At 42.7% G+C, this 537,701-nt stretch overlaps 3 protein-coding genes and 2 long non-coding RNA genes across 7 annotated transcripts in view; 4 read left to right on the top strand and 1 right to left on the bottom strand.

Moving 5' to 3' along the window:
• Nucleotides 1-25,704, top strand: part of LOC117875561 — a 28,895-nt gene extending 3,191 nt beyond the window's left edge. Inside the window, exons 2-3 of the long non-coding RNA XR_004645277.1 lie at nucleotides 25,322-25,399; nucleotides 25,658-25,704. This is a non-coding gene — a long non-coding RNA (uncharacterized LOC117875561). The remainder of the gene's footprint in view (nucleotides 1-25,321; nucleotides 25,400-25,657) is intronic.
• Nucleotides 25,705-33,416: 7,712 nt separating this feature from the next.
• IYD (iodotyrosine deiodinase) lies at nucleotides 33,417-62,728 on the top strand. Its single transcript, XM_034765429.1, has 5 exons — nucleotides 33,417-33,765; nucleotides 47,068-47,262; nucleotides 49,795-49,954; nucleotides 51,571-51,727; nucleotides 60,100-62,728. The coding sequence occupies exons 1-5, from the start codon at nucleotides 33,579-33,581 to the stop codon at nucleotides 60,280-60,282; spliced, it is 882 nt and encodes a 293-aa protein (XP_034621320.1). The 5' UTR covers nucleotides 33,417-33,578; the 3' UTR covers nucleotides 60,283-62,728.
• Nucleotides 62,729-121,392: 58,664 nt separating this feature from the next.
• LOC117874843 lies at nucleotides 121,393-179,881 on the bottom strand. The gene is made up of 3 exons (XR_004645095.1): nucleotides 179,476-179,881; nucleotides 160,835-160,958; nucleotides 121,393-121,892 (listed from the first exon to the last, which is right to left on the bottom strand). It is a non-coding gene; the product is annotated as an uncharacterized LOC117874843 (long non-coding RNA).
• PLEKHG1 (pleckstrin homology and RhoGEF domain containing G1) lies at nucleotides 178,592-401,166 on the top strand. The gene is made up of 19 exons (XM_034765428.1): nucleotides 178,592-178,990; nucleotides 245,516-245,590; nucleotides 324,064-324,602; nucleotides 352,319-352,419; nucleotides 360,669-360,738; nucleotides 371,419-371,465; nucleotides 371,905-372,055; nucleotides 375,630-375,761; nucleotides 378,917-379,099; nucleotides 379,196-379,291; nucleotides 379,512-379,598; nucleotides 381,787-381,820; nucleotides 383,211-383,306; nucleotides 385,576-385,614; nucleotides 386,724-386,746; nucleotides 387,758-387,976; nucleotides 389,786-389,902; nucleotides 391,180-392,866; nucleotides 395,214-401,166. Exons 2-19 carry the CDS (start codon nucleotides 245,542-245,544, stop codon nucleotides 396,317-396,319), a joined length of 4,776 nt encoding a protein of 1,591 aa, XP_034621319.1. The 5' UTR covers nucleotides 178,592-178,990; nucleotides 245,516-245,541; the 3' UTR covers nucleotides 396,320-401,166.
• Nucleotides 401,167-413,475: 12,309 nt separating this feature from the next.
• The window catches only part of MTHFD1L (methylenetetrahydrofolate dehydrogenase (NADP+ dependent) 1 like), a 248,969-nt gene continuing 124,743 nt past the window's right edge, over nucleotides 413,476-537,701 (top strand). Inside the window, exons 1-20 of one of the 3 annotated variants that reach the window (XM_034765427.1) lie at nucleotides 413,476-413,685; nucleotides 415,060-415,144; nucleotides 416,356-416,406; nucleotides 416,491-416,544; nucleotides 419,859-419,983; nucleotides 420,990-421,090; nucleotides 422,078-422,217; nucleotides 443,718-443,829; nucleotides 457,048-457,136; nucleotides 460,339-460,436; nucleotides 465,730-465,903; nucleotides 477,410-477,546; nucleotides 479,112-479,158; nucleotides 481,475-481,582; nucleotides 482,476-482,550; nucleotides 485,317-485,419; nucleotides 489,829-489,905; nucleotides 506,586-506,726; nucleotides 518,340-518,408; nucleotides 532,399-532,510. In XM_034765427.1, coding sequence (XP_034621318.1) covers nucleotides 413,537-413,685; nucleotides 415,060-415,144; nucleotides 416,356-416,406; nucleotides 416,491-416,544; nucleotides 419,859-419,983; nucleotides 420,990-421,090; nucleotides 422,078-422,217; nucleotides 443,718-443,829; nucleotides 457,048-457,136; nucleotides 460,339-460,436; nucleotides 465,730-465,903; nucleotides 477,410-477,546; nucleotides 479,112-479,158; nucleotides 481,475-481,582; nucleotides 482,476-482,550; nucleotides 485,317-485,419; nucleotides 489,829-489,905; nucleotides 506,586-506,726; nucleotides 518,340-518,408; nucleotides 532,399-532,510 — 2,047 coding nt within the window. In that variant the 5' untranslated portion in view covers nucleotides 413,476-413,536. The remainder of the gene's footprint in view (nucleotides 413,686-415,059; nucleotides 415,145-416,355; nucleotides 416,407-416,490; nucleotides 416,545-419,858; nucleotides 419,984-420,989; nucleotides 421,091-422,077; nucleotides 422,218-443,717; nucleotides 443,830-457,047; nucleotides 457,137-460,338; nucleotides 460,437-465,729; nucleotides 465,904-477,409; nucleotides 477,547-479,111; nucleotides 479,159-481,474; nucleotides 481,583-482,475; nucleotides 482,551-485,316; nucleotides 485,420-489,828; nucleotides 489,906-506,585; nucleotides 506,727-518,339; nucleotides 518,409-532,398; nucleotides 532,511-537,701) is intronic. The other 2 variants (XM_034765426.1, XM_034765425.1) reach the window with 2 other exon arrangements.

Genomic DNA, 537,701 nt, shown 5'->3' with positions numbered 1-537,701 from the left:
ACCCGGAAGTGCTCGCCGTCGACTGCGGTACTCCAGCTCGCCGAGAGGAGTACCGCGGAGTCGACGGCGAGCACTTCCGGGTTCGACTTATCGCGTCCAGACTAGACGCGATAAGTCGAACCCAGAAGTTCGATTTCCAGCTGTCGAACTAGCGGGTAAGTGTAGCCAAGGCCCTAGTGAAACAGTGTTTCCTAATATCCAGCCTAGACCTCCCCCACTGCAACTGAGACCATTGCTCCTTGTTCTGTCATCTGCCATCACTGAGAACAGCCGAGCTCCATCCTCTTTGGAACCCCCCTTCAGGTAGTTGAAAGCAGCTATCAAATCCCCCCTCATTCTTCTCTTCTGGAGACTAAACAATCCCAGTTCCCTTAGCCTCTCCTCATAAGTCATGTGCTCCAGACTCCTAATCATTTTTGTTGCCCTCCGCTGGACTCTTTCCAAATTTTCCACAATGCAGTAAGCCATGGAACTCGTTGCCATGGGATGATGTGAAGGGCAAATGCACAACTGGGTTCAAAAAAGAATTGGATAAATTCACAGAGGATAGGTCCAGCAATGAGGATTACCCTAGATGGTCAGGGATACAGGCCCTGTGCTTTGGGTGTTCCTAAACTTCTGACTGCCAGAAGCTATGACTGGATGACAGAAGATGGGTCATTCAATAATTGCTCTGTTCTGTTCATTCCCTCTGAAGCATCTGGGACTGGCCACTGCCAGAAGACAGGATACTGGACTAGGTGGACCATTGGTCTGACCCAGTATGGCTGTTCTTATGTTCAAGGCCTAGTACAAACCAGACAGACAGGGCTAAACAGTTACTGACACAGATTTTTCAAATATAAAATATAATGGGGCTGCTGGATTATAAAGATTTATGAATAACTAAACAGACATCTAATTTCACTTGCAAATACAAATATTTTTCAGCAGGTGGTGCTTGATAGCAAAACAACAATTGAAGGGCTAATGGCCAGAGACAAATCTTGGCAACCCTTCTGAGGACTAATCTGTTTATAGGAGCATCTAACAACATGCTTTCATCAACATTATATGGGCAGCCAAGCCTAATTAGTGCATTTGCTCAAATAACTAACTAAATCAAATTGCCCTGGATTAGATTAGATTTTGAAATTGTTTAAAAATTATTGAAACATATCTATTAGAGAGGGAGAGACACAAGAAGGTATTTTTACCCCGCTAATGGGTATATAGGCAAAATGGTGATTAACTCTATCAAGAGACCGTTTCTGAAATATTAAGTTTGAAAAACATACTGTGCAGAGGTCCAAATCCTACTTGGTTTACCCTTACTAACAGTTCCCTGAGAATCAATGCAACAGCTCTGTCATGAGTAAAGCAAGTTGGACTTGACTCTCCCTTTATACATATTTGCAAACAGTGAGAGGGAATATGTGTCCATATTTAAGGTCATTAATATTTCAGCAATAGTAAAAACAATTTTGTACTGTTTTTTCTATTTTTACATGTGCAGTCAAGTTGTTTACCTTTTTTAAAGACATTGCATAATTGGATGTGCAATTAAGCACATGATGTGCATGCAAAAAATTCATATTTCCAATTGCAGGACTCATTTAAAGGAACCTGTTTCCATTTATTTATGTCTTCAGTCATAGATTTGGTGTGTACTTAGAGTATTCTCTGAAAATTTAGGGCATGATTTTCAGAGGTGCAGAGCCACTGCCACTCCCACTGGCTTCCCTTGGATTTGTGAGTGCTCAACATCTCTGAAATCCAGGTGTCTTGCCCTTAGAATTGTGGTGAAATTCAGTTTTAGTGACATCATTTAGCCATATAGATCAAATCTTACTTTCCAGATGCTATTTTTGATTGTGCTGATGTTGGCCCCTTAAATTAGAAGTTATCTTTTTGATTTTCTGTGTTTTCAAAGGTAAGAATTTCAGACTTCTGAGTGTTACTGGGCTGTAGGTTAACAAGCTTGCCGTTTTCAAGAGTGCCATTTATAATCTGGCTTCCAGCCATAGCACAATGGCCTTGTCTGCACCAGGAAGATTCTTTGTCATTCACCATTGTGCAGCTCCTTCGGTTGTGGCACTGATGGAGATGGAAGTGTAATCGGGACTTGGGTATTTTTACCACCATGTTGTCTAACTCCGTTTTGAGCAGCGGTATTGAATTATGGTTGAACATAGGGAGGGATAGCTCAGTGGTTTGAGCATTGGCCTGCTAAGCCCAGGGTTGAGTTCAATCCTTGAGGGGGCCATTTAGGGATCTGGGGCAAAATCAGTACTTGGTCCTGCTAGTGAAGGCAGGGGGCTGGACTCAATGACCTTTCAGGGTCCCTTCCAGTCCTATGAGATAGGTATATCTCCATATATTATATTATTTTGCTAGTATAAAAGCCTGGCAGAACTCTGTGGTAATCCTGGCATGATGACAATTTTATGTCTATAGATGTGTCTGTTCTAGAAAGTGGTTGTGGATCTAGATAGTGTGATCATTCAATTATAACGATAAAAAATGGGGGCTGCTAAATTGATCTATGTAGCAGAAATCCACTGTACTAAAAAAAAGTATTTCACTTTGGCATGAGTGCTCAGCTAACGCCAGGTGTTGAGTATTCAGTTAAGTTGTAGTGCCATTTAGAGGCTTGACAGCCAAACTCTAATCATATGACATAACTTCAGCCAATCAGAGCTGCAAATGAAGGGCTCTGGGGTCTGGGAAGGACACGGGGCCTGCGGCAGGCGAGACATCAGCCAGCAGAAGGTGCTCCAGAGCTGGAAAAGAGCTAATTCCCTGGACAACCAACAGGAGGCGCCGCACCAGTGAGTCATCGCCCCGCCACAAAGGCTAATGTGTGATACAATATTTTTAGAAAAACAGCTTCTGTTTTTTACAGCCTTGTAAAGGGAGGACAGAAATTTGCACAAATAACTGACACTCAACACCAAAATCTTGGTTATCCTTCATACAAAATATTACTAAGACCTGCTCCTGCTCCCACTGAAATCAATGGGAGGCTTGTCACTAAACACGTTGTGATGATGCTAGTGCTGGTTGAGGTGTAAGTCTGACATCTTTGGCATATAAAAATAATCGTTTTGCCAGTTAGGCTCTGTATCTCCATATTAATCACTTTCATTATTCTCGTTGACCTCTTCCCTTTAGTCTGTAACCAGAAAAGTAAGACCAGAGAAGGGAAGAGGAATCCTTTAGAGCTGCAGTAACTTCTCTGGTTTCAGTCGGGCTTGATGGTGACAGAGAGGTTGACGATCAGTGTGTTGGTGCAGATTGGGGGATTCATTAGCAAGGGCTCTCATTTTCTCTGCCTTTCCAGCACATGCTGTATGCTAACAGATGGCAAAGTGGCTGTAGATTCACTCTACCCACCTTACATTCCAGGCCTGACCATCATCAGGATTGGGCAGTTGAGTGCGGTGCTCATTCATGTGGCAAAATGGAGCTACTACACCCTTAAATGTGACATGACTGTGTATCAAAACCTGACGCAAAAGAAATAATAAAGAAGCAGAAAAGGGACAGAGTGCACTAGTCACTGCTGAAGGCAAACTTTGGTCTTAGACTGAAGTACAAAGTAGCAGATAAAAGTCTAGGAGGTGAAGAAAACCTAGAATGGCAATATTCCTCCCTCTAGCTAATTGCAATAAAGGTTTGCGGGGAAATAACTGTCTTTCAAAATAGGTCACACATTTAGCCAGGGAACGAAGGTATATGCTCTTGAGGAAAAGGTATTTGAAGAATTTTATGTGAATTCAAAACCACATCAGAAGGGGACTCAGTTTTGCCTATTGGCCAAATCCTGCAAACTTAACTCAGGCAAAACAGCAGGTGACTGAACTGAGATTTGCAGTGATGTTACTTCGGCTAATGGCATTTAGGTGCAGTTATGACTGGAAAACTGACCATTTCAAAAAAGTCACTGGCTCCTGATCTCTGACCAGGACTCTAGGCATACCATGATACAAATACAATAATGCTTAGCTCTTACATTATTATTGTTTGCCTATGCTAGCTACAATTCCTATTTTCATATATATATGCAAAATCCAGCTCTGAATCCAGAGTAGGGCCAAAGATAAACCCAACATATTTTACAATAGTCCAATCTAAGTTAAGCAAGCAAATTTGGTCATGCTATTTCACAAAGGCTTCTATCCTGCAATGAGAATCGGTTCATATAAAACAAGAATCTTCACTCTCTGCCCCAAACTCCTATTCCAATAGCGCCGTTCTTCTACAGCCTGTGTTTGCTCAGCAGTTTATGATCCTTCAGTGTGTCAGGTTTCTTAGCAAACAGTTAGAATAAGCAAGCTAACTAAACAAATGTCCCCATGATATTCTGATTGTGTCCAGAAGCTGTTTGTAATCCATTTTTCAGACATTTCTTTTGATGGACCAAATGTAATTCTGCAATAGTCCTTGTACAAAAGCTGAAGAGTAGAGTCCTTATTCATTCTGCATTGCTGTCTATAAAGCCATGTAACGGTATGCAAACAAAGTTTTGGTTTGAATCAAACACCTCTAATTGGTCTGCTTTGAGAAGATGACAGTTCTTTTCTTTTCCAAGCAAAGGGCAATACAACAAAAAGAAGAATCCCACATATGTAAACCGTTTTTTCATGGAATAAGGTGTATCTGCATGTGTTCAGCATGCTGCTGTGATAGTTTATGTAGCAGAGCAAGTCAGGCAGAAAAGTGAAGCTGAAGGGATCATTTAAAAATTCTGTTCAGTGGAAATATGAAGATATTGACAGGCTCCAAGGGCAATAGCAGTAAAATATAGCCCATGTTAAAATAATTCCTGAGACTGTTTTCTTCACTTTCTATGATCTCCATAAATCTACTCCCACCTATATTTTCATCCTCATTTCCTCCTACGCCTCATATACTTTGCCCTTCTCTAACTCCAGCAGCTCACTCAAGGGTTTATATCTTCCTTCATGCTGATCCACATACTTGTTCCCAGTTAATATATTCCTTGTGTCATCCTTCTTCTTTTTCAAAGAACCCCTGAAAACCCACCTCTCCTGAGTAACGTTCTACCTAGAATGACCATATGCTATAGAACCAATGCAGAATGGTGTAGCTGCTCTGCCTTTACGCTGAAAGCTATTTGGATGAAGGATCTGCTATTTAGTTGACAAACTTATCCAATTGGACAGCATTGTGTACACTCACAGTTCCATATTCATAATAATAATAATTAATTATAACTTTTATTTGGTCTCTCTGGCACTGACTGGAGAATCTACATCTCTGACTGTTGTCATAGTTGCATTTCAAGCAGGGCGAACAGCTTGCTACCACATAACTGTCCGGATTATTCTTGACCTGTATGTAACTTCACATGTTCATTTTTTACATCTTCTGTAACGTTTTTTTGAAGACTGTGCAACACCACAATTTTAGATCCTTTGAAACAATAACCAGTCTTTTCCTCTTTGTGTCTATCTTGCTGCTACATGTGTCAGTGACTTAGATGAATATGCTATAGGTTGCCAGCAGTCTTCAGACTCTTTCCAAATTACCACACCCAAAATAAGAATGTGAGGTATCTGCTGAGATTGCCATAAGCAGTTAATAGGACTTGAAATACTAGTTCTTGTATGACAGCATCTTAAAAACCTGTCCAAGTGTTCATTTGCTTGGGACTCCATTGCTATGTTCTGGCATCTTTGTCAAGGCCAATATTTATGTACAAACACTGGGTGTATAAACATTTCCACTACTAAAAACAGGGTCAATTATTTGCTTGAGGTTGTGACATTAATTCATTTATTGAGACTTTTCTTCCTTTAGTTTCAAAGTCTCAGACATGACTTTTTTTTTTAAATTGCCTCATGGAGTCATGTTTTTTGTGTCTCTTTAATTCCAAGTCAGGTTTGCTCAGATTCTAGCTACCAGCATAGCCAACTCAGAACTTAATCAGACACTACACAGACAAACTGCGATGTGCTTTAATCTATTTACTTTGTAAGATCAACAGATAAGACCCTGAACACTCACAGGAAGCAGAGCTATTGAATAAGAAGATGTGCTATACACAGACATCATGCAAAGACAATCCCTGCCCCAAAGAGCTGACAATCTCACCTGTGGATCTCAAAGTGTTTTACAAAAGATTGGAAATAGCGAGAGTTGGATGAAACCTTTTCCACTGAAAAATGTGGTTTTGTGGAAACTGAAATATTTCTCAAACATACTGGTTTTGATGAAAAATTTGTCAGGAAGATTTGAGAGAGGGGGGACTAGGGCAATCTGGAAGGTCTGGCTGGATCAAGATCAAAGCTGCTATGAATTTCTGTTTCAGATTATCAAGAGCAGCCTGTGCTTTTGGGGACCATGAAAACTGGGCTCCTTTCACAGCAAGGTTGTAAGAGGATTGGCCAAAGCAGAGAATCTTGGGATGAATTGTCTATAAAAACTAGCAAAACCCCTGGAACTGTTGGTGGCCTGCCATATGCTCTGTGTAGGTCCTGTGACCTCTTCTGCCTGGACCAAGACCTTCTGTTCAAGACAAATGGGTTTCCTTCAGTTCTTACCCACCCTACCTCAGCCTTGGGCCATTGTTTCCATGGACTTTATTGTGGAATTGCCACCTCCCCAAGGCCACCCATTCTAGTGGTGGTTGATCATTTGACCAAGATGGCATATATTTTTATTCCATATTGAATGCTTCCCTCTGTTCAGGAGACAGCCCATCTCTTTGTGAGCAACATCTTTCATCTCCATGGCTTGCCTACAGGCGTGGTGTCTGACCAAGGATCCCAGTTTATTTCCTACTTCTGGAGAGAATTTCTAAACTTCCTAAGTAGCGAGACCCTAACCTCAACAACCCCATACTAATGGGCAGGTGGAGTGGGTCAGTCAGGTTCTTGAACAGTACCTATGTTGCTTCCTAAACTATCATCAAGATGATTGGTTGTCCCTGATCCCTCATGCTGAGTTTGTGTACAACACTACCAAACATGCCCCCACCAAGCAGACTCCCTTCTTTGCTAACTGGTTTCCATCTTCGTGCTCATCCATGGATCTTCTCCAAATCATCTATGCCCACTGCTGTCAAACTCACAATCCACATCCAATAGGCACACCAAGAATTCCAGAGGCAGTTAGAAATTGCCAAGACTACCTACAAATGGCATGCTGACTGATCCCACCAGCCAACACCTGTCTTTGGGGTAGGGAATAAGGGGTGGTTGTCTGCCCAGAATCTGCGAATGACTCACCCCTCTTTGAAGCTGGAACCTGGGGCCTTTCCAGATCACAAAATAGATTAACCCAGTGACTTTCAAGTTATAGTTATCAGCTTCCCTCAAGATTCATCCCCGTCCATGTCTCCATGTCTCCCTTCAAAAATCATTAGTCAAGAACCCTTTCCCACTCCGTACTCTCTCTCTCCTCCACCTATAACCATTCACGGCCAAGAAGAATATGTGGTTTGGCAGATTCTAGACTCTCGGTGAGTCCAATGAAAACTACAATATTTAATTGACTGGGAGGGGTATGGCCCAGAAGAACGTTCATGGGAACCTGCAGAATCATCCATGCCCCATATCTCCTGCATACCGCACTATGTTTACCCTGAGGGTACATATACAAAAGCAAAGCAAAACATAGCCCATGCCACTCAACTTGGGCTCACAGGGCTGGGGCAGTGAGGCTGTTTCATTGCTGTGTAGACTTCTGAGCTCAGGCTGGAGCCTGGACTCTAGGACCATATTGGGTGGGAAATTCCCAGAGCTAAAGCTCCAGCCCAAGCCCAGAAGTCTACATAGCAATGAAACAGCCCTACAGCCCAAGCGCCGCGAGCCCAAGTTGGCTGTCATGAGCCAACCATGGGTTTTTCTTTGCTGTGTGGTCATACCCAAAGAAACCTAGATGCTTCCCTCAAAGAAGGGGAATACTATCAAGAATCAGGGCCTGAAGCAGCACCAGCTCACTGGTTTCTCAATGCTCAAACCCACCACTGTGCCTGCTCCTGTCCTGCCTGGGTGCAAGGCAGGAGTACCCCTCCTTGCCTGATATCCTGCTCACTCCAGTTCCTGATCTGTGGTTTGACGCTTGGCTTTGGCTCCTGATTACTGCCTGTGGCTCTGATCCTGACTGCTAGGCCTGACGCCCACTTCGGTCACTAGGCTAGACCACCTTTGTTCTGGCCAGCTGGCAGCCATTGGCTATTCTGGAGTGGGTTGGTCTCTTATTATTTTGCAAAAAAAAGTTTAAAAGGTTTCATATTCATTCTGCTTTGGAACAAAACAAATTTCAAAACCTCATTTTTTCATGAAATGGAATTGTTATTTTCCAGACATCCCTGTAAATCGCATTATCCCCATTTTAGTGAAGGTGAAACTGAGACACAGAAAGTTGAAATGACTTGGCCAGCAGGTCATTGGCAGAGGTGAAAATAGAACTCGGACCTGCTAACTCTCAGAGCAATTCCCTAAAGTGGTAAAACCAAAATTCTACAAATTATTCCTTCCCCTATTTAGACATCTGTACCCATAGAGCTAATAATTATCTCTTCGAAGTACTATATCTACATTATGTAGCATCATATTATGTATTATTTATAATATGCCAAGGGTGTGTTTAGCCTTTATTGTAGGACATCATCAGAAAATTTATTTGATATAAGCAAAATGAAATAATAAAAGTAATATATAAATGAGTGATGGAGTCAGGGCATCACATTTTCAAGCTGCATATATGGGGTTGGGACTGGTGGTCTATTTTCTGTGGAATTCTGATCTATGCATTACAGTAAATGATTTCATGTTCCCTTGTTCTTGCAAACCAAAGCATATGGTGTACATTATTTTCCGGCTATCCAGCATGATTTCACATAGTCAAACCCTTTACGTGAACAGTTGCTCTAAGAGCACAGTGCCCGGTTAGACATTAATCGGAGTCAATGAATCTTGATAGATTTACTGACCAGGGAATATTTGATGCTTAAGATCATAAAGTATTATGAGAATGACCATTTAGTTTTACTGTCTGATGTCTGGAAGGGAAGTGGATTCTAGTTAAATAAAACTACAGCTTGTTTTTCTGTATTATAAAAATGTAGTAACATTGTGTAGCTAATTTAAACTGACGAAAGCAATGAAAGGTAAGGCATACCCTGCTGTGACAGAAGAGATTGCAACACATTTAGGTATGAAACAGTACTGTTTTGAGACCCCTGCAGAACATTGGCACAAGGAGTTGAATTAAGAACAGAGGGACAAATTCTGTTCTCAGTTAGACTGGCATGACAGCAGAATAATCCCGTGGCTCCAGATTAACACTAATATAGGAGAATTTCGCCCTTAGTCTCTCTAGCCTCACTCTGAATTTCATTGTCTATTCTAGGCAACTAAAAATTAGGCATTGCATTGTCTGTCCTTTTGTGGATCTAAGACCTGAGTGCATAGATTTTCACTTAATATTTAATAATCCTGATGATGTTGCAATCTGTACACAATGTGCTTTGCTCCTGCCTGAGTCTTCCCTACCTCCAGGGACACGGGAGAGGAATTAACAGGGGAAGCTTTGGAAGAGCTACTTACAATCTAAGTAAAAGCTTATAATATAAACTGGGTGATGGATCTGTTATTGGCATCTTGTTAATATTTAATAATAATAAGGCCTGATACTATTACAATCTGACCCCTTCATGCTGCTCTGGTGGAGCCACTGAAGAATACCCTTAGCTAGTGGCTTCCCCAGATGATTAACTACATGCCCACCACCCTTGTAGCCCCTGCATAAAGAAGGGCCCAGCCAGGGGAGAGGGAAGTGACCAGCATACTGCTTATGTGCTACCTATTCTTGGCTGCCAGACAGGCCCCAGGAGCAATTGGCAGCTGGCTGTTAGTAAGAGCAGCCCAAAGGCTACTCGAACCAGGGATTGGACAGAGTCCTCAGTATTAAAGCTGCCTTTGTCTCCTCTCAACATCTCTTTCCTGCACTGAGCAAAGCTTGACTAGAATGGAGAATCAGGCCCTTAATCTTCAATGGCTCACAGGAAAAATACCAAAGGGGAATCATTTCAGTGTGCGTGTGTCAGAATTTCCGATCATCTCACAGGGAGCCGAGAAGTGAAAACAATTATCTACTCTCTGTTCTGCAGATGACCGGAAATTCTGACACACGCACACTGAAATGATTGCCCTTTGGTATTTTTCCTGTGGGCCACTGAAGATTAAGGGCTATACCATAACATCAGGTAAGGAGGGAGAGGAGTCCATCGGAGAAAAATCCAGTGCATAATTAATCAGTTTTATTAATTTTGGATTGTCATTCATGCTGAGCAGCACATAGACCTGGTCAATAGTGGAAAAATTAACTAAAGTATAGTTTCAGCTGCAGAAGACATTCCAGCATTGATTACCAATAACTGACGGCAGTGGTCTGCTTGCAAGGCAAGAGAGGATTGATCACTGAAGGGAAGACATGGGTCTCAGAGTAGTGCTTTGGTAATCTGTAGAAGCAGCAGCAGCAGCAAGAGAGAGCTGTCCCAAACGTAACTTAACACAATACAAATAAAAATCCCATTGCTACTGAAAAATTGTCAGAACATCACAAAACTGCAGCACAGCTTGGCACAAATCAGTCCAAGTGAGAGAGGCCCAAGACTGGAATAGTAAAGTCAGGATTAATATGCACTGGCAGAACTGGGGGGTGGAGGGTTTGCACAGCATCTGCCCACACAATCTCTGACTTTAGCCAGTGCTGTCACTTCTTCTTCACACATTTTAAAATATCAAAATCTATGGGCCTGAATCTCTTCCTGCTGTTATCCCAGTGGAACTCTGCTGACTTGAGAGGAGTTACCAGCTGGTTTACATTGGGTATGTGGAGAAGAGAATCAGGTCCATAAAGTGTAGGAATGCAGTTGTCATTTCATATTTGTCTGGACTATACACTGATTAAAGGATGGCTGCTATAAATAGAGAAAAGGCAGATGCTAAGCAATGGTGCTGTGAAGACTGTAAATATTTTCTGATTCCCTGACAGATTGTGCAGCTCCATTGCTCAGTGATGCTAGGTATGCTGCCCTCTCGAAATCACTTTCCAACAGAATACTGTGGCAAATGGCAAAATGATTTCTTTGCTGTTCACTGATGCATTCGCTCCTAAGTACTGCATAAAACTTTTCTTTGCCGTGTTTTTTTAAAATAAAAAACGGGGAAGAAAGCACAGCCCCCAAAGACTCATCCTTTCTATTTCAAAATTGTTTGGAATGAGTGTGATGCGAGCTCTGTAAAAACGTATGTTAATCACACAAACCTATGGTCCCCATTAACCCAGGATCTGAGCGCCTGAAAATCTTTTAGCATATCTAGGGTGACCAGACATCCCATTTTTAAAGGGACAGTAATTTCAGCCCTCCTACAGGTGTCCCGACTTTTTCTTAAAAACGGGCAAATTGTCCCATATTTTCTGCCTCCCCCTCATCAGTACTGGCGGGTCGTGCTGCTGGCCAGATCCCTTCTTGCCAGCTGCCTGCCAACCAGAGGTGAGGGCGGGGGATCCAATGGCCAATGATGGGAGTGGGTGTGCAAGGCTAGTGGTGGGGAAAAGATGCAGCATGCAGGGCTGGCCGCTCCTCCTGCTGGTCTGTCAGCACAGTCCCTGCTGTGTGCTCTCTCTCGGCCAGCAGAGCTCCACCCCCACTCCCCTTCCCCCATCACATTTCTGGCCGGTGCTGGCTGCACACTGCAAGCTGCAGTGGCTGGTGAGTGTGGGCAGATGCAAGGCAGCGTTCAGTTATGTGTCGCTTCTATTGCCCACCCATCGGCCCTTTACCTGCGCCACCTCTTGCTGTCCTCTCCTTGCTTTGCCCCTTCACCCCTCCCCACCCAACCCCACTGCTCCTCCATATCCCCCCAGCGGTCGGAGCGCTAAGCTCACCAACAGCCTGTCCAGCAGGCTCCTTCCTTCCCCCACTGCCTCTGGCTGACCGGCACCCTGGAAAAGCCCAAGACCCTCCAGCCCAGGACACTGGCTGGGAGGAGCCCCGCACAACGCGGGCACAGGGAAGCCTCTTTGCCCCTCAGCTAAACTCTGGAGTGGCATGGGGTGGGGGGAGTGATTTCCAGCCTGTTCATACCCCAGCCCTGCAGGCTCCACAGCAGCCCCCCAGACAGGGTTTAGCACCCTCTTCACCTGTGCCCCCCCCGCCCTGGGTCCTACCCGCAGGGAGCGCGGGCTGCTCTGTCCCCTGCTGAGCCACCTCTCTGGCCGGGTTGGCTGAAGCTCCTGAAGTCAGGTTTCCCGGTGTACAATGCATCCTTAGGGCTTAACCCCTTTCTTCCTGTGCTGTAGCAGAGGGACAGGAGGCAGCTGGGTTATGTTGGTGGCCAGCAGCAGCCTGGAGGTGTTAGCTGCCTTTCAACACTGTGCCGCCGGCAAGCTGCTTCCAGCCATGGAGGTGGGGCTGGAGAGGGAGGGGAAGAGATGAACTCTGCAAAGACATGGGCCAGGTCATCCCTTCCCCCTCCTTCTCCTCCTCCCCAGCGGCTGGAAGAATGTTCCCATCCCTGCCCTCCTGCACAGTGCCAAAAGGCTGCCGCTGGCCACATTCTGGTGTTAACCGTGGCAGAAATCTGGAGAAGGGTGGCATATGACCCTGCATGCCTCCCCCCCGCCCTCCCCTCTTTGCTTCAGGAAGACGTAGCACCAGGTATGGATCTGTCCCGGGGGCCCATCCAGGCAGAGAGTATCGGGCAGGGAGGGTCAGGTTGGTCAGTCACCCTCCCTGTGTGAGAGAGGTGTATGGGAGTTTGTTTGTGTCACCCCTCCAGATGTGAACCCTAAAGTCTTACAGCTAAGAAAGTAAATAAAAAGAATCCAACTACGCAGTATTTCTTTTTAACGGGCTCAGTCAACTTGATGTTAATTTGAACGTTTGTACTGCATAGTTCTGATTGATAGCTGTTGAACTCGCTTGAATACGAGTAATGTTACCAGGTGTCCCGTATTCAGCATACAGAAATATGGTCACCCTAAGTGTATCTATTCTCACAACACCCCAAGAAGTAGGGAAGTAGTATTATCCCTATTTTACAGATGGGAACAAAGAGCAAAGTGACTTGTCCACAGTCACACCAGAAGCCTGTGAGGAGCAGGGAATTGAATGCAAGCCTCTAAATCTTAGGCTAGCATCCTAATGATTGGACCATCCTTTCTCTCGCCACCCTCCAAGATCCTTGTTCCATTTCTATTACCGAAGAAAAGGAAGAATATTTTTCTCATTCCAGAACTAAAATGCCTGAGAAAATTTTGTTTCAAGTTCTCTGGATCAGGGCATTTATATTCTTATCGAGTTAGGGTCAGATTTTCAAGAGAGCTCAGAGCCAAGGTTTCAGATGCTCAGCTCACACAGTTTTCAAAAGATCTCAACCCTCAGCTGAGCACCTAAATAAAACGCAGATTTCCCAAAGTGCTCAGCACCCAGCCTCTCCAGTTGTGATATTTAGGGCCAGGTTTTCAAAAGAGCTCTGCACCCATGGGCTCTGTACTGAGCTCTTTTTATAATTTGGCTGGTCACTTATTTAGATAGCCAAATTGGAACTGAGCCCATCTGCAAACTTGGGCCTAAATCAATATCTGGCAGAGTAGCTAGTTCTGAACAGTCCACTTGGCACTTCATAATTATTTTTTTTCAATCAGGCTGCTACAATCCAATTACAGAGAGCACTTATCTGTGGCAAAGGTGTTCCAACAGCCTGGGATGGGGAGCCAGCATTTTGCTTTTGAGGTTAGTGCTATGTGAGGACTCCAGCCATACAACTCTCTTTCAGACAAGCATAGTGCAGGTTATAATCGTTCTGTCCTGGAGGCAAGGTGCAGCCTGTAAAATGTTCTAATGCCCCCTAGTGACTAGTCATGAAGTGGCACTACAGTTGCTGGGCACTACTCTAATGACTGCAGGGTGGCTGCTGTGGAGGGTTGTGAAAGAGGAGATTATATATGGGGGGAAAGTAGCCCAATCTAAAGAAATGGGTGAAAGCTTCTGGACCGGGTTATTAACTCAGGGAAAGAAAGCTTCCCTTGCTGGGCTGATAGGAAAAGAGAAAAGTCTTCACTCTAGGGTGATCAGATGAGAGGAAGAAAATATCGGGACACATGTGTGGGGGTCGGCAGCAGAGGGGAAAAAAATGGAGTGCCACTGGCAGAGCAAAAAAAAAAATTTAAAAAACCGCAGTGGGAAATATCGGGACAAGTTGCATCCCGACCAATCATTGGTCGGGACACGGGACAAGCACCTAAATATCGTGACAGTCCCGATTTTATCGGGACATCTGGTCACTCTACTTCACTCAGATTCTGTCATGTTGCTGCTCTAGATTGCCAGTGTGCTGGGAATCATGGTTGAAAAGAATACGCCACGATTTCAAGAGTGACTGGTGGTTTTGACTGCCTCCATTTTTTGCTGCACAACTCACAAGCCTCTAAAGGGGCCTGTAGTTCAGAATGTGCTGAGCACCTGGCTCCCTCATATTGAGACGCTTAACATTACTGGTCTCTTTTGAAAAGCTTGGCTGTGGTGGCTGACCATCTCCCTTGTATACCTGACTTTGAGGCAAACTGAGTGTGCAGGCTATTGGCTCTGTTGTTTGACGGGGAGGGAAGGTGTATGAAGTACTTCAGTCTACTTCAGTTTTCATCTCCCAAGTAAGAAATAGTTGGGACAAATTAGTCCCTGGTGTGACTGTATTGAAGTAATTTTGGTTATTAATGTTTTAGACATCATTTACCTAACAGTCTGGAAGGATTCGTTGCGGGAAGGCCTTACTGAGATGCCACAGAGGGACCCTTTAGGACAAACAAGGAAGGGCAACTGCTCATCACTAGCTTTTGGTGATCAGTATTGGTGAGTGAAACTGTACAGAGGCAGATTCAGACCCATACGAAGAGGAATCTCAGAGGGAAGTGACACAAGGAAAGGCAGCCCCACCTTGTAGGCTAGGGGAGGGCAAGAGTGATAACTCTGTTTAGTTCAGCATTTTAGAGGTGCTCAGACACCGTAGTGATGGGCGCTGTAGCTCAACTTAGGCCGAAAAGGGAGTCCTGGGCCTGTCCCTGAAACTAAAAGGAGTCTAGAGGGAGGTGAAACGATCATGCTAAGCATTACAAAAAAACTGAACATTGTTGCTGTTTAGAAATTCATATGTAATAAGGCATCCATTAGCTTAGCCTTAGTGTCTAGGAACTAATCTTCCCAGTTGAGGTTTTACCAGATCCAGGATGATGCAGCTAAGGAACTCTACGTAGCGGGGAACATGGGCGGCAGGAATCGAAAGCCAGGGCAGGCTAAGCCTCCCCCTGACCGGGCTGTGGCCCTGCTCACTCTCCACCCCGAGGCCCTGTTCTCCCTCCCCTTAAGCTGGCCAGGGTGCTAGGCCATGGCTGGGGTTGGGTCGGGCCAGCAGCCTGGGGCGGTGTTAGGGTTGGCAGCCTGGGGCAGTGATGGGGACGGCCCAGCGCTTGGGGGTGGGGCTGGTGGTTTGGCAGGGCACAGTGGCCATCCTGGTGCTTGGTGGGGAGGAGGTGGGGGGCTCTGGCATATGGGGAGGCAGGGCCTTGGGCAGAAGGGGGAGGGCTGGCTGGCTAGCCTCCTCAAAGCGGGGGTTCAGCCACTGCCCATGGTGAGGAAGGAGCGCTAATAACTGATGACATCAAGTGTCCGAAGTGTTTAATGCCTATTTTGCTTCCACAGGTTAATTGTGACTAAATGCTTAGTACAATTATTATTAAAAACAAGGAGGAAGGAATGCGAGCCAAATTAGAGAAAGAATGGGTTAAAGAATATTTAGATAAGTTAGATAGATTCAAGTTAGCAGGATCTGATGAAATTCACTCTAGGGCATTTAAAGAACTGGCTGACGCAAACTTGGAGCCATTAACAATTATGTTTGAGAATGCATGAGGTCGCAGAGGACTAGAGCTGGGCAAATACAGTACTTATTTTTAGAAAGGTGAACAAAGAGGGCATGGGGAATTATAAACCAGTCAACCTAATTTCCAAGTACCAACTGATAACACTGCTCTACAGCCAAAATGCTTCTGAAATAAATGTAGTCAAACTTTACTAATTCTGGGTCACTGAGAACGAAAATGATGCTTAAAATTGTTGATTGGCTCTAGTTTTCAAGATATGCTATTGGGTCAGTATATACGACCCTTGACTTGGGAATGGCGGAGGATAAGTGAGTAATAAAGTGAAGGGATCTCAATTTAAACCAGAAATGACTAAAATACATCTTTGACAGGATCTATGAATAAATCTGACTGGGTTTGGACAGTACTTGCTTTTTAGGCAAAACAATGAATGATGCAATCTGAAGCTGGTATTGCGTCATATATGATCTGAATTGCATCATGTTATTCCTAGAAGTCATGGATGATGCAATCATAACGAAGCTTACATCACTCTGCTGAACAAATTGCCCTATATCAGCTCTAGAAATCATACAGTGTCGTGCTCTCTTATTTGTCAGTGTTTGATTTTGCAAAGGGACACATTTCTGTTTAGCCAAAGTGAGCAGAGATGCCTCGTACTTGCGTGAACAGTGCAGATAACTTCTGCTATGTTTGTGGTGAAGTGACTTTTGCATCACAAAAGCGCAGTATAACCACTACGGTTAAGAAAGCCTATCCCCTTTATTTTGGCTGCAAAATTGGAGATCAGGACAAGAGATGGGCCCCACACATATGCTGCAACACTTGTGCAACAAATCTTCGCCACTGGTTGAACAGGAAAAGGAAATCTATGCCTTTTTCAGTGCCAATGATTTGGAGAGAGAGCCAACAAATCATACCAGCAATCGTTACTTCTGCATGGTGCCTCCAGTTGGGAAAGGTGTGTCAAAGAAGAAAAAGTGGACTGTGCATTATCCAAACATTCCATCAGCTCTACGCCCAGTACCCCACGGAGAAGGACTGCCGGTTCCTGATGCACCAGAATCATTCTCACTTGAGTCAGAGGAGGAAGAGGATGAAACTTCTGGTCCTGAACCATCTATGTCACAGGACCCACATTTTCTCCCATCCTCCTCCTCTGAACTACTCCTCATAACACAAAGTGAACTGAATGACCTTGTCAGGGATTTGGAGCTACCCAAGAGTAAGGCAGAGCTGTTGGGCTCCAGACTGCAGCAATGGAATCTCCTGGCAGGTGATGTTAGGGTTTCCATGTTCCGTGACTGTCAAAAGGATCTTGTCCCATTCTTCCTCATGGAAGGTGATCTTGTAGCCTGCAACAACGTCGATGGTGTGATGGCAGCCTTCAACATTGTTCACGATCCAGATGAGTGGAGACTGTTCATTGATTCATCGAAGACAAGTCTTAAAGCTGTTTTACTGCATAATGGCAATGTTTTGCCATCAATTCCAGTTGGTCATGCAGACCATATGAAGGAAACCTATGACAACATGAAACAACTTTTGAGGTGCATAAACTATGACCAACTTCAGTGGCAGCTTTGTGGTGATTTGAAGGTTGTTGCTCTCTTGTTTGGTCTGCAGACTGGATACACAAAGTACTGCAGTTTTCTCTGCGAATGGGATAGTCGTGCAAGATTCCCACTACATCAAGAAAGATTGGCCACTCTGACAGTCATTGGAGCCTGGGAGGAAAAGTGTTCAGCATCCACCACTTGTTGAATCAAGGAAGATTTTGTTACCACCCTTACACATCAAGCTGGGTCTGATGAAGAACTTTGTCAAGGCCATTGACAAAACACAAGCAGCTTTCAAGTATCTCCGTGGAAAATTTCCAAGGTTAAGTGAAGCTAAGATAAAGGAAGGTGTCTTTGTTGGTCCTCAGATTTGTGAGCTTCTTTGAGATGATGCATTTGACCATGCACTGCGTGGCAAGGAAAATACGGCCTGGAAAGCCTTCCAGTTAGTGGCAATAAATTTTCTCGGAAACAACAAGGCAGAAAACTACAGGTTGTTGGTGGAAAACCTCCTCAAGGCATACAAAAGCCTTGGTTAGCAACTGTCTCGAAAGATACATTTTTTGCACTCTCATCTAGATTTTTTTTCCACCGAACTGCGGAGCAGTGAGTGACAAGCATGGCGAGCGATTTCTCCAGGACATTGCAACAATGGAGAAATGCTATCAGGGCAAATGGAGCCCGTCAATACTTGCAGACTAGTGCTGGACAGTGACAAGAGATGCTCCATTTAATGAATACAAGAGACAAGCCAAGAAGCGCTGAGTAGACACTGAATAGGACTAAACTATGTACATAATAGTTTTTTGCCTTTTGTTTCATAATAAATTTTATTTATATAACCCTTTGCTGATTTTTAAAGTGTTACATAAACAGGACAGGTGAAATATTATCCTGTAAAGCAACCATAAACCCATGAAAAGACCTAGGTTTACAATTTATGATTAAAACTCTATCTAGACAATATATATAGACATAAAATGTAAAAACTTAAATATCTTAGAAACAGTAGCCAATCAGTTGTTTTCATTGTCATATTTGATTTCAGCACATCAAAATACATAATAAATAGCACATTTTATCTCTGAAGCAGATGACTTCTCAAAAATTGTAGACCAGTGTAATAGGGTGAGCAGTAATAACCAATGGATTTGTCAAGAACAAATCATGCCAGACCAACCTAATTTCCTTCTTTGACAGGGTTAATGGATCGGGAGAAACTGTAGACATATCTTGATTTTAGTAGGACTTTGATACAGTCCCACATGACATTCTCATAAGCAAACTAGCGAAATGTAGTATAGATGAAATTACTATAAAGTTGGTGCACAACTGGTTGAAGACCTTACTTTAAATAGTAGTTAAGAATTGTTTGCTGTCAGATTGGGGGGAGGGGCGTAACTAATGGGGTACTGAGAGGGGTCTGTCCTGGGTCCGGCACTGTTCGACATTTTAATTAATAACTTGGATAATGGAGTGGAGAGTTTGCCTATAAAATCTGTGGATAACTCCAAGCTGGGAGGGGTTACAAGCACTTTGGAGGATTAGAATTCAAAATGACCTTGACAAATTGGAGAATTTGTCTGAAATTAGTAAAATGAAATTCAGTAAAGACAAGTAAGAAGTATTGCATTTATGAATGAAAAATCAAATGCACAACTGCAAAATGGGGACTAACTGGCTAAGCTGTAGCACTGTTGAAAAGGACCTGGGGGGTATCGTGGGTCACAAATTAAGTATGAGTCAACAATGTGATGCAGTTGCAAAAAAGGCTAATATCATGCTGGAATGTATTAACAGGACACAGGAGTGTTAAATGTCAGGTAATCACCCTGCTCTACTCATCATTGGTGATGCCTCAGCTAAGTATTGTGTCCATTTCTGGACTCCACACTTTAAAAAAGATGTGAACAAATTGGAGAATGTCCAGAGGAGAGCAACACAAATGGAAAACCTGCCTATGAGGAAAAGTTAAAAAAAAATGGACCTGTTTAGTCTTGAGACAAGATAACTGAAGGATGCAAGGGGGAAAAAAACCTGATAACACTCTTCAACTATGTTAAGGCTGTTATGAAGAGAACGGTTACCAAGTGTTCTCAATGTCACTGAAGGAAGGACAAGTAGTAATGGGCTTAAGCTGCAGCAAAGGAAATTTAGGTTGGATACTAGGAAAAACTTTATAACAATAGGGATATTTAAGCTCTGGAACAGGCTTCCAAGGGAAGTTGTGGAATTCTCATCACTGGAGGTTTAAGAACAGGTTAGACAAACCCCTGTCAGGGATGATCTAGGTTTACATGGTCCTGCCCCAGTGCAGGGGACTGGACTAGATGATCTCTCAATGTTCCTTTCAGTCCTATATTTCTGTGACTCTATGAGATGCTCAAAGAAAACGGGGTGCCTGAGTTATTGCAGGCTGTGACGTATCCAAGAATAGTTCTGACTTTGACATGCTGATTAAAATATTGTATAATATGTTGTTCCACAGCCCTGTCACAACAGTATTGAATGAAATGCTGTTTCCCTGGGTTTAAGCACAGAAAAAAATATCTAAGGACAACAGAAATAGAAACTGCTCTCTGATAAGTTATATCATCTTTTTTGCTTAAAAATGAAATAAAGCCAGTGGCAATACACACTAAGCTGAATATTCTGTTACCACTTTATTTATCCCTAGTAATGTGACATCCTATAACTGTTTTCAAAGTCCACTCATTTAGTGCTAGATTGTGGCTTTGCCACCAGTAGACTGACCAGATAGCAAGTATGAAAAATCAGGACAGGAGGTGTGGGGGGGGGAATAGGAGTCTATATAAGAAAAAGCCCCAAATATCGGGACTGTCCCTATAAAATCAGGACATCTGGTCACCCTAGCCACCAGCCTTGCTTAAGGGGCAGCATGTACATGGTCTGCCCCAGGAGCAGACCAGGGAGAAGAGAGTCACAGGCTGGTCCTTTATTCCCCTCTATTTCTGGGGGAAAGGATTATCAGTAATGGCTTTATAGCTGGCACAGATTATATTTCCCATCCATGCTGACTCAGCATGTTGGGGGTGAGCGGTAGGACCAAGGCTCCACCCATCTGCATTCGAGAGGTTATAGCAACCCCAAACAGGCTGCTGTCTCCCTCATACAGTCACCTGCAATAAAGGTGTCCTGCACATAGGTGTAAGGGGGTGCCATATCCCCTTTCTGCCCCTGTGTGGACATGTCAAGCAGATCACAATCTGGCCCTTAACAAGAGTAATCTAATAGTATTCAGACAAGAAAATGGATTTACTTTAATAGTTTAGTGTGGTTCTTCTGTCCCTAAAAGTTACTATGTAAAAACAGCATCACGTCACTCCATATTTAGTCTATTCATATTCTCCAAGTAGTTTGGCCAAATAGCCCATAATAGCCTGAAAGTTATTTGTGACCTGTTCACTTTGACCACTTGCAATTTGTGTTCTGTTGTTCCTGTTCAATGTCATGTGATATTTTTCTTCTTCTTGATTGGCTAACTGTAACTTTTTAAAGGCCTGATCCTGAACACATTTACTCATGTAAGCAACTTCACTTACCCGAGCAGTCCTGCTGTCTTCAATAGGACTATTCAGATGCAAAAAGTTATTCACATGCATATATGTTGGCAATGCTGTTACCTAATTAGCAAATAACACATTCCTGGTATGAATTACTGGGCCAATTATCTCTTGTACTAAAACTTGTGTAATTTTCTGGAATCTCAAACATTTTTGACAGATACCTTCCTATTGTCCTAGTATTCATAATAAATAGTATGTCCCCACAAAACCTAACTAAGTGATGTCTTTATTTGACATGATGTTTGTCAATAATTTTGTTTACTATAGGATAGAAGAGCTGACCCTGTAATATGGACATAAAGAGCCACATGAAATTGAAGGGCTGCACATTTAGAACAAATGAAAGGAAATGCTATTGTATATCGTATATAGCTGTCTTGTGGAATTCAGTTCCATAGGATGTAATTGAGTTACATGCTGCATTGTTAGATTTTAAGAGTTAGTTTATAACCACTAATAACATTTGTGGCTATGTGAGCTCAGATAATGAAAAAGATAATCAAATATCATGCTTTAGGGCATAAGCAGATATCTCCAGGGGTCATGGGGAGATTTCTCCCAGGTGTGGGATTGGGTAACTGGTTGGCATGTATGTGGGTGGATGGTATGGGGAAGGGTATGGCAGGAGGGTAGGATTACCTTTGCTCAGAAACAGCTTGCTTTGGCATCCTGCTGGAGACAGGAGAATGGACTGGGTAAGCTTATTAAAATAATATTTTTAGTAATCCTAATGCCTAATAAATGGCAGATTTCAATTCTTCTCAGTCATTTGTCTTTCTACATTGACTGGCCAGAGAACTAGATTATTACCGTTCACATGAACCCCTGTCTGCTCCTCAATGGATAAGAGCTTAGTTGGTGATGTACATAGATGGATTTTGCCTTCTACACCTTTTGAATAACCTTCCTTTACTTTTCACTGTGCATTAACCTTTACACTCCCATTCTCTCTTTCTAAAATAAAATATTGATATATATTTAACCCATTGACAGGGTCAAACGGTCAAAGGATCTTATCTCAGTTGCAAATTGTGTGGGTAACAAACTGTGCATGCAAGCATTTACATGCACATTTTTGAGCATATCACCTGCTTGTTATGGCACCTGTACAGGCAGGTGACAGAAGTAATGTGCACAAATTCCATTTTGTGCTTAGCTAATAATGCTCAAAAAATGTGGACACAACTACATGAACAAATGAAAGTTGGCCCTTAACGTTTTTCCTCACATACACCTCTACCCCGATATAATGCTGTCCTCGGGAGCCAAAAAATCTTACCACCTTATAGGTGAAACCACGTTATATCGAATTTGCTTTGATCCGCCGGAGTGCACAGCCCCGCCCCTCCCGTAGCACTGCTTTTCCGCTTTCTATCCGAATTCGTGTTATATCAGGTGGTGTTATAGCGGGGTAGAGGTGTACTTCAATTACCTTTTAATGGCTTATTATCAAGCTATCCCTTTCACTGTAGGCTGTCCTCTCTTCCACACACACACACACACACACACCATTACCTCTTCATCTCTAAATTCTCCTACTATTATTTACCAGCTCTCCTTTTTCAGCTAAAGCTTTTGGCTAGGAGTATGCATGACACAGATGGGTTTAGGTTCTTCCTGGACACACACAATCTCCTAGCCTTCTACCCCTTTTTGTTACCCCTTCTTCACACAGCCAATCTTTCTCTACCTGGATAACCAGTTCACTGATATCTTTCACACTTTGGGGGCTTTCCTGTCAGACATGTCCCAGTGTGTACTGTATGTCAGATGGGAAAGACCCAGAGGTATGTATGATTTTTAAAAATGGGAAGTCAAGCCCTACTGAGGAAAATAAGAAGAAGCATAAACTCTGGCAAGTCAAGTATAATTAGGCAGGCCAAAAAAGAATTAAGAGCAACTAGCAGAGGGAGGAAGCCTACCAAACAATCAGTCAGGCCACTAGATGACTGAGGTGCTCAAGGAGCAATCAAGGTAGACCATGCCATTGTGGAGAAGTTAATTCTTTGCAGCTGTCTACATTGCAGAGGATCAGAGGGAGATTCCCATATCTGACCCATTCTTTTTGAGGTGACAAATCTGAGGAACTGTCCCAGATTGAGGTGTCAGTAGAAGAGGTTTGTAACAAATTGATACATTAAACACAATAAGTCACCAGGACCAGACAGTATTCACTCAAGAGTTCTGGAGGAGCTCAAATATGAAGTTGCAGAACTACTAATTGTGGTATGTAATCTATCACTTAAATCAGCCTCTGTAGTAGAGGACTGCAGGATGGCTAATGTGATGCTGATTTTTAAAAAACACTCCAGAGGTGATCCTGGCAATTACAGGCTGATCCAGGCAATTACTAACTTCAGGACCAGACAAATTGGTTGAAACTATAGGAAAGAACAGAATTATCAGACACATAGATGATCACAATATGTTAGGAAAGAGTCAACAAGGTTTTAGTAAAAGGGGGTCAACAAACATGTGGACAAGGGTGATCCAGTTATTATAGAGTATTTGGACTTTCAGAAGGCCTTTGCCAAAGTCCCTCACCAAAGGCTCTTAAATGAAGTAAGCTGTCATGGGATAAGAGGGAAGGTCATCTCATGGCTCATTAACAGGTTGAAATATAGGAAACAAAGGGTAGAAATAAACAGTCAGTTTTCACAGTGGTGAGAGATTACCAGCAGTGCCCCCAAGGATCTATACTGGGACCAGTGTTGTTCAACATATTCATAAATGATCTGGAAAAAAGGGTAAACAGTGAGGTGGCAGTTTGCAGATGGTACAAAATTACTCAAGATTGTTAAGTCCAATGCACATTGTGAAGAATTACAAAGGATCTCACGAAAGTGGGTGACTGGGCAAGAAAATTGTAGATGAAATTCAATGTTGATAAATGCAAAGTATGCACATTGGAAACATAATCCCAACTATGCGTACAAAATGATGGGATTTAAATTAGCTGTTACCACTTAAGAAACAGATCTTGGAGTCATCATGACTATTTCTCTGAAAACATCTGCTCAATGTACAGCAGCAGTCCAAAAGATAATAGAATGTTTAGAACCATTAGGAAAGGAATAGATGATAAAACAGAAAATATCATAATGCCACTACAGACGCTCCCTGGGTTACGCAAGACCCGACTTACACAAATTCGACCTTCCACAAAAAGTTCCATAGGGCATACATAAAATTTTTAAGTTGCGGAAAATATTGTGTAGCATATGGGAACGCAAAGTACTGTAGTGCGGTGTGCGGAGGAATACAGCAGTAGCATCTCCTACAAGGGAAGGCTTTGCACTCTCACAGCCTTTCAGTCTTGTGTTATTTCAGTGATACTGTATTTCTGTTATTTCACCCGATTATTTCATTCAAATCATTCCTGTCTCCTCCTCTCCTTCCTCATCTACAAATTAAGTCCATTGTCATCCACCACCAAAATGCAGCCTTCAGTGTGCAAGGATAACAACAGGATTAAGGTAAATGCAGTATTTTTGTTTTGTTTTTTCTGTTTTCTGTTAGCACAATATACGTTTCTGACTTACGTAAAATTCAAGTTACGCAAGGCTTTCCAGAACGGAATGATTGCGTAAGTTGGGGAGCATCTGTATTTAAATCCATCGTACGCCCACACCTTGAATGCTGCATGCAGTTCTGGTCACCCCATCTAAAAAAAAAATGTATTAGAATTGGAAAAAGTACAGAGAAAAGCAACAAAAATGATGAGGGGTGTGGAACAGCTTCCATATGAGATTAAAATGACTGGGACTGTTCAGCTTGGAAAAGAGACGACTGAGGAGAGATATGACAGAGGTCTATATAATCATGAATGGTATGGAGAAAGTGAATAAGGAAATGTTATTTACCCCTCCCCGTAACACAAGAACTAGGAATTACCCAATGAAATGATTAGGCAGCAGGTTTAAAACAAACATAAGTAAGTACTTCTTCACACAATGCACAGTCAACCTGTGGAACTTATTGCCATGGAATATTGTGAAGGCCAAAAGTATAACTGGGTTCAAAAAAGAATTAGATGAATTTATGAGGATAGGTCCATTGATGGCTATTAGCCAAGATGGTCAGGGATGCATACTCTGGGTGTTCCTAAACCTGTGACTGCCAGAAGCTGGGACTGGATGACAGGGGATGGATCATTCAATAATTGCCCTGTCTGTTCATTCCCTCTGGAGCATCTGGCACTGGCCACTGTTGAAAGACTACTGGGCAAGATGGACTATTGGTCTGACCTAGTATGGTCATTCTTATGTTCAACAGATTTGACTGGGCTTAGCTGTGAGATGGAGACTTCGATTCTACTATGAAGCTTTCTAAAGGAAGTGGAATCATTAATGGGTGAGTGAGAAGAAAGATGAGAGGCCATGCTTAGCTCATGAAGAAGGTAGAGATGCGGGGCATGTTGAAGAGTTACAGCTGGGAGAGATGTGCATAATTTTAGACCCCTGGGCTGGGTGCTGAAAGAGTGCTCTGCTTTCACTAGGAGCCTGTAAATGGCCATTGCTCATTACACATATTTAAAACATTTTTGAAATACATCTTTGAAATTAAAGGCCATATCTGGCTAACTAAACTTTTGTTTTCTTTTCATAACAGAAAAATGAGCAAAGAATTCAATAAGAAACAGAAAAGAAATCACTCCTGGCAAGTGCTTGCAATATGAAGGTCAGTAGGTATCCAACCAGGTTCTTACATGGTCTCCATGATAAGAGAAGTATCTGAGCACTTCTTGGGTGTTTCAAAATAGAAAATTATAATAAGTCTTTCATCCTTACCAGCCTGAGGGAAAACCAGCTTGATTAGTTTTTAGTTGTGTGTGGAACGTTGTTTCTCCAGAGTGATTTTTTGTTTTATAGTTTGACTGGTTTAAAAAAAAAAATCAGTAGTAGAAATTCAGGGTTTAGAACATAAATGGTAACCATAACCATAACAATGTTGGTACTGCCTCTCCTGATAGTAATTGTTAAGTTTTAGATAATGTTTAGATTGAAGAAAACCCCAATAGCGTGCTCTGAAAGATGCTATGAAAATCCAAATTGTGTTTTAAATTGACTGTTGTCACCCCCCACCCAGTCCCCGAGTGCACTTCTGCGTTTATAGTTTGAATGTTTGTGTGTGGAGTTAATGAAACTAAATCAGATTTTAATCAACCAGGGTATTGTGGGAATTCTGTGAGACTGACTATGGAGTCTGCCTAAATTAACACTGAAGGGGATTTAATGCAATATGTGCTGTATTTTTCTGGTTTGCAAGGGAATAATAAATAATCCATCACCTCTGAGAATGTCAAAATTGTTCCAAAAGAAAGATGATGACAAGATTTCTCAGTATCAAAAAAGTAATTCTTAAAAACACTGCCATTCAACAGGTTGTACTGCCTCTTTTCTTTACCATTAAACCTTTCCTTAGAATGCTTTCTCAGCTGCAGAACACACAAAAAATTGTTCTACTTGTGTGTCTGCATGCGTGTGAATATTCAAAGCTATCAAGAATAGGTTCCTTAGGGGAGAAATCTCATAAATCCTTTCTCCTTACACCAGTGTACAGGAGTTGACGGGGGCTCGACCTGCTGCGGGACGGCGGGGGGGGGCACACCGACTCACTACCTGCTGGCGCTTGAGTGCTTTGTCTGGCTGTCGGGTCTCACCCGGCAGCCTTTGCAGTCCTGAAAGATACAGGAAGCCCGACCCCGGCTCAGGGCACCAGCGTTGGGTCAGGGCTCAGACCCTTAGTCAGGGTTGAGCAACAGTAAACAAAGTATTTAAGCCCAGGCCCTAGGTCAGGGTGGGCCAACAAACGCTGAGGCAGAGCTCAAGCCCTCAGGTAGGGCTGAGCCACAGGAATAGGTTTGAGCCTCGACAGGCCTGGGAGAGGGGGAGACTGCCACCCACAGGTTGGGTGGCAGGGGGGACGTAGGCCCACCCACTCCACTGCATCCCAGGCCGGGGCCCTAGCAGCGGCAGAAGACCCACTGCTTTGTCAGTGGGGATCCTGGCCGCAACACACTGACATCGGCTCTGGCAGTGCTGCAGCCAGACTGGGGTCGGCTGCCCCCGGGCTACTTCCAGACTCCCCCTCTGGGCCTACCTGGTTACTGGTGTTGGCCTCAGGGGGATCCTGGACCATGGGTTCATCTGGCCAGGGATCGTTTGGCAAGTCTGGGAGCTCCTCCGGATAGGAGGCGCCAGGCAGGCCCGGCGGCTCCTCTGGGTAGCGGGCGCTGGGCAGGCCCGGCGGCTCCTGGCGGTCACTCCAGTCCGCAGAGGTTTCCCAGCCCTGAGCTAGGCTGGAGACGTCTGGTCTCTCTGGCTGCTGGGGCCAGACTGAGTTCTGAGGGCCCAGCTTTATACTTCCGGGTCGCCGCCTGACCCTCTGAGGGGCGGGCTCAGAACTCCCTAGCTCCGCCCACTCCTGCTTCCAGATGGGCTCTTCCCCTTCCGGGGTGGCGGGGAGCCACACCGCCTCACTACAATCACCAATAATAATTTAGGGCTTTTTTCATCAGTAGATCTCAAAATGCTTTACTGACCACATAGGAGGTCCAGTATCACTATCTCCCTTTTTGGAGATGGGGAAACTGAGACACCAAGAGGTGAAGTGACTTGCTTAAGGTCTCCCAGCAGCCCAATGCTAGATCTAGGAGTAAAACTCAGATCTCCTGAGTCCCCATCCAGTGGTCTGTCCACTAGGCTACACTGCCTCCCCTAAGGACAACACTGAAGTATTTGTCCTGATGCTAATCCTGCGAACAGTCATACATGTGTGTAACTTTGTTTACATGACTATTCCAGGGATTACTCACATGAGGAAAGTTATGCACTGTACAAGATTGGGGACCGATCTCATAGCGCTGGACCTCCTGCTAGACCAGGTTTTGCCCCTGCTTAGGCAGCTCATTCCTTGGGGTAATTCTGTGTGAGCTCTCTTAAGGAATCCAGTGAAGCAGTTTCCAGCAGGGTTAGCTCTTTTATTTTAAGCCTTCTTAACAAAACAAATCAAAACCTTCCAGACTCTTCCCTCAAAGTCTGTGCAGGCCGAGTAGTTCCTTCCCCAAGTCTGTTCTTCATACCAGTAATTTCAGTAACCCAAAACTTCCTGGCTCTTAACTCAGAGCTTCAGCAATAACTCTCCCTTCTGTCCATTTGGTTTCTGGGGCAATTCCTCTCTGTAGTAGCTCCAATAGAAGTCCTTTGGGAGCATGGCCCCTGGTCCCTCAGCTTTCTGGAAGGTGTTGCAGTCCCCACTTTAGTTCCTGCTGCCCTCTTTTATAAGAATGGGACAAAGTGGGAATTTTTGTAATATTTTCATGAATGCTGTTTGTGCCTCAGTTTCCTTCATATTTCACAAGGCCGGGAGAAGGACTGTTTGCTCTCAGGGCAGGCTAAAAGACATACATATGAATGTGGTCTAGCTGACTGAGCTTGAACAGGTCACTGAAAAAAGACTGGCTGAGACCGACCTCATATCAGTGGAGAGTTCAAGAAGACAATGGCAAATCCAATCACCAGGACTTTGATAATAGCAACCCACTACCCAGAGGGAGATGGATTTCCCCATCTCTCAGCAGGAAAGCTGAGCAAAATCCCTCAGCTTGAGAACCAAGGACTGGAGAAGTGTGAGGTGGAAGAATAAGAGATTGCTGCAAGAAAAGTTGGGGCTCTCACAAAGGAGTTCAGACTGAGAGACAGAAAGAGCTTGGACAATGGGGTTCACTACAGCTTGGCTGGACTCTGGGCTAACCAGAATGGACAATGCTTTAAACTTCAGTTCTCGATGCTAACCTAAGGACTTCCTAGACTATGTTCCAGTTGACTAATAAACCCTTCTGTTTTGAGAATGCTGTGTGAGTGTCAGTACAAGTGCATTAATCCCTGAAGAGTGTGAAAATCTCTACCAGGAGTCTATCCCAGCTGAATTCACTGAACAGAGCTCACAGTGTGAACAGGAGTGTTGAAGTCCCAGACGCACAGTCTAAGGAGGTGATGAGGCTGCATGGCCTACCCTGTGCAAAAAGAGAGAGACCCCTTTCTGGCACACTGAAGAGGTTCCTCCTAGAGACTGTTCTAAAGCTGGAGGTATAGCACCAAGTATTTTCTGGAACAGGTTCAGAGTTCCTTTGGACAATCTGCCTCTAAGGAAGATCCGATTCCATTACTGGTGAGACCAGGTCAGGATTTAGAGAGAACCTGTGTGGCAACACTAAGCACCAGTGGCTATAACACTACCCTGGAGGTTGAGGGTACACAGCAAAAACAGTCCTGCAACAGCAGGTCTCAGAGCCTGAGTCTATAGATTTGGGCTTGCAGAACTCATGGTATGGCGCTAAAAATAGCTATATAGTCATGCAGAATCTTGAAGCTGGGGGAGGGGAATGTTTCAGAGCCCAATCACCAGCCTGAGCCAGAACATCTACACAGTCATTTTCAGCTGTAGACATGGCAGGCTTTTTTTTTTTTAACCATGTAGACATGCCCTTAGGGCACTTAAGAGTCATAGAACTTAAGGTCAGAAGGGACCACTAGATCATCTAGTCTGACCTCCTGTATATTGAAGGCCATCAACACCAGCTAGCACTCATGCACTAAACCCAACAATGGAACTGAGACCCACAGGAGACTGGACTATTATGTGCCACAGGCAGAGAATAGAAGGGACTGAGGTGCACCACTAGGTCCCATTCTGTGTTCAGCCACACAGAAAATGAGACAGACTAAATATCAGGTACATCCAGCTCAAATGCTACCAGAAAAAATAAGGGAATACCTACAATCAGCTATATTTGCTGAGAAGAAGGGGAAAGAAGAGGAAAAGGCTTTTAAATGGAAGGAATCAGACTTGCTCAACTGTGAATTATGGGTGATCTGCTGCTGTTAATGAAGGCTCTGCTTTAGCTCAGGTAGTAGGGTCGTGTTTTTTATAGTAGGAGGTTCTATCCCTGTTGCCATTGTGATGTCCTACATGGCCACATTGAGCAGCCTAGCAACAATCATGGAGCCCTCGGCAGCCAGAGATTCATTACAATAGTTTGCACTTCTCTAGCATCTTCCATTTAAGGATCTCAACATACTTCACAAAAATGGATTAATTTAGATTCACAGCATCCCTGTGAGGTAGGTAAGTACCATCTTCCTTTTAAAGATAGGGAAACTGAGTTATAGCCAGACCACCCAGTGGCCCTCACAGTGAGGGCAAGGCAGAACTAGGAAGATAACTTGAGAGTCCTGGGTCCCAGTCTCATGTTCCGGCCTCAAGATCATTTTATAACCCTCACAAAGACAAAAAAGAAAATAGTGAACAAAAGCCATTTTCCCTACCTCAGCATATTCCTTTGAAGTAGCCAGGTAGCTGCAACCTGCACAGGACATTTTCACATATTTGCAGATATTAAAATCAGAAGGAACTATTATGGAACCATAGAATTTCACCCAGTAATTCTTGTATCAAGCCAATAATTGCTGGTTGAACTAGAGCTTATCTTTTAGGGTACATCTACACAGCAGCTGGAAGCATGCTTCCCAACTTGGACAGACAGACTTGCACTAGCTCTGGTCAAGTAATGGAGCTAAAAATAGCTGTGTAGTTGGGGTGTAGCACTGGAAGCAGCTCGGGCAACCTGCCCAAGAACGTACCCATGGGGGTTCGGCAGGTTTGTGCTGAGGTGATTCATTCATTCAAGCCACCACCAGTGCTACCCCTGGCTACACTGCTATATTTAGCATGGTAGCTCAAGCAGAGCTAGTGTGTGTTTGTCTCCCACAGTGCAGCCATACTCATAGCCAGTTTTGGTTTAAAGACTTCAAGTGACAGAGTATCCAACACATCCTTTGGTAAATTGCTTCAATGGTTAGTTATCCTCACTGTTAAAAAAGTGCACCTTTTTTCAGTCTGAATTTGTCTACTTTCAAATTCCAGCCATTGAATCTTATGTCTTTTTGTACCTGATTAAAAAACATTCTATCAGAAATCTCCTCATATAGGTACTTGCAGACTATTGTCAAACTTCTCTTAACTTTCTCCTTTTTAAGTGAAAGAAATTGAGTTTGAAAAGTTTTTCATTGTAAGGTAGATTTTTCCAGACCTCACATCATTCTTGTACTTTTCTGAATTCTTTCCAGTTTTCCAATATCCTTATTTGAAGTGTAGACACCAGGACTAGACACAGTATGCCAATGATGGTCTCATTAATGCCATATGCAGAGGTAATGCTACCCCTCTACTTCTGATGTACATTTCCTTATTTATACATCCAATAATCACACTGGGATCTCATGTTTAATTGATTATCTCCCATGACCCTAAGTCATTTTCAGAGTCACTGCTTTCCCGGATATAGACTACCATACTTAATCTTTTTAATTATTAATTTTTAATCATTAGCCATTTTAAATAGACATCATCAACTTTCAAAATCACATTTCCATCTGACAACTTTGGAGCTAATCTTGTTACAAGTAGCTCTAAGATTAATGTAACTGAAAGAAATTAACAAGAGCGATCGAGAATATATTTCTCTTTTTTCCAGTCGGTTTTTGTTTTTTTGTAGTTAACAGCACATTGTGTGTAGTCAGTGTCGCTGTTTTGTTAATGGTACACGGCTTTTCCCAGGACTTGGAAGAGAATGCTTACCACTAATAGCACCAGCAGAGTTGAAAATGAAGTGGCATTAGGCAGAAAGAGAAGGTGGAGGAGGGACTTGAGGGGTAGAGACACTGAAGCATGTTTGAGTGGTGTTCTCTGGCCCATTCAAAAGATCCTTCTATATATCACAAGGGGAGAAGAACAATACTTAGCATTTTTTTAAAAAAGGAATTAAAAATAAATAGAAACCTTAAAAATCTATTTTCTGGTGATTTACCTTTTAGACAGTAAGTTGACAGTGTCCCTTTAAGAGTGGTAAACTGCTGCAAAAAAATCTGGAAGTAGAACTGGGAGAAATTTTTGGGGGGCAAATAATTTCTGCGCTGAAAAATGCAGTTTGGGTTGACCTGAAACTATTCACAAATGAGACATGATTTCGCCAAATAGATTCAGTCCCCAAAATCTTTGGGGGACTTAGGTGCCATTCACAGAAGGCAGAGGTTGCTTTCTTTGAGTTTTAGCCCAGTGGTTAGGGAGCTTACATGGGACACAGGGGCTCCAGGTTCAGTTCCCTGCTCTGCTTAAATAGAGAAGGACATTGGAGAGGGTTCAGAGAAGAACCACAAGAATGATTAGAAAACATGTCTTAGAGTGATAGACTCAAGTAGCTCAGTCTATTTAGTTTAATGAAGAGAAGATTAAGGCATGACATGATTACAGTCTACATAAGTACATACAAAGGGAATAAATATTTGATAATGGGCTCTTCTTCTAGCAGAGAAAGGTATAACATGATCCAATGGCTGGAAGTTGAAGCTAGACAAATCAGACTGGAAATAAGGCATAACTTTTTAACAGTGAGAGCAATTTATTGGGACAATTTATTAAGGGTCATGGTGGATTCTCCATCACTGACTGCTTTTAAATCAGGATCTGCTCTAGAAGTTATTTTGGGGAAATTCTATAGCCTGTGTTATACAGGAGGTCAGACTAGAGGATTACAATGGTTACTTCCAACCTCAGAATCTATGAATCTGTGGGGGGGAAGAGGGCGCGGAGAAGTAAGCTTCTAGCCCTCAGGGTTGCAGAGAAAAGCTTGAGATGCTGAAAACTAAACCCTCAGAAAGCAAATAAAAAACCTACAGGTTTTTTTTTTTTAAATCTCGTGATTTTTTGGGAGTGGGGGCTGACTCATAATTTTTTGAATGCTTGGGGATGGTAATGCTGCAATAAAGAAACAAAATAAACAGAAGACAAGACCATAACATGGGTGTAGACAACTAGGACTGACAGAGGGGCGGGGACGGAGATGGGGGGATATAGCTGTCTTCCGAGCAATGTAGGGATTGCATTTATAAATAAAGGAAAAACAGTATTTGGAACAGAAACTCATTTACCTCACTTCATTAGAAGTGGACAAATTTAGTCATGGTATACAACTACTCATTAAATTGATATTCAGCGGTTTAACTCCAATTTAACTCTACCCCTCCCATATTAAATAAATGGATAAAAAAAATGAAGTTGGCTCTGCCCCGGCACAAAAACAGAAGAAAGGCAATAGAAAACAAAATAAGAAAGTGCAATTGTGGCAGCCCCAGGACTCCCACAATTCCCTAACTATGATGCAGACACTGAAAAGACATTGCGAATATCCCTGGGAGAGAGATCCAGCATTGTGAAAACTGCCCGATTGTGTCAGATTTTAAAGAGGATGCCAGCAAATGAGGTATGCTGCAGAGCTGCAGCCATAAGGAATGTTTGCCTGAGTCTGGGAAAACAACAGAACCAGAGTATTGAACTTTCCTCTTTCTCACTACACGTTTTGTTCCAGCCCTTTTTACATATCACCCTCCAATCAGCTCCCATTTTATTTCTTTTTGGGAAAGGAACGGTCACTGTAAGAGAAGGTGCACCCTTCTAAATTAAACTCCAGGTCATGGAACTCTTTTCTTCCCTGACCCCAGTCTTCATAGCAATTATATGTGTTTTGATTGGGATAATCCTGAAAAGCAACAGGAAAAGCAGCAAGAAAGGGAAGAGTGAGACTAAAAATAAGTCTGAATCTCGCCCATGGGTGGATGACGACCTCAGAGACAGCACTGACCTTCACGTAGAGGAAGAAGGTAAGGAAAACAGAACTCTACTTAGCATTTTTGTGTCTAATTTTCATCTGTTGGTATGATGAAAGGGAGATATGATCCCATAGAGTTAGTCTGTGCACACAGCTTTGCAGCTACAATGCACTGTAGTACTTTCAATAGTACAGAGATCACAAATTCTACCTCTGGCAGAACAAGTCAGACCATCCCAAAGTAGGAAGTAGTGGGCAACATGATTAGCGTAAATAAAGTAATTGATTGCGGGTCAGATTGCCTGCTCCTGTAGAAAAAAAAATTGTGGGGTGGGGGGCTAAAGAAGAGGAAATTGCCTCTCATTATGTTAGGAATGTAGGACTGGGATCTGCTTGGAAGTACGCTGAGGGTCAGATTTTTCAAGAAATAGGTAGGCAGAGAATTTGAACCCAAAAATGTGGCATTGATTTTGTACTGGGAACTGCTAGCCAAGGCCTCCATACTTATTTGGCGTCCCTGGCCTATGCTAGTAGATCCTGATGCAGAATTGGTACATAAGTGTGTATGTGCACAAAATGTACAATTCCTCCTTTTTACTCTTTGAATATACTTTCTAAGTTCTCTGTTTCTTCTTAAACTAATGTTGCAGATTTCCCCCCCTGTAATTTGTAGAGCTCTTCTAAAAACTCTCATTTAATGTAAACAACTGTTTCAGCCACTGTGGTTTTAAAGTTTTATATTTAGGTTTTTATCTCATAATGATACATGCTCTCCCAGAGCACGTCTCTAACTCTTCAAACTTCAACCAGTTTTCTGCTCCTCTGTCTGTTGCTAATAAACATTATCTATCTATTTCACAAGCCTTTTCAAGTTTCATTTACTAGTATGTATATCCAAAATCTCAATAATGGAACCTCATTAAGTTGTTGACACTAAATTATCTATAACTTTTTACAATAGTCACTTCATCTACCATACCCTCCTTACACAATGTAAAAACTAATGCCCTACAAAATTAACAAAGTCCTCTCCCTTTATCACGTTATGCTTGAATTTTCTAATTAAACTGTGGCAAATTAAAATCCCTATGGCTAATTAAAGTGATGATCTGTGAATTCTCAGTGTGGCACTTTGACTATGAATGTCTCCATCAGTTTAAAACATACATTTTCTAAACAAGGAAAAAAGATTTAAGTTCTTCAAAAGGGACCTTAGTGCCAAAGGGTCATATTTAAAATGTTTTACATTTTTTCTTTTACACTTTTATATGCTTCTTTTTTCTTTTTTTTAAATGCCAGTCACTTAAAATGGGCCAACTTAAAATTTTGTTCAAAATATTCACAGTCAAATTAAATTTAACTTTTATATGCAAACAGATATTTTTTTCCTGTTAGAAAAAGAGATTTTTAGACAATCTTCCTCCATTTACTGTAACTATAACACAAGAAACATCCCCCCGGTACAGTAGGATTTTTTCACTTTTGAACAACAAGCAATAATCCCTCCTCCATGTGCTGTGAGGCTTAAAGTCCAACGTCTCTGCAAAGCAAGCACCTCTTTTTATCTCTAGAGAAGTTAAAAGAGCAAAGCTGCAACATGGTCTGAGCAAATTCTGCTCTGCTTCACAAAGGATATCCCAAAGACTTATGTACAACTGAGATCAGAATATGGCCCTCCCTGTAGTGATTTATTGAGCTAGTAATGCCTTAATTAAAGGCCAGATCATACTCCCTTTGAAATCTGTAGTAAAAATTTCATTGACTTCAGTGGGTGCAGGAACAGAGTCCGTGGTTATTAACAGAGTTTCCATTATAAACTATATTTTATTTAAATAGCTTCACTCACTTTCTTAGGGTCATTTCTACCTGAAATGTCTCATGTTTGACCCGTAGTTAGAGGAGAAGTTGTTCTGTGGAAAGTTTCAGTTGAATGGAACCATGTAGTTTTAAGATGTCAACACTAGAAATTGTCCTGCTATAACTATACTGGTATAGTTAAAGCAGTACAAACTCCCTAGCGTGGATGCAATTGTATCAGTATAAAAGTGCCTTATATCTGTATAGCTGCTTTCACACTAGTGCCCTGCCTACATTGCAAATGCTTTGCTGGTATAGCTATGCTGATATAGCAATACTGGCAGAGCCCCCTCATGTAGATGCAGCTTATGCTGACAGGAGTTCTGTCAGCATAATAACACCACCTCCTGAAATGACGCTAGCTAAGCTGACAGAAGCTTTCTTTCATCGACATAGCTGCAACTACACTGGGGGCTGTGCTGGTTACCTGTGTTGGCTATGGGGTGTGGGTTATTTCAGACTTCTGACCAACATAGCTATGCCAACAAAATCATAGTGTAGACCTGGCCTACAACTATTTATTGTAAAAATAAATCCCACCTCTAACCAAAATTGTTATGCTGGTAAAACTTCCAAGCAGAGACCAGGTCTAAGATAAGGGACTTGGAAAATTAAAGTCTTTCAGTTTTGAAAAAAATTAATTCTGCTTCTTGTACAACCATATTTGAGAAGCAGCTTGGTGTAAAAGTGCACTGAGAAAACAGACCAGCAATTCTCTACCAGTGTAGCAATGAAGGAGGCTGTAGTACAAACAGGACTCAAGTGTTACCTTCCCCACTGCCCAGGGTGGGCCCTGTCTGTCATTGTACTGGTTGTGAATTACAGGTCTTAATTTTCCTAGTGAGGTAGAACACAGCGTATTTTATTTTATGATTTTTTTAAACCGGCTGGAATATTTTTGATTTATCTGCTACAAACCCTCAACTCTCCGAGAGAGATGTCTGGTGTTTTCTGTGGCACGGACCCCTGTTCACTAGCAACTGGCTTGAGATCTCCTATCCAGTTCACACCGACCAAAAGCCAGCAGATGGGAGTGAATTTTGGTGCAAATACCAACTTAGGTATAGAAAGACAATAAGATGTTACAATTTTGCAGCCAGAGGGCATCTCGAATCACTATCCCCACTTTGTGTGAAAAAATATGATTACAATAACTCTGTTTTCCTAATTACAATTATTGCTTGTTTATTGTCTAAGAGATTAAACTAAATCAAATTAAGGCCATTTTAATTCTGAACAAGAGAGTGCACACGGAGGTTTAATGCAGTTTAACTAATCCACTTTAAAAATCACGTTAGTTAATTCGGATAAACTTTCCTGAGCATCCTTGTGTAGACAAGCCATAAGTTTCATTTTTCTTCCTTGTTCTTGGAAGAAGCTACCCAACCCCACTGAGGCTGCTTTACTGTGTTATGAGCAAGAGACCACACTTGTTGAAAAAGGAAGAAGGGAAAATAGTATTGTGCTAGTTTGATGGACAAGTGACAGCTGCTATCTAGTACACAGCAAGGCAGAAGAAGGAGACTGTCTTCTTCTGTGAACCAAGAAGTAAAATAGATGTGGGGCCATACAGTTCAATACAGTCCAAGCTTGGTCTATACTGGACCATGACTCTCACTTTTTTAACCAACTGGGGGTAAGTTGTCTGGACATAAAGCAAACCACACGTAGGTAATGATTTTATTGAATCAGCACGCCATAAGAATCAAATGACATTCTTTATATCCATTAGGCTAGCACTAACACTTGCTTAACCAGCCAGCCAGTCAGCGAGCCTAAAAATGGTGCAATGCTCTGAAAATGACATACCTTTGAGCAGTAACACACTAGGTACAGTTAGTTTTACTGCTTGGCTGGACTCACCAGAGCTGCTTAATGGAATTAAATTGCAGAGCGTGAAAAGGTTAGATGCTACAGAGCTTTTTTTTGTTGTTCTTTCTCCGGCTTAAGAGGAGAATATTGCTTGGAGCTGTCCGAATACCAATCATTTGCTAAGTGGAAGGCATACAGTACATTCCTTTAGTGTCACGAATGTCAGCACAGCAGATCTGTTTGCTCTTCTATTTCTATCCCCCTAGAAATTTCCTCATTTATGTGGCCCGGCATGTGAGATTTTCTTCTTCTGTAGATCTACAATGGCTATTTGCATCCGTCACAGCCATGTTCCAAGGCACTGTACTGTTACCAAAATAGGACTATAAGCACTTCAGTATTGTTGAAAGCTATGGTAAACATGTTTCTTTAATCTTGCCATGAACAGTGAAAGAGACTGAGCACCTCTTATACCAATAAACGGTGAATTTCATAACTGCAGTACATAGTAACAAAAGCCCAGATTTTTTAAGGTATTTAGACATTGCTGCACAGAGTGTTTCAACTCCTAACTGATTTAGGAGACTAAATCTCATTTTCAAAAGGGATTTAGACACTTTTGAGCCTAAATCCAATTGCCAATCAATGAGATTTAGGCTCCCAAGTGTCTAAATCCTTTTTGAAAATGAGATTTAGCCTCCTAAATCAGTTAGGTGTTACAACTACTAAATACCTTTAAAAATCTGGGCCAAAATGCTTTGCCTCCAACTCCTTGAGATTTATACAGTTATTCCATTCAGATCTAGACTGTTGCTGAGAAAAGTTCAGTCAGACTAGTGAGTCCACCATTAACTGTTAAAAGTCCAGGATCTTAATATACAGATCACGTCTGAAATGTCTTCATAATCTTTGTACGCAGTGTTGTTGTGGGTGTGTTGGTCCCAGGATATTAGAGAGACAAGATGGAGGAGGTAATATCTTCTTCAGGCCTGAAGAAGAGCTTTGTGTAAACTCGAACATTTGTCTCTCTGACCAACAAAAGTTGGTCTAATAAAAGATATTACCTTGCCCACCTTGTCTCTTCATAATCTTTCCCAGTTAATTGTTGCCATATTCCACTGAATTCCACAAGTTGGGAAGAAATGCAAGTCTCTTTCTGGAGCAGATGTTAAGATCAGTGGAGATTTGTGATAATGGAAAGTAAGCAAGTGAAATTGATTTGTAAAGATGCACATAAAGCCAATTTACAGTAACAGACAAGGATCATTCAAAACAAGGTGAGCTGTTCTTACCCTGGTTGCCCTAAGAATCATCCACTGAGATAATTAGCACTGGCAAGGGTGTGCTACAGTTATATAGAAGGTCCTATTTTAGTGAAGCCTGAGCCTGGCAATATACTCTCATTAAATGCACTTACCATTTCTTCTAAAAGTGTAATGCATGTATACAGTGTAATTTATAAGACCTCTAAAAAGGAATCTCTCCACCTCTCAAATGCTGCGTCTGCTCCCATGAGGATGGTAGTGTTCAGAGGTTGTCTCTTCATGTCAGTACATCGCCTCTTAATATTATGATATTAGCTGTTGTGAATTATACAGTAATAAACTTCAGCATATGAAGAATACAAAATGTTCACATTAATTCCACATCATTTGACACACCTCTTTTATTAATGGCTGTGTTTGTGCCTTGTAATATCTTACACATTAGAGTAGTTATCCCATTTTTTTTACTGGTTTTGCAATAGGTTTACAAAGAGTGCTGACAAAGCAGGGCATTCTGTTCATTGATCTGCTTAGGAGCCAAGGTCAGACCAGTGGGTCTCCTCCAACAATTGGCCTATTTGAAAGTGCAGTACATTTCATGGATGAGGTTTCTTTAATTCTGAATGCCAACTAACCCTCACTGTAAGGAGGTAACTAATGAGAGAGAATGGGGCCTACCATTTTCTAGAGCCCTCTTCATTTGGATATGTCAGGGTATTCTCTCCAAACACCTTTCATTTTACAAAAACTCACTACTGCCAAATTGATAGGAATGATGTCAATGTCTCTATGTTGCTTTAGATGTAGTATTAGGAATCAATACAGTCTGTCTTGTTACTTCCACAAATCCACCAGTCTGACACACAGAGTTTGAAACCAAATATCAATTGTGAGCCAAATTCTGTCTTCAGATATGTGCACAACTCCCATTGACTTCATTAGGAGTTGTGTGTAGCACATGTAAATGAGGGCAGAATTTGGCCCTTTTAGTTTTGGGAATGTGTCTGATCAGGATAACTGATTTCTTTTACAGAAGTACCAGGGGTATGCTAAAGATGCGAATGTGCAGTTGATCAGATATGGAGACAGCAAAGGACACTGGTCAGTTAGAAGCAGCGGTGTGCTGAAATCTGATTCACAGTGGCGTCCTTAACTGCTGTCATTTTATGTCTCTGTGGACTGATTACATATTGTTTTTATGAAGTGCTTTGGGTCGGGGTTACCAGAAGATGGTTCCACAATGGTGTCATGTAAACCCAATTTCTTGTGTGCCAGGTCCAAGGAGGAAAGGGAGCCCTCAGCCCTGCCCATCTCTTCTCTCCTCTCCTCTCCTTCCGCCTCTCCCCCCACCCTCCCCCACCATCTCCCAAGTTTCACAGCCCAGTGTGTGGTGCTCCTGCTGCTACTTTGGTGGTGACATCAGCCCAACTTTACAATGTTTGTATTAGTTAGTATTTTGGCATGCTGCCAACATATTCCTGAGGAATGAAAAGTGAGAGAAAGAAAATCACCATTTTTTAACAGTTTGTAACTCAGCAAAAGCTGAAGGGAATTTCATGGGACAAAGAAGAGTCAAGACATGCTCCAAACACTGGAGATGTGAGAGCTTTTGAAGCAAAAGTCATCAGGATCCTTTAAAATGGAAAGTGTTAGGCCACCTAAATATCGGGGTTGCTCTCAGCTCCCCTATAACACAGTTTGCATAAGATGCATAATAGCTACCTTGGAAGGATATGCATTCTCCTTGACATACAGGTTTTCTTTTTCATGTTGGAGATCAGTAATGTTCCAGCAAAAATGTTAGTCTATTACTTCTTACTCTTGTCCCTGTGCCAGCTCCTTGCAAACAGTGTATGCACATGGTAAACAAAAATGAAAGGTTACAAGGGACAAATACTGCAATGATTTCTTTTTATGTAGAATGAAATCCATATGGTCTAAAGTCCAGAATCTTTTTGGATTCTAAGTATGAAATTGGATAGGCTGCAATGCCTCCCACCTGCTAAGCCATCCTTGGAAACATTTTTAAACCTGTTTATAGAATGAGCAAATACATTGTATGGGGTCCCCCCCAAAAAAGCATAGATTAAAATTGAGAGATAATTTTTGTTTGAACCTGTTCAAGACCATACAGCTATCCTCTTGGGACTGTGTAATATCCCCTTTATTTTGGAATAATAGCCAAATGACAATCAATAAGATCATAGAAGAAAATATTCCAATTTTTTCAACTCTCTATCTTGGCAGATGATGTATTATTGAATGTCCATTATGAAAAGGCTAAATGGGTTTCACTAAATTTAATAGTTGAAAAAAAATAAAACAAGTTTTATCCTAAGAACTCATATGCTTGAGGAATGTCGAAGGGGAGGAATGGATCTCCAAGCCAACAAAAATCTCATCTTATGGGGGGGGGGGGAAAAAGGCAAGATTTCAGTGAAACGTAAGAATAGTTTTTAGGTTTTAAGAACGGGAAAGAGGTAGAGGCCGGCAATACATGAACTGATGTACTCAGTCATGCACACAGAAAAACATTATAAGAAAATTACCACTGTGTCTTCTTTTCTGTGTTTTTGTTCAGCTTAGAAAAAACATCATTTGTTAAAAATTCCAATTTTTTTTTTAAAGTCACACTTTCTACTTTCTGGATCCATTAGGGATGAGACTAAAAGGCCTGGTCTACACTAGACGTTTATGTCGAAGTTAGCGCCGTTACATCGAATTAACCCTGCACCCGTCCACACCGCGAAGGTATTTAGTTCGACATAGAGGTCTCTTTAATTCGACTTCTGTACTCCTCCCCGACGAGGGGAGTAGCGCTAAATTCGACATGGCCATGTCGAATTAGGCTAGGTGTGGATGGAAATCGACGCTAATAGCTCCAGGAGCTATCCCACAGTGCACCACTCTGTTGACGCTCTGGACAGCAGTAAGAGCTCGGATGTTCTGAACTGCCACACAGGAAAAGCCCCGGGAAAATTTGAATTGGAATTCCTTTTCCTGTCTGGCCAGTTTGAATCTCATTTCCTGTCTGGACATCGTGGCGAGCTCAGCAGCACTGGCAACGATGCAGAGCTCTCCAGCACTGATGGCAGTGCAATCTCAGAATAGAAAGAGGGCCCCAGCATGGACTGATCGGGAAGTCTTGGATCTCATCGCTGTGTGGGGCGATGAGTCCGTGCTTTCCGAGCTGCGATCCAAAAGACGGAATGCAAAGATCTATGAGAAGATCTCTAAAGACATGGCAGAGAGAGGATACAGCCGGGATGTAACGCAGTGCCGCGTGAAAATCAAGGAGCTGAGGCAAGGCTACCAGAAGACCAAAGAGGCAAACGGACGCTCCGGATCCCATCCCCAGACATCCCGTTTCTACGAGGCACTGCATTCCATCCTCGGTGCGGCCGCCACCACTACCCCACCACTGACTGTGGACTCTGAGGATGGGATAGTGTCCACGGCCGGATCCTCGGACATGTTAGCGGACGGGGAAGATGAGGAAGGAGATGAGGAGGACGAGGCAGTCGACAGCGCTCACAACGCTGATTTCCCCGACAGCCAGGATCTCTTCATCACCCTTACAGAGATCCCCTACCAACCCTCCCCAGCCGTTACCCCGGACACAGAATCTGGTGAAGGATCATCCAGTAAGTGTTGTAAACATCTAAACATTTATTTGTAACAGAACATGATTATTAACAATTTAAAAAATGGGTTTCTCATGATTAGTTTGATTAACTTAACGGTTCAGTCATGGGCAGTGCAACTATTTGAAAAAAATCTAGCAATGTCCGGTTTTGCATGATTGTCCTGCCCAAGCCGCTCTACTGTTTAGTCCCTGCTACTGCAGCTACAGTAAGATGCGGTCTATATGTCCGGGGATGGAGCAGAAATCCTCCGGGGACATCTCAAGGAAGCTCTCCTGCAGGTAATTTGAAATCCGCTGCATTAGGTTCTTGGGGAGAGCGGCCTTATTGGGTCCTCCGTTGTAGGACACGTTGCCGCGCCACGAGACTAGCAAGTACTCCGGAATCATTGCTTGGCACAGCATGGCGGCATACGGCCCTGGTCTTTGAAGGCTTTCCCGGAGCATTCTCTGTCTGTCGCTCTCAGAGATCCTCATGAGGGTGATGTCGCTCATGACGACCTGCTTTGAATGAGGTAGGGGAATGTTAGTGTTGGGACTGCTTTACCGTTCCTTTACAGAACTGTAACCGCTGGTTTGCAGCCACGCGGTGGAGGCGGGAGAGGGTCAGCCGAAAGGGATCGTTCCCGGGGACAGCCGCGAGGGTGTGGGACAGGAGCAGACTTCCTGCTTGCCGGATTGCTGGCAGCAGGGACCGACATTGATTTCAATGTGAAATGAGGCCATTGCTAATATTAAAGTTTTAAGCTGCCACGAATCTACGGCTTACCATGTCTGCGTGCAAGAGCAATTCCGTTGTCCTGACAGGGTTCTCGAAAGTGCTCTGCAAAACCCCAGACACTGAATGCGAAGGCCGAGAATTCGACCTTGTGCTGAGTGCGCATGTGATAGGTGCTGTGCATGGTCCTGTTCACAGAGAAAGACTATGTTCTTTGTTCACAAGTACATTTAGCTTTCTGAGGAATTCACTCCCTTTTTCCCATTCCCACAGCCCCATCTGCGACTGTCTCACAACCTAGCCTGTCATCACACTCCCAGAGGCTAGGGAGGATTAGGCATAAGAAGAAGAGGACACGGGAGGACATGTTCTCAGAGCTTATAGCCTGCTCCCGAGCCCAGGCAGCACAGCAGACCCAGTGGCGGGAAAACTTGACCCGAATGCACCAAGCAAACATGGATCGGGAGGAGAGGTGGCGTCAGGAAGACCAGCAGGCGACTCAAACCCTGCTTGGACTACTGAGGGAGCAAACGGACACGCTCCGGCGCCTTGTGGATGTTCTGCAGGAACGGAGGCAGGAGGACAGAGCCCCGCTGCAGTCCATCTCTAACCGCCCTCCCCCGCCACCAAGTCCCATACTCCCTTCACCCAAAGTGCACAGAAGGAGAGGCGGCAGAGTCCCTGCTAACTCTCACTCTACCCCTGCAGAGAGCTCGAGCAGCAGAAGGCTCTCATTCCCCAAAGTTTGACAAGTACTTTCCTTCCCGCCTGACACAAGCCCCCGTCCAAGTTTCACTTCCCAGTCCCATGTGTAGTTGATAATAAAAAATATGTTTCTGTTAACTACTGTTTCCATCATGTTCTTTTGGAGGAGGGGGGGAAAGGGGGTTGGTAATTGGACAGGACAGTCACCTTTGGCAGGGTACATAGTCGGGGGCAGGCACAGCAGCAAGGCACATACATAGTGCAGTGATGCAGTGACTACTTACCCTGGTTAGTCTGGGAGGTTCTTTTCATGTTATGTGGTGGGGGGTGGGTTGCTCTGTGACTTTGTGGCAGGGGAGGGCAGTTAGAGATCTTAAGCGGCGGTCCTTAGGCAGGATCACAGAGCCACACAGCAGGGGATCTGTAACCGTCCCCCCCCTGCCACAAAGTCACATAGACCCCCCATACACACAGTCCCTATCAGGAGGGGTGACAGGCTCCGTTGAAAGAACCATCCCACCGCAGCGGAGCCTGTCAGTCCTTGAGTTTAGAAGCTGCATTCGCGCGACTACACTACACCCGCTCCGCACCACAGTCTGCGTCCCAGTTTTTAAAAATTCCCGCGAAAACAGTATTAAAGAAAACGGTGTGCTTTAACAAAGTTGAACTATTTTTATTTTGAAACGTGTGTTGGAAGTGGGGTGAAGGCTTCTCTGTACACAAAATTAGAAAGTCACAGGTTACCCTGCTCACTCAGGAACTTTGCTTTCAAAGCCTCCCGGATGCACAGCGCTTCCCGCTGGTCTCTTCTAATCGCCCGGCTGTCTGGCTGTGAGTAATCAGCAGCCAGGCTAATTTCCTCAACCTCCCACCCCGCCATAAAGGTCTCCCCCTTGCTCTCACAGAGATTGTGGAGCACACAGCAAGCTGCTATAACAATGGGGATATTGGTTTCGCTGAGATCACAGCGAGTCAGCAAGCTTCTCCATCTCCCCTTGAGACGTCCAAAAGCACACTCCACCACCATTCTGCACTTGCTCAGCCGGTAGTTGAAGAGTTCTTTTTCAGTGTCCAGGGCACCTGTATAGGGCTTCATGAGCCAGGGCATTAGCGGGTAGGCTGGGTCCCCGAGGATGACTATAGGCATCTCCACATCCCCAACAGTTATTTTGTGGTCCGGGAAGTAAATACCTTGCTGCAGCCGTCTAAACAGACCAGAGTTCCTGAAAACACGAGCGTCATGAACCTTGCCCGGCCATCCCACGTAGATGTTGGTAAAACGTCCCCTGTGGTCCACCAGTGCTTGCAGCACCATGGAAAAGTAGCCCTTTCTGTTAATGTACTGGCTGGCCTGGTGGTCCGGTGCCAGGATAGGGATGTGAGTTCCATCTATGGCCCCACCGCAGTTTGGGAATCCCATCGCTGCGAAGCCATCTATGATCGCCTCCAAGTTTCCCAGGGTCACTACCTTTGGCAGCAGTACATCAACGATTGCCTTGGCTACTTGCATCACAACAACCCCCACGGTAGATTTGCCCACCCCAAACTGGCTCGCGACTGACCGGTAGCAGTCAGGCGTTGCAAGCTTCCAGAGGGCTATGGCCACTCGCTTCTGGACAGTCAGGGCTGGTCGCATCCGGGTGTCATTGCGCTTCAGGGCAGGGGACAGCAACTCACAAAGTTCAAGGAAAGTTCCCTTCCGCATGCGGAAGTTTCGCAGCCACTGTGATTCATCCCAGACCTGCAGCACTATGCGGTCCCACCACTCAGTGCTTGTTTCCCGTGCCCAGAATCGCCGTTCCACGGCATCAACATGACCCATTGCCACCGTGATGTCCTCGGCGCTGGGTCCCCTGCTTTCTGAGAGGTCTGTGCTACTCTCAGACTTCAGGCCATCACCGCGTTGACGTAGCCTCCTCGCCTGACTTTTCTGCATCTGCCTCAGGGCAACCTGTATGATAAGCTGCGAGGCGTTGAGAGCGGCCACAACTGCAGCGATGGTTGCAGCGGGCTCCATGCTCACAGTGCTGTGGCGTCCGCGCTGTCAATGACTTGAAAAGTGCGCGAAATGATTTCCCGCCGGCGCTTTCAGGGAGGGAGGGAGGGCGGGAGTGAGTGATGGATGGATGACGACAGTTACCCAAAAGCACCCTCGACACATTTTTTTACCCAGAAGGCATTGGTGGCTCGACCCAGAATTCCAATGGGCAGCGGGGACTGCGGGAACTGTGGGATAGCTGCCCACAGTGCACCGCTTCCAATGTCGACGCTTTCCCCGTTAGTGTGGACTCACAAAGTCGAATTACTGTCCTTAGTGTGGACACACACGTTCGACTTTGCAATATCGATTCCAAATATTCGATTTAAGTAAAATCGAACTACTCTCGTAGTGTAGACAAGGCCCAAGTTAGTGGAATTGTTATTAACACTCTTTAAGCACAGTTTGCTTGGCTGATTTGGGACAGGCCCAGGCTAAAATTGATATGATTAGTTCCCATCAGTCAAACAAACTGGACCTGATCCTCCTCTCACCTACAAGTGCAAATTAGGAATAAATTCACTGAAGAAGTCAATAAAGTTATGTCTGTGTAAACAGATGTGAGTAGAGAGTCAGGCCAGCTGTGTGTTAATGCATGTTAGCAGGAAGCATTTTAAAGTAATGTTTTATCTCCAGTTTAATATGGGTTTGTCACAAGTGTAGATGCCTCTCTTTCCCCTCTCCCAATGATGTCACACAGACAAAGCATTGTGAAACCATAGACCTTAACCACAAAGTCACATTTGAACTGAGCTCTGCATTATAGCACCTTTAGTATGTGACTGACCATGGAGAGAGGCTGGCATTCAGCCCCAAAAGGAAATTTCACGTGTTTGTAATGAGCCCTTTCTTGACTTTGTTAATTTGAATGACCTTTTAGGGGTATGCTTTGGGGAAAAAACATGTGGCACTCACATTTTATTTTTGTTCATTTAGCTGAATCTTAGCTGTAATGTAGCATCTCTTTCACAGCAAGGTCTTATTCTTTAACCCAGTTTTCTGGATGCATTGACTGAAGCACAACAGGTCATGACTTGATGATGGGTCACACAAGGAGTCAATGGCTATAGCATGATTAGAATGCTCCTGGTCATTTGTTTTAAACAGCCTCTTTATTCAGTGGATTTTACAACTAGTGCTGGAGATTAATGCTGTCTGTCATCTGGCAGTTATGAATTCTGGTTCTCCAGTGAGGTACAGGTACAAATTTAGGTTAAAACATATTATGGTGATTATTGTGAAATATATTTATGGCTTCCTCCAGCAAGAAGAAAATCCTTACCACAGCATGCATGCATTCTGCTCCTTCTTTACAGATGCTGATGGCGACTGGCAGGGATTAGATGAAAACATTGCACATGTCTCCTTCTCTGCTGAGCGTTACTCTGAGGGTGAAATGATTAAAAGGTCAAAGGAATTTTATGAGCTTCTAAATAAGAGACGGTCGGTCAGATTTATAAGCGATGAGCCAGTCCCCAGGGAGGTCATTAATAATGTCATCAAAGCAGCAGGTATGGTACTGAATGAATGAATTTCCTGAGAGTGACAGAAGCACTGGTCTCCTGCTCCTCAAATGCATAAGATAAGGGTGATATGGAAAAACATAGGGAATTAAAACTTAGAAGATGCCAACCATGCTCCTACTTTTAAATGCAGGCCTATTGAATCAGCACTGAATGAGTATTCAGAAACACTTGAACAGCCACTGAGTCAGTGGATACTGACCCCTGCAATGTGACTACCATGGTAACCTTTGGAATCCCGACCAAGGTCACGTGACTGGGATTGGGAAATACATTTTAGTTCTTTGTCAGAACTCCTGTGTGTCAGTCTCTTACTGCAGGGCCAGACTCAACTCCGCTGTAATCCCATTGACTTCAGTCAGGGATGAATTTGACCCCCATTATTTATCTTGTCCTAGAATTTGGCTGCTGTTAGTAAAGCCTAAAATTGTAAAAAGGATTAGAGTAGGTTTCAGCAGCCTCTAGCAGGATTACTAATACAGAGATCCCAGCCACTATTTGAAGAGGATTGTTTTCGTGTTTAAAAATCTGTGAGCTGTTTTGTTACTGTACTTGGATGTAAGAAGATGGCGATGTATTTCAATTAGTGGTAATCATTAAAAAACTGAACATGTTCTAGCACATGCAACAAAATGAACAAGCCTGCAGCACAGATGAAGTGCTCTGAAAGCTTTGAGGAGTGGAGAAAGGGGAAAAAACAAACACCATCAGTTCTTGTCCGACTCTCAGGAGAAACAAAGTAATTGATAAGCCTCATTTAATTTAAGAGTGAGAGTGGTATCTTTAAATAGTTTGTTCATGGTGCATCTCAAACTTAAGCAGGGCTTTGGTTAGCAAATGGTCGTTTGTTTCTAAGACCTACAAACAGTTAAAAGTGTTTAAAAGAGGGGCGGGGGAGCACAGTCCATTCAGTCAATATGAAGAGCTGATCAGGCTCTTTTATACCCACTTTACTTCTTTTAGGCATTTAAGTTTTGCAAAATGTGTGTATTCTATTGCTTTGATTTTATTCCTTTTCAACCAGTTAAATACTCTTTCCACTGTATTTGCACATGGCAATTAGGACTGAGTGAACAAGTTCAGATTTCATACACACCTACATGCACCAGATGCCTTTGGGTCTGTCAAATCAAACCTGTATGCTCTTTGGCAGATGTTTGCATCACAATATTCCTATTCTGTGTGTAAATTGGAAACTCGTTCCTTTTGGCTGCTAAGATGGTTTGCCTGAAGGCCATCAGCTTCTGCCCTGAAGCCAAAGCCTTTGGTTTTAATTGGCTATATATTCAGGCTGGTTGATGCTTTACTTTGATTTTAATATATTGCATTAGTATTACTGTATGGCACTTAGATGCCTGGTGACAGGCATCTTACATGTATGAAATTAAAAAAATCTAAATTCTCTCTTCTCAATTAAAGACAGTAATTGTAACAGACATTCAATAGGAACTAACCAGTGGATTTAATACATCTGACATTGATCAGAACTGTGATGGCGTAGTCTCCTCTTAAAGGCAGCATTGCCTAGTGGTCAGTCTATCCCACCACCTGGCGTGGCTCTTCAAGAGTTAAAAGGTCCAGTTATAGATACAAGGAACTCGGCAATACTGAGAGAAAAGAAGTGGTCCTGGGAGTACGAATGCTTTAGAGTGAAACCTTGTTTTTTAGGGATCTGGGCCGGGAGCCTGGCAGAGAGGGTGGTGCAAAGCTTCCCTCTCTCCTAGCCAATGGAGGATGAGCTGGGAAAAGGTGACCAGTATAAATGCTGCCTCCTTCCTCATAGCAGTACAGGTGCCTGCAGATACTGAAGGGAATAAGAAGGCTCCTCAGTTAGTAGGGAACAGACACCAGCAGCAGAAGACTGCCAAACCCTCTGAGCCTGAGGATTAAGTGGGGTCAGCTAAGGTATAACAACTGCTTGAATTACCCAGCTCCTATGGAGAAAAATAAAGATTGAGAAAAACAACAAGGAGTCTGGTGGCACCTTAAAGACTAACAGATTTATTTGGGCATAAGCTTTCATGAGTAAAAACCTCACTTCTTCGGATTGAGAGTAACCCTGGGAACAGAATTTTGGGGGCAGGCTTCAGAGGAACTTTGGAAACCAGAAGCACCTTTTGAGACTATTTGGAACTTTTTGTTATGGATCCTTTTGTAGGAGGTTTTGTAATAAACAAGCCCAGGGCGGATATAATTTAAGACAAGCATCAGGAGTGCCTGAAGTGGACTTATTGGCTTCCTGAGGATGCAGAGTGAGGCAGTACTACACTGATGCTGCAGGGGGCACTACAGCACAGGCATGCCCTACAACAGGAACTTTAGACTTTTCTCCATGAAGAGAATGAGTTGAGACCATCAACACCAACGAGAATGAATGCATTATTTCCCCTTTGGTCAGCTTGCTTTCTTGTTGCTCTGTAATTCAGTCCTGTATCACCCAGAAGGATGATCTGACTCTTCATTTTTTTCCCCTAGCATTTTGTTGGTTGATTTTTAATGTTTGCATTTATTTGCATAAAGGAACTTCTCCAAGTGGAGCACACACTGAGCCTTGGACCTTTGTGGTAGTGCAGGATCCTGAACTAAAACATAGGATTCGGGAGATCATCGAAGAGGAGGAGGAAATAAACTACAAGAAAAGAATGGGAGACCGATGGGTTAATGACCTGAAGAGACTGAGGTACAAAAATCAAGGCAAATAACGGGCCAAGATTTTTCAAAAGTGACTAGGGAGTTTTAAGTGCCTTACTTGAGACATCTTGAAAGAACCTGAGATTTTTATAAAAGGATGAGCACCCACCTTGTGAAAACTGGCCTATTAAGTGTCTCAAGATGAACACCTGAATATTGAGGCACCCAAAATCGTTAGTCAGTTTTAAAAATCTTGGGCAAGGTAAATAAATAAATCTAACTTGTAAGTGAGAAAGACAAAGGAAAAGACTTGTTAGGGGATTTTATTCACACTAGCACCGCTTGTTTTTTCTTCAAGGAAAAACAGAATTATTCAGCTCAGATTAAAATCCTATTTTTTTAGACTTTTTGAGCATCCTGGGGGTTATAATGGATCACAAATTGAATAGGAGCTAATAATGTGATGCAGTTGCAAAAAAGGCTGATACAATTCTGGGATGTACTAATAGGAGTGTTGTATGTCAGACACAGGAGATAATTGTCCCACTCTTCTTGGCACTGGGGAGGCCTCAGCTGGAGTACTGTGTCCAATTGTGGGCACCATACCTTAAGAAAGATGTGGTCACTTTGGAGAGAGTCCAGAAGACAGCAACAAAAATGATAAAATGAGGAAAGGTTTTTTAAAAAGCATGTTTAGTTTAGAGGAAAAGAAGACTGAGGAGGCACCTGATAAGTCTTCAGATCATAGAATCCTAGACTTTAAGGTCAGAAGGGACCATTATGGTCAACTAGTCTGACCTCCTGCACAATGCAGGCCACAGAATCTCACCCAGCTACGCCTGTATCAAATCTGTGTCTGAGCCATTGAAGTCCTCAGTACGTTAGGGGCTGTTATAAAGTGGGTGGGGATCAATTGTTCTTCATGTACACTTATTTATTTATTACAATGGTAATTATTATGCTGGTGCAAGACCAAACTACATGTGTACTATGTACATAATTAAAATATATCTCTTTCCATAATTAGATGAGATATCACACATGAAAATAGGAGGAAGTAGCTCTTTTATATAGGCTATCATTTCATAAATTTCTATAACAACATATCTGGAACCAGTGACTGAAGCCCAAAAGGGATGACCTACATAAGGATAGGTCAATGATCTATAGATGGATATGTACTACATAAAATAGCTTTAAAACTTATCCAAAGTTCCCAATTCAGTGGCCCTCCAGTAAGCACCACTGACTACAGTGGGAGCTATAGGAACCCCAAAATTCTGAAAATCATGCCACTGTCTTAGTTCCCGATGCCTGAGAGTGAGTGCTCATGAGATCTGTCCTCAGGTAGGAGGGGATATATCTGCACCATATTCTCATGCAACTGTACACTACAGAGCTGGCAAGTAAAATCTTTCTCTCATCCATCCATAGACTGAGTGTGCTGGGACCCAGGGTTCTCATTCAGGCCTGTTTCTAGGAAAACATCCAACAAACTTCATTTAAATGTTGTTTAAGATCAATAACTAAGCAGTAGCTTTAAAAAAGCCTGTTATAGCTGTTGTACATCAGTACCAATCTTTTATAGCCAACACATATATTATATATAATCGTTAAAACAATGAGACAGCACAATAAATGTCTTCTAAAATCACTCTTTTGCAGAACAAACTGGATAAAAGAATACCTGGATACAGCTCCCTATCTGATCCTCATTTTTAAGCAGGTGTATGGGATGCTTCCAAATGGCCAAAAGAAGACCCATTACTACAATGAGATCAGTGTTTCTATTGCCTGTGGTATTCTCCTTGCTGCACTGCAGGTACGCTGACAGCATGCTGTACAGTCAGAGTCGATATAAAGTAGGGTTGGGTTGGGCTGGGTAAGAACAGAACTGAACCTTTGCCCCAAACTTGGATTAAACCCAAATCTAATTTTTGAGGTTTGAAAAAGTTTAACTTGCCATTTTAAAAAAAGAAGAACTTAATTTAAGCAATGTGCTTCGTGTTATTTGCACCTCCTTTTAAACAGTAAATTCAGGCGCATACCGGTTTAATACTGTCTTATTAATAGAGCTGCTGTAGAATCCAACTTAAGCACTCATAACTCTTGTACTACACTAATAATGATGCTAGGGGTCTCAGGTTACCAGTATGTCGTCTTAAAATGATATGCCATTACTCTAACACAACTTCCTTTCATGAATCCCCAGGACATGTCTGGCTTTAAGATCAGTTTCAGTGTTGTTATGCGCATTACTTGGGGGAGGGGGGAGCGGGTATATGTTTTGTTTAACAGTCAATGCAGTTTCAGTTGTTTTGTTCAAGACATTTCTAAAGATGAATTTATTTCTAACGAGTTTAGAGCTCTGAACTTTATACACTGGTCAATCAGATTGTTTGATTAGTCTCTCAACATTTAATTCTAGTCCTTTTATCTAATGCATGCAAAAATGTTTAAATAGTGATTTTTTTTTTAAACTGTTAAATCATTAATGGAGCACAATTACAGCAGACCAATGCATTACCAGACTCTTCTCTTTTAGTCTAAATTTTTCTGAATCCTTCATTCTGAAGGAAAATCTCCACAGCAGGAAATCTGAGGAGGGAGCAGTGCGCGAAATTTAATTGTAACACTGGTATGTTGCACCTCTGCAACTGTGTATGGGTACTGTATGTCTATACTGCAATGTAAGCCCAGGCTCAGACTCAGGCTTGAGACCAAAACCCCTTCTGTCTACACACAAATCTCTCAGACTCTGGCTTGGACCTAGGGTCCTAGGACCCTGCAAGGGTGGAGGGTCTGAGCCCATGACAAGCCATGACCCAGGGTTCAAGCCCTATTGTTTTGCAGGGTAGATGCAGCCTCACTTGACTCAGGTCCTGGGAGACTGCCAAAAGTATCCAACAATCTCATGGACCAACTTCCTTTATCCTAAGAATCTCCAATTGACTCAATTGAAAACGGAAGCCATCCTTCTTGGTGCACTGCAGCAGCTCAGTGAGTCAGTGTTAACCTTTCCATTGTCTTCACCAAGCTGCAAACACACCATCTGAGAGCCTTCTGTGTTTGCAATAGAGACTGAACAGAACAAGCCTTTTCCAAAGTGCGCTGCTTCGTGGTGAGGGGACCACAGCCAGCTTTGGTGAATCTCTGGTGCGAGGCCAGGAAAACTGTGGTAAAACTTTAGTAAAAGTACCAAGAGTGACCAGCATGCATACCAGCAAACTGCAAAGAAACTGGCAGCTTTGCCAATTTACTGGACTGGTGACCAGTGCAGGGAGCAGATTAAGCAGCTCAAGAGCAAATGTCAGAAAACGAGGGACCAGATCCACGCCTCAAGCAACTTGCTGGCACCCTGCCTGTTTTATGAGGTGTTGGACTGGCACTGCACCCAGGACTGAGCCAACTGTGGTGTATAATGACCTGGTCAGCTCGGATGTGCCCTGCCAGCCGCAGAATCTAGCATGGGGAGTGATGGGAGCCGGCAGCAGACACGGAGTGAGGACCATGAAGTCACTCTGTTGCTGAGGCGGGTCCTAGAGCACACTTTGGAACAGGATCAGCGGCAACTTCTGGGTCCATACTCAGAGGAGCTGTTTGATGCCCCCTCGAGGAACAGCCCGCTGCTGAGCCTGCAGCAGACATGGATGGGACAGAAGCCGCCCCTGAGGCTGGTAAGTTTCTGGCTCCAATTTAATATTTATTGCTACAGTAGTGGGAGGGATTTCCACTGTATGGATCAATGCAAAAGTTCTGAGAAGCTCAGGCTAGCAGCTTGTAGCTGCTAAAGGCAGATTGCATCACAGTGCCTTGGCGCACCCCTCCCACTCGCATGGAGTTCAAAATGGTGACTGGGAAATGCAAACAGTAAAGAACCGCTCAGTATTTTTACTGGAAAGGCACAGATTTTTGCTATGGCCACTCCTGTTTTTTAAAAATAACCTTACATTGTCACGCCTTTGTTTGCTGCTCTGTAATCAATCAATGGCCTAGGGACCTTCCTGGAAACTGTGTATATGTGTGTTTGGGAAAATGTGATCCATTTTCAAAACTAATCCATTTCAGTTAGAGGAAGTCCATGCCGTCCATAAGTGACTAACATTTATCCCAAGTCTGACTGGGGTTTGAATTTTTGCCAAGAAATGTGAGCGCAGGGAGGAGGAAGGCTGTGGAGTTCTGTGTGGTCCCATGCAGCCATAACTGGGTAAGCCCTGTGGAAGCTAATGCAGCATCCTGTTGATTTCCTCATGAATTCTGACCCAATCCCAGGTGCTGATAGCTGCAAACATTTCCTGAAGCAGGAACCCCAGATAGGCATATTTTCCAAGACCACTTTAGTAGCTAATTAGGCCACTCTATTCACAGGGTCAGATTTACACCTTACACACCCATAAGGTGCATCTTCAGCACCCCTACCTCCTGCCTACAGCTGACCTTTGTGTTTGCCAGAAAAAATGAAACTTTTAACCTTAGGCGCCGCATGAATGCCGGCACCCGTAGGCACGTGTCTACTGTGCCTACTTGGAAATCCGGCAGTGTCTACTCATAGATGTGCTACTCAGTCACTATATATTTGAATACTTCAGCTGCCTACACTGCAGGTTTCCTACCAGCAGCTTTGCCAATATGCCACCACAAGATGGCCTCCAAAATGTGAAGTCCTGAAATGATAGGAAAAGTCTTTTGTAGCAAGGTCACTGACTCCTCCGTACCCCAACATAAGTAGTTCTCAGAGTAGCAGCTGTGTTGGTCTGTATCTGCAAAAAGAACAGGAGTACTTGCGGCACCTTAGAGACTAACAAAGAAAGCTTATGCTCAAATAAATCTGTTAGTCTCTAACGTGCCACGTACTTCTGTTCTTTTTATAAGTAGTTCTGCAATTTTTGTAAAACAAAAACAGCTTAAAATTTTTAACTTACCATTGTCTCTGCATTACTTTAACTAGGCCGTGTCCAGGGAGATTCTGTGGACTGAAACATCTTTCACAATATATCCCTCCACAGCTTGACCCCTGACAGCGCAGGACAAGCCTGGCCCAGCATACCTTCTGGACTGTTCCAAGAGAAAGCATTTCTGTGATGAACTTATGGTTTAACAAGCAGGGCCAGTACCCGAAACAGAGGGACTTATGACGTGAGAAAAAGTGTGCCAAGAGGCAGGAGGAAGACTGAGGCTTTCTGCACAGCTAGAGGTCAGTGTTTCAGCGTGGGACCAGGCAGTTGCTACGCAGTTCCTGGTGTTTTGGAAATGTTCTTTTGTAACTGTTTGGATATTGCAAGGGCAGTTGCCTGCATGGCAATGGGTGACTGTTGTATTGTTTCAACATATTTATAAATAAAGCCTTTTATCTCATCCAAGTTTATTGCTATCAATGCATCTTGAAATAATAAAGCTAAACACATGATTGGAAACAATTAGGAATTAATAAACAAACACTATTCCTCCATACAGTTAGGTACAGCAATCCACTCTTCAATCACTTCCTTATATGAATACATATTGTGACTCATCCCCCACCCCCATTTTGTAAGTGGTCATGTCATTAGTAAGTACATTGTGTGGCAATCAAGCACTGAACTCCTCCAAGCACTGAACCCACCCCAAAGCAATTAGCCCAGTCCCTCCCCCGCAACAAGCACATTCATAGAGTACTATTCCCTCTCTTCCATGGGGCCATGCAAGTCCATAATGTGGGAGCACAAAGCATCCCTGACTTCTGATGCCTGGGTGCACCCAGGGCCAGCTGTGCTAGGTGCACTTTCTGGCTGAGGGCACTGATTCAGCGGCCTCTCACTGTCATAGGTCCATTCAGGGGGAAATGGCTCACCTCTGGCTCCACAAAGATTGTGAAGAGCACAGCAAGGTACACTAATGCAGACAGCATTGATGACACTGGCATCCAAACACGTCTGTAGACATCTCCAGTGGGATTGCAATCTGCCAAAAGCACATTCAAACAACCATTCTACACCTGCTCATCACGTAATTAAATCATCTTTTGTCAAGGCCTCTGAAATCAGGGCATGATTCATATGCCAAGGCAAAAGGGAGCACATAGGGTCCCCCAGAATAATGGTAGGGACATTTATAACCATGTCATTTGGTGGGAATAGTGTCCCAGCCTGTCCATGAATGTAGACTCCTGATTGGTGAGAAACCCTGGCATTGTGAATTTTCCCAGTGAAGCCTACATTGACATTCATAAATTGATCTTTGTGGTCCACGAGGGCCTCCATAACAATGAAGTAGTCCCCTTTGTACTTTATGTACTCATATGGTCCTTGAGGAGGATAAACTATGGACACACGACTCCTATCAATGGCCTTGGCACAGTTTGGAAACCCCATTCTCTCAAAGCCAGCTATTACCCCAGGAATAGTTTTGTATGCCTGCCATCTTGGAGTTAACCAAACGCCTGATTGCCTCAGAAACCTCTGCCACTGCTGTACCCACTGTCAACTTTCCAACACCAAACTGGTTGACCACATTCTGGTAGCAGTCTGGGGTAGCCAGTTCCAGACAGCAACCTGTTTCTGAGCAGGCAAAGGTACCCTCATGCCTTTATGTTGAAGCGTTGGGGCAAGCTGCTCACAAAGCTCCAGAAATGTAGCGAAAGGTCTGAACCCACTGCTGGTCATCCCAGGTCCCTATGACAATGTGATCTCACCAGTCTGTGCTTATGGCCCAGCACCAGTCTTGGTAGGAGGCATCAGTGGCTATGCTGAGTGTAACAAGCAGCATCAGCTAGTGTGAGTCTGCCATGCCAGGTTACTCTTCTTCTTCCTGCTGCTCCATCCAAAGCTCTGTTACGCTCCTTTGGTGTGTCAGAAAACGCTGCCAAAATGTCCACCAGTGCCTCATGGAAGCTCTGCCTGTTTCCTGACACCGGAGTGAAAGTGCAAGCAAGAAAACTTTTTGAAAAGGGGTCTCCTCCGTGTTTCTTGGCAGGCTGTGTTGGCTGGTTATAACTTCCTGTGACATGCAGGGTGGGCAGTACAGTTTTCCTACAGTGCACCAGTCAAAGGGCTAGAGCGACCACATTTCGGGAGAGTGCTAGGAGCCTGGGATATGGTTGGTTTGACTCGGGTCTGCATGCTGCACTGTGGAAGCCAGAGCCCCAGGTTAGAAAATTGTTAACGTAGGGTTAAGAATCAGTGTAGATGCTCAGGCCCTGGGTTCTCGAACAAAGGTCAGCTGATTTGAATCTCTCTCTAACCCTGGTCTTACATTGCAATGTAGACATACCCTATGTGATTCTCCACTCCCCCTCCACGTAACTGCGTATAAAGGGGATGCAATGAGGATGTGGCTAAAGGAAAAAGGGCAGAACCAGCATTTTATGTCCCCAGATGCATAGGTGCCAACTTCTTCTGGTGCCGGTGGGTGCTCGACCCCAGCCCTGGCCCTGCCCCGACTCCACCCCTGCCCCACCCCCATTCAAACCCCTTCCCCAAAGTCCCCACCCCAACTCCACCCCCTCCCTGCCCCTATTGGACTCCTTCCCCAAATCTCTGCCCCGCCTCTTCCCCACCTCCTCCCCTGAGCATGCTGCGTTCCTGCTCCTCTCCCGCCCCACCTAGCTTGTTATGCCGTGAAACAGCTGTTTTGCAATGGCAAGTGCTGGGAGGAGAAGCGGGGATGCGGCGTGCTCAGGGGAGGAGGTGGAGGTGAGGTGAGCTGGGGCGGGGAGCTTGGCTGCCAGTGGGTGCAGAGCACCCACCAATTTTTCTCCATGGGTGCTCCAGCCCCGGGGCACCCATGGAGTTGGTGTCTATGCCCAGATGGCATGGTGCTCCAAACATCCTGCTCTTAAGTTACTCTAAGTGTCTGTACAGTTAGTCAGTCAGCCATCATCCCCAGCTACAGAGACTTGTATTGCACACATTGCTCCCTTTCCCAGTCAGAATTAGTGGGTGTGATCAGGCCCCATATTTTCTCCAGTACCACCTTAGCCAATGCCTCATTCAGCCTGACTCTTGATGCTCCCTGCCAGCTCAACAGTGGCCCTGCTCCTCATGGTCACTTGCCCAGCTCAGAGGCAGATTAAGGTTTCCTGGGGCCCTGGGCCAGAACAAGTGAGGGCCCCTCCCCACCCCTTCCATCTGAAGCCCCGTCCACAGCCCCACCGCTTTCTGCACCTTTCCCGGGGCCCATTCCTATTCCACCCAGGGTCCCCTCCATTCTCCCCCCCCCGCCCCACTGCAGCCCCAAAGCCCATTTTGCTCCTTTCTGCCCCCCACACTGCAGCCCCAAGACCAGAGAAGTTCTGTCCCTGGGCCCCCCCTGGGGTGCAGTGGGGAGTGAGAGCTCCTCCAGTCCCAGGGCTGCAGCAGGGGGGCAGAGCATGGGGGCTTCCCCTGCCACCCCATGGCTTCTGCCAGGGACAGGTGGGGGGCACTGGGGCTTCCCTCACCCGTGGGCTTCTGCCAGGGATGGGATTGGGTCCACTGTGGGGGGAGCTTCCCCTTCCCCACCCGGCACTGCTGCCGCAGAGCAAGGTCAGGGTGCGGGAGTTTCCCCCGCCCCCCCCCCCCCACCCAGCGACTGGTGCTCTGGGCTTCTGCCACCCGGCAGCAGATTTTTTCCAGGGCCTCCCAGTTGAACGGGGCCCCTGGCATGGGCCCCGTCGGCCCAGTGGCTAATCTGGCATGGCCCAGCTTCTAGAAATTATTTTATACTCTTTCAGAAGAGAGCCAGCCCTATGACTCCATAATACTTAGCACTACTGCAGCTAGCACTCTGCCTCTTCAGAGCACTAGAGCAGCTATTTCAACATGGGAGGTGGAACCTGTGAAAATGTCATAAAACTGGCTCTCCTTTAAACTTAGTATATGCCCTTTCATTCTAAAGCACTCCCAAAATGCTTAACCAATTAAGCATTGGGCCATGTTCTGCAGTCAACTTCTGGAACTCCTTGCCTGAGGAGGTTGTGAAGGCTAGCACTATAACAACGTTTAAAAGAGAACTGGATAAATTCATGGAGGTTAAGTCCGTTAATGGCTATTAGCCAGGATGGGTAAGGAATGGTGTCCCGAGCCTCTGTTTGTCAGAGGGTGGAGATGGATGGCAGGAGAGAGCTCACTTGATCATTGCCTGTTAGGTTTATTCCCTCTGGGACACCTGGCATTGGTCACTGTCGGTAGCCAGGATATTGGGCTAGATGACCTTTGGTCTGACGAACGGTATGGCCGTTCTTATGTTCTTAACTCCACGTGCAAACTACTATTGAATCAATGAGAGCTGTATGCTCATGTCATGTCTAGTATCTGATCTTACAACAACAACCTCCCCCCACCGCACCCCACCCACACACTTTCATAGAAGATTACAGGCTAATCCTGTGTGGCACCTACTGAGAGGCACAGCACTAAAGGTGTAAACCCTGGGGAAAGGGGAAAAGCCCCGGGTGTAAGTTTGAGCAGCCCACAGGATTGATCTAACTTCCAACAGCCTCCTCCTTTGGCCTTGGCTACACTGGCGCTGTACAGCGCTGCAGCTTGCTGCGCTCAGGGGTCTGAAACGCCCCCCCCCAAGCGCAGCGAGTGCAGCGCTGTAAAGCGCCAGTGTAATCAGCGCCTGCGGTGCTGCACGCTCGCTCGCAGCGCTGCAAGCTATTCCCCTCGGAGAGGTGGAGCACATACAGCGCTGCGAGAGAGCGCTGTGCTGTGAATCCCCACCAAGTGTAGCCAAGGCCTTTGATCAGAATCCCAATAACTCTGAGCACTAAGGTTAGGTCCCCTCTCAGCCCATCTACCTTGAGGCCTGTGAGACAATAGGCTGCATAGGATTGCTTAGGCTAGCCTATGGTACTCCCGCAGTGGAGGAGTTCCTTTTGATTCCTTCACTGCCCTCTAGGCTGCTGGAACTATGTGCAGGGGCTGGAGTGAGAATTGGCCTCTGAATATCGGTGGGGGTGGGGGTGGGGAAGGAGGGGAGTGGAATGTGCCATTTGCCCAGCAGCCCAGTGTGTTTTATTTATAAGTAGGGTAGGAAATCACCTTTGCTCCTGGTAAGGATACAAATACGTTAGAGATGAGCTTTAAAGGTTCAAAGCGTGTGAGCATGTTTGGACTGTACAGTAGGAAGATGGGCATGGAAGGTCATCTACAAACTCGGAGGACTGAATTTTATGTCATTCAGTTTAAACTGCACCTTGCTTCTGTTTGTCTATCTCTCTCTCTCTTGTTCTAGAACGTGGGTCTGGTCACAGTGACCTCAACACCTCTGAACTGTGGTCCTCGCCTCAGGGTGCTGCTCCAACGCCCCAAAAATGAGAAGTTACTCTTGCTGCTCCCTGTTGGGTACCCCAGCAAAGATGCCACTGTGCCTGATTTGACACGAAAGCCACTGGATAACATTAGGGTGGTTATGTGAGCATGGAACAACCAAAGAAAGAAACTACTAAAATGCTCACTGTAAAGCAACAGCCCACTATCTGCTGCTTTTCTGTCTATTATACACAGCTTCTTTGTCCTCTTAAATGTACCTGTGGGTCTGGCGGTTTATACCCATATGCCTTCTTAGCACTAGTAATTGCAGTGGCTGCATCCAGTAATAGCAGCAAGCAATCAAGCTCTGTGAATCTGACAGCTGCTATTATTGATGAGGTTGGTTGATTGTTCCAGGGGATATGCACAATAGCACTTCAATTGCTTTTATCTCTTCAGTTTCCTCTCCCCGTTAGGGAGCGACTCTTTCCCTGAATTGGAAAGAACCTCCTCATCCTGATATCTTTTGATTGTCACTTGCACAGTTATCTTCACTTCGGGGGTTTCAGCAGAGCAAGGCAGCAGAGAGGTTAGCAGAGAGTAAGCCATTTGTACATTGCTTGATGTACACCAGTCAAAGATCCCCTGCCCACCAGCTGCATTATCCTTTGCAGAGGAAGAGGATATCTTCACATATGTTAGTACTACTTCTGCTTGACTGAGCTACTTGGAGGCCTTGTCTAAGCTAGACGTTTTCTCTAAACTTCCTTCCTTTGCTGCCACTGGTGCAAGTCCCCATTAGGGGAAATCTAGGGCAGACATGATACCCACGATGTTCTAACTGGTGTCATCTACATGTGCTCTGGCCAGTTAGGTGGCATGACAGTGAAAATGCTGGTTCCCTGTCTATGCTAGTGCTCCCATCATTGCTGCCCCTAGTGAAGCAAATAGAGGGCATGTCTACACTGCAATTAATAACCCATGACTGGCCCACACCAGCTGACCTGGATTCGGGCCAAGGGGCTGTTTAATTGCAGTTTAGATATTCAGGCTTGGGCTGGAGCCCAGGCTCCAGGACTCAGCAAGGTGGGAGGGTCCCATAGAGTAAACCACAATACTGACTTTGGATCGGTCTGCACACAGAGGTGCTCCAGCTTAACTGAAGTTGTCATTTTTAACTGATTTTGTTAAACACATGCAAAAGACTATGTGTGTGGACAGTCTCATTTTGAAACCTTTTACTAAGGCAAAGTTACAATGAAATGTTAACATACTACATTGTACATCATTTCTTCGGGATCTGGTTAATATTCAAAGAACCTGGCTAAAAATTCTGGCTGGGTAGCCTACCTCCTCTTACACTAAAAAGGGTGAGCATATTTCTAAACACCCATCCTCTTTTTGGAATTTATCTTGTTTATGTATTGATATGAAAGCTTTTCATTACAAGGACAGTCCATATTTTACTATATCAGAGTTCTGTAGGAGGAGGTCACATTTTCCCAATAAAATGCAATACAAAGTCTAACAGTAAAAAAAAAAAAAAAAAAATTTTTTTTTTTTACTTGTCATTCTACTTACAGTGCAGATGCTTTACTGGAGAGTTAAGTAAGCAGGTCAGGGGACCTCTAGGAAGCCAGCATGTTGTTTAAGATAAAGCTCTTTAATAATTTCCTTACAAAACCATCTAATTCCTGCACATAACCACCACATGTGCAAGTATGTTCCCTTTTCTCCACAACCACTGCAACAGAGCACCTCTCTAGCAGCAAAAATATTGCTCTTAACTGGAGTCAAATGCCATCTATGTGGTCATTCATAAACAATTTCTATGAGCTACTCTCTTGTTTTGGTCTAAACCAGACTTACTGTGGTTTAGCTTAAGTTTATTAGGAAGAGGTTTAATCTATACAAAACTAAGGCCTTGTCTATAGGGAAAAGTTGTACTGGTGTGACTTCAATTAGTTTTTAAAGGAGTATAGTTAATTTGGCGCAAAGCTGTGTATGGACACACATTTCGGTTTAGCTTACACCTGTTCCCAGTTGACTTAAGATAAACCAAAGTTCCTTTTAAACTGAAATAAGTGGGCCCACCTACGGGTTTCGACTTGTTTAACTGAACCAGTTTAATTAAACCAGTGTGTGTGAGCAAGGTTCTATATTATAGGATGGTGGTTAAAACAGAAAACACAAAATGAACTGTCAAAAAACAAAAACTGTTCTCTTTTTTCCATTCGTTGACTCTGGAAATTAACATTAACACATCAAAAAGAAAATGAGCCTGTAAATTGTTCATCAGTTGTATGGAACTGACTCTGGTGAAGATTCCATCCAGCAAAGAACCTTTGACACTGCAAAGCACATGTAAAAAACAGAAAAATATCAATCCAAATACAAACATCTTGATAGTATTACAACTGTTGATGACGCTGTATGAGAGAACCTTTTCAATCATGTTTAATGCTGCTGTTATGTCAAGCCTGCTTAGATCTGCCAATATTCTACAATTGTGCTATCATTTTTAAAACAGAAGTGAAATTAGAAGATAAGAAATTTTGCTCTTGTGTTTTCCTGCAGGACTTTCTCAAATAAAATGAAACATTCCATCTACAGTGGTTATTCTCTTATTAATTAAAGGCTTTTAACTTGTTTGGTTCTAATAACTAATATGGGCAGAGACTAGCATGGTGGAAATGTCTCCCGGGCATTTTGTGAGGGGTTTCATTTTATATTCAGCCACCCATTAAAAATTTGAACCACGGTAAACCAGAGGTTCCATATTTTCTGAAGAGCTCAGCACCCAGCAGCTCACCTTGTGACACTTATGGCCAGGTTTTCAAAATGGCTCAGAACCCAGACTACAGAGCTTGTGAAAATCTGGTACTGAGTGAGCAATACACGAAAGCCTGGGAAATCAAAGGTGTAAATGGAAAACACAAAGCTCTTAAATCATCTAGTCCATCTCCCTGCTAATTCAGGGTTGTTCCCTACAAGACACTTTCTAATGTTTTCATTATTCAGTTTCTTACTGTGCTTAGTTACAGCTCAGAAGTTTTTGATTCTTAACCCCCTTCTGAATCTCACCCAGTAGAAAGCTTGGCCTTTGAGAAGCTGTTAGCATGGAATAAGGATGATAAACTCAACTTTCTGATACCCCAGAAAGCTCTAACGGCTGGCCTCATATTTCAATAGAGTATGATTTTTTCCCCACTGAAATAGTTATACTAGTATAAAGGTGCCTTATACCATGATAGCTTATTCCCCTTCCTGTGTGGGAATAACTGTGCCAGTCGGCAATGCAAGTAGGGCAGTCCAGTCCAGTACGCCATACCAGCAAGATATTTATAGTTGATATGGCGTACCGGAAAGACACAGGAGGAGCAGAACATGGGGCCACCGGGCGGCCCCACACCGGCAGCTCCTCCAGTGTGGCTGTACCGCCCCCAATCCTGCTGCTGTACAGACGGAGGAGACCCTGCATGGAAGGGCTGGGGCGGTAGAGCGGCTCCACATTCTGCTCCTTTCGCCACTGCGGTTCTGAAGTCTCCAGTGCAGTGGGAGGAGGAGAAAGCCCCCCCCCCCCAGACACCGGTAAGGGGGGTAGATCATGGGAAGGGGCTGGGGAGAGCATGGAGACCTCGGGCTGGGAGGGTCATGTGAGGTGGTCACCTGCCCCCCCCCCCTCTCGTTAGCTGCTTCCCCATCCCGTACCAGTAAGAAATGGAGTGCACTTGCACCACTGGTACCAGTTAAAGCAGTACAATTTCTGTGTGCAGAGAAGCCCCAAGAATCAAATCCAGACCCGAGCTGGGTCCTAAGTAGCCAGCATGGGCAGCGCAAGAGGGGATTGAATCCTTAATGCCTGATTGTGGATCTACTCTGCATAAGCCACTTCAGCTCAAAAATGAAGGAGCAAAAGTTAAATAAAGAAGCAGAACAGCATATAAAAAAAAGAGGTAGGCCAAAGCTGAGTGCTGCTTTCACTGAAGTCCATGGAAAAATTTCAGTGAGGGAAGAGGTAGGCCATCACTGTCCTTTCAAAAATCCCACCCACCTTGTATGACTTAGCCACCTCACTATTGTGGGGCTTATCCTATATTCAGTCATGACTCAGACTTGACAGGGTCTTTTCATTGTTCCTCTGCCTCTCTTACATATTACTTGTTCCACATACTGGAGAGATCTGTAACATCCTTGCTTCTCAGTCAAAAATGTGACTGGGATGGCTGGGGCACACACAGGCTTGCTGAAAAAATAAGGAGAAGCCTTAAAGGTATGAAGAGTGAATATCACTTGTGCTTCCAAAGTTAGGAAGAAGGGGCATGCTTGAATCTTGAATTTGCAATGCAGCACGTGCTGTCTACCCGCTGAAGATCACATCTTTTGAGCAAAAAGACAGAGGATCTCTCCCTTTGACTAGATTTGCTGTGTTCACAAGTAAAACACAAACCAGGAAGAGTCTTAAGAGCCAGGGGCAGCAGCCTTATTGTCCTGTTGTGGTTACTGGAAGATGATGGGCCTGGCCCACCAAACCTAAAGGCCTAGTCCCTCAACATAGGGGAGGAGCTGTTGAACCCAGGCCACAAGTCAATTCTGGGGACAACAAATGAAAATACAGGAACAGGAGTGAGGACCAAAGGTTAAAAATCAGGGAAGCAGAAGGGGACACCCAGTAGAGAGTTCCTGACAGCGCCCACTGCTCCTTAAAGGCACCTAAGGAGTCAGTGGTCATGCCCAGAGGAACTCTGAGCAGAGGCATGACTTAACAAGGGATCAGAGATAAGCCCCTCACAGAGCACTCTCCTTCCTCCTCCTCCAGCTACCAGCCTTTTTATTTGTGACCGGAGTAAAAGCCTGCTCTAGCTGAACCTTTGCTTATGTATTTATTAAGTTACACACAGTGCCACTGTCTGAATTGCATACAGAATAGAGAGTGGGATTAATAGTGGGGGGTCAGTTTGCATTTCAGGCAATCATGATACCAGCTGAGCAGAGAGAATCCATCCAATCATTCTACTATAGTCAAAGGGACATTAGTACAAGTCTTGGCTTCATTTTCTGATGTAAGTGTGAATTCCAGATGCACATAGGGAATGCAGCAAGGATGACCAGAGTTAAGGCAGGGATTGTGTCCTGGGTAGAGTCTAGGGAAGAAACTCATTACAGCACCCTTTTAAAAGCCTTTAAAAACAAGGAGTGGTTTGCAAAGCTCCTCACACACCAGCCACTTCAGAAAAGGATTGCTAGCGAATGATTAAGGCTGTTGCTGTGGTTGGAAGGCAGAGACAAGAGTTCACAGGCTAGGTTGGTTGTTCATTTTTTCTCCTAAAATGACTAGAGCTGTCCCAGACAGCAACCCCATTTAAAAACACTTGCTACACAGTACTTTTATTTATAAAAGAGTGAATGCAGATGCTAAAAAAAAAAAATTGATAGTCATAAACGTATGCATTAAATGTAGGGTCTGCATTAATCAGCTGATTGATTACACATTGTCCAGGTGCAACTCCATAGCAGTGATCCCCCAGCTACTTGTCAGACTCCAGTGCTACTTTTGTGACATTCTCATGCCCTATGCTGTGAATTGCCCAAACCTCACCAGGCTTAGTGTTTTTCAAACTATCCAACTAGCTCAAACCCATAAATATAACAATTTTCAGCTTGCAATAGAAATTTGTATAACCCGTTGTAGTTGGGACTAGGGCTAGCTCACTCACCCTGCCCCCTCTACTTTGTTTCATAAAAGAGGCATGTTCCCCACCAGCTCACTCCTAAAGACACCCTGCAGCTGAACAGCAGCATTGCCAGTTGGAATGGTGTAAAGGAAAAAAAGAAAAGATAAAAAAATATCTTGGGATAGCAGCTACTTCTCCCAGTGATACAAGGTAAGTCCTAGAGACTGCTTCCAGGGCCTACCCCTTTCCTACCTTCACTATTTATCTGGGTCTGGTTTCAAGCCCAATTCTTTCTCTCTGTAGAAATCTTCACTGGCTTTATTGGTTACAGCCTGAGCCACCTCTTGTCTAGCCTTGACCATGTACATAAAATCAAGAATACTGTAAACTAGCAGCAGGAAAAAGAAACAATCTCTTCCAGTATTTAAGCTACAGCTGCTCTCTACCACAAGCTCACATGTCCTGGTAGAATCTCAAGGACTAACCAAGGTTAATAATATACAGCACCTGCTGACTCAGGTTAATGAGGGCCTGAACTTAAGTGTGAAAATGTGTTCTGGAAAGAGGTGAATTCAGTGGTGTTGCAAGGTTTTAGTTGGTCAGTTTTCTGGCCCATAAGATAAATTAGCAGTATTTTGTACTTATATGTACTCTCCCCCCCCAGAGGATCTCAATATGCTTTACGTAAGAATGGAACCTCAGTGTCCTGGTGAGTTAAGCAAATGGTTATTCATGCTTTATCAATGAGTAAACTGAAGCACGAAGAGTCAGGGAGTAGCTAGTCCCTGAGCAGCCTTGCAAGGGGAGGAATGGGTTGAAGATGAAAGGAACTTTCTTGCACCTTCACCAGAGTGGCAGGAGATGCATTTTATAAACGGGGGGGAAAGGGGTGTGTGGTTTTTTTTTCTAGAGAGTCCACTTTGCTACTTCATATGACTTTCTCAGATAAATAGGATCCACCTGAAACATCTTTCTTCCTCCCTCTATCCAGTTATATGCTTGGACACCCTAACATATGAGAATTGACTCTAACATTTCAGCAGGAGGGTACTATGAAACTACTAAAAATGTATGCAATTCAAAATGATTAAGTAGTAGAGCCATACTGACAAGCAATGATTGGGAATGGCTGATAGGGGATGGGTCACTCAATATTTGTCTGTTCTGTTCATTCCCTCTGAAGCACCTGGCTCTGGCTACGATCTGAAGACAGGATACTGGGCTAGATGGACCATTGGTCTGACCCAGTATGGCCATTCTTATCTTATGCCTTATTTAGCTACTACCAGTCTGAACTATTATGATGCAACTTTTATTTTGTATAGAGAAGCGTTTCTCAAACTGGGGTCCCCGAGGGTACTCCAGTTAGTCCGTGGGCCCCTCTGATCAACTCCTCCCTGTCTCTCCCAGCATGTCTTGCAATCAGGCGGGATCTCCTGGAGGCTATTGAAGCCAAATTGGGAGATTTTAGGTGCTAAAAGTCCAGCGGGGGCTAAGGCAGGCTCTCTACCTGCCCTGGCTCCACACCGCTCCCAGAAGTGGCTGGCACATTCCTGCAGCCCCTGTGAGAGGGCAGGGGGTCTCTGTGCACTGCCTCCACCCCGAGCACTGACTCCACAGCTCCCATTGGCCAGGAACTGCAGCCAATGGGAGCTGCAGGGGTGATGCCTGTGGGCAGGGGCAGCATACGGAGAACTCCTAACCTGCCTGCTAAGGAGCCACTGCCAGAGGGTTGTGCCAGTTGCTTTCAGGAGCTGCCTGAGGTAAGCCCCGCCGAGCTGGAGCCTTCACCCCTCACCCTCTCCCGCACCGCAACACCCTCCCCCAGCCCAGAGCCTGCACCTAAACTCCCTCCTAGAGCCCTCCCCCCTTCCTGCACCCAAACTCCCTCCCAGAGCCTGTACCCAAACTCCCTCCCCAAGCCTGCACCCTGCACCTCCTCCTGCACCACAACCCCTGCCCCAGCCTGGTGAAAGTGAATGAGGGTGTGGGAGAATGAGCGATGGAGGGAGGGGGGGAATGGAGTGAGTGGGGGCAGGGCCTCAGAGAAGGAGCGGGGCAGGGGCATGGCCTCTGGGAAGGGGGTGGGACAAGGGCTGAATGGGGGAGCTCGGGGATCCCTGAAAAACTTTAAATCAAAATGGGGGGTCCTCGGGTTGCTAAAATTTGAGAACCACTGGTATAGAGTCTCTCATACAAGCTATATCCTCAAATGCTTTGCAGAGATCATTCAATAGCAGATTCAGAGAGATGTTTTATTTCAATTTTTTTGTTTTCTGTGTAATGTTACTGTACAGGTGATGTATATAGAAAACCTACTTCATCCATAATTGCAATGCAGACAAAGATAAATGTTGATCAAATGCATAATATAAATAGATAATTGAAAAATAATACAAGACTTTCTTATGCATTGAAAATTGTCAGCTATAGCTTGTAGAGTTTCATAAGAGTATAAAGAATAGCAGTAGCAGCTATGTTTTAATCCAGGGTGAATTGTCAATTAACTTGGGCAGTGGCTGGCAGACTTCAAAACAAAGAATTTAAATATTTATTATTGTAAGATGTATTTAGAAAACAAAGTCACTAGAAATACTGACTACCAGCTGGAATTGTCAGAGGAACTGAGGAGTTGGGTGACTGACTATGCTCTTTTGAATATCCCAGCAAGAATGTGCAATTGGAATAATTTTAAAGCCATGTAGGATTCATTTTATACCAAGAATGTGTTTAAATAAAAGCATATTTCAATCTTTCCCTGAAACAATCTGTAGTGTTTCCAAAATGTACTGCTATGCCAGGATGTCAGCCCAGGATTTGAGCATCACGATGCTGTTCTAATTTATAACCTTAAAGGCCCACTATGAGATAGGCCTGCTATAGAATCATAGGACTGGAAGGGACCTCAAGAGGTCATCTAGTCCAGTCCCGTGCACTCATGGACTAAGTGTTATTTAGACCATTCCTGACAGGTGTTTGTCTAACCTGCTCTTAAAAATCTTCTATGATGGAGATTCCACAACCTCCTGAGGCAATTTATTGCAGTGCTTAACCACTTTGACAGTTAGGAAGTTTTTCCTAATGTCCAACCTAAACCTCCCTTGCTGCAATTTAAGCCCATTGTTTCTTGTCCTATCCTCAGAGGTTAAGAAAAACAATTTTTCTCCCTCCTCTTTGTAACAACCCTTTATGTACTAGAACACTGTCATCATGTCCCCTCTCAGTCTTCTCTTTTCCAGACTAAACAAATCCAATTTTTTCAATCTTCCCTCATAGGTCATGTTTTCTAGACCTTTAATCATTTTTGTTGCTCTTCTCTGGACTCTCTCTAATTTGTCCACTTCCTTCCTGAAATGTGGTGCCTAGAACTGGACACAATACTTCAGCTGAGGTCTAATCAACGCAGAGTAGACCAGAAGAATTACTTCTCATGTCTTGCTTACAACACTCTTGCTAATACATCCAGAATGTTTGCTTTTTTTGCAACAGCGTTACACTGTTGACTCATATTTAGCTTGTGGTCCACTCTGACCCCCAGATCCCTTTCCGCAGTACTCCTTCCTAGGCAGTCATTTCGCATTTTGTATGTGTTCCTTCCTAAATGGAGTACTTTGCATAGCAGAATTATATCTGACTGGTATCTGAATGGTCAGTCATCTACAAGAGGTTTCAAGCACTCCCCTAGAAAGGAAGAGCTCTGACTTTCTTAGGGAGACATCAGATATCACTGTTCTTGGAAGACAGAATCACTTGAGGGGGAAAAAAGCCCCAAGGGAAGAAGAAATCTTTTGCAGACTCCTCTCTCTCCTGCCAGCCAACTTTTTGGATTAACTGCTGGTGAGGTAGAGAAAGACTACTGAGCTTTGAAGGGAGGGCGGTTGACCCACTCTGATAATAACTCCTACCCTATCAAGTTAAACAGTAATTAGGTGAAACGGATACTATAGCTTAGGTAACGGCCAGACACCACAAGGAACCCAATAGCCCTAGCAGAGTATCAGCAAGTAATCATATGAATATCTTCCTCAGAGCCATTCATAAACTCTACCTAGCATCCCAATCAATGGCGTAGCCAGGCTCTAAGAGCAGAGGGAGCAAACATTAAAAAGGCACCCCCCCCTTGGCTCCTCCTCTGGCCACGCCCCCTTGGCTCCTCCTCCAGCCGTGCCATGCCGCCCCCGCGGTCCTCCCCCGCCCATGGCTCCTCCGGCCGTGCCATGTGCTCCTCCCCCCCCAGGATCCTCCGGCCGTGTCGCCCCACCCCATGGCTCCTCCAGCAGTGCTGCCCCCCCTTGCCTTCAGGAGCCCAGCGCCAGCTCAGTAGGCCAAGCTTCAGAGCGGAGCGTGGGCCCTGCCCGCTGGCGCCATGGTAACCCCTAACTAAGGTGCCGGAAGCGGCTGCTTCCCCTGCACCCCCCTAGCTATGCTACTGTTCCCAATGTGTTGTTCCATTAGTAGTAAATGGCATGGAAGACCCTCCCTGAACTGCTTAATAAAATCACCTCCTTCTTCTTCAAATCTCTCCTTCAGACCTACCTCTACTGTGATGCCTACAAGTAATTAGCCAATTACTAATGGCTAAGTGAGACGGACAGGCAATGTATATATTTTTTAACTGTGCATATTTTGTCCCTCTTTTCCACCCTGCATTTCTCACTTGTCTTTTTAAGTTGTAAGCTTCTCAGGGCAGGGATTGGGTCTTGCTAAATGTATGAACAGAAAGTAGTGTCTTGTCCCCCCCTTCTTGCCCCCTTTTTACAGAAAGACAAAACATTGCTTTCAAGAATATAGGTGTCATTATATGCCTGCTACCCTAAGAGAACAGTTCAGTACAGTTATGTCTACACTGCAGTTAAAAACCCACAGCTGGCCCCAGGGCCGGCTCCAGCTTTGTTGCCGCCCCAAGCGGCAAACCAAAAAAAAAAAAAAAAAAAGCCAATCGGCGGCACTTCGGCAGCAGCTCAATCGCACCGCTTCATTCTTCTGCGGCAATTTGGCGGCGGGTCCTTCGCTCCCTCTCTTCCTCTTCGATGGCACTTCAGCGGCAAAGAGGAGAGAGGGACTGAGGGACCTGCCGCCGAAGACCCAGACGTGCCGCCCCTTTCCATTGGCCACCCCAAGCACCTGCTTCCTTTAGCTGGCTCGGGCAAAGGGGCTGTTTAACTGGTGTAGCCATTTGGGCTTGGGCTGCAGCCTGAGCTCTAGGACCCTCCCACCTCCATGCTGGAGACTTACAGAGGAGATGTGAGTCACCCGTTGCAGTGGCTCAGACAGCAGACATAGCTCCCAGCTGCTGCTTGTTATGTAACGCTGCTTGTCACTTTGGATCCCATCACCTTCTGTTAACAGACAGGCTGAGTTGTCCCTTCTTAAACCTGTTTTGGCACAAAGCCAAGAGTAAATGATAAGCAATAAATCACCAACACTAAGAAAATCTTTTATTAAAAAACTGAGAGAGATCCCCCCCCACCTTTTAAAAAAAATTCTATTCTCACTATTGAACTTGTTCTCTACCCCCACCTTGGGCTGCTTCCTTTCCATTCCAAAGTTTGTTTATGGCCATTGATAACTTTCTGTACAAAGTTGAGCTTTCCCACCAATGCTTTATCTATTAGATCTATTTCTATTTACCTGTTCCGTCAAATAGAACCAGAACTATGAACATCTTTGTAAGTCTAAATTTTGCAGGATGCTTCTCCTCTCTTTTAAACGTCAAGATGCCTATGTTAGGTAGCACTGGGTTAGGAGAAGAACCTTACTTCACAAGGGTTAGAAGGTAAAATCTTATTGGGCTAACTTGATTGCTAACAATACAACTACAATTATTATTATTTTTTTTTTATCTTTATAATGGAACAAGTTCTAGATAAACTTAGGACCAAAGAAGGCTATTTTGGAAGGATCTTTGTGAGAAGATTTGAAAAGTCAAACCCCTCTGGTGTCACATTTCCATGTAACAGTAAAAAAAATTGAATAATCCTCTTAAATAACAGGCTTACTGAACATGAAATGAATGTAGAGGTGCTGGTCTAAGGAGAACTACGATATTTGTTTTCCTCTGGATTTACAGCTGGAGTAACAAGCCATGAGCGATCTTAATAAGATCAAGTGGGGCTATCAAGTTGTAGGAGCTTTAGGCTGATGTCACAGATAAATGGGTCACTCTCCTCATGCTAAATCATACTAACATATGAAAATCTCTGCATTTCTTATAAATACAAAGATGTTTATCTTTAAATGCCATGCTTTGGGTTTAGAAGCAGTGTTCCTATAATTGATCATCCAAACTAGACTGTCCTGTAGAAGCAATTTGGAAATACACAATTGTTTTTTAAACAATGGGAGGAAATAGCCTGTAGACATATCCCAAAGAGCTAAATTACTCTCATGTCCACAATAGATGGTGGTGACTGTTTCCTACTTATGGTTAGGAGCTCAGCCTACAAAACTCTGGAAGGCAAGAGTTTCCCTGTGCAAACTATTTCCATTTAAAGAATACGTGTCTGATAGCTAAGAGGTTTTGAATAAAACAATTGTTAATCAAAATTCACAAGAAATCCTGTGCATGTAAAGTATAGCTGATTGCACAATAGTGAGATCTTCAAACTATATAGAGACTGTCTCTTACTAACATAGTATGAGATGTAAACAACAAGGAGTCTGGTGGCACCTTAAAGACTAACAGATTTATTTGGGCATAAGCTTTCGTGGGTAAAAACCTCACTTCTACAAGTTCTTCATCTGAAGAAGTGAGGTTTTTACCCATGAAAGCTTATGCCCAAATAAATCTGTTAGTCTTTAAGGTGCCACCAGACTTCTTGTTGTTTTTGTAGATACAGACTAACACAGCTGCCCCCGATACTTGATAGTATGAGATGGTATAACACAGAGATGGTCCCTGCCCAAAAGAGCTTACAATTGAAGCTTAAGACAAGATACAGCACCTTGATACAATAAACAATCAGGAAAAGTACGAAGTAGCAGCGAGACAGTTATGAGCCGTGTAATAAGGAAGGGTCACAGCAAACCATCTGCCCATCAATTGTCAACTTTAAGTGCCTGCCGTGAATTTTCATCATGAAACCATCCTCCTCTCCTCTGAATAGAACTGCGTAACTTATCTGGTGAGTATTGCCTTCCGATTTGTGTTGGTAAATGGTCTGGGAATTGGCTGTGAAATTCATGAATTTAGTCATTACTCAGAATTAATTGTGAATTTCTTAACACATAATTGATGTTCTATGGATCATTTGAATTGCAACTGAACATACAATTTGCCATTCATGCTGTAATTAGATAACACAGTGTCCCTGGTAAATTTGATTGCAATATTCTAACCTTGTGCTACGCTGGTTAGTTGCAAGTCATCCAATCAGTGTAGAAAAGCAATACTTCATGACCTCTGTAACTAATCCAGAGTGAATTTTCAGATTTTTATGACCAAAGAGCTAAACACTAGTTTTTCATGTGTATTTGTACTAGTAAAGGTGGAATGCTTGAATGTTTGTAGAAAACAAATGTGAAAGAGTTGCAAATGTTATTGAATCGAAATTCACTTCAGAATTCAGACACATTAGTGCTGACCTACTAGTATTCATGCTTTCAAACCCTATTGGATGTGGGAGGTGAAGTGGATAAAGGCCCAAAGTCTATGGGATTTTCCCTGCAGAACTCAAGATCACCTCCTGGTTGAAGGGTCATCACACTTCCTACCTACTCCGTGATTGTGAAACTGTACCTCTTTCACCCCAACCTATCGGTTTCAAGTTGCAAAGATCCCACGGCATCAAGTAGTTGGGTTGGGGGAGGGGGGGGGAATATCCCTCCAGTGGGTTATTCTGTGTGATGCAGCCTTTATAATAATGGATTGTACTCTACATGACTGTAATTTTTTAACTGAAACTACCTTTCCATAAGCAATGGCAATTAAAATATATAAATGGATCTTTTCTCCATGCATCTTAGATTCTGAACATCAAAGCTGTTTAAGAATGTTTTGTTGTGCTTTTTAAGAACTGGAACGCTATTTAAATGTTGGAAGAAGTTGCTTGATTTTAATTAGTTATTTTCTAGATTTTCTAATTTATTTTCCTAAATAAAGCCTTGGCACTTATCGGTTAACTGTTCCTTTGTGTAGCTTTAATGATTTTCCATCTCTATCTGCTTCTAACTGTCAACAAGGAAATGTGCAACAAGGAAATAGCAAGAATTGAATTAATTGTTGTTACCTTGCGACCACTAGATGGCATAATTACACTACGTGAAACATGGGCTCTTGGGTGCAGGGTCAAAAAGGGTTTGCACACTAATTAAAAATTTGGCATATTGCTAAATCACTTGAGATTTCATTTTCCTGTAACTAAAAGTCCTTATAATTTCATTTTAACTTTATGCTTGATAGATAAACTATAGATGTGCTTCGAGTTAGTCACTCAAACAGACTGTCACATAGATGATGTTGCTTTAATAAATGTTTGTTGTCCCTCTGTCCTGACCAAGAAAGGGCCCCATTATTCTTTTGTATATTTCCCATTTATTTTCACTCATCTCCTTAATGCCCACTTACACCTCTATACTCCTGCTCAAATCTCCACAGGCCTATCCGACTTGCAGTTAGATCATAACAGCTGGCCAATTTCTTCATACAAACTTTTCCAATGCTAGCTAATACATTTACAAGTGAAGTCTTTTGAAAGTCATAAACCATTTCAGCCTTGATGTGCCATGGCTGGTGATGACTCATGAGAGTCCCATGTTACAGTTCTGCTACGTGACTGAAAGATCTTTGGGAGTGATTTCCCTACTTGTGATGGCGTTCACCTCTCTTTGGCTACTGCTACGGCAGTTAATTAATTATGGAAAACAACATTATCTGCAGTTGAACATTTTCTCCACTGTTCTACTACTACTAATCAGTGCAAACTCACCTACACTAAAGAGCAATGTTATGCCACTCTGGCAACAGAAAGGGGCTTTAGAGTGGGCAATATGGTATATTTACACTCATTTAAGACTTTTCCACTGCCAGAAAGAGTGTAAATCAACCTTAGTGTAAATGAGAATCAGGCCTATAAGTAAATAGTTTAATACACAACTTCCTTTATGTTACAAACTTCAGTGGTCTTAATCATAGAATAGCAGGATTGGAAGGGACTCAGGAGGTCATCTAGTCCAACCTCCTGCTCGAAGCAGGACCACTCCCCAGACAGATTTTTGCCCCAGATCCCTAAATGACCCCTGCAAGGATTGAACTCAACAACCCTGGGTTTAGCAGGCCAATGCGCGCGCGCACGCACACACACACACACTCTCTCTCTCTCATGGAGATATACCTATCTCCTAGAACTGGAAGGGTCCCTGAAAGGTCATTGAGTCTAGCCCCCTGCCTTCACTAGCAGGACCAAGTACTGATTTTGCCCCATATCCCTAAGTGCCCCCTCAAGGATTGAGCTCATAACCCTTGGTTTAGCAGGCCAATGCTCAAACCACTGAGCTATTCCTCCCCTCCCTTAAGAACTAGAACAGAGCAGCTTTCTGTGTGAAGAAAGCCTAAAATGGGAGGCAGCCAGGGGTGAAATGCAGTTTGTGTGTACAGATACGAGACATGCAAACTAGCTTTAACATAATGTTAAAGTTGAGAAATTAAGTACTCCGTGTGTGTTGGCTGGAATTTTGAAAGGGGCTTAAGGGCGCTAGTACCCAACTCTCACTGAAAGTCAATGTGAGCTGGTTGCCTAGCTGCCCTCTGTGCCTTTGAAAAGGTTCTGCCCCCCCCCCAAGCCACCCCCCCCTTAAGAGCTAAGGAATTCTACATGAATTCCTATTACACATTCTGTACATTTTAATGGTAGACAGTAGATGTAATACGCAAAGTACAAGAGTATTTGTGGTAGGAAGATAGCCTGGTGGTTAAAGCCCAGGACTTGGAGCCAAGAGATCTATTCCTGACCCCTCTGTGACCTTGAGCAAATCATTTAACACCTTTGTGCCTCTCTTTATCCTTCTGTATATGGTTACTGGAAAGCATGTTTGAGTGTAAAGAGTAGTCCACATAGGAAACTCAGGAGAAAAAAATAACAAAGCAGTCCTTGAAACACAGATGATCTTCTGATAACCCGCTCTCACTTTTGCTGAACACATCGTTTTTCCAGATTTCATATCTGTGTTGTATGTGCCTAAGCCTTGTCTTTGTCTGCTCATTAATCATGCACATGTTCTTCCCGTAAAAGTCATACATACTGAAAGAATACTGGAAATGTAGGAGGCCAACAAGGAGTGGATAAACACTTCAGAAATATTTTAACGTCATGCACACTCTGTCAGCAATGAACTCTGTGCACTGAGGGGAACAAAATGTGTAGGTGGGAACATAAAATCCTTGTTGACTGCTATTTTCTCTGCACTTTGATTCTTTCCAGTGGTGATTTCAGATTTCTATTTAATACAAAATGGTAAATAATCCTCATCTATAGTCTGTGTTGTCCTGCTTTTCATGAAGAGGAAAGTAATGTATTAGTATGAGACAGCCACTGGCTAGAACAGTACAGTAAAAGGCATCATCCATTAATAGGGCAAAAGGACACTTAGAATACTGCGTGAATGATGCTTAGGTAGGTATGATCTTTGTAAGTTACTTGTATTGTACTTTGATTAGCTGATTCTTGCATGCTTTGCTTGGTTGCCACTATGGGCCGTGCAGACAACCAAGGGAAAAATGTTTGCAGGCTTGTGAGGAAAGTAGAACTCATTTTTTCATTCTTCCAGTGAAATAGTTGCTAAAGAGGAGTCTGTCTGGGAAGTCTGAGCACTGTAAATTGATAAAGAAAAGGACAAATTCATGAAAATTCATGGCTTTGTGTGGAAGGGAGAAGTAGGAGAGAGGCGATCAATTTGATTCCCCAAGCTAATTAACAGACCTGAAAGACCCTATGGCAATAATACTGCAGTAATCTTCCTACATACTGTAGTGGCATTGTTGTAAGCTAAAATCCCATTCAAGATGCCAGAGAGATCAGATAACGTTTTTTTTCTAGGGGAAATGGGGGAGGGCTTAGTGAAAGGAGGAAACCATTGTTAAGAGCAGACTAACATTCTCCTCCAGCACTTTCCTTCCCATCACACCTGCATCCTGATATGATTGAAAAAGAAGTGTGTGTGTGTGTGTGTGTGTGTGTGTGTGTGTGTGTGTGTGTGTGTGTGAGAGAGAGAGAGAGAGGTTTTTTGTGAGGATGGGTGGCTACAGGCGGGAGAGCTGTACTGAGGATGATGAAGAGTTAACTGTTAACACTGAATTAATTCATCCTTTTACCCTACTACACTCATTTCTCTCAGAGCAGGGGAATGTCTGCTCAGGTAGGGCCTGTGCTGATCACTGTCACCTTGTCCAATTGGTCCATCAACCCTCACAGAGATAGCACTGATTTGTATTGTTCTAGCCAGTCCTTCAGCCACCTGCTGGCCAGGCTTTCAGTGGCACCAGACACCTGATTGGCTTATCACAGTGCAGCCCAGAACCCATAAGCTCAAGCGATCTGCCAAGTTTAGCCTCCCAACCTCCCTAGGATGACAGGTGCGCACCACGAAGCCCAACATATTGATCACTGTATCCTTATAAAACTAAGAAGAAAAGGTGGCTAATTGGTGGGGTGAGGTACTATTCAAAGCAAGTAAGGGGTGATGGAAATAGGCACCAATCCACAAAGCTATTTAGGGACCTAAGTCCCAGTTTTAAGGTCCACTGTGATCCACAAAACACCAGCTCAGCTGCCACCTGTCAGCGTCTAAAATCAAAAGGTACCTAATTTTACTCCTGGAGAAATTCTGCAACAAAAATTTTAAAATTCTGTGCACAATATTTTAAAATTCTACATATATAATTTTTCAAAATAACTCAATATAATCACTCCAGTTTCAATTATTTTGGTAATTTATTTCAAAATACCTGTCAACAAGTTAGTCAACAATACAGACCACAGCAAAAAAGATTCCCCACAGGACTAGAGAGTTTAAAAAAACCTACAACAACCCAGTTCCAGTTGTTGGGTGCTGGATGGGGCTGTGTGGGGCCCCCAGAGCCCACTCACCTGCAATCCCTTCCCCTCCCCCCAGACTCCAGCTGTGGGATGCCCCCAGTTCCCCCAGAGCTGTTACTCCCCCAGCTTCTTTACTGTCCCGCTGGGGGACGTGGTGTGGTGCAGACCTGTCCTTCCTCACCCTTTGCCAGAGCTGGGCCTCCCAGGCCCTCTCCCGTCCCGGGAGAATGAGGCTCAAAGAGCGAGCAGCCTCTAGCCCCACCAGAACTGAGCTCTGCAGAGTCCAGCAGCCCCTAGTGGCAGCCAAAAATTCTGCGGGAGAAGCAGAGAATTCTGCGAAATTGTGCAGTGGCGCAGAATTCCCCCAGGAGTATAAGTTGTCAAGGTAAAAGTTTCTTAGGCACCTACGTTTCTGCTTCTGGGAATGCCAAATGCTGCCACCCTCTAGGCATCTACCTTCCCCGTTGCCTGCCTAAGGCCCGGAGCAATCCAAGAACCAAGGAAAGATAGGTGTTTGCCTCCCTAAGTCACATATGAGGCCCAATTGTAGGCATACTCAGAGGCTGCCTACTAGATTGGGCCTTGTTCAAAATCTGGCCTCCACTGAAGAGGTGGGGGTGCCCATCATATAACTTTTAGCCCAGTGGAGAGAGCACTTCCCTGGAATGTGGAAAACCCAGGTTCAGTTCTCCCCCTCCCCAAATTGCCTGAAAGGCAAGAGGATTTGAACAGGGATCTCCTACCTCTCAGGAGCTTTAACCACTGGGCTATGGGATATTCTGATGTGGGGCTTCCTCCATCTCTCGTGCTGAAGCTATTCCACTTGGATAAATAATTTGAGTGACTGGACCCAGAGGCTCCCACTTCCCAGGCGGGTACCCTGACCACTAGGCTACAGAATCATTCTCTTACTTGTTTTCTGGCCCAGCAGTGATAGGGGGAACAACTCTTTATGGAGATTGCCTCCCCCTAAATCCTTTCCTATAGGTTTTTACCATAGTAGTGTGTGTGTGTGTGGGGGGGGGGGGATCCAGGCCATTATTTTGGGACTGGTCAGACAAGCACTGGTACAGCCTAGCATTTCTCACTCTCGGTCAGGGTTGAGTTTGCACACATTGAACACATTGTCAACTGATTAATTGTATTGTTAGACAGTAACTGACTATTTGGGATTGGCTGCATAGTCTGTGATACTGGTGTCAGGATGTTTAGAATAAATATCCTGTGTTGTTCCTACCTCTTGGCATTTCACATTAGAGAAATAAGAAGGTATTTAGAGATCACCATTCAGCGCTGATGCATGCTGTGTGCACTTGCAATGACTTCATTTGGAAATGCCCAATCGTATCTGAGGGGGAGCTGTAAAGCGCACGTTACAATGACAACATCTTTTGTCAATAGTACAGGATTTCCTGGGATTATGTTCGATTTCTTGACGATTGTGGGGGGGAACATTGTGGTCCCTTCAGTATTACGTAATTTTACAAGGTCACTGGGCATTATTCCAACCAGCAGCTTCCTTGTAATGATTCTGAGTTGTATGTAGTCCTGTTGGATGATATTTAAAATCCACAACTTCAGTGCAATCTGCATTTTGGTACTTTCTTATGGCTCATGTCTATGTTCCTTGAAGAGTTAAATATTGTGAACATACGTGTACTTGTAGCAATGGATCCTTAGTGTCAGTTTGCCATATAGACTATGGTTATGTCTACACTACAGCTTATGTCAGCTTAACTTGTGTCACTCAGGGATGTGAACAAACCCACCCTCCTGAGCAACATAAACTACACCGGCAAGCGCTTGTTCACACAGTGCTATATTGGCGGGCGAGCTTCTCCAACCAACATAGCTTCTGCCATTCGCTGAGGTGGTTTTATTATGCCAGTGGGAGAGCTCTCTCCTGTCGGCATAGAGTGTCTTCACCAGATGTGCTACAGCAGCACAGCTGCATTGGTATGGCTGAGCCACTGCAGCGCTGTATGTGTAGACGTACCCTGAGTGGCTTTTGCCAATAGCACCGAGACTGACAGGTTATATCATCTCCCTGAAATTTTCTCCCTTTGGGTTTTCAACTCTCTCACCTTCTGATCCGAGCTGAACAAACAATTTGAAATGAATTATTTAATGAAGGTAGCTGCTTGTGCAAACAAATTCTAATTTCCTTGAATTTAATCATTATTTGAGTTTATTCAATTTTTGTGTTTGAATTTTTTCACTCTGTATATTGAGGGCAAACAGATCACTGCAAACATTCAATACTTAATCTTCAAGCTATTTTGCTTAGCTATAATTAGGCAAGTAAACCTGATTTTTTTTTCTTCTGTTCCCTGGTTGGTGAGCACATCACCATGTTTAACACAAATTTAAAAATTAATTTCTTCAAACATGCATTCAGCTTTGAAATTTGTTTTTGTGAACATTCATGCCATTAAGTTTGACAGAGTGAATGTTCATGGAATGTGAATATGCAACTGGCACAAGTGGCCACTCAACTTTATTAAATTAACTTGCTTTCAGTATTTGCAGAAACATGTTTGCAGTATTTGTCTTGCTCTGAATCCATTAACTGTGACAACTCATGGATTGTTTCACCAATAGTCAGGGCCAATGTACCTGGCCTCTGACAGCTCAAATCATGAGTTTAGAGAAAGGGAATGCTGGTGCCATTTGAAAGGCACACAGCACTCACCCCAGCCATCGCTGAACATTCATTTTTGCATCTGAGTCATGGGGTTTTGGTACATCTCTCCAAAGCAAATGCCAATATAGGTGCTTAGTGGTACTCTGATCAACACCTAGGATATAACTCATTCTATAACATAACTAGAGAACCCTCTTTTCCCATCCACATTAGCAAATATAATGTTGTCCAACACTAACTGTGCAGCCAGTTTTCTAAAATATAGTTATATTTGTAGAGTAGATGGGCTCTTAGTGGTTATTTGACTTGCCAAATGATTCCAGGAATATGTTTTGATGTGATGGGGTGCCTGCCCCACACTGGGCTCTAAGGGGTTAATAGCATCCTAGGGTGGCTGCATGAAGGGCAGCCAATCAAAGAAGGGCTGAGAGGAGCAGACAATCATGGCCTGGCAGGCCTATATAAGAAGAACTGCAGGGCAGAGCAGCTTCAGTGGCTGCCTGGAGCTTGAGGAGGGAAGATCAGGCTCCTAGCAGGAGGAAGGAGTGCCAACACTCTGGGCAGAGCAGTGCTGCCAGCAGGGACTGAGGAAGCTAGAGAGAGCTCCTGGCTAGTAGCTAAGAATGGCAGACTTAAGCCCTGAGGTAAAGGCGAAGAAGGTGCTGAGGGCTGCAGGGAAGTGGCCCAGGGAAATGAACTGGGAAGTTGGAGGGGATGCAGTAAGTGGAAGCCATCAACAGGGTCCCTGGCCTGGGACCCAGAGTAGCGGGCAGGCCTCCCCCTCTCCCCCCCTTCCCACCAAGAAGTGGCCAGACAATTGGCTGCAGTTCCCATTGGGGGAAGTGGCTGGACAGTGGACTGCAGGTCCCCTGGAAGTGGGAAGAACAGAGCGTGACACAGCCAGAGGGCCGTGTTACTGAAGAGGATACCACAGCCCTGAGTGTAATGTGGGTCCTGGAGCAGAAGTGATAGCAGCGAGATACCACTAGAAGACAGCACACTGGCTAGCAGAGCTAATCCCCAAGACAGCCCGCCGGAGATGTCGCTGTGGTAAGACATACCCCGACATATTTGGTCACATGATTCTTCATTTTCAGGATCCACCAGTTATCAGCTCAGCTAAGAGGTACTAGATAGCTGGCTTTCTTTTATCTTTCCCTTTTGGTTTCTCCTATAGCTAGTATTTGATGTTGGGAATGGGGTCTGGAATGCACTTCCTTCCTGATGGCAATGGGAGGAAATATTTCTTGGTCAAACAGTATGACCAGGAGCTTGATAATTCTGCAGGAAGTACACCGCCTGTTGTGGGTGCTTTATTTGTGTTAAGCCAGAAACCATCACTTTTGCTCGGTGCAGCTGGTTGCATTGGTACATCACACACTGCACCTACACACATTTTGGTGCACTGGATCATTTTCAGAGTGTTTGTCCTCACATTCTTTCTTCTCAAAATGGATAGTCAGCCTGTGCTTTCTCTCTCTTAGGCAGCTGCATGTTACCATTTTTGAAAATGTAGCCCTTAACCTTTCCTGGTGCTGAGTGGTTGATCCTGACAGAGATCTGCCCCTGGTTTCTTCTATTTACATTTGGTGGAAGGCAAACACAAAGGGTCCAGGCTAGATTCCAACTCCCAACGTATCTGATCCCCATCCTTCCCTAGCCATTGACCCAATGAAGACATTCTGTCATTTAAAACTTGTAAAGCTTTCACGGAAGTAGCAGCAATCTGTGCAGAGATGACCTTGCAGGTAAATCCTGCGGGAAAAGTCTCTAGTTATCAGCAGGTTTTCTTATACATCAACCATGTCACATTAATGCTTGTTTCTGAGTCAGCAGTGATTACCAGGCAACATGAAACTGGCAAACGTCCATGCTTTCTACTCCTGCCTGGGAACTGCTGATGTCACTGCAAAGGGAAGAGTCTGCATTCAGGTGCCTGGTGTACCCTTATCATTATTTCACATAGATTCTAGGCCAGATCTTCTGGCCAATATCAGGTCTGCAGAGGATCCCCATTCCCAGTTCTTATGTGGAGTGGGGCAGGATTAGTCAACCCCAATGCACTGTTACCTCTGTTTGGAAATTGTGGAAAAGCTAGCAGGGAATTAATGCAGCCTTGGGCTGTCTTAACTTTTCCATGGCTCCCTCCAACCTGGGGAAACTCAACGTGATGCAGGTGGGGAGAAACTTGGTGGCATGGGAACCATGCTGTCAGGGAGTTGCAGGTGCATGGGGTCCCCTGGAATCAGATGCAGAAGGTATTAGCATTCTCAGGATCTTTGTGGTTTAGGAAAGTTCCTAAGAAAACCCTAAGGCATTGTCTGCCTGCCCTCCCACCCGCCCACCAGTAGAGCACCCTCTCATGAGAGGAGGTGATTCAGGGCATTGTGGTGAATTTAGGAACACTCTAAAAATAATAATGGGACTTTTCAGTTCTATAGAGCTTCCCATCTGAGGATCTCACAATGCTAAGTTACCATTAGTGAATGAACCGCTGGGAGGGAAGGAGGTGGTATTATCCTTGTCTTCCAGAAAGACAAACAGAAGTCTAGATCAGTTGAGTGACTTGCACTGGGTCATAAGTTAACCAGTTGCAAAGTTGGGAGAGAACCCAGATCTTTACTCTCCTAGTCCTGTCCTTTAGGCACAACTCCTCATTCAATTTGTGTAAAAAATGATTCTGCTTTCATATCTCACAAACCCATCTTAAGGTAGGGAGCAAAGGAGCAAGATCTGCTAGAGAGGGTGGCAGGGGATGAGAAGAGATAACAAATTGGTCCCATAGTGATAGACTCTTATCTGTTAATTGGAAGCTGGTGACATCTGAAAGTGGGTAGGAAAGCCTGTCATCTCCTAATCCACCCTGGCTGCAGATTCATGTGGAGCAGACTGAGGGAAGCTATTGGCGAACCACTTGAGTGGGAGGGAAAGAGAAGTCTGTTTCCTTTTTCTCTCTCCTATCCCCCTTCCTGTGCTCTGAACTGCCGGAACCTGAACTTTTCAAAATTGGGCCAGGCTTTGTAATGTGTATATAGCCTGCTCTGGTTGTATTCTGCCTAGATGACTACTTGTTGGCTGTAACATGTTATTTGTGCTAGCTGTGTAATGAAGGAGTTTTGTTTGTGCTTGAGGACCTTTGTCATCAAGACACTTCAGCATATGCACAAGTTCCTTGAATTTCAATGTTGCTGTAGCCATGTTGGTCCCAGGATATGAAAGAGACAAGGTGAGTGACAGGGCCGGCTCTAACTCTTTTGCTGCCCCAAGCAAAGCGCTGCCCCACCAAGCCCCACCCCCCACCGAGTGCCGCACCGCTGGAACTCCCCCCCCGTGCGCTGTGCCCCGTGCCCCCCCCCCCCCGCGCCCCCCGCGGCTGGGGCCCGCCCCCCCCCCCCCACCGAGCACCACGCCGCCGGAACCCCCCCCCATGAGCGCCGCGCCCCGCGCTGCCCCCCCACCGCGCATTGCGCCGCCGGAGTGCCCCCCGTGGAATGCCGTGCCACGCTGCCCCCCACCACCCCAAGATTGGCCGCCCCTTACCAGGTGCCGCCCCAAGCATGTGCTTGGTTGCCTGGTGCCTGGAGCCGGCCCTGGTGAGTGACATAATAGCTTTTATTGGACCAACTTCCGTTGGTGAAAAGGACAAGCTTTTGAGCTCCAGAGGGCTCTTCTTACCTGAACAAGAGTCCTGTGGAGCTCAAAAGCTTGTCTTTTTCACCAACAGAAGTTGGTCTAATAAAAGCTATTGCCTCACCCATCTCGTCTCTCTTGAATTTCAATGGGACTTAAACCTGGGCTTAAGTGCTTTGCTGCACTGGGGCTTTGATGAAGAAATGCAACAAGTTAAAATCTTTATAAAAGCATCTTTTACTAAGTTGAGGATCCATCCCAAAAGAATGGGTGTTTTAGTTTCTTCGGCAGGCATTTTCAGTCACTCAGCCAAGAGGTCTCTAAAATCTCCCCTCTCTTTCAGTACTAGGGTTTCCAACTGGTTCAGTGTTTTCCACACTGCTACAGGTTGGTGGATGAGTGCTGGATACTCTTTGGCATCATGTGAGGATGGGGGAGAAGAGGTTTTGAGATGACAGCTGCTTGGCAAGGTATGAAACAATGCACAAAATGTTTAATATCCCCAGAGTCACACAGGAACTGAAAGCTGTGGTCTTTTTCTAAAAGGTATATGGGCAAGAGGAGGCCACACTGCAATAAAAGAAAATAGTTCTTATTTCCTCTCCAAACACGTCTGGAGGTCTTCACTTTCAAATGGACCAATTTTAATAAATGTCTTTGACCTTCTTAGGATGTAAAAGAGGCATTTGCCAATATTTTATAATGTTACTCATGAATGGCCCTACAGTATGAATAGGACTATGTCTCCTTGTATAGTTTTAGACTGGAAATATGTCCTTTGGGGGAAGGCAGATTGCTGGACTATAAAACAGTGAATAGTCCTGTTCAGCAAAAGGAACTCTTTCTATGTTTTTTTTTTTTCACTTTTCCTGTATATTTTTTAAAGCTGTAATTTCCCCCTTACTTCCATTTCCCCCCTTCCCCTTTGAATTTTTTTAAACACTTCAGTCTTCCTTAGTGCAACATTGCTTTGGAACAGCTGAATCGTGTGTACAGTTTCCATAGTGAATAATAGAAGCATGAGGTAGAGAACAGACCCATTTGGTGACCGAGTCCAGGGGTTCTCAAACTTCATTGCGCTCTGACCACTTTCTGGCAACAAAAAATACTACAAGACCCCAGGAGCGGGGACCGAAGCCCAAGCCTGCCTGAGCCCCACTGCCCTGAGCGGGCCAAAGCCTGAGTCCCTCTGCCTCGAGTGGGGGGGACCTCCCCCAAAGTCAAAGCCTAAGGGCTTCAGCCGCAGGTTTCGGGGGAGGGGGAGCTGTAACCTGAGCCTTGCCACCCAGGGATGAAGCCCTCAGGCTTCGGCTTTGACCCCAGGCGGTGAGGCTTGGGATTGGCCCTGGGCAGTGGGGCTCGGGCTTCGGCCCCAGGCCCCAGTAAGTCCAACGCCAGCCCTGCAACCCCATTAAAACAGAGCTGCAACCCACTTTGGGGTCCCAACCCACAGTTTGAGAACCGCTGACCTAGTCTATCCCTTGGCTAGTGAATGGTTGTTTCCGACATTGTTGTTGTTTTTTTTTTTTCCCCCCAAGTGCTTTGCCCAGTGCAGTTCTAAACTCAGTTGTAACAGACGGGTGGAAGAATGAATACAACTTCTCACCATGAGCCTGATCTAATACCTATTGATGACAATGGGAGCTTCCCATCAGTGTTAGAATAGGCTCCGTGCAGACAGCCTTTTTTTAAGGAACTAGGGCACAGCTCCAGTTCCATGTTTCATTTTCGTCTCTCTAGCACTGCCAGCATGGCGGTTTTCTACAAATAACTAATGACATCAATATTTTTTCCCTCCCACATCAAAGCATGTAAACAAACTTGTGCACACATACAACTGCGGACATTTAATCTTTTGACAAGTTCTTAGATGCCAGATCCAATGGAGGTTTGCTCTTATTGCAGCCACTGTGCCTGATGCTTCTCAAGCTTCTGTTACCCAAGCATTCGATGATGAAGGAGCTGAGCCTAAAAGCTCAGGATTCCAGCGGACTCTAAAGCAAACCCTAAAGTTTTGAGTGTGGCACCTGGTAACATAGAAGTTATAATGATAAGTCCAGGGTAAATATACTAAGTTGGGTGTCTGTATTGTTCTGTTAGATTTCAGAATGGGAATAATGGAGAGAAACTAATTATTTGGCAGGCAGTACAGCTACAGCACAAACCTGTGTATTTGAATGGCTGAAAGATCTAAGGTTCTGACTTCGTTATTGAAACATAATCAAATGACTCATCAAGGGATAAGGAAAGTGTTATTCCAGCTGATTAAAATGAGTCACTGTGATATACTGTATATTGTTGTTGTTAAAGTATCTACCGCTTTTGAAATCCTAGTAGGAGTTGTCACCCGGAAAGACACAGGGCATAAAATTGCATTGATACCACACAGTTTTCTTATGAAGCACCAGATTACATTGTGTATACTGCTATAAATAAACCTCCATATAAACTAGAGAGTCTGAGAAGCTGCTTGTAAAGACTGAAGTTCTATATGGCCTGTAGATCCACCTTGAGATTGCTAGTGACTTGGGAGTGACTGGGGAGATTTCATCACCTTATTACTTTCTGAAGACAACAACAATTGTTAATGAAGAACGTCATGCCAGAAACTTGCTTTCCTAGTGGTTGTCATAAAGCTACAGATATACCTGTCAGCATGGAGGTAATGAGCTATAACTGCAAGGTCCCCATGCTGCTGCTCTGAATAAAACAAGGTCTGTTGTACCACAATGTAGTCTTCATTTTTCCTTAAGGAGTTTGAAATATTTCCTCCTAGAATGCTGAACATTTTTATTTATTTGTAGTTAATGAAATTCTGAAAACTGACACTAAAGGTATTTTGTCCAGACACGGCTATTAATACCCATGGCTTCTCCGGCCCCTCTTTCCTTCCCCCAACACTCCTTCACCGTGAAATATATATTTGGGTAGCAAGTGGATGAAGTGCCAGCAACCTAGGGTTTAATAGATGCAGAAAGCTTTGTTTGTAAATGACAGCCACTCTTGCTTTGCACTCTCCAGATGCCACAATTTAGTGCTTGTACACTGATAACTCCATGGTGCACTTTGGAAAATGTTGCATCCAGCTGTTTCTGTCATTGTCATCAAGGGAGTTGTTTATACAATAGCATAAGTTCCTTGGGCCCATCTGGTGACTGTGCTATACTTCCTAGGATAATTGGGTATCAAATTATTTATATCTATCAATTTCATATTTGTGTCTGAAAATGAAAGAAATGTACATCTTTTCAACTTGATTTATGCAGCGTTGAGTGAATAAATGTGAATGAACTGAATGAACTCAGCTTTATTTGCTGCTTGATTATATGAGCAGATCATGATTTCTTTGAGTGTATTTGTTGTTCATGTTTGTTCAGACATCTTTTAAAATATTTTAACTTATGAATTGTTTGCAAACACTTGAAAATCAAGACATTGTGGTTAGCTGTGATTGCTCAGAGAAGTTACATATTTGGGGGGATGGAGGGCCTGTTGCATGACTGGATGAGTATACAAGCACTTCCAACATGAATACTTGGGTGCGCAACATTAACATTTTGATTCTATGAATATTCACATGTGACTCTCTGAAATTTGTTTCCACAAACATTTGTGTCTGTAAAACTTAGTCATTTCACAGTTCATGGTTGGCACACACAAAAGGGGCATGTTTATAGCACCAGAAAGTTGATTATAAAAAAAATCAAATGAATTTTAATAGAAAACTTTTTTGCATTATTCATCCAGGTTTGTTAATATGTCTGAGAAGAGGGTAAGATCATCCTCAGATACTATGGGGCGGGCGTCATACAGAAACTTACATGAGCAATTAAAGGAATGTTTTTACATACCATGTGAAAGGAAACTTTTTTAAAGCTATTTTTGTGTTTTATCTATCTATCTATATCTATATATATTTGTGTGTGTGTGTGTGTGTGTGTAGATAATGCCTTCTATTAGCCTGCTGTAGTCCTTCACTGCTGCTAGTGACCACCTCATGTTGTGCACTTGGCAAATTCTGAAGTTAAACAGGGTCAGGTTAGATCATTACCTGGACAGGAAATCCCAGGTGCTGTAGGAAGTGGAAGTGATAGTTCAGTATAGACTCTCTTTTTCAGATGTTGACTGAGTCCTGTGTGAGTAAGGGGACATAGTATCTTTAGAGAAGCCTGTGTTCTTTCATATATTTTTCTTTTTAGATCATAGAAGATCAGAGTTGGAAGGGACTCCAAGAGGTCATCTAGTCCAACCCCATGCTTAAAGCAGGACCAATCTCCAGACAGATTTTTTGCCCCAGATCCCTCAATGGCCCCCTTAAGGATTGAACTCACAACCCTGGGTTTAGCAGGCTAATGCTCAAACCACTGAGCGATCCCTCCCCCTAGTCACTTGTAAATAGTGGTACCACTTGTTGGCTTCATCAAGCCATCTTGACCTATTGAAAATCTGTAATCTAATATTTTAGCAAAATTTTCTCATGGAATGCTTACCATATGATGCACTCAGAAGCACAGTGATGTAGTTAAGTTACCTTACATTAGATACAGGGGTGTGGACTTGGTGAGTGACCTCTGAGGTGCATATATTTTCAGATGCTGCAGTCAGAGGTAATAAATCTCTGAAATATAAAAATATAATATGGTGTGTAATATTTATTCTCTCTCAGTGAGTTTCTAACAAGTGTACTCATTTTCCAAGTGAAAAGATAATTTTTTCTAGTTGCCAACATTGCAAACTTAGTGGGATTTGAAAATCTAATTATATTCTTTCTGACTCTTAAAATTATTCATAATAATTTTGCAGTCAGAAATTAGGAGACAATATCTTATTGATAATGCACAAATGATGACAATCCAGCTCACTCGTCTATATATGCATGGGCTGTGCAGTAAAAGTGGGTTGTTGTTTTTTTTTTTAAGTTGTACCTCATTAGTATGATAGCTGGTTCTGTAACATTTGTAGAGCACGCATCCTTACTGCTGCTCAAGGGGAGCAGAGCTCAGAACTCCAAGATGATGCCAGCTGTTGTCAAAGAGATAAAGGCTGGAGGGAGTCCATCAAGCCACTGACATCATATGCACTTCCTAGCTGAAATGTAATCGATCTGCTCAAAAAACAGAAACAAATTTGTTTCACAACCCAATGGTCCTACTGTAGGACAGCAGACCAGACTCAGCTTCATTAGACTGGTGTAAATCTGGAGTAACTCCACTGGCTGACTGCACAACTTGGCCTGCTACCTCTGTATGTATGAACTGCTTTCCCTGTTCAGAGTTCTTCACTAATCTCCCTTTGAATTTAAAACTGAAGCATTATGCTAAGGGGAGCTCTCACTACAGTGATGACCACGCCCCAAACTGCACTGCAGCCTGGTCTACACTAGGAGTTTATCTCGAATTTAGCAGCGTTAAACCAAATTAACCCTGCACCCGTCCACACAACGAAGCCCTTTACTTCTATATAAAGGCTCTTAATATCGATATCTGTACTCCTCCCCAACGAGGGAGCCTCCAGGAACTATCCCACAGTGCACCATTGTGACCTCTCTGGACAGCAATCTGAACTTGGATGCACTGGCCAGGTAGACAGGAAAAGCCCCGCAAACTTTTGAATTACATTTCCTGTTTGCCCAGCGTGCAGAGCACAGGTGACCATGCAGAGCTCATCAGCACAGGTAACCATGCAGTACGAGAATCGAAAAAGAGCACCAGCATGGACCGTACGGGAGGTACTGGATCTGATTGCTATATGGGGAGAGGATTCAGTGCTAGCTGAACTACGTTCCAAACGACGAAATGCCAAAACATTTGAAAAAATCTCCAAAGACATGATGGAGAGAGGTCACAATAGGGACTCATATCAGTGCTGCGTGAAAGTTAAGGAGCTCAGACAAACCTATCAAAAAACAAAGGAGGCAAACGGTTGCTCCGAGTCAGAGCTGCAGACATGCTGCTTCTACGCTGAGCTGCATGCAATTCTAGGGGGGGGGCCGCCACCACTACCCCACCTCTGACCGTGGATTCTGAGGCGGGGGTAATCTCAGCCATGCCTGAGGATTCTGTGGATGGGGAAGAGGAGGAGGAGGAGGAGGAGGAGGATGACGACGAGCTTGCAGAGAGCACACAGAACTCCGTTTTCCCCAATAGTCAGGATCTTTTTCTCAGACTGACTGAAGCACCCTCCCAAACCCCAGACAATGAGGCCATGGAAGGGACCTCCGGTGAGTGTACCTTTGTAAATATAAAACATGGTTTAAAAGCAAGCGTTTTTTAATGATTACTTTGCCCTGAGGACTTGGGATGCATTCGCGGCCAGTGCAGCTACTGGAAAAGTCTGTTAACGTGTCTGGGGATGGAGCGGAAATCTTCCAGGGACCTCTCCATGAAGCTGTCCTGGAGGTACTCCAAAAGCCTTTCCACAAGGTTTCTTGGCAGTGCAAGAAACTTATTCCATCCTCCATGGTAGGACACTTGACCACGCCATGCTAGTAGCAAGTAATCTGGTATCATTGCATGACAAAGCCTGGCAGCATATGGCCCGGTGTTTGCTGGCATTCAAGCAACATCCGTTCTTTATCTTGCTGTGTTATCCTCAGGAGAGTGAGATTGTTCATGGTAACCTGGTTGAAATATGGGAATTTAATTAAGGGGACAGAGGTGGCCGTTCCTACTGGGCTGTTTGCCTGTGGCTGAAAAGAAATCTTTCCCTGCAGTTAGCCAAGCTGGGGGAGAGGGGTGGGATCTTCCCTGATACCAGCCACGAGGGGGGGGGAGGGATAAAGTGATCATCCCAGAGAATTGGATGGGTGGGGAGTTAGTTTGGTTTCTGCTGCTGCACGTTAATAGGAAAACCGCAGCACTCAACGGGCTTTGCTTGGTATGTGGGAAAGGAGGGCGCTGCTTGTAGGAAAGTTGCAGAAGCCGAAAGACAATGGCTTACCATGGCCGCATGCAAGCCAAATTCTGATGCCCGGACCGGCGTCTGTGCTCGCTAACACCAAAGCCGCAAGCACTCAATATTAAGATGCAAAATGTGACCTTGTACCGAAATCACATGTGCTATGTAATGTGAATAGTGTTGTTCACCGTGAAAGAGTATAAGCATTGTTCTGTAAAATGTATCTTTTTAAATACTTCTCTCCCTTTTTTCCCTCCCTCCCGCAGCTGCAAATTTTTCAAGCCTCCCTCCTTCATCCTGAAGGCTATCTCAGATAAGGCATAGAAAAAAGAGGACGCGAGATGAAATGTTCTCTGAAATCATGGAATCCACCTGCAATGAAAGAGTTCATCTGAATGAGTGGAAGGACACGGTATCAAAGTACAGGAAAGATGCCAGTGAACGTGAGGACAGGAGGGATGCTCGAGATGAGAGGTGGCAGGCTGCAATGCTGGGGCTGCTGCGTGATCAAACGGACATGCTCCGGCGTCTGGTGGAGCTTCAGGAATGGCAGCAGGAGCACAGAGTGCCTCTGCAGCCGCTGTATCACCTCCCTCCCCCGTCACCATGTTCCATAGCCTCCTCACCCAGACATGTAAGAACACAGGGGGAGGAGGGAGGCTCCGTGCACCCTCCCACTCCAGTGGACAGCCCAAGCAAAAGGCTGTCATTACTTTGAACATTTTTAGTAGTCTTTTCCTTCCCTCCTATCCTCCTCCTAAACCCCACCTGGGCTACGTTTGTTAGTTCTCTCCCTCTTTTTATAATCAATTAATAAAGAATGCATGATTTTTAAATGATAGTGACTTTATTTCCTTTGAAAGCAAGCTGGGATCGAAGGGGGAGGGTGGGTTGCTTACAGAGAATGAGTCAATCAAGGGGGTGGGTTTTCATCAAGGAGAAACAAACAGAACTTTCACACAGTAGCCTGGCCAGTCATGAAACTGGTTTTCAAAGTTTCTCTGATGCTCAGCGCTTCCTGGTGTGCTCTTCTAATCGCCCTCGTGTCTGGTTGCGTGTAATCAGCGGCCAGGCAATTTGCCTCAGTCTCCCACCCCGCCATAAAGGTCTCCCCCTTACTCTCACAGAGATTGTGGAGCACACAGCAAGCAGCAATAACAATGGGAATATTGGTTTGGCTGAGCTCTGAGCGAGTCAGTAAAGTGCGCCAGCAACCTTTTAAACATCCAAATGCACATTCTACCACCATTCTGCACTTGCTCAGCCTGTAGTTGAACAGGTCCTGACTACTGTCCAGGCTGCCTGTGTATGGCTTCATGAGCCATGGCATTAAGGGGTAGGCTGGGTCCCCAAGGATAACTATAGGCATTTCAACATCCCCAACGGTTATTTTCTGGTCTGGGAATTAAATCCCTTGCTGCAGCCATTTAAACAGATTAGTGTTCCTGAAGATGCGAGCATCATGAACCCTTCCCAGCCATCCCACGTTGATGTTGGTGAAAGGTCCCTTGTGATCCACCAGTGCTTGCAGCACCATTGAAAAGTACCCCTTGCAGTTTACGTACTGGCTGCCCTGGTGTTCCGGTGCCAAGATAGGGATATGGGTTCCATCTATCGCCCCACCACAGTTAGGGAATCCCATCCACTATGACCTGCACATTTCCCAGAGTCACTACCCTTGGTAGCAGCAGCTCAGTGATTGCTTTGGCTGCTTGCATCAATGCAGCCCCCACAGTAGATTTGCCCACTCCAAATTGATTCCCGACTGACCGGTAGCTGTCTGGCATTGCAAGCTTCCACAGGTCTATCGCCACTCGCTTCTCAACTGTGAGGGCTGCTCTCATCTTGGTATTCTGGTACTTCAGGGCAGGGGAAAGCAAGTCACAAAGTTCCATGAAAGTGCCCTTATGCATGCGAAAGTTTCACAGCCACTGGAAATCGTCCCACACCTGCAACTCTATGCAATCCCACCAGTCTGTGCTTGTTTCCCGGGCCCAGAATCGGAGTTCCATGGCATGAACCTGCCCCATTAACAGCATGAGCTCCAAAGCACCGGGGCCCGCAGTTTGATAGAAGTCCCAGTCCATGTCCTCATCACTCTCGTCGCCGTGCTGCCATAATCTACTCCTTGTCACCTGGTTTTGCAGATTCTGGTTCAGCATAAACTGCACGATAACGCGCGAGGTGTTTACAATGTTCATCACTGCTGTCTTGAGCTGAGCGGGCTCCATGCTTGCCGCGGTATGGCTTCTGCACTGTTCACCCAGGAAAAAGGTGCGATACGGTTGTCTGCCATTGCTTTCCCGGAGGGAGGGGGAGGATGTACCCAGAACCACCCGCGACAATGTTTTTGGCCCCATCAGGCATTGGGATCTCAACCCAGAATTCCAATGGGTGGAGGAGACTGCGGGAACTATGGGATAGCTACCCACAGTGCAACGCTCCGGAAATCGACACTAGCCCCGGTACATGGATACACACCGCCGAATTAATGTGCTTAGTTTGGCCGCATACATTCAACTTTATACAATCTGTTGCCAAAAACCAGTTTCTGTACAATCGGAATAATCCCGTAGTGTAGACATACCCATCTATCTTCAGCATTTGTGAACCAGGACCCCTTATTGCCAGTTGGCATGGGGTACAGAGGGAGGCAGAGAGGTTACAGGGAGCTCCTGCGTCTGGTATGTATATTCTAGTTCACCAAAGAATGTCGTGAGGTCTCAAATAAAAGCTGATGTCACACAAAATCATTGTGAAACGGATGTTGTGTGAGGAGTGATGTATATACACCAAAAATATGTTTTTAGAGTCTCTGGCTAGGAACTGGTCATCAGCAATGGTGAAAAACAGGTTTTCTGTCAGACAAGAGATGTTTGTTCATCTATCTATCTATCTTCTACTTAGTAGTGTAAGTATAGATTTATGTGCCTAACTAGGCTTCCACTTGTGGTTTTGGTTTACTTTCCATTGTCCCGCTATATTCAGGCTCCTGGTAAAGCAGTTGAATGATTATGAAATATTTAGCCCATAGACACTAAGGTAATGCTGTGATGCTCCCCAGAAGTAACCAGGGTTGGGAAACGCCTCACCACCACCCATAGGCGCTGACTTTTCTTTTGCCCAGTGAGTGCTCCACCACTGCTCTGTGCCAAGGCCCTACCCTCATTCCACCTCTTCACACCCCCGCTCTGCCCCCTCCCTGAGAGCCCCCCACCTGCTGTTCACTCCCCTTTGCTCCCTCTATCCCCAGCACCTCCCGCCAGCGCCAGCTGAACAGCTAATCAGTGGCCAGCCCTCAGGCTGCAGAATCATTGTGGCTGGTGGGTGGTGAGCACCTCCTATTTTTTTTTGTGGGTGTTTAAGCCACGGAGCACCCAGGGAGTTGGCACCTATGCCACCACCGTCCCTAGTGTGAAGCAATCATGTCTGTGCCTGCTGTGGATCAGCTCCCTGAAACTACAGCCTCTGGCAGCACAAGCACAGGCCTTGATCTCTTTGTACAGCAACAGGAGGCATAGAGCAAACCTCGACTCCTCAGGTGGTCACTTAATCATCTTCTGAACCAGATGGCAGGAGGGAAACTGGCCAGCAGGAGGCTAGAGCCTTTAGGCCCAAGCCACAGGAGACCCAACTATTGGAGACTGGACAGGTAGGAGGGGCATAATCAGAGAAAGGTTGGGGTCTTTAGGCCTAAGCTGCACAAGGGACCCAACCACTGGAAAACTGAGGTCTTCGGACCAAACCATGGAGGGGAGATTGGGCAGGTAGTAACCTGGCCAGCAGTGGGAAACAGAATGGTAGGAGGCTAGGTCCTTTGCCAGCAGGGGGAGACGGAAGACCAGACATGTTGTGGGGGTGAACATCCTGGCATAGTGGGCCAACTGGGAATAGGCAGCCTTGCTGGTGACTGGACCAGTAGAAGATGTCTAGGGACAGGAATGTGCAGATTCTTTTATAGCATGTAATTTTTTTCATTATTTCCCTTACTTCTCCCTTTCCCTCACTCTCAGGAAATATCTTCACTATCAGAAAATATACTATTTTATATTTACATTATTACTGTTCCTTTAAATTGCAGAGAGGGCTGTAGCTGGGCAGGGGCTGTGAACTGGGGCATCTGTGTGTTTTGTCTTGCACAGTAGGCTTAGTTCTTGAGCTAGTAGGTGTTGGCCACATTTTTAAGTGCTTGTAAGCAAATCTGTGCGTGGGAATGGGTCTGTTCTGTTCATTCCCTCCGGGGCACCTGGCATTGGCCACTGTCAGAAGACAGGATACTGGGCTGGATAGATCTTTAGTCTGACCCAGTGTGGCCGATCTGATGTTCTTATGTCTTTGGTAACGAATTATTGTGACCAGATTCTATGGGGCTGATTATCTGTTGCACTAAGGACTTTTAACAAATTCTGGAGGTGTAAAGGAGGCAGAATTAGGCCCCAGAGAATATCTTCATGTGATGTGGTATGCCAACCACACATTGGGCCTGAAGGGGTTAATAAGAGCCTGTGGGCACAATCAACCTCACCCTGCTATGCCTCTAATAGGTGTCAAGCATGGAGGGAGGAGTTAAAAAGGCTAAACCTGGATCAGTCAGGCCTTGACCAGGAAGGAGAGCAGTTCTCAGTCAGTGAGAGAAGCCAGGCTGGAGTCAGGGAGCTGAGTTTCGCTGCTGGCAGACAGAGCCTCTCTGAAAAAAGATAGACCTTCAACAGAGCGCACAAGGCACTTGGGAAGGAAAGTGGGTGGAGTAGGGTTACCATTCGTCCGGATTTACCCGGACATGTTCTCCTTTTTGTGCTAAAAATAGCGTCCGGGGGGAATTTGTAAATCACTCAAAATGTCCGGGATTTCCCCCCTCCCCGGCAGAGCAGAGTGAGCGGCTGGGAGGGCTGCAGGAAAGTCACGGGCTGGACTCCGGAGCAGCTGTAGAGGAGCTCCTCCTCCCCCCCCCTCCCTCCCTCCCTGCATTCTGAGCCGGCAGCTCCTCCTCCCCTGCAGCCCAGTGTCCCGGTCCGGCAGCACTGTGCAGGGCCAGGGACCGGGTTGTGTGTTGTCCTGGGGAGCGCAGCCACATGTCCGGCTCGCACAGAGCCCAACACCCTGTTCTGAGCAGCAGGGTAAGGGGGCCAGGGGGCAGGAGAAGGGGCAGGGAGGTTCTGGAGGGGGCAGTCAAGAAACGGGGGGGGTCAGGAGTTCGGGGAGGGCTTTTTGGGGGGAGTGGAGAAAGTTTTGGGCAGTCAGGGTACAGGTAGGGGGTAGGGTCCTGGGGGGCAGTTGGGGGGGTCTTAGGAGGGGGCAGTTAGGGGACAAGGAACAGGGAGTCTTAGGTAGGGGGTGGGGTTCTGGAGGGCAGTTAGGAGCAGGGGTCCCAGGAGGGGGCAGTCAGGGGACAAGGAGCTGGGGGGTGGGGGGCTGGGAGTTCTGGGGGGGAGCTGTCAGGGGGCAGGAGTGGGGAGAGGGATCGGAGCAGTCAGGGGACAGGGAGCAGAGGGGTTTAGATGGGTTGGGAGTTCTGGGGGGGGGCTGTCAGGGGGTGGGGAGTGGTTGGGTGGGGCGTGGGAGTCCCAGGGGTCTGTCTGGGAGTGGGGGTGTGGATAAGGGTTGGGGCAGTCAGGGGACAAGAGGCAGGGAGGCTTAGATAGGGGGTGGAGTCCTGGGGGGCAGTTAGGGGCAGGGGTCCCAGCAGGGGGCAGTCAGGGGACAAGGAACGGGGGGAGGGTTAGGGGTTCTGGGGGGGCGGGAAGTGGGAGGGGCTAGGGCGGGGCTCCTCCCATCCTCTTTTTTGCTTGCTGAAATATGGTAACTCTAGGGTGGAGTGAGTCTACCCAGGGTTTGCTTGCTGGTGAAGAGGTCTGTAGGGAGCAGGAAGACTCCTGATGAGTCAGAGACTACCCTGGCAAGGGAGTGGAGAAAACTCTCTTCCAGGAGAACCATATGGATAGGAGAAGGTGCTAAGAAGCTCTGCAGTGAGCAAGGGGAAGAGGATTACAGATAACAGAGCTGGTGGGAGCCTGGGAAGAGGCTGAGGCAAAGGACCAGGACCAGGGCAAGGTAGGAAGTGGTTCAGGAAGGCAGCAAGTGTTTCTGTAATGTGGCCTTGACTACCTATTCAAGGCTCTCTTCCCTTGGACAGGAACCCTGTGAACGGGGAGCACTTGGGTTCCCCTACCAACCCACCGTCCACCGAGGAAGGTGGAACAGAATCTCTCGACTACAGGTAAGGACTATTGAAGCCCTTTGTTACCAGGGGTAAGGACTAGTGAGTCCAGACTCTGACTGAAGGTCCAAAGTGAAGTTGATGGACTATTATTTGTTGGACTGTTGGATTTCCTGGAAGAGATGGGACTCTATGACCCAGCCAGAGGGCTAAGTTGTAAGAAGAATCAGACCACTAGAGAGCCGGAGGGGCTGTCAGCGGGAGGTAGAGTGTGTGTGTGTGTGTGTGTGTGTGTGTGTGTGTGTGTGTGTGTGTGTAAAGGAAGCAAGCCTGCTGTACCATGCCCAGCCATCAGGGGTTGTACCAGCCAGTGGGTCTCATGCTTTGCATAAGAAATCTCCACTGCCACCATAGAACTGCAAGAACAGCCTTATGGCAACCTTACTCCCAACCGTTGGCAGGTACAGGAAGGGGTTGTGCCTGGATTGCACTGTATTATGGCTATACTATGTTTCCCATGGACCAGGGGACCATGAAAAGCATAATGTTAATTAGAGCAGCCACGAGGCTGCTCTAAATGACACTAGAGATCATCCCGCTCTGAATGGCCCCAAGATATGGGGAGTGCGAATGTGCTTAAAGTGACCTTTGCCTGCATCCCCTCCATTTGCAGACTCCACACAACAGTGTGATAAATGAGAATGGGGTCATTCTAACTGAGGAAGGAAGATACAGCTTGTGAATATCTGAGTTGTCTAGCCACCTAGTGAGGCCACTAGCCTCATCTATTGGCAGTGGAAGAGTTCTCTTTAATCTCATAGGACTGGTAACATCTCCTCAGATTATCTCTCATAGGCAAAGTATAAAATGTTCCCTTGTGGCTGCATGTTCATGATCTCAGTTGTTATATGTTTTTCCTTGGAGGCTAGGGAATCTGTCTCTGCCGAGTTTGCCCTGGGATGGGGAGGTAGGACTCTTAGCAAAGAACAGCAATGAAGGAAGGAAACAATGTGTCATTGTATCTCAGTGGGTGGAGGTAGCACAGGCACTGCTGACTCAGGAGGAAGAACTATCTGGCACGAATCCTGAAGCAGCTAGATTAAGGCCACACCCTCCTTACTCAGCAGGTATCACAGCAACAAGATTGCCGGTAATGTGTTAAAGATAAAGCTAAAAAATAAAGCAATTGTTCTCCATGATTCTGCTTCTGGATTCTCTTAATAAGGTAGGTGTTGTCAGCTTGGTATGATACAATAAAAGACTACCTTTCCTCCTCATTCACTGAGTCACATTATTTGGGGGCAAGAAACATAAAGCAGTTCAAATAAAATAAGGACCAATCTGAAAACTCAAAGCAAACCCCAATTTTTTCTGGTGCTTGAAAGAATTTTGTTTAGCACTGTCCCTAGAGATGAGCCTGAGCTGCAAAGCTCAGCTCCTACAGCCATGTCAACACTACAAAATTATATTGACCTAATTTATGTCAGCATACAGCCACCGCAGTTATGAAATCATTGTGCATGTTCACACTTGGCTCCTTGTGTTGGCAGTGCGCATCCTCACCAGGAGTGCTTGTATCAATTATATGGGGCATTGTGGGATGGCTCCTGAAAGCCAGTAACAGTCAATGTAAGCAACACAGTGTCAACTTATTACATCGACCATGATTCCACTCTGCTTGGGAAGGTAATGTTACTCAATCAGCGTAGACAGGCACTTTGTCGGCAGGAACCACATTGAAGTGAAGACACTTCCACAGCTAGGTCAACACAAGGCCAGTGAGTCTAGTAAAGCCTGAGATTGTTCTTAATGTCTAGTTTGGCCATAAATTGGTTAAGCCAGAAGCACTCTGAGGGAAATGTACTGATTCAACGCCTTAGTTTATTTTCCACTATTCTTCTTGTCTGCTCATTTTTTTTACCTTCTTCCTGTGCTGGCAGTGCATACTTTAATTTAATTTATTTATTTATTTATTTGTAAAAAGCTGGATGTGAAATTAGAAAACACTTTATTTGGTTCACCATATGTTAAGGAAGTGGAAACAGCTGGGAGGTGGGGAAAGAGGCAAGGGCAGGTTGTTGTCTAATACAGAGTCTTTCTGTACAGAGATGACACTCTGAGGCCAGAATTTTTCCCCATGAATCCTATTAATCCCTCTGCCTTGGAGTATTTTCTTAGTGGTGATTCAACTGCCAGCCTGCTCATTCACTGTGATCCATTACACAACAGCATCTTACTTCTTCCTTTCCTCCCGTCTTTTCTTCTGCCTCTCCTTTTGTACCGCTGGTGCCTTTGTTGCATACCCCAGAGACACAATAGCTGTAAAGGCGAGAGAAATTGGCGCAGGCCCTGGCTTTGTCTGCTGCCTCCCAAGCTATTTCAGCATGCTATAAATCAGAAGGCGCTTGAGCATAGGACAAAAGCTGGTCAGAAGTGCAGGAGAGAAGCATCTGGGCCATCCAATCTGTGCCAGATTCAGAAAAGCAACTCAAGCATGAATTCAGATAAGAATAGTGAATTGTTAAGAGTGGGGGGAGGGAAGATGATGTCAAAGGTGCTTCAGAGAATAGCCTCACTCAGGGGACTTCCTTGGAGTAAAAGTGTATTGATGGGTCCGAATTAAAAGCTCTATTTTCATGAGATCTGGAGTGGTAGGGAGGGAGCGAGGGAAGAGAAATCCCACAGGCACCTACAGAGGATTGTTTGAGGAATCACTTAAGTGTTTTTATTCCATTAAGAACAAAGGATTGATTGAAAATAAATGGTGATGTAGAAAGTGTAAAAACTAGGCACATGGCAGAACAATCCAATGTACAGATCTGTTTCTTCACGTTGGATCTGTCACCAAGGCAAAGAAGAAAGTGCTCTTTTCCCCCCTTCTACTTTCCAGCATGCTTTAAGAGTTGACTTCAAAACAGTTACCGCTAATTTCCGGTAATGAACTAAGCCAAGCAGATGGACGCACTGTTGCCTGTCAAGTAGAAATACCACATAATGTAGGTCAAGCAAACAGATATCCCTGGCCCTAATTACAGCTGGCACACAGGAGCCCTTCCATGTGCATTGTTCTCAGCATTTTTATTCAAACACCAAACCCTGGTTTGCTAAGGAAAGCAACTTTGCTGAAAAACTGTCACCATTTTATTACTATTGTGTGCTAACCCTTTCAAATTCCAAAGAGTTGAAAAACATTTCCAAATGAAACACAACTTTGATTCTTGCCTTTTGTGTGCGTTTTGTAGCTTCATCATTTCTATGTCAAAGATCACACTAGACTTGTTACCCAGGGATTTATGAGAGTCAGCATGGGCAAGTTTGAAATTTATTGCACTATTAGCAATGAAATTTGAGTTCAAGAGCTTGTGAAGAGAGAAGAGACGAAGAAAGAGATTACTAAATGCTAAAGAGATTCTATTGCAATGAGACTTTTGAAAACAACTTTAATTTTGACCCACATAGCTTACAAAAAATCTTTCAGCATCTAAATCATTAAAACATATGATCAACTATGCAAAATACACAATTAGGGGTGTATATACTGTAATAATTTTTAAGTATGTCTTGTGGGTCAGAGTTAAGGTTGTTTTCACAAGTCTCATAGCAATAGAATCTCTTTAGCAATTCCATCTTTCTTCATTTCTCACATGACAAGATCTTGAAGCATGTAGTTTTTACTAGTAAGCCTTAGCATTACATGAATGCATGAGCTATAAAGCCAATAGAATATTTAAGTAAAATATCTTAACCGGTCCTTTCTAGCACTTTCAACCCTTTGTGATGTGACAAATGTTTAATACCAATGCTTATTTTCACTTGTGCCATAATCATAATACATAACTGAATATAAGGTTGCTAATGGGGGGGGGGAAATGAGCATGTTAAACCACTTCCTAACTCACCCAAACTATTATCAATTAGTTTTAACTGTTTCATTAACTGGAACAAGTCATCGCCATGGAACAAGGCTATGTGCTTTGTAGCAAGTTTCTATTTAAGGATTCTAGGAAGCAGACATACTTTTGTTAGTAATATAAAATACTGTTGATTGATGCCAACTAATTGCTCCATTCCTACATTCAGATGTTTCCCATTTTAGAATTCTAGTTTAGTCTTTGGTTTTCTATCTGCCAAGTTGTGTGTGCGGGGGGGGGGGGAGGGAATTCTGGACTTCTAAAATAAACAATCTATTAAAAGTCTGGCAATGCAATTTTTTCTTTTAGTTCAAAGGGGTGAATTATCCGTAGACTCTGAAACTAAAAAACATGCAAGTCCTCAAAACTGAATATGTCAGGAAATATTGGCTGATCTACTTCTGAGTCAGAACTTCCTGTCTTGGTGCATAACACTGACCATTCTGACTTTGAACATGTGTGACAGATGCACTCTGACTTTTACAGGAACACGTAGCCCAAATGGAAAAGAGCCATGATACCATTGACTGCAGAGCAAGACTTTCGTTTGCTATTTAAAATCTCTGCAAGCTACTGAGGTGCCGTGGACTCAGATGCCAGCAGTCTGAGCATGACACCCAACTTTTGTCTCAACTTTGCATTAAGGCTAAAGAGTATCATCGCCCATTTGCCCAAATCTCTGAGGAACCTCAGTGAGTAAATTAAGAGCAGTTGAAACTGACAGACTGGGAGAAGGAAGTACTTCAAAGAGATTGCCATCCTCCCTTCGGGTGTTCAGGCCTCAGATTGTTAAAATGTATTCTGCCCCTAGGTCCTTAAAGGCAATGGATACACAAATAGCTGTGATTGGGGGAAAAGACTTTCATCTATGCCTGGCTAATAGACTTGGACCTGTGAATGGTGAACCACACATCCATGACCTCTGGACTTGATTGTTGCAATGTAGTTTGCCTAGGAGTGAAATCTCTGTCCTCAAAAAGACCCCAATTGGTCCAAAATACAGCAGCCTATCTTTTTAACAACACAGTCCATGGAGACCTTTTATTTCAGTCCTCTCACTAGCTCCCTTCAGAATAGTGTCAGTTCCAAGGCTTTGGAAGAAACGGTTTGGCCCCACCTCCCTGACTGGACCAAGTTTGTGTGAGTGGCATTGTGACCTGGCTCATGGGGTTGCAGGGCCACTCATTCAAATTTGTCCTACCCGGACTCTTGTCATCATGATGGCTGGGCCAAACCTGGGTGGTGCTGGGACCCCAGAGGTTGCAGTGCCTGGAGCAGAGAGACGAGCCCAGCAAGCCTCATGGGACAGGAGCTGCCACGCAACCCTTTTTAAACTTTCTGGCAACCCAATTTTGGGTTTCAACACACGGGTTGAGAAACGCTGGTATAAACAACTAGATAATTTTTTTGAATGATTAAAGTACAGCAAATGTGGAAATATATACTGGTTTCAATAACAAGCTTACAGAATTCCTAATACAGCAGGATAGTGGTTATGAATGTGTTATTACCTTGGATGATAACTTTAAGGGAATAGAAACTGCTTGGGGTGAGCCTGTGATTCAAGACCTTTAGCTAGGGTGACATTGGGTTATTCAAATCCACAGTCAGAGTCGGGGTATCAGAAGATATCACTCTTTGTAGATGTTCAGGGCAACTGCTGGCAAATATCGAAGAAGAAATGCAGATGGCCAAAGCTTCCTCTTCCAATAATCTAAAAAGAGACTTCAAACAACTAAGAAGCTGGTATCAGAACCTTCTTCTGAAGTGTGCATTTGCTTCTCTAACATTATGAGTGACGGTTCTTGTTTTCTTGTTGTTTCCTGTGGCATAAACACTTATTTTAAGTATCTTGGGTCATCTGTGTAGATTTTGTCTGGAGGAAACATGCTGTCCTGTGACACACTTCCTGTCCTGCTGCTGTTTTTCTGGCCTCAAAGGCAATTGCAGGATATTCCTCTTCCAGTTCCTCCAATGCTTCTCCGCAGTCGAATATCCTTAAACAATTAAGTAGGACTGATGTCAGACTTTTCTTAAGCACCCGTGCAATTGCATAAATAAAATATTTCATCTCCTAGGATAGCCTGTCCCTGATTTTTTTTTTTTTCATAAAAGGACTGAAATAGTCTTAAGGCTTACATTTTGTTCATAAAAGGGACTGGAAACTTATGTAAGTAAAGCACTGTATTGAAATGTAATTTGGTAAGAATAAGATTGGAGAGAAGTGGGGATGAATGGACCAACCTTTGGGTTAGGAACCAGCCTCACAAACTACATATACAGTTGAAGGCTACACACGGGGATGAGGGCTGCAGTACTAACATTTAGTAGCTGTCAGAACTGATAGGCAATGCCAAGGTAATCAGTTGCCCTAACCCAGGGGTCGGCAACCTTTGAGAAGTGGAGTGCCGAATCTTCATTTATTCACTCTAATTTAAGGTTTCACGTGCCAGTAATATATTTTAATCTTTTTAGATGGTCTCTTTCTATAAGTCTATAATATATAACTAAACTATTGTTATATGTAAAGTAAATAAGGTTTCAAAATGTTTCAGAAGCTTCATTTAAAATTAAATTAAAATGAAGAGCCCCCCGGACCGGTGGCCAGGACCCGGGCAGTGTGAGTGCCACTGAAAATCAGCTCGCGTGCCATAGGTTGCCTACCCCTGCCCTAACTACATAGAGGTATGATTAAACCTCATTCCTTTTTCAGTCCCTGATCCCCCATCATACTGCTGCTGTCCAAGGAACTTACCCTTTCCCCCCAACATATATGTATAAGGTGGATTTTGCAAATATTTTCAGGACCTAGCATTCCTTATGTTCATGTCCTGTTTGTGACTGGTTTCTATAAATGTTTCTGAGAACAAGTCTTTCTAGCAAAAGTGTTTATGGTACTGGTATTTATGGATACTCATTTTAAAACTTGCACAGATGAGTATTCCTGCTGGAAGTGCTTACCCAATCAAGGAACAGAAACAATTCCATATGACCTTTCTGACCTATCACAGCTAGGCAACAACTCAATTTTTTTTTTAATTTGCAACCAGTCCATAGAGTAAATTTTTTAAAAATATTTGAATAACAAACATATATACAAGGAAACGACTATGTGCTTGAGGACATTATAAAATCAGAAAAGGTGATTGAACTAGTCAAACAGCTTTAGATCTGGTTGACCTTTGTCATAACATGGGTTTGGAAACAGGGTCTACGTGTCTGAGTAACATTCAGAGGGATCAACATTGCAAATTCTTTGTCCTGGAAATATCTGCAAAATCCACCTTCTAAGTATTTGTTGGGGGGGAAAGGTTAACTTTCTTGGACAGCAGCAGTATGATGGGAGATCAGGGACTGAAAAAGGAATGAGGTTTAATCTTAATTTGAAGCAATGAGCAGGGATAATTGCTCAGAATTAGATGGATATATCCCAGACAATCAATTTCCTGGCATTAATTGACCTTGGCCTTTCCTTTCTCCATCTATTTTTTCTTTGTAATATTCCCTTTCTGTAATGTTGTGTTATACTGGTTTATTCTAGACTTTGGTGGAACAGAGAGGCTGAGAGGTCATGTTGTGGAAGGTGGTAATGTAAGAAATGTATTGAAAAGAGAAGGTAACAAGTGGAAAATAGACAGGCCAGTATTTAGCTGTGCACATAGTAATCAATAGGGATACAATATAGAGACGGCAGAATATTAGTCATTCTTGATAACTAAACAAACTAACCCTTTTAAATCAATGGACAGACAGAATGCTAGATCTTTACCTTTATTTCATTTTCCCTTCAGCCACTTGTACAACAACTTACATGTTGAACAGAAACAAATGCAACCTTCAGAAAAATAACTGATGAGTTTTATTTTATTTGTTTTCGCTGCTGGTATCTTCTGACTGTTTACTCCATTAGACAATAGCCAAGTGATCAGGAGGAAATATTTATCTGACTCTAGTCGGTGTTTTGTACACATGTCAATTAAGATAAGGGTAATAGCTTTAGGTTTCAGCAAACCAAAGGTCTGGATGATATCTGGAAAATGTTTGTTTATTCTAGGGAACCCTGGCTTTGTTTCCCAAGGCAGATGGTCTTTATTTAGGAAAGAAGAAAGAAGAAGGAGAGGGGGGAAAGTATTCTCAGGTCATAATCTTGCACTCCAAACTTCAAATGGAACCTTTAGTTTTTTCTGTCTTTATGGAGTGAGAGGACTTTGCTTCTGGGAGCATTAATAGTATCCACCAGAGTGTTTTTCTGCATCAGTGTTACTTGGGCCAGAGCTACACACAGTTTTTGTACTGATTTAAGTGTTTCTATTAGGGGTGTGATGTATTTTACTGAAATAGTTAAATTGGTCCAACCTCTAATGTGGATACACACATTCTGGCAAAAAGGTGTGGCTGGTTCCCCAAAATTGACAGGAATTAATGTTACTGGTCTGAGAAGCTTTATATCAGTGTATAACTGCCTCCACATTAGAAAGATGTATTGCTTAAATTTACTGGTTTCAAAATGAAATAGTTAAAGCAATATTAAAAACTGTATCTAGACAATCCCTAAGGGTATGTCTAGAACTGCAGCTGGGATTGTGCTTCCCAGCCCGGGTAGATAGACTCACACTAGTTCGACTTGCTAAAAATTGGTCGGGTGCGTTTGAGAGTCCAACCCAGTGCCCAAGGAGTTGGGTCTGAGCTAGAGTGGCTAGCCACGTCTCCGCCAGAGCAGCAGCATCCACACTGCTATTTTTAGCATGCTAGCTCAAGCTGATCTAGTGTGAGTCTGTCTACTTAGTCTAGGAGTCTTGCTCCCAGCTGCAACGTAGACATAGCCTAAGTGTTGGAGCCTATGATTAAGGCCTCATCTAAACACAGTTTATATCTTGGTTAGAGGTGTGATTTTGTTTTTGTCATTTTCCTACTGAAATAGTTAAATCTTCATAAGCCTTCATGTGAACACAGTTGTATTCATATAAAGGGTTCTTTATACTGGCCTAGTTTATTCCCCTTCCCTACAGGAATAGTTGTAAAAACCAGGATAAAGCACATTTTTACTCATATAACTGCATCTACAGAGGGGAGAGGGGTGTGAACTGCTTAACTATACCAGTATATTAAAGAGGTACAATATTTGTATGTAGACAAGACCTAAAAGGACATGTTCAGAACTTTGAGAAACTTCTCCCTTTGTAGCAAATAGAGTGAGTGTAAATATAGCAACAGTCTAGATCTGTAGTGATTGCATCCTATAATCCTGTAATCTTAAAGGAAAACTGAAATGTAATAATAGGAAAGACTTTCTAATCACAAAGTTTCATTTTTATAGTCCATATAATGAAAGATAATTAACATTGAAACAGAACGCTGCCATTTTGATAATCTAATGAGAGATTCTGAGACCCAAGAAATATTGCTTAGCATTTGAAGACAGACTTTCAAAGCTATTATAAAGCAAGTTCTGTCATTTTATAGATTTCTATTATGTTAATTTCATAGCATTTAAGGAAAAGCTGAAATGAATTTCCTGTGTATTTAATTTATCCATCAGAATGAACTTCCTACTAGTGAATAGCGTTAGTATTGCAGCTGCCTTCAGGGCCAGTCTCAGCTAGTGACAGTGAAAGTGACAGGTTTCAGAGTAGCAGCCGTGTTAGTCTGTATCCGCAAAAAGAACAGGAGTACTTGTGGCACCTTAGAGACTAACAAATTTATTTCAGCATAAGCTTTCGTGGGCTACAGCCCACTTCTTCGGATGCATAGAGTGAAAAACCTAAAGTGACAGATACGTCTAAAAAGCGACTGGAAAATTCCTTTTCCTGATGGAAGGTGCTAATGGCCCACACAGTGGGGCTGTTGAGGTAGAAGCACCCAAGAGGAAGTTCCTCAGAGAGCTAAAGGAGCCATGCTGTAACAGCACTCAAGAGTCATTAAGGGCTAAAGTGTGTGGAAGCAGAGAAAGAACTGACAGGAACGGGATGCAATGCATGACAGTTCGTTAGCAAGAGTTAGGCTAACTGTAACCCTAATAACGCGAGATTTGTAGAAGCAAGGAATGTGTGAGGCGAGTGAGAAAGAACTGTGTGAGAAGTTGTTGCGACCTTGTGTAGATAATATGGAATGTAGTCTACATTAGTGAGCAAAACAAGATATCAGAATGACCTATGTATAAACAAAATGCAACTGTTGCTCATTATTGTCTGTAACAAAAGGTATAAATGCTTGCTGTAATTGTTTACCTGTTGAGAGACCTGCTTAGCTCTCTCCCTCTGCGCAATTGTGAGAGTTAATAAAGCATCTGACTTGCTGTACCTAAACAAATAGTGAGAACTCTGTTTTTCTCCGACAAGTGCTTGCCTTCCTTTGGCAGTTGAAGGTGTGTGAGGTTCCTTTGTGTTGCAGAGTAACTGTACAAAAGGAGAGTAAAAAGAACGAGGAGTCCTTGTGGCACTTTAGGCCTTGGCTACACTTGCAGCTGTACAGCGCTGTGAGTGAAACCTGTCTTCGTACAGCTGAGTAGGGAAAGCGCTGCAGTCTGTCCACATTGATAGCTGCCAGCGCACTGTCGTGGCCACATTTGCAGCAATTGCAGCGCCATTGGGAGCGGTGCATTATGGGCAGCTATCCCACAGAGCACCTCTTCCCATTGTCGGAGAATAACAGAGTTCTCACTTTTTGGTTGGGCACAGCAAGTTAAATACTTTATTTTTTCTAACAATTGCCTAAAGGGAAAGAGCTAAACAGGTCTTTTTACAGGTAAACAATTACAGCAAACCTTTATACCTTTCATTACAAACAATAATAAGCAACAGCTGCATTTTGTTTATACATAGGCCATCTTAATATCTTATTTTTTTCACTTGTTTTAACTTTTTAGTCTACATACAATATTTTCTACACATTATTTATACAAGGTCGCAACAACTTTTTACACAGTTCTTTTTCACTTGCCTTACACAATTCTCGTTTTTACAAATGTCACGTTATTAGGGTTACAGTTAGCCTAACTCTTGCTAACACACTGTCATGCATTGCATTCCCTTCCTGTCAGTTTTTTCTTTGCTTCCACACCATTCTGGCGCCATAGGTTGTGGGAAGGGGGCATGGGTGCAGGGCATTCTGGGTCCTGTCCCAACACCCCGTGATGCATCGTTTCCCATCCCAGAAATCCCTTTGTTTCCGTCCACCTTTGGCACCATCTTTCAATGGTTTCTGTGCAGCGTGATCTGTCTGTGGGAAAGGGAGTCCAAACTGCTGAGGCGTATGCTGACGAGTCTCGCCAGCACGTCATGTTTGGCTGTTGAACTATTCCTTAAGATCCAAAGTGAGAGTGAGGAGTCAGACGATGCTATCGAGCCGCGTAACGCGTATGGCACGAAATTGTGGCATTCACGGACATGCTCAGCACCGTAGAACACAGCTTGTGGGCTCAGGAAACAAGCACTGAGTGGTGGGATCGCATTGTCATGGAAGTCTGGAATGATGAGCAGTGGCTGCAGAACTTTTGGATGAGAAAAGCCAATTTCATGGGACTGTGTGAGGAGCTCGCCCCCACCCTGCGGCGCAAGGACACGAGATTGAGAGCTGCCCTGCCAGTGGTGAAGCAGGTGGCTATTGCAATCAAGAAGCTGGCAACTCCAGACAGCTACCGGTTGGTCGCAAACCAGTTTGGAGTGGGAAAGTCAACCGTTGGAATTGTGTTGATGCAAGTTTGCAAGGCCATTAATTGCATCCTACTCAGAAGAACCATGACTCTGGGTAACCTGCAGGACATAGTGGATAGCTTTGCACAAATGGGTTTCCCTAACTGTGGAGGGGTAATAGATGGGACGCACATTCCTATTCTGACACCACCCCACCTAGCATCCGAGTACGTTAATCGGAAGGAGTATTTCTCTATGGTTCTCCAGGCGCTTGTGGATTGCTGTGGGAGTTTCATTGACATTAACACAGGCTGGCCAGGAAAGGTGCATGACGCACGCCTTTTTTGGAACACTTGGCTGTTCAGGAAGCTTCAGGCCAGGACTTTTTTCCCCGGAGGGGAAGATCACAGTAGGGGAAGTTGAAATGCCCATTGTGATCCTTGGAGATCCTGCTTACCCGTTAATGCCGTGGCTCATGAAACCCTACACAGGGAGCCTTAACAGCAGCAAGGAACGGTTCAACTACAGGCTGAGCCGGTGCCAAATGACTGTGGAGTGTGCCTTTGGCCGTTTAAAGGGTCGCTGGCGATCTCTGTATGGGAAGCTGGACTTGGCCGAACACAGCATCCCCGCGGTTATATCCATCTGCTGTACCCTCCATAATATTTGTGAGGGGAAGGGTGAAAGCTTCACTCAGGCACGGACCTCCGAGGTTGAACACCTGGAGGCTGAATTTGCACAGCCAGAGAGCAGGGCTATTACAGGGGCCCAGCCTGGGGCTGCAAGGATTAGGGATGCCTTGAGGGAGCAATTTGAGGCTGAAAACCAGCAGTGATGTCTGGTGCCCTGCACGGCAGTGAAGTGCAGTAGTTCCAGTCTTTAGGAATCCGTGTTTGCTAAGCAGACTTGTAGTGCATGTTTATTTCCTGGGCTAAGGAATCTTTTACTTTATCCAATAATAAAGAATGTTTTCAAAGCCAAAAAATCCATTTATTGAAAAGAAAATTTATTTATTGAAAAGAAACAACTGCTTGGGAATCAGAAAGGGCAAGGGGGTAGAGTGGGGAACGGTACAATCACAGATTCGCGTATGTCCTGTCTGGTGTGCTGTGCAGTGAGTGCTGCACTTCAGGATAGCTATACTGCATGGTGATGGGGGTTGAGTGCAGAGGATAAGGGTCGTGGTTTTCAGGGCTGGGTGGTGAAGATACTGGTGTTGGAGGTAGCTGGTGACATGAAGAACCCAGAAGTTGGGGAAAGTGGGTTGGAGGTGACAGTGGGGCACAAGGGAAAAAGTTTTGGGACAAGGACTGTGGGGGGGGGGAAGCGTTTGCGTTACTGCTCCTTCTGCATGGCTACGAGCTCCTGGATAGCATCTGCTTGGCGCTCCAGGATGCTTATGCGCTGATCCGTGCTTTGCTGACGGTGCTCCGCGCTTTGCCACTGGTGTGCTGCGTTTTCCTGGAGGATCCTGCTTTCTCTCTCCCTCCAGTTCTGTTCTTTTTCATTCTCTTTAATAGATTGCCGCATCACTTCTTGCAGCATGTCTTCTTTGGTTTTTCGCGGTCTCTTCCTGAGTCTTTGCAGTCTCTGAGCAGGCGATAAGAGGGACGGCTGAGGTCTCAAGGTTGTTGCAGCTGTATAGCCAAAATGCAACATTTAACAGAGGCAGCATTGTTTATACCAGACAGAGTAATGATTTCCCCCGCACTTAAGGAGGGACACACAGGGTCTACACAATAGCATAATTTTCCCATCCCAAACAGAGCACACACAACCCACGGGAGCCTCAAAATGGTGAGTAAGGGGGACTGATTATTTCAGGGCTGTACTGTCCTCTGGGTTTCTGTGCCTTGGGGAAAGCCAACAGCTTCAGGGGGCACCTACACTGAACACTGTCCCAACATTTTCCACAGGAGTTCGTCCTGGACGATATCTTGCTGCTGAGGGTGACCTGGGAAGCAAGGGAGGCTCTTCTACTGCAATGCGGCTTCCGCCTTGGCCCATATGCAGCTTGCCTGTGTGCAGCAATGGTCCCCCCGTGGCACAGTGGCATGGACACGTTAGCCTGGCTGGGACAAGGACCACGGTGGCTCTGCCAATAAACCTGCGCAAGCACATTGCACGCGTTCTGGATGAGACATTCGAAGAGATTACCGAGGCCGATTACCGCGATGTGATAAACCACATCAATGCACTATTCCGCATCTAGGCATGCATGCCTAACCCTCCTCTCCCAAAGAGCCCGCACTGAAAAAATTCCTTCCCAGAAAAAAAAAACCGCTTACCGGGAACCTGCTCTTCTGTTTGTCCTCCACCAAGTACCGGCCGCTGCGACTGGCTACCTTCCTCCTGGCTCGAGAAGAGCTCCTGGCTGCATGCCTCCAGGGATTCCAGGCTGTTTCCATCCATCCCACCACCCTCACTCCCGTTTTCCTCCTCCTTCTCCTCCTCCCCCCATCCCAGCTCTGAAGTGTCCATGGTGGTGCTCGGAGTGGAGGTGCGGTTAACCCCAACTATCACATCCAGCTCTTTGTAGAATTGGCAGGTTGCGGGGGGAGCGCCCGAGTGGCCGTTTGCATCGCGGGCTTTGCGGTAGGCACTCCGCAGCACCTTCACTTTAATCCTGCACTGGCTGTTCATGGCCCCTTTCCATCATGTCCTTTGATACCTTCCCGAAGGTATCATAATTCCTACGGCTGGAGCGCAGCTGGGACTGGACAGCTTCCTCCCCCTAAACACTGATGAGGTCCAGCAACTCGCCATTGCTCCATGCTTGAGCTCGCTTGGAGGCATGGTCACCTGGAAAGATTCGCTGATAGCACTCCATGCTGAGCAAACAGGAAGGGGATTTTTAAAATTCCTGGGGAATGTCAAGGGCGGATCACATCGGTGGTTACCTGAGGGCAGTAGAGTTTGAACTGATGACCACAGTGGCTAGAACAGGCATTGTGGGATACTGCCAAATACTTCTGGAGGCCAGTCACAGCGCATTGGGTGGCCACACTGGCGCCACAGCGGCGGTGCAATACACAGTATTCCTCTCAGGAAGGTGGAGTACATGCAGCGCTGTAGCCACGGAGATACAGCGCTGTATGTGCCTTGCCAGTGTGGACGGGGAGTGAGTTACAGTGCTGGGGGAGGCTTTATTGCGCTGTAACTCACAAGTGTAGCCAAGGCCTTAGAGACTAACAAATTTATTTGAGCATAAGCTTTCGTGGGCTAAAACCCACTTCATTGAGGTTTAGCTTTCTAGGTCAGGTGGTTTCAGTAAGCAGGTTTGGATTAGGGGTTTCCCCTATGACACACTAGGACAGTGGTTCTCAACCTTTCCAGACTACTGTACCCCTTTCAGGGGTCTGATTTGTCTTGTGTACACCCACGTTACACTTCACTTTAAAACTACTTGCTTACAAAATCAGACATAAAAATAAAAAAGTGTCATAGCACACTATCACTGAAAAAGTGCTTACTTTCTCATTTCCCCCATACAAATCAATTGGAATAGAAATATTGTACTTTTCAGTTTATAGTATATAGAGCAGTATAAACAAGTCATTGTATGAAATTTTAGTTTGTACTGACTTCACTAGTGCTTTTTATGTAGCCTGTTGTAAAACTAGGCAAATATCTAGATGAGTTGATGTACCCCCTGGAAAACTTCTGCATCTTCCCAGGCGTACACATGCCCCTGGTTGAGAACCACTGCACTGGGGGACTGGGAGACTATTAAACCATGAGACTGCAGCGAGGCACTGGGGAGGGGAGGGGGGAGAGAGAGTTGTATGACAGCTGCTTCTGTGAACAAGACAGGTGCAGGCCTGAAGGTTCTGCAAGAAGGGAGTGCCTGTGTGCCGTTTGTTACCACTGTTTGAGCAAACAGGGCTTATACATTTTGTAAATGAACAAATTTCCCTAAAGAAATACTGGACTCCAGGCCACTGATTTCTGTTCCAAATAGTAAACGGACCCACAAAGCCTCAAAAATGTTACCACTTAGCAAAGGGGTAGCACTATTTTTATTTAGTAAACATTTCTTTAGCTATCGAAGATATTGTCATAGCAGGAAAGAAACCTCGATATACCTCTTCCGTGGAATGGAAGCCTTAAGGCGGAATAGTAGGCATTCACCTAAAGCTCTATATTTCTGTGAGCAAAGAAAACATGTTCAACTGTCAGACTTAATGTGCTGCTCATCCTGTGTTCATGTAAAAAGTTAAACCGAAAAAAATCAGAGGTCAACAAAAATCAGGAAAAAAAAGAGTCTTCACAACATTCTTAAACAACATTATTTTTCCTGTAACTTGGTCCTGCCATATTGTTAGGGTAAAAGAAAACATCATCGTGCCAAATTTTTTAAAATAATTAAATTTTGGGCAGCAGGGTAGCACACTTTACCTTGGTAATGTGAAGGTGTGTCCCCTCCCTCTCCCCCTCCCCCTCCCAGATAGAGCCCTAAGGATCTCATTTATCAGAACACGTTCATTTCTAATAGCACCCAAGCAAAACATTCCTCCAATATGTTGGGTATCGCTGATGTTCTTTGGCAAGTTACTTAAACTGTGCCTCTGTCTTAGGCCAGGTCTACACTATGGACTTATATTGGTATAACTATGTTGCTCAGAGATGTGAAAAATCCACACCCCAGAGCAATGTAGTTATACCAACTGGTGTAGTCTGTGCATGTCAACGGGAGGACTTCTCCCATTGCCTTAGGCTCTGATCAGCCTCCAGAAGTGTCCCACAATGCCTGTTTTAGCCCCTCTGGTCATCACTTTGAACTCTACTGCCCTGCCCTCAAGTGACCAACAGTCAGATCCGCCCTTTAAATTCTCTGGGAATTTTGAAAATCCCCTTCCTGTTTGCTCAGCCAGGCATGGAGTGCCATCAGTGAATCTTTCCAGGTGACCATGCCTCCACCCGCCAGGCGATCCCCAGTATGAAGTAAGGGCGAGATGCTGGACCTCAGTGTTTGCGGGGGGGAGGAAGCTGTCCAGTCCCAGCTGCGCTCCAGCCATAGGAATTACGATACTTTTGGGCAGCTATCAAGGGACATGATGGAAAGGCACCATGACCGGGTTGCTCTGCAGTGCAAGGTTAAAGTGAAGGAGCTGTGGAATGTCTACCACGAAGCCCGCAAGGCAAACAGCCACTCCGGTGCTGACCCTGTGACCACCGTTTCTACAAAGAGCTGGACGCGATACTTGGGGGTCACCCCACCTCCACACCGAGTACCACCATGGACACTTCAGAGCCCAGTCCAACAAGGCAGGAGGAGGAGCAAAGCAGGAGCGAGGGTGCTGAGGCGGAGCAAGACACCCCGGCATCCTTAGATGCATGCAGCCAGGAGCTGTTCTCAAGTCAGGAGGAAGGTAGCCAGTTGTGGAGGCCAGTGCTTGGGGAAGGACAAACACCAGAGGAGGTTCCCGCTAAGCGGCTTTTGTTTTGGGAAGGAAGTTATTCGGTGCGGGCTCTTAGGGCAAGGAGGGTTAGGGTTGCATGCATGCCTAGATGCAGATTAGGACATTGATGTGCTCTCACATTGCGGTAATTGGCCTCAATTTTTTCAAAGGTTTCAGCCAGAACTTGGGCAATGCACTTGCGCAGGTTTCCTGGGAGAGCCACTGTAGTCCTTGTCCCAGTCAGGCTAACATGTCCATGCCACTGCGCCGTGAGGGGCCGGGGGGGACCATTGCTGCACACAGGCAAACTGCATATGGTCCAGGGCAGAAGCCGCATTGCAGTAGCAGACCCTCCCTTGCTTCCCAAATCACCCTCAGCAGCAGGACGAACTCCCGTGGAAAATGTGGGGACAGTGTTCAGTATAGGGGCCCCTTGCAGCTGTTAGCTCTCCCCAAGGCACAGAAACCCAGAGGACAGTCCAGCCATGAAAGAATCAGTCCCCCTTAACTCTGTGCTTACTCACCATTTTGGAGCTCCCATGGGTTATGTGCTCTCGCTTTGGGATGGGCAAATTATGCTATTGTGTAGACTGTGCTTGCCCAGTACAGGGGAATCATTGCTCTGTCTGGTGTGAACAATGCTGCTCTGTTAAGTGTTGCATTTTGCCTTTACAGATGCAACGTTGAGATCTCAGCCGTCCGTGTTATCACCGGCCGAGAGGCTGCAAAGAATCAGGAAGAGGCCTTGTAGAAGCAAAAAGGACATGCTGCATGAAGTCATGCAGCACTCCCTTAATGAAAATCAAGAAGTGCAGGAGTGGCAGGAGAGTGAAAGGAGGGTCCACCAGCAGAATGGGGAGCACTGGCACCAAAGCACGGGCGCTGATAAGCCTGATGGAGCACCAAGTGGACTCAATCCAGGCGCTCATAGCTATGCAGGCAGAGCACTACCATGCTCGTCCCCCTCTTCCGCCTCAGCCCTTGTCCCAAAACTTTCCCTTGTGCCCCCATGTCACCTCCAACCCACTTTCCCCAACATGTGGGTTCTTATCTCCACCAGCTGCCTCCAACACCTTTAGCTTCACTACCCAGCCCTGAAAACGACGACCCTTCCCCTTTGCATTCAACCCTCATCACCATGCAGTATAGCCATCCTGAAGTGCAGCACTCATTACACAGCACTCCAGACAGGAAAGCTGAGTAGGATAACAGGACATACGCAAATATGTGATTGTACCATTCCCCACCCCACCCCACCCCCTTGCCCTTTCTGTTTCCCAAGCAGTTGTGTTACTTTTCAATAAGTAAATTTTCTTTTCAATAAATGGATTTTTTTGCTGTGAAAACATTCTTTATTATTGCATAAAGTAAAAGATACCTTAGCAAGCAAGCGTAGCCAACACAGATACATTGGAACCACTGCACTTCACTCCCGTGCAGGGCACCAGACATTACTGGTGGCTTTCAGCCTCAAATTGCTCCCTCAAGGCATCCCTAATCCTTGCAGCCCCACGCTGGGCCCCTCTAATAGCCTCCAGGTGTTGAACCTCCGAGGTCCATGCCTGAGTGAAGCTTTCACCCTTCCCTTCACAAACGTTATGGAGGGTACAGCACGCGGATATAACCATGGGGATGCTGTCATCGGCCAGTTCCAGCTTCCCCTACAGAGAGCACCAGTGGCCCTTTAAATGGCCAAAAGCACACTCCACAGTCATTCTGCACTGGCTCAGCCTGTTGTTGAACCACTCCTTGCTGCTGTCAAGGCTCCCTGTGTAGGGTTTCATGAGCCACAGCATTAAAGGATAGGCGGGGTCTCCAAGGATCACAATGGGCATTTCAACTTCCCCTACTGTGATCTTCTGGTCTGGGGAAAGAGTCCCAGCTTGCAGCTTCCTGAACAGGCCAGTGTTCCGAAAGATGCGTGCGTCATGCACCTTTCCGGGCCAGCCTGCGTTAATGTCCATGAAATGACCATGGTGATCCACAAGCGCCTGGAGATCCATAGAGAAATACCCCTTCCGATTAATGTACCCGGAGGCTAGGTGGGCTGGTGCCAGAATTGGAATATGCGTCCCATCTGATTTAGGTCAGCAAGGGATGGCTTCTGAAAGGCAGCCAGAGGCGATGTAAGTGATGCAGTGTCGTCGACCTAACTACATTAACCTAAGCGGTATGCCTCTTGTGGAGATTAAGTTAAATCGGTGTAGTGGGTGAGTTACATTGATGGGAGCTACATTATAGTGGAGACACTTATAGAGTTAAGTCAATGTAAGCTTCCTTACATTGACCTAACTCTGTAGCATAGACCAGACTTGAGTGACGGAAGGTGCTACCTGCAGTTATAAATCTCCAGGGCTTGAAGTACAGTGCATCATTCTGCACTGAACTGCTCTCTCAAATGAGCTGCTGTATATAGTTTCTATATTTAGCTTGTAGAAGTCTCCTTAACAGGAAACCCGGTCATACATGTGGCATCTGATCCTAGGATTTTATATAATAAGGAATTAGAGGTGGTTGCATTCTCCCCCCCCCCACTAGCGACTAGGCACGTACATTTAGAAAAGCCTCAGCACTTCTCATTCCCCTCTGCCAATTACTTCATTAACACTGTGGCAGATTTGCTTTGCAAGTGGATGCTTCCCCTCTAGTCTGACAAGTTATTTGATAATGACTTTCTATTTGGATCTAGTCCGCAGTCTGAATGATAGTCAGAAGATAGGGACGCAGACTGACACTAAGGCATAGAAAATCTATCCCACCACAGCTGTGATTGACAGAGGTTAAGACAATCAGTTGCTCCAGGTAAACTAAGCCTCCTCTGTAACAACTCCTTTTCAACAACCCATAGCGGTCTGAAACAAGGCTGATTTTTATCCAGTCTGCTCTGCGGTTGGCCTGCCTGACCCTCTTCATTCTGCTGTCTAGCACTGAGGACTCCTTGCTGGGGTATCCTGCTGGCTCATCTACTCCAAACCCACTCCTCCTCTGCTGGGCTGGCTCGCTCCTTTTCCCTCCCCATTTTGCCTTTCTCAGATGAATAGTCCCCTTGATTTGTATGGAACTACTCAGGCAAATTGAGGCAGTAGGATTGGACCCCGTATATAGTAGGCATTTCTGTGTGGCCCTGATCTGCTTCTGTCCCCCAAAAGACTTTCTGCCAGGGCTGGCTTCCTGTTAACCCTAGCTTCCTTCACTATAGGGCAAATGAAAGCTTGTAGAAAATGTGATTAGCCAGACATAGTTTTAAGCACTGCATTTCTGTGAGGGATCAGTTACAGGAGCTCTTTAATGTCTCCCCCCCCCACCCCACCCCAGCCCACCTCCAAATTCCATCATTGCCCATACGGGAAATGAAATAGAAAGTGCTAAAAACATATACCATTTTGTTACCACATCTTAAATTGTGAGCTTCAAATCCTGTTCCTATTAAAATGGATGGGACTTTTCCAACAGGATAGGGTCCTATGTGAGTAAAGTGACACAGTTACAAGTCTAGATTTAATCTGACTGGGAGACACAGTGGGTGTTAACCTCTTTCTTCCCAGCTTCCTCCAAGATAATAATAGTGGAGCTTCTCAGGACAGGCAGTTTCTTGAAGAAAAATCTGTGTGGCAGTAGCTAACTAGTTATTCCTCCCTTAGGCCTGGTCTACACTAACCCCCCCCAATTCGAACTAAGGTACGCAACTTCAGCTACGTGAATAACGTAGCTGAAGTTCGAAGTACCTTAGTTCGAACTTACCTCCGTCCAGATGCAGAAGGCAGGCTCCCCCGTCGACTTCGCGGTACTCCTCTCGCCGAGCTGGAGTACCACAGTTGACAGCAAGCACTTCCGGGTTCGACTTATCTCGTCCAGACAAGACGCAATAAGTCGAACCCAGAAGTTCGATTTGCTTGCCGCCGAACTACCAGGTAGCGTAGACCTACCCTTAGTCTTTCACCAGAAAGCTCCAAACATTGTGACAAAGCTCTGTCCTTATCTCCAGGGGTCCTGCATTTCCTGACAGATTTAGCTAGCCTCAGAGGCTCACTGTGACCCTCCACTTAACCCTTCTCTCTAGAGAAGAGGGTCACAGTCTATATTTTCATCATAAGCCAGCAAGGGAGGGGAGGAGAGGCTATTCTCCCTTGCACAGTCTCTGTTGTCTCATTGATTAATCAGGGGGGCAAAGGGGAGAAGCCCAGGCCTGCCCTCTACTCCAGGCTCCAGCCCAGGGACCCAGATAGTGTGAGCTATGGTAGTTGACCTTTTAGGAACAGGACACATACAATTCCCTGGCTTACTTCCCCACAGCAGCCCCCACTTCCTCAAGCTCCACTTCACCCTTACTTCAGGGCTTCCTTCCTTGTACCTAGTATGATGTGTACAGCTCAGTCTCTCAAACAGCATAACTTCTCACAGCTCCTGACATGCACACCCACCTGACTAACTAGGAGACTTTTAACTAGTTTCAGCCATCCCCTGATTGGCTTCAGGTGTCCCAATCAACCTAGCATCCTCCCTGCCTTCTGGAAAGCTATTAATTGGCCCCAGGTGTCTTAATGGACCTGGAGCAGCTGCCATTTAGTTATCCTGGTACCAGGGATTTGTTTAACCTGGGGTTAATATATCTATCTCCCACTACTTTTCTATAGCCATCTGGCCTTGCCCCATCACAATGTGTATAAGGTAACATCCTAGTCAGTTTGTGTAAATGCATTCACAGACCCAATATGACGAGCTGTATTATGTTTAAGATTTTTGCTTGGGGTGTATCTACTTTGTCCCAAAAGCCTCTGACTGAAGGGCAATGTCCTTCTTCCTGGAAGTATTCCACTCTATTGTGTTCATATTTCTGATTTACCTGAGGTATTTATGTTAACTTTGAAATATTTATGGGTGCTCACTGTGCTGCTGAAGGTGATACAAAACTAAGGTCCTGACTATAAGTAATGATTAAAGAACCAATGACACTATTCACAACAGTTGGAATGTCAGCCCACCATATCCCACTCAATGCCAACTGGCTAACTACAGTCTTCCTGGCTAAAGTTTCATCTTCTGTAATCTGATATGATTTTACTTTTTATTTTCTCTCCTTGTGTAATGCTGCTGTGTACTATGGAAATAGCTTCTACACTCCACCTCTGGGATGGCTGCATTTCAATGGTAATCAGAGTGGTGTGTGTGTGTGTGTGTGTGGTGTATACACAAACACCTATGGCACTATATGTAAACGTTAAATCTCTTATAAATTCTTTGGAATACTGCAGGATGAAAGATATTGTATACATAACAGTATTACTGTATTTTGAGGGTTGCTCTTTTGCCATTGGGAATCACAGGAGACACACATTTCTGGTTTTTTTGTGGGGGGGCAGCATTGTGATTTGTTGTTGGTGGTAAATAGTAAATTCACCAAAAATGCATTTTTTTTTATGTATGTATGTATGTTTAGGGCACAAATATTTTTCACTGGAAAAAAAAAAAGAAAAAGAAAATAGAAACATTTTGAAAACCTCAAAAGGGTTAGTTTTGACACTTTCAAAATGAGCCCTTTCAACATTTCATTTCAAAATGCCATTTTCTAAAAGAAATGTAATTTCAAATTGACGTGTGAAATTTCATTCAGCCCAAACAATTTTCCAGGGTGGGGAGGTTGTCATTTTGGTGAGGGGATCTTTCTGTTCAGACACTGAACTGAAAAAACATTTGTTCACTCAGTTGTAGTCATTATTTCTTCCTGATGTCCCGGGAAGAATTCCACAGATCCTGAAGTCAGGAGAGAAAATTTTGCCAAAAAAAATTAATAATAATTATTAATACTGGATCGGTCACAAATCTGGAACTTATCAAATTGCTGTGAATGATTTTTCTTGAAAAAATTGCTATGGCAAAACAGGGCTGCTATTCATTATCAATATGTAAAATAAATAATCTCTGGCTCCAAAACCCTGCTTTGAGAAGGTGAAGCAGGCATTGAGGAACATGCTTAGAACCCCAAGTTATTTTAAGCCAGACTTAATGCCAGATATGACATTTTCAGAGCAAGCTTTTAAAAGCTATTTAGGTGTTGATCCACTCAGCATTGCAATGCTTAACTGACTAGGCATTACAAACTGACTGTTGCAAAGCCTAATTTTTTTAAAAAAATCTGGGCCTAAGGTACTAGCTTTCTAGCAGCAATGAAGATGTAATAAAAGACCAGTGATATTTCATTTGGGCGCTTGGCCATCATTTAAAAGGAAGAAATCAGTTTACAGCAACTGTGAAGAGTTATTCATGTCTGGAGCCTGATCAATTTAACTGTGGAAACATGCTAGTGCAGTCACGGGATCAGAATTTTAACACATTTATCCAGTTAAGCTTTCAGGCCATCAAGGTAAATAGCTGACCACAGCTGCTCAGTTTGCTTGAATTAAGTGTCATTCATTATTCACTTGAGACAAACTGATAAGCCCCTCACTGTCCTAAAATACCAGTTCTTTCTAAGCAAGCATGTGGCGTAAAGACAGTGTGGATCAGAAGAAGCTCTTCCCAACCACATGCAGGATAAAGAATGTTCTTGAGACTCCGTTCTATTGTGTGATGCTTCAAACAATTTCAAATTAGGTTACTAGTCATGGGCTGTGTAAGATCCTAGTCAATCTGCTGCCAGAACTGTTTTACAGTATGTGGTTTGGGAATCTGGAAGTTTCTCTTTAGAAGTTAGCTGATGGAAAACACAGTCAGTGCTTTCATGTGGGCTCCTGATAGGAGGCCATAACTTTAGAGAACATGTACAATTGTTGGCTTATTTATGAGGAAGGGGGGAAAATAACTGTTGTGGGAAATGGACATATCATTGTTCCTATGTTGCTCTTTACACTATTTTTTATTTTACTGCCAGTGAGATAGCACATACACACTAGTGACAAACTCCCCTGGTGATTACCAAGCCCTCTTTTGATCTTAGCTTGAAACCTAAAAGGAGGGAGTAGTTCCGATTTGTGACTCTGTTTCTATTACTGCATTGCTCATGGTATGTTTTACTTCTGCTACTGATCTATTATTACAGGAACATTTTCTGATACAAAACACAGCAATAGGAATGTAATAACCAGCATCAGAGCTTATAGTCTATCCTCCTAGCTTTGGTGGATGGTATAGGATCATAGAACCTTTGGGCAGTAAGACAGGTAAGAATATCGTAGCCATCTCTTTCACGTCTGACTTTGTCTCTTCTGGTGTTTGGAATAACATTGAACAATCATATCAGACTCAAAATCAAAAGTGTTTCTCTTTTTCTTTAAGAAGAGATACATTTATTTGTGTGAGCACAGGAATGCAAAATCAGTTGCTGGCTCCTTTGCTCAGATTTCTGGGGATTATTTTACTTTTTCAAATGGTTTCATTCCCTATAGGTGTGTCCTGGCCTCCACTGTAGTACTTAGTCTTGATGACTCCACTAACGCCCACTGCTAAAGGCAGAATGATCTATTTCAGACTCCCCTGCTGATTGAACTTAGCCAACAATCCACTCATGACTCCAGCAGATGTTTCTGCTTTCTTCTCTTTTCCAGCCAGTGAAAACTTTATAAATCTTCCCACCGTCATTCCAGAAATGTGAGATGTTTTCCTCTTGACACCAAAAACATCTCATTGACCTTATCTGCATGTGACAGAACATATGTTTGTGGATGACCCAGACACGCAAGTTTAAACTAACACAAAACAATAGTTAACCCTTGTAAATGATGGATCTAAATTTGAATAGTGTCTACAAAAATCATAGGATTTTCATTTCTGCAGTGATGGTTAATTCTGCTGCTCCTGCACCTAAAAATGGATTAAAAGAAAAACTTGATTACCATATAGTAATAAATCAAAATACTTAATCTTCTCAGTATAGTTGCTCCTAGTACTTTTATTACACTAGTACCTTATGTACATAGGATCCAATCCAACAACCAGTGATGTCAATGGGAGACCTTCCATTTACTTCAATGGGCATTGGATGAGGCTTAAAAAAAAAAATCCTCTAAACCAAACTGAGGCCTTAATGTACACTCATTACAGTCCTTCCATTGTCTGAGGCAGGAGATGACTATGCTCTTCTTTGTCTGATTTCCCACAGGCACACACAAGAGGAACAGACAGATCAAAGGTGGTTCCACAAACCTCCATTTCAAATTTTGTCCCTTTAGGATACTGGATCAAGTCTTGCCCTGCTTGGCCGTGACTAGAAGTCACTACCACATAACAATATGAGGTGAGTTAGTTGTCTGAGTCAGGTTCCCTGGAGACTAGAGGCAGTGTATTTTTTGGTGCTAACTAGTCACCTCTTCAGTTTCCATGCCCAGTTAATCTTTGGCCTCTTTGAACAGTGCTCTCACACTATAATTTGCTCACATAACCTTAGACTGTCAGGAGCTTTCAGGAGGCTGGATAGTTATGACATGGCAGGATGTGGCTGTATAGGAATTACATACATTTTAAAAATCTCATTAATATGAAAAAATAGAGTTCTGCATTCCAGGAAGAAATACTTCAAACTTCCTCATGGCAAATAAAGACTGCATTATGGCATAAGTCTCGGGGTTTTTTCCCCCCAGAGCAGCAGTAAGTGACTTGAACTTGTTATAGCTCATTTGTTCTATGACGACATCTGTAATTCTGGGTCCTGTGGCACCTTTAAGACTAACAGAAGTATTGGGAGCATAAGCTTTCGTGGGTAACAACCTCACTTCTTCAGATGCAAGAAGTGAGGGTCTTACCCACGAAAGCTTATGCTCCCAATACTTCTGTTAGTCTTAAAGGTGCCACAGGGACCCTCTGTTGCTTTTTACAGATTCAGACTAACACGGCTACCCCTCTGATATCTCTAACTCTGACAACTATAGAAATGTAGGGCTGGAAAGGACCTCAAGAGATCCTCAAGTTTGGACCCCTACATTGACCTGATCATCAATAGGAAAGCAAGTTCCTGACAGGATATTCTTCACTAACAATTGTCATTGTCTTCATTGAGTAATAAGGTGATGATATCTCCTCCATTACGGCCATCTTGGGAGCATTCTTTCAATTAAGCAAACAAATTGTATTCTTTGCACTAAGTTACAGTTTATTTCTTGGCTGCATCTCAGACTTAGCTGGATATTGTGTGTTCTGTAATCAATATTTTTCAAACTGGGGAATGTTCACAAACTCTAGATTAGCAAAGGGAAATTGATATTATTGAATCTATAGAACAAATTCACTCAGGGTCTGTACTGGCAAGTGAGGGAACCCCTTTCTTGGAAAATCTACCTAGAAAGAGGTGGTTGCAACAAAAATGAGAGAGCTAATTAGCATAGCCACTAAAAAAGATGTAGTGGAAGATGTCATGGTCAGGACACCGGTGTTTCTTCCCCACTGCCTCCTTTGGAAGGGCATCATGGTGGAGATAAAAAATGGCCTCCCACAGCATAAGCCTTCCACCTGCAAGTATATTTCCATACACAAGAACATTATGGTAGAAAATATATTTTAATACTGTATCTTTGATGCATTGAGTGTATGGCTATAGAGGAGCAGACTCACCCCTGTGGTGCCTCCTGCTGGTGACTTCCGGGAATTAGCTCTTCCAGCATCCTGGAGCACCCTCTGCAGGCCAGTGGTCCGCCTGTCCTCTGGCCCCCCCGTGTCCCTCCCTGGACCCCGCTACAATGGCCAACAAATTTTACCAAACTTGCAATCAAATGTTAATGATCATTTCTTAACATATGATTTAATAATGCCTATTACAGTTAAGGCACGGGACTGTGAGCCAGTAGATATGGGGTCTTGGCTCTGCCACAGATTTCACGGACAAGTCACTTTGGCGAAAGTACCCTCTAATTTTGGGTGCCTCACATGACACATCTGGGGCCTGATTTTTCAGAGGTCATCAAGTCAGACACCAAAATCAGAGATTACTTTGGAAGGTTTTGGCCTGTATCCCAGTTCACCTATCTATGGTGGGAATGGCAATATTTCATAGGATTGTTGAATCCTAACTTATTTGTCTGTAAAATGCTATAAATGGAGGCCACCAGAGAAGCACAAAGTATTTTCATTTATTTAATGTGGGTTTACACTGAAAAGTGCCTGAATAAAATGGCCTTGTGGGGTTCCAGGTTAATTGTCTCAGTGATTTCCTCATCAAATGTGTTAATTTTACAAATCAAAATATATATATTTTTAAATTGCCAGCCCTTCAAATAACCTGAGAGCTGAGAGTCAAGCCGGAGTTCTCATCTTCTTATATATCATTACTAATGAGACAGGTTCTGCAGGTCAGTTTAGGCACTGAGTGACACCTGTGCAACCAGTTACCTTCAAATTACACACCCTGTTACATCTGCATAACACCCATGGCCTTCAAATTATCCCCTCAGTGACATCTGTACAACCTGTAAATAGCAACAGAGGGTCCTGTGGCACCTTTAAGACTAACAGAAGTATTGGAGCATAAGCTTTCGTGGGTGAATGCCCACTTCATCAGACGCAAGTAATGGAAATTTCCAGAGGCAGGTATAAATCACTATGGAGATAACGAGGTTAGTTCAATTAGGGAGGGTGAGGTGCTCTGCTAGCAGTTGAGGTGTGAACACCAAGGGAGGAGAAACTGCTTCTGTAGTTGGATAGCCATTCACAGTCTTTGTTTAATCCTGATCTGATGGTGTCAAATTTGCAAATGAACTGGAGCTCAGCAGTTTCTCTTTGGAGTCTGGTCCTGAAGTTTTTTTGCTGTAAGATGGCTACCTTTACATCTGCTAGTGTGTGGCCAGGGAGGTTAAAGTGTTCTCCTACAGGTTTTTGTATATTGCCATTCCTGATATCTGACTTGTGTCCATTTATCCTCTTGCATAGTGACTGTCCAGTTTGGCCAATGTACATAGCAGAGGGGCATTGCTGGCACATGATGGCATATATAACATAGGTGGACGTGCAGATGAATGAGTCGGTGATGCTGTAGTTGATCTGGTTAGGTCCTGTGATGGTGTTGCTGGTGTAGATATGTGGGCAGAGTTGGCATCGAAGTTTGTTGCATGGGTTGGTTCCTGAGTTAGAGTTGTTATGGCGCGGTGCGTGGTTGCTGGTGAGAATATGCTTAAGGTTGGCGGGTTGTCTGTAGGTGAGGACTGGCCTGCCTCCCAAGGTCTGTTAAAGCGAGAGATCATTGTCCAGGATGGGTTGTAGATCACTGATGATGCGTTGGAGAGGTTTAAGCTGCGGCCTGTAGATGATGGCCAATGGAGTTCTGTTGGTTTCTTTTTTGGGCCTGTCTTGTAGTAGGAGGCTTCTGGGTACATGTCTGGCTCTGTTGATTTGTTTCTTTCCTTGTGTGGGTATCGTAGTTTTGAGAATGCTTGGTGAAGATCTTGTAGGTGTTGGTCTCTGTCTGAGGGGTTGGAGCAGATGCGGTTGTACCTCAGCGCTTGGCTGTAGACGATGGATCGCGTGGTGTGTCCAGGGTGGAAGCTGGAGGCATGAAGGTAGGCGTAGCGGTCGGTGGGTTTTCGATATAGGGTGGTATTAACGTGGCCATCGCCTTTTACAGATTCAGACTAACACGGCTACCCCTCTGTTACTGTACAGCCTGATTGCCTTTGATGGGTTTGCACACTGGTGGCTGACTGAATTTTAGTAAATCATGCCCTTTAGTAAATCATGCCCTGCACCGAATCAATGGGAGCTTCGCCACTAACACCAGTGGGAGTAGGACTGAGTCTTTTTTAATGTGCAAGGAATTGAATCTAGACTTCACTTAGTTGTGTTGACTCCACAGAGCTAATAGGAGTGAAAATCTGTAAAAGCTTGGGGGGAGGGGGGGGTCATTAAAATCTCTGTGTGTGCTCTGAATGCACACAGGAAGCAGGACTGTTGACCAAGAAGGTGCCAGTTCTGCCTAATCACTCTGCTGAGTATGCCAGCTCTTTAACGTTTCGTAATTAGAAATGACTTGTCTCAAAAGAGAAGTATTATCTCTGTCTTAGTAATCAACTGAGTTTTAGATTTACAGCCTGTGAGTTTCTGCACTGGAGCATCCCAAACTGGGCACATTTCTGTGTCCATCTGGGGCCCAGATCTAAATCCCTGGTTGTGATGGATTCTATTGTTAATATTGTCACTGTAATCCTGTCATATTAGCCCAGATTTTACACAGTTTTGTTCCTGCTAATGTGTTTCTGGGATTTTGGCTTTGGATAGCGCTGCACTCTCAACAGAGGGATGACTCATGCATCTGGATTTTGCATCAAAAGTACACATTCTCATTTGTATGGAACTCATTCAGAAAATTGCCTGAACTGTTTTTCAAGAAAGAGCTGGTTTATTTTGATGCCAAAGGATATACATTAATTTGTCCTTATTTTGGGTTGCAGGAAAATACATTGATACAAAGCACATGTTAAATCCCCTCTGTGAAATGAAGAAAATATTTTGACTACACTGAGTTTTTAAACTAATCTATTGAACTTGCAAATACTATCGTGCATGGGCTACAGGCTAAAGTGATGGATTCTCAGCAGGTTAAGGAACACATTATGTTCCTTTAAAGGAAATGTGGTGTGGAGATATAGCCTTCTCTATTTTCTTATTTTTGTAAGAATCAGGCTATGTCCTTATGTATCTGGTGGCAAATTCATGAAAGAAAACTCTGCAAGGGAATAGAGATGGGCCTAATTATCTAATTTAAAGCCTGACTCTACAGACCTATATTGCTGGGGAGAAATCGTGGCTCCACTGAAGTCAGTTGAATACGCCTACTAAATTCAATGGGCCAAGATTTCACCCCAGATGTTTTGCTACCATTGTAATCATTTAAATCCACTGCACAGAAAGCAGTGGGGTTTAAATGCAAGAATTGTTAGTCAGGTCTGTGGTTTTCAAACTATAACCTAAGGGAGAATCTCAACTAATTAATTGAATTAATATTTTTAAAATAGGAGTCTACATCCAGTGCTCTGCAGCCCTGAGGGGTTCTGACCAGATGGTTTGGGCGCATCACCGAGACCCTTTGCTGTCCAATAATCACAGCTAGAAGAAAAAAAGCTGAATCTGGATCTGGGGTGGGAATGGGGAGCTAAGAAATTCAATGGGAATTGAACATGTAAATCCTTTAGATCTCCGAAAATCCCAGTCTAAAAGCTAAAATATGTACTTTTGGGTTTGTTTGTTTTTTTTAATTTAAGAATGAATTTTACATTTTTAAGGGCTGATAAATGGCTTTTAAAGTTAAACTTTTTTGCTCTAGTTATGGGGCACTTTGCCAATTCTAGGAAGAACCAAATCTCCCTCACAGCTGTGGAACTCTTCTCTCCCCCCCCCTTTTTTTTTTTTAATTCAAAGGTGTAATTTTATAATAAATTCATCTAGTCCATCATATTGCTTCTTCCAAAGCAGGCTTGTCCCAACAGGGCATTGCATATTTGAGTAACAGTTTACAGTAGAGTTGCTGGGTGTTTTCCATGTGGAAAGTTTTACTGCCAAAAAATACAGTTTAATCAATCAGATTTTTTTTGCTGTGAAAATGTCGATTCTGATGACAAAAAAATTGGGGTTTTTTTGTTTTGTTTTTTGTTTGTTTTTACCATGGAAAATTTTCAATCCAAAGGGTTTGGTTTGAATTGACATACCAACTTAAAATGTTGTTTGGTTTAGTTCGAGGGAAGAGGGTGTTTAACCAGAGAACTGTAAGAAAATTACATTTTAAGTCTGAAATGAAAATTTTTAATTTTGTTTCAAAATACTGATTTGAAACAATTTTTTAAAAGTCAGTTTGAGTTAAAATTAGGGCTTTTTAAAATTCTACTATTAGTGTGGAGCAGCTGGCTCTTATTGACAGATCTGATTCTACTAGAGTTTGATTCATAATAATCCTGCTGACTTTCCACCTCAGTTACAGTGAATTAATCTATTTGTTCTTCTTGGCTTTTTTAATTATCTCTTGTCTCGGATAGGTTAGGTTGAGCTGCTTTCTCTTCACGTCTTTCTTTTAAATGTATCAGTTAAAAGGAATTAATTTAAATGGCAATTCTACCCGGAAGTACAATAGATTGAATGTTAAATAGCACCAGACAAAACAAGGGAATATTATGAAAGATCAATGGGGTCGTTTAGGCTCAAAGGATTCTATTTAATTCAAACCACATAACACACAGTTGTGATATCATTAAAACAAATACTCCAAAAGAGCTGTCCCTCACCCTCCCATATCAAAGGGCTGACATCATTTCTGCACATTGTATTGATAGAATTTTCCATATTCTGTACAAAGGTCAAATGTGTTAGTAATGAAATCCAGCCTGGAAGCGAGCTGTGTTCCAAGACACCACACCAAGTCCCAGCATGATCTTTTTGCTTTGCACAGAGGGTCGTAGAAAGAAAGTGGTCTTTTTTTTTTTTTAATCAGCCATTTTGTCCACCTGTCTTTACTGTAGCTGTATGGGCCTATTCCTTTTTTCTGATCAAATTCACAATATTCTTTTCATCTTATCCTGAAAAAAAAAAAGGGAAGGCAGAGAATGCACATCAGATGATTTTGCTCACAGACTGCTGTCTAGGTATTTATACTGCACTCATCTTTGTGGTGTCTGAGCACCTTCCAGAGATTACATATACTAAACATGTTTCAGTGGAGCCGTGTTAGTCTGTATCAGCAAAAAAGACGACGATTCCTTGTGGCACCTTAGAGACTAACAAATTTATTTGGGCATAAGCTTTCGTGGGCTAGAATCCACTTCATCAGATATTTGACTAAAAAAAATCAGGAGCAGGTATAAATACATGAAAGGATGGGGGTGCTTTACCAAGTGTTAGGTCAGTCTAACAAGATAAATCAATTAACAGCAGGAAACTAAGGAAGGAAAAATAACTTTTGAAGTGGTAAGAGAGTGGCCCATTACAGACAGTTGACAAGAAGGTGTGAGTAACAGTAGGGAGAAATTAGTATTGGGGAAATTATGTTTAGGTTTTGTAATGACCAACCACTCCCGGTCTTTATTCAGGCCTAATCTGATGGTATCTAGTTTGCAAATTAATTACAGTTCTGCAGATTCACGTTGGAATCTGTTTTTGAAGTTTTTTTGTTGAAGAATTGCCACTTTGAGGTCTGTTATTGAGTGACCAGAGAGATTGAAGTATTCTCCTACTGGTTTTTGAATGTTATGATTCCTGATGTCAGATTTGTGTCCATTTATTCTTTTGCGTAGAGACTGTCCGGTTTGGCCAATGTACATGGTAGATGGGCATTGCTGGCATATGATGGCATACATCACATTGGTAGATGTGCAGGTGAATGAGCCCCAGATGGTGTGGCTGATGTGGTTAGGTCCTATGATGGTGACCCTTGAATAGATATGTGGACAGAGTTGACATGGGGTTTGTAGCAGGGTTTGGTTCCTGGGTTGGTATTTTTGTTGTGTGGTGTGTGGTTGACGGTGAGTATTTGCTTCAGGTTGGGGGGCTGTCTGTCCTCCTTCCACTGCTCTGTATTTTAGAGGCTCCAGGCTTTTTTTGACCATTGGGGATATTGCTGGCACTGCTCTCCTCTCCAGCCTGCTATCTGGAGAAGGACAATTTCTTATAAGCGGTGGAATAGTACAGTGGTGGATTAGCCACTGGGCCAAGGGGGCTCATGCCCAGGGGCCCTGGCCAATTGGGGACCCTGGTGCCCTCACCCGCTCTGACTGCCTGGTGTTCTTGCTGGGGAGCAGGGTCAGGGCATGGAGGACTTGCCCAGCTCTGCTCGCCTGGTGCTCCTGCCTGGGAGCAGAGGAAGCCCCCACCCCCACTCCCCAGCAAGAATGCCAGGCTGGGGAAGCCCCCACGCCTCAACCCCATTTCCTGAGCAGGAGCACTGGGGGATGGAGCCAGGGGGACTGCAGGTGGAAGGAGTGGGGAGGGGCCCCCATTTGCTCTGGCCCAGGGCCCTGCAAAACTAATCTGCCTCAGGAAGTGTACCAAAGCAGTACTTTAAAAACTGTGCCATTACAAAAATAGCCCTGCTAAGAACAGAACATGGGCTTTAGTTTGCTATTGAACAGCAGAGCCAGGAAGCTGATGAGCAGCTGGAAAACCATATGGAGAGAGAGATTTTTTTCTTTATAGCATCCTATGCAGGTTTGTGCTGAAATGTTTTCATGTATACGTGGTTGTGGGGTTTGGTTTTTGGGGGGGTGGGGATTTGGTTATGGCACATGTTACAGAAACCTGTTTATCAAACAGTACACAAAAGTTCAGGGAAATGCTATTAACTGTTGTAATACTATCAGCAAAATGCAGATGATGTTTGCAATATTATCCTTAAACTAATCTGTGCAGATTCAGGTTTGCAATGCCTGTCAGATACAGAAAGTTGTCTTTATGGTGTAATCAATTAGTTTCCATTTCCATTTAGAGATTAATTTGCTTACTGACTGAATGAAACCAGAGGCTTCACTCTGAGTTGCATTAGTAGGCACAGTCCTAGAGAGGTGAGGTTTTTCTCACCAAAACGTTTTTCTATGAAAACGCAGATTTGGCTAAGCCAAAATATGTCACAGATTAGTTGACTTTAAAAAAACTCAAACCATTTTGTTTAAAAAATGTTGTAATGAAATGTCTGATTTTTTTTTTATTCAAAACAAAACAATTTCTTGTTTTCAAATTTCCTCTAATTTTTTAAAATATTGAAAAATGCTCACAATCAAAACAAAATGTTTCATTTCAGATCAAATGAAATGTTTTTCAATCCCCAACTTTTTTCCTGACTTTTGATTTGAAAAAAATTCACTTTCAATTCAACTCAAAAGAATATTTTTTTAAATTGCTGGTGAACCAAAAAATCAATTATTTGCCCAACTCTACATGGTATCTCATACAGCAGGCAGCCCTTGTAGTATTTCTAGAAATCCCAGTTATTTAGAGGGATAAACTAATTTGTTGCATCTATTTCTTTCTGTCTTTAGTGTATTTCTTTACTGGTGAAGCACTGGAAAACAATTCTTGGGATTTCTAGACACTGTAAACATTACTGATCTATGAAGTACCCCACTACTGTGTGCCAGTGCTACACATTTAAACCTAAATAACATGGTGTCCAGGTAAACGAAATAGGAGAAAATATCCCTGTATTTGTTTTTCAGAGGCCATTTTTGCCTTATGGAGCCATTTATGAGCCCTTCTTGTAATGGTATTTCCACCATTCAGGAGCTGAAATGTTACAAGAAGTTCAGCTCTCTCATTATTTCAACCCTATAATTGGCTCCCTGAGTCGTTATATGTATTTCCTTTTCTGATGGGCTTAAAACACACACATAAGATGTGTAAATATCTCAGTTTACAAACACACCTATTATATGCTTATGGTAGAAGGCTAATCCTAGTTTTCTTAGTTACATGTAACTGCTGAACAAACAAATATTAAACACTAAACCAACAGCTGTCCCAGAGTTGACTCCTGTTCAATGCAGGGTGTATTTCTGAAGGATCCACAATAAGTTTACAAAGTACACTAGGGACCCATTCATTTTATGCCCTCCATATGTGGATCTCCTTTTGATTTCAGTGGGAGATCTGTATGCAGATGGGTTTTGTAGAATGAGGACTCAAGCATGTAATTTATTACTGAGCATTATTTTCTTTACTACCTGCAAATTGCCTTGGGTTGAATGGATCCTGAATACATAGTGTTCTAACCCACTCACAACTTCTTGCTCTTTTTTAAAACAGTAAATCTTTTAAACATCTATAATGGATATCAGAAGTCAACTGTCCATTCTCTTTATATAAATCTAAGCTAAAAACAAGTTTGTGGGTTTTGGCAGCAAGTAATGGTCCACTTTTGTAATGTGCAGAGATAGGAACGGACAAACCTTGTGGAGTTTGAGGGTTTGCAACCTGTTTTTTTTTTTATTTGCAAAATTAGTGTGAATTCATGAACTACATGTTCCTGTGATTTAAATTCCTGAGGGAGAGTCACAGTTTCTAAATGGAAGCCTACATCCTACAGTAGGAATAGAAGAACTCCCTGCCCGCCCCCAACCTAGCCTGGTGCAAGAATGAATTTTATAGTATGTACTTTTTTCTTCAATAGAAGCTTTCCTCACCACCTGTTTCTTTTTAGTTTTTTTGCACTGTAAGCTATTTTTTAATATATTTTCCTCTTTTTTCTTAGCAGAACATGAACCCGATACCATTAAAGTTCAAGCTGAACTTTTGAACCCATGATCTTTGAGGGTTCAAAATTAGACTAAATGAATTTGCCTAACCCGACTAAAAGTGCATTTGTTAATATCCACATTAATAGCATCAGGACTAAAATAGATTGGAGAAGGTTTTAGTCTGTGGAATACATTAAGTCTAAAAAGCACAGTGAAACATCTGGAAACAAATAACACTTTCAGGCAAGAGGAGTATCTGTCATGTCATTTTTATTACTGTTCAGTTGGCAGTGTGTAAGCTCAGCCATAAAGACTTCCCTTTCATTTATACCTAGTTTCAGAGCCAAGTAGTTACAAGGCAAATTTATTCTCAATACACAGGCTTTGAAACAGAATGATCATATTATTGAATGAATCGGATGCGATCAAAATGTCAAGATACTCGTAAAAAATCATTCACTCATTTGGATTATTGTATCTTGGTCAGGGGTTTTGATGCTTCAGTAAATGGAGGGTGAGGGGGAAAGAAGTTATTTGTAGTCACCTTCCATTTCATACTGAAACCAGTAACTGTCCTGTAGGGTGACCAGATGTCCTGATTTTATAGGAACAGTCCCGATATTTGGGGCTTTTTCCTATATAGGCTTCTGTTACCCCCCACTCACTGTCCCGATTTTTCACACTTGCTATCTGGTCACCCTACTGTCCTGACAGCAGTACTGCTGGTCACTGGAGAAAAAACATAGATGTCTTCACCTTGAAAATGCATACATGTCACTATGGCTCATGTCATGGTATCTGCTGCTGGCCCCTGGAGCCTGGAAGATTCTTCACTGTGTTAATTGCTCTGCACTGCCTTTATAATTTACATTTTAAAAACTAAGTAATGTTGAATTCTACTTAAGGAGTGTATGAACACAGGCCTGGCTGCCAGGAACTCCTCAAGGCTAATTCAGATACTAATGATACTGACACTCTCTATGGCCTTGAGAGAGTCATTTCAGACTAAATTTTCAAAAGTGTCCAGTAATATTGGGTGCCCAGATACTCAAAGCCTGAGCTTCAGAAATGCTGAGCAGTCACAGCTCCCAAAGTTCAGAGGTACTGAGCACCCAAGAACTGAGAACCAAAATTTCTGAATGTTTTAGAAAATTTAGGACTTTACCTTTCTGTCTCATTTTCTACATCTCTCTATTTCACAGGGGCATTATGTGGATTAATCAATGTGGGCAGTGCTTTGAAATTCAACAGTACTAAATGCTAATTAGAACATAAGACTGGCCATACTGGGTTAGACCAATCATCCGTCTAGCCCAGCAGTCTGTCTTCTGACAGTGGCCAACGCTAAATGCTTCAAAGGCAATGAACAGAACAGGGCAATTATCAAGCGATCCAGTCCCCATTGTCCAGTCCCATCATCTGGCAGTCCATGGTTTGGACACCCAGAGCATGGGGTTGCATTCCTGACCATCTTGGCTAATAGCCATTGATGGACCTATCCTCCATGGACTCATCTAATTCTTTTTTGAACCCTGCGACACTTCTGGCCTTCACAACATTCCCTACCAACAAGTTCCAGAGGCTGACTGTGCGTTGTGTGAAGAAGTACTTCCTTTTGTTTGTTTTAAACCTGCTTCCTATTAATTTCATTGGATAGCCCCTTGTGTTACGTGACAAGGTAAATAACACTTTTTCTCAACACCATTCATGACTTTTTAGATCTCTATCATTGCCCCTCTTAGTCATCTCTTTTCCATGCTGAACAGTCCCTGTTTTTTTAATCTCTCCTCATAATCATTTTTTGTCCTTTTCTATGCCTTTTTCCATTTCTAATATATTTTTAGAGATGGAGGTGACCAGAACTGCATGCAGTGTTCAAGATTATTATCAGCACTGAATGGTCCTTATTCTCATATTGTATATACAGTCATTTTTCATTCCTCTGCGATACTCATATGGGCTGCAGATGCTCGTTACAATTGTAATATAATGGAGGTCCTCTGAATTCTGGGCAATTTGGGTGGTCTTCAAAATCCAACCACAGAAATAGGAGTTCCTGAGGCCTCAGTAGAATGCACTCTCCTCAGATAGTTTCTTTTCAGTAAAGCATAATGAAAGCAGATACCTATTGTTGTTTGTTTCTCCACTGAAATCTACACAAAGTAATTCGAAAATATATTGTGTTAAAGTCATATAATGACTGTTGCTTCTAGTTTGGAATCAAGTATTTACTGATCCAGATCAGTGTCCTAAACTCAAAGTGAACTTCTTTTAAAATTTGAAAGAGTTCCACATTTTTAATTTCTAATAATTAATTAGTGCATCTCTGAAGTTCTGGGTTCCATCCAAGATCAGAAGCAGAAGTGTTAAAATGCCTTGAGAGTTTGTTCTTACTTTATTTGTAGTTTGAGCAGCAGTAGGAATCACCAATGGATAATAGCAACTTGAAATAAATAGCCCTTAAAGGATTCATATATTCAGTTCAGATAAAAGCCTAAGAATCTGAATGCTAACATGAATATTAACAGGGAATAACCTGTTCTTATCAGATCTCAGGCCAAATTGTTCCAGGTTTAAAAGATCCTTTTAATGTTGGCATTCAGATTTGTAGGTGATTATCTGAACAGAACATCTGAATCCTTTGAGTGCTCCTCAACTCTAGTTACTTCATGATTCTGTGATTCTTAGATGGGTCTGAGTATCACAGATCAGATCCAGACCAAAGTTTCTCCAAGTTCTGGGTATATGTGACAATTTGGGGAATCAGTACATATAACTTATGAATTTTGGTTGATATTATGAAGTTGTTAGGAAATTGTTGTATCATGGAATGCTTCTCTGACTTTGTGCATGGGCTGACAGAACCTAGCATGTACCCAGCAGGCTAGAGACAATGAAAAGTATTTAACTTTAATGACTATGCTGTGACCGGACAATAGGTATGCTAAGGAGGTTGCCTAAGCAAGGTTTGACCAAAATTCTCTGCAGGGCTCTGGTGAAGAGAGTGGAAATGCCCAAAGCAGGAGTTTTAAAAGAACTCATGAGGGAAGACTCAGAGCCACACAGACAGTTTTGGGCAGAAGAGGGGAAGGGCAGGGAAAGGTAAGGGAAGATGAGCTGGACACAGAAGGTCTATGTTTCATAACATGGGATAGTTTTCCCAATCTGGACTTCAGATGGGTTGTAACCAAGCAACGAATCACCTGAGAAGGGATTTGAAGCCACTCAATGGTGGGGGGGGGGGAACTAGAACTTTATAAAAGGACAAGGTCTGCTCTTTGGCTTTCCTTTACTAACCAGAACAAGGAGGCAAGACTTCGAAGGAGGAGAGGAGAGTCCTGAGACCTTGAAAGAACACTGAAAGGCTCTGAATGGTGAGGACATGCTAGTATGCAAGGTCTTGGAAAAAATTTTGAAGGAGAAAGTCGTTAAGGACATTGAGGTCAATGGTAATTGGGACAAAATGCAACATGGTTTTAAGGTAGAGCGTGCCAAACCAACCTGATCTCCTTCTTTGAGAAGGTAACAGATTTTTTAGACAAAGGAAACGCAGTGTATCTAATTTACTTCGATTTCAGTAAGGTATTGATATGGTTCCACATGGGGAATTATTAGCTAAATTGGAAAAGTTGGGGATCAATATGAAAATTGAAAAGTGGATAAGGAACTGGTTAAAGGGGAGACTACAGCAGGTCATACTGAAAGGTGAACTGTCAGGAGGTTACTAGTGGAGTTCCTCAGGGATCGTTTTTGGAACCAATCTTATTTAATCTTTTTATTACTGACCTTGGCACAAAAAGTGGGAGTGTGCTAATAAAGTTTGCAGAGGACACGAAGCTGGGAGGTATTGCCAATAGAGAGGGACTGGGATATCCTACAGGAAGATCTGGATGAGCTTTGTGGCAAATTGCCGGCACTACTGTGATGGGTCCCATGCTTTCTCCTCGTGTGGGAGGGTTTCAGGGCGCCGTTTCTTGCCCCTGATCTGGGGTATCAACTGTCCCACTAGTGTCCCAGAGAAGGGGAGTGGAGAGGGAGGGACCCAGCCTCGCCCTCTACTCCAGGTGCCAGCCCAGGGGCCCTAGGGATAGCGGCAAACCACTTGAACTAGCGATTCTTTCCCCTGGGCCACTTCCCTCTCCAGCCCTTCAGCTTGTGGGGCATCCTGCCCTCTCTCTGCTTGGGCCAAGTTTCTTCCAATCCCTTGTCTCTGTGGAGTCCCTCTGCTCTGCACAAACTGGGTTTTCCTTTACCTAGGGTCTTGGTCTTCTGGCCCACCACAGCGCTTCTCCAAACTGCTCTCTGCTCCAACACCAAACCATTCCGCTTCAACTCCCTTTTTTGTCTGATTGAAGCATGGAATTTTTACCAGGTGACTGGCTTCTGGTGCTCTAATTGGCTTCAGGTGCTCTAATTAATCTATAGCAACCTCTCTTCCCTCTACAGGGAATAAGGCTCTCATCATCCTGGGGTTTACATATCTCACCTCTATCACTCTCCTGCTGCCCTCTGGCCATGCTGTATCACACCTTGTAAACTGGAGTAATAGTAATAGGATGAAATTTAATAGTGAAAAGTGCAAGGTCATGCATTTTATTAATAAAATTAATTAATAACAAGAATTTTTGTTAAAAACTGGGGACGCATCACTTGGAAGTGACAGAGGAGGAGAAGGACCTCAGAGTATTGGTTGATCACAGGAGAACTATGAGCCGCCAATGTGATATGGCTGTGAAAAAAGCTCATGCGGTCTTGGGATGCATCAGGTGAGGTATTTCCAGTAGAGATAAGGAGGTGTTAGCAGGGCCAGTGCTACCATTAAGGCAAACTAGGCAGATGCCTAGGGCGCCAAGATTTGGGGGCACCAAAAAGCGGTGCCTCCCAATTTTTTTTTTTACAGTGTTCCTCCCCGAGCGCACGGTCACTGCTCCACTTCTCCCGCCACCCAGGCTTGCAGCGCCAATCAGCTGTTTGGCGCCGCAAACCTAGGAGGAGAATTAGAGTGGGGGCGGCGTGCTCAGGGAGGAGGCAGAGCAGAGGTGAGCTGGGGTGGGGTGGTGCCGCACAGCTCCCCGGGCCGGGGGGTATGGAGCTGCCGCGGGGGTGCCTCAGGGCGGGGGGGGGGGGGGAGCTGCCGTAGGGTTCCCCACCCCAGCTCACCTCTGCTACGCCCCCTCCTAGAGCACGCCATCGCTGCTCCACTTCTCCCGCCTCCCAGGCTTGCGGTGCCAATCAGATGTTTGGCGCCACAAGCTTGGGAGAGGAGGAGAATTAGAGCAGGGGCAGCGTGCTCGGGGAGGAGACAGAGCAGAGGTGAGCTGGGGTGGGGAGCTGCCGCACAGCTCCCCACGGGGGAGCTGCCACGGGGGGGCACCTCAGGGCAGGGAGGGCACCTCAGGGTGGAGGGGGGGCAGGGAGCTGCGCAGGGCGGGGGGGGGGCGCAAGGTGGAAGTTTTGCATAGGGTGTGAAACTTTCTTGCACTGGCCCTGGGTGTTAGTACTGTTTTAGAAGGCACTGGTGAGACCTCATCTGGAATATTGTGTGCAGTTCTGGTCTCCCATGGTTAAGAAGGATGAATTCAAAAGACTGGCTTCAAGACTAAGCTTGATAAGTTTATGGAAGGGATGGTATGAGGGATAGCCTAATTTTGGCAATTAATTGATCTTTGACTATTAGCGGTAAATATGCCCAATGGCCTGTGATGGGACACTAGATAGGGTGGGATCTGAGTTACTACAGAGAATTATTTCCTCGGTGTCTGGCTGGTGAATCTTGCCCACATGCTCAAGGTTTAGCTGCTCGCCATATTTGGAGTCAGGAAGGAATTTTCCTCCAGGGCAGATTGGCAGAGGCTCTGGGGGGTTTTCACCTTCCTCTGCAGCATGGAGCATGGGTCACTTGCTGGAGGATTCTCTGCACCTTGAAGTCTTTAAACCACAAGTTGAGGACTTTAATAGCTCAGACATAGGTCAGGGGTTTGTTACAGGAGTGGGTGAGTGAGATTCTGTGGCCTGCGTTGAGTCTATGAGCCTATGAGACATGGGCGAAGGTGTTACATGTAGATTCTTGTTTTTCCTATAGCTCCCTATATCTCTTGTGCTTTGTCTAAGAGTAAAGTGTGCGTGGTTAAGAAATTCCTCTGCAAAGTCTGTGAGTCCCTTGCTTTTAACTGTCACATAGTCTACAAAGAATGAAACATTAACTCAGAGGACCCACAGCTTCAGTGGAACTTAAGGGAGCATGCAATAACTACAGGGGAGGGTTAGGAGAACTAGCACTAGTTTCAGGGCCTAGGCAGTGGATTATGGAGTCGTATATTTCAGTAAGGGGAGATAGCTAGATGATCTTCACTCTGATAATGTTCCTAGAAGCCTAGAGCTTGTGACAGTGACTGGAGCTGTTCAGACCCAGACAGCCTAAGAGCATGTGGAATTCAAGGTTTGAATCTATTGCCTTGCAGCCTGGTGAGTGACCTGAAAGTGGAGCTCATCCAGGGTTGTAACAAGCATAGAGAAAAATGACAATAGACCATGGGAGCTGGGAAGGAGAGGCAGGGAAGAAAGGAGATAACAGAAAACAAGAGGCACTCTTGGGAGAGCATTATTTACAAAAGGCCAGACTGCCTATGAGACATAGCCATAAGTTAGGGGTAATGCAACATGGCCTGCCCCACAAAAAGCACAATTAAAAAAAAGGCAGAAATAAACCAGAGTGAAATCTTCCTGCCCCTTACAAAAAGCCTTGGGACTGGTAGAGGAGTAGGAAGCACCTGTCTCTGCTGTTCCTCCTTGAAGAACTGCCAAATTCCATCCCCTATCTGTAACCTAGAGTAACTTCTGTTTGCTACGTGGCTGTGGGAGGAAACTATGGAGTAAGGATCCAGAATGGAAGAGGACAGAACACAGTAAGGGAAGAGTTCATTTTCACAAATTCTCCCGCACTGGCTTCACATCTTGCAGTTCTGGAACAATTTTTGTTGTTTTGGGTCTGCAGATATTTCTAGTGGGGCTGGGCTATCTATCTAACTTACACCATTAAGGGAAAAAAATAAAGAGTGAGATCCTTATCTGTAATCTTCTGAGAAGTTTATAGTTCCTATCATAGTTACATAGTCTTAATGTAATTTATAGAGCTTTAAATCTGGCATGCATTGGTTTGAATGTAACAGACTTTCCAACAGGCCTCAGTTGATATCTCTTTTACTAGTGATTCACATAAAAGATTCCATGACTCCTTCTGCAAACAGAGTGCACACAGGTGTTCTTATTCTGTTCAGAAGACACATCTCACCCACCCACATAATATAGTCCAAACTATATAAGAACTCTGGGAAACAAGCAGGGAGAACTGGAAGTCCTGGCACAGTGAAGGAATTATGATGTGATTGGAATAACAGAGACCTGGTGGGATAACTCACATGACTGGAGTATTGTTATGGATGGATATAAACTGTTCAGGAAGGACAGGCAGGCCAGAAAAGGTTGGGGAGTTGCCTTGTATGTAAGAGAGCAGTATGACTGCTCAGAGCTCCAGTATGAAACTGCAGAAAAACCTGAGAGTCTCTGGATTAAGTTTAGAAGTGTGAGCAACAAGGGTGATGTCATGGTGGGAGTCTGCTATAGACCACCAGACCAGGGGGATGAGGTGGACGAGGCTTTCTTCAGGCAACTAACAGAAGTTACTAGATCACAGGCCCTGGTTCTCATGGGGGACTTCAATCACCCCGATATCTGCTGGGAGAACAATACAGTAGTGCACAGACAATCCAGGAAGTTTTTGGAAAGTGTAGGGGACAATTTCCTAATGCAAGTGCTGGAGAACCAACTAGGGGCAGAGCTCTTCTTGACCTGCTGCTCACAAACAGGGAAGAATTAGTAGGGGAAGCAAAAGTGGATGGGAACGTGGGAGGCAGTGACCATGAGATGATCAAGTTCAGGATCCTGACACAAGGAAGAAAGGAGAGCAGCAAAACACGGACCCTGGACTTTGGACTTTGACTCCCTCAGGGAACTGATGGGAAGGATCCTCTGGGAGAATAACAAGAGGGGGAAAGGAGTCCAGGAGAGCTGGCTGTATTTTAAAGAATCTTTACTGAGGGTGCAGGGACAAACCACCCCAATGTGTAGAAAGAATAGTAAATATGGCAGGGGACAGGTTGGCTTAACAGTGAAATCCTTGCTGATCTTAAACACAAAAAGGAAGCTTACAAGAAGTGGAAGATTGGACAAATGACCAGGGAGGAGTATAAAAATATTGCTCAGGCATGCAGGAGTGAAATCAGGAAGGCCAAATCGCACTTGGAGTTGCAGCTGGCAAGGAATGTTAAGAGTAACAAGAAGGGTTTCTACAGATCTTATCAACAAGAAGAAGGTCAGGTAAAGTGTGGACCCCTTACTGAATGGGTGAGGCAACCTAGTGACAGAGGATGTGGGAAAAGCTAATGTACTCAATGCTTTTTTGCCTCTGACTTCACAAACAAGGTCAGCTCCCAGACTGCTGCACTGGGCAGCACAGTATGGGGAGGAGGTGACCAGCCCTCTGTGGAGAAGGAAGTGGTTCAGGACTATTTAGAAAAGCTGGACGTGCACAAGTCCATGGGGCCAGATGCACTGTATCCAAGGGTACTAAAGGAGATAGTGGATGTGATTGCAGAGCCATTGGCCATTATCGTTGAAAACTCATGGCAATCGGGGGAGGTCCCGGATGACTGGAAAAAGGCAAATGTAGTGTCCATCTTTAAAAAAGGGAAGGAGGAGGATCCGGGGAACTACAGGCCAGTCAGCCTCGCCTCAGTCCCTGGAAAAATCATGGAGCAGGTCCCCAACGAATCAATTCTGAAGCACTTAGAGGAGAGGAAAGTGATCAGGAACAGTCAGCCTGGATTCACCAAAGACAAGTCATGCCTGACTAACCTAATTGCCTTCTATGAGGAGATAACTGGGTCTGTGGATGAGGGGAAAGCAGTGGACATGTTATTCCTTGACTTTAGCAAAGCTTTTGATACGGTCTCCCACAGTATTCTTGCAAGCAAGTTAAAAAAGTATGGGCTGGATGAATGAACTATAAGGTGGATAGAAAGCTGGCTAAATCATCAGGCTCAACGGGTAGTGATCAATGGCTCCATGTCTAGTTGGCAGCACTCTAGTGGAGTACTCCAAGGGTCGGTCCTGGAGCCAGTTTTGTTCAATATCTTCATTAATGATCTGGATGATGGCGTAGATTTCACCCTCAGCAAGTTTGCAGATGACACTAACTGGGAGGAGTGGAAGATATGCTGAAGGGTAGGGATAGGTTACAGAGGGACCTAGACAAATTAGAGGACTGGGCCAAAAGAAATCTGATGAGGTTCAACAAGGACAAGTGCAGAGTCCTGTACTTAGGACGGAAGAATCCCATGCACTGCTACTGACTAGGGACTGAGTGGGTAGGCAGCAGTTCTGCAGAAAAGGACCTAGCGGTTACAGTGGACGAGAAGCTGGATATGAGTCAACAGAGTACTCTTGTTGCCAAGAAGGTTAACAGCATTTTGGGCTGTATTAGTAAGAGCATTACCAGCAGATCGAGGGACGTGATCATTCCCCTCTATTCGACATTGGTGAGGCCTCATCTGGAGTACTGTGTCCAGTTTTGGGCTCCACACTACAAGAAGGATGTGGAAAAATTGGAAAGGGTCCAGTGGAGGGCAACAAAAATGATTAGGGTGCTGGAGTACATGACTTGTGAGGAGAGGCTGAGGGAACTGGGATTGTTTAGTCTGCAGAAGAGAAGAATGAGGGGGGATTTGATAGCTGCTTTCAACTACCTGAAGCGGGGTTCCAAAGAGGATGGATCTAGACTGTTCTCAGTGGTAGCAGATGACAGAACAAGGAGTAATGGTCTCAAGTTGCAGTGGGGGAGGTTTAGGTTGGATATTAGGAAAAACGTTTTCCACTAGGAGGGTGGTGAAGCACTAGAATGGGTTACCTAGGGAGGTGGTGGAATCTCCTTCCTTAAGGGTTTTTAAGGTCGGGCTTGACAGAGCCCTGGCTGGGATGATTTAGTTGGGGATTGGTCCTGCTTTGAGCAGGGGGTTGGACTAAATGACCTCCTGAGGTCCCTTCCATCCCTGATATTCTATTCTGTTCTATTCTATGATAGGAGAAATGGTGTGGTCTAATGGCTAGACCAAGGGATGGGGACTCGGGGGCCTGGATTCTATTTCCAGATCTTCCACCGACTTGAAATGTAACCTTGGACAAGTCATATCATCTCTATGTGCCTTTGTTTTATCTCCCATCCTTTGTCTGTCCTGTCTATTTACAGTGTATGCTATTTGGGAAAGGAGCTGTCTCTCATGATGTATTTGTACAATGCCTGAAACATTGGGACCCCCACCTTGGCTGGAGTTTCCACCTACTGCAATACAAATGATAATTGTCCCCATTACTGGGCGTTTGCCTTTTTTTAATTTAAACACCAATAACCTGCCCACTTTCTAGTTTCCTCTATTCCAAAGAAATATTTCAAACCTCCTTGCATCCTGGTAAGAAGATCTAAACAACAGCATGAGTCAGCACCTAAGGTTAGAGTTAAGGCTGCTGGAAAACAAGAATTTTAGTTTGTGAGAAATTTTAAAATTTGTTTCTCTTCCAATGCAGAATGAAACCAAAACGTTTTGATTTTTTTTTCCAAAATACCATGAGAATGAGAGACTTCCCACCACCAACTCCATGCTAAAATAGTCAAAAGCCTGGTAGTTAGGGCACTCACCTGGCATTAGGAGACAGAGGTTCAAGTCCCCAGTCTGCCTGACTCAAAGTAGGGACTTAAACCTAGGTCACTCACATTCCAAGTAAGTTTGCTAAGCACTGGCCTATAAAGTCAGTATCTCTTTCATGCTCTCTCCTGTTGGAGTTGTTCCACAATAAGTACATAATTAAATATTCACTGGGCCAGAAAGGTGGTCTGACTCTGTAGCCTAGTGGTTAGGGCACTGGAAAAAATGTTTTGACCAGTGCTAGTTAAAATGACTTCAAGACACCATGGATGATGGTGAACCTGCCACACTGTTACATGGAGGTTTTTAAAACCCAAAAATCTTGGCTAAATTCCAACTTGAATTATTGCATTCTGCCCACCTAAAGCTTAAATTGGAGACATTATTTTTTACTTGCTGCCTCCTCCTCTTCCCCTCCCCCCAAAATCTGTGTAACATTGCTGGTGAAGATAATTAGATGTTTCACACCTGGGGTGAGTGTGTTTCAGCTGGCAGAGAGTCATTACTATAGGCTAAATTGTGGCTATGTCGTGAGCCTAGAGTAAGGGGCTGCCTGAGACTACATTTGCACGAGGAGCTTGGGGTGTGATACCCAACTTACATAGACAAACTCACACTAGCTCTCCTGAGCTAGCATACTAAAATAATAGGGCAGCACAGGCAGTGGCCAGTGGTGACACAGGCTAGCCATGCTGATTACAAACGTGCATGAACCCCCTGGGTACATACATGGGGTGGCTAGCCCATGCCACCATTTGCCGCTGTCCCTGCTACCTCAGCTACATTACTATTTTTAGCATGTTAGCTCGAGGAGAGCTAGTGTTAATTTGTCTGTGCAGGCCGGGAATAACACCCCTAGCTCCACCTGTAGGCATGGCCTGAGAGGGGGACTGTGACTCAGACAGAGGGAGCAAACTGTGATGCGCCATACCATGGCCCTATGGCCCATGTGATGAACCATACCATGTTCAGCATACATTCCACGCACGCGGCTGACAAACAGGACTCTGCCCCATCCCAAGGCCCTATGGCCCATCTGCATGAGGGGAAATGTAGCTGCTGTGCCCTACTGCATCACTACGCATCATACAGTTAACAAGATCAGGACCACAAGGGCAGGGCCGGCTCCAGGCACCAGCTTAACAAGCAGGTGCTTGGGGCGGCTGAGGGAGAGGGGCGGCACCTGCGGCAATTTGGGGGCGGGAGGTCCCTCGCTCCCTCTACGAGCGAAGGATCTGCCGCTGAACTGCCACTGCCGATCGCGGCTTCTTTTTTTTTTTTTTTTCCCCAATTGCCGCCGATCGCGATTTTTTTTTTTTTTTTTTTTTTTTGCGTGGGGCGGCAGAAATGCTGGAGCCGGCCCTGCACAAGGGCCCCTTGTGCTAGCCAGGCCACAGTTTAGCTCTCTACATAAGGCCCAGTTCTTCAGATCTCATAAAAGTTGTTACTGAGGCAAAATTCTCGTTATCCCAGAGTAAAATCTGCATGTGCATTTCATTATTTGCCTACAAAGCTCAATACTTCAGGATGGCTTCATCTTGATGTGAATAATAGACTAACTGCAAAATGTAAATTGTTGTAATAAATTATTGCAAGAAACTGATTTATGCAGCTGAAGTATCAGCCTGTTCTTTCTTTATGCTCACTGTGTTTCAGTAATACACACAGCATCTCCCTATGGGATGGAATTTTAACTTTGCCAACCAAAATATGTATTTAACAGCTGTTCTTGTTAGGAAGGATTTAATTATGAAAAAAAAAAACTAATATTTGATTTAACTTTATTATTGAGGATTGCAACCCTGCAGCTAAGAGAGGAAAAGTCGCAAATTATCATATTACCATCCATCCCCTGAAAATGGTTAGTGTTTCACAAGCTGCCTCTAAGTGCAGTTATTGCTCCATAATCCAACGAGTTCTAGAAAGTACAGGTTACAAGAATCTGTACGCACACTGACGCTATACCGGTCTGTGTTCTTTTTCTGGAGGATTGAATCTTATTGAATCATAGTGCACATCTTGTCTTACAAAATACAGGAAATTGTGAGTGTTGATAACTGAATTGCAAGGATGTGTTAAGAGGAAACCATTTCAGGACCTTATCCAGGAAGACTCCACCCAAGTCCTTGATGTATGGGAATTTCACTAGAGCCTATTTAATAAAAATGAAGTTAAATATTCTGAAGGATCTGCGTGGTGTTTTCTTTTTAAATAACCTTACTTCTCATTATCAGCAATTAACAAAGGACTTGTCTGCACACAAACTTGTACCAGTTTAATTCAACTGGTGCAAACTTCTGTGTGGACACTTAATTTGGTTTGAGCAATTTAATCCTGGTTGGGAGTGATTAAAGCTAACTCAAAATAAACTGCTCAAACTGAAATAAGGGTGCCACACCAGCATATATAGTGGTTCAATTAAATCAGTTTAAATTCACGTTTTTAGATCTTCTTTCATATGTGTCACAAATCTACACCTAGACTGTTCAGCCATTTAACTGCTGCATCATCGAGGGTAGTAAGGTGTTGCAGTCCACCCTCCAGTCGTCTGATTGTGCACTCCTCCACCTCATGGCTGATCATCTGCATTGCTGCTCTGCAGTCAAACCGTAACACCTGGGCTGAGCCAAATCTCTGCATTGTGGCAATCACTCTGGCCATTCCAGTCAGCAGCCTGTCCAAGATCTGTGTCCCAGGTTGCAAACAGGTAGATGTAAATGAGGGTTTGTCAGTATGCCTGTCTCTCTAACCCAGAGTTGCTGCTGCAATGTGAGGATGTAGCTGTCAGCCCTGATGTGCCATTATTCACCTGCTGGGCCTGTAGCACTGGATGTAATTGCAAAACGTCCACTACAAATGGATGTTGCAAAGTCATAGGTCAGTAGGAACAGCAGGTGTGGGCGTTTCCATCTGGAGGCGGGCAGATCTTCATGTAGGAAGTACGCACTGCTTATTTATATCTATTGGACTCGTCAGCCTTGTGTGAAGGAGATTGTTTTCATCCATCATAGCTCTCCATGCAATTTTAAGGGTAATGGCATCTCATCAAAGTTTTGGGGAAGCTATATGAGCCAACACATAAATTAGATGTTCATGTGGCTAAAGCAACCACTAATGATATGGTTGGCTGTGTTCTGCTCTGCATCAGGAGATGTGTTTGCTGATTTCTGCCCCAAATTGCTGCATGATATTCCACTGGAGTGGCTACCAGTGCCAGGACTGAAGTTTTTAAAACATTTGCCGCTGTCTAATAGCTTCCTCTGAGCTTCTGGATCAAGGCAGTGCGGGAGCTGATCTTTTTTTAAAATGTGCTAGGTGGAATCAGTATGTTAGACTGCAGTCCAGTTTGACACCTACATAAGTGAATACAGACTACAAAGGGAGGGGATGATCCTCAGCACAGACTGGAAGGGATTGATTGGCCAGGTGATTGTTCAGGTGGATGGTTGTGGCTGCCATTTTAGACTCACTATGGGGCTGCCTGCCAAGTTGTTGCAGACTATTCCCTGTAAACATGTTGTGGTTCAACATGGAAATGATAACGGATCAGAGCTTTATCTTGCAAGCTGAAGACAAAGTCAACCAGCTTAGGTATCTCGGTATCTGACTCCCATGAGAACCCATTCTAGCTTTTCTCCTTTTCAATATACATACTTATGACCTACCCACAACTAAGGTTGATAAGGATGTACAGATTACATCTTTCTCACTGATGTGAATAACGATCTACATGATAGCAAAGGCTCACAGTCAGAACATGAATGCTCTGGCCACTTATCTGTGCCAGTGGAGACATACAACTTTCATTAAATCAGTGCCACTGTCCCTGTAGACAAGCCCTTACAAGCAGCAAATACACTGAGCGCTAAATAGCGTGTACTGCTGTAAATAAGCTAGTATTTCCAGCACCTATGAGGAAATATTAATCTTTGTGAAAAGACAGTGCACTGAAGAACTCTTGTGCTCTTCAAGTATTATGTTTTTTGTCTGCTTGCTTTTACATAAGAAAAAATCAATTATTCAACAATCTAACAAACTGAGAGTCTGGAGTATTTATATCCTTACAGATCTTCAAAGGAAGAATAGTGGCTTCCACTCTACAGGATGAGACCCTCTCTGTTACCTCTTCTGGTGGAGAAAGGACCCATATGCTTCTCACTAACCTATGTCTGTCTGTTTTGTAGATATCAGGTTTAAAAATGAGGGTCAGGTTGTTATTAAGCTCTGTGGAACAAACACACTGCATGGGAGGAGGAGGAAATGGAGGTTCCCCTCTACTCAGCGTACAGTTGGCAGGGGCTGCTTACCATTGTTTCAAATCATATCCAGTTTTGGTTCTTAAACAAAGTAATTTTTCTGAGCCTTATTTACAGTACAGGCTCTTTTTAGAAGCTGTGTTACATACATCATGCACCCAGTTCAGCATGGCCCGCAGGCGTACAAGGAAAACTTCTGGGAGGTCCCAGGATCATGGTGGCCTGAGGCCTCTCAGCAGTTGAAAATAGGGGCGAAATCACTCTCAGGGCCATCTGCACCACATCTCTGAGAGTCAAAGCTGCCATCTCCATTACATCTGACAGCTGCAACAGTCAGTGCTCTGTCATGGGTGTAACTGACAGCAGCTACTGCCTTATATGTGTAGGTCTTTTGCACTGTTTAAGATATTTCACTCCTGGTGCACATTTGAAGTCATGTTACAAAAGCACTTGCATACCAGGCTGATTTGTTAATCCTGGTTAGCCAGGATAAACAGGAAAGTGTTTGAAATGTAGCCCCAGAGCCTAAAAGTTTCCCTTGTTTTCAAGGGTCAAATATACCAGGGAGTCTGCATTACTGTGATGTTAATCCAGGCCTCCAATAAATGTTTGAGATTCTCCTAAGAGGGAGAGCACTGACTGGATGTGGGGTTGAGGCCTCTAGAAGAGGGTTGAAAGGAGCTGTAAGAATTTTATTAAATGATTTCATTGATTCCAGATAGTTGAAGACTTGCATGGCCTGGACAAAAAGACAGCAGAGCTGAGCACAAGTGAGCATACAGGCCAGCTCCCCTAATTAACTGAGCATCTGTTATTCAAAGATTTCATTGTTGTCTCGTGTTCACCCACCTGTATGTATCCACTTGTTGTCTTATATTTTGATTGTAATTTCTTTTGGGGCAGGGACTGTCTTTTGTTCTGTGTTTGTACAGCCCTTAACACAGAGGTCGCCAAACTGTGGGGTACGCCCCCATAGGGGAGCTCAGAGAAACATTGTGGAAGGGAGGCCTGACAGGGTTCAGGTCAGCCCCTACGGGGGGCAGGGAGGAAGCACCACCCAGCCCCACTCTGCTCCCAGCTCTGCTCCAGCCCTACTCCCGGCCCTGCAATCCGCGTCGGCCCCACCCCCAGCCTCAGGCCCTAGCTCTGTTCCCAGACCGGCCTTGCTCCTGGCCCCAGACCCACCCCCAGCCTTGGACCCTTTACCCTTGTCCATGCCCCTTCTCCCCCGGGAGTCACAGCCCTGCTCCCGGCCTCAGCTCTTGGGGCAGGGAGGGCAGTATAGGGGTAAGGAGAGGGTACTGTTGAGTCTGAACTTTTGATGAGCTTAAACTTAACCCAGACTTGATATCTCTGTCTGAACTTTTAATCAAAGCTCTGACCTGTGAACTACTCATGACACACCCCTCCCCTTATGTAGCCATCTCCCCTTTTCTCTTTTTGAATTTACATTTTAACCTGTTTTATCCTGTAGAATCTTGATTGATTATACATGACCATTATGATCTGTTAATCACTTTGTTTACTTCTGTGTATAAATATTGATGCTCACCCCTAATAAACTTGCCACACTTACTCTGAAGCTTTTCAAGCTAAGGATAGTGTGAGCCCGTTGATCAACGAATTGGTGTCTGGTCTCTGACAGATTGTGAGCCCCATACCAACTCCGCACGAACTCGGGTGCTGGAGAGGTGAGTGAGGACTTGCTTTTTTACCTAACAGTACGACCCTGAAAAGTTTGGGGACCACTACCCAAGCATGATGGGGTCCTGATCCATGACTGGGGCTACTCAGCACTACCACAATAATAGTTATTGTTATATTAATAACAGAGATTTGGCTGTATTTATCAAAAACTATCAATTAATAGAGGACAGCTACCTCCTTATTTTATGGAATGCTAATAAAGACAGCTTCCATTTGATTTCTGTTTCCTAATTTCAGACTCCCTTTTCAAAGATAATGGGAAGCTGGGGTTGTGCTAGGGGGAAGCAGAGATAACAGATAAGATGGCAGTCAAACCTAAATATATATTTAGAAAGTATTTTGTGTATGAATGTAATTGTCAGCAGCTTTCATTGGTTTCAATGACTGATCTTGTCCTCTCAAATCTGTGCAACACCCGTTCATTGACCCTATGATGTCTGGGTCATGAAGCTGAATCCCTCAGCATTACTAGGCAGCCTGACCTGTGCAACAAGTCAGCTTACTTTCTAGAAGTCAGTCATGTCATTCCATGTTGACAATGACTCTAGCAGATCAGGGACCAGCATTGTTTGAGGGCAGCAAAACTACTTTGTAATCTATATAAGACGGACTGACTGCTAAATAAACACAGCCTAGGGAAAGGACACAAATCATGGATCCTAGCAAATCATTTATGACTCTTTCAGCTATTCCAGTCCCTACTCTGTAACAAGAGATCAGCCAAGCGTATACAGGTGGTATACGTTAATCTGGTTTCCGTAATCCACACTGTAACCTTCAGTACACTGCTTTCTTCACCACCTTCATCCCAAAACCTGACATCAGCAATATGTTATGTCATGCAAGTCAGTTACCGGGGAGAAAGGATAGTCTTGTGATTAAAACAGAGGGCTGGCAGTTAGGAGGCCTGTGTTCTAGTCCAGTGGTTCTCAACCAGGGGTACGTTTAACCCTGGGGATACACAGAGATCTTCCAGGGGGCACATCAACTCATCTAGATATTTGCCTAGTTTTACAACAGGCTACATAAAAAGCACTAGCGAAGTCAGTACAGACTAAAATTTTGTACAGACAATGACTTGTTTATATTGCTCTATATACTATACACTGAAATGTAAGTACAATATTTATATTCCAATTGATTTATTTTATAATTCTATAGTAAAAATGAGAAAGTAAGCAATTTTAAAGTAATAGCGTGTTGTGACACTTTTATATTTTTATGTCTGATTTTGTAAGCAAGTAGTTTTTAAGTGAGGTGTAACTTGCGGGTATGCAAGACAAATCAGGCTCTCGAAAGGGGTATGGTAGTCTGGAAAGGTTGAGAGTCACTGTTCTAGTCCCATCTTTACTACCATTAATGGACTTGTTTATAATATGAAGTTTAGGACTCATAATTCACTATCATTGTATTTCCATAGGTGGCAGGAACTGAATTGTAGATGGGGCTCAAACATTCTTACCACAGAGTCATCTACCCCTTTTAGGAGTAAAGTTAGACAACATGATGGTGTTACAGTGCCTAGAGTGGGTCACAGCTGAAAATGCTAAACTCAGGACAGACTGACAGAAAATAGGGCAGATACACCCACACTGGTGGTATATTCTACAATTAAATTTAACCAAACCAGCAACAAATGAGTACTCCTGTATTGCTATACCAGCTTAACATGGAATCACAGTCTCTTCTTAGGGTATCCAGCCCCTGGTTTACCACCCAGACAAACTGGACTTCTGTGATAAATGATTATTAAAACAAGAAATCACATATATTAGGTTCTTCCAACTCCAAGGAATCAGCCACGTACCTCAGGTCAAAATATACTTCAGGATCTCACCAAATACCATGCTGCAGCCAATCTTTTAGTAAACTAACTAAATCTTTATTAATTAAAAAAAGAGTTATTATATTGTTAAAGTGAATCATATACATTACAGTTCATTTCAGAGTCTGTAGATCAGGATGAAAGCAGTGATATTAACTCTGCTAATTTGCAATTAGTTTCTGTGGTACATCCAGAAGATTAGAGTACAAATGGTAGCGTAGACATAGTCTATTAGAGACTTTCCCTGAATCTTTCAGGGCATCCCAAGTAATTACTCAGGGATCTCCATCCAATGGCTCAAACTTTACTTGTTTAAAGTTCAGCACATCAGAGTTGGCAGGATCACAGGTTTTTCTTTTATGGTTGAAACAGGCTGCCAAGTGCTTTTGAGCACAGCATGTGTTTGGAGATCCCTTTTTGTTGAGCCCACAACAACCCATCCTTTGAAATTAACATTCTACTTCCTATGCATACACTACTTCCTATGCATACCCAGCTATACTGATTTACATAAAGCAATTGCCAGTAATTCATTATAACAGGAATAGATAAGATGAAGACAATTATAGGTAATATTCATTTGATTCCACTGCATGCATCCGATGAAGTGGGTTTTAGCCCACAAAAGCTTATGCTCAAATAAATGTGTTAGTCTCTAAGGTGCCACAAGTACTCCTTATTCTTTTTGATTCATTCAGTATATACACCACCAAAAGGCTAAATACAGGCTTTGATCTAATGACAATTGAGTATAGCTGCATATTTAATGTAAAGGTAATTACAGTGACAAGATATAGACAGACAAACATACACACAGCATCTTCCTTGATTTCTTATCAACACAAATGAATGGACCTAGTCTATTAACCCCTTTTAACATCTCTTTGGTACCCACACACAAGTGAATTGTCCTGATTACAATTGCAATTCCTCTTGTCAAGCCTTTAAGGTTCATACACAGGTTACTTGGCCTGCTGAGCCTAACCTGAGCTGGTTTGCCAGCATTACAGGTGATAACAACATCCGAGTCCTGTCTATACTTCAGCCTCCACTAGTGGGCCTGCAACTATGGTAAACTATGGGTCCTAAATTTGCCAGTGTAGATGTCGTCTTAGGCTGAATCTAACCTAAAGAATGGTCTTGTTACAGCTGTCACCAGTTTGATTGCATCAGCGCAAACTGCAGTGGTGCAGACTGTCCAGATTTGGCATCCAGTTTTCAGTGCATCATTGTGCACCATGTCCATACACAACACCAAGCATTTCACCATCTTGGAGTACTGCACCTATCCCCAAATGCCCATCACAGTTCCTTTCCTCAGGTGCATGTCTATGGTATATACTATCTGTTGGCACCTACTCACATGTTTTTTGTTCCAGTGGATGATTTGAACAGGTCTCTCCTGCATGAGGAGCCACCCATGTCACAAAGAGCAGGGGCTATGCCCCGCTACATAAGTGCACATGCCATGGAAGAAAGTCAGCAGCTTCCTCTGCATTCACTTCTGGACCAACTCTGGAAGTAGAAGCCAAGAGCTTGTTGTACTGAAGATTACCTCTTTGGATGTCAATGATCACTACAGTAAGGAGCTTGATTGTGCCCTCATCAATTGCTTCAATAAACTGGCATTTTTAATTTTGTTTTGTCTCTCTTATTATTGGGCGATGGGGGGAGGATTTGCTTTGCTTTATTTGTGGACTGTTTCTTTCTCTCTTGTGTTTTCCTCTAGGATCCAAAGACTGGCATGATCCATACCTGGACTCCTCTCCCCACTGTCCAGCCAGATCTTCCCACTCACTACAGCAGAGACCCAGGTAGGTGCATTATTCTTGCATGGTGGGTGTCAGAGGGGCAAGTGGGTACTTGAGCAGCCCTGCTTAGATTAGAGTTTTGGTCATGCTGTAATTCTGATGGCCTGCCTTACCATTTACAATTGTACTAACTCAAATACATTGGTAATCAATTAACTAGAGTTACAATATGACCAAAAACTCTAGTCCAGACCAGGTCATAGTGAAGTAAGTGACTTTTGGCCCAGTATCTACTGGTGATGTGGAACAAAGCAGCCAAAATCTCACTTATCTGCTCTGTATTCTGAGGCCCCTTTGCCAACCAACAGCCAGGAAACTAAGCTACAGATTACAGGGAAAAAATGCTGAAGAGAATTTTCAACTCCTGTCCAAACTTTAAGGAGGTTGTGCAGCTCACAGTTGAAAGGAATATGTGAGAAATATTTCCAATTAATGGAGAAAAACTCAGTCATTCAGGTTAGAATTACACAAATCTTGACTAGTCACCTACACTGCATGAGAGCAATAAATTGGAAACCAGGTTTGTGTGCCAACCTTTGAAAAGTGTATCCCACCTTATATCACAGTGCAGGGCATCTGCACCTCTAATTACCCCTCATGGTCCAGCAGGGCACCCACTTTAGACTCCCAGCTCCTTAGCCACTATCTCTCCTGGCTGGAGACCTGTCTCTCTCTCCCTCCTGACTAGGTTTCAGAGTAGCAGCCGTGTTAGTCTGTATCCGCAAAAAGAACAGGAGTACTTGTGGCACCTTAGAGACTAACAAATTTATTAGAGCATAAGCTTTCGTGGACTACAGCCCACTTCTTCGGATGCAGTGGGCTGTAGTCCACGAAAGCTTATGCTCTAATAAATTTGTTAGTCTCTAAGGTGCCACAAGTACTCCTGTTCCTCCTGACTAGGGTTTTTCCAGGCTGTATAGTTACCTTCCTGGAGCTCCTCAGCAAGTCAGGCTGTCTATGCGGCCTGCTTTGCTTTCTCCTCAGAGGATATCAACAGTGTAATTTCCCACAGTTGAAAGTTATTACACAGCTCTTTCTAAGCAAGCACATTTATTTTTAAGGTAAAAGCATTAGAGACAACATATTAAAAACAATAAAAGAACCTACACACATGCTAGGAAGCTTACCAGAGATAACCCCCAGGTTCAGCAAGGGCTCTGGCAAGTGACCAGCCCTTCAAACCCCACCAAGGTTCTTTTTTTTTTTTTTTTTGTGGTTACACATTCATAACAACTGTTAGCTCAGAACAAGCACCACCATGAATATGTGAGTCCCTCCTTTATACAGCTTGGGGCTCTGAGCTTCAGATGACAGGAACAGGTAATCTGCAGACAATGGGTTTCTCCTCAGGCTATAGCTTCAAAAAGTTTGATTTGGAGATGGAAATTTGCATTCACATCCTACCAAGTATTTCCTAGGAAACCCACTTATTTTTGTTTGTCCCAAAGGTTCCTTCTTGCCTGGCACATTGTTTAAAATTGTCCTTTGAAGCTCATACCACTTCCCATGATTTACATTGGTCACATCTCTCTGATAGAGAAATTACATACAATTCCACAATAATACATAAACTTTGAATTTTTAATACAATGGACTCCGAACAGGGCCATCCTTAGGATTTATGGGGCCCTACGCAGTATTATTAAATTGGTGCCCCTATGCCTGAAGGCAGCCCTGCTCGCAGCCCAGGGGGGAGAGCGGGAGGGACGAGGCAGCAAAGGATACTGAGCCACACAGCCTGCCTCACAGTGGCCAAGAGTCACAGTTCCCCGCAGAGACCCCCGTACCCTCTCCCACACACAGAATGTGTGGTGCCGGCGAATACGGCGCCTAAAGACTGCAGCACGTGCTGAGTTGGCTGGAGCCGACTCATTCTTACCTGCTGTCATGGGCGGTGGGTGAAGCTGCCACTTGGGGAGGCTAGCTCCCCAGCCCACGTCTTCTGCCTGTGGCCCCGCCGATACTCCACTCCTGCTCTGCCCCAGGCCCTGCCCTCTCCCCCCGTCTCCCTTCTCTCTTCATTCCCCCTCTCTTCTCACCCCCTTCCAGCCAAATCCCTGAATTCAAATTATGCAAATGACATTTGAAAACACCACTTTTCTGCAATTTCTTTCTAAAGAAAATGGAGCATGTTTTCCACTGCATGCTAGATGGTGAAGACTGGACATACAAAAGGTACCTAATTAAAAGCACTAAACTTGGGAATAAAAAATGTCAGTCACAGGCTTTTTTATATACCTTGAAGTTTGTTAGAGGTTTATTTGCAAAAACTTTGTAGTAAGGGCAAGTCAGCTGTCTTGCTAAATACAACATTAAATATTATGGAATACATGACGCAGCTCTTCTGTTTTACATTTTCTTAATCAGTATTTCTAAGCTGATTTTATATTTTAAATGTACTCTTAAGCCGTCATAAAGTAATCATTCCAGATTACTACATATTTAACTCACTGAAACAAATACATTATTTTAAATTAATCAGTCACAGAGGTTTAGTGTGTTCATAACAATGTTCATTGCTTTTAGAAAAAGGGAACACTAATTTATTTTGTGTGATCTCCATGTAGACATGTTTATGAAATTTCACCAACTTTAAAATATATGACCGGTTTCAGAGTAGCAGCCGTGTTAGTCTGTATCCGCAAAAAGAACAGGAGTACTTGTGGCACCTTAGAGACTAACAAATTTATTAGAGCATAAGCTTTTGTGGGCTACAGCCCACTTCTCCGGATGCATAGGAAGAAGTGGGCTGTAGCCCACGAAAGCTTATGCTCTAATAAATTTGTTAGTCTCTAAGGTGCCACAAGTACTCCTGTTCTTTTTAAAATATATGTTTCCAAAGATAGGCACAACAAAGGATTTTATATCTTACTAAGGTACTGATTTTGCTGGAGGGTTCTCTTAAAACTAGTTCATCAAATCGTCAGAAGTAAAGAAAGGAAAACTCGTTTTTCCAGCTATCTGGCAGGAAAGGGGTGTTGTCCCTTTAAGGGCTCTCTTCAACGGGGCGGGGGGGGCGGGGTGTGTGTGTGAAGGGACAAAGGGATAGACAGAAAGGACAGAAAGACTTTGGAAGCAAGTTTTTTGTACTATAGTAATTAAAATTAAAATGTGTATTTTAGATAAGGGTGGTCTGTTGAAAGATTTATTTAAAAACACTATATGTCTGAAGATCCAAGCATTTAAGGCTAAAGATGAATACTCAGATTGTGCATCTAAAAATCTATGCAAGGATTTTTTAGAGATGTGATTTTTATAATTTCACCAACTCACTAATGACATATTTTTAAAGCAAATTTTAAACTCAGGTCCTGTAGACTAACATGTTCTTAGTAAATATTACAGTAATGCACAACTGCTTTTGTCAATAAATTCAGAAACTGACAGTATATACCTGGGGGTTGGCAAATGCCTGTTAAATGGCTTCATTATCACTTGAATGGCTCTTTAACAGTTTCAATGTTGTGCTAATAGGTCTGGAAGGCTTTTTCATTTTTAAGTTATTAGATCCCCTCTGGAGGAACACTCACCAGGCTGCAGCAGCTAGCTTTGGGAGCCTGCAGGAAGGGTCAGAACAGGCAGGGCTCCGCCCAGAGGATTCAGGGGGCCTGGGGCAAAGCAATTTCAGGGGCCCCTTCCATAAAAAAAAGTTGCAATACTATAGTAACATGTATTTGGAAATGTAAAAAATAACCAGTGAAATACATTCAAAAATTAATTTTTAATAATTTGAAAATACACTAAATACATTATTTAAAAACATTAAATGTTTTAATGGTATGTATACATTTGCAATTACATAATGGGCTGTCGCTGGGTGATGGTGATGGTTAGTTCCAATGGGCTCTTGCTGCCTGGGGGTGGCGCTACTGTTGCCCAGGGCTGGTTGGGGAGCTGGGCTCTGGGTCGGGGGAGTGCCCGGCTCAGAGGGGCTGGGCTCGGAGCTAGGGGTCAGGACTGCGGGGGAATAGGGTCAGGGGGGCGCCCGGCTCAGAGGGGCTGGGCTCGGAGCTGGGGGTCAGGGCAGGATGTCTGGTTCAGAGGGGCTGGGGGTCAGGGCTGGGGGGGGGGGATGGGGTTGGGGGGTGCCTGGCTCAGAGGAGCTTACCATGCTGCCTCCCTCTCTCCCAGAGCCTCAGCGAGCCATGTCCAGGAGCTCCTGCCACTCGGCCTGCCGGAGCTTGCAGCCCCACCCCCTTACCATGTGGCTCCAAGCGGGAGGAACTCAGGCCCAGCCCGAGCCATGCAATGCCACTGCAGCACTGTCCAGGGCTGCTCCTGGATGCAGCGCGCTGAAGCGCCAGGGGATGGGGGAAGGCGAAGTCGGAGGCGGGGGGGCTTGGGGCAAATTGCCCCACTTGCCCCCCCCAGGTGGCCCTGAGAACAGGGATAGGAAGAGGCGGGAGGGTGGACACTAAGACCTAGGGGTACCCCAAATTTTCAGGTGCCCTACGCAGCTGCGTATGCGGTGTATGCCCTGACTCCAAACTTAATTCAATATGTTTTTTTGCAAGGATAGTGCAGGAAACTGACATACCTGTCACACCCCACACATAAAATGTCAGCAGTGCCAGGGTCCCACTACTTCATATGTGAATGGGCCAAGGGCTCCTGTGGGAGAAGACCAACTGTGATGGGTCTATCAGGCCTTCTTTGCTCCCTGTCAGAGGTGTCAGTGCTCTGACATGCCCCTCCTTACTCAAGGAAAATTCACTCCGACCAGGTTACCAAAAAGACATAGGCCTCTTCTATAGGCCTAGAAGGGTCAGGAGGAGACATTGACTAATCAGGAGACAACAGACTAGTTAAGAAGGCTTGCCAGCTTCTTCTCAGGGCAGTGTGGGGTGAGACTAGGACAGAAGAGGAGCTTCTCAGTGATAGTTAGCCCCAAAACCCCAGGGACAGATCAGCGCCTTGCCCTCAAGTACACAGATAGGTGTTTGCCTTTGAGGTTTGTTTAAAGCTGCAGACAGCCAAAGTTTGAGTTGGTTATTTTTACAGACACCAAACTTACAGTACAAGCCACCCTGCCCCATGTAAGTGGTCACAACTGGTGGTCTAAGACAGGGAGTATCTGCAATACCACCTATGGCCCCACAAGAGGCACTACGGAGCAGCCCCACCTGTGACACCCACTCTTATGATTTTATAACTAGTCTCATGATATCCAGTATTTTTCTTAAGATGTTGGACTCATGAGACTGCATGAGCATCTCAGCTTTAATTTAATAAAACAACAACATTCAGTGCACCCTGAAGGCTCAGAAACTAGAAGGCAAAGAAGTAGAATGGAAAATGAATTATTTAAACAGAATCTCGTGACTTTTGGGGAGGGGGCTGACTCCTGATTTTTGAATGCTTAGGGTTGGCAATATTGATGTGTGTGTAATAACAGTAAGGTGCAATAACCGGTAAGCGCATTCCCTGTGCATAAACTGTAAGATGATTCAGGCAATATACAGTGACTGTCATCCACTCTTACCTTAATTAAGCACTATTGTAAAAGTAAAATAAGAAATATCACTGAGGCTCCAACTAACCCTCATAAACCTGCCAAGTCAAAATCAATTTTCACTGGGACTCTGAAAGGCATTTCTCCGCCTTAATGGTTATCTTCATGCCAAATTCTAACTTCCGACCGTCATTTGCTTTGGCAGAGCTATCCAAAATATTTTTTTAATTGGGAAAATGTGTGGTTTTTCCCTCCTATTAGCCTAATTAATATGCTGTAATAGAGAGTTGACCTGTAAGTGCAGGTGCAACCTGCCCATTTATTATGGGGACATTTCCCCTTTAAGCCTGTAGGTTGTAGTCTCCAGACAGAGCACATGATGAAGAAAGCTCAGTTGATTAAATGTCATATGACTGACTGATGGAGTCTTTACATAGAAAATTGTGTGCAGTGTGGTGTCTCATTAGTATTTTTGATTTTATAAATACATGCTGCTATGTATTATTAGAGAATGCAGGTCAAAAGTGCATCTTGCACTTGGCGTGAAAAGTGGTAAGGTTTATGGTGGTCCTTAGTTCTTCTTGACATTTGTTCCATGCTCTTGGACCAGCCCCCTGGAAGGCTGTGTTTCTTGTACAGATGAGCTTTGCCCTGAGGCTAGAAAGTTCCAGTGTGCCAAAGGAGCTGAGTTATTGACTATGGTCATCATCCTGAAGCTTTAGGTGATTATTTAGGTATGCTGGAGCCATGCTATTGAGCACATAGAAAATAAGACCTTGAAGATGATTCAACATTCTATGGGAAATGTAGAGAGCAGAGGACAGGTTTCATTTGCTCACAGTAGCCCGTGTTGCAGAGGAAACATACTGCAATGTTCTGTAATAGCTGGTGTTTCCTAGGGCTAATGGTTTCACAACTGGATATGCTGCATTGCTATAGTCCAGAGAGGAGGTGACAAAAGCATGTGTAACTGAGGCCAAGTCATCATCCGCCACAAAGAGACGGACATTTTCCAAGGCACAAAAGTCTGGTGCCTAACTCCCATTGACTTTCAATGGGTGTTGAGCTCCTAAGTCCATGTCTCCCCAACTTCCCATTCCCTCCTTAAGAAAGCTGGTGAGCCCTTTCTACCTTGCATGTTCGTGCATTTGTGATCATTAACTTTCTACATTGACAAGTTTTGTTTCCAGACCCTTCAACATCTGCTTAAAGCATTTCATTCTGCTATTAACCTGAAGCTGGTAGCCTGCTGTCTATGCATTTCACACTTCATTTCAAGTGGAAAATAGTCAAGCTGGTAACGGCAAACTGAAGTCAATTGCTTATAGGCAAACCTTTGCAAAGATCAGTAAGTAAACATAGGTTACAGGATTCAAATCACTGTTAGGTTGGCTACTGGTGGAAAACTTTCTTAACTTCCAAAGAAAAATCTCGCCACAATTTATTAACTGTGATGGAATAGCTGTGGCTGTAGTTGACCAATTAGGTATTGATACAGAGTTTAAAAGTATGGGGGTGGGGTGGGGAAAGGGGAAGGTTGAATAGTTAAGGAGATTTAGTGATAGGAGACAAGGCCTTCCCTCTCAGGTTGCCAACTCAAACCCATGCCTGGTCTGGAGCAGCTGATTCATAAAAAGCTACTGACTATTAATTTGTTTTGTGGAAGTATCTATGGGCCTTGTAACACTTCCCAGGATTACCCAGGATTGTGAGGTACTTTGCCACCATTTGCCCTTAGCATGAAGAAATCTTGTCTGTGCCTGCTGTGGCCACGGGCCTTTGGCAACACAAACACTGCCTTCTAGGCCTCCATGGACCTTACTCTCTCTGTACAGGTTGGAGATAGGCACACATCAACCTCCCAGACCCCTAAGTGTCCCTCTGGAGTGCTCAGCCCCTGTTCCACTGAACACTCACAGAATTCTCATATTTCATAGACTCATAGGACTGGAAGCAACCTTGAGAGGTTATCTAGTCCAGTCCCCTGCATTCATGGCAAGACTAAGTATTATCTAGACCAGGGGTTCTCAAACTTCATTGCACCACAATCCCCTTCTGACAACAAAAATTATTACATGACCCAGGAGGGGGGCCCGAAGCCTGAGCCCGCTCGAGTCCTGCAGCTTCAGGTGGGAGGGCCAGAGCCTAAGCCTGAGCCATGCTGCCCCGGGCACGGGGGCCAGAGCCAAAGCCCAAGGGCTTCAGCCCCAGCTGGGGGCCTATAACCTGAGCCCTGGCATCCAGGGCTTTGGCCCCGGGCCCCAGCAAGTCTAATGCCAGTTTTTTCCCAGTGTTTTCAGTCAGGTTGGCTGAGATCCTTTCTCACAAGATCAACCCCTTGCTTCAGGGAAACAATTTTGGTTATTCCTATGTGTCAGGAGAACATGTAACAAACTGATGAATGGTAAAGTAGGTCTTTATTCTATGGGTAAAACTTGTTTTAGGGGCTTATCAGGCTCACTTGGATCTTTTGCCTAGTTATATTGGACCAAGAACCAAGTACCCTTCCTGGCTATTCCTACACTCTGGGACCCAGCCACCCAGGGCTTCCTCCAGCCTTGCAGAAAAAGAAGCTCTGTCCAGAAGGAGCCTGGACTGACTAACGGTTTTCTCCTTTCATTTCCTGTTGTTTGTTAGGTACATCTGGGCAGTCTTCCCTCCAGGAAAGGCAAGCTGGCAGTTGATGGGTTACAAGACTTATCTACTTCCTTGGGCATGGTACAATCTCTTACTGCCATACCTGGATAGGATAGGAAAGCGTTTGGGGCAAACCATTAGTGACCTATAGGTGAAATAGTTCACTCACAATAGGTATTTGTGTCCACATCACAGACGGTGCCCTTGTTGACAGCTTCAACAGACAGACCAGACTGAATCGGCTCTAGATATTCTGCTACATCCTCACTTCCCTGAGGTGGTCTGGAAAAATCCTGTAGAATGTAATAGGGATGAAACCAATAAGTTTCTTTAGAAAATTAATGACTTTTAATAGGAATTGCTCTAAAGAGCTGTAGAATTTAATAGAGATGAATCCTAAGTATTTTTTTAAATCAGCCAACTGAATTATATAGCAGAGATATAATTCTCTTAGGATGGTTTGAAAAATGCAGAGAATTGTTATTGTTAAATTATGTAGGTTTTTCCTTAAGGGTTTAGGTCAAGTTGAGTCATTTATTTAGACTATTAATTCTTTGTATATTTGTACAATGTCTAGTACATTAGGTGCAGTACTTAAAGTGGTCTGAAAAAAATGGAGATCTATCATAATCTGAGAGCAGCAGCTTTGGTAAAACAGGGTTTAAAGTGCGCCACTTAATGACCTGGTTTGATTTTCAATTTTTTAAAGTTGTTGGGGTTTATTTGGTTTTTTGGCTGGGTCTGTGATCACTTGTGACTCCCATTTCCCCACTTAAGCACTGGTGTCCTGATCCCCTACAGAGTCCTTTAAGCACTACTGCCATATAAATAATTGGCAGGAGGACATCTGCTGCCAACCATATTGTCCTTGTTCTGTGTACAAATAAAGGACATTAGAGCTAGCATTCAATTTATCACCTTTCAGCACTAATGTCACTGCAACTCTTAAACACCCCCCCCCTCAAAAACTGACACACCGTGAGGCACACTGTGCAATTTTGACTAACATTTCAATACCAGGGATAATTGGGACATTACCATTTGAAATGGAGCACTCCAAAGTGCCAACCATGTGCCATTTTGAGGCCCTTTTTGCCTCACAAAGGTTCAAATGAATATTTGTTACCCTAGAACACTATAGAAATCTTTAGGGTTTTGGCAAGACTTGGAATGAATAGCTTCTATAGATTTCCTAATGTTAGCTTGGCATTGAGGGAGGCTTATGCAGCCTCTCACTCTGTATATAGATGGCATAAGATTTGCAAAAGTACAGAAGTGACTTAAGAGCCTTCAAAAATTTTACCCTGTATGTCATTGTCTGAACTCTAGAAAACAAAATATGTGGAAATTGTGGACATCAGTTGTGGTAGTCCAGAGACTTTGGACTACACATTTCAAAAATGGTCTTGGAGTAGAGATACTGGCTAAACATTATGCCTTTGCCATAGCTGACTTAACTTGTATGGCTTTATCTGTGAAGAGATCAAGGATTTCACAGAGGATGTGCTAGTTCAGCTGAACACAATTACAATCATTTATTCAATTAGTTGGTCCTGAAATGACTCATAGTGCAGCTGCTCAGATTTACATGCAGCTAATGGATTTAAGGGGTTGTTGGCCCCTTTGTCAAGTCAAACTGGTGAAGTGGGACACTTTGCTGAGTTTGATGTATCACAATATTGAAAGAATCAGTAAGATATCAGAGGGCAGGGAAGGAGGATTTGGATCTCAAGCCTGAGGAAGTGGCGCAGATCCACTCTCTTTCTTGCATCAGTCATATCTTTTAGGTTTAGAGCAAGAAGGTTGTAAGAGAATTTAACCTGAAATTTCATGGGATAGTCAGTTCTCACAGTAAACTGGTAATCATATCCAGTATAAATTGGGTACCCTTGCTGCCAAAATGTAATGTCTCTTTGGAAATAGCAGATTAAAGACTCCAGAAGGCTGCATTCTTGGAAATGACTTGATTCTGAGCCTCTTGCATGTACAGTACACTGTCAGCCACTCACTAAACTAGTGGAATTCTACTTGGAAAAAAAAAAAGATTAAAAATTATACAAAATGATCCCTAAGAAATAGCGGAAAATATCATCATTGCTCTACTTTCTTCCAGACCTCACCCTCGCTTAAAAATACTGAACTTGTTTCTGAACAAACAAGAAATGTTCTAATCAGACCACCAAGCATAAAGAGAGGTTTACATGGTGTTGGTATCATGATCCTTCTTAAAAAAAACAAAAATCCAAAACTTATTTTTTTAGAATCATTCCAACATTGACCCATGATACTACTCTAAACTACACAAAAGGAACTAACAGGACATACTATGCCAAACCTGCAAACATTAAATCTTTGGGTGTATTTTCTCCCCCTGGTCTAATGTCATTATGCTCCCATGTTCTGTCTTATACTCAACTTCCTAGACCAATGGTCTCCAAACTTTTTTGATCGCGCATCCCTATCAGTAAAAAAATTTTGAGCACGTACCCCCTGCCGCACCGGTTTGCCGAAGCAAACAAACAAACAAAAAAGCCGCTTGGACTCCTGCCTGAACTGACAAAGCAAAAAAAAAAAAAAGCGCTCCTCCTGCCGCGCACCCCCAAGGATCCTCTTGCGCACCCCCTGGGGTGTGTGCACTCCATTTTGGAGACCGCTGTCCTAGACTAAGTTTTTGCATCCTATTTTTCTCTGTTTAAAATACGATGCACACCTATTGTGCTATATACAATTCTTAAATTATCAAAAACATTTGTCTTTGCTGGAATTTGAAACTAGGACCCTAGGAATGAAAAGAGCTCCTATGTCACTTTAGCAAGAGAAAAAATGTCATTAGCAGTAGCAGTGCTCATATCCTCTTCCTGGATATCCAGCTGCTAAATCATGAGATCACTGCAAGTTATCATTTGGCAAGTAATAATCCTGAGTGATCATTATAATAATGCCTGCAATTAGTCTTGGGGCCTGATTCTCCACTACCTTGCACTTCAGAGTCACCTATATATATGTGTGTGTGTGTAAATGAGTCCAAAATGGGTATAAATTACCATTCAGATTTGGTGGCATTCAAAATATCTTTCTGCTCCTGCCACCCTGGGCTGGCTGAGTGCCAATCATGCAGTGTAATTTACAGCAGCCTCAGGACTGATTTAAAGTGTGCCAGCTCCTAGCAACCTGAATGGGCTATTACAGCAGCAGGGGGTCACCAGAATGCAGGCAAGCTTTGGCCAGTCCATGCCCCCTACACTAGCAGGAGGGTGGAGTGGCATAGGAACCACTCTGCTGGCTCCTAGCCATGCAGGCTAATCTTCCAGGAATACCTATTCAACTTGAGGGTCATCTTGTGCTGGAAGCATAGCACAAAGCAGCCTGAATGCAGGGGAGAATTTAGGTCTATTGGGATATGTCTACACTGCAATTAAACATCCACAGCTTGCCGATGTCAACTGATATGGGCTCATGGGGCTCAGGCTACACTAGTCTATGATTTTTGAGAAGTCGTCTGCTTCAGAGATAAAATGTGCTATTTATTATGTATTTTGATGTGCTGAATTCAAATATGACAATTAAAACAACTGATTGGCTACTGTTTCTAAGATATTTAAGTTTTTACATTTTATATCTATGTATATTGTGTAGATAGTAGAGTTTTAATCAAATTGTAAACCTAGGTCTTTTCATGTGTTTATGGTTGCTTTACATGATAATATTTCACCTGTCCTGTTTATGTAACACTTTAAAAATCAGCAAAAGGGTTATATAAATAAAATTTATTATGAAACAAAAGGCAAAAAACTATTATGTACATAGTTTAGTCCTATTCAGTGTCTACTCGGCGCTTCTTGGCTTGTCTCTTGTATTCATTAAATGGAGCATCTCTTGTCACTGTCCAGCAATAGTCTGCAAGCATTGATGGGCTCCATTTGCCCTGATAGCGTTTCTCCATTGTTGCAATGTCCTGGTGAAATCACTCGCCGTGCTCGTCGCTCACTGCTCCGCAGTTTGGTGGAAAAAAATCTAGATGAGAGTGCAAAAAAATGTATCTTTAGTGACATGTTGCAACCAAGGCTTTTGTATGCCTTGAGGAGGTTTTCCACCAACAACCTGTAGTTGTCTGCCTTGTTGTTTCCGAGAAAATTTATTGCCACTAACTGGAAGGCTTTCAATGCTGTCTTTTCCTTGCCACGCAGTGCATGGTCAAATGCATCATCTCGAAGAAGTTCACGAATTTGAGGACCAACAAAGACACCTTCCTTTATCTTAGTTTCACTTAACCTTGGAAATTTTCCACGGAGGTACTTGAAAGCTGCTTGTGTTTTGTCAATGGCCTTGACAAAGTTCTTCATCAGACCCAGCTTGATGTGTAAGGGTGGTAACTAAATGTTCCTTGATTCAACAAAGGGTGGATGCTGAACACTTTTCCTCCCAGGCTCCAATGACTGTCGGAGTGGCCAATCTTTCTTGATGTAGTGGGAATCTCTTGCACGACTATCTCATTCGCAGAGAAAACGGCAGTACTTTGTGTATCCAGTCTGCAGACCAAGCAAGAGAGCAACAACCTTCAAATCGCCACAAAGCTGCCACTGAAGTTGGTCATAGTTTATGCACCTCAAAAGTTGTTTCATGTTGTCATAGGTTTCTTTCATATGGACTGCACGACCAACTGGAATTGATGGCAAAACATTGCCATTATGCAGTAAAACAGCTTTAAGACTCGTCTTCGATGAATCAATGAACAGTCTCCACTCATCTGGATCGTGAACGATGTTGAGGGCTGCCATCACACCATCGATGTTGTTGCAGGCTACCAGATCACCTTCCATGAAGAAGAATGGGACAAGATCCTTTTGACGGTCACGGAACATGGAAACCCTAACATCACCTGCCAGGAGATTCCACTGCTGTAGTCTGGAGCCCAACAGCTCTGCCTTACTCTTGGGTAGTTCCAAATCCCTGACAAGGTCATTCAGTTCACCTTGTGTTATGAGGTGTGGTTCAGAGGAGAAGGATGGGAGAAAATGTGGGTCCTGTGACATTGATGGTTCAGGACCAGAAGTTTCATCCTCTTTCTCTTCCTCGTCTGACTCAAGTGAGAATGATTCTGTTGCATCAGGAACCGGCAGTCCTTCTCCGTGGGGTACTGGGCGTATAGCTGATGGAATGTTTGGATAAGGCACAGTCCACTTTTTCTTCTTTGACACACCTTTCCCAACTGGAGGCACCATGCAGAAGTAAGAATTGCTGGTATGATCTGTTGGCTCTCTCCAAATCATTGGCACAGCAAAAGGCATAGATTTCCTTTTCCTGTTCAATCACTGGCGAAGATTTGTTGCACAAGTGTTGCAGCATATGTGTGGGGCCCACCTCTTGTCCTGATCTCCAATTTTGCAGCCAAAATAAAGGTGATAGGCTTTCTTAACCATAGTGGTTATACTGCGCTTTTGTGATACAAAAGTCACTTCACCACAAACCTAGCAGAAGTTATCTGCATTGTTCACACAAGTACGAGGCATCTCTGCTCACTTTGGCTAAACAGAAATGTGTCCCTTTGCAAAATCAAACACTGACAAATAAGAGAGCACGACACTGTATGATTTCTAGAGCTGATATAGGGCAATTTGTTCAGCAGAGTGATGTAAGCTTCGTTATGATTGCATCATCCATGACTTCTAGGAATAACATGATGCAATTCATATCATGTATGATGCAATACCAGCTTCAGATTGCATCATTCATTGTTTTGCCTAAAAAAGTACTGTCCAAACCCAGTCATAGATTTATTCATAGATCCAGTCAAGGATGTATTTTAGTCATTTCTGATTTAAATTGAGATCCCTTCCCTTTATAACTCACTTATCCTCCGCCATTCCCAAGTCAAGGGTCGTATATACTGACCCAATAGGATATCTTGAAAACTAGAGCCAATCAACAGTTTTAAGGATCATTTTCATTCTCAGTGACCCAGCGTTAGTAAAGTTTGACTACATTTATTTCAGAAGCATTTTGGCTGTAGAGCAGTACTATGGGGATGTTTAATTGTGGTGTAGATGTTCAGTTTTGGGCTCAGGCTTGGGCTTGGTCCCAGTGTCTGAACCCAAACATCTACACAATTAAACAGCCCCATAGCCCAAGCCCTGTGAGCTCGAGTCAGCTGACATGGGCCAGCTGCGGGTGTTTAGTTGCAGTGTAGACATACTCTTGGTGTCCACAGAAACTAGCACTTTGGTAAATACACTGGAATTACACCAGTGATGACTCTGACTCGTGAAGTCAGTGGAGTTAGGCCAGGATTTAATTTAGTCTATTGCCTTTTTACCATGGTTCTTACTCCTTATTCACATGGTATTTTAAAACAATTAGTCTAATTATACTGGAAGATTACAGTTTATGAGGTACAGCTTGAAAGTACAGACCCACAAGCTTTTCATTTAAATGGTAAAAAAAAAAATTAATAGCTTTGATGAGCAAGGACAGACCTGTGGTTGTATATTTTAAGATGTTCCCTTTACATTACAATGGACCCCTATCATCAGGCTAATTGTTCTAAACTACCATGCAAGTAATCTGTATTAACAGCGATGAAAGGTAACTCATAATTGCATTTAAAAAAAAACCACTGCGTTTTCTTAAAAATTCAGGCTTGATCCTGCTATCTTTCTTTTAATGTGTGGGACTCTCAACAAAGTCTATGGGAATATTCAGTGGGTAGCAATGATGGGGTGAGCCCTATCATAGGGCACAATTCTGAAAGTCTTAATAAGGCAAAATTCCAAATTAAGTCAATTAAAAGTTTTGGTTTTTCTTCTCTCAATAATGACTACAGGATACAGCCCATGAGTGCATGTAACTCAGCTCCTTTGTGTATATCAAGGCATATGGTGGATGATTCATTATAGATGGTCTAATGTAGCTGTAGAGGGGAGCATTCAAGAGTAATTACTGCCTGTGAACTTGGGAAAATGTTTGTATTATTAATTATTATTATTGTATATATGCTTTTGTTCAATTTCATATTCTTACCTACCTGAATGCATAGTCCAATCAAATGAGGCTGTTAAGGAACCCAGGAAGGGTAAAACAAGGACACAGATAAGATAGCCATTCATGTATCTGCTTCAAAGGAGTCAAGATAACAGTGGCTGGGCCATCATTGGGGAAAGAACCTACCTGGCTGGCACCATTCGGATTAAAATGTTTTTCTCTTCCCAAGGCTAGAGCTAAGGTTAAAAGACCCTGAGGGGTTAAAAAGATGCCCCCAGAAGAAAAGGAGGGGGAAAGTGATCAGCTCAGCAGGAAGCTGACCTGGATATAGACTCAGCATGCAGTGAGAATGACAGGCAGACTTGAGAGACAGGGTCTCCAACTGGCTAGAGAGAACCGAGGACACCAAGGCTAAGTCATATCTACCTAGGGGCTTGAGGAGAATGCCAAGCAGAGGTAAGACGATATAGGTATAGGTCACTTTGTTATTTTTAAGGCCTCTTCACACAGCTTTCTCTACCAAATCATACTTGGTTTTGCAGAAATTGCTTCTGTGTAACTGCATACTATTACATACTGACTACAGGAACTTGAAGGAGAAATCTGGCAGGGTCCAAGCCCAGTTGAACCTGCTCGGTAACATGGTTGGCAGCCATTGAGGGGTAACCCAGAGACCCAGTCAGGAAATATTTAGATTGTGGGATTCCAGCCCAAAGAGAAGTAGAAACATGGGCCTGTCACTTGAAAGGGGTGCACTCAGGGGACTAGAAAAGGGTCTCAGAAGAGGCAGCCTACCCAGAGATCATGACACCTGCCCCACCCGATGCATAACTGAGTTAGGGCTTCTTGAATCATGGCTGAGATACGGGGAGGGGGCAGAGGGAGAGAACATAGGTGGTATGTCCAATACCTGCCCATTGTGAGCAAGTGAGTGGGGAGTAGGGAGGGCAGGGAATGTGTGGAGCCATGGTTCTACCTCTCCATACATGCTGGGAAGCACAGCTGGTCAAGCATGAATCATGGAAATGTAGGGCTGGAACAGACCTTGAGGTCATCCAGTCCATCCCCATGTGCTGAGGCAGGATTACATATATCTAGAGTCTAGACCATCCCTGAAAGGTGTTTTCCTAATCTGTTCTTAAATACCTCCAAGGGCAGGAATTCTACAACCGCCTTAGGTAACCTGTTCCCATGAAGGGGGAAGCAAGCTGCATCCTGAAAAGGGAAAGGGGATGAACTAGTTTACCATTTATCCCCCATATTCTCTGCAGTGGAGAGTAACACAAGAGGAATTGTGATTTCCTGAGTCACAATTTTTTCCTGGAACACTTTGTCGGGCAACACAGGTACGTGCTTTCCCCTTCCGCAGGATTGAGTCTAAAGGCTCTTGTAGCCCAACATTTCTCAAATGTGGCCACCGGAGCCACATGCGGCCACCAAAGAGTTTTCCTGTGGCCACGACAGCCTCCTGGGTAGAAATGGGGGAGGGGGCAAAGCAGTGTCCCTTCCCTGCAGCCCTCTGCCCCCAGCTTCAGCTGCGGGACTCCGGTGGCTAGCATCAGCACAGGGCAGCAGGGTTTCAGGAGGGCTGGCCTTACTGGGTGCTGTGGTCCAGAGGCAAGGAGCAGGATGCCTGGGGTGTGAGGCTGCAGAAGGGAGCTTAGGGCAAGCAATAGGAGGCCCGGGAGCAATAGGGAGTCTGGGGACGTTAGCAGGGAGTAGAGGCGATGGGAGGAGGATGGAGGAGGAGGGGCCAGAAGCGTCAAAATACAACTGTACGGGATTTTTATTGAGACTGTAAAAGGCACCCTACATAAATCAATTACAATGATTTGGATGTGTCTGTGCATATTTGTTTGGTTTTCCTAGTTAAGTATTTTAGGAAAATTTGTCAGAGCGGCCACCAGCAAGAGTTGGTGACTGTACTCTGAGGCCACCAAAATTTTTGTTATGAGAACCCCATACCATTCAAATTGATTATTCCATTGGAAAATATTTACTCTTGCATAAGTTTTGTATAACTTTAACAATCTTGGTTTGTTCTTTTTTAAGTGTGTGGATGGACATGTTTTCTGAAATGCCAGATGAAAACCTTTTGTTACCCCTCTGTAGAACAGAAGTATCCTGTCAAAAAACAGGAGTCTATTATCTACTGAGAAGTGGAACATAAAATAAGGAAGTGAAGGATCAAGGCTCCTGTGGAATTATAGACTTGGGCTGACAACAAAGTAGTGTGTCTGACCTTGATCTTTCCATGGATTATTTGAACCTGAAGTTAATTTTATAAAATGTATAACAGGACTGACTGTGTTTCATTGTGGAACATGTATGTTTTTGTGAAGGTTTCAAGCAATTCTGTATATTGAGAAGACATGAAATATTAAAGAAGGCTTACTCGTATAGAGAAATGGCCCCTGATAAATACAGTATAAGGCCTTGATTCAGCAAAGTCTTAAGCATGTTTGTAATCTTACTCACATGAGTTTTGCAGTAATTTCAGCATGTTTAAACATTTGCAGGATTTTAACACAAGCCAGTGGTGATCACATTTTACTTTTCATGCTCAAATTATTAATAAAATCAATCTAATTACATAAAGTGATCACAACTAGAATAAATGAAGAGTTGATAGTCTGCTTCTTAAAGGCCATGATTCTCTTTGAAATGACTATTGATGCTACTTGCATCTCTTGCCTTATTGCAGATCTCAGTGACTGATACAACAGACCAAAATTGTCAGACAAATCATTCAAGCAGCGCAATGAGACTCCAAAAACTTATAGTGCTAGATGAGGGATAAATATACTTTTGGAATGTAGTTTGATGACTGTATATGCAAAAGTCTGGCAACTCCTATCTACCTCTCAACAATTATTTTATGAAAATATTGTTATTCACTTTGTCAATTTGGGAAAAAAGTAATGTTGATGTTTAATTAACCTAAAAGGACCAAAAGGTGCAGTCACCGTTCCCTGCTGACATTTAAAGTTTGTGTATCCTAGAGCTAAGTATAACCACTAAATATAAACAAAGTTTGTAAATTTAAATGAAATAAAGCCCCTTTTGATATCGGATTTCTCTTGACCAGCATATGACACTACAACCATCCTAAACACAACAGCCTCAACTCAGGAGAACATGAATTACTTTTGTACTGGTGAATTAACATAAGGGCAATATTTAGCTAAACAACTATTAATTTAATTATTGGAAATCTGAAACCTTTAAGGACTGATTTTGAAAATCTCCCTCTTTTTGTACAAAACTGAGCCCACAACTAATTACAGATGCAAACACTGTTATTTTGGCATCTGAATATCTATGCCACCATATATTAATGGTAGTATTTGTACACACAATTAATTGCAGATATAATTATGGATACATAACTGTGCCTTCAGCTATAGAAGACTCGTTGGTTTTTAAGCTTTGCCATTCAACCTTAATGTCTTAAATACAATTCTTGAAATACAAACCCACGTTTTTATCCTGCAACACCTGAACAGTTCCATTGAACTCCAAAACAATTAATAATGTGCACAAGTGTTACAGGATTGAGGCTTTAATGATCTAAAGTATGACCTGCAACCATTATAGTGTAATCTTTCTATGTGCAGAGTCAATAATTTAAAACATAGCAAATCAATCAAAAATCAACTTTGGCCACGTCTTCCCAAGTCTTTAACTCAGTTTAACAAATGTTTTTATAAATAGTTTAAAATTCAACTGTGGCTGAAAATGGCTTTAGTGTGTTTTCACTGAGTGTGGATAGCATCTATTTTTGTTATAACTAAATTCATGAACTAAAGCATGAAGGCCAGATAGCCAAAACGCAATGGAACTTGTTTCAACTACGGCTATGTTTTAAGACTGCTCCTGTACTGTTATCAAATTATTTTGAGAGTTCTTCATACGGCAACAATCTTAGTATATTTTCCCAGGGCTATGGAATATTTTTCCACAAACTGTCAAAATACTGACACCTGCCTTTATCACAAATTAACTAATGTATTTGTTCCTATGCTCATACCCCACTCTACATTAACTTTTGCAATATTAAGTGTAGGTGTAATTCCAAAAACCTGCTTAACAATTAGTCTTGCAAAGCGGATAAGTGTCCTCATGCCTGACAATGAATCTGTCTCAGAGGTGGAGTTGTTTACTTTGATGCTATGAAGAAAATACATCACAGGGTTTGTCAATACAGCATAGCTGGTGAGTGCCCATGTTTACACAACATCTATTTTCCTAAGCCGCACCCTTACTCACAGAACACATGCAGTTCTTTGTTTCTGCAGACTTTTTTTTCCCCACAAGCAGAATTGTGGTGCATTTCTTCTTCTGCTTTTTTGGTGTATAGTGGTTTTCTGCTATCAAAAGATGGCACATTTCTAACTTTTGTGTGTACATTTATATTCATTTGGATCTCCTAAGAGCATTTGTTCCACAGACCCTGATTCAGCAAAACATTGAACCATATGTTTATCTTTTGGCACAGCAAAGCTGAGCAGGGTGAATCTATGTAATGGGCTTACAGATAAGTGCATACCTAGGACTAAGTCTACTTTAGAACCGCTTTACCAGTATAGGAATACTATATCAGCAAAATTCTTCTAGTGTGGACACGGTTATACCAACAAAGTTGTGCACCCCTATGAGCAAAATAAGCTATCCCAGAAAAAGCAGTTTTGCCAGTACTGTACACTTGTAACTTCTACACTAGGCCCTTTTGTTGGCAGTGATGTCCGTCAGAGATCACAATAGCTATGCTGCCAGAAGTCTGTAGTATAGACATGCGCTAAGTGTTTTGCTGAACCAAGGCTCTAATGAGGAAGGTCAGGTGATAACACAATGATTACGCTAGTGCAGTACTGTTATTATATTGAAATAATGTACATAGTTTTGATAAAGCTGGCCTCATAGATATACACAGTCCTGCCATACTCTGTGCAGTTGATGTGAATGGACATTCATGTAGAAAGGAAAATACAGTATTGACAAAAGAAATGTTGTTATACAGAGATACCACATCAAGGTAAGAGGAATCAAAGAGCCTCCTGTCCAGAAATTCTTCACTACCAATACTCAATGCTCTGAAAGTTTTGATGATAATACCATGGATTGGTTTATTACAGGAGAGGGTGGGTAAGGTACTGTGGCCTGCAATGTCCAGGAGGTCAGACTAGATCAGGGGCAGGCAACCTATGGCACACGTGCCGAAGGCAGCACGCAAGCTGATTTTCAGTGTCACTCACACTGCCTGGGTCCTGGCCACTGGTCCGGAGGGCTCTGCATTTTAATTTAATTTTAAATGAAGCTTCTTAAACATTTTAAAAACCTTATTTACTTTACATACAACAATAGTTTAGTTATATATTATAGACTTATAAAAAGAGAACTTCTAAAAATGTTAAAATGTATTATTGGCACGCAAAACCTTAAATTAGAGTGAATAAATGAAGACTCGGCACACCACTTCTGAAAGGTTGCCGAACCCTGGACTAGATGATCATGATGGTCTCTTCTGGCCTTAAAATCTATGAGTCTATGATTACAGTATGATTAGCTGAGGAATTCACAATTTATCCCATACATTCCACTTTGGAAAATGTTATATTGCTTGATTCTTACACCTCTGTAATTCTGTCTGCAACAATGATCATATTCTATTGGCCACTCATCATCTGGAGAGAGTTGGATACTTCAACAGAAGGTCAGATATTTTTGATACAAGCTAATAGAAATTAGAGTAATTCATATCCAGGACTTAGGAGGGAAACACTCTTCTTGGAGATTTTCCTTAATAGACAAAGTTTGAGTCTGAAGAGAATTCCACACGGAACAGACCCAGTAGTGCCTTCAATATACATTTCCAGAAACTGTACAATTTCTAACTGCTCCAAAAGACATGGGATAACATGACTCTTTTGCCTGCATATCTCTAGCACTGAGATGTATGTAACATCATTCATTTTAATTTGCCCTGAATCAACCAAAAATTGTATGCAAATTAAAATGCACCAAGCTGTACTTTGGTACAAAGAATATACAGATCTGTCTCATCTTATGCTCAGGTTACGTTCTGCGGTCAGCGCGTAAAGCAAAAACTGCATATAGTCAAAATTACATTGAGTGTAATGGCAGGCGGAATTGCCCGCACTACAGGAACAGTATTTAAATTGTTATTTTTCTCTCTCTTTTTTTTTTTTGCTGACCGCGTAAAGCTGAATTCGCACATGTTAAATGCGCGTAAGATGCAACAGATCTGTAATTTTTGAAAGATGAATTTTTTCCCCCAATGGCAGAGAAAATTCCCTAATTCTACCTTCCAAAAAAAAAAAGACCAGAACATCTATTAGAGGTATTTTTCCTCATTCAGCAATGTAAAGGGCCAAATTCTTTGGGACTGAAAATTGAATCCTTTTTTCCAAGCATAAATTCAGGGCATGGAGCAGCCACACAATGCAGGGATTTATTGGCTAGGGGATCAGTATTGTTTGCAGACTCCCTCAACACACCCTGGCCTTATCTCTGTACCAATCCATGCTGCTGCAGTGAGAACATGTGTAGACTACTAGAGCACTTTTCCATAGCACTAATTGCAGAGTGCAGCCTCTCTATGATCTGTCCTTCTCATGTGCAAGAACAGTGACAGTTCAGTAAGAAGGGGATTCATTTCAAGCATAGAAACCTAACTAGAATATACCAGATATAGTCAAGGAGGTACTTGGAACCCATTTGAGGATTATCTATATTAAAAATAGTCATGTTCTTCTGATAGTGAGGTTATAGCACAAACTAGGATTTAACTGCAAATCTGAGGAATTTATCTTTCAAATGACACATGGGACAACCTTGAACTAGGCTTTCTAGTGACAGAGGATGTGGAAAAAGCTAATGTACTCAATGCTTTTTTTGCCTCTGTCTTCACAAACAAGGTCAGCATCCAGACTGCTGCACTGGGCAGCACAGTATGGGGAGGAGGTGACCAGCCCTTTGTGGAGAAAGAAGTGGTTTGGGACTATTTAGAAAAACTGGACGAGCACAAGTCCATGAGGCCAGATGTGCTGCATCCAAGGGTGCTGAAGGAGTTGGCGGATGTGATTGTAGAGCCATTGGCCATTATTCTTGAAAATTCATGGTGATTGGGGGAGGTCCCGGATGACTGGAAAAAGGCTAATGTAGTACCCATTTTTAAAAAAGGAAAGAAGGAAAATCCAGGGAACTACAGGCCAGTCAGCCTCACCTCAGTCCCTGGAAAAATCATGGAGCAGGTCCCCAACGAATCAATTCTGAAGCACTTAGAGGAGAGGAAAGTGATCAGGAACAGTCAGCATGGATTCACCAAGGGCAAGTCATGCCTGACTAACCTAATTGCCTTCTATGAGGAGATAACTGGGTCTGTGGATGAGGGGAAAGCAGTGGATGTGTTATTACTTGACTTTAGTAAAGCTTTTGATACGGTCTCCCACAGTAGTCATGCCAGCAAGTTAAAGAAGTATGGGCTGGATGACTGGACTATAAGGTGGATAGAAAGCTGGCTAGAACGTCAGGCTCAACAGGTAGTGATCAATGGCTCCATGTCTAGTTGGCAGCCAGTATCAAGCGGAGTGCCCCAAAGGTCGGTCCTGGGGCCGGTTTTGTTCAATATTTTCATTTATAATCTGGAGGATGGCGTGGATTGCACCCTCAGCAAGTTTGCAGATGACACTAAACTGGGAGGAGTGGTAGATACGCTGGAGGGTAGGGATTGGATACAGAGGGACCTAGACAAATTAGAGGATTGGGCCAAAAGAAACCTGATGAAGTTCAACAAGGACAAGCGCAGAATCCTACACTTAGAATGGAAGAATCCCATTCACTGTTACAGACTAGGGACTGAGTGGGTAGGCAGCAGTTCTGCAGAAAAGGACCCAGGGGTTACAGTGGACAAGAAGCTGGATATAAGTCAACAGTGTTCCCTTGTTGGCAAGAAGGCTAATGGCATTTTGGGCTGTATAAGTAGGGGCATTGCCAGCAGATCGAGGGATGTGATCATTTTCCTCTATTTGACATTGGTGAGGCCTCATCTGGAGTACTGTGTCCAGTTTTGGACTCCACACTAGAAGAAGGATGTGGGAAAATTGGAAAGAGTCCAGCAGAGGGCAACAGAAATGATTAGGGTGCTGGAGCACATGACTTATGAGGAGAGGCTGAGGGAACTGGGATTGTTTAGTCTGCAGAAGAGAAGAATGAGGGGGGATTTGATAGCTGCTTTCAACTACCTAAAAGGGGGTTCCAAAGAGGATGGATCTACACTGTTCTCAGTGGTAGCAGATGACACAAGGAGTAATGGTCTCAAGTTGTAGTGAGAGAGGTTTAGATTGGATATTAGGAAAAACTTTTTCACCAGGAGGGTGGTGAAGCACTGGAATGGGTTACCTAGGGAGGTGCTGGAATCTCCTTCCTTAGAGGTTTTTAAGGTCAGGCTTGACAAAGCTCTGGCTGGGATGATTTAGTTGGGAATTGGTCCTGCTTTGAGCAGGGGGTTGGACTAGATGACCTCCTGAGGTCCCGTCCAACCCTGATATTCTATGATTCTATGATTGGGGGATGGAGCAGGGACTTACCCATAAGTGAGAACCAGTTGTAACCCTGTTATATAAAGAAATGTTATTTATAGGAGTGGTTATCATTAAGGAAATTTCCTGGGGAGATTTACTTTTTTTTTTCTAGATTGAAAAGACGATGTATCTCCATTATGGGCTAAATGCAAAACTTTGTTTTCAAACAGTGCCAATGTGGATTTATAAGAAAATATTGGCCTTTTTAATTATTAAATTCACTCCTCATTTGAGACAGTATATGCTATATGTAAGTTTTGGGGGAGTTTTTAACACTTTAAAAATGGTGCATTAAGAGATCTGGACAAACCATTAGTTATTTTCAGAATTCTAGCAAGAATAGTTAAGATTTGGTGAATATTGAAACTAACTAACTAGTCACATTACTGTTCTGTCTATATATTTGAACATCCTAAATGGCTAAAATCACTCACATACCATATGCCATATATTTAGCATAAGCACAGGGAGAATCTGTAGCATACCACAAAAATGAAAGACCTCTTCTTTGATGAGAATTATGGAGGGAAGTTTTATATGCAAAGGGGTTTTGTTAGCGGGAGAATGTGAAATGTTGGTGGAAAGCGAGGAAATGCTACTGAATATATTTTAATTTAAAAACCCCCTTTAGTTTAATTGGAAGTAAGAATAATTATAATATGCATTCACATTGTATTTGTGCTTTCTATTGCATTTATGTTCTCTGCTTTTCTTACTTGAAACACATTGAAAGCAAATTGTTTTGCATGGACATGGTATGGGGGAACAACTTGCAGGATTGGAGACTTAGGCCTTAATTAGAAAAGCACCCTATTCAGGAAGGGTGCGTAAGCACATGTTAAGGTTAAGCATTTGCTTACACGCTCTCTTGAATTGGGATTTTATATACCACAGAGATGGAAATTGCAGAAGACACTAAGGCTACACGACAGAGCTTTCAGCTGCACTGCTGTAGTGCTGCTAGTGCAGATGCTCTAAGCCGCTGGGACTCCTGTCGATTTAATTACTCTAGCTCCCATGAGCAGCGATAGCTATGTCAGCAGGAGAAGCTCTCCCACCAACATAGCACTGTCCACACTGGCACTTAGGTCAGTGTAATTTACTTCAGTGCTTGAAAATATGAATCTTAAAAGCTGAAAAACCAGAAGAAAATAGAAATAAGACAAATTATTATTTTTAAAAATTTCATAAATGTTAAGTCACTTGGGTTTTTGACTCAAGATTTTTGAACCCTTGATGTTGGCAAGGCTGAGAAATCTGATAGCAAAATTGACTAGCTAAGAGTTACAAAAAGTGAACCAGGCTGGTATTCAAGTAGGCCACTTCAGAACTGAAACTGACTAATTGTCCAAGCTGAGAGAGACACAAAGAGTAAACAAATAGCACAGGTGGAAAGTATATCACCTTTCAGCCTTAAAATTATTTACCTGCTATGTTTATAATACCTAAAATAGTATAAATGGAAAACAATTTGAAGAAAATAAATCTCTCTCTACTTATTTCATTTAATTAACTTTGTGCATTTGATTGCAATGGTGCATAGTCAGTTTCAATTTTTTCTTGGTATGATCAGTTAGGCCCTGATCCTGCATCAGGATGTTCTGACAGCTTGATCCCTGTGTCCCATTGCCTTCAGTGAGACTGCTTGGCCACAGAGTCTCATTGTGATGTAGGACTGGGGCTTTATGTTACACTTTTGTTAGGCAGTTTCCTTTGTTTGAGTGGATCTTTCACAAAGCAACAGAAAACAGAAAAAAACATGTTTAAAATAGGAAAATGTGATTGTAAAGCCACAAAACTACCAAGGAGACTTGGGACAGGTGTAGTATGCAAAGGCACTTTGAACTTTTTTTAAAATTGACTAGATTTAAAGTTGACAGTATCCCTTTCCCCTGTTAATAGCCTAAACTAAATGACAAGAGACGCAATTACTCCTTTAATCACCGTCTTATAATTTTTTAAAGGGACAAGGTCTGGTTTATCATCATGCAACATCAAAGGGTGTGTCTCCACTCTCCAGTATGTGAGTTTCCTCTTGGGATGCAGACACTAGTAGCGTGATTTAAAGTGTAAGAAGCTAGTCACTCTCCATGGGGGTGGGGGGCGTTTAAAAGGAAAAAAAACCCACAAGGGAAAGGCTGTAAGTTTAGCCCAGGCCAGGAAGGAAGCCCCCGGAAAGTAGTGGAGTGCTTGCTTTGTGTGTGTGTGTGAAAACAGTAGCTGAGTTTTTTTTCCAGCGGGCTGTAATTTGACTGTTCTCTTTGGCTTCGCTCCAGAACCAAGTCCAAGTGGTTAATCTCCCTCCCCCCCTTTCGGGGGGAAGTCAGCTGCAGCCGGAGGCCGAGCCGGGCCTCCCTGGGGAGGGGCCGAGCCCGCGGGCAGAGCTGCGGCTGGAGGAGGGGAAGGGGGAGTTTTACGAGCCGCCCCGGCCGCACGGGAGGAGCAGGAAGTTTGGAGAATAAGCTGCTGCCCCAGAGCCTGAGCGGAGCGGCAGGAGCCGCCAGAGGACGAGGCGCTGCGGCTTGGACACCTAACGCCGGCGAGCCTCAGCGCGACTACAGGAGACCAGCGCGCTCCGATCCCCGTCCCCGGATTTAAACACTCAGGGGGTGTGCGGGGCTGACTGGGGGACGCCAGTCAGGAGCGGCTGGGAGCTGCCGCCGGCATCCCGGGGAGAGCGAGCGAGCGAGCGAGCGCTTTGTCCTGCGGAGCAGGTTTCCTCCTCCACTGATGCGAACCCTCAGGTAGCGCCTTCTCCTGCCCATGCCCGGGGCTGCCGCGGAGCTCCGGCTTCTCCCGCTCTCCCCGGGGAGCCCCGAGGCAGTGCAAATGGGTGTCCTCTCCCCGAGGACGCAGGGGAGAAGCGGGGCTGCAGGGAACCGGCTGGGTCCCCCTATCCCAGCAGCGGCGGCTGCTACTGGGGACCATTGTCAGGCTGCTTCGGAGCAGGCAGCGGTGGGGCTGGGTTGGGGGCAGAGGCGGCGGGGAAGAAGGGCGGCCTGATTCCGCGGGGGCGGAAAGCGGCGTGTGTGGGAACCGCTGCGCACCCGCCCGGGTACCGCAGGGCTAAACCACCGCCCGCGGGGTTACTTGCCCTGCCGGACGGGGGGGGGGTGGATGCCTCTCTTGGGCGCTTGGAGACAGACACGGGCGCCGCCTCAGAAGCGAGGCTGCTCCCCTCCCCTGCGCGTGGCTCAAGATCCCGGGGGATTCGTTTCGCGTTTGTTACCTGAAGAGAGGCGGGGCAGCCGCGCTGTGACTGGGCTGGGGGGCTCGTTGCACGGATAGTCTCAAATCCTCTTGTGTCCCAGCCGGCACGCCTCTGTTGCGGGGCCGGTGTGGCCCGCAGTCCTGTGCGCGCTCTTGGTGGTGTGTCACTCGTGTGGAAAGGGGGACGCGGTTCCTTTGCACGGCTGCGAGTTTTGCTGGTGAGCACGAGCCTTTAGGTTGTAACATAGGGGACTGCAGCAAGCGGGGCTGGGGCTGGAGGGAAACATCTGGCGTTTCAACTTCGTTAAACTCCGGCATCTGAGGCAGGGGACAAACTATTGCTTTAATCGTACTAGCTTTCCTAAGCAGGTAGCTACTGCCACTCTTCTACCTAGGTATTCACTGAGAAGTGTAAGCCAGTGGAAGAGTTATTGTGCCGATAACATTTCAGAAACGGGGATTTTTTTTTTAAACTCTAGCCCATCCCTTCAGTTATGTTTGCTTTTAATGAGGAAAATCCATCAATTTAGAAGTTGTTTGGACTATCCTCCTTCTTTATGTGGCCCCTCTCTTTCTACTCCAGCACTGCAAAAAATCTGAAGTGTAAATAATGCACTGCAGGCATATCACATCAGGTAGTAAAGCATCCTGTGTGTAATATATTTATGAAGTGTACAAACAATGTTCAGCTATTTTTGTCCACAAAAGTATTTTGTTTGGCTACAATTAAGTGTGATCTTAAATCTGAGCAAAGGAGATATTTTGTACACACAGCACCAGAAGTAGTTTTCATTAACATTTAACATACTGCATTATCAAATATCTGAAAATTTAATACAGGTTGCATAATGCCTCTGTTTTGGACCACATGTTATTAAAGCCCAAATGCTTGGTGTTAATTATTTGGAATTAAACTCCACAAATTCTAATGTATTTTTATTAAACCTGGCTCTTTTAAAATATATATAGTTAGTGTCAATTTGGTTCTGGTGTCTGTTCCCTAAAGCATTTAAAAATGTGACCAATTGTATTGGTGTATATATATATATATATATATATATATATACATATATTCTCTCTTGGGTGAGGTGCTAGTCTTCCTGTTTCCCTTTTGGAGCCCTGACAATTTCCCTGTTCCCTGTCCTTGGTTTCTTTTCCTGACTCTGAAGGCCTTATGTCACAGCTGTTGTCCTTCTGGAAGGATAGAATGGGAGCCCTTCAGAACCCATCAACTCCAATCCTTAAATCAGCCAAAGGGTCATTGTTGAATAAGATGATTCACTTCATTTCTCCTTTTCTTTGCAAGGCCACAGCACTCCCAGCATGAGGAGCAAAGGGCCTGGAACAAAATACAATTTTACATTGGGCTGGTTCCTGGTATGTTTTTTCCCCTTTAACTGTTAATTAGGATACTGATACAGTTGGGATTTAACTTATTTCTTGCCCTTACAAACAACATTAGGAGTGGATCAAAAGTGTGAGCAAATAATGACATGAAACTGCCTACATAAATCACAATGAATAGGTGATTTAAAAATAATAATTAATACTAACTCTATATTAGTAGTAGTCTTCTTTGCCTGTTTCCTGCTTGGAGGGAACTGCCTAACACTTGTGGTTCAGATTTCTACAAATGTTTGTTGCTCAAGCCTCTAGCTAAATTTATAAAGGAATCCTGTTAGCTTGTACAAAGCTAAATTTGGCTGTAGCAGCTACTGGATGTATAACTTATTGTGGTTAGAAAGGTACACATGTAACTGTCTTAAGCTTTATTTTTAAACTTCTGATTTTTGTGGCATGCAGTTGTCTTAATTCTGAGAATTTTTAAAGATGCACATGGATGCTTTGGCTGAAAATATACACAAAATATGAATACAGTTAAATCTCATTAACTTCACAGATGCTTCTTTTAGAATAGTGGGGGGAGGGGGAGGAAGCTGAAGTTCTTGCCCCTAGAAGGCACTAAATGGTTCCCTTATACATCCAAATATTCACTTTTTTAACTTTAGCTTCCCTCTCCCTGACAAAGTTGACAAACTGGAAACTATGCACAATGCTCTGAGAATGTTTCAGTAGCTTCAATATTAAATGTTTGTCATATTACCATGGTATTAACATATTATCGGATATTTCTAAAAGTTTAAACAATGTACAGTGGGACGTTGGTGAATTTATATATGTTATAATGTTTAGGACTTCTGTAACTAAATTTGTTAGTCTCTAAGGTGCCACAAGTACTCCTCGTTGTTATAACTTCTCTGTCATTAATATACTAGTGTTTGTTCTTTCTGATATTTACCATAATTCTTTGGTCTTTCCAAAGAGGGAAAGCTCTGTTAGAATTATACAGAATATACCTTTCAAACTGCCTTAAGTTTGGGGTCAAATATTTCTCCTTTTGAAAATCCTGTGCAACTCTTTGAAAGCTTGCCACAAATTGTCCTTATTTTAATAGATGGTGAAACAAGATTTCTTAACTAGAATGCCTTTTAATTGTTAGAATCGCATTTAGAGAGGGAAGTTTAGAAATGTAGCTTCTAAAGGGTTAATCTCTGTCCAGATTGTTAGTGCTTTGTGGAACAGAGGGAGAGGATTTATTTAACTTGCATATTTATGTGCACCTTTGAAGTGAAGCCCAGGTAAAAGATAATTTAATACATGGCTTTTGAGATCTTTTCAGTAGAGGACCTCTGCTTCCATTATTTATGGAAATCACAAAGAAGTAACCTTACTTGCTGTGAGTCATCTTCATCTTTTTACTTTCCTTGAACAGGATGTAAGAGTAGGATCCATGAAAGGATTTAGGCCTCGTCTACACTAAAAAGTTAAGTGGACCCATCTACATTGCTTGAGGATGTGAAAAAATCCATGGGGGGGAAAGAATTCTTCCATCAACCTAGCTACCGCCTCTTGGGGAGGTGGATTACCTACACTGATGGGAGAAGTCCTCCCATTGGCAAAGGTAGTGTTTTACATTAAAGTGGTACAGTGGCACAGCTGCAGTGTAGTGTTTTGAGTGTAGACAAGGCCTTATGTGTTGCATTGCTGCTCATCATAGCACCTAGAAAATCACAGGAACAATGCTAAAATTCACAAAGCTGACTTAGGCACCTAGGATCCCTATATGATAAATGGGGAAAGATAAGTACCTAAGAATGTGATGCACAAAAGCCAGCATGCTAGGCAAAGAGCTAGCTAAGCTAGCCAACAGGAGATGCTGATGAGAGGCGTGTGTCTTAAGCCCTGCCCCTCTCACAGAGGTAGATGCCTTCCAGGAGCCTGGAATTAGGCCAGCGTTTCTCAAATGTGGCCACCAGGGACTTTTCTTGCGGCCACAGCCTCCCTGGGTGCTGATTGTGGGAGGGGCAAAGCGGCGGTCCCTCCCTCAGGGCCGCCAGCAAATGCTGATCCATGCCTACTTCTGGAGCCACAAACGCTGTAGGAATAGGCGACCAGTGTGAGTTTCCCACTTTCCCGGGGGTGGTGATGCTTGGGTGTCAGCCCTGGGGTGCTGGGTGGCAGGCTCTGGCTGTGCGGCGGCAGACTCCAGCCCCCAGCCAGAGGGCTTCGGGCTTTGGCCCCGGAGATCTATTCCCAGGCTTCCCCCCCCCAACATGTCACCGCTGACCTCTCCAGTCCCCCCACCTCTCTACCTAACTCCCCATCCAGGGCTTACTTTGTCGCCCAGCTTGCTGGGGCTGAGTAAGTATGCTGTGAAAACTGATATTAACAAATATAATTTTTCACAGTAGCAAACTTACTAACTAGCAAGTCTAAGAAAAAATCAAGCGAAACATGCAAAACACCTTATTTGTATTTCTCTTCTGTTTAGGTCCAGTAAAGAATAGAGACAACTGTACATTATTTTTATTATTGAGTCTGCAATGAATACATTACAATGATTTGGACACACATACATATGCATATTTATTTGTTTTTCCTAAAGTTAATTAAATATTTTAGGAAAAATTGTCAGAGTGGCCACCAGCAAGAGTTGGTGGCCGCACTCTGAGGTCACCAAAAAATTTGTTGTGAGAACCCCTGACTTAGGCGCCTATCTCTGCTAAGCAGTCCATGGACAAGAACCCATCACCTGGAGTCAGGCATCTAAGGTGTTTCTTGCAGGAATGAGTTAGGCACCTGCTTTGCTCCACGCAAAATGGCAGAGGAGGAGGTGGTGCCAGCACCCATCTTATGACTTTTAGCCCAATGGTTAGAGTACTTGCTTGCCACAGGGGGAGAAAGGATGTGAATGTGGATCTCCCACCTCTCAGGAGAATGCTCTAAGCACTGGGCTGTGGGATATTCTGATGTTAGGCTCCCTTAGTCTCTCCTGTTGAAGCTGTTCCATGGTGGATAAATAATCAAAGAGTGATCGTAGCAGGGAAGGAGTGGACATGGGGTCTCCCACAATTCATTCTCTCTCTCTCTGGCTGTTCCACTGTGGATGAATACTTATGTAGTCATTGGGAGAGAGAGAGAGTGTGACTCTGTATCCCAGTGGTTAGGGCACCCACCTGTTGGGTGGGAGATGCCTATTCAGGAAGGATGTTTAAGTCCTAGTGAAATAAATTAGATATCATATAAGCATGTTTTCCTGATTTCAGGCTTTAGACGGTAAACACTCCAGTGCAAGGATATTGTCTTTTCTGTATTTGTACAGTACTCAGCATAACAGGGCTCTGATCCTGATTGAGGTCTTCAGATGCTATCATAATATGTACTACTATGACTAATGTTCTGAATGGAATCAGATGAGACAGTGGTAAAAATGCTGGTACCCTGCCTATAGTAGCTCACCCACCATCAGCATTACGTGGGTCTGCATCAGTGTAGACACAGCCTCTATCTATATAATGGCTTCATCTGCAACCTATGGTTAGGAAAACTGTTGAAGTGTAACCAAAGATATCATAAACTTGGGGGGACAAATATAAACTCTTATTAGTGTTTTAAAAGAATACTGTCATAGATTAACCACAGCACTCCAAAAACGCCAAATTGAAATTAGTTTGTATATTGAATTTCTCTCTCTTTGTGCAATTCATAGATGTCAGATCTCTAAGATTTAAATGTGCAGCACTGGATTTTGTGTTTTTAAAAAACAAACAAAACATTCAGAATGGGTGTTATAAAATGTGTAATAAACTCCAACTGATTAACACAACTTTAAAAAATAACCTGAAATATGGAATTCATGTTTTCTTTTTTTTAGACTCAAATCAAAGCATTTGATATGATAAAGGAAACATTTACAGAATTCCTCCTATGAAAGTAAATCTGAGAAACAATCTAAAAATCAACATTTACAATTCTAAGTTAGTTTAAAGGAATTTGTCCTCTGCATACAAAGCAAAATATAAACAGGAACCTACAACAGAATAATTTTCTAGGTGAGTATTAGAGGAATACATTTTATCTGCATACAGTTGCTAAGCAAACTAATTATTACTGCAGTAGAAATTAAATTGCCTTAGGCTTCTTGGAAATGCATTAATAAAAATACATTACAAATATGTAAAATAGCAACAATCATTCATGTACTGTAAACATGAGACACATTTGAAGCATGGTATTACTCTGAAAAGTAATGGTAGAATATGGCACTCAGTTATGCAACAGATCTACTCCCTGACTCTTTTCAGAGTCTTCATACTTGCTGATGTTGGTAACAAAATACCATTTTACTATTTTTTTTATTCCCACCATATGTTCTGCAATTTTAAGAGAAGGTGAGTGGGAGTCACTTCAGCTCTCTACCAAATTTGAAGAAAATAGGACTGTAGGAGTGTCACTGAATACTTATTTTGGCACAAAGAACCTATGGTGGTGATGAACATGGACTGAATTTGCAGGGCTGCTAATTGGAAAAGATACTGTTTTACTTGCAGAGTGAGAACATCTGACATGGAAATCACTGATAGAGGACAAACATGGATCCCTATAATAATATTAAACTTATTTTCTTACAAAGATGTTTTTCAGAGAAGAACTAGACTTCAAACAGACTTTTTTTTTATCGAGTCTTTTGTTCTGGGGGCCCAGAGAAACTAGCCAAGCTCCTTTGTGTAGCTGTAACAGTATCGCCAACTGAAAACATTAAAAAAAAAAATAAAATAAAAAAAAATCACAGATCAGGCTCATGGCTTAAAAATTGTGAGGTTTCCCCCCCCCCCTTTTGGTTTTTGAGCCTTGGGGGTGGGTGGTGTCCTATTTTCCAGCTTTTTTCTGTAATTATGATTGATGGGATTTTTTTTTTTTTTTAAAAAAAAAGCTTAGATTCCCATGTAGTAATAACATGATACCAGGACTTGGGGCTTTAGGAAAAACATCAGATATCATTAAAGTTGGTAGAGCTGCAAGACTGATAGCAAAAGGGATCACACACCAATAAATATGTTGCACTGGACAGCAGCTTTGGTGGTAACAAGTAAAATATCAGCATTTGAGCTTGGAAGTATTGTGAGCTTTATATGTAGATAGAGTGTGAGAGGTGGACAAGAGTAATTTAGGCCCTACCTACACTTTAATTTATTTTATTTAATTTAAACTAGTTCATGTTAATTCAGTTTCAAGAGGGTATGCTTGACTAAATCTGTTGTTGCTAAGTCATAACCCCATTCTAGCTTTTTTTAAGGACCTAGTTAGAACTCCTTTTTCAGACATTCTGTTGTGGTTTAGACTTGACAAGCTAGCTGGTCAAACCAAATTTAAATGGAGTTAGCCTAAATTGGTGTTGATCTGTGACTTTAAATGGTTCAGTTTATATTGGTAAAAGGTCTGTGGGGTAAAACTGCTGCTGCTAATTCAGGAGGCCTGAAAGAATCTTATTAACTGTGCAGGCAAGGGTTAATCCATGTCTATGACATGCTCTGTTGCTGAGTCAATCTCTTTTTGAGGCACTTGTAAGGCACTCGGGATACCACAGTTGTCCGTGTAATACAAATACCTAGAAAATGTGGATTGTCTTCCACCCGACTGGCAGCTGTTTTGCAGATAAGCCTACCTCTGAAACTGGGTGCTGCTTAAAGGCTCGATCCTACAAGGTTCTGGGTGCCCACACTCCTACGTGGTCTCTGATTACATTTAATGCTTCACATCCAAACAACTCCATTCATAATATTTGGTAGGTACTTCACATTCCATGAAAAACTTTGTATTATCTCCTAACCCAAGGTCTTAAAAGTAATTTAATAAATACAAACATTGAAGTAATTGGATTTGCAGAATTTCAGACTTTGCAAGACTGAGCCCAACGTGCTATTGTTGTAGAGCTGAAGTCGGTGCTGAGGGATTGCATCCATCTGATGAAGGTACTGAGCACAGCTCAGAAGTGGGTTACTGCAGGACCTGTTGAATTAGCTGCACAGGTGTCCAGTCATAACTGCTGTAGATTTGAAATCTTTTGATAGCTACAGCTAGGAAGAGGAAGTGCAGCTTGTTGTTTGTTTAGTTTATCCTCCTGACATGGACAACTTTCTCTGAGGGAGTGTGGTTCTGGGGCTAGCACAAAGGACTGGGAGTCAGGAGAGCTGAGTAGCCATTACTATACTGCTAACCACGTGTGTGACCTTAGATAAGTCACTTTTCTCTGTTCCTCAGTTTCCTGTGTCTGAAATGGAATAGCGATACACACCTACAGGGCTGCCCAGAGGGGGGGAAAGTGGGACACTTTGCCCCGGGCCCCGCAGGTGCCCTGCGGCAGTCCAGGTCTTCAGCGGCATTTCGGTGGTGGGTCCTTGGTGCCGCCGAAGATGCGGAGCAACTGAAGGGCCCCCCGCCACCGAAGACCCGGACCACCACTGGGTGAGCACAAGTGCCGCAGCTCCCCGCTTTGCCCCAAATCCTCTGGGCGGCCCTGCACTTCTACCCCGATATAACGCAACCCGATATAACATGAATTCGGATATAACATGGTAAAGCAGTGATCCGGGGGAGGGGGCGGGGCTGCGCGCTTCGGCGAATCAAAGCAAATTCGATATAACGCGGTTTCACCTATAACGCGGTAAGATTTTTTGGCTCCTGAGGACAGCCTTATATCGAGGTAGAGGTGTACTTGTCTCCCATTGTAAAGCAACTGAGACTAGCATTCTGCAACATGTTAGTATTTATGAAATTGAATACCACAGTTTACTTGTCTGTTCATTAGTGTATCTGATTTGTGATATTTCTAAGGCTACTATTACACCTCTGTATCTACATTACAATGTCATGGACATTCACTCAGGTTTTTCAACCTTTGACCTGTTGCTGTGCCTTTAGAGGTGTGAATTATGCTGCATTACTTAAATATGAGAGACAAGGTGGATGAGGTAATATCTTTTATTGGACCAACTTCTGTTGGTGAAAGAGACAAGCTTTTGAGTTACACAGAGCTGTGGAGCTCGAAAGCTTATCTCACTCACCTCATCACTCTCATATCCTGGGAACAACATCATTGCAAAAGTTAGTAAAATATATCACTTCAACAGTAACAAAGATATTAAAACAATGTTTCTTCAGCTGACTTGAGCTTGCGGGGCTCAGGCTGTGGGGCGGCTTCATTGCAATGTAGACTTCTTGGCTGGGCCATCCCACCTCGTAGGGTCCTAGAGACCAGGCTCCAGCCTAAGCCCGAAAGTCTACACAGCAATGAAACAGCCCAAGCCCTGTGAGCTTGAATCGGATGGCACAGGCCAACCATAGGTGTCTAGTTGCTGTGTAGATGTACCCTAGAAATCTTCAGAAAAACTTGCTGTTAGCTAATTTCATTAATCAGTTACAAGGTCTGATGCAGATTTCCAGGAGCTTGACCCCATCACAACTGGCAGCTGCTGAAGACTTCTTGGTGTTGGCCTTCAGGGCTAAGTTACCAGTGCACAACCTTTTTGGCACTTATTTGTGTTGGTCAAGAGTGTGAGGTGACAATATGTTTGGGATTGAAAGTCTAGAAAAAAGAGGACTTCTGTTTTTAATGGTACTCCAATATTTGACTCTGTCAGGCTTGTCAGTGTCTCTTTATTACTGTATTGCTTTGTATAAGGTAACCTAAACTCTAGTACATTTTTATAATGTGCTATTAACGGTCACTACATGTGAATTTTTACTTTAGCGCTCAATGCAAATTAATGAGCCTGCATTGTTGTTCTCTGTCTGGCTAATGTCAGTTCACACTTATGTAAGTAACACTGGGGTATTTAAAATATCAATGTACACAAATTGTCTTAATAAAATACTAATATTTTTCCTAAATTATTTAAAAAAAACCCATTGCATTAGATTCTTCCACCAAGGTTTTTTGTGGAGTGCGCAAATGAACCAAACATTGTGCTCTGTGTTGTCTGGATATGAGACTTAGTTGGGGATCATATGGGAGTATGGGTTAACAGGCTGATTTGATGGACTGGCATCCCATTTGTAGGAGTGTTTTGAAATCTGAATAAATTATTTGTAAGACTGTGGAATACCATTTATATTGGGGTCAAAAGTGAGACAGGTGGTCTCGGTTTGGGTTCCGCTTTTGTTAACCACAGCAGAGTAGAGAGAGATCTCTGCTTTTAAAATACATTTATTGTGTTGACAACTTGTATGCTTTGGGAAAATCTTTTGAGAACATCCAATATTTCACTAGCGCCATAATTCTGGCCCATTTGTGTGCTCCAATGATGAGTTAAGTGCAACTTCACAATGCTGACATAGGCAAATTTTGAAATGAGGATGATTTCAAAGACTACTGTGAGAGTAGTATATAGCACCTGTCGGCTTAATACTGGAAATCATTTTGGCTGACTTCCATCCAGAATATGTTTTGGAAAGAAAACTTCGTCCTGACATGTTTTTGAGAATAGTTTTCAAATTTGTATGTGTTTTTTTTTATGAAGTCCTCCAAGCTGCCAAAATGTTTTACATAGAAGAACGTTGTCATTACTAGCTAAGGTTTAGTTAACTTATATATAAGTTTTATAAAGCTAAAGAAATTTAACTTTCTTTAGAGGGGTTTGTTTAACTTGGTCCTGTATAAGGCTTCTCTTTAGGTCTGAAATACTCCTACGGGATACTCATGCATTCTAGAGATATCTGTTGTTAATGTCTTCTAAATGCTGTATGTTTTCTAAGAGTAAGTTTAGTTTGCAGTGAATTTCCAGAATAACTATTTTATAAATGTGCATAACTACACATTTTACTGATCTATAAACCACAGTATCAAAGCCTGATGTACTAGATAGCTAACTGGTTTAAGAAGACAACCTGCCTTCTAAATTTTCTGCACAATAGCGAAGAATGGCTTTTATATTAGTGTATGAGAAGAACTTTATACCAGTTGATAACCTAGCTACTGCTAGGATGCCTGAACAATCTCATTCCTCTAGAATTTAAAGAGTCCCTTGTTTACTGGAAGTCTTGAGAACAAAAGAAACATATGAACTAAAGGGAAAAATAGGAGAGAAAGTGTACAGACCGTTTCTCATCTTGGTTTTACTTTAATTACAGTCATAATGCAACCAGGTACCTGGACACTTGAAAGATTGCAATTAGAATATAATCAAAGAGTAAACCTTGTGAAGTTACTTCTACTTAATTGTTTCCAAACTCTGAGAAACTTTATTGGCTGTTGTTCAACGTATTTAAATAGAGTAGAAAGCCGACTCAAAGTCTTCAGGAATAAATTAAAAGAATATATTTTTTCTCTTCAGGTAATTTTTACTGAGAAAAATATGGAAACAGACTGCTTTCTTGAGTGACGTGAACAGTGAAGTCTGTTCTGAAGGGCTATTATAGTTTTCAGCATTATGTTACGCTGTAAGTTTAGTAATTATGTGGGGAATATTTTTTTTTTATTAGCTCCTCATAATTAATGTATCTAAGATGTTGGTGTAGTTTGGTGGCTTTTTTGTTTTGTTTTTGCTTAAATAGAGAATCTGTTTTGATGGGCATCATATCTATTTGGTAAGAGTGAATATAAAACAATACTGTATAATACTATTCAAGTCAGGTATAGTAATTTTTTTAAAGATGTAGACCTTTGCCTGTTTATGGTTTGGTTCCCCCAAAACCAAAGTAGCTTGGAAACTCAGCAGGGATTCTATTTATTCTGGCATAGGAATAAGCATCAGGCAGAGCTTTCTGGTCTCAAGGAGTGGTAATGGTAGGAGGCCTCTGTAATATTGCCAGCCAGCTAAATGCCTGCAGTATTTTGCCATACAGGAAATCAATTGCAGCTGAATGTTTTCCACTCCAAGTATATAAACATACCTTCCAGTGATTTTTTTTTAAATCTGTTTTTTATCTAGAGTCTTAACTTTAATAGTTACTTGAAAGTTCAGAGTCAGAACACTTGATATTTTGTTTCCAAGGAATCTACCCACTCTCTGGTATCTTGGCATTAGATCATGGTGGGATAGAAGTATGAAACAAAAAATACAAATACTTATTAAGGAGGGATGCTATCCCTGGATCACGAAATCCTGAAAAGCAGGTAAACCTCAACCAGTGACTTACTGAGACTGCATTAATAAAGGAGGTACATTTACTGTTCGGTTCCTAATTGCATAACTGCCTGAAATATGATACTCTGAAGATGGGCAAAGAAGGAAGGAGTTGCTGAATATGGATATACTTGAAGAACTGCTATTATTGGAGAATCTGTTTTCTCCAGGAAGTCCACAGTTCTACACTCTTGGGGGTCAGTGGTCAGTTAAGCAAAGTTTGTTAGAATACGCTGCAGCACCATTCTACCAAAATAGACACCTATTCTGGCTTCTGACAACAAACCAGAGTGTGTTGGTATTGATGTGCACCTTACTTTGAGTGGCTCCCTTAAAATATCCAGCTTAGATGTGGTTACCCGTTAGAACAAGTCTTTGAATCCAGTGTGGCTCTAGTAGCTTTGAGGCCTTTTTGAACACATAGCTGCTTATATCAAGAACAGATGTGTGGACTATCCATTTTGGATAGATGCTGATTCCCTTCAGACTTGTCTCCATAGGTGACAAAAATATCTAGAGTCATAGAGAGGAAGGATGGTCCAGCAGTTAAGGTGATAGCCTGGAACTCAGGAGACCAGCTTCAATTTCTTGCTCCACCGCAGGCATAGTGTGTGACCTAGGGTAAGTTATTTAGGGCCAGTTTTTTTTAAAGGTATTTAGGTACTGAAAGATTCAAGAAGTGTCTGTGTGCCTAGTTCCTGTTGCTTACAATGGGAGTTAGGCACCTAGGCATTTTTGAAAATCCCACTAGGTGCCAATTGCATCTTTAGGTGCCAAATATCTATCTATCTATCTATCTATCTATACTTTTTTTTTTAATTGGCTCTTGATGGGGTGGGAGGGCAGAGATACTATCTAGAAATAGTGGTACTTTCCAGCCTTACAGGGTAAATACTTTAAAGATGGTGAGGAGATAGGGAATTACAGCAATGGCAGGCATATAGCTATCTAAAGATAATGGCTATGGATACACTAGAGAGCTTACAGTGACACAGCTGCACTGATGCAGCTGTGCTCCTGGAAGCTCTCTAGTGTGGCCACTCTAAACTGATGGGAGAGAGCTCTCCCATTGACTTAATTAATTCACCCCCAATGAGCGGTAGCAGCTACGTCAGCAGGAGAAGCTCTCCTGCCTACACAGCACTCTCCACACCGGCAATCTAGGTTGGTGAACTCAGGGATTGGCACCCTTTGGCACGCGGCCCATCAGGGAAATCCGCTGGCGGGCCGGGACACTTCGTTTACCTGCAGCGTCCGCCGGTTCGGCTGATCGCCACTCCGAGTGGCTGCGGTTCGCTGTTCCAGGCCAGTGGGGGCTGCAGGAAGCAGTGTGGGCGGAGGGATGTGCTGGCCGCCGCTTCCCGCAGCGCCCATTGGCCTGGAACAGTGAACCGCAGCCAGTGGGAGCTGCGATCAGCCGAACCTGCGAACGCTGCAGGTAAACAAATCGTCCCGGCCTGCCAGCGGATTTCCCTGATGAGCTATGTGCCAAGGTTGCTGATCCCTGGTGTACATTATGTCATTCGGGGGTGGCTTATTCACACCCCTGAGCGACATAAATTATACCAATATAAATGGTAGTGTAGACGTAGCCAATGTAACATCCGAAGGGCTAATGTGTTAGGACACTATTTGTTAGGCCATGCCCACTCTAGGACAATAATTAATTGCAACAACAGGCACTGTTGCCAACCCCAAACATTCAAATATCATAGTACCACTTCCCATCCTCCTTCCTCCCCCCCCCCCAAAAAAAAAAATCATGAGGCAAGTTTAAAAATCTAAAACAAAAAGAACTCTAAATGGGCTTTGTTTTTATGTGCCTTCTGGGTCTTGAGCCTTTAGGGAGCATTCAAGTAACGTCTTTTGAGGTTTTTTTTCCTCCTGATCCATGAGGATAGCTAGTAGCTTAGCTTAAGAAAAGAGCTAGAATCTTTAGATGAGATCTTTAGCTTTTTTTTTTCCTTAAGTTTTGACATGGCACCAGAAGTTTTTAAGAAACACCAGTATAACAAGAGTTGGCAACACTGCAACCTTTTTGGTATGAAGTTTGGTTGGACAGTGTGAATGGGGCCAAACTACATTTTAAGCAGGTTAAAAAACACATGATGTTGGTCACACCAATACTCATCGGTGCACCAAAATGTGATGTAACCTAGTTGAGTCACAACAGAGCTTAACCACCGTTGTTAAACTAAGCTGCCTTCCTGTGCAGATAGGACCGGGGTGATCATATGTATTCTGATTGATCAGAGTTGAGCTCAGAGAGATACACCAAGAAAGATTTCAAGCATAGATAGTGTGATTGAATCTGATCAGGAGGAAATGATGAATATGTGCCTAATGCAAAAATGTGTGTTTACTGATGTTATTATGCAATTATTTGCATATTTCTCTGTGTCTTAGAAATATAACAGATAAAAACAGAGTGAAGAGGAAGTGCATTTTCTTACCAAGGAAGAATAGTCTTGTGTTCCTAGCTCTGCCTGAGATTTCCTGTGTGAACGTCTTACCATTTCAAGAACAAACTGGTAGTTTCCCTCCAAGCTTACGTTGTCATAGACCTAGAGGTTCTATATCTCGTGATAGAATCTTGATTATCTGAAGATCTTGGGACACTGTAGAGGCAAAATATTTGGAGAAACCCAGTTACTTGCAAATAACCTGATTTTATTCCTTCCAGATGGGGTTTCTAACGCTGAAACCAATGTGGTGTGTATGTATGTATAACTTTAATAGCACACCCTGTTTGTAATGCAGAGTTCTGAAAATCAGAGTTGCAAATTAAAAAAAAAAATAGTTAACTAAGATGGTGGTGTTAGAACATTAATTTTAATAATATCTTTCATTACCAGCTGATGCCAGGTTTATAACATATTTCTGTGCTTTACCTTAGCAATACAAATGCATTTGAGAGCGTAACCAATTCTCGGTGAGCAGCATTTCCTGGCAGAGCTAGTATATTGAAGAGGAAACGAGAATCTGCTGTGTTTTTGATTGTATAGTATTTAATTAAAATGAAATTCTTTCCGTAACTTGCATCTGATGGGAATGAGAGGGTTATTCTTCTGATCCAACAGAGCATAAGGCCTATCACTTTAATTAACAAAATATTTCATGGAGGCCCAAGAAGAAGTAACAGAAATTCTTTGTCAATATTTTACTAAAATAGCAATGCTGTATGATGCATTTTTTAATATACATTTAAAAAATGTTATGGTCTAAATTGAATACATTTGTTGCTATGTTATTTGCTAAAAGTCAATTGCAAAGAGATTTATTTGACCACAAATATTGGGTATGTACATTTATAAACTGTACAAAATAAAGCATTTTATCGGGGTTCAGTATGACATACACTCATGCAAAAATGCACATTGAGCTTTTGATCTGGAAAGCTATTGATTTTCATAAATTGTTCATCAACTCAAAGTACCCATTCCAATTCAAAACTGCTACTTAAATCTAACCTTTTCAAATTTTGGTGAGTTTAATATGTTCCGATGATGAACAAGGAATAAAACTGGCTAAAACACTAACAAGGGCTCTTAGGTATTCCCATCTTCACTGCCTGCTGAAATAGCAGTGCTCAAAGAAGCAAAAGGATTTCTAGAGTTCTTTGGGAAATATGACAGCGAATTATGCAGGTTGTTAATGAAGCACATCGTCAAGCATTGTATTGAAAAACCTGGAGTGTAGGAATATGCCTTAGAACAGGCTGTAAAGCAGACAGACGGGGAAATATGAAGTTTAAAAATCTAAAAAAGAATTCGTGTCTTGTGAATGTGGGAGGCGAGAGCTGAAATATGATGCACTGATCTTGCTTTTCTGTAAAAGCTCAGTTCAGTGGTTGGGTCTGATATTGGCCCTTTGTGGCTCTACTTTTAATTCTATATAGAGCTACCAAATAACTGCTAGGAAATGTGCCACACATATAATTCTGATGTTTCTGATGACCTTTCCTCTGCAAAAGATTTTGACCGGGGGGTGGGGGGTGGGGTGGAAGGATGACGGTGTGAAGCTTATTTGTTCTGAGACATCCTAATTCAACTATTACATCAGCATTGTGGGGGGTTTTTTCTTTTTCTGATTGGTTTCTATGCTTGATTCCTTTAAAAATAACATTGTCACAGTGGGCCTGATTTTTTGAGCAGAATTAATGGAAGCTGCTGGTACTCAGCACCTCTGAAAATCATGCCCTCTGTGTAATGGAGAAGAAGATGTCAGATCTCTGCAATTGCTCCAGGAATTCAGAGACTGTATTTAATATGCAATGTGTGTTTTCTTAAAAGTCCAATGCACTTTTAAAAAAATGTTCACTGCTCATCTGTGCATCATTGTATTCTTTGTGTGGGCCAAATCTAAGCTTTGTTTCTCATGCCCTAAAATCATATGCAAAAGAACTAGAAAGCTGCATGGGAAGGGAAGGGAACTGTACAGGTATATGGAAGTTCGTTCCTTAAAGAGCTGTTCTGTCATTAGTGTGTGGGGAAAGCACATAGAATGAGCAAAAAGGGTTCCAGCTGTGGTGGTGTCATTTTGTGATGTGGAGACTTTTTTTTTTTTTTTTTTTTAAACTGGGACCCTAATCTGGCAACGCACATACTTAATTTTTTTAAGCACACAAGTAGTTCCACTGATAGCCATGAGAATATTTGTGCCTAAATTTAGGCACAGTGCTCAAGTATTTTGCTCGATTGGGGCCTAGGAACTTGGCTAAGGCCACCAACTAATTGTAAATAGACCCAAAAATCCATCAGTTGTAAATGACTTCTGGTCAGATTGAAATAATGCCATTGTGAACTGCCTAACCCATTTTCTCGTCTTGATACTTTTATTGAGTCTGTAGTATTCCATTGATTAGCATACACTGTACATAATTTATTTTATTTAAAATTGGGTTTCCTATGTACTGAAATTTTGTCAGTGTGATCTGCATTTAAAGCTATTATTTTCAAAAATTGAATATAAGAGTAAACTGAGCTGTCTTTTTTGTGGCGTGGAGAAGGGAAGAGTAAAGAATTAGGGACTTTCGCTGTTTTGCAGTGTTTAGACCAGAGGTAGGCAACCGGCGGCATGCGTGCCGAAGGCGGTACGCAAACTGCTTTTCAGTGGCACTCACGCTGCCTGGGTCCTGGCCATTTAATTTTAAAAGAAGCTTCTTAAACATTTTAAAAACCTTAATTACTTTACATACAACAATAGTTTAGTTATATATTATAGACTTATAGAAAGAGACCTTCTAAAAATGTTTAAATGTATTAGTGGTGCACAAAACCTTAAATTAGAGTGAATAAATGAAGACTTGGCACACCACTTCTAAAAAGTTGCCGACCCCTGGTTTAGACGATGACATTTAAAAAAAAAAAAAATCACCTTGAAGAAAGTCACTTGAGAAGGACAAGAAACGTACTTCTCAACTTGCCTTGCAAATAGTGAGTTGTTAATACAATGACCCTGCTAAATTTATAACCCACTCCAGTGGATTCTGTCTGACATTCTCCAGCAGGAGGGCAAGAGAGACCATGCACAAATAAAACCTAATGTTCCTAGGGTGACCAGATGTCCCGATTTTATAGGGACAGTCCCAATATTTGGGGCTTTTTCTTATATAGGCTCCTATGACCCCCCCCCACTCCCATCCCGATTTTTCACACTTGCTGTCTGGTCACCCTAAATGTTCCTGTGTGATAGTTAGACTCAATGTATTGGACCAGGGATGGGCAAACTTTTTCGCCTGAGGGCCACATCTCTATGGAAATTGTATGGTGGGCCATGAATGCTCAAGAAATTGGGGGTTGGCTGCAGGAGGGGGTGAGGGCTGGGGGGGCAGGCTCAGTGGTGGGGCCAGAAATGAGGAGTGCAGGGTGTGGGAGGGGGCTCCAGGCTGGGTCAGGGGGATCAGGTGCAGGGTGAGAGCAGAGGGCTCCAGCTGGGCGTGCAGGCTCTGGGGTGGGGCTGGGATCAAGGGGTTTGGAGGGCAGGAGAGGAATCAGGGCTGGGGCAGAGGGTTGGTGCACGGGAGGGGGTCAGAGGTGCAAGCTTCAGGCGGTGCTTACCTCAAGCAGCTCCTGGAAGCAGTGGCATGTCCCCCCTCCAGCTCCTACGCGGAGGCGAGGCCAGGTGGTTCTGTGCACTGTCCTGTCTGCAGGCACTGCCCCTGCAGCTCCCATTGGCCATGGTTCCCAGCTAATGGGCACTGCAGGGGCAGCGCTTGAGGTTGGGGCAGTGTGCAGAGCACCCTGGCTGCTACTACGCATAGGAGCCGGACGGGAGGGGGGCATGCTGCTGCTTCCGGGAGCCGCGTGGAGCCCTGACCCCGCTCCACGGCTGGAGCCAGACCTGGAAACCCCTGAACCGGCTCCCCAGTGGGAGCTCAAGGACTGGCTTAAGAGGTCTGATGGGCTGTAGTTTGTCCACTCTTGTACTAGACCCACCTACACCAGAATGGCACTCTTTCATTTTAAAAAGGTGACCAATCAACATGACCCTTTAACCAAAGTGTCCACTTACATGGCTGGAGTTCTAAGGAGACTAATACAATGAAAAAGGTAATGGTCAGATAAATATTTATGCACATTTGTGTTAGCAACGTGTTCTTAATTTAAGGTTTGGCATATATACAGTAGCATTTTTAAGACCGCTTTTATTTGTCTACATTACAAAATCTGTTGTAGTTCTGAGACATCCATGTTTACTATGTATCTTGTCAATTTTAATGAAAACATTTTCTGCCTTCTCCCCCTCCACCCCCTGTTTTTTTAAGTAAATTCAGCAAAACAGTGTGGACATAATCCCATCTCCATTGTTGGATTAAGCCTTGTATGTTACATGGCGAGAAAGATATTTTGCCAAGTAATTTTTGCACATCAAAATGAATTAAAACAAAAATGCCAAGACACATGCTCTACTTCCCTGCATATATACAAGCAAGTAGACAGCACTTTCCCTCTGACATTTTCTGTTGTTACAGTCAAATGATCAGGGAAAAGTATACACTTCCTTTTGTGTCCAGTAGATAGGAATTCTTAATTGGTTACCATTACTTTTTTTTTCTCGCAAAGGAAATGAATAGGCTACAGTTGATGATTGCACATCTGTTGTTTTGTGTTAAGCATCCTGTTAAGCGATGAAACTGTCTTGAAGATTTTTTTTCTTTTTATTACTAGTTAACAGGAGGGATATTCGTTACATCTGATTACATTGTTTCCTAGACACAGGTGTAGCCAGAACACAGGAAAACAAAATGTAAGCTGGAGGGTGACTTTGTTTATACTTTTCCAAACAAATATATTATTAAAAATATATATATCTATTGCAAAGACTTCAAGGGTATACTGAGTTGTTTGTGTGTCATTGTTTGGTGAGTCATGTCCTTGCAGTGTGATCGCTGTATTGTATGTACAAATCACAAACTGACCATGGATTCCACTTTGGAAAGGAGAAACAAGTAATTATATTATGTTATATGTATGTTAATAGTCCAGGGCTTTGGAGTGGAGCCTGGAGCTGGAGCGCGGAGCAGCTCCGGAGCAGTGGAGCTGCAGGTTTTTGCTCCGGCTCCGCTCCAGTTCCAGGCACAGCTCCAAAGTCCTGGTTAATACCAAAGTGTTACATTACTTTTATTACATAGGATTTTCAAGAAAGTTATTTTTAAACTTGCCAGACCCTCCTCGATCCCTGCATTTTACTGTGAAACTTTTTTGTTTGACGTTTATAAAATGTTTTAAAGGTTCTCTTTAAAAAGTTAGTGGCCGAATACTCCTGTGGCTTGTGCATGTGTAGTGCCACTAGCAAATTTCAAATCTCTGAAAAGAGCTTATGCTCATTAGAAATCATTAGAGTAAACCCCATGACACTGTCCTTTTTGAAAACTCTGCAAATAATAATTCAGTTGCAGTGGTGGGGGCAATGTGAAAAGTGGGAGAACTGTTATAGAACAAGAATAACTATATTGTACTTTCCACATACATGAAAAATAACTTCCTAAAGTCATCATAAACAAGTTCTGCTACAGTTAACATCAAATTGTTTTGTGTGTCTTTGCTGTTCCATCAAAACAGGGATCAAACGTAGCTGCAGGTAGGAAGAGCAGAGCAGGAGAGATTTGTGCAGTCAGTGCTCTGGAAAGTCTAATACAGTGCAGGATAATGCTTGGATTTTTTTTTTTAAACTATGAAACACGTGGGTCACCATGTAAAAATTACAACATTTGCCAAGAGTTATGAAATAGTGGCATCTGGTGTTACTGCATTCCCCTACTCCCCGCCCCCTGTAAGTTTATATTTGATATTAATGGTACTGTGTGTTATCAGTTTGCAAATATTGACTTTTTGTAGTGGCTTCTCCGGTTATAAATTCATACTCGTATCTTGGGGGGAGGTATAGAAGTTGTGTATACGTATGCACAAATCTTTGGCCTACCTGTGAATTCATGTTATTGTCCACTATTACTTCAAAGGCATGGCTCAAAAGAATGAAAGTCATTGAGCAAACAAATGTGATGCTGTTGATCTTTGTATGAAAGGTATTCCCTTCTGAACACTTGCTTTTGTGTAGATCTTGAACTTCAATTTCCTGACTCTTTGTGATGGAAGGGAACAAAACAAACAAAAAATGTGGCATCACACTAAAAGTTTACCCATCTCTCTCTTGCTATTCATTTCTAAACAGTGGCCTGACTCTTTTTCCCCAATATAAAATTACAGCCAATACAAAATAATTACTAGCATAAATGAAGTCTGTTACCTTAACCTCTTGCCCCTATAGATGTGAATTATTATTTCAGAAACATTACTGTGGCATTTAAAGCCGAATGCATACAAATAACTTGATGAAATGTGGGTGTATATTAAGATCAAACTTCATAAAAGGGAAGTTCTCATATCCCAGGAAAAACAGAAGCAGCAAAAAATGTGGATGTTACTATTTTACTAGTAGTAAAGTTGGCCCAAGTTTCTGTAAACTAAATTGTCCAAGAGTAGTTTAAACAATTAAATAATCCCCTTGCTTTCTGAATGTGAGTTGTAGACTTTCTATTCATGCCTCACAACTGTCATGCCTTTTAAACATTTAGCTTATCCCCACAGGATTTCAGACTTATCTTGCATCTGTTGGCAAGCGTTACATTGTAGCTAAATATTAGTCATGGCACCAGCCAAGTAATACTGGATAAACCCATAGAATTAATTGATATCTATTTGTACAGCTTACAAGTGTTTGTAAATTCCATTTCAACAGTCCCTTAAAGAGAGACTGTTACACAGTAATTTTTTATATTTATATGGCATCTTAAAACATATTGGAGTTAGTTTTTAAAACTTGAGAGAGTTTATACACGTTAGTATAACTTTTACATATATGTATAGAGCAATAGCCCTAATAATTAAAAAAATTAATCTTTATTATTCGTGCAATTAAACACGCTGTTAAACAATAATAGAATAACATTTAAAATTTTTTGGATGTTTTCTATGTTTTCAAATATATTGATTTCAATTACAACACAGAATACAAAGTGTACAATGCTCACTTTTATATTTATTTTTGATTACAAATATTTGCACTGTAAAAAACAAAATAGTATTTTTCAGTTCACCTAGTACAAGTACTGTAGTGCAATCTCTTTATCATGAAAGTTGAACTTACAAATGTATAATTATGTACAAAAAAATAATTGCATTCAAAAATAAAATAATATAAAACTTGAGCTTACAAGTCCACTCAGTCCTACTTCAGCCAATCGCTCAGACAAAAAGTTTGGTTACAATTTACAAGAGATACTGCTGCCTGCTTTTTGTTTTACAATGTCACCCAAAGTGAGAACAGGCATTCACATGGCACTGTTGTAGCTGGCATCGCAAGATATTTATGTTCCAGATGCACTAAAGATTCGTATGTCCCTTCATGCTTCAACCATCATTCCAGAGGACATGTGTCCATTCTGATGATGGGTTCTGCTTGATAACGATCAAAAGCAGAGTGGACCAACACATGTTCATTTTTATCATCTGAGTCAGATGCCATCAGCAGAATGTTGATTTTCTTTTTTGGTGCTTTGGGTTCTGTAGTTTCCGCATCAGTGTGTTGCTCTTTTAAGACTTCTGAAAGCATGCTCCACATGTCGTCCCTCTCAGATTTTTGGATGGCACTTCAGATTCTTAAACCTTAGGTCAAGTGCTGTAGCTAATTTTAGAAATCTCACATTGGTACTTTCTTTGTGTTTTGTCAAATCTGTGGTGAAGGTATTCTTAAAACAAACATGTGATGGGTCATCATCCGAGACTGCTATAACATGAAATATATGGCAGAATGCAGGTAAAACAGAACAGGAGAAATACTATTCTCCCCAAAGGAGTTCAGTCACAAATTTAATTAACAAATTTTTGTTAACGAGTATCATCAGCATGGAAGCATGTCCTCTGAAATGGTGGCTGAAGCATGAAGAGACATATGAATGTTTAGCATATCTGGCATGTAAATACCTTGCAATGCCAGCTACAAAGGTGACAGGCGAACACCTGTTCTCACTTTCAGGTGACGTTGTCAATAAGAACCACGCAGCAGTATTTCCTGTAAATGTAAACAAACTTGTTTGTCTTAGTGATTGGCTGAACAAGAAGTAGGACTGAGTGGACTTGTAGGCTCTAAAGTTTTACATTGTTTTGTTTTTGAGTGCAATTATGTAACAAAAAATACATTTGTAAGTTACACTTTCACGATAAAGAGATTGCCTTATGGTACTTTTATGAGGTTAATTGAAAAATACATTTCTTTTGTTTATATTTTTATTATAAATATTTACACTGTAAAAATGATAGTGAACACTGTACACTTTGTATTCTGTGTTGTAATTGAAATCAATATATTTGAAAATATAGAAAAACATCCAAAAATATTTAATTTCAGTTGGTATTCTATTGTTTAACAGTGTGATTAATCACGATTAATTTTTTAATCACAATTTTTGAGTTAATTGCGTGAGTTAACCGCGATTAATCGACAGCCCTACTACTAATATTTTACATGTTCAAACTCCCGTATAGACGCTCTACTAACTTACTCTTATGGTATCCTGACTTTGGAAGCAAATGTAAACTTTCCTAATATATTTAAAAAAAAATAAAAAAAATGCATCTTGTAGCAGTAATTTGTATCCTTATACCAAGCATGGTTAAAAGAGAGCATTTTAAACTGACCTTGGATGCATTAATTTACTATATGTATATAATAAAACACATTTGTTTTTCAACAGAACAGTTTTTTAACAAAATCTTGTGGTATGTATCTCTAAGGTAAAGGAGCTGTAAGGAACACCAGAACATCTTAAAAATAGTGGTTAATCTCTTTCTTTATCAACAACAGTTCAGTTTGGAGAAGAAATTAAACAATTTCCTTCTGGGAAACTTATATTTTCTTCACTTGACCTTTAGTAAAAGTAAATAATTTTTTTTCTGTTTTGGAGGACTTTTCAGAAAGTATTTTATATGTGGAAAAATAAGGCCTCTCTGGATACATAGCTATGTAACTGCATAGCTGCAGTACATCAAGGGTTTGTTTTTGTTTTTGTTTTTGTTCCTCTGCTGTAATTCAGAATTGTGCCAGCATGGAACGTGACAGGAGCAATAACTACTCTGTCCCTCAGGAGAGGATAATTTCTCCCTCCAGCTCCTTAAACATTATGATGATGAATTTAGCCTTAGGTGCTTTCCCCAAGCTATTGTTATAATCTATAATTCAAGCCAGTGTGTATTGTATATAATTTAGATATGTGAAGTCATTTATTAAGAGAAACTAATATTCTGTATTAAGTTTTATGCTGTTTTGCAATCTAAATGTACAAGAATTTTATGGAAAACTGACCTCTAACCCTGTTTTCAAAGCAGATCTGAGACCATATAACTACTTTACTTTAAAAAACACAAACAAAAAAAGACACACGTTAGCAGGTGTATTTTCAAGTTTTCTTCTAGTGTAGACAAAATTTAACCTAAACAACAAAATTTAAAAGTATTTTCAGGTATCAGCCATGCTGAAGTATAGGGCTGCAGTGAAAATTCTCTTCTGTACATATAGAGAGCAGATTTTAACATTGTGATTGCTTTGTAACTTTGGTGTTTGTGTATTTAAACTAAGGAAATTTAATGGCCTTTGAAATGTAACATTGAAAGAATGATTTGAACGGCTTGTTTAAACAAATATCAATGCATAATTAGCCTTAAGAGTTTTTGCTTTTCTTTACTGTGAATTCTTCCTATTCCTTTGAGTTTAGAAGTCTCCCTTTTTTTTTTTTTTTGCACTAAGCAAATATTCCTTTTTAATTTTTTTTCACTGATGATCCATCGAAGAAATTAAGGATCGGGTTCAAATTCCGTTAAAGTTAGACTGGACTTTTAAAAGGGGATTTTAAAAAAAAAAGTTGTTGTGTCTAAACTGTCTTGTGCATCGTTCTCTATTGCCAGCAACAAATAATAGGGAGAAATAAGCTGATGCCTTTCAAAAGAATCTATGCACTATTTATAGTTTTGGAAGAGAACTTTTTGATCCTTTTGTGTACAGGATCATTGATGAAATATGATACAATTCTATTTAAAATGTTAAATAAAAACCTAGTCGAATTTTTCTGCATGTTTGCGTTAGAAACAGGTTCACAGTTTAATGTTTGGCTTATATAACGATATTTATCAGCAGTTACATTATACCTGCTTTTAAACAATGCAATATAATGTTTGATTCTATTGTGTCTTCTAATAGCCTAACAGATGTGCCTCAATTTGGATAAGACAATGACTTATTTGTAAAATGGGAGGATTAGTCCATTTAATTTAGTTTGCTACTGAATTAATTATGAATAAGGGTGGATTTATTGTAGTAGTGACCATCTGTTGTGCCCAGAAATGTCCAGCAGACTTCCAAAATGCCTTTAATCACAAGTCTGTACTGAACATAATATACACACTTTCATCATCATAGGGCAAGAAAATAAAAGATGAATGAATACATAAATATAAGATGATGTAAATAATTGTTTTATGAGAGCATTATCTTCCTCATCCCTTACACATTTTTCTGGACCAATAATAATTCAGTTTTTCAGATAGATCAGTGTACATTCGTGAGGTGCAGAGTGCCCTCTGCAAAAGGCAACATTAGATATTGTCCATTGCTGTTTGCAGTAGTGGTGTTGCCATGATGGCCCTAGAATATTAGAGAGACAAGGTAATCTCTTTTATTGGACCAACTTCTGCTGGAGAAAGTGACAAGCCTTTGAGCTTAGACTGAGCTCTACATCAGGCAAGCTCAAAAGCTTGTCACTTTCACCAACAGAAGTTGATCCAATAAAAGATATTACCTCACCCGCCTTGTCTTATGCAAAGGGGTAATTCCCTCTGGAGTAAATGGAAGTTGAGAGCACTCAGCACCCTGTAATAGGAGCCCAGAATCCCACAGGATCAGGCTCTCCTGCCTGTTTTTTCCATCACTCCACCTCTTCCTCACAGCATCTGGCTGGGATGCAACCCCTAAGGCCTATCTAAGTTATTGTTGTGAAGTCATTTTTGTCCATATCCTTCATTGTGCAAAATGGAGTTCATTATATTGTCAAATCATATTTTGTCTCTTAGTGATCTCATGTGAGGAGATGGCATATAAAATTATTACTGTGATGTACATAGTTACAGTATATAATTGTAGGAGAGATAGTATGATTACAGTAGAACCTCAGAGTTACGAACACCTTGGATATAGAGGTTGTTCATAACTCTGAAATGTTTGTAACTCTGAACAAAACGTTATGGTGGTTCTTTCAAAAGTTTACAACTGAACATTGACTTAATACAGCTTTGAAACTTGACTACACAGAACAAAAATACTGCTTTTAACCATCTTAATTTAAATGAAACAAACACAAACAGTTTCCTTACCTTGTCAAATCTTTTTTTAAACATTCCTTTTATTTTTTTAGCACTTTACATTTAACACAGTACTGTGCTGTATTTGCTCTTTTTTGGGGGGGTCTCTGCTGCTTCCTGATTGCATTCTTCCAGTTCCAAATGAGGTGTGTGGTTGACTGGTCAGTCCATAACTCTGATTTTCTACTGTATATTTTTTGTTCTCTAGCTTTAAGTGTAAGGAGTTTCCTTGTCTATGTGCTGGGATGGGGGCTGTTGAAGATATCCTCTACAGAGTAATAAACACATTGTATATGTGCGTGCATCGAGAATTTGTAGGTTGTTTCCTTAGTGAAATAACCACTCCAGACTGAAGTACATGTTTTAGTCTTTCTGTACGAAAAATATAACGCTTACCTATAACGACATCTTAAATCATTAAAAGTGAAATAATTTTAAAAATCTGATTTTACTTTCTACGATTTGTACTGTTTAACTTTTTGCACTTCCTTCAGCTTGAATGATTAAAATAAGAGAGCCAATGTCACTTGCAAGTTCTCATGCACAATCCCATTGTTGCAATAGCTGGATTGCTAAAATGCTATTTATAGCAGAATATTTTTAAGGTGTCAATGGCTATTTTATCTGGACTCCTTAGTAGGAATAAGAATAGACAAGAAAATTCCCAAAGGAGTGTATTCCATACTCTGCACAACATGTTGCTATTACTCAGTGTTTAATTTCTGCTGGTGGAATATTTGTTTTTCTTACAAATGACATTCTACAATGGTGGGCTCAGTCATGCAGCTAGGATATTTTGATAACTGAAGATACTTTTCAGAAATGTTGCATCTTGAGGTTGGAGAAAGGAAAATAAAGAAGTATTTTAATTGGCTCTGATTTATTTGTTCAGCTTTGCCTGAACTTCAAAGAATTTGCATAGTAATGTCTTGTGTTATGATTACTTAAACCTGCTGACATTTTGTGGTGAACTTTTTTTGGGGGGGGTGGGGGAGGGAAGAAAGCAGAATTGTCTAACTGGAATATCACATGTTTTATATTTCTCTGCTCTTTAAATTGTTGTGGATGTTTAGCTGAAACCAGAGTTGTCCAACTCCTCTCCCCCTGTTGTTTTGTTTTCTGATGAGAAATCCCAACTTAATGGAGTTTTTCCGATATGTTTGTCAGGTTTTTCCGCCGTTTCGTTCTTTTGAACTTGTATGCTGCTATGTATGAGCATGTGTATATATGAGAGCTTAATAAACATATTATTACTTAATAACCTATTATACGTGTGTATATATATGTCTGTATATATAGTATGTTTATACTGTGAACAGAATTGCCAAAAAGTTCAAAAATCGTGAAATTGGCCCCAAAATCTTTCCCAGGAAGTGGAGAAATGAGAGTGGCAACCAAACAGAGCTTCTTGGTTTCTGAATACAGTAGTGCATTACAGGTGATATTGTCACATTTGTCACTGTACTGTAGATAAGGTGTGGTTAGACAAAGCATGTTCACAGAACTTTTAGAATGCATATTTTGCTTTTATATGGCATTTTGAGACTTTACTGGATGAAAAGTGTTTTACAAACTGCAGTACATATGTACAGCTTCTGTAAAATGTAGAACCCCTGTGTGGAGGGGAGCAACAAGGTGGATAATCGCTGTATAGTATGTTGAACAATAGTGGGGATGGAAGATAACACAAATCCCTGTTAAGAAAATTGTTATGGATTCATTAATGTCCATGAAGAACAGACAGGACACCTGCTCAAGTTCTAATAAAAAAAACCCCAAAACTTTATGTGGTAAGGCATAATAAATTTTGTAGATCTCCAGAATAACCTGCACTTCTGGAAAAATTTGGATCCAGATCTGAACTGTACATGCATGAACTCATGTGCATTATAATACCTGGAAGGATAAAGTAATGAGTTATCCCTGCTGGGTTTTAACTATACAACCTACAACCAGAAGCTTATTTCCAGCCTCCTAACCAATGAATCACCCTAAATGAATTGTCCATTTGAATATTCCAAGTTTAAATTTGTAGTGGTCTTTCATGTCCTCCATATTTTTAATACATTTTCTTTTTTCAGTTGAAATGATAAAAACAATATTTCAATTGGTATGTTTCCAGTAACCTAGTAGCATATGATGTAAATGAGTTTTGTGGGTGCACTAATGGATCGGTTACTCTAGATCATGGGTGGGCAAACTACGGCCCGCATCCAGCTATTCAGATGTTTTAATCCAGCCTTCAAGCTCCTGCCGAGGAGCGGGGTTGGTGGCTTGCTTTGCGCGGCTCCCGGAAGCAGCGGCACGTCCCCCCTCCAGCTCCTACATGTAGGGGTGGCCGGGGGCTCCGCACAATGCGCCTGCCCCAAGTGCCGTTCTCGCAGCTCCCATTCGCCAGCAAATGGGGCCAATAGGAGCTGCAGGGGTGGTGCCTATGGATGGGGCAGTGCGCAGAGCCAGGCCGTGCCTCCACATAGGAGCCAGAGGGGGGACATGCCTCTGCTTCTGGGAGATGCTTGAGGTAAGCGCCACCTGGAACCTGCACCCCTGATCCCCCTCCCATGCCCCAACTCCTTGCCCCAGTCCTGATGCCCCTCCCGCTCTCCAAACCCCTCAGTTCCATCCTCTTGTACCCCAGAGCCTGCACCCCAACCCCCTGCCTCAGACTGGAGCCCTCTCCTGCACCCTGAACTTCTCATTTCTGGCCCCACCCCAGAGCCCGCACCCTGAGCCAGAGCCCTCACGCCCCCTGTACCCCAACTCCCAATTTGATGAGAATTCATGGACCATCATACAAGATGTGGCCCTTGGGCTAAAAAGTTTGCCCACCCCTGCTCTAGTCGTTTGAGAGCATAACTTCGAAGGGGGGTGGGGGTGGAAAGGAGACTGAAGCAGAAATAACACTTTGTTCTGATGACATTTAAATATTGTTGAGATGTAACAAAACAGGTGGTTTACTTCAGGTTTAATGTAATATAAATCAGTAAACAGCTTCTTGTTCATATGGTTGTGTAGCCAGTTTTCTGAAATGTGGAGTCCACAGTATTATATTTTCAGGAAAGTCTACTGAATCATTAAACTAGGATACAGATTTATAGAGAGTTTGGTTTGGTTTCTGGGGAAGCGATGATTGTTAGGGAAAAATGTTCTGAGTGGTGCTATTAATTTAAAAACAAATGACTTAGACAAATGGTTTGTTATTAGCTAGATTAATCCAGAACAACATCTGTCTGTCTTGTCCACAGTTTACTTTTAAAAATACAGTAGCTTAAACACATCTTATAGCTAAGCAAACATAAAACTTAATTATCATATGATTAATATAATCTGCAAATCAAATCTGAGTCTTAATTTTTTTCACACCATGCATTCTTCTCAAATAAAGCAAAGTCATGAGAACAGTTTAACAGAAGCAATGTTGTGATGGGTTGGATCACAGAAACCCCTTTGGGACTGCTACCTGATGTGCTGAGACTACCTCGGAGCCTGTTTTCCCTGGCAGTTTGGGACTTCAGTACCCTGCCTGGTTTGAGCCAGACACGCTAGCCTGCTACAAACACAGACCCAGGTCTGAACAATGTTCCCCAAAAGCTGCAGGCTTAACTGAAAACAGCTTAAGAAGTGTTCCTGTCTCCAACACTCAGATGCCCAGCTCCCAATGGGGTCCAAACCCCAAATCCATTTTACCCTGTATAAAGCTTATACAGGATAAACTCACAAATTGTTCACCCTCTAGAACACTGATAGAGAGAGATGCACAGCTGTTTGCCTGCCCCTCCCTCCCCCTGATATTTAATACATACTCTGGGTTAATTAATAAGTAAAAAGTGATTTTATTAAATACAAAAAGTAGGATTTAAGTGGTTCCAAAGTGAATTATCAAGCAAAATAAAATAAAACACATAAGTTTAACCCTGATACAGTAAGAAAACGGAATATAGATTAAAATCTCACCCTCAGAGATGTTTCAATAAGCCTCTATCACAGTCTAGCCTCCTTTTAGTCTGGGCCCAATCCTTTCCAGTGGTATAGTCCTTGTTCCAGCTCAGGTGGTAGCTAGGGGATTTCTCATGACTGCAGCCCCCTTTATTCTGTTCCACCCCCTTATATATCTTTTGCACAAGGCGGGAATCCTTTGTTCCTCTCTGGGTTCCCACAACTCCTTCTAAATGGAAAAGCACCAGGTTAAAGATGGATTGCAGTTCAGGTGACGTGATCACATGTCACTGTAAGACTCCAAGCCCTCATTCCTCCCAGCCTGACTCACAGGAAGGCCTGCAAGCAAACAGAGCCATCCACAGTCAATTGTCCTGGTTGATGGGAGCTATCAAGATTCCAAACGGCCATTAGTGGCCCACACTTTGCATAACTACAATAGGACCTCAGAATTATTTCATATTTCTAGTTTCAGATACAGGAATGATACATACATACATACATACAAGTAGGATGACCACACTCAGTAGATTATAAGCTTTGTAATGATACCTTACAGGATACCTTTTGCATGAAGCATATTCCAGTTACATTATATTCACTCATTAGCATATTTTCATAAAATCATAATGAGTGCAACGTCACAAACGTATTGATTTATACATTAGGGCAATTTTTAAAATTTTTTATAAAACTTTAAAAAGTGACTAGTAATTTTGGGTGTCCAACATGAGACGTCTGAAAGTGGCTGATTTTAAGAAAGTGCTCAACATCCACTCTCCGCAAATGTGGCCTTGCTAAGGTATCTCAAATCGGGCATTCAAAATTGCTAATAACTTTTTTGAAAATCTTGGTCTTGGTTCCTTGTGAGAATTGTGATTAATTTTAGTATGTACCTATGCACCTTTTGAGGGAGGGTCTGATCCTTAATGGTTTTGTCAATGGGAATTGAGAAACGCTGAGCATCTCTAAGGATGAACACCATTTGTGCAGCCCAGTGCAGTGTTCTGAATATTCACATGTTGAGAAGCTTTCTCTCCCCCCGCTCACCATATATAAACTGCCAACTGTTTGAAAATAGCATGTACCAGTGTCATAACTATAAAGGGAAGGGTAACAGCTGTCCTGTGTACAGTACTATAAAATCCCTCCTGTCCAGAGACTCCAAAATCCTTTTCCCTGTAAAGGGTTAAGAAGCTCAGGTAACCTGGCTGGCATCTGACCTAAAGGACCAATAAGGGGACAAGATACTTTCAAATCTTGGGGGGGGGGGGGGAAGGCTTTTGTTTGTGTTCTTTGTTTGAGAATGTGTTCGTTCTCGGGACTGAGAGGGACCAGACATCAATCCAGGTTCTCCACATCTTTCTAAACAAGTCTCTCCTATTTCAAACTTGTAAGTAAATAGCCAGGCAAGGCGTGTTAGTTTTCCTTTGTTTTTCTCAACTTGTAAATGTACCTTTTACTAGTGTTTATCTTTGTTTGCTGTACTTTGAACCTAAGACTAGAGGGGAGTCCTCTGAGCTCTTTAAGTTTGATTACCCTGTAAGGTTAATTTCCATACTGATTTTACAGAGATGATTTTTACTTTTGTCTTTAATTAAAAGCCTTCTTTTTAAGATCCAAGGGGTTTGGATCTTGATTCACCAGGAGTTGGTGGGAGGAAGGAGGGGGGATGGTTAATTTCTCCTTGTTTTAAGATCCAAGGGGTTTGGATCTGTACTCACCAGGGAATTGGTGAAAGGCTTCTCAGGGCTTCCCAGAGAGGGAAAATTTGGGAAATGGTAGCAGCGGAACCTGAGCTAAGCTGGTAGTTAAGGTTAGAAATTTTCATGCAGGCCCCTACATTTGTACCCTAAAGTTCAAAGTGGGGATCCAGCCTTGACAACCAGCGATTTTACATTTCTGAACCTATTGGCTGCGGGTGTTTAGCTGAAAAGAAAACTTTTGTGACATTGGCAGTGTGGGTGGCCATTGAAGAGACTGCAAACTAATTCATACCTTCTTCTAGGAATTTATCAGTCAAGACAACTTCATTGTTAAAAAGCTGTGTCACAGGGTTCTGAACTACATCTTAAAGAAATTATTTATGGTGCTGACCTTTGCTACCTTCAAGAGCCTCGCCTACACTTGAGAATTGTACTGTCATGAATAAATAAAACTGCTTTTTAAATTGTGTTACTGCAGAGACTAGGGGCTCTAGTTATGGACCTCTTTGTGCTAGGTGGTGTACAGATGCAGAACAAAAAGACTGTCTCTGTCTAAACGGGCTATAATCTTTAACTGAACCTTTAATGGTATCGTGTGGCTACAGCAGCCATTTTGGCTAGCATGAAATCTGCCTGACATATCCACAAACAGCATTTCCTCTGATTCTGGCACTCTCAATGGATTGTGGATACCTACAGTTCCCAACCTGGGTCCTCAAAGCAGGGACTTGTGGCTGTGACAATCTACAGTTGAAGAGCTGCTGTAACAAGGTTCTTTTTTCTTTTTTTTTTTTTTCTTTTTTCTTCTTCCAAATATGACCTCTATAGGGAGGGCCAGCTGCAGAGGTGCCGCTGCAAATTGCTTTTTCCCTGCAGCAGCCACTACAGAGTGACCCAATCCGGTGCAAGTGCAATTAGAGCAGTTCTGGCAACAGTTGTGCATCATTTCAGGCACCTTTTGTGTAAGAACAGAAGTTGGGTTAAGAGCGTAGCAGGTGCTCGCAACAAAGCTTGCAATCTTACCTCTCAATCTTAAACTTGGCAATATGTGACACATTCCAAATTTGTGGCAGATGGCTCAAATATAGAACTTGTGTATTTTGCTGCATGTCATACCACAATTGAATGATTAGAATGATTTTTAATTCTAAATTGTGTTTTGTCACTGTGTGAATTAAATAAACCATTTTTAAAGAAAATCCTGCACAAATTCATTCACATGTAAACATAAAGACCCCTTACATGGATCATCAGAAGGATTATCTCCAACCCAGACTTCTGCTGGAATAATTGTTATCCTTCATATGCACCAGCTACTGAAGTTAAATTAGACAGGTATTTAGCTGGGGGGGTCACACAACTATTTACCAAACCGCAGTAGGATGCTGGGGATTAGGAAACCTGGCCTCCTATCCCTGGCTCTGGGAGATGAGTGAAGTTCAGGGATTAGAGACAGGATAACCAATGCCTGTCTAGTTGAGACACACCTTCCAAAAGTGTGGTTAATTAGATTGGATTTCCTAGCCCTGTCTGAAATGATCTTGTGCAACCTCTCTCAGCCTCCTTTCCCCAATTTTACAAATAAATCAGTATTTGACTGCCTTCTAGGGTTGGTGCCTAGGGTCTTGCTCATTAATGAGGGCTGTGAAATGCATGGAAACTGCAGTTAGATTTGAACTTGGGTCCCTGAGGCCATAGGGTATTTTTGCGGTGTAGTAGAACAGGCAAAGTGATTCAGCCAAAATGAAAACCATCCTTCAAAATCTGATCTATTTGAGGAGTCTGTTTGCAATGCCAAAATTCTACAGTACAGACAAGACTCTGGTGTAGTTTGGACTACATAAGCATAAAGCTGGCTGACTCCCCCTCCAGCCCCTTCCAAACCTGATGTTTAATTTATTCTTTCAGATAGAAATATTATGAAGTAAACATACCTTTTAGCAATGTGGGCCAGGATTACCACGGATGTAAATACCAGTGGAAGGGTTTATGCTGAATCAAAAATAGCTGCAAAACCCTATAAAGAGTTCAGTGCATTACTGAAAATTGGTGGTATGCACTGAAAAGAGGGGTGTGACTTGGACAGCTGGAGCATGTGCCTCTTCAGTGGCTCCCTTCAGAGCCTCCTGCCAGCAGGATCCTCCCTGTGGAGTCCTGGAAGAAGTTAAATGTGGTTGCCTGCATGCAGATAGACACTTCCCAGCAAAACCTCTGCTTCTAGATTGAAACACTGCCTGCCTTTGACAGGTCCGAGTCCCTCCTCAGGCACGATAGGCTTTGCAGGAGCACAGTGCATCATGGAATAGACTACACTTTCCTCGGAGGTAGCTTTGCTGAAATTGGCTCAGAGTCCATTAATTTGTCTCCCTCCTTCGCTTTCACCTATACTTAATTCTTAAGCACAGATACTGTAACACTTTTAATAGTGCTTCATGACACGTTTAATAGCTTTTTTTATTTTAAACTGTATTGGAATTTATTGGTTTGAGTTAAAATGCTCTTATAAATTCCATTGCCTTTGGGAGGCGAAAGGGCCCATTTAAATTTGATACGTTAGGGCTCTCCAGAGAATTTGTAAAGGCTTTGGTGAGGGTTGAATTTCAAAATTGTATGTCTTGTTGAGATACCATTTGAGAAATTTCTTGCCGTTGTTGCACTGAAAACGAGCTGGGCAGCATTATTTATACTGTGCCTTGTGGCATCTTACAATCTAACATGAGAAAAGAAAACACCAACCAAGCTTTACATAAGAGTTCAAATCTTGGTCAGAAACTTTTCCAAATGGAGAGTTAGAAAATGTTTCTATTAACATGAGACATGACTCATTTCAAAGCCTGTTCTTGAAATATCTTGAGTCCAATAACTGCACACACAGAGAGAGCAGTTTAGTTAGGGTGACCAGATGTCCCAATTTTTATAGGGACAGTCCCGATTTTGGGGTCTCTTTCTTTCTATAGGCTCCTATTACCCCCCCACCTCCTGTCCCGACTTTTCAAATTTGCTGTCTGGTCACCCTAAGTTTAGTTGTATACAGGTGGGCTGGTGCACAGTGACTTCTGCATTTGAGAGACCATGAATATATTCCTGTTTTTGTTTTTAAAGAAGGTTCCTGAGCTGGTTTAATTTTGTGAAACTGACTAGGCCAAGGAATAAAAAAGAGCTCCTTTTTCTGCAGTGTTTGCCTTCCCAGTAAGGGAGGGGGAAGGGCCAGGGTAAGAAAAAGTAAGGAAAATGAAATGAACTTGTGACTGATGTGACACTTGTTAAATCAGCATGCCCTATTGGGTCAGCACTTAAGCGGGAAAGAGAACTTCAATAAGGCAACATACGATACATCAGCCCATTGATACTATAGAAGTACTCCAGGTGATGTGCAGATAGTAATGGAGAGAAGGCTGAGATGGGAATATAGAAAAAGTGAAAGGAAACCTGCCTGATGAGACAAGACACATTAAACTGCAGTTATATAACTGGCTCTTTGTGTGTTTGAAATGTTAAGGGTGTGGTGGTTCTTTGTTTTTTGGGTGTTCTTGTTTTGGTTTTGTTTAGATGAATATACTGATGTAATCTCACAACTGGTAGATGACTCTGTGGTCTCCTTCTGTAGTTCAGCCAGGGCTGCCCTTAGGATTTATGGGGCCCTACACAGCATTATTAAGTTGGTGCCCCTATGCCCAACGGGAGCCTGGGCTCACAGCCCAGGGGCGAGGAGGAGGGACGAGGCAGCAAAGGATACAGAGATGCCCGGACCATCTCACGGCAGCGGAGTTGCACAGCAGCACAGTTCCCCGCAGAGACCCCCATATCCTCTCCCTCACGCAGAATTTGTGGCGCCGGTGCATTTGGTTCTGTGAATACAGTCCCTACCTAAGGACACTGCTGGGTGTGCAGGAGCCAACTTGCTCTTACGTGCTGTCATGGGCAGTGGGTGAAGTTGCTGCTTGGGGAGGCTAGCTCCACAGCCCACCTCTTGTGCCTGTGGCCCCACCCATACTCCACTCCTGTTCTGCCCAGGCCCCTCCCTCTCCCCACTGTCTCCCTCCTCTCTTGCCTCCCCTCCCCCCCCCCGCTCACTCTATTCCAGCCAAATCCCTGAACCCACATGAAGCAAATGACATTTGGGGGGGGGGGGGGGAAAACACTCTTCTGCAATTTCTTTCTAAAGAAAATAGAACATGTTATCCACTGCATGCCAGATGGTGAGGACTGGACATGCAGAAGGTACCTAATTAAAAGCACTAAATTTGGGAATAAAAAATGTCAGTCACAGGTTTTTTGATAAGCCCTGAAGTTTGTCAGAGATTTATTTGCAAAAACTTTGTAGTAAGGGCAAATCAGCTGTCTTGCTGAGTACAACATTAAATATTATGGAATACATGATGCAGCTCTTCTCTTTTACATTTTCTTAATCAGTATTTCTAAGCCGATTTTATATTTTAAATGTACTCTTAAGCCTTCATAAAGTAATCATTCCAGATTACTACATACTGTTTTTAACTCACTGAAACAAAGACATTATTTTAAATTACTGGTAATCAGTCACAGAGGTTTAGTGTGTTCATAACAATGTTCATTGCTTTTAGGAAAAGGGAACACTAATTTAATTTACTTTGTGTGATTTCCATAACAATAGACGTGTATGAAATTTCACCACCTTTAAAAAATATGTTTCCAAAGATTTTAGGCATAACAAAGGATTTTATATCTTACTAGATACTGATTTTGCTAGAGGGTTCTCTTAAAACTTGTTCATCAAATAGTCAGAGGTAAAGAAAGGGAAACTCTCTGTCCAACTATCTGGAAGGAAAGGGGTGTTGTCCCTTTAAGGGCTCTTTTCAAGGAGTGGGTGGTGAAGGGAGAAAAGGATGGACAGAAAGGACAGGAAGACTTTGGAAGCAAGTTTTTTGTACTATAATAATTAAAATGTGTATTTTAGATAAGGGTGGTCTTTTGAAGGATTTATTTAAAAAACTATGTCTGAAGATCCAAGCGTTTAAGGCTAAACGTGATTGTGCATCTAAAAATCTATCTAGGATTTTTTAGAGATGTGATTTTATCATCTTCACCAACTCACTAATGAAATACTTTAAAATTTGCTTTAAAAATAAGTCCCTGTAGACTAACATGTTCTGGTAAATATTACAGTAATGCACAACTGTTCTTATCAACAAATTCAGTAACTGACAATATATACCTGGGGGTTGGCAAATGTCTGTTAAATGGCTTCATTACCACGGAATGGCTCTTTAACAGTTTCAGTGTTGTGCTAATAGGTCTGGCAGGCTGGAAGGCTTATTCACTTTTAAGTTACTAGATTCCCTCTGGAGTCAGAGTCACCAGGCTGCAGCAGCCAGATGTGGGAGCCTGCACAAAGGGTCAGAACAGGGATCGGAAGAGCCGGGAGGCTGGACACTAAGACCCAGTGGTGCCCCAAATTTTCAGGTGTCCTAGGCAGCCGCAGGCCCTGAGTTCAGCTAGGTCTTCCACTGATTAATTTAATTGAAAGTGGGTGTCAGTATTATGTATCATATGTGCCAAAATTCTTTTATAGTATAAACTAGGAGTCGGCAACCTTACAGAAGTGGTGTGCCGAGTCTTCATTTATTCACTCTAATTTTAAGGTTTTGTGTGCCACTAATACATTTTAACGTTTTTAGAAGGTCTCTTTCTATAAGTCTATAATATATAATTAAGCTATTGTACGTAAAGTAAATAAGGTTTTTAAAATGTTTTAAGAAGCTTCATTTAACATTAAATTAAAATACAGAGCCCCTCGGACCAGTGGCCAGAACCCGGGCAGTGAGAGTGCCACTGAAAATCAGCTTGCATGCCGCCTTTGGCATGTGTGCCATAGGTTGCTTACCCCGGGTATAAACTGTAGAATAGATCAGAAAAATTAGGAATTATTAGGCTTTCTTATATACCAACAATGGGATTACGTAACTGGAAGCAATACTGGAATTCCATTGTGGTTTTACTTTGATTAAACTTTAATGTCTGAATAAACCAGACAAATACTGTATATAAATACAGTTATGTAAAAATTAATATTTATTTAATACTGTAGTTAGGCCGTGGTTTGTGTCTTTATTCATTCCTTCATTACTAATTTTGGGTGGCTACTCTGGAAAGGTTTCACTTAAGTTGCTCGGACCCTGAAAAATGGAAGAGATACTTGTGACGGGTTGGATCACAGAAACCCCCTTGGGAGCTGCCAGCCAATGTGCCAAGACTACTTCTATTCCCTACCAGCTCAGGACTCCAGCACCCTGTCTTGCTGAGCCAGACATTCACGTCTGCTCCAACACAGACCCAGGGTCCGAATTACTTGCCCCAAAGCTGCAGGTTTACCTGAAAACAGCTCACAGAAGTGTGCTTGTCTTTAGCTCTCAGATGCCCAACTCCCAAGGGGGTCTAAACCCAAATAAATCCGATTTACCTTGTATAAAGCTTATACAGGGTAAACTCATAAATTGTTCGCCCTCTGTAACACTGATAGAGAGAGATGCACAGTTGTTTGCTCCCCCAGGTATCAATACATACTCTGAGTTAATTACTAAGTAAAAAGAGATTTTATTAAATACAGAAGGTAGGATTTAAGTGGTTCCAAGTAGTAACAGACAGAACAAAGTAAGTCATCAAGCAAATAAAATAAAAGAAAATGTGCAAATCTATGTCTAATCAGACTAAATACAGATAATCTTACCCTTAAAGATGCTTTAGTAAGTGTTGTTCCATCTGAACCTTGCAGTCTAATTCTGTATCTACATACATTAAAAAAACTGGATAGAATGTGTTTTACATCCAGCCCTGTGGTATGGCATTGTGCTGCCAAGTAGAAAATGTAGAGTTAATTTACTGACTCTAGTTCCACATTTTTCAAATGTGGCCACCAAGGGCTTTTCTTGCAGCCACAGCCTCCTGAGCTGTGACGGGGGAAGGGGGAGCAGTGGCCCCTCCTCCTCCTCCCTGGTGCTCCTCCATACATTGCCTTGGGTGTTGGTTGCTGGGACTGCCAGCAGGGGTTGGGCCTTGCCCCCTCTGGAGACACCTGGGGCACAACACTGGAGGAGCAGGCAGCCGGGTTCCCCATCTTCCCAGGGATGGTGAGACTCAGGCTTTGGGCTTCAGCCCTGGGGTGGTAGGGTGGCAGGCTCTGGCCACAGGGCTTCAGGATCCAGCCCCAGGCTTCGGGCTCTGGCCACAGGGCCTTGGGCTCTGGCCCCCTTCTGCCTCCGTGGCCCCTGTTGCCTCCCCTGATACCCCCATCCAGGGCTTAATTTGTCCCCAAATTTACCAGGGCTGAATAAGTCTGCTGTGCTATCATGTGCCAGCAATGCCCCTCTGCCATGTACATTGGCCAAACCGGACAGTCTCTACGCAAAAGAATTAATGGACACAAATCTGACATCAGGAATCAAAATACTCAAAAACCAGTGGGAGAACACTTTAACCTGTCTGGTCATTCAGTGACAGACCTGCGGGTGGCTATATTACAACAGAAAAACTTCAAAAACAGACTCCAACGAGAGACTGCTGAGCTGGAATTGATATGCAAACTAGACACAATCAACTCCGGTTTGAATAAGGACTGGGAATGGCTGAGCCATTACAAACATTGAATCTATCTCCCCTTGTAAGTATTCTCACACTTCTTATCAAACTGTCTGTACTGGGCTAGCTTGATTATCACTTCAAAAGTTTTTTTTTTTTCTCAATTAATTGGCCTCTCAGAGTTGGTAAGACAACTCCCACCTGTTTATGCTCTCTGTATGTGTGTGTATATATATATATCCTCAATATATGTTCCATTCTATATGTATCCGAAGAAGTGGGCTGTAGTCCACGAAAGCTTATGCTCTAATAAATTTGTTAGTCTCTAAGGTGCCACAAGTACTCCTGTTCTTCTTTTTGCGGATACAGACTAACACGGCTGCTACTCTGAAACCGGTGATACTTGTATGTTTGTTAATATCACTTTTCACAACAGACTTACTAGCTAGCAATAAAAAAATCACACCGATTTGGACATGTATATATGCATATTATTTGTGCGTATTTTTGTTTTTCCTAAAGATAATTAAGTATTTTAGTAAAAAGTGTGAGAGCGGCTACCAGCAGGGGGGAGGGATAGCTCAGTGGTTTGCGCATTGGCCTGCTAAACCCAGGGTTGTGAGTTCAATCCTTAGGGGGCCACTTGGGGATCTGGGGCAAAATCAGTACTTGGTCCTGCTAGTGAAGTCAGGGGGCTGGACTTGATGACCTTTCAAGATCCCTTCCAGTTCTAGGAGAAGGGATATCTCCATTAATTAATACTCTGAGGCCATCAAATAATTTGTCCTGAGAACCCTTGCTCTAGTTGTCTTTAGCACTGGGCCTATGGAAATGTATATATTATGAAAAATGACCTTTTTGGCCTTTGAAAGATGCATGCCAGATGGTTGCTTGTACATGTCTGGCTCTAGAGTTTTATATACAAAGACTTGATGGAGTTCATTTATTTGGCCTTTTCTGTGAGTTTTGAAGTACACTTTTTAATACAGTACATGAAAACTTTCAAGGGGGTGTAAATATTGATGCTATCCTTTTGGGGGGGGGGGTAAGGGGGTTGTTGCCTAATTGGGAAACATGATTATTTTTCATGATGCTTTGCTTGTCATTTGCCTTTCGCCTGTATTTTTCAAGACCTAAATTAATGGCCTGTTTTTAAGTCATACTGAGTACACACAGCTTAGTTGATGACAATGATTTGTGCATGCTTGGCACTTCTTCAAATTAGTTCCCAACTGCATATGTTCTGGAATAAGTGCTTGTAATGAACCATATGGAAAACTTAAGATGTGACACGTTTTGAATATGGTAGGCAAAGGAAAAGGCAAGGCGTCCTTATTTCAATGACCGTAATCCCGCCATTCGAATCAGAGTAGCAAAATTTAGTACAAGGGTTGTCTCTGGACTGATCAGGTAAAAGGAGACTGGGTGCAACTCTCGAGGGTGAAAAGGGAATTGGAATAAAACTGACATGCATACAGATTGGTGCAGAGAAGAAAAAAATTGTTTTGGGGTTAAAGATAGAGTAGGGAAAATTGTTCTTGTTATCTGTGTATGAACTGAAGAGTATCCGTTAGCAAGTAGAAGTCAGAACAGACTGGAGAAAAACTAAAAGCATTCCAAAATTATAAGGTGAGACATTACTTCATTACTGTCACCCAGCAATACATCCACTAAACCTAGATAATTCTGTAGTGAATTATCAAATCATTGTGCAGAAAGATTTCTTTGGATTGGCTGAATATGGATTTAAATATTAAGATTACTAGATTTTTTTTTGATGATCTCTACCCTGTTAAAAGCTACCCAACATACAGCTCCACCAAAGTATTTTATTTAGCTTTTTAATACAGTTGTTACAAAAGTTGAATTATTAACTATTAGTTTCAAGAACTTGAAGGAAATGATGAAACCCAAAAGATCTCCCAAAATATTTCCAAATTGTGGGTAGTCTTATATACTATCCATATCAATTAGAGTAAGTAAAAGACACACTTTTAGTTTGAACTCTGAATTTCAGTGTTTTTGTAGTTTAGGCCCAGCCTTCATGGTCGAATTTTTTTTAAGCTCCTAAAAAGTAAAATGAAACCTTGTCAATACGCACAGTGCATCTAACTCCATGGTGTGATGGATAGTTAATTTTAAACAACTAATATATTCAATCATGGTTGTGTTTGTGTTTTTTGTTTTTTAAACAGATGTGGAGAAGAGAAAAGGGCATTTAGCTAAAGGAAATTACCTTCCCAAATATAACCTTTTTAAATGATGTAATTTTCCCCCCATATGTTTTCTGAATAGAACTAGTGTTCTCATACAGGGCAAGTAACAAGTTGGGTTTTAGCCATACAATGTTGAGCAATAACTCTAGATTTTCTAGGTAAGCATATTGAGATAAAAAATTTCATTTATGGAATTACAGAGATTGTGCTCCGCCCCCCCCGCTTTTCGTTGGAGAACACTATTTTAAACTTAAATCAATTTTTACTCAGTTGCTTTTTCATTAGTCAAATTTATTCGCTCAACAGACATCCAGTTTCTGTTGAGATTATTTTTATTCAACTCCCACAATGTGTGTAGTTTTAGTTTTACATGCAATGGTCTTTAAAACTGCTTAACATAGAACCTAGAATGACGGAACCATGTCTCATCTTTCTAATCAATATGAAACACTTCCAGGATCACATTGATTCTAATGGCAGCTGGGTATAGCCCTGATTTAGCAAATCACTTAAACATGTGCTTACATTCCTCCCCATTTAGCAAAATACTTTAGTACGTGCTGAAGTACTCTGCTAAATTGGGGACTCTAGACCCCGGTTTTTAATTGCAGTGTAACTGTACACTGTATGTGAAGCTAATGTGTGGAGGGGATTTGGCTTCCCCAAGAAAATCAGTCCATGAGTTCTGTAGATAATTGCATACTTCAGCTTCAGGAAATATATTATTTGCAAGCCACACTTCAACAGTTGCACTTTTGTTGGAGTAGTTTGATAAATAACATGTTGCTTTTATAGGAAATGTCTCAATTTAAATTGAGACCATTTATTCAGGCAGATTAGAAGCTAGTATAAAGTATGTTATTAGTCTGTTTTTTTTATTTCCTCCTCTTTTAATGTATATCCAAAATATCTTGGTGGGGAAGAGGGCATGAACTAGTGCACCAGTGAACTGCCCAGATCGAATCTGGGAGGCAAACGGAATCAGCATTTGGATATCTGGAGCTTGTCTGAAGTTTTAACCAATGACTGTTTTATGTTCTCTGCCGTGTACAGTTTCTGATAGCGTTCAGTCTGTGATCATCAGCGATACAACAAAAGCCCACAAATCATTGAACATAATCAAAAGGATAGACAGTTCATTTTTTCCTTCACTCTTCTATAGAAACTAATTAGTCTTACTTAGTGCGTCAATATTTGACTCTTTTTTTCCCCCCTTTAACTTAATTGGTCTGTACTGTTCTTTGGAGAATAACTCAAACTATTATTTCTGAAAAAGCCTGTTTTGAGTACTACGTGAGTTTAGGTATTGTGGAGCTCTTCTATAAGCCTTTTATTTCAGCATACTGCAGTAGTTTGTTACTGTCCTTAATACTAATTATATAAAACACCAGCCAGGCTGTCTGTATCAGCCGTTTCCCTCCTATTTATTTATTAAATCAAAACTCTTTGTATTTCCTACCTTGAACATTATGTTGGGAAGAGTGAGTCAGTGGAGTATGTGAGTATAAAGTGACAGTTATCCATTATTATGGTTTTAAATAGGGGGTTTTTTGGTCATGAATAACTGTCAGCAGTGCCAAAGCAAACATTCCTTTGCATCCTTTTTCTCTTGCTTTCCAAAACCATTTACAGTTGTAAAAAGAAAATCTGTCTTGTCTTTTACTGACTCTGCAGCTAATTTGTTTAGGAAACTTTTTAATGGAGTAAATGGGCCTTCTAGACAACACTAATTTTTTGGCATTTATTGGCAGGAGTCAACGTCTGCTGGAGGTTCCATAATTTTTCTGAGAAGAGATAATTAAAACCTGTTGAATGCATAGCTTTAGAATGCAGAATGTAGAATAGATTGTATTGGGGTATATGATAAATAGTATCTTTTATTTTGGTTTGATGCACAGCATTAATTTTGTTACTAGCCAAACTACTTTCAAATTTTAAAAACAGTGCACAGGTACATTCCTTTAAAGTCTGTGTGTATGCACATTATGCATTTGGTGCCAAGAAGAGTTTATTCAGAAGTTAATTCATTTTATAGATATTTCTTTAAATGGCTGGAATTTAATTCATAATGCTTTATCTTGTAAAAGTAGCATGCTCAGTCCTGAGGGATTGTTGTTCTACTAAAAGCTTTTGGGCCAATTAAGCATAAGTGAGGCTCTGTAAAGGAGTCCTGACTATTTCTCTCCCGAGGTGGTGATGGCATTAATACAAGGTATTGATTTATTGAATCAGGTATGTGAACCAGGAAGACTTATGGGGTTGTAAAAGGCTTTCTCCCCTATCTCAGTATTTCTGGCCTGAAGCATTCAAAAACCTTGAGTCAGGTAACCAAAATCAAGAGATTTGTTTTAAAATCATGAGCTTTAGCTCCCTCCCTTCTCAATTGAGATTTTATTTGTCTTCTGGATTTTTGTAGGCCTTGATGGTACGTTTTGCTGAAACCATGAGGGGTAGAAACTTATTTTCAACAACCCAGATGAAAAGATGGGAGAGATATTTGGACAAAGACATTTATCTGGATAAGTCGGTCTTTACTTGGGAGAAGGGATATACATTTTCAATTTGTGTAGCTCATAAAGAATTTTTTTAGATCAATTTGTGTATAGACAGCATTTGACTCCAGTTAAGATAATCATATTTTTGCTACTAGGTAAGTGCTCTGTTGGAGGGGTTGTGAGGAAAGGGAAACATATGGCACTTATGTCTGGGAATGGATGGCTTGGGGAAGAAATTATTACAGAGATTAATTTTATGGCAAAATGCCAGGATCCTAGAGATCCCCTTACCTGCTTACTTAATGTTGCGGTAAAGCATCTACATTTTTAACAGAATGACAAATGTATTCCTTATTGTTAGCAGCTAGATTTTTGTATAGTACTTTACTGGAAAAATTTGACTCCTCCTTTGGAACTGTGATATGGTAAAATATGGACTGTTCTTGTGAAAACTTTTCATTACAAATACATATACAAGAGAAGTGCAAAAAAGTGGATAGGTATTGAGAAATTTTGGTTAGCCTTTTTAATCTACTCAGAGGAGGAGGGCTGCCCAGCCAGCAAACCAGAATCTTCAGCTAGGATTTTTGAATATCAACCTGAATAGGTAATATACAATGTAGTATTTTATTGTAACTTTGCCTTAATAAAGGGGTGGGGGGGAGTTTCTCATGTAATCCCATGATTCTCTGTAAGAGAGACACCAAAACACTGCAAGACCTGCAATAAAATCACAAAAGTTGGTAACACTTCTGTCTGTTTCATTGCATCAAATAAGTATGTTGCAGTCTTAACACACTCTAGTTTGAAGGCTAGGAACCTTCAGTGAAAGAGTAGAAGTCTGAAGTACAAGTATCCGATGCGGTGTTAGCAAGTGGATTACATTCATGTATAAACATTTTTCTCCAATATGGGAAAATCCTTCATATTATATTCTAGCTCAGCAGTTTTATACTGCCATATATCACTGTAGCATTTGAGAGCCTATAAATTGGACTCAAATGCATTTAACATTCAGATATATTTGTTACCTTTGTTTGTTGCTACTTTCCAAAGTTCTTTGCATTTAAACAAAGCCTTTGTTTCCTCAAATCTTATCTTTTTCCTACTACTTAATCCTGTGGTGAAGTCATCTGGCTGAGTTTGTGACACTACAGTCACTTTCAAAACAATGAGTTGTGATACCCTAAGCACAGGCTGAAACAAAAAGAGACGCTTCTGTATTAAACACTCCCATGCAGCTCCAATAATAGAAAAATAATCAGCAGAAGTCTAATATGCCTTAGAAGTAAATCTCAGGGGTCTTCTTCCACATATCCTACCTCACAGAAGTCTGGGACTTTACTCTCTTTAGAGCCATTTCCTTAAGATTACTGGCAACTGCTAGCCATTTGTACAGACAATGTTTGTAACCCAGGATTTGCCCTTGCTGATGATCTCAACTCCTGACTCTGTTTGTACCATCAGAGTAGCAGCAGCAGCAGCAGCCACGTCTGACTGAAATTCGAAATCTGTGATGCAGGTGCTGGGAATTGGAGAACCAAATTAAAAAAATTAATTCTAAAAGGGAAATGAGCGTGTTTAGATGTCTTTGAGCCAAATCAGAGTTTATAGGAACAGTTTTATGTTTTTTGAAAAGTAGTTCTGGTGTTTGACACCAGTAAGACCCATATTTCCTTAAGGTTTCTTTCCTTATGTGAATGCACAAGAAAGGCATTCATTAGTGCTGGAGGAAATGGCTTCATACATAATGAAAGACCTTTGTTATAAGCTAGCGTTACTGGTCAAATGGTGGTGCTGTGCTATAATTAGTGGTATATCGTCAGTCAATATGGATTTATGTGCACCACATTTATTAGTGTTAAATCTCTTTGCAGTCAAGATTAAATGTATCTAATTGTTCTCCTTGTAGTTCTGTCGGTCTTTTGTGCCTAGGCAGTGCGTGTTTCATCAAGAAGATGAGATGCTGAAGATCAATAAATACCAAAACCATGTGTTTCAACTTGAGTGAAGTGTGTGTGTGTGTGTGTGAGAGAGAGAGAGAGAGAGATGAACTATTACTCTGTCATGTGTATACGTGATCTTGACTCCCTCTAGTGACTGAGGGTATGTCTATACTACGAAATTAGGTCAAATTTATAGAAGCCGGTTTTATAGAAATCGGTTGTATACAGCCGATTGTGTGTGTCCCCACATAAAATGCTCTAAGTGCATGAAGTCGGCGGATCGCATCCACAGTACCGAGGCTAGCGTCGACTTCCGGAGCGTTGCACTGTGGGTAGCTATCCCACAGTTCTCGCAGTCTCCGCCGCCCATTGGAATTCTGGGTTGAGATCCCAATGCCTGAATGATGCAAAACAGTGTCATGGGGAGTTCTGGGTACATGTCGTCAGGCACCTCCCCCTCCGTCAGAGCAACGGCAGACAATCGATTCACGCCTTTTTATCTGGGTTACCTGTGCAGACAACATACCATGCCAAGCATGGAGTCCGCTCAGCTCAACTCAGCGTCACCATATGTCCTCTGGGTGCCGGCAGACGTGGTACTGCATTGCTACACAGCAGCAGCTAATTGCCTTTTGGCAGTAGACGGTGCAGTATAACTGGTAGCCTTCATCGGCGATCTGGGTGCTGGCAGACGTGGGGCTGCATTGAACACAGCAGCAGCCCCTTGCCTTTTGGTAGAAGATGGTATATTATGACTGGTATCTGTCATCATCGTACTGCGGTGGCTGTCAATCATGGGCACCTGGGCAGTCTCGACAATGATAGCTATCAGTCATAGTATGCTATTTTCTGCCAAGCGCCCAGTATTTTCTGCCAAGCAGCCAGAAGATGCCGAGGGCTATCAGTCATGCTGCACCATCGTCTGCCAGCTTAAGATGTAAAAAATGGATTTGTTCTGTATTCATTTGCTTCCCCCTCCCGCCGTGAAATCAACGGCCTGCTAAACCCGGGTTTTGAGTTCAGTCTTTGGGGGGGAGGGGGGCATTCTGTGTGACAATTGTTTGTGTTTCTCCCTGATGCACAGCCACCTTTGTTGATTTTAATTCCCTGTACCTGTACGCCATGTCGTCACTCGCCTCTCCCTCCCTCCCTCCCTCCCTCCGTCAGATACTAGTTTTGCGCCTTTTTTCAGACCAGACGCCATAGCACTGGGATCATGGAGCCCGCTCAGATTACCGTGGCAATCATGAGCACTATGAACACCACGCGCATTGTCCTGGAGTATATGCAGAGCCAGGACATGCCAAAGCAAAACCAGGACCAGCCAAGGAGGCGATTGCAGCACGGTGACGAGAGCGATGAGGAAATTGATATGGACGTAAATCTCTCACAAAGTACAGGCCCCAGCAATGTGCAAATCATGGTGTTACTGGGGCAGGTTCATGCCGTGGAACGCCGATTCTGGGCCTGGGAAACAAGCACAGACTGGTGGGACCGCATCGTGTTGCAGGTGTGGGACGATTCCCAGTGGCTGCGAAACTTTCGCATGCGTAAGGGCACTTTCATGGAACTTTGTGACTTGCTTTCCCCTGCCCTAAAGTGCCAGAATACCAGGATGAGAGCAGCCCTCACAGTTGAGAAGCGAGTGGCGATAGCCCTGTGGAAGCTTGCAACGCCAGACAGTTACCGGTCAGTCGGGAATCAATTTGGAGTGGGCAAATCTACTGTGGGGGCTGCTGTGATCCAAGTTGCCAGGGCAATGAAAGACCTGGTGATATCAAGGGTAGTGACTCTGGGAAACGCGCAGGCCATAGTGGATGGCTTTGCTGCAATGGGATTCCCAAACTGTGGTGGGGCGATAGACGGAACCCATATCCCTATCTTGGCACAGGAGCACCAAGCCACCAAGTACATAAACCGCAAGGGGTACTTTTCAATGCTTCTGCAAGCCCTGGTGGATCACCAGGGATGTTTCACCAACATCAACGTGGGATGGCCGGGAAAGGTACATGATGCTCGCATCTTCAGGCACTCTGGTCTGTTTCGAAAGCTGGAGGAAGGCACTTTCTTCCCGGACCAAAAAATAACCTTTGGGGATGTTGAAATGCCTATCGTTATCCTTGGGGTCCCAGCCTACCCCTTAATGCCATGGCTCATGAAGCTGTACACAGGCAGCCTGGACAGTAGTCAGGACCTGTTCAACTACAGGCTGAGCAAGTGCCGAATGGTGGTGGAATGTGCATTTGGACGTTTAAAAGCGCGCTGGCACAGCTTACTGACTCGCTCAGACCTCAGCGAAAAGAATATCCCCATTGTTATTGCTGCTTGCTGTGCGCTCCACAATATCTGTGAGAGTAAGGGGGAGACATTTATGGCGGGGTGGGAGGTTGAGGCACATCGCCTGGCCACTGATTATGCACAGCCAGTCACCAGGGTGGTTAGAAGAGCACAGCAGGGCGCGGTGCGCATCAGAGAAGCTTTGAAAACGAGTTTTGTGACTGGCCAGGCTATGGTATGAAACTTCTGTTTGTTTCTCCTTGATGAACCCTCCGCCCCACCCGGTTCACTCTACTTCCCTGTAAACCAAAAACCCCACTCTCCCCTCCCCCTTCGAGCACCGCTTGCAGAGGCAATAAAGTCATTGTTACTTCACATTCATGCATTCTTTATTAATTCATCACACAAGTAGGGGGATAATTGCCAAGGTAGCCCAGGATGGGTGGGGGAGGAGGGAAGGAAAAGGACACCCTGCAGTTTAAAACTTTAACACTTATTGAAGGCCAGCCTTCCGATGCTCGGGCAATCATCTGGGGTGGAGTGACTGGGTGGCCGGAGGCCCCCCCACCGTGTTCTTGGGCGTCTGGGTGAGGAGGCTATGGAACTTGGGGAAGAGGGCTGTTGGTTACACAGGGGCTGTAGCGGCGGTCTCTGCTCCTGTTGCCTTTTCTGCAGCTCAACCATACGCTGGAGCATATCAGTTTGATGCTCCAGCAGCCGGAGCATCGACTCTTGCCTTCTGTCTGCAAGCTGACGCCCCTATCGTCTTCAGCCCGCCACTTGCTCTGTTCATCCCGCGATTCAGCCCACCACCTCTCCTCTCGTTCATACTGTGCTTTTCTGTAGTCTGACATTGACTGCCTCCACGCATTCTGCTGTGCTCTTTCAGCGTGGGAGGACATCTGGAGCTCCGTGAACATGTCATCCCGAGTCCGTTTTCTCCTTCTAATCTTCACTAGCCTCTGTGAAGGAGAAACATTTGCAGCTGGTGGAGGAGAAGGGAGAGGTGGTTAAAAAAGACACATTTTAGAGAACAATGGGTACACTCTTTCACGTTAAATTTTGCTGTTCACATTACACAGCACGTGTGCTTTCGTTACAAGGTTGCATTTTTCTTCTTATATTGAGAGCCTGCTAGTTTGGTGTGAGAGATCACTCACGCAGTGCCAGGCAACAGATTTCGGCTTGCAGGCAGCCATGGTAAGCCACAGTCTTTTGGCTTTTTTCACCTTCTTAACATGTGGGAATGGTTTCAAACAGTAGCGCCCTCATTCCCATACCAAGCACCTGTTGGGTTGGCCATTTAAAATGGGTTTGCAGTGTAAAAGGAGGGGCTGCGGTTCCCGGGTTAACATGCAGCACAAACCCAACTAACCCCCTCCCCCCACACACACCCAATTCTCTGGGATGATCACTTCACCCCTCCCCCACACCGTGTGGCTAACAGCGGGGAACATTTCTGGTCAGCTGAGCAGGAACGGGCACCTCTGAATGTCCCCTTAATAAAATCACCCCATTTCAACCAGGTGACCGTGAATGATATCACTCTCCTGAGGATAACAAAGAGCGATAAGGAATGGATGTTGTCTGCATGCCAGCAAACACCGGGACCATACGCTGCCATGCTTTGTTATGCAATGATTCCAGACTACGTGCTACTGGCCTGGCGTGGTAAAGTGTCCTACCATGGCGGACGGGATAAGGCAGCCCTTTCCAGAAACCTTTTGCAAAGGCTTTGGGACTACATGAAGGAGAGCTTTCTGGAGATGTCCCTGGAGGATTTCCGCTCCATCCCCATACACGTTAACAGACTTTTCCAGTAGCTGTACTGGCCGCGATTGCCAGGGCAAATTAATCATTAATCATTGAACATGCTTGCTTTTAAACCATGTGTAATATTTACAAAGGTACACTCACCAGAGGTCCCCGGTGTGCCCTCAGGGTCTCGGAGGACACCTTGGGTGAGTTTGGGAGTTACTGGCTCCAGGTCCAGGGTGATAAACATATCCTGGCTTTTGGGGAAACCGGTTTCTCCGCTTCCTTGCTGCTGTGAGCTATCCACATTATCTTCATTCTCTTCTTCCTCAGACCCCGAACCCTCTTCCCTGTGTGTTTCTCCAGTAAAGGAGTCATAGCACATGGTTGGGGTAGTGGTGGCTGCACCCCCTAGCATGGCATGCAGCTCCGCGTAGAAGCGGCATGTTTGCGGCTGTGCCCCGGACCTTCCGTTTGCCTCTCTGGCTTTGTGGTAGGCTTGCCTTAGCTCCTTAATTTTCATGCGGCACTGCTGTGCATCCTTGTTATGGCCTCTGTCCTTCATGGCCTTTGAGACCTTTTCTAATATTTTGCCATTTCGTTTACTGCTACGGAATTCAGCTAGCACTGATTCATCTCCCCATATGGCCAGCAGATCCCGTACCTCCCATTCAGCCCATGCTGGAGCTCTTTTGTGATCCTGGGACTCCATCATGGTTACCTGTGCTGATGAGCTCTGCGTGGTCACCTGTGCTCTCCATGCTGGGCAAACAGGAAATGAAATTCAAACATTCGCGGGGCTTTTCCTGTCTAACTGGTCAGTGCATCTGAGTTGAGAGTGCTGTCCAGAGTGGTCACAATGAAGCACTGTGGGATAGCTCCTGGAGGCCAATAACGTTGAATTCTGTCCACACTACCCCAATTCCGACCCGCTAAGGCCGATTTTTACCGCTAATCCTCTCGCCGGAGGTGGAGTAAAGAAACCGGTTTAAAGGGCCCCTTAAGTCGAAAGAAGGGGCTTCGTCGTGTGAACGTGTCCAGGCTTAATTCGATTTAACGCTGCTAAAGTCGACCTAAACTCGTAGTGTAGACCAGGCCTGAGTTCAGTGACTATACAGCTAATTATATTGCTGGGCTTAACAAAAACAGATTTGTGCTTTTGGTGTTGAAAGTCACAGGTGCAATTCCAGACAATTGGTGGGTGTGTGTGTGTGTGTGTGTGTGTGTGTGTCCAAACCTCTTTACACAACAAGAAGAGAATGTCACTGTTAGTTCAAGAAGAAGAAAGCTAGGAACTACAGTGCAGAAAAGATCCAAGCAGTTTTGAATACAGTCTATTTAGGCTGAGAAAAGATTGAAGTGTGTTACAAAGCCAGTCCAGTCTAAAAATGCTAATGACTCTTGAAAATGTCAGACTGTTGTGTGCCTAATTCTTGCCTGTATTCTGTCCTTTGAATGTGTTTGTAGATTAGATTTGTAAATCTGATTTCCTTATGTAGTCCTAGACAGCATCCATCAGTAAAACTTTTTTTTTGTAAAAAGCAAATCCAGAGAACATAATGCTATAGAAATCCAGGTACTGTTTATCTTTAAAACTGCGTCCTAGCAAATTTTTATAATGAAAACCACATTGTTTAGATGGTACTGTGGAAACATGAATCTGATGCAATGCATTATACCTGGTGTTATGTATTAAATCGGGGTGGACAAACTTTTTGCCCCAAGGGCTACATCTGGGTATGAAAATTGTATGGCCGGCCATGAACGTGCACAGAATTGGAGGTTGGGGGGTAGGGGGTAGGACTCTGACTGCGGCTGAGGGCTCTAGGGTGGGGCTGGGGATGAGGGGTTGGAGGTGCAGGAGGGTGTTCCGCACTGGGACCGAGGGGTTCGAAGGGTGGGAGGGGGATCAGGGCTGGGGCAGGGGATAGGGGCACGGAAGGGAGTCAGGGGTGCAGGCTCCAGGCGGCGCTTACCTCAAGGAGCTCCTGGAAGCAGCAGAATATCTCCGCTCTGGCTCCTATGCAGAGGCGCAGCTAGGTGGCTCTGTGCGCTGCACCTGCAGTTCCCATTGGCCATGGTTCCTGGCCAATAGGAGCAGTGGGGGTGGCGTTTGGGGTGGCGGCAGCATGCAGAGCCCCTTGGCTGCCTCTGTGCATAGGAGCCAGAGGGGGGACGTGCCGCTGCTTCTGGGAGCCACACAGAGCCATGGCACGCTAAGAGTGGTGCAAGCCCCCGACCCCACTCCCTGGCTGGGGCGCCGGAGTGGCACAAGCCCCTGACCCCACTCCCCAGCAGGAGCTTGAGGGATGGATTAAAACATCTGAAGGGCTGGATGTGGCCCCCAGGCCGTAGCTTGCTCACCCCTGCCTTAAATGCACTGAAATCAAGCTAACACAGGACACGCTTCCTGCTTGATGATCAGTATATTTCTTTGTGAGCACATCAGTAGTGTTCTGTGATCTGCACTGGCTGCTGTATGCTTTCCTGATGGAGTTTGTGTTGATTTTTACCTATAAACCATGAAACCAGACTGCCTCTTTATTAGTGTGATACTGCCATAAGGTGCATTCCTGGAAGAGCCTAGGCTAAGCCAGCCATCTTGTCCCCGCTGTCTGAAATAGCCAAATTTGCTGAACTTCAGGACGTGTTACAAAGTCTCTCAATATTCCTTATGCTTTGAGGGACCAACAGTGTGTTCAGGACTAGTATGTATAGATGAGGTTGGGTACCATTTGGGTTAGTTTTACTTTTTTTCTAGTTATTGTCTGATTTTTTTGAGGGCGGGGGATTGAGGAGAGGCTACTGGCTTTATTTGCATCTGTACAGTTGTGCATATATGTAGTGTGTGTGTGTGTATTTATTTATTTATTTATTTATTTTTACAAGTCCATAGAACTTTGCATAGGAGCTTCCATGCTTTTTTATATTGGTGTTATAAATCAAAGTAAATGAACTAAGGGTAGAAAATGGTTTGATTCAGAAACTGCCTAGACACTGAAGCTAAGCAGAACCCCCTCAGATAGCCAAAAGCCATATAGAATTATCCTGCCGGTTTGAGGCTGATCTGTAGCAATTGACTAAAGCTACTAAAGAGTGGGTATAATCCACAAATTACAAAGGAACACAATGTTGCATTCTCAGGAAGTAGCCAGTGCCATCTGCAGGAACTATGTTGCTACATGTTGTTTCTGTAGTTCAATGTACAGCAATTTAAAAAAAACATATGAGATAGATGTAACAAATTTGAATATGATCATATCAGAGGATGTTGTATTCCATTTTTTACTGTATAGATAGTGTCATGATGATGCACAGTTTAGGATAAATTGTTTGGTTAAATAATCCCCAAACAGCAACACTAACTAAACCACAGAAATATGGGATGATATGGCCACCACCTTGCTTATACTAGGAAATAACCATTGGAAGTTGCCTACTTGTAGATGCTTTCTTTTTTCCTGGAAATCTTGTGAAAAGTATTACATCTACCAGTACAGGAATTACTTAAACTGTGGGTAAAGGATGAGGGAACCTATGTGTGATGGAGATCAGAGGTAAGTATTATTCCTGGACCACTGTCGAGTTTATAAATCATGCAGTGACTCCTGCATTGGTTTACACCACATTACTACTTCAGAAATAGAGATCTATATTTCACTGTTTCACTGTTCAAAACCAGTATTTGTTCATCTCTGGTATCGATACCCATCACTGACTACTCGAACATCTGCCAGATTAATAGATTGGTGTAACATGGTTCCTAGTATATGTTTGAATTTTCATTTTTCTTTCTCCTTCTCATCTTATCTGGTTATAGAAAACTCTGCTTGGGGTAGGTTTTTTTTCTTTTTTTTCCTTTGGGGGATTGGGAGCAGTAGTTGTAAAATGGAAGGTCTCAGAACATGACTGTAAATTGGTCAAATTCTGGATTAGTCTGATCTCTTCAGGATGTTCATTTGGCATCCCTCGGTGGAGAATGCCTTATCTTTGGCTCTTGCACACTTTATCCTGGATTTCATGATCTACATTGCCCCAGAAAAACATGCTGTCTTGGTTCACAGATAGAGATGCCATAGCTGGGATCTGATCCACTAATGGCTTTGAAGATCATTACCAAGGCCTTGAGCTGGCACTGGAAGTGGATTGGTAGACTGTTATGAGCACATTGGCTAACTCATGGAGAAAGCAGACACCCACATGCTGCACAAACTGGAATTTTTGCATTGTTTTCAGATTAGACAATAATTCAGTCCAGAGGTGAACAACGCATGGAACACTGTGACCAGGCCTTCATTTGGGAGGAAAGGCTGAAGTTTCCTAGAAAGCAGGAGAGGGCAGGTGGTGTGTGTTTTGTCACTGGTGCTACTTGAACTGTTAGGTTCAGTGATTGTTCATATAGTATCCTGAGGCTTTGCACCATTTTGATGGAAATAGGGTGGTGTGGTGGTGGTGGTGGTGCATGCCTTCATTTGATAAGGAGGACAGCATCTCTGCTAGCTCCTCAAAGTGCTCCCCTTCACACCAACATAACGTAGATCTTGCCTGGATTGAGTTGAAGCCAGCTGCTCTTTACTCAGGAACTGGTCTCTCGTAGGTGTTGTGACATCTTAATAGTAGTGATATTGATTGCAACTATGGGGAAAAGATATAGAACTGAGTGCTGTCAGTGTGGTGCTGACAGTGGAATTCATGGCATCTTGCTTTAACTTTCAAGTGGTCTTTTGTATATTATGATATGCAGGGAAGATAGCACAGACCTCTGTGGGACTCTGCAGGATCATCGGGAAGAAAAGCAGTTACTCATCAACACTCTCTCTGGTTTCTGCTGGACAGAAATGAATGGAGCCATTGTGCTGTGCTGTGTACTCTATACGGAACTTCCAAGGTGAAGATATCACCAACTTAATATTTATTGTAGACAAGAACTCTAAGAGGGGTCTTAAGCTGCTGGAATCACAGGAAAAGAATTAAGGCCTTTGAACATTCTTAACTCTGCATTTTCATGATTTCTATTCTTTTATCCCCTCTTGCCTTTATTTAGAATTTTTCTGGGTTTTCAATGTGTTTAAGGATGGGCTTGATTTTAAAGAAAGTTCTTGTTTATTACCTTTATTTTTGTATACTTATTACCATAATGACAGCATGGTGGAGATGTTTTGTCTGAGGGTGGTCAGTGACCCAACCAGTGACAGTGTGGCTTATGTAGAATCCGTGACACCAAGGAGAAAGGCAGAGGGTCAATGGACCAGCACTCAGTGTTAGTATGGAATGTAGATCCAGAAGATTGGGAGGGAACATGATATCTAAAGTCCTAGGGTGAAATCCTGATCCCCTTGAAGTGAGTGGTAAAACTTGTGGAGATAGGATTTCACCCCTGGCAGTGCAAAAGGATATCTCAGCCTTTTGATAGAAAGTATTTGATCTATACATAATAAAGACTATTATCCATGATTCAGGAAAGCACTTAAGCACGTGATTAACTTTAAGCAAGTGCTGAAGTCTGATTCGAGTTAAGCACATGATTATGTGCTGCCTTGAATAGGGATGCTTTCCTGAACTGGGGCCTACCCATGCAGTTGTTGCTTAGGGTTACCATACATCCTCTTTTTCCCGGACATGTTTGGCTTTTCGGCACTCAAACCCCCGTCCGGGGGGAATTGCCAAAAAGCCAAACATGTCCAGGAAAATGGCGGCTCTGCTCCTCCCCTGACTCTTTGGCTCTGTTTAAGAGCCGAGCTGCCCGCGCGCTATGGGCTTCAGGCAGCCCCCTTGCCTCCGGACCCCAGCCGCCAGCCGGGCACTTCCCCTCCCGGGCTTCGGCGGCGCAGGGTCCGGAGGCATGGGGGTTGCCCGAAGCCGGTAGCGCTGGGGCAGCTCGGCTCTTAAACAGAGCCGAAGAGTCAGGGGAGGAGCAGAGCCTCCAGCCGCGGCAGCTCTGCTCCTCCCTGACTCTTCGGCTCTGTTTAAGAGCCGAGCGCTATGGGCTTTGGGCAGCCCCCATACCTCCGGACCCTGCGCCGCCGGAGCCCGGGAGGGGAAGTGCCTGGCTGGGGGCGCAGGGTCTGGAGGCAAGGGGGCTGCCCGAAGCCCAAGCGCTACCGGCTTCACGGTTTGCCGGGCAGCCTCCAGACCCTGCGCCCCCCGGTTGGGCACTTCCCCTCCCGGGCTCCAGCTGTGCTGGGGAAGCGCTGGCCGGGGGCGCAGGGTCTGGGGGCTGCCTGGCAAACTGTGAAGCCGGTAGCGCTCGGGCAGCCCTTTCTGCATGGCTGGGAGTGGGAGGGAGGAGGGGGTGGAGTTGGGGCGGGGCTGGGGAAATGGGCAGGGCCAGGGCCCATGGGGGGTCCTCTTTTTTTATTTGCTAGATATGGTAACCCTATTGTTGCTGGTGGTGCCTCCAGGGAGATGTTTTGCTTGTATCTCAAGAATTAGGCTATGTCTACACTACAGACCTGCAGTAGTGCCACTGCAAGGTCTCCCGGGTAGTTGCTCATGCTTGCGCACGCATTCATTCTCTCTCTCTCTCTCTCTCAAAAAAAAAAAAAAACAAACAAAAAAAAAACTAAACCACCCCCAATGAGTGGTGGTAGCTATGTTGGTGGGAGAGCATCTCCCGCCGACATAGCGCTGTGCACACGGGTGCTTTTGTCGGTGAAACTTATGTGGGTCGGGGTATGGGGGTGTGTGTGTGGTTTTTTTTTTTTTTTTTTTTTTTTTTTTTTTTTTTTTTTTTTTTTTTACTCATTTGTTTAGTTCAAATAAGAATCCAAACTCTGGGAGGTGTTATTTCAAACTGCTGACCCTTTTTGGAGTACAATTAGTGATTGCTGCTTTTATTAAGGCTACACTTTAGGAGAGTTTACTCATTGTGCTGTTTCCTTATGTAATACAAATGAATTGCATTTGTTGTGTTCCTTTTTAAACACCATTTAATCACTGATATGCTATTCACTGTGCATTATTTTGAACGTTGCAATGAATGGAAAATCTATCATTTTTGCTCTGTTTTTTGGAGCACTTCATTTTTGTAATATTAAAGTTAACTTCTTTTTTGCTTTTTCTGTAACTTCTGAGGTATTTGCAGCAGTTCTTGGTTTTGAGAGGAAAACTGATCTACCATTAGAAAGTTCAAGAAATTTTTGCTCGGAGACCTCCCACTGGGCCCATTTGGGTGGCCCTGGCTGCTAATGGCATGTAAAAATGCATGGCCGCAGATCTGCATGCTTTTGGTTACTGTTAGAGCTTTGCTTACTTTACCTGAGAAACATAAACAGTATAGTTGTATTTATTCATAATATCATGGATAAATGCATATTGAATTTCAAGCTTCCTAACTGGGTACTAATAATAAAGAGCTCTTATGTAGCACTTTTCAATGTTCCTGCAAAAAACAGTAATTAGAATCACAAATACTGTAACTTTGGAATTGTAAGTGTCATGTGGCCTAATAGTTGAAGCCACAAAGGACAGGAATAATAATGGCTTTGTCAATAATTGCAGCTCAAATAAAAACATTCAAAAGTGTCCTGTAAGATTATTTTTCATAAGGTCCCTTGTATGCTTGAACTTGCAACTGTTTGTAACCCAGAAGTTCACAGTAGGATTGTTGTATACATTGATTTATTTTGATTAGAAGGTAAGCAGGGTTGCATTCTTCTATCTCTTATCTATCTATCATCTACAAGAATATAACCCCAGCACTACTTATGGCCATTGCAAAAGGAAAGGATCTCTCCCTTAATTTGATAAGTAGGTTTTATATCCAACTGCTATTGGTATGGCCAACCCCAAATGATCAAAATTCATGTTAACATTCCCTTTCAAGCAACAAACAAACATGAGACTGGCTTAACAATCATTATGAATAATAATAAATTTGGGGTTCTTTTAGTCTTTCAACTTTCAACACTTTCAAGCTTTTTTCTGCAACTATGAGGTTTAGAAACTTACATTATTTCTTAAATGAAAGCTGAGATTCTTGCATAGTCCCTTCCTTCCAGGAGCTGTGGTTTTGAGTAAGACGACATGTTGTTGGTGATCCCTTGAGGTCAAGGATGATCTTTCACAGGTATTATTTTTTATGGGTCCTTTGATGACTGAGGAGTCCAATCCTTGAGTCACAGGCTCGGCTCTTTGGCAGACATTGCAGGTGGTGTTGGAAGTCAGGTTTGGGTCATGATTGCTGTGTGACTGTTGTCTTTCCTTTCTTGCATTTTTCTGTGACCAGGGCAAGGCAATTTTCCTCAAAAGTGGACTTTCTCTCTCTGAAAGTCTTTGCCAGTTATCCCTATCATGGGCTACTGTGTCCCAGCATGTGGTGTCTATGCCACCTCTCTTGATGTTTATCTTCAGAGTGTCTTTAAAGCATTTCGTTTGGCCTCCCTGTTTCCTTTCTTCTTTGGTGAGTTGGGGATACAGTGGGAATCCTCCCACTTTATGTTGAAGATCTTCTGCGGAAAGTGCTGGTGCTGGCATTCCAGGTTTCTAACGGGTTTTCTATAGGTTACCCAAGTCTCTTCTCTGTAGAGGAGAGTTTGGATTACCACCGCTTTATAAACTAAAAGTCGAGTGTGTGTTCTGATGCTGAGATTTGCTGAACACCCAATGAGACAGTCTGCCAAAGGCGAGTCTGGCACAGCGAATTCTGTGTGGAATCTCGACATCCATGTCTGCCCTCTGTTAGAGATGGCTGTCAAGATAGGCAAAGTTCTTCTTTGTCAATGTAGATCTTCCTTGCTGGGTCTGATGATTGACCGGGGGCTGGCTGGTTGAGAACTTTTGTTTTGCCGATGTTCAGAGTTAGCGCTAGGCTTTTATAAGCCGCAGAGGAACAATTAAGGGCTGTTTGTAGATCCTCCTTTGAGTGTGCAACTACAGCACAATCATCAGTGTACTGGAATTTGGTTATTGTTGCTGATATTACTTTAGTTCTGGCATGGAGATGAGAGAGGTTGAAGAGGTTGCCATCAGTCCGATATTGGATGCTAATGCCCTGTGGTAGATAGTCATGGGTTAGTGTTTTCATAGCTGCTAAGAACATGGAGAAAAGGGTGGGTGCCAGTACACGACCTTGTTTTATGCCAGTTCGGATGACAAAGGGCTCAGAGGTAGAACCACTGCACAGGATGGAGGCAGTCATCTGGTCATGGAGGAGTCTTACAATGGTGATAAATTTGCTTGGGCAGCCAAACTTTGACCTGATTTTCCACAGAGCCTCATGGTTGACAAAAGTCGAAGGCTTTGGTCAGATCGAAAAAGGCCATATACAGCTCCTGATGGTGCGTTTGACTTTTTTTTCTGGATCTGCCTGGCTGCAAAAGTCATGTCAGTGGTGGCTCGTGATGGTATGAAGCCAAATGGACTCTGGCAGTACTTCCTCTGCAGGAGGGAGCAGGCGATTCAGATAGATTCAAGCAAGAATCTTCCCAGCAATGGAGAGGAGGGCAATGCCTCAAGAGTTGCCACAGTCAGCCGTGACTCCTTCTTTGAAAATGGTGATGATGTTAGCATGACGTAAGACATCATGTATCATAAGACTCAAAAAATTGTGTTAGTTGGAGCACTGTGTCTTCTTTCCTTGGAAAACGTTTATTTCAAAGTTCAGGCTGTGTATTGATCATGTTTTTACTATACTTATATTAAAGTCCTATCCTGCAAGTGCTTATGTATGTAAGTATTATGTATTTACTCACAAGAAAAGTCCCATCGAGATCCATCTGTCTGTACAATACAGAATTCGGGATCAAGGCCTCAGTTTCTAACTTGAAAGTAAGTCTTGCTGTTGCACATCTCTCCTTCTTCCCCCAGCCTTGCCATTCCTCTAATCAAAAACACAAAACTAAAAAACTGATTTCTGAATTCTGTTTACCTAAATATCCAGCAAAGCGGAAGCTGTTATCTTGACAACTTGATGATGCGAGTTGGAAGGAAAAAATTGCCTTCCTTAATCATCAAACTGGATTCCTGCATTTTAAGTATAATTTAAAATTGTAGCCTTCACTTAGTCCTGGTCGTTGCTGCTCAGAATAGATCTAGACAACACTAGGGTGACCAGATAGCAAATGTGAAAAATCGGGACAGGGGGTGGGGAGTAATAGGCGCCTATATAAGAAAAAGCCCCAAATATTGGAACTGTCCCTATAAAATTGGGACATCTGGTCACCCTAAGACCACACGGGGGTAGAAAGCTTAAGGACAGGTGTAAACTGATGCTGCCGCTGTTGCTAATGCTGGGGGAACTGCGCTAGTGCTAGCGTAATGGTGGTAAACTTCTTTAAATTGTCAGTGTAGAAAAATCTCGGATTATCAGTAGTACATTTGATTAGGTTTACTGGTTTTATGAAACCGTGAACAAGTATTTCTAAGCAATGTTTTGGAAATTTCTTTTTCTAGAGCAAATGGGTCTTTTAAACTTATTGCATATTTATATAGGTGAATAACAATTTGAACGTTGTAGCAAATCACAGACTTCAGCAGCGCTGTATTATATTTACATACAGTAAATTGGTAAGTAGTGAAAATCCATCAATGGAATGATGGTGTTGAAATTCATTTGGATTATCCAAGTGAGTTCTTCTAACAGACAGCCATTAAAGCTGTTGAAAGTACGAATCGATTCAGTAAACACAATGTCTTGTGTGGGGTAATTGAATAACTCTGCTTTCAATTTAGAACTCCATTATGAAAAATGTCAAGGTCATTCAAATGCCAGTTTGAATCTTGTTTGTTTTTTGTGCAGCAAACAATAGGGCATGCTCAGTGAAGAGATGGAGACATGCATGTCATTAGAGTTCTAAGATGTGAAAATTGGCAGGTGTCTCATTTTAAATGTAATGTTCTCTGGTAACAGATTGGGGTGTCACAAAGGCAAGGTTTAAGATGAAGCAGAAGGGAATGATGATCTATAATGTGAAGAAGTGGTTTGAATTTATACTTAAAAAAAGCAGCAGCAGCAGAGGAAAGACAAAAAATGAGTGGCCAACAAAATAGTTTTATGTGTAAATATTTTCTTGCTTCTATTTAGCCTCAGTAAAAAGTTCCCCTTAAAAAAAACCGTAGATTTGTGCAGGAAATTAGGAATTTTATTTCATTAAATGGTCACTGGTATTTTAGTGATTAATACCACTTAAATGTTTGTTAATGCCATGATGCTCAAAATGAAGACACACCGATTATCCATGTTTTATTCTTTATTTTTAAAAAGTTTGTAGAAGTCTTTAGGGTTACCATATTTCTACAGGCGAAAAAGAGGACACTGGGGGGGAGGAGCCCCGCTCTAGCCCCGCCCCACCCCCATCCACTTCAGCCCCGCCCCTGCCCCACCCCCATCCACTCCCTCCCACTTCCCACCCCCTGATTGCCCCCCCCAGAACCCCCAACCCCCCTGCTCCTTGTTCCCTGACTGCCTCCTCCTGGGACCCCTGCCACTAACTGCCCCCTAGGACCCAACCGCTTATCTAAGCCCCCCTGCTTCTTGTCCCCTGACTGCCCCCTCCTGAGAACGCCCTACGATCCTACCTGTCCCCTGACTGCCCTGACCCTTATCCACACTCCCACCCCATATTCACACCCCTGCCCCCAGACAGACCCCCGGGGACTCCCATGCCCTATCCAACTGCTCCCTGCCCCCGACAGGACCCCCAGAACTCCTGACCCATCCAACCCCCTCTGCTACCTGCCTGCCTCGACCCCTCTCCACACCCTTGCCCCCCTGACAGCCCCCGACCTATCCAACCCCCCCCTCCCTGTCCCCTGACCAGGGCCAGCTTTAAAGAGCCGGGGTTGCGGGGCTTGGGGCCGGGCCGGGGGTGCTAGGGCCTGAGCCGGGCTGGGTCCGGGCCGGCGCTGCTGGGGCCCGAGCCGGGCCGGGTCCGGGCCAGGGGTGCTGGGGCAGCCGGGCGCCACTCGGCCAGGGCCGCGCCCCCCCGGAGCTCTCCTCCTCGCGCGCCCCCCCCCCGCCCCAGCTTACCTGCTGCTGCCTCCCGCCTGCCCCTGCTTCTTTTCAGACTTCCCGCGAAGATCTGATTCGCGGGAAGCAGGGGAGGGGGAGGAGCAGGGGGCGGAGCGTTCAGGGGATGGGAGGAGGGGGAAGACAGCTGCAGGGCCGGACGGTGTGGTAAGGCTGCAGGGGATGTGGGGAGCCAGGAAGGGGCTTTGGCTGCCCAGTGGTGCTTGGCCGCCGCTTTTCTATCTATAAATGGCCGACCGGGGGGAAATCCCGGATGTTTTTAGATTTTAAAAATCCCCCCCGGACGGCTATTTATAGACCGAAAAGCCGGACATGTCCGGGGAAATCCGGACATATGGTAGCCCTAGTAGAAGTCTGCATTTGTAATATGAAACCTGTTTTTTAAAAAACCTAGAGGTTATAGAAACAGTTCTCTGGAATTCTAAAAGGGGTGCTATAACAACATAAGTAAATGCAGTATTTAATTCTTTCAGTCAAACATATAAGGTAATTGATTAGTACCTATAGGCCTTACTGAATAAAGAGCATTTGACTTGTATACTAGTTAAATATTCACAAACAATATGCATCATTGAATCCAAAGTGATGGCACTGAGCTTGCCAAGACAGTAGAATTAGTGTCTGTGTATTTATTCCAGCCAACTGTTTCATGATGATAAGCATATGTAATTCATTTCTAGTAATCTGTTTGAAAAGCAGATGGAGATGAAAAATTAATCTCTGCTGGAAAGTGGCTACAACTTGTGTTTCTATTTTATTATAAATTTGAATTTTTAAAAGGATTTCTAGAGAACTTTTCTTAAATCATGTGTCAAGACCATGCTTGTTTAAATGGTGTAGGAGGTTGTACAACCATTTAGCCACATGGATGGTAATTTTCAACTCCTGTATAAACTCATTATCAGTGAATGCAGGGTGGTGGGAATTCAGAAATTATAATCAACTACTTCATAATAAGTAGTAGTCTAATTATTTGTGGGTGAAATTTACCTGCTAGGTACCAAATCTTGCAGATCTTACTCAGGCAAAACTGTCTCTGAAGTCAATGGGAATTTTGCCTGTGTAAAGACAGTGTAGGATTTGTCTCCTATATTCTTATGTTGAATTCCACCCTGAAACTTGTAAGACCATGCCTATCATTTCTAAGCTTTGCATGTATTTTTAAAATTGTGAATGCATCCATAGCACTAGACAGCCATGTCTGGTATAAATATGCCTGAGAAATCAGAAATACATTGTATTGTTGCATTTTATATATAAAGATCATTTGATAAAGGTCAGTGCTGAAATATTTATTTTTGTTCTAGGGCTGGCAATATGGATTTGAACAAACCCTATGTATCAGATATGGGCATAATGGTTTTAAAAGATCTGAAGCTCCTTATTTGATTAACACACACTCTATTCCCTAAGTCACCTTACCAAAGTTAAGATGCAGAAGTCTTCCAAAATGCTGTATTTGGTGACCTTGTAGACCATTCTCTGAATTCCAGGGCATATCCATACCAGTAAACCAACTCCCTTGTGTGAGGAAGATGTTATGGACAGAAAAGTTGAGCGAATTTTTTTTTGTATGCCTTTTAAGCTTCTAATGGCATAAACTGGGCTGCTATTACTTAATATAAAAATGTCTAGTGCCATACACTGCATTGCACTTCATAAACCATCACCAGACATGTTCCATTCCCCAATGAGTTCTCTCTGTTTCTCAGGTTGGAATGCAAGTTCCTTGGGGCAGAGAGCTGTCTTCCGCTCTGTTTCGTACACCTGCTGTCAGAGCTTAACTAATAATAAGGAATGTATTTTTAACCAGTAATGGGAAAATGTTAAAATTTGCAGAGGTTTAAAGGTAGAACTTGAAAAATATTTGACGCACACAAGTTATAAGCCAATACAAAAGATGATTCTTTAGCATAAACCAGTGGCAAAATCTTACTGTGAAGTTCATTCAAGTTGAGAAACAGATTGGGAGTTGAAAAAGCAGGAAGGCTTGTTTTTGTTTTCCAATCTATAAATAAAAACTAGACATGAGAGAATGACGCTTACCAGTTCTAAAATCTTGAAGGATATGATAGTGAATTGAACTGATTGTTTCTTAACTACAGATAATACTTTCTTTGTTTAATAAATCAGTTAGTTTTAAATACAAACATGTATTGATAAACTTAAGAAAAAAAAATGTATACCGAGTATTTAAGGTAGCCTTATTTAACTAATGAAAAAAAAAAACATTTTTAAAATGCTGTTTTTGTGCGTTTTGTGTGAATTCCAATATCCATCCAAATGCACCTTGCCAAAGGTAAAAAAAAAAACAGCAAAAAACTATAGTAAATAAGAAATGCATCATTTGCCATTTTATAACATAATAAAAATGTAAAAATTAAGAATCTGAATAAATTTTAACTGTGCAATTGCTTAAAGAAATGTAGATAGACATAGTGTATCCTCCTGGTTAGCAAAAGAAGTACAAACTATAGTGTAAAGACCATACTTAATTGTGAAATCAACATGTTTTAAAGGTTACTAACCAATGAGAATCAACCTCTTTCTTTAGGGAAATAAACAAACAAACAAAAGTACACATGCAAATCAAGATTAAAATCAATTATTTTTAAAGCAAGGTTTACTGCTTGCTGATTTTTAAATCATGATTAAAATGGATATTTTAAATCACTTAGACTGATTTTAAATCAATCTTGTTAGACACTCATAAACTGGATGAAATGACTGTTGAAGAAAGGTTGAAAGAAATAAATGTGTATGGTATTGCTAAGAGATGATATAAGATATAGGGTGTGACTGGGAATGGGTGGTGGTGATCTACAAATGTTTGAAGGGTTTAAACCAGAGGAAAGTCAAAGTATAAGGCTGGTGCAAACAGGCCAGGAGTAGTGGGATGCCACTGAGAGGGGAAAGTCAGGATGAATTTCAGAAAATACCTCCTGACAGTTGGTTCCATTAGGCTGTGGAATATTCTCCCAAGGGAAGTTATTAAAAGCCCTGTTGAAGGGAAACACCCAGAAATAGGCTGGACAATACACTAATAAATACTGTGTACTGTTATGAAGGTCCTGTTCCCCAAAGGTGTTAACATAATCCAGAAAATGTCCAGCATTAAACAAGGGCTGGGGCCTGCTTAATACCATGGTGAACACCTCATTAAAAATCCTTTTAACCTTTTATTAAAGACAAGGAAAACCGTCAAAGCATATGAAATATAAAGTATTGAATAAGGCTTTCATTTTAACATCATCCCTTGTTCCCTTTCCATTTAGCTAGAGAGAGGTTTTAGAAGGAAAAACTCACTTGTTTAACAGTCTATTAGATGGTGGTAACTGTCATTTGCGGGAAGAGAGAAGAAGTTAACTGAGATTGGCTTCAGCTGTTGCTGCTGCTGTTAAAGTCTGATCCTGTTTGATCCCAGGTGGTGGTTTGGGATTCAGCTGGAGCTGGTAGAGGTGGTGATGTCACCTGGGTCCCTTTTTCTGGCCTAATCTGGTCATGATGTGTCTCAGGATCAAAATGATAAACGCCCATTATCCAGGGAAATGGTGGGGGTGGCAGTCATGATGGTGAAGCGTGCTCCAGTAGCCAATCTTCCTCTCCAAAGTCTCTCTCTTTAAGGACCCACAAAAGGAATGGTGGGTGGAGTATAGGGTGACCAGATAGCAAGTGCGAAAAATCGGGGCAGGGTTGGGGGTAATAGGTGCCTATATAAGACAAAACCCCAAATATCGGGACTGTCCCTATAAAATGGGGACATCTGGTCACCCTAGTGGAGTAGCCTATCCCCTCATTATTTTGTCTACCATCTTTCCAACACACCAATTTTCGTTCACTGATTTCTAGTTCTGCATTTTACGTGTTTACTGAGCATGATCTTAACGCAGCCCTTAAGTTATATCATTACGCTTTTTTTGTTTGGACTAATTCAGTTTGTCTTTCTTTTGCACCATTTCCCACTTGTTGCTATAGGTTATTGTGACTTCTTGTGAACTTTCATATACACCTCTACCCCGATATAACGCTGTCCTCAGGAGCCAAAAATCTTACCGCGTTACATCGAACTTGCTTTGATCCGCCGGTGTGCGCAGCCCTGCCCCCCCGGAGACCTGCTTTACCGCGTTATATCTGAATTCATGTTATATCAGGTCGCGTTATATCGGGGTAGAGATGTACTTTTAATAGTTGAGGGTAAATGTCATAATTATCACAACAGGCCCTGCAGTGGCAGGGAGAGGAGTGACCTAAAAGATCTTTTCTCTCTAAATTCTATGATTCTGTTTTAAGACTGAGATCACTAACCACAATAAAGAGAGATTTTAAATAAGCAAATACTATTTTTCAGACTTAAGTAAAAACATTGTTGTTTTTTTTTTTTAAAAAAGCTTAAGACATCTACTTTGACGTTACCCTCAGAGTAACAATTTTGTTACTACTTTGGCTAACATGTGGCTATGAATAGCCCTTCTATTGAATGGTTGCTACAGAGGCTTTTGATTGAGAATTCACTTAAAAAAAAAATTAGGACACTGAGACAAAAACCAAACAAACATCCAAAACCATTTCTACTTTGCCTTGATCCTCTAAAGTTATTGCACATATCTGTCAGGTTCATTGCTACATCCAACTGTGTTTATAAGCACATTTATTAATCTGAGATTCATATTATCCTGTTGAACAACACTTGTTGAAATGAATGGCATTCTTTTTTGCAGTGTGAGAGTGATCTAGGCTGAAATTGTATCCCTAACCTGTGGAAGGAAAGGTGTCCTTCAGCTGGAATGTACTGGCTTTGCTTTAGAATACTTTTCCTTTCTTTGTCCCTCAGGTTTCATTAAGCTGGTCTCAGCTGAGATGCCAGATAAAACACCAGGGGGTTCAGAAACCATCCCCAGGAATGAAGGTTAGTATTCTCATTAGTATTCTCATTTTCTCTGACTAAATATTGTAGGCAAGAAACTTTCAAACCTTTTGTGACTTCAGCCTGTGAAAAACTTTTAAAAAATTTAAAGAGAGAGAGAGAGAGAGAGAATTGGCTTTTCAAAGATATGACTTATAAGAGAACTAGGAAAGCTTTCCTATATTTATGCCTAATTCAACACATTTACTCCTCAAGACAAATTTGTTCAATATTGATTATTTTTCACTTATTTGTGAATAGCCTTTTTTCTATAATCTTTATTTCTTGATGGTAATTAAATGCATAATATTTGAAAAGATTTAGAGCTGTCCAATGACCTAATAATTTTTCACCTTTTGGAGAGGGTGACTAGTCTTCTGCAGTAAGAATAACGGGAATACTCCTATTGCCTAAGACTAATGTTTTCAAATGTGGGAGACTTAAGTTAGCCACCCAGATCTGTATTTAGGCACTTAAATAAGTGGTCTAAATTTTCACAGGAGCTGAACTTGTGTAGTTCCCATTGAACTTCAAATGCTCAGCTTCTCTGAAAATCAAGCCACTGATTTTTTTTTTAGATGCATTTAAAAACTTTGAATGTGGTTCGTAGTGATAATTTGTCGTTGCAAATATATCACATAGTCTTGTATGTTGAGTGGTCTCCTCTTAGAATAGTCCCAGGACTAGAAATAAAAGGGCTTTCCAGATCAGCATTGAGGTAATTTGACAGAGCTTTGTGGTGGTAGCTTGCAAAGCTTGTGCCTGTCTCTGTGATCTGTAGCACACTTATCCTTGCTTTCATAATTACTGTATTCCCTCAGTTTTTTTTAAATAATTTGTTATGAAGGTAATTTTCAATTCAGGTTGCTTTATCCTACTCTCCATATTGATTTTTTAAAAAGAAATATATAGCTTAGAATTGAGATTTTTTTAAATATTTATAAAGTATCTTTTTTGACACTGAGCCAGTGATATCTAGACCTCAGTTGTCACTTTGACTTTTGAAAGATATCATGTAACATTTTATAAATAACAGCAGACAAATAATTCCTTTTCCTTTGAAAACTAGATGTGTTTATCTACAAAGAGCCTGTTTAAGTTCTTGTTGTTTAATTTACAGTGTGGTTCCTTAGGCATTGCTAAGGGCATTCTAAATGCAAGATTGAGACACATGCAACTTTATACTAAACCATTCAAATGACTGCTTTCAGGACAAACCTACAGATATTTTTATGTGCCTAGCCTATGAATAATATATCTTGTGCAGTAAAAGTGTTGTGATTATTTAAGTACACTTAGAATTGATGTTTGTATTCTTCTTCTGTTAGAAATTTTATTTGGAGCAGATTATTTTTGCATACCTTGGTTGTATTTCTTAAAGCAAATTACAAAAACATATTTATGGTTGTCTGTGTAGTATCATTAGTAAAGCATGAGTGGGTTTTTATGACGTAAAATTACCTTAAATTCCATGTGGAAATATTAGATTACAGTTTCTGAATTGTGAATACATTTACAAATTGTGTATGCAGGTGTTAGTCATTCACTAATCCTTTGCTTCCCAGAGAAGAACTGGGATAAACTAGCACTTGAATATAGAAACAAGTGAAAAGTTTGTGTGCAAGTTTGGAAGAAAACTACTTCTGTGAAAGATAATGTTATTTTTTGTTACTATAATGCATTTTAATTCACCCACTTCAGTGTGGGCCAATATTCTAGTAAATGGGGCTTGTTTGTAAGGTGGGTTTTTTGTTGTTGTTGTTGTTGTTTTTTTTTTTTTTTTTTAAGCTCTCCTTCAGGAAGGAAAAAGGGACAGGGATTTAAGGGGACTCAGAAAGAACAGAGGGAAAGGAAGTTTCAGTGTATTTCCCCTCTAAACCTGGAAAGGTAATAGAGATCTCTTTGATGCCACACCTCATGGCTAGACAGTAGGTCTATCTTTAGCTCACTGCTTTCTACCATGCCTTGTTTTCTTTCTTTGTTCTTGTTGCAAAACCAGTTGGCTATTATTGCTCTTTTGGGCTTCTATCAAAGTTATACACTCCTCAAACATCCCACCACCACCAGCGTTTCCTCCAATCAACCTTAAACACAATGCTTTAGATTACTGTATTCAGAACACAGCTAAACATGGGGATTGGCCAAAATGTTGTCTATTTAGAAATTTGCATTAGTACTTGTCATAAGGTGGCTCCTGATTGGGATGCCCTCCTGCATCAGGCCACAGCACGACAAATGGTGCCTACCTCAGTTTCCCCTCAAGTGGTTCCCAGAAATAGTCTAAACAGTCTTTGAGCATAATTGGGGGGTAACTTATTACAGAAAAAAACCCTGTGCATATAAACCATAACAAACCAAGTTCCCAGCTATCCAGCAGTATACAGCCCAGGTGTGTCTCCCCATATGCGGCTCTGAGGAATGACTCAGGCATCTCTCACCATGCCTCACCCCAGACTTCACCCCATTCTGGCTCTCCAGCTTCAGCTTTCTGGCTCAGAGAGATAAATAAGCATCTCCCTCTACTGCTTTCAGCCTTCAGCCCCCTGCAACCTTCTTTGGCTGGGGCTCTCTGGCTCAGAAAGGTCAGCAGCCATCTGTCTCTGGTGGTTTCCTGACAATTCCTCTCTCATTACAGGGCCGCTCTGTGCTGTCTATAGTGTTCCTCTAGGCAAGTCTGTACTGCTCCTTCTGTTTCTCTCCTGTGCTCAGGAGTTCTCACCTGCCCTTCTCTTCCTCTGTACTCTAGGGAAGCTCTAACTCACCAGGTCTATCTCCTCTCTGAGGCCAAGATGCCCTCTTTTAAGCTTCAGCTGGAGGGGGTCAGATGACTGACAGTACACTGGCCTCTTCCTTCCTAAAGGCCAGTGGCACCACTTGGCAGTGCTGGAACCAAATTTATACTAAGTTTAAACACAGGTTTCTAATATAGAAAGAAAAACAAGCAGAGGTGGATCCTGTAGAAGCAGCAGTGCAAAGAAGTGATAGGAGGACATGGGAGAGGTGCAAACTACGTATCTCCCTGTAGGGGGGAAGTGACAGAAAAGAGAGACAAGGTCTACTCTAATAAACACTCTAAAACTACTTCTGTGAAAGATAATTTTATTTTTTTTTACTATAATGCATTTTAATTCACCACTTCAGAATGGGCCAATATTCTAGTAAATGGGGCTTGTTTGTAAGGTGCGGTAGGAGGCACCAAACCATTTCCCCAATAATGCCAGCCTTGACCGTAACTTATAGGGTTCAATTCCCTACTCTGCTACAGATTTCTTTTCTGACCTGGGGGAATTCACTTAGCTTCTCTGCCTCACTCCTCATTTGTAAAATGAGGATGATAATACTTCCCTGCTTCACAAGGGTGTTGAGAATAAATACATCAAAGATTATGAAGTGGTCAGATACTAAGGCAATGGGGGGGCACATAAGTACCTAAGAAAGATAGGCAGGCATGAGAATATTGCTCTGTGTGTTGAATTGCCCCATATCTGATTAGTTGGTTTAGTGTTCATACAGTGGGATGTAATATAGCACTAATATAGCCGCAGTTCGCCGTCCCAGGCCAATGGGGGCTGCGGGAAGCAGCACGGGCCAAGGGATGTGCTGGATGCTGCTTCCCGCAGCCCCCATTGGCCTGGAGCGGTGAAGCGCTGCCATGGGAGCTGCGATTGGCTGAACCTGTGGACGCAGCAGGTAAACAAACCGGCCCAGCCCGCCAGGATGCTTACCCTGGCAGGCCGTGTGCCAAAGGTTGCCGATCCCTGGGTTAAACAGTCATTCACTGTAAACTAATATGTAATAATACACAAGAAAATTTAACACTCTCACCTAAGAATGTGGCACCATTTACTGGTGGAGGTGTGGTCTACATTAATCATTACAACCCTTCCTCTCCCCCTCTGGTAAAATAAGAACATAAACAGTAGCTTCTAGAAATCCAGGTAATCTGCCATCCACACTGTGTTTGTCTGCCCACTGGAGTCATATATTCAGACATCATTCATAGTTGGATATAGGTTATCAGTGAGCGTAGGGTTCATGTCCTTTAGGTCAGGCCTATATGTTTGGACAGACTGTCTGTTGAAGACAGCAGTGTGTTGTTTTCCTGAACAGCCCAGCAATTCCTCCTTCACAACTGGTCTTCTATGACAAGCCACGGAAAACTGTTGGGAACCTCCAAATCTTCTTTTGCATCCTCTGTGATAGTTGTTGAGCATCCTCCGTGTTTCCCTCCCCTTTCTTTCAATGAATCGTGCATCAGTTCTTAATAGACTACAGAGGGATGAGCTCTTGCTTTTTGCATCAGCAAGGATAAGTTGTTTAGTTTTTTAATCACTGTGTTAAGTCCCACTCTGAAAAGGAGTAGGTTTGGGATTTTTTTTTCCAGGCTGCTTTGTCCAGTTATGTAGCCACACCTTCTCACCTTCCTGGATGGGCACAACATTTTCCTTTTTCATGGCATCTTGCTCCTGGCATGCTCACTTCTGGCTCATCTGTTCTTCCACCTTCTGCAATGCCGTCCTCAGGTCACAGCTATAAGACTCCACCATGTCACCCACCTGCGTAGATTCAGGGGGCCTTGCCAGTTCTTCCTGCCTGAACATCAAGTCACAAGGAAGCATACGTTTGTAGAGTCCAAAACTAATCTTATGAGGCAAGTAATGGATAGTTGAGTTCTGGCTGCTGTTATATGCAAAGACAACAAAAGACGACTTCATATCCCAGTCTCATTGGTCTTCACTAAATAAGTCTCTAAGCAGAGAACCTTTGATGCAGGTTACTCTCCTAAGTAATAGGGAACTAAAAGGGCAGGCAACACTAGTCCACACCTTGGGTATTTGGAGTTGTTGACAAACCTCTTATAATAACTGATTCAAATTCCTTCCCCCATCACTGCAGGTGCAGGTTGGAGCGCTGAACTGCAACACTACATATTTTATCAATGCATCCATAACTGTCTGTCTTTTTATCCTTCAGTGGTTATGCCACCACATACTTTGAAAAGGTACCCTACCAGCAAATACCAATTTCCAGTTGGTGTTTCTGGTAGTGAGCCTTTCAAACCAATCTGTATCAACTCCCAGGCTTACTAGGTTGGGGCATTTTCCCTAAAGGAGTTCTGCCTCTTGTTGTTGATCCTTTCCTTTCCTGATCGGTAAGATAGGAAAATACCCTGTGCTTACCATCTGCAGCTATGTCCAGCCAAACAGACCTGTTGGATACTCAGCTCAGGGTCTTTCCATCTCTCAGGTGGCTTGCTGCTTCATTAATATGAAAACACTCCAGCACTGTTCTCTGTAACCTTGGTGGCATAATAATAATAATTCTGTTACCTTCATCCACCGGCAAGTTGGTATCTCGATCAATAGACAATTGTTCCTGATCTGTGTTGAACCTTCCCAGTTTGGGTCTCCTTTGGAAGATCCTGTGGCATACTGAACATAATTCAGGGTCCTTAAACTGTTCTTGTCAGGAGACCTCACGAGACCAGGCTGAGTCTATTCTCACTGCCCTCACCTGACTGAGAGCATGCTCAACCACATTTTGCTTTCCAGGGGTCTGGAAAACTGTGACTATTCAAACAATTCATAAGCAGCCACTGCAGGGCACAGTGGTCAGTGTACACTGTGAATTCCATATCTAATAAATTGGGGTGATGTGCCCTCAGGATCTCTACAATAGCCACGCATTCCAGTTGTATAGCTAAATACTTGGTTTTTCTCTCATTTACATTGTGACCTCCTAAAAGCCACTTGTCAGCACCGGTCAAGCTCATCAGTTTGTTCAAGTGCAAATTTGACAGCGAGCTTTGAGGCATCACAGGTTACCATGAATGGATAGGAGAATCTGCACATTTACGAAGAACATGGTTTAGAAGTCTTTCCTTTAGTGATTCAAATGCTTTTTGGTGTTCCTTCATCCAGACAAAGTTGCTCCTAATTAGCTGGTATAATGGAATTGCCTGCTCTGTGAAATGTTTAACAAATCTTCCGGTAGAAACTACAGAGCCTGGCAAACTGCTGTACCTCCTCCAGAATTATAGGAACCTTCCAGTCCTTTATAGCTTTCAGTTTCTGGAGATGGGGCTCCAACCCATTCTCGCTGACTATATGTCATAGGAAGATGACACAACTCCTTGAAAACTGACATTTGTTTCCTCCAAGTTTAAATTCTCTTTTTAAAAAACTTTAGAATCTTTCCCACTCCTACCACTCCTACATCCAGCAGGGATATCTGAATATAATCCAGAGGCAAGTGTGTTCTGTTAACCGTAGGAGTTCTTGTGATGCTGTCTGATGAAATCCACTCCCAATACAACAGCACTAGAAATATTGATCACCACAACAAAAGTCCATTTAGTGTGCAGAGACTCCAAATTAGGAAGGAGCTAGATTTCTCTTGTTTTCGGTGGTGGCTGATAAGTAATAGTCACCAATTTAACTCCTAAATACAAATTTCTTTCCCGTAGATGTTCACATGAATCAGACATATTTTAGCTCCTGAGTCCAATGTGCATTAGCAACTTCTACTTCCTTAGTGTTGCGTCACTTTGCTTGGGCAATTCAGTCTCCAATGGCCTTTGTGACATTGCTGGCAAATGTCATATAGCCTGGGATCCACTCAGGAAACCGTATCGCTCTCCTGACCCATTTCAAGAAGTGCTGCTTCTGGTATAAAGGAGGCTCCCTGAAGCTGAGAATTAACTGCTGATACCTTTAAGGAAACCCCAGATTCTACTTCCAGATTTTGAACTTTGCATATAATCTGGTCCATAGGTTTATCCATTGTTATCCTTCACCAGCAGGTTAAAAAGTTCCCCTGCTAAACCATTTAGAAACTGATTTTTCACATAGGAGTCTCTCATGACCACTGGGCATATGCCTCTCTCTACATAGCCAGTTCCAGATTCAGCACAGTAGATTTTGTTTCACTTGAGCCATCTCTTGGATAGGGTTCTTGATAGCTACATTGAAAGCCCTATCTCCTTAATGTACACATATAACTATCTCCTCCTGGCTTTCCATTCCTTCATAATATTTCAAAAGGGCCAATTCCCCCCTCATATCAGGCGTACAAATGCTTGCAGAATGGTCTCTAAAACACACAATCAGTACTGGGAAACTGCTGGTAAAATGTTAAGGCATCACCATCCAAAACACTGCAGCAGACGGTCACTGCAGTTTTTGTTAATTGTCATGGCACTCCATCATATATTAGAAACAACCCTGAGAAGTCCGGAAAAACTGAATAATTATGAACAATGTAGGTTTTATCTGGATTGGACTAGCAGATCCTAAGGTGTTTGCATCTGATTACGGAGTTGCTAGTTACTTTTGTATTGGCAACACTGGAAGATGTAATTAGTTAAACCTATGAAATACTGTACAACATACCCGTGTATTTTGATAGGATTAACACCTATGCAGTTCTCTAAAATACTGTAATTTTTGCTAACCGATCTGTTTTAAGTCTATATTTTAATATCACCTATACAAGATATAGATTAAACTGAATGAAAAATTAAAACAATTAGACAAACTTTTAAAACATTAATTTTAATTTTCTTCCATGTATGTTTAAAAAAATTTAATTCCCATACAAAAACTTTATTAGCATAAGTAAACATTGCTACAATGAATAAAAAAAAACCCTACACTTAAATTTTCACAAATATTCCACTATCCTTACAGTGCATACATACATCTTATCATAACATTGAATTATGAAAAAATGTATATATGTCGATAACAGCTTTAATGTTGACTCGTGACACCTTATATAATCTTTTATCATATACATCCCTAATTATATTTACTTAGAATGTATGTGGTCAAAGATGTACAACTTATTTCTACCTCTAATCAGATACACCAATAAGACATTGGAGGTAAGAGTAAGGCTTATACATCAGAATTAAGGTTGTTTGTGTGTGTGTGTTTTTTCATGTTAAAATATTGTTGTTACTTGAATGTATGAACTATAAGGGAAATAGAATGTTCTTGTGAATTTTCTTTACTGATTACTTCCAGGTTTTTTAATGTTGCATTTTTCCCAAGTAATATTCTCAGAACAGTCCCTATTTTATATAGGATTTATATCTTAATTGTTAGTTAACCAAGCCTTTTGTGTGAGGGTAAGGGGTAGGGGTTTGACCATTGTATCAGTAAGATGCTAACTGCATTTTTAGAACTTTGCTTATCTAAGAATGTCATTTTAGTATGACTCCCACTAGTTAAACTGCACAATGTACAGAAGCAGACAAGTGAGAAATGAGTTTCCTGTAATTAGTTTACTGGAGCTTGGTCCTTGACTTGAGGACCTCTGATGTTTACTCCTCTATTGCCTGCTATGTCAAGCCCTTTAGAATCAACAAATAAGCCTATAAAAGCCACTGTTTCTTTAAACCAGAGAAAAGCTAGAGGTACTGTAGCTTTGAGTATGCTTACCATGTATATATGAAATATTACTCAGGAAGTTTGTGTATGTAACAATGAGTAGTAGATAGACTGCATATTAAAAAAGAATCTACCATGATCCATTTATATCAATTTTTCTACAGTAAAGCTTTTTTATTTCAGTTACAACAGATGCATCTTGAACAATGAGCTGTGTCAGTACAAGGAAGTGGACAGGAAAGATTTCTGTGTTTTAGCTTGCAAAAGGGAATAAGTATTCGTTCTGTGTTATGGAAGCAAATCTTATATTTGCTGAAATGTCACTCAGTAAACTTGTGGCACACATTTCATTTTTAGTATAGACCATGGCAGCAGAATTCACCCACTATGTAAGTTTCTCTCAAGTATGCAGAGCAGCAGGTCTGGTTCATGAACAGCATTTTATTGTAGTTATTGGAGCTGGGGAATTATTTGCAACATTTTTTTTCAGTTATTGTAGCCCTTTTTCAGTTTGTGAATTATACTCTAGCAGGTGTAGATTAAGAAATTGTTGCACACAATTTTTGGATGATTGACGTATGCAGTCATATGGTATTTTATCCAGTGTGGTGTTGGTGAGTTGCTGGGCGAATAACTGACTTTGGGGGGGGGGGAACCAAAAATCAATTTGGATCAAACTGAATCTGAAAATTCCAAAAAAAGTTAACAAATTTCATTTGAGATCAAATGAAACATTTTAGTCAATCTGAAATGAACTGGTTTGTTTAGTTTATGGGCACATTTTCACAAATAAGCAAAGGAAATAAAGGCTAGATTCAAGTGGCCGGAGAGGGAGGTGCCAATGCTGTCCTTAGAACTTCTAGCCCAATGCGTAGGGTGCTCACATGAGACTGGGGGTTTCAAGTCCTCCTGGTGTGGAGAAGGAATGTGAATTTAGGTCTCCCATTCCTCGGGAAAGTGACCTAACTGCTCAGCTATGGGATATTCTGGTGTGGATCTCCATTGGTCTCTCCTGTTAAAGCTGTTCCACTGTGTACAAAATACTGAAATAATCACTGGGACAGAGAGAGAAAGTGAGAGACACTCTATAGTGGTAATTAGGGCAACTGCTGCTGCTGCCACCCCTCCCCCCCCCCCACTGGCTGTTTTATGAGTAGTGCCTAAGTCCTGTTCCAAACCCCTGTCTGCCTACCTGTGGGGTTCTTACATGTTCCTATGAAGCTGGTCACTCTCACAGACAAATGGACCGTGGGTCTCATCCTGTATAGCAACTGTTCGATCACGATCGACTGGTCAACCCTAGAGGATCTCCCAGTCGATTACAATCTCTGGAGGTGTAGTGTGGCTACCACTAAGGCAGACTCCATGCCTACCCTGGCCCTACGCCACTCCTGGAAGTGGCCAGCACAGCCCCACGGCCCAGGGGGCAGGGGTCTCCCTCCGCATGCTGCTCCTGCCTGCAAGCACTGCCCCCGTAGCTCCCATTGGTTGGGAGAGCTGCGGGACCGGTGCTTGTAGAGAGGGGCAGCACACAGAGCCACGTGCCCCCTGCCTCCCTTCAGGAACACGTTGGCCTCTTCTGGGAGCAGTGTGGGGCCGGGGTAGGCAGGGAGCCTGCTGCGCGAGCTGCTGGAGATAACTGCTGCCCGGTGGGAGGCCGCACCCCAACCCCCATCCCTGAGCCCCCTGCCAGAGCCAGCACCCCAATCCCCCTCTGCACCCCAGCCCTGAGCCCCCTCCTGGAGCCAGCACCCCATACCCCCTTGTGCACCCCAACCCCCTGTCCCATCCTTGATCCCCCTCCCACAGCCAGCACTCTGCACCCCCTCCTGCACCCCAATTCTGCCCCAGCCCGGAGCCCCCTCCTGTACCCAAACTCCCTTCTAGAGCTTGTACCCCTCACCCCCTCCTGCACCCCTACCCCAGACTCAGCCCAGAACCCCCTCCAACACTGCAAACCCCTCGGCCTCAGCCAAGAGCCTGCACCCCAACCCCCCTGCCCCAGCCTGGCGAAAGTGAGTGAGGATGGGGGGAGAGCAAGCAACAGAGAGAGGGGGATGGAGTGAGTGGGGTGGGGCTTTGAGGAAGGGGTGGGGACTTGGGGAAGGGGCAGGGTAGATCCTCCGTTGCCCTTAGATTCAAAAAGTGATCTTGGGCATAAAAAGGTTGGAGATCACTGCTGTATAGCAATTCCTGTGTTCTAGTAAGTTGCATCTCGTCCCATGTCCTCCATCTTTATGTTGTCTGTCTAGACTTTTTAAAAAAAATATTATTTTGTCTATTTAGGCCCTAAGCTTGCTGGGTAAAGGCCATGTCATCTTACTTGCCAATAATAATAAATAATAATTAACAATAATTATATTTAATAATGTGTGGAATGATGATTTCCAAAAGGAGTATCCCTTCTCCTTCCTCCTTTGTCCACCAGAGCAGAGAAGGAGGAGAGAAGTAATGGGTAATCCTCAGGGAAGGAAGGGGAAGGCCCACCATCCTAGTCACCTCATGCTGTAAGAAACTTTATAAGAGTGGGTGTTATTATATTGGGGCATACTGGTGCGATTCTGCTTTGTCTCTTGCAGCTGCATGGGGCTGCTGGCCAGCTGGACTTATGAACTTGTACAGAGGAAGTAAGGCAGAAGATTGAGGGGTAGGAGGTGGTAGCTATTCTGCTCCCTGGACAAAGGAGAGTGAAGAGAGACAGCAGGTTAATTGGTCTGGCTATCATGAAATGCTGCACAAACCTACAGCTCATTATAAAAGCTGATGCATCTGAAATACTATGACATGATGGTACTAAATCACAGTTTAAGTAAGCTATTTTAATATCTGAGGAGAATATTAGCTGCTAGAATATTTTGTTTTTCAAGAAGACAATAGTTTCCATAGAGTTCTATCTGGCTGATGTCCAATCAGAGTTCAGTATCCCAGTCATCTGTGAACTAATACTCCTTTAATCAGACCTGGAAAACTCACATGGCTTGAACTGTTTAAAATTGAGGCTTGGAAAACTGAAGACTTTTTTTTTTTTTTTTTTTCTTTTAGCATTGAACCAAAAGGTTTTTTATTGTTGCTTGCTTCCCCCTCGAATAAGTTAAAGTATTCCTAGCTCTCAAGCAATTAGAGAGAACTAGGTGTGCTTAACCAAGTGTAGTACTTTCATTAAGAAACAGTTCCTTTTGTATGCATAAATGATGTACATAATGAATAATAAATAGTAGACAATTATTAAATAATTAAGACAAATTATAAAATGGGGAAGCCCAGACCAGCTTGTGTAAAACAATCAAATGTGAAGCAGCTAATCACAGTATACATTAGGTATTTTTCACTGTTTTTTTTTAAGCACTTGTGAATGATGGAAATTTCAAATCAGACCTAACTTTTTCCAGACTAATGCTCTTTCCCCCAGCTAACTTGAGGAGCCAATGAAAGTCAAGCATTTTAGATTTCAGAGTAGCAGCTGTGTTAGTCTGTATCCACAAATAAAAAAAAAAAAAAAGAGTAATTGTGGCACCTTAGAGACTAACAAAGAATTCTGGTTAGAGCAAAGAACCAGAAGCCAAGACTGACACACTGACTTATTGTGTCTGTCATTGGGCAAATCTTGTGACCCCCCTTCTCCTTGTATTGCACCCTTTTCAACCTAGACTTCAAATGGTTAAAGCTGAACATCACTGGAAAAATGGTGAACAGTGACTTTCATTTGCTGCCATTCAGTAATATTCTCCCCTTCTGCTGCTAAACTGCCCTGCAAGCCAGGTTTATCTTGCTAGCCTGAAAAAAAAAATGGGGAAAAAAGGAAGCATTTATGATATGAAGCACACAGCATTCATTGTAATCATATTTATTCTTCAAAGAAAAAAGGCCAGACTCTCCTCTAAAACTTACATAGAGTCCAAAATGAGAAGCTTGTAATTCTGTATGTAAGATGCAAGGGTACCATAATTGAGTCCCCAGTCACTTACTCTCAAATCAGAATGCAAGTGTTAATATGAACTGGTATAAATTACTATACAAGGTGCTGGACAATAGCGAATTAGGCTTAAGTGATGTGGTCTGTGTGGTAAAAGAAAGCAGGAACCAATCCTGAATCCTGGTCTTCTCCTTTTGTGCTGTACTGGCTGGTAGGCGCTGCCTGCTTATGTGTTGGGACCTCTTCCAACCTGAGAGCGTGAAACCCCAGGATTGTTTTTACTCCTCCTCTGATAGCCAAAAAGAAAAACCTGCATCATTAGGTAAATCCTTTTCTTCTCTAGTTTCTGGTTAGGGTAGGTGAAGCTGTACCTGATTTTTACACATTCTCAGATGACACCTGAAATGATTGATGATAGCAGTATTCCTTGTCATTAATTGTAAAAGCAATCTATCCTTTGAACTATTCCTTGGTTTTGTGCTCTAGTATTATGTCAAGTGTAAATGTTAAATATAGAGAGAGCACTTGTTGGTACAAAACACTCAGGATTGCATGCACCAACATACTTTATGTATGACTTCAGCATGGGCATACCTACTGGTAAAAGGTGCTTATAACAATATTTGCTTCAAAGTATCTTTTAAAATTAGTATCATTTATTTTTCTGTGTTTTACCCTCCTTAGCAGCTTGAAAATAAGTTCAGGTCTGTGTGCTCCTGCTTCTAGATAAGCCAAGGCTCTTATCAATTCCCAGTATTTGATTCAAAGTTACTTGGATACTACAACGAGTGCCACACAAGATCCTAGATAGAGTGGTTTCAAAAACACAGATATTCTAAACCTGCATTTTAAAACTCTCAAATTTGGGGGTTAAATTACTTGACAGGGTCCCTTTAAACCACTATAAATGACAATAAATAGCAAGCTTGTTCTTTGCTATTGGTCAGGAATGATTTTCAAGTATGTTAGCTGCATCTTTCGAAATTTCTGCTCCAAACCAATTATTTTGTTGGAGGCAATTACTATCGCATGACTGAGTCACTTAAAATCAGTTCTCTTGAAGTCTTGTCAGCTCAAAAAATAAGTGTAGGTACTACATCTTCCCCCTGCCAATTCCTGTGATTTTTGTAATCATGTTTCCCTTTTTATGTTTGTATTTCTCATGTTGCTTGGTGGAAAAACTCACATAAACAACAGAAAGAATGGACTATTTACAAAGTGCTGTCAACTGTATTATATAAACACACTAAAAAGTAGGAGAAATATTTTTTCTGATCTTTCAGTTATGTTAATCTAAGGTCTTACTTTGTACCAAAAATGTGTAACATAGCTAAATATAGAACTGATTTTTTAAAAAGTCAACAGTGGTTCCCTTTCATGTAGTTCAACTTTTGATCTGCAAAAGTTGCTCTGATTGATTTATTTGAAAACTTTCTCAGATTTTTAGCTTCCATCCTTAGTCAAATAGTATACTGTTTTTTCCTGCTTTATTGATTTTTATTTTTTCTTCTGAGAAATAGCTATATTTCTTACAAAGCAACTTGAAGGGCATGGAAGGATTAAAGAAAAGTATTGATTGAATGCTATCTTTTTAAAGCATGTTATCTCTTTCAAGATAAATTAGAGTCTGAAAGTCACTATTTTAAAAATGTCTTTAGTCTTTTGGTGAATGTATCCTTTTAAACTAGCAGATTCTTGATGTTTTCAAAGTACTGAAAAATAGCTACAGATGCCCATAAGTTGTACTTTTATCCCTTTCACAAAAGGGAAGGGGATGAGGTAGCATGAATTGCTCTCTGTTAGGTAACACCTTCCCCTGAAACATTTTACAGCAAGACCAAAATTAGGTTGCAGATTCAATTGTTTGGGGGTTTTTCCTTTCAAGTATTATTTTCAGGTAATAGTTCTATTTAACTCCCTTCAATCTCCTAGCTGTACAACTAGCCATTACCTCAAACTCTACCGATTACATTAGAATTAGACTGTGATAAGTCCTAAACTTAGAGGAAATCTTAGTTATTAGTCTTCACTTTTTTAATTGGCTCCCTGTAATTTAATCTTAAAAAGGGGGAATTACTGCTTGCTGATGGACCAGGAAGACACGCATCTTTGATGTTTCATGAGTAATAAAATATTTATAGAAACATTTGTATTTTGTACAGAGATGTGTCAGACTACTAAAATATACTTTTGGAGGAGTCAGCAAACCGGAATCCTGGGTAGAATGGTTACAGCATTATCAAAGTACTTTGGAACCACAGGGGAAGAAGGTAGCAATTTGGTTGTATCAGTCTATATTTAGATACATTAACATTTATTGGCAAAAAGCTGCACACTGGATTTAGCTTTGTCTAGGCTCTTTTTCTTTAAGTTAAAAGCAGAATTACTTTGTGATAGCCACTTACAATGCTTTTGTTAGAACATACTGTTCAACTGATTTAGCGATTTGAAACATAAACCTATCTTTTTAATAGAAACAGTGCTCTTTGTTGCAGACTCTGTGGGGAAATATTTAACATGGATTCCATTATGTTCATTTTGGCAGTAATCCCCACAAAATGCATCTCATGATGTAATGCAAACATTGAAACAACTTCTTGGTACAATGCAGAGTAAAATGGGCTGTGTCCCTCTTCTCTCCCCCTCCCATCCTCCTCCTCTGCACGAGCTCATGTGCTGGAAGGATTAAGAAATTGTTCAAAGTGGCAAGGATCCATATATAAACGCATTATATCTCTCTCTAGTGTGTATCTACAGAAGACACAAAATGAATGTAAGGAAGATGCTCCTGTGTTAAAGAGCTTAATGTGATAATGTTTAGTGATAATGTGATAGTGATGTTAAATGTTTATTTAACTCCTGCCCCACAAATCTTTGCGTATAGTTGAATGCAAAAGCACCAAACAAGCACGCCAAGCTCACCCCCGCTGCCCACAATCCTGCAATAATAGAGTATTACAGCCCCAGTCCTACAATCAGATAAATTTGTGTAGACTGTTACGCTACATGGGACTGCAGTAGGGTACAGGTATCCACCCACTCAAATTTCATTGCAGGATTGAGGCTTCAGGGTGCAAGTTAAGATAAATGTTAGGATATATAACAGTTATAACTTGGCCAGGCTGTATTTCATCTCTTTTATGTTATGCATTTGTGGACATAATATAATATTTTAAACTACACATTCACAAGAAAAGCATGAAAAGAAAATAGTACATATGTTGAAATGGCTAAGTCTATTGTTTTGGAATATGTGCTCGTGTTTCTTAACCTCATGTAAGTTTCACTATGGAACCTTAATGGTTTCACCATTTTTTGTTTGCAGTGGTGTCGTAGCTGTGTTTAGTACTAAGTTATTAGAGAGACAAGGTGGGTGAAGTAATATCTTTTATTGGGCCAACTTCTGTTGTTAAAAGATATGAGCTCTTCTTCAGGTACATCTGAAGAAGTGCTGTGTGTAGTTCGAAAGCTTGTCTCCTTCACCGGCAGAAGTTGGTCCAACAAAAGACATTACTTCACCCACTTTGTCTTAAACGAAAAAAGTGAAAGTTGGCTACTGAGTGAAGAAAAATCTAGAGCTATAATTTCTAATTTTCATGGCTATAACTGTGGTAATGTGGATTTCATAACTTTGACCAGTTCCTCAAATGCTGTTTATGCCTCATTTCTCTGACGGTGAGGTTTATCTGCTCAACAATGTTGCCAGTTCTTGCATGTTTATTGAGAGTAATGAGTTTTTGGCCTTTGCTATAGAAATTCCAAATGATGTGAAAAGCTTCAGCCTTAATTTGATTTTTAGAAAAGCATGAATCTGAGCACAAGATATCCTGTAGACTTGGGGGAAGTGCACTAAACGACTAGCCCAGAGACTGAGTTCTTGCCCCAGTTGCCTCACTGATAACTATTAACTCTAAATATTTCTGTGCCCTTCTCAACCATTATCATGAACCTCATACTGTAATGTTGGTGAGGTGGGGGTGGTAATGTGATCCGTCTGCTTCACTGATAAGATAACAGAGTTTGTACATCATTTCAAGCAGATCAGATAATGGAACCCAGCTCTCTTGAGGAATGTGGCAAATTAGATACTTGTGTAACCCACACTAACACAGTGTGACTGTGTCACTCTAGCAACTAGGCCACTAATAAAGGTTTAGGACTCTGTTACTATTTACATAGTATGAGATCTGGTTCTTTTGCTCATATGATATGGGATCATACTTTTATGATATAGAGATCCCAGGCTCAGTCCCCACATACGGGTGTTGTTACTTTTGGTATGCTGTCTGTAACCAGTAGACCACAATCTGATTCCCAACCTGGACAGTGCTTGTAATGAAAGAGGTGCCAAGACTCAAGCAGTTTTTTTACATTCATAACTGATGCAGCAAGCCCAGAGGTGCCGGGGTTATGAACTGCCAAGCCTTGAGGTGCTGGGGCTCAGCTGTGGCAGAAATTAAGCGCTGAATTTGGGATTAGAGACCAGGAATCCTGATGTCCCCCATTCCGTTGCTGTCTTTCAAATACTTGTGTAACTCGCTGACCATGCATATGTTGTCTCCCCCAGTAGGGACCGATCCACATATTAAGTAACGTACTATGTCTTTATTGTACACCTATTGCTGAAATGAAAGAGCTCTGTGCTGTGGATCTGAAGAGTGTGGGTTCAAACCCTGCTGATGACCTATGTGAGGATGGAAAAAATAAGTATTGTGTAAAAGGACCCTGGCATAATTCTTGGAAATTTGAATGATTTTGCAGTGCAGAAAATTGTATTGAGAAGTGAATTTGGATATTGTGTTAATAGTAATTCTTCTATTATTTGTATTGTTTATATTTTGGTTCATGGGAAATGTCCCTTTTTGAGATCAGGGTATGATGTGCAAGAGGATGAAAGACCCTGCCTGCATAAGCTCCCTAAGGTCAGCACTTTATTTAATAAACATTTACCTTTTCAGAAAGGAAGCCTCATTCTCGAATGTGTAACATGAACACTTATGATGCACTGGATATAGCAGGGCAATAGGTTACCAGTTTGAATCCTGTCCAGCTCAGCAAAGAATTAAGTTGTTCCCATTTACTGGTTGCTAGGTAGCCCCTTTGTGATTTTATCACAAATCTCAATATATTTGTGGGGCTTTTTGTTTAAAGACCCCAACTTCTGGTGTCATGTGATTGTGAGAATTTCTGCTTGCCTCTTTTTTAAATGAAAGCTTCTAATCCTTTTGCTTGTGGAGGAAAGCTGTTAAGTGGGCATACCCTAAAGGCTCAAAAACGACAATATAGAAGAAAAAGGAGCCAAAATTTATTTTTTAAAATTCTCATGATTTGGGGGAGAGGAGCCTGACTTGTGACTTTTGAACCCTTGGGGTTCACAGTACTGAACATGGGAAGAGTCTGCATTCCAGTTCCACCTACATCACAAAGTCCTCACTATACTTTGCACTAGATTTTAAGTTCTTCTGATCAGGGACTCTCTCTTATTATGCAGTTGTACAGAACTTAGTACAACTGTGCTGTTATCTTGGTTGCGTCTTGTAACAGGAACTCCTACAGTTTGAGCCAAAATCGCCTTACTCACTATAAATTTGCAAGAGTTGGAAACACTATAATTGTCACATACAGATTGGAGGTGCGCAGTGGGAATTTAAAAAAATTCAAAGACAGACCAAACATGTCTGATTTCAACTTTTGAAATCTGTCTTTGAGCTCTGACTCATGATATTTTAACTCTGGGGGTTGGTACAATTTGTGCTGCTTGTATTTGAAGGACTTTTTCCTAAGTGAAGTTTGTTGTCACATAGTCTATACTTCTTAAAAACACCATACACTTCCATTTCCCTTCCCCCTTTTCCTCTTTTTTGAAGCTGTGGAGCCCTGTCAGGAAGTGGCAGTCCTGTCCTCATGGCAAGTGTCTCCTGATGCAGTTTCCCTCTTCTGGGGTCCCCAATAATGCTACGCAAGCTTTCTGAATATAAATAGCTTTTGCAGGGTTAATTTATTACACAAGTCCCACAATCATGATCCAGAATTGCCCAACACGGGCCATATAGTACATTCAATCCTTCAAGTCCCAATAGTCCATCAACACCCCAAGTACAGCTCCAGCATCTCTGACTCCACTTAAACTCTCAGGTAGGCATCTGGTGTGTCACACCATGCTCACCTCTCAGACATGGCATCTCTCATCACTTCTCACCCCAGCTCTTCTAGCTGGCGTGCTTCTCCACCCTGTTTTGTGCTCTGATTTGTCTCTAGCTCTTGCTTTGAGCTATCAGTAGGTTCACATCTCCATCATTTCCCAGCCTTCACCACTTTCTAGCTTAAGCTTTTTGGTTCAGAGAGGCAGCAGGCATCTCCCTCTGCTGCTTTCAGCCTCCAGCCCACTTCAGCCTTCTCTGGCCATGGCTCTCTGGCTTGGGGAAGTTTGCAAGTGAGTTCCTGATTGCCTTCCTGCCTGCTGATTTCACCAGGTACCTGATCTGGCTCTACTGCTCAACCAGAGAATTCTTGCTGCTTCTCTCCTGCAGGGGCATCCCCTCCCTGAAGCACTCAACCCAGTTCTGCTCCTCTTTTGAGCTTTCTATGATCTCAGGACTCAGAGTTCTGAACTCTTTTGCCTTGGGCTATCTCCCATGTAGAGCTCCTAGCAACCCCCCCACCCCCATCCCACCAAACTAGGTCACACCTGGACTGAAACAGGAGAGCTGGGCTCAATTTCATTGAAAGTGCCAGCTGCCCTGTTACAGGCCCATATTTGGACCTCTGCATTCCTGAGAGATCGCATTGCATACATATTCCTAGTGAGATGGGGAACTCGGGGGCAGTGCTGTAGATTAAAAAACTAGTGTGCAAACTGGAGAATTTGAAAAACATGGAATTACACTGCTCTACAGCAAAAATGCCTCTGAAATAAATGTAGTCAAACTTGACTAATTCTGGGTCACTGAGAACGAAAATGATGCTTAAAATTGTTGATTGGCTCTAATTTTCAAGATATGCTGTTGGGTCAGTATATATGACCCTTGACTTGGGAATGGCGGAGGATAAGTGAGTTATAAAGGGAAGGGATCTCAGTTTAAACCAGAAATGACTAAAATACATCTTTGACTGGATCTATGAATAAATCTATGACTGGGTTTGGACAGTACTTGCTTTTTAGGCAAAACAACGAATGATGCAATCTGATGCTGGTATTGCATCATACATGATATGAATTGCATCATGTTATTCCTAGAAGTCATGGATGATGCAATCATAACGAAGCTTACATCACTCTGCTGAACAAATTGCCCTATATCAGCTCTAGAAATCATACAGTGTCGTGCTCTCTTATTTGTCAGTGTTTGATTTTGCAAAGGGACACATTTCTGTTTAGCCAAAGTGAGCAGAGATGCCTCGTACTTGTGTGAACAGTGCAGATAACTTCTGCTATGTTTGTGGTGAAGTGACTTTTGCATCACAAAAGCGCAGTATAACCACTATGGTTAAAAGCCTATCCCCTTTATTTTGGCTGCAAAATTGGAGATCAGGACAAGAGGTGGGCCCCACACATATGCTGCAACACTTGTGCAACAAATCTTCGCCAGTGATTGAACAGGAAAAGGAAATCTATGCCTTTTGCAGTGTCAATGATTTGGAGAGAGCCAACAGATCATACCAGCAATTGTTATTTCTGCATGGTGCCTCCAGTTGGGAAAGGTGTGTCAAAGAAGAAAAAGTGGACTGTGCATTATCCAAACATTCCATCAGCTATACGCCCAGTACCCCACGGAGAAGGACTGCCAGTTCCTGATGCACCATAATCATTCTCACTTGAGTCAGACGAGGAAGAGGATGAAACTTCTGGTCCTGAACCATCAATGTCACAGGACCCACATTTTCTCCCATCTGCCTCCTCTGAACCACACCTCATAACACAAGATGAACTGAATGACCTTGTCAGGGATTTGGAACTACCCAAGAGTAAGGCAGAGCTGTTGGGCTCCAGATTACAGCAGTGGAATCTCCTAGCAGGTGATGTTAGGATTTCCATGTTCCGTGACCGTCAAAAGGATCTTGTCCCATTCTTCTTCATGGAAGGTGATCTGGTAGCCTGCAACAACATCGATGGTGTGATGGCAGCCCTCAACATCGTTCACGATCCATATGAGTGGAGACTGTTCATTGATTCATCGAAGACGAGTCTTAAAGCTGTTTTACTGCATAATGGCAATGTTTTGCCATCAATTCCAGTTGGTCATGCAGTCCATATGAAGGAAACCTATGACAACATGAAACAACTTTTGAGGTGCATAAACTATGACCAACATCAGTAGCAGCTTTGAGGCGATTTGAAGGTTGTTGCTCTCTTGCTTGGTCTGCAGACTGGATACACAAAGTACTGCTGTTTTCTCTGTGAATGGGATAGTCGTGCGAGAGATTCCCACTACATCAAGAAAGATTGGCCACTCCGACAGTCATTGGAGCCTGGGAGGAAAAGTGTTCAGCATCCACCCTTTGTTGAATCAAGGAAGATTTTGTTACCACCCTTACACATCAAGCTGGATCTGATGAAGAACTTTGTCACAAAACACAAGCAGCTTTCAAGTACCTCCATGGAAAATTTCCAAGGTTTAAGTGAAGCTAAGATAAAGGAAGGTGTCTTTGTTGGTCCTCAGATTCGTGAACTTCTTCGAGATGATGCATTTGACCATGCACTGCGTGGCAAGGAAAAGACGGCATTGAAAGCCTTCCAGTTAGTGGCAATAAATTTTCTCGGAAACAACAAGGCAGACAACTACAGGTTGTTGGTGGAAAACCACCTCAAGGCATACAAAAGCCTTGTTGCAACATGTCACTAAAGATACATTTTTTGCACTCTCATCTAGATTTTTTTCCACCGAACTGCGAAGCAGTGAGCGACGAGCACTGTGAGCGATTTCACCAGGACATTGCAACAATGGAGAAACGTTATCAGGGCAAATGGAGCCCATCAATGCTTGCAGACTATTGCTGGACAGTGGCAAGAGATGCTCCATTTAATGAATACAAGAGACAAGCCAAGAAGCGCCGAGTAGACACTGAAGGGGACTAAACTATGTACATAATAGTTTTTTGCCTTTTGTTTCATAATAAATTTTATTTATATAACCCTTTTGCTGATTTTTAAAGTGTTACATAAACAGGACAGGTGAAATATCATGTAAAGCAACCATAAACCTATGAAAAGACCTAGGTTTACAATTTATGATTAAAACTCTACTATCTACACAATATACATAGACATAAAATGTAAAAACTTAAATATCTTAGAAACAGTAGCCAATCAGTTGTTTTAATTGTCATATTTGAATTCAGCACATCAAAATACATAATAAATAGCACATTTTATCTCTGAAGCAGACGACTTCTCAAAAATCGTTGACCAGTGTTGTTGTTGTTGTGACTGAAGTGTATTATCCCCATAACAAGCTTGCATGAAGCAGTTTGCATTTAACCACAGTGGGGAAAATGTCACTGTATTATTGTTGGTTCTAACTATAGACAAATAACCACCCTTTATATAATCTAAGTTTATATAGGATTGCTTGTTTTACAGCTATTTTTAAATCTACCACACCCTCTTCTTTATGTGGAGGAAAGAATGGGGAAGGGCACACTGATGATGTCATACTAGGGCATTTTTAATGTGGACTCAGAAAAAGGAAAGATCTGCAATACAATCATCTTGAAGGTAAAGAGATGGAAGAGGAGGCATGGTTCTATGTTGCTTCTCTTTAAGTGTTTTATTTCAGTGTTTTGTCTTTTTTTGAGAGTTGGAAGTGAAACAATATTACGTAGTTTGCTTTTCACATGGCTCCCATAAAGGCAAATGTAAGTAGACTTCCCAGACGGTTCCTCTCCTAAGCCTTCCATCTCTGATGCTTTTTAATTCTTGTAGAGATGAGCATAAACAAAAACATTAGCATCTGCTTGTATATGACGTGAGTGAAGAGTTCAACATTCTCTGCTATATATTGACTATACTAGAAGGTACTTATTTTGCTACGGAACTTGCAAATTCTGCCAAGTTTCCTCAGTTCTGAATCTATTTAACTACTGTATTTGACAGAATTTGTTTGTTACATTGGATAAATTAGGATCCCAGTTCAAAGATTCAACCCCAATGGGTTTTTCTTGCAGTCTGCAAAGAAGCACAACTAATTGATGTCACAATGTATAAGTTGAATATCCTATTTCTGACAATATATTATGCGTGTGGAGATAGGATTGCGAGCCTCATTCCAAAAATGTAATGGTGTCCAAAAACTGACATGTTGGTTTCAGTTGGACCATATTGTAAAAGATTTGGCTCCTGCAAAATATGAGACAAGATAATTCATTCTGAACCTCTTCTATCCTTATTCAAAAGCAACCAGTTTTTCTGACCCTTAGATTAAAGTGTTCTGCATGAATTTAACACTTGGACTATTCATACAGAGACAACATCTTAACTACACCTCTACCCCGATATAACGCTGTCCTCGGGAGCCAAAAAATCTTACCGCGTTATAGGTGAAACCGCGTTATATCAAACTTGCTTTGATCCGCTGCAGTGCGCAGACCCGCGGGGCCCTCCCCTTCCCCCGGAGCGCTGCTTTACCGTGTTATATCCGAATTCGTGTTATATCAGGTCGCATTATATTGGGGTAGAGGTGTACCTTGAAATTGAGAAATGTCTAAAGAAATGTAAAGTCACTGTATCTGAGTCATTCTATATCTGAACAAGATTTATTCAGAATGACAATGGTTATGACTCTTGGTATAAAGTTGGCTTATAAAATATTAAAAATAGAACTAATCTTCGTTCATCTGGTCTTGATTGTTACTGTATCAGGATTTTTCAGAATTAGATTTTGATATCCCAGGAAATGATCCTTCAACAGGATAACACACATTAGATTTGAGGAGGATGAAGAGCAAAGTGGAGATTTTTGTTTTAAAATGTAGTGATTTCTACTCCCCAGTATGCAGGTATGTAAAAATTAGGGCCCTACCAAATTCATGGTCCATTTTGGTCAATTTCAGAGTCATATGAAATTTAGAATTTTTAAAATCCTGATTTCAGCCATTTAAATCTGAAATTTCATAGTGTTGGAACTGTAGGGGTCCTGACCCAAAAAGGAGTTGTGTGTGTGGGGGGGTGAGGGTCACAAAATTATTATGGTGGGGGAGGGTTTGCAGTTCTGCTACCCTTACTTCTGCACTGCTGCTGGCGGTGGCACTGCCTTCAGAGCTGGGCAGCTGGAGATTGGTGGCTGCTAGCTGGGAGCCCAGCTCGGAAGGCAGAGCCGCCACCAGCACAGTGCAGAAGTAAGGATGGCATTGCATGGTATTGCCACCCTTTCTTCTGTGCTGCTGCCAGCAGAACTGGGCCCTCAGTCAGCAGCCGCCACTCTCCAGCCACCCAGAAATATTCACACCTTTCCCCCTGCTTTTTTTAGAACCTCCTTCAGGCTTTGTGTGATCTGCCTTTAGCTATGGAAGGCTGGATGCACTTCCTGTCGGAGACAATAAATGCCAATCCTAGAGTCAGCCAGAGGGGTCACTCATAGATAATAGGACCGGAACAGATTATTATGATCATCCAGTTTGACCTCTTGGATAACACAGGCCACAGAATCGCACCCAGTAGTTTCTGCATCAAGCCCCTAACTTCTGTGTGAGCTATAGCGTATCTTTTAGAAAGAGATCCAGAGTTCATGTGATAGATAATCTACCAGATCCTTAGGTAATTTATTCTAATGGTTAATTGCTCTCACTTTTAAATTTTTGTATCCTAATTCTAGCCAGAACTTCAGTTTCCAACCTCTGGATCTCATTTTTTTTTTCTGCTAGATTAAAAAGACATTTACTGTCAGAAATTTCTTCCTCAGGTAGGTACTTGTGGACTGTGATCAAGTTCCCTCTTCGCCATGTTTTAGCTAAAATAAATGGATTGAGCTTTTTAAGTGTCTTGCTCTAAAGTACGTTTCCAGACCTTGAATCATTCCTGTTTCTGAATGCTTTCCAATTTTTCAACATCCTTTTTGAAGTGTGGATACCAGAAGCGGCCACAGAATTCCAGTAATGGTCTCACTAATGCTGTATACAGATGTTCTGCTTGGTATTTCCCTGCTTTTACATTCAAGGATTATGTTAGCTCTTTTAGCTTCATCTATCATTATCCCGAAAATCTTTATTACATTACAGAGGAATGTAAACCATTTTCTGCCAGTCCAGCAATTGAGGGACCCTGGATTTAGAAAATATCCCATTGGATGGTGACAACTGCCATACCAGCATAGACTAATTGACTGTGTACGTAAATCCAGTATCCTGTTCATTGTTCTCCATGTTGGATGCTTCACAGAAATGCCCACTATGGTATAATTTGGGTGAAATCCTGGTCCCACTGAAATTAATGGCAAAACTCGCATTGACTTCAATGGAGCCAGGATTTTATTCCTAATTTTGTAATATTAACCACGTAGAAAATGTCTTTTGGACCCAAGCTGTTGTTTGTCTTGTATTTCAAAACATTATATCTGATTAGTCCTTATAATTTTTATTGTTTAAATTCTTCCTTGGCAGAGAGTACATAATTTAAACAACACAGTAAGACCCCAGTCTTTTGTTTGAAGCCAGACAAAGATTAAAGTAAATATATATAACATTTAGATTTTGCTTGTGATCAAGGGGGAAAAAAGCCACTTAACCATCAGATTTTTTTATGTGTATGTATATGTATATGTATATGTGTGTGTGTGTGTGTGTATGTGTATATGTATATATATATATATATATATATATATAGATAGATAGATAGATATAAAATAAAAAATCCTGAGAGGTTTCTAAACAAAGGCACGGTCCCTTTAGCAGATTACACAGTGTCAGATGTAGATTCCCAAATAATATGAAGTTTTTACCTCAGATTCAGTTGGAATGACCTATGCTGTCTCCTTACCTGATTGATGTAAATGGTACGAACTGTTTTAGGCTTATCTGGGTGAATCAGTAACTTGTTTTTATTATATATATATATATATAATACACACACACACACTTTAAAAAAAAAAGTTTGGGAGCAAAAAAAAAGTTTAAAGCTCTGAACCAATCTAATAGCCATTTTAAAAGTTCTGAATACAGTTCAGATTACAGGGTAAAATTACTAACAACATAGTCTTTACAGCAGCATATGGTAGTATTCAGCTCTTGAACACTGAGTGGTTTTTGTTAGAAAAGTTGTTGTAGCAGTTCCTAGGCAAACTGATTTATTACATTATAAATACAACTATAACATCCCTAGGGATTTTTAAAGGAAAAAATATGGAAAATTAATAAAATACTTTGTCGGAGCCTTGAGCTCGGACAGTTATCTTGAACTTTGGATATTGCTGCAGTAGCACAGTAATCTGCAAACAGATATTTTAGTGAAACTGCCACCTGCAGCTATGAATGTCAGAACATGAAGTCATCCAAATATTATGTATGTATTATACAGGAGATTAGACTGGATGATCAAAATGGCCCCTTATGGTTTTGAAATCTATGAATGTATGAGAAACAACCTCCCAAATTAATGGTTTAAAAATAACCCTTTAAAACGCCAATCTTACAATATTATTTTGTTCCTTAACTTATCCAATTGTACCTGTTGAAGAGTATAAATGTTAAACTACTTTTCTGAGATCTTTGCAGTACCTTACCACAATGGGAAGAGCAAATAATGGTCTTTCTATGCTAATTATGTGTGGATTTCTTTGCTTTTGTCGGTTTCATTGAGATTAATAGTTCCCAGTCATAAATTTTGTACACTGATGTTTCCATCTTCCATCAGTTATCAATCTTAGTTTCTTTTATACATCTCATTGAGATCTGATTAGTAAATGAATCTTGAAAAACAATCTAGAAGCTTGAAAGTCAGGAGTGTTTAAATCAGGGTATTTTATACATACAGAGTAGTAGTTTGCTATTGTAACGCTAACAGAATGTGGCTTTTTGTACCTTTGTTGAGTGGGAGGGCTGAAACTGCACCTGCCTTTAAGTTAATGTATCTGACCCTTCCACTCAAGCAGTAGAGGGTCATGCTTTTAGATCCACAGATCCCAGGTTCCGTCCCTGCATATGACCCATGCAGGAGTGTCATAATTTTTTCTTGTTGGAGAATATTCAGACAGTGGGTATGCTGGCCCACTCTAGTTTTAAAGCAACCAAAAATCTTAATTTGTTCGAGAGTTTTTTGGAGAATTAGGTTCCAAAGATCTCAGTTAAGGAGGACTGGGTTCCTGAAGCATCAAGGAAACTAAAAAACTCCATAAGGGTGAATAGCTGCATAATTTTAAGCATATGAGTAATCCTCTCCCTGTTCATCAGCAAAGCACTTCAGCGTGCACTTGTATACTTGACTCTATCACGCTTTTCTCAACAAAAATATATCAAAATGTTCTTCAGAGAACTGCATTATACCTCAAATAAATTATTTTTTGAATATTATATGACCAGCTCTCTCTCTAAAACATTTCGGATTAAGTGATAATAACTAAAGTAATAAATAAAAAATTAGACCTGCTTTTATACTAAAAGTTCTCTTGTAACCTTTTTGATTCTTTCACTATAGAATCAACTCAGTTCATATATCTGTGATATTTAAGTATTTAGCAAACTTCTTTGGTCTCCAAGTAATATGTCCAGCATATTTAGTCTAAGTAGTGGTGGCTTACACAGACCTCTGTCTTTGCCAAGCGTCCAACATTTCTAAAAAAACATACATTACAACAAAAAGCTTGCAGTTTGATCTTCTTAATTCACTCTGTGCATGTATTTATATAGGCCCTGATCCTGCAATGTGCATTCCCTTAAACTCATGTGAAGCCGATTGATTTTAATGGGCCTCTATATAGATGAAGAGGCCTGCTCATGTGTATCATATTCAAGATTGGGGCCATAACTAGTCATTTAATATTTAAAATCACATGTGGTTCTTACATTTGCCTTTCTCTTTTCTTTAGTTTATCCCCGTTAGCCTTTTATCTATATGTGATAATGGGCTTCAGTGACATTGGGCCAAATTCTAATTGCCAACATCAAATTTAAGAGAAATACTGAATTTATTTCTAAAGCGCAGAACTGGGACTCAGGAGATTAATGTTTTATTCCTGGCTCTACCACAGACTTCTTGTGATTTTGGCAAGTCACTTAATATGTCTGTGCCTGTGTTTTTATGTGGGAAAACGTTCATAGATAACCGTTCTCTACCTAAGAGGAGTCTTGTGAGGACTATTCAGTGTTTGCACAATGGTTTGAGATCCTCAAGCAAAAGGATGCTGTAGAAATGCAAAGGATATATATATAAGATGCAGGAACAAAGCACAAGAAAGACCTATGAGCTATAACAAGACTGAAAGGAAAATAAAATAAAATTGAAAGAGAAAAGCTTTGTAAATATCCCCTTTAAGTCCTACCTTGATCTCAAACTTGTTCAAAAGAAGACAGGTCAGTGCTACCACAGATAACCCGCAAAGTTTGAATATACCTATGGAAAGTAAGTAGTATCCCCATTTTATAGACTGAGAACTGAGGTAGTGAGAGATTGATAATAAGTACTTAGTCCTGCCTTGGTGAAGGGGACTGAACTAGATGACCTGCTGAGTCCATTCCAATTCTCCATTTTTATGGTTCTATGACTTGCCTAAAATTACACAGGAAATCCATGTCATAGCCAAGAATAGATCTCATCTATCCCAAGTCCCAGGCTAGTGCTTAAACCAGAGGACAATCTATCTTCTTGTATAACCCTCTTGATCACATTTAACAAACACTCTCTAGAATAGTTCTCATTCTGTTTACAACAAAAGTTAAATAAAACCTGTAGTTATAACCTGTACTTCCCAAATCCTAATTCTCTGAAAGATCACTTAAAACATAGCAAACAGAAGCTCCAATTTAAGATGTATTCCATGTTTAACTGAGGCTATTTTAATTGTTTGCTCAGTAGTTCCCATAGTCCCATTAATAAGTTTTTGCTTTCTTGAGCATGTTCTGTCTAGTTGACAGTGCCTTATCACTCTTTCATAACAGAGGAATTTACTTCATCTTACTGAAATACAACAAGGTTCTGAGTTCCAACCTAGGCTAACTTTATTTTCTTTGTCATTCTGTTACCATTTCACTCTGTGCAAACAGGTAGCACTTTTGACAGCTATTCTGTAGCTAACAATCACACTGAAAGCATGTGAAACCAATTTTTATACAGAGTAAACATTCTGTGGTTAGCAGGGTTTAATTACTGTCGGTATATGTCCTTATCTTGAAAGCAGTATCTACTGACCAATCCTTTATTTTTATTGAACTTTGGAATTTCCCTTGCAATGTCTGTTTGTAACCTTTTGAAAGATGAATGAGAAATAAACTGAATGTCAAACAAGTGGGGAGACTTGCAGATAAACAAATTAATAAAATACATAAATATAAATATGCGTAAATGAGTAGTAGATTGGTAGAGGTTTTGTTTCTCCTGAAAGAGATCAGTAGTACAGTATTTTATTCCTAAAATAAGGGCATTACTTCTCTTATTGCTTAATTTAAAAAAAAAAAAATCTTTCTGAGGTTAATCAGGGGTGGCTCCAGGCACCAGTGCGGCAAGTGCGTACCTGGGGTGGCAAGCCGTGGGGGCGCACTGTGAGAGTGGCAGTCAGGCAGCCTTCGGCGGCGTGCCTGCGGGAGGTCCGCCGGTCCCGCAGTTTCGGCGGCGGGTACGCTGAAGCCGCAGGACCAGCAGATCACCCGCAGAACCGCCACCGAATCCGCGTGACCGTGGACCGCCCACAGGCATGCCGCCGAAGGCCTGCCTGACTGTTGTGCTTGGGGCGGCAAAAAACATAGACCCGCCCCTGGTGTTAACAAAATGCCGCCGAGAAGCAGCGACACTTCCGAAATGCCGCCGAGAAGTAGCGTCATCAAGAGGCGTCGCCGCCGAAATGCTGCCGAAATTCGGCGGCTGCTTGTCTGGCAGCCAGTAGGCGGGCACACATAGATGTCCCGGCGGGTGCCATGGCGCCCATGGGCACCATGTTGGGGACCCCTGGCACATTCTGTTGTGCTTGTTATGATTTCTTAGATTTCCATTTTATGTTGCTATGTCATTATCGACAAGAGTGTTGCCTCACAAAGTAAAAGAATCACAAAACTGGCTAAGCTCAGCAAATATTTTGTGTGTCAAGAGATGTCAATACATGACTATTTCTTTTCTTTAATGTTTTGAATCTTAAAGCATGTGAAATGGGTTGGCCTATTTGAAATTCCGAAGTAGTGGGTGGAGCCTGTCAAAAATAAAGGCCCCCCCTCAGGTAAAGGAGTGGCCACATGACCAGGAATCAAGTGATTTACTTGAGGCAAAGAAAGAGAGAAAAAATCAGAAACAAGAATGTGAGTCAAAGGTATAAAATAAAGGAACTTCAGTTCAGAGTCCCCGAAACAATGCACGTTGCTCTGCAAAAGGAGTCAGTGAATGAACTCTGCCAGGATGTGAGAGAGGGAGAAGGAGCAGAAGTAGGCCCTACAGTTGCAGAAAACCTCCCTGTCAAGCTTCCCCCTCCTGGACTGACGGATGTTCATGTGATACAAGGGGGCTGTTGAGGAGGTCTCCTGACTTTCTGGGGCCAGAGGTGAGGAGTGCAATTACCGCAGCTGATGTGCCTCAACTCTTTTCTTACCCTGAAGTTAAGAGTATTGGGTAGTTAGACTGATCCCTTGTGTTAAACTACAAATGATTAGCCTGGAACAAACATTTGGGGAAATGTCCAGACTAACCTTTAAAAAAGGCGTTAACTATCAGTTACCTTGAGGTTAAAAAACAAACAAACCTGTGTAGCACAAGTTTTCATAGGGTGTATCTACTGTGGGTTAGAAAACTTAGTTATGAGGGATAGAAGTTGCAAATCATATATGCTAATAACTGTTTTGTGTTTTCAGTTCATGACTGTTTGTTCTCACCTGATAGTTTGTCACCTCGGTTTAGCTCATGACTTAGGGTCTTGTCTACACTAAGAAAATAACTGTGGGTTTGTCAGCAATGATCTATGCAACTGTAGCATTGCTTCCAATGCAGAAATGTCAACAGCTCTCAGATGTCTTATCTTCATGACACTGCTAGGGCTATACACAAAGTAGAGTTAGGCCTGGTCTATACTAGAATATTATATCGGTATAACTGTCATTCAAGTGTGTGAAAAATCCACCCCCTTGAGCGGCGTTGTTAAGCCAACCAAAGTCCCTGTGTAGACGCTACTTACTGATGCTGGGTTTATGTACCCTGCTCAGGATATCTGCTAAAAGCAGTAATCATCCTGGACGATATCTGATCTCCACCTGTGGTACTGGAGAGACATAAACATGCACTATAATTTCTTTGGAGGACTAAGAAGGGGTTTTTCTGTGATTGTCTCTAGGGGGTTTTGGCCCGATTGCACTATAACTGGGTGGCCATAGGTGTACTGATGGAATCTCTCCACCGCCAGAAGCTTTTTGTGTTTGAGCTTTCCCTGTTCAGTCTGACAGGCCTGTACTGAGATGACTGTCTGCTCCTGCGAAAGAGCGACACCCAGTCCATTCTCTGATGTGTCAAACTGGAGTCTCAGTGGTTAATGTCTTGGTGGAGTCTCCTGATAGTACTTCAGGACAGGGGCATCTGTTATAATTTAGTTTCAGCGTGTCAAAGGGTTGCTGTTTGGGACCTGCCCAGTCCTCCTCAACATATTGCCTTGTGAGCTGATGGGTATGGGTTCTTCCGCTACTACAGCCAGGTGTGGGCAGAACTTGCACAGATTTATCATGCCTATGAAGCGCTGTACCCCTTTCACATCCATGGAAGCTGGCATGTTTCTGAGTGCATTGATCTTGTTGGGATTGCTTTCAGTCCCTCTTCTGTGAGCTGATGTCCAATCTGTTACTCTGTTTGAGTTGCATTTTTTTTCTGGGTTGAGTGTTACATTATTGTCCCTGCATCACTGTAGAAAAGCTTGTAGTTTATGATCTCATTCAGCTTCTGTATCATTGCTTCCTTCACCGACAGTGAGGGTATCATTTGCAGTTACTTTCACCCCAGGCAGCCCTTCCAGTGTTTGGGTGCATCTTCTGTGGAATACCTGTGGTGCTGGGCCTATGCCCATCCGCATTCAGTCATCTGTAGTGACAAAATGGTGTTGCTAGACTGTTTATCCAAGCTTGTGTGTCAAAACCCGTTTCTTACATCACAGGCCATAAAGGGTCTGGCTCTGGAAAGTTCTGGCAGGATGTTATTAATTCTGAGCAGTGGTGGGCATCTTTTCCATGGCTTTGGGTCTATGCAGATGCATAATTTTTCTGATGGCTTCTTTGCCACCACCATGATGCTTATTATGCAGGCTGTACTGGGCTCTGCAGGTGCTATGATATCCCTACTCTGCAGACTTTCGAGCTCCTTGCGTACTGGATTATTTAGTGCCACTGGAGTTTTCCTTCCTAAGCACATAGATCCACTGTGGGGCCAACTTCCAGTGGCAGCTTTCCTTTGAGACCCCTGTTGCCTTGGAAAACATGCCTATATGCTTTTAAAACGGTCCCCATTGTCCATAGGACTCCCTTTTTTGCTTCTTGTACGTCAGATATAAAATTTTGACACTGCACCCTGATCAGAATCCTGGCTTGTACAGCTGTATACCCCAAGCGGTGTCTGTGATGTTTACCATCCACCACCAAAAACTTCAGTTGGTACCGTCTGTTATTTTTGGGGTTAATTCCTACAGGGTCACATTTTCCTGTGGGCTGCATTGTGCTCTCGTATATTTGTAGAATGTGCCTGATGTTTGTAATGGATGTGTTTGAGTCCAATTCATCCCAAGGAATCGCATTGCAGGAGGCCCTGTTGTTCATCTTAAATTGCATAGGGTGTTTCCCTATTGGTATTGTAATCTGTTGTTTTCCTGTCCCGACAGCCTAAACCTGATATGCTCTTGGATTGGAGGAAAGAGTCATGATGACATCACTATTGTCTGATAGGCCATCCCCCTCTTGTACAAGTCTGACTGAACGTTTGAGAGCTTCCTCTGCTCTTGCACACGCTGCTAAAATGATTCAACTTGCCACTTTCTTTGCAATGCTGCCCTAATGAGGGGAACTTTTCCTTTACCCACTTATGCCATCTCCCACAGAAAATGCATCTCATTGTGGATACAGAACCCTGACTATCGGTTCTCTTTTGCTGTTGTCTCACTTGATGTACTTCTGGGGTTGTGGTGCCTCCTAGGGCTTTCATTCTTTCTGTTGAGGCTTCTATTGCACCCCCCGTGTCTAAGCATCTGTTTAATGTGAAAGCACCTTCCTGGAGCATCACTCCTGCAGGTGCTGATCCCAAGAGTGGCAGACTATCTGGTCCTGAATCAGGGAGTCTGTCAAGTCCCCCAAAATTGCACGTAGCAGTCAGTGTGTGTAATGTGGTAACATGGGTCTGTCCCCTCCCCTTCATACTGGTCTCTGAAAAACATCACTCCACATTTTTGTTCTACTTTGGGGAGCAATAAATCACTATGTCTCCAGGCTCTCTCAGAGGTCCAGAGAGGCCCGTCCACTTCCAGCTTTTGAGGCCCCTAGCCATAATAAAAATAAAAAATGACACATGAAAACAAAATAAGGCACCCCAAAAAAGTGAGACATAATTTAAATATTTTTTAATTTAACAAATGCTTTTTTAGCCTTTTTCTGTACAAATGCACTAATTATTGAGCAAAAATCTAGCTTTCGTGCAATGTCACAGTTGATATTAAGCATGGCGAGCCCATTCAAACACTCTTGTCCCATAGTTGAACGGTGATAGTTCTTTACCTGCTTCAACACGTGCGTTCACCTCAAGCCACTGATGCAGACAAACTGGCAAAAATACACAATATTTATGAACATTTTAATATGACAAAATCTATCCGTTAACAACAAAAATTGTCTTTTACCAAATCACATCTCTTATTTGCTTAAATTTGCAGCTCTAAGCTGAGAGAGTGTGTCACATTTTGGTCCGATAGGGATGCTCATAAAAACAAGTTGCGAAACTTATCAAATGTCAAAAAATTAACAAGTGCCTAAATTTGAGGCCCCCTTTTGAGCTTGAGGCCCAGGTCAAATGGCCTTCCTGCCCCCCCTCCCCCTTTGATTGGCCCTGCATGGCTCCTAGGATGGGTATGGGGCTCAAGGCAGTGGTGCCTTGCTCCCCGTAAGGTAAAATAAGTTTTACTTCCCTGTTGTTGTTTTGTTATTGTCCTGCATGGCCAAGTCTGTACTGCTCAAACTCTTTTCATCAAGTCCATCACTGGGCTAGGTTTGTCTCTGTAAAATCTAGAGCTCTGGGGCACTTCAGAAACTGTTTCCTGGCTCACACTTCCAGCTGCTGCAGTGCAGAGAACTCACAGATGTGATGCTGCCACCATGTTGCTCCTTTTCCACCTGAGCCGCTAGTCAATGTTTGGGGCCCAAGGGATCTTCCTCTTGGAAGTAGAAATTAATGGCGCCTGCATCGAAGAAAATACCAATCTTGGTTATTTACAAGGAGTATACAAAATCCTGCTTCTTCAAATGCAGGTAGAACCAAGAACAAAAAGAGCAACTTTTTTAACTAGAACCCCCCAGCCTCTTTAGCCAACATACCCAAAGGCCTTTCATGCCTTTTGCCTCTCTGTCCCCTCTTTGTTCTGTGTGCTCAGTTTCTGTGTGTGTGCCCCCTCCCCCAACCCACACAAATACGCAGCCAAAAGCTCCTGGGCAGGTTTACTCACATTATTTTATTTTTCTAAAAAAATACACACAAGCATGCAAATAGTCTAGAACTTCTTATAATGAAACTAAACAATAATTCCATGTGCTAAACACAGACTTTATGTAGAAAGCCACTATTTACAATAAAAGAAAGTCCATTTGCTCTAATGCTCACAGCTATTGTATTTTCAAGTCAGAGACCTCCAGCCCACCCTCCCCACCCCACGCCTGCCCAAGCTACCCACCTTCACAGCTTGGATTGGTCCCTGGAGCAGTTTCTCAGTTGTATGCTGCTTTGGAAGGGAACTGGGTGAAGGTGACGCCACACACGGCAGGGGAGGAGGAGTGATATGCAACTGCCGTTGGATGTGGTTGTGTCCAGATGCCAGAGCATGACTTTCCAATGGCAATATGGGACCATGGGTTAACATTATAAATTGGGGACAGATGTGAGAGATCCTGCACAATGTGGAATACTCGAAAGAGGTACGTGTGGGATGCTGTTGGTAAACTTCTTCAGTGTAGACAGGTGTCAGATGTCAATGTACTCTTACAAATATAGCTATATTGCAACATATTTTAAGTATGTTACTTTGTTTAAAAAATGAAATAATGTTTTATTTACTTGCAATTACCACATTGTTCTCTAGAACACAGTAGAACCTCAGAGTTATGAACACCAGAGTTATGAACTGAACTGACCAGTCAACCACACACCTCATTTGGAACCGGAAGTGCACAATCAGGCATCAGCAGGTCCCCTCCTCCCAAAAAAGTGTAAATACAGTACTGTACTGTGTTAAACATAAACTACTATAAAAAAAGGGGGGGGGGAGCAGCATTTTTCTTCTGCATAGTGAAGTGTCAAAGCTGTTTTAAGTCAATGTTCAGTTGTAAACTTTTGAAAGAACAACGATAATGTTTCCATTCCCCAGGTGTTCATAACTCTGAGGTTCTATTGTATATTGGAGTTGAGGGACTTGTGTGTATATTAGTCCACTCTAAAGGCCTTAAATTAGGGCCCAGTCCAATACCCACTATCTTCAAGGATTTTCACAGATCTGTGGAAAATATATGGACTTTATTGGAAATTGCAATTGTAGAAATTTGGCTGGAAGTGATCATGTGGGTTCCCAGGTGGCAGATAGTGTATCAAAGTGAAACAGAAATGCCCTTTTTAAGCCTGTTTAAAACAAAAGCTCATGAAACTATTATTCTATTGTGTGATTAACCTGTAATAGTAGAAGTGGTCTGACTGGTATAACTGAGGATTTATGTTAAGATCCCTCTAGAACAGAGAGGGGTCTGAGCCACAAATTGCATCCACGAATAGGTCGACACAAGGTGGATTACTTTAACGTAACTTTGTAGACTCATTCAGATTTTGAACATCACAGTGTTTTCTTTTATAGGGTGGCAGGAGCCAGAGTGTTGAATTCGGGCCCAATTCTTGTTTAAGGCCTCAAAAATGGGTGGGGGGAACTATATTCAGGGGAAAATCCTGGAAGTGTGGTATTCCAGTTCCCTTTAGAGTGGAGCCAGCAGTCTTTGGCTTTAAACACAAAGCAGGTCGTAACCTCCTCCCAGAATTTTTTTGTTTGTTTGTTTCTGGCACAGGAAACCTGTGGGGAGGAAGAAAGAATTGATAAGCTCTTTCTGTTATTTTATTTCACTGCACATCAGTAATCAGAAGTATTTCTTAATTTAAAAACATGGGAACATAAAATCAAACCTGAAGAAAATTTGGTAGGTTAAGTTTAAATCTCTAGATTAAGAAATATTTCCTTTAGACTTCTCTTTGGGGTCTACTCCAAAGACTTATGCACATGCTTAATTTTAGTCCCATTGGGTCTAGTCCTCTGCTTAAAGTTAAGCGCATGGGTAAGTCTGCAGGGTTGGGGCTTTCCCTCTATTGTTGTCTATTATCACTTAATTACTAAACACTTAGATGGCCTCACATGGTACAGATTATCTGATATCAATATTTAATATGTATTTCTAGATTAGATTTATAATCTTACTCCGGATAGTAAACCTATGTACCATGTAACTTTGTGTGAAATTTGTGCCTTTAAAGGCAACTTATCCTATAACTTGATAGTAAGTTGAAGGCGGTTTCCATTAAATATAAGTAAAATAAAAACATAAAAAAACCCTCAGAGCTTTTGATCGCAGTGGCTATAAAAATCACTGCAGCATTTGAAAAATTCCTCCAAGCTAAATATTGATCTTTGGATATGTTCCATACATGAGACATTCACATTTGAAAGAGTTTATTTGCATTATATATTTATTTTGGTATATAAAGCACACATATATAAGAGCGTTGTGTTAGAGCATGGGAATACTTAAAAATAATAAACAACATCATCAATTGGCTCAGTGTTAATAGGACTCAGTTCCTCCTCCATTTTATGAAGACCCTCAGAACTCTTTCAGTGTAACTTCAGGTAAAAACAACTATACATAAATAAAGCTGTTGGTTCCACAAAAAGAATATAGATGGAAACATTTATGAATACATGGAGTTTGAAATTGATAAAGATATACTTGACTATTATAACAATAAAATTAAGTAAGAAAAATACCATGACATTAGATGTGTATATAAAGATGTAAGAAAAAATGTGTGGTATTTGAATAACTAACTGTTTCTTAAATAGTATATAATGAAATTGTATCATCATACATTCTCACAAGGCAGTAGAATTATAGTGGGGAATGCTGTATGACCTTAATTTTTGGTATTTCCTACTCTTGGGTGCATGCTGGTGCAAACTTAATGATAGATGAATGTCATTTGAGTATGTGTGTGTTGAAAACACTCATTCTCTCTCTTCAGTGCTTATTTTGAGTATCCTTTTGTTTTTCTTTCAAATTTCAATCTCTAAAAATCCCATACTTATTTTAAAAAAAGAGACCATATTTTTATTCTATGTTTATATGATATTAAGCAAATTTGCAGCCCATATCACTCACTGAGGTCCCTAGACACAACCACAATAAATAAATAATGTAACTAGTCTTTGGGCTACAGAAACATAGTGGCAGCTTCTAGAATTGAGTGACTTTTTTGGTTAATGGAATCACTGAAAAATGCATTCTGGGGGGGGCATCGAACTTATTAGCATATTCAGGGTAGAATAGTTTCAGCTGGAAAACAGATGATTTATTTTTTGAAAAAGTTGAAACAGTTCATTTTATTTTGTTTCATTGTGATATTTAGCTAGATTTAAAACAAAACAAAACAAAAAGACCTTAAACATAAAACTCCAGGAAGTTGGGGAGCGGGGAGGAGAACTGTTTCAGGTTGAATGAAATATTTTGTTCAACCTCAAACAAAAATAAAATAATAATTTGAGCCAAACAAAACTTTTTGTTCAACACAATATTTTTTCCTGTTTTCCTCCCTCCCGTCTCCCCATTTTGGCAAGAAAACCTGAAAACATTATATTTTGATTTAAACCAAACCAAATATTTGGGAGGATTTTCAATTTGGCCCCTGAATCAAAATATCAGTTTGCTGAGCTCTAGTGGTTTCTGTTAGAATTAGCATAATAAAAGTGTCACAACTAACCAAGAGTACTAAACTAATATGAAGATAGCTTCTAAGCAAATATATGTGATATATGCGTCACAGTAAAACACAGGCACTGAGGGGTTTTTTTGTTTGTTTGTTTTTGTTTTTTTTAAATGAGTCCCTGATCTGCAAACATTCTCATGCTTTCACCATGTAAATAAAGTTAAGTACAGGCACACACATTTGCAGAATTGGGACCATGGTTATCGTCAATATTTTAACGCATTAGGCTCAATTCAGGGCTGCAATAAATGGGCGCAACTCCATTGATTAGTGGAATTGTGCCACAGTAGAATGTAATTCATTATGTTGCCTCTTCCTTTTTAATACACAGTAACCTAAATAGGTATCAAGTATCAGGGGGTAGCCGTGTTAGTCTGTATCTACAAAAACAACAAGGAGTCTGGTGGCACCTTAAAGACTAACAGATTTATTTGGGCATAAGCTTTCGTGAGTAAAAACCTCACTTCTTCGGATGCATCCGAAGTGAGGTTTTTACTCACGAAAGCTTATGCCCAAATAAATCTGTTAGTCTTTAAGGTGCCACCAGACTCCTTGTTGTTTAAATAGGTATGTGGTACACATCACATACATATGCAGGTTTTCAAAAGCACTAGAAAATCTTTTCAGTATGTTGCATATCTAAAATAATTGTGCTTTCAAAGCAAAATGTAACACAACCCCCCCTCCCCAAACCCTTAAATGTAAATAAAAGCAATGAAAACAATGGATCTGCTAATAATTACATAGCAAAAAGGCATATTAAAATTCAAACCATGTATTTGCTTCCCAATTCAGGTTCAGGGAAATGTTAGCTCATCTGCTTAATGCTCCATGCAGTACAGCTGCTTTCAGAATCAGGAGAATAGTTAAATTAGTTTTCTGTTTGTTTGTATTATGGCTTGGAAGTGTGTCACTGTCAGCCGCCTCGTCATTTTTGTTCAAAGTAGTATACGGGATTGATGTGAAGGTATTGGTTACCATGTTTGTAGTGGGAAGTAAGCCTGGCCTTCTTTTCTTCACCTTATGCTTTATTCCTTCCTCCTCACCTCCTTCCCTTTAATAATAATAATAATAATAATAATAATAATAATAATAATATTAATAAAAATTAAACATCCTTCAACAATTTTTGTGTATGTGAATTTATGGAAGCATTCCCAGCATTCCAAAGCTGCCAATGTTAATTAAACATCAGGATTTGTCATCTCTTTTGTTAATCTTTACAAAGCTCCATTTTAATTCATCCACAGCCGTGATTTCCATTATCTCTCTCAGGGCACTGGCTTATTTAATGTTGTTAATAGTATTTCTGGGGAGTAAATTCATTATATCTTTCGTAATTTACAGCTCCTAAAATTGGAACAGTAAACGAAATAGCTACACTAATTAGTCTTTTGTCATTGCCAGTTTTTCTTGAAACAAGCTGTGATCATAATTTTTAAAGGAGGAATCAATAAGACTTTATAAAAATTCAAGTTTTTTCACCAAAAAGTGAATTGTTTTGGATTTCTGCAGGGTTGGTTTGTTTTTTAAAGGATGATTAGGATAGTACATGGAGGCATGAGATTTAATGTTTTATTTTGCTTGATGATGACTTACTTTACTTGGGGTGCATGATGATGCATTTTCTCTGCCTTTGGAGATTTTTGGTTGTACATGTTGATTTTGGATTTTAAAATGACATTGCTCACCAGTTCATTGCATTTTCTAGTAGCTTTCTCTTAAACTCAGCATTAAAGAAACATGAACAGATGATAGGAAAATAGGAATTGACATACTGAAGCAGACCAGTAATCTAATGACCTAGACTAGTGATCTCTGGTAGTAGCTAACACCAGCTATTTTAGAGGAAAGGTACAAACAAAGGCTCTGTTAAATCTGGGCCACACTTCACATCTAGCCAGACAGGAACTCTGGTCCACCAAAAGGACTGAACTGGAAATCTGATTCAGAAGCAGGATCCAGTTGTCGAATGTAGATTCCTCTTTCCAAGTTTCAGGAATATCAGATGATCTGGCAAAGACCAGATTTGGGACTGTGAAGTCTAAATAGCTGAATAGATTGTTCGATGTGTTGATTTGCTGGTTTGCTTGTTTTCTTTGCACTCTTGTAATGGAGTTCGCTGTAGGGAATCTGGCAGTGTGCTTTTGGATGGTGTCCTACAAACTGGAATGTGTGTTTTGGCAACAGCTGCAGGACACGTACCCGTGCTGGTAAGACTGATGCAGCTGGCTGTCCGCAGCACAGTTACATTTGTCACCTTTGTCCGGCTTGTCCTTGTCCGTCCCTCCATGAACGAAAGTTGCCGCACCATTCTATTTTGTTGCGAGCACGTTCTTTCCATTTCTGGCCAAAGAATTTTGTCATGGGATCGGCCCAGAGCGTTTTTGGTCTGCCCAGCGGTCGCTTGTGATCTCTAAGGATCCAGTCACTGATGCGGGGGTTGTCTACCCATTGTCTTGCCTGCGGACTACATGACCTGCCCATCTTTGCTTTGTATTGTGTGCTGCCTGCACTACATTGGTCACCTCTGTACGCCTTCTGATCTCCTCATTCGATATATGGTCACGGAGTGATATCTTGCACATTTTCCTTTCCATTGCTCTCTGGATGACAGCAAGTTTTTCTTCCTCCGCTTTTGTCGTCAACCAGCGTTCTTCTCTGTACATTTGTGACTCCATTTATCTTCCTTGTCTTAAGGGGAGTTTGACTGCTTGAGCCAGCGCGCCTTTTTATGGGTGTCTTTAGAAATGCAGAATCTATCTTCTTCATTAATCTCTTTCCTTTTTAAGTTTGTGCTGTTCCCACTGATTTGCCATGTAGTCCAGGAACCTCTGACCCTTGATCAGAAAGTTACAGCCTTGTTCTGATTCCCAGTTTACAATGCTCCTTTTCAGTTCTTTCCCCAACTTTAACAGCTTGTGGATCTTTGAGCACTTTCTCTCTTCTTTCAATAGAGTGCCACATAGATGAACGTAATTTGTTGGGGAAGAGTCAACATGGTTTTTGTAAAGGGAAATCATGCCTCACCAATCTACTAGAATTCTAATAAGGGGGTCAACAAGCATGTGGACAAGGGGGATCCAGTGGATATAGTGTACTTAGATTTTTCAGAAAGCCTTTGACAAGGTCCCTCACCAAAGGCTCTTAAGCAAAGTAAGCTGTCATGGGATAAGAGGGAAGGTCCTCTCATGGACCTTGGTAACTGGTTAAAAGATAGTAAACAAAGGGTAGGAATAAATGGTCAGTTTTCAGAATGGAGAGAGGTAAATAGTGGTGTTCCCCAGGGGTCTGTACTGGGCCCAGTCCTATTCAACATATTCATAAATAATCTGGAAAAAGGGGTAAACAGTGAGGTCACAAAATTTGCAGATGATACAAAGCTACTCAAGCTAGTTACATCCCAGGCAGACTGCGAAGAGCTACAAAAGGATCTCTCAAAACTGGGTGACTGGGCAACAAAATGGCAGATGAAATTCAGTGCTGATAAATGCAAAGTATTGCACATTGGAAAACATAATCCCAAGTATACATATAAAATGATGGGGTCTAAATTAGCTATTACCACTCAAGAAAGAGATCTTAGAGTGGTTGTGGATAGTTCTCTGAAAACATCCACTGTGCAGCGGCAGTCAAAAAAGTGAACAATGTTGGGAATCATCATTAAGAAAGGGATGGATAATATGACAGAAAATATCATATTGTGTCTATATAAATCCATGGTATGCCCACATCTTGAGTACTGCGTGCAGATGTGGTCGCCTCATTTCAAAAAAGATATATTAGAATTGGAAAAGGTTCAGAAAAGGGCAACAAAAAATGATTAGGAGTATGGAACGGCTTCCATATGAGGAGAGATTAATAAGACTGGGACTTCTTATCTTGGAAAAGAGACGACTAAGGGGGGGTATGATAGAGGTCTATAAAATCATGACTGGTGTGGAGAACGTAAATAAGGAAGTGTTATTTACTCCTTCTCATAACACACGAACTTGGGGTCACCAAATGAAATTAATAGGCAGCAAGTTTAAAACAAAAGAAAGAATTTCTTCATAGAACGCACAGTCAACCTGTAGAACTCTTCACCAGAGGATGTGAAGGCCAAAACTGTAACAGGGTTTTTTAAAAAAAAAAAAAAGCTAGATAAATTCATGGAGGATAGGTCCATCAATGGCTATTAGCCAGGATGAGCAGGGATGGTGTCCCTAGCCTCTGTTTGCCAGAAGCTGGGAATGAGCAACAGGGAATGGATCACTTGATGATTACCTGTTCTGTTCATTCCTTCTGGGGCACCTGGCATTGGCCACTGTCAGAAGACAGGATACTGGGCTAGACAGACATTTGGTCTGACCCAGTATGGCCATTCTTATGTTCTTAGGAAGGTGCAGGAAACCCTTCAATAGGCAATTAAGGAGTAGTCTGCTTTAGAGTAATTTTCTTCATAAATTAGTGTCTGGTGTATTCTCTGAAACATGAGGGGTTATATCTTTAATATTTAGAAAGTTCTTATCCTACCTAACATAACCGTGGATGATGTTGTTTTTTGTTGTTAATGGCGATGGTATTATTATTAATGCACATTATAGCAATGCATAGAGATTCCAGTCACGATCAGGGCCCCATTCTGCTAGATACTGTATATACAAACCCAGAATGAAACTTGTGCCACACCCAAAGATTTTACAATCTCGTAACATAATCCAGTTGTTCTCAATCAGGGGTATGCAGAGGTCTTCCAGGGGGTACATCAACTCAACTAGATATTTTGTCTAGTTTTACAACAGGCTACGTAAAAATCACTAGCGAAGTCAGTACAAACTAAAATTTCATACAGACAATGACTTGTTTATATGGCTCTATATATTATACACTGAAATGTAAGTACAATATTTATATTCCATTTGATTTATTTTATAATTATATGGTGCAAGTGAGAAAGTAAGCAATGTTTCAGTAATAGTGTGCTGTGACACTTGTGTATTTTTATGTCTGATTTTGTAAGCAAGTAGTTTTTAAGTGATGTGTAACTTGTGTAACAAGACAGATCAGACTCCTGAAAGGGGTACAGTAGTCTGGAAAGGTTGAGAGCCACTGACATAAACCATATAATGCCTAGTCTTTTTTTCTGACTCTACCTTTTAGTCTCAGTGATAAATGGTGGAACTCCATACTGAAAGAAAACTGTGTTGTCTAGAAATGTAATTTCTCTTTATCCGTTTGTTTGTCATTCAGCTTAATTGAAGGTCCCCATGCTCTTATATTGAGAAGATAAATAGGAGTACCCAATTTTCTTTTTTTACACCATTCATTTTTGTGTGATTCTCTATTATATTCCTTTGTATTTTTTCATCTCCTCTCTAAGTTAAATAATGGCAATCTCTCTTCATGTAGACGTGTTCCCGTGCCTCTAGCCAGTTTTGTTAACTCTCTGAACCCCCTCTATTTGTTACAGCTTTTTTGAGATAGTGTGAAGGAGTGTCATCAATTTATACAATCGTATTACATTTCAGACATTATTTGTATCCCATTCTTTAAACATCCCAACTTTTCCTTTTTATTGCTACTATCCACTGAGCTGCTGCTGCTAATAACACCCATGTCTCTTTCCTTGTTAGAGTTACTGTAGAACTCCAGTAATGTGAATGTGTCTCCAATAAAGTGTGTGTGTGTGTGTGTGGTTCAGATAAATTATTCCAATATGCATCATTCTTCGTCAGCTATGATTTTTATCTGTCATTATGCTCCCATTCACTTAGCTTTGTTAGGTCATTTTTAGTTTTGACCTAGGCTCTCTTGTCTTGGAGAGAACTGGGCAACATTTTTCAGTTGAATAGGAAATTCACAAGGAATGCAGTTTTGGGGTGACTGCAACTATCATGAATTTGGGTAAAATTTTGGTAAATACTTTCATGTATTAAAAATTGGGAATTTTTTTTAAAAAGGTGAAATAGTTCATTTTGAAGACGTTTTGACGTTTCATTTTGAAACAAACCATTTCATTTCAAAATGTCATTTCAAAACAAAACACTCTACAATTTATTAGAGCAGCTGCCAGTAAAATGACTTCATCTGTGTCCCTTGCAGCCTATGGTGTTTTTCTGTGAATCTAAGAGTGGTTTCATATTTGTTTAAGAAAATGGAAGGAACATGCAGCAGCCTTGGGCCTGGTCTACACTAGGCGTTTATGTCGAAGTTAGCGCCATTACATCGAATTAACCCTGCACCCGTCCACACTGCGATGCTATTTAGTTCGACATAGAGGTCTCTTTAATTCGACTTCTGTACTCCTCCCCGACGAGGGGAGTAGTGCTAAATTCGACATGGCCATGTCGAATTAGGCTAGGTGTGGATGGAAATCGACGCTAATAGCTCCGGGAGCTATCCCACAGTGCACCACTCTGTTGACGCTCTGGACAGCAGTACGAGCTCGGATGCTCTGACCAGCCACACAGGAAAAGCCCCGGGAAAATTTGAATTTGAATTCCTTTTCCTGTCTGGCCAGTTTGAATCTCATTTCCTGTCTGGACATCGTGGCGATCACAGCAGCACTGGCAACGATGCAGAGCTCTCCAGCAGTGATGGCCGTGCAGTCTGTGAATAGAAAGAGGGCCCCAGCATGGACTGATCGGGAAGTATTGGATCTCATCGCTGTGTGGGGCGATGAGTCCGTGCTTTCTGAGCTGCGCTCCAAGAAACGGAATGCAAAGATCTATGAGAAGATCTCTAAAGACATGTCAGAGAGAGGATACAGCCGGGATGTAACGCAGTGCCGCGTGAAAATCAAGGAGCTGAGACAAGGCTACCAGAAGACCAAAGAGGCAAACGGACGCTCCGGATCCCATCCCCAGACATCCCGTTTCTATGAGGCACTGCATTCCATCCTCGGTGCGGCCGCCACCACTACCCCACCACTGACCGTGGACTCTGAGGATGGGATATTGTCCACGGCCGGTTCCTCGGACATGTTAGCGGACGGGGAAGATGAGGAAGGAGATAAGGAGGACGAGGCAGTCGGCAGCGCTCACAACGCTGATTTCCCCGACAGCCAGGATCTCTTCATCACCCTTACAGAGATCCCCTACCAACCCTCCCCAGCCGTTACCCCGGACACAGAATCTGGTGAAGGATCATCCAGTAAGTGTTGTAAACATCTAAACATTTATTTTTAACAGAACAGGAATATTAACAATTAAAAGAATGGGTTGTTCATGATTAGTTTGCCCTAGGCACTTAACGGTTCAGTCATGGGCAGTGCAAGTTTTGAAAAAAAATCTAGCAATGTCCGGTTTTCCGTGATTGTCCTGCCCAAGCCGCTCTACTGTTTAGTCCCTGCTACTGCAGCTAGAGTAAAATGCGGTCTATATGTGCAGGGATAGAGCAGTAATCCTCCCGGGACATCTCGATGAAGCTCTCCTGGAGGTAATTGGAAAGCCGTTGCATGAGGTTCCTGGGGAGAGCGGCCTTATTGGGTCCTCCGAAGTACGACACGTTGCCGCGCCACGAGACTATCAAGTACTCGGGAATCATTGCTCTGCACAGCAGGGCGGCATACGGCCCTGGTCTTTGGAGGCTTTCCCGGAGCATTCTCTCTCTCTCGCTGTCAGAGATCCTCATCAGGGTGATGTCGCCCATGGTGACCTGCTTTGAATTAGGTAGGGGAATGTTAGTGTTGGGACTGCTTGCTCGTTCCTTTACAGAACTGTAACCGCTGGTTTGCAGCCACGCGGTGGAGGCGGGAGAGGGGCTGCCGAAAGGGATCGTTCCTGGGGACAGCCGCGAGGGGGTGGGACAGGGGCAGAGTTCCCGCTTGCCGGATTGCTGGCAGCAGGTACTGACATTGCTTTAAATGTGAAATGAGGCCAGTGGTAATATAAAAGTTTTAAACTGCCACAAGTCTACGGCTTACCATGTCTGCCTGCAACAGAAATTCCGTTGTGCTGCCCCGCTTCTCAAATGTGCTGTGGAAGACCCCAGGCACTGAATGCGAAGGCCGAGAATTCGACCTTGTGCTGAGTGCGCATGTGATAGGTGCTGTGCATGGTCTTGTTCACAGAGAAAGACTATGTTCTTGGTTCACAACTACATTTATCTTTCTGAGGAATTCACTCCCTTTTTCCCATTCCCACAGCCACATCTGCGACTGTCTCACAACCTAGCCTGGCATCACACTCCCAGAGGCTAGCGAAGATTAGGCATAGGAAGAAGAGGACACGGGAGGACATGTTCTCTGAACTTATGGCCTGTTCCCAAGCCCAGGCAGCACAGCAGACCCAGTGGCGGGAGAAATTGACCCAAATGCAGCAAGCAAACATGGATCGGGAGGAGAGGTGGCGGCAGGAAGACCAGCAGGCGACTCAAACGCTGCTTGGACTACTGAGGGAGCAAACAGACACGCTCCGGCGCCTTGTGGATGTTCTGCAGGAACGGAGGCAGGAGGACAGAGCCCCGCTGCAGTCCATCTCTAACCGCCCTCCCCCGCCACCAAGTCCCATACCCACCTCACCCAAAGTGCAAAGAAGGAGAGGCGGCAGAGTCCCTGCTAACTCTCACTCCACCCCTGCAGAGAGCTCTAGTAGCAGAAGGCTCTCATTCCCCAAAACTTGAAAAGTTCTTTCCTTCCCGCCTGACACAAGCCCCCGTCCAAGTTTCACCTCCCAGTTCCATGTGTAGTTGATAATAAAAAATACGTTCATGTTAACTACTGTTTCAATCATGTTCTTTTGGAGGAGGAGGGGAAAGGGGGTTGGTAATTGGACAGGACAGTCACCTTTGGCAGGGTACATAGGCGGGGGCAGGCACAGCAGCAGGGCACATACACAGTGCAGTGATGCAGTGACTAGTTACCCTGGTTAGTCTGGGAGGTTGTTTTCATGTTATGTGGTGGGGGGTGGGTTGCTCTGTGACTTTGTGGCGGGGGAGGGCAGTTACAGATCTTAAGCGGCAGTCCTTATGCAGGATCACAGAGCCATGCAGCAGGGGATCTGTAATCGTCCTCCCCCTGCCACAAAGTCACATAGCCCCCCCATACACACAGTCCCGATCAGGAGGGGTGACAGGCTCCGTTGAAACAACCATCCCACCGCAGCGGAGCCCGTCAATCCTTGAGTTTAGAAGCTTCATTCGCGTCACTACACTACACCCGCTCCGCACCACAGTCTGCGTCCCAGTTTTAAAAAATTCCCGCGAAAACAGTATTAAAAAAAACGGTGTGCATTAACAAAGTAGAACTATTTTTATTTCGAAACGTGTGTTGGAAGGGGGTGAAGGGGGTATGTAACTGGGTAGGATAGTCAACATTAACTGGGTAAAGAAACGGGGGCAGGTTCAGCTTCTCTGTACACAAACTTAAAAGTCACAGGTTACCCTGCTCACTCAGGAACTTTGCTTTCAAAGCCTCCCGGATGCACAGCGCTTCCCGCAGGTCTCTTCTAATCGCCCGGCTGTCTGGCTGAGCGTAATCAGCAGCCAGGCTATTTTCATCAACCTCCCACCCCGCCATAAAGGTCTCCCCCTTGCTCTCACAGAGATTGTGGAGCACACAGCAAGCTGCTATAACAATGGGGATATTGGTTTCGCTGAGATCACAGCGAGTCAGTAAGCTTCTCCATCTCCCCTTGAGACGGCCAAAAGCACACTCCACCACCATTCTGCACTTGCTCAGCCGGTAGTTGAAGAGTTCTTTTTCAGTGTCCAGGGCGCCAGTATAGGGCTTCATGAGCCAGGGCATTAGCGGGTAGGCTGGGTCCCCGAGGATGACTATAGGCATCTCCACATCCCCAACAGTTATTTTGTGGTCCGGGAAGTAAATACCTTGTTGCAGCCGTCTAAACAGACCAGAGTTCCTGAAAACACGAGCGTCATGAACCTTGCCCGGCCATCCCACGTAGATGTTGGTAAAACGTCCCCTGTGGTCCACCAGTGCTTGCAGCACCATGGAAAAATAGCCCTTTCGGTTAATGTACTGGGTGGCTTGGTGGTCCGGTGCCAGAATAGGGATGTGAGTTCCATCTATGGCCCCACCGCAGTTTGGGAATCCCATCGCTGCGAAGCCATCTATGATCGCCTCCACGTTTCCCAGGGTCACTACCTTTGGCAGCAGTACATCAACGATTGCCTTGGCTACTTGCATCACAACAACCCCCACGGTAGATTTGCCCACCCCGAACTGGTTCGCGACTGACCGGTAGCTGTCTGGCGTTGCAAGCTTCCAGAGGGCTATGGCCACTCGCTTCTGTACACTCAGTGCAGCTCGCAACCGGGTGTCATTGCGCTTCAGGGCAGGGGACAGCAACTCACAAAGTTCCAGGAAAGTTCCCTTCCGCATGCGAAAGTTTCGCAGCCACTGGGATTCATCCCAGACCTGCAGCACTATGCGGTCCCACCACTCAGTGCTTGTTTCCCGTGCCCAGAATCGCCGTTCCACGGCATCAACATGACCCATTGCCATCGTGATGTCCTCGGCGCTGGGTCCCCTGCTTTCTGAGAGGTCTGTGCTACTCTCAGACTTCAGGACATCACCGCGGTGCCGTAGCCTCCTCGCCTGACTTTTCTGCATCTGCCTCAGGGAAAGGTGTATGATAAGCTGCGAGGCGTTGAGAGCGGCCACAACTGCAGCGATGGTCGCAGCGTGCTCCATGCTCGCAGTGCTGTGGCATCCGCGCTGTCAATGACTGGAAAAGTGCGCGAACTGATTTCCCGCCGGCGCTTTCAGGGAGGGAGGGCGGGAGTGATGGACGGATGACGACAGTTACCCAAAAGCACCCTCGACACATTTTGTTACCCAGAAGGCATTGCCGGCTACACCCAGAATTCCAATGGGCAGAGGGGACTGCGGGAACTGTGGGATAGCTGACCACAGTGCACTGCTTCGAATGTCGACGCTTTCACCGTTAGTGTGGACTCACAAAGTCGAATTACTGTCCTTAGTGTGGACACAGACGTTCGACTTTGCAATATCGATTCCAAAAATTCGATGCAAGTAAATTCGAACTACTCTCGTAGTGTAGACAAGGCCTTGGTTAATTACAGGAACAGATTCCATTGAAGAAAGTTCAGCATGAAATCTGTTAGCAGGGAAGCAGTGCAAATGTAGATATTAAATAATGTTGAAAAAATATAAGCTGTATATGTGACACAGGAGCAATTAATTTAGTTCCAAAATGAGTCCATTTGTATTCAACTGAAGACTAATGCTGTAGTTTTTGAAATGTTCTAGTAGTTGCACATTTAAAAAAAAACTACATGGATTTTTTTTTTTCAGGTTTAATAGTGCTTTAAGTGATTTGAGCAAAACTGAATGAAGGATTAAGTAAATATTGCCATTGCTGTTGTCATATAGCAACATTTAACATATAATGAAATTCAAACAAATATCAAGCAAATTCATCAGAATAAGATTACACTGAAAAAAATGGATGCATTGCTGTGAAATTTAAAATTTGTGCTTGTGCTCAGACTTGATCATTTCCAAGGTTATGATGACGTCCCTTCTGAATGCTAGCCTGTTCCTGCTCACATCGAAACAATGGCCATTCTTCTATTAAGTGTAAAGTGAGTAGCTTCCTCACGTTGTAGCTAGATAAATGACTGCCTCAAACATTAAACCAGCTCTTCTCTTGGAGCCCACACATGGAGAAGCTCAGCTCTCATCTTTCTTGTGAAAATCCTGAATCATGTTTGCATACAAATCTGTCACCTCTAGGCTGCTAATGCCTAACAATATCTTCACACTTCCTTTAGTTGGTCAGCCGCGCTGTCCACGGGAAGTGGACTCGCAGGGAGGCATGCATGCACATCGACACACTAGAGTTGCATGCGGTCTGCTGGGCCTGCCACATGTTCCTGCCTCTGTTCTGCAACCAGCATATCCAGATCCTCTCGGACAATATCACTACTGTGATGTACGTACACAGACAGGGCAGCACCAGGTTATGGTCACTCTGCACACAGACCATCCACCTCTGGAACTGGTGTCTCTGCCGCAACATTGTGCCCCATGTGGCATACCTCCTGGGGGCACGGAACTCCCTGATAGACGCACTCACCAGGACCTGGTACCTCAACCACGAGTGGCAACTCCACAACCCCACGCTCCATTTTATCTGCTGGGCCTGGGGCACCTCCCTTTGGGACCTCTTTTGCCACTCATAAAAACTGCAAGTTCCTCTCTACAACTGCGGGGAGCCAGGCGTCAGGACTCCAAGGGTGACAGCCTCCTTCTTCCATGGTGCAACAACCTTCAGTGTGCTGTTCCTTTCCTTCCCCAGGTCTTCTGCAAGATACACTGAGACTGAGCCAGGGTCATCGGGCTAGCCCCGACAGTTTTCATTTCCTGATCTATTCAGATTGTCACCCCACTCACTGATCAGCCTCCCCACCCCACCGGACCTTCTCACCCAGAAGAATGGCAAGGTTTGGTACCCCAACACAGTGATGGCCTACTTTTTGGATGGGGCTCGCACATAGAAAACACCTGTTCATCACCTGTCCTCTGTATCCTTACACACAGTGGGCATGCTACACCACAAAATGAAAGCCCTTCACCTCCTGGGCACAACCCTCCATGCTGTCTCCATGCCCTTTGTGCTAGACTACCTCCTGGAGCTCAAGAACTTGGGCCTCACACTCAACTTGATGTGCGTCTACCTCGTGGCACTCAGCACCTTCCTCTGTCACATGGATGGTTGGTGTTTACCTACCCTACAACTACCTGGTTTCTGAGGGGCCTGATGAACTGCTTCTTGCTGGTCCTTACCCCTATTCCTGCCCCTCTTCCCCCCCACTGGGACCTCAGCCTCATGCTGTCTGCCCTTATCTGGTCTCCATTCAAATCACTGGCCACACACTTCCTTGCCCACCTATCCATACAGGCCCTCTTTCTGGTGGCCATCACTAGAGCCCAGCGGGTCAGTGAATTGGCGGCCATGCTGGCTGACCTCTTCATATACCAGTAGTTCTCAACCAGGGGTCTGGGGCCTCCTGGGGGGCTGCGAGCAGGTTTTAGGGAGGCTGCCAATCAGCACCAACATGAGACTCATTGGGGCCCAGGGAAGAAAGCCAAAGCCCTGCCATGCAGGGCTGAAGCCAGGGGCCCCACCACCACAGGCTGAAGCCAAAGTCTGAGCAACTTAGCTTTGCTGGGCCCTCTGTGGTGTAGGGCCCTGGGCAATTGCTCTGCTTGCTGCCACCTAATGCCAGCCCTGCCTTTTATATGCAGAAAAACAATTGTGGCACAGGTGGGCTGTGGAGTTTTTATAGCGTGTGGGGGGAGGGGCTTCAGAAAGAAAAAGGTTGAGAACCTGTGTCATATACAGTTTTCCATAAAGACAAGGTCTCCCTGCGCCTTCACCCTAAGTTCCTCAGAAAGGTCGTCTCTGAGTTTCATCTCAACCACTCCATCCATCTCCGGGTCTTCCATCCTAAACCACGCGCCACTCCCACAGACAGGACGCAGTGCTACCTGGAAGTCTGTGAAAATATTAACTCTCTTAAATGGAACAATTTGATAAAATGCCTAGCTTCTTTCTGCCCAATCCTCCCTACCAGCTTCCACCAAAAGTGTAAAGTGAGTAGCTTCCTCACGTTGTAGCTAGATAAATGACTGCCTCAAACATTAAACCAGCTCTTCTCTTGGAGCCCACACATGGAGAAGCTCAGCTCTCATCTTTCTTGTGAAAATCCTGAATCATGTTTGCATACAAATCTGTCACCTCTAGGCTGCTAATGCCTAACAATATCTTCACACTTCCTTTAGTTGTAATGTGTGCATTGGCCCCCAGGCACCAGTATATATTATTACAGCAACAGTTAGGTTTTAGCCATGCAGAAAAATCTATATGAAAGCAACATCTGCTGGCTGTGCTATAGTTTAGCTGAGATACTGTTGTCATTCCATTTAAAACCTCATTTTCTTTTCAGAGGTTTATCACTCTCTTAGTTCCTGACTGTGGTGCAGCAGCATACACAGCTTCAGTTCAAAAGAACAACTTTGTACAAACTTTCTCCTTTAAAAAACAAAAAGCCAATCTGTCTAGTTGCTTTGGGTCTGTATAGCTATACTACAGCAATGTGTTTTCTTTGTTTACAAATTTTGGATTTCTTCTCTTCAGTTTTGAAAATGGCTCACTTACAGAAATGTTATATTTAAATATATATTATTCATTTGCTCTGTGTGTGTGTGTGTGTGTGTGTGTGTGTATATATATAGATATATAAATAAAAAATAAAAATTGGTTATAAAACTTGTGTATTCTGTATGTATGTTAAGGGCTTGATCCTGTGTGAGATTCCTAGCCCCTAAACTCCTACTGACTCAGAATCAGACAGATTCTGGTAGAAATATACTTGCTCTGTGAGCTACTACAGAATCAGTGGGGGCACTTATGCAGTAAGGTGCTACTAAGCGAAAGTAAGGGTCCAAATATCTGACCCTGGGGGATTTTCCATAAGTACTGTAATAACTAGTTAGGGTGGGGAAAACTTATCAGTCTATTTATCTGTAGGTATTTTTCTATTTTAGGTGATTTTATATGGCCCCCATTACTGGGGTATTCAAGCATCTGATAATCTTAAGGGATTTATCCTCACAACGCCCCGGTGAGGTAGGGCAGTGCTATTATTTTGGTGGGCACTACTGTGGAACTGAGACATGGAGAGACTAAGAGCTTGTCTGGATGGAGACTTGGCAGCAAGCCAGGATGTAATTCTGCAATGTCCTAGCCTGCCACCCACCAAGTCACTATGTGCAGTATTGCCATTCTAATGAGTCTGACCCCGCCCTCCAAATCATGAGATTGGCTAAAATAATCATAAGATTAACAATAATTATAGTAGTGTTTTTTGGTCTCCTTTGATTTTTGAACTTCCCCTACCCATCTTGTGTGACAATTAGTGTTGCCCACTCTCCCAAATATATTGGAGAAGGTGATTTTGGCCCCAGCTGTGGAAGCTCTCATCCCCCACATCTGCCCTTCATTAATCCTGTCCCCTAGGCTCACTTCTGCATCTCTGGGGGTTCTTCTCTCCCAGGCGGGGGATGGGGAAGGGGGAAACTATCCCTCTCCCCCTTCCTAGGCTTGGGGAGGCAGCTCCAGAGGGTCTTAACTCCCCTCTGCCCCTCCTTCCCGGGCCAGAGATGCTAGGAGGGAGGGAGAGGAGCAGATGCAGGGGCAGCTCTAGCTTTTTTGCCGCCCCAAGCACGGTGGGCAGGCAGGCTGCCTTGGGCAGCATGCCTGCGGGAGGTCCCTGGTCTCACGGATTCGGCGACTTGTCTGCGGGAGGTACCCGCAGCTGAATTGCCGCCAAATCCACGGGACCAGCGGACCTCCCACAGGCATGCCCCCGAAGGCTGTCTGACTGTCACCCTCGCAGGGATCAGCAGGGCGCCCCCCGCGGCTTGCCGCCCCAGGCACGCGCTTGGAGCGTTGCTGCCTGGAGCCGCCGCTGAGCAGATGTACTATCCTGCCTCTCTGACAGGAGGGGGTCGAGGGACCAGGATTGCACTAAACTGCTGGGCTCTTTGCTCCCTCCTCCTCTCGGCAGGGGAGAGATTCCGCTGGCTTCCAGCGGGACTAAACTTCCTCCGAGGAGGCTTGAGCTTCTCCAGCACAAGCTCCAGAACCATCTGAAATCCCATCACTTGTGGAAAAAATCATGAGAGTTGGCAACACTGGCAAACTCTGCCATTGCACATTAAAGTTCTGTAGTGTACTTGAACAGCAGCGTGTAAAAGTGCACTGTGGAAAGTTTAGCCCATAATTGCAGGGTTTGCACAGCCAGATCAGTGCCATAGCCTGAAATGCGCTTATGTTTATACCTTGGCTTGCAGCACCCTAACTGACCATGTAGACAAGCCCCAAGTTATATGCCCAAGATCCCACAGGAAGTCTGTGGTAGAGCAGGGAATTGAACTCAGATGTCTCAAGTCCCAGGCTACCTCGTAACCATGAGGCCATCCTTTCCCTCTGAGGCCTAGAGACTGCAATGATGGGCACTTGAGCGAGATATAAAAATAAGCATTTGGTGGCTTATGTTATATCAATCGATGTCAAAGTCTGACATTATTCTGCTTAATTTTTAATTTTCCTAATCTTAAAAGAAAAGGAAAAAGGAAGAGGATACATGAATACTCACAGAAAGTTTGACTTTATTGTTTTTAAATCCTCATATTATTACATATGGTCAAAAAATATTTAATTAGTTCTTTCATTTCCTGATAGGAGAAAATAAGATTGTGCTTCAGCTTCTCTCTCTCCTCCCTCCCCCCATTTTGCCGTACTTCTAATTTGAATATAAACTAGTGATGTCAGTATGCAAAATATCTGAAGAAATGAGATTGTCATTCATTCCTGCGTCAGTATTTTAAGAAGTCATCTTCCTCTGTCCTTTCTGCAGTTTATACAGTCAATTCAAGTTAATACCTCAGGCAAATAATTTGACAATTGGTAGTTCCTTGACAGAAAGCTCATAAAAAGAAAGGCACGAGGATTCTTAAATTTAAAAAAAAAATGAATGTGGTTTTAGATTTCTAAAGCTTTCTGGCATGGGGGAATGTGAAACTGGCATTGGAATAAACATGCATACCTTGAGAATATAGAAGATGCTGTGGAGCAGCAGACTTGAAAGAAATTCTTTTGGGAAAATTCTTCCCTTTTTAAGCCCTTTACCACTTTGAGGCCTGCAGTGATGGCAGGTTGCCAGGTATGGTATCAAAACTGCAGTTTTAAAATGGGAATAAGAGGATGGCTCTTAGTCACTTGTTAATACTGTGTTAAACACCTCTGAGACAGTAACCAGTTATACTGCTTCTTGGGGAATGAATTAATAATCACAGGAGTGCACTCTCTGAACTGGGCACACTTAGCTCACTTTGCAGATGTATTTCTGGCAACAGCATGATGCATTTCTATATGTAAAACGCTTGAAAGCAGCCTTAAGCCAATTGCCATTTGGAAAATGAATAATTGATTTATTGGAGTAACTGTAGTTTATAGGTTTATGCGTCCAGCCTGTGAAAAATGAATGTGTTTTTTGCAGTAGAAGGAGCCTTTTTAGGGTAAGTGTTTCTTTTTTTTTCCTCTTATTTTCAACTGCCTCCCCTACCCACTTACTCTTTGAATCTAAACTTCAGTTTTATAAAATCCTGTAATGGAACATCTTTAAATGCTTTGTTAAAAATGTATAATGTATTGATATTTGTCAGTTTATTATTAACATAGTCTTAATCTTATTACATTTTAAGTGGTTTTGGTTTCTGTATCGTACACCATTAATTTAAATGACGTTTATTAAACATAAATATATAAATAAATATAAAAAAACTTCAGCCATTTAAAATAAATAGGAAATGTACTATACCTTTCATTTTAATTTCTAAATATTGCAGAACTGAATATTAAGAGAAAATAGCCAAAGCAGTATTTTGTATTTTGCTGCCAAAAGTTTGAAGAGTATTTACTACCCTAAAATCAGCATTGTAGCATTCTAATATATGGAATTACGCTCCAAGGAGCTCATTGCACCATACTAATTTAGATACCAAATATATGACATTGCTGTACACTAAGATATCAATCATTTGTCATGATTTCTTCAATTTACAACTGGAGTTGCAAATATTAAATGTGATATTATGTTGATTATTATATTAACTACATTGTGTACACAGCTTACACAAAACAGTTTTGCATCTCAGTGCTTGCACTGAAGGGATGAGCATATTGGTGGGTATGCTGTACATCACTTCTCTAGAAATTAGGGGGATTTAGGAAGAGGGGGATGGCTGAGAGGGGGAGTCATACCACTATTTTCAAATACTTCAAGTACTGCTTTAGCCTGAATAGTTCAGTGACTTGTACCCGAAGGTTTTCTCAAAAGATAAGTGTGTTTATAATTTTGACAGAATAAAACAGATGGCATATGAAGCCCTGGAAGTGAAGTACATTTTTTATCATTCTGCATCAGTGTAACAAATGTTTTGTTGTTTGTGTGTGCATGTGCGTGGATCAATACAGATCAGATAGGTAGTAAACCCTTCACAGTTAGTTAGAATCAGCATCTGTTATAAAGTATTGTTTTAGTTCACCTAAAACTTTTGGAAAATACATTTGGCCTGAATGTTGCCAAATTTACTCTGCGGACAAAGTTTCTAGTAATGTAAAGGGAGAATGTTTCTGCAATGATTTACGAAAATGAATCAACCGTTTCAGAATTACAAGTCATTTAAAAAAAAAAGTGTCCTGAAAATGGTTTTTGTGTAGCATTTCTTTGTTTCCCTCTAACTTAAAAATAGCTTGTTTGTATACTGTAAACGTTCCATATAGCTACTACTCCTTGAAAAAAATGTGCATTTGATATGTTAAGAGAAAATTTAATTAAGCAAAGTTATTTGTGATTTTTTTGTTTGTTTGTTGCGAGTGCTTTTAGAGACAGTCCTACTATCATTAATTTCAGTGAGAGTTACATCCACTGAAGTCAATATGAGTTTTGTAGGGATGTGCTTTGGCCCTAAGTCAGCAACCGCTAAACACATCCATATCTTTAAGTAAATAAGTTATTCCAGTGAAATCAATTGGACTACTCCTGGTTAGTTATGCATGTAATTTAATGCTTTACTGGATTGGGGTGTGTGTGTGTGTGTGTGTGTGTGTATATGTGTGTGTGTGTGTGTGTGTGTATGTGTGTGTGTGTGTGTGTGTATGTGTGTGTGTGTGTATATGTGTGTGTGTGTATATATATAAGCATGTATCTTTCTAATGGCTGGTAATAGCTTACAAAGAACATAAGCATCCATTGGTGGTGGGTAGCTGTTCCTGTAGTTGTAATGTTAGATACCTGTGATTTTTGGAGCTGTGAGGCCAGGGCTCTAGTCTCAAGTCTGGTTTGTTAGTGTAGTTGATCCATTTTATAACTCCAGATTTTAAAAAAAAAACCCTCTTCATTCTTGTGAGTTTTTATATAAAAGTCTTAGTAAAAAGTCATTCATTTTTTAAATAAAATGAGTAAACTTGTTTTGAGATTAAACAACTTTAAAATAGGTCCTTTTTAATTTTTTCCCTAAAATGTCATACCTTTATTTCCTCTACCTTCCCAGTGAAATTATTATACCACAAAATTTACAAATATAAGTATATTTTGCTCACTATCTAGGACAAGGCTTATAGCTGTTTTTTAATACATATACAACTACTATGGCGAGCACTTTATAATGCTAGATAGATGGATGTTGCCATTGGCTCATTGAAAAGGAAGTTTTCAAGGATAGGCATAGTAAAATGTTTAAGCATTTGCTATTTTAAAAAAAATATATGATTCTGGATCCTTTGAAGCTGACAAAGAACAGAAGCCGATAGAGAATGTATATTATGACTGCCCTTGTTGATTAATTCTTTGATTACAAAAGCAAAGATACAGGGATGATCTGTTACTTGTATACAGTGTGCTCATTCAGTCAAGTGCTTTCCACAACCCTTACAAACATACACATACATGGGTGATGCATTAGCTTCTGATAATTTCAAGGTTGCTAGAGGAATACAGATGTTGATTCTCCAGTCGTTATCTTGGCAAGCTCTGCTCATTCTTTTAATTTTATGAGCTGGTGACCCTCCAGCTCATCTCTAAAAAGAAGAAAAAGTTAAGGTGCTGAGTGACAAATGTAACTCTCACATCATTTCCGAAATACAAGTGCTTGAAACGAATAACTGAATAGTTAAGGGCCTCATAAATCTGACTCTGCCCACATAATAAATGTTACAAAAATTGGAAATTTTATAACAGAACAACCTTAACTCTGACCCATGATTTCTTTTTAATGTACTGTATTATTATGGTGTCAAATGACTACTATTTAAAATGTTTTTCTTTTATACATAATAGGAGAGACACACTTCGAGTGGGTATATATTTTTAGATGCTTTTTCTTTCCAAATTGAAGGGATATCATCCAGTTTTCTCAAACCCAGACCATTTGTTTAACTATTTCCATGTTTATTTTTAGGCTGATTTTAATTGTCCCCTCCTCCCATTTAAAGCAACACAAAACATTTGGTTTTATTGTGTTTATCTCCTTTGAATTGGGGAGTTGAAATTATGTCTACTGCTCTTGCACAGCTGGAGGGAATCTCTCTCTTCTTTTCTTGACCTCGGTGTTCCTGATGGCGGATGTAAGTACACAGTAAGGACTACAGAAAGGAACATCTTTTGTGAATGATCAGAGTGTAAATCTAGCATAGCATAACACGATATGGTACACTTACAAAAATCTGCTTATGAGACAACTCTTCCCTCCCATCCAGTTGAACAGTGATTTGCCACAATAACAAAATGCATCCTGCACAGATTTCTTGAGATGCCTTATAAATTAATTAATCACAATTAAACCATTTACTTTCCCCCCCATATTTTACAATGAAAACTCTAAGCTGTCAAACGATTATTTTCTGGTTTTGTGGGACGCTTTGAGGGGGATAGTCATCAAGAAAGATCAAAGCAACTGACTTTCATAGGGAGACACTGAAACACCTTTAACATTGTAATAAGCAGTTTAATTCAAAAGTTCAAACATTCACGAAGGAATCAATTACTGAAACAGTATACTACTTGTATTTTAATGGCATGGTGTCTTTTGCCCCAAACTCTATACTTTAAAGCCAAGCTGTTAAATGGGTTCCCAAATCACTGGTGCATGTAGTTCTCTTTGTTGTTAAAATAAAAAAAGTAGCTTCATCAGTCCTCTCTGTCATAGGGTTTTCTATCCATCAAAACAATTAGATCTTTTTGTAGGCTTCTGCAATTTAACACCAATCCTACTTTTATCACACCTGGAGCCCTTTAACCTTGAAAGTACAACATTATAGCAACACTACTTAACCTTTTCAACATCTCCCATTATAAATGGCAGTTTTGTAACAGCTGGGTATGATGACAGATTAATTTTTCATCCAGCAGCCTTTAACTACAAAGCAAGATACTATCAGGTTGTAACAACCTGTAGTGTTAGTATTTAGGACTAGCAGGGGTAAACATGTAAAAAGATATTGGAAGATAGTAACAGTTTACTACTTCCCCCACGCTTATATTCATTAAAACACAACTGTCTCCTCGTATAGAAACTTCTTTCAAAGTATTTACCAATATTAGTTTAGCCTTACACCCCCATCGGGTTTATAAATTCCTACTGTCACAGGAAGAGAAGCTGTAGCATCACAGAGGATAAGGATTCTTTCTGGGAGCCCAACTTGAGCTACTTAGAGTAAATTGTCATAGTTATGACCTTATGAAAATTTGTATTAGCTGAAGATCTGCCCCCGGGGCCTAATTCTTCAGAGGTGCTGAGAACTTGCAGCTCATCTGGACTGCAACTGTAGTTGTGAGTGCCCAACACTGTTGACTAGCAGGTGTCCCAAGTCGGGCACCCAAATCAAAATGTGAAAATGTGTGTCTAATATTTTGACCAAGGTCATACAGGAAGTCTGTGTTAGAGCAGGGAAAAGAAACCAGGAGGCTGAACTGAAATCTTGAACCTAAACTTTTGCCTTCAGTGTCCTGTTTTATTCCTAACATTGTTTATGTTAAATGGCTTCCCTTTTAAAGTGGTATTTAACCAGAAAATCCACGTGGCTGCTACTAGACAATATGTTTCCATGTCTACGGTACACACAACTACATTGTGATTATGAATCATCTGTGATCTTGTGTGCCAACTTATGGAGGAAAAAATTATCACGTTTATTTTTTCTTTCAGTCTTTCTTTTACAATCTCCCAACTAATCGTGCTCATGGGATAAATGCCAAAATATTAGTTGCAGTAGAGTTTCAAATCTCATTTTTAATCTGATTTAAATGTCTTACAGTGGAGAAGAAAGAAATAGTAAGCAATAAGGTTTTACTAGTTATACGTTGAAAAAAAATCAAATCTAGTTCATTTTTATGGCAGGGTAGAATATAGTCCCCTTAGAGGATTTGTTTTTTATTTATCTAGTTTTAAATAATTAAAAAGATGCCTAGCCAAGGCCCGAACACATCATTAGTAATACTGTAAAATCCCAGCAGCAAAACAGAGTTTGCCACTAAGTGAATACAAAAGATACTCTTGAACTTGTAACCATAATGAGAAACTTTTTAAAAATTATTTCCAGTTCATGGTTAAATATGTTAGAAATACTTCATTAGGCCTAGTCGTGGAAAAGTCTGATGGCTAGACATAGTAGAAATATGAACATTTTTCCACTCTAGTTTCTGTGGATATTTTTGGCAAATCTGAAAGCGTTTTTAAGCAAAATCCTCTCATATGAGAGTGTGAAATTATCTAGTAAATTATTTTTATTGCTAGTTTTGAATAAAGCTAACGCCTTATTTCACCCACTGTTGTCTTTATAATAAAGCGGGGGGGGAGGGGGAGATGATTTCAACTGTGGCCTGTCATTCTGTGGGAGACTTGACTTTCAGGATAGGCTTAAACTGTAGTATGTTTATTCTATTTATTTTATTTACATTTCTGTGGAACTCATCATCATGAATGAAAATTGTGAGAATAGAAGATTCTGCTGTCACCTGGGGCAGGAGCGGGCAAACTTTTTGACTTGAGAGCCACACTAGGTTTCCGAAATTGTATGGAGGGTTGGTTAGAGGAGGCTGTGCCATACATGGACCAGCCCCCAGCCCCCTCTCCAACCCCCCCGCTTCTTGCCCCCTGATAGCCCCCCAGGACTCCTGCCCCATCCACTGCTCCTGCTTCCAGTCCCCTGACCGCCCCTGGAACCCCCGCCCCTGACTGCCCCCCACCCCATCCAACCCCCCTCTCCCTCCAGACTGCCCCCCGGAACCCCTGCCCCCATTCAACCCCCCTGTTCCCTGCCCTCTGACCACCCCGCCCCCTATCCACCCCTCCTCCCCCTGACCACCACCACTACCACCGTGAACTCCCTGCCCTCTATCCAACCCTCCCGCTCCCTGCCCCCTTACCATGCTTCCCGGAGCACCAGTGGCTGGCAGTGCGGCTGCACCAGGACAGGCAGCCATGTCGCCTGGCTGGAGCCAGCCACAGACCGCGCAGCACAGAGCACTGGGTCAGCCCGGGCTCTGCAGCTGCACTGCCCCAGGAGATCGCAGCCCTGCTGCCCAGTGGATTGCACCGGCGGCGGCGCAGTGAGCTGAGGCTGCAGGGGAGGGGGAACAGCAGGCGAGGGACTGGGGGCTAGCCTCCCAGGCCAGGAGTTCAGAGGCCGGGAAGGAAGATGTGGCCCGTGGGCCATAGTTTACTGACCTCTGTTCTGGGGTGTGAAGGGATGGCTAGTTGCACCACTAAATGGGTAGTTTAGAGGAATATTATAGTTTCAAATCAGACTATCAGTACTCTCAGACATGAGGTCCAGTGATGCATGATGCACTGCTGTTGAGTCACATACCTCTTAAAAAATATATAGATATAGGGTTAAAGTGTGTGTGTGTGGAGGGGGGGGGGAAATGCTGGCCCCTAATGTAATAGGATTGGAGCATACACCATGATCGTTTGTCTGAGTTTCATAGTGAGCTTTATTTTTAAAATACATCCTGCCATGAAAAAATAAGATTTGCACTGGAATACCCAAAGTCCCCAAGTGCCCTACTCAAGGTACAGAGACATAATAACAAATAATCAGTAGTCACTCCATTAAGAGTTCTAAAAAATCAGTTTCTGATCTTGCTTCAATTCCTGGATGGCTATTACGCTAGTAAGTTACTGCTAAAAGAATCCTACATATAGAAAATCAGAACTCAAAATCCTGAAGACTAACATAATAGTAATGATTTGGATAGGCCAGTTTATTTGCTAACCTCCATAATTCTTTCAAGTCCTTTTAACTTGACACATTTCTACCTATTCAGTGTTCTTCCCAAACTGAACTGTTGGCAGATCGAAAAACACTAGCAACAGAATATCCCTTATGTCAAGAATTTCTCTTCTATGTTTTGTTAATGTTGAAAACTTTGTTCTTGATAGACACCAGTACTTGTTTTAAAATAAAACAATATAAGTAAAAAAGCCAATACGCATTTACGGTAGTGATTAAATTTAGAGTAGAGTTTATACTTGTTTTTGGTGAGCAAGACAGATAGGTCAGGGACACAGCTTATTTACTCACTTTTCTTTAACTCCTAAAATGTATTTATCTAGCTAATCTGGTGGGGCTGATACAATTATTCAGGTAAATATGAGCAATAATGTAGAACATATTCTTTATACTTGTAGGGACAAATCCAGTTCCAGCACCCAATCTCAGTTTCTCAGTTGGAGAGATTTGGGGATGGGGATCCTCCCACTAAGGCAACAGAGCCCTTCAGTAGAGGTTGAAATGCCCTCCCTGCCCCTAGTGCAGCCCTCTCCTGGAAGAATCCATAGATCAGTGGCTTATCCTGCTCGGAGACCGCTCCTGTGCATTGTTGTACAGGCAGCCCCATCAGAGCCAGCTGGTGAAGGGCATAGGGACATCTTGTGCAGCTTCCCAAGTCTTCCATTGCCCTGTTGCACCGGTTCTGCTCCATAGACGCCCTCCACAACTGTGGAGTTATGGGTGGGATTTGCCCCTCTGGTAATATTTGTAATGTCACTATAATAATGACTTTAGTCTTACAGTAATAACTCTACTGTGTCTGGTAGTAGATTTTATTCTTTAATGTAAAACACAAATGTTACAATTTGTCCATGCAGCACTTACGCTTTTTCAGAGCAGAGCAACAATTGCCATAGTAATAGCAACAATATGACCATGGTCAACTTGGCTTTCCTTGTTGTTGGATGTCCAACCTATTTGTGCTTGGAAGCTGTTGCTGTTGATGATGTTTTAAAATAATTCTGCTCTAGTTACAGGAAATGAAAGCTACCCAAAAACATTTTTAGTCTTGAAAATATCCTGCAATTAATTTATAATTGGCATGTTCAATTCATACTTAAAATGTTTTGAGTCCTGTATTTTGGATTAGTAAATTGGGTTTTTTTTTTTTTAGACAGCTGAAAGAGCTCACAGTTGAAACTACAGTAACTGTAAATGCAATATCAGATTATATTGGCCAAATACACAAGCAAAATGAACCAATTGTTCTTTCTTTGGACTATTTGTGTTTAAGAGAAAATATGGCCATATTGCTATAATTTATTTTATTAGGTGATTAATGGAGTCTGATTGCAAAAATACCATTATTAAATATTAGTCACATCTATGGCTTCATGTAAAATGTAGTGGAAAGAGAGAAGACAACCAGGGAAAAAACTATTATTTTTTTTTATTTTAAAAAAGCAGGTTCTATCAAATAGGGCAACACTTTTAAAAATTGTAATAAGTTTAATTAAGAGGTTATTTAGAACTGCTAATTCCAAATCAGTTAATGCATTTAAATGTCTGGTAAAAATAGTCATAGTTGATCATCTTTCTTCTTTGTTACTGACTGAAATGTTAGAGCTTTTGCTAAGACTTTTTAAATATATATATTTCTTAAAATTGATAAATTTATTTCTGTACATTTACTGTAAAAGAGAGACCTTTTTAAGGAGAACCTTAATATATTTTTAAAGCAAAAGAAGAATAGGGGAAACCTTAGCCATTTCTTTTAACATGTGGCTCTTTGTAATAAAATAATAGTAGTCAGGGTTTCCAGAGTGATTGGGATTTGAAAAGTGAGCATGCCAGCTAATAGCTGTGGTAACAGGCTGTACTCTGTGAAATAATACCAATATAGTGGCCTCCTAGAGATTCACTGTGCTTCAGAGCTCAATAGTGAATGTGCAGCATTGTTCAGCAATGAAAAATCTGATAGCTATAAGTATGTCTGGACAGAGCAAGAGAAACTGATTTTAAACTTGTAGCCTCCTTATAACTTGGCTTTGAGGAAGTGTGGGGTAGAAAGTAGGGGGGAGGGAGGAGGATTTTTCTGTTCATGCTATACCATCTGAATCAGGTTGCCTTGCCAGTCGCTCAGTGGTAGGTGGTGTATCCCCTAGGGAAGTTTTTCAGCTCAGCCTTTTACCTACTGCAGAAGAAAAAAGAATGTGGAAGGATTTCTTTATTTTCTTTCCAGTTCATGAGATCCATGGTGGAATATTAAGTTGAAGCTTGTCTCGGGAGAAGTTAGGAAACTCCATTTGAAATGAAGGAAAGGCATGAAAAAGACAGGAGAAGCTTCATTGAGGATTTGCAGCTTAAAGTTCTTATTTTGATCACAGGATCTAGAAAAAAATAGATGTTACTTTATTGGTCTTCCTTTTAAGGAACAATGCCTACAGGTAAGTGGCAAGAGTGCCTCTTAAATGGCATGCCATACATTGAATTGACTAGGAATTCATATTTATGTGGGATGGAGAGTTGGATGACTTTTTAATTAATTATTTAAAAACTTACCTGAAACAAAAGATGTCCTCCAACTTTCAGTTAGCTTAGCAATTCCTAAAATTACTACAGTAAAGGTTTAAAATCTCTGTCCATAGTTAACAAAGATTAGCCTGTACCGTAAGGTGTGCATCCAGAGCTGAACTTCCCCAGAGTTTGGCGTAGGGGAGTGGGTTGCTGGATCTGGGCATTTAGTTTGGTTCCCATCTCTAATTTAAAGATTGGATGATTTACAAACCCCCTTACCACAAAAAAAAACAACCCCTCCCCTTCTCCCTAACCATACCACCCTGCCCCCCATAGGGTTAAACCTCACTTTTTGAACAGGCAGAGAAAAATGCCTCATGTGAAAGAGAAGATCCCAGGAAATAAATCCACATTGAGGTACTTGTTAACAAGAGGGATTTCAATAAGAACTTAAACTGAAGTTGCTCAGCACGCGAAGAAATTGAATGCTTGTATGCTTTTTGACAGCTTGCTTACTGAATACTGTTAGCTATAAATTCAGTTATTCACACTGTATGGGCCAACTTGAATATTATCCACATACACTTGAATGCTTGGGATATCTGGACCAGTATATACCCTCTAATTTAAAATAAATGTTTGTATTATGTTTGGGAAATGTGACAGAAAAGTAGCATGGTGTAGACTGTAATTAGCATTGGAGTAAATGAAGCAGAGAGAAGACAGTTTAATGCACTTGTCATGTGACACATTTCCTCAACATTTTAATTGGATTTTCCCTTACCTGATACTGTCCCATTGTGACGGAGCAGGGAGCAGGGCAGATTTGACCTGGGAATGTTGCAGGGGGGTTGCAGTGGGGATGTGGGACTTCCCTTGAAGGAAGCTACCTGAGCTGTAACCTGAGCCAGGAACGGGGGTGGGGAGAATTAACACCTTCTGCCCGGGAGACTGAACAAAGGAGAGGAGCAGCGGGAGGGGCTGGGAGTTTAGTTTCGGTTTGGGCTGGGTGGTGCAACGCAGGGAACCCCAAGCTGGGGTCTAAGCTCCCTGAACCTCCCAGAGGGACCTAATTGAGGGGGTCTGGTCGTACCTACACGCTCTGCTTGAGACTGTGTTCCTGTCCTTAAATAAACCTTCTGCTTTACTGGCTGGTTGAGAGTCGCAGTGAATCTCAGGAAGAGGGGTGCAGGGCCCTAACTCCCCCACAATCCGCAACACCCATAACTTGGGGTAGTACATTTTTATGAACAAGAGAATTTCAAAGTTTTCCTTGTTCCTTTCTAATTTCGGATTTTTTGTTCGGTTGGTTTTCCTGATTGAAAAATATTATTAAAAAAAATAAGAATGCTACTAGAACTTTTAAGATACCTCTTTGCTAAGTTTCCAGATAGCACAGTGAGCAAAAAGTGTGTGGTGTGCATTTAATATAAGGTTCTATTAAAATATGTGACCTTTTTCATAGGATCATGGAAGTTAGAGAATGAAAACTTTTAAGACCCATAAAATAATTGCATGTCTGCAAAGGAGGAATGCAGTTCCTGCATAGAAGGTGTATTTGATATTAAGTTGATTTGCTTGATCTTAGCCAGAAAGCTCATTGTTTTTGTAAGAAGAAAGTTCAGAGGAACACCTTTGGCAGAAGGAATCAACTAAGTAGTTCCTGAGTTTTACATCAAATCTGTTTACTTGCTGAGCTGTAATATTTTACTTTGAAGTGTGAATCCTGGAGTTGTTAATCTTAGATATTGAAAGGAGCATGGGTTACTGCGAGTACATAGATATAACGCTGTCCTCGGGAGCCAAAAAATCTTACCGCGTTATAGATGAAACTGCATTATATTGAACTTGCTTTGATCCACCGGAATGCGCAGCGCTCCCCCCGCACCAGGAGCACTGCTTTACCGCATTATATCTGAATTCGTGTTGTATCGGGTCGCGTTATATCCAGGTAGAGGAGACTAAGAGGGGATATGATAGAGGTATATAAAATCATGAGTGATATGAAGAAAGTGGATAAGGAAAAGTTATTTACTTATTCCCATAATACAAGAACTAGGGGTCACCAAATGAAATTAATAGGCAGCAGGTTTAAAACAAATATTAGGAAGTTCTTCTTCACGCAGCGCACAGTCAACTTGTGGAACTCCTTACCTGAGGAGGTTGTGAAGGCTAGGACTATAACAGCGTTTAAAAGAGAACTGGATAAATTCATGGTGGCTAAGTCCATTAATGGCTATTTGCCAGGATGGGTAAGGAATGGTGTCCCTAGCCTCTGTCAGAGGATGAGATGGATGGCAGGAGAGAGATCACTTGATCATTGCCTGTTGGCCCACTCCCTCTGGGGCACCTGGCATTGGCCACTGTCGGTAGACAGGATACTGGGCTAGATGGACCTTTGGTCTGACCCGGTACAGCCGTTCTTATGTTATTAGTGTAATCTGCACATGGATGTGTGGCACTGATCTTCTAAGCTCATCTTTTTTGCTCTTGTTTATTAGTTACAACAGATGAGTCCAAAGCTGTGAGGAAATTATTGTTTATGTCCTGAGAATTGTTGTTTTCAATGGTTTACCTGCAAGAAATAATAATAGTGGTAAAAAGTAATACCAAGCCTGCTGTATTAAACATTATAGAAGTTTTCAGAGCAACTCCCTCAAACTGTCTTACCTCTTTGAACACACCTCCATGATGCTGATCTATTTTTTTTTTTTTTTAATGAAACAGATTTCACGGGGACATGTTAAGCTCAGTAACAACACAGAGTAAGACTACCAAGGATTTAAGGGGAAGGTCAGGGTGTTAGATGGACTTTCTAGGATCAACAACAAAGTGGAAGTGAGGGTTGGCTTCCGACTGAAAAATACAGATGATTAACTAGCTGCAGCTCTCTTGTGTGCTAGTACTAAGAGCAGATTGACCTTCTGGTATGGCCAACAACTTTGCTGCAATTCAGTTTTTAGACTTTTACAAAGTTTGTATAAAGTACCCACACATGCATTGTGGAAGAGGAGGAATAGAGGGGCACTGTGCTGCTTAGAAACTGTTCCTGCAAAGTTTTCTTTTTAAAAAATGGTTTGCAGAATACTTGCCCAGAGATTTCTTCCAGTTAAAATTACACATAGCAATTAATTGGGAAAACTGCACTTTTATCTTACTTGCAGTATTTCTTGTTGGCAAAACCTGACGATTTTTTATTCTTTGCTATAATAATTCATAATAATACTTTGAACTTTTATATCACCTTCCCTTCTAAAAATCTCATGTTCATTTGGAAACTTTTACTAGAGGCCTGGCTTATTTATCAGTCATTGGAAAAACTCCATCTGACTTCAATGGGTTTTGGAACAGGCCCTAATTAAGCCCTGCAAGTTAAGAAAACATTATCCCCTTCCAGTAGATTAGGCTTAGAGAAGTTAAGTGATTTACCTAAGGTAACAGAGTGAGTCTGTGATTGAGAGGGAAGGAAACAGAGCCCATATTTCCTGACTCCCACTCCTGTCACTTAAGAATAGGGCCATCCTTCCTCCCTAACAAATAAAAATGCAAGCTGTTTTTGTTTCCTTGTTCAATTTACACTTAGACAGGAAGTTCAAAGGCAAGAATTTTTACTGTTACTACTGACTCAGTTTTATTACTTCAGTATTATTTCAATCACCAAGCATTCTGAGATGCAGAGGCTTCTAGAACAGGGGTGGGCAAACTACAGCCCAGGGGCCGCATCCACCTCTTCAGACAATTTAATTCAGCCCTCGAGCTTCCGCTTCAGCTGGGGAGCGGGGTTGGGGGTTTGCCCCACTCCATGCATGCGGTGGCTCCACACGGCTCCCGGAAGCAGCAGCATGTCCCCTCTCTAGCTGCTACATGTTGGGGCAATCAGGGGGCTCCATTCTGCATGCTGCCCCTGCCCCAAGCGCAGTCCCTGCAGCTCCCATTAGCTGGGAACCGCAGCCAATAGGAGCTGCAGGGGCGGCGCCTGCAGATGGGGCTGCCTGCAGAGCCTCCTGGCCGCGCCTCCGCATAGGAGCCGTAGGGGGGACATGCCGCTGCTTCTGGGAGCTGCTTGAGGTAAGCGCTGCCTGGAGTTTGCACCCCTGACTCCCTCCCATGCCCCAACCCCCTACCCCAGACCTGATCCCCCTCCCGCCCTCCAAACCCCTCAGTCCCAGCCCAGAGCACTGGAAGCCCAGATCCCCCTCCCACAACCCCTCATCCCTAGCCCCCCCCCCCCCCCCCCGAGCTCGCACATACACACACCTTCCCCAACCCACTTCCCCAGCCCGGAGCCCTCTTCCACACCCTGAACTCCTCATTTCTGGCCCACCCCAGAGCCTGCATCCCCAGCCGGAGCTCTCACCCCCTCCCACACCCCAGCCCCCAATTTCATGAGCATTCATGGCACGCCATAAAATTTCCATACCCAGATGTGGCCCTCAGGCCAAAAAGTTTGCCCACCCCTGATCTAAAAAGTGTTTCCAATTCAAAACAAATTAGTGAAATAATTTAGCTGGAAGTGGAAGGTAAGACCAACTTTAATTCCACTTTGCATGGTGACAGGTTTCAGAGTGGTAGCTGTGTTAGTCTGTATCAGCAAAAGCAATGAGGGGTCCTCGTTTTGTTTTAATTCCACTGAAACTCATCCCTGCCCCAAATCTAATTTTGAAGAAAGGCAGCTATTTCAAAGAACTGGCTTTTTCAAAATGAATTTGTTTACTAATTTTTTTTTTTTTTTTTTTTTTAGTGGAAGAGCTTAAAATTGACATTTTTAAAATGCTTTTTTTAATGGTAGTAATATCTGTTATGTTGAATGTTTTGAGTTGTGAATTCCCCAAAGTTACAGTGTAAGAGATGAGTTCTAGAGAGAGGCCATTTTCTTGGTGGCATAATTAGATTATCTTACTAAGTATAACTATTCTGTTTAAGAATTATTTGTTAAAGCTGCACAATGCAGTTATTGAAAAGGTGATGCCTTTTTAGAGTGCATTTGTTATTTGACATCTACAATTCTGAATGCCTATTTATAGCCAAGATTTAATTTAATCTCAGAAAACAGTGGGCAGAATAAAGGAACCAAGTGTGTTGTGTTCATGCATGGAGAGACCAGCAAGAATTCCTGTGCCCTAATGCTACTATAGTTCAACTTGAAAGGTGATGAACTTCAGCAACATTTTAGCCTGGTTGAAATGAAGCTGAATATGCAGATTCAGAGCAGTAGACTGAACAAGGGAGGGGCAAATAAAAGAATGAAGTTGTGTCCAGCCATGGTTACAAAGATGTAATTTAGATGAGGAAGGTGTGTCTTCTAACATCAGAGCAACTGTGCATTTCCCTCTGTAGTGGTGGGCACAGGAAAGGGACTGTGAGTAAAGAAGAATTACCATTAATGTAATGGGATAAAAGTTTTGAAATGTACATACTTGTTAAGAATTCAAGCAGCATCCTGTCAAACATTTTACCATTAACCTTCTGCATTGACTGTCACTTGGGGAAGAAAGGAATATAAAAGCTTTGCTAGCTGTACTGTAATCTCAGTAAAATGTAATCTCATTTTAGAGAGAACGGTGTATTTACTCCTATGTATGTATCTGTATGAAAATGGTTTAGTTTAAACTAGGCTGCAGAGCTACTAACAATATTGTGACAGTTTTTATTTTTCCAAAATAAATTCACAATGAGAATGAGCCATAGTTTTGAAATGCTTGTAAATGGACTGTTAGGTGCATACATTTTACTTGTGTTGCAATGTATCAGCAGCACATGATACGTGTCTTTTGTTAGAAATCTCTGCAGTGCTGTATACAGATTAAATAGCTACTGCATTGCAGAGAGTTATTAATACATTACACTGCACTTTCAGTGAGGATGTCAGCCTGTCCTACAGAAGAACTTGAGCCTGAGTGTACTCTTACTGTTGAATTATGGGTTTTTTTAATGTTGCTGAAGGGAACCTATTTTTTTTCAGTAAGTTCTTAACTAATCATGATGAATTATAGAATGACATCACCCCAGCCTCTCTAAACTCAGTTTGCTAATTAAGTTTAGAAAGACAAGGCTTTGTTTTTAAATGAAAAAATTTAATATTTTTACAACATTTGATCATGATTTATTAACACAGTTTTTATGGTAGTCAAACCCAAAGACTTCTGAATACTTCATAGAAAAAGCCCTGTAACCCTCAGAAAAACAGCCAAAAACCAAATGAAATGGAACATGGACTAGTATAAAAATTACTTCCTACTCCATTATCCCAGCTTCCCTTTTTCTCTACCACTTCTATGAACTTCATTAGTGTAATAAATATTTTAATAACATGGTGTGAACTCAGGGCTGGATTCTGCAGTTCTTCAAGTTTATTTATGTAGTGCAAAATGAATTTAAAGTGTCAAAAGATTCCTACTGGAGAATCCCCTGCGTAGGCTGAATCTCCCCTACTTTCCCTTATGCCAGGCAGTGGGTGTTTCAGGAGCAGCAAGGTAAATGGATGTGTGCAGGGGTACAAGAAGTATGACACAACCGGGATCTGCTGCACCCAGTTCTTTGCTGGTTTTGGGTACCAGATGGACCTTATGCCAGAAGCATAAATTAAAGGGGGCAGATTTAATTTATGTCTCAGCCAAATGACTGGGAATCAAGGAGCTTCTATTGGCACCCTGTCAACCCCCACTGTTCACAAATCAAGCCGCAAGATTTTTGTGGGTAAAAGTTAAAGAACTTAGCAGCCTTTTCACTTTGAGTATATTATTATTTATTTGTATTACCATCACTCCTAATGGCACCAAGTGATGGCCTCGTTGTGCTAGGCAGTATACAAGCACAGCAAGAGATAATCCGTGCCCCAAAGTGTTTACAACCCAAATAGATAAGATAGGGAAAGGGGCAGGGGTGGGGGGACAGCTAGATCCAAGCATCCAAAAAATCATGAGATTGTCGTATAAATAATGAGATTTTAAAAAATGTGGGGTTCTCTTTATCAGTCTTCTGATTTTTGAGAATTTGGGTTCACGTATCTTTGTACTGATAGAGCCTAGCTCAGGGGTTCTCAAACTGGAGGTCAGGACCCCTCGGGGGGTTGCGAGGTTATTACATGGGGGGGGTCACGAGCTGTCAGCCTCCATCCCAAACCTCGCTTTGCCTCCAGCATTTATAATGGTATTAAATATATTAAAAAGTTTTTAATGTGTAAGGGGGGGGGGTCGCACTCAGAGGCTTGCTATGTGAAAGGGGTCAGCAGTACAAAAGTTACTGGCCTAGCTGGTATCCTCATGGCTCATAAGCAGCTGATCTACCCCATTACAAAAGGGACCCTCACCCTGGCAGAGCAGTAGGTGCAGGTGAAAATTATTCATGGCCTTAGAGTACAAATTTAAATGGAGACAGAGGTCATTCGATGCACAAGGAGTGGGAGGGAATTCTGAGCATCAGGAATGGCTTCAAAGATGATGTAAAAGCTACATCCTATGCAGGCCAGAGTTGGGCCTGCTGCCATAGATACACTCTCCATTGCCGTTCTGAGAATTAGGTGCCACCAGCTGGAATCCCAGCTGATTTCTGCGGGGCCTCGAGTGTGACATGAAATACTATCTCCTCTTCTCATAGGAGATGGGAGAAAAAATCACCTTCCTGGCTATTCAGTTTTGCAACTTTTCTTCACTCTCCCTGCTAAGCCAAGGCAAAGTTAATCTACTATTACAGTGTTTAAATGCTCTTTCTAGTGCTAGTTATCCAGTGCAGGCAGAACGAAAGAGAGAGTGGCACTGAAGAACTCACAGGCAATTTGAGAACAGGTGAAAGCCTCCATTGACCATGCACTGAGAACACGAAATCCTGCAAAGATGAAGAGCCAGGAATAGGGTGCCCAGACGTGGAACAGGGTGCCCAGACGTGCAATATGGAAAATCTGGGACCCCGTCAGGGTGGGACTAAGGCAGGAGAGCATTCTGGCCACAGGAAAGTATGCACTGGAGGAAGAGGAAAAGCAGTGCCCACATTTTTCCTCTTCTCAGCAAGGCAACACCAACCCCTTCTTCCCTCTCCCATTTCAGATTAAAATCTAGATATGACACAGTAAAGGGCAACAGCAGGGATAATAGGATGTATCCAGCAGTGCTCCCTCTAATGCTGTCTCCCTCTCCCAACTCACTCTGTTGTGTACCCTCTGTTAATTTGTATGGCCAAAAAATATTCCCCCTGCTCTGAATCACATCTCATTTCTTGTTCTTCTCCACTTGTAACTCTGCTTCTCCTCCTCCTAAGTGTGTTTTTGTTCTTGTTTTGTTTTTATATTTTCTATTCTTTTACCTTTTCTTGTCCTTACTTTCTTCATTCTTTCTCTCTCTTCCCTCCCCTTCCCCCTCCCCGCCCCCTTCTCCATGCTTTTTCCTGTCTGTTTCCCTGTCCCCTAACCAGGCTTCTTTCTGTCCTGCCCTGCATCACCACATTCCAGTGCTGATTGATCAATGTGTGGGTTTAATATTGTTTTCTAAAAATCTCTTATTTTTTAACTCTAAAAATATTAAGATTTTACAAACTTACTGGAAAAGTTTTTCTGGACCTGCTGTAGAGCCAGCATAAGGTCCAAAATGATCCTATTTAATTAGCAGCATAAATTCACATGGAATTTCTAGCACTGAGGGATTTCACTGTACCATTAAGTTGATTTATTTACTTTGCATGCTTATCAATATCGTCTAGTGAATCAAAGGGTGAAGCGTAAAATATGCTGTGGAAATGTGGGTTATATTTGATGTTTTTACAGCCTTGTGCCTGAAAGAATAGAAGTTCCAGGGTGTTGCTCAGTGAAGTGTGCATTTTAAAGTTACCCACAGTGGTGTCTATTGTCCTGTCCGTGAATTGAATGATGTCATGTTTCATTAAAGGCTCTTAGTGATGCTGAAGACTGTGGTGGGTACACTGGGAAAAAGGCAGTGAGAAAGTTGTGAATCAGGTTTCTGTGAAGCCTTTGTGTATAGGGTTTTTATATAAAAAAGCTGACTCATGCAATATTTCTACCGAAGGAGTTGTACAGACTAGTAAGAGCTTCTCATTTTACCTAAGTGCTCAGTGAGGTAATTCTGGAGCCGCTGAAGGCAGAGGATGCATTTATTCTCTTACACACAGGTAGGTTGTGAGTTGTTCACAGAGCATTTGAGATACAGAGAGGAACTTGTTCATTCACTGTGTAAGGAGCCAGAGACATTCCACAGTGGTGAGATACTGTCGCAGAGGATTTTCCCTCACAACAATGTTCTGGGACATTAGTGTTGTCTGTTATGACAGAAGGCTATTCTACTTTAAATATGGCACAGTGGGGAGATTAATTTATGGAGGCAAGCTAGTTGATGGATTTTGTTCCTCCCCTTTTCTTGTGATCTTTAATAAATGGGATTTCTGTTGCTCAAAGTTCAGTTAAAGTACTTGGATAGCTGTTGTACATGAGGGTTACGAGTGAATCCACAATATTATGTGTTCTAATGCTGCAAGTACTGTCTTTCCAATGTGATTTTGTTCGCACAGGGAGTGTTAAGTTGCAGATGATACTATGTTCATGTACATTTATATTAGGGGTTCAGTAATGAAGTAAAAGTTAAAGTTGAGTTTTCCAAACTTGAATACTTTATAGGAAGGCCAGTTGTGTGGGTTTTTTTTTTTATTATTATTTTTTACAAAGGACTGTTCTTCACTTTACTAATAGTCATAGTAGAGAATGTCTTCATCAGAGGAATGTATTTATGTAAATAGTAATGTAGTGGCATCATTGCAGTGTATGCATTTTAATGCAACTTTTATTCCTTTTTCAAACGGGAAACTTCTCTCTCTCTGTGTTTAATTTCAGATAAGGCTATCCTTTAATTTCAAATTTAATATATTTAGCAGATTGGTTTAGTAAAACTTGTACTAAATACATATACAGCATAGACCAATGCCTTTTTATTATTAAAAGCTTTAAACAAAACTATAACTAAGGATTGAAAGACATACTATAGTCTTATTTTTATTCAGATGAGCTTTCAGAGCATCTGAAGTAAAGTCTGATTTCTGCAAACAGTTATTGTGTAGATAACTTAAACGTAATTTTCATACGAGAAGAAAGATAATGCAAATTCTGAATAGTAAAATTTAAGTTGCTGGTGAGGTGCGTGTAATATCTGTAAAATTACGTGTACTAAACACGGAGGAATAAAAACTAATACTCAAAGGCTTACTTTTTGTTTCTATCTCAAATTGCATTATACTAGTGTGTGTGTGTGTGTGTGTATATGTAAGGTTTTATCTGTAGTCTTACTAAGCATTATAACGAGCATCCCAGTTGCCTGTTGGTGTGGAATGAATGTATTTTTCACCTTGCACTGCTATAGAATATACACGACATTGTTTTTATTAGTTAAAATTCTCCTGTTGGGGAGGTGCAAGTGGGTTGCATGTTGTTTCGTTGGGAGTCAGCCAGACTGACTGGGAAGCCTAACTAAGGGTATGTCTTCACTAGCAATGTTAAAGTGCTGCCGTGGCAGTGCTTTAACGTGGCCGTGTAGCCGTGGCACCAGCGCTGTAAAAAAAACCACCCCCACGAAACTTGCAGCACTCGGGGCAGGGTGGGGCATTTCACACCCCTGAGTGAGGAAGTTGCAGCGCTGTAAATTGGCAGTGCAGCAAGGCCTAGATTAATGGAAAGCCAGGAACAAGAAAGATCTTGGTCCTGAAGCACATTTCCTCATGAGTGTGGACAAACATGTAATTATCCTCATCTCTGTGCTGAACTAACAAGTAATTATTGTTATTCCTTAATTAAAGTATGCAGATTTCAGCTTTTCAGAACACAAGTTAAATACTATTATTCAACCCTTCCAAAAGATCTGTTGTTTTTTACTTGTTGTTGCAAAAATTTCAGTAAACAACAAAACACATAACAGAGTAACAGGTAATACATTGGGTCAAATGTAGGTCAAAGAGTACAACACTTATGTAAGTATATACTTCTCAGAAGACCTTGCATGAACAATAATTATGTAAGCAAAAGATTAGTCTTTTTTTGCTCCAGATGTACGGCGCACCTACACAATGGCCAGATGATGTCCTTGGGAACCGTGGGTGCTCAGCAACTCTGTAAGCCAGCCCCCTTCAGTGTGTTTGAAAAATGAATTTGCTCATAATGAAGAGAAGTTTGAGAGAAACAGGATTTTGAGGGAGGTTTCAGTGTTCTTTGAGGTGTACACAGTAAAAGAAGTTAAATCATTGGGATCATAATATTAGACAAATCTTTATTAGGGGTGGTGATTTTTTCCATTGTTAACACCTTTGAGATTATTTTGCCAGTCAGGCGGTAGACAATTTGGGCAATCTACTGAAGAGGTATTTGCAATGGAGATGGGCCCAAACAACAAAAGCAGAAATCTGAACTTCACCAAGGGAGGAAGAATGGGCTTGTAGTTAGGTTTCTGGAGTGCATTCAGTTCTTGGATTTTTCCAACAGATTGTTCATGTTCCTTATTTTCCCCCATCTGTAAAATGGGGATAATACTTTCCCATCTCACAAGAGTTTTGTGGGGATAACTCGGGAAAAACTCAGATATGATGGTGATGGGGGCTGTTAGAAGAACCTATAGGTAGAACAGAAGTTCAGCGGCATTCAGATCCAGTTTTTATTAGGGCTAGTCTCTAGGCTTATACTAAGCAAAACTTAAAAGCAATTGCAGCTGTGCAAAATGTTTGTAATATAACACAAAAACACTGGAGACAAATCTGCTTTCTGGTTTTGTTTTAAGCTCAGAACTCCAGTCAAGCATGTCATACAATTTTGCTGAGATTCACAAACTTTTTGTAGAACCTGAACCCATTTTAAACAACCTAGGGTGACTTGTAGTTCTTGCTCTGAGATCATGCAGAACCGTTGAGGTTTTTTTATGGGTTCAGCATGAAGTTTTGAGAAGTGAATCTATAGGATCACTTACCTATTTATTTAAAAAAAAAAAAAAAAAAAAAAGTTTCTCATAAATTGCTGTGAAGCCAAACTGCAGAGTTACACATGGCTGTAAAAGTACTAAGAATTTTAATTAAAGAAAAAAAAATAGTTTCAGGGGAGCAGGAAGAAGGATAAAACAGAACAAGATCTTTAAGGGGGTAAATGGTTTGCCTGGTGTACTCTGTGTACCATTCAGTTGCATACTTTTACATGGTGCTGCATGTTTACCTTTAATGACTTTTATGAAAACGGATGATCCTTGGTCAAATGTGTTCTATGTACAGGTAACTCTGCTTTCAGGTGCCCTGAACTCTGTTGTGTTTGCCAAGGTCACACTTCTGTAGGCTTTTAAGAGGAAGTGCATTTTAACTACTGCAACTAATCCTTGTTGTTTTATAGGCCATTAAATTGTTGTAAAGCAATCAAAGAGAACATTATGGAAGGTTTAAAAGGCCACGTTAAATATTACTTATACCTTGTGTCTGTAAATATATTTATTTGAAAAACTTCTATTAACATTTCTTACAACTTCAATTTTACTGACCGAAATTGTTGGGTTTTTTAAATTAATGAATGGCACAAATATTTGTGGAGCAAACATTACTTAGTAATACCTTCATGTTATCTGAAAACCAGACAACATATCAGCAAAACAGGAAGACAGAGTATGAAGTAATTGAATGAAACAGGAACCTTTTATGTTCCAACCAAATGGAACTAATCATGTGTTCTTTGTCGTGTACTTTAGTAATCTATTTTATGATAAGTTAGTGTAAGGGTATCCCCGTTACCTTATTTATCCTGTGCAGTTTTCAAGAACCTCTAACTCTGCACTGCTAGCCTCTAATTTCTAACTTAACTTGTAAGATGATTTCACACTGATAACAAAAATGCATACTTTTTTTCTTATCAAAATCAATAAAATAAACTTCAGTTTAAATATTTTGCTGCAAAAATATATTTCCTTTATATTGTTCCTTTTGGAGTTTGCACTTGCTATCAGAGCTTATTCAAAAAAATGTTACATGCAAGAGGAAGACAGGGAAAGGTGGAAGGTAACATAGTCTTAAGATCTGGTCCTTCTCTTTCTTACAAGCATAAAACAGGGCATGGTGTTAAGCCAGTGTTAATGAGAGGATAAACAAGCCTTTAAGTCTCTAATGGCCAAATTGTGTCCTCTGATATATACTTGGCAGTACCCCTCAATGTTGATGTACACATATACATCAGAGGGCAGACTATATTGTAGAAAAGTCAGAGCAACCCACTTTTATGTAAATATTTTTAAAAGCTTTTGGTGCTTGTTTGCAAAAGTTGCCAGTCTGGCATTGTCTGGAGAATGAGGTTCTGGCTATCCACAGACCAGGTGCAGCATAAGTCATGGCAGTGCAAGTTTCCCATACCTCCAGTGTGCTTCAATTCTGACCTGGAGGGGCCAGTTACAAGAGTAGGAAGGTTCAGTTCACAAGCTCATTCACTTCTTGGCTTCTCTACTGAGACAGAAGCTTGGTTTCTCAACTGTGGACAGCTGCCCACTGAATTAAGTCTAGGGCGGAGTGAAATTCAGCATGTCCATTCCATCGGAAATTTGGACATTTCCGCATTTGTTTTCATTCGAAATTGGAATGAAAATGTGAAGTTGCAAAAACTTTCCTGAAATGGAAATACTAACAAAAATTGTTTCAGAAATTGTTTCAACATTTTTGATCAAAACAAAACAATTAAACATTCTCCTCCCCCCCCAAATTAAACATTCCAAAAATTTGTTTTGATTTGTTGAAATGACATGAAACACTTATTTTTGAGCCACTTCTATGTTACACTGCATTTTCTTCTCAGTGCATTTCCTCATGGGAATTTGTAGTATGAGACCCCGATGCCCCCATTCTCTCCTGTGGGTGAGGCTTCCTAGCCAGTTTGACTCTCTCATATGATGCACCACACAGAGCTAGGCCAGAGGGAAATTTGTATTGTATTATCAGTGATGTAGTCCTCCAGGGAACTCAGCCCATAGGAAAGAATAGAGACCTGAACTGCAACTCCCAATGCACTGACAGGCAAAAGCAGTTTAATGTTTTATTGAACTGATTACAAATTAAAAGATTGGGGTCAGATCAACAAAACAAAATATTCTGATTTGAGTCCAACTGACCCAAACTGAAATATTTCATTTAAATTTTCCTAATGGAAAATTCAGTTTTCACCAAGATCAAGATTTTTCCTGTGGGAAATTTTGGTTTTGTGGAAACTGCATTTCCTTGCCTAATTTGACCACCAAATTGTTTTCTCACAGGCCACCAAACCACTGTTGGATAGCTGTAATGATTAGCCATGTTGACCTAGTGGTGAAAGGTATTAGATTGTATCAGTGACCACCATTGAGCCTTCCAAAGCCTTTTGTTTCAGTTGTCTGTGGAACAACAGATTTGCATTTGTTTTGTGTGTATGTGGTTTTAGATGACTGTTGGCTAATTTGTATTATGAGATACTGTAACAGTGAAAACATTTACTTATTTTTCAGATGACTACCATTTGCCTCTTGATGTCTTACCGGCTGTGACGGAGGGTCCTGGCCCCAGGACAACAAAGGAAGACTTGTGCAGGGGGAACAGACCTTTCCGCTACTGTGGAATAAATACCATGGAACTGTCAGACAGCGACCGTCCTGTCAGCTTTAGTTCCACATCCTCCTCTGCCTCCTCCAGGGATAGCCACAGTTCCTTTGGCAGTAGAATGACCTTAGTTTCAAACAGCCATTTGGGTTTGTTTAACCAGGATAAGGAAGCAGGGGCCATAAAACTAGAGCTGATTCCAGCCAGGCGATTTTGCAGCAACGAGCTACAAAGATGTAACCCCACAGAGCAACAGAATACCAAGGAAAGCCTTGAAAAAAGGCCAAATATGCCAGGGAAAGCTGAATCTAAGGGAACGAACAAAAACTGTGCTATGTCCTTGGTCACAGAGCCCACAAGTCCAAAGCTCCTATACGTTGACAGAGTTGTCCAAGAAATTCTGGAGACCGAGAGGACGTACGTGCAGGATTTAAAGAGCATTGTAAAGGTAGGAGGCTTGGTTAGAACTGCCTAATTTGGTAAATTGTATCACATGAGTGTTCTACAGGGGAGATGCACAAGAAAAGGATCCATAAAATATGTGATCTTATAACCAGGGCACTTAAACTTTGGAGTAATGCAGGCAGGTCTGACAACTTGCCAGGAGCCACATATAAACTTACTACAATGTTTTTATACATGTATGCAATGTTGTTATAGCTGTGTTGGTCCCAAGGTATTAGAGACACAACAGGGAATGAGGGGTGGTGGCAAGGAAATATATTTTATTGGACCAGCTTATGTTGGTGAGAGAAACAAATTTTGGAGCTTGTACAGAGCTCTTCTTTATAAATGAACACATAATTACTGCTAGCATTTGTAGCTTCTTTGCAGGGCCAGCTCCAGGCACCAGCTGAGCAAGCTGGTGCTTGGGGCGGCAGATTGTTTGAGGTGGCATTCCGCCCAATCCTAGGGCGGAATGCCTGCTTTTTTTTTCCCCGCACCGGCTGCCCTGTAGGGGGCGGCGGCACGGAGAACCAGAGTGCTCTGTAGGGCAGTCCTCTTCCTTCCCTCCCCGCTGACTGGAGCAGAGCCCTCGTGGCAGGAGGCGGTGCAGTGGGAGGGGCCGTGTGGCAGCGCCCCTGCTGTAGCCCTGGCCGCCTCCTTCTCTCTCTTACTCCCACCCGCTCCTTTCCCCCCCGCCCCAGCCGGTCCCCCTGCACCCGCGCTCCGGCTGTGCCGCATGGTTTTTTTTGCTTTGCCGTTCTGGCCACCCCGTTTTGTTTTTTGCTTGGGGCGGCCAAAAAGCCAGAGCCGGCCTTGCTTCTTTGGTAGGTTAACATAAATTAATGCTCGTTTTAATTAACTAGTAATAAAAACAATAAAATAACCTTTGTATTTAATATTTTTACCCCTTGTAACCCAAGTGATTAGCCAGTATGTTCAGGGTCTTATGCGTTGTTTTCATTAGGAATTAAAATTGGTGGTGGAGTCCTGTAGTTCTTTGATGCTACCCTGTTTATTTACAAAGAATGTCTGTTTCTGTGGCTTTTCCATTTTGTGTGCGCGCACACAAACGTGCAACTGCTGTTCAATCAATCCCCCACCCCTGCATTTTTGTATCAGACCCCTTGGAAGCCCCTTGGCACGTATGGCTCAGCTTCTCCTCCAGCCTGTAAAGGATAGGGTTCCATCATAGCAAAGAAATCTCTTCCCACGTAATAAGGATAATTGGACAAGAGTGGGACCCCATCTCCCTGTATTTTGGGCAGGGACCCTTATTGTTTCAGCTATCTATAAAGGAGCTTCAGGGTGAATGTTACACCTGCCAACTTCAAAGAGATTCCTCCAGGCCCCCAGCAAAAAAAAAAAAAAAAAAATGCTCCACTGTCACTTTCCAGCTACAGGGAAAGGATCACAGTGCCCTGCCTTTTAGGGCTCTGTATGTAATTCTGTTTAGGTTCTTATACCATGCCCATCACCATTGTTCCTGCGCACCTTACCTGCTTATTAAAATGACTCCTATGTCTCTTTGACCTCCTGCCCTGTGTGTATAGGTTTACTACAACAAGATGATTTCACAGGAGGTGAATGTCTAGTCTGGTAACTTTATAGTATAGCTGCCTAAAGCTACATATGTGTTAAATGCATCACTAATCTGGAAAATAAAAGGTGGTCTGTTACTGACAAAAAACAAAATGATTTAGAAGAGTGAAGGGGGAAAATGATTACTGGGGCTTTGATAATAACAATGCAAAAAAAAAAGAAAGAAAAAAAAGATCACACAAGTCTTTTCCTGCAGAATTACAGTATTTTCTATGACTGGTGGGATTACACTAAAATCAGTTCAGATTTCATTTTTATAAGGGTTTAAAGCAAGATTGTATCACAATGTTAAAACAAGTCATCCTATGTACAGTCATTATTCAGTACACACAGGATTAATCCAGTAAACATGGCCTGCTTTTACCTTTTATCCCCCATTCCTCTCTGCACACGTTTATACAGATACATACAATAAATTATACCACACTACTGGAATCTAAAATAAAGATAATCTTGAAATAAGGTACCCAGTTAAATTTAGAATGGCCAATAAATCCCTGCTAGAAACAGCTTAAGCATCACCAAATGCTGAGTAAATGAGACAAATCATCTTGCAATTATGAAAGTGCTGTAACTTGCTCTTCAGGAGAGCATTTGTGAAACTGTTAAAGCATTTAGAATGTCTAATTAAAAGAAGTCTTCACAGCTTTGTGAGGTTTTGGCAGATTAATTGAAAGTCAAAATACTAGGCAAGGGGATTTTTAGTTTAGCTGTAAAGGATAGGGTCCCATCATAGCAAAGAAATCTCTTCCCAAGTAATAAGGATAATTGGACAAGAGTGGGACCCCATCTCCCTCAGTGTTCATGTGGTGTTTGGGTTTTTTAACCCATTGCACATGACCCTGTCTCTGATCCCCTTTCTCCCCCCCCCCCCCCCCATCCACAGGACCTCAGTGATACCATATGAATTTGCCTAATAGCCCAAGCATCACAAAGAGGAAAAAAGGGCAGAATTCATGGAGATCTGCTTATTTGTATGATCATTCCAAACTCTGAGTTCAGTGGCTCCTGGCCACACATTGAAGCAATGAGTCTCTTAGCCTCAGCCTTCTATAAGTAGCCCATACAGGTTTGGAGCCAGTTGACTTGTTGGGGAGCCAAATTTAAATGAGAAGCAGCTAATGCACACTATGACATAAATATGGGTCGGGATTTGGTCCTTTGTCAGGAAACAGGGAGAGAAGGAGAAAAGAAAAGCGAAGGAAGCGGCAAAGGAGGACAACCAGAGAGTGTGAAGTGTGGGTTATGAAGATATAACTGGAGGAAGGAAGGTGTGAGGAAAGGGGAACAAACTAACCAGTGCAAAGTTGAAGGGAAATAGCGCAAATTACAGGAGACAAAAATTGAGAAGGAAATGAAAGAAAATATAGAAGGAACAGAGTAAGAAATAAAGGAGAAACTGGAGCACAGGTTAACGGGGAAGCAAGGAGAGTAAAAAGGGGTGGGGGTTATGTGGACCGGTAGAAAGTACACTGACTTGGGTGGGACTGCACTGTATGAATCTGTAATGTGAAACTATGTATGCTTTGCCAGTGAAATATGTTTCTGAGGATCTTTCTAATAGGTAACCATCCGTAATGTAGCTGTGATTCTGTTCTTGCAGAGAAATACATAAAAATATTTGTGGGTTACTTCTCAAAAGATTGACTCTGGGCTGCAAACTAAAATGAAAAATAAGACCAGCTTAGAGCTATAAAAATGGTTCATTAACACTGGCTGGCTGAAGTTCCACGTAAGAACATGGTAATGGCTAGACATGGGATAAAACTGACCAGTGTAATATCTCAGGTAGTATCCCTCTCTGCCTCTGTTGTTTTTTAGAGCATTTAAGAAAGTTGCAGTTAGCATGCTCAAGTTGAGAGGTGATGGGGTGGGTGAGAAAAGTAAAATTTCACTGTGTGGACGGGGGGGAGGTTGTCAATTATTTAAATGTGAAATTTTGTCAGCATTGCTTTAGTCTTCAAAAAGTAGAGTGGTCTCGATGCTAACAGCTCCAAACTGTTGGACAGAGGCAAAAAGGTCTTTCGTAGCAAATGGCTGTTGTGATTTTTAACTGATATTGGAGGCCTGCTGAGGTTCCCCAGTTTTCTTGTACATTTCTATGCAGAAGTATTTAGACAGTTAAATGAATGACTGGAGTTAACACAGGGTTTTCACTACATGATCCTCTTGCCCTAGGCGGGGACACTTTTAAAAACAAAGTCTACTCAGGGAAACCATTTTGTATGGTATCTAGAAATGTAGTTTAATTATTACTGTTTTGAGGAATGACTTTGTGATTCTTAGGCATGGGTTATACAGAAGACAGACATAGCAATTGGGTTAGAACAAGCTTTTTTCTGCTGTTAGGTATGTTTAATCAGGTGACACTTACAGGGTCATTATAATTTTGAGTTAGTTCAGCTTGATGCCTATTTTGGGAAATTAGTGATACCAAACCAGATAGCTGGGCTTTCTGCTTGCCTCACTTTGATAGCAGGCACATTGGTCCACAGCAAGGATTCAGTGTCTGCAACATAGGTCTCCAGTGAGTCCCTACAACACAGGGAAGCAGAAAGGCAAGAATGTTTTCTCCTCTTAAAAGTAATTTCTCAAAACTTGATTCAATTAAAAAAATACGTAAGATAAATAAAAATTCACTCATAGTGGTTAACTAATGCTATAAAAACCTTTGGAAAACTGAAAAATTTGATGGTTTTGTTGTTACTCTACAAGTGGCTACTAATGACTATTATTGATAAACATTTATATTGTGATAGTAGCAGAAGTCAGAACCCCATCGTGCTAGGTGCAGTATGACTTTCTTATTACACACACACAAAACTATGTTAAAAGAACCATTATTAAGGTTGCAAACTGAAGCACTAAAGAGTTAGCAGATGGCAGAATTAAAGTTGCAGAATTAAAGTGCAGCCTAAAGTTGACGCCCTTGTGCATATGCATTATGATACAGTAATTGCTACACCTCCTCCAGCTTCTGCAACAACTGAAGCAAGGATTCTACATGCAACTGTCTCCTTCAATACACAATCCTAATTAATCCCCAGCAGATCCATTCTGTGCACTGAATAATACAAGGGTCCAGTGGAAAAAATAGTATTATATACTGTATGTAATTAAATACTGTATTGTAATGCATAGGTGCAAGAGGGACAAATTAAGGTTGCACAGACAACCTTAATTCTGGCATTTCCTAGCATTTGACAGTCTGACTTTGCAATATTAATAACCTTTAAACATTTTTTGTGGCCAATTTTCTAGTAAACTAAAAACAGAAATTCCGTCATGTGGCATCATATTGCCATCAACATGAGTCATCAGCAGGGTTGGAACTTCAGATCCACAGCATGGACCTGTGCTGCTTGAGCTAACAGGGTAACTGGTAGCAATAGTAGGTTACCATCCTCTACATGGATCAGCTCTAAAGGGGGACATGACACTTCTTCAGTGGGTTTCACAGATGGTGATAATTTCACAAATTAACTTTTTTAATCACGATAAATTTTTGTGAGTTAATTGCGTGAGATAACTGTGATTAATTGACAGCCCTAGTAACAAGCCTTGTGATAGGGAGGAAATGGTAGATGTGATGCATCTTGACTTCAGTAAGGCTTTTGATACTGTCACATGACATTCTTATAAATAAACTAGAGAAATATATAGCCTACATGAACCTACTGTGAGGTGGGCGCACAAATGGTTGTAGAAGTGTACTCAGAAAGTAGTTATCAATGTTTCACAGTAAAGCTGGCAGGGTATACCAAGTGGGGTCCCATAAGGATTTGTTTTGGGTCCGGGTCTGTTCAGTGTCTTCATAAATGATTTAGATAATGGCATAGGGTGTATACTTGTAAATTTTGTGGATGATACCACGCTGGGCGGGGTTGCAAGCGCTTTGGAGGACAGGATTAGAATTCAAAATGATCTTGACAAAACGGAGAAATGGCCTGAAATAAATAGGATGAAATTGAATAATGACAAATGCAAAGTATTACACTTAGGAAGGAACAATCAATTAGACAAATACAAAATGTGCAATGACTGCCTAGGAAGAAGTACTGCAGAAAAGGATCTGGGTTATTGTGGATCACAAATTAAATATCAGTCAACAATGTAATATTGCTGCAAGAAAAGCAAATGTATTTCTGGGATGTATTAGCAGGAATTGTAAGACACAAGAAGTAATTCTTTCATTCTACTCAGCATTGATAAGTCCTCATCTGGAGTATTGTGTTCAGTTCTGGGCACCACACTAAAGGGAAAGATGTGGACAAACTGGAGAAAGTCCAGAGGAGAGCAACAAAAATGATTAAAGGTTTAGAAAACATGACCTATGACGGAGGATTGAAAAAACTGGGTTTGTTTAATCTGGAGAAGACTGAGGAGGGACATGATGATAGTCTTCAAGTACATAAAAGATTGTTATAAAGAGAAGGCTGATAAATTGTTCTCTTTAACCAATGAAGACAGGACAAGAAGGAATGGCCTTTAAATTGCAGCAAGAAAAGTTTAGGCTAGACATTAGGAAAAACTTCCTAAGTGTAAGATAAGCACTGGAACAAATTGCCTAGGGAAGGTGTGGAATCTCCATCACTGAGGTTTTTAGAAACAGATTAGACAAACACCTGTCAGGGATTGTCTAGATAATACTTAGTCCTGCCTCAGTGCAGGGGACTGGACTAAATGACCTATTGAGGTCTCTTCCAGTCCTACATTTCTTACCTTGCCGGTCTCCACTCCTCAGGATTCTAATCCAAGTACCACCAAGTCCTAGTCTCACCCTTCTAGACTCCCTGACTCAATCACCCTTTCGCTGGTAAAATCTAAGACATTTCTACTGAGTACATGCAAATGCAATTTTTCAAAGGCTTTTAACTTGGTCAGACAGGGCCGGCTCTGGCTTTTTTGCCGCCCTAGGCAAAAAAGCCACCCGCCGCACCCCCTCCCCCCCAGCGCAGCAGGGAAGGGCGCCGAGCAATCCCCCACCGGCCGGAGCGCCAGGGCGGGGAGCCCGGCCGGGGCTTTCCGCTTTCCCCGGCGGCCAGAGCGCCGGGAGCAGGGCGGAGAGCCCCCGGTGGCCAGAGAGCCGGGAGCCGGGCGGCGAGCCCGGCCGGGGCTCTCCGCTCTCCCCAGCGGCCAGAGTGCCGGGAGCAGGGTGGAGAGCCCGCTGCGGCTCTCCGCTCTCCCCGGCGGCCAGAGTGCCGAGGGGAGGGTGGAGAGCCCCCGGCGGCAGGAGCGCCGCGGGGAGAGCGGCGAGCCCAGTCGCGGCCCCGCTCTCGGGCCGGAGCGCCCCGCCGTGCCGCCCCCCTCCAGGCGCCGCCCCAAGCACATGCTTGGTGGGCTTGTGCCTGGAGCCGGCCCTGTGGTCAGATTTGGGCAGATTTTCACAGGGATGGGAAAAGGCATGTCCCCAATGCAAAGGGACCTGCCAAATTTCAAGTCCCTGCTCCAAAGCAAGGGAGCACTAGAGCTTTTGAAAGAAAAGTTTGCCAGAATTTAATGTGGGCAAAACAATGTATTTTTCACTAGAACTTTTCTCATATATGGCTAAACTGTTTTGGCTGAAAACTTCCAGAACAATTCAGCCTGAGGCAGATGCCTAAGATTTAACATTTCAGCCCAAATTATTAAACTTTGGCAAAATTTTATGAGCAATTGAAAACAGGTATACTTTATGAAAACTTCATAATGGGAAGTTTCAGGTAACCTTAACAATACCAGTGCTACTATTATGTATTATTTACATAATAAATGGAAGCTCTGCACATCTAGAGTATGAAAACTACATTACTCTTAATAGAATGTGTTGCCACATTTATGCAAATTTAAAGACATAGGCTTCTTCTGTTCCAATTGTCTTTCCCTCTCCAACTACCATTTTCACTCCTAAGTATGGTGCCTGATGTTTCCTTTATGTAATTGTATGTGGAAATTATGTTTAAAAACAGGAATAACTGGTAGTTTTTTCCATTTAAGAATACAAACTCTGGTACCCATCAAAAAAGAAATAGGTTGTCTTATAGCAAATGCCCTTCTCTAAGCAATGCTTCCTAGACAAGAACATTCCAGAGGCTGCTCAGTGGAAAGTTACTTGAACATAGTTGAAAAGATAGCTGAGATGCAAAAAGTCTTTACTAGGCCCCCTGAAGACAGGCATAAATCCATTGCGCTTTGTGACAGTGCTGTAATCAGCAAATAGTAATAATTATAACCGATAACGTTCTTCTTAGATCACCTGATATGGGAGGGGCTGCTATTGTGAAGCTGACATCCAATCTCAACAATCTGTATTTTCTTGAACACATTAAACCCAAAAGACTAGATTTGCACTAACATAATGATGCCTGTAAAGCTGCAGGGCGATACCACAGCTTCAGGGATAGGCATTACTGTTTGGCAAGGGAATATGAGCCTCAGAAAGATTGCTGACAGGGTTCGTTTATTTATTTTAAATCTCCTGCACAAAAGAGAGAATGCAGGTGATAGGTGTGTGGTGTTCAAGCAGTTCACTTTAATTTTCTCCATGAACAGTGTGACACTTTAGAAACAGGCTTTCCCCCCTTCGGGAGGCCAGCTAAAGACTTTTACATTGCCTGCCCCCCCTACTGAGAGAAAAGCCATTCAGTTTAGATTTAAAGTAGAATAATAAAATTCTTACTGAGATATCTTGCTTCTTAGTGCCACTTTCCCCTTTTAGTAAGATAAAATTCCAAGTAAAGGTAAGACTTTAAAAAGCAGTTATAAGCAGATTAGTTTTCCATTAGCTCATTCTCCTTTCGTACTAACCAGAAATAGCTCTGTAGGTCTTTAAAAGATTTGGATGAGCAAATACAATTTGTTCATGGCTATTAAAAATAATTATACTGATGAGATTTTTCTAATTGTGGATGGTATTAGATATACAGGTCTTTTATTCTGGTGAACTTTCTCATTGCTGGCACACAGAGACATGAAGGAAAAATTGTCAGATTTTGTTTTCATTCATACCTGTGCAGTCTCACTGACTTCCCTGAGGATAAATGGCTGCAAAGGCAGGGAGAATTTTGACTAATTGTATTCATATGTGAAAGTTTAGGTTAAATTTGTCTCTGTTACCCCAATGTAAATTCAGAGTAACTTCCTGAAGTCAATGGAGTTTCTTTGGATTTATAACAATGTAAATTAGAACAGAATTCTGATATATTAACCTAATTTGTGTTCCTTGTTGTGGGAAATGGTTTCTGTAAAATAACCAGTAAGGAGCTTGCTGTTTCTTTCTAGAAATGAATATATTTTAAATGTTTATATCATCAGTGTTTTTCTATTTTCTATTTTTGGTGTTTTTAAAAGTATATTATTGTAATCCATATTTAAGATTATTGGAGGGTGAGATGTCTAGTTCAGAAATATACCTGGTCTTGTTACATGTGTAAACAGTTGTTCGTGCTTCCTGCAAGAATCGGCTAATGTAACTCAAACCTTTGCCTCCTGAGGCAAAATCTTATTGTTTTAATGGGCCCTTTCAGTTTTGCACATGGTATTTTTGCTTTTTGGACATAGGCCATATTAAATATCCTAAAGCCTGAGTGAGTGAGTGGGTGTGCATATACTGTTCTTTACCATATGTTTGTCTTATATTGTTTCAGATTAAAAAGTTTCCTATACTGGGGAGGGGGATAGCCCAGTGGTTTGACAATTGGCCTGTTAAATCCAGGATTGTGAGTTCAATCCTTACGGGGGCCACTTAAGGATTTGGGGATTTAGTTGGGGATTGGTCCTGCTTTGAGCAGGTGTTTGGACTAGATGACCTCCTGAGGTCCCTTCCAACCCTGATATTCTATGATTCTATATACTCCAAGTTACCCTAGAAAATTAAAACCTTATGCCAACTATGTACACTTTTATGACTCCTACAGCCTGCACCCTGGTCAAAAGGTTCTTTCTTGCTGTCATTTTTGCCCATTTTTGCCCAGAAAAGGGGCTTATTACAGTATGAATAAAGTGTATTGTAAACAAAGGATATCTTTCTAACCCAACAGAGCAGAGCTTAAAACTGAGATACTATGTGCAAATTAAGGCACGTATTAGGATTGGTTCTAGGCTAACCTCATACGAAATACATAAAGTCTTGACTAAATGTGATTGATTGTCTCATACTTTCATTTATAATAGACATTATAATTGCCTTATCTCATTTCTCACACTAAAAGCTGTTCCTATCTCTTGCTCGATATGTCTCTAGTAGCTGGAAAACTCTGATGTAAAAAATAATAATCCCCTTGGGCTTTTCCCTAACTGTTCGTTGTATCTACCTGTTGTCTCTCATTTTAGAATGTAAACTTGTTGGGGCAGGGACCATCTCTTTGTGTTTGCCTGGTGCCTACCCAAAACATGACTTGGACCCTATGCTGTACCACAATACAAATAAATAATAATAATTAACAACTTAAAGCTGACTTTAAAAACCCACTGTTTTTTGATCAGTATGAAATGGTAAATTATGCTACAGTAATAAATAAGCCTTCTACAAATCCACTGTTAATCTTTGTAAAGCTTTCAGTGGAGGATAAGTGGCCAAGATAGCTGCTACTGCTGCTCCAATGAACTATCGAATTGCTGAAAAGACTTACTGCTATTGTGCTTACTTTATTTGGAGCAATGGATAAATCACTCAACCATGCTGTCTGTTTACAGCTTAGTAAATGCTGTTCTAAATGCAAATCAAAGTAGATAAAAGGGTGAGAGTTAATCTACTTCTGTTCTGGAAAGCTTTGATTCTTTTCTTTTGAGGGGAGGGGGGAAAAGTGTAGTTATATGTGGAATGCACCATTTAGGAGTTCTTGTCATCCTCAAGAGATTCCGAGGGTGAAATGTTGTCTCTGTAACTAAAGTGAGGTTGGACTATGGGGTTGTGTTACCATTTAGTGAGACCCATAGAACCTCTTTGTCATTTAGAAAGCCATAGACAATACATCTGCTAACCCCTGCCCTCTGGCTCTGATTTACTCCCTGGTAGCACATGGGTAGCTCTTGGTGTTATGTACATTTCTATGAAGCCCAGCAATGCTGGGGGAAGGTAAGTTAACAGTAGGTAGACAGAAGAACTGACTGGTAGATTTGTGCTTAGAAGTTTTCAGCGATAATTTTAAGGTTTGTAATAGCTTTTGAACATGACGACAGATCCGAGCAAAATGATTGTAATTTCCTTTCCTTCCCTCCTCCACCCCAAAACCAAACCAAACAAACAAAAAAACCCCAAACCAATAAAAATCACCCAAAAGGTCATTTTGGTTATGTAACCAGTTAAAAAGCAAAGCAAAGTGAGTTCCCAATCAGGTCATAGCTTCTGAGACTTTTTTGTTTTTTATAATGAGGAAGCTATCATAACTGTGTTCTCTGGAGTATATAAATAATTGACTATTGATCTTTAAATTTGAATTATTATTATATATTAATTCTGTCATAACTGTTATCTTTGTTAGCTAGGGAATACCTCTGACCTTTACAACTGAATAGATGATAAAGCAAAAAAAAACCCACCCATAACAGTGTATGTCTTTGAGTTGAGAGAGAGTGCGCTGTCTTGCAGTTTGTTTTTTGGATTGTTTGGGGGAGGTGGGAAGAGTTGCCATTTTTGTGGTTTCACAAGAAAACCCTTGGCAAACAAAAGAAACTTTTTTTCCTTCAGTAACAAACCATCCACTGGCATGTCCTGCTTCTAGCATTGTAACTTATCACTCACCCTGAAATGGTAGTAATTAAATCCACTCCTAAATTTTTGGCCATGTGGCTAGTGAAGAAAGCATATGTATTTGTTTTCATTATAGTTGGTTTTAATTTTTTTGTTTGTTTTTGTTTTTCCTTGGAAAACAGACTTACCAGACTTCCTGTCTGTCTATATTTTAAAATAAATGTAATTTTCCTTCTAGAATGTAAAGTGATTCAGAAGGTGTTTTAGAATGCCTTTAAAGATTTTTAATGCTCAGCCATGCCATAAATTAGTCATAAAAGGAAGACTCTTTGAACAGATTAGGGGTCTAGGATTTGGGACTTTTGGGTTCTCTGACTGGCCATGCCACTTTTTCATTGTGTGACTTCATCAAGTACCTTAACTTCTCTGTGCCTTGCTTTATCTGTCTATAAAAAGGTTGTAATCAGTACCTACCAATTCCCATTGTGATGATTAATCTGTAAGATGTGTTCACAACTTTGAGATTTTTAGATGAAAGGTGCTTTGTAAAAATAAGTATCTGTGCAATAGCTTTATTTGTATGCAGAAAAGTGTAATAGAATATAGCATAAACACAATGCGTAAATCAGTTGTTATACTTCTAAATGCATCTGTTAGCATTTTAAATAAATAAATACCTAGGCTATAGGGTGATGATTATAGTTTCTATTGATACTACCCAGTGTGGGTAGTTTCTATTGATACTACCCAGCTTTAGCTTTAGGAACTTTGGGGGAGATTATTATATCTGTTCAGTGACCAGAGAATATTTGACACACTAATTGCTGTGCCTTACTGTTTAATGTTTCCATTTAGTGTCATAATTACTGAACAAATGGCTTCTTTTGTCTTGTGTACTTTTCTCTTATGAGTCCCTGGAAAGTTTGATGGATGGTGACCTCACAAAGCCCGTCAGTGGAATGTGAGTAAACTGCTTAAAGGTGTGGGTTTTTCCCCAAGATTTCCATTCCTAATCTCCAAATTTACCTGCTACCCACTCTCCTATGAGTAAAGATACCAAAGACCAGTCTGTGGCTGCAGCTATGACTTGATAGTCTTCTTAGCATATGTGCAACGTGCCTCAGGTGGCATGTGACCAGAATTAATCACCGAGTTTGGTCTGCTGGCTAGATCATTAGCTTCCCCGGCTTGGGCCAGTACCGACGAGGATTGTGACATGAACGCTGATCCATGTAATAACCTGGAACAGGCAGAAAGAAAATCATAGTGATGAACTAGGTGTCCCAAGAATTAGACAGATTTTTGTCTAGGGTCCATTTGGCTAGCCCTGTCATTGCTAAGATGGCCCATAACTGGCTTGGCACAGGTTTGACTAACAAATGGTATGACCAGTTCAGCACTGCAGTGTTTAATTTTGTGCTAGGATGGACAGTATTGTCAGAGTTTTGTAAATGTTTCTGTTGCATGATATTCTGTCAGTCCTGTGATACTTTTCACCTACTAATGCAAAACTTTACAATGTTGATGATCTGATAACATTGCAGTAGACGCTACAGCTTGCATCTATAGAGCCACATACGAGCATCTCTAAATATCACAAGGACTTTCTTAAGGCACTGAAAGGGTTAATTTTAAATGGAGACTACTGCATCTTTTCACATTTAGTACTAGGCTATTTGACATTTAGGGTGACTAGACGTCCTGATAATAACGGGATTGTCCCAATATTGGGGGCTTTGTTTTATATACGTAACTATACCCCTTCCCCTAAAAAAAAAAAAAAAAAAAAAGTCCTTTTTTTCACATTTGCTATCTGGTGACCCTATTTGACATTTGAAAAAATGTCTGTATAGAGGTTTGTAGTACAGATTCACTTGTCTGTATGAAGTGATCTACAGCTTCTTTATGCTGACTAGTCTGGCCATCAAACTTTAAAGCTATCTTTCTTGGCAGTGCAAACTTCAATTTGTGACCAATGACAAGTCTATCTTTGTGTTTTTTTTTTAGCATGTTCTTCTCAAAATCTTTTAAAAAGAGATTTTATTATTTTTGAAAATCCTAGTTTTTTAGTTGTGCAGTTACCATTAAAGGCAAAATTAGCACCACCTTTGAGTCTAGTGGGCTGCTGTGATTGATATATTTAATGTGTAGGTTCAAAGGTAGTCAGATATTTTTGAGTAAAAGGCATGGATAAAAGGCGAGGGGGCTAATCCTGATTAATTTCTGGCACATTTTAAACATATTTGAAAAGTCCAGTCTTCGTTCCTCACTGTTTTTTCCGTAGAGCTATATGTACAAGTTTTACCACAAAAATGATCAAATTTGAACTCTTTGGACAGACTTTACTCTGAAAACTTGGTATCGTACAACCAGGTCTCCTGATTAAGCCATGCTGTTGCCATTGTACACCATGAAAGATTTCTAAACAATAAGTAACAACAAGATACTTACCGCATATAAGTCAGCTTTCAAAGACTGGCAGTATTTTGTCCATATATCTAAGAAGTGAAGAAAGGCAGTGGTCTAAGCACAGAGCTGGGGGATAGGAATTCCTGACTGCTAATCTTGGCTAGGATACTAAATTCCTCTATGGCCTTATATAAGTGCCGATGAAGTCAATGGCCGTTTCCAGATCTCAGCACTTTTGGTCCTTATCTGCCCATTTCCCTCTCTAAAATGGGGACAGTATTAGTTCTCTCTTAAATGAATGTTGTGAGGAAGTCACCTTGGTTATGGAGGAATTTTTCATTCAGTTAGTTATGGGGATATCTCCCTCAGTTTCTTTGTAAGTGAAAGGTAAGGATAAAAATTAAGCTTGTTCTGCAAGCCCCTAATTATGGACAGTGTATGGGGAAATCTGTCATGACCTCTTTACTCTGATATGCTGAACTTAAAAAAAAAAAAAAAGACCCTTCTCTATTTATAGCCTTTCTTCCTATCATATTCTCATCAAATGCCTTCACCATCAATCTTTGCTCTTTCTACATACAGCAAGTAAATAGAGGATCCTTTTACTGTATCATGATACCCACTTGTATTGTTCAGCTATCTATGAAGAATTATCTATGCTTAATATGTAAGCTAATCAGTCCAGCACAAACTGCGGAAATTAGCCATAGACCAAGTGAGATTGCCTGTCAGATGGTATTTATTCTCGCCACAAACCCACGTGATGCAGTAGTAAGTAAAGAAAAAAGGAACCTATGGAATCATTTTCTACATCCTTTGGAATCAGAGAACTGCAGTATTCTGCACCTAAATCACAGGTAAAACTTGCTGATTACAAACGAAGTGAAAGAAAATATTGATATGTGGTATTTGGAAGATTGTTGCCGACCCCACCACAGGGTATTGCTGAAAGTCTGGTGGTACCGCAGTCCTTCTAGCTGTCTGATAGTGTGCTCTGTGTACCATGAGCTTGGAGGCAAGCGCTGCAGGTGTTCCCAAGCACAGAGGCTCTATAGGCTCTAGCCCTAGAAGGTTCCCATACGCACTCTCATGTTTTCAGTAACGTCATTCCTGTACGAGGGCTACCGGAAACTAAAATGTGCAGATATCCTGGGCACAATTGCTTTGTTATAGTACCAGTGAAGATCAGTTCCTAACTCAGACCCCAAGGAGTAGAAGGTTCATGGCATAATTGTAACTTCTCTACACCATCCTACGTGCATACAGGCTGCTCTCCTCTAGCCTCCTGCTGCAGCTACTGCTAATCCCCTGCCAAGGACAGGATGTGACTTTGCCTGGCTCTCGGCCTTCCTGTCCCAGCGCCCAAATTGACTTCTCTCAGCAGCCCTTTCTCATGTTGTGGCCTCTGGCTGGGGCTCCTGCTCTAATGCTGGTTCTGGAGCACTCTCAAGCCTATTGCCCTCTGGTTGTCCATAGTCTTCAAGAAAAACAGGATAAACCAGACATGAGTGTATGAACAAGGATAGATACAGGATGAGGAAAAGATTTCACTTCAGTTAAGTGGCTTATGAAAAGTGCATGTTCTGTAGACCAATAACTTTTTCCCTTTTGTAAAATTATATGTTTCAGGGCCACCTCAAAATCATTTAACCATTCTTTCAGTATGAATTTTAAATAATTCTTTAATGGCATGATTTTTGAGTTACTGCTTTAAAAATGCATCAGAAAAGGGTGGGGTCACCTAAAATATTTTTTTGCGGTTTTATGTGAAATGAGCAACCTAAGGATTTAATTATCTGGCAAATGAGTGACAGGTTTGTACTGAGTCTGTTTAGTATTACCCAGAAAATATGCTTCCAGACTCACTGTTTAATTGTAGAGAAATCATGTATCACTGAAAATCATTTGCTTTGAATTCCTCCCCCCCCCCCCGTCCCGATCTTGTGAATAAAGATACCATCTTTCTTTTTTGATGGCAAAAAGTGCTAAGAATTTTCAGACATTTGGTTTATTAGTATCTTGTGTTAAATAAGCATACATTGTATGTAATAGAAGAAATATATGGATCAAACATCTATGGCAATCAGACTGTACATATGTAAATATACATATGTTTACATATCGGTAAAATGTAAACATTTGATACTTTACTATGTACTGTCAGAATATATATACTTCACAGTTCATTTGGGTAGGTCATGAAATATTAATAAAAACATATGAGATGATTAAATTGCTTAATCAAAATAAATTGTAGCAAACAAAACTGCCAACAAATTTTATGGATGGTTCTGATTTTTTTAAAAAAATGTTGGTGGTGAGATGAGCTTTCTGAAGTAAAGCTATTATAAAATTGAAGGAAAAAAATTAATTGGGAATCGCAATAGTTCAGCAACTGGATCACTAGCAATATAAAATGCTAATATAAAAGGGAAGCTATCCTAAGAAGTATTTATTTGGGGAACTGAATTTCGTAGCAAGTAGCCGTAAATTGTGCATGTGGAGAGGTTGTGTATAGGTGAGATGGTGTAGTAATGCCGTTTTTAGCCTGGTCATCTTTTCTGAATGCTTGGAGTCATTATTACAATGAGAGACTGAGTTGGAAGACTCAATAGCTTGCATATGTGACATTGTGCAAGTGTGCTTTGTGTGTGCCTATAAGTTGTGCATTGTTTGATTCAGATAACACAAAGATGTATTTAAAGTTTAACACAATGTATGTTTTGACTCCAGCCCTTCAGTAGAACAAAAGTTTCCAGCTTAATTTCATATATTCTATCTTGAAAAAAATTGCATTACATTAGTCCTTTTTACTGCTTCTTTATTGAGACAAAAGGTTAGGATGAAATATCTCCTTTGGGATAACTATTGATGTGAAAAAATTGGCCCATAAAGAATATATGAAATTAACTTTGATGTTCTTGTCCATTGAATTGCTGGTCTTAAAAGTAGGGCTTCAATTAATCGCAGTTAACTCACGGGATTAACTAAAAACTAATTAATTATAACTAATTATAAATAAAAATGAAAACTAAAAACTAATTAACTCAAATAAAAAAATAGAATACCAATTTAAATTTATTATAAGTACTTTTGGATTTTTTTTATCTTTTCAAATATATTGATTTTAATTTCAGCACAGAATACAAAGTGTACAGTGCTCACTTCACATTATTATTTTTGAAAGCAAATATTTGCACTGTAAAAAAGATAAAAGAAATAGTATTTTTCAATTCACCTCATACAAGTACTGTAGTGCAATCTCTTTATCATGAAAGTGCAGGTTACAAATGTAGAATTATTTTTTGTATATAACTGCACTCAAAAACAAAACAATGTAAATCTTTAGAGCAGGGGTGAGCAAACTACATCCTGCAGGCCACATTCGGACCATTTAATCTGGCCCTCAGTTCCTGCCGGGGGTTTGCCCTGCTCCGGCGTTCCAGCCGGGGAGCGGGGTAGGGTGCTTGCCCTGCGCCATGCGGATCCCAGGAAGCAGCTGGCATGATCCCCCTCTGGCTCCTATGTAGTACGCAGAGGCATGGCCAGGTAGCTCTGCACACTGCCCCATCCACAGGCGCTGTCCCCGCAGCTCTGCGCGCTGCCCCATCCGCGGTTTCCAGCCAATGTGATGTGCAGGGATGGCACTTGCGGGTGGGGCAGCATGCAGAGCTGCCTGGCCACGCCTCAGAGCTGGAGCAGAGGAGCTGCTTCTGGGAGCTGCTTGCGGTAAGCGCCACCTGGAGCCTGCACCCCTGAGTCCTCTGCACCCCAATCCCCTACCCCAGCTCCAATCCCCCTCCTGCCCTCTGAACCCCTCAATCCCAGCCCAGAGCCCCTCTTGTACCCCGAGCCCCTCATCCCCATCCCCACCCCAGAGCCTGCATCCCCAGCAGAACCCGCCTTCCCCCCTCTTGCCCCAACAGCATGCCCCATCCCTGATCCCCCTTCCACCCTCTGCACCCATTAGTCCCAGCCTGGAGCACCGTCCTGCACCCCAAACTCCTCATCCCCGGAACCTGGAGACCTCTCCCGCAACCCTACCCCCAATTTCATGAGCATTCGTGGCCTGCCATACAATTTACATACCCAGATGTGGCCCTCGGGCCAAAAAGTTTGCCCACCCCTGCTTTAGAGCATACATGTCCACTTAGTCCTATTTTTTGTTCAGCCAATTGCTCAGACAAATGAGTTTGTTTACATTTATGGGAGATAATGCTGCCTGCTTCTTATTTACAATGTCATTTGAAAGTGAAAACAGGCATTTGCATGGCATTGTTGTAGCCAGCATTGCATTCATATGCCCCTTCATGCTTCGACTTTCTTTTTAATTAATCGCGATTAATTTTTTAATCTTGTGATTCATTGGAATTAATTTTTTAATCTACTTAAAGCCATACAATGAACCAGCATTTCAAGTCACTTTCTGACTAATTTCAAATTGACTTGCCGCCTTAGTCATGGGTATTGTATGCACATGGACAGCATAGATATTGTGTGGGGCTAGAAATATTTTCCATTAGATAGTATCCCTTCACCATCTGTCTAACAGTAACATTTTCATGTGGATGAAAGATGTCCTTTCTCTACAGAGCATTTAAAAAATTATCTATGAATATGTTACTGAAAGAGCCAATTCAAATAATATATTGAAGTACAGTTGCTGCAGCTAACACAGATGAGTTTTAGATGTGGCTGGTTAAGGTAGCTAATTATCTTGACATTTATGGATTGCAGCCTTCCCTGTGAGGACAGGTCAGCGTGTCTGGTGAAGATTTAAAATTGCAGTGGCAGAAAGCTTTAAAATAACTTGAGCAAGCATGTGCGCCACTGGAGGAGTGATAGGAATGATCATCTCAGTCAAGGTGAGGCTGTAATGGTATTTGTAGTTTTGCTGTCAGTAGTGAATGCGCTGGGGAAGGGGTGAATATTAAAGGGTGGAAGCAATAAGAATAATCTGCTAAGTATGATCTTAGGAAATTTTCCAGCAATTTAAACGGATATCCCAAATAAAAAACATAGTAAGAAAACCAGAAAAGTGCAACTGTGGCTAAACAACAAAGTATAAGAAGCAGTGAGAGGCAAACGGGCATCCTTTAAAAAGTGGAAGTTTAAACCTTATTGAGGAAAATAGAAAGGAGCATAAACTCTGGCAAGTGAAGTGTAAAAATATAATTAGGAAGGCCAAAAAGGAATTTGAAGGACAGTTAGCAAAGGACTCAAAAAGTAACAGCAAAAATTTTATATTAAGTACATCAGAAGCAGAAAGCCTGCTAAACAACCAGTTGGTCCACTGGATGATCAAGATATTAAAGGAGCACTCAAGAAAGATAAGGCTATGGCGGAAAAACTGAATGAATTCTTTGCAGCGGTCTTCACAGCCGAGGATGTGCAGGAGTTTCCCAAACCTGAGCTATTCTTTTTAAGTGACAAATCTGAGGAACTGTCCCAGATTGAGGTGTCAGTACAGGAGGTTTTGGAACAAATTTATAAATTAAACACTAATAAGTCACCAGGACCAGATGATATTCACCCAAGACTTTTGAAGGAACACAAATGTAAAATTGCAGAACTACTAACTGTAGTCTGTAACCTATCATTTAAATCCGCTTCTGTACTGAATGACTGGAGGATAGCTAATGTGACGCCAATTTTAAAAAAATCTCAGCAATTACAGGTCAATACGCCTGATTTCAGTACCAGGCAAACTGGTTGAAACTATAGTAAAGAACAGAATTATCAGACACATAGATGAACATGATTTGTTGGGGAAAAGTTAACATGGTTTTTGTAAAGGGAAATCATGCCTTACTGATCTACTAGAATTCTTTGAGGGGGTTCAACAAGCATGTGGACAAGGGTGATCTAGTGGATATAGTGTACTTAGATTTTCAGAAAGCTTTTGACAAGGTCCCTCACCAAAGGCTCTTAAGCAAAATACAGTAACTCCTCACTTAAAGTCATCCCGGTTAACGTTGTTTCATTGCTGATCAATTAGGGAACATGCGTGTTTAAAGTTGCGCAATGCTCCCTTATAACGTCGGTTGGCAGCCGCCTGCTTTGTCCACTGCTTGCAGAAAGAGCAGCCCATTGGAGCTAGCTGGTGGGGGCTTGGAACCAGGATGGCCCGGCAGCCCCCCTATCAGCTCCCCGCTCCCCAAAGTTCCCTGTGTAGCCGCCCAGCAGGCTATCAATTGCTGGGCAATTCAGCTGTCCCTCCCCCCACTGCCATGTGCTGCTCCTGCCCTCTGCCTTGGAGCTGCTCCCGGGAGCCTCCTGCTTGCTGTTCGGGGTGGGGAGAAAGGGGGTAGAAGGGTGCTAATGTCAAGGTGTTCCCCTCTGCCCTGCTCCTGCCCCCCCATCTCCACAGAGTAGGGTGGGGGAACACGACAGGGCTCAGGATGGAGAGAGCTTGCTGGCAGCAGCTGCTGTCTCAACTTGCTGATCTACTTAAAAAGGCAGTGCACTTAGAGTGGGGTCAGTGTACTTAAAGGGGCAATGCATGTCTGTCTCTCTCTCTCTCTCTCTCTCTCTCTCTCTCTCTCACGGTGTGTGTCTGTCTCTCTCTGCCATGCTGTCTCCCCTTCCTCCATTCATGCTGCCTTGTAGAGTGTGAGGCTACATTAACAACAATGTGTTAACCCTTGAAGGCTTAGCCAGTTCATCATTTAGCAGTAAGGCATTTCCTGGGAAATATCCCACCCTCTTCCACCCTCTGACTTTACTACCGTTTCAACCAAGCTTCACAATCATCATTGCTGTGTACAGTATTAAATTGTTTAAAACTCATTCTCTCTCTCTCTCTCTCTCTCTGTGTGTGTGTGTGTGTGTGTGTGTGTGTGTGNTATATATATATATATATATATATATATATATATATATATATATATATATATATATATATATATATATATATATATAAAAATAATATTTTGTCTGGCAAAAAAAATGTCCCTGGAACCTAATCCCCCCTCCCCCCCTTGACATTAATTCTTATGAGGAAATTGGATTCACTTAACATTGTTTCACTTAAAGTAGCATTTTTCAGGAACATAACTACAACATTAAGTGAAGAGTTACTGTAATTTGTCATGGGATAAGAGGGAAGGTCCTCTCATGAATCAGTAAAGATGGTTAAAAGATAGGAAACAAAGGGTAGGAATAAATGGTCAGTTTTCAGAATGGAGAGAGGTCAATAGTGGTGTCCCCCAGGGTTCTGTACTGGGCCCAGTTCTGTTCAACATATTCACAAATGATCTGGAAAAACGGGTGAATAGTGACGTAGCAAAATGTGCAGATGATGCAAAACTATTCAAGATAGTTAAGTCCAAAGCAGACTGTAAAGAGTTACAAAGGGATCTCTCAAAACTGGGTGATGGGGCAACAAAATGGCAGATGAAATTCAATGTTGATAAATGCAAAGTAATGCACATTGGAAAACATAATCCCAACTATACATACAGAATGATGAGTTTTAAATTAGCTGTTACCACTCAAGAAAGAAATCTTGGAATCATTGTGGATAGTTCTCTGAAAACATCCACTCAATGTGCAGCAGCAGTCAAAAAAGCTATCAATGTTGGGAATCCTTAGGAAAGGGATTCATAATAAGACAGAAAATATCATATTGCCATGGTACTCCCACATCTTGAATACTGCATGCTGATCTGGATATATCTAAAAAGATATATTGGAATTGGAAAAGGTACAGATAAGGGCAACAAAAATTATTATGGATATGGAACAGCTTCCATATGGGGAGAGACTAATAAGACTGGGACTTTTCAGCTTGGAAAACAGACGTCTAAGGGGGGATGTGATAGAGGTCTATAAAATCATAACTAGTGTGGAGCAAGTAAATAAGGAAGTTTTATTTACTCCTCCTCGTGACACAAGAACTAGGGGTCACCAAATGAAATTAATAGGCAGTGAGTTTAAAACAAACAAAAGGAAGAATTTCTTTACACAACACACAGTGAACCTGTGGAACTATTTGCCAGAGGATGTTGTGAAGGCCAAGACTATAATAGGGTTCAAAAAAGAACTAGATAAGTTCATGGAGAATAAGTCCATCAATGGCTATAAGTCAGGATGGGCAGGGATGCAAAACCATGCTCTGAAGTATCCCAGCCTCTATTTGTCAAATGCTGGGTATGGGCGACAGGGGATGGATCATTTGAGGATTACCCGTTCTGTTTGTTCCCTCTGAAGCACATGCACTGGCCACTTTTGGAAGACAGGATCCTGGACTAGATGGACCATTGATCTGACTTAGTATGACTGTTCTTATGTAGCAGGTGTATTCATTAGCAACTACAGAGTAAGCGAGCGCTGTTTTAAAATAGTGACCTGTCTTCTGCCAGTGTAAGTGAGTATATTACAGAGGGAATTCCCTTTGTTTATGAGAAGTCCTAACTAAATAGTTTTGTTTTTTTAAAGGAGTGGATTGATTTAAACAATTTATAAAATTAACCCTTAGACTGATCCCTCTAATCAAGCAAATAGGATATAGTAACAAGGAGCAAACCTTTGAATTACTTACAACTGCATTTTCACTGTACTTTATATTAATTGTAAGGAGCTGTTCTCATATGAATCCAGCATTCAGCTGTCTTATTCTGCCTGCTAGATGTGACCAACATATTTGTCAATATTGTTTTTAATCTTTGTATGGTATCCAGAAGCTGTGGCATTGGGTGCCAGATAAATCTGTAGATAAAATATATACACAAAATAAGCAGCTGGTGCAGATGGCAGTTGCCCACTTGCTTGGCAGTATTAGTCACAGGAAGCATGTAATGACAATTCTGCACTGGCTTTCCACTTGCTTTTAGCTGCAATTAAAGATATTGACATATATGGTTTAAGTCTTGGCTGCTCACTACCACCTATCTTCCTACTTGTTGCTACAACACTTGAAGTCAGCTGAGGCATTCTTGCTAAATCCCTAGATATGAGCATGTTGGGGGCTGGAGGAGAGTGTTTGCAGTGAAGGGCCCTCAATTGTTGAATGAGACACGAAGACACTGAAGGCAAAATGTATGCTCAATCTGCTTTTTCCCCACCTCAGGCCTTTGTCTGAAGAGGATGACTGTGAATTTGATATCTGGTTTTATTTTGTGGGTAAGAATCATTTTAATATTGACTTTGATCAACACTTGTCATGTATGTTTTATGTGCTTGCCTTTTTACAAAGGAGAATGTCTACATTGTTTGTTTGAAGCAGTTTTACCCATTGACCTGTGTCTTTTGTATCTTCTTCTTTAAAGATGTTCAGTCCCATCCTGTAAATGAATAACTGGGAGCGTCTCTAACTTTCATGAAATTTCTTGCAGAGCTGAATAAAATCGAATATATCTTACAAAACAAAGGCATGAAACCATATCTTTTCTATGCAGTGTGTTTTGGTAATCTAGTTCCTACCCTCTATGCTAGTGGTTTTCAACTGTTTTTTTCATTTACAGAACACTAAAAAATTTCAAATGGTGGTGCGGACCCCTTTTGGAAATCTTAGACATAGTCTGCAGACTCCAACGTGTCCACAGACCACTGATCGAAAACCACTACTCTATGCAATCGGTATTCCCATATTTTAAGTCTGCAATCTGAGCAGTCTATATTCTAAGGCTAACTTTTTAAACAGAATAGTTCCATGTGCAAGAAATGCATAGGTGATTAGTTGTTGTAAAAGTGCCACCAGTTAATTGGTGCTTAGTTCCCTGAGGTTTGGACTACAAAAACTTGGTTTACACAACAAGTGAATCTGCACAAAGTTTTTTTTCTTACAAATTAACAGTTTATTCCATTTCCTAATTGCAGATCATTTACTGGATAACCTGAAGTTAGTTTCCATCTCCTTTTCATAGCCCTGCAGGTCATTCTCACATGATTATGGAGGAGGAGACGGAAGTGTGAGATAAGAGCTTTTAGGAGATTTTCTTCTCAATAGATTTGAAGGGTGATGAAAGATGAATGGAGAAAATGTCAAACCCAGCAAAGAACGCAGAGCAATCCTTAGAGGGAATCTGGCATGACTCTTCTAGTTGTGGGAAGGTTTGAAGAAATAGGACTAGAAAATTGTGTGATGTCATTAAAGCAATCCTTGCTCCATAAATCAATTCGGGGAGGCTTCTTTTTTTCATAAAGTGAAGTATATGTTTTGCTGTACCTTCTGGGAGGCAATAAAACCGCAATAAAGGCAAAGGTTACAAACAAATCGCTCAGTGCAGGCAGTGGGGGGGGGAGGAGGCATGAGTGCTGACAAGAAACAAATACAATTATTAAGCCTTGTGCTCAGTCCCAATAAATTTTGTTGGTTTCTGCACCGTATCATTATGTCGGCAGCCTGGCCTGTTATCAGAGAGCTTCAAACCTTTCATTATGACTTCAGATGATTACAGCTGTTGATACGCAGTATGCTGCAGTAGATTTCAGTAACTGACTTGGGGTTAAAGTATCATATTCTAAAGAGGTCATTAAAATTAGGGAAGAAATCATGTCTGTAAAGCTTTGATCTGCTTGCATCATTGACCCACTGAAGGTTTGCATCCTAATACCACATCTATTTTCTGAATGAGTTCATAAAGCCTTAAAGATAACACGTATGATATTATAAAGCTGATATAAACTAGGGGGATAATATTTGCTTAAGGTGCATTCCATCTACTAATGCAAGTGCTGTTCTGTACTTTGTGCCCGGCCTTTGTCAAAGCCACTTTGTGAAGATTGCTCAAAATTCATCTCTTCCATTAGGCATAAAGAAAGCTGCCAGAAAAAGGGCTAGGCAGGTGGTGAGTTGTGACAACTGCTCCTGATTGGCCAAGAATTACATACATCCTATTTTTGTTGCCCTTTTACCCTTATCCCCCACCCGCACCCTGGCCTGCCTATTTGCTTCATCCACCTGTTATAACTTGTCCTGTTTAGACTGACAGCTCTTTCGGGCAGGGACTACCTACTGCTATATGTTTGTACAGCACTGACTTGGCTGGCCCCTGGGTACTACTGAAATATAAATGTTGCTGTTAATAAAGCCAACAAGCTTTCCCCAGATGTCCTGTTCTGACCTATAACACATGCGTGTCTGGCTTAAAAAAAAAAAAAGTTTGAGAATTTTCTTTCCTTCCTTTTCTCAAGTTTCTTTCAGCCAAATGGAAAAAAGAAAATAAGTGTATTTTTTTTTTAATTGGGAAAAATAAATTTCATCCCCCTAGTTTAAAAAAAACTGGATGATCTGAGGGAGACACTTTTTGGACAGGATTTCTCTCTCCCCTTTCCTCTTCTGCTTTGTTGAACATCACTTTCATAGTTGCAGAACTTGTGCCTGTGAGTGCAGTACCAGCAAAAGACATTAGGATTATGAAAGCAGTCCTAAGGGTCTCAGTAGTTCCCTGAAAGTGAGGAGTATACCTTCATTAACTCTGTCATCATCTTTAACGGGGGCACTGTGTTCACATTAATCTGCAAAAAGCAAAAATAGAACCAGTAGTACCTAACTTCTCTTTAAAGTAATTTGGGGGAAGGGAGAGGATGAAATGTAGCTATAAGGAAAATTTCTCAAAAGAGAAAAGCAGTTTCTGAATCTGTAGTTTCACTGTATCAAAACATATGCTAGTCAAACAATGGACAGCAGCCAAATCACCAACCAACTCATATGGAGTGGTTTCTTTTTTTTCTTTTTTGCAAAGTCCTGTTTTTTTTATTCCTTACTAAGAATTGGTGATGGACACAAGAGTGTGTGGGTACGTGAGATGTATGTGGAGTATAACTAGATGAGATGTGAAAAAAGTCACAAAACTGAGGTCATTATCTGTACACCGGCTACAAGAAAATTTTAAAAGTAAAAGTATTTGTGGAATATTCCTCTTTGGGGAAAATGGACCACCAGGTAAGATAGCACTAATGTGCAGAAGAAACTTTTCCTTTATTCAGTAAAAACGTGTGGGGGTGTGGGGGTGTTTTCTTAAACATGTTCTGTCATGTAACACCAGGATTCTGTTGCAATCTGTGGTGCTAAAAATAACATTAAACATTTTTAAAGGATGGGAATTATGCCTGAGATTTCCATATTATTCATTTTTACATGGTTGGGTTTACTAGTAGTGCAGGGAAGATTAATTTTATTTCATTCATTCTTTACATTTTGTTGAAAAGAACCACAAGTTAAAACTACAGCTGGAAGAGTCCATCCCAGCTCTATTTTGCATTTTCTTCTGGCTCTTTGACCTACAGTGCTGTATGTAGCAATCTAAGCTGCCCCACCAAACTTCTTAAATTGCCTACTCTTAGGCACCTCCTGAGTAAAAACAAAAGTTCAGTTATAGGGTTTAGAAAGCTTCAGGGACTTTGTTCCAAGGACTTATTATGCAAACATACTTCAAGAACAGACTTGGACTACGAGGTCACAGGCTGCTAGATGTGGTGGTGGGGTAGGGCTGTGCCTTGCAGAGATGACACCATGGCTTTTTGAAGAATAAAGGCTATGCTGCTTACTTGCTGCCTGCCACAAATGAAGCTGTCTTTGAGTAATATCATTTTCCAACTGTACCAATTAGAAATCAGATGCTATTTTTAGATAGTACTGGTGAATGATCCATTTAATTTGGAAGAATGCTGGGGTTAGAATGTGTGAGGTAAGTGAAGGAGGGAATGAAGATGACTGAATGGTATAACAAAAAGGAGCAGGAACGATTGAACCCTGATTTTTCTTACACCTGTGATTGTGCTGAAGCCAGTGCAGTTCCACTAGTGGGAAACAGGGATCAGTGAATGGAGACTCAGGTTCTGTATTTCAAAACCCTCCTTGTGAGTGCATCTAAATGCCAAAGGTCAAATTCATATCTGATATAAATCATTTGTCTTGACTGGATTTACACTGAGGATGAATCTGGTCCTGTATGTGTGTTGTCTCTTCTCCCCCCCCCCCCCCCCCCCCGCGCTTTGTCTTTGGAATGTCATTATACTGTAAAGATTTCCATGGTCTAGCAGACCTCTCACAGGGTTCCTTCCTTTTAGTGCTGTGGAATGTTGTGTTGCTTTTGGTAGAGGGCCACACCACATTGTCTAGCCCCAGGGTAAGGGGACCTTTATTTATTTTCATTTCATATTTTCAGCTGTTTTCACTTTTCCTTTATTGTTTTCCTTCCTCCTGCAGCGTTTCTTTATAAATGTTGTAGTGACACGCTGGGTTCCTTGCTTTATGACTTATGCTCTGTTAAACAACTCTGTGGATTTGGTTGCCCTTATCCAAGGAGCCTTAATACTATAGCTGCACAATAATGAAAGGTGACACATTGGGGACTAGAGCCCTTATCAGAACCAGAGGAAGAGTTTTGCAGCTATTACCCTGCAAGAATAATACTGTCCTGACTGTTTTAAGTTATCTATTTTATATGCCATTAAATAAACCATATTTCTAGACATGAAAATAAATCTTTGCTAGAGTATATGTCAATGTAACATTCAGTTTAGCAGTCCACATGAATCAGTTGTGTGCTTATGGATAAAAATATAGGAGTTCTATCCTGTACAAACTGGTGGTGAGTGCATTTTCTTCCTTTTAGGATTATAAACAAATCCTCTTTATAGCTTTGAAACGGTTTCATTTTTCAAGCCTCTAATCATAGAATCACTATTAAATCCAGGTGTCTTACCAATATAACTCACTTTAAAAAATCCTAAAAACCACTGATTTAAAAAGAAAATGAATGTGGAAGAACATCAGTGACTTTATTGAGTAATTAACGGAGACAATTCAACTGTCATGGGTGAAATGTGTATGTCTGTCGCTATAAAAAAATATACACTGTCTAATGTAGCATTCAGTCTTTAGTAATTTTCTTGGTTTGAGTGAACAGATAAGTATTGTTGTCTTTCATAATAGAATGACTGTTCACAGAAGAGCTACTGAGGGGATTACTGTAATAATAATGTGAAACTGATAGGAAGGGACTCATCTCTTGCACAATTAAAGATGGCTCTATTTACTGATCTAGAAAAGAACCAGCGTGTTTAAAGCCTCCTTCTCATTTATTTCACAGGACTACCTTGATTGTATCACTGACCAATCCAAGCTCTCACTGGGGACAGAAGAACAATCAGCCCTGTTTGGAAACATACAAGATATCTACCATTTCAACAGGTAAGTTAATATTTGACAAAGTGAAAACAAGGGAGGAGACTGTATTGGGGGGGGGGGGGGAACCAAACAAATACTTTCCCCTGGATTTGTACAGACAATGAATATAAAATAAGAAATTGATATTTCTTTGATACTCAACAAGATTTGTTTCTTGTTAGGTCATCTATGCCCATCCTGATAATTTTAGCTGCTGATTGTATAAGTAATTATTTCCCTTCATTTTTTGGTGTATTTTCCATTCCCCCCTTTGGAGGGGAGGAAATCTTCTCTAGTCTCGACAGGCGTTGTCAGATTGTGCAGGTCTTGCAACATCTGCAGGCACAGAACCACAACCCTGCCAGTTCTGACTGAACATTTGGAAGGAAATGCTGCAAACTGAAACTTGCTTCTGAATTTCCTGTCCCATTTGCAGCTTCTTCCCACAAAGGAACAAAATTTGGCGCGATAAAGATAGCATTTTGCAAAGTACTAAAGTTTATTTCAAATTGCAAAACAATGAGTAAAAATAAATTATATTTTAAAATATCAATGTTTAAGAATTAGTTCTTCTTTTATTGCTTAGGACTATCTGCAAAGTCCCCCACCTCAAGCTAATTTTGGTTTATATAGTAAAAATTTTAAAAAATCTCTATCCCATGCTCCAGTTATTATTCACGAACATCTGAAAACACTATTGAATCTAGCAGCATAATTTCGCCTACATACTCAAGGTCAACCGCCAAAAACAATCATCTTCCCCCCCCCCCCCAAACAAAAACAAACAAACAAGCAAACTTTATTGATCATATTGGTGTCCTCCACTCCCTCAACTCCCTTGCCCATTGCTTATTTATCCAGAAACCCCAAAATAGTTGTTTTTCCTCATGCCCTGCGGGTCATCAGATTCAGACTCTCTCAAACCAAAATGGGGGAGTGAATTCTGAAGTTGAGGGTTCATCACAGAGAACATCCTTGTCAATAGACCGCGTCCCTATGGATTGCCAGACTAAAATGCTTCTGCTGATTATAACTGGAGCAGTATCAGATGGAGAGAGAGGTAGATTTTCAGGAAGGTCCATTAGGGCTTTATTGGACAAAACCAATGCCTAGAACTCCTCCCAGAAACCCAAAGCAGCTAATGCTGATCATGGAAAACTGGTGCAATGTGCTCACAGGATGGTACCCTGCACATTAAGTGGGCTGCTGCATCTTGCACCATCTTCAGCTTCTGAATGGATTTAAAGTGTAACTTTATGGAAGTAGCCTAAACATAAGATGATGGAGTCATAAAATCATGGTATTGAGATTATAACTTCTTGGATAGACATAGGGAAAAATAATCTTGACCATTGCTGTCACCTAATCCTCCAACAGCAAGAACCCCAACTTCCCAATTTGAGTAAGAAACAAATACGGTCAATTTAAGAGACCCATATAATCCTCACACTATGTTCAGGTTCCTTTCTGCAATCTACCAACATCTCGTTTGACTTATTTGGCGTGACCTCCAGACAGCTTGCCTCCGTCCATATCCCAGTCTCAGCCTGAAACTGGGTAAAGTGTTTGAATTCTCAAGCTAGTGAGGAAGTCAGTCATCACCACCTACTCTGTGTGGGGCAAGGTTTACATTACAAACTTCTGCTGGCATAGCTACATAAGTCAGGGATGGGATGAGATGTGATTTGTGACCAACAGAACTGTACTGGCAATAGCCCCTAGTGTAGATGCAGTTTTTCTGGCAAAACTGTAAATAATGTTTAGTATATGTGCTATTTAGCAGTATGTCGACTGTTGAAGGGGAATAGCAGTATTGCAAACAAAGAGCTTAAGAAGTTAAAAAAAAAAACTTGTCAAATCACTTTTGAGGAGATATAGTTGTGCTACAACTTTAGAGAACCATCATGTGCTTTACACTTAGTTTTACTAGAACTTTGGAAGAATTTTATCTTTAATGACTTCCAAGGCCCCCAATTTAAAGTTCCATGTAGAAATTGTAGTTTTGAAGGTTGACCATTTTCATTATAGATCCCAGTACAGATTCAGGGATTTACTTCTCTATTAAAAATTTACTCCTGTCTGAAACTTGGCATGTAGCATCCGGGTCTTAAATGCACTCTAGAGTCTGCTTGCTTATTTTATTTATTTTTATATTTGAAAAAAGTTGCATTTGGCAGTTATGAGTTAGCAGTTTCAAATATGTGCGTGTGTGTGTGGTTTTATAGCTTCAAAGTGAGTTTGTTTTTCCAAACTTGTCTTTGGCCGTTCATCTGGAATGTGGGTTTTGATGCCTATGGGTATTCAGAGAAATAAAGATCGGTCACTTAATTTTAAAAGGTGGTTATTATACACACATGGTAGGATTTATCTATGGTGATTTCATAAGGGTTTGTAATACTGGGATTTTGTGGCCTTTACTTAGACCTGGTAGACTGTGATCTAGTTCAAGTTGCTACTTGTAGATGAACCACTGTTAAGTTTTAGACTGCTAGTTCCAGAGCTTGCGTCATGGCCTCCTCTACTTTGAAAGCTCCCCTTGCCATTTCTCAGGGGAGAGCACCTGAATATGTTCCTTCTGTCTTGCTTCATATCTTGGAGGAAGACCCCCACTCTCTTTCTCCGATGTGGCTTATGTTGTTTCACTCCATACATAGAGAAGAAAAACCCTCTCCTAACCAGCTTCTGCTGCCTTGCTTCTCTGGCCCACCTTCCCAGAGGAGTCCTTACAAATGCTTTTCAGTGTAAAAGATAATCTCAGACCAACTCCCCACCCCAATCAGGTACTGTACCTACAACTTGAAATGAAGTTCTCCATTGAAGTGTTCCTGAGTGCTGCAGCTAACCTTTCCTAAGCATGGTGGAAGGGGGCCAGCATGTGCCGAATCTGTGCTGGAATTAAGGGAAAGCTGCTGACCTGAATCCTGCATTATCCTGTATCTACCACTCTGCTGGCTTGGACCTGCCATTACCCTCCTATTCAATTACACAGATACTGGGGCAGGAGCACTGTCTATAAATATCTCATGTTAGATGATTCCTGCTCTGTAATCTTCATGCTGACATCATTTGGTTTGTTATCAAAAGAAGCATTTTTTAGAAATAACTCTAGGTGCTACACTTAGGGGAAAAAATAACTATCTTAAAATAGAAGAAACATAAGAGAAGTATATGTCTAAGTAATTTTGGCCGCAGGAACTTTATTGAGCTACATTGTGGTTATGTTGGTGTTGTATTTCTCCCTTGATTTTTTCTTTTTACCGGTAGCCTGAAGTTTTCAGCATAAACCTGTCAAAACACTTGAAAAATGAAAAATCACTATTAAAGTACTAATTACTTGCCTGCACTTTCTGCACTGGGCTGGAGACTAAAAATGCTCCCACACATACACTCCTCATTCCCCTCCCTGTTCCGCTCCATCTCAGGTCAGGAAGGGGAAAAAAGCCTTGTCCTCAGCTGCTTCTTTCTTTCGTTGTTGAAAGCAGTGTGTTGATGACAGATGATGACAAAAGCATGCCTGACTTCATGTACAATCAAAAGATACGCAGCATGCAAGGACACAATTTTCAAAGACACAAATGGGAGTTTAATCCCACTGACTTCCAATAGGAGTTGGGTGTCTAACTACACTTTGTCTTTGAAAATCTTCCCTTAAGCTAGACCACTCACAGTATTTTGCCTTGAAACCAATACTCAGTCCAATTAATCAATGAACCCTCAAGGGGTTATGGTGAAAAAGCTGACCAGCTAAAAGGAAAATATTGTATTGAAAACCTAACTGTGAATTCTGTTTCTCTCTCCCTCTCGATCACTGCATTTTAGTACACCTCTACCCTGATATAACGCTGTCCTCAGGAGTCAAAAAATCTTACCGTGTTATAGATGAAAGCAGGGCCGGCTCTGGCTTTTTTGCCGCCCCAGGCAAAAAAGCCTCTGGCCGTGCCGCGCCCCCTCCCCCCCCCAGCGCGGCAGGGGAGGGCGGCCGGAGCCCCGGCCGGGGCTCCGCTCTCTCCCCGGCGGCCAGAGCGCCGGGGGGAGGGTGGCGAGCCTCGGGGCTCCGGTCTCCCCGGTGGCCAGGGGGAGGGCGCCGCGGGGGAGGGCATCTGGAGCCCTGGGAGGAGGGCGGAGTGCCCGGCCGGGGCTCTGCTCTCTCTGGTGGCCAGAGCGCCGGGGGGAGGGCGGAGTGCCCGGCTGGGGCTCCGCTCTCCCCGGTGGCCGGGGGGAGGGCGCCGTGGGGGAGGACATCTGGAGTCCTGGGAGGAGGGCGGGGAGCCCGGCCGGGGCTCTGCTCTCTCTGGTGGCCAGAGCGCCGTGGGGAGGGTGGCGAGCCCGGCTGTGGCCCCGCTCTTCCCGGCGGCCGGAGCCGGAATGCCGCACCGCGCCGCGCCGCCCCCCTCCAGGTGACGCCCCAAGCACAAGCTTGGTGGGCTGGTGCCTGGAGCTGGCCCTGGGTGAAAGCGTTATATTGAACTTGCTTTGATCCGCTGGAGTGCGCGGCCCTGCCCCCTCTCCCCCCCCCCCCCCCGGAGCACTGCTTTACCGCGTTATGTCCGAATTCGTGTTATATTGGGTCGTGTTATATCGGGGTAGAGGTGTACTTGTTTGTTATCATTGCCCATCCAGCCCATTGCAACATTTGCTGTACTTCCTGGTTTGGCAACCAAACTGGAATATAACTCTCAGCACACACCATTTTGATTCCTTTCAGTAATTTAGGTAGAACAATATTAGCTGCTTCAAAGTACTCATTCTGTACACTCATTATGACTGTGGCCAGTGAGCATAAGTGTCACAAATACTGAGGACTGTTTTTTTCTGTTGTCTGTGAAAACTGTAACATATATGGCAAACAAGGCTAAGAGAACTGCTGCTTTCTCATGCCACTGGACTCCCCCAGGCCACTTCAGCAAGTCAAGTGCCTAGCTGTAACTGTGATAGGTAGGACTTGGGTAGTATCCCTTTTTATAGTTTGCAAACCCTCTAGTTCCCTTTCAGGTGCAGTTTGCAAGACGGCATCTCTCTCTACTGCCAGATGGAAACTTGAGTTGCTGATTGGCAACAAGGGAGGCGAGGGAATTATTACAGGGGATTCAGTTATTCAGATTAGAACCCCTGGGTAGTACTCCTCTATTTTATACTACTCCCCCGCAAGCAGGCCCTTCTTACCAATGCTGATGTTCTCTAGATGTTCATTTCCTAGAACCAACTGAAGCAATGTAGAGAATCTTATAGGTAATGACACTGGCACCTCTGAAAGAAATAATATAGCATTAGAGAAGGCCAATATCAGTAGAACTGATAAGATGAGTGTTAGAAACAAGGTGGGTGAGGTAATATGTTTTACTGGACCAACTTCTGTTGGTGGAAGGGAAAAGCTCTTGAGCTGCACAGAGCGCTTCCTCAGGTCAGCTAACAATATGTAACAACTCATGAGTGTTTACATATTCTAATAGCTCAAGAGAGCTTCTGCTGTTGGACAACAGGAATTTCTTGGGGCTGTTCAGGACAGTTGGCATTATTTCCAAAACTCATTTGCAAAAAAGAAATCAGTCATTAAAATAATAACTTGGCATTACTACAGCACCTTTAATTTGTGATTTCACAGTGCTTTACAGATATGTAGTATCAGCAAGTGGTAGCATTATCCCCATATTGCATATGGGAAAACTGAGGCATATAGGTTACATAGTGGGTTGGTGACGGAGCTGGGAAGAAAACCCAACTCTTTTTTTGACTCGTGGTCCAACTACTGGACACGCTGATCTTTTTGGAATTTTGAGGGGCAAAATACAAGTCACGACTCCTAGTTCTGTTACTACTTTTCTTGTTATCAAGTGGGAATTGATGTCCACTGGAAGAAGAAAACTTAGAATTCTCAGCACGCAAGAAGCCAGCTCTCATCTGGGACAAAAATGTCACCTAAGGAAGGATCTCCTTAAGGGCAGTTAGGTCCTATAAGTAATATGTTTGACAGGAAATTAGGATTATCGTTCTTAATTTTGTCTTAAGTGTGACTATCCTTGCAGCTCAACAAAGTTGAAGACTGTAGAGAGCTCAGAGGTTTTCTTCCTCTGCTTGAATTTTCTCGCCTTCATTTTCTATATGTTTTACACTACAAAATCAGAATGATCAAACCATTTCTTGACTCAGTCCTCAAGAATGGAATCTTGTGCAACAGTGACCATACTCTTTCAGTGCCTTGCTCACGCTATAAAAGAATTCATGCTTGGAGTGTCAGAAGTATTACTTCTAGGGGTTTTATTTTCTTCCAGACATCCAGTGGTCCAGTTTATATCTTTCTTTCAAAGAAAAAGCTGCTTTCTTCTAGTTATTTAAAGGCAGATAAGGGTTTTTTTTTTTTTTACTCTGAAGTTATTACTATTCTTTCTGTATATGTAATACGTTCCTGCTTCTCATCTGTGATTCTCAGAGTAGCTGAGATAACTTCTCCTAATCTCCTATCAGGCTAGGTATTTCTAGCCTACTAGAACATATGGAAGTCAGGAGGCAATTGTTACACTATAGGACATTTGCTTCACTGCATTTTAAATTTCACTGTACATGAACATCACTATTGATATTCAAATGTCACTGCTGACCAACTCCTTTGGTGTGAGTAGAATAGAATCACTACAACCAGCATATTTCAAGTTTGTTGGAAGGGACTCTAGTCACAGAATTTGTTCATCTCTTAGAAGATCAGTATCCCATGATCATGTTGTGACTTGCAGTTTATAAATAATAGGGTTACCATACGTCCGGGTTTCCCTGGACATGGCCGGCTTTTGGGTCTTTAAATAGCCATCCGGGGGGAATTTGTAAAAAGTAAAAATGTCCGGGATTTCCCCCCAGACGGCTATTTAAAGACCCAAAAGCGGCTGACAGGGCAGCTGCGCTGGCGGAAAGCAGTACTGGGAGCAGCATGGAGCGGCCACGAGAGGTGGGTTCGGGCGGCCTGGCTCCCCCTGCCTGGGGCTCCCTTCGCCGGGCGCGGGCTCCTTTGCAGCACTGCCGGCCGCGAGGCTGGGGCTCTCCCGGGGCTCTGCCCTGCACGCGTCCAGCACCCCCGGGGCTGCTCCTGCCTCCCCGGGCTGGCCCCAGATCCCCTCCCCCTGGGGTTTGGGGTCCTGCTGCAGCTTGCGCCCTTCTGCCTCCTCCACGGGGCAGGCAGCCCCAGCGGGTTGAGGCCGTGTCACCCCTTCCCCAGCTTCCCCCTCCAGCAGCCCCCGCACCGCCCTGCTGGGCCTGTTCAGCCCTCGGCTCCACCGGGTCCTGCCCTGCCTCAAGCAACCCGCCCCTACCGTGGGGCAGCCTGGCCCTGAGGGACTGGGGGAGCCGCAGCAAAGTTCCACCCGGAGCTGGTGCAGGAGACCAGCAGGGCTCTCAGCCCAGGCTCCGGCATCAGCCTGCAGCGGGGAGTGGAGTCACCCCCCACCGGCTTGGCTCAGCCCGACCCCACTCTTAAAGGGACACGGACCCGGGGTCGGCCCGGCCCGGGGCACGTGGGGGTGTCACCTCACCCCCCCCACCTGGGGGGGCCCGGCGAGGGGGGTGCTCGGCACCATAGATCCCCCCGCAACTCCCATAGTCAGCTTCTCTGCAGGCAAAGCTTGGACTATAGAAAGCATGTGGGAGGAGAGCCTGCGATCCAGGGCTTCGGGAGCTGCAGCTGAGGTAGTGAGGAACAGCCCGGAGCCGTCGGGGCCAGAGCCTCTTGGTCAGCCGCCGGAGGAAGCCGCTCAGCTGGCGGGGCTGGACTGGGCCGCGCCTCCTCGCGCTCCCCTGCCGCCGCCAGCTTACCTGCTGCCTGCCTGCCTGCCTGTTTCAGGCTTCCTGTGAACATTTGCTTCGCGGGGAGCAGGGGGCGGAGTGTTCAGGGGAGGGGGCAGAGTTTGGGCGGGGACTTTGGGGAAGGGGCAGAGTTGGGGCAGGGCCGGGGTGGGGAAGGGGCGGAGTTGGGGCATATGATTGTGTATGACTAAGTTTGCCTAATGAAGGGGGATAACACAAATAGCACAGAAGAAATGCGAATTACAGTTGTGTTTTTGCAGAAGGAAACAAGAAATGTGTAGGTATGAATGTTGGTGTGGTTATAATTAATGCTTAAAAAGCGATGGCTGTTATGATTTGAGAGGAGACAAAGAAGAAACATACATATATATATGTGTGTGTGTGTGTGTCTGTGGGTGTGGGTGTGGGTGTGTGTGGGTGTGTATAAAAATATTGTAAATATGTTAAATTTTTCTTCCTTTTTATTTATTTATTTGTTTTATTAGTGAACTTTTGCAAGATTTGGAAAACTGTGAAAATGACCCTGTGGCTATTGCAGAATGTTTTGTTTCAAAGGTAAGTGATAAAATCTTACTTCAAGAATCTTCAGAAGAATATCTTGCCACTGTATGCAAGATTAAGATGAAACTATTAACTTCTGAATACCTAAACTTGATTTCTGGTGGTGATTTGAACAAGATAATCCTTTCAGAACAAAACAGAGGAGAAGAATCACTTTTCTGTCCATTGGGTTTCCTTTTTTTTAAATGCTGTGGGTAATTGTATAATTGGCCAGCGACTGGGTAATGGTCAGATGGGTAAGCAGCCTCGGAAGCTTTTGGAGGGTGAAATCTTAGCAGGCAAAATCCCAGGAAGTCCTAACTTCATCCAGACAATTGCAGACAATTACAAGCAAAAACAGAACTAAACAAAAACAGAATTAAAGGACAAATGCAAAGTACTCCACTTATGAAGGAACGCTCAGTTGCACACACACAAAATGGGAAATGACTGCCTAGGAAGGAGTACTACAGAAAGGGATCTGGGGGTCATAGCGGATCACAAGTTAATGAGAGTCAAAAGTGTAACACTGTTGCCAAAAAATGCAAACCTCATTCTGGGATGTATTAGCAGGAGTATTGTAAGCAAGACACAAGAAGTAATTCTTTGGCTCTACTTCATGCTGATTAGGCCTCGACTGGAATATTGTGTCAAGTTCTGGGCACCACATTTCAGGAAAGATGTGGACAAATTGAAGGAAGTCCAGAGAAGAGCAACAAAAATGATTAAAGGCCTAGAAAACATGACCTATGAGGGAAGATTGAAAAAATTGGGTTTGTGTAGTTTGGAGAAAAAAGAATGAGTTTTCAAGTACATAATAAGTTGTTACAAGGAGGAGGGAGGAAAAAATGTTTTCATTAACCTCTGAGGATAGGATACGAGGCAACGGGTTTAAATTACAACAAGGGCAGTTTAGGTTGGACATTAGGAAAAACTTCCTAACTGTCAGGATCGCTAAACACTGGAATAAATTGCCTAGGAAGGTTGTGGAATCTCCGTCATTTGAGATTTGTGAGAGTAGGTTGGACAGACACCTGTCAGGGATGGTCCAGATAATGCTTGGTCCTGTCTTGAGTGCAGAGGACTGGACTAGAAGACCTATCGAGATCCCTTCCAGTCCTACAATTCTATGATTCTAAACCAAATTACCCCACCATTCTGTTTTTGTTGAGGTAGAATTTAGTATGGTAATCTCTGGTTATGTCTTAGCAGATTCCAGTAGTCAGTTCTGGGTCTCTAGTATCTTACAAGCCTAGGATCATGGAGATAAAATTGCCGCATTAAAGAATTGCATATGCTGAATAGGGTCATATGGGACTCTGGTGATCTAATGATCCAAATGTGCTACAAAGCAAGAACCTTGATCTGAAATAAACATGGAAAAGGGACATTTATCACATTAAACATCATGGGTTGGATCCTTAGGTGGTATAAACTGGCAAAGTTTCATTGTCTTGGATGGAGCTATGCTGATTTACACCAGCTCTGGATCTGGCTCCATCCATTTTTTAAAAAATTACTTCTCACTGTTTTCATATTTTGTTTACTTTTTGCATTTGATTAAGCTTTGAAACTGAAAGTAGACTATTCAGTTTAGCTGAGTTTTGGTTATAGTAAGTCAGTTTCACTTTCAGGCTCTCAAACACTGTGTAATGCTCCAGCATTTGAGGGCATAGGATGCAGGAGATTATTTGTTGTAAAAATCCTGTGCTTATTGGACTGATATTATATTCATGAAACTATGTATGGTGTTAGGGCTGACGTGTGTCTGCGTTTAATAAGCTTCATTTTGCAAAATATAATTTTGGTCCAAATTTGACTATACTCAGTTCCTTTGAACTTGAATTCATCATATGACCCTGTGCTAAATAAAATTTGCTACATAACAATTTTGTTTTCATTGCATAATCATATATACAAAAGAAAATAGGCTCACAGTCGCATTGTACTTGATCATTTGAATTTCACCTAGAAAACATTCAGCCTTTAAAAATAAGTGCAAATCATGATTTGATACAACTGCTCTGAGAATTGTGAACTTGTTAGCACATTTTCAGCAAAGACTAGTGATTGTGGATTTGAATCTTTATCTTAGTAAACAAAATACAGACTGCCCATGGTAAATACAGACTAAAACAGCACTTTAGGTTTGTTGGCCTCAACACACCTTGGGTAGTAAATCAGCTGATAATGTAAAAGTAACTAATTGACAAAAGAACCATACTACATAAATATTTAATAATAACTTACAATATTATTTAAATAAAAACCTGTTCATATCACCTTTTATTTTATTGCTAGAGGCTGTCAATGGTTTGGCAAGGGACAAAAGATAATTTTCTATATATATTTTTAATTACCTTACAGTTTGCCAATGGGTCATTTGTTCATAGGTCATAAATAGAATTTAAAAAATCCTGAAGGATGGAGACTAACAATATTTTAATACACTGTGGGCAGATCCTCAGCTGGTATGAACTGGTGTAGTTCCATTGAAGCTAGTGGCGTAATGCCAGATTACACCAACTGTGGTTTCTGCTTGTATATCTAAAAGGAGAAGTATGTTAGCTTCAGTACATTAGTTTTCTGAAACATTTTGGCTTTTGCTAGTAACGGTAATCAGAGGCTTCCATTGCAAGCTTAACTATGGCTTAATTATTCACATAAAACTGTGTTTATATATTTTCTTGCCAGCTCCCACTCTCTCATTTTCATTGTAAGAATGCCAATGTTAATTAGAAGACTGACTTCAGTATTCCACACATTTACATTTAAGTGAGGAGTTGTAAGGGAGTGTTTAATTCTGGCACTCTGCACTTCTCACTCAGCACCCAGAAATTTAGAACGTACGCTTCTGGAACACAACCAGTAACTTAATGGGGATAGGGAGACTTGCTTTTAATTTCCAAGATCATTAACAAAAGAGGAGAAGTAGGCAGTTGACTTCAGCATATCAGCACCACAAATGCTTGCACTCTGACACATCTTTTACCTTTTTCCTTTATTTTCTTTTAAAGTGTCTTTTATGTATATATAAAACCACAGTGCAGCAAAAGTTGAGAGAGGATTGGAGAGGTTGTTTTTGCCTGATGTTAGGTGTAGGAGACATCCTGTTCCAAATAAGATTTGACAGTATTCACTTTGCATGTTACTCTTGGATTGAGCTAAGCATAAGCAAGGTATAGTTGAGGTGTACAGGTTGTCCTGTTGCATCTGAAATCCTTGCTGAATTGACTGAGGTTTTTCTTACAGGTGGCACTGAGGTAGCCAAGGCTTGTTGCTTAAGGAGGCGTCATAGTCCATGTAAGGAGCTCTTTTGGGTTGGTGAGGGAACACACACACTTCATGGCAACTTCATGGGCCCATACAAAGTGATTTCAGACTCCAAGCAGAGATGACCACACTTGAAATCTAGTTTGGTGATTGCAGAGGTCAATATAACAACTTTGGCTTGGTCAGACCTTCTCTTGCTGTTGCATAGGCCAGGGTTCATCTTAGCTTCCATACAAAGATACAATTGGGTTTCAGAACTCTCTAAGGGATATAGTCCAGTTAGTTAGCCAGTCTGTAGGTTCCCCAGTAGTGGGATTCCTTGAGTTTAAAATATTTACAGAAACACATTATTTCACCACTTTGCTGGCTTCCTAGCTATTTCTGTGTGCAATTCAAAGTGTTAACTTTAGTCTCTCTGGTTTGGGCTCTGGGTTGTGGAAGGTGGGAGGTGGTTATGTCTTCACTCCAAAGTTAGCCTGGGTTGTAGCCCAAGTGCCTCCCCAGCCTCCCTTCCATCCACACAGAAAAACATCTAACCTGACCTTGAGGGTGCTTTAAGCCCAAGCTAACAGTCATGGCTCAGGGTACATGATTTAACTTGGGTTTCACTTCAGTCCAGGCTGGCAACCTACCTGTTTTGTAGCTAGAACACAGGCTAATCAAACCTGGGTGCAGTTAGTCCTCTAGTCCTATCCCACAGTTCTATATAGACTGTATTTTCTTGTCTAGCTGCTCCCTTCATTTGTACTATGTTTTAACCCCATGTTTGTCTGCTCCATTTTTGCTGCACTTTCACAACATTTGCAAATAGATACTGTCCAAGAAATCCCCCTGCCATGCTGCCACTTGGCCAAAACCTGGCATCGCCTTCTGGTAAAGCTGTGGAGTGACACCAGTAAGATCTGAAGAGGAGCTCTATGGAAGTTGAAAAGCTTGTCTCTCTCACAACAGAAGTTAGTCTAATAAAAGATATCACCTCACTCACCTTGTCTATCAGTAAGATCCATCATTTAGGGAAATGTATCCCAAATGACATTTTTTGTTTAGTGGGCAGAAAAGAAACAGAGAGGCAGGAAAGTCACTCAGGTGCCCTATGAATCACTTTGTGGTTTGCAGACTGAATTCCTTAGTGAGATTCTCATTAAAAGTTCTTGCTGCCAAATTCTGTTTGCTTTCACCTTCAGAACAGTCTGTATTAGTAATGAGTAATTTCCCTTGGAAGTTATTTACATAAAGTATTGTTCTCGTGTCACTGGCATGGACAGAAGCTCCCTGCTGGGTTACAGAGACTGAGCACCTGGCAAATGACTAGAGCAGCCCAGTTTAATACACTGCTAAGAACCATGGGATATCGCACTAGAAATCCATCCCAGTTATATGGGTCTGGTATGAGTAGCACTTTGCAGTGGGAATGCTCCACCTGAGCTAGGCTAACCCGGACTAACTCTGTAATGAAGACATACCCTGGTAGCACAACCCTCTTCCTAGAATCTGTTATAAAGCAGATGATATCAACTGAGGCATTTGAGCTAACAGGTCTATACTGTAAATGTAGAGAGACAGGTAACCAAGCAGTCTCAGTGGAGGAACATTCAACTCTGCGACTTTCATCCCTAGCTGGTCCAGGGAGTTTGATTATTTTGGCTTTAGAAGTGCAGTGCAAAGCCGTCTGATCTCTCAGGGATTTCTTGTGGGGGGAAGGAAGGGGCAGGAGGAAGGATGAGTACCAGGTCATGATATAGGGGAATTTTTATTTGATTATTTGTAGGTCATGTTCTCTTTCTTTAGCTCTGAAACGAGGTAGATTTTATTTTTCACTAAATTTTGTACATGTGCCATGAGCCTTGTTGAACGGCACATTCATGTCTTAAACTAGATAAGTAAAATCTAGGAAAGTTTACATAGTATGGTTGCTTTGCTTTTAACACTACAAGATGTTAATGTTTCTAAGAATTCAGGATTGTTGCATACCATAAATTGCAGATTTATGCCCATAGTCTGATCTTCATCCATATGCTTAGCTCTTGCTAACATCAAAAGGAATTCTGCAACTGATTTAGGAAAGTATATGATGTTGACTAATAGATTTATAGCTTTGAATGAGTCTAAATTATACCATACTGGAGATAAAAAGTTCATGGTTGACTATCTACAGGCCTATCTGCTTACCTAACTTATTAAAAATCTAATGCAGTTACGATACTGCCCTAGTTGTGATAAAATGCATTTGTGAATCCAAAGATACCTTGAGTATAAAGTATACATCTGGCCCAATTCAGAGGGCAACAGTGTCCATGCCACTATTTTAAAAAAGACTTTAAAATGTTGTATGTGTAAGTATTTTCTGTGCTATCTCCCTAGATAAGCAGATAATTTTTATTTTGTCATTAATTTATTTAAAATTTATTTTATTTTAAATGCATAGGTTTGTCCTTCCTTATAGCTAGACTAAAATTTATTATTATTTAAAAAACAAGACAACCCTATCTGCCAAAAGCAGAATTTCTTCCTGAAAAGGGAGATGTGCCAGAGACTCCATGAAGAAGACTTCTCTGTTGCTACTGATTTTATAAGGAAGATCCTCAGATATTACATTGATGGGCAGCAGTGTAAAACTCTAAGCTAGATAGAAATAGTGGTTTTTATTTAACAACGAATGCTGTCCTTTAAAAGTTTACAACATATCGTTTTTCATGAAGTTTGAAAAGCAGGACAGTCAAATGAAGTCAGACATAGTTTAAGGTCAGAAGAGTCTGACCTCCTGTATATCACAGGCCACCCAGCACCTGCACAATAAACCCAACAACTGAAAGGAGATCAAACTAAATAAGAGACTAAGTTAGTATGTGCCACAGGCAGAAAATAGGAGAGGTTGAGATGCACTGTTGCTCCAGGCTACTACAAGGGAAGGGAAATGGTTAAATCAGATTTACCCAGATAATCCTGGCAAGTGAGCCGGACCCACACACTTGAGAGGAAGGCGAAAAAACTCCAAGGTCACTGCCAATTTGACCTGGGGGAAAATTCCTTCTCAACCCCACACAGGGCGAACAGTTAGACAGCGAGCCTATGAGCAAGCACCAGCCAACTAAGCTTCTGAGAGAGAGAATTCCCCCTCAGAGCCCTGGCCCACCCCGCCCAGGGTCCCATTTCCAGTCATGGCCATATCTGATGCTTCAAAGGAAGGAGATTTAAAAAAAAATCCTCCCAGAATACACTGGGTGGGGAGAGAGGACGGAATCCCTTCCTGAGCCCTGCTGGTGGCTGGCTGAAACCCTGCAGCATGTGCTTTAGGGAGTTTATAAACCAGAAGTGAGCCTGAGGGCTGTTGAGATCTGCCCCCCACCATCACAGGCAACACCGTCACTCAATCACATTCATAACATTGTCCAGCTCTCTCTTAAAAGTAATTAAGTTGTTTGCCCCTGCAACTACTAATGGGAAGCTGTTCCAGAACCTCACCCCTCTGGTGGTAAGAAACCTTCTAATTTCCAGCATGAATTTGTTCATGGCCAGTTTGTATCCATTTCTTCTTGTGCCAACAGTATCCTTTAGCTTAAATAGCTCTTCAAACTCCTTGTTATTTACCCTCCTAATGTATTTATAGAAAGCAATCATACCCCTCTCAGCTTTTTGTTGTTGCTAAACTAAACAAGCCAAGCTCTTCCAGCCTCCTCTCATAAGACAGGCCCTCCATTCCCCTGATCATCCTAGTAGCCCGTCTCTGCACCTGTTCCAGTTTAAATTAATCTTTCTTGAACATGGGTAACCAGAACTGTACACCCGTTTTCCACATGAGGTCCTACCAATTATTTTTACAATCGCATTAACACTTCCTCTGTCTCTATTGGAAATGCCTCACCTAATACATCCTAGGATTGCATTTGCCTTTTTCACAGAGGCATAACACTGGTTTTGATTATCCTTCCATTTAATTTAAACTGAATTAACTCATGATCACTCGATCCAAGGTTATTTCTTACAACCAGCTCTTCCATAAAGTTCTCACTACTTTCTAGTCTAAAATTGCATCCACCTCTTGTTGATTCAGTGATGATTTGATAAAGAAAACGGTCATCTATCACAGAACAACTGGGCCCTACCAACATTAGTGGTATTTATTCTCTAATCTATATCTGGGAAATTAGTCTCTCATAGTACACAAATTCCAAAAGTATTTATCACTGATCACTACCCATATCAGTCTGACACAGGGGGTCTATAGCAGACCCCTAACACTATCCCAAAGGACCTCTTTTACAGTCCTTCCCCAAAGTGTTTTTGACCCAAATAGATTCTGTTTTGTCCATTTTATCCCTTCATATTTCTTCATAATGTATTGCTTCATTGATGTAAAGATGGTGGGGTAGTTTTATACCTTTATTTCCATGTATAGTAAACAGTACATACGCTTCAATATCTGTGTTCTAGGCATGAGCCTGCTATTCTACCATGTTTCTGTAATCTCTATGAGTACGTCTACACTTACCTCCAGGTCCGGCGGCAGGCAATCGATGTTCTGGGATCGATTTATCGCATCTGGACTAGACGCGATAAATCAATCCCAGATCGATCCCGGAAGTGCTCGCCGTCGATGCCGATACTCCAGCTCGGCGAGAGGAGTACGCGGCATCGACGGGGGAGCCTGCCTGCCACGTCTGGACCCACGGTAAGTTCGGACTAAGGTACTTCGAATTCAGCTACGTTATTAACGTAGCTGAATTTGCGTACCTTAGTCCGAAGTGGGGGGTTAGTGTGGACCAGGCCTATGATAGCTGGTTTGACCTCCTGCACCAATAGTTCCAGTTCCTCCATTTTATTGCCCAGACTCCTTGCATTCGTACATAAGTATTTGTTGTTTCCCTCAGATTTCATCCAGTTTTCTAGCTTGTGGTGTTCCATTATCCCTTACTATATTTTCATTTAGCTGATTTTCCTGCTCCTGTTTATTGAAGGGAGGCATGAAGCTTCCACAAATCTCTCTCAACCTTCTCCCCTCATGTCCTAGTTTTAAAGCCCCTCTTCTCCGTTGAACAGAAGAAAAGCATTATGAATTACTGATCCCAGAAAATGTTATGTGCTGTACCTAAGTAATGTGGTGATGTTTATAAATTGTATGTTATGATTAAGTGGCCAGGGGAATATACTGCACTTTTCTCATAATATTGTAGGATTTCTTGTTATATTTTGCCTTTTCCTACTTGCATTTGATATTTTTTGTACTGTAGTTAGTTGTCTTACTTAGATACTGAATTTCATCATATTTATTGTCTTTATAGCACTCCTGACTTAATGAGAGTGATAGCTAGATTGATAATGGCTGCTTAAGAAAATTATACAGTGTAATGTCTGCTACTAGCTGAGGTTGGGTTAATTCCTAGTTTCTAGCCGAGATGGTTTTTACCCTTAGCTGTTAGTTCCAAGCATGTATGTTAATAGGTTATGACACAAGCTCATTGTCTCTGGGTGTGGATACAGGGTGTATGTAAACCACCATGAAAACTAGCAGTAACAGCAAAATTAGTCCAAGCATGAAAGACTAAAATAAATTATTGAACTTTATCTATGTCAAGACCAAACCAAAATGATCAGTAACGGAGATGTGGAAGTATTTAGAAGGAAATACCAGATCATAGCACATTAGTGAACAAATGAGTCCTGTGAGAACTATATTCCCCTGGAGAAATTTGGACTGGAATTAGAAGGATTTTTTTAAAAAGACATTAAAATCAATTGATAAAAGCTGAAATAATTACTGAGCTGTCCCCAAAATTGACTCCACATATAGGGCCAAATTGCACTACCCTTGTATCATGTTGAGTAGTACCTAAATTTGCAAATAGCTCCAATGGATTCATTGGGGCTACTTGTGAAGTAATATACTACTCAGTGGGAGTAAAGGTGGCACAAACTGGCTTATAGTGAAGAGACTGGAAAAGGTGAGCGGGGAAGAGAGAAGTAACTGAAAGAAGTGTAGCTGGGAAGACAGGCAACTTATGAAGATATCTGTAGTGGAATCTGGGTGTCTTGTTATTACAGGACTTAACCCTGGACTAGTAAACAAGGATGGAGAAAGTGATTGCTTCAAAAATATTTTATAGTTACCCAACACTTTTTTTCCCCATCCTCAGGATACCAAAACACTGCATAAATTGCACACTAATAACATGGGATAGAGGGTGACAGTCAGACATCACATCAAAATGCAAAAAAGAATGTTGTTTTTAAGGTTCCATGCAAAATAAAGTGATGATGAGTAGGGGGGAGTTGTGGAGCAAGCAGGAATGCAAGGGAAACCAGGTTCTGGTGCTTAGAACCCAACTGATACAAAAAGCTATTATGAAATTGCATTTGTCAGTGAGTGCCAGGTAACCCCACTAAAGTTAATTACAAAACAGCTTCAATGGTAACTTCCTGTTTTCATACATGCTTAGTCTCTGTTCAAATGTGAAATTACTTATGACAATCTGAAAACTGCATACTCAATATGCCCAGTAGAAATGTCCTTAACTCTACAGGTGCACACATGCATGCACGTTGTTCCTTTCTGTCTTTTCTTTATTTTAAAAATATAAAGCAAAATAGTTTTAAGGTAATGTCAAAGAGGTTACGGTCAAGATGAAAGATTCATTAGTTAGGAAATTCAAAAGTTAATTGCTTAGGAACATAAGAATAACCATTCTGGGTCAGACTAATGGTCCATCTAGTCCAGCATCCTGTCTTCACACAGTGGCTGGTGCCAGATGCTGTAGAAGGAGTGAACAGAACAGGTGACTGAAGAAGAGCACTGTGTAAGCTTGAAAGCTTGTCTCTCTCACCAACAGATATTGGTCCAATAAAAGATACTACCTCATGCATTTTGCCTCTCTATTATCCTGGTACCAACATAGCTACAACACTGTATAGATTATTTATATAGAACTGTTATGTTTGTGGGGTTGTTGACATGTAAATATGCCAAACCAATAAGGTTCCCTGTTCCCAAAGAGTTTGAATCTGATCCTGCAAGGTGCTGGATGCCTTGAGTGGGAGTTGAAGACAGTCCACATGTCTACAGAAGGAATTCAGCAGTTCACAGGATAGGACCCTTAACATGCCAGTTAGTAAATAAAGAATAGTAAACAGAGAAAAGAGTGTGGTTTGTTTCTTTTCACTGAAAGGCTTGTACAATAGTTGAATTTAGAATTTTTTGGAAGACCGGGAAGATTGGCAGATGTTTCATAGGAGGTTGTTCCAAGGATGTGGAGTGATGTGAAAGTAGGCATCCAATTAGGATTTGGGCAAAAGAAGTAGCCAAGGAACCTTAAACACTTTGTACAGTTGAATTTACATTGTCAAATGAAAAATGTGCATTGATCCTACTGTTTGTAGGTAGTTTTGATAAAATCTGATTATTTAATAATCTTTCCTCCCTACACATAGAGTGAAGATTTTCACATATATACACAGTACTGCACCAATTATCCAAGGTAGGAATATTTTGTTCCCCTTTTTGCTGTTTCTTCCTGCATTGTCCCTTTTTAGAAGGTAAAGAATACACTTAAAATACAAGCAAAAATATTTATTCACATACACAAAGGTGGTTATTTACTTGCTTGTTTTTTTCTTTCAATTCATGATGATACAAAAAGTGAAAAGTACTTTATCTAAGGAATTATTATTATTTTATAAATTCCCTTTAGCCTCTACTAATAATGAAATCAGGACCTTATTCTGCAATATAAATTCCCAAAAGAATTCTGCATATGAAAGGAAAGTAGGATTGGGCTCAAAACTAATACAGGAATTTCATGATTGGCAGGAATTTGATATTCCCAGTAGGGGGAAGGAAGGAAAAACAATTCCTTGCTGTAGGTACATAGATACAGAAACTGCATATCTTTAAGGAGATTTATTATATGTTTTCAGATCAGTGGCTGTGCTAACAGAATGCATGAGGAACAAGACACTGGCCAAGTTCTTCAGAGAACGGCAAGAAGCTTTACAACACTCTCTCCCCTTGGGATCATATCTCTTAAAACCTGTCCAACGAATCTTAAAGTACCACCTGCTTTTGCATGTAAGTGCCCACACAAAAACATATCTATCTAGCACTGCTGTGCCTCCACCTCCCTGCAGTATTACTACAGTGGGAGGTTAGGACAGTTCTAGATTTTATAAAGATGTGTATTCTTTTGTCGATCAGTTTTTTACATGTGGAAGCACTTTCTGTCTCTAATCTCTTGACAATATATAAATACATTTTGAGTGGGGAGTATATGGTAATTGTTTTAGACACACTGAATAGGTTAATGCATCCAAATAATTAGATTTTTTCCGGTCTGTAATTTCAATCTTGCTTGGGAGTATCTTGCTGTCAGGAGTAAGCAATTTCATGCAAACATTTCTTTCAGATGAAAAACAGTTCTTTTTCTCCATGTCCAAATGCTGGGGGCGGAAAGAAGGGAAGATAAATACTTACAAACACATTTATTTGTATGATTTTTGTGAGGAATAATGATTGGGGAAGCAGGAACCATTTCTGTATCCACTGGACTGAATTCAGAACATTCTCAGGAATTCCTGCTTTGTTAACATTTTCCACATATGTTTTCTGTTACAAGATCACATTGTAATTAAAAGTAAAGACAGAAAGATTTTAAAGTGTCTGGTGAATCCCTTCTGTCCCACCCCAGCCTAATGCTGAATGTAATCAAATTTTTTAGGCAGGATACATACACCCATTTGTTTCCAGAAATCAAGTGAGCATTGGCCTAAAAAAGAGGCAGTGTGGGGGTGGGTAAAAAGGGGACCACCTTTTCAAAATGCAAAAATGGGACATGTGCAGGAGTACCGCCCCCAGTGGTGAGCTGGAGCCGGTTCACACCGGTTCGCAGGAACCAGTTGTTAAATTTAGATGCCCGTTTAGAACTGGTTGTCCCGTGTGGGACAACTGGTTCTAAAAGGGCTTTTAAATTTAACAACTGGTAAAGCTCCAGCTCCCAGCCCTGGCCCCAGCTCACCTCTGCTTTCTCGGCTCTTCCCCTGAACACACTGCCCCCCCTTTTTCTCCCCCTCCCCTGCTTCCCACGAATCAAATGTTCGCTCGGGAAGCCTGGGAGGGTTCAGAAACAAGCGGTGGCTTCACAAGATAAGCTGGGGCGGGGGGGCGCGAGGAGGGCTCCAGGGAGGCATGGCGCGGCCCAGCCCAGTCCTGCTCCGGCCAAGAGACTTCGCCCCGGCTCTGGCCGAGCGGCTTCAGACCGGGCCCGGCCCAGCGCCCCTAGCCCGGCCTCCAGTGTGGTAAGGGGGCAGGGAGCAGGGAGGGGGTGTTGGAAGAGGGCAGGGGAGTTGGGGGTTGGGGCGGATAGGGGTTGGGGCGGTCAGAGGGGAGGGAACAGCGGGATTGAATGGGGGCAAGGGTCCAGGGGGGCAGTCAGGAAGGAGCAGGGGTTGGATGGGGCGGTGGGGGGCAGTCAGGGGCAGGGGTTCCAGGGGCAGTCAGGGGACAGAGAGAAGGGGTGGTTGGATGGGGCAGGAGTCCCGGGGGGCCATCAGGAATGAGAGGAGGGGTTGGATGGGGCGGCAGGGGGCAGTCAGGGGACAGGGAACGGAGGTGGATGGGGCAGGGGTCCCGGGGGGGGGGGCGTCAAAGAACGTGGGGGATTGAATGGGGCAGAAGTCCTGGGGGGGGGGGCATGACCCCCTCCTGGGGTGAGGAGGAGGGAACTGGTTGTTAATTTTTTGGCAGCTCATCACTGCCCGCCCCTCCTTGTGACGTCGCCTCCTGCTCTTCCTCTTCACCCTGAGGCATAGGCACCGACTCCATGGGTGCTCCAGGGCTGGCACACCCATGGGGAAAAATTAGTGCTCTGCACCCACCAGCAGCCAAGCTCTCCTCCTTCCCTCCTCCGCTTACCTCCCAGCACTTCCTGCCACCGCCAAACAGCTGGGCTGGGGGTGGGGGGAGAACGGGAATGTGGCGTGCTCAGGGGAGGAGGTGGGGATTTGGGGAAGGAATAGGGGCAGGGAGGGGGCATAGTTGGGGTGGGGACTTTGGGGAAGGGGTTGGAATGGGGGCGGGGCCTCATGGAAGGGGTGGAGTCGGGTGGGGCCAGAGGCAGAGGGAGTTTGAGCACCCACTGGCAGTAGCAAAAGTCAATGCCTATGCCCGCCTGAGGCCCTGCCTCTGTCGCTGCTTCTGCGTCTGCCTAGGCCAGGAGATGGAGGCAGAGCCAGCAGGGCTGGCTCCAGGCACCAGTGCAGCAAGCAGGTGCTTGGGGCAGCCAAAGGAAAGGGGCAGCATGTCCGGTTCTTCGGCGGCAATTCAGCAGTGAGTCCCTCAATTGCTGAATTGCTGCTGAAGAATGAAGTGGTGGCGGTAGAGCTGCTGCTGAAGTGCCGCCGATCGCAGCTTTTTTTATTTATTTATTTATCTGGGCCACTTGGGGCAGCAAAAACACTGGAGCCGGCCCTGTGAGCCAGGCTGTGGTAAGAGCCGCTTAGGGGAGCCCCAGACCATCCACCTGCCCTGGGTGGAGGTCTGGGGTGTCCAAGAGCAGCCCCCATCCCATGTCCTTCTCCCTCCCTGGGGCAGGGGGAGAGTCTGGGGCTCCCTGGGCAGATCTTACTACTGCCTGGTTCTGACTTGTGGCCTGGCCAGGGGTGGGGCCTTGGGAGAAAGAGGAGGAGTAGGGGGCAGGGCCCGTGGTGAGGGGGGAAGCTAAGCCCACCGCAGCTCCCTTCTCTTCCCCCCCTTCCCTCCCCCAACTGGGAAGAGGCTGGCACCTAGGGTTACCACCTGGCCCAGTATTTGACCACCCTGGCTGGTTTTTTTTTTTTTTTTTTTTTTTTTTTTTTTTATGAATTTGCCAGTTGCCAGAAAAATAATTTAATCTGCCAGGTTTTTTTTACGTGGGTCTAAAGATTTGCGTTATTAGCACATTACTCTGGGATATCTAATGTTAAATGTTTCTATATCCACCTAAAAAGATGCTGCAGAGTTCCCACTTCCATAGTTTAAGTAATAACAGATCAGAACTGCTGAAAATAACAGCAGCTGTCTGCTCGCCCCAATGCAATCACATCACAATGTTATCAATCTTATCTATATGTGTTAGCTCTCTAGATACTAGAGTTGGCTGTTGAAGGGGGGGCAGCTGCAGAATTGCCTTATGGTTGGGGATTGGGGTTGCCAGTTGCCAGTGAGCTTGCCTGGTGGGTGGGTAGTAACGCTACTGGTGCTCTCTTCTCCTCCCCCCGTCTTGGGCAGTGCTACAGGGAATCCAGGACAAATACTGTTCCGGAGTCATTCAGCCCAGGACCGGGACTTGAAATGTACATTTTGGGACTGTCCTGCCCAATTAGGGGTGGATGGTCACCCGTGTGTGTATACACATGTATATATTAACACATGCTGTGTTGGTGGCTCAAGTCTCATTCTGCTAGTGTGTGCATTTGCATCAGTAGTGGCACTACAGGCTGTAAGGGTTTGCCTTGCCAATTGTGCCTAGCCCAAATTGGTGACAATAACACCCTAATATCAGAGGAAGCAATACTTGTTTCAGGGATTTTGATGCCAAGACCATATACCTTGCATCTAATTTGAAAAGTTAAGCTGAAAATAACGGGCTCCTTATTGGTTTCTTCATTAGGAAATAGAAAACCACCTTGACAAGGACACTGAGGGTTATGATGTAGTGCTGGATGCCATAGATACAATGCAGAGAGTGGCATGGCATATTAATGACATGAAGAGGAAACATGAACATGCTATCAGGCTGCAGGTGAGTTCACAAAGATATTTCATGGGCTAGTGGCAACTTTTTCTCTTGTGTCAGTGACTTGCTTTTGCTTTTAATACATATGCCATCAGCATTTTCTATTGCTCTGTTTTAATTTGTGCCTGTATTTGCTATATCCTAGATTCTAGTTGAATACTGTGAGTGTGTCTGTTTGAACTCAGAAATTTTGGTCATAGGTGCCACAGAAGAACCTCCGAATGAACTCTCCTACAAGCAGCATCCTGTTAAATATTTGTTTTCAGAATTACAGATAACTTTTTTCTGTCTTCCTGACACTTCCATTGTATACCACTACTATTTAACCAGAGGGCATGTTTTTTTGAGAACTCCTGTGGGTCCCTATTTCAGACTTTTGTCCTGTTTAATTTTGTTTTGTTTGAGACATTTCTCATCTTATTGCTTATTTTGTCTCTTCCTCTTAGCTATTGAAGTGTGGCTGTATCTCCCTATGAGTTACTGTGTAAAATATACAGAGAAGTGGTCAGAGACAGCAATATGCCTTATAAAAAAAAAAATCCAGCTGCTCTGCAATGAAGCATTTTTTGAAAAGGGAGCGACTCTAGGTAGTCACTGTAGTCCACTGTAGTCTATGGCATGCGTGCCGAAGGCGGCACGTGAGCTGATTTTCAGTGGCACTCACACTGCCCGGGTCCTGGCCACCGGGCTGGGGGGCTCTGCATTTTAATTTAATTTTAAATGAAGCTTCTTATATGTTTTAAAAATCTTATTTACTTTACATAAAACAATAGTTTAGTTATATATTATAGACTTATAGAAAGAGACCTTCTAAAAACATTAAAATGTATTACTGGCACGCGAAACCTTAAATCAGAGTGAATAAATGAAGACTCGGCACACCACTTCTGAAAGGTTGCCGATCACTGCTGTAGTCTATAGTAGATTTTCTTGTGCAGACTTTGTATGAAGAATCAGCATTCCCTTTCAAAGTTGCACTGACTCCAGACCTTCTCACAAAGGGTTGCATACACTTTCTATTGTGTTAGGGAAACCAGCAGGGATATGGGGATAAGGGTATGGGGAAGCAGACATCTCCCCTTCAAGTGATCTAGAAGTTACTCTTTGTTTCTTGTATTACTGAGCAGAGATGTTGCTCACAAAATCCCATATTTATCTGTTAATTGGGGAATACAAATTTAAAATGTCCTCCCTGAGCCCATGTAACCTTACCTAAGTCACTGACATAAATATGGATATTGATATCTGGAATACTTGGCAATAAAGTTGATTACATGCTTTGGAAAACTTAGTTTCGTAATTTACAGTCTGAGCTGGCAAATATGTGGGGTGGGGAAAATTTTTCGGCTCAGTTTGTCATTTTAACAGTAATTTCTGTGTTCTACAGGGATAGTGATATCTCTTCTATGTACTATCATATAATGAAGTGTCTGTAATTCTGCAGCTACTATAGCTGCATTTCTGCATGAATTCTCTTCCAAAGTGGAGAAATTGATCTCTGGGGTACACTTTAACTGATGTACAAGTTACTAGAGAGAAGTGATACAATTGGAACTTTTCCATTCATTATGTTTTTTAATCACAGTCTTGTGTATACTGAAGAAATGTTGCTTTAATGTATTGTCAGATGTACAGCAATCACTGTGCTATTTGAAAGAAGCTCATAGCTGTGTGCTATCTCAGAAATGTAATTCTGTAGGGTCATATCTTTAATAAGGACATTTTTCCCAACATTGCTATCACCACCAGAGTTAAAGCAGTGCTAGCTTTGGTTGGAAATTTTTTGAAAATGTCCTTAAATGGTCTAATCATGGGTTACTAGAACCGGACATGTAAGATGTGATGCTTATAGAAGTTATGCCAATGGAGTTGGAGAACAAGCAACTAGAAGAAACAAGGAAAGGAGAGCGTGGTAGTGTAGAGCTTCATTTTCTTAAGGCTATCACTGTGCTAACCTATGTTTATTTTTATGTATTATTTATTTTGATTTAAATAATAACTGTGCTGTCACCCGAACATACCATTAGCAATACACATATATCTCAGCCACATTAAATGATTAATTCAATAGAAACTCAGCCAGCCATTTCCCCTTCCATCATCTAGGAAGCATGCCCTCAGCTTTCTCCTCAAGCCCAGTCAAACAGATGTCTTTTGCAGCCTTCGCAGAAGGTCACCAAATTTGGACTATTTCAGACTGGATAGGGGAGCAGTGCAAGTTGGAGTCCATATTTGTAAATTATTTTTTTTATTCTCCAGGTTGCCTACATCTAACCCCTGCTAGGCCAATCACCACTAACAAGAATCATGTGGAGAAAGAATGTTGAGAAAAATTGGACCAAAATAGGGCAACTAAAAAAGAGGTTTTTTTAGTGCTGGTGAGAAGTGCTAGATTAACAGTCCTAGCAACTGAAGTTTTATAGTTCTTCACAGGACAGGTAATGGTGCTGCGAGGTAGCAACATTGCCAACATTCAGTCTCCCTGCTTTTCAGTCCTTCTCATCTCGGCTGTGAATGGCAATAAGACTGCTCATTCAGCTAATTGTGATGGTAGTTTTTGTAATGTGGACACCTGTCATCCACCATAAAGACCCCAAACTCTTTTCACATAGGCCCTTAAACAGCCCTCACATGGGAATTTTATGTTGTTGAATGTTGGTTGTCAATGGAGCTGAGCTAATAACAGATTTTTCAATTTGCTGGTAATTCTGAAAAATTGGGGCAAAAATTGTTTTAGATAGACCGAAAATGAATTTTCAGTGAACAGAAAAATAAAATAAAAATAAATTTTTGGATTGAACAAAATGTACTGTTTTGTTAAAATTGAACCATTTCATTTCAATTTTGACAATTTAAAAATGTTTTGATTTTTTTTTTATTAAAATTAAAGAATTCATTTTGAAAATAAAAATTTCAAAATTTTCAGGGTGGTTTTTTTTTTTTAGGTTTTCTACCAAAATAATTCAGCAAAATCAAAATATATTTGCTAATTGTTTTGGTGTCAGCACATTTTCATTTTTCACAGAAAAAGTTTTGTCAAAATTTCACCCAGCTCTAGTTGAAACAGAACATGTCCTAATGTCCTCAGTAGATCGTATTTTGAATGTAAAACTCATTTAATAAAATACTGTTCAGAATGTGCATTGTTTTCTCTGTTTCAGGAGATACAAAGTTTACTCACTAACTGGAAAGGGCCAGATCTCACTAGCTATGGGGAGCTGGTTTTAGAAGGAACATTCCGCATTCAACGAGCCAAAAATGAGCGCACTTTGTTCCTCTTTGACAAATTGCTGCTTATTACCAAGAAGAGAGAAGAAATGTTTACATACAAAGCTCATATATTGGTATGTCATGGAGCACATTGTAATGCACTGATTGAACCAATTTCCAGCTTTCTTTATACTCCCCTCCGTGATTCACTATCTCTTCTCTCTGTACAGTGTGGCAATCTCATGCTTGTTGAGGTAATACCAAAGGAACCACTTAGCTTTAGTGTCTTCCACTACAAAAACCCCAAGATGCAGCACACCGTGCAGGTATGACAGAAACCTCCGTATTCTGAACATAGCCTTACATGTTGTTATACATGATGCCAAATAAAACATTCACCCAATTTTCTGTATTTAAAGCCCATCTCCCCTAATATTTGTGATAATGGGGGCCAGATTCTGCCCTTAAGTACTCCTGTATCTATATTCCCAATCCCTGAGTGGGTACAGTAATGAGTTATTTGACTATCTCATGATTTTACAACAGGCTAAATCACAGCAAGATAAACGCCTCTGGATTCTTCACTTGAAGAGATTAATTCTAGAAAATCACCCTGCTAAAATTCCTGCTAAGGTAAATAAACTAACTCTCTAATCTAAATATTTGTATAATTTAAGGCACTTATATTAGCAGACAGTCACATGACAATTTGGAATCAGCTTTTTATATCGAAAGTCCTCTGTGAATGAAATGAAATTCAGGTAATATGTTGATTTTTTTACATCTTCAAACGATTCATAAAGCTGAAAGGGAAAAGCTCCAGCAAAAACATCTACTGGAGTTGGCACACAATCCTAGAATCTCATCAGTTTGTCATGCTCTTTGTCTACCTTGGGATTTGTCCTTTTGCACCTATAGTTATACCAGGGTAGCTGCACCAGAGCAAACCTGTAGTGTAGATACATTGCACCAGTGTAAAAAGTGACTTGCATCAGTATAATTTAGCTTGTTTTAAAACTGGGGTAAGCTGGACTGACAAGTCACTTTTTATGCCAGTGTAGTACTTCTGCTCTGGGGGTTTGCACTGGTGCAGTTACCTTGGTATAGCTAAAGCAATGTATTTCTGGAATTGCCTACACCCAACTGATGACAAGGCCTTAGAAAAAAGCTATGTATGTAGAACTCCCACTGGAGTCAATGGCAGTTTTACATAAAAACTGATGGAAGGATATGGCCCCATATTTGTAATATAATGAACATTATAATAGAAAACTGGACATACACTATAAGATACATTTATGCCAAGCTACTTATTAATCTTAACCTCTCTTTAGTCCTTAATAGATTTTTAAAAACATTTTCTACCCAAGTCTCCTGCCCAAATACAATCACAAAGAGTAATCTTAGTTATCCCTTTGCAACCCTGAGAAATAATTTACACTTATGCTAACAAAAAAAGTCAAATAAAATAAACATCTAGTGTTGTCTATTCACATGTGTTGATTCCCCTGCCCCGCCCCCCGGCATCTTTTCACATATTAGTGGTAATCAATTAATGACACCTAGTGGAAGATAACTGAACTGCATCCTTAGACATGCAAACACTCTACGCTTTTTATTTTATTTTTTTGGCTTGTTATCATATGCCCAATGATAGCTCATATTTTTTTCTTTAGAAATATATTAACACAAGAAAAGTCTTGGGATATTGACTTTGCTATTTAAACAGTAATAAAATATTAATTTTTGGTGGCACTTTTTGTCTCGAGGGCAGATGACATCCAATAATACATTTAAAAAATAAATTGGGTCAGAAATTTCTTAGAGGGAGCAGTGTTGATACTTGTTTTTCATGGCACACAATAAATTTTCTCCTCTTAACAAACTAGTAGTTTTCCAATTTAACTTTTTTGGCGTTGTTGTTGTTGTTATAGCTACTCTCAAGATTCCAGAAAGTATTCACATTCAAATGAACATATATTTAGAATCCCCAAATTATGTTTAAGATTTTGAACACAGCAGATGTGGTTGGTAGTAGGAGGAGCTGTTAGAGAACTAGTTACAGCTCCCTGATCCTGATGCCAGTTTTGTGCTGGTCCCAGCAGAGGTCCCATAAGGGTCTGTCTGCCAAGTCAAATCTAGCCAAAGTGCTACATGTTCTCAACATACCCACTAGAGGGGCTGGTATAATCAGGTATGCCAGCTTCACACCTGCCGGTATTTCCTCATACTAGAAAGATACCCAACTAATACAATGTAGCCATTTACTGCTCCCTTGGCACTGCTGGAATGGTGGGTGGCAAGGGGAATTGTGGTAGAACCTGTACAGTGAACACCAGCAGTTGTTACTTGCTACCTGGAAAATTTATTTTACTAAACTTGGAAGAGTAAAATGCCAGTCCAGTATAATGCATAGTGTGTGGAACCATCTATACCAGTGGTTCTCAAACTTTTGCATTGGTGACCCCTTTCACACAGCAAGTCTCTGAGTGTGACACCCTCCCCCCCCTTATAAATTAAAAACACCTTTTTTTATATTTAACACTATTATAAATTCTGGAGGCAAAGTGGGGTTTGGGGGTGAAAGCTGACAGCTCACAATCCCACCCCCCCCCGTAATACTTGCGACTCTCTGAGGGATCACGACCCCCAGTTTGAGAACCCCTGATCTACACTGTATATAAAGTGACCAAAGAAAAATTGCTTATAATGTTTATTGGTAGAAATACATTTTAATTTTTGAGCTCCTGTCTGTGTCATGTGACGGTATTTAGTATATTTGTATTATGTGACCTGGTTTTGCACAATTTATATCTTTCAGGCCAAACAGGCAATTCTAGAAATGGATGCTATACGTAAGTTTTTCTCTTTCACTATATAATTTTTTCAACCATTCATCTTTAGCTACATATTCTCTGATTTCAGAGTAGCAGCCGTGTTAGTCTGTATCCGCAAAAAGAAGAACAGGAGTACTTGTGGCACATTAGAGACTAACAAATTTATTAGAGCATAAGCTTTCGTGGACTACAGCCCACTTCTTCGGATGCATATAGAGTGGAACATATATTGAGGAGATATATATACACACATAAAGAAACCTGTGTGTATGTTCTTTAAAATAAGGCTTGATCCTGTGCAGATCAGTGGGAGTTGAGGCCACTCAGCAACCAACAGGATGTGGCTGATAGTAAACGGGAAGGTTAGATCAGACCACTGATAGACCGCTCCATCTGGCTCTTTCTTATTCTGAACAGAGACAGGGTGTGGTTGGTCAGCTGCCTCTGCAATATTATCTCCTCCTGGCCAGGACCCATTGAAAAGCTGAAGTTAAATGCAGTTTGAGGCTTTAACACCTCTCTGTCTCTTCTGCATGCTGGCAAACCTACGAAAGCAGGCATCATGGGGGAGCTGCCAACTAGGGATTCTCTGGTAATATAGAAGTCTGGAGTCCAGACAGAGCCAACAGGGGAGCAAAAGGCTTTCTCATGGATGGGCTTGCCCTCTTGCAATCTAGGAGGATATGAGGGTAGAATTGCAGGATATTCCATAGGAGGCAATAGCACCCAAAGAACCACCCCAAGAAAACCCCATAATGGGACCCTGGCAGAGTTTCCCTTTCCTCCAGAGTTCTCTCCCATGAATATTTTTGAGGGGTGTGTGTGCATGCGTGTGTCCGTCCAATGCCAGAGTTAGCAATATCTAAGGCTAACATTACGTAACATTCTAAGACAAGCCCAACCCCCACCTTACCCTGTCTTTATCTCTCTCACTTTCTGCTTTTACTAATGATATGTTCAGATCAGCTCTCCCTGTCCCCTATGTTATTAGAAATCTCTGGTAAGTTAGCAAAATTCATTCCAGTTATAGATTTAAACACAATATAGCTAAATGCCCAATAAGCCTTGGAGCAGAGCAGACTAATATTTTTTTGTGTGGGAAATGGGACAAGAGGGCACTGACTGTGACTGTAGTACACACATCCAGATTAAGTTAGACACAGTAATTGTGCAACAATATTGCTGTGTTTGCAATCCATTGGTAAAGTGGTATTAAATATGTAATGTTTTTTCAGTTGCTAATTGACAACACTACAACAATTACCATTATCAGTTATTAGTTGTCCAGCTCTGACAAAGTATGTTCCACAATGTAAGACACAAAAGGAAGATAAACCCTTCCCAGAAGTGCTGATGTGACACATCAAATAATATGTAATGTTTATTGATGCCTCTGATTATTTTATAGATCATCCAGGATTCCACTATACTCCGGAGGGAGAAATGAAAGCATCATATAATTCTAAAGAAGGTCTTACCCCACGGAGGGTGAGAAGGAAGTCAGGTGATTAAAATGTGTACTGTCAAAGAAAGCTAAAGGAAAATGTATTGTAATTTTTTCAAATTATACATAGCAAGGGGGCAAAGATTGAGTTACTGTAAGAGGCATTATGTGAAAAGAAAACACCCTCCACTGATTGCTGTTTTAAAACTGAAATGTATTGCCTCCTACAGATTGTCATGTTTGTTTGCAATCAGTATGTAACTCCTAATCTAAAATTCTCCCAATTGAAATAAAAGGATCAGTAGAGCTGGCCAGAAAACACCATCCATCCTATCGGAAATTCTGAGTTTTGGAGATTTTGTTTAATTCTGAATCAGAACAAAACGTCAAATCTCAGAATTTCTGGCAAAAGGGAATATTCCATGACGGAAAAATACCGGTGCTGCTGCTACCTGTTCCAGGTCTCTGTCCGGCAGCGCTACTCCTGGGCTAACAACAGCAGGGGGCTTGTTACTGAGGAGGAACCAGGAGGCTGGCTGGCTGCTGAGGAGTTGGGAACCCAGGCTCCTGTGGAGCTAGGCAGGCAAGCTGGCAGGTTTCAAAACCTGGCTGGCAGGCAGGTTTCCATGGCAAAACCTACCTTGTTTCTGTAGTAATTGGACATTCCCACTGAATGGTACAAATGGCATTTTCTGATAGAAAAACGGCTCATTGGAAAATTTCCAGTTTGTTCTACTTATCAATTTTTCTCTTTGAAACTCAAAACACATGCACAATAAACTCAAAACACATACAGGTACACTCAAATACATAATGAAGTGTGTGAGTTTTTGTTTTTTTGTTTTGTCTTTCCTCACAAGCTACTAGCCTAGTTTAAGATGTTTTGGGAGAATGATGAGGAGAAAGTTCTGTGGTTTATAAGACACAAGACTGGGAGCCAGAAGACCTGGGTTCCATTCCTGATTGTACCATAATAACCTTAAGCTTGTCACTTAATCTCATACAGTGGGGTTTAATACCGCTCATTTCACACAGATATTGTAAAAGTTAATTAATGTTTGAGAGGTAACTTGAGATTCTTAGAAAGTATTATAGAAAGACACAATATTATTTCTATCTACTGAGTAGAAAAGTAGCAATGTGCCGAAAACCTGGGGTGGCTCTATGTATTTTGCCGCCCCAAGCACAGCAGTCAGGCAGCTTTCAGCGGCGCACCTACGGGAGGTCCGCTGGTAACGCGGATTCAGCGGCATGCCCGCGGGAGGTCTGCCGGTCCCAAGCCTTCGGCGTACCCGACACCAAATTGCTGCTGAAGCCGCGAGACCGGCAGACCTCCCGCAGGCATACCGCCGAAGGCTGCCTAACTGCCTTCCTCACGGCGACCGGCAGGCCGGCCCCCACGGCTTGCTGCCCCAGGCATGCGCTTGGTGCGCTGGTGCCTGGAGCCGCCCCTGCCGAAAACTGAACTAAATAAAATTTCAAAAAAAAAAAAAAAATTTAACTTGAGCCTTTTCAGTGCCTAGTATATTTGGAAGAGATAGACGGCCCTCTTGAGGGTGTGTGTGTGTGAGAGAGAGACATTACATACAGCTAAGTTTTTTTCGTGAGGTGACGGGGGGCTTCAAATGAAGCTGCATATTTCCACATCTAGGATGCATATTGCCACATGTCATGGCAAAGTGAGATTTTAAAGCCATAGTAAATCACTCATGGATTGGGTAGAGAAAAAATATAGGCATCTTTTGACAGGTTGTTTCGATAGTCTTGTGGTATATGTGCCATTTGATTTTATTACGTTAACATAAAATCCAAACTGCATACTTTAAAACAATGGATGTTTGTGGGTGCGTATTTATTTATTTATGCATATATAAGAAAGCCAAGTACTTTATGTAGCACTGACATGCTTATTTTTTTAAAAGGTGAATAATTAATACCTTGTAACCTCTTTCTAATAGAGCAGTAAATCTCCAGCAATTTAGACCTATTTTCAAAAGTGGAGGCCTCAAATTAGGCTCCTAAGTACAAATTTAGGCACCTAAACAAGTAGCTTGATTTTTTAGAAATGCTAAGCAACTCCCACTGATTTCAAACACGTACATTGACTTCAGTTGTGTGCTCAGTACTTATGCAAACCAAGCTAGTTACTAAGGGACAGGATTTTCAAAATCACCTCTGTGATTTAGGAGCACAAGTCCCATTATCTAATCCAAGGTCCCTATGTAGGGACTCAGGAGCTTAAATTTTGGCATCTATTTTTTAAAATGTTGGCTAAAATACCAGTAACTTTCTTTGGAACACTGTAGTTAACTATGTTTATCCTTTTCAGAACCTTCATCTAGAGTCCATAAAGTTATGAAGCCAAGCAGTAAGTTATATTGTATCTAATAGTATATGCTATTAACAATAAAAAATCAACACGCTAAGTAGTACATACCATAAATTAGGTAAACCAACATAATGGAATTCAGAGATGTGCTATCATCTTCTTCATGACTCTTCCCATTGTGCTTAGTTTGCAGCACATGTAGAGCTGGACCCTCAGCTTTTGTAAACTGATGTAGTTAAAGGTAATGAAGTTGCCCTGATTTACATCAGCTAACTATCTTGCCCACAGTATGCAACCTTAGCCTTGAGAAAATTGCAATGCCTGATCCTGCAAACACTGAAGCAAGTAAATAGTCCCATATACATACAGTTATTCATATGTTTGCAGGATCAGGAACTTAATTGGGATCCATCATAATATTATGCTGAGAGAGACTGATAACACAACCTCTTGGAGACAGGGTGTGAATATGCCCTTCAATAAACATCACTGTCAGGATACATTAATCACAAGCCCCACCCCCACCCCACCCCCTAAGACAAAATGGTTTGTGAACCTGCCCAGGTGTTTCTGGACTGAGTGGGCAGAGGAATTTTGTTGAGTGTTGATTTCTGTTAGAGGTGGGTGGGTTGGAGGCAGAACACACAGAAAATGAGAATACACAGACCAGAGGGAGAGGCTGCAGCAAAAAGCAAGAAGGCCAACAGTAGCCTCTGAGCATGGTGTATGACTGTGAGGGGGAAAGCTAGAGAGCTTTGGGTTTGTTGTTGGCTGAAGATGCTTGGGGGTCTAGCTACTCTTGGTTCCTCCTGCATTTGGAGAATCAGGACTTTGTACAATCCTTGCAAATAAAGATAACATCAAAGAACATACCAGTTCCATTCCTGGAACATTCCCAGGGCCCCAAACTTTGACTGCCATTCCGGTCAAAAAGGGGCAACAATAAAATTAATATTTTTAACTGTAATTATTTATTTAATTAATTTTATTTGTGGGGAAAGTAAGGCTTTAGCACTAAGCAAATTAATTCTAAATCTTAGACAACAGGATTCAGACTTGAAATATTAATGTAACATTAATAAAGTGGCACAAACTGACCCTTCTATGATTATTTATTATGCTGTACATATTTTTGTATATATTTTCAGAAATAAGTCCAGAGATGCACAAGGTATGTCCTTTTTGTATTCCATATCTCAGTAGATTCAAATAGTACATCGGGTTGTTTGAATCCAGAATACTTAATAACTATAAAACTTTCAGAATGTATTGTGTTTTATTGGTTTTAAATAGGATACAAGAACAATACATTTCGGAGACTCTCCAATAACATTATAACATTATAAAGAAGTACACATTTTATTTCAGCAATACCTAATAAATAGAACTTGATTGATACATGTCTGCATGCCTAGATTTTATGATATAGTGCCATAAATCTATAATGTAAAAATACTTTTAAAAATGCAGTTAGGATAACTAAAGTTAGGGTGACCAGATGTCCTGATTTTGGGGTCTTTTTCTTATATAGGCTCCTATTACCCCCCACCCCCGTCCTGATTTTTCACATTTGCAGTCTGATCACCCTAACTAAAGTGCTATGCAAAGATGGCATTTTTTTGGCAGTTCTGCTACTTGTATGCATTTCAAGTCACATGTTACATTTCTGGCAAAAATAAGCTTGTAATACACATTACTCCTGTTAGCCATGCAGAGTCAATATGGAGGAGTAAGCTCAACAAGCCAGAAAAGAGTCCATTTGCAATAAGAATGGTTAATGACATTCTAATTGAAGCAGGAAAGACTCATCTTGAGTTTCAGATCTTAGGCTGAGTTAGCAGGGCTGACACTTAGGGGAAAGAATGTTTTTACATGCAAATGGAGCACATTTTATCTGGCATCACAGTAGCATCAAACGCCATTATGCCATTTTTCCACAGTCCTTTTATAGGGTATATCATATGGTCCCTATATATCACTTGTGGAAAGTTTAGTGATCAATTCAAGTTCTTTTCTTTGATGTTTCACTTAGGTACAGATGAATGCAGCAAAAACTTATGTTGTATTTTGGGGCTTTGTTTGTGATTTTTATCTTGCAGCATAAATAAATGTTGATCATGGCATGTTAAAATATACAACATAAATGAGATACTTAAATTAGTTTTAATTTTTTTTTTTTAAGCGGAGCAGTATTGAAGGAGCCCTGCTTTCTCAGGCTGCCAAACAGGGATCAAGTGAAGCCCTGCTCAGTTCTAGGAAAAAAGGTTCATTGAATCTAAGTGGGCTTGTGAATGAATTTCAAGGGTCCATTGAACCAGCCTACAGCAGTGATCAAGATGAAAATCTCCACCCATGTGCTACAGAACAGATAGATGCAGATGATGAGGAAGAGTGTGAACAGGTAATCTCTTTGCTTTCTGTGGAGGGAGAGGGGCTTAAATTTATTCACAAAACTATCATGTGGCAGAGTAAATGTTGTACTAATGCCCATTTAAAGGTGTAGATATATTGCTTATAATTGCTGCTGCTTCTGAGTATTGTTCCTTAAGCCATGGGATGTATCCCAAATATTCATTGAGCTTTGGTGGTAGAGTTTTAGGAGTTTCAATTTTGGAACACTGTAACCATAACGACAGCAACATCCAAAATAAGCATTTGCATTTAGACATCATCAATCTGTTGTAATCCAAGAGAGGAAGGAACTGAGTTCTTTCTGGACTACACTCTGGGGGTGAAATTCACCTCTGTGCAGAGGATCAGGGCACTTACACCTACAGAAAGCATTTGTTTTTACTCAGTCTTTTCTACTCCTCTGGATTGCCTTTGATGTAAATGTTGCTATTTTTACTCATTGTACAGAGCTATCTTCTTATTGCTCTGGTACTTGTCACTGTATGAGCTTAACTATACTGTAAAAGAAGGTGATTGGCTATCATTACGGTCATTGTACAGATGGTACCCTTTCCACTCTATGGGATATCTTCATGCATGTGCAGCTGTTCTGAATGACTGTAGGCCCCAGTTTTTAAATATGGACATATTAACAAGGTGTCCAAATCCCACACTTGGTTGCTCTAATCTATGCTAGGGAACATAAATACCTATCCCATAGTCCTAAATACCAATTTAAGTTGCCAGATATGTGATTTGGAGATACGTCTAGGCACTCACGGTTTTAAATTGAGCTACTCATCATTACATAAAGCACTTTGCAATGGGGCACACAAGCCCCTGTGCATGGAAGGAAGGGGTTAATGGGCTGCTGAAGGCCCAGTTAGCCCAAACTGAGCCACCTGAGCTTGGAGACGGGTTTCCAGGGAGAGGCTTGGAGGGAGCAGGCAGAGAGAGAGAGAGACATAAGGCTCTCACTGTAAGGGTATGTCTACACTACCCGCCGGATCGGCGGGCAGCGATTGATCCAGTGGGGGTTGATTTATCGCGTCTAATCTAGACGTGATGAATCGATCCTCAAGCGCTCTCCCGTTGACTCCTGTACTCCACTGCCACAAGAGGCACAGGTAGAATCAACGGAGGAGCGGCAGCAGTTGACTCACCACAGTGAAGACACCATGGTGAGTAGGTCTAAGCACATCGACTTCAGCTACATTATTCACGTAGCTGAAGTTGAGTAACTTAGATCGATCCCCCCTCCTAGTGTAGACCAGGCCTCAGAGAGAAGGCTGGCTAGAGCCAGGGGCTAGGGTGGATCTTCTGGAAGAAAGGGAAGAGTTTATTTCGTATTTGTTTTGAGCTTTGAGTGCCCAGCAGGGATAGATCTATAAGCGACCTAGCTAGAGGGCTAAGTTCTACAACCCAGAAAGGTGTTGGGGGCTGGGTGGAGCAGGGAAGAGCAGCTAGGAAACTAATGCTGAGTGGTGGTTGTGCTGCAAGGGGTGCTCTGGTAAGGACATGACAGAGTCCACTCTGAAAACTCTTCCCAGAACTTGCTGCCTGCCATGCCATGGTAACCTGCATTGCTCTGAGAATTTTATTATGAATTCTGGAGGCAAGCAAAATCCTGCATTGAATGTGGTCTCTGATATCTAGCAACACAAAAGGGTTAGCACAAGAAAATGTCTCTTCCACTGCAAATTCTGATTTAGTTGCTTCATGTTGAACTCGGCATTTCCGGGATTTGGCTGTGACTAAATACTCTGCTGTTCGAAGAACTGTAGATCATAATATATCCATTCTTTTTTTTTAATCACAGGGCACACAGCAAAATTCACAGCAAAAACCAAAAGGAGGTAGAAAAAGACTTAATAGCCAAGCTGCTGAAAATGTTGAAAAACGAAGAAGTGTTAATCTCAACAAATGTGAAATGCAGGTATTTAAAACGAAATGTGTCAGGCCTGATTCTCTTATTTTGTTACATCTCTGTATATCATAGCTATGTCATAGGCATCTATATGTATCTTTCTAAATATGTAGATAAAAATAAAATTGCCATGATATCTAAGTAATGTCTTACGCTCAGAAATGCTTTCCCTAAAGCTTAAATAAACATTAAAAGAGTAAGAAGTAAAATCTGTAAAAATAATGATCCAACAAACTGCAATTAGACATCTGTATCTGCAAGTATTTCACAATATGTGATCTTAAAAGCAAATGAACGTTTACTTAATTTTATTAGTGTTCCTTTACATTAAAACAATCACTCTAAAGTGCTATTTTGTATGCACTAGTTTTATGTTATTTAATTTAAATTTTAATCATATTGTCTAAAAATAAATACTATACATTTTAGTGCAGAATCTTCTATCTGATTATGATGATTACTAGATACACCCACTAATCTGATGCTATTACAAAATAGCTTGATGTAATATTGGGAGGCTGAACACCTGGTAGATAATACTGTACTTTCTTTTAAAGGACTCAATCCTGCAAGGTAATGAGCATCAAACTCCCATGAAAGGCCTGATTCAGTAAAGCACTAAAGTATATTCTTAATTCTTCAAGCATAATGTCAGTGGGAGCTTAGGGTGTGCAGCATCTCTCAGGGTATTAAGTAACATGCAGGATCAAGCCCATGCAGCTTTAGAACATCCTTGGAATACTTTGCAAAGTTTTGGCCACCTCTTAAAAATGAATTCATTGATATTTTGGAAAAAATCCAATGAAGAGTCATAAAATGATGAAAGTATTCAAGGAAAAAGTTTGCCTTCTGTAGTGAACTGTGATTAACTTATATTATAATAATTATATTATATTATATATTCAAGGCTATGCCCTGTGATGTGAATTTAGGGGACCCCAATACATATTGCTTAGGGGAAAAGATGACTAACAGGATCAGTCTTACCTGCTTATTGCCACCCCATTGTAGTCCTCCTATATGTAGGGGGGATGAGTCATACTTTTATATTCAACTGCTTGATAGTGGAAAGGATTGGGGGTGGTGGCAAAGTTTTACACATCCACCTCGGTTTGCAAGGGGTAATAAGGGGTCTGAAACAATGGAGCCAGATCGTTCTACATTCCTCTGCCAGGCTCCACACTGCACAGCATTAGGGTCAAGGTTATAGTCCTCCGTATCAAGGACATTCCTGCATTACTGCAGAGAGAGAGACTAACAAAACTGTGTATTTCAAATCTCCACAGAGCTCCAAAGATCCTTCAGATGAAGAATCTACCCAGGTGAATACAGACCTTTCCTTTTCCTGTTCTGCTAGGCAGCCATCTAGACAGTTTAGCACACCGCAGAACAACTCACTAATCATGGATATCCTGGGGGGAACTACCACTGTGAGAAACATCTGGACTGACCATCAGATCAGACAAGCCTTGTTTCCCAGTAGACGGCCACCTCAGGAGAATGAAGACGATGAAGATGATTATCAGATGTTTGTACCATCGGTATCTACGTCCAATTCAAGTTCAATTGTGTGTGAAGAGAGGGGCGCTTCAGGTCGTCCATGCAGTTGGCATGTGGGATTAATTAATCAAAATGACATCTCCGGCTCCAGTCATCATAGGATTGTTAGACGGGCCAGTAGTGCTGGTGAAAGTAACTCTTGCCCAAATAATGCAAGACATAGAGGCAATGACTTTGTCCAGTACAGTTCCCGAAGGGAAGTGAAAAGTAGTTCTACAACTGATGTGGGCAATATCAATCCTTACCCAGAATCTTCAGAAGAGTTGACCATTGATGATATAGAGCATGTCTATGATAATATAAGTTATGAAGATTTAAAACTGATGGGTCTGACTAGAAGGGAAGAGTCTGGTCATGGTCCCCAAAGATCTGCTAGGGACTCTCTCTACAAAAGCCCAAACAAAAGCAGGTTGGTGGAAGCAGCCTCTGAAAAAAGGCAGGCAAATCAAAATAGGACCTCCATTCTTGCTAGTAAAGATGAAATCCTAGTCAGAAGAGAGGCACCAACTTTAAGTTCACATGAGCTCAGGATTGTTGAGGAGAACATCTATGACACAATAGTGCTTCCAGAACCACCACTATTGAATTTCAAATGCAACCGTCTTAAATGCTCTAAAAGGAGGAGTTTTTTGGGCCTGGAAACAGACTTTGCATGTTGTGATAATCTAAGGCAGTTTGTTTCTGAAGAGAGTCTCCAGTTCAGTGAAGATGAAAGTCCATACCATCATGTTCCTTTAGATAATGACTATTTGAGCTTACTAGATAGTTCCTCCAACTCTGATTCACTCTCCCACAAGTCTGCAGCCGATAAACTATCTGAAGAAGTAGATGAGATCTGGAATGACCTGGAGAATTACATCAAGAAGAATGAAGAAAAGACAAGAGACCACGTCCTGGCAGCCTTTCCTGTTTGTAAAGATGATATGCAGGAAAGACTCCATGTTGGAAGTACTCCTGAACTGAGTAAAGATGTGGAATATTCACTTTCCACACTCTCATTGCCAGAAACGCCTGTTTTCCCTAAAACTTTGAAACACAGGGTAGCCAGATTAAGTGAGGCCAGTCTCAGATTTGATGAAGCAACATCATCAAAAGATAATTCATTTCTGAGTCTTAACAGATCTTCCTTCTCCAGTGAGTTGCCTTTTATAGACAGCCCTTATGAATCTGCCAATAGTGTTCTATCCAATGCACATACAGAGAGCACTGACAATGAAATGGATATTGTGGATAAAACAAAAAACAGAGTCTTTATGATGGCAAGGCAATACAGTCAAAAAATTAAGAAGGCCAATCAGCTTTTGAAGGTAAAAAGTCCAGAGCAGGAACAGCCATCCAGCCAGCAACAGAAACTGAGGCACAAAGATCTTGCGGCAATTTTGGAGGAGAAGAAACAAGGTGGTCCTGCCATTGGTATGTTAAAAATATTGTCCTTCTCAACCTCTCTCCCAACCCCCACCTCCCCCAATAGATTTCTTTAATAACTTTTTGGTGAAATGTATGTATTGATTTAAAATGCTATAACCCTGGTCACCTCTTGATCCACCAGTTGGATGATGATGACAGTATTACCTTTAATGTGTTACCACTGAGATTAAATTGAGTTCTTTATGTAACATTAGTGCAAAAAGGATATAAATGCAATTCTATATTAAGAGCAAAATCTTGCCATTCGTTGATAGAAGAGAAGAGGAAAGAATGGAGCAATGTCAGCCATCTTGCTTTCACAGAACAGGTCGGTTCAGGATAGCCTGGGAATAGAAGTGTGATCCTGGGCACTCTTTGGCCTTTTATAAAAAAAAAAAGTTGTGTTCTTGCTTAGGGTGGTCTGCAGGTTTCAGCTAAGAAGGGGGGCCTAGGCACTCCTTCTCTGTGCCCCCTTGAGCCATAGAATGCTATCCATCACAGAAGCCAGGTCCAGCTCCTTTATCGAAACTTCCTGTTTGTTGCTTGCAAGAATGGGTTTGGGGTCATGGAAGGGAAAAGTCTCGGTCTTTACCCCTTTCTAGAGCACCTGCCTGCACTGCACAGAGCAGGGTAGAACAACAGAAGTTTCCTGTGAGAAATTTTTCCATGGACGATTTTAAAATAAGTTGGGGACTTGGATTCAGCAAACTCCCAGTCACCAGAGTTTGTGCATCTCACTATATCTATAGAATTTAAAAAAATAGAAATATCTTATTTATCATATCTGATGCAGTTTTCAGGATGCTCCTAAAGATCAGATTTTTTACCAGCAAAAAATATCCACCAAATACAATAGTATGTTCTGTGTTCCATTATGTTGCATTGTGTGACATGGTATCAGTCAGTGGTGATGTTGCATCAGAACGATATACTGTTGAAAAACATGTGAGAACAGCAAACCTAGCAAGTGGGAGAGCCCCAAAGTTCGGGGTTGGGATAAACATCCCAAGATGCAGATGTTTAATTAAATCTGAGTTTCCCGGCACACTGCATGACCCTGTGCCCCATAGCTATCCCTTCCCTTGGTAACTTCTGGGGGGAGCCCCAAGGTCTGTTACCCTGGCTGGTGTGAATTGAAGGCATCTGTAGGCCTGCGCCCTCTGGCATCTTTCTGAAGCATGGTCCTCTCTCCTTTATTTCCAGCCCTTCCCTGGGGACATCTCCCATCTCTTTCTCTCTCTGCCACCTTTGATGGATTCCATTTCCTCCTCTTCTTCCCTCTTCCACAAATGCAGGAGTCTCCTCCCCCCCCGTCCCCCTCCACACCTGGCACCTGTGCTCTCTTTGTTGGAGGGGTTGCAGGCTGCCTCCATGCCTATGAAAGCCAGCACAGGAGCAATGAACAATTGTAGGAGAAGACTCAGCCTCTTGTTGCCCAGAAACAATAGGAGGAGGAGACTTTAGTGACCAAAGGTGAGCATTGTAGTGAAATATTCTTCCCAACCAGCCACTTAAGACAGGGCAAAAAACTGGGAGTGTTCCACCCCCAAACGGAGATGTTGCTAGTATGCCTTAGTGTTATAGTCATTTAATTTATTTATTAAAAGTTCTCAAACTGTGGTCCATGGAGCACTTGCTGGTGGTATGCGGAGGGCTGACTAGGCACATGGTACTGGCTCTTCCTCTCCTTTCCCCAGCTGCTCAGTCGCGTTGAAATACAGCTAAAAATAGATCACTTTCCTAATGTTACTTTTCCATGTATGGACTTGCAGCCAGAGGGCTGGGATGAAAGGTGATCCATATGACTACAAATGAAAGGGGAGGTAGCCCTGCCACACTGCGTGGTTTTAAGACTGAGAATGTCTGAACTATCAAAATCAGTTGATCGAAGGAAATATATATGTGAAATTGTTTTCTTTTAAGAAGAAATAAATATTCCAGCAATTTTGAAATGGTGAACTAAAAAAGAGAACCAAACTGCTTGATATTTAGCAGTAGCAATGCTTTTAACAGTTACATAATTTATCTTTTCATAACTACAGATCATATTGATGCTGGCATCTTATTCCCTGAATGTATGGTGCATGGTTGTTCACTGTTTTGTCACAAAACATTTCACGCTTGTCAGTTTCATGTTTTAGTATAATGAATGACTGTGTACATGTCACTGATCTGAAATGTTGGAGTCTAGAATTGCATTGTTTTGTGGACTGTAAGGCTGAAAAATGTTGATGTTTACAATGGTCAAAGACAAAGATTTAAAAGAGTTAGTTTGTCTGAAACTTTAATTTTCATATAACTTGTGTTTTACACTGTTGTTAATTTTGACTAGTTAAATATTTCTCTTCTCCAGGTGCCAGAATTGCTGAATATTCCCAGCTTTATGACCAGATTGTTTTTAGAGAGACTTCACCCAAAATGCAAAAGGATACATGGGCCACTCTTCAGAAACCATCAGCCTTAAGGTATTCATCCCCAGTGTCAATATCTCCTTCTCATTCTCAGTTAGCTAGTGAACGCTTAAGGGCAGAGGACTGGCTTTTGCATTCTACATACAGTAATGGAGAACTAGCTGATTTCTCTCCCTGGCCCGAAGTCCACGATCTGAAGTCAAAGAGCTCCTCTGTAGAGAGCGGTACAAAAAGCAATTCAAAACAATTGCCATCAGCTTGCTCAGTGCCTTCTCTTCAGATTTCTACACATCTGCATGTCCCAGCACAAAGGTGGAGTGCTATTATTAGTCAGCCTAACAAAGAGAATTTACACCAAGATCACATTTATAACTCACTAGGAAAGAAAGCAAATCATACAAAATCACAAGCGTACAGCAGGTCACAGTCCTCTTCCTCAATTGTGGTCAACCGGTCTGAGGAATCAATAACTTACCTAAATGAAATGGACAAGAAACAGCTGTACTCAAATAGAAACTTTAGATCTGACAGCCAGGAGTCTGTGCCAAATGCTGCTTCAGGATTCACAGTATGTGATGTGATGAAGCAGTTCCCTGAAAACTGTTCAGAGATGATTCTTCAAGACTCTCAAAAAGTTCTGAGAGTGAACAAGAACTTGCCACTAAATGCACAAATAGCTACGCAGAACTATTTTTCTAATTTCAAAGATACTGCAGAAGGAGAAGAGGATGATGACGACTATGTTGAAATAAAGTCTGAAGATGAGGGGTCTGACTTAGAGACTTCCCAGAACCAAACAAAGAAATCAGACCCAAAGATAAACAATGTAGACTCTGCTTCTTCTGAGACTCTCTGTAGCAAAAGCATGTCTTGTACTCCTGCAAAACCAGTGAATAGCAAACTTGCCCTTACCCCGTACCTGACTGCATACAATGATTCAGATAAACTGAATGACTACCTGTGGAGTGTTCCATCTCCTAATCAGCAGAATATTGTCCAGTCTTTAAGGGAGAAGTTTCAGTGTCTTAGCTCAAGTAGTTTTGCTTGACACTTTCAATAATTTCTAATTGTACTGCCTTAACATGTCAGAGTATACATTTAGTACAACCAATACTGGCATCCCTGTATTTTAATAATGTGTAGACATCAAGCACTGTATCACAGTAATATTAGGAAATGTAGATGTGCAATGTACTTTTTTTACAGTACAGAAAGTTAAAGTGGCCAGGTGTGCACCGTCTGGGATTAAGATCTACTTGTATCTTTCTAATGCAGACTGATTTCTCCTAATCTGTCTCATTTAACTTTGCATATATTTTACATCTCCCTTCTTTCTCTTGTCTCTCCATGTGGAAATCTTAGTATTCACTGTTGGAAGGTAGCCAGTGCTGAGTCCAAAAATGCATGTACAATTACTGTAATTGCACATGTGAGTGCTCAGTTGAGCATCTAGCCATCTGACTATGCAAATACCAGATTTCTGAGCACACTTGGGGGAATTGCACCAACAAACTCGGTGTGCAATTGCACATACATTTTTGCACATGATCTTTTGAAAATCAGGCTCCAGGTCTGTGGGACCAATGCATAAAACACAATATATACAACTACTATAGAAAATAGAATTATTACATTTTAAATAAATTTGCTTGTGAATGGTACCAGATTGATAACTCTGGTGTCTAAAGACATTATCCTTACTATCGCTCCATAACAGCTAAAGAACAGGCAACGGCATCTTCCCCTGTACCAGCCTGGCATAGTGCCTCAGTCCTGTTCTGGAGCTTATTAGCTTTAGGAAATGAGAGGGTAATTCAGTTTCTGGGCCAATTCAATGTTTGGGCTTGTGGAGACTGCAAATGCCTATTGTGATTGTGGTGTTTATAACATGGACACCTTTCTATTAAGAACAAGACCATCAGTAGCAGATAAATGTAAGTTGTAGGTGAAAGCTCTTGGCTTTTCTAGTATTTGTAAGATGGCGGGTTCCTTTGGCTACATTTATAGGTCTTGTCATTCAATACCAAATGCTCACGCTGGGGCTTCTTGCAATCTGATCCTCTCTTCGTTCTGAACATACTGTAGTTCTCAAAATGTCCATTGTCAACCTAATTTAATGTAAAAGATAAAAAGGGTCGTGCTATCTACATTAGAAATGAGGTATCATCTTCATACACTTTCATTATTACCAATAGTGTGTGGCTGCTAAGAAGACTTTTTTTAAAGACCCTCTGAAATAGTGTATTTTTCTTTGTATGAGTAGTAACATTTCTGTCTTGAATATCAGAAAAGTTAAAGGAAGCAAAACATAATAGCAAATGTGTTTATATCAAAAGTCGTTAGCTCATATCATCTTAAGGCAAGAAATACCTTAAGGTTGAGTTGACATTGACTTTGAGGGCCTAATTCAACTCTCATTAAAGTCATAATCCTCAATTTTTGACAACATTACTTTTTGGTTAGCAGCCATCTGTGAACAAACAGGGGAATAAGTCATGTAAGACCAAAGTTCCTGTTACATACATATAAATAAAAGGAGTTGGAAGAAAAATTGAGAGGGCATGATGCATTGGCAATTATTTTCCTAAAGAGAGAGTCTTTCAAACTTTTCACTAAAGTATCAATTTCTCTGTCAGGGAAGAATATGTAGAAAGATCTCTTTCTCTCTCACTTTCTCTCTCTTTTAAGTCAGTAAGAGAGACCTGACTTAAAAATATTCTCCGATACCCTTTGTTGGTCCAGGTTTTCACTACCTTTAGAAATAAAATGACCTATACAGTGATGTTCATTTGTCATACAGACCAAAATGGAATATCTGGGATTAAATAGGGGATGAGGATGGCATCTTTACCTCTTATAAACATAATTCTCAATGTTTAATCTAATTCCAAAATGGTGTGTTGTGTGATTTTCCGAAATCTCATTATTCATTCCTAGCTTTTCTTCCATGCCAGCAGGACAGATAATGAATGTCATCTTGTACAATTTCAGAGAACAGTCACTCCTCCCTTCACACAAAATAGGTTTTTTCCTCTCTTAATCTCCTCTCTTCTGTTCCTGGCAAGATTTATCCCATTTCCCTCTCTTTCTGGTCACATAAATCATGCCATGCTCTTATTTTTAAAGCATCTAAAAATGCTAATGAACCATTCCTGTTCAGTTGGCGTACCTGAAAACCCTGGAGATGGCACTTTTTAAAAAGTATTAATCCTCACTAGCTGGAAAAGGAGACCAGTCTGACTTTAGCCATTAGGAATCAAATTGAGCTTCCCAGAGAGGAAAAAAATACCAGTGGAAGTACAAACATTTAAAAATCTGCCCACAATTTTGAGGTGCTGCTGATGGGAAAGCACAAACTACTTTTATGTTACTTTATCAGATTCTCTTCAGGACCTATGCAGGGGAAAGTTAGTGTAGACATTAGCTCAGAGCCCCCAGCAATGACAAGGCTGCTATGGAGGTGTGGTAGTGTGCAAGACATCTACAACCTCTAGAGTTGCCACCTCTGAGATGCAGAAAAACTGGCCACTGCCCCTACCAGCTTGATCCCCCACCTCTTCACCTTTCAGATACCCTCCCTGCCCCCCACCTGTGGCCTGCCCCCATCCTGTCTGGCTGGGAAGGAAGGTGGCTCTGGGCCCTGGTCAAATCCATATGCAGGTGGGGAAGGTGGCCCCACAATAACAACCCCACTTGTCCCCTTTCTCCTATCTAGATGGAGGCTAGAGAGTCCGGTTGACCCAGAGCATGCCAGGAAGAAGGGGAAGGGAGCTAAGTCCTCCAAGGCAGGCCCAGGTCTTAAAGGGAGAGGCCTATGGGAAGTCTCTGCTGAGTATTTCCTCCCCCCTTATCCTCAGGGTGGGGGAGCAGCCCATTAAATCATTTCACTGGCAAGGCTTGTTAAAAACCGGCCAGGTGGCAACCCTAACTCCCATGTGCTGGGGCCTGCAGGAAATTTGCTTATCCCCAAAATAGGTGATGCTGGCAGAGTAAAGAGGCTTGACCAGGGCGACTGGGGGATGTGTTAATTAACACATTCTTGCTGCAGGGTGCTCCTTTAATGCCTCTGACTGAACTTCAAGCTGCCCTTCCTGATGAGGTGAATCTCCTATATAAGAAGTGTGACCCTTGCTGGCGCACTTCCTGAATGAGCAAGAGGTGAATCTGCTCATTGTGTTTAGAAACAATGGTTCAAAAACAACACAGCTTTCTTTTCGATTCAGAATACATTCCATTCTTTTGCAAATGATTCATATTATACTGGCTTCTGTTTAGCTCCCTTTATTTTCTTTGTTGCACAGCTTTGGATTCTATTACTTGAAAACATTGTACTTAAAAGAAAGCCTAAATGTGTGTACTTTACAGCCATGGATATATCTTGTAAATCTGTTTTTGTGGTGCTTTAAATTTTTCAGAAGAAGTAGATGAAGTGATACAAAGTTAAATGTATTGTACTAAGCATGGTCTTATTAATGTTCTGTTTCCACTAATAATGCATTACTTGACTCAATTACAAAGCACAGTAGTCCACCTAATTATTTTAGAATTGTCAACTATTACTGTATAGGTTATTCTGAGATGCATCTGAAGTTGCCAGGGTATATTCAATGACTTCTGTTTTGCTGAGATGCAGATTTCAGGAGTTGCCTGTTGATTATGTTGAACTGTCTACTACACAAGTCTTTGCATTGCTAAGGAATGTGTACTTTGGAGGTTTATTTGATCATTGTACCACAAGTCCCACTTTTGTTATACACAGTCATTTTTGTTATAGTGGATGTTCAAATAGTTTTGGAACCTGCATTTAGTGAAACACAGTTGAGGAATAATGTTGTACATATTTAAGATACTGAAATTTAGTAATGCAGATATTTATTTAATATAGCTTGTAAAGTAATGTAAATATGAATAGAAATTAACATTTGTGTGTTAACTATACCATATCTAGATTTGTCTAAACTACTAGGAATTCTGTTTAAACTTCAGAAGTTAATGAAATCTCATGTAGTCAATGGAACAAAACGGAGGGGAGTTATAACAATGTGTAACTGTTTCCAGGGATCAATTTCATATGATTTTTAATTTTGGGTACTTTAAATTATTTTAGTTTGCTATTGGCAGATAGGCAGCTGAAATTGACTAAAGGCTAAGAACTGGAAACATTTTTGTTGGTAAAACAAGATTAACAGCTTTCAGCTCTTCCATGAATAAATGAGATCTGAAAAGATAGAAAAATATTTCCTAGGCTCTACTGGTAGGAAGTTTGAGTTGTGTTGGCAGCTCCTGTTACAGTTTACAAATAAATAAAATAAAATGCCCAGTAACAGGAATAAGGAAAGTCAATATCAACTGCAAAATGTCAATCCATTAGGATTAAGTGCAGTATAATTGTTTTTATGGTGATTTCCACCCAAAAAACATGTTACAAAGACATGGAAATAATGTCAAGAAAAATCCATATTGACTTAATTCAATACTTATTTGATAAAAGCATGGAGTTGGAGATACTGTACATATCTCTGCAGAAAAACATTTTTCTGCATATTTTCTCAGACTGTATTAGACTTCACTCCACCAGACTCAATTAGCTTGGTGCGAGCTTTCTTTGATGGGGGGAGAAGAAGGGGCGAGGAATTAAGAAGAACAAGTTGTCTCACAGCAAAGGTTAAAAAGTTCATTTTCTGAACAGAACAAAGCTGATGTGAGATTGTCAGAATGTGAATTATCTGCAGCCTCAGGGCAACAAAAATGTGAATGGAATAAACATAGCAACAATTCTGTAATACAGATAGTAAAAATTGATGGTTTTGTAGCATTTGTCTCCTTCTGTTGTTGCTGTCCCATAGATGGTTTCCTCCTCCCTTTGGCAATAAACCCATCTTTTTTTAAAGCAAATTTGTTTGAAAGAGAATTTATTTTAATCCTGTAATATTGCTGGTAAAACTCTCATGTTTCTGTATTGTTTAAGCCTCTGTATTTTTTGGTAGTTCCTGCACTAGGCTAACAGACAAAGAGTTGAAAAATGAAGTTACTTGTTCCAAGTTTAACTGTATAGTTCTTAATTTCTGCATATATATATATATGTGTGTGTGTGTGTGTGTGTGTGTGTAATATCTTGTTCTGTGGATAAGAGATGGAACTTGTATCGCACTTTTTAATTACTTGTTTTGTAAAGAATATGTAAAAATATATGTACATGTAGGAAACTTCTTAAGATAAGCTTTTCACCATTTTGTTGTGCTTAAAAGCTGAGTTTAAAGCATGCCAAAACTAAGAAAAGCATGTAAGTATGTACTGCTTAGGGGGAAAAAAAAGCAATAAATGCTAAATTTCTTTGCAAAAATCAAGCTGTCTGCAAAACAGCAGTGTTTAAATGAACTGTTTATAGGACAATACTATCTTGTAACAGGACTCCATCCTTCAGTATATGTATAGCCACTGACTTCTCTGCCTGTATATTACCTCCATCCCAAAATGCTGTGGAGATTGGCCAGAACTAGAACCTTGAATATAACACCTTCAGATATTGGGAGTATGGGTGAATTTGAATCCCTGGATCTAAAATCTGCCTCTCAGTTCTAATTCCAGTTTGGATGCAAAACTACAAAGGGCCTATTTTCTACTTTAAATCCAGCCAAATACTTGCAAGAACAGTTCATCAGACTACCAATCGAATCAAAAAACAAAATGTACTTCATGTCGTATTCTGTCACACAGAAGTTGATGAACTTGCTACAGCTTTGGCAAAGAGAGATGGGTCCTTTAACTCAGAGTATATCTATACTTATAGCAGCGTGTAGAGTACATACACAGCACACACGTCTACCATGGATATAAATAGCATTGTAGATGGTGAAACACTGCTTAGGCAAGTAGAGTAATGACATGCCAGAATCTTAGGATATATACTGTACACGTCTCTCTACATGCCCAAGCAATGCCTCTCATATCTATGCCACTATTTTTAACAGTGTAGTTTCCTACTGCCTCCCCACTGTAGAGAGAGGTCCTGGCAGGGGAAAGCAGCAAGGAGAGGCTCCAGTAGCTCCTCACTGCTGGAGCTTTTCCTTGACATAGGAAGCTGCTGGAGTCTTTCTCTGCCACAGGGAAAGACTCCAGCAGCTCCCCCCTACCAGAGTCTTTCCCCACTGCTTCACCTGTTTTGGAGCCTTCCACAGAAATATGGACGCAGCTGGCTTTTTACTACAGTGGGTGTAGCTACACACATGCTGCATGCCACTACCAGTGTAGGCAAGGCCTCAGGCAATAGTGTCTCATGGTTTTAGCTCCAGAGGTCCAGGACTCTATCTCTACTGCTGACACTTTATTACACTGGTCTGGCTTTAGACTAGAACCCAAACCCTGATTTAAACCTAATTGTGATCTGAACATCTTCTCCTTGGCCCATCTGATTTGTTAAGGTTTGCTCATCCCAGCAATTGGAGAACTAAGGTAAATGTTGTGAAGAGCAGTGGTTGAAGAAAATTTTTCATGTCCGTAACCAACGGAAGTAGGGATGAGGGGTTTGAGGTGTGGGAGGGGCTCAGGGCAGGGGCAGAGGGTTGGGCTGTGGGGCTGAGGGCTGTGGGATAGGGCCAGGAATGAGGGGTTCAGGGTGTGGGAGGGGGCTCTGGGCTGGGGCAGAGGGTTGGGGTGTGGGAGGGGGTCAGGGCTCTGGGCTGGGGATGGGGAAGAGGGGTTTGGGGTGCAGGAATGGGCTCTGGGTTGGTGGGTGCTCAGGGCTGGGTAGGGGATTGGGGCAGAGCTTACCTTGGGCAGCTCCTGGTCAGTGGCGCAGCAGGAGTGCTAAGGCAGGCTTCCTGCTTGCCTGGCACCGTGGACCGCCCTGTGCCCCGGAAGCAGCCGACAGCAGGTCCGGCTCCTAGGCAGAGGCAGCTCTTGCCTGCCGGCACCCCCTTCCCCCAGCTGCCATTGGCCGGTTCCCAGCTAATGGGAGTGCGGAGCTGGTGCTCAGGGCGGGGGCAGCACCCGGAGCTCTGTGCCCTGGCCTCCCCACCCCCCGCCTAGGAGCCAGACCTGCTGCTGGCCACTTCCGGGGCACAATGTGGTGTCAGAACAGGTAGGGACTAGCCTGCCTTAGCCAGGCAGCACTGCCAACGGGATTTTTAAAAGGCCTGATCGGCGGTGCTGACCAGAGCCGCCACCACCACAACCCAGTGCCTTACATTCCGTGACCCAATACTGGGTCACGACCCACAGTTTGAAAACCACTGGTGTAGAGGAAACAGTTGATTTGACCTGACCTCCCCCAACTAGTAAAGTAGAAAGGAGAATGGGATACTTATATTTATACTGGTATTTATTGTAACATCCTAAAATAATAATGATCCTATAAAAATTACACCAAATGTTTCCTTTTTTACAAATGTCACCAGCTAGAATACAGCATAAAGGCTACCACTAATAAAATAAAAATGGAAGGAGATTTGAAAAATGGCATTGTAAAAACAAGAAATGGCAACAAGTTTGAAAACATTCAACCATCACCACAGCGGAAATGGTAATGGAATAAATTGATAAAGGGCGGGACGGACGAATGGCCTCTTCAGTTACTACTCATCACTGTATGGTCTGGGTTGGAACCTTAAGTGTCCTTGGCTCTTCTGAAGAACAATATTTTAGCTGTAAATAGTTCATAGTTTTAGAAGCTTTAATAACATACAGATTTAGAAGTGTTGATGGTTTTAGAATTATATTAGGCTATGGGAGTACCCCCACACCGCACCCCTGTACCCCATTCAGGTAGTAGACTATGCCCAGAGCTCTGATCTTCAAATTCTGTGCCTCCTCCCTGCAATCCTTCTCAATCAGTGATGACCAGCAATGCTATCTCTACTGCCTGGGAGAGGCTCATGTTAAGGCTTGGTGCAGTATTTGTCAGTCCTTCCCTAGATGTACTCAAGAAGGACAGACACGTCACCTATGTAAATACCGCATACAGATGGCCATGAGCCCCCAATCGGACCCAGGCTGGGGAACCTCCCCGTACATCAGCATAAATCAGCAAGGTGTGTGCCTCCTGCTGCAAAGTCCAACTCCAGTGCTGGAAGATCCACCCTCCGGCAGTGGAGTAGCCAGGATCTAAGAGCAAGGGGAGCAGCCAGGATCTAAGAGCAAGGGGAGCAAACATAAAAAAGGCTCCTCCTCTGGCCACGGCTGCCAGCCGTGCTGCGGGCCACTGCACTGCGCTTCCCCCCCCCCCCCCCCCCCCCCCGGCCCCCCGCCCGTGGGCCCCCCCCCGCCGCCCCCCCCCCCCCCTCGCTCCTCCGGCTGCGGCTGCTGGCCGCCCTGCTTGCTCCTCCGGCCGCGCCGCCCGCTCGCTCCTCCAGCCGCTGGCCGCCCTGCTATGCCCAACCCGCTCCTTTAGCCGCGGCCGCCGGCCACGCTGTGGGCTGCCTTGCTGCGCCCCTCCCCCCCCCGCTCCTCCAGCCGTGGCTGTTGGCCACGCTGTGCAGACCGCCATGCTGCGCACGCCCCCCTCCCGCTCTGCCTCCTCTGGCCGTGCCTGCCGCCCCCCCCCCATTGGCTGCCGGCCGCGCTGCGGGCCACCCTGCTGCGCCCCCTCCCTTGCTCCTCCGGTCGTGCCGCCCCCTCCCCATGACTCCTCCAGCCGTGCTGCCCCCCCCACTTGCTTGCAGGAGTTCAGCACCGGCCGGCAGGTGCGCCGCTTTTTGAAAACGTGCTGAGGGGAAGTGGCTGCTTCCCCTGCACCCCACTAGCTACGCTACTGCCCCCGGGTGGGCCCTCATCAGGAGATTAGAAAGCACTTCCATAAGCATGGAATTAAGACTTCCTCTAAATCCGTTCTGAAGATATCGAACATGCCTATCAGCAAACCCACTGGCTCGGCCCATGAGGACATTGTATGTCCTAAGTCCCATAAGCAAAACAAGAAGGTACAGAAACCTAGGGTTCCACTGGCTCCACACCAGGGACTTTTGATTCCTTTAACATTCCTGTGGTGGGAAGAACACCTCAGCAGCTCAACACTGTGGCATTTAATTTCAGAAAGGGGAAATATGCAAAAATTAGGAGGTTAGTTAAACAGAAATTTAAAAGGCAGTGACTACAGTGAAATCCCTGCAAACTGCATGGACACTTTTCAAAGACATCATAATAGAAGCCCAACTTAAATGTGTACCCCAAATTAAAAAACACAGTAAAAACTAAAAAAAGAGCCACCATGGCTTAACAACCATGTAAAAGAAGAAGAGAGAGATAAAAAGGCATCTTTTAAAAAGTGGAAGTCAAATCCTAGTGAGGTAAATAGAAAGGAGCATAAACGCTGCCAAATTACGTGTAAAAATGTAATAAGAAAAGCCAAAAAGGAATTTGAAGAACAGCTAGCCAAAAACTCAAAAGGTAATAAAATTTTTTTTAAGTACATCAGAAGCAGGAAGCCTGCTAAACAACCAGTGGGGCCCCTGGACGATCCATACGGAGAAACTAAATGAATTCTTTGCCTCAGTCTTCACGGCTGAGGAAGTTAGGGAGATTCCCAAACCTGAGCCGAACTTTGTAGCTAACAAATCTGAGGAATTGTCACAGATTGAAGTGTCATTAGAGGAGGTTTTGGAATTAATTGATAAACTTAACAGTAACAAGTCACCAGGACCAGATGGCATTCACACAAGAATTCTGAAATAACTCAAATGTGAAATTGCGGAACTACTAACTATGGTTTGTAACCTGTCCTTTAAATCAGCTTCTGTACCCAATAGAAGTTAATGTAACGCCAATATTTAAAAAGGGCTCTCTAGAGGCAATTACAGACCGGTAAGTCTAACGTCAGTACCATGCAAATTAGTTGAAACAATAGTAAAGAATAAAATTGTCAGACACATAGAAGAACATAAATTGTTGGGCAAAAGTCAACATGGCTTCTGTAAAGGGAAATTCTGTCTTACTAATTTATTAGAGTTCATTGAAGGGGTTAACAAACATGTGGACAAGGGGGATCCAGTGTAGATGGTGTACTTAGATTTCCAGAAAGCCTTTGACAAGGCTCTTACCAAAGGCTCTTATGTAAATTAAGTTGTCGGGGTAAGAGGGAAGATCCTTTCATGGATTGAGAATTGGTTAAAAGACAGGGAACAAAGGGTAGGAATAAATGGTAAATTTTCAGAATGGAGAGGGGTAACTAATGGTGTTCCCCAAGGGTCAGTCCTAGGACCAATCCCAGGTCCGCCCCTAGCCATTTGGGTGCCCTACGTAGCCCCCTGCTGCGTGGGGCCCCAGCCCCCCTCCCCAAACTTTGGGAGGCAGGAGCTGTGGGGGGGCACTTTTGAGTGGCCCGGGGGATTAGCGGGGGGCCAGGAGCAGCCCACTCCACTTCCCTCACCCTGGCCCCAGCCGTGTCGCTTGGGGGAAGGGATTCCCCTCCACTCACCGGTAGCAGCGGGAAGCGGAGCAGCCCGGCCCCAACCCGCTCCACTCTGCCAGCTCCCAGCCGCGGTGCTCCGTTTCCTGCCACCAGTGAGAGCTAGGGGTGGTCCTTTCCCCAACCTGAGTGACATGGCTGGGGCCGGGGCAAGGGAAGCAGAGCGGGGTGGGGCCGCTTCCCGCCACTGGTGAGTGCGATCCTTTCCCGACACTCACCGGTGGCGGGAAGCAGAGCGCCGCGGCTGGGAGCTGGCAGAATAGAGGGACTGGGTCTGGGTTGCTCTGCTTTCCGCTGCTGCCGGTGAGTGCAGGGTTGCTGGGGGAAGAGGTCGAAAGGGGGGGGTACTGGGGGCGGAGCAGGGAAGGGTAAGAGGCAGGGCAGAGGGAGTTGTCCGGGGCCCCACACCCCCTTGCGGGGGGGCCGGCCGAGGGATAGGGCTGGTCACCGGGGCTGGTGCTGCCGTCTATGCAGCACGCAGCTGCCTAGGGCACCATGAAATGTGGGGCAATTTGGTGCCCCAAATTTCATGGTGCCCTACGCAGCTGCATATGCTGCGTATGCCTAAGGACAGCCCTGACCAATCTTATTCAACTTATTCATAAATGATCTAGAGAAAGGGGTAAACAGTGAGGTGGCAAAGTTTGCAGACGATACTAAACTGCTCAAGATAGTTAAGACCAAAGCAGATAGTGAAGAACTTCAAAAAGATCTCACAAAACTAAGTGATTGGGCAACAAAATGGCAAATGACATTTAATGTGGATAAATGTAAAGTAATGCACAGTGGAAAAAACAAAAACCAACCACCTATACATATAATATGATGGGACTAATTTAGCTACAACTACTCAGGAAAGAGATCTTGGAGTCATCGTGGATAGTTCTCTGAAGACGTCCATGCAATGTGCAGTGGCAGTCAAAAGGGCAAACAGGATGTTAGGAATCATTCAAAAACGATAGAGAATAAGCTGAATATCTTATTGCCCTTATATAAATCCATGGTATGCCCACATCTTGAATACTGCATACAGATGTGGTCTCCTCATTTCAAAAAAAGATATACTCGCATTAGAAAAGGTTCAGAGAAGGGCAACTAAAATGATTAGGGGTTTGGAACAGGTCCCATATGAGGAGAGATTAAAGAGGCTAGGACTTTTCAGCTTGGAAAAGAGACTAAGGGGGGATATGATAGAGGTATATAAAATCATGAGTGGTGTGGAGAAAATGAATAAAGAAAAGTTATTTACTTGTTCCCATAATATAAGAACTAGGGGCCACCAAATGAAATTAATGGACAGCAGGTTTAAAACAAATAAAAGGAAGTTCTTCACACAGTCAACTTGTGGAACTCTTTGCCTGAGGAGGTTGCGAAGGCTAGGACTATAACAGGGTTTAAAAGAGAACTAGATAAATTCATGGAAGTTAAGTCCATTAATGGAAGACCGACTACCACAGGATACCATCATCACCGCTGGCATCGATGGCCTGGGCAGAAAGAGACCCTCTTATACTAGGGAGCTCCAGATCCATGACTGCACCACAGGGCATTTTTGCTCTCCCGAATTCAGAATCCCCCCGCTCCATTAGAACCCTCCATTTCCAGAGTTTATATTGCCTCCAAGAGATCTGCTGGTGGGATGGAGTTTATCACCGCCCTCCCCACACACACAATCTCCATCTCTCCATCAGCACTGACGATACTGCCATTGGAACCCGAGTTAACTCTTTCCTCCTCAGGAGATTTGGAACCACTCCTCCTGTACCCCCATTCCCCAAGAGACTCACACGACCCTGGGACCAACCACTACCTCACCTGGCTCAGAGTGACTGGTACCCCATGCCATGGGGACCACTGCCATCACCTTTAGACCCCACCTATTGTTCATACTCTGGACCTTGGCAAAAGTACCCCCCTTTGGAATCTATTTGCTCTTCTAGGGAGTCACCACCTGTGGTCCCTCCAAGGGAATGATCAAATTTACCTTTGGATCCGATAGAAGAGGAGCAGGAGTACTACCACACTATCATCATCATTATCACCAGATGAAACAGTGGCTTCAGCATCTCTCCCCCCCCTCACCCCTTTGAAAACATTGGGTCTATCCCTCAGTTCCCTGTCAGTCCATTTGGCGGCTATCAGTGCATTCCATCCCTCTATGGAGGGCTACTCTATTTTTGCACACCCACTAACCACGCAATTGTGGAAAGGCCTGATAAGAACTTTCCCATCTCCTTGAAAGATAACACTCCAATAGGACTTAAATCTCATTCTTTCGGTTCTGACATGCCCACCCCTCTTTGGACCCTTAGGGACTTGCTCCATGTTCCTCTTCTTCATGAAGGTCATCTTTCTTGCAGCCATCTCATCGGCAAGGAGAGTTGGTGAACTTGGTGCAATGATGGCAGACCCTCCATAGCTATTTCACAAAGATACAGTTTCTTTACACCTACACCCCAAATTAATCCCTAATGTGGTTTCAGAATTTCACCTGTATCTATCTATTCTTACCTGTATTCTTCCTGAAACCGCACGCAGCTACTGAAGAACATAGGTTTCGCTCCCTAGACATTTGATGAGCCTTGGCCTTTTACCTGCAGAGAACAAAACCATTCAGAAAGTCCCTGAGGCTGTTTGTCGCTATAGCGGAGTCAGGGGACATACCATCTCCACCCAGAGAAGTTCTAAACAGATATCTGGTTGCATTCTACTCTGTCTGCTCTCAAACCTCTCCTCCTCCCACTCCAGGGGTATGAGCTCACTCCATGAGAGCCCAAGCCACAACTGTACTGTCTCTTCAGGACATACCCCTTCCAGACATCTGTAAAGTGACCACTTTTCTGTCCACATGTTTGCAAGACATTACACCCTGGTACAAGACTCAGCTACTGATGCCTCCTTTGGAACAGCAGTTCTCTTCTCGACCCTACCATTCTCATCCTCGCACCCTCCACCTACGTAGGTATTGCTTGTCAATCACCCACAGAGGAATACAATAGAGACCATAGCTCTTGAAGAAGAGGAGGAGGTTAATTACCTGTAAATGGAAGTTCTTCAAGATGTGTGGTCCCTAATTGCCCTTCTTTCCCTCTGCTTCAGATATTCTCTGATTCATGGAGGAGAACCAACTGAAGAGGCAGTCGGTCCACCCCACCCTTTATTACCTCAGAAGCACGAGATGACCCAGAGCCCATGAACAACAGACACTACTTTCAAATTCTTCGACTTCGGGCGCACGGTGCTCATGCGTAACCCACAGTGGCACACAGATAGGGACCACACATCTTGAAGAACCTCCAGTTACAGGTAAGTATCCTCCTCTCTCTGTTCCTAGATTTACATAGTGAAGTTTTAGAGTCACTCACAGTACCTGTTCTTGGAAGAAAGAAGGATACAAAGCATTCATATGTTCAGACAAAGGGCTCAAATTACTCCTGTTGGCTTCAGGAGACTACAGTAGCTGTGCAGGATCACTGTGCTGACCCTCCTCTGGAGACCTCCAGAGGGTAGGGGAGGCAAAGCTACCATGATGGTTCATCCACATAGTTACTGTCAGGGGAAGGCAGCATTAAATTCCAGCTAGGGCACCAAAGAAACACTGATTCAGGGCAACTCCCAGTCAGCTCAAGCCTGAATGCTGTCTCAGCTGCACCAGCTGGCTTTAGGCTTTCCAGCAGCACACGGTTTGTGGATGACTTGTGCTATCATGCCCTTCTCTCTGTACATTTAGGCCACCTTGGCTTCACACCCTGAGTTCTGCTCGCACAAGAAAGAGTTAATGATTCACCATTTTCTTGCCTAAAAGTTACTGTTACATTCATAAAAGGTATGCTCATAGTATCAAACCACTTTATGGAGACAAAATTACAGCAATCTTGAATAGAAGGAATGACTGTTATAGAGCACCCTGTGAGAACAGTGAGGTGTGAATGTAAAAGTGTTAATAGCCTGTGGAAACACTGAAAGGGTCTAGTGTCAAAGATCTGTTCTACAGGTAATAAATGACTTTCCATTGCTCTTCCTGCCTATCTTAAGTCCCCGTTTGTCCCTTAAAATCCTGTTTTTTTTCATTACATCCCATGTTCAATGGTCACATTGTTATCTCCGCTGAAATCCTGCTGCTCTACTCTAAAGGAAGTGTAGGGTACCAGTGCCAAACCTCACCTAAGATCCATAGCCGACACTTGGTTCCCTCTAAAATATTCCTGCTGAGCAAGTTCCTCTTAATTATCCTGCTTGGTTATGGGAAAACAGAACACCCCATTAAAATATGAAAGGCCTGGCACATCTCTGCTAGGCCTAAAGCCGATTTCTGCATACAGGTCTCTTGTGCCCCATAGCTTTCATATCAGTGTCATTCACTGTATTGCAAGACATCTGATGGACAAGTCCGAGGGTGTGTACCATCTAAACTAAAGTGGATCAGCAGACTCTGGGATCTGTTCTCAGCCTCTTGGTTGTTCTGAAGAGTAAGACCATAGGTGCTGGAACTAGGGGTACTGGGGGTGCCGCCGCACCATCTGGCTTGAAGTGGTTTCCATCATATACAGGATTTAGTTTGGTTCAATGGCTCTCAGCACCCCTTGGTGAGACCGAATGCTTTTAGGGCTGGAGAAGGTATAAAGAAGACTGGAGTATGTTCAAATAATTAAAGTGAATATAAGTGTGGTCTGTGGAGAACTAACATGCAAACTGTCCTTGTTTCTAACTGAGAGAAACAGAAGGGAACATGAAACAAAGAGTAAAAGTTGACAGTGACTAGCTGTTTTCAAAAAAGACAAAATACTTATTGCACTAAAGACAGTAATAATAAGCTACATTCAATATTTTCCTTGTATTACTTTTCCATGTAAGCAATTAATGTCGTTCACACAGAGATACTATGTTTGTGATCATGAATGGGAAGGGAAGCAGTATTCACAAGACACCATCTGTTTGTTAATATGTGAGCGGACACATTAAGAAACAAGGTGAGAGTTTAAATGATTATCTAAACCAGGGAGGGTTTAATCATAATCTTTATCCTTAGTTAGGTTGTTGTAGTGACTTTTTTTTTAAAATGAGTATTTGGGGTAAGGTCAGGTTATAGGGTATAGGTATAGTTTATAATTAGGCAAAGTTATTTTATTATTGATGGTGGGTAAGCATTAATCTTACTATCACACTTGCTCGTTGCACTTGGACTATTGTAAATTTTCATGTTGTAAAATCACTCTCAATTTTGGATGGAGTGGTGCTAATGAATATAGATAAAAGAAATGTTTCAGATATTAAGACCAGGCACTGGTCAGGAAACAGGAATACTGTGCTTAATGCATACTTGTTCCCTGAGTTTCAGTAATGAAATCTATAGACGAGACTGCATGAGGCCCCACTTGTGTGCATGTTCCTACTAAATTTTCCAGTATTTACTCTGGCATTAACTCTGTGTATGCGTTAGTCATACTTTATAGATATTGTACTGATTTTCCTACAGACATAAAATATGTATGTGTATTTAACAGAAACAATTCAGAGATATGATGTGTGTGTGTGAGAGAGAGAGGAAAATAAACACTCAGGATTTTTAGAAATGGAATGAGAAAAATAATGAATTTTGACAGGCGTGTGTGTATTCATGTTGTAAAAGCGCCCATACACAGAACTGGTTTCCCTCTCCCTTTAAAATTGTAAATAAGATGAGGGGACTGGCTAGTTTAATATCTAGCCCCTTAAGACAGACCCTTAGCAATTGAAACTACAGTAATGTAATACTATAAAGTGTCATCCTGATCTTTATCAAACTGTGGCCCCTTGACTAGATAGTGGTGTGTTAACACGACAGCCAGACATCATGATGCAGAGGTGGACAGGCAAACTGAAAATATTTCTGTCTGAATGCACCTGAGCATTGGAGGTTGATTGCTTACATTATACATTTATTTATAGCAGGTAGCAACATTTAGTTTTCAACACAAATTACAAATATGACCTTTGGTGAACATAGGCTATTAATATTATATTACATAGAGGTAAATGTGACTTTGTGTAGTCTAAGCTTGCTGTTCCATTGAAACAGGCACTAAACCGTTTTATGAAACTTTTTATCTTAAAGGAACAATGTCAACTTAAAATAGGGTCACCAGACAGTAAGTGCAAAAACATCAGGACAGGGTGTGGGGGGTAATAGGAGCCTCTATAAGAAAAGGGCCCCCAAATTGGGACTGTCCCTATAAAATCAGGACATCTGGTCATCCTAACTTAAACTGTAATCATGTGTACTAGGTGGGGCCGTGCTGTGTGCTGCCCATGATAAAGATGGGAAAACGGAGGCCTATGGCACTTAAAGCTATGGGGTAAACCCGCAGCTGTAGGATCTGGGCTGGTGGAGTCCAGCTTTCTAAGCCTGTCCTTGAACATCTACACTGCATTGTAAACCTGGCTGTAGGGTTGCTGGAGCTGGGTTCCAGGCTCATGCTGTCCATAGTGCACTATACAGCCCCTCTGGGGCCTGAGCTGTGCCATGCTGCACAACAGCAGGCTTGGAGCCAAGTCTTAGGAGGCCTCTGGGTCCTAGGCGCAGTCTCCCTGATTCCTGTGAGGCTGGAAGCGGGCCCTGGCTTTCCCCGAGGCTGAGCGCAGGCTCGACAGACCCTAGCTAGGGGCCAATGCTGCAGGCGGAGTCTGGCCGAGCCGCCACGGGAAGCCGCCCAGCCGGGCCCGCTCTGCCTTTGCGGCGGAACTAGCTGCCGACCCCGGGCGCCCCTAGCGGCTCCTGCTTCACCCTCCGCCGGAGCTGCTGCGCTGCGTCCCTCCCCCTGGCCCTGAGCCGGCTCGGCTCGGCCCGGCCCCCGCACGCCGCACAGCTCCAGCCACCGCCGCAGCATGAGGTTCTCCGCGCTCTGGCGCCTAAGCCGGGGAGCCGCCGCCCCGCTAGCCGGAAGGAAGGGGACCGCGCCCCGCCGGGGCACGGCCAGTACCTGGGGCCGCTGGGAGAAGCAACAGGCTGGCGGCGCGCGGGGCTCGGCTGCCGGGTAAGCGGAGCCAGCGCAGCCAAGTGTCCCGGGGGCTGCGGCTGGGCCGGGAGCTATTACGGGATAGGAGGGACGTGGAGGTGCCGCAGGGTCTTTTCTGCCCCCCGGCTGGTACCTCGCGGCGGCCGCGCAGCTCTTCCCGCTTAGCGCCGGGCCACAGCTCCACGTGGGGGCCCGGGGGCTGCCTGCGCCCCGCTGCGTCTGATGTAAGAACTTGGCGGAGTTGGGGCAGAGGCGGGTGCTGCCACCCCCTCCCCCGGGAGGTTCTGCTTTCCTCTCCGGCCTCGCGCCTCAGCGGGATACGGGCCTGCGCCACCTCCCCTGGGGGAGTCACTTGGCAGTATCCCCTGGGCATGGCAAGCTCTGCGGGCTCCCGTTGCTCCACTCGCCTCGCGTGTTACTCCAGCACAACACTCATGTGCACGTAAACTTCCTTGTTACAAACCAACGTGCCCTGATATCAGGAAAGGGAAAACTAAGTGAGGGGCTCCCCGAGTACAGCTAACTGCCACGTTGCACGTACTTCATGGGTTCTGTGTAACAACATAAAGAGTAAAACCAAATGCTGCTCTCCATGAAGTCAATTATGTATTAAATTACAGTATGAAATTATGTAATTAATTTTTTTACATGTAGACTTCAAAGTTTGTAATGTTTTTGTTTTATTTTCTTCATTACAAGCTTATGTCGTTTATTTCCTTAATTTTTTATTGATTGATTTGTTTCCCAATTAAAACAGCAGTGAACTGGACAAGGCTCCATTTGTTTCAGTGCTGCTCACAGGCAGTGAATAGCAGCATTGAAACTTAGTCTAATCTTAGCAAGTTTACTTTGTTGCTGCTTGGGGAAGCTATAGCCAGCCCTAGAGCTACTGGAGCTATCTGCAGTCTCAGGAAGATATTACTTGTTTGGATCACATTTGAAAATCATTCCCACACCCAGGTTTTAGGGATAGTTGAAATGAAACAAACTATGCAGAAAGCGTGTATGTCAGTGTTTCCACTCCCCTCTAACTATTAAAGTATCCTGTTCACCGGTGAGTGGATTTTCCAAGCCTTGTGGAATAATTAGAGGTGCAGAATCTAAAGGACTGGGCATGTCGGAGCAATGGTAAATGCAAGTTAAATAATGAAGGTGTTGTGGCTGGATTTGCTACTTCAGTTTTGCTATACTTAGCTGCCAAATGTTACTGTATTTATTAATATATACACATTGCTTTGAAAATAAAACCATTGAACATGCTTAAATATTTATTCAGTAGTTCTGAATTCTGTCACTAAAATAGTATGGAAAATTAATGTCAACCGCTTTCTTGTAATGGTGTAACAGAGAAATGTGTAACAAACATTGATACATGTTACTGTTGTGTTGCAGAGAAATCATTCAGAGTTCAAAGAAAGTCCTGGCATCGTTGCAGAAAGGACACCCTACATTTAAGCCGACACTTGCCATTGTACAGGTAAAGTATTTATTTGTCTATTTAACTAAAGGATTGTTTCTTCTTATTTTCATTTTGAAACATTTTAAAAAATAATTTTATATGTACTATCAGTAGAGTAGCAGAAAAGACTTTAATAGAAGGGCATTTGTACTGATTGGTGTTTCCTAGTTAGCTTCTTATAAGCTGTGGAATGAGTTCTAATAATAAATCTATATATGTACAAAGTTTTATTGATAACTTTTAAAAGTAGGAACAAGTTCTGCTATTTGAGCATCTCATGAGTGATCAACAGCTGGCTTTATTGCCAAGTCTTAAAGAGCTGCTGTCTTTGAAATATACAAACATTCTTAGTGGTGTATAGCTGGTTTCCACAGAAAGTCATGGGATAACTCTCTTTAGGTGTCTAAGGCTTCCAGACTGGGAAGATGTGTAATAATCCATTGTACTGAGTTATTAAAATGCAAAAATTACAGGGACTAGAAGGATAGTGATGGGATGCAGCTCCTTTTACTTCTAAGTCATTGGTTCAAATCTGTCCCAGATCAATAGGCGCTAAAAACAGTTACCATAAGATAAATTTCTGTTGGAGTCTGTGGAAAGAGTTGGTGACTTTAGTCCAGTTCCCAGTAGATAGTGGTTCACATCACATTCAGTAGAGGTGGAAAAGACTTGAGTTGTGGCATATTTTGAGGGAAGTGTAGAAAATGCTTTTATTGCCATTGACTGTGCTTTACCTGTTATAGGGATGCAAAAATAACTTCACTTTCAAGTATTGTTGGACTGGCGCCTTTTTTAACTAAACAAATTTGCTTAAAGTAGGGAAAACATCCAGCTCTTATCTTTAAGATATATATTTCAACATACCAAGCCAAGGTAAATATTCCAAGCTGGCCTTCTGTCAGATTCCTATAGACTGGGCAGCTTTAACCTCCTCTCACTACTGAAAGAGACAGGGGTGCTGGAACAATTTTTATAGTGGGGTTGGTGAGAGCCATTGAACCAAACTGTAAACCCTGTATCTGATGGAAACTGCTTCAAGCTAGGGGGTGTGCCAACATCCCTAGTTCCAGCACCTTGGAAAGAGAAATGTTTGCACTCCACCTTCTTTCTGTAGATCTATGTATCAGAGTACACACAATTTTTCTTAAAATATAATCCTATATAATCTTTGGTGCTAAATTCTGTCCTTAGATTACTTACATTCTGCCTTTTTTTTTGGTCCCTTTAAGGTGAGTGATGAAGATTTGGTGCAAGACGTAAACCAGAACTTTGCCAAAGAGGTGAGGATTAGGAGATGTGGTTGATTTTAATTGTGAGCCCTCTGATTGTTGTAGTAACTTAAAATATTTGTTTTCTCTTGGCAGATTGGTCTGCACGTTATTCACATTTGCCTCCCTCAGGGTAGCAGTGAAGATGAGGTAACTGTAGCACTTTGTGGGAATCTTTTTCTTTATACTTGAATTATAACACCAAATGGAAATGTTTAAAATTGTATTTATGGCATTCATCATCATTGAATCCTCTGAGCACTTCGCAGACATTACATAAATGTATACTCGTAGCACTCCTGTGTAGGTAGGCAAATATTATACCCATACATAGAGAGAGAGAGAGGGAGGGAGGAAGTGTCAGAGCAGAAAACAGAACTTGGATCCCTTGGTTATCAGTTTAGTACCTTAACCATGAGAACAGAGTGCATCATGGATATAATCTTGCAAACACTCCACATGTGGAACTTCTGTTGAAGTCAGTGGAAATTCTACATACAGAGAGTTTTCACAGTTGGGACCCTAACTTGATATTTGTCTAATGCAGTTACTGTTCCCTCCATGCTCTCCAGAATACACATACTCCTTCACTGTATTAGACCAGGTTTTAGCCAGAGAAACTTCTAAACTGAATATATTATTTTTAGAATTATTTTAAATATGTTTGTAACTGGCTGTGTATATCACCGCCAGAGGTAATGTTAAAAATAGCAGTAATAAATTCCTTCATTTGTTAATAGTAACATTGAGGGGACCAAATTCTCACTTTGGTTGCACAGTTATGTCAGAGGCACTGAACTAATGTAACTGAGGTCAGGATTTGGGCTTGTATGTATTAAATACAGAAACACTTACTAACATTGTGAAAGGGCCAAATTAATTAAAAAATAACAGAGCATAACATAAGAGAAAAGGGATTTTACACAACAGAAGGTGTACAACATGTCCATCTTACCCTAGGGCTCTACCTCTGGGGTAGAAGGTCAGGCAGATTTTGCTTTTTCAGATCCTCCAGCAGACTGTGCATCAGTCTGTCACGTGTGTTTGTAACTATGGCTGGAGCCTGGAAATAGTATCTTCCCAGCTAAAAGCTCAAGCATTGTCTTCCAATGATTCCTGTCACACTTACTGGGAGGTTGCTTATTGGAAACCATTGTGTTGTCTTCTGGCTAGTTTCTTAACAGCCCTACTATTAAATTAATCCAACGTGCATCCAGTAAACATTCCAGTAATCCAGTGTAGCCATACTATCCCACTAACTGTCTCACTAGCCCCATCACATACAGGATTTGTAAATTATTACAGATCAGCCCCACGTCCTTCACACAAGTTCATCTAGTACCACAGCACTGTCACGCTCCACTTCAAATTGTCTTCTGACTGAAGCATCAAACTAGAAATTGGAAAATGTGTGTTTCTCTTCCTGGGTCAGCTGTAAATGTCTTGGGTAACCTTGGGAAAATCACTTAGTCTCTCTGCCTCATTTTCCCATCTGTGAACTGGGGATAATATAGCCTCGGCTCACAGAAATGCTGAGGGGCTTATCTGACTATAGGCTTTGAGAGTCTTGAATGAAGTATGCTTATAAAGTGCAAAGTAGAAGTAAGAAAATTAGAAGTATAGAATAAAGTCATATAGAATGGTATTAAGCATGTCAAAATGATTAAGTGTTAATTATTATTAATAAAAGTTAGCACTTGTATAATGCTTTTCTTCATTAGACCTTGCATCTGCTTTAGAAAGATCAGCTAGTATCATTATCTCCATTTCACAGATGGAAAAACTGACTCAGAGAGGTTAAATGACTTGCCTAGTGTCACACAGCAGGTTCATTGCAGAGTCTGGAATAGAATGTGGATCTACTGACTGAGTGAGGGTGAGGTCTGTGAGGACTCTGTGCACTCAAGAGATTCTTTTACATGTACATACAATTTAAATGTTTTTTTTAAAGCTATTAAAATTTATTTTCAAGGTACTCTTCACAAGCTCTTACTTAGCGCTAGCCTCACTTTCCATTATAAATATGAGCTGAAATAAATGTAAAATTACATAACTTCGTAGTAAATTTTCTTTGATTCTGTGATGCACAAAGATACAGCTTAGGCCGGGTAATGAAGAGGTGTGTGCTAGTTAACTTTTTTCAAAAGGGAATATATAGAATTTGTTTACAGTGTAAGTTTTAATTTTTGAAGCCATGGGAAAATGGAATGTATCACAATGGATCAGGTGTGATATTTTATTAGAGATGGACTCAGACACAGAATTCAAATCTGGATTGGGAGTGGTTTTGTCTAAAATATTGATACAACCAGATCTAGGTCAGTATTGAAATTTTATAAACACTTAAAAAGTCTGGAAATAGTTGGGCCTCTAGTTTTGGTTTGGGCCCCACCTTTGTACTTCTCGTACCGTTTAAGGATATGTGGCTGTATCACTTGTCATTTGGCTGGTTTAGATTATTAAGTTAAACACTTCATAATAAGAGAAGATAAAACCTTTTCTCTGAGTGTCATTTTGTTACATCAAAATCACCTCCTGCACTAGATATCAGTGCATGTATTCCTATATACAGAGGTTATCGTTTGTTTGGTGAAGAACAACATTTGCACCAGCTGAGCACAAAAACGTTCAATTGGTAGTTAAATCAAACTTTACATTCAGTCATTTTAATTCTTCTGGGAATATTTTTCCCTTTTAAAATATCTATTTTTTCTTTTGTTTCTAGTTTATCACATCTTCACTCTACCCATATTTAAAAAATAAATACGCAAAGTTCCAAAAACAAGTGTTTACATTTATTTTGGTGGTCTTACTAAAAACACTTGTTTTTGGAACTTTGTTTGGTTTTTAAATATGGGTAGAGTGCATAGGAATATGTGCACTGATATCTAGTGCAGGAGGTGATTTTAATGTAACAAATGAGAATGATAAACAAATGGGGAGGTAGAGTTGGGGGAAAATGGGAGGTAGGACAAAGGTTACAACAAAATCACACAGTTATAACCATGTAAACATCTGGATGGTTCTGAATTTTAGTTAGTTTTGTTTTTGGTTTTAATATGGCTAATGGAAATTGTTTTTGCAGGGTCTTATTCTGTGTCCTTGCCCTTTAAGTATCATAATTAAGCTCTCTTCCCTTTTCCTTCACAATGGAACAGGTCTCTTTACATACATTTATCTGTTGATCATCATTTCAGCAATGTTAGGGACAAATTCCTTCAGTTATACCACTGCAACTCCATATATGGGGATAATTGTTCATGTACTTACTACTCACTAAGCTTTGTGTGTATATGCCACAGATTTGCTGCACACTTCTCTTTCTGCTAAAGCATGAGAGAACTAGACAGATGACAAATGCCATGTGTTATAAGTATTATTTTACAGCTACAATCCATTTTTATTTCATAATGTTCTACTTCTGACTTTATCCTGTCTTCTAAAGTGTTTTATTAACTTCCTAGATTGTTGGTGAAATCTTGAGACTCAATGAAGATCCTACGGTCCATGGCGTTGCCCTTCACCTCTCTGAAAATGCATACAGCAGCAAAATATTAAATGCAATAAAACCAGAGAAGGATGTGGATGGGTAAGCTAAGTAGTGAGAGGTAGCCAGAGCAGATACAAGTTTTATGTCTCTAAAATCTATTTTCCCCATTGCTTTTCACTAATAGATTCCTCAGTCACCGTGTTTAACTGTCATTAAGTGTGGACAAAAGCTTATAAAATCAAGCAAACGGTGTCTGCTTAAGTCATGTTGATAGTATTGTGCTTTAATCTTTGCTAACTGTAAGCCTGAGAAGTAGTTACTTAAAGCCAACAAAAACCATGTTCCTATTTTATTCTCTCGTTCATCTGCCAGTCCTCCGTGGTTGTCGTTCTTATTAATTTCATTGACAGCATTTTTAAAGAAAGCTCCAGGGTGAGAGTCTTGGCTGAATGTCTAAAGGGGGCATGGGTCTAAGGTAGTTTTAAGTCACATTTGCACCCTCCCAGTCTATCCTGAACTGCTCCAAGGGCTGGAAAGGCTCTGGCGTAACTTAAACAGTCATAGGGTCCTGTCTAAATTACAGCAACAGACCTGGGCTGCCCTACCGTTTTGTTCCTTTTGTCTCTTCCTCTCACTCTTGCCTTTTCTCACACTGCTCCAACCTTCTGGAATAACATTCCTTCCTGGACGTCAGATATCCTGAGTACTTCCAAACCTCTCTAAACTCCCTACTGCTTTTATGTAGCTTTCCACCCGCCTCTGACAGATGCTCCTCTTTCTGTTTTTCCTCCCTCCTTCTTTCCCTCATATTCTACTTGAACATGTCAAATTGTCGTGCACTCGTTTTATTTCTTCTAGCCCTTGTTCCCCTTCTTTTATCTATCTTGAAAGTTCTATGTTGTTTGAAATCTAAGCTCTTGGGGGTAGTGCTAGATATAGGAGTTTAGAGATTAAAATAATCTAGTAACCATATACTATTGCTAGTTCTATGAGCCATCGAGTCTGTATTTTAACACATAGGATGTAACCCACAGGCCAAGCTCTAATTAAAATATATCTCACACACACACTCTGTTCTATATGTCTCCATGTTTTTCCTTTATAGAGTATCAGATGTAAACCTGGGACGGTTGGTGCGGGGAGATACTTACAACTGTTCAGTTTCTCCCACTGCCAGCGCTGTGATGGAGCTTCTTGAAAAACTAGGTAAGACAATCTTGCGTGATTCTATTTCTAATATTGCCAAGTACAAGGTTTTGTATTCCTGATGGTTTGTGAGATTCCTGTATAAGATCCTTGGTAATGAAACCTTTCCCTAGTATTTTTTTTTTCCAGTTTTTGTCATACATTAGTCTTGTTCTGTATTTCTTCATGATTTTTTCTGATATGCACAAAATAAACATGTAAACTCACTGCACTGTAGTGGATTTGCCTCCTGCAAAACCATGGTAACACGTTAAAATAAATAAACCCTGCAAACACCTGTTTGACTTGGTTTTTGTCGTGTTATATATATATATATATATAAATAATTTGGATAAATCAAAATTTTCCTGTAGATTATTAATGAATGGAGCTTTTGTTTTGGACTACATTGTATATTTGGTAACATTGAAATTGCAGATGACTTTACCTGTAAACAACCAAAAATTGGGGGTTTTTTACATCTTTTATAAAGATACTGTCAATGTACTGGCTTAAATCAATTACAACAATCATTCAAAAATAGACTTATCCCATTGTGCTTCTGAATTTTGGAAGCAACTGTCCTTTAAAAGTAGGCAAATTTTAAATAAAATGGTGAAGTACCTTGTTACAACTGGATAAATTAAAGGATTATATGCAAACAAACCCAGATTCCATTTAATTCAGCAATATGTACTGAACATTCACACTAATCAGGGTAAGATTGTCACTTTTCACATAAACAAATTGGAAACTACCTTTGTGTTAGTTCTTCCAGAGACAAGTTTATGGCATTTTCAACATTGCAATGATCAGAAGTTTACTAGCACATAGAGCCCTTCTATAGGGCTTCTTGTAATTAAAAACCTTGTCTCTTAGTAAGGCAAATGGCAGAACGTCCACTTACGTGGACATCTGTGGGCTAGCTCCATGCTCCAGTGAAGTTTAGTATTGAATGTCTTTTACTACAATAGACAGCTTAAGTGACTGATGCCTTTTCTTGTCAAGCAGTTAAAACTGTAGATGGAAAGAAGGTATTACTAGTGGAAACTTGTGGGCCTCTGGAAGCCTCTTTGCAGTGCCTGCTTCAGAGAAAAGGTGCCATGACTATGAGCTGCCAGTGGAAAACACAGCAACTTCAGAGCAAGGTAAATATTTTCTAATGTCAAATCATAAGAATCCACTCAGCAACTCTGCAGTCTTTTTAACTTTTTCTAACATTGTAGGATGATTCTGACAATTTACAAAAGGAAGTAAATAATTTAAGATGGCTTGGGTTCATTCAAAACTTTGAATACCCTCTGCCACTAGAATATTTTAACTAGTGTAAATTGTTACAATTCATGAGATTTTTATGCTTCAGCATAGGTTTGGGGGAGGGAGGATATTTAATGGTATAATTTCACAGATACAGTAATAGCAACCTATCAGAAAACACTGTTGTGAACTAACAACTCAAGAATAACTTCAGAATTGTGCTACTGACTTTTGCCTCTTTTTAACTGTAAGTGGTGAAGCTCTTTTTAAAAGCAATATCGTAATTGGATGAGATGAAGAAAAATGTGTTGTAAGCATATGTATAACTGTTTTATGTTGTATCTAAAGGGTTGCTCTTACATGTCATTCTCCCACAATTTTTTAAATCTCCAGTTCCTTTTGATAATTAATAATGAGGAAAAAATCAGTTTGCGTATGCTTTGACCTCAGATTTCTCTCAGAATTTGACTTTATTTCCTGATTGAAGGAAGGGTTGGAGGAGGGGCCTGATGAGATGATTGGGGGTGAAAGCAGAGGAGAGCTGAAGGAAGCTGGCTGTATAATAAACATATAGAGGAGATACGTTAAAACTGTCCCAAGCAGAGCTATTTATAACCCATAAAGAGAGAAAAGCCAGATGCTTCATGAAGTTCAGTAGGGACCTCTCTGTCAATCTATTTTGTGTGGAATGTGCTTCAATATTATAATATTGGGTGGCAGTACAAATCTCAAGCTATATCATTCATGAGCAGGCTCACTGTTCCATTGTTGGGACTGTTACAGCACTCCTAATTTTCCTTCCCCTGCTCACTCAAAAGCCTTAGCTCAGTGAGACGTTAAGAGCCCTGCTTCGGAATATTATGTATAGAACCACTTGTGAACTTTTTTAGATTGCCAGCCATACACTGGTGATCTTACCTTGTCTCACACACAATTTAAAACAAGTTTTATGCACTCATGTACTTCAATCAACCCTTTTCCACAGTGCTAGAAAGAGACACCCACTTCTCTCTGCCATACCAATAGGACCACTTGCGTGAGGGTACTGTTATATAATTTATGACCTAAAGAAATTCACAAGTGCTTCCCATATTAGGACAGAGAGAAGCAGAACTCTTTCTAGCACTGAGGGACAATGGAAAAGGGTTGATTGAAGTCTATGGGCATGTCTACACTTACCTCCGGAGTGATCGATCCAGCAGTGGTCAATTTATCGTGTCTAGTGAAGACGCGATAAATCGACCGCTGAGCGCTCTCCTGTTGACTCCAGTGCTCCACCGGAGCAAGAGGCGCAGAAGGAGTTGACGGGGTAAGTAGATCTAAATATGTCGACTTCAGCTACGTTGTTCACGTAGCTGAAGTTGTGTAACCCAAATCAATTTCCACCCCACCAGTGTAGACCAAGCCTAAGAGTATGCAGGACTTGTTATGAAATGTTCCTTTAAAATTTGTACGTGTTTTTAATTCTTTTTTACAAAACGGTTAGCAAAGGGACAATCCTAGACTCTCTAGGTTCTACTGTATTACAAATAATAAATGCTAGAGAAAAGTGTATGTTGTTCCACTCTCTGTATCTAGTTCTTACATGTATTGGGTAATTTACAGTGAATAAACCTAATCTGATGTTCCATAGAGAATACCACAAGGTGGCAGCCAATTCAAAAATTTAATGTAGAATATTTGTTTTGGATTCAAGGCTAGAATGAAAAAGGAAATATACTTTGAATTTAAGTTGAACAGGTGTGGTATTTAGAAATTTCTTCTTTGGCAAATCAGTGTTTTTACAGTTGATATCACTGTTAGGGCTATCTTACTTTTGTTTTAGATGATGGACAACATTTTTAAAAGTATACACTTCTTTCAGCTGTGGAAAGAAGTTTCCATAGTTTTTAATTTAAATCTAGTTTTTTAATTTCATTCTTTAATCATGTCTGTCTGTCTCTGTGTTTTATGACCATGTACTGCAATGGTAACTAGAAAAGAAGGATGTGTTTTACTCATGTGGAGGGGTCCTTACTAATTATAGTAAGGGCTTGTCTACACTACAAAACTAGGTCGACTTACAGCCACTGCAGTAATTACATCGGCTGTCAGTGTCCATAATACACTCCTTCTGCCAGTTGTGCGTGTCCTCACAATGAGTGCTTGCACCAGCTGAAGTGGGGCATTGTGAGGAACTGACAGCTGGAGTGTGAGGCACTGACAGCCACTTGGGGCTCACAGCTGGAGCCCTCCGCCCTAGGGCTGCCAGTCAGAGTGGGTTGGGGCTCAGTTTCACAACAGGGAGCCTATCAGCTGTGAAATTGACATTCTTGTCAATTTCACAGCTGCTATTATTTCACATTTGGTCTCTGGCTCTGGCTGTCAGCCCATAACCATGCTCAGCTTTCTGGCATTTTCTGTGACTTACCTGTCCTAGCAGATCATTGTTAGGAAACAGAATTCAAGGGCCAGGCAGGATGAGGTTTGAGGTTTTACATGCCAGTCTTCTTTGGTTCATTTTAACTTCTGTCTCCAAAGGAGTTTCCAGTTTGTCTGGCGGTCTAATCAGTGGTGCTCTGGGGAAAACTTGTTTTCACTTACCTCAGCTGCAAGCCTGGACTACCATGGCACCTGAGCAGTAACCCTCCCAGTTCTAATAAATTTAGTCATGTTGTTGTGTATGCTTGTTGCTTATAGCTTGTTACTCTATTCTATTGCGTATCCAGATATCTTCACCTTTGTCATATCCCAAGGGAGCCCAGGAGCTAAACACAAGGTTTCTTGCTTGCCATCATCGAGCATTGATGGTCCCATATTTATAGTGTCCCATTATAATAACTATGGGTATATTTAAGGATGTGGACTTGTTGGTTTCTGTTTTCTTTGCATGCTGAAGGGCCTGACATGTTTTGTGAAAATTTGGAACAATGTATTTTGCTTATTGATGAGGGTTCTACCCCTGTTCCTCCAGTAAATAGTCATTAAAGTTAACACAACAGAGAGAAAAGCAAAACATTAAATAATGCAATCATACTTTGAATCTCTGACTTCTGTACATATATATCTATATTTGAATATATTATTGTGGCATTTAACAGAAGTTTGCTGTGGTAGACCAAACAGGTTTGCTTTGTAGTATGTACCATGACAAGGCAAATTAATGTAAACTATTTTAGTGACAACTGTGATAAGTGTTTATTTTATACATCAGTTTTCCAGACCAAGTTAATATGGCCATTTCACTGAAGCATGAATCTCAGGTTTACCATTTTTTGACATTAATTGTAGCATGAGCTAGGAATTAATCAGACATTTAACTCAAGGTGGAGCTCTGCTAGTTTATCATTTAAAAAGGAAGGAGTTCAAATAACTGTTTTCCTCATTCATGTTAATTTGCTAATAGATGTTTTAGTCACTGGGGCCTGATCCAAAATTCAATATTGTGGACTGAAAAACTCCCTTGCATTTTAATGGTCTTTGGATCAGGCCCTGTACCTCCATGGCTTTTGTACTGCCTCTTTATTTCAGACAGTTTCTTTTGCCGGAACATTTTGGAAGGAAATTGGGGAGTTGGTGTGTACTTTAAGCTGGTTAATTAATTTCAATGAACATTTGTCATTCACAGGGTCACTACAAAGGTCACAAATACTTAAATGTTGCCTTTGTTACCTTAAACATTACCCAGGAGATTTCTAAAGGAACAAATGGCAGTTAGCTGATTAATTCCCAGTTGCATTGTCTGCCTCTACAGACTAACTTTCATATTGTCCTTCTGATCCTTAAAATTGTTTCCTGCATCCCCAGCAAAATAAGCACTCTGGTAAAGTTTACTTTAATTGTACAGTGAAAGCAGAATGCTCATAAATGGCAATAAAGTGCTTGGTTACAAGAATTAACCAGGGTAGAAAAAGAGGAAAGTGCTTGAAACATGCAAACAATTGTGTGTCACGTGAAAACTCATGTTCTAGACACCGTGATGATCAGTGCCTTTTAAATAGGCTTCTTAAAATAGAAAACATTAAAGGCTGGCATAGCCCTAAGATTGACTTACAAGCTGCATTTTAGATTTATTTATTTTAATTGTTTTGTAAAGCAAATCTTTTCCTGCCCCTGTCAGCATAGCAGAAATAAAGGGACAGCTTTAACATTCCTCATTTTTATATTATAATTAAAGGTTGTGTAAACAATTCAGCCTTTTATTTTCCTCCTCTTTATTTCCTTTGATTTTGGTGCAGTGAACAGGCAACTACATTTCTGCATTAGAATTGAATTAGCTTGTTTTTAGCTATTATAAAAATAATTTTCTTGTCACAGCTGCATTATGACCTGATTCTTAACAACCCCTGGATTTTCAAATAGTTATAAATGGACAATTCCAATATTTCAGAAAACTCTAACACAATCATGTGCAACTGCTGTAAAGAGATACTGTTCTATTTCAATTTATGTTGTATGTAAAATGGGATTATTATGAACTAAGAAATATTCAAGCCTTTAGATAAATTAAGATAATCTATTATCATTCTGTTAATACTTATATAGAAAGCTCTTGCAGACACTGACCCTTCAGAGTGCATTTGGCATACGGAGAAGATTTAATGACATAATTTTAAGGAACAACTAATTTTGTTACTTTAAAAGCCAATAATCTGTTCCACTGTTTACAAATGATAAAAGGGAAAATGTAATGTATTTAATTGCTATATGATGTATTAATTTTCTACCGAGATTAGGTAATCCAGTTGGTGGAAAACTATTGTCTTCTAATGAAAAACACAGATAATTATTTTGCCAAAACATGAATAATACTTAGCACTCATGAGAAAATTTACTAAGACCATTTCTTCAATTATTTTTTGAACATGACCCATGTTGTGTCTATTTTAAAAGTCCTTGCCTTGTGTTCATATTTACTCTAAAGAATTTTAGACACACACTGACCCACTTATGTGTCAACATAATAAAAGGTGGGTAAAACCCATCTGAACTCTAGTTCACATTTTCAACCAAATGTAGGTTTTATTTAAGGTTTGATTTGGGTGCCTCCTTCCCTCTCTTTGGCCTCTAAGCAGCCCTGTTATCTTTGCTGAAACTCATCCGGGAGTTTCAGCCTATTTAGCTGTCTTTGTTGAGCCAGCTGTGGACTGTCCTTTCAAATCTCACAAGAACCAGGATTTGTGGGCTGGGTGGGACTCTATGGTGTCAGACCCAAGCAAGCATAAAAGAGCATGAGACATAAATGGAACAGCTGTCTAGAGCACAGCAGGAAAAAAACGATTATACAGGAATTTCTACTGATAATGCTTTGTTAGATACTGTTCTACTGTGTGTGTGTTTTCAAGACGTTCAGATTCTTACCTGGTCATTGCTGTTTCTCGAATCTTAAATTTAATCAGGCATTCTAAAAGCCAAAGAGTAAAGACAGCAGAAGCAAAGAGGAGCAAATGTAGTGATCTGAGTTTTAGTGCCTTGCTCCGCATGCTGGTAGGACCTGGAAATACAGTAGAGGTAGCATGTAAGCATATGTGGGATATGGAGCACCTCCCATTAGCCTTCCCCCTACCATTTTTTTCTTCCTCACCCACCACCCATTAAGCAACACTGACATGCTCCAGAATGAGCTGAGATCAGGCCATCTGAGCTAGGCCTTGTCAATGGTGGGAGTTGAGGTTGGAAATAAATGGAGGGAATCTTACTGGAAAAATGGTCTCTGCTTACTTTCTTTTTCAGTGCCACTATCCTGTCGTCGTCCCCGTTAGAGGCTGTATGTTTCCATTATGGATGTAACCAGAATAATAGAAACTAGTGCTTGTTTCAGATGTGATGAAGAATGTTATGACGACTTTCCTAGGGTCACTGACAAAAAATATCACAACAGATGGGGAGGGGTCCATCGCTACTGCTAACTAATGCTTAGAATGTACTGAGTTGAAGCACTGTATTTGCAGTGAGTGTATTTTGAAGAGCTAAACACTCTGTGAGAATAGCATTGTTCCCTATTATCATGGCTTGTTTTTATCCCTTTCTTTTGGTGAAAAATAATGACTTTGTTGTTGTTGTGTTTGAACACTTAATTAGGGTATGTCTACACTACGAGAGTAGTTTGATTGTACTTAAATCGAATATGTGGAATCGATATTACAAAGTCGAATGTGTGTATCCACACTAAGGACAGTAATTTGACTTTGTGAGTCCACACTAATGGGGCAAGCGTCGACATTGGAAGCGGTGCACTGTGGGCAGCTATCCCACAGTTCCCGCAGTCCCCGCTGCCCATTGGAATTCTGGGTTGAGCCCCCAATGCCTGTTGGGGAAAAAAATGTGTCGAGGGTGGTTTTGGGTAACTGTTGTCATCCAACCATCACTCCCGCCCTCCCTCCCTGAAAGCGTCGGTGGGCAATCAGTTCGCGCACTTTTCTGGTGAGTGACAGCGCGGACGCCACAGCACTGCGAGCATGGAGCCCGCTGCGACCATCGCTGCAGTTATGGCTGTTGTCAACACCTCGAACCTTATCCACCTTTTCCAGAGGCAGATGCTGAGAAATCGGGCGAGGAGGCTACAGCAGCGCAGTGAGGACATGAAGTCTGAGAGTGGCACAGACCTCTCACAAAGCACGGGACCCCGCGCCGTGAACATCATGGTGGCAATGGGTCATGTTGATGCTGTGGAACGGCGATTCTGGGCCCGGGAAACAAGCACGGACTGGTAGGACCGCATAGTGCTGCAGGTCTGGGATGAATCACAGTGGCTGCGAAACTTGCGTATGCGGAGGGGAACTTTCCTGGAACTTTGTGAGTTGCTGTCCCCTGTCCTGAAGCGCAAGGACACCCAGATGCGAGCAGCCCTGACTGTCCAGAAGCAAGTGGCCATAGCCCTCTGGAAGCTTGCAACGCCAGACAGCTACCAGTCAGTCGCGAATCACTTTGGCGTCGGCAAATCTACTGTGGGGGTTGCTGTGCTGCAAGTAGCCAACGCAATCGTTGAGCTACTGCTGTCAAAGGTAGCTTTGGAAACGTCCAGGTCATCATAGATGGCTTTGCCGCGATGGGATTCCCAAACTGCAGTGGGGCTATAGATGGAACTCACATCCCTATCCTGGGACCGGACCACCAGGCCAGCCAGTACATTAACCGAAAGGGCTATTTTTCAATGGTGCTGCAAGCACTGGTGGACCATAGGGGACGTTTTACAAACATCAACGTCGGATGGCCGGGCAAGGTTCATGACGCTCGTGTTTTCAGGAACTCTGGTCTGTTTAGACGGCTGCAGGAAGGTATGTACTTCCCGGACCAGAAAATAACTGTTGGGGATGTGGAGATGCCTATAGTGATCCTCGGGGACCCAGCCTACCCGCTAATGCCCTGGCTCATGAAGCCCTATACGGGCGCCCTGGACACTGAAAAAGAACTCTTCAACTACCATCTGAGCAAGTGCAGAATGGTGGTGGAGTGTGCTTTTGGACGTCTCAAGGGGAGATGGAGAAGCTTACTGACTCGCTCTGATCTCAGCGAAACCAGTATCCCCATTGTTATTGCAGCTTGCTGTGTGCTCCACAATCTCTGTGAGAGCAAGGGGGAGACCTTTATGGCGGGGTGGGAGGTTGAGGCGAATAGCCTGGCCGCTGATTACGCCCAGCCAGACAGCCGTGCGATTAGAAGAGCCCAGCGGGATGCGCTGTGCATCCGGGAGGCTTTGAAAGCTAGGTTCCTCAGTGAGCAGGGTAACCTGTGACTATTAAGTTTGTTTAAAGAGAAGCTGAACCTGCCCCCGTTTCTTTACCCACTTACTGTTGACTATCCTCTCCAGCTACATACCCTGTTCACCCCATCCCCCCTTCCAACACACGTTTAAAAATAAAAGAAATGGAACTTTGTTAATGAACACCATTTTCTTTATTACGGATTTCGCGGTAAAGTGTTGAAACTGGGACGCAGACTGTGGTTGGGAGCGGGCGTAGTGATGGAAAGAACGCTTCTAAACTCGAGGAATGACAGACTCCTGCTCCTAGAGCGGTCCGCAGTGGTGGACTGGTTGTTTCAACGGAGCCTGCCACCCCTCCTTTTCGGGACTCTGTGTGTGGGGGCTATTTGACTTTGTGGCGGGGGAGGACGGTTACAGTTCCCCTGCTGCGTGGCTCTGTGATCCAGGATAAGGACCGCTGCATAAGGTCTCTATCCGCCCTCCCCCCCCACAAAGTCACATGCCCCCCCCACACACAACATGAAAACCACCTCCCAGACTGACCAGGGTGCCTAGTGACTGCAATGTGTGTGACACCTTCTGCTGAACCTGCCCCCGTGTCTGTATCCTGGTAAAGGTGACTGTCCTCTCCAATTACCAACCCCCTTCCCCTCTTCAAACACACTCTCCCCTAAAAGACCATGATGGAAACAGTAATTAACAGAAACGTATCTTTTATTAGCAGCTACACAGTTAGGAGATGAAACTGGCAAGGACTAAAAACTAGAGTGCCTAGGGCAAACTAATCATGATAAACCGGACATTGTTAGATTCTTTTGCAGTAGTTGCACTGCCAAGGACTAAAACGTTAAGCGCCTAGGGCAAACAAATCATGAAAAAAACATTGTTAATATTCCTGTTCTGTTCAAAATAAATGTTTGCATGTTTAAAACACTTACTGACTGATCCTTCCCCTGATTCAGGGTCTGGGTTAACGCCTGGGGACGGTTGGTAGGGGATCTCTGTGAGGGTGATGAAGAGATCCTGGCTGTCTGGGAAATCAGCGTTGTAAGCGCTGTCGACTGCCTCGTCCTCCTCCTCACCTTCCTCATCTTTCCCGTCCGCTAACATCTCCAAGGAAGCAGCCGTCGACAATATCCCATCCTCAGAGTCCACGGTCAGTGGTGGGGTAGTGGTGGCGGCCGCACCTAGAATGGAATGCAGTGCCTCGTAGAAACAGCATGTCTGGGGCTGGGATCCGGAGCGTCCGTTGACTCTTTGGTCTTCTGGTACGCTTGTCTCATCTCCTTGATTTTCACGCGGCACTGCGTTGCATCCCGGCTGTACCCTCTCTCTGTCATGGCTTTTGAGATCTTCTCGTAGATCTTTGCATTCCATCTTTTCAATCGCAGCTCCGAAAGCACGCCCCACACAGCGATCAGATCCAAGACTTCCCGATCAGTCCATGCTGGGGCCCTCTTTCTATTCTGAGATTGCATGGTCGCCTCTGCTGGAGAACTCTGAATCATTGCCAGTGCTGCTGAGCTCGCCACGATACCCAAACAGGAAATGAGATTCAAACTGGCCAGACAGGAAAAGGAATTCAAATTTTCCCGGGGCTTTTCCTCTGTGGCTGGTCAGAGCATCCGAGCTCGGACTGCTGTCCAGAGCGTCAACAGAGTGGTGCACTGTGGGATAGGTCCCGGAGCTATTAGCATCGATTTCCATCCAAACCTACCCTAATTGGACATGGCCATATCGAATTTAGCGCTACTCCCCTCCTTGGGGAGGAGTACAGAAATCGAATTTAAGAGACCTTTGTGTCGAACTAAATAGCTTCCTTGTGTGGACGGGTGCAGGGTTAATTCGATTTAACGCTGCTAAATTCGACATAACCTCCTAGTGTAGACCAGGCCTTAGTCAGTTCAGCTCTTAAACATATATGCTACAAATCCTAATGGTGTTAAAGTGGGGACCACTGTTTTTTAACATTCTCTGAAATCAGTGAAAACTTCTTCCCTCCCTCCAGCAAGCATGTGTTTGCATATCTTTCATCCTCCTCTCTCCCCCCCACCCCCAAAATCAGAACAATGCCATTTGTCAAAAATAACTTGTATTCATTGTGTAGGTGCAACTGGAAGAAGGTAAGGAGGGTATGCCTTGGTGGAAAAAAAATGAAAATTTACTACCTCAGTGAAGTCCAGATAAAATTTAAAACATTAGACTTGCAATAGCCACAGGGTTTTAAATGATTACTCTTTTTTTTTTCCCTGTTTAAATCAGATTTTGTATATTTATTTCCACTGAATGTGGCTACAGGAATTCCATATCTGCTTCTCCTTCCCCTTTGCCGTTATTAAAACTGAAATAGTCCTACATCAGACCTAGAAAACCCATGTCTTCATTATGCCCATTTACATTTCAGTTAAAAATATATATATATATTTTGTCTTTGATCATATGGTTTAAAAATGGCTTTTGTAGAAATCAAGGAAATGAAATATTTATGCAACTTTTACTGCAAAATAGGTTTTCAATTATCTGGAATATACAGTTACTCCATATCATTACCATTAAATGTTTGGCTTGCCCTATCTGTATTGTTACTGTTATTTTAACCTTTAGTCTTTTGTCTTGGGAATGGGTGGTGGTACTTAATCTGCTTCTACTTAAATCTCATTGGAGAGAGTCGTATTTTGTTATGAGGTAAGGTTTCAAATTATTTATTGGAACATGTCTTCCCAGTTGAAAAGATTTTCCAGTGAGAGTGCAAGATTCTACTTGAGAATCAGCCTATGAAGATCTTTACCTGTCCTTAAAATATTGCTTATTGTGTTATGGATTATTTCATGTGACATTTGTCATTGTTTCCAGTGTGATCTGATAACTGAATGTTATTTTACCCATTTTGCAATATATACTTGGTTATTCAATGACTGCATATTACCATTTGTCAATATCTTTCTCGTCCTTTTGGCTAAAATGAAGTGTAGCAGCAAGCCTGACCCCAGATGTACAGTACCTTCCCTTTTAACTTGTGTAAATTTGACTTTAAACATTAACTTTAATAAAAATTTTATATCTGTTCTACATCTGATGCATCCTCTGTCTGGGGACTATATACTGCACTTGCAGGGGGATAGACTTGATGATTTAATAGATCTTTTCCATCTTGAAAGTCTGATTTATTTCTGATTTAAGAGATTAGCCCTCTGCATGCCTCTGAGCTTTTTTTGAGTGATTTATAAGCAATGGAAAAAATGGGTTATGGCAAAAAAAAATCATCCTGTGTGAAGTGAAACTGAAATGGCCTGATGGGGTTTGTGCATACCTCTGTAACTCTCCTTGGTCAATCCATCAGCCAAGTTTATAGGAAATTGATTACAAAAAAACATTGTCGGAGCACTGACAAAGGCTATGGCTATAGAATATTTTGTATGCTTCAGTTGTTGTTTTTCTTTTATGAATTTGTTTTAAAACCCTTTGCAAGGAAAAAACATTATTTCTCTTAGTGTAATTGAACTTATAATATGTGGTTTTTCTTTCATTTTCTTTCTTTTAAAAGTGGGGGAAGGGAAATTAGCAGGGGAGGTTTATGCAGATGTTATAAATCACCTGCTGGAAAGTGGTTTGTTATATATGAGGTAACGGTAAAAAATAAAATAAAAAAGGCCAGCTGTTTTTGTGATATATTTACAGATGTATACAATTTTGGCCATCCAACCTGCTATTAGCATTGGCTACAGAAATATTATGTTACTCTTGTTAAGATAGTTATGCGGTGTTATGATCTGTAGTCATAGAGATGAGAACAGTTGGTTATGTCAATTGTTTTTCAACCTTATAATTGCATATATCAGAATTGATCAAACGTATTGGGTGAAGGCTCTTCGGAATTATCATTTGTTGAGATCACATGTAGCGGTCTCAACCAATTTGAAGCCTCAGTGCTAAGCACTATACAAATGTACAGTCCTTGTTATATGGTGTATACTAGCTGACACTACATATCTGAATTATACCGGTGTTTGAATTATACTTGAATTATAACAGCTACAGTATTAATCTTTGTTTTGATGTGGAAAAGATTGGGTTCCTGTAACTCACAGGACCCACTATTTTCTACACCAAAACAGAAATTATTTCTTAGGGTGTAAGCACTCACTGTCGTAGTCAAAGTACTTCTAAACTGCTTGTGAAATGAAAAGTCTTGTAAGTGAAGCTGTAAGTCTTTACAAGCCTCTTGGTGGGTATGTGTCCAAAGAGTCTCTCTGCATACAGTGATATGTATAGATCAGTTTGTAGAGATTAAAAAAGTACCAGTACCCAGGAAAGAGCAGATAGTAATACAAAGGGCCTGTGTGGTACCTCAGTTTTCTTGAATCATTGAGTCCCTAATTTGGTAAACTTGTACCAGTCCTTAACTGATTCATGATTACAGGTCCATGATCCAAGATTTAATATGGGAATACAATATTACACTCATAGACTCATAGACTTTAAGGTCAGAAGGGACCATTATGATCATCTGGTCTGACCCCCTGCATGCTGCAGGCCATAAAACCGTCCCTACCCCTTCCCTGGACTCTGCTGTTGAAGTCCCCAATCCTGTTTTAGGTGACTTCAATCGGCAGAAACCCTCCTGCTAGAGATCCCTGCCCTATGCTGCGGAGGAAGGCGAAAAACCTCCAGAGGCTCAGCCAATCTGCCCTGGAGGAAAATTCCTTCCCGACCCCAAATATGGCGATCAGTAAGACCCCGAGCATATAGGCAAGAGTCTCCAGCCTGACCCCTGTCAGCCATTATACAATTTACCTACCATTTCTTGGTTTTCCTTGACTACTATGTTTTACCATTAAACCATTCCCTCCATAAATTTATCTAACTTAATCTTAAAACCAGACAGGTCCGTCGCCCCCACCGTTTCCCTCGGAAGGCCGTTCCAATATTTCACCCCTCTGACGGTCAGAAACCTTCGTCTAATTTCAAGCCTGAACCTCCCCACGGCCAGTTTATATCCATTCGTTCTCGTATCCACATTAGTACTAAGCTGGAATAATTCTTCTCCCTCCCTCGTATTAATCCCTCTAATATATTTAAAGATAGCAATCATATCCCCCCTCAGCCTTCGCTTTGTCAGACTAAACAACCCAAGCTCCTCTAGTCTCTTTTCATACGACAGGTTTTCCATTCCTCTGATCATCCTAGTGGCCCTTCTCTGCACCCGTTCCAGTTTGAGTTCATCTTTTTTAAACATGGGAGACCAGAACTGCACACAGTACTCCAAATGAGGTCTCACCAGCGCCTTGTACAACGGAAGCAGGACCTCCTTATCCCTACTAGATATACCTCGCCTAATGCATCCCAAGACAGCATTGGCTTTTTTCACCGCCACGTCGCATTGTCGACTCATAGTCATCCTGCGGTCTACTAGGACCCCTAGGTCCTTCTCCTCTTCCGTTACTTCTAACCAATGCGTCCCCATCTTGTAACTAAAATTTTTATTAGTCATCCCCAAATGCATCACCTTACACTTTTTACTATTAAATTTCATCCTATTCCTGATACTCCAATTCACAAGCTCGTTCAAGTCTCCCTGCAGGATATCCCTATCCTCCTCCGAATTTACAACGCCTCCCACCTTCGTATCATCCGCAAACTTTATCAGCCCACTCCTGCAATCGGTTCCGAGGTCAGTTATAAATAGATTAAATAAAATGGGTCCCAAAACCGAACCTTGAGGCACTCCACTAGTAACCTCCCTCCAACCCGACAGTTCACCCTTTAATACGACCCGCTGCATTCTCCCCATTAACCAATTCCTTATCCACCTCTGGATTTTCATATCGATCCCCATGTTTTTCAGTTTAACCAATAATTCCTCATGGGGTACAGTATCAAACGCTTTACTGAAATCCAGGTATATTAGGTCCACCGCATTTCCCTTATCTAATAAATCCGTTACTTTCTCAAAGAAGGAGATCAGATTCGTTTGGCACGATCTGCCCTTCGTAAAACCATGTTGTAATTTATCGCAATTGCCACTAACCTCCAGGTCCTCAACTAGTTTCTCTTTCAGAATTTTCTCTAACACCTTGCACACTACAGATGTTAAACTAACAGGCCTGTAGTTACCCGGATCACTTTTTTTCCCTTTCTTGAAAATAGGAACCACATTAGCTATTCTCCAGTCTAACGGGACCACCCCCGAGTTTACAGATTCATTAAATATTATCGCTAATGGGCCTGCTATTTCCCGCGCCAATTCCTTCAATATTCTCGGATGAAGATCGTCCGGTCCTCCCGACTTAGCCCCATTAAGGCATTCAAGTTTTGTTTCTACCTCGGATACGGTAATCCCCCATCCTGAATGCCCCTCTGTAGTGGTGCTAGTATCCCTAATACCTTCATTGGCCTCATTAAACACCGATGCAAAATATTCATTGAGATATTGCGCCATGCCTAGATTGTCTTTAATCTCCTCTCCGGCAATAGTCTTCAGCGGTCCCACTTCTTCTTTCTTTGCTTTCTTCCTATTTATATGGCTGAAAAACCTCTTACTATTGCTTTTAATTCCCCTCGCTAGGTCCAACTCTACACGGCCTTTGGCCTTTCTCACTCTATCTCTACATTCTCTGACTTCGCTAAGGTAAGTTTCTTTACTAATCCCTCCCCTCTTCCACTCTTTGTACGCTTTCTGTTTTTTCCTAATCGCCCCTTTGAGTCGGTCGCTCATCCAGCTCGGTCTAAATCTCCTGCTTTGTAATCTTTTTCCCTTTTTTGGAATGCAGGCCTCCGACAGCTCATGCATCTTTAACTTGAAGTAATCCCAGGCTTCTTCTGCCTTTAGATCCATTAATACGTTTGCCCAATCCACTTCCCTTACCAGTCCCCTTAATTTGTTAAAATTGGCCTTTTTAAAATTATAAACCCTAGTCTTTGACTTAATTCTGTTACTCCTCCCATGTATTTTAAACCGAATTAGCTCATGATCACTGGAGCCCAAATTGTCCCCCACTACCACTTCCTCAACGAGGTCCTCACTACTTACCAGAATCAAATCTAAAATGGCCTCCCCCCTCGTCGGTTCAGCTACCACTTGATGAAGGAATTGATCAGCAAGCACATCTAGGAACATCTGAGCCCTATTATTACTACTAGCGTTTGTGCCCCAATCTATATCTGGGAAGTTAAAGTCCCCCATAATTACACAGTTTCTATTAGTAATTACTTCTCTAAACACATTAAATAGTTCCTTATCCATATCCTGGGTCGATCCCGGCGGTCTATAGCACACTCCGAGCACTATCCCCGGAGAGGCTCTAGTAGTCCTATTACCCAGTGTGAGTATTGCCCAGACGGACTCTGTGTTATCTAATCCATCAACTATTATTTCTTTACAGCTTATTTCACTATTGACATACAATGCCACCCCCCCACCTTTACCTTTGTTCCTGCCTTTCCTAAACAGCGCATACCCCTCCATACCTGTGTTCCAGTCGTGACTGCCATTCCACCACGTTTCTGTTATTCCTACGATATCTGGTTTCAGCTCTTGGACCAAGAGCTCCAATTCCTCCATTTTATTACCTAGGCTTCTGGCATTGGTGTATAAACACCCTAATGTATGTCGTTTAGCCTGTCTCCCATTCGTAGCACTATAAGTTGCGGGCCTCCTTGCGTCCGTCCCCCCTGTCCTTCCTATGTCCAATCTCATCTCCCCGGCTATGTCTCCTCTCATTTTACTCACCTTTTCCATACTGGAATCTGGCGTGGAGATTAACTGTGCATCTCCCAACCTTCTCCCCAAACTTCCTAGTTTAAAGCTCTTTTGATAAGATGAGCCAGCCTCCCTCCCAGAAGTCTATTTCCTTCCCTACTCAGGTGAAGCCCATCCCGCGAGAACAGGTGCCTGTCCCCGAAAGCCTCCCAGTGGCCATACATCCCAAAGCCCTCCTTATAGCACCACTCTCTTAGCCAACTATTTATTCTCACAATCCTATCAGCCCTTTGCTGCCCTTCCCTCGGAACGGGCAGAATCCCACTAAAGATAATCTGAGCCTCTATCTCCTTGAGCGTCTTCCCCAGCCTAGCATAATCTCCCTTGATTCTCTCTAACGAGAACCTAGCCGTGTCATTCGTTCCTACATGAAGGATTATCAAGGGGTTCTTACCTGCTCCTTTTAGGATCCTTTTCAACCGCAGGTCCACATCGCGTATCTTTGCGCCCGGTAGACAGCACACCCTTCTGTTCTCCGGGTCCGCCCTGGTCACAGGCCTGTCCAATCTCCTCAGTAAAGAGTCTCCAATTACATACACCTGCCGTCGCCTGGCAACAGTGCAATCTAGTAATCTAGTCTCTAGTCCCTCTAGTCCTGACCTGTGCCTGTTCCTATCTTCCGTTATGCTCCCCCTTATGCCTTCCTGATTCCTCCCGGGGCCCAGAATTGGTGCTGTCTCCATCAACTCCTCCCCTCTCTCTCTCGGACTAGCTGCTCTTCTCTTCTTCCTCACTCTCCCACCTTCAGCCGCCATCTGCTGCCCCTCCACCTCGCTATCCAAACACTCGAACCTATTCCTGAGTTCTATTCCCCCCTCGCTGGCCCTTCTTTTCCTTGGCCTGCTTCTCACAGTCACATGCTTCCACCTCCCATGTTCTCCCCCTTCCATTCCCCTCTCACCGTCCTCTGCCTCTACCTGCGCTGCAGGACACTCTCCTTCAGCCCCTCCTTGCCTGTCCTCCATCAGCTGCTCAAACCCCCGCCTAAACTCCACCAGGGTATCTACCTGCATCTCTAGCCCCTTAATCTTTTCCTCCAGTAACACTATCAGGCGACACTTCATACACACATACCTGTGTTCCAGCTCCCCTGCTAGGACCATATACATACCACAGCTTCCACATGCCACCATCTGCATTCTGTCTGCTCCTGCTGCTTGGCTCATGCCTGCTGCACTCCCTGCCCACAGCACCTGTGGACTCAGAGCACACACCACACCGTGCCCTCCTGCCTCCCTCTCAAACTCCCCTGTTAGCCGCCCTGTTTGCTGCCGCTGCTCGCAGCTGTACCGCTGCCTGGCTGGGCGGCCGCTTTTATGGGCCCCTTGATCAGCCAAGCCCCGCCCCCTGCTCAGGGCTCGGCGTCCGTCCCAGCACCCAGCCCCTGCCGGCCCCTACAAACAAACACACAAGAACACCCAAGAACACACAGGACAGATGCAAATACAGGTACCTTCTCCTCCAATGAGAACTCCCTCTCAAACTCCCCTGTTAGCAGCCCTGTTTGCTGCCGCTACACAATGCAAACTAAAACTTTTCTCATTGAAATTCTTATCAACCAAAATGTATCTAAATGACCTCAACAGTTGCTAAGATTATGAAACTAAGGGAAATAGATATTTAACTTATTGCTAACACACACATTTTAGCCGTAGGAAGACATTGAATAGCCCAAAAGTATACACTTATTGTCTTTTACTTGCAACGTAGAGCAGACATGTCTGTTGTCTATTCCAATAAGGGAGGGATCATGAGGAGTCTCAGAAGAAGAAGGTGTCTTTCTCAGAATTTTCCTGCATTTATTATTGAGATGCAGTTTGAAATACTAAGAAAACAAACAATATAAACAAAGCCAAAAACCAGCTCCAGTGCACAAAAAATAAGCTCAGATTAAATCAACATTGAATTTGACAAATACGTATTCCAGCAGTAGCCATGCATGAGCTAAGAGTCTCTAATTAGGTGAATCTTAATATCCTAGAATGAAGGTCAGGTGTGCTATTGATTGGTATTTGAGACGAGAACAAGGTTCAAATTCATGAAAGCAACTTGCTCTCTCGTCCAAAGAAAGCAATCATGTTCTAAATCCTGCATGAAATTTAACATGCGAGATTGACTTCCCGTGTTGAACAATATCTCACAAAGATTGGGGATCAGGATATTCATTTCCTTTCCCTCACAAGAGAGTTCCATGCAAGAATGAATAATTAAAACCAAAACGCAATAGAGTCTAATAACATTGTGTTGGTGCCCTTGATAATTTTTAATTTCTGGTTTTCTTTTATGTCTTGAATAAATAGGATTATACTAAATAAGTTCTGTAAAACAAATATTAGTTAATCATATTTATGTTTTTTTTAACATGCTCAAAAAATACATCAAAACTATTTAAAAAAAATAGAAGTGCATTCTAAGTTCAGCTAAGGTAATTGTAAAAGCCAAATCTAAATAGAGTTCAAAGTTAAGAATAAGCTATTTTCTGCATGTATAACTCTTTGGATTATGATTTCATCTGCAGTCAAAAAAGCAAACCAAATGTTAGGATGAATAGAATAGAAGATAATACAGAAAATAGTATAATGGTTTTCTATAATACAGTGGTTCATCATCTGGAATACTGAGTACAATACTGATCAACCCACTTCCAAAGGGATATTGCAGAATTAGTGGGGATTCTGAGGAGAGCAACGAGAATAATTAAAGATACAGAGAAACTCTCTCATGAATAGATAGCAATTGTTCACCCTAGAAAATAGGTGAGTAAGAGGAGACAAGATAAAAATATATAAAATAGTGAATAATATAGGGAAAGTAGGTTGAGTGTTTTTCTCCCTGTTTCACAGTACAAGAACAAGGGGACAGCCAATGATTGAAAGGCAGCAAATTCAATCCTAATGAAACAAAATTATTTTCATACAGTCAGTGATTAGACTGTGGAACTAATTGCTACAGGATGTCGCTGAAGCCAATTAATTTAGGAAGATTCAAAGGATTTGGGCATTTGTATGAATAACAAGACTATCCAGTGTTACAGTAGCTAATGATAAAAGATTTTAGAAGGGATGTGAAGCCTTGTACTTCTGGGTTTGAGGCAATAGCTAACTCCCAAGGGCTAGGGTGAGACCTTCATTGGGGGCAGATTATTCCTCATCTACTGTGAGGTTTTTCATATCTTCCTATGGAGCTTCTGTTACTGGCCACTGTCAGAGACAGGATACTGGACTGGATGTCTACAAGTCTGATGCCCTATGGCTGTTTCAATGTTCATCATAAAACTACCTATGCTTATGAAAGAAGATATTTCTCAAAAGCGTGGATGTTAACCAGTTCTGACTTGGCCACATTCTGTTTTGAATAAATGTATTTTGTATACTTAAATTCCATGTTCTTTTAATTAGAGAAATGTATTCTTCTTCACTTGCTGCCTTAACTGTTTGTTTAGTGGTGCTATGCACTGTTAAATGGCTGCTGCTTTACACAACACTTGTGTTTAGAAAAGATGGGTGTAGTTAGTGGTACATGAAGTGATTCACATGAATTTAAGTTGCTGAGAGTTTTAGGATCTGACAGGGTGAGAGACAATATATAAATGTAAGAAATTTCCTAATGCCATTGAAAATAATTGTAATATTAGTAATACAAAAAAAAAAGTATGGCTGGAATACAATTTACAGTGACACCGGTACATGTGATTTTAAGTATGATAATACAAAACTGAGCTGGAAGCCTTGGGGACCCTGATCACTCTAGAAAGGAGGCTGCCTGTTGAATGCGTAATGTTCCATTATAAGGTTGTTTGGCTTGCCCCGCTTCGCCCGCCTGGCATTCCAGCTAGGGAACTGGGTCGGGGTGCAGGGGCTTGTCCATTCTCCCTGCCCGGCATTCCAGCTGGGGAGCAGGCAAGCCCCCGCACCCTGAACCCGCTCCCCGGTAGGAGTGTTGGGCAGGTGCAGCGGGGCAAGCCCCCAACCCTGCTATACCCCTGCCTCAATCAGGCTTCACAATCATCATTGGTGAGTACAGTATTAAATTGTTTGTTTATAATTATTTAAAACTTATACTGTATATAATGCCTTTTGTCTGGCGAAAAAAAATTCCCTGAAACCTAACCCCCCGACCCCCCCTTTTATTCTTATAGGGAAATTGGACTCACTTAACATGGTTTTGCTTAAAGTAGTGTTTTTCATGAACATAACTACAGTGTTAAGCAAGGAGTTACTGTAATTGATTTCAGTCTGAATCAGCTTGGTATATCCTCCAGTTGTCCTGTTAGTAACTCTCTCACACACCCCTTGCCTTGCAGCCTTATTCCAGTGCCTGAGAAACCCCCCCCCCCCCCCCCCTTTTTTTTGTCCATTCTCTGTTCAGATGATAGTGCTTTTAGATTTCTCCCATTTCCACCAGATCCACCTTCCCCCTTCCTTGCCATTGAACAGTGCCCAAAACTGCTGTTCTGATGGAATTTTTAATTGTTATATCTTAGCAGGAATTTCTTTAAGATTGCATCACACCTGATTTGGCCAAAAAGAGGCAGGGATACTAGCCAGGCTTAAGTCAGTTTGTAGTGAGGCTTGCAGAGTTTGTGACGCTTAGCATCTATTGACACATCTTTAGTTATTTCCAAAATCTCTACTGGCTAGAAACTATTTCTGCATTCAGCCTTGATGCAATGCAAGGCCTGTCTTTCCATTTTGTGTACCTTTGTATATGTCTGTGTCTCTTCTTATAATTTAGGGTACGTATTATTCCTTATCTTATGTAGATTCCTGTAACTGTTACAGTGCTCTGTTGGAGGTAGGGAGTAGGGAGGAAACAACAGCTTATGCCAGGGCTCCGGAGCCAGATGTGGCTCTTCAGAAGTTAATATGTGGCTCCTTGTATAGGCACCGACTCCGGGGCTGGAGCTACAGGTGCCAACTTTCCAATGTGCTGGGGGATGCTCACTGCTCAAACCCTGGCTCTGCCATAGGCCCTGCCCCCACTCCAACCCTTCCCACCCCCTCCCCTGAGCCTTGCCATGTCCTTGCTCCTCCCTCTTCCCCCCCAGATCCTCCTGCATGCCACGAAACAGCTGATCGGGAGGGGAGGAGGTAGGCGTTTATCAGCGGGGCTGCTGGTGGGTGGGGGGCGCTGGGAGCGGGGGGGTGGGGGGAGCTCATGAGGGGCTGCTGATGTATTACTGTGGCTCTTTGGCAATGTACATTGGTAAATTCTGGCTCCTTCTCAGGCTCAGGTTGGCCACCCCTGACTTATGCCTTTATTTGTTACTAGAAGGGCAATGTCATGCTCTGTATTGTCCTTGACTCCATAGAGCCAGATAAAATCAGGGGCTTCTTTTGGTAAACATGAGTTAAGGGGGAAAAAGATTTTAATCGGAATTTTTTTGAAGCCATTGATGAATGTAGGTCAGCTGATCAGCTCTCATGTTGCCTTCCAACTAATGTGAGTTGAGTGTGTGGTTTTTTTTTGTTTTGTTTTGTTTTCCCACTGTCACAGATCCAGCTTTGAGCAGTGTGTAGTTTTGCCCATGATTGATATGTTCAGATAGTTGTTCAACAAACTGTAGTAATTTTGAATGTTTAGTTTCTTGACCTTATTTCTAATCAAATGTTATCACATTCTTTCAACCCACATCTTCCACAAAACAGAAGTCCCTCAAAAATGTCCTGTTGCACAGCATTTTCAAGTACAATGGATTTTTCAAGATATGAGCTGCATATGATATAGGCACTGATTGTGATCTCATTTTCCTGACTTTACAACAGAATGTACATACTGATTTCAACTGAGTTATTCCTGATCATTAGTAATGTAAGAATCAGGCCTGTAGTCTGGATCTTTTGCATTCACTTGTGGATACTGTGAGAAGATAAGTATAAATTGGGTCTGAATATACACTGCATGACATATTCCTAATTTTAGAATATTTTTGTTTGTCTGGTTTTTAGCTTCATCAGGCAGATGTGGTGGTGGTAGGCAGTACCAAACCTAAAGAGATTCCAGTCAGTTGGATAAGACCTGGAACAACCATTGTCAATTGTTATCCTGACTTTTTATCAGGTAAGATCAGTTTAAAATTGTATACCAATTGAAAGAAGTGTATTGGATACAAGGATAAGTACAAGATGTGGTAGAAAAGACCTGCAATGTTTAGAATAGGACATTTAAAATAAATTTATATGTATTGTGTGTATGTATGCAGGTATATCAGTTCATCCTTCCTGTACCTGATAATTATGAGTTTGGGGTCATGCATGCAACAGTTGATGAGCTTACTAGCTTAATTATCAGTATTATAGAATGTACATTATTCCTGGGGGAATTCTGTGCCACTGCGCGTGCATGTGCAGAATTTATGTCCCCTGCAGATTTCTTTGCTTCCCCACGGAAAAATGACTTTCTGATGCAGAAGCAAAGGGAAACCACAAGAGCGGTCATGAGACCCTCCCAGCAGTATGTTTCGGGTGCCCAGGGCAGTTGGCAAAGAGGTAAATCACTCTGGGGCAGGGAGTGAGACTGTGGAAGACCCGGCTGGTGGCTCCTACCCTGTGCCAGGCACTGCGGCTAGTCCTGGCTGGGCTGGGGAGAATGGGACTTCCTCTTCCCGGCATGATATTTGGGGCTGTGTCAGACCCACCCCCAGATTTCTCCCCCGGCTATAGGAAGCTCTGCAAACTCCCCCATGCTTCCTGCACCTATCACTCTTCAGCTGCAGGGGGAGGGATCACTATACAGGGAGATGCTCCCCCATCCACCCAACCCCCATGCATCCAGACCCCCTCATACCCAGACCCTCCCGCCGAGCCTCACTCACCCCCGATGAGCCCCATTCCCCCTGCACCTGGACCACCCTGACAAGCCACCCGCAGCTGGATCCCCACCATACCAAGCCCCAACCAGCTGCACCTGGATCCCTGCCCCACTGAGCCCCACTTCCCCAGCATCTGGACGTCCCCCGCCTCCCACTGAGACCCCCACAACAAGACCCCCCCGCCGAGCTTTATCCCTGCCAAACCAAACCCTCTCCCCGCTAAGCCCCAACCATCTTCATCTGGACACTGCAGAATTCTATTACTGTTGCACCCAGAGCCCCCTGCGCCCAGAACCCCCCACACCTGAATCCCCACTGAGCTACCTGCACCCAGATTGCCCAACACAGAATCCTCTCAACCCACACCTGGATCTCCCCACACTAAGCCCCTCCACATTTGGATCCTGCCTTCTCACACCTCATACACCTGGCATGGAGGAGCCGGGCTCTGGGGTGTTTCTGGGGCAGGCCCGGTCCTTGCGCTGTGTCAGGGTTGGATACAGCCTCATTGCTGAGTCTGTGTCCCAGACGGGAGCTGCACAGTGATCTCCCACCTCTGTGTAGCTAGTGCTCTGTGCTCCCCAATGCCATGCTGGAGCCTACACATTTATTTGACAAATAAAATTCGCAGAATTTTACAATATTGTGCGCAGAATTATCTTTTGGCTTAAAATTTTTATTTTTTTGCTGCAGAATGCCCTCAGGAGTAGAACATATTCCTACAAATTAGAGGGGTAAAAAACAATTAGGTCATCCTGTAGATCTGCTTCCACTGCAGGATTGTTCACTTCTTATTTTCTAATGCTTTATCCAGTTTAGTTTTGTTCAGAAGTACAAGGAAGAAAAAACTTTCTCAGTGGAAAGAGACTTCAAAACTCAGCTATGAGTCAGCCAGAAGAGCATACTTCCATAAAAAAGTCTACAAGAATAGATAGAAATTTGTCCCACATTGTACTTTCATTTACAAAGGAGAAAGTAGATGCCAAGTAATTTGTTTTACTTAGGATAGTTTACACGGGAGTAGATACTTGGCCTGTATCGCCACTCTGTTACACCTACTGCCAACGTAACTCCATTGAAATCAGTGGCTTATTGAACTCTATTGATGTAAAACTGGTGTAACAGGCATCAGGCCAACTGTAAATTAATTATCTAATTACTTAGTTAATTCTACTAAAAGGTCATTTTTCTTAGTAGTAACTTCACCATGTAATCATCCATGAAGTAATAGAATTTGATTATGATATAGATGTGATTTTTTTTAAAGATGCCAGCGAGTGTTGGCCAGTCTTCTTCTTCAATGATTTATGAAAAAAGCCATAGAGATTATTTGTTTGATGATACATATTGAAGAGTTTGTAATTAGATATCTAAGACTCTATCCTGCAAACACTTATGTGAATAACATTGCAAATGTGAATAGTTCTATTGAATTCAATGGGACTACTCAGATGTGTAAAATCACTCACATGCATAAATGTTTCCAAGATCAGAGTTCAAAGCATTACGATGAAAATAAATTTGTTTATGCCATGCAGCTCATCTTATTTTTAGTATAGGAGCTTGGATCCAACAAGCCTAAGTTTCAAGACATTAAAATAAAAAATTCTAGTGCAAAGGTATGCTACAAAAATATTTGAAATTTTACTGAAACAGCTAGCTACTATAGGAGTAAAAGTGCATGAATTTTTAGACATTGAGTCAGGATTGTAGTTGAACCTATTTGAATAACATCCCCAGAAACTTCTAATTGTCACATATTAAAACTTAGAACTTATATGTTGGGATAAATGGATCTCACTTTTTGATGTCAAAGCAATTGGCTTTTTAAAGTAATCTCTGTAGTTCACAGCAGAGCAATGTAATAATTTCTATTATAAGATATGTCGTCTCACACTCTCCCCAAGAACAAATTACTTAGCTTTTTAGTTTTTTCCACATACCTTCTGTGTTATTTCATATAATTCTAACAATTGGTGGTCACCACCACAGTGAGTACAAAACCAACCCCCAGGTCCCAGGTCACTCTTTGTTTGTTTTTTAATTTAAAAAAGCTAAATTATAGGCATGAAATCTATATTTATTTAATTCAGTTTTTAAACAGAAAGTGAAAGCTACCCAGATGCAAAGTCCTATTGAAAGTCATAGCAAAGCTGGCAAGCTATTTTCAGAAAGCAAATCCTGTTTTAAAATATTGTAGGAAATATAATAACCCAATACTATTAAAAAAACCCAGAATTTTAAATAAACAGATCCTGTTCAAAGCGTACAAGGAACTTTTAGTGTGCAGCTGCAGGGTCCACGTGGACAGTTAGTGAGCGGCACGCCAGCGCACTATAGACTTGCCCTTAGGGGTCCCAACTTTCTAATAACACAAAACTGAACACCCCTTCCTTGCCCCTTCTCTGCGGCCCTGTCTGCCTGCTCACTCTACCCCCTCACCCTCACTTTCACCGGGCTGGGGCAGGGGATTGGGGTGCAGGAGGAGGCTCTGGGCTGGGGCCAAGGGGTTTGGAGTTCAGGAGGGGAATCAGGGCTGGGGTAGGGGGTTGGGGTTCGGGAGGGGGTGTGGGGTGCAGGCTCCAGGAGGGGGCTCAGGGCTGGGCCAGGGGGTCGGGGTGTGGGAGGGCATGTGAGGTGCGGGCTCTGGCCAGACAGCACTTACCTCAGGTGGCTCCCAGAAGCGTCCGGCATGTCTGGTTCATAGGTGGAGGAGTCAGGGGGCTCTGCGCCCTGTCTGTGCCTGCAGGTGCCACCCCTGCAGCTCCCATTGGCCGTGGGAACCCCGGCCAATGGGAGCTGCAGAGCCAGCACTCGGGTTGAGGGAAGTGGGTGGAGCCCTGTAGTAGTTCCGGGGTGGGGCTCGTCCCTTCCTGGGGCGCCTGAAAGCCAGGCCGCCCCGCTACAAAGCGAATAACAGTTAGGGCCCCGACCTTTGGGCAGGGGCTAAGCACACAATTGATAGTTCAGGGCTCAGGCCCCGATGCAGGGGCTGAGCGCACAATTAATAGTTCTGAGCTCAGGCCCTTTGTGCAGGGGCTGAGCGGACAATTAACAGTTCTGGGCTCAGGCCCTTTGTGCAGGGGCTGAGCAGACAATTAACAGTTCTGGGCTCAGGCCCTTGGTGCAGGGGCTGAGCAGACAATTAACAGCTCCGGCCCTGGGTCAGGGCGGGGCTGCACACCAATAGTCAGTCAGTGGCCCAGGCCTTGTAGCAGGGGCTGGGTCAGTTTGGGTTAGCCCAGGCCCTAGGTCAGGGCGGGGCAGCAAATCAATAGTCAGTCAGGGGCCCAGGCCCCTTGGACAAGGAGGAGGAGAGACTGCCACCCGGCGCGGGGTGGCAGGGGGGAACACAGGCCCACCCACTCCACTGTGTTCCAGCCCGGGGCCCTATCCGCAGCAGTCCGTCTGCCGCGCAGTCAGTGGGGATCCTGACCGCAACACACTGACATGGGTTCGGGGTCTGCTATCCCCGGGCCACTTCCCATCTCCTCCTCCATGGGTACCTGCTCCTCCTGAGTTCCGTCTGCTGGGTCACAGATCATGGGCTCCTCCGGGCCCCGAGCACCAGGTAGGTCTGTCGCTCCCTCTGGGCCCTCGGCGGGGGGAAGCTCAAACCGCTCCTCAGGGTACCGGGCTCTCGGCAGGCTCGGCCAGTCCTCCTCAGGGTACCGNACCGCTCCTCAGGGTACCGGGCTCTCGGCAGGCTCGGCCAGTCCTCCTCAGGGTACCGGGCTCTCGGCAGGCTCGGCCAGTCCTCCTCAGGGTACCGGGCTTTCGGCAGGCTCGGCCAGTCCTCCTCGGGATACCGGGCTCTCGGCAGGCTCGGCCAGTCCTCCTCGGGATACCGGGCTCTCGGCAGGCTTAGGTCCGCGGGAGCTCGGGCACTAGCGTCTGTCCTCTCCCGCTGCCAGCCAGCTACTGAGCGCTGGGGCCTGGCCTTTATACTTCCTGTCCCGCCCCTTGACTTCCGGGGGGCGGGGACAGGCCGCGGTGGCTCCGCCCACTCTGGCGGCTTTTCTGGCTCATCGCTTCCTGGGGCACCTGGAAGCCAGGCCGCCCCGCTACAAGCCCCTGTGACCGCCTCTGTGCCTGGACATGCTGGACGCTTCTGGGAGCTGCGTGGAGCCAGGGCAGGCAGGGAGCCTGTCTTAGCCTTGCTGCATCGCCCACTGGACTTTTAGCGGTCTGGTCAGCACTGCTGACTGGAGCCGCCAGTGTCCCTTTTCGACTGCACATTCCAGTCAAAAACCGGACACTTGGCAACCCTACCCTTAGTCTTGTGCTTCAATTCCACAATGGTACCTAATAGGATAATAGTTCTTTCCTTAGTCTCTAAGGCCTTGTCTACACTACGAGAGTAGTTCGATTTTACTTAAATCGAATATTTGGAATCGATATTGCAAAGTCGAACGTGTGTGTCCACACTAAGGACAGTAATTCGACTTTGTGAGTCCACACTAACGGGGAAAGCGTCGACATTGGAAGCGGTGCACTGAGGGCAGCTATCCCACAGTTCCCGGAGTCCCCGCCGCCCATTGGAATTCTGGGTGGAGCCGCAAATGCCTTCTGGGTAAAAAAAAAAGGGGCCAGGGTGCTTTTGGGTAACTGTCGTCATCCGTCCATCACTCCCGCCCTCCCTCCCTCCCTGAAAGCGCCGGCGGGAAATCATTTCGCGCACTTTTCCAGTCATTGACAGCGCGGACGCCACAGCACTGTGAGCATGGAGCCCGCTGCAACCATCGCTGCAATTGTGGCCGCTCTCAACGCCTCGCAGCTTATCATACAGGTTGCCCTGAGGCAGATGCAGAAAAGTCAGGCGAGGAGGCTACGTCAACGCGGTGATGGCCTGAAGTCTGAGAGTAGCACAGACCTCTCAGAAAGCAGGGGACCCAGCGCCGAGGACATCACGGTGGCAATGGGTCATGTTGATGCTGTGAAACGGCGATTCTGGGCACGGGAAACAAGCACTGAGTGGTGGGACCGCATAGTGCTGCAGGTCTGGGATGAATCACAGTGGCTGCGAAACTTCCGCATGCGGAAGGGAACTTTCCTTGAACTTTGTGAGTTGCTGTCCCCTGCCCTGAAGCGCAATGACACCCGGATGCGAGCAGCCCTGACTGTCCAGAAGCGAGTGGCCATAGCCCTCTGGAAGCTTGCAACGCCTGACAGCTACCGGTCAGTCGCGAGCCAGTTTGGGGTGGGCAAATCTACCGTGGGGGTTGTTGTGATGCAAGTAGCCAAGGCAATCGTTGATGTACTGCTGCCAAAGGTAGTGACCCTGGGAAACTTGGAGGCGATCATAGATGGCTTCGCAGCGATGGGATTCCCAAACTGCGGTGGGGCCATAGATGGAACTCACATCCCTATCCTGGCACCGGACCACCAGGCCAGCCAGTACATTAACAGAAAGGGCTACTTTTCCATGGTGCTGCAAGCACTGGTGGACCACAGGGGACGTTTTACCAACATCAATGTCGGATGGCCGGGCAAGGTTCATGACGCTCGTGTTTTCAGGAACTCTGGTCTGTTTAGACGGCTGCAACAAGGTATTTACTTCCCGGACCACAAAATAACTGTTGGGGATGTGGAGATGCCTATAGTCATCCTCGGGGACCCAGCCTACCCGCTAATGCCCTGGCTCATGAAGCCCTATACAGGTGCCCTGGACACTGAAAAAGAACTCTTCAACTACCGGCTGAGCAAGTGCAGAATGGTGGTGGAGTGTGCTTTTGGCCGTCTCAAGGGGAGATGGAGAAGCTTGATGACTCGCTGTGATCTCAGCGAAACCAATATCCCCATTGTTATAGCAGCTTGCTGTGTGCTCCACAATCTCTGTGAGAGCAAGGGGGAGACCTTTATGGCGGGGTGGGAGGTTGAGGAAATTAGCCTGGCTGCTGATTACTCACAGCCAGACAGCCGGGCGATTAGAAGAGACCAGCGGGAAGCGCTGTGCATCTGGGAGGCTTTGAAAGCAAAGTTCCTGAGTGAGCAGGGTAACCTGTGACTTTCTAATTTTGTGTACAGAGAAGCCTTCACCCCACTTCCAACACACGTTTCAAAATAAAAATAGTTCTACTTTGTTAAAGCACACCGTTTTCTTTAATACTGTTTTCGCGGGAATTTTTTAAAACTGGGACGCAGACTGTGGTGCGGAGCGGGTGTAGTGTAGTCGCGCGAATGCAGCTTCTAAACTCAAGGACTGACAGGCTCCGCTGCGGTGGGATGGTTCTTTCAACGGAGCCTGTCACCCCTCCTGATACGGACTGTGTGTATGGGGGGTCTATGTGAGTTTGTGGCAGGGGGGGGACGGTTACAGATCCCCTGCTGTGTGGCTCTGTGATCCTGCCTAAGGACCGCCGCTTAAGATCTCTAACTGCCCTCCCCTGACACAAAGTCACAGAGCAACCCACCCCCCACCACATAACATGAAAAGAACCTCCCAGACTAACCAGGGTAAGTAGTCACTGCATCACTGCACTATGTATGTGCCCTGCTGCTGTGCCTGCCCCCGACTATGTACCCTGCCAAAGGTGACTGTCCTGTCCAATTACCAACCCCCTTTCCCCCCCCCCTCCAAAAGAACATGATGGAAACAGTAGTTAACAGAAACATATTTTTTATTATCAACTACACATGGGACTGGGAAGTGAAACTTGGACGGGGGCTTGTGTCAGGCGGGAAGGAAAGAACTTGTCAAACTTTGGGGAATGAGAGCCTTCTGCTGCTCGAGCTCTCTGCAGGGGTGGAGTGAGAGTTAGCAGGGACTCTGCCGCCTCTCCTTCTGTGCACTTTGGGTGAAGGGAGTATGGGACTTGGTGGCGGGGGAGGGCGGTTAGAGATGGACTGCAGCGGGGCTCTGTCCTCCTGCCTCCGTTCCTGCAGAACATCCACAAGGCGCCGGAGCGTGTCCGTTTGCTCCCTCAGTAGTCCAAGCAGGGTTTGAGTCGCCTGCTGGTCTTCCTGACGCCACCTCTCCTCCCGATCCATGTTGGCTTGGTGCATTTGGGACAAGTTCTCCCGCCACTGGGTCTGCTGTGCTGCCTGGGCTCGGGAGCAGGCTATAAGCTCTGAGAACATGTCCTCCCGTGTCCTCTTCTTCTTATGCCTAATCCTCCCTAGCCTCTGGGAGTGTGATGACAGGCTAGGTTGTGAGACAGTCGCAGATGGGGCTGTGGGAATGGGAAAAAGGGAGTGAATTCCTCAGAAAGATAAATGTAGTTGTGAACAAAAAACATAGTCTTTCTCTGTGAACAGGACCATGCACAGCACCTATCACATGCGCACTCAGCACAAGGTCGAATTCTCGGCCTTCGCATTCAGTGTCTGGGGTTTTGCAGAGCACTTTCGAGAACCCTGTCAGGACAACGGAATTGCTCTTGCACGCAGACATGGTAAGCCGTAGATTCGTGGCAGCTTAAAACTTTAATATTAGCAATGGCCTCATTTCACATTGAAATCAATGTCGGTCCCTGCTGCCAGCAATCCGGCAAGCAGGAAGTCTGCTCCTGTCCCACACCCTCGCGGCTGTCCCCGGGAACGATCCCTTTCGGCTGACCCTCTCCCGCCTCCACCGCGTGGCTGCAAACCAGCGGTTACAGTTCTGTAAAGGAACGGTAAAGCAGTCCCAACACTAACATTCCCCTACCTCATTCAAAGCAGGTCATCATGAGCGACATCACCCTCATGAGGATCTCTGAGAGCGACAGACAGAGAATGCTCCAGGAAAGCCTTCAAAGACCAGGGCCGTATGCCGCCATGCTGTGCCAAGCAATGATTCCGGAGTACTTGCTAGTCTCGTGGCGCGGCAACGTGTCCTACTACGGAGGACCCAATAAGGCCGCTCTCCCCAAGAACCTAATGCAGCGGATTTCAAATTACCTGCAGGAGAGCTTCCTTGAGATGTCCCAGGAGGATTTCTGCTCCATCCCCGGACATATAGACCGCATCTTACTGTAGCTGCAGTAGCAGGGACTAAACAGTAGAGCGGCTTGGGCAGGACAATCATGCAAAACCGGACATTGCTAGATTTTTTTCAAATAGTTGCACTGCCCATGACTGAACCGTTAAGTTAATCAAACTAATCATGAGAAACCCATTTTTTAAATTGTTAATAATCATGTTCTGTTACAAATAAATGTTTAGATGTTTACAACACTTACTGGATGATCCTTCACCAGATTCTGTGTCCGGGGTAACGGCTGGGGAGGGTTGGTAGGGGATCTCTGTAAGGGTGATGAAGAGATCCTGGCTGTCGGGGAAATCAGCGTTGTGAGCGCTGTCGACTGCCTCGTCCTCCTCATCTCCTTCCTCATCTTCCCCGTCCGCTAACATGTCCGAGGATCCGGCCGTGGACACTATCCCATCCTCAGAGTCCACAGTCAGTGGTGGGGTAGTGGTGGCGGCCGCACCGAGGATGGAATGCAGTGCCTCGTAGAAACGGGATGTCTGGGGATGGGATCCGGAGCGTCCGTTTGCCTCTTTGGTCTTCTGGTAGCCTTGCCTCAGCTCCTTGATTTTCACGCGGCACTGCGTTACATCCCGGCTGTATCCTCTCTCTGCCATGTCTTTAGAGATCTTCTCATAGATCTTTGCATTCCGTCTTTTGGATCGCAGCTCGGAAAGCACGGACTCATCGCCCCACACAGCGATGAGATCCAAGACTTCCCGATCAGTCCATGCTGGGGCCCTCTTTCTATTCTGAGATTGCACTGCCATCAGTGCTGGAGAGCTCTGCATCGTTGCCAGTGCTGCTGAGCTCGCCACGATGTCCAGACAGGAAATGAGATTCAAACTGGCCAGACAGGAAAAGGAATTCAAATTCAAATTTTCCCGGGGCTTTTCCTGTGTGGCAGTTCAGAACATCCGAGCTCTTACTGCTGTCCAGAGCGTCAACAGAGTGGTGCACTGTGGGATAGCTCCTGGAGCTATTAGCGTCGATTTCCATCCACACCTAGCCTAATTCGACATGGCCATGTCGAATTTAGCGCTACTCCCCTCGTCGGGGAGGAGTACAGAAGTCGAATTAAAGAGACCTCTATGTCGAACTAAATACCTTCGCGGTGTGGACGGGTGCAGGGTTAATTCGATGTAACGGCGCTAACTTCGACATAAACGCCTAGTGTAGACCAGGCCTCAGGTGCCACAAGTACTCCTGTTCTTTTTGCGGATACAGACTAATACGGCTGCTACTCTGAAACATAGGAATATTGTGAGGATCAATACATAAGAGATTGTGAGGTGCTCAGAGACGGCAACGTAGTCCTTATAAGTACCTAAGATAGATATGTAGAGTGCATTGATTTCAGTCAGACTCTGCATGAGCACGTATGTGTCTCTGCATATATCCAGCTGCAATATTGAGGCCCTAGATACATGCATACCTATGACATTTTTTGAGAGACAACACTGGATTTTAAAAAGAAAATGTGTTTTATATAAACCATCTACAAATATCCATCTGTCTTCCTGTGTGTGTTTCGCAGGAGAAACGCTGGAAGAAAACAGAAACACATTTTACCTATTTTTTTATTCAATGTTTGTTGAACTGTGTAGAGAACATATACATAAAAAACATTTGTCTGTGTTGGACAGGAAGAATTCACTTAGCTGAACTGCAAGTTATTTAAAAGCCTATTATTGTTAGATGATTGTGACATCAGTGAAGTCACAATCTTATATTTGATTTTTTACTTTAAATCCATATTGGAATCTTATTAATAGATGTGCTTAAAAAGTTTTTAGTTTTTTTTCACACTTTAAAAATATCCTATTTTTAACATTTGAGAAGCAGTGAAATGCAGCCTGAAGCAACAACCATGAATTGACTATTATTTCTGCATGGTGGTGGCTACATTTTTATCTCATGTATGTAAATACAGAACCACCCTCACACACATGAATATTTTGTTTCCCAGAATAAAAGATAAATACCAAGAAACTGTGAGGACATAATTTTCTTGTGTGGTTCTGATGACATAAACTAGATGGATCTGAAGCATTCACTTTGGGTGATGGAATTTTCTTGGATGCAGCTTTTATTTTATATAATCTGAGGTTTGGCATGCTCTTCATTTAAAATGTTTTTAAAAAGCAATTTCCATTAATATGGCATCCTGCTTATCTGTACTAATTCCTATGGTATTACTTCAATAATAATAATAGCCTCTTCTATGGGATCTTGCTAATCTTTGAAAATCCCAGCCTAAATACATATGTATGTAGTTGTGAAACTCACCCAGTTGGAAAGGAACTAGCAAGTCCCTCTGCACCACTTAAACCCTGCAGTGAGACTGCCTGGGGACACAGGCAGAGTCTGAATGAGGCAGCAGCTCCAACACCTCTGCACCTTGGTGTACAAATAGGTAGGTCTGGAGGAGACCTTGGGGCAGGATGGAAGAGGATGTACATTTATACTGAACTAATGGACCAAAACTCCTGTATAGGAGGTGTGGAGAGACAAGGGCAGCTATTCTAGCCCATCAGTTGGAATATCTGCCATAAGTTGAGATGTTGCAACACCACACTTTTCCCCCTTTGGCCTTGGCTACAGCGCTGTGAAGCATGGGTGTAGTCGCACCGCCAGCGCTGCGAGAGAGCTCTCGCAGCGCTGTATGTGCTCCACCTCTCCGAGGGGAGTAGCTTGCAGCGCTGTGAGTGAGCGTGCAGCGCTGCAGGCTCCGATCACACTGGTGCTTTACAGCGCTGCGCTCGGGGGGGGGCGTTTTCACACCCCTGAGCGCAGCAAGCTGCAGCGCTGTACAGCGCCAGTGTAGCCAAGGCCTGCCTTAGTGTGTGTGAATTCTACCTCTCTAACTTCTAGTTCCATGCAAAAGCCAGATTAGTCTGACTTTGTGTTTTAAGTACATGCAGGCTGAGCGAATGCTGTTGAAGGGAAATCTCCAAGTCTAATTTATACACATGCTAATCTCTGCATTGATAAAGAAGGCATATTAAGCCAAATCAAATAAAAACTTGAAATGTTTCTGTAAAGCACAGATGTCTGAAAGAGAGGGGACTTTAACTTCATCCCTCCTACTTCATTTGTTGTTCTGGCAAAAATCCCAGAATGGTCTCAATGCAACCGTAGTCAATTTATGACTGACACTGTTATAACTTCCAGTAAATTGCACAGGATTCTAGTCTAAAATTGTAAAACAGCATAAGATCTGGTTTAAAACAATAAGTGTTAACACAAACGGAAGGTCTTTTAATGGTTTTTACTGTGTGTTTAGTGTTAGGAATATAATCTCTATTATTTAGTTAGCTTTGTCACTAAGGTAAAGGTGCTTGATGCGGTAGCATTTGAGAAAGTGTTAGAAGATTCATTGAATTAGGCTAAATGTGTATGTAAACAAGGTCTTTTAGAACACTGAAGTCGCTGAGAGACTAAGTAGGCAGGACATGGTGAATAATAGCACTGGCTAGAGTCAAGCATTGTGTGGGCAGTTGGTGTGCAAATTTCTCCACACACTTATGTCAGCATGCCTTTAATTCTGACCCACAATGTCCCTGATGTTCTAGTTCTGAGACTTTTTAAGAGTGAGAATTGTGCCAAATTGTGTGGTTGTTTTTATGATGTGCACAGAGGGGGATTAGAAAGAGACAACCTGACTGGGTCAGGGTTTGAGCTCTGGTTCCCTGAGGTATAAGGTTAATGGAGCAAATGCACTGTTATTATTGTAATGCCTAGAGTCTGCATTCAAGATCAGGGCCCCATTGTGCTAGCTAAAGTTTAGATTGAAAGATGGGTCTTACCCTGAAGAAACCACTGGCTAGATATTAGACAAGAAGCAACAAGTGGGTTGAAAAAACAAACAACCAAACAAGGATAATGGGAACAGTGACAAAATAATACATTGACATCTAATCTAATTCATGACCACTGAAAGGCATTGTCCTACAGGAAGCCAGCTGTAGCCATTGGGTTGACTGTGCAGAAAGTCTGCATTAAAAGTAATATTGGTGAAGGAAACTTGCTACTCATTAATGCCTGAAAACTTTGTCTATTCTGAGTCCAGATTATAAATCTGATTGTCTAATGGTAGTATTTTTTTATGATCATATGCATATATTTCTTAATTTCATTACCCTCTCAAAGTAATATGCACAGGGAAAAGCAGACTAAAAATCTTTTCCCTATTTGTCCAATGGATTGTTTCAAATATATGTAATTTTCCAAATCCTAACACATTCTGTAGCTTTTTGCATAAATGGCACATTTTTGTGAGCTGAAACTGGTTTTCTTTGGATATCTAATATATATACACTCCCACAGCACTCTTCCAGCTGCTGTCTGTTTAATATTAAGGAGACAGTGGTAGTTCGGTAGTGAGGTTGTTAAATTTGGAATAAACATTCAGACTGCAAATTTTTTTTTTTTTATGAAGATGTCTCTCCAACATATTTCTGCTCATTTCTACTCTCAAAGGTCTCGTGACTCATTGGTGCAATGTTTTCTTTTACAGGGGAACATGGTTATGGTCAAGATGTAAAGTACAGTAACCAGTCTGCTATAGAGGCTATAGGTCCTCTGACAATAGCAATGCGGATGCAGGTTAGTATGACCCAAAACTGTGTAAAACTCAGTGTTTACTGGGCTCTAGAGTTCACAGGCTATGCACTTACAGCTGCAATTGGACAAGTCTGGCAAATTTAAAAAGAGGAGAAATTATGACCTGCAGTTGCCTTAATAATAATAAATAATAAATTAATGGAGATATCCCTTCTCCTAGAACTGGAAGGGACCTTGAAAGGTCATCAAGTCCAGCCCCCCACCTTCACTAGCAGGACCAAGTACTGATTTTGCCCCAGATCCCCAAGCGGCCCCCTCAAGGATTGAACTCACAACCCTGGGTTTAGCAGGCCAATGCTCAAACCACTGAGCTATCCCTCCCCCTCCTAAACAAAACAGGAATGAATGGCCCAAAATTACCATTTCATTGATTATATCCCATCAATATAATCAATGAAATGGTAATTTTGGGCCATTTATTCCTGTTTTGTTTATCAATATAAAGGTAAACGAGGAACTACAATCAAAATACAATAACAACTGTAACAAAGCTTGATAAAGAGATTTGTAGATTGATCTATAAAAACAAGTTACACACAGTGATGGTGAGGGAATTATACTTAGGGCTGCCTGCAACCCAATAGTTTTATGAAGAGTTAATAATGTTTGAGAAGTGCTATGTAAGTGTATAGCCAGGAAAACTAATCTGTCTGAATCTCAAGTATTTTTGCCTCATTTTATTTCACAGTCAAGCAAGTTTAAAGACTGAGCACACACTTTAACTTCAATGTTTTTGGATTTTGTTTGTCATCACAGTCATGTTAAAATAGTTTGGTGTTGGTTAAAGCTTGCTTTGATTAATTTGTCAATGTCTCTAAAATGTGCTGATGATTGATCAAATGCTTTTCTTTGGATTTCTTCTTATATGGAGCTTCCATTGAAGTAGTAATATGTTTTGTATTTACTTGAAAGAAGGGCTGTTGGGTTACATTGGCACAACATAATGTTAGCGCACAGCCGTTTCAGAAATTAAATGAATGTTTATCATGTGTAGCAGAATAATCTGAGTACTCTTGTTACCTACTGTTATAATACAGAATTATGCTTATGTACTTATGGTCCTACTATGCATACTAACCAGCCTGCTGCATATAGGTTCCCTGCCATGCTCACAACTTCCGTGATCAGTAGAGCAGAGGTCTGAAAAAGTTTTTTCCTTGCTTTATTACCACCACATCCACATTGGTGGTGATGAAAACAGAGTAAGGAGAATTACTGCATTCAAATGCATAGATGCTTTGTTCTCATATAAGGCTGTAATATAAAAGTAGTTTTGAGTATGCAGTCCAAGGGGATGTCTTCACTAGCAATGTTAAAGCGCTGCCGCGGCAACGCTTTAACGTAGCTGTGTAGTTGCGGCACCAGCGCTGGGAGAGAGCTATAAAAAAACCACCTCCACGGCTCCCAGCGCTGGTGCACTGTCTACACGGTGCTTTACAGCGCTGAAACTAGCTGTGCTCAGGGGAGTATTTTTTCACACCCCTGAGCGGGAAAGTTGCAGCGCTGTAAAGTGCCAGTGAAGACAAGTCCCTTTCATGTAGTTGTGCTATTTAAGGCCTTTCCGTGCTTGAATGCAGTGCCTCTCTCTGCTGCTGCTAAGAGTTGAATAAATGAAGCAGAAAAGAGTGAGTCAGATTAGGAGAAAGAAAGAAAAATGCAGAGGTGAGAAGGGGAAACAAAAGGAGAGAAGAAAAATACAAAAGAGTAAAATAGTAAAACACACACAGGAAAACAGTAGTGGTCATAGCATGCATCCCACATATTGCAATGTTTTCACTGAGAACTGCATGGGCATTTGATGCGTAGATGTGGGAGGAAGAGGGATCCTCTTCATTAGAGAAGGTGAGTGGAAGTCACAATTCCTCATTTTCTATTGTGGTGCCATGGTAGAACGGAGTTTTTGGCTAGTCACTTAAGTGCTCTGTCTCTCAGTTTACCCATGTGTAAAATTGAACTCACAAAGGTGTTGTGAGAATTTGTAAAGCACTTGGAGATCCTGGGCTGATAGGTTCTGTTGGAGCTCCAGGTATTTCTCTTGGTAACACTCTGGATTGCTATACAATGAAATGCAACTGTTGACGAGCTGCAAGGGCAGTAACTGTAAAATATTGCTCTGAAGGGAAATATCACTTCAGATGATTGCTATATGTTGGCCAAAGCCTTGGGAAACAAGCAGCAACCAAGGGAACTATTTTCCTCTAAGAGGCAATACATTTTACTACTTTTGCCCCCCATGTTTAGTTGATATTAGTTTTGTTCATTTGGGATTTTTAAAAAGTATAATACCCCAAATTAAATTTGTTCATTTAAAAACACACACATCCTGCATCAGCTCTCCCATCGCTCATAATTCTCAGTAGCTCAGCTGGGTCAGGGTTGGGTTTTCTCACCTTTGCCACATGAACCTTTGAGGAGCAACATTTAAAGAAGGCGGCAGGCTGCAAGGCCCAAAGGAGTAAATAATGCTAGAGAGGGACAGTCCTGGTGACTTCTCTTTTTATGATGCCATCTGCTTTGATGCACAAGCCCCAGCTTGCTCCTTCAGCGCCAGTTACCTCCTGCTAACAGCGCCAGTTCCTTTAATTAGCTGGTTAGGGCTGTCTGTTATGTTGACCAGCTTGTAGGAGGGTACTGTATGTTGAAGGTCAATGATAATGTCTGATGTCACAGTGGAGGGAAGCAACCAGTTTTTAGTTGTATAGTATGTGTCTATTAACTGATGGGGCTTAAAAGGAAATTTCAAGGGTTAATCCATTTGCTTACCCTTTTGAGATGGAACAAACCAGCACTGAGGATCCAAGAGAACAAGAGGAAGAGTCACTAAACAGTTGACGCTTCTTTTGTAATTTAAAGAGAGTGGGAGAATCACTTTTTTTGAGAGAGAGAGAATAGTAAAATTCTGGCCTGGAGGAAGAATACCAGAGATTTTAATGCCATCTGTGCTGAATGACCCTGCCCTTCCTTGAAATCTTGGGTAAACAATGCAGTAAGAGTTTTTTTCTTTATTCCTAAATACATGGAATTGGAAGATCTTTATGTTGTAGGTATGCTTGTTACAATCCTTTGCATAGAGATTATTTTAACAGTTATGAAATCATATGTTTCGGCTCTATCTAATTGAAATCAAACTGTTGAACATTTATAATGCAACTGTCATACAGTGTTTTTCTTTTCTCTGTGAAAGAACATGGTAAAAACCAGCGAGAGATGGATCCAGTCTCAGCAATACAGGAAGTGGAACCTCCATTGCTTGAAACTTCAGCCCCTCTCCCCAGTGCCCAGGTAATAAGATGAGCTTTGGGCAAGTGGTTTAAACATTAAACTGAATCTAATTATGTCTCTTTAAATATGTTTGCCTAGTATACAAAAGCATCTATTCTGCTTATTTGCTGCTTCTGTTATTGTGTCACTAAATATCCTAATATTTAGTGTTAGTTATTTTTTATAAGTGGCAACCAGTTTATGAATTCTAAAACTGAAAGGTGAACTGAAATAGTTCCCAAATCAGTGGGACCCCCAATTCCGCAAAGTACATGAGGACATGCTTAACTTTAAGCATGCATGTAAGTCCCAGTGACTTCAAAGGCACCTGAGCTCATGCATAAGTGCTTTTCTGTTTAGCAATGTTTTCCTGAATCAGGGCCCAAAAATATGTTTGCAGACTTAAAGAGTTACAAATACATTCTTTTGTATAACCAAATTCTTTTCTATTAGTTCCTCTTTCATTTATTTGCCTATGTTCAGGCCTTCAGGGATGCATGTTTACATTGCAGCAACTGCTGACAGCAGGAGGAATGTAGCTCTCTGCTTCGCTATTAGTATAAAGCTGTGTGGGTGGGTGTGCACTCACGTGTGAGAGAAACCCGAGGGCTTGAACCCAGGGTATGGCAAATAGAGTCTTTGAAAATGTATTCATTTATAATTTATATAAGTCTGCTGCTGAATGTATTGCATTTTTAACATTTAAGGTTAAAATTAGTACATGCTTTTAAAGAAAGCATTTCACTTCACCTTTAAATGTCTCTTGTTTTAACAATTTAATTGAAACAGATTCAGTTTGTAACTTAAAACAGATGCCAAAAGAACAAGCATTTTATAGAGTGCAGATAGAAAGAAAAAAGTTGATATCCTGGGGCTTTTAATAGGCAAATATATATAATTTCAAACTTTTCATCCTTGAAAACCTCCCATTAAAAATATAGCTAAAAAAAACAATAGATCAAACTATGCTTTATGCCATGTGGTTGATGATGATAAAACTTCTACTAAAAAAAACCCTCTGCTTCCCTCCCCCTCTCCCACCACCATATGTAAAATATGTTACCAGTGATAGGGTTTCCATTTGTTTAATTACTGGAACTTTATGGTTGTAGATTTTTTTTTCCTTTTAAATATACAGTTGCTTGCTAGGGTGAAGGTATAACATATTCTTTTACAACAATATACAATTTTATATGGAAACAGATGGATTTTTCATCGAAAACAAGTAAGAAAGAAGCATAGGCACTTAAACAGGGAACATTTCTTTTTGCTCTCAAGGAGTTCTGGGGCGTTAATTAGATTCATTTTCCAAAGACACTGTAATAAAATTCTCAGTGTGCATACTGACTAGATGCAGAGATTTTTTTAATATTGTATTTTGTAAATTCCCAGTGTAATGGTACATTGTTGCCAGCAGATATTTAACAAGTCTTGTTCTGACAGAAAGCCTAATGTTCTAATCTTTGTGTTTAGTATAAAATATGTAACATTTATGTATATTGCAAATATTAAAACTAACTATTTAAAAACTGGCCATCCATGTCAGATGTTGAAAAAAGTTGGTACATATGAATATATTTTAGTCCAACTAACGTTACCAAAAATTTCTTCAGACTTAACATGTTGATTAAAAGTTATCCTTCATTTCCCATGTTTCTTTCATCCAGAAATCAAAACAATACATTCAGCAACAACAACAAAAATTGACCCTCAGACATTTTTTAGTTAATAATAAAATAAACTTGTTTAACATAGGCGTTATAAAGTTAACATCTATAGATTGGATAAATATGTTGAACTATTCTGAATGTAATAAGTGCAGTGGAAAATAAAAATATATAACTTATTACTAAATGTTAAAGCTAGCAAAGGAATGTGCAGACATCCATGAATGCAACTAATTTTTAATGCATGTAGAAAAGTACAATTGGAGGCCTTTCTAACTTTTTAAAATAAAGTAAAATCTGTAAACAGCTATGTTTTATACGGTGTTGTATGATATGTACTCAGCAGTTATTGAAACATGGAAGAAGAAATTATATTTTTGCTTTTATCTCCTTCACCACAAAACACATACACAAATTCCGAGAAGAACAGTAGCTGGTCAGACCAAACTGCTGATGGAGCTATCTAATTGGGAGTTGTACCAGTTGGAGCCATTACGGTAACCTTTTGCCAGGTAGACATATTGTAAGGGAATCAGAGGGAGACAGTGAGGGCCAGATCCAAAGCCCATCAAAGTCTATGGAAAGATTCCCAATGACTTCATTGGGTTTTGGGTCAGCCTCTAGATTCCTCACCCCTCCTCTGTGCTGAATGCTGCAGCTCTCTGTGACAGTTTCTAATTGGATTAAAGTTTCTCTGCCCCTTTGGTTTAACTGAGGAATCCTGCCTCAAGCACTCAGCCTGTCCCTTATGGCTGTTTCTAATGCTGAATTTCAAGTATGCAAAAAACCAAGAACAATTAGTAATGAAAACTGAAGTATGAGGCTTAAGCTGTCTGGAAAAACCTGCAAGTTGCCCTGAATGCAAAATTCCAAGATTCTCTCTATTAATAAAGAAGGAAGTTGTCTGTTTCATAAACTACACTTAAATCCTATGGCTTCTGTATGAGGAGAGATTAATAAGACTGGGACTTTTCAACTTGGAAAAGAGATGGCTGGGGAAGATATGATAAAGGGCTATAAAATCATGACTAGTGTAGAGAAAATAGATAAGGAAGTGTTGTTTACTGCTTCTCATAACACAAGAACTAGGGGTCGCCAAATGAAATTAATAGGCAGCAGGTTTAAAACAAATAAAAGGAGGTATTTCTTCAACAACACACAGTCAACCTGTGGAACTCTTTGCCAGAAAATGTTGTGAAGGCCAAGACCATAACAGTTCAAAAAAGAATTAGATAAATTCATGGAGGATAGGTCCATCAATGGCTATTAGCCAGGATGGGCAGGAATGGTGTCCCTAGCCTATCTTTGCCAGAAGCTGGGAATGAGTGACACGGGATGGATCACTGGATGATACCTGTTCTGTTCATTCCCTCTGGGGCACCTGGCACTGGCCACTGTTGGAAGACAGGATACTGGGCTAGATGGACCTTTGGTCTGACCCAGTAGGGCCATTCTTATGAAGAAATAAAACATTTTCCTGTATAGGGTTTCCTGTATAGGTATAAGGGTGATGCATTTCTGCTCATGTAGTTGCTTCCAGAACTGAACAACAGAGCACACAGGGTGTAGAAGACTTTGGTTTTGATCTCAGCAGCAAAAGGCTTTCTGTTTGTATTAAAAAGCGGTTTTCCCCAAAGATTCTTAAGAGCTCTTCAGCGAAGGAATGACAACAGCCAACAGCAGTTATTTTGCTTAGGTAGATCAACTGAAAACTTAACTTGGGGCTGGTCTATGATCCCCCCCCTCTAGTAATCTAAGATACGCAACTTCAGCTACACGAATAGCGTTGCTGAAGTTGAAGTATCTTAGATCGAATTACCTGGGGTCCACACGGCACGGGATCGACGGCCGCGGCTCCCCCGTCGACTGCGCTACCACCGCTCACTCTGGTGGAGTTCCGGAGTCAACGGTGAGCACGTTCGTGGATCGATATATCGCGTCTTAATGAGATGTGATATATCGATCCCGGATAAATCGATTGCTACCCGCCGATACGGCAGGTAGTGAAGACGTACCCATGGTACCTAAAAAGAGATTTCTAAGCTGAGCCTATAAAACTCGTTTCACCTTGGTGTTTTATTCCCAAGTCTATAAGGGTACATTAAGCCAGTTTTACTGAAGCGATGTCCTCACTAGCACAACTGCATTATAATACTCTTTAAGATTTGGCAAGAGATGGAGGAAGGAGATTCTATAGAATTTTGTGTGGGAGTCACCTCTGTCAGGAGAGATGAAGGAAGTAGAGAGAGCTTAGAGTGCTACAAGGAATTCAGGAAATCCATGTTTAAGTTGTTATCTTTCAAGTTGCAAAAGGACACTAAAGATGTTTTAATACACAATTCTGTATAGGATTTTCAATATCTTAAAAATGAAATAGAGTTGAAAGAACAAATATTGTCAGCCACACTTCTGTTTCTCTTTGCTGCTCAACAATGCATATCTCACTCCCTTAAATAAACCAGATTCAGCTTTCTTTAAGTACATATTTATAAAGTTTGATGCAGAAAAGCATAGAAAGACTGAAACTATCCATTATGCAAGAGGTCTCATTGGTATGCACTTCTGTTTAGAAAGAAGAATTGATTCAAGGGGAGAGAATGCATTTAATGGGGGGAATGAGTAGAAATGGTCTGCAGCTAAATAGTCATGTATTGTGATTCTGTAACATCTCACTAGGTAGGGTCAGACTAGGTTGTCAATATGTGAATCGGAGACCTCTGGAAAGACACCTCGCTGCTGCAGGAGATGTTGATGATGATTGATTAAGTGGTATACTTGTCTCTGAATCAGAATTGAACAAATGACACAGTCTAGTGTTAATTAGTGCTAAGAAGAGACATCTGCAGTTGAGTTTTAACATTAGTCCTTATTCATGTGGAGATATTAAAGATCCCATGGCATTTCTTTTGCAAGGCTAGGCCTGTTAAGTTTGATGTTAAATCCCAATTTGGTTTATGATGTTCACCTAACCCACAGTAAATTCCCTGCAGTTTCAGTGTGTTGCTTTGTTTTTCTTTCCATCTTATCTTTACCTGTTGTATAGTGTTATGTGTAGTTAAACAGCCACTGTGCTATCCCACATATAGTTGTATTTCAGTGGTAGGTGAATTGATCCCTGTATATGTTATCTATCTCCTTACATTACCTCATGGGGGAGTAGTGAGGCTTGAAGTTTGCTTTCACATTCTTTGATGTGTAAGTATGTTTGTCTATGTTTATATGATTGCTAACTATAAGGAAAGCTGTACATGTAAATGCTGAAATGTACTGTTATAGAGGACAAAAAGAAACTGACAGAAAAATTAATTCCAAAGTGACATTCTTGAATATCCAGCAGACACTGACTATTCTGATATGAAGTCATTGTGTAATATTTGGACCCCAATTAAAGAAAAGAATACAATGAAATGTTAGTAAACATTGCTGGCGGGGGGGGGTGGAGGGAGAAATAGATAACACAACCATGTTTTCCAATATTGCATTAGGCGTTGGCTAGTATTTAGGTTCAGATAACAAAATCTGGGAGAAGAGATCATAAAGCGGTTACAATAACTTCATTGTTGCAGCATTTGCTGTTATTTTGTATTCTGTCATCGACCACCTAAGCTGAGAGAAGTCTCTTGGCTCCTATTTGTTTTCTTTTCCAGTGATATTGAGATTTCCCGAGGACAGAGTCCAAAAGCTGTTGATAGACTTGCCAAGGAGATAGGATTGCTTGCAGATGAAATTGAAATCTATGGCCAAACCAAAGCCAAAGTACGTTTGTCCCTGCTGGAAAGGTTAAAGGATCAAACAGATGGAAAATACGTTCTAGTTGCTGGGTAAGAATATACACTAAGTTTCCCCCTTCCCTGCTCTCTCTCTCTGCTAACACAAACATGTGACTCATATCTTTTAATTTACTGAATAAATTGCCCATTATAAACTTGCAGCACTTGGTGCATTATGAAAGCAAGTATTTATTTTTTTCCTTTTTTAAAAATAACCTTCCTCCCCCCCGCCCCAGCTGTGATTTACAGAAATTAAGTATGTTTTATGGAAGGTAGATCAAGTTAAGCTTCTTAAAATGTCTTTTATAACTATTTGATTTTTCTTGACTCATCAGCTCTTAAAGTATTTGACTCAGAAGTGCAGTCACTTTGTCTGCGCTGTAGCTGTTTATAAAGAATTTTTAATGGAAGCTACATGATAATCTATTGGTATTAATGGTAAATACTTTTTGTATTGAATAGCAAACTGCATAGTTAAATAAAATCCATGTTTCCCCCCCTAAAATGTAGACATGTCTCCAGGCAGGCTTATCCTACTCTCTGTTCCCATGATTATTTTAAAATGTTATGGAAATACCTGTCTCCTTTTCTCACCCGCTTTCCTTTGCCTCCTTTTCTCACCCACTTAGAAAGAAAATATTTTCTCACACACCTGCTTTGTGAAAAGGGAAGTTCTTCACATGTGCACTTATGTGCAACCATTTTCATGAAACATTCAATTGCAGCATGTCCTTTGCTTTCTTTTTACAACAAAAGCCCGTAGTAATGCACTGGTGTCTTTTTTACTTTGTGAATTGATAAGTTTTAGGTTGTTTTCATAAAATTCTCTAATGGCTATTTAGCACCTTTTTTTCTGGCAATTAAGCATAGTATACATAAAGAGGGGGTGGGAGAATGGAAGATCTAGCAAAAAAATTTTCATTGTCAAATGTAATCCAGTTCTAGTGACATTCTTGTTGTTGTTGTTTTTGGCAGTAGTGCAACAAAATTGGGAAGTGAAGATTTCCAGCTGGTCCAGAGGAGAGAGCCATTTTTAGCTGCCTTTGTCCTGCCAATCCCTTGATCAACTAGTGTCTTCCTTTCTAACACAGACAGTTAACTTTTGCACATTCTTAGTGGGAAATCTGGGTACCTGGCATCAGTTCAGTGAATTTCTCTCACGTCAATCTGTCACCCAGAAACTTGCGAAGTTGTCATCAAGGCCATCTTGTGGAATTACAATTTACAGAAATATTCCATATTTGGAGGTTCACTGAGAGCCTTTCTTTGAATCACAAAAGCAATCGTGTATGTCTGTTGGGCTACATTTTTAATTTTAACTACACAGCAACAAAATAAAATAGAAGCCGGTTCAGCCATGGGGTGGTTGATGAGCAAAATTGTTCTGCTCTTTCTAAGTTGCTACTGCATGATTTAGGCACTATGCAGCAGGGGAAGGCTGTTCCTAAACCCCAGAGGAGTGGAGCTTCACATAAGCACAGATTTAGAAGTATCTTAGGAGGGAACATGGATATAATGCAGAACTCTATTCAGATGGAGTTTAGGATGTGAGGAACTGCCTCCTTTAAGTTTCCTCTTTTCTACATCGCTCTTCCTATTCTATCTCCCAATCTGCCCTTTTAAGGGCAGCAACCTAGGAAAAAGTGCAGTACATACTCTGAATGCTGCTTTGTGGGGGAGAGAGAGAAATTATAGAATCGTAGGACTGGAAAGAACCTTGAGAGGTCTTCTAATCCAGTTCCCTGCACTCAAGTTAGGACTAAGTATTATCTAGATCATCCCTGAAGATTTGTCTAACCTGCTCTTAAAAATCTCCAATGACAGAGATTCCACAACCTCCCTAGACAATTTATTCCAGTGCTTAACCACCCTGACAAATTTTCACTAATGTCCAACCTAAACCACCTTCTGACAAAAAAAATTACTACAGGACCCCAGGATGGCGGGGGGGGGGATCAAAACCTGAGCCGGCCCGCTGCCCGGGGGGCGGGGGAGGTGCAAAGCCCAAGGACTTCAGCCCCAGGCTGGGCGGTGGGGTCATACTTCAGTCCCAGACCCTAGCAAGTCTAGAATCATAGAATATCAGGGTTGGAAGGGACCTCAGGAGGTCATCTAGTCCAACCCCCTGCTCAAAGCAGGACCAATTCCCAACTAAATCATCCCAGCCAGGGTTTTGTCAAGCCTGACCTTAAAAACCTCTAAGGAAGGAGATTCCACCACCTCCCTAGGTAACCAATTCCAGTGCTTCACCACCCTCCTAGTGGAAAACGTTTTTCCTAATATCCAACCTAAACCTCCCCAACTACAACTTGAGACCATTACTCCTTGTTCTGTCGTCTGGTACCACTGAGAACAGTCTAGATCCATCTTCTTTGGAACCCCCTTTTCAGGTAGATGAAAGCAGCTATCAAATCCCCCCTCATTCTTCTCTTCTGCAGACTAAACAATCCCAGTTCCCTCAGCCTCTCCTCATAAGTCGTGCTCCAGCCCCCTACTCATTTTTGTTGCCCTCCACTGGACTCTTTCCAATTTTTCCACATCCTTCTTGAAGTGTGGGGCCCAAAACTGGACACAGTACTCCAGATGAGGCCTCACCAATGTCGAATAGAGGGGAATGATCACGTCCCTCGATCTGCTGGCAATGCCCCTACTTATACAGCCCAGAATGCCGTTAGCCTTCTTGGCAACAAGGGCACACTGTTGACTCATATCCAGCTTCTCGTCCACTGTAACCCCTAGGTCCTTTTCTGCAGAACTGCTTCCTAGCCATTCGGTCCCTTGTCTGTAACAGTGCATGGGATTCTTCCGTCCTAAGTGCAGGACTCTGCACTTGTGCTTGTTGAACCTCATCAGGTTTCTTTTGGCCCAATCCTCTAATTTGTCTAGGTCCCTCTGTATCCTGTTCCTACCCTCCAGTGTATCTACCACTCCTCCCAGTTTAGTGTCATCTGCAAACTTGCTGAGAGTTCAGTCCACACCATCCTCTGGACCATTAATGAAGATATTGAACAAAACCGGCCCCAGGACCGACCCCTGGGGCACTCCACTTGAAACCGGCTGCCAACTAGACATGGAGCCGTTGATCGCTACCCGTTGAGCCCGCCGATCTAGCCAGTTTTCTATCCACCTTATAGTCCATTCATCCAGCCCATACTTTTTTAACTTGCTGGCAAGAATATTGTGGGAGACTGTATCAAAAGCTTTGCTAAAGTCAAGGAATAACACATCCACTGCTTTCCCCTCATCCACAGAGCCAGTTATCTCCTCATAGAAGGCAATTAGGTTAGTCAGGCATGACTTGCCCTTGGTGAATCCATGCTGACTATTCCTGATCACTTTCCTCTCCTCTAAGTGTTCAAAATTGAGGACCTGCTCCATGATTTTTCCAGGGACTGAGGTGAGGCTGACTGGCCTGTAGTTCCCCGGATCCTCCTTCTTCCTTTTTTAAAGATGGGCACTACATTAGCCTTTTTCCAGTCATCCGGGACCTCCCCCGATCGCCATGAGTTTTCAAAGATAATGGCCAATGGCTCTGCAATCACATCCGTCAACTCCTTTAGCACCCTCGGATGCAGCGCATCAGGCTCCATGGACTTGTGCTTGTCCAGTTTTTCTAAATAGTCCCGAACCACTTCTTTCTCCACAGCTCTGGTGACCCCATTAAAACGGGGTCCCAACCCACAGTTTGAGAACTGCTGCTGTAAAATATTGACTAATTTTTTATGTTCAGTGTCAGTAAGGTTCTTAGATGTGATTTTTTTTTTTTCATATTTAAAATGTACTGCTTCCTTGTGTGTGGTCTTATCAATAATGAGAGTGGGAATAGAGTTCGGGTTCCCCACAGTTATTTGCTCAGTTGGCTGTGGCTGATGATAATGTGAGGAAAGTGGGCAACAATGCCTGTTGGGGGAAAAGGCCTTTCAGGATGGTGAAAGAACAGCACAGAATTGGAGAAGCTGGAGTTGGAAATGATCTTGTCGGCCATCTGGTCCTTTCCCCTGCCAGGACAAGATTAACAGCAAAAATTTTATATTGGATTTTTGTTAAGTTTACTTCGAAACCAAAGTAAGAAAGATTTGCCAAACAAATCTAAACAAACAGCTTTAAAAGGCTGTAGTTTTGGCTAAGTGTGCTAAAATGGATTAGTAAGACACGTGGCTTTACAGGGAACTGTTGCGATTTTTCTATTTCTGCATTTATGGGTTACTCCAGTTTATGGGGAGTTGTTAATTGTGCATAATGTTCAGCATTTCATAAGCCAAATTGATTTTCTGTATAATCTGTTCCTCAATCTACAGTACCTTATACATTTCTTGGTTATGATTCTGAACTTCTTTGTATGCAAAATGCCATGTGTCCAGAATAGGGTGACCAGATGAGAGATGTGAAATATCAGGACACAGGGGATGGGGGGTGGGCGGCAGAGAGAAAAAAAAAAACCCACCAAGAGCTGGCGGCGGAGGGGGAAACAAAACCCCAAGAGCCGTGGGAGCATAGGAAAAATTGGGGGGGCTGAGCACCCACTGGCAACTCCACTCCCCGCCCCCCCCACACACACCAGCTCATCTGTGCTCCGTCTCCCCCTCCCCTGAGCTGGGTGCCGCATCCTGCTTCTCCCCCGCTCCGTCCAGCGCTTGCGCCACCAGACAGCTGATTAGTGCAAGCCTGGGAGGGAGGGGTGAGGAGGAGGAATGCGGCCTGCTTGGGGAAGAGGCGGGGCCACGGCGGGGATTTGGGGAAGGATCCGATGGGGCAGTGAGGGGGCGGGGCTGGGGGCGGGGCAAGGATGGAAATTTGGGGAGGGATCCAATGGGGGACAGAGGGGGTGGAGTTGGGGCGGGTGGGGGGCGCGAGCCCCCCTCTGCTTGTGCGCCAGAGCGCAAAATATCCGGGACAATTCGCGTCCCAACCGAACATCGGTTGGGACGCGGGACAAACAAGTAAATATTGGGACAGTCCCGATAAAATCGGGACGTCTGGTCACCCTAATCCAGAACATAATTGTTTCACTTCCTGTGGAAATGATAAAGATACTGATGTAAATCCACACGTTTCAGAGACCTACTCAGAAAAGGAACAGTTTAGTCCATTGGTGTGTCTTCTGGAGGTGTTGGGTGCTGGAGATACTGAACATTCTCCCTAATTTCAGAAAAGCTCTCCAAATGTCAGATGTGTAGAAATATTAAGTGCCAGACCCAGTTTGGATAGCTGTTGCAGGATTTAATCAGTTGCCACAAGCTGGCAAATCTTTCTTACTCGCACTTTCATTTAACAGAGTCCCACATCCCATCCATTCAGAATGGAAACATTTCAAGACCATGTAGCTCAGAGTTGTGTGAACAAGAGCACGGTACAACAACAGCAACTGTACATCAGTATCACCAGAACCACTGGTACTGAGGAGTTAATATCAAGAAAGCTAAGCAAAAAGCCCCCATTGTAGTATCATCTGAAAATGTGTATAGTACGTTTCTTGCTGAGTTCTTACAATACCCTTAACTGTGTGGAGGTTACAGCTGGTGCAGTGTATCATCTCACTGTTTGTATGTTTATTTTTTCTTTCAGTCAGACTTCATGCGGCTTTCCCACAGAAATATTTCCACTATAAGTTGAATGTAGTGCATAAAGACAAAAGATAAATACGTGCAAACTTCTTCTTTATGATCATATTTTGAAAAAACAAACTTTCCAAAGTTATGGAAAATTTCATATCCTGCCAGGAAATTGGTGACCCGATGGTACAAGGGGAAATAAGTATTATAAGGAGAATAATGATTATGGGCTTTTTATGTTTGTATTCAAAATCTATTAAAGGAAAATTCAAAGAAGAATGTAAACATGAACATGAGTCCACTGTATCTGAATAAAAATGAGTGTTTAAAATTAATTCCTTCCAGTATTGCTTACGATCAAAGCACAGGCTCACATTCCAAATGTGATCTTTCTAAAAATGTGCAACAGAGCTATTGGCAGCCAAGTTAGATTATTTTAAATATAAAACTAACCAAATAGTCTAGGTGCATAATGCAGAGGTGTTATGGTAACAGGGCTATACCATTGACTCCCCTCTCATCTCTGAGTGCACCCCTCAAGTGTTAGGCCTCTTGCCTTCATCTGTGCTGGGGTGTAACCGTGCAATTCTCCCACACTTAGGCTTGGCCCTGGATTACAGTACCCTGAGTGTCAACTGAGATTTCTCTGCAAGACAAATGGGCCTGGCACCTATAAATCTTCCGTTTCGGACCTGATGACCAGTGGTTAATACAGTGACCAGAAAGCTTTCTTAAATTATTGTTTAATCTTAACAGCAGAAACATAGCAAAGCGTAAGAGAAAAGGATTTTAAAACAATGAAACAGTCTATATGCACGTCTCTCTCCCTAAGGTTTACCATCCCCTTACCTTAGACCCAACTGTTTCAGACCTCTCCACTCGGCCTGCCTCTGTGTTCTTCATGGGCAGCCCCTGACAGCTGCCTTCGTTCTTTGTTCCTAGATGCATACGTTTACATCCATATCTTGTTGCTTTAGTAACATAACCTTTGTACAGCTGAGATGCTTTTGTTGAAGATTCTTTACTATAATCCTCATTAAACAGTTCAAGGGTTTTTTTTCTTAATAGTTTTCTTAGTTTTTGTAACAATCAGTTTGATGATGTCATCTTGTTAAATCTTTGCAGAAGTGTGTAATCCTTATTAAACACCAAAAGCCATTCACATCTTGCAGGGTTTTTTAATGTATGCAGTGTCAGCACTTGCAGGGGAAATTTGGAGATTATGAAATTAGAGATGCATACTGTCTAAATTAATGAAACTTTCTCCCACTCCCACCTGCACAATGTTTTTCAGTTCAGACATTTGGATTTGGCTTGATAGTCATATAGTTCTATACTTTATCTTCCCTTTTAGGAGGAGTTTAAAACAGACTTGAAATTTTGTTTGCCTGTCAGAGATGTTCAGTAACCTGAGTTAAATACATGACACCTATAGGATATTTTGTCTTTACCCTTTTTTCTTCAGTAAGAATTCTAGGAATTTTTCTTAAACTATCAATTTCTTATCGATCACTATTATGATATCATTTTAGTATATCCTGAATTGATTTTAGGGTCATGTTCACACATCCCAAGAAAATATTTAAACTCAAGTAAATGTAAAGGTGTGGGCTGATATCTTGGCCCCGTTGAAATCAATGGCAAAACTCCCTTTGGCTTCAGTGAGGCAGGATTTCATCCTTGGAAAGTGCTCACATATTTCATATTAAAATAGAATAAGATAGTGGTTTTTTAAAGTAACAATCTAAAAAGCAGCAGATACGTTGATTTTTCTACTTTTCTCAATAATAAATATTTTTTCTGTCCTTGGATGTGTGTTTCTGCTAATATTTACATTCCCAGGGCCCTAACCTGCAATCTTTACTTATGCAGAACTCCCCGTGGGCATACATGCAGTTTTTGTTGGTGTTTATAGCCTGATATTTTTATTGCCATTTAGAAATTAAAAAGTAAATATGTGACAAACTGAGTGTTTTTTGTGTTTCTTTATTAAACTATAAACTATTGGGTTAAGAGTCATCATCTTTATTACGGTCAAGAAATAGCTTAAGAATTTCTCTCTCTAAGCCAGACAATTTCACAACTGTCTGCAAAAAGAGGATTTCAATTTGTTTTGTGCCTCATGGTTATGAATTGAGCTTATACTGGACAACAATACCTTGCAAAGTTGCTAGAGTAGGAAAATGAGATGTTTCTAATTAGAATTGTATATTTAGCTTGAGTCTTGAAGAAGTCATAATATAGGAGTTGCCCCTTTTGGCTAGCATATGCATGCATGCTTGTATTTCCATGGGAATGAAAATGAAATCCTTAATATCACATGCCTTACGTAAACTACTCGTTTCAGTAAAGATACCACAGATTTAAACAGTGAAGTGTTCCTTTTTTTTTGCAAAGCTTTTCCTTGAGAGTTCAGCGGGAGTGATGTGAATGAAAATGTATTCTTGGGTTTTATTCATTTTTCTCTCACTGATGAAAGAAACACCTCAAGTGAATCATTTTGAGTGTGTTTGAAAATTTTTCTGAGCCATATTTTGTTCATACTAAATTTTAGCTAAGGGAGTATTCTTCTTCCAGTAGTGTCCTTGTGAGTGTTCCACTTCAGGTGTGCATGTGCCTCTTGAGCCCTTGATCAGAGATTTTCCATTAGCAGTGTCCATTTGGCCCGCACATGCATTCTGTACAACCTCATGCCACGCTCCAAGGATACAAAGGGCTGCTCAGACGAACCACCCTCAGTTCATTCTCTACTGCCTGGGCCTGAGATGGAGCTCTAGTGTATTTGCCTTGTGAGTGCCTCAGCATGTTCTGTAGTTGTTTAGTTAGTTCAGTGTGCTAGTTAGTGTTGTGAGAGGTTTCAGTTTTTCCTCTCCCCGTTTTTCTTCCACCATTTTATTCTGGAGAGCTTATTTGGCCTGGCTGGGCATGCCTGACTCATCAGGTTGCAAACGCAGCCTCTCTTGTCAGGAGGCTATACCAATCCGTGACAGCCATTTTAAATGTACCTGTTGCTTGGGAGAGTCCCCTATGCCCTAAAAGTGTAACTTATGCCTGGTTCTGAAATCCAGAGCTTGGAAGAATCGGGAGACCAAACTAAAGCTGCTGCTGGGGTGCTTCCTTCCGAATCAGACCAGGACATTCCCCACCTGTACATCTGTGTCTGGACAGATCCAGTGCGCCTTCGACTTCAGCTAAGATCTCGCAGAAGAAGGGGAAGATCTTGGAGGGCTCAGGAAAGTCTCTGAAGAAGAAGAGGAGCTCAGTCTCCCACCACAAGGAACCAGCTCCCAAGAAATCCTGATCTCCTGCTAGGTCTATGGTGTTGGAGGCCTTGATCTCTCAACTCAGTATCGTGCAGGTGAAAGACAGTACTGGAGGAGAAGGGAGATCCCAGAGCACCTCAGAGAAATATGGCACCAGCAGGGCCCTGGTACCATTGGCATTGTCTATTTCAAACTTACATGTGGCATCCTCCCACTTGGCTCTGTCTGTACTGACAAAAGTTCACCCCTTTGGGCCCAATACCTGCATGCTCCAAACCAATGGTACTGCCTAAGTCAACTGCTGCGTTGATAGTGACCCACTCGGTACTGCAAGAATTCCATTACTCCAGGGACTTGTTGGTGTAAGACCCCTCTGCTTGTGGGTACCGAATGACTCTCGCTACCAAGACCCCGATCTCCAGATTACCAGTGCTTCCATGTACCACAGGATTTTCCATCCATTTCTACCCTCCTCCCTCCCCTCCCCCCCCACCAGCCCTCCCATTGGAGGATATTGAGGAGAATGAAGGTGACATTCAGTCTCCTCCTCATTAGTGCAGGGTACCCCTCCACATCATTATGGGAACCCTTATGTTGATAAAGATCCTTGTCTATGTCAGGGATGATGGAATCAGTCCTGGGTACCATTCCCACTCCCATGTGAGCCTCCCCAATGGCCACACTGGGGTCCTCGGGTGGTGTCTCAGCAGCAAATTGCCAGACTTCCTGCCCCACTGCACCAGGAAACTAGGATCACAACATCTCTTCCACCAACTCCCCAACATGAGGAGACCTTTGAGGAAAAGGAGGACAGACAAAGGGGCAACCCCCCTCACCTCTCTTTTTGTCTTTATCTCTGAATGAGGTAGTCATGCCTCCACCACCATCAATGGCTGATAGTTTTTGTCAATTCCAGGACCTTGCAAAGAAGGTGGTGGATCCTCCAGATACCTCTCGAGAAGGAGACTCGCATCACAAGCTCCAGGATATTTTGCATTTGGCGATACCTATCTAGGTCTGGCTACCCATTGACGATGCACTCCTGGATCCAGCAAAGACTGTGGAAAACTCCTGTCACCATACCACCAATCTATAAATGGGCAGATAAGAAATGTTACGTTCCCCCCAGGGACTCAGAATTTTTGTTTTCGTGTCTCCCTACAAACAAGAAGATTTAGCAGGTCTCAAACTGCACAGAGATTGTACCTGGCTCAGTTCTCTGGTTTTCACAGAATCACTGAACCCACTAGAAAAAGACAGGGATTCCAGAGGAAAAGATCTTCCCACTCTCCTTCAGCTAGTGCTCAATCATAATCGAAACAGCAATTTTGACAGATAGGTCGAGGGCTCAATTCCTCTCTCACCTCTTGTCAGCTGCAAACCTTTGCCTACCACCCCACTTTCGGAGACCACCTTTCCCATTTCCATTAGGCCTGGCAGCATATTACGACAAGTGAGTCATAGAGGTTATAACATTGGGCTACACCATCCACTTTCTGTCCCTCCCAACCTCCTCATTCCCTCCTTCTTCAGAGATCCATCTCATGAGACTATATGGAGTCAAGAACTACACTCCTTCCTTTGTTTAAGAGCAGTAGAATCTGTCCCATCCCCTGACAGGGGGAAAGGGTTTTACTCAAAGTATTTTCTCTTGCCAAAAAGATCTAAGACGACTGAACAATTTTGTAAAGCCTAAAAAGTTTTGTATGGTGACTGTGGTGGCTATAATCCCCTCTTTAGCGGCAGAAGACTGGCTTTCAGTCCTTGACCTACAGGACACCATATAGCAGTACATCCCCCACACAGGAGATACCTGCACTTGACCATGGGCCAGGATTATATTCAGTGGCCCCAGGGGTGTTCTCGAAGGTTTTAGTGGTAGCAGGTGTTTACCTTTGGCAAGAAGCAATTTTAGTCTTCCCGTATATTGATGACTGACTACTGAAGGGCCGATTTTACAAAGCAGTACTAATCAGACAGTGCTGTTCATTTTCCAGGAGTTGGATCTCCAGCTAAGCGTAAAGAAGTCAAAGTTAGCACCTGTACAGAGAATACGATCCATAGGGGCATATTTGGATTTGCTAGCAGCCAGATCCTTCCTTCCTACAGACAAACTCATAACTTTATCTAGTCTGGTTGGGACAATTCACAGAAGCCCCCATACTACAGTAAGAAACTGTTTGCATCTTCTGGGTCATAGGGTAACATTCACCTTCATGATTAAGCATGCAAGATTATGCCTCCACTGCTTTCAGATCTGGTTCAGGTGGACCTCTTCATCAACCAGAGACGGCATGGACAACATCTGTGTTGTTTTAATGAAACATTCAATAGTATTTCATTTATGTATTGAGCAGTAGGAAATAAAAATCCCATGATTTACAAAACAATAGGCTCAATTGTATGCTTAGTTTTTTGATGCATGACGTGTTCATGAGACTGGTGAGACTTTTGTGTCTAAATTAAATCTATAGAAAATTCAATAGTCCTCAGAACTTTTGCCAAAATAACCTTCTATTTTTCTGCTGTCCTAGTAAATAGCTCACATAGAAAACACACGTACATCAACATTCCAACTTGAGCTATGGCATAACAGGTATTGTGGCAATAATGCAATCTTGTTGAAATTCATTGTACAAATATTCTTAATTCAAATAAAAAGATGTACGTTTTGATATCCTTGCTTCAGTTGACATCAGTAGAGATACTGATAAATCTTTTCTCTTTCTTTTGTTTTGTTAGGATAACACCTACACCGCTTGGAGAGGGGAAGAGCACTGTCACGATTGGTCTTGTTCAAGCTCTAACTGCACATCTTAATGTGAATTCCTTTGCATGTCTGAGACAACCTTCCCAGGGACCTACTTTTGGAGTTAAAGGTACTTAGTGTTTGCAAAACTTACTTCCTTTTTCATATCAAAAGGAAATATTGCATTTGGGTTTAGTTTGTTTTCAACGTCTTAGTTGTTTTATTGAAGTGTAGTTTGGCCAGACGGTGTCCGTTTTCCTGACTAGCATGACAAGTGCACAGTCCTGCACTTAGGATGGAAGAATCCCATGCACTGTTACAGACTAGGGACCGAATGGCCAGGAAGCAGTTCTGCAGAAAAGGACCCAGGGGTTACAGTGGACGAGAAGGTGGATATGAGTCAACAGTGTGCCCTTGTTGCCAAGAAGGCTAACGGCATTTTGGGCTGTATAAGTAGGAGCATTGCCAGCAGATCGAGGGACGTGATCATTCCCCTCTATTCGACATTGGTGAGGCCTCATCTAGAGTACTGTGTTCAGTTTTGGGCCCCACACTTCAAGAAGGATGTGGAAAAATTAGAAAAAGTCCAGCGGAGGGCAACAAAAATGATTAGGGGGCTGGAGCACATGACTTAGGAGGAGAGGCTGAGGGAACTGGGATTGTTTAGTCTGCAGAAGAGAAGAATGAGGGGGGATTTGATAGCTGCTTTCAACTACCTGAAAGGGGGTTCCAAAGAAGATGAATCTAGACTTTTCTCAGTGGTACCAGATGACAGAAAAAGGAGTAATAGTCTCAAGTTGCAGTGGGGGAGGTTTAGGTTGGATATTAGGAAAAACTTTTTCACTAGGAGGGTGGTGAAGCACTGGAATGGGTTACCTAGGGAGGTGGTGGAATCTCCATCTTTAGAGGTTTTTAAGGTCAGGCTTGAGAAAGCCCTGGCTGGGATGATTTAGTTGGGGATTGGTCCTGCTTTGAGCAGAGGATTGGACGAGATGACCTCCTGAGGTCCCTTCCAACCCTGATATTCTATGATTCTAGTTCAATATTGTCTCCTGCATTATGCTTCCTAGCGATTTGTATATATAGCTTCTTCCCATTCAAGACTCTGACAAGAGGCAAGGAGAAGGATTGAATGTTCTAACAAGTTTTTACTAACTTGTAGGGCTTCTACATTTGTTTAAATTATTGTGTAAACAAGTGCAACAGTGCTGCAAAACGTCGATGGTAGTCTGAGATGTTCATCGAGTAAAGTGATGAAAACAGTCATTCAGAGTCAGGATTTAATTCCTTCTTTGGTGCATGCTGTGTCTTCTTCAGGATTAGTAATTAAATTAATTAACCTTGAGGGAGAATCTTTAAAGTATCCAATTTCATTTGAAATAGCAAAGTCATGAAAGTTGACATATCCTGCGTCAGGTTCGCTTACAAGTCTGTGCAGACATGTGGAAATTTCATGTTTTGCCAGATTTTGCTTTACAATGTTGATAGCATTCATCACTGATATCACTGTCTAACTGCTGATGGCTTTTATTATTAATACACATTTTTGGTTCCAGTGTTTGAGTGATTTCTGTAATAGAAATTAAAATATTGATTATGTTTAAGTATAAAAGCTGTGTGCTTTATTTCTTGTGTGTTTAAGGATTATTTCAGAATTGGTGTGACTCTGACATGACCATGTGCTTAATTGCTCAGGTGGGGCTGCTGGAGGTGGATATGCTCAAGTCATTCCAATGGAAGAGGTAAGACAAAAGATGGAAAAAAGACCATTACCAGCTGCTCCCCTGTGCTCTCAGGGTAAGGCATGTGTGCAGGCAGCCAACTCTGGACATGATCCAGAAAAGCACTTAAAGCATATGTTTATGTCAGAGGGTTAAGTGGGATAGAGGGATTGCCTCCCTCATCCAATCACTGAGAGTTCAGGCTCCCCATCAGAGTTATGGAGAAGGCTGGCTTTCATGGTCTTCTACTAGGGTGTGAATAGAATTTTCCAATTGTAACAATGGGCAGCTGCTTCAATTCTAGAGCCGTGGTTATAGATCCAGTCAAAAAACAAACTCTGAATTACCTAAAGAATAAATATGAAGTGTAGAAAAAATGCCGATAGACTGTGGGTGTTAAAGGATGTTGCATGAAGTCCCAGCTATTATTCAAACACTACCCGATTTCTGGTGTACTGAAGAAGGTCTGCTAGCTGTGATTAAGGTACAAGGAGAAACAATAGTATCTGACTTGCTGTTGTTAAGTATTCCTTGTCTATATATCTCTGTTACAAAAGGTCTGAATACCTATTTCTTTTTTGCAGATGAGGGCAGAAACAGAGAGGCCCAGTAGTTTCAAGAAATTATTTAATTTTAAATACAGATTTCTTATTTATTTGCAGCAAAAGTCCTTCCACTAACAGTAGCCAAATTACATTATGTTCAACCAGGTTGGCGAGTCTCTAATAATGATACCTTACTGTAATTGTTTTGAGAAAATGTCGCAAAAGTTAGGAGCTTTTGATGTACTTCAGGAAAATAAAAGGGAAATTAATTTGATTCCAAAATAGTGATGCACGTGTGGGTGGGTCTCATATTAAAATGTCCCCCTCACAAAACGAAAGGATTTTTTTTCTGCCTCTGGCTGAATTCATCCAGCTAGCAACTTTAAATTAATCTCTGCCAAAGATGACTTTATCCCTGGGCCTCAAATACTTCTGAAGAACATATGCTAGCCTTTGAAATAGACCAGATTGCTCCATGTGTGGAGTACTTTCAAAATATTTTCACTGGGGAAGATACTACCAGTTTCACTAAGGTCTTTACACTTCCTCAAATAATGCACCTTGGGCAGTGTGGTGTATTATGAATACACTTAGTGTATTTTTTCAGGAGCAAAATATAAATGTTTTATAAGCAGAGTGGCTAGATTGAGGGGGTGGATGAGGATCATCACATACATACACATGTCTCCCTACTGCTATCCATTCCATGTCACTATTAAACAGTTAAGGTCTCTGCACCAAAGATTTGTCTTTATGTAGGTTTGTACCGCTCTAGCACAGTACAGGCCAGATTCTGATTGGGACCTCTGGGCACTACTTTTATATAAATATTAAGTTTATGTTTCCAGCAAAGTCCAGCTCTCTCCCTCATATCCAATAAGTGCACTTGTTCACCAAGTATTTTTCCATCTTCTTCATGGTTATGAACCAGGTTTTGTTCAAATGACAAAAGCAGTGAAACAGATTCTTTGGCCACTTCCATTCTTACTGAATGCCTGCAACCCCTTTTATGTGAGTTTATCATTAAGTAAGAGAGAACAGTTTTATAGGAGCATCTTGTTAAAATATTTGCAGCACATCATACTAAAAATTCTGAATCCTTTAGGGTGAAGATGGGTGATGAGTTAATCATTCTGTAAAACACCTGAGATTTTACTCTATGATTTTGGATACATCTTTGAAGTGTAAAACTGACAATTCAAAGAACAGGTTCCATTAGCTCATTTCATATCAGTAAATCATAATTTTTATAATTTTCTTGGAACATCTTTCTTTCTCCATGCTAAATAAATAAAATCAGCACATCTTCCCTTTCCCCCACCACATGCTTTAACTTTCCTGTAAAATTTGAGTGAATGTTTCTCTTGAAATCAACGAAGTGTGGAAGGAAATTAAACTTGAAAATTTTCAGCTAGTCAAAAGCTGATGATGATCTGATTCCAAGTTTTGATATTCCATTACATTTGACTTTGAATTTAAAAGTGCATGTATCAGAGTTGTGGTCAGCACATTAGATTCCATTCTTGGGTCATTTGGGTGAAGACAAATGACATCTGTGTTTTGTTTTTGTCTTGTTGACTGTAGTCTATTAGACACTGAACTGAGACCAAGTAAATTCATTTGGCTTGTTACATTTTCAGTCTGTCTAATCATAATATTTTAGCAACACTGCTAAGTGTCTGATCTGTTCTGTAATCCCAAAACTGAACAAGCAGTGATTGCTTTCATTAATCTGTACTAAATTAGTGGAGTGTGTTTAAATAAATTCTTGTATTTCATCTTCAATCTGTAGTTCAACCTTCATTTGACTGGAGATATCCATGCTATTACTGCTGCTAATAATTTGCTGGCTGCTGCTATTGATGCAAGGATCTTGCATGAAAGCACTCAGTCTGATAAGGTGAGGTTTACCTGTACGATTTCAATCCATGGCTTTCTTTTGAAGTTTCCTGTAAACAGCTATGTAAATATTTTTTGATAATTATATCATTTTATAGTTCTTGTTTTGTCTCCAGCATTCTGTTCAGGGTGCCTCGAGAGCCATGGCTCTCTGCCGAACTCTTTCTTTTTGGACAATATGTTTATTTACTGTATAGTCGTATCATGTTTTTGAGACAAGAAATGATAGATAAGTGACACTGTTAGGTATTGATCCTAAGGTGTGCACTGGAGGGCTTTTACTGGGAAATAAGCTACAATATACCTTTTCTCTAGCCCCTACTGAACTTATTGTGAACTCCGCTTAATTGTTAACATGGGTTTTCAGAGCAACAGGGTATGGGAAAGAGATTCTTCTTTGTTTGTGGATCTTCTGTTGTAACCGGGGAGCACAGCCTTATCCCCTTAATTTGCTGATAGTTATTGCTTCATTGACATGACAGACTTCTGAATCCAGAAAAGTGCACTTAAATCTCTTTACAGGTACTGATTACAAAATGGATTATTTCAGACCTTGATTAAAATTTTCAAAAGCACCTAAATCCCATTTCCAAAAGTAATGTAGGCATTTAGGAACCTAAGTCTCATTGAAAGTTAATGTGACTTGGGTGCTGAAGGGCCTAAATCACCTTTGAAAATGTAGCTTAGGCACTTTAGTCACTTATTTTCTTTTGAAAATTTGCTTGCTAGTCAGGATTTCTTTTTAATTGGTTAAATGTAAGTATACACTAACAATTTACATTGGTTCAAAAAAGTTTATGAGATTATAATCTAAATGATTTGAATCAAGTTAGACTTTTATTGTATTTGTGTATTTTAGTTGTAACATTTTCTCTTGTGTGTGGGTTTTTTTAGGCTTTGTATAATAGGCTGGTTCCAGTAGTTAATGGTGTGAGAGAATTTTCTTCTATTCAGCTTGCCCGCTTGAAAGTAAGTTGCTAATGTATTTTCCCTGTTTTTTCCCCCAAGTATAATATATCTTATAAAATGTGCTATTTAAAATTATTTTTAACAAGTTACAGGGAGATTTGTAGCTGAAAGTGCCTTAATGTGGTACACTCTTTCCTCAAGGATTTGGCTTTCCTTAAGGATTTAGCAGGCTTTCTGGCAGCTTCCTGTTTTGCTGTTACAGAGTCAAGTTCCAATATTTTTTTTTTATAAACTAGTATCTCTTTCCCCACAAAGTGAGAGCATAATGTTTTATAAGCTGACTCTCTTCCGTGAATAAATGTCAAGATGAGTTTTTTTGATACTTTCCATTATGGCGCAGTTACATGGGAAAGCTGAATTACTCTAGTGTTTTTCAATTTTTATTTTATTTTCTCATTTTTAAGAGGGACTTACTGGAGACTTGTTGAGAACTGCTGGCTGTCCTCACATTTCTCTGCATGGAGCGGTAAAAATGCATTTCTCCACATATTTTATGTTTGCATATAAACTTTCATCCCAAATGTTCCCTGAGCTTCCCTGTCTATTATATATACCGTGTGAGGTGGGAATTGATAGACAGCAACTGGCTTATAGCACAATCTACCAATGTTGGAAGAGGGGAAATTTTGGCTACAAACACCTAGGACGTGCAATTTTGCTATGTCCAGCTTTGGTATGAAAGTTCCATATTACTGTTATAGTCCTTTGAGGAAGCAATTCATAGTCCTAATTAGGACTATTTGACAGCCACTGGGTGGCAATGAATGTTTGCAAAGTGCTTATGGAGCCATGTTACACTTTTTTTTTAGGTAATATCAAATTGTTAAAAAATGGTTCTTTTAATTATGTATTTTTAGTTTTTGTGCTACTCAGTTGTCTTGTTGAAAGTAAAACAGGATATGTGTGGTGTCTGTAGGTCCCTCTGTTGCAAAGTGGCTCTCACAGAAGTTTGTCTGAGAGAATCTATTAGAGAATATTTTTGGTTTGTCTTTGTTTACATTAGGATGCCTGGAGAAAAAAGAGATGCTGATACTGCAGTTATTCATGAAATATCAAATAGCTCTGCAGTGGGGGGCGGGTTTCTCTGTGCTACTAGAGCTTCAAATGATTTCTGCTTATTAACTTAAAAGCTTCTGAATAAGTGCAGCAGAATTTCTATTGCAACTCAATTATTTTGGTGTTAGTTTTCTGTAACTTTAAAAATAATTATGTTAAAAGAATATTATCGAGGCCTCAAAGTCAAGCACTCACAAGTTAGGAAATGCCAGAAGTGAGGGTGCCTGTGCAACCTTTATTAGGACCTCTTTTGCATATGCATTATGATACAATCTTTAACTACATGATCACTTAGCAGGTGCTTAGCACCCACCAGCAACCAAGCTTCCCCCAGTGCCTCCCACCTGCCGACAGCCCAACTGATCAACTCCTCCCTCTCCCTTCCAGTGCTGAACAGTATTGCTCTGAGTATTCAGTATTTGTGATTGGTCACTTTAGTAATATATAATACTGTTTATGCTTCCTGATTCAATGAACGAAGATTTTATAAAGAGGAGGAGGGTTTGAATAGTTACTGACAGTGCAAAAACATCCATGTGAGTATTCATGACACTTTCGCTCTCTGCAAATATTTTTGGGTAATATGTTTGCAGAAAGTGAATAAAGGGGTGGTGAATATTGTCAGAACAAATTTGTGGTTTTATTCAAATGTTTGTGAACACTTTTTTCACATAGTCCCCCAGTTCTACACCTACTGTTTGGAAGAATACTACACAAATGCCGGGAGAGAATGCTATTTAAAAAGAAATACAGTGGGGCTCTATTTTTAATGACAGTCTCAAAAGGACATCCACAACCTTTATTAAATAGGGGTTGGTAAAACTGGGGACATATGAGCGAAGGCGTTTTTGTTTGGTACAGTACTGCATGTTAATTTTAAATGTTTAGTGAAACTGACATTCTAATGTGTGAGTGTATTTGTGTGACTGAAACAAACATTAAAACTAAAATTTATAAATGTTAACATTAAAAACCGAGTGTACTTGGTAATTCACTGAAGAATGCTTTCTAGGGCCAGAGGGGACACAGTCATTTTGTATAAAATCGGGATTCTATTGTACAATTTTCTCTTGGTTCATCTCTGTGCAGATTCATTAAAAATATATATATATCTGACATTGCTGAATTAGAAGCAAATGCTGCGGAACAGTCATAATATATTGTGCTGCTCTTTCTAAATGATAGGGTTTGCGGGGTTTTTAATGTTGTGTAGAAGCTGTTGAAATAGCACATCAATTAGGCAAACAGAAGTTTATAACTCACTGCACAGAGTAGTCATGTAAAGCCACACATGGATATTTGCAAGGACGTGTCCTCGGCCAAGATAAAGAGTTATCAGGCATAAATTATTTGTTAATTATCTTTTTCATACTGTCTCGTTTGTTGCCTCTTCTCTTTGGTTTATCTTAAGAGGGTGGTGCTGTGTTACATAGAGACCTTTTGGGTAACTGCCTTTGAGTATTTCTCCTTTTTCCTCTCCACATTTTTCTCCATTGTTGTTATAGGAGCTTTTCTGTGTAGTTTATCATTTGAGCCTGAGCCTGAATGTTGTGATTTATTGAAGTGTTTCAGCCTGCTGCTTTTTTTAAAAAAAGCAAAAGTTTGTAAAAATATAAGAGGGGAAAAAACCAAAATGGGTGGGTACATGTGTTTGTATAGCTTTCTAAGCAGGAAGTCTTCTTTATTGCTTTTCTTCTCATTTTTGTCTAGAGATTGGGAATAAACAAGACCGATCCAGACACTTTAACAGCAGATGAGATTAATAAATTTGTACGCCTTGATATTGACCCATCTACCATAACATGGCAAAGAGGTAAGTATTAACGGTCAATAAGGCCTCACTTCAGCAAGGTACTTAATCCCTTTGCCTGTAAGCCAAGTGCCTAGTTTACCAAAGATTCATCTGGATGGAGCTGAAGCGGGAGACCGGGAACTATCTAAAAATGACCTAAAACAATTTCTTTTCAACACCTATCTTCTATGACATAAATAGAAAATTTAGATTTAAAGTCAGTTACACCTCTACCCCGATATAACGCTGTCCTCAGGAGCCAAAAAATCCCACCCCCTCCGGAGCACTGCTTTACCGCGTTATATCCGAATTGGTGTTATATCGGATCGTGTTGTATCAGGGTAGAGGTGTACATTGCTGTGCTAGATTAAGCAGGTGCTGCACATTATTGGAAAGCAGGAAATCTACTTTTTTCAGTAGTAAAGTGGTATAAAGCTCCCAGTTTTACCCTTGGTGGATTAGGAGATAATAGAGCTTAAATCTGTCACTGACTCAGGATTAAACCTGGTTGTTTTGGGTAAGAAGGAAGAAACATTTGTTTGGCAGGTTGATTTTTTAGAAATGGCAACTGTTTGAAATGGCAACTCGTGGGATTGAAATATTGAAATAAACCCTGGAGGAGCTGAATTAGTGAGCAGATGAACTGGTCAAAAGCTCAAAAGAAATATGTTTAGCATATGACCCTGTAACTTATCACATGACCCTACAATTTACCACATGGATGTTACCTCCACTTATTATGTTCTGTTTAGATTTTTATACCATGCCATTCGCCATGGCATCTAAATATCTATAGTGTATGTTTTATATCAAATATCACATGTAGAACAAAGATGGATTTACTATGGAGAGATAGAGCTGTAAATTGTTCCTGTATTGTAGTGAGCTATCAGGTTTTATAAATGGATTATTTTGTTGGACTTAATGCTAAAAGGTGATCAGTAGAAGTTGGGGACTTTTGACACCTTGCAGGATAAATCCCATATACATCCAAGGAGTTGAGGGTGGTTTGGCAACCTCAACTCTAACGATCCTAATTCTTTTAGTCATGACAGTAGCTTTACATTTGATTTTTTTTTTTTTTTTTAATATGCTGTCTTTCTTTTCAGAGGAAGTTCCCACTGCCACCAGCCAATGCTTCCTCTCCTCCTCCTTGCTCTCTGGTGCTGGTAGTAATCAATCTGTCTCTATATCCCCTTCTCTCCTTGTCCTCACCCATTTAAAAAAATATTTAAAAGGTGCTGGTCACCCCTCAGTGAGATCCCCCTCGCTGTCACTCTGAACCATGTTGGTAATGCTTGTGCTTTTCAGCAGCTTTTGGCTCTTTAGGGTCACCAGAGACCTGCTGGGTTCCCATTTAGGTTTTTACTTTTATTTAGCACCAAACCAGCAGGATTAACCTTTTTTTAACAAATTTGATAAAAGATGTGCCTGGTTGAGACAGTAAGTGCTGTATTTGAACATTAAGGCTCCATTCATGCTGAGAGCTGTGAGTGGGTGGGCCCACTCACCCATGTAGAATTGTGGCTTAAATGACATGGATCCCCAGTAGAAATGCAGATGAACCCTAAATGTAATGCTACTATAATCAAACCAGAAATCTTGGTTTGGTTTAGGTGGGTTACCATTTTTCTAAAGAAAATGCTAGACTTTCTCTTTATCCAATGTCCTTTTAAAATACAAGCTTTATCCACTAATGGCTTTAGTTTCGTTGGAATTGTCTTAATCGATGCAAAAATTGCTTTTAATATTAATGAGGCATTGTAGAATCATGGAAATGTAGGCGTGGAAGGGACCTCGAGAAGTCATTGCATTCTAGCATTTGGGCCATGTGCTGATTCTCGAGATACTAAGAGCAAAGGCTTTGCTTTAAGCTCATGAAAATGAGTTATCATCGCTTTGACCATTGCAATCCTCTCTTTGCATCCTTTTCGCTGGCTCCCTCTTTTCTGTATCAAACATAAGCCACTTCACTTTCAAGACCCTTCATGATCTATCCCCACCCGGTTTGATGTAAGTAATTTAAAATAGGGAAGGCTTCATTTCTTGGAAGATCAGATTAAGGTGGTAACTAGATCAGCAGATTGAAAATGGAATGTTTTGTTTGCTAAGATAGTAAATGGGTCATTAAGGTAAAAGACAATGTCTGAGCTAGCTAAGATAAGAGGGAGAAAATCCAGGGAACCATTTACTAAAAAAAAAAGATAATGGACAAGAGAAATCAGGAGTGTAAAGCCTGAGGTAAAGAGTAAAATTGAACAGAGCATGCATGGTGTGGCAGGATTGATTCCTGGAAAGTGATCAAGCCAATCCCAAAAGGTCATCTTTCACCTCCTATCAGGCCATGATGTCAGCCTCCTTCACCCACTTGTTGAATTTTCAATCAAGCACTTTCATGCTTTCTCCCATGTTGCCCTTCACGCTTGGGAGAAGCTCCCCATAAACATCTGCAGAACTGTCCTTAAAACTTTTTTGCCAGGAGGCCTATAAAAAACATGACAGTGATTAGGCTGCTGGTGAGCTGAGACCACTGCCTGTCTTGCTGACTAGTATTATCTCATTGTTTCCATGTGCTCCCCCGTGTCTCTGTCTCTTGTCTTATATGTCGTATGTCAGCTCTTTGGGGCAAGCACAGCCTTTTTATTCTGTTTGTACGGCACTTAGCACAGTGGGGTCTTCGCTTATGAGCAGCGCTCACAGGCTGCAGTTGAATATAAATAACAAATAGCACACGAAGAATATTTTCCCCAACAAATATACTTCTGGGAATTTCTACCAAAGGCTAAAAATAAAACTTAGATTTTGAGTGATATTAAATTGTATATCAAAGTTCTTGTAAATATTCAGTCCATGAGACCTGATGCAATGAAGATGGTAATTAGCCACCATGAGTGTGCTTTGTTATAGAATATGTAACTGATGCGGAGTCTGAATCTCTTAATAGCTAAAAAGGATACAAGGTTCATATAGTTGTAATATCTGTTTTGTGCATGGTTGGCTTTTTAGTTGGTAAGGAATTAGAAAAATAGTTGGGTGGTTCTTCATTTTGACTTCAAATCAGAAACAAGAAAGATCAATTTGATGTCACTTTCTTGTTAACAAGACAGCCAGAAAGGATAGTATAAATACAATGACGTACTCAAGAGCCATCTGTATTTATGCCCTTTGCCATTTCCGATAATGCTGCCTTAGTTGTATGTAATCTAATTATTTTGTTCTCAGAATGTAAGGATTCTGATAGGCAGAAACCAAACTGAATAAAAATCAACCCTATCTGTTGTATTCCTTGTGCTTAAAAGAAGCAGCTAAGTGGGAATCAGTGTAGACTAGCACAGAGGATATTATACATTTTTTAAAAAGTGGTATGCCTCAAAAAAAGGATGCTGAGTAGAGGTCCCAGTTTAATTCCCAGGGGTACCCAAATGGTAACAGTAAATTCAAAGGCACTTTTAGTGGAACTCTGCAGGGACCTATACCTGGCTAAATACCAAAGGCATTACTCCACCAGTATGAACGCCTACCTCCACACTAACTTGCTGGTCTCTTCACAGGAGGAGCTCTTTCAGATTAGTGGGCCCTTCCTTTTGGTGCTCAAAAACGCATGCTTGAAGTTAAGTTTGCTTCAGCATAAATTTAAATAAAGATGGGAGAGGGGATCCATGAAATGGATTTGGCTGCACTTTGAGTATTGTGAAGACACTTCTCAGTTAAGAGCTCGGGGGTATTCAAATAAAGGTTAAGTACGTTAGATAAATGTTGTTTGGGCTTGGCAATTGGAAAAGGCTTTCTGCCAAATGGTGTCAGATAGACATGGAAGTAAAATAGGAAATGCAGAAAAGTACATATTGAGATGCAGAAAAATGACATGGTGTGGAATTTCTTGGGGCCTAATTTGCTAATGTAATGATGTTTTTGAAGGGGAAGGGCTCAAGTTAAAGGTACATTTATAACATGGGAATACTTATGTGGCCATCTTGTAGTCTAAAAATCTATTCTTAAAACCTTGTCATGAAGAGGTGTGCAGTCGGTGCATCTGGAATGGTGCCAATCCACTAAAACAGGCTTTTGTTACACCTGTGGATGGAGATTAAGATTTTGCTGTAGTAGCTAAACAGAGGGATTCCAGTAAGATCTTATTAGCTCCCAACAGAAGATTACTCTGCCAAAGAAGTTACAGTTGAGACATTTCAGACTGGCATTTAAGAGTGTAAAAGCTAGTATATCTCAGGCTCCTCTTTCCTAGCTATGTGCACTATTGCAAAGTGAATCTAGATGTAGAAGTATGCTCAACTGGGTACAAAGGCATATACTACAAAAATAATGTATTCTTATATCAGGCATTTGGGGAGAGTAACAAGATGGCTGATTCTCTGTCAATGTAAATGTTTCATTTTTCTTCTTTCCTCTGTTTCCCCCCACCTTCTTTCCAGTATTGGATACAAATGACCGATTCCTGCGAAAAATAACAATTGGGCAGGCAAATACAGAGAAGGGATTTTTTCGACAGGTATGTACTATTATATACTATATGTTGTTGTTTTTTCTGGGCGGGATTTGTTTTCAAGCATGAGAAATATTTCCTGTTCTACAATCCTTTCAATAAATTGTTTAGAATTAAGTTGCCAAAGTCTAATTGTTATATGTATTTGTAGTATCCTAGCAATGAAACTGGATGCACTAATGAATAATTCAGTGTCATGTCATAGAAACTGAAATCAATGTGTACTGCATAGTGTTTCACAAGTAGTTTAAGAAATTTGTAATTATCTGTAACTCTTAGAGCCTCAACTTTATTGCCCATATATATTTAATGCAATTAACTAATTTATGTAACATCTTTTCTTTTTGTTTTTTGTGCCCTACTTAAATTTTCTGCCCTACTTAAATTTTATTATCTTCTGCTTAGGTCCTTAGTTTATTTTTGTTTAATTAATATTTATTTATGTATTTGATTTAATTTAAATGTGAAAAAGGGTGGTTCAACTACAAAAGCAGTTTCTCCTCCCTTGGTGTTCACACCTCAATTGCTAGAAGAGGGCCTCATCCTCCCTGATTGAACTAACCTTGTTATCTCTAGACTGATTCTTGCCTGCATATTTATACCTGCCTCTGGAAACTTCCACTACATGCATCTGACGAAGTGGGTATTCACCCACGAAAGCTTATGTATGCTCCAATACGTCTGTTAGTCTATAAGGTGCCACAGGACTCTTTGTCGCTTTTTACAGATCCAGACTAACACAGCTACCCCTCTGATTCTAAACATTTCTAGAGGGTTTAGTGGTGATAATAGTCTTCCCACCCACCATAGGAAGCTAATGACTTAAAAATTAGCTTGATTTGAGAGTACTAAGTGTATACACAATAATGAATCAAATTGGAAATTGGTGAAAATGTTCCTTGCAAATATTCCATAGGCAACACTTAATTATTTAGTTTCAAGCATCCTTCATGTGTAGGACTTGTCCCACTATTACTCCAAGAAAGTTAGTGTTAAGTATTTTTTCAGTTCGATCCCAACAATTTATTAAAAGCATGACATTGTTAACATTAGCGAAGCAAGTCAGATATGACGTACTGTGCTCAGTGCTGTTTAATGCACAGCTTGGTTGAATAGAGTGGCATGAGAATTAGAACATGGAAGTGAATAAATGGGCAAATACTGGGAGAAGAACACAGCATCAAATTGACAGAGGATTAAAATAATTTTTAACAATAACTAAAATCCATACACCTCAGAGCAAGGTTTTTGGGGGCCAACAAGTATAAAACAGGAGGGTTTATCCAGATGGATACATCAGATTATATTTGATGTTTATAGATTAGGGCACCAGCACAAATGAAAACAGGAGGAAGGGGAAAGAGGAATAGCAAATGAATACCTACCAATTGATTAGACCATAACATAATCTTAATTACTTGTAGCACATTTGCATTCCTTCCCACATCTCATTTGTTTTGTCTGTTAGTATTGTAAACTGTTCAGGGCTGGGAATCTGGCTAACTTTCTGTTCTGTGAAATGCTTAGCACATTTTATGCAGCAAAGAGTTGTTCCTTCATTGCATCTGAAGAATCCATTAGTGAGCACTAATACGCAGTGTGAAATAAATGCCCATTTCATTGTGATTATTTATATTAAGGTCTCAGCTAGAATCATGGCCCAGTTGTGCCAGGTTCTGTACAAACATAGAATTTGTAAAAATTTAAAAGTGTGTGTAAGTGTAAGACTTCAATAGGATCTGAGTTTTGCCAACACTTTGTGCTTTTGAAAATCCCATCCTTAAGTTTCTTTCCCATTTCACAGCTGCTCTGGTTTATGAGACAGGAGGATGCAAAAGGTGCAGTACTATAAAGAAGATTTAGCATCTGTATTCAGACTGATTTTTTTTTTTTCACCTGTTGAATTATTCAGATGATTGGGGATACAGATAAATATTCACTTTGGATTAATACATATGTGGAAGAGACTTTCTTTTCAACACCTATCTTCTATGACATAAATAGAAAATTCAAAATTAACTGATATGATGATTGGTTCTGACTGAAATAGATCCTTTTAGCTCTTGGAAGGGATCATTTTTCTGCACTTAGATTTGGTTCAGTCATTCACTGTAATTATTAGCTCAGAGCCAGAGTCTACACTGAGGGGGGGGGAGAGTATGTTTTAAGTTGGGTTAGCTAACTCAGGTTCTTCTTCGAGTGATTGTTCACGTCCATTACACATTAGGTGTACGCGCGTTGCGTGCACGGACATCGGAAACTTTTTCCCTTAGCGGCTCCCTCCCGCCAGAGCGGCGCCCCGCTCTAGGGTATATATATCCCTGCCGACCCAACCCCTCCAGTTCCTTCTTACCGTCCGTGGCGGCGTTGGAACAACTCTGTCTCTCGTCTGAGAGTGTCCCTTAGCATAGTCATTAGTGGTATCTACAGCAGTTATCAGTTATTTAGTAGTTAGTGTTAAGCTTAGTAGTTAACAGCTCATTAGGTACTTAAAGTTCCTGCCGTGGTTGCTTGGTCAACCCCGGCACCGGCCCTGGGTAGCGGGGCATGCCGCACGCCCAAAGCTTCAAGGCTTGTGCCACGTGCCGTAAGCCTATGCCATTGAGCGACCCCCACGACTCGTGTCTCCGCTGCCTGGGAGAAGCTCACCAGAAAGAGCGCTGCAAGATCTGCAAGGCCTTTAAGCCCAGAACTAAGAAAGAAAGAGACTTTCGCCTCAAGCAGCTGCTCATGGAGACGGCGTTACAGCCCTCCACTTCGGCGGCACCGTCTGCCTCAGTGCGGAGCGCCCCGGCATCGGTGCGGGAACCGGCGCCGGCGGGTCACTCGAAGCCCACGGCACCGACCCAACGGGGGCATGTACGGCACCGGTCGTCTTCGCCGGCAAAATCGAAGGGCCAACCCAAGACCCGAGGACGCTCCCCACATAAGAGGGTAGCGCCGGCGAAGACCTCGAGTGCGCCCAAGGCCGGCACGGCCCCGGCACAGGCCCCGGTAGTGGCTCCGGCACCGAAAGGCCCGTCGAGCCCCGGGATAGGCGCATCGAGTGAGGAAGAGGGGCTGGAGGAGCTCTTGGAACAGCCCTCCACTCCGGACACATTTGAGGCAGCAAAGGACCTCATTGCATTGTCCGTTGAGGGCCCTCCACAAACTGAGGATGCTCCGCCGAGACTGCCACACAGAGGCAAGCCGGCGATGGTGCGCCCATCCCGGTCGCCATCTCGGCACCGTTCAAGGCACCGGTCCCAGTCGAGCTCCGCCTCGGTGGACTCCCGGTTGCCCTCCGCGCAGAAAGCGCCGCAGCAGTCGGGCCTCAGTAAGCGGTCGGCACCGACTCAGCAGCCATACTCGAGTCGGCACTGGGATGCGTCGGCGGTATCTTCCCCGAGACCGACCACCCGTAGTCGTTCCCGGTCCCGTGGTCACCGGTACCAATCCAGGTCGGCGAGACGCTACTCCAGGTCCTGGTTGCGGCGGCGCTACTCCCCAAATCTGGACCGGCACCGTTCTACGGCTCCGCCGTGGCCTTCCAGATCACCGTCCATGGTGTCGGAGACTGACTCGGGCCAGTACGGCGGGTATGCCCATAGGGCACAGGCTAGTAGGGACTACGAAACCTCTGGCCATCCCCAATGGGGCCAACCAAGCCAATGGCCGTTCTGGACACCCTGGGCCTACCACCAGCAAGGGCCCCCATCCAGGACCTCGAGATCCGGGCCATCGGGGTACCGATCCCGCTCTCCGCGGTACAACCCGCCCTCTCACAAGGAGGCAACGGTCTCTAGACCGCAGGAGCAGGAGGGAGTGGACTCGGCACCGAGCACGGTACCGTCCCAGTCCCACACTGTGGGACAGGCCCCGGAGGAACAACCAGGCGATGAAGGATTGCAGGAAGGTGAGGATGGACAAAAGGCCCCAACCTCTTCCTCCTCGCCGGACGAGGCAGTAGCGGGCACGACAGTGTCCGGCCCTCCCCCGATTGATCATTGGGCGCACCAAGACCTGCTCCGCCGGGTAGCCCTCAATCTGGGCCTGCAAGCGGAGGAGACTGTAGAACAGGAGGACCCCATGGTTGACATCTTGAGCCCGGAGGGGCCCTCCAGAGTCGCTCTCCCGATTATACGGACAGTCCAGTCCAACTATAAGACGGTGTGGCAAACGCCGTCCTCCAGTGCACCAACTGCAAAAGGCGTGGAGAGAAAATACTTCGCCCCATCTAGAGGGTTTGACTTCCTCTTTTTACACCCACCTCCTTGTTCGCTGGTGGTCTCGGCGGTCAACGAGCGAGAGCGTCATGGCCAGCAAGCCCCTGCGCCCAAGGGCAAGGAGGCAAAACGATTGGACTTATTCGGAAGGAAAGTCTATTCGTCTGGGGGCCTCCAGCTGAGGATCGCTAATCAGCAGGCGATTCTAAATAGGCACAATTTTAATTCTTGGGCATCAGTCTCCAAGTTCAGAGACTCCCTACCTCAGGACGCACATCCTGAGTTCATGGCCCTGGTGGACGAGGGGATGGCGGTGGCCAAGACCTCATTGCAGGCCTCTCTCGATTCAGCCGACGCAGCGGCTAGAACAATCACGTCAGGGATAGTGATGAGGCGTTCGGCATGGTTACAGGCTTCAGGCCTTCCGCCAGAAGTACAGACCACCCTGCAGGACCTCCCGTTTGAAGGTTCGGGCTTGTTCTCCGACCAAACGGACGACAGGCTACATAGCCTTAAGGACTCGCGAGCAACCCTAAAGTCATTAGGAATGCATACCCCGGTGACACAGCGCAAGCCCTTTAAGCCTCAACCACCACAGAGGCAGTACCACCCTCGCCCTCGGCACGAACCGTACTGCCGTCGTGGCAGGGATAACAGGAGGAGACGTAACAATACGCTTAACCAGAGCCAAGGTCACGGCCAGGGCAAGCCGCAGCCAGGGAACAAACCAGGCTTTTGAAGTTACGCTCGAGGACAGCATACCACATTCCATACCGGATCCTCCTCCAAGTTTCAAGGACCGCCTGTCCCATTTCTACCGGGCATGGTCGCACATAACATCGGACCGCTGGGTCCTGCGCACAGTGAAGGCGGGCTATACCCTCCAGTTTTCCTCGCCCCCTCCCTGCCATCCCCCTTCCCCGTCCCTCTTCAGGGACCCCTCTCACGAGCAACTTCTCATGCAGGAGGTACAGACCCTTCTCACAGTAGGAGCAGTGGAAGAGGTCCCACCAGACCTAAGGGGAAAAGGATTCTACTCCAGGTACTTCCTGATTCCCCAGGCAAAAGGGGGCCTCCATCCTATCTTGGACCTGCGCGACCTAAACAAATTTCTGGTCAGAACACGCTTCCGTATGGTCTCCCTTGGAACTATTATCCCATCCCTGGATCCGGGGGATTGGTACGCTGCCCTCGATATGAAAGATGCCTATTTTCACATCGCCATCAATCCGGCCCACAGGCGGTTCCTGCGCTTCACCGTCAACCAGCGCCATTTCCAATTTACGGTCCTGCCTTTTGGCCTGGCATCAGCACCACGAGTATTCACGAAATGCATGTCCGTGGTAGCAGCCTTCCTTCGGAAAAGAAGGATGCGCGTGTTCCCGTACTTGGACGACTGGCTCCTCGCGGGCAGGTCGGAGGCCGAGGTCCGCTATCACGTGACGCTGGCTCTACAGATGTTCGGCAGGCTCGGCCTCCTGGTCAACGTACCCAAGTCCACGTTAGCCCCCACACAGAGACTGGACTTCATAGGTGCAGTCCTGGACTCGGTGACCGCGCGGGCAAGCCTCCCAGAATCGCGGTTCCTGACAATTCAGAGGGCCATAAGCTCAGTCCAGAAGTTCCCCACGACAACGGCAAGGTGTTGCATGCAGCTCCTGGGACACATGGCAGCCTGCACACATGTAGTCAGGCATGCCCGCCTAAGGCTCCGGCCCTTGCAGTTGTGGTTTACCCAAACATACCGCCTCAACAGAGACCCCTTGGATCTGGTGGTGACGATCCCGGATCGGGTGTTGGGCTCGCTCCGCTGGTGGCTCGATCAACAGCAGGTCTGCAAAGGGATCCCCTTCACTGCCCCACAGCCTACTCTGACGTTAGTAACGGATGCATCGGACCTGGGTTGGGGGGCGCACCTGGGGGAACTGCGGACCCAAGGCTTGTGGTCCAGGGAAGACAGGTTGCTTCACATCAATCTAAAGGAGCTAAGAGCGGTTCGCCTCGCCTGTCAGACCTTCCACGCCACCATAGAAGGTCACAGCGTGGCAGTCCTGACGGACAACACTACCGCCATGTTCTATATAAACAAGCAGGGCAGGTCTCGGTCCTCTCCCCTCTGTCGCGAGGCACTCCAATTATGGGACTTCTGTATAGCCCATGCGATCCATCTCATTGCAACATATCTCCTGGGGATCCAAAACGGGTTAGCGGACCGCCTCAGTCGATCCTACCAAATGCATGAATGGGCGTTGAGGCGGGACGTCCTGCATTCAATCTTCCGGAGGTGGGGCTTTCCCGGGTGGATCTTTTCGCCACCAAGGACAACAGTCAATGCCCTCAGTTTTGCTCGTTTCAGAACCTCAGCCCGGGATCATTGGCAGATGCCTTCACGATTCCGTGGGGAGGGAGCCTGAGGTATGCCTTCCCTCCATTCCCGCTCATCCACAAGGTCCTCCTCAAGACCTGCAGGGACAGGGCGACAATTATACTCATCGCCCCGGCTGGAGTTCAAGCCTATGAGGTTATTAGAGTCAAGCATTGACAGGTTGATAGCGAATGAAAGATGATAGGTAGGGTGGAGACTGACTCTGAAGGGCTTTGAAAGTGAATATAAACAGCTCATGTCTGATATGATAGAGAAGGGGAAGCCAGTGGAGGGATTAAAAGAGGGAGGGCTGACCTGGTCAAAGCAACAGGCTAGAAAATGATCTTTGCAACAGCATTCTGGATAGAGATGAGCCAGGCAAGACTCAGCTTCCTGTGAGGTTGGGGACTACTCAGCATCAGGGTGTCAAACTCTGGCTCTTAAATATTGGGGATATACTACTAAAATGACAATTGAAGTGTTTTACATGAGTCTCTCTGTCTTGTATTTAACTTTGACATGTTTGACCGATGCACATTCTGTAGTACTCTAACCTGGTTCAGTTGACTATAGATCGAGAATAGGTGTTGAAACTAGCTTTCACGGCAGAGCCAGAGAACCAGTTAAAACAGCACTCTGTCACCCAACGGATATATTTTATAAATAATTGGAATGTTCTTCAAGCACTTTAAAAATCAATGATACCTGTGTAGAAAGAGAGAACACAGCAGGGAGAGTGTGCATTTGAATGAACAGAGATGCTGTGATTTCCAAAGAGTACTTTGTGAATTTGGCATTGATTCTGCAATTGAATCCATGCAGGGGCAGATCCTTGTATTGATACAGATCTGAGTGCAAGACTGTGGCTTCTGTCAGTGCTTCGTAAGCATATGAAGATATGATTCTTTGGGGTTCAACCCAGACCAGTAAGAGGTTCTGTCACTACCCACCCTGCTGCCTTGGATGCTTTGGCTCACAATCTTGACACCAGCAGTCTGCTCACAGCACAATAGCCTCACCCTGGTATTCAGCAGCCTGGTTACTCCTTGCAGCATGGCATCAACACCTTCCCAGGCCCAAGTTTTCCCCAAACTGCCTGCCCTGTAGTTCAGTCCTTTTGATGCAGTGCTCACAGAACCTTATTAAGTTCTCTGCTTCTTTAAAGAGACAGTATACAGCACCGATCTATTACTTTAGCTGAGGACTTACACATGTTGGTAGCATGTAGCATTGAGGTGGTTTATAGTCAAACTAAAAATAAGTGTGTGACAGGTTCCCCCCAGAGGTGCCACTTGAAACTGGGGTACCACTGAGCCCGCTTGACCCACCAGCCTGGGCTCCCTTTACACTATACTGCTATGACAGGCCCTCAAGCCCCTCCAGCACACATACAGGTAGGGGCATACCCAGCTGCAGCTACACACAGATGCTGAGATCAGCTGTACATGGGAAGGCTCAGCTAAGGAACTGCCCAGTTACTCAAGTGCACACCTCCTTTTGTAGGGTAAACCACAAATTATACTGTTTTGCACTGCACAGGGAACTGTACAGCTTAAACTCATGAAATTCCCCCCCTCCTTCAATGTGGAGAGGAATATACATCAGCTTTCTGCCCCAAATTATGACTCCCCGACACACTAGTTTTAGACAAAGCAAAAATAAGTTTTTAAGTGATTATAAGGGGTAGCAAACAGATCAAAGCAGATTACCTAACAAATAAATAAAAATGCAGTCTAAGCTTAATATACTAAAGAGATTGGATACGAGTAGAAAATTCTTACCCTAATTCTTGATTTAGGCAGTTTGCAGAGATTCTTGAGGGCAAGCTGCACTTGCTTGCACTTTAAAACCCCAGATATTCCTTTCAAAGGCTAGAAATTCCTCTAGCCTGGGTTCAGCCCTTCTCCCCCAGTCCAGTCCTTGTTCCTCAGGTGTTTCCAGCAGTCTTCTTGGGTGGGGAGACAGTGAAGAACCACAATGATGTCACTCCCCTGCCTTAAATAGCTTTTGCCTAGGGCAGGAACCCTTTGTCTCCAAGCTTGGTTCCCACGCCAGGTCAGTGGAAAAACACTGGTATTCCAAGATGGAATCCAGTACCAGGTGACTTGGTCACATGTCCCTGTAAGGTCACAGCAGCCATAACTCGGAGGCTGTTGTTGCGTCCTTAGGAAGACTCCCTGGCAAGAGATTAGCATAGTCTAAGACCTGTTGTTTTCTCCTAATGGCCTTTCCCAGACAGCCATCTAGACTGATTGTATTCTGCATAGTGGGCATTCCACAGGTGTAGACATATTTGTAATATGAATACACAGTCAATATTCCTAACTTCAGATACAAAAATGATCTATGGCACCGGTGTCCTCGGTGCGGAGTGCCCCGGCGTCAGTTCGTGATCCAGCACCGGCAGGGCACCGCAAGCATACGACACTGAGGCAGCAAGACAGGCCCCAGCACCGTTCGACTTCGCCAGCATGGTCGAAGGGCCAACCTAGAGGCAGAGGGCGCTCCCTGCATAAGAAGGAGGCGCCTCCAAAAGGACCGAGCACTCAAAAGAGAGGTGTGGTCCCAGGACACGCTTCGGCACCTGTGGCTCCGGTGTCACAGAACCCGTCGAGCCCTGGGCTAAGCGCTTTTGAGTGCGGAGGAAGGGCTGGAGGAGCTCCTAAAACAGCCCTCCACGCCGGACACCTTTGAGGCGGCAGAGGACCTCATTGAGCTGTCGGTGGAGAGCCCCCGCCCTGTTAAAGAGAAGCCTCCGTCACCGTCACCAAGGGTGCCGTCCAGAGGCAAGCCGGCAATGGTGCGCCGATCGAGGTCACCACCCCGGCACCGGTCCCGGTCGAGCTTATCCGCCGTGGACTCCCAGTTGCCCCTAATGCAACGGGACTCGAGGGCACCAGATTTGAGCCAACATATGGCACCAGCCCCGTCAGCACACCGTTCCCTGGTGCCGTAAACAAGCCGGCACCGAGGAGATGCTAGGCCAAAGTCCCTGGGCCTGAGCAGAAGAAAACGATCCCGGTCCCGGGAGCATCAGTACCGATCCCAGTCCCGATCAGCGAGGAGCCATTCCCCAGCCCCCCGGCAGCACCGGTCCATGGCACTGCCTTGGCCTTTGAGGTCGGCATCCTCGGAATCCGAGATGGACTCAGGCTGCTCCAGCTATGCCCGTAGAGCACCTGCTATCAGGGAGCTCCAGACCGCATGGCATCCCCAGTGGGGCCCGCCAGGGCTGTGGCCCTTTTGGACACCATGGCCTATCACCAGCAACAAGGGCACTCCTCCAGAGCCTCGACATCTGGCTACTCGGTGCATCAGTCCCAGTCCCCGCGCAGGCACCCCTCCACACCCAAGGAGGCCATGCTATCCAGGCCACCAGATGTTTCTCCAGAGCACCAGAGAATGGAAGCGGCACCGAGTCCGGGACCGTCCCGGAGTCAGTCAATTAGACAGAACCCGAACGAGCCCCTGGCATAGGAGGGGCAAGAAGGACTGGCGGAAGAGATGTATCATCCCCGGACGAAGCTGTGGTGGGCACGGCAGTGTTGGGGCCTCCTCTGATTGACCACAGAGCGCACCGGGAGCTGCTCCGCAGGGTTGCCCAAAATTTGGGCCTACAGGTGGAGGAAGCAGTAGAGCAGGAGGATCCTATGGTGAACATCTTAAGCCCCGAAGGCCCCTCCAGAATTGCACTCCCACTCATAAAGACAATCCAGTCCAATTACAAGAGGGTCTGGCAGACCCCAGCTTCTAGTGCGCCAACGGCAAAGGGCATGGAGAGGAAGTACTTTGCCCCTTCCAAGGGATCCGACTTTCTCTTTTGTCATCCGGCCCCCTGTTCGCTGGTCGTCTCAGCTGTCAATGAGCGGGAACATCGTGGTCAGCAAGCCCCGGCTCTCAAGGCCAAGGAGGCTAAATGTCTAGACCTATTTGGGAGGAAGGTCTATTCCTCTGGGGGCCTCCAATTAAGGATTGCCAACCAGCAGGCAATCCTGAAGAGGCACAATTTTAATTCCTGGGTGGCAGTTTCCAGATTTAAAGACTCCTTACCCCAGGGCTCTCAGCCTGAGTTTACGGCCCTCGTGGATAAGGGAAGGTACAGGTATATTCGTATTCTCCTCTTTCACAGAAAGGCTGCCACTACTGACAGGCATTTCATGAACATGTGGGGGGCTGCTGCCAGGCTGAAAGGGAGGACGGTAAACTGGTAGTGGTGCTGGTTTATAGTGAACCGCAGGAACCGCTGGTGAGCAGGATGAATAGCGATGTGGAAGTATGCATCTTTCATGTCGAGGGCAGCGTACCAATCCCCCGGATCCAGGGATGGAATGATAGTGCCAAGGGAGACCATGCGGAAGTGGACCTTGACTAAGAACTTGTTGAGCCCGCGCAGGTCTAAAATGGGCCGAACGCCTCCCTTTGCTTTGGGAATGAGAAAATAATGGGAATAAAACCCTTTTCCCCTTAATTCCCGAGGGACTTTCTCCACCACCTCTGCCTCGAGGAGCGACTGTACCTCCTACATGAGGAGGTGCTCGTGAGAGGGGTCCCTGAAGAGGGACGGGGAAGGAGGAGATCTGAAGCGTGTACCCCACTTGTACCGTGCATAAGACCCAACGGTCCGACGTTATGCGGGACCACGCATGGTAGAAGTGGGACAAGCGGTTCAAGAAACATCGGGAAGGATCCGGGAACTGGTTTGGTATGCTGTCCTCGAGCGCACCTTGAAAACCCCTGCTTGTTGCTGGGTTGGGCTTTGCCCTGGCTCTGGCCTTGGCTAGGTGTGTTGTTCCGCCTATACCTGTTGTCTCTGCCTCTCCTATGGTAAGGCTCCTGTTTAGGACAAGGCTCGTACTGCCATTGCTGCAGCGGCTGGTAACAGACGCGTCAGACCTTGGCTGGGGAGCCCACTTAGAGGATCTAAGGATGCAAGGCTTGTGGTCCAGAGACGAGAAGCTGCTCCACATCAATGTGAAGGAGCTCAGGGTGGTTCGCCTAGCCTGCCAAACCTTTCACGCTGCTTTAGAAGGGCACAGCGTGATAGTTCTGACAGACATCACCACCACCATGTTTTATATAAACAAGCAGGGCGGAGCCCGCTTCTCTCCCATCTGCCGAGGACTACATCCATCTCGTAGCATCATACCTCCCGGGAGAGCGAAACGAACTGGCGGACCGCCTCAGCAGGTCGTACCACATGCACGAGTGGATGTCTTGCAATCGATCTTCCAAAAGTGGGGGTTTCCCCAAATGGACCTCTTTGCCACCAAGGACAAAAGCCAATGTCCACAGTTTTGCTCCTTCCAGAACCACTGTCCGGGCTCGGTCGCAGATGCCTTCATGATCCCTTGGAGCGGGAGTCTGAAGTACGCCTTTCCTCCACTCCTGCTCATCCACAGAGTCCTCATCAAAGTTTGCAGGGAAAAAGCGGTAATAATTCTGATTGCTCCAGCTTGACCTCACTAGCACTGGTTTACGGCCCTGCTGGAGCTGTCAGTGGCCGCCCCAGTTGCCCTGTCCCGGCACTGAGATCTCATCACGCAGGACTGCGGGCACCTGCTCCACCCGGATCTACAGTCGCTGCATCTCATGGCGTGGAAACTCTGTGGTTGAACGCTTTGGAGAGCCAGTGCTCCCTTCCGGTACAGCAAATTCTCCTTGGCAGTAGGAAACCTTCCACTCGGGCGACGTCCTTAGTGGAAAAGATTCTCCTGCTGGTGTGAGCCAAAGCAGATATAGCCACTTGTGGCCACCATTCCAGTTGTCCTAGAATACCTCTTATACCTCAAACATCAGGGTCTCGCTCCTTCCTCAATCAGAGTGCATCTAGCTGCCATTTCGGCGTTCCACTCGGGGGTATTGGGGCATTCTGTGTTTTCTAACCCCATGGTAGCCCGATTCCTTAAGAGACTGGAAAGTGTGCTTCCCTACTCATGCCCACCGGTACCTCCCTGGAACCTTAACCTGGTCCTGGCCAAACTTATGGGACCCCCTTTCGAGCCCCTGGCCTCTTGCTCTCTCCTTCACCTCTCCTGGAAGGTGGCATTCCTGGTGGCCATTACGTCCTCAAGAAGAGTGTCCGAATTGAGGGCCCTCACCTTGGAGCCTCCGTATACAGTTTTTTATAAGAACAAAGTGCAGCTCAGGCCACACCCTAAATTCCTCTCTAAGGTAGTCTCACAATTTCATATGGGGCAGGACATTTGTTTGCCGGTGTTCTTTCCTAAACCACACACAGACCCCAGTCACCATAGCCTGCACACTCTAGATGTCCGAAGGGCCCTGGTGTTCTATCTAGAGTGAACTAGACCTTTCCGAAAGTCTACACAGCTGTTTGTCGCCATCACCGAGAGAATGAAAGGGCTTTCGGTCTCGGCGCAGTGTGTATCATTGTGGATTGCGGACTGCATCTGCACGTGCTACGAGCTCGCCAAGGTGCTAGCCCCGCCGATCATGGCTCACTCGACTAGAGCCCAAGCATTTTCAATAGCTTTCCTGGCGCAGGTCCTGATCCACGAGATCTGTAAAGCAGCCACCTCGTCGTCGGTGCACACATTCACAGCCCACTGCGCAGTCAATCAGCAGGCTAGAGATGATGCAGAGGTCAGTAGGGCTGTTCTCTAGTCAGTTGTTCCATGACTCCTACGCTCCTCCTATGGTAAGCTTGTGAGTCACCTAATGTGTAATGGACGTGAACAATCACTTGAAGAAAAAACGGTTACCTACCTCTTGTAACTGTTGATCTTCGAGGTGTGTTGTTCACGTCCATTACACTTCACACCCTCCTTCCCCTCTGTTGGAGTCACCGGCAAGAAGGAACTGAAGGGGGGTCGGGTCAGCAGGGGTATATATGCACCAGCGTGGAGGCACCACTCTGGCGGGGTCTCCCCTGCCGGCCTGATGGGAGCCGCTAAGGGGAAAAGTTTCCGATGTCCGTATACACGGCGCACGCGCACATCTAATGTGGAATGGACATGAACAACACATCTCGAAGAACAACAGTTACGAGAGGTAGGTAACCGTTCTTTATGCCATAATCATATCATCATAATATCTCTATGAAGAATATGGGATGCAGTGTCACAAAGTTTATTAACAAAGAACATAGGGTGAAGTGATTTCTAGTAATAGTGAAAGGTATGAAGGGTTACAGACAAAACAAACAAAACACACTTTCTATTGATTAAATTTAACTTCAGCAAGTTATATTCATGGTTTAATCAGGTTTCTCACCTATATTCATTTTCCATAGACTTCTACATCCTTGGTTGAAAGACCTACTGTTCTGTGATTTCAAGAGCTCTGGCCTCTTCGGTCATTCAAGTGATGGAGAACTCAAATGACTTTTTGCCCCCCCTTATATTATCCCCAGAGTTCATTGTCTTTGTTTCAAGAGCTAGGAAGGCTTCCTGTTGTTCTTCTCTTCCTATGGACTTCTCATCCTTCTGCTGATTCATATGTAAATAGAGCTTCCATTGTTTTTGGTCTCACAATCAGTTGATTCAATTGCTTATTCTTTGGGGTGTCCGGACCCTGACTGTGTCACAGAAAGTAACATTGACTGATAGTATAAAATAGTATGTGTTATTGTAATAGTTAGGGTTGTTACATCATTCCTCAAACATTTCCCGGAAGTGGGTTCTTTCCCCTTTTTTTTTAATTTATATAAGAAAAGCAAATACCCTAATATACAAAAGGGAAATAGGCATTTTAATTTTAATGATGGTCATGAAAACTCTGGAATTCATAATAAAAGCATAAACTCTGTTCTTAAAATCATCCTGATAAACTTAGATGGTGTTGCAGTTTATATGGTGTGTGAAAGAAATCTCTCTGTGATCTAAGATTCATTCACCATCTCTCAGTGCTGCAAGGATAAATTAGAGGAGTATCATCATCCTTAACTCTGGATTTTCTTATTTTCGTTAGTTCAAGGAAGGTGTGGCCATAACACTGTTTTAACATAGCTGGGAAGGTCTGACTATGTACCCCCAGCTGTTTTGTTGGACGCACAGCTTTTTTCTCTATTAATAAAGAGCTAGCCCAAATTCAAGTTTGAAAATATCTGTTTTATAAGTTTACTGTTTTCATTTTGGTTCCAAATCCTGTAAATCTTTACTCATGTACAAATAGTCTTTATTCACTTGTGTACGTATGCATGAAAGCTGAAGGGAAGAGTATGAATTTCAGGAGAGAAGAGTTTGGAGAAACACCAGGCAGTCATTCCTTGTGGCTAATGCAGATGCATAAAATATTAAGTTGCGGCTGGATATGTATATGGTTGCTTTAATAAAGAGCCAATATAGTTTAATAAATCTAGAGTCCTCTCATGTTAGTACCCAGCATGAGGTACATGAAATAGGGACCTGTCATGGGGCCTGCTCCTGAAGTCTTTGCAGAACTGGGGCCTTAAGTATTTACGAAGTGCCTGTGATGGGGAGGGGAGTGATGGGGGAAGGGTGGCACAAAGCAACGGCCCCTTCTCTGCTGCTGCCAGTAGTAATTGGGCCTTGTCCCCCTCTGGAGAGACAAAAGCTGGAAGAGTAGGCAGCCAATGAGTTCCTCACCTTCCTGCGGGGACGGGAGAGGAAGAGGAGAGGTCGAGCTTCAGCCCTGGGGTGGTGGGTGGCAGGCTTCAGGCTCCATTCCCCAGCCACATGGTGGTGGGCTCTGGCCCCGAGCTCACTCCTCATCACCCTTAGGGCTGGCTACAGGCACCAGCGTAGCAAGCAAGTGCCTGGGGCGGCCAATGAAGAGGGGGGCGGCTCATCCGGCAATTCGGCGTTGGGGCCTCCCTCTCGGAGTGAAGGATCTCCCGCTGAGTTGCCACCGTAGAATGAAGTGGTGCTAGAGCTGCCACTGAATTGCCACCAATTGCGATCGCGGCTTTTTGTTGTTTTTTTTTTGGCGCTGCCTGGGCTGCAAAAACGCTAGAGCTGGCCCTGATCACCCCAGGCCCTCGCTGCCTCCCCCAGTGCCCCATTGCCACTGGCTCCGTACCCACTTCCCCATCCAAGGCTTAATTTATCCCCAGGCTTGCCGGGGCTGAGTTAGTCTGCTATGAAAAGTAACATTCGTATGTTTCTTAATATCACTTTTCTTAGAAGCTAGCAAATCTTTAAAAAAGCAACCAAAAAGCAAAAGAAACAACAAGGAAAAAAGACCAGAAACACAAATAAGGTGCTTTGCACGTTCTTTCTGTTGAGGTCCAGTAAAAAATAGAGACAACTGTACATTATTTTTATTATTGTCTGAAAAAAAAATCCTGCATAAATAAATTACAATGATTTGGACATGCACATGTATTTGTTTTTCCTAAAGTTAATCAAATATCTTAGGAAAAACTCTGAGGCCACCAAAAAATTTGTTGTGAGAACTCCTGGTCTAAGTATCGTCAGTGAGATATTTCACTTGTCAGGGGCTTAGTTTGAATCCTTCTAAAGAAGTATTGCAGTTTATAGATCTATTTCTATAAGAGCAATAGGACTGGTGTTGCACAAAGTTAATCCAGGAGGAGAAAAAAGCACAAGTTTTGTATGCTAAATCCAAGAAAATACTATTTTAAAGGAACATTGTCAAGTAGTTTAACCCCCCAAATTTAGAATTTTGTAAACTAAAAATTACAAAATGTAATATGAATATATTTTCATGAAATACAGAGGATTTTTTAAATATACAAATTCCTGACCAGTATTATAAACCCAAATATAAAGGCACTTGTGCAAGTGCATGTGATGTGGAAAGTGAAACTAACCGGTATTGTTTCACTGACCACACAAGGGCCTGCTCTGTCAGTGGTTTAGCAGTTTGAACTCTCATTAAAGGAAATATCAATTGAGGGGTTCAGTCCAGCAGGGTGCTGAGTCCCCAAATGAGTGAAATGCCAAAATCAAAACAAAAAACCCTCCAAAATCTTATCATTTTAAACATCTAATTTCCATTTCACTGTTAGTTATTTCAGTTTAAATAATCTTAGGTGTTGTTAATAAGTGTTAAGAACTTTTTAAATTTCACTCTCAAGGTAATAATCATATTGTATTTCTTTTAATTTTGCTCTGAAAGTATCCTCTTGCCTGTGTCTGATGTGGTTTACTACTCTTGCTTTTATCTTTGTAGGCTCAGTTTGACATTGCCGTTGCAAGTGAAATCATGGCAATCTTAGCACTGACCACCAGCCTGGCAGATATGAAAGAGAGACTGGGGAAAATGGTGGTGGCTAATGACAAAAATGGACAGCCAGTGACAGCTGAGGATTTGGTATGTACAGTATAAAAGCCCTGTGACTAACTCCTGACTCTTTTGCTTTGCCTGCTGAATCAGCAAAATGGCAACTATACACTGTCTTTTAGTTTTGTTTTTAACAATGCATGTGGGGCTTTGATCCCAAATCTGGCCACAGTTGGAACAGGATGTAAAATTTACCTTTGTTCAAGCCTTCTGGTAACTTTTGCTTCTGAAACCACTTAAGTTACTTGGGTAGGTTTCCACATCTCTAAGGCAAGCTAATCAGGTGCTACAGAAAATCACGGAGCTCCTTTTCAGGTGGTAATGTTTGCTATTGTTCTTACATAGTATTCTCAAATATTACAGTGGGGCTGCCTGATGAATGCTTGCAGCAGTAATTTAAAAAAAAAAATGTGAATTTAGGTTAGTGATAATGCTTGTGAAGGGTTAACTTTACACATCAGTAAGATCTGTTTTTTAAGGACACACATTGGTTATTCTTATTCAAGTATCCATCCAGCAGTTCAGGTTATCTGCTAAATTGCCCCTTCCCACTTTCAGCTGTGAAAGAAGCATATACACATTTTTCTTGGCACCAAATTCTAACCTCATAAATAGCCAGAATGTGTCGTCAGCAGCCAGCATTCAACCTAATATCTCTTTATCTGTACAAATCCTCCCTCTTTTCTCTTCTTTGGCTTGTGGGATCCTGAGTGGATAATAGCAGTCAGCAGGTTTTTCATGAGCAGACAGTACATCCTGGCCTCAGGAGCAATGGAAGCTTCCTAAAAGTAGGGGGGCCACCAGCACCCGAACCGTGGCCCTTCCCCCCGAGGCCCTGCTCCCGCACCGCCCCTTCCCCAAGGCCCCGTTCCCTGCTTGCTCCTCTCCATCCCTTCCCCCCATTGCTCAGTTTAGCATTTAGCTGCTAAAACTCTTAAGTCTCTGCAGATCATGTTTAAAATGTGTTTTTTTTTTCAAAGCTTGTAACTTGGCCAGATGTGAACAGTTTTTCCACAGAGACAGCAAAAGGCACATCCCTGACACACAGGTCAATCCCCTTGCCAAATTTCAAGTGCCTGCCCCAAAGCCTTGGGATGTTAGAGTTTTTCCAAAGAGAAGGTCACCCACATTTTTTAACATGAGCAAAATGTCATATTTTTCAATAGCTTCATTTTCAAAAACGGCTGAACTGTTCTGGCTTAAATTTTAATAAATAAAATAAAATAAATTTCAGCCTGAGGCAGACATCCAGCATGGAAAATTTCTGCCTGAACAGATAAAGTTTTCCAAAAGCTATAAGCAACTGAAAGCAGGGTTTTTATAATGGGCAACCTTAATAATAGGCAACACTACCTACTAGCCACGCCTAGAATTTGTATAGATAAACCAAATTCCACGAATGTCTGTTGCCCAAAATTTATTTTTATACATTAAAATGATATTTTGACAAATAGTTTCTAGTTCATTATTTAATTTACGTTAATCTAAACCATTAATCCTCTGTCTTTCATTTGTTTCTGTATGTGAATGTTTAATACATTGTACAAAAATGCAATTGCTCTTAATTTCATCCTTCTATGTCACACATTTATGATAATACAATAATAAAACCTAAAATATACATTGGCAGATTGAAACCAGATGCAGAGAGGGTTGGGGAGCAGGAGGAGAAGTAGAGAGAAATTAAGTATTTTGTGAATTGAGGAGACGGCTTCCACAAGTGTAATGAATTAAATATCTAGCATGTGTAATGGAACATAAAGAATTATTTGCCAAAATGTGAGGTTAATTGTACAATATTCAGAAGGCTGAATTGCTTTTTGGCTGCTATACTGTAGTCGAAATTTGATGGACAGGTGCCATATCTCCATGTCAAATTAAATGGGTATGCCCTAGTTTAGTATTTCAGCAGCCATGAATAATATTAAATAAATATGTAGCTATTTGTTTAGTAAAAGAAGCTTCTCAGGTTATTATGCAAGGGTTTTTTTAACAATTATTAAAATCTATTAGTTTACAGTATCATTTTTATTTTATAAGTACTTTATAGCCCAAATATTTTTTCTGCAAACTTATGCTCCAGCCGTCAAACACATATGTGCTTAACTTTAAGCACAAACAGGTCTTGTTGAAGTCAGTGGGACTACTCAGATACAACTATTCACAGACAACTTTTTTGTATTTAATAAACAGTTTACCATACTAAAACTTCAGAGAAAAATATATCCCACAATTGGTTTTATTATGACTGGAACAAAGAAAAGTCAGTTACCCAATTTCCTACTAGGGAACCCTCTGTTGTTCTCCTCTGCCCTATGGTCAATGTTCTTGAAATGTCTTTAAAATATGTAAATCAGCTTTCTCGTTTTCTTGTGGGCATGCAGTCCAACCTCCTCTCTAAAGCGAGAACTTCTCAACTGAGGGTGCTTTGGATAAAGCTCTCATGCACTTTGTAGTAGGTATTGTCTCAGAGAAGCACAACTGCCTCAGTGTCTCACAAATGGAGATGTGGGGTAAATTTTTCAAAAGCACCTAATTCCTATTTTCAAAAGAGACATAGGCACTTGAAGACTTAAACTCCTAGGTGTCTAAGTCGTTCTTGAAAGTGGGACTTAAGATTCTAAGTCACTTAAGTGCTTTTGTAAAATTTTCCCCATGGCCTCTAATGTAGTTGGAACCTGATCCATGAATGACTTTGAAGATTAGGCCCAAGACTTCAAATTGGCTTTGGAAGTGGACTGGGAGCTAGTGGAGAAATAACAGTTCAGATCTGAGGTACTCATGGGGGTCTAATCCATGGAGAAGGTGGGCAGACACATTATGTACCAGCTAGAGGCTTTACATTATCATCACATTCAGCTTCAGACACAGAAATCGAGTCCAGAATTGACAAATACATGGATCACTGTGGCCAGGTTCTTGTCTGGGAGGAAGAGATGAAATTTCCCAACAAATTGGGAGGTGTAAACTGGTTTGTTTGTTTGTTTGTTTGTTTAATTCAGTAGTACTGTTAAGTCATCTAAACTCAGTCAAGAGTCAAACAAACTCTAGGCTTTGAACTACCTTGAAACATATTGCCAGTGGGAATGTGGAGAGGGGTGCTTCTTGGTTAGTTCTCCAAAGCATTTCAATATAAATATTTTGCCATTCGTGCTCCGAGGATATCAGTGTTTCTTTCTTTTGGCCTGGGGTAATGATTCAGGTTAAATCAATGTGGTTCTTCTTCGAGTGATTGTTCACGTCCATTACACATTAGGTGTGCGCGCGCCGCGTGCACGGACGTCGGAAACTTTTTCCCTTAGCGGCTCCCGTCGGGCCGGCGGGGCCCCCACCTTCCCGCCAGAGCAGCGCCCCGCTCCAGGGTATATATATCCCTGCCGACCCGACCCCTCCAGTTCCTTCTTACCGTCCGTGGCGGCGTTGGAACAACTCTGTCTCTCGTCAGAGAGTGTCCCTTAGCAATAGTCATTAGAGTTATCTAGTAGTTATCAGTTAGTTATAAGATAGTGTTACTCAGTAGTTAACGGCTCATTAGAGTACTTAAAGCTCCTGCTGGGGTTGTTTGTTCAGCCCCGGCACCGGCCCCGGGCGGTAGGGTATGCCACACGCCCAGGGTTTCAAGGCCTGTGCCACGTGCCACAGGCCTATGCCATTGAGCGACCCCCACGCTTCGTGTCTGCATTGCCTGGGGGAAGCTCACCAGAAAGAGCGCTGCAAAATCTGCAAGGCTTTTAAGCCCAGAACTAAAAAAGAGAGGGACTTTCGCCTTAAGCAGCTGCTCATGGAGACGGCGTTACAGCCCTCCACTTCGACGGCACCGTCTGCCTCAGTGCGGAGCGCACCGGCTTCGGTGCGGGAACCGGCACCGGCAGGTCACTCGAAGACCGCGGCACCGACCCAGCGGGGTAGGGCACGACGCCGATCGTCTTCGCCGGCGAAAGTGAAGGGCCAGCCTAAGGCCCGCGGTCGCTCACCGCATAAGAAGGCGGCACCGATAAAGACCTCGAGTGCCCCTAAGGCCGACACGGCCTCATCAAGGACCCCGGTAGTGGCTCCGGCGCCAAAGGGCCCGTCGAGCCCCGGGATGAGCGCGTCGAGCGACAATGAAGGGCTAGAGGAACTTGTGGAACAGCCCTCCACTCCGGACACGTTTGAGGCAGCTAAGGACCTCATCGCCTTGTCCGTTGAGGCCCCAGTACGCGCTGAAGGCGCCCCGCCTATGCTGCCGCGCAGAGGCAAGCCGGCGATGGTGCGCCCGTCACGGTCGCCGTCTCGGCACCGTTCCAGGGACCGGTCCCGGTCGAGCTCCGCCTCGGTGGACTCCCGGTTGCCCCCGGCGCAAGAAGCACCGCAGCAGTCGGGCTTCAACAAACGGTCGGCACCGACTCAGCAGCCGAGCACGAGTCGGCACCGCGAAGCATTGGCGGCTCGTTACCCAAGACCGACCAGCCGTAGCCGTTCCCGGTCCCGGGATCACCGGTACCGTTCCAGGTCGACGAGGCGCCATTCCAGGTCCTGGTCGCGAAGGCGCTACTCTCCAAGATCGGACCGGCACCATTCTACGGCTCCACCGTGGCCTTCCAGGTCACCGTCAGTGGTCTCGGGGACTGACTCAGACCGATACGGCGGGGTTGCCCGTAGGTCACAGGCTAGCAGGGACTACGGACAGTCTCAATGGGGCCAGCCGAGCCAATGGCCATTCTGGACACCCTGGGCCTACCACCAACAAGGGCCCCCATCGCGGGCCTCGAGATCCGGGCCATCCCGGTACCGGTCCCGCTCCCCGCGGCACCGTCCGCCATCGTATAGGGAGGCAACGGTCTCTAGACCACCGGAGCGGGAAAGAGGGGACTCGGCACCGAGTACGGTACCGTCCCAATCCCACGCGGCGGGTCATGCCGCAGAGGAGCAATTGGCTGAGGCCGCGTTGCAGGATACGGAGGATGGGCAGAAGGCCCCGACCTCTTCCTCCTCGCCAGATGAGGCAGTTGCGGGCACATTGGTGTCCGGCCCTCCCCCGATTGACCATCGGGCACATCAAGACCTGCTTCGCCGGGTAGCCCTCAATCTGGGTTTGCAGGCGGAAGAGACCGTGGAGCAGGACGACCCCATGGTCGATATCCTGAGCCCAGAGGGCCCCTCCAGAGTCGCTCTCCCGATTATACGGACAGTACAGTCCAACTATAAGACGGTGTGGCAAACACCGGCCTCCAGTGCGCCAACTGCAAAAGGCGTGGAGAGGAAATACTTCGCCCCATCTAGAGGGTTTGACTTCCTCTTTCTACATCCGTCCCCCTGTTCGCTGGTGGTCTCGGCGGTCAACGAAAAGGAGCGGCATGGCCAGCAAGCTCCTGCCCCCAAGGGCAAGGAAGCTAAGAGATTGGACTTATTCGGGAGGAAAGTCTATTCATCGGGAGGCCTTCAGCTGAGGATCGCCAATCAGCAGGCGATTCTAAACAGGCACAATTTTAACTCCTGGGCATCAGTCGCCAAGTTTAAGGACTCCCTCCCACCTGAAGCCCATCAGGAGTTCACGGCCCTGGTAGAGGAGGGAATGGCAGTGGCCAAGACCTCTTTACAGGCCGCTCTAGACTCAGCCGACGCTGCGGCTAGAACGATTGCGTCGGGAGTCGTGATGAGGCGTTCGGCGTGGTTGCAGGCTTCAGGTCTCCCGCCGGAGGTACAGACCACGCTGCAAGACCTCCCGTTTGAAGGTTCGGGCTTGTTTTCCGACCAGACGGACGCCAGGCTGCATAGCCTTAAGGACTCACGAGCGACCCTTAAGTCATTGGGTATGCACACGCCGGTGACACAGCGTAAACCCTTCAAACCCCAGCCGCCGCAAAGGCATTACCACCCTCGGCCCAGACACGAGCCTTACCGCCGTCGAGGCAGGGATAATAGGCGGAGACGAAACAATACGCCTAACCAGGGCCAGAATCATGGCCAGGGCAAGCCACAGCCGGGAAATAAACCAGGCTTTTGAAGCTACGCCCGAGGACAGCGTACCACTCCCTATACCGGATCCTCCTTTGGGTTTCAAGGACCGTCTGTCCCGTTTCTACCAGGCCTGGTTGCACATAACATCGGACCGCTGGGTCCTGCGCACAGTGAAGGCGGGTTATACCCTGCAGTTTTCCTCGCCCCCTCCCTGCCATCCCCCTTCCCCGTCCCTCTTCAGGGACCCTTCTCACGAGCAACTCCTCGTTCAGGAGGTACAGACCCTTCTCGCTGCAGGAGCAGTAGAAGAGGTCCCTCCGGACCTAAGGGGAAAAGGATTCTATTCCAGATACTTCCTGATTCCCAAGGCAAAAGGGGGCCTTTGTCCTATCTTGGACCTGCGCGATCTAAACAAGTTCCTGATCAAAGCGCGCTTTCGTATGGTCTCCCTTGGAACTATTATTCCATCCCTGGATCCGGGGGATTGGTATGCTGCCCTCGATATGAAAGATGCCTATTTTCACATCGCAATCAATCCGGCCCACAGGCGGTTTCTGCGCTTCATCGTCAGCCAGCGCCATTTCCAATTTACGGTCCTGCCCTTTGGCCTGGCGACAGCACCGCGGGTGTTTACGAAGTGCATGTCCGTGGTAGCAGCCTTCCTTCGGAAGAGGAGGATGCGTGTGTTCCCGTACCTGGATGATTGGCTACTCGCGGGCAGGTCGGAAGCCGAAGTCCGATCTCACGTAACGCTGGCCTTGCAGACGTTCGACAAGCTCGGCCTCCGGGTCAACGTGCCGAAATCCACGTTAGTCCCCACACAGAGGCTGGACTTCATAGGTGCTACCCTGGACTCGGTAACCGCGCGAGCGAGTTTACCAGAGGCACGGTTCATGTCAATTCACGGGGCCGTAAGCTCGGTCCAAAAAATTTCCCACGACAACGGCAAGGTGCTGCATGCAGCTTCTGGGGCATATGGCAGCTTGCACACACGTGGTCAGACATGCCCGGCTGAGGCTCCGGCCTTTACAGTTGTGGTTCGCCCACATGCATCGCCCCAACAGAGACCCATTGGATCAAGTAGTCACGATCCCGAACCAGGTACTCAGCTCGCTACGCTGGTGGCTCGATCGCCAGCAGGTATGCGAAGGGATCCCCTTTGCTGCCCCACAACCCACTCTGACGTTAGTGACAGATACATCAGACATGGGTTGGGGGGCGCACCTGGGGGAACTGCGGACCCAAGGGCTGTGGTCCAAAGAGGACAAGCTGCTTCACATCAATCTGAAGGAGTTAAGAGCGGTTCGCCTCGCCTGCCAGACCTTCCACGCCTCCCTAAAAGGTCACAGCGTGGCAGTCCTGACGGACAACACTACCGCCATGTTCTATATAAACAAGCAGGGCGGGTCCCGGTCTTCTCCCCTCTGTCACGAGGCACTCCTATTATGGAACTTCTGTATAGCCCATGCGATACACCTCATCGCGACGTATCTTCCGGGAATTCAAAACGGCTTAGCAGACCGCCTCAGCCGATCCTACCAAATGCACGAATGGACGCTGAGAGGAGACGTCCTGCATTCAATCTTCCGGAGGTGGGGTTTTCCCCGGGTGGATCTATTCGCCACCAGGGACAACAGCCAATGCCCTCAGTTCTGCTCGTTCCAGAACCTCAGCCCGGGATCATTAGCAGATGCTTTCATGATCCCATGGGGAGGGAGCCTAAAATATGCCTTCCCTCCATTTCCACTTATACACAAAGTTCTTCTCAAGACCCGCAGGGACAGGGCAACGATCATACTTATTGCCCCGGCCTGGCCTCGCCAGCATTGGTTCACGTCCCTGCTGGAACTGTCCATAGCCGATCCAATCACCCTTCCCCTCCATCGCGACCTAGTCACGCAAGACAAAGGTCGCCTACTCCACCCGAGCCTGTCCTCGCTTCATCTCACAGCATGGTATCTCTCTGGCTGAACGATGCAGAACACAGGTGCTCTCACCAGGTTCAGCAAATCCTCCTTAATAGTAGGAAGCCCTCTACAAGGGCAACATACCTGGCGAAGTGGAAAAGGTTCTCCCACTGGTGTGAGCCTCAATGCATACAACCTTTACAGGCCTCGGTCCCGTCCATCTTGGACTATTTACTGCACCTCAAGAATCAAGGGCTTGCGCCCGCCTCAATTAGAGTTCACTTAGCCGCTATTTCGGCTTTCCATCCGGGAGAGTTGGGAGTGTCAGTATTCTCCAACCCCACAGTGGCCCGATTCCTCAAGGGGCTGGAAAGGGTGTTTCCCTACTCACGCCCGCCGGTTCCGACGTGGTCTCTGAACCTAGTCCTAAATAAACTCATGAGTCCTCCCTTTGAGCCCCTGGCCACTTGCTCCCTCACGCACCTCTCGTGGAAGGTGGCGTTTCTCGTGGCCATCACGTCGGCCAGGAGGGTATCGGAATTGAGGGCCCTCTCGTCGGAACCACCCTATACAGTGTTCCATAAAGATAAGGTGCAACTTAGGCCGCACCCCAAATTCCTCCCAAAGGTGGTATCACAGTTTCACATGGGGCAAGACATTTGCCTACCGGTGTTTTTTCCAAAACCCCATACGGACCCTCACCACCGCAGCCTACATACCCTGGATGTCCGAAGGGCGTTGGCATTTTACCTGGAGCGGACCAGGTCGTTCCGCAGAACACCCCAGCTGTTCATTGCGATTGCGGAACGTATGAAAGGCTTGCCTATCTCGACACAGCGCTTGTCGGCATGGATTGTGCATTGTATACGCACTTGTTATGAACTCGCCAATGTTCCGGCCCCGGAGATCCGGGCCCATTCGACTAGAGCCCAAGCGTCCTCAAGGGCCTACTTGGCGCAGGTCCCGATCCAGGAGATCTGTAAAGCAGCCACCTGGTCGTCCATACATACGTTCACAGCCCACTACGCGATCCATCATCAGACCAGAGAGGACGCGATGGTCGGCCGGGCTGTGTTACAGTCAGTTGTACCTTGACTCCTACCCACCTCCAATGGTAAGCTTGGGAATCATGTGTAATGTGTAATGGACGTGAACAATCACTCGAAGAAGAAAAGACGGTTACTTACCTTCTGTAACTGTTGTTCTTCGAGATGTGTTGTTCACGTCCATTACACTTCCCACCCTCCTTCCCCTCTGTCGGAGTCTCCGGCAAGAAGGAACCGGAGGGGTCGGGTCGGCAGGGATATATATACCCTGGAGCGGGGCGCCGCTCTGGCGGGAAGGTGGGGGCCCCGCCAGCCCGACGGGAGCCGCTAAGGGAAAAAGTTTCCGACGTCCGTGCACGCGGCGCGCGCACACCTAATGTGTAATGGACGTGAACAACACATCTCGAAGAACAACAGTTACAGAAGGTAAGTAACCGTCTTTTCCATTACCTATGAAAGTGGCAAACAATGTGTGATGGCATAAAGAATTGCATCATAGGAACAAAATTTTGCCTTTGTGTTAAAGTCCTTGCCTTCATTTTTTGGCAGTGTTTTTACTATTGGAATGTACTGCCTAGCATGTATATATTGCACTGCTTTTCACTAGGTGGAATCTGAAATGCTCAGCTGTGTGTTGTAGTCCCTATGCTGCTAACAACTAATGTTAGTTCAAATGTAGGGGACTGTGCTTTTGGAATGGGAGAATCCGAATTCTGCCCCCACCTGCCACTGTAGTGCTCTGAGTGGCCATAGTGTGCAGCGTAGGCAAAACAACAAGCTTTTATGTTCATTACCTTAAAATGAAAACACTATTTTAAAGTCATTACTTTAAAATGTCTGCTTGTTAAACTAGGAAGACCAGTATTCGACATGTTCTGTATTTGATTTCTAATTGCACAATTCAGTAAACCTGAGATTTAATGGAGAAATTGCTAAAAATGAGAAATGTTTAGTTTAATTTTAAATTGTTAGGTATTGGGGTGGGGAATTCAGCTTCAAGTTTTGTTTCGTAAATGCTTCAGGTTTTGGAAATGAGTCAAGTGGCTTCCTTATATAGCAAGTAAAGTCATGTTGAACAGATGAAAAATTTAATCTCCTTTAAAAAAATCTACACTTTATAAAGATTTTTTTTTTTTTTAAATGACCAGGATATAGGGAATCAAAAGCAACAACATCATCCGTCATTTTTACTGAGTAGCTTGGGGGCAATAAAGAGGAAAAACTTTCAGAATATAGCATATGGTACACTAGTTGATGGAGTACTTAACTCGATGCTGACTTTTCAATGGCATTTCATCTCTCTTTTTTTCTCTTTGTCTAAAATAAATGACCTGTTCTTAGCTACAATATGTTATTTTGGTGTGTTTGTGGCTGTACGGAAAGGAACAGTGAGACGTGGTGGCAATCTGATTTTTTTTTTTTTTAATATGTCTCTGTGCTTATCATTAGATTGTTAGTCAGAGATGGAATAGCACCTTCTCTCTTTATGCGAGAAATGATAGACCAATATCTGTTTTGGTAAAAATTGGAATTTTGTGGTTCTTTGTTTCTGATCCCCAAAATGTAAACAAAACTTTTTTTTTTTTAAGAAACTAATGTGCAGTTGAAAATCTATTCAGTATTAATCTATAGACAAGGGACAAATATATTATCTCATTAACATTGTCTCATCCCATTTCACTGTAGTTCATTTTGTGATAACTGTGGATATTTAGACTCTTGTAACAGAGAGACTTACAACATGGCAATATTTAACAAAGAAATCCTAACATGTGGCCTCAGTTTCCTTAATTCATATTTACCAGAGGCTAAGTATCATACATTATTCCTTTCTCTTCTGGAGACCTTGGTTCAAATCTGATGTGTTGCAAGTGATGCAAATTAGTAGTAATAGTAATTATTACAAAATCGCCTCATAATATATTATTTTCAAGGTTTACATTGCTGGACCTGTTGGTTCAAATGTAGATTCATTGGCAGAACTGTTCGAGGAGTTCTGTACAGTTAGTTTGTAGGGATTAAAAATGAGAGGCAATCTCATGGTATCTGTTTACATCCTTTTCTCAACCATATGATTATATAGGTCTTGCAGAGACTGCCAGTTCATTTCTCCACCTTTGTACCTAGAAACCCATGCTACTGATGTCCATTCTCTCATGAGCGAAGTACATCTTTCATTTCTTTGTGTAGTATTGGCAAGCTTGTTGCCCTTTGCTCTCTTAGTGTTCTTGATAAGCCCACACTTTGGTTCTCTTTCCTCTCCTGTGAGTGACCTTGGGCTAATTGCTGTTTCTCTCTCTGTCTTAGTTAGGGTGACCAGAGAGCAAGTGTGAAAAATCGGGATGGGGTGTGGCGGGTAATAGGCACCTATGTAAGAAAAAGCCCCAAATATCGGGTCCCTATAAAATCAGGACATCCGGTCACCCTAGTTTCAGTTCTCTCTCTGTGAAATGGAAAAAATATTGCTCTGCCATATCTTTCACAGATGTTATGAGGGTAAATCCATTGATGTTTGTGAGGCTTCTGATACTATGGTAATAAAGGCCATGAAGTAACTAAATCTAAATAGATTTCTCTTATAATGGTGATGGCATAGTATTACAATGTGTATAGTGAAAAACATTTCCCTTTTTTTGTTAATGAATTTTCTCTTTAGAGCTAAAGTTTCATATTTCAAACTCATTAAACTTAAACTGTTTGAATGGGTGTAAAATAGGGATACTTATAATGTGCACTCTCTTGTTTTTTAGGGAGTAACAGGTGCTTTGGCAGTTTTGATGAAGGATGCAATTAAGCCAACACTAATGCAGACTTTAGAGGTGAGTTCAACTTGTGAACTTTTTAGACATCTCGTTAGTCCTTGTTTTAAGACTCCATATTACTCCTGCCATTCTTCCTGCATTTAACTTTTTAGGACTCAAGGCAAATGTATATGCTGTGTTAGTTCCTCTCTTGTATTTGCTTTCTATGAACCTTTTGGTCTCCCTTGTGGCTTTGACATGAGTTCCAAGCAAGGAGCAGTGAATTGTCCCAATCACAGTCTGCCTTCCATTTCCATCTTAATGCGTGACCAGGCTTGTGCCTGCAGTCTGACCCTTTATTGATGTAATGCTTGTAGAGAAGAAATTGAGCTTTGTTGCTTTTGGAAAGAGAATTTAAAATTTTCTTCAGGTCAGTATTTTTACCAGAAATCGGACAAGGATTATGCTTCTCCAGCCAGAAACAATACAGGGTGACTTCTGACCAATCACAACACGCCAACAAGTGAACAATATTCATAAAAAAAGTTTTGAATAGTTAATATATTTGGGGAAATTGGAATAGCCACAAAAATCTTTGAAATAAATTATTATTTGTGGATTATTCATTTGGCTCTATTACAGACATTTATGTTGAGAAAAATAAATAATGGAGTGTTAGAAACTTAGTTTGTGTCATCCTAGAAAATTTTGTGCCAAATGCAAGTAGTTCTCCAGCTTTTTGTAAATAGATTTTTATTGTTGAAAAACTCAACTGTAAAAATATTTAGACAGTGCCGTGATACACATAACTCCCTGTCCGCTCAACATATTGAAATCAACTCCCCAGTTTATAAGAATTTCAGCCCATGAGAATTCAAAACATCGTCAATTTTTTTGTTTTGAGTTTTTTTAATGGATTATTGCTTACAGAAGGAATTTGATACAACATGTTTTTCATTTCATCCAAGAAATGTTGTTATATTAAAATAGGTTGTCATGCTGTGTATTTCATGTTAGTTTGCCTTTTGTGAGCTGAATAGGCTTCTCTTGCAAAGGTTTTTCTTTCATGCAGCTGTATAAAGAATGTATGTGTGTTTTGGTGACGTTCAATAACAGAAACCAGAGATCATCCAGAACCAAGAAAAATGCTTCCATGAATTTGGGTACTAAATTGGTATCCAGACTACCTTTGAGGTACACAAGTCATGAAGTAGCTTTGATGCTGCGGTCTAGTTTGTATCACTCTATTAGCACTGTGTGTATCTGTTCCGAAATGGTATCATGTAAAGAGCTGTTGTTTTGCTGTGTTATTTTAAAAGAAAATGATAAATGTCCGAATAGTTTTATTTGATTCATGGGCATTTAGTCATGAGAGCCACACTTTTATTTTTCAGTTATTTTTCATTATGTATTTCTTTATTCGCCCTTCTAAACAGTACTGATTTCTGCCTTTTATGTGGCACTAGTCTGTTCTGGTCCATTCCATGCTATGACTGAAACACCCTGTGACGGTTTTCGGGGTACTCAGGAGTCACCTTGCCACCCCATGCCCTCCAGCAAGAGGGAAACTTGTTTGTGCTTAACTGCATGTCGGCTCCTTGACACCACCAGTCACTCTCATTTGGGCGATGCCAGCCCTGACTTTGCCTTGCAGGTTAACAAATAGTGCATTTGAGTCCCTTTGAAGCATTCCTCTGTAATATCCAGGCTCCAGCCTCTTCTCCAGTGTACACTCACAGAAATATCAGGTCTGCTGTCCTCAAGGAACAATATACATATCAGATTGAATGATTCAGTTCAGGATCAGCAACTTGCTTATTACCACACCATTGAGATATGCTTATAGTGAAATCAAGGATAAGTTTTTACCAAAGATTCTCCCACTCTGTCTCACCCTTGTTGACTTCATATCTTGTTGTTGATTTTGCATGTAAATGTGTCTCCATTGTGTTAGCTTGCAGTGCTTAATTTACATCCCAACAGAAAGACGGGTGAATAAGCATTTTTGTCTGACAGGAAACCTGTTTCTCCACCTCTGCTGTGATACAGACTCTGAGAACATATTTTCAGTATACATACATAACTCCTTACAAAGTATCTGTATGTACTTTTCACCAACAATATTAATAACCAGTATGACCCTGGCTTTCATTTAAGACCTCCTGTGACATCCTTTGGTAAACTAGAATGTACATACCAAAATCAGGGGTATTCTTATAACCTCCTTGCCATCCTGCATTGAGGGATTCTTATGTTACTATCCCATCAATAACCATGATCAAAGACCATTGTGAATAGTGAGTTCTAGCATCATTTCCCTGTCCCCGGTGCCTAGGGATTCCCCTCCTATCCCCACCCCAAAATCCATGTTGAAATACAATCACCACCAACAAAATCTGTATTAAAGGCAGCATTAGTCTTGCAGTCGGATCCTCACCCGCAGACCCTTGTACCCCTTTGAGTCCCTATTGATTTCAGTGCTAATTTATGAGCCACCTACCCAAACACAGACCACCTTCTAATTCACCCTTTCTAAGGAAAAAAGATGTTTTTAAAATCAAATTACCTTGAATTAACTAATTCAAGATAAAATCCTGGTTAAGACCATGCGGATTGTAATGTTCACATGAGTTAGTAGATCAAGTTAGACTAGCCTTCCCCGTATTAATGTGTGTGTTTTAGGGCTGTCGAGCAATTAAAAAAATTAATTGCGATTAATCACACTGTTAAATAATAAAATCCCATTTCTTTAAATATTTTTGGATGGTTTCTACATTTTCAAATATATTGATTTCAATTACAACACAGAATACAAAATGTACGGTACTCACTTTATATTTATTTTTGAATACAAGTATTTGCACTGTAAAAAAACAGAAGTAGTATTTTTTCAATTCACCTAATACAAGTACTGTAGTGCAAACTCTTTATTGTGAAAGTTTAACTTACAAATGTAGAATTATGTACAAAAAAAACTGCATTCAAAAATAAAACAATGTAAAATTTTAGAATTTACAAGTTCACTCAGTCCTACTTCTTGTTAAGCCAATCGCTCAGACAAACAAGTTTGTTTACATTTGCAAGAGAGAATGCTGCTTGGTTCTTGTTTACACTGTCACCTGACAGTGAGCACAGGCGTTCTCATGGCACTATTGTAGCCGGAATTGTAAGATATTTACGTGCAAGATGCACTAAAGAGTCATATGTCCCTTCATGTTTCAACTACCATTCCAGAAGACATGCATCCATGCTGATGATGGGTTCTGCTCGATAAGATTCCAAAGCAGTGCGGACCGACACATGTTCATTTTCATTATCTGAGTCAGATGCTACCAGCAGAAGGTTGATTTTCTTTTTTGGTGGTTCAGGTTCTGTAATTTCCACATTGGAGTGTTGCTCTTTTAAGACTTCTGAAAGCATGCTCCACACCTCATCCCTCTCAGATTTTGGAAGGCACTTGGGAGTCTTAAACCTTGGGTCGAGTGCTGTATCTATCTTTTGAAATCTCACGTTGGTGCCTTCTTTGCGTTTTGCCATATCTGCAGTGAAAGTGTTCTTAAAACAAACAACATATACTGGGTCATCATCCGAGACTGCTATAACATGAAATATATGGCAGAATGCGGGTAAAACAGCAATACTGGCTACCGAAGTGCCATGCAAATGCCTTTTCTCACTTTCTGTAAATAATTGTAAATAAGAAGAGGGCAGCAGTATCTCCTGTAAATGTAAACAAACTTGGGGGACTGTTGGAAGAGCACACGATAGACATTCTCCCTGCTGTCAGTTCCTGTGCCCCAGCCCTTCAGCAGCCTGCAGCATCCGGTAGCAGCAATTATAGAGAAAATCTTGCTCAGCCCCTGTGGTCCTAGGCTGGAACATGCTCAGTGCAGTTAGAATCTTCGAAGAATGTAGCTGCAGAACTTTTACAAGTTTGCTAAGCATTTGTCAACAAAGATTTTCAGCTCTGCCAAATTTGTATTTTTTCATGGGGACAACAAAAAGCACCTTCCTGAGACCAGTGCAACAACACCTTTGCCTGCCAGATTTCAGGACCCTGCTCCAAAGCATGGAGGTGCTTCAGCGAAAAGAAAGAATTTTTTTTTTTTAACATGAGCAAAATATCTTTCTCCTAATTTCATTCTCAGAGATGACTGAACCATTTTTGCTGAAACTTTTAAAATAAAATCAGCCTAAGGCAGACACCTGGCATGGAAATTTCAACCTGAAGAGTTGTTAATGTTTGGCAAAACTGTAAGCAACTGAAAACAGGAGCTATAATAGGAAGTATTGGGCAACCTTAACAATAGGTCATGGTACCAGCTCTGCATATAATAAATGTCACACTTCAGCAGCTTTTACATCTGATGCAACTACTATGCTTGTTTTAGCTGTACATAATGTTTTCATAGTGTTTTATCCATGTCTGTCATGAAGGATACTCTTGTGAACTGCTCCTATAACATTTGACATTTATTTATACCATGTGTAGCAGAGAAACAACAGTATCTAACAACTCTGTGGAGTGGTAATATGGTTGCCCTGTAACTATGTTATAGTTAAAGTACCAATCATAGCAAGGGGTGATAAATACTGTAAACATCTTGTCAGCTATTGATAATCTTGCATATTTTGCTTCATGCATGATTTTCTTCCTGCAATCTTTTGATAATCAAGAATTTCCCTTATTAAATGTATACACAATGCTGTTGATAGTTTGTGTATATATAGTTTATTAGGAATGGGTCGCAAAATAAGTGCCAGCTGTATATTTTGAGGCATGGTGAGATTTTCCATACATTTTTAAGGAGGCTTTGGAGATGTCTGATGTGGTCATTTGGGGGGGAGGAGGGCACGAGGGGGGGAGGTTGCTTTTATAGCTACGAACATCATTCTGAGAAGATTTTTAATCCATTCATTCAAGAGTGTGCCTGAGGCGCCAAATGTCTGTTTGGGGTTCATTCCCTTGGGTAATCAGCCCGTGCTTTTTTGCTCCAAGAGTTTTGTTGCCTACAAGAGCTAATGAGAGAATGAAACATTTAATTAACTTCCTTCTGTTTTCTGGATTTTGGAACTCCATTGAGCTATTTTTGGCGTCTTTGTTTCACTAGGAGCCTTCTCTGATTAAAAGCTGCAGGATCAGGCCCTATATGTAGCTAAAAGTCTGTCAGATTAAAGTGCCTCAGGTGCGATTGTCTCTAATTAAACAAGCCTTTGGGGTTTTTGCTGCTTAAGGTCACTTGAATCAGGCACTTCAGGACACATGATAACTTTAAAAAAAAAATGCGTTAGGAGCAGACACTATGCAACTCTTTTTCAGCTAGCTTTAGTTATCATTTTTCAAAACAGATCACTCGCAGTACAGTATGTAAATCTGCTGAACAATAAAGCCCAAGGTAAAAATAAATTCAGTGGACTAGAATCCACAATAGATTTTGATATGTTAATTTTACAACTGTGGTAATTACACAGGTAATTCATTTAATATGAGAAAAATTGTGGATTATAGAAACAAACAGGCTAGATTTGTAGAAACTGTTAAAAGCCTTATTAAAAACAGCATAGGAGGAAATGGTTTGTTTGTTTTACTTGGGTTTTAAGCTGTTTGGAGCGGGGGCCATCTTTTTGCTATGTGTTTTGTAACTTGCCTAGTGCATGATTAGGGCCCCTAGGATCTGCTGCTAACAATAACAAGCTTTGAATAGAGGGGAGGATCATACGTTTAGAACCTCACTTGCAATTTGAAGGTTTGCCTAGTTCAAGTTGAGTTTTTTGCATACATTTATAAAACTCCACTGGCATTTCACTGCTGTGTCCCTAGAGCACATTAAGGAACACTGACTCAAAAGAGCGGGAGTATAGTAATGTTGATAATCTTTATCATTCTTTTTGTTCTAAGACATAATGTTTGTTGCTCTTTCTTTCTGGTCTTGTTCCACTGTTTCATCTTTAAAACATGTACAGCAGAGTAGCCATCAGATTGTTCATGGGAATTGTCTATCTTTTCGATAACATCCCCATTCACACACACACGTGCGCTAACACAGATGTACACACACATTTTCCCACAAAGACAAATTATGTTTTCACAGACGGATCCTGAAATTTTGTATGTAGTAGTCTAAAGTACTGTTTTGTCTGTTTGAAGGAAAGTGATTGTGTGTGTGCAAACCACTCACAGATAAAATACAAGATTAGATTATTGTGGTTGTGTGACGTTATTGACATAAACTGGGACCATATAGATCATTGTTGCAACCAAGGTCCTGTAGTGGCACCCAAATCTTGTATAAAGGGGGTCAAATGGGGTGTCTAGGACAAGGTTATGGTTTACTGGTTATGATTATGCTGTCTATATGTATGTATCAGTTTTGTAGTCGAAGTTATGAATATTGGCTCTATACTGTCTGTATGGCAAACTTATGCTATGCTTCTGGGTGACATCCCAGACAAGCTGAGATTAGCTCTGCCTAGCCTGCTTGATGGCCCATTAAGGACCATCAGCTATACAATGGACCCATTGAGAGAAGGCAGATACGCCTTGTACCTCAGCAAAGTATGCAGGGACTGGCCCATGTGACTCCAGACTCCATTTTTGCTGTAAATTTCCACAGTAAGAACAAAGAGGTGATCTTACACCTGGAAAAGACTATATAAGGCAGATGCCTGATCTCCATCTGGTCTTCAATCCTGCTTCTTACCTCTGGAGGGACTTTGCTACAAACTGAAGCTCTGAACAAAGGACTGAGGACCCATCCCAGCGGGGGATGTATTCCAGAGACTTGATTTGAACCTGCAGTTTATTCCATTGCTGCTGCAAGCCTGAACCAAGAACTTTGCCATTACTGTATGTAATTGATTCCATTTAACCAATTCTAACTCTCATCTCTATCTTTTTCCTTTTATGAGTAAACCTTTAGATTTTAGATTCTAAAGGATTGGCAGTAGCGTGATTTGTGGGTAAGGTCTGACTTGTACATTGACCTGGGTCTGGGGCTTGGTCCTTTGGGATCGGGAGAACCATTTTCTTTTACTGGGGTATTGGTTTTTATAACCATTTGTCCCCATAACGTGTGGCACTGGTGGTAATACTGGGTAACTGGAGTGTCTAAGGAGATTGCTTGTGAGACTTGCGGTTAGCCAGTGGGGTGAGACCGAAGTCTTAGTCTGGCTGGTTTGGTTTGCCTTAGAGGTGGAAAAACCCCAGCCTTGGGCTGTAACTGCCCTATTTGAGCAATTTGTCCTGAGTTGGCACTCTCAGTTGGGTTCCGCCAGAACCGCATTGTCACAGGTTGGCATTCTGTAATGGTGAGGACTAAAAATAGTGTCATTAAAACAGAAAAATTATTTAAAGGGTTAAGAGTAGGTCTGTCAAACGATTAAAAAACGTGATTAATAGTGTGGTTAAAAAAATTAATCATGATTAATTACTGTTTTAATTGCACTGTTAAACAATAGCATTTCAATTGAAATTTATTAAATATTTTTGCATTTTTGTCTACATTTTCAAATATATTGATTTCAAATACAACACAGAATACAAAGTGTACAGTGCTCACTTTATATTTATTTTTGATTACAAACATTTGCACTGTAAAAATAAGATTTAATATTTTTCAGTTCGCCTAATACAAGTACTGTCGTGCAATCTCTTTATCATGAAAGTTTAACTTACAAATATAGAATTATGTATAAATATAACTGCATTCAAAAATAAAACAATGTAAAACTTTAGATCCTTCAAGTCCACTGAGTCCTACTTCTTGTTCAGCCAATTGCTCAGATAAATTTGTTTACATTTGCAGGAGATAATGCTGCCTGCTTCTTGTTTTCAGTGTCACCTGTGAGAACAGGCGTTCACATGGTACCATTGTCAGCCCAGCCTCCCTTCATAGTCTCCATCGATGGGCCAGCCAGGCCGAAGAGCTGGCTCCACTGGTGCCACAGGAGGTGCAGTGGCACCAGGCTCCGTGCCCAGCCCAATGGTACTAGTGGGCATCGTGGCCCCCGATGCAGCCCCCGGTGGGGGCTTGCTTGGTGGCCAAAGCCTCAGAAGGACCATCAGCCTCCCTCTCCAAACCCCCCAGTAAGGAGTCGGTGGAACGTACATCCTCGGCACCGTGCCTGGAGACTGACCAGGTGGATTACGGCCCCTCCATCCTGCCAGGGGACTTTAGGGCCCACCAAGAACTCTTAAAAAGGGTGGCATCAAGCCTCCACCTCCACATGCACCACTTTGGGCCTATTGGTAAACAACACCAAGTCCACATTAGTCCCAGTACAATGCATAGAGTTTATCGGGGTGGTCCTGGATGCCTCGTCGGCCAGAGCCTCCCTCCCACTGGACAGGTTCAAGACGCTGAAGGGGCTCATCGACACGGTCACAAGGTTTCTGGTGACAACAGCCAGAGCATGCCTCCAGCTCTTGGGTCATGTGTCGGCATGCGCGTATGTGGTCCATCACGCCAGACTCAGGATGAGGCCCCTCCAGCTCTGGTTGGCCTCGGAGTTCTCCCAGGCCAGAGACAGGATGGACAAGGTCCTCACAGTGCCCAAGCCAGTGATCACCTCCCTACGGTGGTGGTCCTCCCCGAGAAATATGCTCCAAGGGGTCCCATTCAGGGGCAGGGCCCCGTCGCTGGAACTGGTGTCCAATGCATAGAACCTGGGATGGGGGAACCATGTGGGGAATGTTCAGACCCAAGGTCTGTGGTCGGCTCAGAATCTGACCCTCCACATAAATGTCAAGGAGCTCAAGGCGGTATGGCTGGCGTGCATAGCCTTCCACTTGCACCTGGAGGGCCGGGTGGTCAGGGTCCAACACGGCCTCGATGTGGGACTTTTGTATAGCCCATGACATCTGCCTACCGTCCTTCCATCTGCCGGGCGCCCGGAACGTGCGGGCGGATCACTTGAGCAGGGACTTCTCCTCTCAGCATTAGTGGTCTGTCTACCCAGAGGTGGTGCACAGACTTTTCCAAGTGTGGGGAACTCCCCAGGTGGACCTGTTCGCGACTCGTCTGAACCATTGTTGTCCACGGTTCTGCTCCAGGGAGTAGCTGGGATGGGGCACTATCTCCGATGCCTTCCTTCTGTCCTGGTCACGCCAGTTTTTCTATGCCTTTCCCCCATTCCCGCTGATCGGCAAGGTCCTGGAAAAGATAAAGACAGACAAGGCCAGGGTCCTTCTGATTGTCCCAGCATGACCCAAGCAGCATTGGTACGGGACCCTCACAAAGCCTGGTGGTCACTCCGTCGTGACCGTTGCCATCCCGCCCAGACCTGCTCTCCCAGGACCAGGATTGCCTCCTCCACTCCAATCTAGTGGCACTCCACCTCATGGCTTGGCTGCTCAATGGTTAGGTAGGGAGGAAAGGACGTACTTGGAAGGGGTTCAGCGCGTCGTCCTAGAAAGCAGGCGGCCCTCCACATGCCGAGCCTACTCGGCAAAGTGGTCTCGGTTTTCCAGGTGGGCAGACGAGCAGGACGTTTTCCCCGGTGGCTGCCCCAATCCAGCTGATTCTGAACTACCTCCTTCACCTTAGAGCCCAGGCCTGGCTCCCTCGTCAGTCAAGGTGCACCTGGCGGCCATATCGGCCTTCCATCCGCTAGTGCAGGGCCACACGGTATTCTCCCATGCTATGACTGGCCGATTCCTTAAGGGGCTGGACATCTCTTCCCGTATGTTAGTCCTCCTGTCCCGCAGTGGGACCTAAACTTGGTGTTGGCCCATCTCACAGGGCCCCTGTTTGAGATGCTAATCACGTGCTCCTGGTCACACCTCTTGTGGAACTCAGGGCCCTGACCTCCGAGCCCCGGTACACAGTGTTTCATAAAGATAAGGTCCAGCTCCCCCCACACCCTTCGTTCCTCCCGGAAGTGGTCTCTGCCTATCACATGGGTCAGGACATTTTTCTGCCGGTCCTCTGTCCCAAGCTTCCAGTGAAGAACACCACCTCCACACGCTGGATGTGAGACGGGCTATGGCTTTTTACCTGGAGCAGACTAAGCCGTTCAGAAAATCCTCACAACTGTTCATCGCCTTGGCTGAGCTCATGAAAGGTGGGCCGACCTCCACTCAGCGGTTCTCCAACGGGATCATCTCATGCATCCATACCTGTTATGACCTGGCAGGAATCCCTCCGTAACCAATTGTGAAGGCGCACTTGACTAGGCTGCAGGCTTCATCGGCTGTCTTTTTGGCCCTTGTCCCCATTCAGGACATTTGTAGGGCTGCCACTTGGTCTTCAGTTTACACGTTCACCTCACATTATGCGACTGTCTCCCAGACCAGAGAGGGCACCAGGTTCGGCAGGGCTGTCCTCCGTCCCGAGAGTTTGTGAGCTCCTTCCCACCTCCAGCAGATATAGCTTGGAATCACCTATTATGGAATACACATGAGCAATCACTCGAAGAAGAAAAGACAGTTACCTTTTCCGTAACTGGCGTCCTTTGAGATGTGTTGCTCATGTCTATTCCACATCCCGCCCTCCTTCCCCTCTGTCAAAGTTGTCTGGCAAGAAGGAACTGAGGGTGGGGGGAGCAATTGAAAAACTTCCACCACCAGTGCACATGGCAAGCGCACACACTATTGTGGAATAGACATGAGCAACACATCTCGAAGAACACCAGTTACAGAAAAGGTAACTGTGTTTTCTCACTTTCAGGTGAACATTGTAAACAAGAACTGGGCAGCATTATCTCCTGCAAATGTAAACAAACTTGTTTGTTTGAGCGATTGGCTGAACAAGAAGTAGGACGCAGTGGACTTGTAAATTCTAAAGGTTTACATTTTTTTTATTTTTGAATGCAGTTATTTTTTTATACATAATTCTACATTTGTAAGTTCAACTTTCATGATAAAGAAATTGCGCTACAGTATTGTTTCACATTGTTTAACAGTGCAATTAAAACTGATTAATCACCATTAATTTTTTTGAGTTAATCATGTGAGTTAACTGCGATTAATCGACAGCCCTAGTTAAGAGACATCTGGTTTTGTTAATTCTCTGAAATATTTTCTCTTATCAGGACTGAAGCATTTTAACTATTGTAAAGGAGATTTAAATAACTTCATTACTTCACACCTGAACTCAATTATGATGATATTCTTTGGAGAACATACACATATTTGGGGTTAATTCCCACATATACCAAATACATTATTTTAAATACATTTTAGTGAAAATAAAAAAAAAGGAGCAACTAGCTTTATTCTCTAGATAATCTCAGGCTGTTTGCTTCCTCTCGCCAGTAATCTTGGAAGCATTAAAATATTTAATACAAAATATTATTTCACTTTACAGTATTGGTGCTAAAGTCCATGTCTATTCAGAGTGCAATACACATAAAATTAAAGATATTTCCGGGCAATGAGTTGTCTCTCATATTCTGATACATGCAAAAGATTTTTGTCAATAGCAGTTAGATAATATGCTTCATTTAATTCTAGCCTATTTTGTGGATGCTCTTTTAAAATTCTCTTTTTCTGTGATGCTTACAAAAATCTTGACAACAGTTAGACTGCTGGTGTGTGGAGACTACATCCTATTATACTGACCAATATTCTCTCATTGTTTCCCTGTACTCCCTCGGGATTTGTACCCATCTCTTGTCTCATCTTATACTTAGGGCTTCTCTACACTACAAAATTAAGTCAACTTTATCTAATTCGACCTCGAACCTCCGAATTAAGTCGACTGTGTGTGGCCACACCATGCTCACTGTCTCATGGAGTGTGTCCACACTAGTAATGCCTGCATCGACACACAAAGCAGTGTATTGTGGGTAGCTATCCCGAAATGCAACTTGCCGTAGTGTGTTTTGGGAAGTTTGTGCAATGCCTCATGGGACCAAAACATTGTCGCAGGGGAGAATGGGAACGTGGCGTCGGCATCCCATGATGCACTGTGCTCCCTCCCTCATATCAATGGCAAACAACCTAGTGATTGTTCACGCCTACACCATAACCCCAGAAGTGTGGAGGCTGCTCAGTTGTGCACTCTTAAGATCCTCACAGCAAACACCTCGCGCCTTCTCCTTCAGTATTTCTAGAGCTGAAGTAGGGTCCGCCGCACGGAACATAGTGATGTTCTGAAAGCAGCCCTGCTGCAAGCCATAGAAAAAAACAATTCGCAGTTGCTGCTGGCAGTCACAGAGCAGCTGCACTCTGTGGAGTACCGTTTCTGGTCCCGTGAAACAAGTACTGACTGGCGGGACAGCATCGTTTTGCAGGTATGGGATGATGAGCAGTGGCTGCAGAGCTTTCCGCTGCCCTGCAGTTCAGCAACACAATAATGAGAGCTGCTCTGACAGTGAAGAAGCAGGTGGCGATCGCTGTTTGGAAACTTACAACACCAGACAGTTACCGGTCAGTGGGGAATCGATTTGGAGTAGGTAAATCAACCAAGGGAGCTGCTGTGCTCCAAGTGTGTAGGGCCATTAATCGACTTCTGCTAAGAAGGGTAGTGAGTCTGGGAAACGTGCAGGACATAGTGGATGGTTTTGCTGCAAATAGGTTCCCTAATTGCGGTTGGGCAATAGATGGCACACACATCCCCATCTGGGCACCATACCACCTTGCCAAAGGGTACGTAAACCAAGAGAGATACTTTTCAGTGGTGTGGCGAGCACTGGTTAATCACGGGGCGTTTCATTGACAACAACATGGGATGGTTGGGAAAGGTTCATGACGCGCGCATCTTTAGAAACTCAAGTCTGTTCAAAAAGCTGCAGTCTGGGACTTTCTTTCTAGACCACAAAATGAACATTGACAATGTTGAGATGCTATAGTTATCCTGTGGGACCCAGACTACCCCTTGCTCCCATGGCTCATGAAGCCATACACCTGCTGTCTGGACAGCAGTAAGGAACAGTTCAACTATAGGCTCAGCAAGTGCAGAATGGTGGTTGAATGTGCCTTTGGTCGTTTAAAAGGGCTCTGGAGATGTTTACTAACAAGGTTGGACCTTAGTGAAGAGAACATCCCCATGGTTATAGCTGCCTGCTGCGTGCTCCATAATATCTGTGGTGCTATGGAGAAGGGCCATTGTTCAACTAGCTACCTCTGCTCCCGACATGAGCCTCCCATAAACTTCATTAAAAGTGTGGTCACCCATGACTCGGGCGGGGGTGTGAGGGGGCTACTCACCCTGCACACACTCTTCTCCCCGCACAGTGATGAGATCAACCACCTCCTGTGCAGACCAGGCTGGAGCGCGTTTGGGGCGTGTAGGCTCCATGATCAACTGTGCTCAAGCTGACACACTCCCAATGTTGATCAAACAGGAAATGGGAAATCAAAAGTTCCCGGGGCTTTAGCAGGGGAGGGCTGTTTCCTGTGTACCTGGCTGCAGTGCAGCAGAGTTGAAAATGATCTGCAGAGCGGTCACAGATGAGCATTGTGGGACACCACTTGGAAGCCAATTAAGTCGAATTACACAACGCTGCAGCTGCACTACCTCGTAGTCGACGCATGAAAATCAAATTAAGCACTACGCCTCTCGCAGAGATGGATTATGGAAGTCGACCTTAGAAGCGACTTAGGTTGGCGTAAGGGACCTGGTAGAGTAGACACGTACATTAACAGGTCGACTTAAGGCGGCTTCCTTCAACCTAACTTTTTAGTGTAGACCAGGCCTTAGACTGGGTCTGGGACCATCTTTTATTCTGTGTTTTGTACAGTACCTTGGGCTCCTAGGCACTACAGTAATACTAATATAATACAGTATCCTGTTGTAGTCCTGCAGTTTTAACTACTGTCATTTAGTGTTCTGTTATGAACGAAGATTCTAAAACAAAAGTGATCGTTTGTTGCTTCTTAACATCTAGACTTTCACATGAATGGGGCTATATGCCCCTGAGATTTCACTAAACGCAATCCCCCAAAAAATTATCTGTCAACAATGTCATTGTTATCTCTTAACTATCATATGGTTTCCAGTCCCTGTGCCCCCTAGGCAGTTTTTTCAAAATTGTATACATCAAAAAAGTATACACCTATGAAGTCAGTTCCTTTTTCTGGCTGTTGTATTACCTGGGATGTAAATTCTCTTTTTGTATCTTCCAGGGAACTCCAGTATTTGTGCATGCTGGACCGTTTGCTAATATTGCACATGGAAACTCTTCAGTTTTGGCAGACAAGATTGCCCTGAAGCTGGTTGGAGAAGAAGGATTTGTGGGTAAGGTTCCCCCCCACCCATGTATTATTATTATTACTTTCTTATGACCAGTTCCTACCAGTTGTTGGGTTTAGTGTGCGGGTGCTGGGTGATGTTGGTGGCTTGTGATATACTGGAGGTCAGAGTAGATGATCAGATGGTTCCTTCTGGCCTTAAACTCTGACTGTACAATGAGGTGCCAAACAGTAGCTGTATTGCCACAATCAATAAGTTAATATTGAAGGATAAAATTGTACTGACAAACTATGTTGCTAGTGTGTTCCAGACTGAAGTTAAGAATATTGTTTAATATTTCTTCAAAAGTCATAGTGTAAAAATGGCAGCTTTTTACTCTGTGTCTGCTCTGTTCACTTTACTAACTACATCCCTAGCCTGCATTGAGAGTCACATAAATGGACAGAGCCCTATTAACACCAAAGAGGTTCTGTGGATTTCCACATGCACAGTTTTTATTGCAGGACCAGGGCCTAAAATACATTTTTACTACTTATTAGCAGTTCAGAACCAATATAGCTGTGGAAGAGGACTGGATCCTATTATAGCTCAAATCTCTCAGCAGAATGAGTAGTTAAATTACAAAATTTTTAATAGTGGCGATATCAGAAATCAGAATTCAGCTTGAATTTTAGATTCCAGGTTGAGATTGTGCTGCTGACATTTAGAAATAGAAAATTGTTTACATGTAAACGGACTAAATTGTATATGAAAGTCAAACATGGAATCTGATGGAACAGTTTCAAGTAAGTTTTTTATAGTATGATTGCTATTTAAATACTCTTCCACTGTGTTGTGAAGCCAAACAATAACAGCACAGTTTGAGAGTAGGAGAACCAAAAAGTCTCTTTATAATGATCTAAACTGAGTGAAAGGCAAAATAAATGCAGAACTTAAATAATGAAAAGTAAATTAGTTTTTCAATAGTCTTTTGTTTACTTTTAATTTTGAGATTATTAATAAAGATTATTTTTATCATTCCCAGAGTTATGTTGATATAGCTTGATGATTCTGGTTAAGCAAACGTAAAGATGTTTTTGTAAAATAAAGTGCTATGGTAATTGTAAGTTGTTAAACAGACACAGCTATATTCTTTCTTCATTCCAAACATAGGGGAAATAATCAATATTAGGCATTTTCTCTCTAGAACCACTTTGTCCTTTTCCGTTCAACAGTTTCATAAGATGGCATTATACATTTTCATGAGCAATGTATAACCCTAACAAAGAAGGCTGGGCTACGTACTGCAAACGAGTTCATGTTCACGTTGTAATTTTACCATGCACATATACATTGTACAGAGAGGTGAGGCTTTTATTTTGTGAAAACATTTCAGTTACTGCTGCCTATTTCTCTGGTTCCTGCTGAGTTCTAAAATATAAACATCTTGTGTAAGGGAAGATATGTATATATTTTTTTTAATCCTCACTATAGATATCAAAGGTAACACTGAATTTCTTACAGTTTAGTTATTTTTACAAATATGCTTGTGATGACTGAAAACAAACCGCCCTGCTTTTCTAACTTTTCACATCTTGGAATCCCTAGCAATCCTAGATGAAGTTTATTTTTACTATGACTGTTGGGAAACTGAGCGACTTACTATCTAACCTATTGTGTCACCACATAACACCACGGCTAACAGATATCAAGTGTACACATAAATGTCAGTGGTATGTGTCTGCTCCCTTTGAGGAGTTGTGCTCACCCTTTGTCAAAGAAGTTCCCATTCAGGGATTTTCTGAAACCTTGTCTGCCCTTGGATTCACAGGTAGCAATGGAAGAGAGTCCTTTTATCCACTGATGGATTGGCTAGGACATTATGACTTTTTATAGCTGTGTGGATGTGGACTTTGCTAGAATTGAATCAGGTTATTCATCTAACACGTTAACATTAAAATCCTCCATAAGTAGTAGCTTGCTATTAGAGAGACTTTATACAGGATAGAGTACAAAACTGGTAGTGAACTCTTTAGGGTATTATCTTCAGGAAAAGTTTCTTCCATTTCTGATCTTAATGCTGGAGAAATTCATGTATATGCATGTTTTAGACCTAAACATTGGTATAAACTGCACACAGAGGACAAATTCTTCTCTCAAAAGATGTTTACAATATTGAATTTATCAACTTACCCTACCAAGTCAAAATAATTGGTAGGGTATGTAGGGGTCTGAGACATAGTTACAGATGGTTTGTCATTCACGATGCTGTAAACCAAACTACATTCACCGCGGTAGAGAAAAAGAAGGTAGTCTTGCGTAAGATGATGATAATGAGCCTTATAAAAATAATGCAAACATATGAGTAGAGGAAAACTTTTAAAAACATATTAAAGCTGAATAGCCATAATAACTGTGACGAATTAAACCCCATTAAGATCAGCATTGGATGTAACAGAAGATACATTAATTGTGTAAAGTATCTGTTGGTTATACTTTTTTTCTCTAATTTAAGTAGCAGTGGAGATTTAAAACCAAACAGATGTAAGGGACTGGGGCACAGGTGGTCTGGCCTAGCAGTCACAGCTTGGCTGGAGTCTGCATGTGAGGGACTGTAGACAGTGAGCAGGAGTTGGAGACATCATTAGAGAAGCGGTTCTCAAACTTCATTGCATCATGACCCCCTTCTGACAACAAAAATTACTACATGACCCCAGAAGGGGGGACCGAAGACCGAGATCCGCCACCTCGGGCGAGGGGGGCCAAAGTTGAAGCCCAAGGGCTTCTGCCCTAGTTGGGGGGCATGTAACCTTAGTCTTGGGCTGGGGGGGGAGGGGGGCGCTTGGCCTTCAGACTTTGGGGTCCCGACCCACAGTTTGGGAACCCCTGCACTAGAGCAGGGTTTGGTAAGCAAGAGTCAGGATCGGAGTCAGGCTAGAGTCGGAGATCAGAGGCAGTACCAGGCCGGAGTCAGGAGGCAAGAGTTAGGATCAGATTCAGGCTGGGATCTGAAACTGGAGATCAGAAGACCGAAAGTTGCCCAGATAATTTCCTAGGGCACCCTCCAGGGTTAAATAGGGTGCTTGGCCAATCAGAGGGCTGCAGGATAATGTCATTCTGAGTCCTTTAGGTTGTGGTACCTACTCTTCAAAGTGCTCCCTGGTTGTGGGTCTGCGTGACCATCCAGGGGCACTTTGGGAATGTCTGCAGACCCAGGTTCTAGTCCGTGGATCCTTACAACAGGTAGAAATTGCTTGATTTGTCTGTATTTCATAACTTGAGTTTTATATCTTTTTTTATATACTATAGATTTACCATTCACTTATCACGGGATATTCATCTTGCACAGGTCATTTTTTAATCTCTCCTAATACTACTATCCTTGGAAACAAAGACTCACCAAATGGGGACGTATTTTTGTTGTTGTTGTTGTTGTTTTCCTGAAGAGCAGCAAAATTAGTTGCATAAAATCATTTTGGATAAAGTTTTTTTTTTTTTTTAATTTTTTAAATTTTCAAAACATTGAAAATCAAAGTTTTAATGATGGTTGTAATATCTGGAGTCATTTCAGGCCTTTGTATCATTGGGCAGTGATTGGTGGGCATTTGAATTTAATTTTTGTTTGCAAGAACAGTGAGTAGGACCTCTGACCTGACGTCTCGTGGCTGTCAAATGAATAGCAATAATTAAGAAAATGGTGAATTATTCATGAAAATGTAGAGTTGTAGTCATTATGGAAAATGAGATTTTCCAAGTAGACTGTATGCATTTAAAAATGTTTAATGCAATGGGTGGTAATCTGTTTAAAGTGCACTGATATTGCAAGAAATGGATTTTCTTTATCACTAGTTTTATCACTGATGTACATCTGGACAGGAACTGTTCGTTCCCACGTGATAGTCTGAAAGCCCATCCTAGGTGGGAACACTTTGTACTCTTGATACATTAGTTATTCTCTGATAATGGAATCAATATTGCATTAAGATGTATAGCAGATATAAGCCCTGTTCACTGTTACGTGCTTTCCTCAAATAAATCAAAAGCTTTTTAAGGGTTTAGCATTTTTAATGTGTTCATTTTAGTGACTTCTATTGCTATATCCAGTAACCTTTCCACATGGCAGGTCTGACTGATATTATCACAATGGAAGGAGGATGTGGCAAACACATTTGAATGTGTGTGCAAGATGTAGAAGGTGAAAGAACTACCTTTGCTGCTGACTATTATATCTGCATTCAGTTCAGCTTAGTGTTGCTCTCAGCCTGTATTTGCACTTCATATCATTTGCTCTACACTTGTCTGTTTAAAATTCTTTTCTCTTCCATTGTTTGGTTGATTGATTATTTATTTATTTCTTGGATCCACTTTCTCTGCCAGAGTGTGAGGCAGTGTAGTTAGGATCGTTTTGTCAATTCTCAATTTTCTTCCGTAGCTACTCAATAGGGGGTGCACTTGAAATGCAGAAAATAAATCTCTATAAAACTGGGCTCTTTTTAGCTTTAAGTAATGCAGTCTTTGGTCCACTAAGAGAAGGCTTTCCTCTAAACTCTGAATTAATAGACTCTTATGCCTCGATTTAGCAAAGCACTTCAGCACATGCTTAACTTTATGCACATTTATACCCATCTCTGTTCAGCAAAGCACTTAGGCATATACTTTAAATCAATAATGCATTTAAGTGATTTGCTAAGGTGTGGCCTTAATTACTTTATCTAATGGAGAGATTTTGGGGGAAAATTTCTCACTGTTGCTAGTAAATAGCAGTAGCAACAGCGAGAGATTTTTAAGTATCATGTTATCTGACTCTGCAGAAAAGATCTAAAACAAATAGCGTAAAAACTGCCCCAGCCCCCACTGGGGCCCTGTGTACATTAGTGCTACCACCAGGAGCTATACTAAGCTGCATTGTGAAACATTCACTAAAAACCCCTGCTTTGTGTCATTGAGTCTTTAGATCTGTGACATGGAGATTGTTCAGTTGTAGAATTATGTAGGGTTACCATACGTCCGGATTTTCCCGGACATGTCCGGCTTTTGGGGGCTCAAATCCCCGTCCGGGGGGAAATCCCCAAAAGCCGGGCATGTCCGGGAAAATCGGGAGGCTCGGGGGGGCCTCTTTGTCCGGGATCGGGGGCATGGTGCCGGGCCGGGAGCGCGGGGCCGGGAGCCGGGAGCGCGGGGCCGGGAGCCAGGAGCGCGGGGCCGGTCCGGGGAGCCGGGTCGGGCCCGCGGAGCCGGGGTCGGGGGGTGCGCCGGG

This window comes from Trachemys scripta, chromosome 3 (assembly GCF_013100865.1).
Source record: "Trachemys scripta elegans isolate TJP31775 chromosome 3, CAS_Tse_1.0, whole genome shotgun sequence".
Taxonomy (NCBI): Eukaryota; Metazoa; Chordata; order Testudines; family Emydidae; genus Trachemys; species Trachemys scripta.
Note: the sequence above shows the minus strand (reverse complement) of the source record. Positions and strands in the feature narration are given on the sequence as shown.

Bases quoted from the DNA above. Each gene is read 5' to 3' on its own strand.
- IYD (XM_034765429.1), top strand. From the start codon at position 33,579: ATGGAACTCTTTTCTTCCCTGACCCCAGTCTTCATAGCAATTATATGT. The intron at 33,766-47,067 runs GTAAGGAAAACA...CCTTCTTTACAG, and splicing joins CCTTCACGTAGAGGAAGAAG to ATGCTGATGGCGACTGGCAG. The intron at 49,955-51,570 runs GTACAAAAATCA...ACTCTTTTGCAG, and splicing joins AATGACCTGAAGAGACTGAG to AACAAACTGGATAAAAGAAT.
- PLEKHG1 (XM_034765428.1), top strand. From the start codon at position 245,542: ATGCCAGATAAAACACCAGGGGGTTCAGAAACCATCCCCAGGAATGAA. The intron at 375,762-378,916 runs GTGAGTTCACAA...TCTCTGTTTCAG, and splicing joins AACATGCTATCAGGCTGCAG to GAGATACAAAGTTTACTCAC. The intron at 389,903-391,179 runs GTATTTAAAACG...AAATCTCCACAG, and splicing joins TCAACAAATGTGAAATGCAG to AGCTCCAAAGATCCTTCAGA.